A 576,716-nucleotide genomic window follows, 5' to 3' on the forward strand; every position below is an offset into this window, starting at 1 on the left:
CCTCCAACTTTTTGTTTCCAATTGTACTGGTTAAAGATCTCCAGTAGAATTTTAGAGAAAGCCACTTTTGTCTCATTTCCAATCTCAGAAAGAAAATTTTCAGCATTTGGTCATTAAGTATGAGTTTGTGACAGCTATTTTGTATGTATTATTTTTGAGATGAAGGAAGTTTCCTCTTTGTTCCAGTTTGCCATCATTAAAAACTTTTAATGATGAAAGGGTGTGGCATTCTAGAAAATTCTATTTTTATATCTATCAAAATGATCTATGACCTTTCTCCTTTTAGTTAATGTGGTTTATCTACTAACTGATTTTTGAATGTTGAACCAACCTTATGTTTCTGGAATAAGCCCAGCTGATTTGTGATGTTTGTCTTTCTACACATCTCTCTGATTTTAACTTATGTGTAGGTTTCTGTGTCTGTTCACAAGAGAGATGGGCCTCCTGTTCTCACTTCAAGTGATGCCCTTTTCTTGTCCTGGCATGGAGGTAGGATCCTGGCCTCCTAAAATAGGTTCCCTCTTTTTCTATTCTCTCCAAGACTGATGTTATTTCTTCCTTAAGAGCTTGGAGGGATTCTCCATCAAGCCAACGCATCCTTCAGCAGATACTTGAGTGTTTAGAAGAGGTGACATCATTCTTAGATGATTGCACATTAAGAAAATGAAAAGAGGCGAAGGCAGAGGTGCCTGTCTGTGTTCCCCTTAGTAGGGAGGATTCATTCATCCAGCCGGAACGTTCTGGTTGTTGGCCTGTACCAGGCAGTGCCAGGCATCAGGGATAGGCAGTGAGGGAGCCACACACAGAGGCCCTGCCCCTGGGACAGAGGACTGTTCTCAATTCAGAGCTGAGCATGCGTCCATGTGCTTAGGACCCCTCATCCTGTCACTGAGTCCAAGCTCATACTGCTTGCCTCACAACAGGCCAGTAAATTGAGAGACAGGTTGTTGGGGCAAGGAATAGTGACTTTATTCAGAAAGCCAGCAGGCTGAGAAGAGGGTGGACTCCTGTCCCAAAGAACCATCTTGCCTGAGCTGGAATTCAGGCTTCTTTTATACTCAAAGGGGAAGAAGTAAAGTCAAACACTTCCTGGTTCTGGTTAGGTTCTGGTCAGCCTCTGGTCATCCTCCCGTGGGGCCATGTTAATTTCTTCCTCTCTGTAGCAATTCACAGGTGGTCCTACACAGAATGTTTCCTGTGGGCTAAATGAAGGTACTTTAGCTTAACGTTCATTACCTGGGAGGCAGGGGTTCCAGAGATGGGCCATTGTGTTTAAATTTATAGTCATCATGCCTTTAGTGATGAACTTGTAATAGAAACTTTCATATCTGTGGCTCTGTGTGGAATGCTTTATCTCATTTAACTGTCATGTTCTAGGGCCTCATGAAGTGAATTGTCCTTGGCCTTGCAGACGCGAAGCAGAAAGCTGAATTCACGCCAAGAAGACTGACATTCCAGCCTGTGCTTTTAACCATGTTGATGGGAACCGTAATCTGGGATCTGCCCCTCTTTAGAGAAGAAAATGATTTTGGGAAAAAAATAATTGTGTTGTCAAGTGTGTGTTTTTTAATATTCCTTCAGAGTCATATTCTCTTAAAGCCTAAAGAAAACTTCCAAAATTCAAGGCACCCAAGTATCTGAAGAAGCTCTTTTGAGTTGACGTGTGTCCAATTTATAGCCTTTCAACTTAGTGGGGTTAAGTAGATGGAGTTCTCCTCCTAGGCAGTGACTTCACATCCTGGTGGAGCTCCCCATTCCAGGTTTGGGGAAAGGTCCCAAGTGGTAGGTAACCTGGGTTGGCAGTATCCTCGTGTGTTCTTAGATGCTTGGTGGCTGGGGCAACCTAGAAGTTAGGTGTGTGCTCCGTCGTGTCTGACTCTTTGCAACCCCATGGACTGTAGTCCTCCAAGCTTCTCTGTTCCTGGAATTTTCCAGGCAAGAATACTGGAGCAGGTTTCCATTTCCTTCTTCAGGGGATCTTCCCAACTTCCCAAGGATCAGAAGTTATGTGGCCAAGAACAAAAACATACTTCTTCTGTTTTTCCTCCAAGCACTTTGTCACTTGGAAGGTTTGAGACAGCCTCCGTGAAGCCTGAGGGCCGGGCAGCATAGTCTCCCCTGCTCATGGAATGCTGTTCCAAGGCCACCTGGTTCCTCTCTTGGCTGCTGTGAGGCTATGAGTGACCCTTGACAAAATGCTTCTTGCTGCCCGACATTTCTGTCAGTCCCATTGGGGGGAGGGGATATGTGGATGCTGTATTGGTGGCTCAGCGTCAGTGGGACCCCAGCCCCAGACTCTCTGGCTCTCCCTGCCTGAATTTCCTGCAGGAATCTCTCCTTGTGTGTGAGAGTACAAGCGAAGGACAGTCAGTGATAGTGGGTGGCCCCTCGTGCTGATGGAGAGAAAACTCTCCCGCAGACAGTTCTCATCCTCTTCCATCTTTGTTCATTTACAGAATAAGATCTAATTTTAATTTCTATTAGGCTAGTCTGTATGAAACTGCCATTTTTGTAGGTCAGCGACAGCCGGATTTGGGCAGTTTCGAATGGCTCAATCTAATCTACAGCAAATTAAATTAAACCAGAGGAATATGCAAATCAACTCTTCGCCTGGCTCTGGATTTTCAAAAGGCTGTCAGGTTATTTCAGCCTTGGATCTGCTGTGTGTTGTGATTGACTGTTAATGTTTACATCATTGTGGTCGCCCTACATGTGGCTTCCTCTTGTCACTGAAAACCTCCCTCTTCTCCAGGTGGGCAGGAATCTCATCTGCAAGGGATGTTCCTTATCTAGATAAGAAGCCATCATATCTCATGAAAACTTAATGTGGCCAAGTGTCTAGTTGGATGAGAGTTTTTTTTTTTTTTTTTTTTTAATAAATTAGTTCGTAGCCCTTGGTAATAACAGTTGTTCAGTTGCAAGTCATGTCTGACTCTTTGTGACCCCATGGACTGCAGCATGCCAGGCTCCTCTGTCCTTCACCATTTCCCAGAGTTTGCACAAGTTTGTGTCCATGGACTTGGTGATGCCATCCAACCATCTCATCCAGTAACACCAGATAAATATATTAATAACGGACCTCCCCCAAGACTGTGGTGCTGACCGGCAGCTGACTGGGGTGAAATTCATTCTCTCTCTCTCTCTCTCTTTTTTTTTTTTAATAGTTATGTATTTATTTCTTTGGCTACACTGGGTCTTAGTTGTGGCTTATGGGATCTAGTTCCCCAACCAGGAGTTGAACCCAGGCCCCCTGCATTGGGAGCTCAGAATCCTAGTTACTGGACCACCGGGGAGTCCCCACTCTCTCTCTCTCTTATTTGTGGTTTTTCCATAAAGGGATTTCCTGCCTTTTGTTTTTCTTCCTGAGGTAAATTTCAAGTTTGACAGATTCTTGGGCATTTTGACCGGATTTCATGCTTTTACTGTGCGGGATGGAGTAGTAGAGCCTGTCAGCCCACCTCCCTTAGAGACGTGGATGAATCAGACCGGCAGTCCCCAGCTGAGCCTCAATGTGGGGGGCTTTAAACAGGCTTTGGGGGATTTGCCAGCCTCACCCATGCATGTGTCTTAGAAGCTGGCTCCTTTTCAGGCCCATCACAAGAGTGACTGATGTTGACATCAGAATTGTCACATGTCACCGTCAAGCATCCCTGGGAGACCTGGAGAGGATTGGGACCTGCCTGCAGTCATGGGGCCAGTGTGACATGGAGCCACTCACCCCTCCTGCCTCTGGAGCCCAGGCTCCTTCCAGGATGTCAGATGGGACTGTGAGCTCCTTGAAGGCAGGGGCCCTGTGCTTACATGTCTCACTGTCCCCGCAGCCCCCAGCTCTCTCCCAGGAGGCAGGCGGTGAGTGTGGAAGAAAGGCACACTTGTGCTGGGGTGGAGTGGGGTCATCCAGTGAGGAAGAGGCAGCACCACCAAGGTGCCATGGGGGGCAGTGCATCCGACCATTTCCCTGGGGGAGGCCGACACAGAGTGGAGCCGCCACGTATCAGTAAACATTAAAACCCCCCACAAGGAGCCCAGGGGCTCACATGGACAGGTGTGTGGAGCCTAAATCAGGTGGAGGCCACGACCTCTTATGTCTCCCTGTTGCTGTCCCCTTTTGCTTTTGAGGGCCCAATATTGCAGCGGTCCAGTAATGCTGGTGACGCACAGCTGCCTGCATCCATTCAGCATGCTGCCATCACGTTTGATGGTCCCCGTGTTTGTGCATTTGGGCTGGTCTTCCTTACTCAGCCTGAGTTCTCAGGGAGGGTGAGCCACACAGAGTTTTCTACCTTCCTTTGATCTCAGGACTCTGGTTCTTCCCGGTTTTGTTTGCTGTTCATTTTCCCTCCAGGTCTTTAAAAAGAATTGTTCTTCCAGGCATCTTAAGTGTCCTGCCATAATGGCCACTTCTCCTAAAAGCTTCCAACCCAGTCCGTGCAGACTCCAAAAGGAGCCAGTAATCTTTTTTTCATTTGTCTTTGGTATTTTGCTCTTAGAAGGGAATACCCATTCTGTTGAAATCTAAAGACTTGGTAAAAGTGCTTTTGATGATCCCCTTGAAAATCGTGAGATTTGGACCAGGTTCTCTGAGGTATCTTCACTCATCCATCAGGTGTTTACTGAGTGCCTGCTGTGTTCCCTGAGACTGTGATCCAGGACGCCCAAGGAGCCTAGAAAACGGATGGCAGAGAAAGGCGGTGATGGGAGGTAACGTTGATTAAAACCTCGCTGTGTGCCAGGTACCATGTTAAGCCATCCACACGCATGAACTCATCTAATGCTCCCAAAACCCTTTGCAGTAGGTACTAATGTCATGCCCATGTCATGGATGCCAGGAACCCAAGTATCAGAGAGGTGAAGTACCCTGTTCAAATTTCAACAGCTAATAAAAGCTGGGTGCCTGCGCACCCAGTCCATTCTGGCTCCTGGAACCTGAGCATTGAAATGCCACACTGTGCTTTGTAGGATAAACCCGCAACGGCTGCTGTCACGTCAAAGGCCCTTTCTGAGGAGTGACTTTGTGTGGGATTCTGGCCTGATTGGTGTGAGTGGGCAAGGCCCACGTGTCTCTCTGCCTTGCTTTAGTCATTCCAGCCAGAGAGCCAAAGAAACAGCAGTTCAGATGCTGTGTGTGAGAGGTGATGATGGTGGGTGATGATGCAGGGGCTGAAGGTACACAGGGCAGAGCCCCCACTTCTGAGCTGTGAATGGCTTTTGTAGGAGGTAAAATTTAAACTGTGACCCAGAGCAGGAGTTGGTCAGGCCAGGAGAAGGGTTTCTAAATGAAAACCCAGGTAAAATCCTTGAAGCAAAAAAAAAAAAAAAAAAAAAGACCCTGCAGAACAAAGTCGCGGGCAGTCTGGTCAGGGTGGTAAGTGATGAGGTGGAGAGAAGGCAGGACCAGACACCATGGGGAGAACACTCCAGGCCTCTTGCCATCCCCGTTGTTCCTGATATTAATGCTGGTAAGATGAATGGGCAGTGAAGATGTTCAGAGAACGGCGTGACTGTGAATAGACCAAGCTGCCTCTTTCCAGGGAGGTTTGCACATTTTTTTCCCTGGATGAAATTCTCCAGCCTAGCTCATCCTTCTCATCTGATCTGGATAATCTCCTCTGGGAGTTCTGTCTAGTCCCCCATCACATGCTCCCGTAGAGCTCTCCTATGTGTGTGTTCTAAATAGCTTCAGTGGTGTCTGACTCTTTGCAACCCCATAGCCTGTAACCCGCCAGGTTCCTCTGTCCGTGGGATTCTCCAGGCAAGAATGCTGGAGTGGACTGCCATTTCCTTCTCCAGGGGAGAGTGGTTTTGATTGTCAGATAGGGTCTTGCCTCTACATGGCAAGGGCTTGAGCCCAGCTTACGGTCCCTGCAGTCAGAACACTTTGAAATGTGTGATGCTGAATGAGTTTTTAATTTAGGGGGATTGCAAAGTTTGCACATTGCATGAGGCTTTTTGTTTTTACAGCTCTTTTACAGCCTGAATCCCAGCCCTAATGTGTGTGGGGGTTATTGTTTGGCATACTGGCCAAACAGGCTGTACAAGAACCCCAAGAACCCTGGGGTTCTTCCATTCCAGAAGAACCCCAGGGTTCTGATTCTACAAAGAGCTGGGTTAACATGTGTGAACGATGATGGCCAGGCCTGGAGGCAGCCTGGAAGCGAGTTGACAGAAGTCCCTGGAAGGCTGCTCTGCCCGGTGCAGACCTGCTAGGGCCGGAATAACCGCATCACTTACTCCCGAGGATACCGGGCTTCCTCGGCACGAGGCCAGGCCCCACTCAGATGTGGGCAGGTGGGCAGGAAACCACATAACCCTCTGCTCTTCGCTCTACCCAGAAACCACTGCTCTGCTGGGTGGGCTTGGCAGGTCTGTCCTGGCTGCAGGACATGTCAGGGAGCTCCGTGGGGTCAGGGCATGCTTTTGGGGGTTTTTTAATTGAGGTAAAAGGCCCATGACATAACATTGGACATTTTTTAGCCATTCTAAAGGATACACGTCACATTGTTGCATAGCCATCCCCACTCTCTCATTCCAGAACTCTTAAGCACTAAATGGAAACTCTAGACCCATTTCATGCCCCTTCCTTTCTACCCTCAGCCCTGACAGCCATGAATTTGTTTATATTCTGTCCCCGTGGATTTACTTCTTCTGGGCGTTTCATGTCGACGGACTCAGATGGTATGTGGTCTTTGGTAACTGGCTTTGTGTTTCCCGTGTTCGTCCCTGTAGTAGGGTGTGTCAGTGTTTCATTTCTGCTGCAGATGTAAACACTTCTTCAAAAAGTGGACCTGTACCAAAGAGGGAAGTGGGGCGGGCAGAAGGATAAAGTAGGAGTTTGGGATTAGCAGACACATACTAACATATTTAATATAGATTAGATATATTTAATATAAATAAACAATTAAATATACATATTTAATATAAAATAGACAATGAGGACCTGCTGTATAGCACAGGTCAGTATTTCGTAATAACTTCTAACGGATATATGGGAAGCCCCAGTAGCTCAATGGTAAAGAATCCGCCTGTAGTACAGGAGATGAGGGTTCAATCCCTGGGTTGGGAAGATCCCCTGGAGAAAGAAATGGCAACCCACTCCAGTATTCTTGCCTGGAGAATTCCATGGACAGAGGAGCCTCTCCATGGTGAGCTATAGTTCATAGATTTGCAAAAGAGCTGGACACCACTTAGTGAGTAAACAACAATAGAGGATATCAATGAATCGCTTTGATGTACACCTGAAACTAACACACTGGAAACCAACTGTACTTCAATTTTTTTTTTTTTAAGTGATGCTCAAAGCTACTGTGTGTGGCTGCATGCTAAGTCCTTCAGTCTTGTATGACCCTTTGCGATCCTGTGGTCTGTAGCCCACCAGGTGCCTCTGTCCATGGGATTCTCCAGGCAAGAATACTGGAGTGGGTTGCAATGCCCGCCTCCAGGGAATCTTCCCAACCCAGGGATCGAACCCACGTCTTTGTCTCTTATGTCTCCTGCATTGGCAGGTGGATTCTTCATTGTCTGAGTCACCAGGGAAGCCCATAGGATCCAGCAATTCCGTTCCTAGGTATATACCTAAAAGAATTGAAAATAGTTGTTCAAACGAAACTTGTGTGTGAATACTCATAGCATCACTATTCATCACCACTACAAGGTGGAAACCACACCACCCAAATGGCCATCAGGGGATGAATGAAGAAACAAAACTCTATTCATATGATGGAATATTACCATTTTTTTTTGGTATTTATTAGAGCTCACTGAACTCCTACTGATGCTTCAAAGCTTACTTCAGGTGTTCTCAGTCTCCCAGGAAGTCTTCCCTGAGTCCAGAGACCAATCCTTTTTCTGCCCACAGAGTCCTGTCTCACTCTCAGTCACAGTGCCTTATCCATCATCAGTCTGTCCACTGATTGCTTCTGGGGTGTTTCAGGAGCCCCTTGTAGCCAGGCAAGCGTCTCCCCAGTGGGCAGAGGCTGGGAGATCAGCTCATATTAGGGGTCAGGGGGAGTGTGCCCTGCTGAGGTGAGGTGTGCTGGGCCTGGGCTTGGTCTTGCCAAGGTCAATGCACCTCCCTGTGGAGGAGACCATGGTACCAAGACCCAGGAGATCAGAAGGAGGCAGCTCTTTGCAAAGGTAGGAGGGACAGGGGTCCTTCAAGGGCCGCCAAGTGCAGGGGTCCAGAGGTGGGAAGGAGTGAGGGGAAGCTGATGACCCCCAGGGCAAGAGCTGGTGGTGAGGGGAGGGGTCATGGGGCGTGAGGAACCATGTAGGATTTTATTCCAGTCGCAAATGGAAGCCATGGGAGGAGTTTAGGCAGGGAGAAGTGGGCATCAGGGGACATGACCCAGGGAGGACACTGCAGGAACCTGGGAGTGATGGGGTTGACCAGGACTGGGGTGGGTGGCAGGGGAGGGTGGAGTGGTAAAGCCTACTGTCCTAATTGTCTATTTACTTGACTGTCCCCTCCCTCATGTCTAGGCCCTGGGACTGGATGGGCAGGGACTGGGTCTCAGGTATAGTGGAAATGCTCAGGAAAGTGGACTGTAGTGTGAGTGGGTCCGTCCAGTGCAGGTGTGGTGAGGAGTGGACAGAACTGGCTGCAGCCCCTACCCAGAGTGACTCTCTGGTGGCCCAGAATGTCAGGAAATGGTGGCTGTGAATGGGGCCACCAGGGCTAGCCCTTGCTGGGGGTACCAGAGGGGGCTGTCGTCCAACAGCAGCAGGAAGCCCTTAGGGATGGTCTGGGCAGACAGATGTCACCTGCAGGGGCAGGTTTCCAGGACAGGCCCATCACCAGCTGATGCTTGTTCCCAGAAAGCATGCGTGGTATGGCTACCGGCTTGTCTATTGTCTCCCTCTCGTTCTGTCGCTTCCATGACAGTCACCAGGACCCGGGGAGAAAGAGGGGCCATGGTGACAACAGGCATGCAGACACTTGTAGGTGTTCAAGCATCACATCTTTGGCTCCTGGGTAAAAGTTCTTGGTAAGCAGCTGCAGAAACAGATTAACAGTATAGCAGGAAACCTCATCAGATTTGCCAGGGAACTCTACTTGGTAAATCCTGAGAACCACGCCTCATTCTGGTAGGATTATAGCCTTCAGATGTTCCTGGACAGGTCCCCATGGGCAAGGGCTGTGAACTTGAGCACAGAAAAAAGAAATCTTCAGCTTCTCTTAAGTACCTGCTAGACCCACCTGGACTGTTTGGGACATAGGGAGGCAGTTATACAGGACACATTTAGGCTCTGCTTGTAATAGGGAAGAATCTTTGTATTCTGTTATAAGTTCATCACTAAAGGGATGCTGCCTATAAGCTTAAAATGATGCATAATGGCCCATCTCTGGAAACCTTGCCTCCCAGATAATGAGCATTAGGTTAAATGCCTTTTGCTCCCAGGAAACCTCCTGACTAGACCTACCTATGAGTGACTGCAGGAAGGAAGAAATTAGTACATTTCCCTCCAGAGACTGATGGGAACCAGAAAATGCTTGACTTTACTCCCTCCCCTTTAAGTATAAAAAGCCTGAAGGGTACTCTTCCTGCCCTCTTCTGATGCCTATGTCAGAAGCTTTTTTTGTCTCCTTTATACTTTAATAAAACTTTATTACACACACACACACACACACACACAAGAAGCCTGAAGTCCAACTCGGGCAAGATGGCTCTTTGGCACACGAGTCCATCATCTTCTCGGTTTGCCAGCTTTCTGAATAAGTCACTATTCCTTATTCCAGCAACTCGTCTCTTGATTTACAGGCCTTTGGTGCAGAGAACAGTACAAGCTTTGATTCATTTACATGCTTTCATGGTCAAATAGCCAAGATGGACGTTAAACTAATGAACATGAAATCAATAGCTAGTTATAAATTGTGTTGAAGACTATGGTAGAAAAAATAACAGGACACCTAACAGGTGAGCATAGACAATGGGGCCATGTGGAATGAATAGGAGTTTTTCAGGGAAAAGTGTTACTGTTAGAGTAATTGGCCTGGGAGGCAGCCCTGTGGTGGGAGGAGCAGAAAGAGACAGAAGTAGAGCATAGTGGGGCATGGCATGGTGTGAAATAAGCAGAGGCCAGGACTCTGGGATCATAGCTGAGGTTGTGTATTTCATTCTAGAAGCCGCTATGACATTAAGCAGGGAAGTGATGCAAAGCCCTGTTTGCTTAGGGGAGCAGGGTTAGTGGATGCCTGGGAACCAGGGAGGAGGCTGCAGTTAGGTGGGCAGAGTGATGCTGGCCTGGAGCCTGGAGGTTAGGAGTGGGCTGGAGAGAAGGTAAAGGCTCAGATCAGAAAATGTTCCTTTTCTCTCTTTTTATTTTACTACAGGAGTGTCCTGTAGTACTTTGTCCCTGAAGACATTTCCAAAGGGACCGTTTAAGGCAGCAGTTGACAAGCAACAGCCCATGGACCAAATGTTCCTGTCACCAGCTTTTGCAAATAAAGTTTTATTTAAATATAGCCACACCTATTAATTTACAAACATCTACTGATGTTTTCATGCTACAGCAGAAGAGTTGAGTCACCATGACAGGTTGTCCGGCCCTCAGAGCCTAAGATACTTTGTATCTGGCCTTTTTCAGAACATATTTGCTCATCCTTGACCTAAGCAAAATTGGGTCTGGGACACACTATATAAATACATATCTGTTGGTTCAGAATCTTCCCAGAATTTATAGCTTGTTTAGTTCCTGTAAAAAATGCTAAAGTATGCATATTTTAAAATTAACATTTGTATATCCTTAAGCATTGACTGACATTATTTAAGAATTTCATTTTGCATTTGAGGTTTGGAAAGTCAGAGTTGGAACTTGGGCTTTGAAGATGTTGGGTGATGTTTTTGTCTAAATTTATCCTGCGATGCTAAACTCTCCTGATGTCTTATTTCACTGTTTATGTCTTCTCTCTGAAACACTCATTTGTCTCCACTCTGTAAAATAGGATCTTTAAGAGGATGCCTCTAAAACCAGCTTTTAGGCTTTGCAAAGTCTCTGGGCTTCTTGAAGAATCATTTTTATGAGTGTTTGCTCACGTGCAGCATCCTTCTAAGCCCAATGACAACAAAGCTGATTTTCCAGATCCCACCTTTTCCCTTGCGTGACCCTGTCCTCTTTATGTTTCAACTCCTGGTTCTAAGCTCTGTGGAACCTTTTTGGATCCACTTGATTTACAGATCTGAGCTGATTTCACTTGGAGAATTGGCCATATGTCTGGCAGACACCCGCCACCATTGGCAGAATTATGGAGCTGATGCTAAACAGATGGGCTTTCTAGCTAGATGTGCTGTTTTTTCCACGATGCATATGAGGGAAAAAAGAAGCCACTTTAATAAGGTCTTGATTTTTCCACTGGTGTCAGAGGCATGAATGATGCCCATTTATCTAGAATTAATTTCAGCATCATTGCTGTGCAGGGGGCCTGAGATCGCAGGAAGAGGCTTAGAGACTTGGGAAATTTAGAGACACTTCTGCTAAGACCTTAGTTAATCCTGTTACCTTTGGAAACAGATATTGGGGAAAAGACTTTTAAACTCCCTAAATAAACTGTCGTTAGCACAGAATACATTCAAGGGGCTTAATCTCAGGTTTATTGCTCAAGCTCCATTTGATAGTTTGTGTGGTTGTCACTGTCTGGGCAGCAAGTGCAAATAGGGATTGGCCAGTCCTTCTGTTTAGGAGAAGCTGGCCAAGTGGTTGAATGAGACTGTTTATTGCAGGACTTCTCAGAGCCTTTACTATGATGGTATGTGGTGGGGCTCTTCAGGCAAGACTTTCAGTGTAGATAGTGTTTTCCCAAGTGTCTTCATTCACTGCTAGGGTTCCATGGGAGATGCTTTGGGCAACACAGTGTCATGCCCAGATGGGGAGCTTTGGGTCAGAGAACCTGGCATCTGGTGCCAGACCTACTACTGCCCAGCTACTTTCCACATGGGCCTCTCGTAGCCTCTGCCTCCTAAACGTAAAATAGAGTGGAAGATGTCCCCACCTCCTGGGAGTGTTTCTTTGGATTGAACACCCAGAAGAGTTTGGTGGCCTTCCTTTGAGCATGCCAAGATATGTTCTTCTATGATGAAGCACTTGTTTAATTCGCAGTATTCCAGGGACTGGTTATTCACTCTAAGCTCAGCCAGGCCTTGTGTTTCCTTCTGTATGTTCCTTAGCACCTCGACTAATGAGGGAGGGAGAGAAAGGAGGTGCCGTCTGCTTAGGTGGCAGCCAGGGAAAATGACGGGCCAGCATGCGGCCAGGAAGCTGCTCAGGAATAACAATTATCTGCCGTTGTCGTAAAGGGGCACAGAGGTGCTCAGGTCTTTGTTAAATACTGTTGACCTGCATTCTGATTCCGTTTCAGTTTTTGTATTCTAGGATCCATTTCTCATTCATTCATTCTCTTCTTCATTCATTTACTCCTGCACTCGCTGCTGTGCTGGGCACCTGCTGTGGGGGTCCCTGTTCCCTCCCAGCTGGAAGGCAGCAGTTTTTCCATTGCAGGGGGCTGTCACTGTTCACAGGTTCTGATGGATACACTTGCAGAACTGTAGAGAAATGTCCGCAGAGTTGAGCCACAGGCCTTCAGGAATTCTTCCCCCTCCCACCCGTCTCCCCGACCCCGACTTTAAATAAATTCATTCTTCTTCCTAATCCCTGCTCCCCTGCCCCACTCAGCAACCAGCTTCTTCCTGCATTCTGAGCAGCGTGACCCTGGGGATGTGGTCTCACTGCTTCCTGGAAGCTGTCCACATGTGGCCCAGTTATTCTTAGGTTTATCAGTACCCCCCTAACATATCCTACTCTTGGATCGATACTCCAGAACTTTCCAGGAGGATGGGAGAAAGTCAAACCAAGAATAGTTCTATACTGGGGCAACTTCAAATCCATTTCGTGAATTTGGCTTTGGACCTTCAGAGCCATCCAGATGGTGGGTCTATGAAAGCACCCAGCACTTTCTTAATAGACAGCAGCCATAAAGCCACATCTCTTGCAGCCTGGGCACAAGTTATTGGTCTTTACACCCTAAATGCCATGATTTTCGTGTACATTGCTTTCATGATGCTCTCTTCTCCAGATCTGCTGCTTCTCCTTCATTCTGTATCCCAGGTAACAGCGCTGTTATCATCTGGTCCATGTGGTCTGACATTGGGGTTAGGACAAGGGCTTTCAGAGCAGGTGTCCTGATTTCCAAGCCCACTCTATCACTTTAGCCATGTGACCTGGGAAAGTTGTTTCTCATCCCTGCTTCCATTTTCTTTACTATAATGTGAGTGATGAAGATAGTGACCTGCCTTCTCAGGTCTTAATGGGAACGGAATGAGCTGATCCATGTCAGGTGTTCAGAACACAGCTTGTCACACAGCAGGTGCCCAATAGATGCTGCTGTTGCTGACGACAGTGACTACAGGACAAACCTTGGTTTTCCTGAATCTTCTGCCTGTGTTACTGGCCCCTTGTTTTTGCACCAAGATCTGGTGAAGACTCAGCTGCCGTGACATCCCTGGACCACCCCCCTCTTCCCTGCTGTCCCAGGGCCCTCGCCCTGCCTGGCCTCTCTCAGTGGGCCTCCTGGCCTTCAGCCTTGTTCCCTGCAGCTGCTGCCCACACTGATGTTCTCTGCAGCCGTTCCATGTGGCTGGTCTCGAACCAGATCCCTAAGTGATTCTCATGCCCTGAAGGCACCATCATGGCCACACATGGCTCTTCTTGGCTGAACCCCTCCATCCTCTCCATCCAGAAATGGAAAGTTCCAGCCTAAGGGTTTTCAGATTCATGTACTCAGACCCATGCCAGCAAATTCAAAACACTAAGGACAACACTTGCTATTTTTTCATTTATCCATGTATTTATTGATATAGCAATAAGAAAGATTATTTTCTTACTTTGAGATTATCTTTTCCTATTATTGAAAGTCAGTGGTGATGATAATGATGATAATTTTGTGTCTGTGTATTTGTGGGTGTGTGTTGGTCGTGAGTTGGCACCATAGACAGATGGAATCTCTGTGTGGATCTCAGTTTTATATGTGGAGATTTTATGGGGCGTCTGAACCTCAGAGACTGGAGGTATCGAATTGTACTCCTCCGCATTTTTTGTTATTCACCAGACACCACATACGATCATGCTTGTATGGGTGTGCACCTTTCATTCAACTCCTCGTTAACCTCCAAGGCCCAACTCTGATGTCACCGCCACCCCTGGTAGCCTTCTCGGAGTTTTCCCAGTCCAGCCAGGAAGAGATGCTTCCTCTGCAGTTGTAATTCTCCGTCTTGGTTCTCCCTGGTGATTGAGTGCATCTTGAGTTCCTCCATAGTCAGTGAGTCCATCAGGGCAGGGGAGTGTCCAGCATCTCTTTATTTCACCTCACTCCTGGCACAATGCTTTGTTTACATAATATGGGCACTACATATTGCCAGGCGGATTCTTTGGGGAAGGGAAGGACTCACTGAAGAAACAGAGGCCACACTGTCGACCCACATCCCCACTTCTTGTTTGCTTCTTTCATAGCTCATTTCACACTCTGAAGTCACTGTTTCCTTGCTTCTCTCCCTTGTCCATAAGCAGGTGAGCTTCATGCGAGCAAGACAGTGTGTCAGTTGTGTTTACAGCTCTGTTTCAAACTCAGAGCAGCCCTGGCGCACAGCAGGCCTCAGCGGATGCTTGATGAATGAATTCATGAGTGAATGAATGAAATAAGCAAAAGGTTGTGTTTCAGTATTGCCTGATACAGATGGGGCCTATTTTCCCTGTGAGGCCAGTAGCTCAGCACATGGCACCTGGTAACCAGTGAGGGGAGCTTCCCTCCCAGTGTGTTTTGGGGAAGGTGACCTGGTGAAGTGGAAGGAGTCAGGGACAGGTCAGTGGATAGAAGACAAGGAAGCCAAAATGCCTGATGTCACTAAGAGGAGGACTTTGGAGTTAGGAGGACGGGGGCTCCAGCCCTGGCAGCTCTGCTTCCCAGATTCACAGATTAGGCAGGTGTTTATTTGAGTGCCTCCTGGGTGCCAGTTGCCTGTGAAGATGCCAGGGACCCATGATGAACAAGACGGCCACAGTTCCTATTCTCATAAAGCTTATATTTGTTCTGATGGGAAAAATAGATAACAATAAACAGGACATCCCAAGATGAGATCTGACTGTGATCAGAGCTAGGGTAGAAGGGAATATTAGGAATAAAGGAGCTGGCCCTGAGACAGACAGACATGGAAATTAGCCCATAAGCTCCTTAGCCATGGAATTGGTGTTCTTCACTGCCTTATTCTAGCAGTGCCTGACTTGTAGCTTTGTGGGATCTATCAATGGGAGTTGATGGGCATTGGGTCCTGGGGGACAAGTGTCTCCCCTGCTGTGAGCCTCAGAGGGAACAGGGAGAGGAGATTGGAGTTGTCTAAGGCAGGGGTCCCCAGCCTGTGAGCCACAGACCCTTACCGCTCTGTGGCCTGTTAGGAAGTGGGCCTCACAGCAGGGGGTGAGTGGCAGGTGAATGAGAGAAGCTTCAGCTTTATTGACAGCTGCTCCCCATTGCTCCCATTACTGCCTGAGCTTTGCCTCCTGTTCAACAAACTCAATAAATGTGATGCGCCTGAATCATCCTGAAACCGTCCTCTGCACCCCTACACTGGTCTGTGGGAAAGTTGTCTTCCATGAAACCGGTCCGTGGTGCCAAAAATGTTGTGGCCTGCTGGTCCAAGGGACCAGAGAAGGGAGGGGCTGGAGCCGGCCCCTTCAGCTGCAGGGCAGGGCGCCTGCCCCATCCATCCTGCGGGAGCCTGTGAGGCCCACCCGCCGCCCTGTTGCTGCAGGCTGTGCTTCCTCAGCAGATGTGGGAAAACAGTTTTCATTAATTAACTGCTAATGCCTCGCAGGTGGCAGAGGTGCCCCTGGAACTGAGCGTCCCTGCACTATTCAGAGCCTACTAGTGTGTCCGCACCTCCAGGAATCCTCTCTGATGTGGGAAGGAGGCTCCCCAGCAGCTCCAGGGATGCTGAGCAAATTAATGGGCTGGGGAGGGGGGTGGCAATCCCCCCAGCCCCTCTTCTCTGCGTGACACACGCGTTCGGGTGACCATAAAGGCTCACACATAGACACACCCTCTCTCCTAGATCCACACTTGCCCACATTCACTCGCACCTGCCAGTGTGAGAGGGCCACACAGTGCCCAGGAGGACCACCCCACTTTTGCTCACTCGGACCTCCAGACACACCATCAGTGACAGATTCATGCCCTCGGGTGGCTTGTAAGCGGTTCCTTCACTGACTGCTCATCTCTTCTGAAGTTTCTGACCTTGGATTGTAAGTCACAGCCCTCACCTGGCCTGGCCCTCACCTGGGGGCAGGCAGGGAGAGAGGGCGGTGGAGGCATAACCTTCAGACCTCTGGAGGGGGTCCCCACCAGAGCGCAGGGGCCTTTACTCCTCCCATGACAGCAGGACGTCTCCCCCTACCCCCACCACCGCAGGGAGTCACTCAGACTAAGGTGTCTTCCTGGTCACACCCATTGGATATTTAATAAATGAACAAATCCAGTTGTTTGAGCTGAAGAACCCCAGAGGCTCCTGCTGGGTTTTGAATCAAGTTCAAGCCTCTGCCTGCCTCCCCAGCCCATCCACAGCCCTCCCCTCACTGAGCTCTTCCTCTTAGCCCTTGAGCTCACTCCTTCTCTGCCTGGGACGCTCTTCCCTGCTCCACTCCCATCTACACTGCTGGCTCCCTCTCATCCAGGCTTTTGCTCCAATAGCCCCGCTCAGAGCAGCGTTTCATAGCCGGCTGTTTATAGTCACCCCCACGTTCCCCCAGCTCCCTGAGAAGGTGCTGGGTTCTGTCAACCCATCCTCGTGTCTGGAAAGATTGCCTTCAGCACATGGGTTCTTGCCTCATGTGTTCTGGACACCAGGGGTTTGGCTGAAAACCAGATGTCAAAGCAGACCCTGCCTTCCAATTAGGGAGGTGACTGTGGGCAGCAGGCAAACAAGTAATTGTGCAGGGGTGTGTGTGGGTCTGTGTGCATGCAGGCACATACACACGCATGTGTGTGTGTGCTTACTCAGTCATGTCTTTGCACTCAGTCGACCCTTTGCAACTCCATGGACTGTAGCCTGCCAGACTCCCCTGTCCATGGAATTCTACAGTCAAAAATACTGGAATGGGTTTCCATGCCCTCCCCAGGGGATAGTCCCAACCCAGGGATCGAACCCGCGCCTCGTTTATCTCCTGCATTGCAGGATTCTTTACCAGCTGAGTCATCAGGAAAGCCCATACACCAGGTGATAAATGTGATGGGGAAAAATCAGGCGAGGAAGGCAGCAGGGAACAAGGCGGCGAACAGGCCTGGTGTCTTAATAGCCACCCCTGTTGTCCATCTTGCAGGTGGTAGAAGCCCCACAAAGGCAGGGATCCTTTCTGTTCACCTCTGTACCTCCTCCTCCTGGTGCAGTTCCCGACACGTGCCTGGTGTCAGTAGGTTTTTGCTGAATAAATGAATGAGTGAGTTCTCTCAAGAGGAGTGTGGAATGACGTCTGCTCAGGGGCCACAGGCTGCCTGTGTCCCAGACTGTACTGTGAGGACCCAGGTGTGTCAAAGTGAGGTGGGAACCACAGTACCTGCTCCAGCCACTAGGGGGCAGAGGTGAGGTGGGAGCGCAAGGAGACCTTGGATTAAAATAGTGATGGTGGCGATGGCGGAGGGAGACGGGAGGGGGCCATGAAGCAGGGGCTGCCCTGTCCTTCTGCCTGCCTCTCATGCATTCAAGCAAAGCAGACGAGGACTTGGGAAGTCCCCTGTTCCCTGTTCCCCAGCAAGGCCATGGCGAAGGTGAGGATGCAGAGGGGAGGGAGGGTGGCGTGAGCCCCTCGGCCCCAGGGGGTGAGTGACAGCGCTGAGTGAGTGAGCCCCAATACCTGGTTCTGGCACCTGCATCCTAACCCCTGCGACATTCTGGTTTCTATAAGTGCCCAAGACACTCATGCACAGGATGCTGATGATAAAATGGGACAGGGGGCCAGCGGGCAGGAGTGAGGTGGCCGTGGTCAGGAGCAGACCTCAGAGCCCTTTGCAGGCTTGGTAGTTTTGTCCTAACTGAGAAGAGAGGTCACGGGAAGTAAGCAGGAAAGTGACATGGGCAGAGTTTCACTGTCAGGGTTCACAGAGAACACCAATTCGAAGACTTGTAGAGGCTTCTGTTAGAATGGTTGACGTTGCGTTCTTCAGCAACTTCTTGTGTAGTTGGAAGAGGATCAGCTTCAATGATCATTTCAACTGGTTGTTGTCAACTTCCAATGGCAGCCAGTGTGCTCCTCATCTTGAAGGCTCTCATCTCCTTTGCAAACTTCCCAAATCACCACTGCACTGTATGTTTCTTAGCAGTTGAAATCCACCTGCCTATGCAGGAGACATGGGTTTGATCCTTGGTTTGGGAAGATCTCCTGGAGAAGGAAATGTCACCTCGCTCCAGTATTCTTGCCTGGGAAATCCAATGGACAGAGAAGCCTGGTGGACTGTAGTCCATGGGTCATAAAGAATCAACCACAACTGAAGTGACTTAGCAAGCGGGCTTCTGGGATGGAGATGCTGGTGGCCTGGGTTGAAGTCCAGCTATTCAGGTGCAGGTTTGGGGTCTGATTTGTGGTTTATTCTCTGGGCTACTCCTTTTTGCTTTGGCTGCTAGGAAGCTCTGAGCGACACATGGTGTCTAACCCTTGATGCAATGGCCCTGCCCATCCTTCTTTTCCTTCGGATTTCCTCAGACACTCATTGTATCTTATTGGGCATGTGTTTATGTCATGGCCACACATCCTTTGTGGAGTGAGATGAGGCATTAATATAAACAAGGTGATGGCAATTCTTCCCCATCCCCATGTACATCTCTGGGGATCTTTATCTTCAAACCAGCCCAGAAGCTTGGGGAGACCTGGCCAATTCTTTCCCCTTTGTGCCAATAATGCCTTTAGGACAGTCAGCTTTCCTGGGGCCACGTGGTTCTGGCCGTTCTGCTCCCATCTGGCGTCCGTGGGCGGAGGAAGGAAGGGAGAGGATGTAACATGGAATAAACCTCCTCTGGGGAGAGAAGGACTGTCTGCAACCTGCATGCCTGGAGTGTGGAGCTGGGGATCCGGGACCAGTCCTTGGACTGCCCTGACTCACTTACTCCCTGACCCAGAAGTCCTGGGCCCCTCCTGGATGTTCGGCCCTGGGGCCTTAGGTGAACACAAGAGGTGAACACAAGGAGGATGGCATTGGCTTAGGAGCCTGGCTGGTTTGCTGAGTCTGCGGGCAGAAGTTCTTGAACAAGACACCCCTGGACTGTCTGTCCATATGGGATTGCTTTGTGGAGCCAGTCCCTGGTATATATTTAACATTCGATTAATAACAGCTGGAGAGGGACTTCCCTGGTGGTCCAGTGGTTAAGACTCTGCACTTTCACTGCAGGGGGCGCGGGTTCTATCCCTGGTCAGGGAACTAAAATTCCAAATGCCCCTTGGCGGTGGGGTCGGGGAGGGTGCAGGGACAGCTAGAGAGAGTGGTTGGCTGGGACCATCTTGGTTTATGTCTCTTGTTGTGTTCCATCCATCCATCCATTTGGTTCCTGCTCTGGGCGATAAATTTGTATCATCACCCTAGAAGCAGCTTAGCTATATGAGAGAGGTTTCTGGAGTCAGACTGCCTGAGACCAGAATTCTGTTGCTCTGACAGCCTCAGTGTGCCCATCTGTAAAATGGATGTAATGTCTCCACTTCATAGTTCTACTATGGGAATAAAATACCGTAGCACCCAGCCCTGAACAAGCAATGACTTTCACTCCATAAGAATTATTATATTGCTTATATAAATTATTACTTGAAAATTTCTGCCGGAAGTCCCCCATGCTGGTGTGCCATGTTAATCAGAGTGTCTACAGTTTCAAAACATAAATAATAGTACTTTACATGGATTGTAACATGCTGTCAATAAACTGTGTATTTCGTGTGGTTCTGTATGACTCCAGACTTCTTGGCCACCCTATGGTCGCACAAAAGCTTCCTCTCCACCCTAGGTATGGGGGATGGCCATTGTTTTCCAGATGTGGACACAGGCACAGGGGGCTGAGTGGCTTGGGCTGCTGATGAGAAAAGCCCTTGGGAAGTCAAACCTTGGGGGTTTCTCTGGAGGCTGCTGGCCAGGGGACCTGTCACATGGGGCATCAGGCTGGGTCTGGTGATGACCAGCCCGCCCCAGGCCCTGGCCCCTCTGACTGCTGGTGATCTCCTCTGGCCTGGTACTTGCTCATTCCAGCCCGGCTCTTCTTGCATCTTCAGTTCTCTCTGGGGTTTCTTGGCTCTGGAAAAACTCAGGCTCCCAGCTCCTTCTCACAGGAAGCAAGAGGTGAATTAACCTGCTGGGTGTGCACTCGAACATGGGCTGGCACACGATGGAAGATGAGAGTGTGTCCCTCGCCTGGACCACCCTCTTGAGCTCCAGGCTTTGGAGGATCACTGTGGTCCCCAGGGGAGGGGGGGTCACCTCAGGTCCCCCAGGGTGCCATGTGAGCTTGGTCACCACTGGCCCCTCTCTGGGCTTTCTCCTTCCAGATGAGATGGACCAAACCCCCCCAGTGCGCTCCGAATATCTGGTCTCAGGGATTCGAACTCCCCCCGTGAGGAGGAATAGCAAGCTGGCCACCCTGGGCAGAATCTTCAAACCCTGGAAATGGAGGAAAAAGAAAAACGAAAAACTGAAGCAGACCACGTCAGGTGAGTATGGGTGTGGGAGAGAGGTTGGGGGGTGGGTGGGGTGGGGGTGGAGGCCTGATGTCACTGTCAGCTCGCTTTCTTTTGCAGATGTTGGGAGGGGTGGGTTGGGCTCTATGGACCCTATGACACGAGGTGTTCAGCCTCATGCAGGTCCCTTCCTCCTCGGGTCCCTCCAGGTCCCTGGCTGGGGGTGTGGCATCAGCAGCAGGCACACCTGTAGCCCATGCACTACCCAGACCCCAAGGGGCACACATGACCCCCTTGACCTGGTTACGAATGCAGACTCGGGGTCAGTGCAGGGCCAGTCTGGGGTGAGACCCAGCTGGTAACCATCTCTCCTGACTGACCACACCTGAGTACGAAACACCCTCCCTTCTGCACCTGGAAACTCACTTTGATAACCCGGGGCCTGGAGACAACCACCGACCCCAAGAGTCTCCCCAGTGACTCAGACAGTGAAGGCCATCAGTTTAGCTGTGATGCCTCAAGGCTCCTACAGAAGACGGCCTGCCACTCGCCAGCTCCTAAACTCTTCCTGAAGAGACTTCATATCTGGGCATCCCACCCACTGAAGGTTCTAGAAGCCCCCCTCAGTCACCTTCAGCTCTGTGGGAAGTTGGGTAACAAGAGGTTGTACCTCTGCCCCTGCCCCAGCCGTGAGCCAGACCCATGGGGGTGGATTTGGTGTCAATGACACAACTAACTGTCAGGGTGAAAGTCACACAACACGTTTCTAACCAACTAATGCTCAGAACCACCCCATCGCCCGCGCTCCTGCCATACCAGGACGGGAAGTGGGATGAGACGGGCAGCCGCCTCCAGGGCCGAGCAGTGGTGGGTCTTGGGGCAGCCAGGCTCAGGTCTGGCTCCTGGGTGCCAGGGTACCCTGGGTGAAGGGGAGGTCGGTGCCCTGAGAAGCAAACCCGGGGGAGAGAGAGAGATTCTCAGCTCCCACAGGCCCTGTTAGCTGCGGCTAGAAACAATTAGCGAGGGAGGCGCTGGCGTGGAATTAGTCCTGGGCCCCAGGGATCTGCCTGAGAAGTGCCCTTCTCGGGCTGCTGCCTCTGGCGGTCCCTGGGGGTCCCAGCTTTGAAGTGGTGCAGACTCCAGCGCTCAGAGCATGGCAGAGGCAAAGCCACTTGTGAGGAGCGGGGGGCTCCTAATAGCAGCACGAGTCCTCCATTCACACTTTGTACGCGTTTCACAAGATTATGTTTCTAACTGCCCAGGAATTTGATTGACAAGCTCTCCTCGTCAAGAATGAAAGCAGAACACTGATATTCGATGAATCTGATGCAGCTCTGTATGCCAGAGAGCTAGAGAGGGGGACTAGACCCTGCCTGCTTTGAAGCTTTCCTCCAAGGGGGAGTCGGGAGACAGACAGACAAGCAAGGGAACGAGCACGTGACAGGCAGGATCTTGGCGCAGGCGCTGGGGAGCAGGTGGGTGGGGTGGGCATGGCCTTGGGATGGGTGGCCTGGGAAGACCCAGGTGAGGGGGTGACACTGAGCCGAGGTGTAATTGGCCCCTGGAGAAAAGCAAGGAAGAGCGTCGCAGCTGTGGGAACAGCCGTGCAGACGCGCCAGGTTGGGCATCAGTGAAAGGCTCAGGGGGCCGGAATAGGGTGATCTCTGTGACCTCGGAGAGCCCCTGGTGCTCTGAGCTGTGGGATTGGAGGGTGAACGGTGTGCTCTTGGGACCTTGTGCTCCTGGGTCACTTGGCACTGGGCTGCGGGAGGTGACCTGTGAGCTTATCAGAGCGCTGTGGGGACCCTGCCGGGGGACTGAGGGTCTCCAGGTGAACACCTGCAGCACCCCCACCTTCAGGCAGGCGTCCCCAGCCCTGGGTCCTTTATCCAGCATTTGGAATTCTGCAGACAGTGCTGCCTCTCATTTATTTATTCTAAGCCATCCTTTCCCCCCAAACTGTGGGATGTTATTTACTTCCGCGTATCAAATCCCTGATTTCACAGGCATCCTTGGTCAGGATGAGATGAAGTAAAAATAAAGATGATTTTAAGGGGAAAAACAAAGCAGACAGTAGTTTGGTCAGAGTGGGGATTGGGCAATACCATGAAGGTGGCTCTCAAAGCCTGAAGTCTGGAAGTGGCACTGTAGCCTGTACCTGCCGGGGGTGAGTGTCCCTGAGATACAGACACTGCCCCTGGCTCTGCCTCTTACATTGGGAGGACTCACAAGCCAGCACACGTGATGTCCTGCACCCAGGCTGACCTCCCAGTGCTGGTTGGATGACAGGGTCCCTCAGTTCAGAGACCTGACTCGTTCTGCTTGCCCTTGTTTTGGGTCTGGACAGCAGCCTCTTTGCTTGTCCCTCCCAAAGCCAGAGTTCCATGGGGCTTCCCTGATGGTTCAGACCACAAAGAATCTGCCTGCAATGCAGGAGACCCGGGTTCCATCCCTGGGTCAGGAAGATCCCCTGGAGAAGGAAATGGCAGCCCAATTACTCCGTTTTATCCACACTTCTGGCACCTGGAAATTGGCTTGGAAATTAAGTTCCCTTTGCCCCAAATGTCTCTTCACTGATACATTTGGGGTTTTCCTATTCATCCCTGAGTCAGCGCCTTCAGGGAGGCCACCGGGGTTCCCTGGATGCCCTGTCCTGGGCTGTCTGGTTCTGGTTGATGCCACTGGCCTGCTTGTAATAGATGTGAGTCCTCTGTGCCATAGTGCTGGCCCACAGGCAGAGCTCATGCCTCTCTTGCTCCCCCATGCCTACACAGAGTAGGTGCTCAGTAAATATTTTTGAATAAATTCAGTGACTCCTTTGTCATCATCTGTTTGTCATTGACCATTAGACTTTAAGCTTCACTGATTGGATGGCAGTTCCATTCCCCATTGTAACCTACATCGGGCAGAGCACTCACACGTGTGGGGGACTCAGGGCCCCTTGTGACCCAGGCTCATAGCTGGCACTTTGCATCTTTTAAAGAGAGGGTCTGAGGAATGATGTGGGTTTGTATTTGGAAATTGCATTCTACTGTAGGCAAATTGGTTTCTGGACAGTTAGGGGAAAAAGGAGTTCATCAAGCAAGTGAGTTTGGCCCCTGGGAGGGGAGAGGCAGGGGCGGGGGCAAGTTGGAGTGCTTTGCTCTGGGAGGAGGGCCAAAGGGCTATTCTGAAGAAGAAATTGACAAGGGTCCTTCCACACATTAGAATCAGTGGAGGGGAATAGGGGCCAGCCTGCCTCCTTCCTACTTGACTGGCACAGTCTTTGAAAAGGTGAACCTGGGATTCATCGGAGGAGCCTCCAGTGGGGCAGTTGTGCAGAAGGCTGATCTGTGAACAGACAAAAGGGCAACCACAGACGTGCACCCCAGAGCATCGAGGGCAGAGAGGGAACAGGGCCCTGGGTTGGTAAGTGAAGGCAAATACGGCTGAGGAATGGCCAGTGAGAACTTAGAGGAGGGCGGTGTTTGGGGCATCACTTCTCAGATGAGCCAGGAAACCACTGCCTTAAACAGAACTCATTCGCCTCCCCAAGGCCCAGCTTTCCTGTACATGATCAGCACCCTGCTTGGCAAGGGAGCTTGGGTTCCTGACCGCACCCCCGCCTGGTAGCCCCCTGACCCACGGTCACCTGCTGCTTCGCCGCCCTCTTCCTGAACTGGAGGTGGCCTTGGCCGGGGCTTGGGGTGGGGCCTGAGATGCTCAGCCTGGGACTCACCTGATGTTTGTGTCGCGTGCAGCCTTGGAGAAGAAGATGGCCGGCAGGCAGGGCCGGGAGGACCTCATCAAGAAGGGGCTGCTGGAGATGATGGAGCAAGGTAAGTGGGGCTGGGCGGGGCTGGGGGGGTCCTGGGGGCCCAGCAAATCCCTCAGGGTGGAGTGTCCCAGGGGTCCACTGTCTGGATGTGGCGGCTGCACTGGATTGAGGCCTCCATGGTTAGAGAAGTTTTCCAGGTCAGGACCCGTGGCTCGGCCCTTGCCTCTGAGGACCCCTCTGTGAGTATAAATCAACCACTCCTGGGGCTCGAGCTGAGCGCACTCACTTGCCCTGGGGAACGAGGGATTGCCTCCCACCCCAACGGGGTGTGGATGGAGTTAGTGGTTTGTCCCGATTCCTCTGGAGTTGTAGCAGTGACTCTTGTTTCTTCACGTTCGTAGTTTAATCCTTGATTTGTTGAGTCTTCGTTCCCCACGACCACCTAGGACTGCAGCTGCCATTGCCTAAGTGTCGACAGTACGCCCACGGCTGTGCTGGGTCCACCTTCATCCTTTGGTCCTCGCAGCATCCTCGGGACTGGGTATGGTGTTAGCCCTGTCTCCAGATGAGGAATGGGAGTGCCCGGGAGGTGGCTGCCCTGGGCCACGCAGCTGCAGGGAGGGCCCTGAGCTGTTCAGTCTCTGGTGCAGAGACAGTGCTCAGTGTGGCATCTGCGTGGTTGCCTACGTTTGCGTCTTTGAGAAACACCCGGTTTTATCACCATCACAGCTAATTTACAGAATGCTTGAGTTCCCCCATCTTCCTCCGTTGGTGATAGTGTGAGGCATAGGACTTGGATTATGACCTTAAGCTTCTTGCTTTCTAGTTCCCTGAAGCTTGGCAAAAGTAGGAAAAGGGGGGTCTCAGAAAACCTCACTGCTGCTTACCAGTGTCTCTGGAGGTGAACCAAGTTCTTGCCCCCTTGATTGAAAGAATTCAGCCTCACGGAGCTAGTTCCCCAAGGACATGTGACTAAATGGAATTCCTATCTCCGTAAGATATTAAGATATATATCAAGATAAGACACTAAGATATTCCTAGTGTCTTGGTAATTTGGCCCAGGCATCAGGAAATAGGAAGGGAACCCATGGAGTCAGTGAATCCAGATTTATAAGATGGTCTGCTTCAGGCAGAGCCCTCATATCCTCTCTGTTTTTTGGATTTAAGAAGAAAAGTAGTTTGATGATACTATTTTCAGGGAAAACTACATGGGAAATTAGTGCTAAAAATCCAGCTTTGCCTGGTACAAGAGAAAAAAGGGGGGTGGGCATTGGTATCAAGTCCTGGGACTTTCAGATGTTAAACGGTTAGTCTGTGTCTCAGATTTAGGAGAATGTCATCGCTGAGATGGGAAGCTGGACTGTTTTAATTTTATTGTTCTCGTTCAGTTGCACAGTCGTGTCCGACTCTTTGTGACCCCATGGACTGTAGCCCGCCAGTCTCCTCTGTCCATGGGATTCTCCAAGCAAGAATACTGGAGTGGGTTTCCGTGTTCTCCTCCTGGGAATCTTCCCCACCCAGGGATCGAACCCAGGTCTGATCTGCATTAGCAGGCAGATGCTTTACTGTTCGAGCTACCAGAGAGCCTGACAGTCTGGTGGGGAACAAAGATTGGGTAATTCCACAAGTCAGCATACAGTCACAGCTGAGCTGAGTGTGGTGAAGGAGAGGCACGGAGCTCATGGAATACGTGAGCGGGGCTGATGCTTGATAGGCCAAATGTGGCAGGAGTCAACAGGCTGCTTCTCGAACTTGCTACAATTAGGGTCACCTGGGAGCCCTGCTGTCCAAGGCACTGGGCGCAGGGCTTAGGCGTCCTGCTTTATAAACCTCCCCAGCTGGCTCTAATGTTGGTGCCGCCAAGGGCGAGACACGGAGAGCGATAGGGAATCGGGTAGCGTCTTTCAGCCCCATGGAGCAGCCCGTGCAGGACCCCACGGGGGAAGGGAGCAGGCACCTCAAGAAGGAGCTGCTGAGAGAAGGTGGGTGAGGAAGCGGAGAGGTCAGGAGTGGGGAAAGGGAGAGAGTCTGGCATCTCGCAGGGCCTAGTGCCCTCCTGCCTCTTCCTCCAACGTGGACAGAGCCAAGAGAACGAGACTCCCCAGGAAGCGGCTGGGTGACAGGCTCCTCCGGGGCCATGGGGGCCCCAGGAAGCCACAGGGTGAGTGGGCAGAGTCTGGGGTGAGCCTGCTGGGGTGTTGCTGTGGGGTATTGCTGGTTAGGGGGCATGTGTGAGAAGTCAGACAGCAAGGGTCACCCCAGGAAGGGACCTGGGTCAGGGAGAGGGGGCAGGGATGTGGGCTCAGTGCCCACTCGTACCCCTTAAACTCTGCGCCAACTGTGTACCGAACACACAGTGATGAGAGGCGACCTGAGAATGTTTGGCTGCAGCCTCCTGGGGTAAATGCCTGTTGGGCCAATTGTTTCAGTCCTGCGCTTGTTCAGAAAATGCCTGTGCCCACTGCAGGTGAGGTCCAGCTCTTGGTCAGGCCCGGTCTGTCCCTAATTTGTCCTGCAGTTGGGACAGCACGGTTCTGCTGGACTGATAAGAATCTGTGGCCTTGCGAGTTGAACCATCTACCTCCCACACAATTCAGAGATGGCCTTCCCTGCCCTACCCTCCCCACCTGCCCAACTGGGCTGGTAGTAGCCAGGAGCTTTGTAGCCAGAAGTACCCCACTGTGGCCAGCCACCCCCACCCCAGCCTGGACTTCACACTAGGTGGCACCTGGGAGGCCAAGTGAGCCTGTGATAGTCACCCAGGGGCCCAGAGTGGCCTGGAGTCCTTCACAGCCCCAGGAACTCGCACTGGGACCCCCTTGGCCAGGCAAACTCAGGAAGGTCCTCTGCTCTGCACAGGTGTGCACTCACGTGTACATGGACATGCCCCCGGCTCCAGAGTTTGCCCCCAAGGCAATCAGGATCATGGCAGCATGAGCTGGCCATGGACGGGCCAGCAGGGGTGCCTGTGCATCCCCGAGACAAGCCTATGTCCAGCGAGTGGTGAGGAGGGGGCGGTGTGTTATTTTGTGATACTGTGAACACGTGCTTTGTGTGAACCCCTCTGAGCTTGCCTTGGTTCCTGAAGCTCTAAGAATCTGCCGGATCCAGGAAGGACCCTGTTGGCATTGCTAGGAGACTCATGAGATGGGACTGGGTCCACCTGGGGTGAGGAGCTGACCTTTCCCTCACTCTGTCTTCACTGCTTTGGCTGGTGACGTGTCTGTGTCAGGCAAGGGCTGGTTGGCATCCCAGCCCCATACGGGGTTCCCCGGTCCAAGCACATTGAGTAAGGACAGGAGTACCCCCGCTTCTCTGTCCAGTTGCTCTGTGTGCCCCTGAGTGGCATTCCCCGATCCTCCAGTGTGTGTGCTCTTGGCTTTGTCTTAAATGATTTAAGGAGTTTCATTCTGCATCAGTGGTCTGAGAAGGAGGTGATGGTTGCCCCTGTGCTGTGTTCAGGCGACCCGAGAGACCGCGAGGTCCTTCTCCTTGGGGCAGTCGCCAGTGTCAAGTCGGGCAGGAACGCCGGGGGCAGTGTCTGTGTGTGTGTGCATGCATGCGTGTGCTTGCACGGTGCGTGTTGCATGTTTGTGGCGTGTCCCCTCTCTCCATGGTTGCTCTGTGAGTGACCCCGGCTCGTGCTCCCCTCTGCCGCCCTTGGAAGGGCCTGGCGGGGACAGAGCACCAATGTACAGTGAGGGGAGCAGGGGACCAGCTGCCCGCAGCTTCCCCACCCCCCAGCGTTGCTTAGCAACGACCCTGCCACCCAGGCTATTTTGAGAACTGTAACTTTTCATTGAACATGATTATGAGCCGGAGCTCTGAGCACAGCCCAAAAGAGTCGTGCGAGCCTGTAAGCCACAGAAGCAGGTGGAGGAACCCCAGAACCATGTGTTGGGGTGCAGCATTTCTTGAGCCCTGTGGAGGGTGGGGACCTTTGGGTCTCTTTCAGGTTTAGCGTTCTGACCATTTTATTGATGAGGAAGATGGAGATGCCTTTATTATTAGCAGAGATCATCACCAGCAGCAAATGAGCCACCGCTTCTAAAATTTGGGGTCCCCATCTATAAAGGACCTAAAGGGGTGGGGGGCTATGATGCTCAGGTGAGATGGTGCCAGCAGAGTGCCTACAGCCCTGCAAAGCCTCAGTCAGTGCTGGCTGTCACCTGTAACCAATGGACAAGTAAGCTGGTAGCAGAGACTGTCACAGCTGTGCGTCAGGTGTGTGTACACTAGTCAGGAGAGAGGGTCCAAGATGCTATAGTTCTGAGCTTGGTGACCTCTAATTGGGTCCACTGGGCAAGTTCTCTTGGCTTGTGTCTTGGTATTTTCCTGGGGTGGGCTTGTTTGACTGCTGGTCAGATCTGGCTGAGGATCTGTTTTTGTAAAGCCCCTTGAACTTAAAATGGTTTTAAACTTAAAGGATTTTTGTAAAAATAAAAAAGGAGTATGGAGCATGGATCTTGCAGCCTGTGGCCCAGAAAGTCTAAAATACAAATACTGGCCACTTCTCTTTTCTGGGGAAGGGTCGCCAATACCTGGTCTAGACCCTGCCCCCAACTGGGTGACGTGGCTGCACAGATGGCATCTTGTGGGCCCCAGACCTTCAGACTTCTGTCTTTTCTGCCCTCTCCACCCACCTCCCCTGAGGGGACACGCAGCAGAGGGAGGATAAACAACAGTGATGACAAGCGTATGGTCCCTCTAGGGTCTTGTCACGGACCTGGCCTGGGTCCTGGGTTGGGGAGGGCTCTGTTCAGGGAGCCTGTTGATGCCACATGGGCAGAGGGGCCCAGGCCAAGTGGCCAGACCATCGCCCTCGTCACCCTCTCCCTTGTCCCCTTCAATAACAGCAATGAGGGTAACGAAAGTACATGCATGGTGTCTGCTTTATGTCAGACGGTTTATAGACAGTACTTCACTGAATCCTTGCAGTGACTTCTCTGAAGCGAGGCGTTGTTAGCCCCATTCTACAGAAGTGGAAGCTGGGGGCTGGAGCCATTTGCTGCCCGGGCACAGGAACTGGGGGCAGGGCGTGGATGGGTGGAGAGGGAAACCTTATGCTTTTTGTCGCTCCTGGACACCTCGGGGAACGGAAGGGGCACTGCCACCTGACAGCAGGTAAGAATCAGGACTGACCTGGGCAGCGGACCCCCGGTTCTGAAATCAATCTCTCCTCCCCCTCCACCCGCCTCCGGGTTCTCCAAGCCAGGCTGGCCCCTGCCCCGCCCCCCGCACTGTGCTGAGCAGGCCAGCCCTATGGATGTGCACAGGTTACACTGACACCCTGCCCCATGGTGGCCTGGATGAACCGGCTGTGGGGATTAGGTTGTGCAGGGGGCCGTGTGGGTGCCGCGAGCCCAGAGCTAGGAGCTGCATCTCAGAGCTGACCGTGATTGACTGCCTGAGCCTCCAGCCTGGACCTGCGCAGTGTGGTTCTTATACCTGGACCAGTCAGTCGTCATGCTCCACAGCCTCAAGCCCCTCAATGCTGATATGACCCCATGGGGGCGATCAGCCAGGCAAGGGCCAGACCCTCAAGGGCTCCAGCCACTGAGCCCCAGGCAAGGGGCGGTGCTGATCCTTCTTGAGGTGTCCTGCTAGGAGTTTGGTATCCTCCGTCCTCGGATGGCCACGGTCTCAACCAAGGACTCCCTGATTCCTGCTTAGCCCTGGGTTGTGCTCTGTTCCTGGGCTGGTGATGCCATGTGTGGCTGCCCAGAGTTTAAGCCTCCTGTAGGAGGTGGGTAAGGATTGTCTTGTTAACCTCCAGATTTCCAGGGTTGGCACAATGTCAGATCTGACAAATGAGAAGCATTTGTGTGTTGGGGACCAAGGTAGGAAGGGGGTGCTGAAGTGGAAGGTTATTTATAGCCATGATGGTAACAACCTAGCACCTTGGAGATGCACAGCAAGCGGCGCTTGTCATCCCCTGTCTGGGTGGCCTTGGCTGGTGGGACAGGGGCACCACAGAGGCTCAGATGTGGGTTGGAAGTGGTGCAGGCAGAGGCCGGGGCAGGTGTGCTGTGATGCTTGGTGCTGCCCTAGGAAGACAGTGGAGTTGGAGAAGAATTCCCAAGGTGTGTGGGAGCAATGCAGGGTACCACTCCAGCCTGGGATGGCATTCTTCCAGGAAGTCACCTTGTGTGAATGAGAGCCAGTAGGAAGGGAGTCAGACTCGGCTGATAGCTGACATTCTTGCAGATGCTGAGAACAAAGCATGCAGTCCCGATGGAGAGCCCCGCACTGCACAGAGCGAACCTTCCACACCCCGGCAGGAGCCGCTGACTTCAGAGGAAGCCCCATCGGGAAGCCCTTTGGCCACAGGGACAGACCAGGCCTCCCTGGATGAGCCGCTGGCCTCGGATAACCATGCAGACGATGCAGGTATTGACTGGACGCTGGGGTTGAGCTGCTCTGAGGATGACTGTTGACCTGGGTGGGACGAGGGTCCCGGCCCGCGATGGGCAGCAGCCTTGGTGGAAGGTTGTGCTTGGAGGAAGCAGGGCTGGTTCGTTCCTTTGAGGTGTGGTTAGAGTATCAGCAGCTACTGATCTTTATCGTTACGCTGGCACCAGAAGAGCCAACGCACTTGGCTGCTTGTGTGCATGACGCCATTCTAGGTGCTGTCACGTATGTTGGCATGTGGAGCCCTGGAAGAACACCCAGATGACTGATGCTGTTGCCCCCTCCCACTTATTCACGAGAAGGGGGTACACAGGTAGCTCATCCAAGGGGTTTTGTTGTTGTTTTAGTTGCTCAGTCGTGTCTGACTCTTTGTGACCCTGTGGGCTGTAGCGCACCAGGCTCCTCTATCCATGGAATTCTCCAGGCAAGAATACTAGAATCGGTTGCCATTTCCTCCTCCAGGGTATCTTTCCTACCCAGGGATCAAGCCCGTGTCTCCTGCACTGCAGGCAGATTCTTTACCTTTGAACCACAGGGAAGTGCCAAGGGTATAGAACTAGAAACTTGAGAGCAATTCTTTGACTTCAGCCTGACCTGGGTTTGAGATGTGACTGAATTCCTCACCAAGCTGTGTGACCATGGACAAGTCACGTATCCTCTGAAGCTGTGTCGTCAACCATAGGTGGGGTCATGTGGCACACACTTCTTCGGGTTGCTAAGGTGAAACCACTTGGCTCAGTCGTCACTCAGACTGAGTGCTCACCCAGCGTTTGCTGCTGCCAGGGGTCGTCGTCATCACCTTTATCGACGTCATCACTTTTGTCATCGTCATTGTGGTGGCGCTAGTGGTAAAGAATCCGCCTGCCGATGCAGAAGACGTAAGAGGTGAGGGTTCAGCCCCTGAGTTGGGAAGATCCCCTGGAGAAAGGAATGGCAACCCACTCCACTATTCTTGCCTGGAGAACCCCATGGACAGAGGAGCCTGGCAGGCTACAGTCCATGGGGTCACAAAGAGTCAGACACAGCTGAGCACACACACATACACTGTGGGAAAGTAGCCCTTTGGGGGAGGGTGATGCATTAACTCCTGGTGTTGGGTTGCTTGCCAGCGCCCCCCAGAGGCCCTGACACTAACAGCATGCATCTTTGGGGGTGTGAGTGCACCTGAGTTTTGCTTTGAATGGGGACTCCCCCGGGTCTCTGGCAGCCCTGTAGGTCACAAATCTTGCACCGAGAACACTGACCAGGACAGCAGCTCCAGTCTCTTCTGGAAGCCTGACCTTGAGCAAAGCCCCTTCAATGGGGAGTGGACTAAATCTAATGCAGAGACCTTAAACTCACCACTTCCAACATTGCCTGGACTTAAAACTCAGGAGCATTTGCAAAAATCCATGTGTGTAGCTAGCTGCTTTTCAGCCATCAAAGTCCACGCCCACTGAGCCCTTGTTCCTGCACGGTCACTGTGGCTGGGAGCTGAGAAGGTTGGATTCAGTGATTTGGGTTGGCTTTGGGCTTTTGTGTTTGGGGTGATTCCTGGTTTTGTGTGGATGGTACGGCATCAGCCGTAGAACATTCTCCAAAAGTCCCAGGACGACCCCTTGTTTTGATGTTAAGTGGGACAGGATTCTGTGGGACTGGAGCTGAGCGCTGGTGTTCCCGTGAGTACACAAACTTAAAGGAAAAGTGGCATTCAGTGAGCATGTTCTCTGTGCTGGATTATCTTGGCCCCATTTTTAAAAATTTTATTTTATTTTTGTTGCACTGAGTCTTCATTGCGGTGTTCAGGTTTTTCTCTGTTTGTGGTGAGTCGGGGCTGCTCTCCAGTTGCAGTGCTGGGGCTTCTCCTTGCAGCAGCTTCTCTTATTGCAGAGGCTCTAGAGTTCATGGGAGTAGCTGCAGTGCACAGGCTGAGTTGCCCCGTGGCATGTGAGCTCTCAGGTCCCTAACCAGGGGTTGAACCTGCGTCTTCTGCATTATAAGGAGAATCCTTTCTCATTTTACTACCAGGGAAGGCCCCCATTTTGTAAAAATTAAATATACTTATTTTTAATCGAAGGATAACTGCTTTACAATATTGCGTTGGTTTCTGCCAAACATCAGCCTGAGTCAGCTGTAGGGAAGTCTTCCATTTTTTTTAAGATGGACCAGAGAGATTAAGTCACTTCCCTGACGCCACAGAGCACATCCGTGGTGAAGCTGGGATTTGATTCCCAGACATGCTCTTAACTATAACATTCAACAGCCCCAACTATAGCCAGACTTTGCTGTGCTTCTGGCATGTTCTGGAATGTGGGTGATTCTGTCATCTAGAAGAGGGTCAGCAGATTGCTGGCTACAGGTCAGACCCAGCCTGCCTTTGTCTGTACAATCAGCTCGTGGGCTGGCCCCATGAACCTGGTGACCAGGCAGAGATAGCACCCTCCCTGTACCCAACACCAGCCTCTCAGCAGGTGTCCATACGTCACCGATGTCCACTGCTTGGCCCCAGCTGTGGAACCTCTCTTCTGGGAGTTGGCTAGTCTCCTCACCCATGTCCAAGCATGCAGGTTGTCCCTGGGGTTCAGTGAAACTGACCACGGCAGCTGTCCCCCCAGCCCACCCAATCCTCTCAGGCTGGTCTGTCTCAGTCTCAGAACGTCTCTGGTGGGTGATAACAGGTTATAAAGCAAGCCCCCCGACCCAACCCCATCAGCATGTCCCAGGCAGAACTTTGGCTGGGAGCTTGGTGGGTGAGCAGCGACCTCTGCTGGTCAGGGCAGGAAGGGACATCCTGAAGGTGTCCCAAATGCAGCGAAGGAATTCCAAATGCAGCGAACATGCAAAGCTGATGTCCGATTTTACATTAAAAAGAAAAAATCAACACAGCCCTTGAGATGTTAATGTTTCAGCGTCACAGTATTCTGGAATACAGTGGTAGCTGCACGCTCACATGGGGTGCGAAGGAAGATGCTGATTTAGAGAGGTGCTGAGATACAAGTTCCCCAGACTAGGACCCTTTAGACTGGTTGGGGTGTGAGGACTCAATGTGTGATGAGTTTTGAGAGAATCACAGGACGTTTGGGGTGCAAGTGCCTGGTGTGTTGAATCCCGGATCCTAAGAGCACATGGGGGACCCACATTCCACCCTGGGCCGGTGGGGTGAGGGGACCTCCACGGGTCTGCTGGAAGCTTATCCTGAGATCTTTCTGGTTGAAGGGCTGTGGCCATTGACTCCCAGAAATCCAGAGCCACCCTGTCCACTAGCTGCGTGGTGATTTATCTGAATTTAAACCAAAAGCAATTTAAAAATCCAGTTCCCCTGTTCCATCAGCCACTGGTCAGGTGCTCACTGGCCCGTGTGGCTGCTGTAGCAGAGAAGGCGGAAGCATTTCCATCATCTGAGAAAGGTCTACTGGGCAACACTGAGGTGACAGGTGGCCCCACATCCATTTAGGTGGGCGGCCAGGCGAGTTTGCTCTTTGTGTCCGCCAGCAGAATTTTCTGTACCAAAAGACCTTATAAGATATAAAGCCGAGCCCTTTACAGAGTTTACTGCCCCTATTTTAGACAATAGGTTTGGGCCATGATATGAAAGTGTTAGTCACGCAGTCTTGTCCGACTCTTTGCAACCCTATGGACTGTAGCTCTGTAGCCCACCAGGTTCCTCTGTCTGTGGGATTCTCCAGGCAAGAAGACTGGAGTGGGTTGCCATTCCTGAGACCTTATAACCTGCAAAGCCAAAGCCCTTTATACAACAGTTTGCCACCCTCTTCTTTAGAGACTGGATTTGGGGCATCATGGGCTGGAGGAAGGGAGCTTGAAGGCCACTGCTGAGGTCCAGGCAGAGGCTGCAGTGGCTGACACTGAAAGGACTATTTCTGAGAACTGTTTTGGAAGTAGTGTGCCCAAGATGTGTTCCTGAATTGGATGGTGAGGAGGACAGGAGAGGGACGGAGCATTGTGTCTAGTCTGGCTGGACGGCTGGGGGACCATGAACTGAGTCTGGTGAAGGTGGGGTTCTGTCTTGATCAGCGTCATTGTCCACAGCTCCTAGGAGGGTGCCTCGGCAAAGACACTTGTGAGATGGATGGATAAGAGAGAGAGAAGAGGGAGTAGGGGGGTGGTTTCTCCTGGGAAATCAGGAGATGGGTTTGCCTGTGTTTCATTTTGATGTTGACCTCCAGACACAGGTGTCAGAGTGGCTAATAATGGACGAGTCTGGAGCGCTGGGAAAGGGTCAAGGGTTGACAGAGATGGGATGGATTCTGAAGCCAGAGGACTGGAGGAGAGAATTAGATGAGAGAGTGAGTGAAGGAGAAGAGGACCGAGGGCTTAGTGCTGGGGCAGTCCGGAAGAGCCTGAGAGGGGCTGAGCAGGTGAGGCCAGTGTGGCAGGAGGGCACCAGGGGACATGGTGTCCAGGAGACACAGAGGTGGGAGGACTCTGCTGAGACAGCCAGGTGGACCTGTTCTGGCCAACAAGGGTGTGGGGACCCTGACCCTGGGCTGCTCTGTCTCCTTGCTAACCCTCCTCTCGGTGACCCCCCGAAGGGAACCTGTAGAACCCAGTTCAGACATGCCCACCTTGTCCATATTTCCAGGTCTCAGTGAGGAGACCAAGGCCCAGAGGGAGAAACTGGCCTGTTGGAGTTTCCATGGTGACAGGACCCAGGGGACTTAATATCAAACAGCTGTGGGTGTCATGAGGGGCCACCCTCTCCACAAGACCCCATAGAGCATCTCTTTGGAAGTCTGAGTAGTGTCTGCCTCAAGCAGGGGCTCTCAAGCCTTGGGCATCCCTCTGGAGGGGGCACTGGGCAGCGTCTGGAGACAGTCTGGTTGTCTCACAGGATCTGGTGGATGGAGCCCATGGCTGCTGTTCCAAAATGCTTTTCTCCCTGGCAGAGTGGCTTGTCCAAAGTTCTGAATTGCTTCTAACAACTGCTCTGTGATCTCATGGAAGTCTCCCTCCTTCCCTGGTGGTGGGCAGCAGCAGGTATTTTTATACAGATGAGGAAACTTAGGTTTAGCGATTGGAGACCAAGGTCACACTTCTCGAATAAGTCGATCACAACAGAGGAGAAGGATGGATGTGGGAGAGTGGGGGGCCTGAGGTCAGGTGAGTCATTCCTCTGTCACCTGTCTCCTCAAAACCATGACATGGGGAGCATGCTGGGTGCTCAGAGGGTAGGAACCAAGCCTGGAACTAGTGCTCCAAGCTCATGCCAGCCCACCTGCTGGTGCTTCCATTTGCAAGCGTGGCTGCTGAGGGCCTGGGCGAGGAGCATGGCCTCCCAGGAATCAGGGTCCACTGCCCTGCGCTGATTTACACAGACCAGGAGACCCAACACAGTCACAGGGCTGCTGCCCACGTGGAGAAAAAGGATGGTTTTCATTTGCCTCTGGCTCAACAGGAAACCAAACATCTGTTTTTACCCAGAGGCAGAAAATATTTTTTCATATTTTTGTGAAACTTTTTCACGAAAACAATCAGAATTGTAGACTCTTAGAAGTAACAGGTAACAGTTCATAGGATATAACAATAGTCTTGAAGTCTAGGAGTCTTAAAAAAAATTCTATGAACACATCATACTTTTGAGGACAGTTTTACTGAGTCAGTTGCAGTGTGGTGGATGGCCCTAGAGCCTATTATACGGCGTGAAGTACAGTCAGAGAAAAACAAATATTATGTATTTATGTATGTGTGTGTATACACGCAGAGAGAGAGAATCTAGAAAAACGGTACCGATGAGCCTATTTTCAGGGAAGGAATGGAGATGCAGAAGTAGAGAACGGGGTTGTGGACACAGCAGGGGAAGGAGGGGTGGGGCAAGGTGAGCGAGCAGCACTGACATGTATACACTATGATGTGCAAAATAGACCAACAGTGCTGTGTGTGCATGCGTGCCCAGTCACTTCCCAGTCTCTGCAACGCCATGGACTGTAGTCTCCCAGGCTCCTCTGTCCATGGAATTCTCCAGGCAAGAATACTGCAGTGGGTTGCCATTTCCTCCTCCAGGGGATCTTCTCCACCCAGGGATCCAACTCGCGTCTCCTGCACTGGCAGACAGATTCTTTATTGCTGGACCATTAGGGAAGCCCAGATAGCTAGTGGGAAGCTGCTCTATAACACAGGATCCCTGGCCTGGCTCTCTGTGATGACTTAGAGGGGTGGGATGGGGGGAAGGGAGGTTCAACAGGGAGGGGATATATACATATATTTATGTATATACGTGTGTATGTGTATATATATATAAATTGTGACTGAACCACATTGTTGTATGGCAGAAACCAAGACATTATAAAGCATTTTTCCTCCAATTAAAAAATTCAAGTTAAAAGTTAAATAAGGCATATGTAATATTAATAAAATTGTAGTGTTTTCACGTGCATATCCATACAAGACATAAAGTGAGGATCATGCTATAATGGCTGTTCTCAGTGATACAAACCTGACTGACATCTGCAGTGGGTGGGAAGGGGACATTTCTTTTCTCAGATCTTGATCATCAGGATTTGGGAGGCCCAGCCCTTCTGCATCTCCATGAGCTTCACAAGGGAGAAGGTCTGGCTGCCGAGGTCTTCAGCTTCCAACAGGGACAATAAGAAAATGGAAATGGTGATGACAGTGGGGTGTATGGGACGTGCAATGTCCCTTCTATAGTTTCAGAGATTTGTGAGGACAGGATCAGGCCTGCCTCAGTCAGCACCACGGACAGCACCCCTCCCTCCTAGGAATACTCCCTGACTGATGGGTGAATCCTACACAGTGACTGTGGGGCCAGCTTTGCAGACGGAGTTAGGATCTTCACTCATAGGTGGTTACAAAGATGAAATTACATGATGAGGGGCAATGCTTTGCCCCAGGGCTGGGCACCTGGGATGTGGTCTGAGAGGGTAGGGAGGCTGGGGTCCCAAGGTAGGGATGGGAAGCCACCTCTCTTCTTGTGTCGGGAGGAGGAGGAATGGTATATCAGGGATGGTAGGTTTGTGTTTGAGCTCCCCCACACCCCTTGGTCTGATGACCTCAGTTTCTTCTGTAAATCTGGAGGTAAGGCTGCAAGGGAGGAGGGAGTAAGAAACTGTGGAGGTAGGTGAGAGACAGAGAAGGTCTGAAGCTGAGTGACTGCAGGATGGAGCAGAGCCAAGGGCGTGGAGGGAGGTGGACCTGAGATGCCAGGACAGGAGCTCCCATGTCACTGTCTTTCTTCCACAGCGCTCCACAGTGACAGGAGCCAACAGATGGAGGCTGCATCCAGAGAAGGGGTTTTCCTAATTAGCTAAGTGGAAAGGAAGTGTGGCAGAGGGCTTGAGGGGTGTTGGTGAGATGGTGGTTGAGGGATGGATGGTAGAACTTGAGCTGGAGAAACAGAAGGGGGAAAGGAGAGGGTTGATGGGTGGGGAGAAGACACAGGGGTGGACAGGTAGTGTTCTTGGAGCAGGAGGAACCTGACCAGCAGCCGGAAGAAGAGGGGGGAGGGGGCTCTGGGCTGGCTGACCCTTCCTCAGAGCTAAACCCCCTGCTTCTCCCTCACACTCAGCTCACAGGCTCGCCCAGGGCAGGGCTGTGGAAAACCGGGCACAGAAAATCAGTAGCTCAGGAATTTGAGGGTCTGCAATGTGTTAGGCATGCATCTCGTTGTTGCTTCTTGGTTAAACCTCACAGCAATCCTGGGAGGGACTCTGGCTGTTACTCCAACGTCATCCATGGTAAATGGAGACACAGGAGGTCAGTAACTCATACAAGGGCACAGAGAAAGTGCAGGGCCAGCTCGGGTCTGATTTCAGAGCCTGTGTTGGTGACCAGCAACCCCAGGTGAGGTGGGAACCTCAGTGCCACCAGCTGAGGGGGAAAAGGGACAGAGTCACCCACACTCTTGAAGTTGTCTCCCTCTTCCTTCCCTCCTGCCTCTGCTTCTGATGTTTCTGTTGATTGTTGAGCTCCCTGGGAATTGCGTGTGTGTGGGAAGTGACCCCTCTGTACTCGGTCCGATGATGACAAGCCCACCCAGCCAGAGCCCCTGCACTGTCTTCATGCCTGCTCCAGTGAGAGAAGCAGTTTGTGTACTCTGTTTTTTCTTTGAACCAGCCAAGATGTCGTCAGCATCCAGAGAGGAAGAAGCAGACGCCACCGGCAGCCTCCCACCTAGCACAGACGAGCCCTCTCAAGCCTTAGCTGCGTCCGACTCCCTGGACAGTCCTCCCAGACCCCTGGAGAGATCCGTGGGCCAGCTCCCAAGCCCCCCGCTGCTGCCCACCCCGCCACCCAAGGCAGGCTCCAGAACCACGAGAAGTGTCACAGGTGGGTCTACGAGCATCCATCCATGCCTCCCACCGGTCCTGACTGGGCTCCCACTGTGGGCTGGCTCTCACCCTTTGCTTCTGTGGGTGGGGCTCTGGACAGGTTCTGGGGAGCAGAGCTGGAGGTGGGAGGGTGGCCCTTGATGAGGAGCTTGGTTGACAGGAGCAGGGCCTTGGGCTCTCTTAAGCAAACATGGGGCGATTGTCAAAGATTTCTTCCAGAAAAAGATTTCCTCCTGAAAGCAGGAGACACAACCACAGCCTTTCTATCTAGCTGCTCAGGTGTCTGGCTGTTCTTCTCTGCTTCTGGGTCAGTGTCTGTCTCTTTCTTCTTACCTTCTCCCTCCCTCCCATTTACCTCTGTCCCTCCCTCTCATCACCCCCTCTTCTACCTCCCTTCCCCTCCTTCTCTTTCGATCTCTGTTCCTTTCCTCCCTCCCCAACCCTGTCTCCCCTCCCTTTCTTTCTCTCTGTCTCACTTATGATCTCTGCTCACCTCTGTGGGTGCTCCGACTGGCAAGGCAGAGCCAGGAATCCACACCAGACTGCAGGGTGGTGGTCAGAGCGGGGAGCCCAGCTAAGCAGAGGCCCCCCCAGGGCGTCTCCTTCTGTAGCTTTGACCACCCTGGCTGAAAGATCCCAGGACATGGAGACATTGACTTTTCAAGTTTTGGTACATGTTGTCTCATCACTGCTGGAAACAGGAGACACTGCTGGTCTCAGGAAAAGCAGGCCCTTCATAAAGAGATGATTGTTTTTAAGAATAAATCCTTACACTGCCTCTGCGGGCAGTGGGCATGAAGGTGACGGTGGGTTGCAGAGCTCAGCAGCATTACTCTAATCCCTGACCACCTCCAATAATATGACAGCTCACCACTCGTCAGGAGCTGCCCAGCCCCAGGCACTCCCAGGAGCTCAGCCCTTGATCCCTGGACCAGCCCTTTTAGGGAGGGAACTCTGCCCTCAGCCCAGATCCCAGTGTCTGCATACAGCAAGTGCAGGTGACTGATCAAAGGAACAGTCAGGGGATATGATCCCCTTATCTGCCTCCTGCCTCTATCACCATCTCTGGGAGTGAGTCAGAGCATTTAGTCCTTGGGTGATGTGGTCACACAGATGAAGTTTTGACGCAAATAATACTGTCCTGTGTTTTGTTACTATCTTCGCGATAGTCCCCATTCCATCCATTGAAACATAAATCAGTTGGAAATCCACTGGCTAAGGCACCATCCCCCCGCTTTATTCTGGCTCCTGTGTAATTTGCATAGAGACTTTCTGCCCGCATTGGCTTGGACGCTATCAGACCTCAGCCCATTTTGTCTCCCATGACCCCTCCACTCTCCCCACGTCTTAAATCGTGGGTCCTAGGAGCCTGTGGTCAGCTCCTCTGACTCCCACCCGCCCTTCAGGGGTGAGGAGTCTGAGGACTGGATTAGGAGTGGGAGAGGACAGGAGGGTTACCTGCTGTGGACTTCTGCCTGGATCTCTTGTAGCGGAGTCTGCATTTTGGCGACTTGGTCTTAATTTCTTTTAGGGGTGAGATGTTTGCTTCAACATGTGGCCACTAGGCGGCAGCAGAGGAGGAGGAAGGGCAGAGGAGCCTGGCGGAAGATAGTCCGTGGGGTCAGTCCCACTGAGTACACACACGCATGGCGCTTAATACTTGTAAAATATGTTGCCTATTTTTTAAACACATCAAAATGTCTCAATATTAAACTGAATCACTTAGCTGTACATCTGAAATTAACACAATATTGTAAATCAACTACATGTGAATATTCAGTTGCAAAGTTGTGTTCAACTCTTGCAACCCCGTGGACTGAAGCCCACCAGGCTCCTCTATCCATGGGATTTTCCAGGCAAGGATACTGGAGTGGGTTGCCGTTTCCTTCTCCAGGAATCTTCCTGACCCAGGATCGAACCTGCATCTCCTGCATTGGCAGGTGGATTCTTTACTGCTGAGCCACCAGGGAAGCCCAAATCAACTATACTTCAATTTATATTTTTTTAAAAAAAAGAGAAATAAGCATATTAAAATATGATTGGGAACAACCTGTGGGGCCCTGGGACTTGTCATCAGCCGAGATCTTGTTCCAAGGAGAATGGGAGAGCCATGATCAGAAGACTCCTACAAGGAGGTGCAAATTGGAGGCAGATGTGAATGAGTGATGGGGAAGCAAAGGGAGGCTGTGGCGCTGCTCCAGGCTGAGCAATGGCTGTAGGGCTTGGGGAGTTCTTCCAGCTTCCACAAGAGGAAGTGTGGCTTCAGGATGTCAAGTTTGTCATAGAGAAATAGGAAGGGGGCTTTCCGTGCGTGAGACCCTGCCAAGGGCCTGTGGGCACTGCCATCCGTTCAGCTCAGGGGTCCCAAGGATGGAGGGGAACTGATCAGGGTTGAACCCATCTCCGTCTCTCGGGGGAGGGAGCCAGGCACAGCATCTCAGATAAGATACTAGTGAGTTCACCTGTCCTGGAGCCCTGCGTCTTCTCTGCTCATGGGCTCCTGTGTTTCAGCAAAGCCCCTCGTCTCTGACTCCAAAGACTTATCTTCTTACTGGTTCTTCTTATGCCCCAGGCCAGGCCACACTCTTTCAAGGCTCTGGCGGGAAAAGTACTGACCCTTCCCTCCGAGGACAGCTTTCCACGCCCACGGGGTCTCCTCATCTCACCACTGTCCACCGGCCTCTGCCACCCAGCCGCGTCATTGAGGAGCTGCACAGGGCGCTGGCCACCAAGCACCGCCAGGACAGGTGAGGCCCCTCCCCTGGCAGGGGGACTTGTGTGCCTGGACCCCCCATCCAAGGCCAGTCTCACTGGGGGGAGTCACAGGGGATGGGTCCAGGCTGGCCTCAGAGCCCTGCTCTCACTGTCCTGGAATTCTCAGTTGTTGAGCAAGGCACTTCCTTTTTCAATTTTGCACCGGGCTCTGCAGCTGGTTGGTAGCTGGTCTCAGTGGCCACATTCTGAGAGGGATAGGGTGGGAATTGTACACATGAGAACCAGGCACAAAGCCCCTGCGTTTCCCCGGGAGAGTCCAGGGACCCAGGGTCGAGTGGGAGCATCGCACGAGAGGATTGAGAGGGAGAAGTAGCCGTTATGTTGCTGGGGACTCTGATCGCGTCCCGTTTTCATCCGGCGAGAGCACAAGTTGCCTGCCCGGAAGCTGACTCTTACTCTTGACCTCACATGCCTCATAGGCTGAAGACTAGTGAGTCACTGGAGGGCCAAACAGATACCAGAACAACGTGTGGCGTGGCAGAAATATTGGGCAGAGGAGATGCCCTGCTTGGTTCTTAGGAAATCCTTGATCTGCACGTTGGCTGCGCTGTCTCAGCAGGTTTTATTACATGCATGTCAGCATCATTCAGAACAACACATTCTGAGCAGCCTTGGGCTAAAAGCCCTGTGAGCCTCTGGCACTTCTTTTCCTGAGCATCAGTTGCACACACTCAGGGGCCATCTTTGCAAAGCCTGTTATAACTCTTCAGGTCAACTTTGCAGGGTGTCCAGGTGACGGGGACAGTGAATAACCTGAGCTGCATCTCTGATTCAGCTTCCAAGGCAGGGACAGTAAAGGGTCCCCGAAGAAGCGCGTGGACGTCCGGCTGTCGAGGACGTGCAGCGTGGAGCGGGGCAAGGAGCGGGAGGAGGCCTGGAGCTTCGACGGGGCCTCTGACGGTAAGCGGACTGTGGCCAAGGAGTCTGAGGAGAATAAGGAGAACCTGATCCTGAATTCTGAACTCAAGGACGACCTGCTCTTGTATCAGGACGAAGAGGCCCTGAACGACTCCATCATCTCTGGTGAGCAGAGGGTGGGTCTCTTGGGGCGGGAGCCTCCTTCCAGAGGCATGGAGCCCAAGCGCAGGTTTGGGGGTTCTGCTGCTGCCAGAGCCGAGGACACAGGGTGGAGGGCATGTGCCAGGGAGTAATGGAGAGAGAGGCCCCATTGTATGTGAGCTGGGGCCTGTGGGCTGGCTCAGGGCACAGTTAGGAGGAACCCGAGGAAACTTGTTTGATTCTGACAGTCGCATGTACATTTTCATGTGTATTTGAAAAAATAAAAGTGGCTCAGCCAGTGACTGAGAGCATCAATGCTTGGGATGATGCGGCAGGATGTCATTGTGTTGGTGGTACTTGGATTGCCAGCATTTGGAGGATGTAGCAGAAAATGTTAATAAGAAAGCAAGATGAGACGAAAGAGGGAGGAAGGGAGGGCGGGCTGATGCCAGTGGTCCTCTCAGAACTACTATAAACCCGGCAGTGTCTGCTTGTTCAGGACCATGTGTCACCAGGTCCTTGGAGGTCTGTCTGTCCTCAAAATGTGTTCTCCAGGTTAGAATATTTGCTCCATCTTACCCTTGAGGATATGGGGGCTCACGAGACAGACCATCGTAGACCCCTCGTGATAATGGGCACTCGGTCCTGATGTGAGCTGGGCTGAGCACCATCTCTTGTAGGAGGGTCAAGAGTGACACGGCTGTAAGGCCTTTAGGGGAGGGTTATTGTTCCTCCCGAAAGCATCTCATGGGGACAATCACCACAGTCTGCAGGGAGCCCCTGGGGACCTGGTCCTAGTGTTGATGGAAAACAGGGAAGGTTGGTATTGACTGTGACTTGGTTGTTGCTAAGGGGGTCAGGCGAGGGCAGCCATGACCAGGTGGACAGACCAGGAGCCCAGGACTGGATACTGGCCTTGGCTGTCACCCCCTCCTGTGACCTTGTATCCCTCTGGACCTTGTCCACTTTGGGTCTGGTGAAGCACTTCCCGGAGCACCAGCCATAGTGTGTGTGGGGGAGGTGGGGTGGAGATGAAGCTCTCATGTGATTGGAAGTGGCTGACAGAAGTCAAACCAGGGTCTTCATGTCAGAAACCCAGAGCTAAAGACCCTGGACATCTGAGAAAAGGCTGAAGCCTGTGGTGTTCCCCAGACTTACCTGGTTCTGGGACTTTCCCCCTTAAACAGCTATCAGCCTCCTACAAGACAGAGTGACGTCTGAGAATGGCTGATGTAGGCAGGGATCAGGGTTGAAGCAGGTCCCTCGACCTTGGCAACACTGAGGGCTGGATGGTCCTCTGTGTGGGGCTGCCCTGTGCCTTGTACAGTGTTTGGAGTTCCCCTAGCCTCTGCCCACTGCTCTGGGCTCCCTCTGGCTCAAGGGGAGGACCCTCTCTGCCTCTTTGAGCTGCCGGGGGCTTCAGGTGGGCCTTGCCTTGCGGCTACATCAGTCAGGTCGCTGCCACCGTCTTGCAGCAGCTCTTGTGTGTCCTCTCCTTTCCTTATCATGGGATTTAGGGCCCATCTGGATAATCCTGGATGATCTCCTCATTTTAAGATCCTTGCCTTAATTACATCTGCAAAAGCAAATTACATTTTTTTCTGCCCCCCCCCCCATAAGGTCAGGTTCCCAGGTTCTGGGTACACCAATCTTTGGGGGTCATGGTCCACCTGGAGCAGCTGCTCCTGATGATGTAACATGCTCCTCTTCCCATGGAGCAGGGTCACCCCCAGGGCCTTTTACCCCTGACCCCTACCAACCCCATCATCAGGCCCTCAGCTGCGGGACTGCCTGCAGCCTGGGCAGGTCTCCACCTACCTCTGCCTCCTCCTCACTGATCGGATCAAACTCCCTCATCCTCCACTCTAAAGATAGCACTCTGACTCTTCCTTCAGCGCTCCTCACAGTTGCAATTTTACTGTGATTTTTGTGAATATCTATCTTCTGAAGTGAAGTGTTCATTGCTCAGTTGTGTGACTTTGCAACTCTTTGAACTGTAGCCCGCCAGGCTCCTCTGTCCATAGGATTTTCCAGGCAAGAGTACTGGAGTGGGTTACCATTTCCTTCTCCAGGAGATCTTCCTGATCCAGGAATCAAACCTGGGTCTTCTGTATTGGAGGGATTCATTACTGTCTGAGCCTCCAGGGAAGCCTCTCTGTCTCTTCACAAATCAGTTATTTAATGCTTATGTGCTTCACTGCTGTCTGCTAGAGGGCTGGTGCCTCTCATCCACACATACCCAGTTCTAAGTAGGAGTGAGTGGGTAGCTGCTGGGTGAATGGCTTTGACTGCCGTCTGCCTATCCAATGGTCCTCCAGCCCATGTGCCCTGAGCTCCAAGAGGTCCCCTGTGGACTCAGCACGTCCACTGGGGTCTCGGAGGTGTCTCTGACCTGACCCCTTCGGATGTGAGCTCTCGATCTTTGCCTCCAAACCCAGACAGTTCTGTCCCCATGAGAAGGGCCTCTGACCCGTCCCCACGACCTGGGGCCATCTCACCACTCTTGACCTTGCACCTGACATGCAGATGGCGCCTCCTTGGAGATGTCAGGCCAATTCTCCTCTGTTGAGCTGCTCCGTCCTCTCTTGCCTGGACTCAGCCTCCCCTGGGGCCCCCTGCTTCTGCCGTCACCCCTGTTCTAGCCCCTCCACAAAGATGGACATCGGGCAACACCACTCCTTGCTCACACCCCTCCAGGGGCTTCCTGAGGGGTTAATGCAGGTCCTCACCAAGACCCCTGTGGCCTGTCCCCATCACCTGGCTTGTCTCCTCTTGGGCCTCCGGGGACCTGGCCACACCCCTTACCTCCACATGCATCTACCACAGGGCTCCCATTCCCACTGAGTAGGAGGTGTGTGCAGCTCCACTGGGTTTAAAATGCCACCTCCTCCAGGAAGGTGTCAGGCATAAACAAGTGACTCTTCTGTACCACGGCCCTGCTGGCCCCTCCCTCACCTTCTGTCCCCGAGTCCTCTCCCCACCAGCACAGATGCCTGAGGTCAGGGCTTCATCAGGCAGAGGTTCCTGCCATGTCTGCAGCCCCACGTGCTACACACGCAATAAATGTCATGCGTGACTGGGTATTGGGATGGAAGGAGGTGGTGTCTGTAGCCTCCTTTGGGGATCAGCCACTTTCCTCCTCTGAGGTTTCTCCCAGGGTGTGGGTCAAACCTGAGTCTCTTACTATTTGTCTCCAAAAACCGGGGTCCTTAGCTGAACTTGGAGATCGACAGTAGTGATGGGAACAGGGAGGGTAGAACTCATTCTAGAAGCTCTGCTGATGTTAACATGCCCAGGCTGTGCTTGGGAAGGGCTGTGCTGATTATATTTGCAAACCTGGGCAAAGCTGCCCCTCCTGTGGGTACCAGCACTGGGGCTCAAGGTCATGGGCTCACATCCAACCCTTCAAGCATCCATGGAGGGCTGGGCCCATTGCACACAGTGAGGCACACCTGGAGAGCCCCACATCCAGAGAGGAGCCCTGACATCTGTGACTGAGGCTGTGGTACACAATCTGGGATCCCTGAAATCCAGTACAGAATGTGGGCTCTTCACCTTTACTATGCTTTCCTGTGTGTCTGTAGCTCCCTCAGAGTTATGGATCTCTGGGACAAAATGCTTGGAGGGAGAAATTCCATATCGGTTCTGGGAAGAGTCTATACATCTTACTTTCAGGGGAAAATGATTCACCAGGGGAAAAACCCATGAACACATTCTGCTTTGCCCGGTAAGGCAGCAGCAAAGATCAGCTTTTCTTGGCTTCTCTCGAGTTCAAACCCCACCCCTAGGGTCACAGCTGGTATGTTATTTGTAGATCTCTGGGGTGCAGAAGTGGTGCTAGTGGTAAAGAACCTGCCTGCCAATGCAGGAGACATAAAAGACGCAGGTTCAGTCCCTGGGTTGGGAAGATCCCCTGGAGGAGGAAATGGCAACCCATTCCAGTATTCTTGCTTGGAGAATCCCATGGACAGAGGAGCCCAGGGGGGCTACGGTTTATAGGGTCACAGAGAATCAGACACAACTGAAGCAACTTAGGACTGACAGAGGGAGGTGCAGAAGGAGAGAAGTGCCAGGCGGAGGCTTCATTGATAATTCATCACAGACACTGCACTCAGTTCAGTTCAGTCGCTCAGTCATGTCTAACTCTGCAACCCCATGGACTGCAACACGCCAGGCCTCCCTGTCCATCGCCAGCTCCCAGAGTTACTCAGACTCATGTCCATTGAGTCAGTGATGCCATCGAACCATCTCATCTTCTGTCGTCCCCTTCTCCTCCTGCCTTCAATCTTTCCCAGCATCAAGGTCTTTTCAAATGAGTTAGCTTCACGTCAGGTGGCCAAAGTATTGGAGTTTCAGCTTCAACATCAGTCCTTCCAATGAATATTCAGGACTGATTTCCTTTAGGACTGACTGGTTGGATCTCCTTGCAGTCCAAGGGACTCCCAAGAGTCTTCTCCAACACCACAGTTCAAAAGCATCAATTCTTTGGCACTCAGCAATCTTTATAGTCCAACTCTCACATCCATACATGACTGCTGGAAAAACCATAGCCTTGACTAGATGGACCTTTGTTGGCAAAGTAATGTCTCTGGTTTTTAATATGCTGTCTAGGCTGGTCATAACTTTTCTTCCAAGAAGCAAGTGTCTTTTAATTTCATGACTGCAATCACCATCTGCAGTGATTTTGGAACCCCCCAAAATAAAGTCTGTCACTGTTTCCACTGTTTCCCCATCTATTTGCCATGAAGTGATGGGACCAGATGCCATGATCTTCGTTTTCTGAATGTTGAGCTTTAAGCCAACTTTTTCACTCTCCTCTTTCACTTTCATCAAGAGGCTCTTTATTTCTTCTTCACTTTCTGCCATAAGGGTGGTGTCTTCTGCATATCTGAGGTTATTGATATTTCCCCAGGCAATCTTGATTCCACCTTGTGCTTCATCCAGCCCAGCGTTTCTCATGATGTACTCTGCATATAAATTAAATAAGCAAGGTGACAATATACAGCCTTGATGTACTCCTTTTCCTATCTGGAACCAGTTTGTTGTTCCATGTTCGGTTCTAACTGCTGCTTCCTGACCTGCATACAGATTTCTCAAGAGGCAGGTCAGGTGGTCTGGTATTCCCATCTCAGAACTTTCCACAGTTTATTGTGATCCACACAGTCAAAGGCTTTGGCATAGTCAATAAAGCAGAAATAGATGTTTTTCTGGAACTCTCTTGCTTTTTTGATGATCCAGCAGATGTTGGCAATTTGATCTCTGGTTCCTCTGCCTTTTCTAAAACCAGCTTGAATATCTGGAAGTTCATGGTTCATGTATTGCTGAAGCCTGGCTTGGAGAATTTTGAGCCTTACTTTACTAGCGTGTGAGATGAGTGCAATTTTGAGTTAGTTTGAGCATTCTTTGGCATTGCCTTTCTTAGGGATTGGAATGAAAACTGACCTTTTGCAGTCCTGCGGCCACTGCTGAGTTTTCCAAATTTGCTGGCATATTGAGTGCAGCACTTTCACAGCATCATCTTTTAGGATTTGAAATAGCTCAAGTGAAATTCTATCACCTCCACTAGCTTTGTTTGTAGTGATGCTTCCTAAGGCCCACTTGACTTCGCATTCCAGGATGTCTGGCTCTAGGTGAGTGATCACACCATTGTGATTATCTGGGTCGTGAAGATCTTTTTTGTACAGTTCTTCTGTGTATTCTTGCCACCTCTTCTTAATATCTTCTGCTTCTGTTAGGTCCATACCATTTCTGTTCTTTATTGAGCCTATCTTTGCATGAAATGTTCCCTCGGTATCTCTAATTTTCTTGAAGAAACTGCAGTGGTATTTATTTATCCTCATAACTTGGTGTCGACGTATCCTTTGCATGTGATGTCTGTCCAGTGTCAGCACTCTGGGAAGTGTTTGTTGTCAAACATCTCATCCACCAGAATCCTCTAGTAGCATCTACATTAGGGCTTAATTCTTGAGGTGGTGGGGGCCCCATCTGAGGCAGACCTGCCCCTGAATCAGCTGTCCTGATCAGACTGTCCTGTTGATTCTAGTTGAAGTGAAAAGTGTATTTGCTATAGTCTGGGTCTGACCGTTGGATTTCCATGCAAGGCAAACACGGTGCGTTGATCAGTACAGAGGGATGTGTTTCGGGCTATGTGTTTAAGTCTCCTGCCACCTGTACATGCTCTGACACACGTTTTCACACATACCCGCCCGCATATCCGATACCTTTATGGGCATGAGCAGTCAGCCCCAGACAACGGCAGGACACGCAGCATGTTCTCAGGTCCATCAAAGGTGACTTTTAGGAAAGATTTTGCTTCTTAGTCCGTGGTGATCTAGCGGTTAGGATTCGGTGCTGTCACCATCATGGGCCGGGTTCAATTCCTGGTAAGGGAAGCATTTGTTTGGGCTTCCCTGGTGGCTCAGCTGTTAAAGAATCTGCCTGCAATGCAGGAGACCTGGGTTCAATCCCTGGGTCTGGAAGTTCCCCTGGAGAAGAAAATGGCAACCTACTCCAGTATTCTTGCCTGAAGAATCGCATGGACAGAGGAGCCTGGCAAGCTACAGTCCATGGGGTCACAAAGAGTCGGACATGGCAGAGTGACTAGCCCAAGAGCATACTTTTTAGAGCAGTTTTAGGTTCATAGCAAATTAAGAACGAATAGAGTTTTCCCCTATCCCCTGCCCCATACCTGCACAGGCTCCCCACCCCATCACATCATCAACACCCTCTCCAGAGTGGCAGCATTTGTTACAACTGATGAACCTACGTTGACACATCACCCAAAGTCCGTGCTTTAATTCGGGTCTGTCCTTGGTGTGTGTGTGCTGTGATTCTGAACAAATGGACAGTGACATGTTCATCTTTATGTATCAGTAGAGAGTTTTCACCACCCTGACTATCCTCTGTGCTCTGTCTGCTCGTGCCTCCCCCTCCTCAACCCCTGGCAAGCAGTCACCGTTTTTGTCTCCATGGTTCTGCCTTTTCCAGCATGCCACAGCTGGAATTGTACAGTAGTCAGTCTCTTCACTTTGGCTTTTTTCACACAGTGTAATATACATTTTATGCTTCTGCCATGTCACTGTGTGGCTGGATGACTCATTTAATTTTTTTTCTTTTTTTCTCCCCTTATTTTTTACTTTTTCCCTGTTTTTTTTTTTTTTTGCGATATAATTGATAAATAACACTGTAAGTTAGGTGCGCAGCATAATGTTCTTCACTTACCTGTATCCTGAAATGAATTTCACATAAGTGTAGTAAACTACTGTCATCTCATTTAGATACAAAATTAAAGAAGAGACATTTTTTTCTTGTGATGAGAACTCTTAGGACTTACTCCTTTAAAACTCATATGTAACAAACATCAATGTTAACTCTGTTGATCATATTTATCATGTACATTACATTCCTTATTTATCTTATAGCTGGAAATTTGTACCTTTTGACCACCTTCATCCAATTCCTCCTCCTTCCACCCCTTGCTGCTGGTGACCTCAAGTCTGATCTCTCTGTGAGTTTGCTTTTGAACCTACAACAACACTGTGTTAGTCTCTGGTACACAACAGAGTGATTCAGTATTTCTATACATTTCAGAATGATTCAATATTTCTATACATTTCAGAATGGTCTCTGTAGGTCTAGTTACCATCTGTCACCATACGAAGATATTGCTTAATTATTGGCCATATTCCCCATACTGTACATTTCCTGCCTGTGACTCACTTATTTTTTAACTGGGAGTTTGTGCCTCTTCATCTCCTTCGCCTGTTTCTCTCCTCCTCACACCCTCATTTCTTTTTCACACAGAATAATATTCCACTGTCTAGAGGTACCACAGTTCATTTATCCTTTCACCCACTGAAGGAAGTCTTGGTTGTTTCTAAGTTTTGGCAACTATGAACAAAGTTGCTGTAAACATCCGTGTGTAGGTTTTTGTGTGGGTATAAGTTTTCAAATTCTTTGGGTGAATACCAAAGCATGCAGTTGTTGGGTCACATGGTAAAGAGCTTGTTGAGTTTTGTAAGAAACTCCCAGTCTTCCAGGGTGACTGTAGCGTTTTCTGTTCCCACCAGCACTGGGACAAAGCTCCTGTTGCTCCACTTCCTGACCCGCATTTGGTTGGCTGTCGGTGTCCTGGATATTGGCCATTCTAATAGGTCTGTAGTGGTTTCGCATTATTGTTTTAATTCACATTTCCCTAGCAGCACATGACATGGAGCATCTTTGGCAACCCACCCCAGTATGCTTGCCTGGCAAATCTCATGGGCAGAGGAGCCTGGTGGGCTACAGTCCATGGGGTCGCAAAGAGTCGGACAAGACTGAGCGATTAACACACAGTGGCATGTGAGATGGAGCATCTTTCCATTTGTTGATTCGCCATCTGTATCCAAATGGTGAGGTGTCTGTTAAGGTTTGGGGCCCATTTTTTAATTGGGTGGTTTGTGTTCTTATTGAGTTTTAAGGGTTTTTGGTATATTTTGGATGACATTTGTTTATCAGATATATTTCAAAAATGTGGATTCCCACTCCATAACTCTTCTCATCATACTCCTGACATTGTCTTTAACAGAAGTTTTAACTGATCAGTTGGTTTATTCCTTGAAGTGTGCCTTTGCTCTTGTATATAAAAAGTCATTGCCATACCTTAGGTCACCTTGGTTACTGCCTATGTGACCTAGGATTTTTATCATGTAATAGTTTATATTTTGGTCTGTGATCCACTCTGAGTTCATTTTTGTGAAGGGAGGAAAGTCTGTGTCTAGGTTCATTTTTTGTTTTCAGTTTTGTGTGTGGGTGTCCAGTTGTTCCAACACCATTTGTTGGAAAAGATTATATAAGTCCATGTTTGTCTCTTGTTGCTTTTGTGACTTGAAGTCTACTTTCTCTAAGTATGGCTACATCCACTTCCTTTCAGCTGCTGTTTGCTTATAGTAGCGTCTTCTATACCCTCACTTTGAACCTGTGTTTGTCCTTAAAGCTAGGATGTGTCTCCTGGAGGCAGCATATGGTTGTCTCGTTTTTGTTGAAAAGGGCCGCTCGAGTGGAGAGCAGCAGGGTCAGGGGACCCTGGAGAAGTGCCTCGTGGGCCTTACTTTTCAGGCCAGTGGTCTGTGTCTTCTGCCTGGAGAGTTCCATCCATTTGCATTTCGGGTGATCCCCTGATACAGGAGGATGTGCTGCCGTTTTGTCTCTGGTTTCTGGTAGCACTGGGTCGCCACTGCTGCTTTTTCCCTTGGGTATCTGGTATTTGGGGTTGGTGACTTTTCCAGGACACTTTTGTTTTCTCTCTCTCATGCTTTGCGTCTCTGCTCTGGGTTCACGTTCTGTGCTCACCATGTTAGTATCAGTCGTATCATAGATACAATAGCCCTCTTTCTACTGGTAGCGCTCTCACCTTCTTTGGCCTATATGCTTTCTGTTCTTTTCTTCTTCCCCTTTTATGTTTCACATTATTCCTTTTTATGTTCGAGTTTGTTACCAAATTGAAGGTAGCGATAGTTATTTTGGGGCTTCCCCGGTGGCTCAGACAGTAAAGAATCTGTCTGTAATGCAGGAGACCCAGGTTCGATCCTTGGGTTGGGACGATCTCCTGGAGGAGGACCTGGCAACCCATTCCAGTCTTTTTGCCTGGGGAATCCCACGGACAGAGGAGCCTGGCGGGTTACAGACCATGGGGTCATAGAGTCAGACACGATTCAGCAACTAACACTTTCACATAGTTATTTTTACTAAAATTTTCCTCTCTTAACCTTTATGCTTAGTTGCTCAGTTGTGTCTGACCTTTTGTGACCCCATGGGCTGTAACCCGCCAGGCCCCTCTGTCCATGGGATTCTCCAGGAAAGAATACTGGAGGGAGTTGCTCATGCCCTCCTCTAGGGGATCTTCCCAACCCAGGGATCAAACTCCGGTCTCCTGCATTGCAGGTGGATTCTTTACCATCTGAGCCACCTTAAAACCCCACTCTGATACAGAGTTGCAGTTTCTGACTCTGCCTGTTACCATGTTACTCACATAGGTGTGTGCTGTCCCCTTTTGCTTCAGGTGGAAGAGTTCCTTTCAGCATTTCCTGTAAGGCCGGTCCAGAGCAGGTCTGACTCTTTCAGCCTTTGTGTGTCTGAGAAAGCATTTACTTCTCCTCCCTATCTGAATGAAAACTTTTCTGGATAGAATCTTGGGGGACAGTCCCTCTCTTTCAGTATCTTGAGGCCAGGCCACTCCCTTGGTCTGTAGAGTTCCACTGGCAGCCTGATGGTGTTCTTTGGTAGGTTACTTTTCTTTTTTCTTGGGATACCTTGAAAATTCTTTGTTATTGACTTTTGACAGTTTTAATACAGTGTGTCTTGGAGAAGGAAGGTCTCTCTTGAGGTAATTGGGTGTTCCCTTCGCTTCATGGACTGATCTGTCTGTTCCATACCCAGGTCTGGGGTGTTCTCAGCTATTATTTCTTTTTAGAATTTTATTTACTTTTGGCTCTGCTGGGTCTTCATAGTTGCAGCGAGCAGGGGCCACTGTCTAGTTACAGTGTGTGGGCGTCTCATTGAGGTGACTTCTCTTGTTGTGGAGCACAGACTCTAGGTACCCAGGCTTCAGTAGTTGCTGTCACAGACTCAGTAAGTTGTAGGGGATGGGTTTATTTGCTCCGGGGGAGGTGGGATCTTCCTGGACCGGGAATTGAACCTATGCCCCCCTGAATTGGCAGGTGGATTCTTAATCACTGGGCCACCAGGGAAGTCCTCAGCTATTATTTCTTTAAATCAAATCTTGCCTTCTCACTCTCCTAATGTCCATCCTAAAAGAGTCATAATAATGTTCTTTTAGAATTTCCTCATTTTTTGAGGTATTCTCTCTCCTCCTCTGGGCTTCCCTTGTGGCTCAACTGGTAAAGAATCCACCTGCAATACAGGAGGCCTGGGTTCAATCCCTGGGTTGGGAAGATCCCCTGGAGAAGGGAGTGGCAACCCACTCCAGTATTCTGGCCTAGAGAATTCCAGACTGTATAGTCCATGGAGGCACAAAGAGTCAGACACGACTGAGTGACTTTCACTTTCTTACACTTTCTCTCCTCTGGAGGACCTGAATCGTTTCCAGATTTCCATCTCCAAGCTCACCTATTCTCTCTTGCCTGTCGTCTCCTCTATCTCCAGTGCTTTTCACTTGCATTTTCTATCTTGTTGATTGAATTTTTCAGCTCCATAATTTTTGTTCTTTTGTAGAGTTTCAATCTCTTTGGTACAGTATTCTGTCCTTTAATTTTATTCCTGAGCTTGTTGAACTGCCTTTCTGAGCTTTCTTGTAGCTCATTGCTTTTCTCCGTAACAGCTGTTTTGAATCCTCTATCAGTTGGATCACAGTATTCCATGACTTGAAGTTTGGTTTCTGGAGAATTGTCGTGGTTTTTTTGTTTGTTTGTGGAGCAACGTTACTGTGGTTCTCCATGGCACTTGATGAGTTGTTCCTCTGCTGCTGCATTTGAAGCTGTGAACAACTTTCTTCTCTAGGTAAAGCTTTTTAATTTTTTAAAAAACTTGATTCTAACAATTCAACAGACTTCCCTGGTGGCTCAGCAGTAAAGAATCCACCTGCCAATGCAGGAGACCTGGGTTCGATCCCTGGGTTGGGAAGATCCCCTGGAGGAGGATACAGCAACCCGCTCCAGTATTCTTTCCTGGAGAATCCCACAGACAGAGGAGCCTGGTGGGCTACAGTCCTGGGGATGCAGAAGAGTGGGCCATGAGTTAGCCAGTGAGAAGTAAGAAGCGTTTCTTTCCTTTGCCAGTAGGTGGTGCAATAGCACACGTTTCTGGCTTCTCTTACCTGCACTCCCTCTGGTCTTGGTTGAGAATCAGCACTTCTCACCCTCCACCTGGTGCCCTTGTTGCCTCTGCTTGTGTGTCCGGGGTCTTGGTACCTTGTTGCTTCTGGTCACCACCCGGGACACAGATGACGGACACTTCCACTGCATCCAGGGTCTCCTGAGTCACAGGCTTCACTGTGGCAGGGGGAGCCGGGGTCCTGAGTAGCTCTGGTGTGTCTGGGGTCTTGGGGTTTATGTGCACTGCTGCTGCAGGTTGGGGGGGTCGTTTATGGGCACTTCTGTGACCAGAGGGATGAGGCCACTGGCCCTGCCTCCACTGCCATCTATTTGCCTGTGGCTGTGGGCATTACTGTGCCCAGGAGGCTGGAGTTGTGTGTGTTGCCTCCTCTGGTGCTACTACTGGGTTCTATGGGGCTGCAAGCTTGGCAGCTGGGGGTCTGGGATCACAGGCCCCACCTCTGCCGTTGCCCAGGTCCCATTGCCTCTGTGTTTTCCAGTCTACCCCCCTGTAGATGCACAGGTGTGTGGAATTTTCCAGGGTCCTGACATGGTGGGCAGAGGCTGCTTTCTTGAGCTGTGGTTGTAGATTGACAGGGACAGGCAAGGAGCTTCTCATCCACCATGCTGCTGACGTCCTTCCTTGTTGTTGTTCAGTCTCTCAGTTGTGTCTGACTCTCTGAGACCCCATGGACTGCAGCACACTTGACTTCCCTGTCCTTCACCATCTCCTGGAGCTTGCTCAAACTCATGTCCATTGAGTCGGTGATGCCATCCAACCATCTCATCCTCTATCGCCCCCTTCTCCTCCTCCGTCCAATCTTTCCCAGCCTCGTTTCCAATGAGTCGGCTCTTCATTTCGGGTGGCCAGAGTAGTAGAGCTTCAGCTTCAGCATGGAAGCTGAAGCTTCGATTTCAGCTTCATTCATCTTCCAATGAATATTCAGGGTTGATCTCCTTTAGGATTGACTGATTGATCTTGCAGTCCAAGGGACTCTCAACAGTCTTCTCCAACACCACAGTTCAAAAGCATCAATTCTTTGGCGCTCAGTCTTCTTTATAGTCCAACTCTCACATTCATACATGACTACTGGAAAAACCATAGCTTTGACTATATGGACCTTTGTTGGCAAAGTAATATCTCTGCTTTTTAAAATGCTGTCTAGGTTGGTCATAGCTTTTCTTACAAGGAGCAAGCACCTTTTACTTTCATGGCTTGAATTTCATGATGCCATTATTTACTAGTTTTTAAAGTCATAAATGGGTTGGTATTGGGTCTGTCAGATGCTTTTTCTGCATCAGTTAATTTGATCATGTGATTATTAGTTCTTAGCCTGTTGATGTGATTCATTATATAAATTGACTTTCAAAAGCTATACCAGCCTTGCACATCTGGTAAAAGTTACATTTGGTAGTGGTGTGTAATTCTTTACACATTTTTTATTCAATTTTGATAATCTTTTAGGGATTTTTGCATCTGTGTTCATGAGAGATTCTGATCTTTGATTTTCTTTTCCTGTGACATCTTTGGTTTTGATGTTAGCGTAATGCTGGCCTCATTGAATGAGTTAGGAAGTAATCCCTCTGCTTCTAAACTGTGAAATCGATTGTAGAGAATTGATGTAATACTTCCTCACAAGTTTGGTAGAATTCACAAGTCAACCCCTCTGGGCCTGGTGCTTTCTGTTTCAAAAGATTATTGTTCATTGACTCATTTTATTTAGTGGAGGCTTGTTCAGATGATCAATTTCTTGTGTGAGTTTTGGCAGATTGTCTTCTAGGAATTGGTTCATTTCATCTAGGTTATCCAATTTATGGGCACAAAATTGTTTGTAGTATTCCTTTAATATCCTTTTAACATCTGTATTATCTATACTAATAATATACTATACTATTATCTATACTATTATAGGTAGTATAGTTAGATAATATACTATATTCTATTATCTATACTAATAGTCCCTCTTTTATTTCTGATTATTAGCAATTAGTGTCCTTTATCTTTTTCTCTTAGTCTGGCTAGATGCTTATTGATTTTATTGATCTTTTCAAAGAACCAGCTTTTGGTTTTATTGATTTTTCCATGTTGTTCTATTTTTAATTTCCCCAATTTCTGCTCTAATTCTTACCATGTTTTCTGCTTACTTTGGATTTAATGAATATGTCTTACTTTTATCATTAGCAAACCAATAAGGATAGGTATTTTTTAGAAAAGCCCTCATTCCTGCTTTGGGGGAGTTCTCAGTCTTATAAACACACAGATAGGCAAGAGTAACACAACAAAGCCTGCAACAGAGGAGCTGATGCCTGGGCTAAGAACAGGTTAGGTGGTAGGCAGATGTCAGGAGGAGGACCAGAGGCTGTTTCATAGGGTTTTGAGGAATAAGTAAGAGTTTGCCAGGCAGGTGAAGTCTCAGAGATATGGCAGAGGTGGGCGCATTTAGGAAACTAAAGCTGGCGTGGACCACCTGGAGCCCAGAAGGGGTACAATCTGGAGAGTCTTCGTTGGTGTGGGCGTAGGGTTGATGTGAGAATCTCCTCCATCAACGTTTTGCAGTTTCCTAGGTAATCTGAGAAGGCTGAGAATCCCCACCATGGTGTCACCAGTCAGTATTGCCAATGGTGAAAAAATATCACTACTGAGTGGTACATTGCATCTGTTTGGGGAAGAGGACTTCCTCTATGGCTCATTGGGTAAAGAGGCTACCTGTAGTGTAGGAGACACAGGAGACCTGGGTTCGATCCTTGAGCCAGGAAGATCCCCTGGAGAAGGAAATGGCAACCTACTCCAGTATTCTTGCCTGGGAAATCCCATGAACAGAGGAGCCTGGTGAGCTGTACAAACCATGGAGTCTCAAAGAGTCAGATACGACTGAGCAACTAAGCACAAATCTGTTGGGGAAGAATGTAAGTAAAACCTGAGATTCTGAGTGCAGTGATTTTTGAGGGGGTCCATCAGCACAGCCCAGGCAACAGCCATAGGAGAGAGAGGCCCCTGTGTGGCTCAAGGGCAGCTCCCACACCCGCCTGATCCGGCAGCTGAGCTGTGTCACCTGTTGGGGGAGGAGCTCCTGGGGAGCTCTGTGATCTGCTTTGAGGACTTGCCCAGTGGGAGCCCTGGGGCTGCCCTGTGTCCTGAGCAGACAGGTGTGGCATCTGGTCTGCGGTAGTCCTAGGATTCCAAATGTTTGTCGTTGTTCAGTCGCTCAGTCATGTCTGACTCTCTGCAACCCCATGGACTGTAGCCCTCTAGGTTCCTCTGTCCATGGGATTTCCCAGGAAAGAATGCTGGATTGGGTTGCCATTTCCTCCTGCAGGATATCTTCCTGACCCCCAGGGATCAAACTCACATCTCCTTCATTGCAAGCAGTCTCCTGCATTGGCAGGTGGATTCTTTACCACTGAGCCACCAGGGAAGGCCATGCAAATGTTTACTTGAACCTAAACAGAACCCCCAAGATAGGTTCTACAGCTGAGTAGAACTTTACCCTGGAGCAGAACTTTACCCTGGAAAAAAGGGACCTAGCAAATCATTCTCAGTGAGGTTGTGACCAGATGAGCATTTAGAACCAAGTGTCTAAAGAGAAGGTCACCAAGTTTTCTGTTGGTGAATCACAGGAGCATATATATATATATACACACACACATATTGCATTTGTATGTTATTTCATTATGTATTATATTTATTTTCATTTATTTATTTATAAACTATGTACACATGAGTTGCATCCTACTAATGTATTGCAAACATTATAGAATATACACAAAAGTAGTAATGAAGGAAAGATGTCATGAAATAGCCATTGTATAAATGTTTTTATTTTCTACCACCGCCTGACCTCCTGAATCTTTAAAGTGAGGCCCAGAGATTGGCGTTTCATAAAGAACATAGAGGGGGTGGGGGTGGGGTGGTTAGTGATTCTGGTGTACTTGGTCCAAAATCCATCCTTGATTGCTGTTGTCGTTCAGCCTCTTGGTCACATCCCCGTGGACTGCAGCACACCAGACTTCCCTGTCCTCCATGGTCTCATGGAGTTTGCCCAAGTTCGTGTCCATTGAATTGGTGATACTATCCAGCCATCTCATCCTTGATAGGTCCACCCTAGTATAAAAGCCGGAGAAGGCAATGGCACCTCACTCCAGTACTCTTGCCTGGAAAATCCCATGGATGGAGGAGCTTGGAAGGCTGCAGTCCGTGGGGTCGCTGAGGGTTGGACATGACTGAGCAACTTCACTTTCACTTTTCACTTTCATGCATTGGAGAAGGAAATGGCAACCCACTCCAGTGTTCTTGCCTGGAGAATCCCAGGGACGGGGGAGCCTGGTGGGCTGCCGTCTATGGGGTTGCACAGAGTCGGACACAACTGAAGCAACTGAGCAGCAGTATAAAAGCTAAAATTTGCTCAGTGTCTTATACAAAAATCTGCTTTGTTGTTTATTGGACAAGCATTGCATGTCCCAGCTCTGGGTCCCTGAGTATTCTCAGGGAAAACTAGAGCACCCCAGGGAGTGCATGGCTACACTGAAAGTTGCCAAGAAGGCAAAGAGGAGGAAGAGGGCCATGTCTGGATGAGAAATCCTGACACATCGGGCTGGACGATGTGATAATACAGGGACATCACCGTGGGGAGTGGCATGGCCAGGCACTTGTGATCTTGCCTGAACTGAAGGAAAGGGTGACCCTCTTTGCAGACTCTGACATCCTTTCCCCCAGGACACAACTGGTGAAAAGTGAAAGCTAAAGTGTGTTGTTATTTGAATCCTATTTTAAATGTGGTGGAGGGTATGTTGAACAGCCCCTGGCAGTGAATCCTCTGATGTGAAGAGTCACCTGCAGTCTGATGAGGTGAGAACTCGCCTGTCCTCACGAGGATGAGTGCACAGAACATCCCTGATCACTGCTCCTGCTTGGCCTGGGGCTCTGGGTTTGGCGTTACCTGGAAACTTGCAATTCCTCACATGCACACCAGGTGGCGCTGCAGAAAGTCACTGGGATGCAGGATGTTCCCAAGACCTGGGATGCTTGGCCACCACCTTTGGGACAAGCGGGTGGGCTGTTTGTGGTGGGGCCTGTGCGGCTCTGGTGGTTCTTGCCAAAAGCACTAAGTAGCAGAGTTGTGTGTGGGACTCATAGGCCCAGTGATAATCTGATACAACAGAGCTCCTATTGTATCAACAACCAACCCAAACTAGGCTCCAGACTCCAGAGAACTCTGGGGATGTGGAATTACAGTAATGCATGGAATTATCCACTGAAATTGCAGTACTAGCTCACATTTGAAATTCACTCTTATTGTTAGATGACAGGGGAAACAGAGTGAGCCTCACAACCGACTGTCCACTTTCTGCTTGGAGCGTCTTCCTAGGGTGGAGGGTGCAGGGAAGTGACCTCCAAGCAGAGTGGTGGTCACATTGATATGGGAAATCACAGTTCTGTGGTGCTGAAGCAGCTGGAGTTTGTAGGACAGGGTCCTGAAAAAGGGGGGTATGTGAAGGGGCCCCCGAAGTTCATGTGGAAATTCAGGCAGCCAAGGGCAGACAGAATTCCTCAGGACTTAGCAGAGATCACGTGTAGGAGCAAGGAAGGTGTGTGATCCTGGAGACTGGGGATGCTGGGATCAGTCCAGACCACAGAGAGATTTCAGTGAGCACCATGGACCATCTTTTAAAACCCTAGAAAGGCCAAACCTCAGAGTAAGGAGTGTGCTGTGGAGTAGACAACCATGTTCAGAACTGAAACAGACCTGCCATTGTTGCAGACTTGTTCAGAGCCTTAAAGAACAGGATGAATGAACAGATGGAGAATCTTCACAGAGAGACAGACACTATAAAAGATAACCAAATGCAAATTCTAGGATTAAAAAGTATAATATCTGAACCAAAAAAATCCACAGCAGCTTTAAGACAGCCCCATAGCATCCATGCTTGTGCCAAGGCAGGTGTGAGGGCTTCTCATTGGGGCCCCTATAGCTCGTGGCGGGTAGGGGAACATTCATGTCTTCCTCCCCCAACTCACGTGGCCTGAGGCTTCCCCTCGCCCCCCAGGATCACCAGTCTGGACATGCAGTTTGTTGAGGAAAGGGCTGTGTTAGTGGTGTGGGGATATGCATCTTTGTAGCTAAGGCTGTGTACATCTCCACGAGCACGTCCTTAGGATAAATTCTGAAATGTGACTAAGAAAAAGATCTCGTGTTGAGTTTATTTTTAACTCCTCAGCCTTCTGTTCATATTTATACATGGCCCCATTTATGTTCCTCCCTCTTCTCAAGATGGTACTCAAGACTGGGATTCTGGGAGGAATAGCGAGGAGATGATCCAGGGTAGAGCAGGGGGAGGAGTGTCTGTCTAACCCTGAAATACACAGCAGCTTTGGCTCAGGAATGCTTGCCTTCCCAGAAATGGAGCTGATGGGAATACTCATTCATGCGCAGGGAAACACAGAAATGAGGGCAGTCCCTAAAGCTTTGCTTAAGAGAGCCAGAATAAGCACTAACCTAGATGTCCATTCACGGGGGAGCTGGATCAGCAAGTAATGGGATCAGGGGACATCCGCACTCGGGGAGTATCTGGAGCCAGTGAGGGGAGAGAGCTGGGTCAGGTCATCCTGCTTTAGAATCGGATGTGAGAGCGAGCCAGCCTTTGCTGTATGCGGTGTGATCCCACTTCTGTGAAACAGTTAAATGGGGGTGTCAGTTGTTAACGGCAGACAAATTAGGTCTGGAAGCAAGTCCCACAAAACATCCATAGTGGTTTCTGCAGGAGATGAGATGTGGGTACAGGAAGGGGATCCTTTCCTCTACCTGATGCGGTTGGGCTTTGGTTGTTTGCACTGTTCTCATAGTTGACTGAGAGATCAGGCTTCTTTGAGCCAGAAGGCAGCCTGCCTGAGCTCTGCCTGGGACAGTTCCCACCTCCATGAACTTAACCTTCCTTCTTGTTAATTCACCGGTAAGACACCAGGCAGAGCCCAGGGGGGCCAGTCTGCTCTGATAGAGTCGGCACCCCATAAATCAAAGGGTGATCTAATAGTGTATTTTTTTCTTTTCTAAAGTTTGTTAATTTGGCAAATGACATGAGTTGCTTTTCAAATGTTAAACCACCTTGCCTCCCAGTTGGTCATTTTTATCAGTTGTTGGATGTGATTTGCTACTGTTTTGTGGAGAATTTTACATCATTGTTCATGAGGGCTATTAGTCTTTAGTAGCCTTTATTAGGGTATCTTTCTTAGTTTTGACATCTCTAAATTCTAGCCTCATAGCATGAATTTTACCATCTATCCTTCTTTTCAGTGTTCTGAAATATTTTGTATAGAATTAGAATTGTTTACTTCTTACATGTTTCACAGTGTTTGCCAATGTATGCATCTGGGCATTTTTTTTTTAATGGGAGAAGGTTTTAAAGTAGAAATTGTATTTATTTAATAGATAACAGATCTATTCAGGTTATATGTATCTTCCTAAGCGAGTCTTAATGGTTTGTGTTTAGATGGATATTGCCCGTCTAATTTCTGACTCTGATAATCTGTGTGTGTGTGTGTCTCTGTGTGTCTTTCTCTTCCCTTCTCACTCTTATCTCCCCACTTCCCCTGAGAAGTCTGCATAGAGTTTAATTGGTTTTATTGCTCTTCTCAAAGCATTAGCTTTATTGTTTTTCCATTTTCTGTTTCATCAGTTTCTGTTCCAATCTTTATTATTTCTTCTCTACATCCTTGGTTTTAATTTGCTCTTTTTCTAGTTTCTTAAGATAGAATCAGGGGTCATTGATTTGGGCCTTTTATTCTCTTCAAATATAGGCATTTAATGCTGTAAATTGCCCCCAATATCACTTGGACATGCTGTATTTATTTTTACTTCAAAATACTTCCTAATTTTCCTTGTGATACCTTCTTGGGACTGTGGGTTGTTCAGAATTTTAAAATTTAGTTTCCAAATATTTGGGTATATTTCTAGAGATCTTTTGGTTATTAATTTCCAATTTAATTCCACTCTGGCCAAAGAATATACTTTGTATGACTTGAGGACTTTTTAATTTATTGAGATTTGCTTTATGGCCCAGAGTATGTATGGTCTGTCTTGGTAAATATTGCCTGTGCTCTTGGTAAGAATGTGTATTCTTCTGTTGTGTGTTAGAGTGTTTCTATAAATGTTAATTGGATCAGATTTCTCGATACAGTTTGATCACATCTTCCATATTCTTACACATTTTCTATCTACTTGTTCTGTCAATTACTCAGAGGTCTGAAATCACCAACTATAGATTTATGTATTTCTTCTCTCAGTTCTATTGGTTTTTGCTTCATATATTTGAACCTCTTATAATAGGGTCATAAATATTTAGGATTGTTTTGTCTTTCTGATAAGCTGTCCCTCTGTCATTTGGGGTGATCCCATTTATCCCTGAGAAGCCTCTTTGCTTTGGAATCTCCCTTGTCTGATATTAATGGACCACTTCAGCTTTCTCTTGATTAATCTTAGAATGGTACTTTTTCCCTTTGTAATTTTCATCTCTCTGCATGTTTTTATTTATTGAAATTTTTATTGGAGTATAGTTGCTTTACATGAATTTGAGCAAACTCCAGGGGATAGTGGCGGACAGAGGAGCGCAGCCTGGCATGCTGCAGTCCGTGGGGGTGCAAAGAGTCAGACACAACTTAGTGACTGAACAACCACAACAATGGTTGCTTTAAAATGTTGCGTTGGTTTCTACTGTACAGCAAAGTGCATCAGCAAAGTGCATCTACATGTGTGCATATATCCCCTCTTTTTTGAATTTCCTTCCCATTAAGGTCACCACAGACACAGAGTAGAGTTTCCTGTGCTGCACAGTAGGTTCTTATTAGTTATGTATTTTATACATAGTGTATATATGTCAAAGTCAATTCGTCCCACAGCCCCTTTCCCCCTTGGTATCCATATGTTTGTTCTCTGCATCTGTATCTATTTCTGCTTTGTAGAGAAGATCGTCTATATCAGTTTTTGCAGATTCCACATGTATGCGTTAATATACGATATTTATTTCTCGTGTTTTTATTTAAATGCATGTTTTGTAGGCAGCGTGTAGTTTGTGTTTGCTTTTTTGTCCTTCCTGAGAATTTTTGCCTTTAGTTAAGCTATTCAGAGGCTCAGACAGTAAAGAATCTGCCTGAAAACAATTCAGGAGACTTGAGAGCAATCCCTGGGTTGGGAAGATCCTGTGAGGAGGGAATGGCAACCCACTCCAGTATTCTTGCCTAGAGAATCCCACGGACAGAGGAGCCTGGAGGGCTGCAGTCCGTGGGGCTACAAAGGGTCAGACATGACTGAAGTGACTTAGCACCCACTCCAGTGTTCTTGCCTGGAGAATCGCATGGACAGAGGAGCCTGGTGGGCTACAGTCCGTGGGGTCGCAAAGAGTCAGACCCGGTCACTTTCGCTTTCAAGCTCTTCAGACTGTTTACACTTCACAGGTTCCTTGATTTCACTGGGTTTAAATCTACTCTTTAGTTTTGCAGATCTCCAGCCTCTTTGTGCTGCTCCCCCTTCCTACCCCTACCCTGCAGACTCTCGCGCTCTTCGTCTCCTTGGTCTTCAGGCTTCGTCTTCTTCACTCACGGGCTTTCCAGGCTCTTCCTGGTGCCTCTTCCTGGTCCATGACCTCAAGACCTAGTCAGCTGGGTGATCATAGAGCTCACTGTTTGGTTCCCATCTCAAGGGTCACTATCCTTCCCAGTGTCATCAAAACCACTGTTTCATATATTTTGATTTTTGTTTATTTGTGGGTGGGAAATTCAGCATGTATTACTGCAGAAGTAGAAGTCAAAATCATTACTTTTCCTTTGGAGCCCTGGAGAAATTTTCATGGCACATCCTTCCATGGAACAAACTGTGTTCTGATATGACAAATACCCCAAAGGGAATCCTCCCTACAGGATCCAGCCCCAATGCTGCTTCCTCTAGAAATCCTTCCTTGATCTTGACTAAGTCCCCTCCCTGTGTGGCCTGTTTTCTCTTGCCTGCACTATGGAACTCAGCAGACATTTCCTGAGTTTGTGCAGGAAACAAAATGAAAATGGCAGAATCCTCTTCGTGGATGAGCTCACCAGATTTGTTTTCCTCCATTGAGTGAAAATGTTTCAAGCTTGGATAATGACCATGGTTAGAGGAAGCCACACAAACAGATAATTGGGGTATGTTGTGAGAGTGTGCAAATAGGAACACACATAGTGTGTTTGAGATCATTACAGGTGCTTGTTTTCACATCTCCTTCACCCAAGTGAGCTCAGCAGGGTATGCCCCACCTGGTCATTTCTCCTTTTGGGCTAGGTGTACAACAGGAACAACAGTTCCACTAGAAATGGTGCCTTCAGTCAATTCAGTTCAGTTCAGTTGCTCAGTTGTGTCTGACTCTTTGCGACCCCGTGAATCTCAGCATGCCAGACCTAATAGATCCATGAAGGTCACAGCTAAGAGTGTGGATGCTGGGGTCAAGCCCAGGTATAAATCTTGGCTCTGTTGCTTAACCTTCAGCAAGAAAACAGGAGCTTGGTTATGGCCATGCTAAGTTTGAGATGCTTGATTGGGACCTGAGTGGAGACAGCCTGAAGATGCAGCATGGATTCAGGAGAGAAGATGTGACTAGAGAGGGAGAATCTGAGTATTAGTAGTTGATCCCTAGTGTCATGCGGCAGGTGAGGTCATGTAGGAAGCAAACATGAAGGAGGGTTTGAGGGCTGAGTCCTGGGCACACCCTCATCTAGAGAGGGGATGATGAAGAACCAGCCAAGGAGACTGATGGGAGGATGCCGGCCAGTGCAGTGCACAGGGAGAGAAGAGGTAGGCCTGACAAGGAAGAGAGTGGTCCAAGGCCTGAGATCCCCCACGATCATCCTTTCCCTACTGGGTGGATGATGGCGCTGATGATACAGGGCTGGGGGATGTTCTGCATTCCGCACTCGCTGGTGGTGAGCCTGCATGGAGGCAGGAGGTTGCCCCCTGCCTGGTGAGGTGGAATCCGGAGCTCTGGGGTCTGCCGCTCTCTGACTATGCGGGGTCCTGGGAGAAGAGCCAGCTTTGCCTACCATGCCTGCTGAGCCCTGCCTGCCAGCCAACCGTGCCTGGGAAAGGCTCTCCAGCATTGGCTGGAGCGGAACTGGATCGGTGCCATCCTTTTTTATATATAATTTTACTTATTTATGTATTTGTGGCTGTGCTGGGTCTTCGTTGCTGCGTGGGTTTCTCTGGTTGTGGTGCATGGGCTTCTTGCTGCAGTGGCTTCTCTTGTGGAGCACGGGCTCTAGAGCACATGGGCCCCAGTGGCTGTGGCTCACAGGCTCTGGAGCACAGGCCCAGTCATTGTGCTGCGTGGGCTTAGCTACCCTGTGGCATGTGGGACCCTCCCATACCAGGGATCAAACCCGTGTCTCCTGCACTGGCAGGCAGATTCTTTACCACTGAGCCGCCAGGGAAGTCCAGGGTTTTACTTTTAACTGACTTAGTATTTTTGGCCCATGCATTGGTTTTTATTCACTTTGGCCAATTAAGAACTCTGTAGAATATTGAGCAAGAGTGGTCTGAAGATCAATGAAAGCCTTGTGCTTGGAAAGACAATATTGTTTCAACCAATGCCCCCAGGGAGAAGACGTTTTGCACTGGGCCGGCTCTGAATCAGATCCAAGGCAGGCAGCCTTGGATAGGGTGGAGACTTCAGGGTACCAGTGGCAGGTCAAATGATGCAACTCTTTTGGGGATGAGGGCCGTTGCTCTCCCCACAGTGGCTCCCAGGCACCCGGTCCTCAGGAGACAGCAAGCTGCTGCGAGGGTGCTCCAATCCAAGAGAGGGGCAGGGGACTGGAGGGAGCAAAACATTCTCACTGAGATTCCACCAGTTCCTCTTGAATAAAGACCCCCTGTGCTGCTTTAAATAAATTTATGGAATTCTGAAGAAGTTGACCCTGATGATATTTGCAATTTTCTTGTTGTTCTTATGGAGGGGAGAATTTTCTACTGTCTTCACTACTTTCACTCCACAAAGGTCTTTCTTTTTAAACAATTATTTAGAGATAAGGAAACCATGTTGATTAAAAATAAAATACAGATAAATTAATAGGTAAAGTCCATTTCTAGTGTCTCTATGCCGATTTATAAGAAGATTGTATATATTTACAAAATTAAATGCAAATGTAGATACAGATATATATCTATCTATAAGGTGCATATTTTCCTACAAGTCATTTTTCTTAGCAATGTATCGTGACTGTCTTTTTGTCTCTCAACAATGAATATACCACTGTTTTTAATCGGGGCTTCCCAGGTAGTTCGGTGGTAAAGAATCTGCTTGCCAGTGCAGGAGTTACCGGTTCTATCCTTGGGTCAGAAATATCCCCTGGAGAAGGAACTGGCAACCCACTCCAGTATTCTTGCCTGGAGAATCCCATGGACAGAGGAGCCTGGTGGGCTACAGTCCATGGGGTCGCAAAGAATCATACATGAGTGAGTGAGTAAGCAACAACAACCACCGTTTTTAATAGGTTGATAATACTCAGATGACGCACCGTAATTTGGCACATGCTGTCTTGTTGGGATATTTTGGCTGTGTTTGTTGTTGTTGCTCAGTCATGAAGTTGTGTCCAACTCTTTGCAATCGCATGGACTGCCACACGCTAGGCTTCCCTGTCATTCTCCCAGAGTTTGCTCCAACTCACGTCCATTGAGTCGGTGATGACATCCAGCCATTTCATCCTCTGTCACCCCCTTCTCCTCCTGCCCTCAATCTTCCCCAGCATGAGGGACTTTTTCTATGAATCGATTGTGTTTAATTTCTTTATTTTGTAAATAAGGCTGGGTGGACACCCTTGTATGTGTGTTTTATGTGCTTGTCCCATTTGTTTTGGGAGCAGACTCTTGGAAAGGGGGTTTCTGGCTCCAAAGATAGGAACACAAGTGTGTTTGGGGTCACTTGCGGAGACGATGGTCCCCACAGTCAAGAAGGGAAGTTTTCTGGCCTCTGTTTCTCTGCATCACACCCTACTCTGGATCACCTGCTCATTTAGACTAATGACTAACTTCTACCAAACTAATGCTGTCAGTTTGGTAGAAGTACCACTCAAATTCATGTAAAACCTTCATTTTAAGCCGTTTGTCTGGAAATTTCTCTTTGACTTTTAAGAAACCAAACCTGGTAACCCCCAATAGCCTGGGAAAGACCGTCAGCCCGGACATTTTCATAATGGCCCTATAGGTGCCCAAGCTGTGCTCATAGAGGCTGGAAGATTAAGCAGAGAGTTACCCGCTCTTAGAACTAAGACTTCCTGTGCAGTGAATTCTCATCACATCTAGAAATCTCTGATGAAAGGGTCTTTCAGTTAAGAACAAATATGCTTAACGTTCGTAATGACAAGCCTGAGACATTTGCAATAGGCTTAAAGATATTCTTTATCAAAAGCTGAAAAGATTAAACCGCCTTCAGTGTCATTTCATGGTTAAGCATATTACACTCATCTGAAATGGCAATCCCCCTCACCTTCCCACCATGTATGAGACCCTTGACATTCACGAAGGACGTGTCCCAAGACCTTTGAGGCTCCCTCAATTCATAAATGCCAGTTTGGCTTTCAATTTTCCCCAGACCATGCAGCAGAGATCAACAGAAAAATGTGTGTGACTGCTTTAGGCTTTTATGATTCTATAAATACAGAGCTCCAATCATGTATAAAGCTATTAAAGCAAAATCAGGCAGGAGTTCTGGCTGAAATGGTTTCTGGGGTCATTATTTTTCTCTTTGTCTATAAAACACATAGTAAACAAGCTTACATTAGAAAGTCAAGTTTCAGTCAAGCACGATTGTTTGTATCTTACTTTATCCCAAATTTCTGTTAAACTATCACTTTGCTGGAGGTATTTCTTACTTTGCATATCCGTACCCCATTCTGGGAATTGACTTTCTTTAGGGAGCCTTGATTCTTAATACTAGTTTGCCTCCAGCTGTGGGGTGACCATTGGATGATGGTTTGAACTCCAGGAATTAAACCTATCCCCTAATGAAAGTGCAAAACCACACACCCTCAGAATCACAGTCTACATTGTATTAATACTTGGAGTTTTTTGCCGGTTGTCAGCATGTGCACTGGCTGGGGCAGGTAGGGACTCTGGTGGTCAGAAAGCTCAGTGCCATGTCCTGGCACCTAAGGCATGACCCTTCTCTGACTTTGAATGCAGCCAATCCCCATTTCTGCTATTAGCATCTTACTGACGAGAGAGATGTTACTACTACTACTGACCCCTGAGTCAGGCTCACTACTTCTGTTACCCAACTTCCTTGGTGGTTCAGATGGTAAAGAATCTACCTGCAATGCGGGAGACGCGAGTTCAATCCCTGGGTTGGGAAGATCCCCTGGAGAAAGACAGTAACCCACTCCAGTATTCTTGCCTGGAGAATTCTGTGGACAGAGAAGCCGGGCAGGCTATGCAGTTCATGGGGTCGCTAAGAGTCAGACTCGACTGAGCAACTAACACTTTTACTTTCTTTTGTTACCCAAAAGTTAGTGACTGGAGTTTTTCAATGTTTACTTACGTAAATTGCCAGCTACAGGTGCTAGTTTCTGCAAAAATCTCCCAGTCAATAATGTGTTAGGTAAATCTGAGCATTATTCCTTAAGATCTTACATCTTACGTGCACTCAGATGTCACTCCGCTGCTTCCAGACACGGGGGGCGGGGGGGTAAAGATCAGTGTCAGCCTTCTAGACCCTGAGTCAGGCTCACTCGACCGGATAACCTGCTGCATCAACACTGTTCCAGGACCCAGGAGAACAGACTATCAGGGAACTTTCAGTCTAGTGGAGGAGACAGATGATAAACTAAGGAACCAGAAAGAGATCAGATAAGGGAGGAACTGATCCTGAGGGTGACGGAGATTAGACGACCTATTGGGTCTCTGAGGGCTCGGTTCTGGGCCAACGACACGGTTCAGACAGTAGCCAGCCCAGGATGGTCCAGGCAGAGTGGGGTGGTCAGCACTGGATGGACATGTTCCTGAGACCCTGAGCTGGAATATTCTAGGAATGAAAGGGGATCCAGGTGGCCACAGGGTAGCAGGCAGTGGGGAGGAAGGGAAGTGCCACCATGGATAAAAGTAACTAATTTATGACCCGAACTCGGACACTTTTGAAAGAGAAGGTGGTGCTATTGATAATTGCTCTGGGACAGCAAGTGTCTCTACGATGGTCAGTGGAGACCTGCATGCACAATCGGTGCCCCACCCACGGAAGGCGTGGGATGAGGGGGCTTTGTGAAGGGAGGTGCCTTGCCCACCATTCTCTGTAGGGCACCATAGCTGCCGGACTCGCCCCCGTGGCTCTGGTGCAGGGTTTCCCCTGCAGTGGGGGTGGGGAGTGTCTCCCCCGGCAGCCGGCACCTTCTGACACCCATCATCTCATCACCCCTTCTCCCAGGGACCCTGCCGAGGAAATGCAAGAAGGAGCTCCTAGCGGTGAAGCTGAGGAACCGGCCCAGCAGGCAGGAGCTGGAGGACCGAAACATCTTCCCCCAGAGGACGGACGAGGAGCGGCAGGAGATCCGGCAGCAGATTGAAATGAAGCTCTCCAAGTAAGTGTGGATGCGTGGGCCCCAGAGGGGCTGGTCCCACCTGCCCACAGCCCAGCCCTGCGTTGCACCCACCACCATCAATGTTTGGGTTCTTGCTGTGGGGGGCCATCGGAGCATCAGATGCTTGGTGGCCTCCCTGGCCTGGACACATGGCATCCCCTGTGACAACTGACGTGTCCCTAGACACTGCTGAGTCCCGCCCGCCCAGGGCCAGTCTTCCTGGTGGAGAAGGACTGGTTGTAGAAGCAGGGACTGTGGTTTGGACAAGCTCTGGGGGGACGGGGTGGGGTTTGCCAGTGCTGCTGGTCTGTGGCACCCTCAGAGAAGCAGGGCTCGAAAGCAGGGTCTCCCGAGCTCAGGGGTCCCAGTGTTTTGGTTGGGTGACTCTGGTGTCCTATGCACCGTGGGACATTTAGCAGCATCCCTGGCCTCTGCCCTGGAGATGCTCACAGCCCGCCCCCCTCCCCCCACCACTGTGACAACCATACATCCCCTGGGGAGGGAGCCACTGCCACCCCTGGTCTAGGACCACTCCCCTGCAGGTCGTCCCTCTGCCTGAGGCTTACGCCGCCTCACTGCAGGCAGATGGGCCCTTGTTCCCCATCTTGCTGGGGGCTTGGGCCAAGTGTGTCACCCTCTGAATGCCTTTACTTCAGGTTTTTCAGGGCCAAGGGCAGTGAGTGTAAGTGGGTAAAGCCCAGCACCCAGATGTTGCATTTCTCTGGGCCTCAGTTTTCTCGCCTGTGAAATGGGGATGACACCAGCTGTGGGCTCAACAGAGAAGGAGCAGTGGGCTCATGCTTCTGTAGGCTGTGGGGTCCCCGGCTGGGGTCCTGAGGGCCTGGAATCACGTAGTCCCAGTTTGAATCGCCACTCTGTGCTAATGTTGGGCCAATGGACTCACCTCCCCAGGACTTGCTTTTCTCATTCGTGAAGTGGGGTGCTGATGCTGTCAAGGTCATTGTGAGTGGCGGGGAGGTCCCATAAGGAAGGTGCGTTGCAGACCTGGGGCATGTGGTGGGTGCTTAGTAAGTCAGTGCTCAGCCTTTCCTGGTGGCTCAGATGATAAAGAGTCTGCCTGAATGTGGGAGACCTGAGTTCAACCTCTGGAAGATTCCCTGGAGAAGGGAATGGCTACCCACTCCAGTATCCTTGCCTTGAGAAGTCCAAAGACAGAGGAGCCTGGTGGGCTAGCGTGCATGGGGTTGCAGAGAGTTGGACATGACTGGGCGACTAACATTTTTCAAATCAGTGCTCACCATAGCTGGTGGGGCCTGGGGACCCCTCCTTTTGTGTTGGCTCTGAGCTGCGTGGTAAGGGTGCCCCCTGTGGATGGCTGTTGAGGTGCCCATGGTGGCCGGTGACCCCCAACCCAGAACAGGGCTCCAGGTGGAGAAGCTTTTTAAAATACTGATTGACGAACCCCCACCCCCCACCCCCAACCAGGATCAGTCTCTGGGGTGAGGGGGGACTTTATTGAATTCCCTGATTTTAATGGGTTGAAGGAGTCTCTCCAAGTTGGATATTCCTAGCCTGATTGCAGTGAGACTGTCAGACCCCCAAGCACTTGTCTCTCTATGTCTGGTCAGTCAGCAAAGGCTTATCTCACTCGAATGAAGAGCAGGCCGGTGCTGTGGGTAATGAGGGAGAGAGGTCCCCTGAGCCACACACCCCTGAGAGCATCCTCAGACCTCTTCCTGTCTCGGGCTTGGTACCAACCAGGTGCTCAATGAGTGCATGTGGGTAGGGAGCGGGGAGGGCTGGGAACATGGCTGCGTGGATCTCATGGCCGAACGGATGTGCCAGCTGATCAGGCTCTGTGTCCCGGCTGCCTGTCTCACGACGCCATGTACTATCGCAGGAGGCATGGTTTTCCGTCTCTCTCGTCTCTAGTAAGATTAAACTTTTTTTTTTTTTAGTCCCTATTAGCTTTTTCAGTTCCTTTCCTGCCCATTACCCGAAGTTTTCTTTATCTTACTGACTTGAGGAGTTCACTCTGGAAATCGCAGCTCCCAGCTCTCTCCGGGTCTGCGAATGGCACCTCTTCTCCCTCTTTGGGGCTGGTCTCATCATTTTGTGGATGTTTCCCTTTGATTTGTGAAAGCTCTTCATTTCTAAAGTCAGCAGATGATCGATCGTGTGCTTCTGGTGTCAGCAGATGTTCTCCATGAAGAGCCAGATATGAGCATTGCTCAGGGACCTACCGTGTCTGCCGAGACCACACAACTCTGTTGTCACACTCACTCAGTCATGGCCGGTGCGTGGCGAGTGAGTGCGGCTGGGGTCCAGTGGAGGTTTACGCACAAACATGAACAGCCCACCTGGCCCCGATGTACTTTATGGTTCATAATATTTGCACCCAGTCTTAAAACATCCTCCCCTGCCGAGATGTCAAAAAAAAAAAAACCATGATTTTTACACACGTTACTTTGGCAGTTGTCTTCTGTGCCAGTTGATAATGGTTTTCTATTTGCTAAACAAAACCAGGGGCTTCCCAGATGGGGCAAGTGATAAAGAACCTGCCTGCCAATGCAGGAGACATTAAGAGATGCGGGTTTGATCCCAGGGTCTGAAAGATCCCCTGGAGGAGGAAATGGCAACCCACTCCAGAATTCTTGCCTCAAAAATCCCATGGACTGAGGAGCCTGGCGGGCTATGGTCCATAGCGTCACAGAGTCAGACGCGACTGAAATGACTTAGCACGCACACACTCAAACAAAACCAAGTTTTCCTTCAAAATAAGATATTAAGCAAATTAAAGAAAAAATAGCAAGCATTGTAAGTACATGTGATTCAAGGAAAACAAAATGATCACGATGATGCTTGACTTAAGAGAACTCTGGGGACTCCACTCCTGTCTCCCAGGGCAGACAGGAGGTGGGAAAATGTAGGGTGCTGGGACCTCGAAGTCCCTCTGATTAAGTGGTACCCCAAAGCCAGGCTCTGGACTAGACTTCCTCCATTAATCACTGAGTCTGTAGCTTGTTTTAAATCTTGGAGTCACCATGTTTAAAAATGGAAAAGCAAGCCCGGAATTAGACATGGAGGGGCCGTGGCTGAGAAATCACATCCTCGGCGGGGGCAGACACAGCCCTCCCGGCTGCCCGGTTTGTTTCCCTACAGAAGTAGTTTAATTGGATCCTTTGTCTTTGTTTTGCCTCCTTTCAGAGATTCTTCTGACTTCACTTGCTGAATAATTCAGCCTCTGGTTGCCATGGCAACCTGCCATTCACCATATCCTGAAGTGCAGTTGGTGTTTTCATCTTGTGTATTTCTTAAAAATTTCCAGGCCCTGCCTCATTCATCTTTTGGGTACTCCTAGAGCATTTTTGGATGAAGTGGCCTTGCTCTCGCCCACTCTGCGTGCTGCTGCTTGTTGTGGGGGCATATGAAGTCAGAGTCAGCCTGCGGGGAGTGAAGCCTCGTGGGTAGTTCTCACCCCCTTTCTGTCCAGCAGCCCAGCCCATCCTTACTGTGTGTGTAAATGAATCTGCAGTGTCTCACAGACCCAAAGCAAGTTCTGGAAGTTATAGTCTTGCTTCAGTACAGTTGTGCGCTCACCATTTAAGAGGAGCCGGTGATAAGGGTGCCTGACAGCTTTCTTTATTACTACTGTTGTTGTTGTTATAAGCTTGAGGTGTCCAGCACTAGAATTCAGCATTTGTTTACAAAGTTATCAAATGACAACTTTGCCTTCTAAGTGCAGAGCCCGTGCAGTGAGTTTTGCTTGCTTTCCCTCATTTCATTCAATCTTTGTAGGAACCGATTGTCATTATCTCCATTTTACAGATGAGAAAACTGAGACTTGATGAGAGAGGTTTAGAAACTTGCCCAGAGTCACACAGCTCTGAGGAGGCGGGCTAGGTTCCTCAGAACTCCCAGCCTGGGTGGCAGGGGAAGCAGGTTCTTGGAGGTGGTCTCTGGCTTATCTGAGTCTCTGGGTTTTCTCATGTTGTATGGCTTCCATCAGGACATTCAGGCCTCCATCCAGGCCCTGGGCCTCTGTGCAAAACGCTTCATGCCTGTGTTAAGGTGGGGATCGCTGGAGGGGATGCAGATGTACCCCCTATACCTGAAACAGCACGGTTAGTGAAAATATCCAGAGAGAGACTCTGGGCCAACCATGGGCTTTGGGAAAGGCAGCCAGGTGGGTTCAGATCCCAGCCTTTCCTCACAGTGCTGTGGGCTTGGGTCAGCACCGCCTTCTCTGAATCTCCCCCTGGTTTGTAAATTCAACACCGTGGCAGCACGTTCCTCCTGGGACCTTCGGAAGATTCTAGGAAAGTCCCTCTACAGACAGGTGAAAGCGTGTTCCTGGTGGGGAGGAGAGGGGCGTGGAGCTGCTGCTGGTGGTTCTGGCTGGATGCACTTGACTAGTGGTCATATGGGAGGGGTGGAGGCCAGGCCAAGGTGCTGAGCTGCTGTAGAAGCGGCACCTGGAGGACTCAGGTTGTTAGTGTAGTTGTTAACGACCTTGTTTTTGTTCCCCGTGAAAGTGTTAGTCGCTCAGTTGTGTCTGACTCTTTGCAACCCCATGGGCTGTAGCCCATCAGGTTCCTCTGTCTGTGGGATTTCCCAGGCAAGAATATTAGAGTGGGTTTTCACTCCCTCCTCCAGGGGATCCCGACCCAGGGATGAAACCCAGGTCTCCTGCATTGTAGAAGATTCTTTACTGTCTGAGCCACCAGGGATGCCCTTATGGTGCAGTTTGCCTGGAGCTGGGGGGCAGGGTGCCAGGGACCTCCAGAATGCTGCGTGACCTTCTATTAAGTCTCCCTTGGGGGCTCCTCTGCTCTAGGGCCGCCTTGTGAGAAGCTGATGAATGCTCAGTAGCATCCTCCAGGAGCTGGTAGTTAGCACGTTTGTGTAGGCATTAAATACTCCTCGAGCTGGTTCCTCTGCACATCCTGTTCTCCCGTTTCCAGAACAAACTGCCGCCACTCAGGCCTCCAGGAAACACAAGTTCCCAGAAAATAAGTGTTTTGTGCTACTGCTCCCCTCCCCCACACCTGCTTTGAAAACTGCAGAACTTGAGGAGGAAGCTTGTTGCTTTTAAGGATGGTGCTGGAGATTGGCACCCCTGATAATCATGGGGTATTAGTCGTGGGGCTTTGTTTCTGCTGAAGGTGCCAGGAAACCTGGGGCAAAGAGCAGGGTCTCAGTTCTATGGACACAGGGTTTTGAAAATATTGAAACCTGACTTTTTCTGGGCTTAGCAGGAAAAAAAAAAGACTTAATTGCTGGAAAGGAAGCTGCTCCTTTGGGAAGTGTTGAGGCGTCCTTGCAGAGGGTGGGGGATTGCATAATAACGGATATTGATAAACACTTGCTGATTTTTCTCTTCAGCAGTCCTGGGTAAGAGCCCAGCTTCTCCCTGGTGTCTTGAGTCCAGCCATGCAGACATCCTATAAGTGGGGACAGAGAAACATGGTTATTAATGATGGTCATTGTTAACACTTATTTAGTGTCTTCTGTGTACCAGCTTCCTGTCAAGTGTTTCAAACACATCACCTCCTTGGAGCCTTGTGAGAGCTCTCGAGGGTAGGAATTGTTAATGGTCCTATTTTTCGGATGAAGGTAACTGGCTTAGGACAGTGCAGTCACTTGCCTGTGCTCATACAGCAGGAAGTGTGGGGGGCAGGTCACTGGTCATCCCATCCACGCCAGTGCCCACATCAGAGCGTCCATCCAGGCTACCAGGGAGCTTTGTGAAAGTGCTGATTCCGAGGCCCCACCCCAAATCTCGTCAACAGAGCCCTTCCCTTGAGTGTCACAGGACCCTTGGGAGACCGTTCTCGGAGACCTCGGGACCAAAATAAGGCCTCACTTATTATGTTGGTTTTTTAAGAACCGTGCATGTTTGTAGTTGATCATGTTTCCCTTTTTGTCTTGGCTACCAGGAAGCTCGGAGCCAAGTGTGCAACTAACTGCCTTGTATCATTTGGGTTGTGTGTCTATGTTTGACCTTCTCTTGTATGGCCTTTGTCTTAATTTCATCAACTTTTTTTTTGGAAGGAAGGAGTCTCACATTTATTGATCATACTATGTCTCACTCACCTATGTTACATTTTTCTCGTGGTTACCAGAAACCAACTAGGTATTAAAATAGACTCCTGTCATTTGACCTAACATTAGGGATTTTGGATAATTGCCAGTAATTTCTAAAGCATAGAACTTGAAGTTTTTCTAAAGCATTCATGCAAAGCCAGTGCCCACCTGAGGCTGAGGTTGTGCAGAGAGTGATGAGCCAGGAGTGAGACAGGGTTACTGGGGAGCATCTCTGTTTCAGTTTGAATTTTCTTTTCTTACCTCTCTTTCCCATCTGTTGTAGTTCTCCAGATGTGCTCCGATTGTATTCCTTTAAAAAAAATTTTTATTGGCGTATAGTTGCTTTACAATGTTGTATTTTCGCTGCATAGCAGTGAATCAGCTGAGAGAGGGTGTGTGCGTATGTGTATATGCATCCCTTCTTTTTGGGGTTTCTTTCCCATTTAGTTCACCACAGAACATTAAGTAGAGTTCTCCATGCTATACAGTAGGTTCTCATTAGTTATCTATTTTATACATAGTGCTGTATAATGTTCACCACAGAACATTAAGTAGAGTTCTCCGTGCTATACAGTAGGTTCTCATTAGTTATCTTTTTTATACATAGTGCTGTATAATGTTAATCCCAATTTCCCAATTCATCCTGCCCCTCTCTTTCCCCTCTTAGTGTCCATACATTTGTCCTTGACATTTGTGTCTTTATTTCTGCTTTGCAAATAGGTTCATCTGTACCATTTTTCTAGATTCCACATATATGCATTAAATATATGATATTTGTTTTTCTCTTTGACTTACTTCACTCTGTATGCCAGTCTCTAGGTCCATCTGTGACTCCGCCAAAGCGCAATTTCACTTTTTTTATGGCTGAGTCATATTCCATTGCATATATGTGCCACAGATTCTTTATCCATCCCTCTGTTGATGGGCATTTAAGTTGCTTCCATGACCTGGCTGTTGTAAATAGAGCTGCAATAAACATTGAGGTGCATGCATCTTTTGGAATTATGGTTTTCTTCAGGTATGTGCCCCGGAGTGGGATTGTTTTGTTGCTTTTTTCTCAGTGTTACTTTAGCTTCCTCAACTCTTAATTTTATCTTAAGGAAGTATATTTTTCTATACATGATTTCAAATCCAGTTCTCAACTTTAAATATAAAAGTATAACTAAAAATACATATTTTTGTGTATATACAAAATAGTATACATGAGATTTTGCCACCTAGCATCGTGGCAGAGGGTTTTCCATTCTTCTACTAGTGTTTAAATTTTCATTTGTAATAGTGGTCTAGTGTATAAGGAAGGGAGAGACTGGCACCAGCTTTCCTTTTCCCTCTTGCTGTCAAAATCTTTACTTTTAATATAAAACTACATACAATGCTTACTTCCACACATCAGTGGTTTTATTCTTTTTATGTGTTGTTCATAATAGCAGCATTTCTAGAGGGTTTACCTGCTGGCTCAGTGGTAAAGAATCTGCCTGCCAATGAAGGAGACGTGGGTTCAATCCCTGCATCAGGAAGATCCCCTGGAGGAGGAAATGGCAGCCCACTCCAGTGTTCTTGCCTGAAAAAATCCCATGGACAGAGGAGCCTGGCAGGCTGCAGTCCATGGGGTCACCAAAGAGTTCCACACGACTAAGCAACTAAAACAACATTTCCAGAAATGAGAAAAGAGGAGGGAAAATGTATTGAGTGAGATGATTTCATCATTCATGAATGAAGACCAGTTGTTAGCAGAACTCCACAGATCTCTGGGAAATAGCCTGGAATTCATGGTTTGGGAAGGAGGGAGCAAAATTTCTAAATAAACATATGAAGATAATTCAGCTTCACTAATAACTAGAGATGTGAAAAATTCATAGTAACAAAGAAACTTTCATCCCCAATTAAAGTGACTGGAAAGTTTTCAAATATTTTAAAATATTTTTACATTATATTTTACTAGCATAAATACTGATAATGAACTAAGAACACCCCATCCTAGAGGGTGGTGGTTTACGTGCCACCCACCACTGGCAGGCATGTGACTCGAAAACAGCCAGGCAGGTGAACAGCCAGGATGGCAAGTCTCATATTTTAACCAAACACTCCACTTCGGGGAGCATCCATTTCTGGTGCATCAGAACTAACAAGCGGATAAGGTGTACATCCTCCCCTGGTCTTTTGTCTGCTTCAGCGTCAGCAGCACTAGAACCTTCCTCCTTGTTCTCTGCCATGTGGGGCCATGTACACCTGCCGTGGCATCACTGAGAGGGCAGCTCCTGAGGGCCTGGTGCAACCACCCCCAACTCGTGTAATGACAGCTGTTACCACCACGCTTCAGTTCCTTGTAGATGTGCCTCCTACCCCACGGTGTATGCACGCTCACTGTGATGTAAGGGGATGTTGTGATGACTTAATGGGGAATCTGGTTGAGACTGCAGCAGAGCAGCCTGTTTCTCCCACAGCATCGCTTCCACACCCTTGCATGTCTCAGGGGAGCACAAACCCCGTCACAAATCTCGGGTCCCTGCAGAGCGTAGGGGCCGGGTGCCGGGGTGCAGAGGCGCATCAGGAACCATCTTATCTAATCAGATACGTACAAAATAGATGTATGAATCAGCCACGGAAGTGAGGGTCTAGGAGGGAGAGATTAAGCTGGCAGGAGGGAGGCAGAGTTGGGGTGAGGTTTTGAAGAGTGGGTGACATGGAGTATGGTCTTGATGTCTTGATACGTGTCGGTCCACGTGGTGGGATGGCGTGCAAGGATGTCCCAGGCAGAGAGCAGCAGCAAGAGGGTACCACAGCCTGAACCCGCACTGCCCCTTGGAGAACGTGGTGTGGTTGTGAGGAGCTGGGATGGGCAGGGTCGGGGAAGCTGAAGGGCTCAGCAGGACCGGGGGTGGGTACCCTCCTGCTCCTGGTTCAAACACAGCCACCTCTGGTCCCTCCCAGAGGGACCCTCCCTTGATGCCCCCACCCCCATCCTCCCCAGGGTCTTGGCCTCATAGCCTTTCTCTCCATCCCATCATCCCACCGTTTTCTTCCCTGCAATAACTGCTGTCTGAAGTTACCCTTCATTTGCCGGTTTGGGGTCTGGCTCCCTACTAGAATGCAAGGATCCTGTCTGTTCTCACTTGATGGTCCCTCATCCATTGAGCAGCCACTCCATAAATTGGTGCAAACAGTGGCCAGAGACCTCTGGCCTTTCCTGAGAAGCAGTGAGGGTCCCAGAGGGGTTGCAAGCAGGGGTGTGGCAGGGCGAGGGCACGTCCGAGGACTCCTCTGCCTACATGTAAGCAGGGGGCCTAAAGGGGGCACGTGACTCTGGTCTGTAAGAACAGAGGAGAGGAACGTCAGCACATGACAATGTGGCTGGAGAGGGATGGACTGAGAGCCGGGGGAGGACGGGGAGCAGGACGTGGGTGAGAGCTGGAGGCGGCGGCCCCGACAGGGTGGAGTCGACGCTCTGCGCTGGGGGAGGGAAGACAGGAAGACCGCAGGCAGGTGCAGGAGGGAGGCTCTGTATCCATGTTTGGACACGCATCCCTGGCACTCTTCCTGGGGGTCCAATCCATGAGCAGGAGTGGGAGGACCACGTGGAGGCACCTCCCCGGCAGTGTTGTACTCAGGATGCAAGTTACCAGCAGCACCAGCTCAAGATCAGGGTCACTGAAGCCCAAGCACATTTTCCGGGTTGTGCCGTTCCTTTGATCGTGGGTGCGTTTCCTACAGGGTGTTCCCTCCAAACACGCAGCACAACAGAGGGACAGCAAGTAGCCGGCTGTTTTCCTGAGGGGGACCCCTGGGGACAGAACAGGTGTGTTGGGTTTAATAAGTCCCATCCATCTATGGAAACTGGGCAGCATCAAATGTAATCCAAGGGAAGTGAGGGAACTTGAAGCCCACATTCCTCTGTTCCATAAGCCTGCAGGGCTCCAGCCGCGAGGTGATGCTGAGTAATTTGAGGATTTCGGTTGGCACGTCAGGGCAGGTGTTTCTGCTTGGCTGCAATGGGACAAGGGCAGCCGAGTCCTTCCTCACGTTGCTGAGGAGGGGCTGGGCCTGGGCTCCCCGACTTTGGGAGGTGGAATCTTGCAGCCAGGCTGGGACTGCCGCCGGGGGCCCAGCTGGACTGAGTCAGGAGAGGCCGCTGTTGAAGGAGGCTGCTGGTTAATGAGCCGCCGTCCGCAAGGAAGGCACAGGGTGTTCTCCCAGCCCAGCTCGACTGCACGGCCAGAGCCTCAGAGGGCTGGACTCAGCGTTCTTATACAGAACAGGACATGCATCTGCCCTGGCTCTGAAACGGCCGGGGGGACAACTTCTAAAGGGGTTTTCAGATAATAGAGGAGAAGAGGGAGCTGAGTGATAAGACTAGTTCATTTGCCCAAGGTAATTCTTGAACAGAAAACTAACAGCTGGGCCCCCGCAGCAGGAAGTACAGCTGGGTGGGAAGGGCAAGGTTTAGCCTAACGGGGCCCCACTTTATAGGGAACCTGGAATCTACAAAGCAGGTGATTGGGCCTGTGATTAGTAACCCTTGGGGCTCATGAAGTTGAGAATTCCCTGGTGGCTCAGACAGTAAGGAATCCACCTGCAATGCAGGAGACCTGGGTTCGATCCTTGGGTTGGGAAGATCCTCTGGAGAAGGGAATGGCAACCCACTCCAGTATTCTTGCCTGGAGAATTCCGAGGACAGAGGAGCGGTGGGTTATAGTCCATGGAGTTGCAGAGTCGGACATGACTGAGTGACTAACACTTTCACAGGTCAATCCTACTAGGTATAAAATACCTCCCTCGATTTCCAAAATTCACTTTGTCCTGTGCCATCTGCACGTGCTGAGGACTCACGGCATTTCATTTCTGTGTGGTGGGTCCACAACCTCTCTCTTGCATGTGAGGAAACTGAGGCTCAGAATTTCCAGTAGCCAGTGAGTAGCTGAGTGGGGAATGAACTTGAACTTGTTCAGCTCCGAGTTCTTTTCTCAGCATGCCCTGACTGCAGTACCTGCTTCATAATGCCCTGAAGCTGGTCCATGGACAGCTCCCTGGTTCACGATTGTATGACTCTCCACGTAGAGAGCAGATTCTCACTGAGGGAAGGATCTTCCTTCTTTTTTATTTTATTTTTTAAATTAATTTATTTCAATTGGAAGATAATTACTTTACAATATTGTGATGGTTTTTGCCATACATCAACATGAATCGGCCACAGGTACACATGTGTACCCCTATCCTGAGCCCTCTCTCTCCCCACCCTATCCCCCAGGGGTTTTCCCAGAGCACTGGCTTTGGGTGCCCTGCTTCATGCATTGAACTTGCACTGGTCATCTATTTTACATATGGTAATGTACATGTTTCAGGGCTATTCTCTCAAATCATCCCACCATTGCCTTCTCCCACTGAGTCCAAAATTCTGCTTTTTATATCTGTGTTTCCTCTGCTGCTCTGTATCTAGGATCGTTGTATCGTCTTTCTAAATCAGTGCTTTTAAAGAGAGATGGTATGGGGAGGGAGGTGGGAGGGGGGTTCAGGATGGGGAACACATGTACACCCGTGGCAGATTCATGTTGATGTATGGCAAAACCAATACAGTATTGTAAAGTAAAATTTTAAAAAAAGAAAGTGTGGACCCCATAAAACACATTTGTGGGCTGTATTGGTCCTGGGGGGGAGGGTCACCCTTTTGCCACCTGTGATATACCACCTATTTTATGAGAAGCTCATTCTTGTTTGTGCTGAGAATGGGGGGTTGTGACTGTTGAATTTCTGTAGGGAAAACAGCAGGTCAGGGTCTGAACTAATGGTCAGCAGTAGAAGCATCGAGAGCCGAGACTGTGCACCAGCGCCCTGTGCAGCCCTGACGGGTCTTATCGTTGCACCTGGTGGGCGAAGGGGCTGACCTGGAAGACCTTGTGTGCGTGACCCCCTTGGCTCTCATCCTGATCAGAGGAAGCGTCTCTGTGTGGTGGGGAGAGCATGGACTCTGGGCAGGATGTCTTGCTACCTGTCTTGGCTCTGCTGTTTTCTGGCTGTGTGACTACAGGCAGGTAAGCCTCTCTGGTGTGTGCCTCACTGTTCTCTTCTGTAAAATTGGAATTATTACAACAAACCCTATCTCCTAGGGCTGCAGAAAGGATGCAGAGAGATGGGATACGTAAAATGTCCAGACTTCTGTGTGGTAGGGAGGAAGCACCAGAGAATAAAACAAATAAATATGGAACTAGGGGACTTCTTTTACCAGTGTGAAATGTAATTTCCATACCGTACAATCCACCCTTTCAAAGTGCACAGTCTAGTGGTCCTCGTATATCCATGAGTTGTGCGTCCATCACCACTAGCAATTTCAGGGTGTTTTCATCACCACCAAGGAGCCCCTCACCCCTTAGCAATATTTCCAATCCTTAGAACAGTACCTGGGCCATGTGGGCACTCAGTAATTTCTCAGTTACTGTCACAAGGGTTGAGGGATATACTTGTATGGAGGCCCGTGATCATGATCAGCATCACCATCCTGTGTCTTCACTGACTTTATTCTCTTCCTCAGCATCTTCATCACCGCCACTGTCTTGACCCTCTTCACCATCTTCATCACCTTGTCCATCTTCATGATCAGCACCATCATTTTCGTCAGTCTTATCCATCTTTTTCTTCTCCTTCTACATCCTTTATCTTCATCATTTTGTTGTTACCTTCTTCATCATCATCTTTACCACCATCTTTAGTAACATCTTCATCCACATCTCTGTCGTCACCATCCGCATCTTCACTGTCCGTCTCTGACACATGGGAAGCACTTAGGAAACGGTGGCTCTTGGTCTCCTTGAGGTTCAGCTACCGACACTTCCAGAATGGAAGCCCCCATCTGAGCTTCATGCTGACTCTTGCTTGGAGAGAAAGGGGGGCCTGAAGTGGTGGAAGGCTGAGGGTGGGGTGAGGACCCCTCAGACTCTGCCAGTCCAGCTCAGGGTGCACCCAGTGCAGTAACTGGTTGGAGTGGTGATCTCGAGTTACCAGGCACCCCTAGGCTGCGAGGTGCAGGGTCCAGGTCTCTACCACCCTCCAAAGAGGATTTTGAGATCCCAGGAGCAAAGACCCTTGTGTTAGCAGTTTCTCTTCTTCTTCTTTTTTTTTTGTGGAGAAGTAAATTTACCTGACTTCCCCAGCCCTCCAGGGACTCTGGGCATATTCTTGGGGCTCTTAGTCTCCCTCTGTTTAGAAACCTCAGGGGACACAGAGGCCTGTTCTATCCAGATAAACCATCCCCACCCCTAGCTTGGTGCCACCTCGCTGCTCCGCTGCTGTGGTGAGAGGCCTGTGTGAATATGATGTAGCCTCCAAGGTCAAGAGGAATCGGGGGTTAACTAGGTACCTGCAACAGTTTGTTGTAAAAATACAGAAGGGACTCGTAAGGCAGGGCTGAGAGCGGGCCCTAGCGGATACTGGGGGGGGAGGGGAAGACGAGACCCCTCACTCTGGACGGAGAGATGCGGTGGTCCCACAAGCTCTGGGAGGTGGGCAAGGCCAGGACAATGCAGGCAGAGCAGTGGCTGTGAAGTCTGGGTCTCACGTGTTCTGCTTTTAGCTGGAAGTAGCTAAGCAATAGAAAATGGCATTTCCAAATCAGGAAAGGTTTAACAAAATCTAAGCCTCCAAGGATATATGCGTAAAAATTGGACTTGGGGTGGAGCACATGGTGTCCAGATAACCATGTTATCTGGCTCATTATGGCTTTTTTTGTATAGTTCTGTGTATTCTTGCCTTCTCTTCATAATCTGTTCTGCTTTAGCTCCTTACAGTTTGTCGTTTATCATGCTCTTGTATGCATTATGTATTCCCTTCATATCTCCAGTTTTCATGAAGAGATCTCTAGTCTTTCCCTTTCTTTTGTTTTCCTCTACTCCTTTGCAGGGAAGGAAGAGCAGCATCCAGGGCCCCAGGCCCCCTGCAGGTGGGGCTCAGGCCTCCTCGTTCTCATCAGCTCGTGGCCTTTGAGACTTCCCATGGCGTCAGCTGCTCTTGGTTTTCCTCGGTTGCTTGGGAGTCTGTCAAGGAAAGTACAGCATGTTTTATAAGGAAATGCAAAGCAATACCAGTCTCCCTTCAGCATCAATAAAACATGATCCATACCCAGGGGCGCAGGTGGTCTCGTAGTTGAGAGCTCACATGTCTGGGAGGTGCAGACTAAGGGAGCCCAGGGTAATCACTCCATCTGTCTGAGCCTGTGAAATGGGTGGTGATGCTTGCCTGCTTTACCCAGAATCTGAGCTTATCCTGCACAAATTATATTCCCCGTAGTTATAGTGCAGTGGTAGCTTGGTTGTTGTTTGGTTACTAAGTCATGTCAGACTCTTTGTGACCCCATAGACTGCAACACACCAGGCTTCCTTGTCCTTTACTATCTCCTGGAGTTTGCTCATATATCATGTTCATTGAGTCAGTGATACCATCCAACCATCTTATCTTCTGTCACCCTCTTTTCCCCCTGCCCTCAATCTTTCCCGGCGTCAGGGTCTTTGCCAATGAGCCAGCTCTTTGCCTCAGGTGGCCAAAGTATCAGAGCTTCAATGTCAGTCCTTCCAATGAACATTCAGGGTTGATTTCCTTTAGCATTGACTGGTTTGATCTCCTTGCAGACCAAAGAACTCTCAAGAGTCTTCTCCAGCATCAATTTTTCAGCGTTCAGCCTTCTTTATGGTCCAATTCTCACATCCTAAGCTTTCTTGATTTGTCAAAGTTTTCCTTCCAAGGAGCAAGTGTCTTTTAATTTCATGGCTGCAGTCAATATTGGCAGTGATTTTGGAGCCCAAGAAAACCAAATCTGTCACTGCTTCTACTTTTTCCTCTTCTATTTGTCAGGAAGTGAAGGGACTGGATGCCATGATCTTAGCTTTTTGAATGGTGAGTTTTAAGCCAGCTTTTTCACTTTCCTCTTTCACCCTCATCCAGAGGCTCTTTAGTTCACTCTCTGTCATTAGAGTGGTATCATCTGCATATCTGAGGTTGTTGATATTTCTCCCAGCAGTCTTGATTCCAGCTTGTGATTCATCCAGCCTGGCATTTCACATGATGTACTCTACATAAAAGTTAAATAGGGTGACAATATACAGCCTTGTCTTACTCCTTGCCCAATTTTGAACTAGTCTGTTGTTCCGTGTAAGGTTCTAATTGTTGCTTCGTGACCACATACAGATTTCTCAGAAAACAGGTAAAGCGGTCTGGTCTTTCCATCTCTTTAAGGATTTTCCACATTTTATTGTGATTTACACAGTCAAAGGCTTTAACATAGTCAATGAAGCAGAAGTAGATTTTTTTTTTTTAATTCTCTTGCTTTCTCTGTGATCCAACGAATGCTGACAATTTGATCTCTGCTTCCTCTGCCTTTTCTAAACCCAGCTCTTACATCAGGAAATTCTCGGTTCACGAAATGCTGAAGCCTAGCTTAAAGGATTTTGAGCATAACCTTATAGCATGTGAAATGAGCGCAAGTGTAAGGTAGTTTGAACATTCTTTGACATTGTCATTCTTTGGGATTCGAATGAAAACTTTTTCCAGTCCTGTGACCACTGCTGAGTTTTCAAAATTTGCTGACATGTTGAATGCAGCACTTTAACAACATTATCATTTAGGATTTTAAATAGCTAAGCTGGAATTCCATCACCTCCACTAGCTTTGTTTGCAGTAATGCTTCCTAAGGCCCACTTGACTTTACACTTCAGGACGTCTGGCTCTAGGCGAATGACCACACCGTCATGGTTATCTGGCTCATTATGACTTTTTTTGGTATAGTTCTGTGTATTCTTGCCATCTCTTCTTAATCTGTTCTGCTTCTGTTAGGTCCTTACCATTTCTGTCCTTTATCATGCCCATCCTTGCATGATTTGTTCCCTTGATATCTCCAATTTTCTTGAAGAGATCTCTAGTTTTTCCATTCTTTCATTTTCCTCTACTTCTTTGCATTGTTCATTGAAGAAGGATTTCTTATCTCTCCTTGCTAGTCTCTGGAACTCTGCATTCCGTTGGGTATATCTTTCCCTTTCTCCCTTGATTTTTGCTTTTCTTCTTTCCTCAGCTATGTGTAAAGTCTCCTCAGACAACCACTCTTCCTTCTTGCATTTCTTTTTCTTTGGGATGGTTTTGGTCACCACCTCCTGTGTAGTATTACAAACTGCCATCCATAGTTCTTCAGGCAAGCTGTCAACCAGATCTAATCCCTTGAATTTATCTGGCACCTCCACTGTATAATCATAAGAGATTTGATTTAGGTCATACCTGAATGCCCTAATGGTTTTCTCTACTTTCTTCAATTTAAACCTGAATTTTGCAATAAGGAGCTGATGATCTGAGCCACAGTCAGCTCCTTGTCTTTTTTTCGCTGACTGTATAGAGCTTCTCCATCTTTGGCTGCAAAGAATATAATCAGTCTGATTTTTGTGTTGATTTGGTGATGTTAATGTGTAGAGTTGTCGCTTGTGTTATTGGAAAAGGGTGTTTGCTATGACCGGTGCATTTTCTTGGCAAAACTCTATTAACCTTTGCCCTGCTTCATTTTATACTTCAAGGCCAAACTTGCTTGTTATTCTGGATATCTCTTGACTTTCATCTTTTGCATTCCAATCCCCTATGATGAAAAGGATATCTTTTTTTTGGTATTAGTTCTAGAAGGTCTTGTTGGTCTTCATAGAACTGTTCAGCTTCTTCAGCATCAATTGTTGGGGCATAGACTTGGATTACTGTGACGTTGGATGGTGTGCCTTAGAAACAAACTGAGATTATTCTGTCGTTTTGACATTGTACCCAAACAATGCATTTTGGACTCTTTTGTTGTCTCTGAAGGCAGCTCCATTTCTTGTCAGGGATTCTTGCCCAGGAGTAGATAAATGGTCATTTAAATTAAATTCGCCAGTTGCCGTCCATTTTAGTTCACTGATTCCTAAGATGTCAGTGTTCACTCTTGCCTTCTCCTGCTTGATTGCATCCAATTTACCTTGATTCATAGACCTAAAATTCCAGGTTCCTTGCAATATTTTGCTTTACAGCATCGGACCTTACTTTCATCACCAGACACATCCACAACTGAGCATTGTTTCTGCTTTGGCTCACGCACTTCATTCTTTCTGGAGCTATTGGTAATTGCCCCAAGGTCTTCCCCAGTAGCATATTGGACACCTTCTGACCCGGTGGGGTTGGGGTGGGAGCTCATCTTCTGGTGTTGTGTCTTTTTGCCTTTTCATACTGTTCATAGTCATGGGGTTCTTGCAGCAAGAATACTGCAGTGGTTTGCCATTCCCTCTTCCAGCAGACCACGTTTTGTCAGAACTCTTCTCTATGGAGTGTCTGTCTTGGGTGGCCCTGCATAGCATGGCTCATAGCTTTATTGAGTTACACAAGCCCCTTTGCCATGACAAGGCAGTGATCCATGAAGGGGGGTAGCTTTGTTAACATTTATTAAATGTGGGTTGTATGCTAGAAACTGTGTTCTGCCTGCATTCACTGAAGCCTAAGATGTAAATGCTATTGTTAGCTGTCTTTCATAGCTTAGGAAATGGTGGTTCAGAGAGGTTAGGTAAGATGTTCAAAGACATATAGCTAGTATGTCCTAGAGCTGAGATTTGACCCAGTCAGGCTGGTTCTGGACACTGGGTCTGGAGGCACTCTGCTTCGTGAAATGGTTGTAGACAGGCTGGCATGTTTGTGCCATAGTCACTGAAGATCCAGGCTTCCCTCTGTCTTCCTGCTCAGTTATCCTCACACTGACATTTAACCCTGTATGGTCCAGGATGGCTTCAGGAGCGCCAGACATCACATTCAGCCCTCAAAGGTACATAGATCCCAGCTGAGTCAGCTCTTCAAAAGGACTCTCTTTAGAGGCTTTTTGGCACACTCCTCCCTACGGCTTCTTGGTCAGAACCTCTTCATATGGCTACGCTTAGCTGGAAAAGAGGCTTCCTTGAATAGAATCGGCTTTCTGATGCTATGTACATAAGAGGGGAGAATGAAGATTGTGTAGGTAACTAGAGGTCTCTGCTACTGTTGGTGTTCAAGCTAATTTTGTTGTGAGAGAGACTGAACGAAGAAGGGAAGTGGGGGAGCAAACAGATGGATGAGTGAGTGGAAAACCTTGCATCTGTGAGGTAACAATCTGGGGAGTCCCTTGGAGCCCCTGTAGTGGGCATTTATAAGCGCCTTGTGTTCCCCAATCCCTGGGCCCAGAGATTTCAGAGGTGGCAGGAAGCTGGGGTTGGGGGGTACAGACTCCGAGGGGCCCCTGGGACGACGGGGTCAGACACCAGTGTCCCTTCCTCACTGGTGGTGTTGGTGGTGGAAGTCACTCCCTTGTGTCTGGCTCTGTGACCCCGTGGACTGTAGCCTGCCAGGGATTCTCCAGGCAAGCATATTGCAGCGAGTTGCCAGTCCCTTCTCCAGGGAATCTTCCCGACCCAGGGATCGAACCCAGGTCTCCTGCAGTGCAGGCAGATTCTTTACCATCTGAGCCACGGGGAAACCTTCTCAGTGGTAACCCCTAAATGACGTTGAAGCTCAAGGAGAGATACTTCCCTGGACAGCCTTGGTGTACCCGCCTTGGCATGGAAGGTTCAAGATGGAGGAGGGAATAAGAGAGATGCTGGAGCTGCCCTCAAGACATGGGATGGGGAGGGAGGTCAAGCGAGAGAGAGTGTGATCCCTGCAGCACGTGGGGGACACAGGAAGTGGCCTGCGAGGTGCTCAGGGCACTGTAGAGGTCCCGTGTTCCCTCCCACTCACCCCCGCTAGATCCTAACCTCCTCTCTCCCCAGGCTGGTGAGGCCAAGGCTTCTTAGCAGTGCTTGTGTGGTTCTGTCTCCTGTTGAGACTATTTGGTGTGTGGGGTGATGCCCTTTCCTTTTTTAAACCAAGGGCAGTTTTGTGGAGTTTGTGTGTCTCTGCCCTGCTGTTTCCTCACCTGATATTTGCTTGTTCACTGCAGTCTTACTGAGCCTCCGTCCTGGGCCTGGGGCACTGTACTAACCTGGCTTCCACTCCCGGACCTGCTGGGTGGGGGTGGGAACCAAGAGATGCAGCCCCAGCGGATGGTTGAGATCTTGGCCGAGGAGGAGCCTGGGGTTCAGGGCCCTGGGGAAGTAGCAGGATGTTCAGGATACCCCAGTTGGGGACAAAGAAAGGGATGCAGGGGGTGGCCTCCCACCACCCAAGAGAGCTGCCCCAGGAAGGTGAGAGGGAAGGGAAGGGAGGATGGGTGGAGGGCAGGAAAGGGCAGGAAACGCAGTGTTGGAGGATGGGGGAGGGGCAGGACCTGGTGCCCAGCAGGTGCTCCGTAAATGTGTGGACCGGAGAGCGAGTGACCCTCATGCCGGAGGCAGCAGCGGGAAGCACTGTGCATCACTTTACTTTCCCAAATCTGAATAAGGGACCAACACTCGTGATAGACCTCAAATAGCGCGTTTCATTCCCACCCCATCAGAGACTGCCAGTGTCCAGGAGCTGTTTGGAACCACCTGGAGGCGAGTCTTAGCCCCTGCCCTGTGCTCTGTGGACACCCTCCCTACACGGGGGCCGAGCATCGCTGAGAAGAGACCACAGACCCATGAGGGAGGGGAGCAGAGCCCCTCCTCTGTACACAGCACTGGTGATAAACCCCAAAGGTGGCTACAGGAAAGAATGATCAATGTGATGTGTTCATGCTCAGAATACTATTTTAACCTAAGGCATTCAGATGTGCGTTTATTCCGCTGTCTTTTGAGGCGGAATCAAAGACTTCTCATTGCAGAAGGCTCTACAATTAGTGTTCTTTGTTGTGTGATGCACTGTCTAGGAGTGAGAATTAGACTCAAAGAAGCCGAGTCCTTCCCGAGGTGGAAGCCCCATCCTCTCCCACACGCGCCTGCATGGCCGTGTTTCAGCATCTCACCTTTACTGACTCCAAGGCAGCCAACTCAGTTCTCCTAGAAAGAACGTTTTCTTTTTCTATCCATATTGAATCGTTTAAATCAATGTGCATAAATTCTGATTAAATCACCTAATTACAGATACATGTTCACCTGGTTCTTATAGGTTTGGGAACACAGAACCTGTGTTCGTGACAGGGACCCGCTTGCTGACACGGGGCCTGGGATGCCAGTCACATGTGCTCAGTGGGGTCTGCTTTTCTAGAAGGACTGTGAGGGTTGGTTGATCCAGGTTAGGTCAGTGGAGGTAACTCGAGAGAGCTTTTCCCATGGTAGTGTCATCTTTGTTAATGGAGAAGGAGGCGGTGCCTGTGACATAGAGACCCAGCTCCCAGGGGAGGGGGTGGTGGTGTTTACTTGCTCAGTCATGTCTGACTCTGCAACTTCATGGACTATAGCCCACCAGTCTCCTCTGTCCTTGGGATTTCCCAGGTATACTGGGAATACTGGAGCAGGTTGCCATTTCTTCCTCCAGAGGATGTTCCCGACCGAGGGATTGAACCCACATTTCCTGCTTGGCAGGCAGATTCTTCCCCAGTGGAGCCACCTGGGAAGCCCCGGGGAGGTGTGTATTGAGGGATCTATGGCAGGGCGTTGGTGGCGGCGGTTGTGGAGCCGGCAGCACAGGTCTGGCCCACCAGTGGGGCTGGTGGTCAGCAAGGGCCGGAACTCCTGTGCACGGACCGAAGCTGGCGTCCACAGGCAGAATTCCCTCTTCACCAGGGAGCCCCAGCCCTGCTCTGCAGGTCCTTCCACTGATTGGACCAGGCCCACCTAGGCCATCTAGGACTGTCACCTGCTTATGGACATTAACCTGCAAAACACCTCCACCATGGCTCCTAGATGAGTGAGTGACTGAAGAACCGGGGACGGGGCCTCACCAGGTGAACTCCACCGACTGATGGTCCGAGAAGGTTGTGAACAGATGGGGTGGCGGTGTTCGAGTTCACGCCATGACTGGATTTAGAGCTCCAGTGCTTAATCGTGGCGTGATTTTGCATCTTCTGAAATGATTTATGCTCCAGAGACCAGCCAGGTGGGCTTCCAGGGAGGACCAATCTAGACATGTTCATGCTTTTTCACACATGCCTGGAGCTGTACTGCCAGCTGACCATGGCATCTCCACCCAGGCCCTTAGTGGACGCCAGAGCTCTGCCCTGAATCTAGCTCTCATACACTGTGTCCATATGAGCTCTCCAGAGAACATCCTCTTAACCCTGAAGTGTTGGGCAAGGGATAAATACCTGCGTTTGTAACCTTGTGCTGTGCTAAGTTGCCTCAGCCATGTCTGACTCTTTGTGACCCCATGAACTGTAGCCCACCAGGCTCCTCTGACCTTGGAATTTCCCAGGCAAGAATACTGGAGTAGGTTGCCATTTCCTTGGATCTTCTCGACCCAGGGATCAAAATTCTCTTATGTCTCCTGCATTGGCAGGTGGGTTCTTTACCACTAGTGCCACCTGGGAAGCCCAGGAGCAACCTTGGTAAAGACCAGAAAGTCATCACCAGAGTTCACCCACTCAGCACACCCCAAGGCCCAGGGTTGGAGTGAAGGATGGGCCGCCGCCTCCAGGGGATCTTCCTGGAGGAGGACAGGTGTCTGCCTGGGAGCACAAGGTTTAAGCCAATGGTGCCCCTGGCTCAACTGGGGAGACTTCATGGGCTGTCACTGGGATGAACCAGGCCCCAGCCCGGAAGACTTGCCCCCACTGCCTTGGATGCTCAAACAGGACCATCAAAAACAGGACACAAACAGTTTCCCTTGAACACTCAAACAGGAGGGTCCAGAGCTATTAGTATGACTTGAGCCTGCAACCCGGGTGTGTAGTGGACATGCACACACACAGGGATTTGGCAGAGCTTTGTCGCTGAGTTTCCCTGAGCATAAGTGTCTTGGAAATTGATGGAAATTGACACACATGTTTCATTCCGAACTACCAAGAATCACTCATTTCAGGAACAGCTCCCCCAAGGTGGCATCTCTGTGGGTGTGTGAGTGACCAGCACAGACCCCGGTGTCTCTGTGTTTGTAGTGGATGATGTTGTCACGGTGACTGTTTTGTGTATCCGCCTTCACCACATCACCTGATGTGCTCCTGTTGAACACTTATGTGTTGAATGGATGTTTTTGGATGAAAACTTCCCTTCTTCCTCCTGCATGTTACGGCCGGGTGTCGCATCAATTTTTAAAAAGTATGCATGTTGGTGGACTGGAGTAAGGGAAATGAGGCCGAACTCTTGTTGTAAGGAGGGTGCAGCATCTGAGCTTGTGGCCCTGAGTTAGGAGAGGATGGCTGTGCCTGAGGGAGGCAGTGTGAGCAGCTCAGTGTGAGGGTCATGGTGCACAGAGTCTGGGGAGGGGACCCCGCAGACTCGCTGACCTTGTAGGGCTTGTCTTGAGTTTGGTGGGGACCCCAGGTTTGAGGTCATGGTGGGAGTGGGGGGTCATGTTTCAGAAATGGGACAAGCCTGCTGCCATGGGGCATCAAGGAAGCCAGGGGCTGGCAGACGCTGGTGGCCTGGGGATGGAGAGACAGATGGACATATGAGGTATTGGCTCTAGAACCCAGTGGACTTGGAGATCCTTGGGGGCTGGGAGTGTGGAGCCAGAGGAACAGAGGGTGGCCCTGGGGTCTGGGATGAGTGTATGATTGACAGTGGGCACCAGCCTCTGAGTTACAGATGCTGGACAATAGGGACACGTGAGGAGGTGGGGTTGGGGTTCCTGGGTTGTGAGATGCCGTGATGGGGGACCAGCAGTCAGCACCTCGCTGGATAAACCCTCAGTGGGCTGATAATTCACCCTCACCAAGGTAACTGCAAGGACAGAGGGGGCCAAGGTCTGGGGGTCTATTGTTCCCAGCATGGATGAGCTGTACTCCTCAGAGCCTGCAGCCTGGCTCTGGTCTGTCCGTGCCCTCGTCTTCATGTTACCTCCTGGAGAGGGCTCCCCTCCCTGATTCTTTCTCCTCCGCCCATCCAGGTGTCCCTGGTGGTCCCGTAGCCCAGTCAGCATCTGTGGGAACAGAGGAGCTGTCTTCTCCTGAGCCGCATGTCTGGCTCAGGAGTCAGGAGGACTATGGAGGGAGATGCACCGCCCCCCCCTCTCCCACCTGCTGGGGAACCCCGTCCCAGGCAGGGACACCAAAATCCTCCTTGGTGACTCAAGGCTGCTGGCGGAACAGGATGGTATTCCCAGGGAAGAGCTCCTAAAATAGCCGGCATCCCTGGGGGCGGAGAGCTGTCTGTCTGCCACTGTGGCTTTCCTCTCCAGGAAGGCGTTCTGCCTTGCTTAGCGAGATTGCGGCTCAGTTCCTGTCTGAGGCTGTTGTTCAATCACTCGGTCTTGTCTGATTCTTTGCAACCCCATGGACTTCAGCACACCAGGCTTCCCTGTCCTTCACTATCTCCCAGAGTTTGCTCAGACTCATGTCCATTGATGCCATCCAACCATCTTCATCCTCTGTTGCTCCCTTCTCTTCTTGCCCTCAATCTTTCCCAGCATTAGGGTCTTTTCCCATGAGTCGACTCTTTGTATCAGGTGGCCAAAGTATTGGAGCTTCAGCATCAATCCTTCCAATGAATATTCAGGGTTGATTTCCGTTAGGATGGAATGGACTGGTTTGATCTCCTTGCTGTCCAAGGGACTCTCAAGAAGGGGTGTGCAAAGGACAATTCAGGCATGGCCACTGACATAGACAGGCCTGGAGTGCCAGGCACCTGGTTGGTGCTTTTCGGGCCATTTCTCTTACCCCACAGCAACCCCAATGGGTGCCTATTGTCATCAGTCCATTTTAGGAGAGGAAACAGGTTCAGAGAGAGGAGCTGGCCTGTGCCTGTAGACTGTGTGAGGCAACTGATGGAGACGAGTGTGCCTGGAAAGAGTCTGACTGTGTGTTGAGCCTCCCTGAGGGAGACACCAGCTGCCGCACGCTCCCTTGGGTGGCCAGCCAGGGCCACTTGTCCACAGAGCTGAGCTTTGGACCTGCTGTCCTCAGGTTACCTTCCCACCATGCCTGGAGCTCCTGGGAATGCAGCCACTCCCGTCCAGTGTGTATGGGAGGCAGAAGGGGGTCACGGGGTCCTCAGGACAAGGAGGGGATTCCTGGGCCCCCGCTCACTCAGAAGCCTGGTCCCATGGTGAGGCAGGTGGAGTGTCCACAGGGGAGCGAGGCCACTGGGATGTGTGGGCCATGGGGACAGCGAGGAGCCAAGTGCCCCCTCAGCCCAGCTGCTGCTCTGCGGAGCTGGGGGTGGGGTAGGGATGCTGATGGATCTGAGGAGCCAGCTCTCCTATGTCTTCAAGGGGAGCTGATGTTGTTGAGTGAAAACTCCGATTTGATTAACTTTTGCTTCATATTCACATTCTAAAAAGTATCATGGGGGCAGCAGTGTGAGGCTGCTGGCTGGATTTGGACCACGGTCATCTGATGGGGCTGATGACCACCCAGGTGGGCTCAGGGAGTGGGGAGCTTGCAACGACTTCCGAGGCTCCGGAGCCCTGATCCCGCGCTGGAGAAGACTCCAGGCTGGACTTGGCTGCGAGCAGCAAGGCGGGGCGGGCGGTGGCTCTGGCCTCGGTTGCATGGTGCCCTGGGAGACCAGGCCAGCGTCATGGCCAGCTGTGCACTCGTGTACCAGGTTAGGTGAAGCTGTGCTGCAGGGGAAACCCCTGGATCTCAGGGGCTTTACCCAGAAAAGGCTTATTTCCTGCAGGAGAAGTCTGCTGTGTCTGGGTAACCCTCCAGGGCAGCCAACCTCATGCACAGGCCAGCCTGGCAGCTCCGTGTGGAGGCTCTGCCATCTTGCCGTCTTGCCCACGGCCCCCTGGAGGGAGGGGAGGGCTCCCTCTCCTGTGTGCACAGGTGGGGACCAGCCAGGGGTGGGGCGGGAGGATGGGCAGGTGCCTCTCTCTCTCCTGGTTTCTTTTCTTGGTGTCGCTCCCACGCCCACGCAGTGCTGTAACTGGCTGCCACGCTCGTGCTTTCTCAGAGGGGAGAGTCAGAAATAGACTGTGGCTTCCCCAGTTCCAGGCGGCACCTGCTCATCACCCACAACAGCAGCTTCTGAATCAGGAGGGAGCGGACAGCGTGGGCAGAGCTGGGGAATCCCTCAGGGTGCTGACCCTGCCCACCCCTCCCGACGCTCCTCCCCTGCCTTCCCGAGGCTCCGCCCCTCCCCTGCTGAGGCCACGCCCCTCCCCCCAAAGCGCCGCCAGCCTGGGGCTATGTCTTCGCCAGTCCCGGAGAGCCCTCTGCTACTGAGACTCCAAGGATGCTTTAGCAGCACCCCTCCAGGGCCACACCAAGAACGTGTCACACGGAGGGAGGGGAACCGGCCCCCATGGTTTGCTGCTTTGTTCAGGCCAGGCATGTTTGTCTGTGCCAGGCTCTGCGGTCTACATGAGGAATAACACCTGCTTACAAGTTTGTTTCTTTGAACCCCACTGATCTCATCTGTAAAATGGGCATAATCGCGTTGTCTGTCCTTGACATTAAGGTCTTAGTCACTCCTGCTTTGGGAAGCCCCATTCCCACATGGATAGTGGAGCCAAGTCTCAGGTAGTAAATGAATGGAATATTGTGTTTAATAAGTATTTAGTCCAATGTGTATTGTGTAATTTGTAGTTTGCACTGTTCTTACTCTGGAGCCAGTATCTCCCCCTTGTCTGGAACACTTCACTGGCCTTTGACCACTTGTGGGCCTGGCTCCCGGAGGTTCCTGTCTGATGGCGATCCTTCCCCCTCACCCCACCCCTGGCAGCTCCATGTCTCCTGTGGGTAGGTTCTGCCCTGTCTTTCCTTGGATTGCAGTCCAGGAGAGTCTGAAGGTGCTTCCAAAGACAGATCTCTCCACCCTGCCCTGCCTGCTTCACACCCTTCAGCACATTCGGGGCTCCAGAGATCCAGACTGCATGCTGGGTGGGTCCTGACCCCTGCCTCATAGGTGCACACACACCTCCACTCAGTCCAGTGACACTTAGGAGACCTCTTTATCTCAGGACCTGTGCTCCTCCCCTCCCTCCGGGCTCAGCAATCCCCACTCACCCTTCTGATCTTGACTCAACATCAGCTTCTCAGGCCTCCTATCTGTCCAGGTCGGCCCACCTACCCCCTAGGCTATCATGATGCTGTAGGCTCCTCCTCCTAGTGCTGGTCACTATGGAAATGCAAGGTGGTTTGTGTGGTAACTTCACACTGATGCTGAAGCTCCAATACTTTGGCCACCTAATGTGAAGAACTGACTCATTAGAAAAGACCCTGATGCTGGGAAAGATTGAAGGCAGGAGAAGGGGACAACAGAGGATGAGATGGTTGGATGGCATGACCGACTCAATGGACCTGAGTATGAGCAAGCTCTGGGAGTTTGTGATGGACAGGGAAGCCTGGTGTGCTGCAGTCCATGGGGTTGCAGAGTCAGACAGGACTGAGCAACTGAACTGACTGACTTGTGTGATAACGGACTGAATGTCTGACCCCTCTAGAGCCTGTGCTCCTGAGGGCAGGGCTGGGTCTAACTTCTTTCCACCATATCCCATATCCCAGGGTGTGTCTTCTGTGCTCACTAAACCTCTGACACAAGAGGCCAAGTTAGTTCAAGTGAACCCAAGTGAACCCAAGTTAGGCCAAGTGAACCCAAGTTAGTTCTCAGTCTCATGAGCTGGGGTGTCAGGTACAGGTAGGTGTGAGTCCAAATGGGGACTCTTGACCTGCAGTACTCGCTTCCCTGTGATTGGGGTCCCCCAAGGAGTGGCTCTGGCTGGCAGTCCAGCTGTGGGCTCCTGGGCTCCCTCTGGGTAGAGGGACAGGTTGCTGACAATCCAGCAGGCTGCATGTTGTTCACAGCTTGCTGGACTGCCCCTTCTGGGCCATTCGGAGGTGCTTTGGGGGCGGCCTTCACCCTGGCAGGCCTGCCTTCACCTCTAGAGCCAGCAGCGGAGATTTTGGTGGTGAGATATCCACACTTTTCTTGAGAAATGTGTGTCCCAAGCAAGCTTGGTATAACAGGTGTATTTGTGCATTTTCTCATTCGGTTCTCTCACCTTTATGAAGATCTATTATTAGTCCTCATTTTAGAAGAGAACACAGGGCTCCAGCAAGAAAAAGCCCTCCATGGGGGCAAAGTGAGTAGAGTTTGGGGGCACTTTTCAGGCTTGAGGAGGTGCGTGGTCTCCATCCTCAGCTGTCCCTGCGGGCATCGTAGCTGGTCGGCTGGCAGCCCCTAAGCAACAGGCTCTGCACCTTGTAAGGATTCTCCACAACACTGCCGAAAGTTTCCTCTTCCAGGAAGTCGTCCTTGACCACTGCCCCTACAACTGTCTCCAAGTCCAGTACCTGAGCAGTTAGGAAACACTGTCTAGAAATGTGAGCTTCTCAAGGCTGGTTCCTTCTTTTCTGCTGTCTCTTAGAAAATGGACCTCCCCTGCCCCTGCCCCCTCCCTCATCCATCACATCCACACCCCTGTTTTCTCTTCTCCATGGCATTGCCCACTTGCTGGGATGATTGCTCACTTGCTGTTTGTCTGCCTTCCTCTTTACACTTGAGTTTTCCAAGGGCAGGACCACTGTGTCCTGGGGCTTGGGACAGTGCCTGGTACAAAGCAGGTACCCTCAACCCGCCCCAGTCACTTAGTGAATGAATAAATAGCATCTGGTGGGTTTTGACCAGGCTGAGGGAGCCCCACCCAAACAGCCTGGTTTTGTGCCTGCTGCTTGCCAGGGAGCGGGAGGCCCTATCCCCTGGGTGCCAGCCAGGAGTTGTCTGAGGGCACGCTGAAGTCTCAGCAGACATGCAGACAAGATTTTAAGCAACCACCCACCAGCAAGCAGACACACAAAGCCCACCTAGGAGTCCGACAGCACAGTGTTGCCTTGAGTGTGGAGGGAGGAGCAGATGAGCCCTGGGGGGCCCTGGGCTTTGTGCTGGGACAGGGGTTATAAATAGGATTATGGCCCCGAATTGTGGGCATTCAGAGGCTCCGCCTGTCACCTCCCTGCAGTGGCAGAAGGATCCGGAAGTGGGGACGTTTTTGGCTCTGCCCCAGGGATAGCATTATTGGAGTTACAGAAATAATTGGAGCTTAGCATTAATGTTGACTAATTATGCCTCCCTCTCCTGACAAGCCTTTTATTTATTTATGTATTTCTTCTTTTTGGCTACGTCCTCCAACCCCCTCGATGAGAAGCCATTTAAAAGGAAATGATAATTTGTCCTCCTATCTCACCAAGCTGACACAGGCGGCGGGCGGGCGGCCGTGGGCGTGGCCGGCGCGCGCGCTCAGCCCAGGAGATTCCCAGCCAGGATTGGATGCGCTTCTTCCCTACGCGCCTGGGCTCCGCGCCGCTAGAGGCAGGAGCTTCCCCATCGCCTCGCTGCAGGCAGGGTCGGGTGAGGCCGGACCGCGGCTGGAGCAGGACCGGGGCGAGTGCCAGTGTCCGGGTCGCTGGGAGCTTGGGACACAGAAGCTGGAGACGCGGCTGCGCGCCCCTCCCTGCGCCCCCAGACAGGGGACCATCTCCCGGCTGGATCTCAGACCCGCGCCTGGGGAGCTGTCCAGCCTGCCGGGCCGGCAGCAGATCTGGACATGATGAGCTGCTTGTCCGGAGCGGGAGCGGGAGCGCAGGCTGCCCCAGCCGCCCGGTGACAGAGGGCCACGTCCCTCCCGCGTGGGGGTCGGACTCGATTTGCCAGCAAGAGGCTGCCTCCGACAGAGGAGCCCCCACCCCTCCACCCCCCCCCCTCCCGGTTTTTGGGAGGTGATCTTCAAGGGGTGCGCCAGCTACCCCGGACCCTCACAGACCCTGGATGCAATTCGCTGGCAGCCACCATGGTGCAAAATGTAATTCTGGTGTTTTTCCGCAGACGACTGAGCCAAAGACCCGCGGTGGAGGAACTGGAGAGAAGAAACATCTTGAAACGTGAGTAGTGGCGGCCCCCTGGGGTTCCCCTCACGTGTGCTCCACGGAGGCTGCTGCGGGAACCTGGCTCTGCAGGCTTACTGAGCCCTCCTGTGTTCCCCTCGCCCTGAGCTGCTGGGGAACTCTGAAAGCAAGCCCCCGGGAAAGTTGAAACACCCAGCAAAGTCCCATTGAAAATTAAAAAGGAAAAAGCTCTCCTGGCATCATTAAAAATGTCCCTACTTCGGGGTTATGTCATGAGTCAGCTCTGTAGTTGGAAGGGAAATGATGTCTTTTGGCAGGCTGGGTTTCAAGCAGGTGTCCCTGGCAATTTGGGACTAGGGCTCCTCATGGTCATGGACATCACAGCCAGGTGTGGACAGAGTATAAAACCTACCAGGGAAGAGCTCAGCCCTCTGTAGTTCCCTCCTGGGGGAGTAAAGCAGCAGCTCAAAGGAACACAGAACCCTAGGAAGTTGCCTGTGGCTTAGAACTCCAAAATTTTAGATCCTCCCCTCCTTCACATCCCCTGGGTTTTCCCAGGGAGGGTTGTGGTTGCAACATATGCTGAGTACCAGTATCCAGGAAGAGCCTCCCTCGTGCAGAGAACACTGTTCCATCTCATTAAAGGCATTGAGGATTTGGGTGGTAGAACCCTTTCAAAGGTGTTTCCCAGATACTTCTTAGGTATCTTGTCCACAGACTTAGTTTGTGAGGTATTTTCTATAGCATGTTTTCTAAGGGCCTCGATTTTTAAAATGTTTTCCTCTCTTAAGAGTGAGCACTGCAGACACTCTCTGAATTTGGTTTTTCATTCCATGAATGTCTTTTTACAAAGTTAGGACAGTCCCATGGCTGACCTTCTGTCCAAAAGTAGAAGACAGAAACTCTGGTCTGGGTGCTGAGTCCTAACTGACTCCTTCCTCCTCTTGACTTCAGCACCTTTATTAATTGCCTGGAAGACTCCCCCCTTTAAGGACTGTTGGAAATATTTAAACCCTAAGATTATGAATTCTTTGTTTTAGGGACTTCCCTGGTGGTTCAGTGGTTAGGACTCTGAGCTTCTCCTGCTGGGGGCACAGGTTCAATCCCTGGTCAGGGAACTAAAATCCTGCATGCTGAGCAGTGCAGCAAAAAAAAAAAAAAAAAAGTGTTCTTTTAAAACTTGATATGGTGACTACTGTTCTATATTACATCAACTAAGCCATATCTGAGAATTTCAAGAACATCTTTTCATGTATAGCATGCTTAATCAGGTGGGCACATACAAATGCGTAGCTGTTACTGAATATTTGAATTTTTAAAAATTAAGTTACTAACTTATAAAGCTCATCAGTCACAGATGCCCCCTCAGGCAGTAATCTAAGACTCAAATGGGGCAAGTTCAAGGCTGCCCTCAGCCTGGTTTGCTGCCCAGAGTGGGCAGAGGCTTTTCTCTCAGGAACCATTTCTCCTGTCAGTGGTCACTTCCTCTCTGCTCTAGTGGATGGCCAGGTCCTCCCACCAGCAAGTGCTTCTAATTGTGTTAATCTTTGCACATAGACACTTGGACGTGAAAGCCTGAATATCAGAACTGTGCCTGGTGAGCAGAGATGGCAGGTGGATCCCGGACTGACGGCACTCACCTCCAGGGCAGGAAAACAGGCTCCCTGCTGCGGCCCTGACAGTCCCTTCCTTGCCACTCAGCCAGTCAGGTCCGTCCCTAGTTGGAAGCAACTCGAGTGCCCTGGGCAGCATCCTTGAGAATGTCACTGCTAGTTTGAGGTGGGTGTTTGGTTTGGTTTGGTTCTGTGGAGATGAGGATCGACTGACTATATATAGTCCAGCCTAGAGCGTCATCCCCACAGCCTTTGGCACTGGCTTGCACTCTTGCTGCATTTTCTGCTTTGAGTCAATGGCTTAGAATATCAGCACATTGTATCTGCTCCCCTTCAAGTAGGGACTCATGGCTAACTGCGATCATGTTGGAAGAACACTTAGAACTGGGCCTGTACGTTTGTGGATACGAGAGTGTCAAGACACAGTGGCCCTCTTTTATATGGTCATATTAGAAGTGGTCATTCCAAGGTGGGCCCACTCTGTGCCAGGCATTGTACTTAGTGCTTGCCTCTGTTCCCTCGCTGAATTGTTACCAGATAGTCGTGAGGTTTGCATGGCTGTTCCCATCTTCCTAGTGAGGAAGCTCAGACTTCAGAAGGTAATAGGACTTTTTAACATGAGTGTTGGCAGAGGGAAGGAGCTGAAGTTCATGTGCAGGTGGCCTGGCTCCATCATCCACGTTCTGACCACTGCCTTAGGAGCAATAATGCATCTCTCATTATTTACAGAAGGTACTTGTGTGACTGTCCAAGCTACTGGCACTATTTCCAGAAAATCTGGGTATGGAGGCTCTGATTATGGCTCCATTGTTTTGTATAAAGCACAGGGCTTTCTGAGTCTGAAAATAAGTCTCTGAGCTCAGGGGAGCTCAGAGAATCTGTGGCTTAGGCTCTCAGGAAGGACCTTGGAATTGAGCACCACAGAGCACCTGGCCTGCAGGGGGACACTCCCCGGGTACCTCCAAGACCCCTGCTGTGCTCCGATGACCTTGTAACGATGCCAGTGTTGTCCACAGTTTAAAAAACAGAAAGATCTGCTCTTGTTTCAGTGTTTTTATATGGAGGGTGTACTTAGGATTTGTTCATGGCCTGTTTTTAAGAAATATGAAGAATTATAGGACTTCCCTGGCTGTCCAATGATTAAGACTTTGTGCTTCCACTGCAGGGGGGCACAGGTTTGATTACTGGTCAGGAACTAAGATCCTGAGTGCCACGTGGCATGGCCAAAATTTTTTTAAAAACCTAAAGAATTAGTTTCATATCATTTAAATCTCTTATGGTTGGCCTTCTATGTGGTATTTTCACATTTTTTTCTAATTATGTTATCAGCTCTCAGATGAGAGCTTATAATTGTGGTTTCTTTTGGTTTTCACTTCAATTAAGAACAAGGAACATAACAGGGACTGGTTTCTTTTTCTAAAACATTTAATGAAAGATGAATCTTCCTTTTTAAAGAAAATTACTGAAAAGTACAATGGCTAGTATGTTAAATGCCCATACACCAAATCTCGTAGATGCACAGATGTTTAAAATGTTTCAAAGAAAGGCAGGTAACGTGAGCTTATGTTAACGACGAGTTGCACAATTTCCCTTCCTCAAACCTGGCGGTGTTTCTAGGAGTGCTGACAGATGAGGTCCCTTTCCCAGGAATAGAATTCTGGGCCCCCTCCAGGGACCTGCGGCTTTATTTAGCAACAGAGAGAACCAGAAATAGGACATCCATTATCTCTTACCCCAGGGCAGAGCTTAGTTTTACACTAAGTCTCAGCACTCTGCTCCATTTTTAGCTTCCAAGTGTAGGTGTGAGCACGGCTTGCATGTTAATAGTGACACTCACTAGGCAAAACCAGTTTTGGTGAGAGACTTGGGTCCTTTAAAAGGCAGGTCATGTGTCTCACTTTTGCAGTGGAGAATCAGCTGGGTTCCTGGGTATGTTTGGATTTGAAATGTATCCAGAAAATATGAATTCCAGGCAGGCATATGTTGCCCAGAATCTGAGGCAAATGTTCTTTATCTTATGTTGGTTGGCTAAAACTATGAATTCCTTTTACATGGAAAAGCAGTGACAGTTCTAACAATATTCATTCATATATACTTGAATATATTATATATATATATACACACACATATCTGTATATAAAATTTATCCTACTAAAACATTTTTGTTTGCCATCTATGTTCCTAGTTGTAAATACGCACAGAGATGATATTTGATTAGGAGAGAATTGCTTCCTGTTTCTCCTGCAAATCAATGCCCAGCATCAATCTGTGTGGTTATTTCTAACACAGAAAAGGGCCCAGGAGAACCAGGCTGTGATGATGGGAAAACTTTCCTCTACAAGTGTTTATGTAACAATGAGAGCATAGTTTCCTGAGCAGTGATTGGCAAAGTGCAATGATATGGAAAAAAGTGTCACCTGTCAGGTGTCCTTCCTGTTACACCTGTAGCCTTCAGAAATGTCCAGATCTGAGCACATGTCCTTGCTAAAGAGGAGAATGTCTCAACCCGCTTCTTTGTTTTTTCCCTTCTTTTGTTTTCATCTTTCACAGAAAGGAATGATCAGACAGAGCAAGAAGAAAGAAGAGAAATCAAGCAAAGGTTGACAAGAAAGGTATGATCATTTAAGCATCTCTTTCCTGAATATTAAGGTAGGACAGACTGAGATGGGTGATGCAGGCCATCACTCTGTGATGCTGACCTGTGACTTCTTGGGCAACAGTGAATTCATTCACTGGACAAGTCAAAAAGCAGTGCCTTTTGCATCGACCTGGGGGTGACTGATGTCCCTGTGGACTATGTGTTCACCCAGCCATGGAGTACATGACTGTGGCCCTGTGGCCTCAATGACGTTGCCATTTGTTTCCAGGAAGTCAGATGCTGACTGGCATGCTCTTCATTTATTTGAGCTCTTTACACAGTGCTCAAGCAAAGCATGCCTGGATATCAGTGTGTCAGTTTACCTTTCACACTCTTTGGTTCCTTCCATTTGTCTAGAAGCTCCTGACTATGGAAAACTTCATTAGCTTCAAGTGTTTATGTCTGAGAGTCAAATAGTTAAGTCAAAATGTACTATGGCTGATATAGGTAGCAAGTCTGTAAAGTCTGGTTTCCTTCTAAAGCCCTATCTCTAAATTCAGGTCTTCTGGTGTTCCCTTTCTCTACTGTATTCTGTAATAATAATAATAATATAATAATAATAAATTCTCATCCTACTTGAAGTTAATAGAATATCCTTTCTGAGCTTGAGTTATGAGTGCTAGTAGTAGTATTTCAACTTTATCAGTAGCTTTTTTTGGAAAATCTTACCTAATGATAGTTGAAAAGCAACAGCTGGTGCTGTAAAATTTTTCCTTAGATAATTCATCCAGCTTTCCTTGAGCTGTGCTGTAGATAGGGCACCACTAGCTTCCTGGGGGTGTGAGTGCCCTTGACAAGATGTGTTAAAGGGAAGGGATTGTCATTTAAGAGTGTATAATTTAAGCCCTTCACATTAGAGGTGGTTTTTTTTTTTTTTTTTTTTTTGCATTAGGGTTTTATTTCAGCTTCAGAGGTTACATTTATTTATAGAAGGGTCCTGGTTTGCTCAGGGTACTTGAACAAACTAAGAAAGCTAGTTTGGCACATGAGACCTAACTATGGTGATCTTTTATTTTAGCTTAATCAGAGACCCACGGTTGATGAACTGAGAGACAGAAAAATTCTGATACGATTCAGTGATTATGTGGAGGTGGCGAAAGCACAGGACTATGACAGACGGGCAGACAAACCCTGGACCAGACTGTCGGCAGCAGATAAGGTACTGAGCAGACGTGTGCACGTTGGCTCAGGGGTGTATATGTGTCAGGAGGCAGTGGGCACCATCAGCTGTTGAAATAAGTAATTAACCTCCAATTAAATAAATTTATATTAAAAAAAAAAAAAAGGCTGTGCTTGGCCAGATGTGGCATCACAAATAGAACCTGGGCTTAGGGTTGTGTTTTCAACTAGGGGATGGTTTTGCCCTTAGGGACATTTGGAAATGACTGGGACATTTTTGGTTGTTACCAAATGGGCTTCCCTCATAGCTCAGTCAGTAAAGACTCTGCCTGCAATGCAGGAGACCCAAGTTGAATCCCTGGGTGGGGAAGATTCCCTGGAGAAGGAAATGGCAACCCACTCCAGTATTCTTGCCTGGAGAATCCCATGGACAGAGGATCCCAGCAGGCTACAGTCCATGGAGTTGAAAGTCAGACACGACTTAGTGACTAAACCACCACCAAGAGCCCTCAGGCTGCCTGGACTGAGGGGCAGCCTGCCAGGTACTTAATCCTCCAAAATATTCCTGAGGGAGGTGTTGCTCTTATCCCTATAGAGGTGCCATTGAACAGGTGACTGGGAAAGACTGGCAAGACTTAGACCCGGGAGCCTCTGTCTACAGAGTCTCTCCTACCTCCCCACTTTGAGTGACTTCCAGAACTTTTAAAGCCTCCCGAAAGGAGAGGAACATAATACATTCAGCCAATAAGTGTGCTGAAATTGCTAATGGGTCCTTGTCTTCATAAGCTGAGTGTGAGCCTGTGAGGTTATGCATGAATACACATAAGCACTGCATCCTCTTGGAACAATGCAGACAGGCTATAGTTGGTTGCCCAGGGTGGATGTGCTCAGAGGAGCCTGGCTGTGAAGGGAGAATTCAGGCACCTTTGGCAGCCTTTCCTTGCCCCAGAAGCTGTGTCGGATGTTTGTCTACCCTGGCCTGAGAGTTTATCTGAGAGACGCACATGATGAAAGTGGGCGTTGGGAAGCTGGAGGATGGCCAGATGAGAAGCCCTGAAAAGACTGAGATGCACATCTCACCCACATGTAACAACAAGATTATGTTTCAAATGACACAAAATGTAAATGTATCCTGAAGTCAGAATGACTTCTAGATTATCTAGTTGCAAAATTCTAAGTTCACCAAAAGCTGAACCTCATTCATTATTCTGAGGTCCTTACTTTATAAGTGCCCTGAGCATATGTTTGATCTGTTATGTATCCTGGTGACATGGGACGGGGTTGGGGGTGGGGCGGGGTCAAGGCAGGGGGGTGATATATTCCCACTCCAGCACAGTAAACGAATTCACTAAATACTTCCAGAACACCAGCTCTGCACTAGGTTGGTAGGGCTATAAAAATAAGTAAAAGCCTAAATGCTAAGCACAAAAATTTTTTTTACTCTATCACAAAATAACAAAGTCAGCAAGTATTAGGAATGGCTGTCAGTCCACGACCATGATACTCATTTCCCAAGCTAACTTTCTAATGTCCTGAAAAATAATGTGCTGTTTTTAAATTCCAGGCAGCAATTCGTAAAGAACTGAATGAATACAAAAGTAATGAAATGGAGGTGCATGCATCAAGCAAGCATCTGACAAGGTCAGATTTCTATTTGTATGAATTTCATGATACTTGCAATATGGTATTTTTTTTTTAAGGGAAAAGAAAAATGTCTCCAATCACTGTGTTCAGATAAAAAATTCAATATGTCTGCAGAGAATTGTCTTGAACAGAGAGAATGCAACTCAATTGAAAGTGCTATTGGTTCCTGTGGTTTCACATAGGGCTTGGCAGGCTTTCCTGGTGGCACAGATGATCAAAGAATCCATCTGCTATGCTGGAGACCTGGATTCAAGTCCCTGGGTTGGGAAGATCCCCTGGAGAAGGGAATGGCTGGTTACCCACTCCAGTATTCTTTCCTGGAGAATTCCATGGGCAGAGGAGCCTTCTGGGCTACAGTCCTTGGGGTCACAAAGAATTGGACAGGACTGTGGGACTAACACTTTTGGTGAGGGGTGGGATGTAGAACAGTATTACACATAGTTTTATTTAAGTAGTTAATGTGTATTTAAAGATATTGGGAGAAGGCAATGGCAACCCACTCCAGTACTCTTGCTTGGAAAATCCCATGGGAGGAGCCTGATAGGCTGCAGTCCATGGGATCGCTAAGAGTCTGACACTACTGAGTGGCTTCACTTTCACTTTCATGTACTGGAGAAGGAAATGGCAACCCACTCCAGAGTTCTTACCTGGAGAATCCCAGAGATGGGAGAGTCTGGTGGGCTGCCATCTGTGGGGTCAAACAGAGTCGGACACTAGTCTCAAAGCACTGAAGGTAATTTGCTTGTATTCCCCTTCTCTCATATTCAGAACCTGCCCGCAACTGCCCCCCTCCAATTTATTTATATGTAGAGGAGTGCTGTGAAATTACTCTCCCCACCAATCCCACTTGTCTCCCACCTTATTTAAGTTTATACTCACATCTTTAACACAAGCTCATGCTCCCCTAAGGCTCTTCCAAACAGCCTTTGTTCCTTCAGCAAATATGTATTGTGTGCCATTCTTATGCTGTGAGTCAGCTATAAGTAAAGGAGGGTCCCGTCTCCAGGGAGCATATATCCCAATGGGGATATGGCTGATTCTTCCATAATCAAGACTTTTCATACAAGGGGAATACACCCATGAACAGGGGTGGCACGGGTTGGCCTGCTGATGCCAGTGCTCACAAGTGGTATATTCCCCCAGCACTTCCCCTTCCTGTCCATGAAGAGCCATGATGAGGTTCTCACACACTTTTATCCTCAAAGGACTGCCTGATGCCCCAAGCCTTCACCTGCACCAGCTGTTTGTCATCTCTCCCTTGGTCTAGAGATGCTCAGGCCCCAGACACAAAGAGAAAGGAAATCCTGAATGGAGATACTGCCTTAAACCAAAACAGTGGACTCCTTTTCTTCTCTGTTTGGCACAGAGTGGCCACTGTGGTTGTTATTTACAAGATTTACTCTGTAAAGTACAATGTGGCTATGGAATAGAAAGCAGGCAAACAGAATTCTGCCTATGAGACAGATGACTTTGAATATATCAAGGGAGGAAGAAGAGGTTGGAAAAGCAGGAAAAATGAAGCAAGTAGTTTGTTTAAAGATGTTTAAGGTTTTCCCCCATGACTGGCACATTTTGGGGCAGGAATAAATCATCTTACTTTTGAGTGTTCAGAACACTAAAAAGTGTTTAGGAAATAAACACTCTCTGTAAAATATTCAGTTATTTTTAATGTTCAATCCTGTGTTACAGAAAAAAGATGTAATTACTGCATCTTCTATGTATGGTAATGTGAAAATATTTAATACATTTCTCTTTATACATTATTAAAAGACATTTACTAAAGATATGTACTTTCTCTCATAAGTCCTTGATAGCTTTTTTAGATGACAGAATTTTAAGAGTGAGCCCAAAACTTACACATCAGGAAATGTTAAGATTTTTATACCACATTTTAGCATTTAGCTTTTAAAAGTCAGAGCAATGATTTTAGTGATATGAATTTTTAACTGCATTAAACAGTACCACAAACGCATTTTCAACTCTACAAGAACAAAATTATAACTCTACAATAATATCCAATCATTTGTTAATCAGTTCATTACCTCTGCTGGTTCAGCAAAGCCCTGCTGTTTTTGTGAACTTCAAGGGCCTACCCAGCAGTTTTCAAGCTAAGTTTTAGCTAGGCTTAAGAATTCACCATCCGACTCCTTGTGTGTTATGATGGGGCCTGAGCGGTGGGTGCCCTCTGAGGCTGTACATCACTATAACCCAGGCAGGTCCATCCTCATGTTTTACATGTTGGACTTCCACAAAGATTTTAATAGCAACAGAGTAATTTGTGGAAAGTTTTTGGCAATTTAAACTTAGATATGTATAACCTTGTCTTTTTATAACTTCTAGATTCCACAGGCCATAGAGATTTTCTTCTGAGAAGAATTGTGCTTAATTTTTGATACCAACACTGAACATTCATCAGGGAGCTTTCCTGAAGTTCAGCTCATGACTACCTGCTGTGGTTGCCAGAGAAGCAGGACCACACACACAGGTGAAATCCTGGCCACGCTCACCTGTGAGAGAATGACCAGAGGACACCCTTCACTCTCTGGGGCCTGAGGAGTGTCAACTGTTGGGGTCAGAAGAGACCCCAGGGACTTGACCTGAAGAAAACTGTTGTTTGCCTTCCCGCCTTGTTTTGCAGTTCTGCGGTGTGACCGAGGATGGTGACGTGCGTGTGCAGGGTCACCACACTGAGGCTGTGACCAAGGGACGTGTATGCAGTGTCTTCAGTACCATGTGGAAAAGACCTTTTTATTCTCATCACAATTAGAGAACTCTTTAAGTTCCTGTTATACAAAATGATTTACTGTATTATACTTTTTCTTTTTTTATATAATGTCTAACAAAAAATACAGCTGCAACATTTCGATTCCTGTTAATTTTGTTCTTTAATTAAATGACTACTTATTGCAGGAAATTAACCTGGGTGTTACAGTTTCTTGGGGTGGGGGTAAGAGATATTTTTAGAAAAAGGATCTGTGAAACAAGTCAAATCTTATTATTTTTGAGCCATCAAAAGCCAAACACAGGAGAATTCAAACTTTTTGTGTTTTGTAAATTCTTTTAGTATTTGTGGTTTGTGCCTTGGGAAATCAAATTATCTTTTTCAAGTTAAGTTGATAAATCATTTGAGTAATAAACCTAGAAATAAGTAACAACTTGTTGAAAAACTCTACTAAAAGGAAAATGACCTCTAAGAGTATTTTTAATTTCGTATTTGCAAACATTATTAAAGACTCTGTTGTGAGAGACAAAGGTTTAGATTGAGTGGAGCTCTAAGAGGATATTCATCCCAGCACAAAGGTAAAAGGTAATCTTGGCACAAAGAGGGGAAAGTAAGTTAAATAAGAATAAATGTTCTCTGGAATATATTTTTACTTAGCCTTTGAGTAAGTATCGTTGCAAAAATGAGCCTGCCCTCCTGGTCCACTGAGTCCAGGAGCACAGTGCTTCCATCACACCGCTGGGATCTTGCAGAACCTGTGCCCAGATCCCAGCTCCGCAACACTCAGCAAGGTGTTTATTTCCTCTGCAGGAAGCTCTCCCACCTGCTCCCTACCTGACCCTGCCCCAGTCTCTCTCTCACATACACATACCACCACTGGAATCTCTAAATGAGAAAAAGGAGGGGAAGTGTGTGTGTGAAGTACCAGCAAAGTGCCCAGTCCATCATGTGGGTGTGGTTGCCAGGTAGCTGTGGAGCAGCTGAATGTCCTCTGTGACTTCTCACCACACAACCTACCTCACTACTTCCCATGACCTTTCTTGTGCTGCTCTGTGGCTGCAGTGGGTCAGGAGCCCACTGCTCAACCCTTGTGGCAGCACTCTGTCTTAAGGGATTTGTGATCAATCCTAGATGCAAGCAAACATACTGTTAGTTTGTTGAACTGCAGTCTTTTTATAAGAAATCAGTGATATGGTACAAAAATTCTAGCTCTGCCTCTTCATGCTGTGTAACCTTCTGTGAATCGCTTGACTTCACTAAGCCTCAATTTCTGTTTCTATGGAATGATACCTAAATCTTTTCTAACTAGAAGCCAATCTCTTAATTTTATAAGCGTGTGTGTGTGTGTATGTATATATATATTTTATATTTATGTATGTATATTTTATATGTAAGCTGTTATTTGTGGCCAGTCAACCCTCTAAATACTTAATTTCTATTTTAAGCTACATAGTAGCAGCTTCCTATTTTATATTTTATTCAATTTAAAAAATTGGAGCCAACCTATATAAAAATAAGATTTCAATCTTCATCACATAGAAATATCCATATAATTGCTTTACTATGAAGCAAAAAATGAAAAAAATTTCCTTATTTAGAAACCATTCTGGCCCCCAAAGCAAAAAGGATCACTGCTGAGAATATATCTAAACTGTAGCTATAATTAGAGACAATCTGATAGATGGGGCACAAATTCAGGGGTTTTGCCCAACTAGTAGATAAATAAAATTAAAGATTTATGATAAAGTACAAGATACCCAAAGCAGAGTTTGGTTTGGTCTAGACTCAAGGGTTCTAAAATATAAAACTGGAAGACATTTTCATTGTAATCAAAATATTTGCAAAGGTAAATAACTTTTTCTACTGTATTTGTATTAATCATAAACTATTACCCTAAATTATATTTCCATATTTCATGTTCTTAGCAGGTATTTTAGAGGTTGAGATAAACTAAAACTGTGAATCAAGTATGTATGTTTACTCGGCACCTAAGTGTGTGTAATCCTGCACTAAGTAAGTATATGACGTGGCATCTCCAGTCTCTCATCCTAGTTAGCTGGAGGAACAGAAATAAAAAGCAATTCATTCATCACATGGTACTGGTGATATACATGCATATGGATATAAATTTAAATTTACATACATTGCATAAATTTGAAGAGAAAGTTTATATACTTAGGAGCTGAAGACTTAGAAAAAACAATTCTTATTCAATAACAATTAGATACAGTATTTGAATTATCAGACTACTATTACTATTAAGTGAGTAAGTAAGTGAAGTCGTTCAGTCATGTCCGACTCTCTGCGACCCCATGGACTGTAGCCTACCAGGCTCCTCTGTCCATGGGATTTTCCAGGCAATAGTACTGGAGTGGATTGCCATTTCCTTCTCCAGCGGATGTTCCCGACCTAGGGATAGAACCCGGTCTCCCGCATCGTAGACAGACGCTTTACCATCTGAGCCACCAGGGAAGTCCTATTAATATTAGTAGTCATTAATAAGGGGACGACCGAGGATGAGATGGCTGGATGGCATCACGGACTCGATGGACGTGAGTTTGAGTGAACTCCGGAGATGGTGATGGACAGGGAGATCTGGCGAACTGCGATTCATGGGGTTGCAAAGAGTCGGACACGAGCGAGCGACTGAACTGAACTGAATAAGGTTCTTGTGCATTGACTTGACAAATAATTTTATTTTAACAGAATAAAATGATTATTAACGTAACAATATTAAGTCATTTAAATTATTTTTAAAGAGTTAAAAAAAAATTTTTAAACTTAATTGGTAATTTTGTGACAAGAAACTGAATCACAGCCAGAAGCATCAAGTTTTAAGCCAATATGATAGGAAGAATAGTACATCCTATGACTTTGTAAAAAGTACATTTAAAAACTTTTAAAGGGGCTGTGAAACGGTATTACATAATTTTGGACAACTGAAATGGATTTAAAAAAACACCTAACATAGAGGGTCCACCTTGTGGAAACACAAGGTAATTACAAGTCTAAAAGGTATCCTATTGTATAGTCGAAGTTTGAAAGTCAGATTTTAGCTATATACCCGCAGTTCAATAGCAAAGTCAAGTTCAGAAATGCAAAATTCTAATTATACTGTTAAAATTACTAGTTCAACATTATTCCAATATCTATTTACCCAGTTTTTTTTTTTTTCAGAATTTTTTTTCAGAGTTCTTCATGTGAAAGAAACATCTCATAAGATGCTCATAAACAACTGAAAATACAGAAAGTCAAATTTACTTCAGGTCCAACAGGAAGGACCTAAGAGCTTGCTCTAATTTCTACAATACTAAGGATCATTTCTTTTTTTTTTTAATGGCCACTCCTCACAACCTGTGGATATTACTCCCCTGACCTGGGATTGAAGGCCAGGCCCTCAGCGGTGAAAGCTTGGAGCCATAACCACTGGACCTCCCAGGAAGTCCCAACAGTGCTTAGAATTCTATTTTAAGTGTTTATTCATGGCACTTATGATTCGCCCATGCTTACGACATTTTAATCAATGAACCTAGACATAACTGTGACTTGGTTAGTTATTATGTGGTGGTGATGGGATGGCTAAAGAACTACCTCTAGCAGCTGTAGAGAGATTCACCCTAGGCCCCTGAGGCCATCGAAAGCAGAATTCATCACCCTAGACCAATGTTTTAAGAAGGAATTAAATGCTAGGTAAAAACCACACAGTCTACTGCCCACACTAGGATGTGCTGGGCATCTATGGTGTCAGGAACATATGGCTTTTAAGTCTCTGCAATAATGTCTATAGAACTTAGTATTTAAGTTTCTGCCTGGCTGTACTAATGCTGCAAAATTTTTCTCTCTTCTATGTCCTTTCCAACGCCTTCTGGAACAATTTGACCACAGTGTGGTAAGCCTGCACCAACGTGGTGGTAAACTGTGATCCAGGTAAGACATAGAAGTCATTAGTTACAATGCTTATTTATTTTTTAATATGTCTGAAATGGGAAAATCAAGAAATGTTAGCTATATTAATTCACATAATCATTAATTTCTGCTAATGCAAAGTTGCTTTAACTCACTATAGTAAGATAAATTAAGGAATAAATTTTGTAATAACAGAGATATCTGACCTTCAAATGTTTCTTCTAAATGAGGAGTCTTGCAAACTATAGCTCAGACCAGACCTGCCTTTTTTTTTTTTAATGGTCTGCAAGGTAAGAATGGCCCTTACATTTTAAAATAGTTACATTTGACAAGTTTATACAAGTACATACATGATATCATTAAATTTACCTTTTGGCCCTTAAAATTTTTTTTACTGTATATCCCCTTTAAAAGACAGTTTGCCTGCTGCTCTAAAATCTTTTTTTTTTTTTTAAATAAATAATAGAAGATGCTGAGTTACACAGAACAGTTAAGTTTGTTTCTAAGCTTAAAAATTTTAACATCAAGTTTGTTACAAATTTCAAACTCATTATAAGCTCACACTGACAATAGTACTTTGACATGCATAAAATGCACATCAAGTTGGGTAAATAACAAAGGCTCTGTTGATACCAAGGGCATATGTTTCATTACTATGACCACTCAGTGTTCCAACTTCCTTTTATTTAAAATTATTATCAAAGCTTAAACCAAAACTATGTTATCTACAGTTCAAGGCAGTACAACACACAGATCTCATTCACCAATCTGTACTCCTGAAGAAAAAAAATATTGAATTATTTCCCTCTAGATGGTGGCACTAGTAGTAAAGAACCCACCTGCTGATGCAGGAGACTTAAGAGATGTTGGTTCAATCCCTGGGTCGGGAAGATCCCTTGGAAAAGGAAATGCAAATCCACTCCAGTATTCTTGCCTGGAGAATCTCATGGACAGAGGAGCCTAGTGGGCTACAGTCTATAGGGTTGCAAAGAGTTGGACATGACTGAAGCGACTTAGCACCACATGGCAAATGTTGTTTTAGAGTATTTCTATTGGCCTTTTTGACCCAATGTATGTTTTTAAAAACAAAAACTACCATTACAAGTTTAATATCTTCTTTGGTAATGCAGCCTGTGAATATCTGATTTGCCTACACAACTTGTCAAAGGTGCCAATAAAATAGAAATCCCTATGATTTTACATGACTTTAAAAAATACATAGATTCTATTTTTAAGTACAAGGAAACAGTTCATTCCTTATCTCTGTATCTAGAGCTGAGTACAGGCATGTCATATAATAGATGCTCATATGACTGGCTAATACTGTTATCAACTTTAATAGAAATATGAACACTATACAGGATTTGAGGAACTGAAAGTTTTAGAAGGCACACTCGCCCTCCAGGAACATACTACATCTGCTCACTCACTCATTCACTTTGTGCAAGCCTATGTCTCCAAGCACTCTTTTAGGGTTTAGAAATAAATATATAAAAGTTGGCTTTTAGGGCACAGGAAACCTCTGAAAAGGTTCTTTGTTGTTTTGCTGTTATTTTTAACATTCAGGTGAAATGCAGGTAACATAAAACTGACCATATTAAAGAATAAATGGTATTCAACACACTTACAAATTCATACAGCCACCACTTCTGTCTGGTTCTAGAACATTTTCATCATACCTGAAGATGCCATGCCTAATTTGCTGTTTCTATGAATTTATACATTCTGGATATTACAGTAAATTGAATCATGCAACATGTGACCTTTTGTGTCTATTTTCTTTCACTTAACATGTTTTTGAGATTCATCCACAGTCAGCTTAATCAATACTTCTTTCCCCTTACAGCTGAAAAATATTTCATTACATAGATATACTACATGCTTACTTATCTGATTGCCATTTGGGCTGTTTCCGCCTTTTGGCTATTGTGAATAGTGTGCTATTTTGAATATTCCTGTATCTATTTTCAGTTCTTTTGGGTATATAACTTAAGAGTGGAATTGCTGAGTCACATGGTAATTGTTTAACTGAGGAACCACCAAACTGTTTTCCATGGAAGCTGCATTATTTTACATTCCCCTGCCCCGACCCTCTGCCAAAAATAAAACGCCTGCCCATTCTTGCCAAATTTGCTTTCTGGTTTCTGACTCTGTCATAGTGGGTATAAAGTTGGGATCTAACTATGGTTTTGATTTCCATTTTCCTAATGACGCTCCCGGAGTTCACTCAGACTCACGTCCATCGAGTCAGTGATGCCATCCAGCCATCTCATCCTCTGTCATCCCCTTCTCCTCCTGCCCCAATCCCTCCCAGCATTAGAGTCTTTTCCAATGAGTCAACTCTTCACATGAGGTGGCCAGAGTACTGGAGTTTCAGCTTTAGCATCATTCCTTCCAAAGAAACCCCAGGGCTTATCTCCTTCAGAATGGACTGGTTGGATCTCCTTGCAGTCCAAGGGACTCTCAAGAGTCTTCTCCAACACCACAGTTCAAAAGCATCAATTCTTCGGTGCTCAGCTTTCTTCACAGTCCAACTCTCACATTCATACATGATCACTGGAAAAACCATAGCCTTGACTAAATGGACCTTTGTTGGCAAAGCAATATCTCTGCTTTTCAATATGCTGTCTAGGTTGGTCATATCTTTTCTTCCAAGGAGTAAGCGTCTTTTAATTTCATGGCTGCAGTCACCATCTGCAGTGATTTTGGAGCCCCCCCCAAATAAAGTCTGACACTGTTTCCACTGTTTCCCCATCTATTTCCCATGAAGTGATGGGACAGGATGCCATGATCTTCGGGTTTTCTGAATGTTGAACTTTAAACCAACTTTTTCACTCTCCTCTTTCACTTTCATCAAGAGGCTTTTTAGCTCCTCTTTACTTTCTGCCATAAGGGTGGTGTCATCTGCATATCTGAGGTTATTGATATTTCTGCTGGCAATCTTGATTCCAGCTGTGCTTCTTCCAGCCCAGTGTTTCTCATGATGGACTCTGCACATAAGTTAAATAAGCAGGGTGACAATATACATCCTTGATGTACTCCTTTTCCTATTTGGAACGAGTCTGTTGTTCCATGTCCAGTTCTAACTGTTGCTTCCTGACCTGCATATAGGTTTCTCAAGAGGCAGGTCAGGTGGTCTGGTATTCCCATCTCTTTCAGAATTTTCCATAGTTTATTGTGATCCACACAGTCAAAGGCTTTGGCATAGTCAATAAAGCAGAAATAGATATTTTTCTGGAACTCTCTTGCTTTCTCAATGATCCAGCGGAGGTTGGCAATTTGATCTCTGGTTCCTCTGCCTTTTCTAAAACCAGCTTGAACATCTGGAAGTTCATGGTTCACGTGAATTATGATTTATGAATTGGCAAGAATATATTGGCTGCTAAGTAAATAGGCTGTAAATTACAAGGCAAGTATGAATGCTGGGAAGCTATTTAGGAGGCTGTTGAAATTGTCCATATGAGAAATGATGCTGAGACTGTCAAAGGTAGTGACAGTGGAAGTAACAAAGTATTTATATTTGTAGAACATCTTTTGGTAGTAAAATCTACAGGACTTGTTCATCAATTAACCTGCCAAAGAAAAAGAGGCAATCAGGAATTACTTCTAGGTTTTGGCTCGTCTAGTTAGGTGGATAAAAGTGACATTTACTGAGATGGAAGAACAGGTTTATCTTTTTTTTTTTCCCCCTTTATTGATGAGAGAGAATGCTGAGAAAGCAAGAGTTGGAGAACTGAGATGTTTATTAAAACTGTCAGTAACAGTATATGATGTTTAGTTGCTCAGTCATGTCCAACTCTTTGAGTCACTATGGACTGTTATGCACTGCGTCCGTATCTCCAAACCGAAAGAGAGAACAAGTCCACCACAGTAACGCAAAGGCAAGAAGGGAGTTTATTTCTAGCGCGCTAGGGCCCAAGTCTCATCCCACACAGTGGAATCTGACAAGAGCCCCGAACAAAGTAGCATGGCTGTTTATATACAGGCAGTTCTTTGTCTCAGTTACAGGGGTAGCTGGTGTCCCATGATTGGCTAGGCGGTGTCCCATGATTGGCTAGGCAGGATGAACGCACATCCTGTCTCTTTTTGGTTGGTGTGTGAGGAGTTTTCCTAATTTGGTCAAGGAATGCTCTGTTAGGGAAACAGGACTCAGGTCTTGAGCCTAATATACCTTGCTGAGCCTGTCATGGCCGAAGTTTGGCCCCCAACATGGACTGCAGCCCACCAGGCTCCTCTGTCCGTGGAATTTTTAGGCAAGAATACTGGAATGAGTTGCCATTTCCTTCTCCAGGGGATCTTCCTGACCCAGGGATTGAACTCACATCTCCTGCATTAGCAGGCAGATTCTTTACCACTGAACCACCACGTAAGCCCTAAAGCAATGTATGTAACACACTAATGTCCAAAGTAAAGGTCAGAATGTTTCTACATTTGGAAGTTATTAATATAGAAATGGTTATTATTTGGTACCAGATGAAAACACCTAAGGAGAAAGTTTAGACTGAAGAAAAGTAATAATATGGAGCTCATTCCTAGTCTTAAGAGGTAAAAGGGAAGTTAGGAATAAGATAAAGAGTGGAAAATCTGTGTCAGCCAAGGGTTTTTAACTACGGAATGGCACTGAGAAGCTAAGATGACAGAGGTAGGTTTGGTAAAATTACTGGTGATTTTGATAAAAGCTGTTTCAGTGAAATTATAGGGATAGAAGCTGGACTTTATGAGGGGTGGTAAGGATCAAGTAAGAAGTATGAATTGAGATAGTAACTAGAGAAAACTCTCTTGCTATGCTCTGTGTAAAGCTAGGTTGAGAATTACATATGAAGGGCAGCAGTTAAAAAGGAACTTGATGTTAAAGCCCCCTCCCTTTTTTTTTTACTGTTTTAAAAAAATAAGCGTGGGCTATACACACCAATACTGCTAAGTCACTTCAGTCGTGTCTGACTCTGTGCGACCCCATAGACGGCGGCCCACCAGGTTCCTCCATCCCTGGGATTCTCCAAGCAAGAACACTGGAGTGGGCTGCCATTTCCTTCTCCAATGTATGAAAGTGAAAAGTGAAAGTGAAGTCACTCAGTCCTGTCCGACTCTTGGCGACCCCATGGACTGCAGCCTACCAGGCTCCTCCGTCCATGGGATTTTCCAGGCAAGAGTACTGGAGTGGGGTGCCATTGCCTTCTCCAATACACAACAGGGAGAAGTCAAAGACAACAGGATTCAGAGTACCTCCAGGGGATTAGACTGTCCTGAAATAATGAGGCTTATCTGCTGTTGAAATGTGTGAGAAATCAGAAATGCCAGTATTGATGCAGGTAACATATTAGATTTTAGGGAAAAGAGATGAGAAAAGTATGAGGTAAGGTCATACCCCAAAAGGTAAAGAATTAAGGAAAAAGGTACTGATAAACAATAATGCTCTGGAAATGTGGTAAAGGCAATTAAATAGGGCAGGATAAGGATTGCTGAGGAATGCAATATAGCCATTTAAATATGTGGTCATAAATTTAAACCTTAATTATATTTGTTTTTCTCAAGTGATGTTCAAGTTGTGGAATGAGGGTATGAACTAGTGGATAAAAAGCTGAGGAAAGGTGAGAGGGTGAGAGTACTGTCTAGGACTAAGGACTCTAAAATCGGTAAGGCAAAGAAGGAAGGACTAGAGGGTTAACAAACATAGCAAAGAGTAGTGGAGTAAACAGCCTGGGACTACTCTAGAAAGCAGGGTGGGATGATTAACATCTGAAGTGAGATTCAGGGCACAACTACTAATAATGACAAGGTCAAAGCTGAATGGTTTAAAGAGCTGGGAGAAAGCAAGCACCTGGGTTGGATTACACATACAACACAGTATGGGAATCAGCATGGGTTTAGAGGTCTTAGAAGTCTGGCCAAGGGGGGGAGATAAAAAAAGGATGTGTGTCATAATGGATTAATTTTGAAGTCTCATGGGGGAACACAAGAGTTACAACTCCTGAATTATTTTAATATTATAGCAGACTTGTCACTGTTTTCCTGAAGTAGAATTTCTGCTCAGTTCAGTTCTGTCACTCAGTTGTGTCCGACTCTTTGCGACCCCATGAATCGCAGCACGCCAGGCCTCCCTGTCCATCACCAACTCCCAGAGTTCACTCAGATTGACGTCCATCAAGTCAGTGATGCCATCCAGCCACCTCATCCTCTGTCGTCCCCTTCTCCTCCTGTCCCCAATCCCTCCCAGCATCAGCATCTTTTCCAATGAGTCAACTCTTTGCATGTGGTGGCCAAAGTACTGGAGTTTCAGCTTTAGCATCATTCCTTCCAAGGAAATCCCAGGGCTGATCTCCTTCAGAATGGACTGGTTGGATCTCCTTGCAGTCCAAGGGACTCTCAAGAGTCTTCTCCAACACCACAGTTCAAAAGCATCAATTTTTTGGTGCTCAGCCTTCTTCACAGTCCAACTCTCACATCCATACATGACCACTGGAAAAACCATAGCCTCGACTAGACGAATTTCTGCTACGCTATCAATAAATCTTAGCTGATGCTAACAGTGGAATAAAGCTATGATGTGAAGGTTTTTTTGCTTATTTAGACTAAGAAGCCACTTTTATCACTGTACTTAAATACTGGTAAAGTGAAATGGTGTGACGGTATACTTCAGATGTCTGACTGGAGGATATTCAAATAAAATGATTTATAGAATAACTGTATAACATCCAAGTGACAGCATTTACTTCAACTTTATTACACAATTAAAGCAAACTATGTATTCATTTTCATATATTAATCTAGCAAAATATTACAGTGAACCCTCGGGCTTAAAAAGTACTTGTCAAAACAGCCTGCTTGAGTTAATAATATGTCTACCTAGAATTAAAATGGTAACTCTGTTAGGCTATTTAGTGCGTTCTAATACAATGGAGCCACAGCTGAATAAATACACTCTCCAACAGTATGCTGAAAGTACTGCTTTACACTCAGGTAAGCATTTTAAATCAGAGTTTGTCCCCTTCTATGCGTCACTAAATTTTATTATTTGAACCATGTTCTAAACTAGTAAATTTTAACAGTACTTTATATATTTAGTTCAAATTGTTTACATTTAAAATATATTTTATATGATAGATTTTAATAACTAGTTGTGTAAGTATAGTTAACTTGGTAATATTTGTCTCATGTAAATATTACTATAAAAGTAAGCCAATTCTTCTACTGATTGGTTTCCCAAAGCTTTCTGAAAAAAGTATTGCACAGACAAAAGGCTTCAGGGCTAAGTCATGTATGGTGATTACAGGTTCGTTCTTATCCAGCAGAGGACAGACAGTTCTTTGAATTTAGAGGGTTCCACAGAGGTACTCTTGCTTGGGTAACATGTCTTGTCTTTATAGAGCTACTCTGCTATTTCCTAAGCTAAACAGGAATAATTGGATAAAAGTTGTTGAGAACAACTAGACATCAAATACTGTTTCTCTCATGAGCCATGAATAATGACCTCAGTCCTCTGCGTACAGTGAGAAGCTCCTCTTCTTGCTGTGGCCAAGAAAAAAAAATCACTTTGAACAGTGATTCACTGTAAAACTATCATCCTATCCAATCCCCTAAGGGCTGTTCCTAGGTATTTACAGAATTATATGCTTATTACTGATATTTTAGATATATATTTAGATGATCAACTGACAGATCACTTTTAAACCCCAAATCAATGAAAGATTTTACTTCCTTTAACTATTAAATCCACAGTCTAGAAAAGAACTTCAACAAGGATCAGTCTAGTTAGTTAGCTTATGTGCTTCCAGCTAAACTGGCTTAGTAACAACTATCATCTTGGCCTCTACTATCAGCATACTGAGGTTCTATTAAAATTTAATCAAAGTATATTAAAATATCCTGTAGTATACACAGAAATGCCTCTATCTCTGAGGAAACGCCAAAGGCATGTTTCCCTGGACAGCCCCTTTAGACACCTTCCCTGTTCCCTACCCTGGTGAGCTCTTCCCCCAGAATCCAGCTGCAGGTCTACTAGACCTCTGCGAAATCAGCTAATTTTATCCTCAAATCTAAGTAAATGAAAATTCTTTCTTGCTCTGCCTGACACCCCTTCTTCCTTCAAAAGACACAGCAAGACTGAACCTTGCTTAGATACATACAAAGAAATAATTATTCTAGCTTACTTTTAAATTGCTCTTTCTTTTAAGGAGATACTCATTATTTAAAATCACCCCTATTTTCTACTATAAATTTGTTCCCATTTTAAAGAACTAAAAGAACCCCAGTGGTTTCAATCCAAAAAGAAAGACCTGTGGAAGAATTTCTCATTTACACACATAAAAGCATGACTGATCATTCCATTTGAAAAACCCAAACTAGATATTGATTTACCATTTCCTTAAGAAGCCTGTCTTGCAGCATTTTCATGTTTTCTTTCATCAAACACATCTGTGAATAAATAATTTCTTCCATGAAATTTACTTAGTTTCACAGCAAAAAGTTGGACTAACCAATATTGAGAGATTACATACAAAAATATAGAATTTATACCTGAGATGTAACAATATTTTCTTCACAATCAGTGCTGTAGAAGACATTCTTGTCCAATGAAGCTTTTAAAAGGTGAAGTCTAAAATAATGAAAGTTACCTGTGCATTTACTTTGGTATTTAACAAATTAAATTACTATAATATAGTATATATAATTTTAATTTTTTGACCAAAAAGTCTTGTTATATATTCTAATCATTAAGAATGTCATACTGACCTCTGCTGTTCACGTTTTTGATAGGCACTGAACTGCTGAAATACCTTTTCCCGAAAGTCCTAAATTTAAAAGTACAAAACTAGTTATACTGTAGTTATGACTAAAAATTAAAACTAAACAGAACTAATTTAAAAAACAACCTGGCTATATGCTAAGAATGTTGTAGATGTCATATACTCTTTCAGATTAAAAAAACCTGATAGCAAACTCTTTCAGACTTTCTCCCTGTAAAAAGGTAGTCGCAAACTTTATATATATGTATTTACTGAAGTACAGTTGATTTACAATGTTTCAGATATATATATAGCAAAGTGATTTAGTTACACATGAATACATGTATTTTTTCAGATTCTTTTCCATTTTAAGTTATTTCAAGATATTGAATATACTTGGCTGTATAGGTCTTTGTTATTTTACCATTTTATATATAGTAGTATGTATGTTAATCCCTGTTGATTGTAAACTTAAGTCGGTATTTTTAGTGTATGTACATGAAACTAACTAAAAATCTAGGATAAAACTAAATTATGTCCTAAAAGACAAAAACCTTTATGGTATAGTCTAAAAGTAGAAGGTTAATAGAAGTTTTCCTGAGTGCAGCTCTTTAAAAATGAGGTTTTACAATTATTTTTAAACTCTTATAAGCACAAACCACAAATTCCTTCTCCAAATCTTTTAAATACTGTGAATCTTTTTCAAAATTCTCTAGCTCCTCTATGATGATGAATTGGAACTTGTCAAGTTTTTTGATCCTATTAAAGAAAGAAAATGAGATTTTTTAAAAAATGATAGCACTCAGAATACAAAGCACTTAGGATATTTCAGAAGGAATTTTTAGCACAGACCTGTACTCCTGAATCTTCTGGTTGATTGCTTTTATATGTTGTTGAATTGTTTTCCAAGTCTGTTTAGTAAAATAATCCATCATTTTGTGGCGGATCTGAAAAACACTCATTTTTTAACTTGAAAAATCTTTACAAAATAATCTAACCAAGACTATATTAAGACCAAAGCCTTTTCCATGAAATATAAATGACTAAGAACTTAGAACAGTGAAAAATTAAAAACTCAAGTGATTTAAACTGAAGTGTTAATGAGTAAGCTCAGTCCCACCAGGAAGGCTCTGACTGAGGGTTGGAATTGCTAGTTATTTTCATAAGTACGTCACATTTACCAAAATGCTAGTGATTATAATTCTTTTCAGGAACACAGCCCAGGAGTCACACTCAAAATTACTACCATTTTTCATAAAACATACCCACATCTAGTCACAGATACGCAGAATGTACGAATCAGGGCTTCTCTGTTTAGATGAGGGTGACCTTGGATAAATCAACTCAAAAGAAATCTACAGAATCTTAAGTAATTTCAGAGTTTACCCATGAAGAAAAGAAAAAAGCAAAGAAAGAGAGCTGATAACCTGTGCAGGACAATGTCTTAACAGGAGGGCAAAAAGAACTGTCTAAATACAGGCATGTGAGAAAAAGAGATGAGTGGAGAAAACAACAGTAATTTAGAATTACTGTATTTTAGGAAGTATTTTTGCAAATATCACCTCACTAGAACCACAATAACTAAGGAGCTTAAGTATAGAACTGGTGAAACAAAATGAAATGGGTTTCTGACTGAGGCTGTTCATCCTCTATATATTATATAGTACCCTCACAAGCAGTTACTGCTGTGAGATTTTAAAAAATGTATTAAACACTAGGCACAAAAAGAAAATTGTTCAGAAAAAAGAAAAATCACAGAAGGCTCAAAATGTTAAACTGAAAAGGAAAATAGGACAAAGAGAACCCATAGGTAAAGAATATGGGTAATATAAAATTTTAGAAAAGAAACTTGGCTCATGAATCATTCCAGCTTTTTACCAGTACATGAGGAAAGCTGAGTTCCTGAATGGGTGTTTTGTTGCCAAAGGGTTAACTGAACTGACAGACCAGTAGAAAGTGTGGTATATTATCATAATTTAAAGGACTCACATTAACTTTCCTCTGAAATTCTGTATTGAGCTGCTCACACATCATCATCCCTACATCTGAAATTTCAGTTTCCCAGTTCTCCAAAGGAATAGAAAAGTCATTTGCTGATAACGGAGATATACTTTCGGACACTAAGAAAATGAAGACAATCAGCTAAATTTAAGATACGCATTGTTAAAAATTTTACCTTCTTTGTCATGAGACTAAGAACAATGTCTTATTTTCAGATTCTATATGTAATCTAAGGATTATAAATCATAGGCATATTTTTCATTTAAAATATTCTGACTTATAAAAACCTTTCAGCATGGGAATTAAGGCAGAAACAGTAACATTAAAATGGAAATATTTGGATTGATTTTTTTAAAAAACTAGTTCTTTACTACTTGCACATTAATAACCCAACTATTTAGTGATATGCTAATCTATCAGTAAGTTAATAATGTAGTAAAGCCTGTATATGGTAATTAGTGATGAGGAAGATTTATGAGTAAAATCATGCTTACTATAACAGTAAAATAAAGTGAACTTTGTGATAAAGCATCCTCCTTCTTGGATTTATCCAAAGTTATCTTTACAAAGGAGTTTATTTTATGAAAGAAGTCACTCAAAATTGAAGAAACCACTTTCCAAATTAATTGCATTTTGACATAGGCATCTGGTCTACCTACCTTTGTAGGTGTGATGATCTGCATCTTCGCTTTTACCAAGTTTTTTGGGAAGCAAGTTTGCTCTTTCTTCTTCCACTTCACCGGAATTATTTAGACTATCTTCCGTGTACATTCGTTTGCGACTAAGATGTTGTATACAGCCTTAGAAACAGTAAATAACAGTGCTACAATCTTAATTAAAAATACCTAATATATGATTGCTTTTATTTAAAAAAGCCCTTGTTTCCGTTTGTATAGTTTTAGACAACTGCATTAAATCCTATATAATTTTGACATTAAATTGAATAATGGTATAATTATAAAAATATTTCTTTAGGTGAAATTTCACAGTAGTATTTCAGTAATTAATATGCGTTTTTTAAAAAGCAAGTCTTTGACCACAAACCTGACGTATGTGTGGAGTCACTGGGCATGCCGTACCATGTCTTCTCTCTTTCTTCACTAGACGTGGATAATGGAGATGCTGAATGACTTTTCTAAGGTAAGTATCAGAAATTGGAAAAACATTCTGTTTAAGTACTCCTGCATTCACCTTTGACCATCTCTCTCAAGCTCTATAGACAGTAAGTTGCAAATGCTATCAATTTGGTTTTTTCTTCAGATTGTTTCTATCCCTTTTTCTCTCTCACACTGCTATGCATTTTCCTAAATTCTTATGTTAACCTCAATCTTAAATTACAGCAATAGTTTTGAGCTACTTTTTCAAACTAATCCTATTTTTCAATTCTTTCTTATTAGGAGTTTGATTTCTTTGAGTCAGGAGGGAAGCCAAAGAAAAGTCTAAACTACTTCCTTCAAATTATATCTTTAAGCCACATCTTTGTCCTCTAACCTTATGTCTTACTGATTCAAATACAAATGTGTTAGCCAAATTAGTCTTTTTCCTGTTTTATGAAAATCTGTGTCCATTTCCAGTTCCCCTTCTATACTTAATGATGTTTCTCTACTCAGTCTATATATACCAACCTGTCCTACGTGGAGGTTGGTATAGCCCAAAACCCAGCCCACTCCAAGCTAGAATTCTGTCTTTACATTCTGTATTTTATAGGTTATTAAATATTAATATTTTTGTTGGTTGACTTTTATAGTGGAAAAACTCAACCAAATTCCTATATAATCATGAAACCACTAACTCTTAATTATAAATATGTAAGTCAGTGGTTTAAAGTGATAGCCTATTTAAGACTTTCTCATTGTAAGTATTTCAATTTTTTTTTCTATGATCAAACCATCCTACATATTTTAAACATCACACTTTCAGATAACAACAGGTGAAAAATACTAAATTATTATAACTATTACTAAAGGCCTGTAATCTGATGCTTATTAAGAACTATTTTGGTTTAAGGAAAACTTGCTGTACTACCATATGACTTTCATATTTGGAGGTTCAATTTCCATAAATTTTTCCTGAATAGCTGTTGCAATTTGGGCTTCCCTGGTGGCTCAGATGGTCAAGAATCTGCCTGCAATGCAGGAGACCTGGGTTCGATCCCTACATTGGGAAGATCCCCTGGAGGAGGGCATGGTAACCTGCTACAGTCCATGGGGTTGAAAAGAGTCGAACAAGAGTGAGCAACTAAGCACAGTGTAAGTACATTCTTCCCTCAGTAGCTGCAGGGGATAGGAGGGACTGGTTCCAGGACCCCTTGCAAATACCAAAATCCACTGATGCTCATGTCCTACATATGAAGTACTGATTCACAGTTGGTTGAATCCATGGTTGGCTGACAAAGATGTGGACCTATAGATATAGAGGGTCAACTGTACCACAACTGTATCACTTCTATTCACAACAGTATTATACTTAACTGTGCTATGAATGAACAAGACATACAGAAACCCAAAGGAAGTTAAAAACTAAAGTAAGAAAAATACAAAGATATTAAACTACTTAAATTCTGAGGGAATAACTAGTTCACTGCTAAAACTCGACACCCATTCATAAGTGAAATAAGGCATTTAAACAATTAGAACGTTAATTTGATAACAGGTATCTATTAAAAATTATCAATAAGCATACATACTAGTATGATGTCTATTTAACATTGCTCCACATGTCATAGTCACCTTGAAAATACCACGTATATGAGGATTGGAAGAGAAAATGCGAAAATTACCATAAAAACAGTTTGATTACGTATTTTCAAAATTCAAGAGAATTTAAGCAGGTAATTATGATAGAATTTGCCAAGGATGTGGGAGATATAAAAATCAACAGTGTTTCTATACAAAAGCAAAAAATTAAAAACGCAGAAAACAATTTAAACTTTTCTCTTTAATACAGTAAAGTAAAAAGCCAATAAAGCACTGTAGAAGTACAACTTTCTTTGTGGAAGATTTTGCACAACTTTGTTGGAAATAAGACCAAACTGTAGAGAGGAAAATGAAATATACGGATGAGAAATCTCAGTATTGGTAAAAAGCAATTCTTCCCTTAAACAAACTAATTGTAAACTATATAGGCCAAGTACAGGGCTTATAATTTGGAAGTATATTATAACTTGGAAGTATAATGAGAGGCGGGTCAAGATAGGGGTAGCAAAAGCACTGTATGCATAAAACTGTTAATATACAAACTGAAGTAATGCTGTGTTAGCACAGAGACAGAGAGGTACTATCCTATCTTTTACTGGGCAAACAGCTGACCCATGAGCTTGCCAAGGCAGTGACCCAAGTGTCAGAGATGATGGAGAAAGGAGCGGTTATCCAGTGTATGACATTGCACTAACTCACTATCCATATGCAAAAAGAGGAAGCCTAGTAAAACAGAAAACCTCAAATTTAGAACATTTGTAGAGAAAATATTTTTATGACAATAACTGAAGGAAGGATTTCTTGAACAAAAGATTGGTAGATTTCATATTTTAATTAAGTGAAAAGACAAAGCTACATTCTAGAAAAAGAATGTTTGCATTGGATATAACCAATAATTAATATCCAACATATAGTAAGAATTCCAAATTTATAGGAAAAATCAAACAATACAGTTTTAAAAATTAAAAAAAAAACAGGCAATTTACAAAATGGCCAAAAAATATGAAAATACTCACTGATGCAGTTAATCTGAAAAATGCAGTTAATCTGAAAAATGCAAATTAAAGTCAGACACATTTTAAATTCATCAGATTGCCAAAAACGAAAAAACTAAAAAACAGTAGAAAAATGGGCAATATCACATAGCACTGTTGGAGAGTGTAAGCTGGTACAACAAATTTTACATAGCAAATTTCCAATACCTAATGAAGAGTCGGGCTTCCCTTGTGGCTCAGCTGGTAGAGAATCCGCCTGCAATGTGGGAGACCTGGATTCAATCCCTGGCTTGGGAAGCTCCCCTGGAGAAGGGAAAGGCTACCCACTCCAGTATTCTGGCCTGGAGAATTCCATGGACTCTATATAGTCCATGGGGTGTAAAGAGTTATACATGACTGAGAGACTTAGAGAGAATGAAGAGTCAATAGTAAATGGAAAATCAGTGTCTCCTGTAAATGTCCAGCCAATAAATATATAACAAAATTTCATCTAGCAAACAGCATCAAAGTAGGTGAGTGGGGATGACTTAGGTGCTGAGATTTGCAAGATGGGATACTAACGGGAGAAAGGATTCAGGGAAAGGAAGGATGATGAAGCAATACCAAGAAAGGACCATGGGATGACTGTCTAATCAATCACAAATGGTTTTAAAGTGTGGTCTGTAGAAATTAAGAGTCTTGCAAAGGTGCCTTTGGGGGATTATCAGAGAGGGAAGGTATGTAGGTCAGGGTTTAGACCTATCTGCTTTAAACAGTGTAGCTGCATTTTTACATTTGGCACACTGAAAGTTTCATATAAAATTTTGTTTGAAAAATATGCTTTGTGAAAACTACTGGTTAAACAGAATAAAGGGGTCATAAAACACTGTAGGAGTAAAAATAGTTCACTAACAATGAAAAATCAGAAAAAGAAATTAAGGAATCAATCTCATTCACCATTGCAACAAAAAGAATAAAATATCTAGGAATAAATCTACCTAAGGAGACAATAGTATACAGAAAATTATAAGACATTGATGAAAGAAATCAAAGATGACATAAACAGATAGAGAGATATACTCCATGTTCCTGGGTAGGAAGAATCAATATTGTGAAAATGACTATACTACCAAATGCAATTTACAGATTCAATGCAATCACTATCAAATTACCAATGGCATTTTTCACAGAACTAGAACAAAAAATTTCACAATTCATATGGAAACACAAAAGACCGTGAATAGCCAAAGGGGTTTTAAGAAGAATGAAGCTACAGGAATCAACCTTCCTGATTTCAGATTATACTACATAACTACAGTCATCAAGACAGTATGGTACTGGCACAAAAACAGAAATATAAACCAATGAAACAAGATAGAAAGCCCAGAAATAAACCCACGCACATATGGGTACTTTATTTTTGACAAAGGAGCCAAGAATATACAATGGGGCAAAGACAGCCTCTTCAGTAAGTGGTGCTGGGAAAACTGGACAGCTACATGTAAAAGAATGAAATTAGAACACTTCCTAACACCATACACAAAGACAAACTCAAAAGGGATTAAAGACCTAAATGTAAGACCAGAAACTATAAAACTCCTAAAGGAAAACATAGGCAGAACACTCGATGACATAAAGCAATATCCTCTATGACCCATCTCCTAGAGTAACGGAAACAAAACCAAAAGTAAACAAGTGAACCTAATTAAAAGTTTTTGCACAGCAAAGCGAACTATAAACAAGGTGAAAAGACAACCCTTAGAATGGGAGAAAATAATAGCAAACGAAACAACTGACAAAGGATTAATTTCCAAAATACACATGCAGCTCACGTAACTCAATATCAGAAAAACCACCCAATTAGAAAGTGGAAAAAAGACCTAAACAGACATTTCTCCAAAGACATACAGACGGCTAACAAACACATGACGCTCAACATTCCTCATTATTACAGAAATGCAAACCAAAACTACAATGAGATATCACCTCACAGCAGTCAGAATGGCCATCAGAAAGGTTACACATGAGAAATGCTGGCAAAGGTATGGATAAAAAGGAACCCTCTTGCACTGTTGGTGGGAATGTAAATTGATATAGCTACTATGGAAGATGGTATGGAGACTCCTTAAAAAACTGGGAATAAAACCACCATATGACCCAGCAATCCTACTCCTAGGAATATACCCTGAGGAAACCAAAATTGAAAAAGACATGTATCCCAATGTTCACTGCAGCACTATTTGCAATAGCTAGAACATGGAAGCAACCTAGATGTTCATCGACAGATAAATAGGTAAATAAGTTTTGGTACATATACACAATGGAATATTACTCAGCCATAAAAGGAACACATTTGAGTCAGTTCTAATGAGGTGGATGAACCTAGAGCCTAGAAATAAGTCAGAGAAAGATAAATATTGTACACTAATGCATGTATATGGAATCTAGAAAGATGGTACTGAAGAATTTATTTTCAGGGCAGCAATGGAGACACAAACAGAGAACTTATGGACAAGGGGAGAGGGGAGGAGAGGGTGAGATGTATGGAGAGAGTAACATGGAAACTTACGTTACCATATGAAAAATAGATAGCTAATGTGAATTTGCTCTATGTCTCAGGAAACTCAACCAGGGGCTCTGTATCAACCTAGAGTGGTGGGATGAGGAAGGAGATGGGAGGGAGGTTCAAGAGGGAGGGGACATATGTATATCTATGGCTGATTTATGTTGAGGTCTGATAGAAAACAAAATTCTATAAATCAATTATCCTTTAGTTAAAAAATTAAAATATAAAAAAAAAAAACAAAAAACACTTGACTCAAAATCATGGGACAAAAGGCTGGCTGGCTTTTTCAGAGATTTTTAGATTGTGGCTATAGGTGTGCTGAACTTTCTTAATTCCATTTTTGTATACAGAGATTAGCACATATCAGGAGAATAATATATTTGAGTATTTACTATGTATCAGGTAATGGTTACATAATCAGTCTATTTAGTTTTTCATAGCCCTGTTCTACAGATGAGAAAATTGAGGTGCAGAGGGATTCATTAGCTTATAAAATGTTTCACAGCTAGCAAACAGTGGACTCAGTATTTAATGTAATTCTAATTCAGAACTTTCAGCTAGACTCAGTTATAATGAACTACATTATCTTGGCAATCAGTTCTGTAACTTTATTACTACTTCAAAATTCTCCAAATCAAGCCATCTATAAAACCTAAGCCAAAAAAAGGGTTGGAGGTGGTGGGGGGTGCACTGTAAACTGACACTGAAGTACAAACAACTTAAAAAAGAATTCAAACTATAAACTACTACTTGTAGACATTATATATTTAGCTACCCTCACTTTTTTGACCCATATTTGATCCCTATATCTAATGTCTTTTAAAAAGACTTGAATATATGTACATATTTTATCAATAAGAAATGGTACAAATAACAATATCAGTGGCAGAATAAAGAATTTTTCAATATACCATTAAGTTAATAGTCGTACTATTTAAAACTAATAGGTAAAGTTCCTCTATAAATCTTTAAAGCAAATGCTATGGTCATACTGTTTCAACTACATTCTTTGTCAACTTGTGATTTAGTAAGTAAAAGTTTACAGATTTTGAGTTTTGGTAAAATCTGAAAGAAGTGCCTGTGCTGCAGGAAGAAGCCTATTCCAGTCTAGGAAATGCAGTTCTGACATGTAGGCAAGCAAGTCATACCTCTTTGGAAGGGACTGTTTCTATTACAGAATTCTTATCAGTACTCCATAGTTCTCGTATCACTGCACTGTCCTTCTGAATATATCAGTCTATTAGTTCACTGAGGTTATTTTACTTATTGGTAAGTTCGTCTGTCCCCAAGACCAAACTCAGACCTTAAGTAGACAAGCACTGCGTATCTGATTAAGATTAGAGGCAAATGATTTATTTCCTTCAGGTATATCTGATAAAAAAAATATATATATATATATACACATTTTTTTTCTTACCAAAAAGAATGATTGTGCAACTGATGAACTTTCTTTTGTACACAGTAAAGTTTTATCACTGTTTTTGGATGACTTTATTGGACCTCCAACTCCACTGTTTAAGGATTCAGGTGATGAAGTTTTTGGATCAGGTGATACTGATTCTGCTACACAGTCACAATCCTGAGTAAAGTCCCTTTCTGTTATTTTCTCTACACCTATATTGCCTCACAAAATACAAACAAAAGAGATGACAGTTGACATCTTCAGAAATAGTATTAAATTCTAAAAATATAATAATTTAGCAAATTCCCAAATTTTAGCTATATTTAGAAAGATAAACTTTCAATATATCAAGATAAAATTATATGTAAAATATTTTATAAGACTTAAAAATTATTGCTCAATTTAAAACATAATTGTAAGAATAAGAACTTTCAAAACATTTTCAAAGAAAAATATCTATAGTATGGGCTGTACTATAATGATCAACCTAATTATTATCTTGAGTATTCTAACACCATAGGCAGTACTGAGATATTAAAGTCACAGAATTTTATGGTTAGAAATGGCTTGGGAAATCTAAATCTTTTATATGTGGATGAGAAAATTCATGACTGAAATAAGTCTTGGTATAAAGAATTCTCAGAAAGATAGTTTTCAGATCAAATCAGGGCATGTGCAACTGTCTTCTGAATGTGTGCTTGTCTGAGATGACAGTGGTCCTGAGCATTATGAAAACATTTTAGAAAAGAACAAAATAACTACTTTAGAGGAAATGTACATTAACTGGTATAAACCTTCCATTTTAGCAAAAATGACACTTAGAAATGCTTTAAAATATCCATAAAGGAAAAAGATATTAAAACTAGGTATTTATTTTTATAGTTTCTATACTGAAAATAATATACCTATGTCAGAGCTCCAAAGAAAACTTTTTTCTTTGCCAGTTATTTTTAAATAAAAGCAAAGCCTCAATTGTTTATGAAGATAATCCACTGTGAGTCTACAGAATCAACATGATATTCCTTGGGGACTTTTGTCAATGAAATATAAAAATGAGAAAACAGAAAGCCCCATCATTCTTTCCATTTTATCTGGAAAAAGTATTTGGTCTTTAACTTCCTAACTTCAGTGTCACAGTAATATTGTTGCCAACTAGCCTTAGCAAGACCAAGTTACTTACTAGTTAACTAACATAAAAATGAAGTTTTGACTACTAAAAATCTTAAATATACCCCTCAAAATTAGTCTTCAAATTGTGTTTTCACATAGAGATATAATATAGAAATGGCTTAGGAAATCATCTAAATATTCAACTAGAAGAAAAAAATGATACTGACATCTCATTACTTCTATAGATGGTGGACTCCCAGATAAAGACATAGGAGATGGGTCAAGACTATTATCTCTTCCAGCATCTTTCAGGAGAGATGAGATTTTCCATTCTTTTGATACATCCTTTTGTGTTTTGGCAGAGAAGGAATTCTGCTGTTTCTTAGGCAGTTTCATGGTTTTGCTTCTGGAATGAACCTTCTCCTAAAAATATTGATAACTTTCAAATTATTCATGAATGCAAATGATATACATAAAACAATTTAAATTACATTGAAATATTTATAAAATGCCTTATTTCACTACATACAGGTATAACAGGGGCCTCAACATGAGTAGTGAAGACTTTCTAATATACTAGAAAGCATATGACAAATTCACAGGAGAGACTATGAGAGACCATAAATATCCTAACAGATACAAATAAAACGCTATAATAGTTCAAAGAAAATGATTTCCAGTTTAGGGAAATCAGAGTTCCCATATTTCACTTACGATTTTAGAATTCAAAATTGTTTACAATTGTTATCAATTTGTGTTTTCTCACATAGGTTAAATCTTAAAAAGAAGTGACAAGATAAATCTGACATTCTTACAAAAATATATATTTAATATTTTTAAAGGGTCTTAGAAGCTACTAATTTGAATTGTATCTATTTACCTGTACTAGAACTTTTTCTTTAAATGAACATGAAAATTCTTGTTCACCCTCTGATTCTGAATTTGAGAGGTCTTTATAATTTTTTTTGGTTTTTGCTGCTCTTCGTGGAAGTCTGGTTCTCCCATATGCAACTGTCTCATCTACCTTTTTGGTAATGATTCTGTTGGATGTCTTTAGAAGAAAAATTCCTGAGTATATTAGATCAATATTTTGAGATACAAGCTATTTGCTATAAAACTGACACTATGACAAAATCTATATGAATATTTGTAGGAATAAAAAGATTCTTGATTAATACTTTTAAAATGACTGGATTTTCTCTTTTCATTTAAAATATATTCTTTATCAACTTTTTATCTGAATAATTAAAGTTCTGTAAGGTCTGATATATATTATGTAACTTAAGAGAGAAAGGAAAAGCTGTCAAAAATATCTGTAACCACAGAGTAAAACAGACTTAAAACAACATGATTCAAAAAGGCAGAAGTAAGTGTGCAAAGCTTGGAACAATGAAAGGAAACAAGGAACAGATACCAAAGATAAAATTATGAGATGAAAAATTATATTTTTTCATTACAAGGAGAAAAATATATAATTTTAAAGGGATTTTCCAACACAGATTTCCTGGTTTTACCATTTTAGATCTTGGTTGTGCCCTTTCCAAAGATGGTCCTGCAATTCAAGAAAATAAGGGTAAATTTTTCAAACAGACAAGGATTGACATTAAATATTGTTAGAATATGTCTGTAAATAAGTTAAAATCATAAAAATAAGAATGTACCTTCAAATGCATTCAAAAATTTAAGTATAATTTGGTACAATATGAATTACCAACTTCTCTTCTCCTTTATATTATGGATTTTTAAAGAAAAGAATACGTAACATACACTATAAAGTCAATACCCATGAATTTACTGTTCCATTTAGGAACTAGATTACGAATAATACTCAATCTACTTTGTGTACTACCTTATAAGACCCTGTATAGCCTACAGCCCTTCTGCCAAAGGCCATCACTATCCTTAAAACTGTTTCTTAGTCACTTGACCTTACAGTTTTACTTCACAGATATATATCCCTAAACAATACAAAATAGTCATGTCATGTAATATACTATGATTTGCTTTATTTTTCACCCATCATTATGTTTCTAAGATTTACCCATATTATTGAGAATTGCCTCAGTCCCTATTTCCTTTTTTGATTTCTAGCACAAGTTCAACTTTCTAAATATTCACTGAAGCCTTAAGAATTGGGATAATCCAAGCCAAGGAAATAATGAAATTCTGCAAGAAAGGTCCTCCAATCCTGGCAACAAGCCAGCTTATACATATTGGCTTGTCATTCAGGTACATAAACAAAACAACTCACTCAGAAGTGTTCAATTTTAACAGTATTTACTGATTACAGTATCCTAACCTTTAATAACTCCCCAAGATTTCTAGTCTATGTTATAAATATCTTTACTTACACATCTTCCCACCAGACAATAGCTCCTGACTATATAATCTTACCATGTTTCTCCTTGGCTTGTAACACACTGCTTCTAAGTCCACACACTGTGACTAGAGCCAGCAGCATTTTTCAATATTTTCCCACAAGCCTGACCTACATTTCAACTACTCTGACAATGCACTTTCTGTGTACACTGTACTATTTCATACTGTCTCATAAATGTGATAATCTTATTGCTTCTCTTCCTTATGAATATGATTGAACTCTCATCTCTTCTAAATTCAGCACATTTCTAAACATATGCCAAAGTTCATTCCTATTTCCTCTTTTTACTTCTTTGTAAGCCATCATTCCCTCCCTCAACTCCCACAGGTCACTAACAGTTATTTTTATCCTGAAATAAAAATTGATTCCCTTAAAATAAATATAAACTTAAAAGCTTAGTTATACTACCTTCTTTTAAAAATGGAATATATGAAGTCTTTGTGGTTTAGAAAATACTGAAATAGATGTTAAGCTACGAAAATGGATATTATGTCTAGCCAAAAATGTATACCTCAAACACTTATCCAACTACTTCAAGAAATTCACTAAAAGAAATAGAAGATTTATGCCAGGAAAACATTTTGTCAAAGATTTAGACACAAAAATGTCTGCAATAAAATTATTTTCCTTTCAATAAATTTTTATTGCATCTCTATAAATTCCTAAAATGTATGTGTGTTGGATATAGCCGGGGGTGGGGTGCTGTCCAAAGTTTGATTTTGTTTAGGGTGCTGGTCTCATGAATATTTAATACATTAAATAACTGAAGAACAGGCCATGAGTAGATGAACAATTAGAGTGTGTCATGAACCAAAGATTACAATAAGCCATATTTTGTGTCCCTAAGATCCCAATAAAAAGATTTAAATATAACCACAGTACCCAAAATCGTAAAACAAGAAGAAAAATCGTTGTAGTGTTTTGGTGTATCTCATTCATAAGGGTAGGCAATTATAAAAAGTGATTTCTTACTTGATTTCTTCCCACTTTTATGTTTTTTCACATTTTTATTTCTGCTGTAGTCCATCATCAGTGGTTTTGATTTTGGTTCTCTTAGCCAGCTAATATCAGTCTTGCTGTCATCACATCTATATTCTGTGTCACTATCACTAAAGGGATTTTTCTTTTTACAATCTGATCCAATCTATATTAAAAAAAAACAATCCTTATAATAGATGAAGTAATCTGGCTTGTTATATGTCATACAAAGCAAGTTAAGCAAAAAAAACAAAACAAAACAAAAAAACCTACCAATAAACTCAGAAAAACTAGTTCTTCATTATTTTAGCATGCTAAATAATCCATTTGGCATTAAGGACCTATCCAATACACTCTAAAATCTAGATCAGAGACTGATGTATTTTGCTGTCCATGTTATTAATTAAAAGTTAAATCAAAACAGCTTACTTCCACAAAGACAAATAGAATTGTCATATCATCTATTACTAATGATTACAAATAGCTCAGAGACCATAAGAAAAGATATAACAGGAACATGGATAATCTCTCCAAAGTAAAAAAAAAAAGTGATCCTAATATTTTTGTATTCCAGTTCTGTGATAATCTTTGGCACTGAAAAATTATTAAAAACAAATATTGATTTAATAGATACATTAGGATATTAACTTACTCTTTTATCTTTTGCTTTGAGAGAAGGTTCAAGTTCATCATGATTCCTTAAACCTACCCTTAAACAAAAACATGCATTAATTTTAATCTTAATTACTCATTTTTTTAAGGTAGCATGTGAGTGGACAGTTATACCTGTTTTCTTAGAGTCTTCTGCCTTAACTCTTTCACTAACTCCCTATATAATTATGCCCAAGTCACTTACTCTCTGACCTCAATTATTTACTAATTAGCAAGGTTAGATGAAAAGACTACTAAGTCCTTTCAGCTTACAACTAATATTAAAAGTGTACAGACTGCATATTAATTTCAGAAGTAAATGCTAAAATAATAGAATCATAGTAGGAGTAGTCAGGACAGTAGCATGTTATTCACTCTTTTGATATATTAAAATGTCTCAGAAAACTAGAAGGAAATATTTAAGAAAAAGAACAATTGAGGAAACTGTATTTTAAACTGACCCATCTAATTATAATAAAAATACCTACAATGTTATTGAACTATCCACGCAGGCTTCTCTAGCTGTAGCTTGAAATTCTTGCATCTATATTGTGAATAAGCATTAAAAAATTTTTTCTTAGTGTTAAAAGGTAAACAACAAAAGAAATTAACAAAAATCTCATTTCTATCACTTCATATGAGACAAAATCCTACTAAAATATTTTTATATTTAAGAAGAAAGCTAATAATATAAACTATATTAAAAACAAGAGTAGTAATTTTAAATCTTGCATCAGGAAGGAAACTGACTTTCTTGTTGCCCCAATTACTCATTTCTCTCTACTTCAGTCCAAAAGGTTTGAAAGAAAATCAAAAATACCTAGGTTGGTACCAAATAAATTTAAAAAAAATTAATAATATACTTTAAAGCAAATATATGTATAAGAGGGTGGAAATCAGAAAACATACTCTAATAATTGTATGGTAAATATAAAATAAATACTGAATAAATACAAAATAACTTCTGATTTCTAGCTTACTCCAAGTTTAATAACAGGCTCATCAGCTCCACTCAAATTAAAATTGTAAACATCATCCCTGTAAAAATGAAGAGAAACATTAACTCCATTATACAGTAAAATTTTTCTTCAAATGTGAAAACTTTTAAGATTTATGAAAAATTACTTACAATGGGCATTCTGAAGTAACATTAACAAAAGTAGTCTTCAGTTGTCTATAACTTTTTTTCTGAACCTTCTCCTAAATACAAAGAAATTAGCATAAAACCATTCATACTTGCACCTTGCTTGTCAAACAGCATATACAACTAAACTTTCATATATTATTCTAATGGTGTTTTCATTAATATAAATTTTACATTTGTGATAGTTTCTTTAATTATCCGCACTTTATATATATAATGATATATAAAAAGACAACCAACAAGCACCTGCTATATAGCAGGCACAGGGAACTATATTCAATATCCTGCAATAATCTATAATGGAGAACAATCTGAAAAAGAGAGTGTGTGTGTGTGTGTGTGTGTGTCTGTGTCTGTGTGTGTGTGTGTCTGTGTGTGTGTCTGTGTGTGTGTGTCTGTGTCTGTGTGTGTCTGTGTCTGTGTGTGTCTGTGTGTGTGTGTGTACTACATGTAACTTTGCTGTATACCTAAAATTAACACCACATTGTAAATTACCTATGCTGCTGCTAAGTCGTTTCAGTGGTGTCCGACTCTGTGAGACCCCATAGACGGCAGCCCACCAGGCTCCCCCGTCCCTGGGATTCTCCAGGCAAGAACACTGGAGTGGGTTGCCATTTCCTTCTCCAATGCATGAAAGTGAAAAGTGAAAGTGAAGTTGCTCAGTCATGTCCGACTAGTAGCGACCCCATGGACTGCATACTGCAATTAAAAATGAATAAAGGGAAAAAAAGAATAATACCACCAATCTCAGAGTTTTACAAAAATAAAGTAAATGTATACGAAAAAAAAAATTGAAGACTTAAGTACTAAGAACATAATAGAAAGTATTATAAATCAAATACAAAATTAATATCCTTATATCTTTAATATTTATTGACATTATTGTACATAGGTAAATGACCTCACTGGTATCCTGAATTCAGTGATTCTAGGATTACAGAACAAGCATGCTTCTACTCTCCTCCCCCACCCCCCCGCCCACCCCTCCCGAGAATCTCATTTGCTTTAACTGTTAAATAAAAAAACTTTGGGAGAGGCTAAGATTTATGCAAAATCTCAGGTGAATTACTCAAAACTGTATCAGCCAACTATTAATAGTATTATTAGGGAAAAATGTATGTAAATTTACTCCTATAGCCTACTGCTCAAAGTATATTCAATATGATCAAAAAGTAAGCACAAAAGAAGTAAAATAAAATCTCAACACATTTAAGTAATTATATTATTGACATAATTTAAGTATATCACTAAATGACTGATTACTGATCAGAAATAATGTCTAATTTAATATCTGGAAGTTGGAAATATTAAAACTAAAATATTCATTTTAGTTGTGATTCCTCTTCAATTTTATTTATTTTGGCTATTTTATAATAATTTGCATTATTCCAGAAAGTTTATCCTTCAATATTTTACTCTTTTAATTACTTATCTGGCTTAAACTTTCCAAAATGACTTTTACCAGTGTTTAGATATATTTGCTCAATTCATCTTTTGCAGGTCAGTTTTTGCTAGGTATTACACAAGATACAAAAATAAGCAACCGTATTAAAGAAAGTACAAATGTGAGCAAAGATCTTACTTATACAGGATACAAAGATGATTCTAAACAGTTACATTCTAGAAGACAGAAGAGAGAAAGAAAAAACTGCAACAGTGATTAAAATATCAAAAAAAGGGACAACACCACTGCTGCACAGATTCAGAATTCTCGCCCATTTGGATTTTGAGTTAGGGCACCTTAGAAAGTTTTCATGGAGAAGGCAGACTCTGAAGCAAGGTCTGCAAGGAGGAATAAAGTTCTGACGCTGAGAAAAGAGGTTTAAGAACCTGGTGACTCACTTCAAAGTTCTTTCCAAAGGGGGAAGAAAAAGAATAAACACAGAAAAGGCACTTCAGGGAATCTTATTCTGTTTCAGCTAAACAAGACATGTCTAGGACTAATATTGTCAAGTAATTCAGACTTTTAAGAGGTCTAGGGGCCAGCTTAGGTCTCCACCTAATTCAACAAGCAACAGAGACCAAAGAAAGATTTTTGAATAAGAGAAAGACATGACTGAAGCTGTGTGCTTTGGAAAGTAAAAAAGCTAGTACTGAGGGTAATGAATGGATTGGCACAGAGAAAATATTAGCAATAAAAAGAATTGCATAAAGCTAGGAATTAGAAATAAAAAAAACAAACTGGAGTTGGCATGGTCTGGAGAAGGAAGATTCAAGAGGAAATTACAGAAGGAGAATCTCAAAACTTAAAATTAAGTGGAGATAACTGAGGAATAAATCAAAGATAACTGATATTTTAAACCTGGTTGAAGAGTAAATGCTTCCAACAAAAATATGGACTTCAGAATAATCTTATTGTCAGGAGAGATAGGATGAGCTAGGAAAAAAAAAAATGGTCTGAATCATGTACCAAAAAGTAAAAATATCACACATATATTTTTAAAGAAGCATTTTCTTTGAAAAGCAGAACAGAAGTTTAGGGGGCTATCTTGAGTACTTGACACTAAACTTGTCAGTTGTTTAATCTGTCTTTCAATATGGTGAAAACATCAAATCTACGTCTATCCTACTACTACTTTACTGTAAAGTTAAATTATCATTGTCTTTGACTATACGTTTGGTGTAATTAAATAAATGAAACTTACCTTACCAAGCTGTAGATCTGATTTGTTTGAAAAACCACTATAAAAAAAGGTTTTGTCAGTTAAAAAGGCAATTAAAATGTCAGTAGAATGTATTTCATAAAAGCCATTTTCTATAAGGTAAAACATATTTGGGTCACTAAGTCTATATTTAATATGCTACAAATATCTGAAATGTGACAGTACTAGTCTGATACCTTTGCAACTTCAGCCATACTTAACTAACAGCAACAATAATAGAATCTAAGCTGAATCACTCATGCAGCAGGAGGTGCCAGGCAATTTAAAATGAATGGTTCTGCCATAAGACTAATTTTTTCCATGCCATATAAAGCCAAAATTACTTTAAACATGAACCAACCACCTGGAAGACTGTAAAGAAATATTTTATAATAAAATAAAACTTTCAAAAGGACTGCAAACAAGGAATACATCATTTGCTATATAAAATAACTCATTTTAGCTCATTTAAGTTTGGTATATTCTTCAGCAATATATTTAAATATATTTAGTTTTATTCATCATAGACTCAATAAGTAAAATTTCTAAAATGTCTATATCCTAAAGATTTCTGAAATGGTATGCTGCATCAATGTTATATTCTTAAATGACTACTTCTAATTTTAGTTCCCTTTCTATATAATATAAGCAGATACTATTTATAAAAGTAAATAAGTACCTGTGTTTTCAAATGGAAAGTTACATTACCTGCAAGTATGTTTAAAACTAACCTTAAAACTATGTAAAATAATTTAGTTGTATGTGTCAGGAAAATATTCATTTCTAAAGTTTAAGAGCATACCTGTCAATCAAAGACTCCTTTGATTTTCTTGCAGACTGTATGCTGTCCTTTGGCTGGTATCGCTTATTAATTTGGTTTATCAAAGATTCTGCTGCATCAGTAAATCCTTTCCCTTTTGATTTTTCTCTCTGAAATAATTTATAAGTTACTTAAAAACTCTACCAGTTAACCTTCAATGGGAAAAAAAAAAAAAGGCTGAAAAGAAAATTTAAGAAAAATCTGGTTCATTAAATAACTACAAAGAGGAATAAAAGGGGTCAGAAATTTATTGTTTTAAAAAAATTATTTAATAAATTTTGGTTTTGTTAGGCACTAAAACAACCTAGGATAAAGTCTTTTAACATATAGAACTGTGCAGAGTGCTTGGTAGCAGTTAAAAAAATGTTTCTATCCATGCAGGGAAAACTGTAAAAAACTGAAAGAAACCAAGAGTTGGTTCTTTGAAATGATCAATAAAATTGATAAGCCTCTGGCCAAATAAGAAAAAAAGAGAAAAAAGAATTTACTAATATCAGAAATGAGAGGCAATCACATGGATAATAAATCACAAGGCTAATAAAAAAGTATTATGAACAACTCTATGTTAATGAATTTGATAACCCAAACTGACCAATTCCTTTTTTTTTTTTTTTTTCGGTGTTCTTTTCCATTGCAATTTTTTTTTTTTTACTTTTTTTTAAAATTTATTTATTTATTTTTAATTTTTACTTTACAATTCTGTATTGGTTTTGGCATAGATTGACATGAATCCACCACAGGTGTACATGCGTTCCCAAACATGAGCCCCCCTCCCACCCCCCTCCCCAAAAAATATGGAACGCTTCACGAATTTGCGTGTCATCCTTGCGCAGGGGCCATGCTAATCTTCTCTGTATCGTTCCAATTTTAGTATATGTGCTGCCGAAGCGAGCACTGACCAATTCCTTGAAAGATAAGTTTTACCAAAACTCACAGAGAGAAATAAATTACCTGAATAGGCCTAATCTATTAAAAACAGTGAATCAATAATTAATACCTGCCAAAATAGAGAGCAACAAGCCAATGGGTTCACCTTTGGATTTTATTGAACATTTAAGGAAGAATCGTAATTTTTCACAAACTTTCAGAAGATAGAACCAGAGGGAGTACTTCTTAGCTCACTGTATGAAACCAATATACCCTAGTACCAAAATCAAAGAACTTACAAGAAAGGGAAACTACAGGCTAGCATCTTTTATAAACATAGGTACAAAAAGCCTCAACAAAGTTTAGCAAATTGAATCCAACAATGTAGAAAAAAAATTATGTACCACAACCAAGTGGATTTAATTTCAGGTATGTGATGTTGATTCAACATTTGAAAATCAACTAATATAAGCCATGCTAAGTAAGAAACATAATAAGATCATATCAATAGATCAAAAGCATTTGACAAAATCCAATATCCACTCACAATAACAATTCTCAGTAAACTAGGAATGGAGGGGAATGTCCTCAACTTGATAAAGAACATCTAAAAAAAATTATGGCTAACATTACAACTTAAAGAAGAGAAACTAGATATTTTCCCACTGATAAGAGAAACAAGGAAAGATCTCTGCTGTCTCCACTCCTATTAAACATCATTCTAGAAGTCTTACAAAATGCCCTAGAATAGGAAAAGGAAATATACTACATACATACTGGGAAGACTTGGATTACTGTGATATTGAATGGTTTGCCTTGGAAACGAACAGAGATCATTCTGTCGTTTTTGAGATTGCATCCAAGTACTGCATTTCAGACTCTCTCCTTGACCACGATGGCTACTCCATTTCGTCTAAGGGATTCCTGCCCGCAGGAGTAGATATAATGGTCATCTGAGTTAAATTCACCCATTCCAGTCCATTTTAGTTCACGGATTCCTAGAATGTCGACGTTCACCCTTGTCATCTCTTGTATGACCACTTCCAATTTGCCTTGGTTCATGGACCTGACATTCCAGGTTCCTATGCAATACTGCTCTTTATAGCATCAGACCTTGCTTCTATCACCAGTCACATCCACAACTGGGTATTGTTTTTGCTTTGGCTCCATCCCTTCATTCTTTCTGAAGTTAATTCTCCACTGATCTCCAGTAGCATATTGGGCACCTACTGACCCTGGGGAGTTCCTCTTTCAGTATCCTATCATTTTGCCTTTTCATACTGTTCATGGGGTTCTCAAGGCAAGAATACTGACGTGGTTTGCCATTCCCTTCTCCAGTGGACCACATTCTGTCAGACCTCTCCACCATGACCCACCCGTTTTGGGTGGCCCCACTGGCATGGCTTAGTTTCATTGAGTTAGACAAGGCTGTGGCCCTAGTGTGATTAGACTGACTAGTTTTCTGTGATTATGGTTTCAGTGTGTCTGCCCTCTGATGCCCTCCTGCAACACCTATCGTCTTACTTGGGTTTCTCTTATCTTGGACGTGGGCTATCTCTTCATGGCTGCTCCAGCAAAGCACAGCCACTGCTCCTTACCTTGGATGAGAGGTATCTCCTCACCGCCACCCTTCCTGACCTTGAACATGGAATAGCTCCTCTAGGCCCTCCTGCGCCCACACAGCCACCACTCCTTGGACGTGGGGTAGCTCCTCCCGGCCGCCACCCCTGACCTCGGAGGTGGGGTAGCTCCTCTTGGCCATTCCTGTGTCGTCGCAGCCTGGCACTCTCGGCCGCTGCCCCTGAACTCAGCTGCCCCTTGGGCATGGGGTCCTCCTGGCTTCTGCCCATCCTCTCAGCTATGTGCGCCGGTTGCAGCCACCCACGCTAATCCAAGTCTATGCCCCAACCAGTAACACTGAAGAAGCTGAACGGTTCTCTGAAGACCTACAAGATCTTTTATAACTAACACCCAAAAAAGATGTCCTTTTCATTATAGGGGACTGGAATGCAAAAGTAGGAAGTCAAGAAACACCTGGAGTAACAGGCAAATTTGGCCTTGGAATACAGAATGAAGCAGGGCAAAGACTAATAGAGTTTTGCCAAGAAAATGCACTGGTCATAGCAAACACCCTCTTCCAACAACACAAGAGAAGACTCTACACATGGACATCACTAGATGGTCAACATCAAAATCAGACTGATTATATTCTTTGCAGCCAAAGATGGAGAAGCTCTATACAGTCAACAAAAACAAGACCGGGAGCTGACTATGGCTCAGATCGTGAACTCCTTATTGCCAAATTCAGACTTAAATTGAAGAAAGTAGGAAAAACCACTAGACCATTCAGGTATGACCTAAATTAAATCCCTTATGATTATACAGTGGAAGTGAGGAATAGATTTAAGAGCCTAGATCTGATAGATAGAGTGCCTGATGAACTATGGAATGAGGTTCGTGACACTGTACAGGAGACAGGGATCAAGACCATCCCTATGGAAAAGAAATGCAAAAAAGCAAAATGGCTGTCTGGGGAGGCCAAACAAATAGCTGTGAAAAGAAAAGGGAAAAGCAAAGGAGAAAAGGAAAGATATAAGCATCTGAATGCAGAGTTCCAAAGGATAGCAAGAGATAAGAAAGCCTTCTTCAGTGATCAATGCAAAGAAAGAGAGGAAAACAACAAAATGGGAAAGACTAGAGATCTCTTCAAGAAAATTAGAGAAACCAAGGGAACATTTCATGCAAAGATGGGCTCAATAAAGGACAGAAATGGTATGGACCTAACAGAAGCAGAAGATATTAAGAAGAGGTGGCAAGAATACACAGAAGAACTGTACAGAAAAGATCTTAAAGACCAAGATAATCACGATGGTGTGATCACTTATCTAGAGCCAGACATCCTGGAATGTGAAGTCAAGTGGGCCTTAGAAAGCATCACTACCAACAAAGCTAGTGGAGGTGATGGAATTACAGTGGAGCTATTTCAAATGCTGAAAGATGTGAAAATGCTGCACTCAATATGCCAGCAAATTTGGAAAACTCAGCAGTGGCCACAGGACTGGAAAAGGTCAGTTTTCATTCCAATCCCAAAGAAAGGCAATGCCAAAGAATGCTTAAACTATCGCACAATTGCACTCATCTCACACGCTAGTAAAGTAATGCTCAAAATTCTCCAAGCCAGGCTTCAACAATATGTGAACCGTGAACTTCCAGATGTTCAAGCTGGTTTTAGAAAAGGCAGAGGAACCAGAGATCAAATTGCCAACATCCGCTGGATCATCGAAAAAGCAAGAGAGTTCCAGAAAAACATCTATTTTGCTTTAATGACTATGCCAAAGCCTTTGACTGTGTGGATCACAATAAACTCTGGAAAATTCTGAAAGAGATGGGAATACCAGACCTGCCTCTTGAGAAACCTATATGCAGGTCAGGAAGCAACAGTTAGAACTGGACATGGAACAACAGACTGGTTCCAAATAGGAAAAGGAGTACATCAAGGCTGTATATGGTCACCCTGCTTATTTAACTTCTATGCAGAGTACATCATGAGAAACGCTGGGCTGGAAGAAGCACAAGCTGGAATCAAGATTGCTGGAAGAAATATCAATAACCTCAGATATGTAGATGACACCACCCTTATGGCAAAGTGAAGAGGAACTAAAAAGCCTCTTGATGAAAGTGAAAGTGGAGAGTGAAAAAGTTGGCTTAAAGCTCAACATTCAGAAAACGAAGATCATGGCATCCGGTCCCATCACTTCATGGGAAATAGATGGGGAAACAGTGTCAGACTTTATTTTTTTGGTCTCCAACATCACTGCCTATGGTGACTGCAGCCATGAAATTAAAAGAAGCTTACTCCTTGGAAAAAAAGTTATGACCAACCTAGATAGCATATTGAAAAGCAGAGACATTACTTCGCCAACAAAGGTCCATCTAGTCAAGGCTATGGTTTTTCCTGTGGTCATGTATGGATGTGAGAGTTGGACTGTGAAGAAAGCTGAGCACCCAAGAATTGATGCTTTTGAACTGTGGTGTTGGAGAAGACACTTGAGAGTCCCTTGGACTACAAGGAGATCCAACCAGTCCATTCTGAAGGAGATCAGCCCTGGGATTTCTTTGGAAGGAATGATGCTAAACCTGAAACTCCAGTACTCTGACCACCTCATGTGAAGAGTTGACTCATTGCAAAAGACTCTAATGCTGGGAGGGACTGGGGGCAGGAGAAGAAGGGTACGACAGAGGATGAGATGGCTGGATGGCATCACTGACTCAATGGACGTGAGTCTGAGTGAATTCCGGGAGTCAGTGATGGACAGGGAGGCCTGGCATGCTGCGATTCATGGGGTCGCAAAGAGTCAGACACGAATGAATGACTGAACTGGACTGAACTGAACTACCGGGAAGAAAGAAAGAAAACTGTCTTTGTTCACAGATGATATCACTGTCTATGTAGAAAACCTCAAAAATCAACAAAGATTCTTGAAGCTAAGAAAAATATATAGCACAACAGAAAGATACAAGGTTTATATACAAAATCACTTTCTTATAAACCACTAATGAACAAATGGAATGTGAAATTACATTTTGCTTATATTAGGTCCCCCAAAATGAGATATTTAAGCGTAAGTCTAACAAAGCATATAATAGACCTATATAAGGCAAACATGACTGATGAAAAAATCAGAGACTATCTAAAAGAACAGAGAACAGATACATGTATAACTAACCACTCTGCTATACACCTGAAACTATACAACATCATTAATCAACTATATGCCAAAATAAAATAAAAATTTTAAATAAATAAATGGAGATATTCCATGTTTACAGATAAGCAGCTTAATGTTGTCAAGATGTCAATTCTTTCCAGCTTGATCTAAAAATTCAATGTAATCTCAATCAAAGTTCTAGCAAGTTATTTTTTGGTTGCTGACAAAATGATTCTAAAACTGACATGGAGAAGCAAAAGACCCTGCGTGGTCAACAGAATATTAATAGAGAAGTTTGAGGACTGACCCTACTTTAAGACTTAATGAAAAGATACAATAATCAAAACAGTGTGGTACTGGTGAAGGAAGAGAGAAATACAATAATGGAACAAAACAGAGAGCCCAGAAAGAGGGCCACATAAATACAATTAGCTGACCTTTGACAAAGGAACAAAGGTAGGACAATGGAGAAAAGTTAGCCCTTTTCAACAAATGGAGCTGGAATATCACCATGACAAAAAAAAAAAACTAGACACAGATCTTATACCCTTCATGAAAATTAACTCAAAATGGATAATAGACCTAAATGTAAAGTGCAAACTATAAAAATCCCAGGAGATAACACAGGAGAAAATCTAGGTGACCTTGGGTTTTGCAATGCCTTTTTATTTGCTAAGCCAAAAGCACAATCCATGTAAGAAAAAACTGTTAAGTAGGACTTCATTAAAATTAAAAATTTCTGCTCTGCAAAAGACGCTGTTTAGAGAATGAAAAGACAGGTCACAGACTGGAAGCAAATATTTCTAATATATATATCTGATAAAGAATTTGTATCTTAAATATACAAAGAACTATTAAAAGTCAACAATTAGGAAACCCAATTATTAACTGGGCAAAAGATCTCAAGAGACAACTCACCAAACAAGATATAAGTATGGTAAATAAAGATGCAAAAAGATGCTCAACATCACCTGTCATTAGGGAACTGCAAATTAAAACTAATACCATCAAGCACCCATAAGAATGGCTAAAATCCAAAACACTGACAAAACCCAGTGGCAAGGATGTAGATCAACGGGAACTTTGATTCATTGCTGCTGAAATGCAAAAACAGTACAGCCACTTTTTCTACTTTCGGAAGACAGGCAGTTTCTTATAAAACTAAACATACTCTTACCATATGACCCAGCAATCATGCTTCTTGGTATTTTCCCAAATGAGTTGAAAGTTTATATCCACACAAAACCTACACATGAATGTTTATAGAAGCATTATTCTTAAGTGTCAAAACATGGAAACAACCAAGATGTCCTTCAATAGATGAACAGATAAACAAAATCTTGGTATGTCCATATAAAGGATTCAACATTAACAACAACAAAAAAGCTGTCAAACCATGAAAACATAGGGAGGAATATTCAATGCATATTGCTAAGTGAAAGAAGCCCAATATGACTTCATACTATATGATTCAGTCTATAAATATATAGACTACATACTCAGTTCAGTTCAGTCGTTCAGTCATGTCCGACTCTTTGCGACACCATGAATCGCAGCACGCCAGGCCTCCCTGTCCATCACCATCTCCCAGAGTTCACTCAGACTCACGTTCATCGAGTCTGTGATGCCATCCAGCCATCTCATCCTTGGTCGTCCCCTTCTCCTCCTGCCCCCAATCCCTCCCAGCATCAGAGTCTTTTCCAATGAGTCAACTCTTCCCATGAGGTGGCCAAAGTACTGGAGCTTCAGCTTTAGCATCATTCCTTCCAAAGAAATCCCAGAGTTGATCTCCTTCAGAATGGACTGGTTGGATCTCCTTGCAGTCCAAGGGACTCTCAAGAGTCTTCTCCAACACCACAGTTCAAAAGCATCAATTCTTTGGTTCTCAGCCTTCTTCACAGTCCAACTCTCACATCCATACATGACCGCTGGAAAAACCATAGCCTTGACTAGATGGACCTTAGTCGGCAAAGTAATGTCTCTGCTTTTGAATATACTATCTAGGTTGGTCATAACTTTTTTTCCAAGGAGTAAGCCTCTTTTAATTTCATGGCTGCAGTCACCATCTGCAGTGATTTTGGAGCCTCAAAAAATAAAGTCTGACACTGTTTCCACTGTTTCCCCATCTATTTCCCATGAAGTGATGGGACCGGATGCCATGATCTTCGTTTTCTGAATGTTGAGCTTTAAGCCAACTTTTTCACTCTCCTCTTTCACTTTCATCAAGAGGCTTCTTAGCTCCTCTTCACTTTCTGCCATAAGGGTGGTGTCATCTGCATATCTGAGGTTATTGATATTTCTCCCGGTAATCTTGATTCCAGTTTGTGCTTCTTCCAGTCCAGCGTTTCTCATGATGTACTCTGCATATAAGTTAAATAAGCAGGGTGACAATATACAGCCTTGACATACTCCTTTTCCTATTTGGAACCAGTCTGTTGTTCCATGTCCAGTTCTAACTGTTGCTTCCTGACCTGCATATAGGTTTCTCAAGAGGCAGGTTAGGTGGTCTGGTATTCCCATCTCTTTCAGAATTTTCCAGAGTTTACTGTGATCCACACAGTCAAAGGCTTTGGCATAGTCAATAAAGCAGAAATTGATGTTCTTCTGGAACTCTCTTGCTTTTTCGATGATCCAGAGGATGTTGGCAATTTGATCTCTGGTTCCTCTGCTTTTTCTAAAACCAGCTTGAACATCAGGGAGTTCACGGTTCACGTATTGCTGAAGCCTGGCTTGGAGAATTTTGAGCATTACTTTACTAGTATGTGAGATGAGTGCAATTGTGTGGTTGTTTGGCCTTGGAATGCGGAATGAAGCAGGGCAAAGACTAACAGACTACACACTATATGATTCCAACTCTATGGTATTCTGGAAAAGGGAAAATTATGGAGACAGTAAAAAGATCAGTTTTTGTTTGGAGTTCTATCGGGGAGAGAAGAAACAGGGGAGGGATGGACCATGGGAATTTTAGGCAATGAAACTATTATTATGCATGATACTCTAAGGGTCAATATCTGTTGTTATATACATCTGTCAAGACACATGGAAGATACAAAGAGTGAACTATAAGGTAAACTATATACTTGAGTTAATAATGTATCAATATTGGCTCATCATTTGTTAACAAATCTGTAACACTAATCTGTTACTGATAGGGAAAACTGGGGTGGAGTGATGGAGTAATATGGACTCTGTATAGCTGTATCCCTGAAACTGCTGTAAAAATTATATTAATTTTTTAATGTAAAGACTACAAAGTAAGAATTATTACCTGCATAATTTTAGATAATTTGGTTAAAAGAAAGTCTGAATGAGACTCTTAAAAGACATGAATTCTCTTGCTTTTAGTTTTACTTTTTTCTGGGAATCAGGCATATAAGTTTTTAAAATTGTGGTAAAATATTTTGCCAAGAGAACACACACCCTCTTCCAACAACACAAGAGAAGACTCTACACATGGATATCACCAGATGGTCAATACCAAAATCATACTGATTATATTCTTTGCAGCCAAAGATGGAGAAGCTCTATACAGTCAGCAAGAACAAGACTGGGAGCTGACTGTGGCTCAGATCATGAACTCCTTATTGCAACATTCAGACTTAAATTGAAGAAAGTAGGGAAAACCACTAGAAGTCAAATCTCTTATGACTATACAGTAGAAATAAGAAATAGATTCAAGGGATTAGATGCGACAGACAGAGTGCCTGAAGAACTATGGACACAGGTTTGTGACATTGTACAGGAGGCAGGGATCAAGACCATCCCCAAGAAAAAGAAATGCAAAAAGGCAAAATGGTTGTCTGATGTTAGGCCTTACAAACAGCTATGAAAAGAAGAGAAGTGAAAGGCAAAGGAGAAAAGGAAAGATATACCCACTTGAATGCAGAGTTCCAAAGAATAGCAAAGAGAGATAAGAAAGCCTTCTTCAGTGACCAATGCAAATAAATAGAGGAAAACAACAAAATGGGAAAGACTAGAGATCTCTTTAAGAAAATCAGAGATACAAAGGGAACATTTCATGCAAAGATAGGCTCAATAAAGGACAGAAATGGTATGGACCTAACAGAAGCAGGAGATAGTAAGAGGTGGCAAGAATACACAGAAGCACTGTACAAAAAAGATCTTCACAACCCAGATAATCACGATGGTGTGATCACTCACCTAGAGCCAGACATACTGGAATGTGAAGTCAAGTGGGCCTTAAAAAGCATCACTATGAACAAAGCTAGTGGAGGTGATGGAATTCCAGTTGAGCTATTTCAAATCCTAAAGGATGATGCTGTGAAAGTGCTGCACTCAATATGCCAGCAAACTTGGAAAACTCAGCAGTGGCCACAGGCCTGGAAAAGGTCAGTTTTCAATCCAATCACAAAGAAAGGCAATGCCAAAGAATGCTCAAACTACTGCTCAATTGTACTCATCTTACATGCTAGCAAAGTAATGTTCAAAACTCTACAAGCCAGGCTTCAACAGTATGTGAACCATGAACTTCCAGATGTTCAAGCTGGATTTAGAAAAGGCAGAGGAACCAGAGTTCAAATTGCCAACATCTATTTGATCATCGAAAAAGCAAGAGTTCCAGAAAAACATCTACTGCTTTATTGACTATGCCAAAGCCTTTGACTATGTGGATCACAACAAACTGTGGAAAATTCTTCAAGAGATGGGAATACCAGACCATCTGACCTGTGTTCTGAGAAATCTGTATGCAGGTCAAGAAGCAACAGTTAGAACTGTACATGGAACAACTGACTGGTTCCAAACTGGGAAAGGAATACATCAAGGCTGTATATTGTCACCCTGCTTATTTAAATTATATGCAGAGTACATCATGAGAAATGCTGGGCTAGATGAAGCACAGCTGGAATCAAGATTTCCGGGAGAAATATCAATAACCTCAGATATGCAGATGACACCACCCTTATAGTAGAAAGTGAAGATGAACTAAAGAGCCTGTTGATGAAAGTGAAAGAGGAGAGTGAAAAAGGTGTCTTAAAGCTCAACATTCAGAAAAATAAGATCATGCCATCTGGTCCCATCACTTCATGGGAAATAGATGGGGAAACAGTGAAAACAGTGACCAAATTTATTTTTTTGGGCTCCAACATCACTGCAGATGGTGCTATGAAATTGAAATATGCTTGCTCCTTGGAAGAAAAGTTATGACCAACCTAGACAGCTTATTTAAAAGCAGAGACATTACCTTGCCCACAAAGGTCTGCCTAGTCAAAGCTATAGTTTTTCCAGTAGTCATGTATGGATGTGAGAGTTGGACCATAAAGAAAGCTGAGCACTGAAGAATTGATGCTTTTGAACTGTGGTGTTGGATAAGACTCTTGAGAGTCCCTTGGACAGCAAGAAGATCCAACAAGTCAATCCTAAAGGAAATCATCCCTGAATATTCATTGGAAGGACTGACACTGAAACTCGAACTGCAATACTTTGGCCACCCTGATGCTGGGAAAGATTTAAGGCAGGAGGAGAAGGGGACGACAGAGCATGAGATGGTTGGATGGCATCACTGACTTAATGGACATGGTTTTGGTTGGACTCCGGGAGCTGGTGATGGACAGGGAGACCTGGTGTGCTGCAATCCATGGGGTGGCAAAGAGTTGGACACAACTGAGTGACTGAACAAATATAGCATGACATAAAATATACTATTTTAATCACTTTTTAAGTTCATATGTTTTTATATATAGTAAATAATAAGTTATTACTACCTCTTCTTGAGATTACCAGAATAAAGACAGGGTATACTCACCTTGATAAAAATGTGGCAAAAACAAACCTCCCCTAAAAGAGTGTATTAAGAACTCTGACAAAATTGGAGTCAATGTGGGAAATCTGTACTACTGAACTATAGACGTTCTATTTCTCTGGGCTTATCCAGTGAAAGACAGGATCAGACAGATGACTATCTTGGAGGACAGTGGCAGAAACTCTAGCATAGTAATAAAGAGAGTGCACTATGAAGGAGTGAAAAGAACTTCTGAAAACAAGTTGATTTTTAAAAAAGTCAGAGCGCAGCTTAGAAAAGATGATCAAGTTTTGGTGCTTCCAGGAAAAAATAATGCCTAAATCAGAAAAATTATGTGGAGTGATTCTAAATTCTAATGAAAACAGTTTAAAATTGAAGGACAGATCAACACTCAGACAACAAAAACCTTACTTCCACTGTCTGAAGAAACTAAATAGCAGCTAAGACTAGGAAGAAGAACAGCATACTGATAAGAAAAAAAATATCCAAAAGGATTTGGTTAAAAAAGAAAGCAGCTAAAATAGAAAATGTGATTTGCAGGTTGAAAACAAAATAAAGAGTAGTCTGGTCAAGACAAATTAAATAATATCTAATTAAATAAAACTGCAAAATTAGCTATTAAATATTTCACTTGTACAATAAAATGCTCCAATACATAAACATTTTACATTGACTCCAGAAATCTGGCTACCCAGGTATTAGTAATACTCTGGAAGATAAATGAAGGCCTACAGATGCTGTATCTTTTAAGGCACAGTGAAGAAAAGGACTGCATTATTACTAGTAGAAATGTATTCACATTAGAAAATTTTCTTTAATCTGCATCTCGATAGCAATGACCAAAGAAAAGATTTATGGTAACCACAACAAAAAGGAAACTTTCAGTCTCAAAATATGGTGTATACTAGCTAAAACTGTTTTGGAGATGTTCTACAGACAATGAATCTGAAGAAAAGGAGGCTCCAATGAGGATGAACAACATGTTTCCTCCACCCCATTTACATCCTTTCTTGAAAAACCTTGTCAAACTTAAAGGCAAAATCCAAGAAATGTTTCAGACACTACTATGTGCAAAACTGTGCTAGGCCATACAGGAAAACGAATGTTGAACAAAACACAGTCTCTATACTTTAGTAGGTTAAAACAGGGGGAAAAAACCACACAACCATTTACTGAAAAGAAAGATAAGCACATAAGAGAGCCAAAGACAGTTCTATACCATATTCAAAAGAATCTGGGGGACAGAGTGGGGAGACCCAACAAGAGGAGACAAGGAACTGCTATACCTATTTACATGCCTGCTATGCACTAGTGGGCACCTGAGTTCTATCACTATGGGACTGGGGAGAGGTCAGAAAGGAGTTCAGGAGCACTCATTCTCAGAGTCTAACCTTGAATTAAGGAACAGGGTATTACTTTCTTGGCTACCAGCGGGGAGGGGGAAGAGGAGAAGGGTAAGATAAGGGGTATGGGATTAAGAGATGCAAATTACTAAGTATAAAATAGATGCGCAACAAGGGTAAATCACACAGCACAGAGAAACATAGCTGTTGTTTTGTAATAACTTTAGAAGGAATAAAAGCTATAAAAGTATTGAATCATTGTAAATACACCTGAAACTAATGTAATACTCTGTAAATCAACTACAGTTCAATTAAGAAAAGCACAGGGGAATTACAAACATTAAATTTGTAGCTGTTAATCAAGTTTCTTTCACTTTATGTTATTAAGGAGGCATATTATAGGTATGCAGAAATAAAACACACTGAAAACTCACTGTGTTTTTTTGTTTCAGATCCCAGGAATTAAACTCAGACGTCAATCTTCTCCCTGATTTTCTATGACTTTTTGCATTTTTTTGAGGAGAAGGGCTTTGATCACAAGTATCAGTATTCACATCTTTTGACAACACATATTTCTTCTTGTAGATCACAGATTCTTCAACTGTCTTATTTAGGAGAACTGATTTAAAAGTAGTTTCAGATTCAATACACCAATCACTCTGCTTGGTATTCTCAATACTTTTCTCCTCCGAATGTGTAGAGTGACCTGGTTGTTGTCTGCTTTGGTGGCAGTCATCTGCTTCTGCTTTATCTGTTCTGTTATGCGCCATTATTTCCTTCCTATACTGTACCTTTCCTGTTTCCTCAGAATTATCATCAGATATTGAAGAGGATGACTTTTGTTTAGTAAGTTTTTGGTTGATAACAATATCTAGTGGGAAAATGAGAAATTAATCCTTATTAAATTTATAAATTGATTATATATAAAATTTATTAAAACCAAAATATTTGTTAAGACATTTCAAGAAATGAGTATTTCCTTGAATAACTATTTTATATACAGTGAAAACTGTTTCACCTTGATTAAATGCGTCCCTTGATGAAGTACTTGCTCTTTGGTTATTACACAGCTTAATATTTGTTACAGGTGTCCAACATGCCCATTTGGAGTGCATTTTATCTCCACAGGTATTGTCTAAAACATCAGGTAACCTGAAAAATAATTCATTTGCTCATTATAAAACCTTAGCCTATCACTCTGGTATAAGGTCTTGACTTTTTCTTAGTCAATGTTTATTGATAGAAATTTGTTACAGTATGAAAAAATTTTCAAGTCATGATGAAAATTAAAACTTACTATATAATTTATTAAAGAATATTATTTTTAAAATTCCATTATTGCTTCTATTTTGAGATCTACCTAAATACATCTCAGGTATCTGACATATATCTTCATGGGTATTTAAACTTGGTTAAATTTCTTATTCATGCTTTATTATTTTAAAGCTTTTATTCATTTTAAGTCTCTCAATTGGAAGAGTTATATCAGTTGATACAGAAAACACATACAAGCTATTCGCCATGGTACTATCATAATACTTGAAAGATGATTAGTTCTATAACCAATACTACATTCTAAGAACATAAAGGGCTCTTCCTTTAAATTTATCAGTTGCTAAGTCATGTCCGACTCTTTGCAACCCCATGGACTGCAGCATGCCAGGTTTCTCTGTCCTTCATCATCTCCCTGAGCTTGTTTAAACTCATGTCCATTGAGTTAGTGATGCCATTCAACCATCTCATTCTCTGTTGCCCCATTCTCCTCTTCCCCTCAATCTTTCTCAGCATCAGGGTCTTTTCCAATGAGTTAGCTCTTCATGTCAGATGGCCAAAGTATTAGAGCTTCAGCTTCAGCATCAGTCCTTCCAAAGAATACTCAGGGTTGATTTTCTTTAGGATTGACTCATTTGATCTCCTTGCTGTCCAAGGGACTCTCTAGAGTCTTCTCCAGCACCAGTTTGAAAACATCAACTCTTCGGTGTGCAGCCTTCTTTATGGTCCAACTCTCACATCCATGTGTGACTACTTGAAAAACCACAGCTTTGACTATATGGATCTTTGTGGGCAAAGTGATGTCTCTGCTTTTTAATATGCTGTCTAGGTCTGTCATAGCTATTCTTTCAAGGCACAAGCGTCTTTTAATTTCATGGCTGTAGTTACCATTTGCATTGATTTTGGAGCCCAAGAAAACAAAATCTGACAGTTTGCACATTTTCCCCATCTATTTCCCATGAAGTGATAGGCCATGGTCTTTTAAATCTGTTACATGATCTTTTAAATTTGTTACAGTCATCTAAATAGAGTAACATTATAGGCTAAATGACTAGATGGATATTCTCATACTTACACAGGTTTATCTATTCTTCCTGCTGCCTGTGAATCGAGAACAATTTCCTGGAGTTCACCTAAATGAAACAAAAATTATGGTATCCTCATTTTTTCATACAGTTGGTAGGGTTAAATGAAAGTAAGTGTAGAATTTGATCAAAGTTCATATATTGGGATGGAGAGATTGATTGATCTCATCTTCCCACTCTCAGACCCAAACTTCTTGGGAACAAAGGCTGTTATTATACCTCCCCATAATTTCTAAGTTCTCTGCAGAGCTGAATGTATTCATTATAAATCTTTTTCAAATAAATGAAACTCAGTGAAGTTAATGTATGAAAATATATATGTGTGTGTGTATATATATATATATGTATTATAAGAAAGAATGACAAAAATTGAACCAAAAAGTACTCACTAAAATTTTGGTTTGGGAATTCCGTGTCCTTATTTTCTGTCTTTTCTACAACTTTAGCAGTTTTGATAGGCTACAAACAGGAGAAATTTTAATATAAATTTGAATTAAGGCAGTATATGAAAATGACTTTTAAAAGCTAAGAGTATTAAAGTTTAAAACTTTAAAATTTTGCCTTATGATTAAAAGTTGGATAGTAGTTCTGTTCCTTTCATAAAATTATGCCCATTCAGGAATACTCCCTTATCCTAAAACACAAGAAAGTGCCTTTTATTGCAAATTAGGAGGCATTATAGCCTACAAATTTTCTGATCTCAGCCATAGCTAGAAAAATAATGTAATTTTTCTGAGAATTTCTGGAACCTCCATGCCATGTCATCTATTGCTCTTGATCGCACAGGCTGCATCTATTCTGTCTTTTCTCAATATACATATGAACTGAAGTGTCAAATGATCTTTAAAGTTTTGGCCACTGCACAGGTAACTTCTTGATGACAGCAAGCTTCTTTCTTTCCACAGCCACATAAACACACTTGTTCAGACAAAATAAAAATATGCCATCACTATCAGAAAAATATACTCCCTAGCTAAGATATTCTGCCTCATCCTATCTTCTCTAATCTAGCCAGTGGTTCTCCACACTGGGAGAGGAGCAGTATGAAAGTGTACAAGTGTACAGGGTGTGTTCTACCCTTATCTTTCTGCCACATAACCATTACATTTTTTTTTTTACATCCACCATCTTTTTTTTCAACTGTAACACCAAGACTGCTAAACTTGAGGGAATTATACTTATTACTGAACTAATGCCATGATAAGATTTATAGTCTTTAATGTGAACTGGGCCCTCAACACTGCCTATCACTTGTACTTATTCTTAGCCCTCTCCACTATCCCTCAGTGCTTATTCCAAATCTTCATGTGTCCCTGAGCCCTCTGCATCAAGAGAAGCTCAACATCCTCACCCTTCAGAGAAAACAAAAACTTTGAGCTGTTCATCTATAAACTTATCTGTATCTCTTGATTACCTATTTTTCCAAGATACAACTTGCTCTTATCCATTCCCTGCTCTGTCCCACTTCTTCAACTACCTGGAAAGAATGTGCTCCTCGATATCCATCTGACTAATAGCCTTTACTGACTCCAAAAATCAACTCACTCTCCGTCTCCTAAAAGAACATCTCCTGATCTTTATCCTCCTCCCCAGCTCTGGGATTAGAGAGAGCTGTCTGCCCTCTGTGCTGTGCTCAGTCACTTTAGTCATGTCCAACTGTTTGTGACCCCATGGACTGTAGCCTACCAGGCTCCTCTGTCCTTGAGATTCTTCAGGCAAGGATACTGGAGTGGGTTACCATTCCCTTCTCCAGGGGATCTTCCCAACCCAGGGATTGAACCCAGTCTCCTGCATTGCAGGCGGATTCTTTACCACTAATGCCACCTGGGAAGCCCATCTGCCTCTCCATTAGGCTTTTATTGCATCCTGTATGTATATCTGAGAACACATACAACAGAATACAAGAATGATGGCAAGTTCATTTCTCTTACTGAACATATAAACCAAGAGTTGAATAAGTATTTCTAAATTTTACTGTTAGCACAGTGAGTGATAAGACCTTACTTTCAAGGACAAAAAATGATATGTAAAAAAATTTTACAAGCAATACTTTTAAAAAAGACACTCACTGCTTAAGTAAGACCCTGTTTGCAAAAGAAGTTAGTTCAACAGTATTTCTACAATAATGTGATTAAAAACGTAATATTTAAAAATGCTTTCAAAGTAAAGTTACTTTGTCTGTATTATCTCCTCTCTTTTTTTCTTCAGATGGTCTAGATTTAAGTGATACAGCATAATCCACTCCTTGTTCTGATGTTTTAGAAACACCAGGTTTTTCTGTAGAACTCGTCATTTGCAGTGGTGGTTTAATTCTTCTTTTTCGTGGTGTTGCTAGAATGGAGGACAAAGGACTTATATTTGTCAGATTTTAAAACTGTATGTTGCTATCACTGAGATACTTTTTGCTGAAGAAAGTTAAAAAGGGGGGTCTTTTAGGATGGGTCCCAGGTTTCTGATTTAGATGAGTAACTCAATATGGATTCCATTTACCAAGGTAAGAAATGGAGAGAAACTGGCAGGGAGGCTGGAAAGATGAATTTATTTTGTACTTGTTAAGTCTGAGAAGTGTGTGAAACATTAATTTCCCAGTAGGCAAGCAGATTTTGGGAACAGAAGGTCACTATTAAATTGTCATAAAGATTAAATAATGCTGTGTTTACAGCAACTAGTATATAGCATTATTTTTGAACTTTTATTTAGCTCTTAGTATGTACCAGGCACGGTCTAAATGTTGCACAGTACTTCTTGTTTAACGAATAATTATTTAATCCTTTAAACAATTTAATGAGGTTAGACAGTTTAGTCCCATTTCATAGAAAGGAAACTGGTTCTAAACTTACCTATGGAGTACACACCGGAAGTGGGGAAACAAGCCCAAGCAGCCTGATTAATTTAACATTTTATCCACTATGTTATGCTGAGTCCTGCTTAAATTATAATAAGCTCTTAATGCCAGATATTAATATTTTGAAAAATACTTATATAGATACCCATTAAATCTTTCACACATTTGATATTTTTTGACAGAAGACATCTGTGGTTCATACTCTATCAATTTTTTATCTCAAAATTATCCTCTAGGTAAATTAGGTCCAGAATATTCCTAAATTTTAAAAATGCCTGCTTTAAATAATACTTGTTAGAAATCTTTTAAGGTTATAAAACTTACATGTATTGACTAAAAGTACTGGACTTCTCACAGTGTATCTATCTGCACCAGGAACAATCATTGATGCTTCAGACATTTTTCTTTTGCTAGGAGTAATTATCTTAAACCATGAGGAAAAAACCACAGTAAATACACATTCTCTCTTGAAATTAAATATCCTACAATTTTTCATAACATTTTACCTTGACTACACACAAAAGATATATTTTATAAATAATATGATATTCAAATATTTCTGCATTTAGTCTGATTTGAAGGATTTTATCCTAATATTAATAGTCAAAATGAGGGTATTGTTTTAAAGAATATCCAGACTTAGAAATACAGGAACTTTATATGTTTTTGCTAAAAATATTTTATTGATACTCAGTTTACATAGTTAACCACTGGCTCACAGTCTCCTATTCTACAATATAAGGACAATGTTTGGAACACACATTTAGGTAAACTTGTTTGTGAAAGCTTTCATACTGTTAAACATTCTTCAAAATTCTGTGAAGACTAAACTGCCTTTAGAGTAAAAAGCAGCTAAAAAAACAGGAGTAAAAAAAATAAATGGGAATTCAGAGATTCAGAGGCACACAAGCTGCTGCTGCTGCTAAGTCACTTCAGTTGTGTCCGACTCTGTGCAACCCCATAGACGGCAGCCCATGAGACTCCCCGGTCCCTGGGATTCTCCAGGCAAGAACACTGGAGTGGGTTGCCATTTCCTTCTCCAATGCATGAAAGTGAAAAACGAAAGTTGCTCAGTCATGTCCGACTCTGAGTGACACCATGGACTGCGGCCCACCAGGCTCCTCGGTCCATGGGATTTTCCAGGCAAGAGTGCTGGAGTCGGGTGCCATGACCTTCTCCGGGCACACAAACTAGTGTTCCAAAAAGGTTTGCATTTTCTAACTTTAGCTTAGAATGACTGATAAGAACAACTGAAGTAGATAAGCAGAGGTGGGACTACCAGGGATTGGCATTCCAGAGGATGCCATACAAAGGAGTACTGAAGACAAACTGGAAAGAAGCAGAAGATAGTTACTTTTTAAAAGTTTGGGAATGCATGTACACCCGTGGTGGATTCATGTCAATGTATGGCAAAACCAATACAGAATTGTAAAGTAAAATAAAAAATAAATAAATTAAAAATAAATAAATAAATAAAATAAAAAATAAACTTTAAAAAAAAATTAAAAAATAAAAGGCATAGGAAAAAATACTGATGGAATTTTGAGTAGGTATGTATATGGGGCATGGAGGAAAGGTTTGGAAGGCTAGGAGAAAAGTGAATTTTAAGATTAACCAGAAAATAAGCTACCGAACCAGCAGATTTGTCTTAAAGAAATTACAGTTCCTAGTGTTATATATAATGAATGGGATCCCAAAAGTTATTTATATAAATGCTTCAAAAGGCTAATCCTTATTGAAAACATAGCAGGTATTTAACAATAGTGCAATGTTTTTCAAACTTTAGTGAGCTTAAGATCTTTACCAGACTTTGTGTTATGATTCAATAGGTTTATGGTGGAAAGTCTAAGAATCTGTATTTTTAATAAGTACTCGTTATGATTCTGATAAAAGACCCCAAAAAAGGCTTTATAATCTAATCACCTGATGGAACTATAGTTGACAAAATGGTATTTTTAATTTAATGAAGGACACAGAAAAAAGGGATAGTGAGTAACAATGTATGGAGGAGCCTGTGAGAGTTACAGGCAAGATGAGAGATTAGTAAAAACAATTAATCAGTAAAAGCTCCATCAAGAAAGTAAAAATGAACAAAGATTTACAAGTTTAAGTACACTTTAGACAAGAAGAGGTAAAAACAGCATGAATGAAGGTACAGAGGCAAGAATGAGTGTGACAAAAAAGACAGAGTAAAGCAACTGACCATACTAAAGTGGAGGGTATTTTTAAAGAGTAAAATTAAATTACAGAAGGTCTTCAAATTAAGTCAAAATTTAGATATAATGGGATAAACACAGAGATCACAAGGCTTTCTGAGCAGAAGAATGCTACCAGAATATTGGTATGAGAAAAATCAGTTGTATACCTCACAGGGCAGCTCACAGGATGGACCAATAATGTCAAAGACACTAGTAGGTACACTAAAATGAGTAACAGTGAAGAGAATGAGGAGGAAACCATGTGAGAAATATAAACGAATATTCACTAGCACCTTGGTTCTAGGTATAGGGTGAGAGGAGGCTGGAATCAAGGACATCATCAGAAAAATTAATAGCAATCTTACTGAAGCATGGAGGCAGATGCAAATTTGAGGCAAAAGATAAGAGTTTGAGGTTAGACTTTAGTTCCCTAAAGTCTGAGAAATGGTTCTATCAAATGTGGCCTAGAGGAGATCCTTTATGGATGAGGAGGAGGAAAAAGAACCTAATATTTTGCTTTTTCCTCATGCAAATAAACTGAACATTATAAATTTGTATTCTAGATTAAAGCCAAGTGCAAAGATAGGACAGAAAGGATAAATGAAAAAAGTAGTACTTTCCTATATAACTCTAGTTTGAAACTTACATAGATATAGTATACTCTGTCCTAAATCCCTAACCCTTGCATATAAACACCGTGTGCTGAAACACTATCTTTTGTTTGTATTTGTAAAAAGCAGGGGAAGTATTCTAAAATGTTACTGACATTTGAATTCTGGATACATTTTTCTATAACAATGATTTGCCTATGCTTTATAAATGATGATTTTGACACCATATGTACCTCAGGCTGGCTACTTTTTCTATCCCCTTGATTACTGTTTTTGATATATTTTGGAGGTTTAGTAAATTCCTCTTGGAGGTTAGCTTTTTCTTTCCAACTAATATGTTCTTCTTCAACTGTTGAGATTTGACTTTCTGGGACTAGAATCTGTTGGAGAATAAGGAAAAATTGTTTAAAAGTGCAAACCATAGGAAGTCCTCAAAAATGACTGGATGTCTTCATAAAGCACTCATTCATCTCACACTCATAAAGGTTAGTTCTTTTTGTCTTATATCTATGTACTATTACAATTTTCAATCCTACAAAGTGACCCAACAAAAAGCATCCACTTTTTCAAATGTTAACAGACATAAAAGAGGCTTTGGCATTAGTGGCAGAACATATATTTCTGATTTTTAGAGTTATCAAGACTGGTATTAATGAATAACAATCTACCTTCTGTATTGAAATAAATTATTATTAACAACATGTTTACAAAGTCACATATACCTTGTTGGGGCACTGAGAAAATTTATTTATTCTCCAAGACAAACTTATAACTGTGCTATTATTATTTAGGGTTAAACTTAGACCAGGGATAGAAATCAAGTAAGTGAGACACGTACCTGTGATCCACTTGCATCAAAAAGAATATGCACAGATGTTTTGGCAACAGATATACCTTGTTTTCTGGTAAATTCCTAAAATTAAATTAATTCAACGGGGTGTCATTTTCTCCCAGTTCTTTCCATTTTTAATGCAATATTTCCTATACTTGCTTCTTTCCAAATCACCAAATTATCTTAAATCAATTTTAAATACATATAAATACTCTTCTCAGGACACTTCAGGACACTTCAAGACTCCCTAACTATAGTCTTAGCCTACAATTTTGGTAAAGGTTCCTCACAAGCATATTATCTGCTATTTTTTACCATAAATCTTTTCCATGGTATAGACTGACTGTGTCTCCTCACAATTCACACATTGAAACCTAGTCCCCAAGAATGGTATTAGGAGGGCAGGCCTTTGGGTCATGCTTAGGTATAAGGGCAGAACTTTTATGAATGGATTACTGCCCTTATAAAAGAGACCTCAGAGAACTCCCTCACCATGTAAGGACACAGTGAAAAGACTGCCATTGATAAACCAGAAAATGGACTCTCCCCATACACTGAATCTGCTGGCACCCTGATCTGACTTCTGGCCTCCAGAACTATGAGAAATAAATGTTTCTTATTTAAGACACCAAACCACAGTATTTTTGTTACAGTAGCCTGGACAAACTAAGACAGGCATCACCCAAACTTGTCAACTGAACATATCCCTAAATATAACATGAGAGAAGACTCTTGAGAATCCCTTGGACTGCAAGGAGATCCAACCAGTCCATTCTGAAGGAGATCAGCCCTGGGATTTCTTTGGAGGGAATGATGCTGAAGCTGAAACTCCAGTACTTTGGCCACCTCATGCCAAAGAGTTGACTCATTGGAAAAGACTTTGATGCTAGGAGGGATTGGGGGCAGGAGAAGAAGGGGACGACAGAGGATGAGATGGCTGGATGGCATCACTGACTCAATGGACGTGAGTCTGAGTGAACTCCGGGAGTTGGTGATGGACAGGGAGGTCTGGCGTGCTGCGATTCATGGGGTTGCATAGAGTCAGACACGACTGAGTGACTGAACTGAACATGAATTGTTATCTTGATTCCTAAACAAATCCGACTCATTATGTTTTCCATAATCCTGGAAAACATCTAAATTTCATTAATTTCAAAGGCCATTTCAAGGTCCAACTCCATAGCCTTTCCTTCAGATCTGACTCTTAATGAGCATTCTCTTTCTTCAAATTCTATGCATCATTTTCTATACGCCACTTACTTCTTCTGAGACATATTCTTTAATTCTCACAATGTTTAGTATCTTAAAAACAAGGCTTTGTCTCATTTCATTTTTTAAATGCCTGGCAGGAATTCATCATTAAATGTTTTGAGTAGCTGCTGCTAATTTTTCATCTGAGATTCATTCTAATGGATATCTGAAAGGGTACGGCTGATAATATGATGGTTATTCCACAACACAAATTTAAAGAACTAAAAATCTATATGTTATTTAAGAATTGTAGAGGAAAAAAAAAATCACTGAAACTTACAGTCCCAAGTTCCCAGAATTATGAAAATATTTAAAAGTTTAACTTACCTTATATTTATTTCCACCAAAAATTTTTTGTGCCACATTAGTGATTTCTAATGATGCATCAAAATACAAAAGCAATTCTTTCCCTTCTCTTTTACTAATTTTTACTATATTTTTCAGAATTATAGTCAGTAGCTTCTTTGATTCTCTCACTGTACACAAATAAATCACACTGATTAGTTTATATTCATTTCTATGATACCACTCTATAGGTATGTTATAAATAAGAAAAGCATGCAGCATACCAATTAAAATAAACTGAAACAAAATTAACTTTTAGGATTTAACAGTATTGAGTCAATTCTGGTACTAACTACTTATGGAAACAAAAATTGTCCATGGAGTCTTTTATATATTCCTGTAAATTGAACAAAGGGTCTAACAACACCCTGTGGAGCTGCTACTTCACCATTCCCCTAGTCTGCAACTGTAGATATTCTTTTTCTCTAGAACCATTGCTTTCATTCCAATCCCAAAGAAGGGCAATGCCAAAAAATGTTCAAACTACTGCACAATTGCACTCATTTCACATGCTAGCAAGGTAATGCTCAAAATCCTGCAAACTAGGCTTCAACAGTACATGAACCGAGAACTTTCAGATGTCCAGCTGGATTTAGAAAAGGCAGAGGAACCAGAGATCAAATTGCCAACATCCTCTGGATCATAGGAAAAGCAAGAGAATTCCAGAAAAACATTTACTTCTGCTTCATTGACTATGCTATAACCTTTGACTGTGTGGATCACAACAAACTGTCGAAAATTCTTAAAGAGATGGGAATATCAGACCACCTTTATCTGCTTCCTGAGAAATCCGTATGCAGGTCAAGAAGCAACAGTTAGAACCAGACATGGAATTGACTGGTTCCAAATAGGAAAAGGAGTATGTCAAGGCTGTATGTTGTCACTCTGCTTATTTAACTTACATGCAGAGTATATTATGCGAAATGCTGGGCTGGATGAAGCACAAGCTGGAATGAAGATTGCTGGGAGAAATACCAATAACATCAGATACGCAGATGACACCATCCTTCTGGCAGAAAGTGAAAAGGAACTAAAGAAAGAGCCTTTTGATGAAGGTGAAAGCAGAGTGAAAAAGCTGGCTTAAAACTCATTCAAAAAACTAAGATCATTGGCATCCAATCCCATCACTTCATGATAAACAGATGGGGAAACAATGGCAACAGTGACAGACTATTTTCTTGGGCTCCAAAATCACTGCTGACAGTGACTGCAGCCATGAAATTAAAAGATGCTTGCTCCTTGGGGAGGGGGGAAAAAACCATGACCAACCTAGACAGCATATTAAAAAGCAGAGACATCAGTTTGCTGACAAAGGTTTGTACAGTCAAAGCTATGGTTTTTCCAGTAGTCATGTACAGATGTAATAGCTGGACCATAAAGAAGGCTGAATACCTAAGAATTGATAATTTGGAATTGTAATGTTGGAGAAGACTCTTGAGAGTCCCTTGGACTGCAAGGAGATCCAATCCTAAAGGAAATCAACCCTGAATATTCTTTGGAAGGACCAATGCTGAAGCTCCAATACCCTGGCCACCTGATGTGAAGAGCTAATTCACTGGCAAAGACCCTGATGCTGGGAAACACTGAAGGCAGGAGAAGGGGGTGACAGAAGATGAGATGGCTGGATAGCATCACCGACTCAATGGACATGACTTTGAGTAAGCTGTGAGAGATGGTGAAGTACAGGGAAGCTTGGTGTGTTGCAGTCCATGGGGTCACAAAGAGTCAGATGTGACTGAGCGACTGAACTGAACTGAACTGACTGCTTGATATCCAGAATCCATCCGTGCCAGTTATGTAGAAACTCAGATCGTGCATGTAGAAACTCAGATCGTGCTTGTTCCATACAGGTAGACAACATCACCACTTTATTACAAATGACAGTAAAAGATACAAATGAATAGTCAGATGAACAGAGAGAGTGCAAAGTCTTCAAGAGTCCTGAGCACAAGCCATATTTTCCTTGTACGTGTGCCACAAAGGGTTAGTTTAAGGACTGAAGCATGTATGTTGGTGTTTTGGTGCAAGTCATGTCCGACTCTCTTGCAACCCTATGGATGGTAGCCCACCAGGCTCCTCTGTCCATGGGATTTCTTAGGGAAGAGGACTAGCATGAGTTGCCATTTCCTTCTCCAGGGGACCTTCCTGACACAGGGATCGAACCCGTGTCTCCTGCATTGGCAGGTGGATTCTTCACTGAGCCACCAGGGAAGCAGGAAACATCAGTCAGTTCAGTTCAGTTCAGTAGCTCAGTCGTGTCCGACTCTTTGTGACCCCATGAATCACAGCACACCAGGCCTCCCTGTCCATCACCAACTCCCCGGAGTTCACTCAGACTCATGTCCATCGAGTCAGTGATGCCATTCAGCCATCTCATCCTCTGTCGTCCCCTTCTCCTCCTGCCCCCAATCCCTCCCAGCATCTGAGTCTTTTCCAACGAGTCAACTCTTTGCATGAGGTAGCCAAAGTACTGGAGTTTCAGCTTCAGCATCATTCCCTCCAAAGAAATCCCAGGGCTAATCTCCTTCAGAATGGACTGGTTGGATCTCCTTGCAGTCCAAGGGACTCTCAAGGGTCTTCTCCAACACCACAGTTCAAAAGCATCAATTCTTCGGTGCTCAGCTTTCTTCACAGTCCAACTCTCACATCCATACATGACCGCTAGCCTTAACTAGATGGACCTTTGTTGGCAAAGTAATGTCTCTGCTTTTCAATGTGCTATCTAAGTTGGTAATAACTTTCCCTCCAAGGAGTAAGCATCTTTTAATTTCATGGCTGCAGTCACCATCTGCAGTGATTTTGGAGCCCCCAAAAATAAAGCTGGACACTGTTTCCACTGTTTCCCCATCTATTTCCCATGAAGTGATGGGACCAGATGCCAGGATCTTTGTTTTCTGAATGTTGAGCTTTAAGCCAACTTTTTCACTCTCCTCTTTCACTTTTATCTTTTTAGTTCCTCTTCACTTTCTACCCTAAGGGTAGTGTCATCTGCATATCTGAGGTTATTGATAATTTCTCTGGGCAATTTTGATTCCAGCTTGTGCTTCTTCCAGCCCAGCATTTCTCATGATGTACTCTGCATAGAAGTTAAATAAGCAGGGTGACAATATACAGCCTTGATGTACTCCTTTTCCTATTTGGAACCAGTCTGTTGTTCCATGTCCAGTTCTAACTGTTGCTTCCTGACCTGCATATAGGTTTCTCAAGAGGCAGGTCAGGTGGTCTGGTATTCCCATCTCTTTCAGAATTTTCCAGAGTTTATTGTGATCCACACAGTCAAAAGCTTTGGCATAGTCAATAAAGCAGAAATAGATGTATGGACAATGCTCCTCAGTCCATGAGATTTTCCAGGCAAGAGTACTGGAGTGGGTTGCCATTTCCTTCTCCAAAGGATCTTCCCAACCCAGGGATCGAACCTGGGTCTCCTGCATTGTAGGCAGATGCTTTTACCATCTGAGGAAACATGGACAAAAGCAAAAGTGATAAGTCACTGAGTCGTGTCCCACTCTTTGCGACCCCATGGACTGTAGCTTACCAGGCTCCTTTGTCCATGGAATTCTCTAGGCCAGAATATTGGAATGGGTAGCCATTCCCTTCTTCAGGGGATTTTGCTGACCCAGGGATTGAACCCAGGTCTCCTGGATTGCAAATAGATTTTTTACTATCTGAGCTACCAGGCAAGTCCGTGGAAGTGTATATAATGATATTAATAATAAGAGTTAATTGTCATCTTGACATCTGAAATTTCAGTGGAAATGTTGGTGGAGTGGGATGTAAAACAGGATGTAGAAAAAAACAGAAATGAAAAGCAAGAGAAGGAAAGATTTAGTAAAAACTTTTCTCAAAATTGGCTAAGAATGGAAAAGTAATGAGACAGAAGATGACACAGGATTCAAGTAGACTTTTTTTTTTTAAATACAAATTTATTTTTTTAACTGGAGGTTAATTACTTTACAATATTGTATTGGTTTTCAAGTAGACTTTTTAAGATACATTGATGAATGTACCATAAAAAAATATGATGTTAAAACCACAGAAGACATTATGTTAAGTGAAATAAGCCAGTCACAAGAAGACATACTGTATGATTCCGCTTAAAATAGTCAATTTCATAAAAACAAAAAGTAGAATGGTGGTTACAGGGACTGAAATGGGAAAGGAGAACTGTTTAAGGGCTATAGAGTTTCAACTGGTCAAGATAAGAAGAGTTCTGAAGATCTGTTTCACAATAATGTGAATGTACTTAACACTACTGAACTATACACTTATAAATGCTTAAGATGGTAAATTTTATGTTGTGTGATTTTTACCACAATTAAAAAAATAGGAGAAATTGGCTGAGGATGTATATGGAAACTTTCTAAACTAGTTTGGAAAATTTTTTGTAATCTAAAACTATGCTAAAACTAAGAATTTATCTTTAAAAAAGACCTAAATCAAACTTTCAGAGATGAAAAGTATAATGCCTTTTTATAAACATTATACAGAATAGGATTAGACAGTTAGACACTGCAGAAAAATATTAATTAGCACAATAAAACACCACAAATTTTTCCTAAATGGAAAAGAGAGTGGAAATAAAAGCCTGGGGTTTGGAGGGAGAACCCAAAGTATCAGTGAGCTGAGGGAGAACTTCACGTGGTTTAGTCTGTGTGTAGTCAGAACCTTCAAAGGAGAGGAGAAAAAGGAGCAGAAAAAAATAATGTGAAGAGCAATGGATAAAAACTTGAGAAGCAAGAAAGTTCAATGAACTCAGAGAATGAACAACGTGAAGAAAATTACACTAAAACACTATAATCAGATATTTATAACTACTAATAAAGAGAAAATCTTAAAAGCAGCTAGGGGAAAAAAAGACTTTTAACAAAAAAGAACAAACATGAGAACGACAGACCTCTCATCAGAAACAATGCAAGCAAGACACAGGAGAAGAACATCTTTAAAGTAAACTGAAACAAAAACAGTAGGCAATCCAGAATTCTGTACAAGTATCAAAAATACTTCTAAGGACTTTCCTGGTGGCCCAGTGGTTCAGAATCCACCTGCAACTTCACAGGCGAACTCTATCAAACATTTAGAGAAGAGCTAACATCTATCCTGCTCAAACTGTCTGAAAAACTTTCAGAGGGAGGAAAAAACTCCCAAATTCATTCTGTGAAGCTACCATCACCCTGATACCAAAACCAGATAAAGTTATCACAAAAAAATGCAAATTACAGGCCAATATCACTGATCAACAAAGATGCAAAAATCCTCAAATTTCTACCAAACAGAATTCAACAACACATTAAATTCAACAAAACACTGTGATCAAGTGGAGTTGATCCCAGGGATACAAGGATTCTTCAATAAACAAATCAATTAATGTGATATATGATATTAATAAATGGAAAGATAAAAATCATATGATCATCTCAATAGAAGCACAGAAAGCTTCTGACATCCATTTGTGATAAAAAAAAAAAAAGCTCTCCAGAAAATCAGCATAGAAGGAACCTACCTCAATATAATAAAGGCCATTTACAACCCACAGCAAACATTATTCTCAATGGTAAAAAACTGAAAGCATTTCCTCTAAGATCAGGAACAAGACAAGGGTGCCCAGTCTCACCACTATTATTCAATATAGCTTTGGAAGTCCCAGCCACAGCAATCAGAGAAGAAAAATAAATAGAAGGAATCTAGATTGGAAAAGAAGTAAAAGTCTGTTTATAGATGACATACTATACAAAGAAAACCCTAAAAATGCCACCAAAAATTACTAGAGCTAATCAATGAATTTAGTAAAGTTGCAAGATATAAAATAAATACATAGAAATCCCTTGCATCCCTATACACTAACAGTGAAAATCAGAGACAGAAATTAAGGAAACAGACCCATTCACCATTGCAACAGATAATAAAATACCTAGGAATAAACCTACCTAAAGAGACAAAAGGCCTGTATACAGAAAACTATAAGACACCGATGAAAGAAATCAAAGACAACACAGATGGAGAGATATACTATGTCCTTGGATTGGAAGAATCAATACTGTCAAAATGAATATACTATCCAAAGCAATCTACAGATTCAGTGCAATCCCTATCGAATTACCTATGGCATTTTTCACAGAACTAAAACAAAAAAATCCACAATTTGTATTGAAATATAAAAGACCACAAAGAGACGGAGCTAGATTAATCAAAATCAACCTCCCTGACTTCAGACTATACTACAAAGACAGTCATCAAGACAATATGGTATTGGCACAAAAACAGAAATACAGACAAATGGAACAAGACAAAGCCCAGAAGTAAACTCATACACATATGGGCACCTCATTTTGACAAAGGAAGCAAGAATATACAATGGAGAAAGACAGTTTCTTCAATAAGTGGTGATGGGAAAACTGGACAGTTACATGTAAAAGAATGAAATTAGAACACTTTCTAGCATCATTGTTCTTGTTGTTTAGTTGCTAAGTCATGTCTGACTCTCTAGAGATTCCATGGGACTGCAGCCTACCAGGCTCCTCTGTCCGTGGGATTTCACAAGTAAAATGGATTAAAGACTTAAATGAAAATCCAGGAACTATTAAACTTTTAGAGGAAAACATAGGCAGTACAATCACTGACATAAATCGCAGCAAGATTCTCTGACATCCCTCCTAGATTAATGGAAATAAAGCCAAAAATAAACAAATGGGACCTAATAAAATTTAAAAAGCTTTTGCACAGCAAAGGACACTATAAACAAAATGAAAAGACAACTCTCATATGGAGATAATAATTGCAAATGCAGCAACTGACAAAGGGTTAATCTCCAAAATATATAAGCAGCACATACAGCTCAATATCAGAAAAGCAAACAACCCAATCTAACAATGGGCAGAAGACTTAAACAGATATTTCTCCAAAGAAAACATAGAGACAACCAATAAACACATGAAAAGATGTTCAATATTGCTCATTATTAGAGAAATGCAAATCAAAACTACAATGAAGTTATCACCTCACACCAGTCAGGACGGCCATCATCAAAAAATTTACAAACAATAAATGCTGGACTGTTGGTGGTGGGAATGTAAACTGATATAGCCATTACAGAGAACATTATGAGGATTTCTTAAATAACTAGAAATAAATCTACCATGAAAAAGTGAAAGTGTTAGTTGCTCACCCACGTCCAACTCTTTTCAACCCCATAGACTATAGCCTGCTAGGCTGCCTTGTCCACGGAATTCTCCAGGTAAGAATACTGGAGTGGGTATTCCCTTCTCCAGGGGATCTTCTTGACTTAGGGATCGAACCTAGGTCTCCAGCACTGCAGGCAGATTCTTTACCATTTGAGCCATCTGGGAAGCCTGTATGATCCAGCAATCCCACTCCTGGGCACATACTCTAAGAAAAATCAGAATTCTGAGACACGTGTACCTCAATGTTTACTGCAGCAAGACACGGAAGCAACCTAGATGTCCATTGACAGATGATGGATAAAGAAGCTGTGGTTACATATATAATGGAATATTACTCAGTCATAAAAAGGAATGAATTTGGTCAGTTATAGTGAGGTGAATGAACCTAGAGTCTGTTATACAGAGTGAAGTCACAGAGAGTCAAACATATATTGTATATTAATATATACCTATGGAATCTAGAATAAAAGATACTGATGAGCCTATCTTTATGGAAGGAATGGAGACAAAGATGGAGAGAATGGACTTATGGACACAGCAGGGGAAGGTGAGAGTAGGATGAACTGAGAAAGTACCATTGACATATATACACTGCTGCTGCTGCTGCTGCTGCTAAGTCGCTTCAGTTGTGTCCGACTCTGTGCGACCCCAGAGACGGCAGCCCACCAGGCTCCTCTGTCCCTGGGATTCTCCAGGCAAGAACACTGGATTGGGTTGCCATTTCCTTCTCCAATGCAGGAAAGTGAAAAGCGAAAGTGAAGTCGCTCAGTCGTGTCCGACTCTTTGCAACCCCATGGACTGCAGCCTACCAGGCTCCTCTGCCCATGGGGTTTTCCAGGCAAGAGTACTGGAGTGGGGTGCCACTGCCTTCTCCAATATATACACTATTATGTGTAAAATAGTGGGAAGTTGCTATATAACACAGGGAGCCCAGCCTCGTGCTCTGCGATTACCTAGAGGGGTAGGATGGGGGGAGGGGAGGGAGGGTCAAGAATGAGGAAATATATGTAATTATGACTGATTCACACTGTTTTATTTGGTAGAAACCAACACAACATTGTAATTATCCTTCAATTAAAAAAAATCTTAGAAAACAAAAAAGGACTTTCAAACAGGGGACATAGGTTTGATTCCTGGTCTGGGAAGATTCCACATGCTATTGGGCAACTAAGCCTGTGTGCTCCAACTACTGAAGCCCTCATGGTCTAGAGCCCCTGTTATGCAAGAGAAGAAGCCACCACAATGAGAAGCCCACACACTGCAGCTAGAGAAAGCCTGTATGCAGCAATGAAGACCCAGTGCAGCCAAAAATAATTAAAAAACTAAATACAAATTAAAGTTTAATCATGATAAATTATAAAAATAAAATAAAAAATACTTTCTCAAAATATAAACAACAATTTTCTGACATTAAAAAAAGCTTATTTGCAGTACAAGAAATATTAGAGAAGTCACTCAGGCAGAAGGAAAATAATACCCGATAGAAATCTGCATATATTGTAAATGAAAGCTGAACACTGGAAATGGTAAATATAATGCACTATTTAAACTATTTTAAAAATCTCAGGATTGGGAACTCATGTACACCTGTGGCTGATTCATGTCAATGTATGGCAAAACCAATACAGTATTGTAAAGCAAAATAAAGTAAAAATGAAAATTAAAAAAAAGTTAATCAGTTGCACAAAGAAAAATATTATTATACCATATTATGAGGTCTTTGACACATTCAAAAGCAAAAAGATTTTTAGTCCTATTGACAGCAGTGGCACAAAGGCCAGGGAAGCAAAAAGAGAAGTTGACTGTTTTTATAAGAACCTACCAGGTTCCTAGGGGGTATAATATTACTTGAACATACACACTATTAAGTTAAATATGTATAAAATAAACCCTAGATCAGCCATTTAAAAAGTGAATATAAAGCCAACAAAAGAAATACAATGGAACCCCTGAAAATGAAGTAACACAAATGAAGGGAAAAAAAAGAAACATGGCAGATAGGATTTTACATAGAAAGAACAAAAGCTAGATAATAAATTTAAAGCAGATCAACAGTCACATTAAAAACCACAAAAGGCAGAAACTGTCAAATTACATTTAAAAGAACAATGCCCAGTATATGACATCTATAAGAAACCCTCTTTAAATATACAGGACATAAATTACTTAAAGATAAAGATATGCCATACTATAATTAGCCAACAGAAACTTGGAGAGAGTATATTGGTATTACATAAAGTAGATGACAGAGCACAGAATATTACCACAGGAAAAATACTCATTTCATAATGATAAATTTATGAAAAGATGCTACCACTAAATGTTTATAAAACTAATAACAGAAATGAAAAATACCTGAAGTAAAAAATAACAGAACCAAATGAATAGAAAAAAAATCACAACCATAGTGGTGACTTCAACACCTCTCTCTCAATAGTTGATAGAACAGGTAGGTAGACAATGAGGGAGGGTGTATGACTTGAACAACAGATTAACCCCCACCCCTCCACCCAGGAACAACAGAAAACACATTCCTCTCAAGTGCATTCAGACCATTTACTAAGACAGACCATATCTGGGTCATAACCTAATAGTCAACATATTGGAAAGGGTTTTCAAATCACACAAAGTATATTCTGATAACAATGAAATCAGGTTAGAAATCAGTAACGTATTCCTGAAATCTCAAGTATACAGAAACTAAATAAAGTGCTTTTAAATAATCTGTGGGTCAAGGAAGAAACCAAAAGAGAAATTTAAAAAGAATCACATGAACGAAAATGGAAGCACAACATATTGCAATTTGTAGGATGCTGCTAAGGACATACTTAGAAGAATTTAAAGCACTAAAAGGCTGTTATTAGAAAAGAAAAAATGGTCTCAGATCAATGACTTCAGCTTCACTCCAAGACACTAAAAACAGGAAAGCAAATTAAAGCAAGCAGAAGAGAAGAAACAATAGATTTAAGAGCAGAGATCAATTAAACTGAAGATCAAAACACAAAAGTGAGAAAAATCAATGAAACCAAAGGCTAGTTATTTGAGAACATCAAAAAAATTGATATAACTCTCATAAGACTGATTAGGAAAAAAGATAAGCGACAACTTATCAGTATAAGCAGTGATGGGGGACCATCACACAGAATCTACAGACAGTAAAATGATAAAAAGGGACCATTATAAACCACTTTATGCCAAAAAAAAATTGACAACATGGATGAAAATGATTTGAAAGAAATATCAAAGTTTACTGAAGAAAAAAAAATAGGTAACCTGAAAAACCCTTTATGTATTAAATAAATTGTAGTTAAGAGCCTTCACCAAAGAAAAGTAAAAGACAAGTCCAGATTGCTTCATTGGTAAATACTACCAAGTACTTAAGAAACAATACCAATTCTTCACATACTCTTAGAGGAAACTGAAGACTACACTTGCAAATTCATCCTATGAAGCTCAACAATGCCCTGATTTTGAAACTTAAAACTACAGACCTTCTAGGACATGAAATACCAAATTTCTAACTAAATTTGGCAAATCAGTTCCAAAGTATCTAAAAGAATAACTATATCACAAAAGTGTAACTACTGTTACAATGTTACTTCTCCTGATATCAAACTATAAACCCAGTCATAATTCTAGCAAGTTTTCTGTAGCAACTGATAGGCCAATTTTAGAATTTACATGGAAATTCAAAAGGTCTAGAATTACCAAAACTGTCGTCAAAAAAACCCCACAATATTAGAAGACTTACACACTATTGTCTTTTAAGACTCACTACAAATCTACAGTAGTTAAAACAATGTGGTACTGGCATAGGGAACAAATAATGGAATGAACTACAACAGTAAGACCTACACTTAAATCAGTCATTTGATGTTCAACAAGGGAACCAAGAAATCCAGTGAGGAAAGGAAAATTTTTTCATGCATTAGTCCTGGAATAACTCTATATCCATACGGACCTAAACCCCTGTATCGAATCATACCGGAACATTAATGAGATGGATCAGAATTCTAAACATAAAACTTAAAACCATAAAGTTCTTATAGAAAAACAGAAGGAAATCTATGTCACTTGGTAGTAGGCAAAAACTTCTTAGGTCACACAAAGCAATAACCATGTAACAAAAAATACTGATCATGTGGCCTTCAAATTTAACAACTTCTGCTCATTAAGAGAAACCACTGAGAAAATGAATAAGATAGACAGTGTTCTTGCCTTGAGAATCCCAGGGACGGGGGAGCCTGGTGGGCTGCCGTCTATGGGGTCGCACAGAGTCGGACATGACTGAAGTGACTTAGCAGCAGCAGCAGCAGACAGGGAGAAAATACTCATACAACATATGTTTGTCAAAAGATTCCTATCCAAGATACATAAGAATGCAAAAACTTAATAATAAAACGACAGTCCAGTAAAGAAATGTAGTCCAGTAAAGAAATGCACAAAATATTTAAACAGATAATTCACAAAGAAAATATGTGAATGGCCATTAAGCACAGGAAAAAGTGCTCAACTTTCCTAAAAGTGGTTTTAGGAAAATACAAATAAAAACTATGATGAGATAGCACTACATGCCTACTGAAATAAATAATGTCTTGATACCTGAATTCGCAGTGGTGCCAGTCTGCCAAGGTAAATGATTTCTGTCCAGTACATATTGAGAAGAAAGTAACTGATCATAGGTTTTACATTAGATAGGGAAGGAAATAAATACAAGATATTGGGGGTAACACAGGGTCAGGGAATTTGATGATAGTGAACCATCACATTTATGAATGTGAACATAAGAAAATGTTGATCTGCTTTCATCAGTCTACTGAGTTCTTCCATAGAGTATGCAACTTAAACAGAAATGATCGAAAACAAGTTTAATACCTTCAATGCTGTATATCTGCACTTTTTCTTCAGGCACAGTGACCGCTTCCCACTGATGATCCTTAAATTTAAAATCACATTTTGATCACAAATAATTTAATCTTGCTTTAAAGCTCCTTTAAACACTATCTTCAAATTATACAAACAATAAAGGCTATTTTTTTTTTACTATCACTAAGTAACTGGTTGATATATCACATTTCTTGTTCCATCAATTGACTACATAATATATTATACTTGTCACATTTAATCTATTTGTTCATTCTTAAAAGTGATAGTATTGGTTACTTTGATGGTTTTCTATTTTTAATAAAAAAGAATGACTATCCATTCATATTAGACTATAACCTTTTTTAAAAAATATTACCAAGTCCTGTCATCTCTTCCTTTGAAATGTTTTGTGAAATCATATTCATCCCCCAATTCCCACTCATTAATTGACTGTTCTTAGATTCAAACATTGAATGCATGTTGATAATAACCTAAAATGTTTTCCCCTTCCAAGTATTTTCACTGAAAATTTGTATAAATGAATAAATAATGTGAATTCACACAAAAAAGTTATAGCGAAAATTAGAACCATTCCAAAAAGACGATATCCTAAAACCTTCCAGTAATCTTATGATGAAAATAGATCCAATTCATTTGCGATTTAAGGACTATTAAAATTCCACTAAATCCTCAGTCTCTTCACTAACTCCCTCCACTTAGTTGCCTTAACTGAAACCAGTGTATATTCTGAGAGAACCAGTACCATTTAGCTATAGCATTCTCCAGTCAAGGTGCTAATTCTCCCAGACCTTAAAACCTCAGGGTCAGGAGGAAAAGGTTGGTATCCTCCTTTTTCCTTTGAGCATCTTCCTATTTCTCTGTGTATCAGTCAGTTCAGTTGCTCAGTCGTGTCCGACTCTTTGCGACCCCATGAATCGCAGCACACCAGGCCTCCCTGTCCATCACCCACTCCCGGAGTTCACTCAGACTCACGTCCATCGAGTCAGTGATGCCATCCAGCCATCTCATCCTCTGTCGTCCCCTTCTCCTCCTGTCCCCAATCCCTCCCAGCATCAGAGTCTTTTCCAATGAGTTAACTCTTTGCATGAGGCAGATGATAATGAGTAGCTGTTATCTCTATGTATAACACCTACTCATTATCATCTGCTAACTTTAAAGTGACTCTTCCTCATATACATAGGTACTTGGTTCAAAGCTTTCCTTTTGGAAAAAAAAAGTCTACATTATATAAATTTTCAAAAAGATTTTAAAAAGAAATCATTATAATGAGTACAAAACAGGCCCTTACCCAGGTTCAACAGTTTACCAATATATTGTGCCCACCAATTTCATCTTTACCCCCTACTTTCCCTCCATTATGCTCTCTTCCTCTTGATCTCAACTTTTTTATTCATTGTTAGTCTAGCCATCAGTTTTAAAACACTCATCCTGAAAAATAAAGTACCTAACAAAAACCCCTCCCTTGAATCTACATCTCACTTTAGCTTCTGCTGTGTTCTCTTCTTGTCTTTACTTCCTCTACAAATATTTCAACTTTCCAGGAATGCCTAAATCCTATGGCTTAAACAAAATGGCTCTTTCTTGGATGACCAGTTTTTATTTTATTTAACTGTGTTTTGACAGAATTGATCATTTCCTCTCATAAAACACCCTTCCTTTCCCTTCTGTAACATGATACCCTTTTAATTTGATCTTTTCTGGCAGACTTGCCAAGCATCCTTCAGGCTAGTCTCTTTTGCCTATCCTGTATCCATCTGCCTATCCACATATCCATCTGCCTACCCACGTATCCATCTGCCTATCCATGTATACATTTCTTACAGTTTTGCCATCTAGACCCTCACAGAATCCCATGATTTTATCTTCTGTATACAGAGAGTTTCTGAATTTCCACTTACAGCTCAGTTCTCCCATCTGAACTTCAGACCAATATATTCAACTGCCTACAAGTTATCTTCAGCTGAATGCCCCACAAGCACCTCCAAATCAAAACATTCAAAGCTGAATCATCTTTCTCCTACAAAATTGATCCTCCTAAAACAGCATCCCCATCCATTCAGTTACCGAAGTTTTATTAATTCTTCCTCTTTTTACTACAAATTACCAAATCTTCTCAATTCTACAAGTTTTTCTGAAACCCATCAATTTCCATCCATCCCCACCATCACTTTCCAAAACTGTGCCACCATGATTCCTCTCACCTGGATTATTGCATAAGTCTAACTGCTTCTGGTCTTGTCCCTTTTTAATCTCTTCTCCCCAACCAGGAGAATCTTTTACATGAATGTGATGCTCAACACCTAGTATATAACTGGCACATAATAAGTTCTTATTAAATGTTTATTGAACTGATGTTGTCTCCTACTTATAATCTTTCTTTGGCTCTACACTGCCTGCCTTCTTTCCAATCTCCTTTGAATTCTATCACCAACACAGAGCATTTTTCAGTTGACTGTTGTATTTACTCATTCTTAAATACGACCCCTTGAATGGCTATAAATGAGAGAAGATGGGTCCCTGATTCAATAAATCTTACATTCTATGGGGGGGGGATAGACAACAAACAACAGATAAAAGGATTTTAAGTAGCAATAACTACTACAAAAGAAAAAAGAGGACAATGTGATATAATATGGCTGGATAGCTACTTCAGACTATCTAAATGGGATGCAAAGATCCTGAGGTTCCTAGGCAGCAAGTATAAAGACCTGAAGAGAGCATTATCTAGAGGAAAAGAAAAAAAGAATGGGGATTGAACACAGTAAGCATGGAGAAGAGTCTGAGATTATCAGAGAAACAGTGAGGGCCCAGGTCATAAAGGCCCTCGAATACCATGTTAAAGAGACACAGGGAGGGTTTTAAGCAGCCACAATAGGGGAGAAACTTTGAGGACAGTGAGAGAGAACACAGGGAGAATGCACTGCTGCCACAGAAATCCAGAGAGGAAAGGAGAGTCTAAATGTATCTGTGGGAAGAATTTCTCCCAGCCTATCTAGATCAGTATCTGGATCACATGAGGCATTTAATACTTATAAACACATTTTATATTATCCCTATCATGTATAATACTAAAATTACTTATTTTCTTCCCTGAATTATCCATTAGACCAAGCGAGTCAGGAACCACTCCAATCCTATTCTATCCTCTTCTCTGAAAATGAAAGTCTACTTCCTAAAGAAAATCCAGTTAAAAATACTCCTATGAAGCCTGCAAATATAAATACACTAATGAAAACTGTCAGTGCCTCTGAGTAGTAGTGCTAGGTTTTGGAACTCATTATTAAGCATTCTAAGAAAGTACTCTAAAAAGAAATAAAGATATGTGGAATTCCTAAGAGGCATCTGGTTAATGTTTGTCTATAAAAAGTTTACCTGGACAAAAAGCATCATTATTATCAGCAATCACAATCAGATCAGTAAACTGGAAACCAAACTCTTACTCAGATCTCTGCTCTACAGCTTGAGCTAGAAGTACACCAATGTAGCAAATAGAAGTGGTGGCTATTTGGAAACAATGGGTCAAAAGTTTTCCTCAGGTTAAAAAGGGGTCAGTAGAAAACACACCACCTGGCTGGAAAGTTTAAGCATAGCTACAATTTAGCATAGAAAAGAACTAAAATTCACTTCTAAATACGACCATAAAAATCAATTCTTCAATATTTTCAAATAGAAGATGCTATGAAAGAATAAAATAAGACCATTTGTCATTGTTTGTTAATGCTATTTTTAACTGTTTCTGTACTTGAGTAACTGTTGTCTTTTCTAGATTCAACTCACTTTGTTCATCTGAATGTTAAATTTTATCATTAACGTGTAATTTCTGAAAGGCTTATATTTAAAAACTAGTATTAAATTTTAGCTTTTTTCTGTTGCTATAAAACATCAGAAATAATTTTTATTTCTAATTAGCTTGATAGGTTACCATGCTCATCAAAATTATTAGAGCTAACACTGAAATCTATTAAAAGCAAGAAAATAAATATACAAAGAAATCTATATTTTTAAACGGAATTATTATGTACATACATTTACACAAAACTCAAAATGATACAGAGGGAATAACACTTACATCATTGTCTCCAGCAATGTAGAATGATAGAGTCTGGCTCCCAAGATTAAAATCTATCCAAAACTCCTCAAGTTTTTCATCTGATGGTATCTGTAGCTAATAAAATAAACATATAAAACTGGAACATACTATGCTTTTAAAAGTGACAACAGAAAATTATGACATGCTATAATTATGCTATATATAAATATAAAATTATGACATATTCACAGTTGAGTTTTTTTCAAAAAAAGAAAAAAGTATACTGGAAGGTATAGGAAGATAAAGAGAAGGCAAGTATAGCATTTAAATCAATTTAGAAACAATAAAAAAAAAAAGCTGCTTATTATTTTACACAGAAATCAGCCAGCTCCAGAAAATCACAAATACTCAACTACAAATAAAGGTTGAAGAAAATTTCACATTTGAATATATTCACGAATAATAAACAATAATGGGCTTGAAAAAGGAAACAAGATAATTTGAAGTACAGCTTTATATTTTACTTATCCTTGGCTACAAATATGTCATTTCATAAAATATCACTTAGATCTAGAATATCAGAACAGCTGTTATTTGTGATCTAATTATGACTAATATTAATGTTCTTGTCAATTTATAACCTATAATTCAGTTGACCTCTACATCAAAAATCACCTAATAACTAAAAAAAAGTATTAAATTTAAAAATTTACCTCATATTTATCAAGAAATGCTGACAAACAAGGAAATGTAAAGACCCTGAAAGAAAAAGTAGTTTGAGTTAAAAAAAATTAATAAGCCTCCACAGCATAATTTTGACTGGCCATACAAATCACACCTAGGATCAAAAGGATCAGGTGGTAGTGACAATTTAAATAAAATCATTATTTCTTTATTACTCTTTAAAGTGAGAATTTAGTGGAAACGTGTTTCTCAAAGAAAGTATATTATTTTGAGGCTACTACTTAACCTACCACTTTGACTAAAGTTAACTGTACCAAATTACTTTTCATGTTATTACTGACTATGAGCAGAGATTCCCAATATAGCTTATAGTAATGTAATGGAAGTTCCTACAAGATTAGATAGGAAGAGTAGAAGTGAATAATACTGCTAATAAAAATGGCAGAATTCACTGAATACTTTCTTGGTCAATTACTATTGTAAGGACTTACACAGCTATCTCATTTAATCTTCACAACAAACATGGGACAGATATTATTGTGGGCTTCTTTGATGGCTCAGATGGTAAAGTCTGCCTGCAATGCAGGAGATGTGGGTTTTATCCCTGGGTTGGGAAGATATTATTGGTATTTTTATTTTATAGCTATGGAAACTGAGGAAAGTGAGGTTAAACAACTTGTCCAACATTAGAACAGGAAGAGGAGAACCTATTATTCAAATTCAAATAGTATGACTCCTTGCACTTAATCTTCACCCGATCTTTTCTTCACCCGATCTTTTCTTCGTAGTCGGTAAACTCATTATGAATTGATTCATCCAATGTGTCCTGAGCATTTATATGGTGCCAGGCACTGCACAACAAAAATACTTCCTATGTCATTGTCAAAAGTGATAAAAATTTGTATTACGTAGACCATTCTTGAGATGTAATAACCTCAGAAAGAACATCCTTACAGTGTTAATTACAAAAGAAAATGATTTATATTTGCTATACATTTTTATTGCAGTATATGGATAGAGGAAGCTCAAGTAATATTTATATTTAGACTTTTATTATTCCTTAACACCAAATTTATAATGCATATGCAATTCCGAAATACAGTAAACCAATCTTCAGTTCAGTTCAGTTAGTCAGTCATGTCCGATTCTTTACGACCGCATGAATCGGAGCACGCCAGGCCTCCCTGTCCATTTCCAACTCTCGCAGTTCACTCAGATTCATGTCCATTGAGTCAGTGATGCCATCCAGCCATCTCATCCTCTGTCTTCCCCTTCTCCTCCTTCCCCCAATCCCTCCCAACATCAGAGTCTTTTCCAATGAGTCAAGTCTTTGCCTGAGGTGGCCTAATTCACGTTAATTAAAAATGTATTTTTCCTCCAAAAAGTACAAAGTAAAATAAGACCAGTGGAGGATTATTTCAGACTAACATTGTGTGCTCCCCTCTTGAGCTCTATTTTTTATCATTAAATGGTTGTATTTTGCATTAAATTTACCTTCTCTTGTCTCCAAGCATGCCGTTTACAAGGTTGAGAAATATCCTGCAATCCTAATTTTTAAAAAAGGGAGAGCTTTTAAAAAACACAGCAATTAAAAAAACCTTGTTAATTTGTTATTTTATACTACTTACTGTTTCAAATTCAGAGTCTTTAATTCCTTTAAATGCATTAGCAATAAAATCCATTGAGAACCACTGACAAGCCAGTTCTCGTCTTTGTTTTTCTGTGGTCATTCTACATAAAGCTTCGACGATACCCGCTTGCAAGTCATAATCTTAAAAAAAGGTTAATTATTTGAAATTATGAAAATTAAAGTTTATGAAACTCTATATTTCATAAGGTGTTAGAACAAGCAAGAGAAATAAGGAACATAGTGCAATTAACTCATCTTTTGCCGTTTTCTTCATATAGATTAAAAATATCCCACCATTACATGGCATGAACACAGCCCAAACAACAAGACAAGTTTGTCAACAGAAAAAAGGAATAAAACAAAAAATTTTAAGGACATTTAAAAGAAACTCCTACATATGCAAAGATACTATCATTCCATTATTATTAGAGTTGTGAATTGCAAAATAACTGACAAGTCTATAAATCATAGGTAATCTTTGTTTTCCTTTTGTATATCATGATGTTTACAGTTATTTTAAAGTATTTGAAGCCACTGGTTTGTTCTATACATAAATCACTACATCAAAATTTTCTCATATGATACTTAGGAAAGAAAATTTCAGTTCTTTTAATAAAGACACCATTTACAAACAAATCAATCCCAAGAATATTAAACCTAATATCATAAAATATATTTGAGAAATTTCTTAGCAAAAGGAATTAAAATCTACTGGAAAATTATTATTTATAAACCTACTATTAGGCACAAATTATATTTGACAACTCCTGTTATCATACTTCTTTTCTTAGTTCCACAGATATTTATCCTTTATTTATTAAGGTAATTAAAAACTGCTTGATTATGCACAGTTTATAATTTTTCATATAATTTCACATTATATTATTTTGACTGAAATATTATATTCTATTAATAAATTTAGAATAACTTCAAATCTGAACATTTTGTAAAAACATACCTCCAGCATCTAAAATCCTTTCTCCCATACTACTCCTGTGAATCAAAACAGCAGGTTATATAGTGGACAAGTATCAATTAAATAGAAAGTTCATATGTTTGGCATAAAAAACTTCACTAAAACTTATAATTCATTAGTATTAGACTATGGCAAAAAACATACCCATATACTATATTACAAATCTATAACAGTTGACCAATTTTAATTACTAATGCAACACATGGTTGCCTATTTGCCTTGTAAAACATCCTTTAACTTCTTGACTTGAACTACTAACTAAAGCAATATAGTACAGATTATTACATGAGAATTAATATTTGTTGGTTACAGAGTATTTTCCTGGCATCTTGAGGCATTCTGTCAAGCATCACATTCATTTTTTTTAGAGTCTAGAAAAGAAAAAAAGAGAATCCATTAACTTTATATATTCAATGAAACATTAATATGTTTTCAGAGATAAGTACATAAACTTAGAAGCCTATTTTTCTTAATCATAGCATGTTATGCAAGGAATGGTGGGAAAGAATATAAAGCATAAAATAGTGAATACAAGAAAACATAAAACAAAGGATATCAAAAATAGAATATACCACGATTCTTATGCTTAAAGCACTCATACTCTGCAGTATGACATGTTCATTATTACTCTATCATAAGAACTAAGGAAGCAAAAAACATCTTATAAATATGTACTCTTATGACTATACACATGTACACATGTATTATCAATATATACTATAAATTATTTTTAGCATGTAAATACTGAGGAACTAATATCTAGATGGTACAGTTTATTTTCATATGAGCCATATTCATATACATAAATCCACATGGTTATAAATGCTCAATATATATTTATATAATATATTCATCATGTCAGGCAATGAATTTCTCCTCCTGAAACCATCAGTTGTGTCCAACTCTTGTGCCCCATGGACTATAGCCTGTTAAGAATTCTCTCTCTGTGGGATTTCTCAGAGTGGGCTGCCATTTCTTTCTCCAAAGCAATGAATTAAGACCACAGAAATACACTACATAATAATTCAGTGCCGAGATAAAATATTCAATTTGATAAACTGCTACCAAATTGTCTCTACTTTCTCTTTAATTTTTAAAAGAAAAACTAAATAATGGCTTACCTCCTGCTGAATACAAATATTCACTCTTGAGTCAATAACCAGGGCACAAATTCGAGGCACGAAACTTTCCACTATTTGCCTTTTACCTGAATAAAAGTTAATTATTGAGAAATGTGTATTTTAAAGGACAACCTTTTCTTATATGAGTGAATGGAAAGGACATACTAGTTCAGTTCAGAAGAAGGCCCGTGGACTGCCCTAGTCACCAGGAAGCATGAAATTCAATCCTGGTTCTGCCACTAATCTGCTGTGTAACTTTGAAAAAACACATGTACACCCATGGCTGATTCATGTCAACGTATGGCAAAAACCACTAAAATACTGTTAATTAGCCTCCAATTAAAATAAATTAAAAAAAAGAAAAAACATCATTCAACAAATGTGACTGATCTGAACTCTGGCAAGGGAATAATCCCAGATCCAGTTTCTCCTTTTTAGGCACTTAAAACAGTATTAGTGTTTTGGATAAATATAGTTCAAAACTGGAAACTTCTATTTTAAGGTTTTTATAAAAACTGGCCTCAATAATTTATAGTCATACCTCCAAAATTTCATAATGGTCATTAATACCTCCTCATGAAGATCTAAATAACATTACCTGTTTCTAAATTTGACCCTAGTCTCTCAAAAGACAAGGCTTTATTAATACCAATTAAGAGGAATTTGCCCCATAATAATTCACGACATAATTTTTAAGAAATAATTTTAAATAATGCCAACATAGGAACAGAAAATGTACAATTTCACAGTGACTACATTAAAAGAAGAAAACAATCACTGAATTATCTGAAAAGATAAAATAATTTATTTTAAAAAACTAGTTGGATCACTTCATAATCATTGGTGCTTTAGGACTGTTTTCTCCCCTAAAAAGTGAAGAATTTAGACTAGATTGTTATGTTAAGTGCAAAAAACAAATGAAAATGTAGCATTAACTACTACTGAAATAAAGAGCAATCAATCTTTTAAAATGTTTTGGCTTTGAAGGCAGCAAACAGCTGTTTCTTCATTCATTAATATAAAGGATTCACCAGCCTTAATTACCAGTCCTAGGTAATTCTTCCCCAACCAACACAGAGATAAAATAACTTGAGTTTATTGTTAGGTACAAGGCACTACCAAACACAAGTTGAGATGATGAATTGTAACATGTTCTATATTCTCCTTGTCCTACTAAAAATTTCACTAGATCAAGGACAAACTATGGGCCCACAAACCAAATCCATCTCACTGTCCCCTTTTTGTATGGCTGTATTCTTCAGCAGGTACTCCATGGAAATATGCGAATGCATGATGTTTTACTGAGTTAGTAGTCTCAGGTGAACTTCATTTATTCTCAGGAATTCAGCAATCATTAGCCACCTCTGAATGAATGGCTTTGGTAATTAGGTTGGGCTGCAGAGTTGGTAAGATTTTTTAATGAATTCAGCTCCCAAATCCAAGGAAAAATAGTGCTTATATGAGATACTTATACTTCAATAAAGTCATTTCAATGAAACAAAGGTCAACTGAATCACAAGAGGCTTTCAAAAACTAAGACAAGAAATGACATCTACATTTCCAACAGAAACATAGGTGATAAACTTTTTCCAAGCTCCAACTACAGACTCAGCAGCATTTTGGGACGCTGATATAAGTGTAAAGGAAATTTCCATATTTCAAAACTGATTTTTAACTGTGCAACTGAGGAGCTTCCACCTAACCTTCAACTGAAAGTGATTAATCTTCAATGCAATGTCATTCTAAAAAGTAAGCATTAAGAAAAAAGGGAGAGGGTGGGATGATTTGGGAGAATGGCATGGAAACATATATAATATCATATATGAAACGAACTGCCAGTCCGGGTTTGATGCATGATACTGGATGCTTCAGGCTGGTGCACTGAGATGACCCAGAGGGATGGTACAATGAGGGAGGAGGGTCAGGGGTTCAGGATGGGGAACACGTGTATACCTATGGTGGATTCATGTTGATGTACAGCAAAACCAATACAATATTGTAAAGTAATTAACCTCCAATTAAAATAAATAAATTTATATTTTAAAAAAAGAGAAAAAAGTAAGTCTTAGTTGCTCAGTTGTGTCTGACTCTGTGACCCTATGGACTGTAGCCCACCAGATTCCTCTGTTCATGGAATTCTCTAGGCAAGAATACTGGAATGGGTTGCCATTTCCTTCCCCAGGGGAGATCTTCCCAATCTAGGGCTTGAACCTGGGTCTCTCATATTGCAGGCAGATTCTTTACCAGATATCTGAACCACCTTGAGCATGACTTTTAATTAAGCACAGTCATCCCTTGGAAACCATTTATAGAATATTAGACTTTTTCCATATATACATATATATATATAATGCAAATATTAAGGAAAAAACCTAATTCTATAAATGTTGCCAAGTGATGACTATGCTCAATTAAAATACATGTTCATGAACTGATATCAGTATTTGGCATTATCTGCATGAGTGTGAAGAGACATTTTCTAATGTAATATACACAAAATCTCATTATAGACGAGTATGAACAAGTAAGACTTGCAATCAGTTTTTACAACAGCAAACACTAACTCTGAACCTTAATTAAGAGACACTGTTACCTTCTCAAAAAAGAATGCTATTCTCCTTATTAGTATTATAAAATCATTGTACTCAATTATCATTATACTTTGAGTTGCATCAATAAAACATTTGTGGAAATGTGTTTTCTTTCTTGTTAAATAAGTACCTGTGTAACAGTCTCAATTTCTTTCTTGGCCCACAAAGCCTAAAATATTTTCTAATGATCCCTGAATTAGGTAATGAATTACTAATGTTAGGTAACACGACAAGAGTTGGAAAATTATACCAGAACTTTAAGAGCAAATTATTGTTCCAATAGAAATAAAATGTTTATTATACCTTCATCATCGATGTCATGTATGACCTGAGAAGAAAATGAATAATATTTAAAACTTACTTATAATAAAAACCATTAAAAATAGTACTAAAATAGGTTACTTCTAATTCACCATAAAATTATTTAACTTTTATTAACTAATTAATTAATCAGGATAAATGCACTAACCAATTTGTTAGTGACTTTTGATCTCAGACCATATAGAACACAATTTGTTTTTAAATGAACACATGCAAATTGTTTAACTTTTATGTATTAACCAATTAATCAGGTAAGTGCACTAGCCAATCTGTTAATGACTTTTAATCTCAGGCCATATAGAACACAAATGTTTTTAAATGAACACATATATGCTTCATAACATCAGTGAATCAATATGGTTGTTACCATCAAAAGATCAAATATGTCTTCTATCATATTTATAACAGCTTCATCTTTTGAATTTCCCCGACTCAGAATAATCTCCTTGGATTTTTCAAACCAGGCAACCATGTAAAAAAAGGAAATGTATACATTAGTCACTTTGAATTCACTTAATAACTAAGAATGTATTTATAGAAACAACCTAAAAACAAACATTACAAATAAAAATTCCAGTACTGTATCAAAATAAGTTTATGCTCTTAAACATCTTTACTGTTTTTGCTTTTTGCTAACTCACTATATGTTCCCCATTTTTTAGATGGGAATGAATGAAGTTCCAATTCCAAGTAGAAAGTCTTTATTACTCTCTTCAAATTCTTAGTTCATGAACATTCATACAATAGATAAAAAGTAAATTATCATTACACATTAGATCATTTTGTCATTGTTATTATTTGAAAAGTTTTGGCATTACTTTCTTATTATTGAACTCAGATGTTTGAGTACATGCTATGCCTTACGGACTGTTCTTGTTGCTGGGAATATAACAAAGAATGAAAAAGACAAAAATCAATACTTTTTAAAATGGGAAATATAATAAACAATATAAAAAGAAAAATAAAAGTTAGACTAGGACTAAAATGAGCTAGAGAAAATAAAGCAAGTTAAGGCTTTTTGGAGTTTTGGGACCTTACATTCACATGATCATCAAGGACCCTGTATACAGTTTCCTTGTAATCTTTAATTTTCTAACATATACCACAGGTTATAAAAATATTTTATCTCTAAGTTTTATATACATTTCCCAAATTTATTTTTCAAGAGTATGAACCACTTAATTAGAAAACACAGCTTTAAACATCTTTCCCTCACATGAATATGTCACATATTTTATACTTATCTTTTGGACTAGTCCTTGTTTTATCATAGTTAGAAGTCCAGCTTGCCCCAATATACTGATATTTTTGCCACATCTTCCAAAAGAAACCAAAATGGTTGAAACAGTTTGGATATCTTTCTTATTAAGCTCCTAAAATGCAAAACATAGATTTAAACATTTGCAAATACAAAATAAAATGGAACTGGCATTATGCTAGGAATGTTATTAACATAATTCTCATAAATCCTGAGTGTTAGTCATTATCATAATCTCCATATCGCAAAGGACAAAAGTGTGGCTTTAAAAGGTGACTTCCTTACAGCCCCTCAGCCAGTGAACAACAAATTCAGCAAAAAAAAAATGCAGAATTATATAATTTAAGAAACTTTATACTTATGAGGCAATGAATCAGTTACCTTCCATTCTAAAAAGCTCTATGTATTTAACTAAGGGATATAAGAAATTTTAATCTTAGATTTGTAACAATTATCAAATTCTGGTGGAGACTATCAATAATCACTTGCATACAAGTATAAAAATACTTTATATATGACAAATCAAGTCCAAGATTTTAGATGATTTTTGTTTTTACTTGTTTTATTTTTGCAAGCAACAAGCACTGTCCACACAACATGATTAATATGCTCATAGGTTTTCAAAAAGTAGATCACATTGTTTAAACCTCAAGTAAGTACCCTATTCTCTTCCGGTTTAAATAAAGTTAATAATGGTAACACTATGTAAACATGATTTTTGTATATACTGTTTACAAAACAACAGTCCAACATGTTATTTAGTACTCCTCAAACAAACACACACAAAAAAGCAAGTGGTGAAACAAGCAGTTATTTATACAAGTAAGCCTTCCGAAGCCTTTTTGTTCATTTCTTCCAATGGAGAATCTCCTCCTAAAAAGTAGAGTGCTATCTAATAACCGTAACAATCATTCAACGAAAATGAGTATTTACCCTGCACATAAGGTCATCTAACTTGTGGAAAAACTGTTTGCTGCATTTAATCTTCACATCTTCACAAATATCAATTTGTAGAAGTGTTTTCAAAGGTTTAAAATCATTTTTCCTTAAAGCATCATCAATGCATTTTTCCAACTGCTGAAGAAATATAGAAAATACCACATATACTGAATTGAAACCAACATTAGTCACCTTATGGAATCAAGTAATTTAAGAATTGCTTTCACATTTTAAAATTCTCAAGAGCTTATAAAACAACTTATTTAACTGTCCACTATTAAATTTGGAGTAACAAAATTAGAGATTAAGTTTCTTTGATAACAATATCTATATAGGAAAATGTATTTTAATAATTTCCACATCATATCTCCTATTGAAAAGTCATCATTAAGTTAAAAACAAAAACCTGTTAATGAAAGAAATAAAAATCAGCTTTATAGTAACTAATACTTAACACCATGGATAAAACCCTAACGTATCTGTCAACTTCTTCATAAGGTTTAAATAATAGTAAAAAAAAAAAAAAAATGCATAAAGACGGTAAAAGCACTTCTTTAGGAGCTATACCAACCAAACTAACTTAAGCATTACATGCACACATAAGTTATTATTATGTTCTATATTTATAAGCTTTACAAAGTCTGCCATTCCTGCTATAAAAGTACACCCCATTAACAAGGAATTTTTATACAGTAATATGATTGACCTAAATGTAAATATCTTACAATTTTAAACCTTGACATTAAAGTATCCAGGCATAAGTTATACATAAATCAATGTATAATTCACTTCTATGTAAAAGGTATATATAAATAATCTTAATACTTTATATTCTTAAAGCTTCTGGAAACAAATCTATTGAAAAATAAAAGGATAATATTTTTATTTAAATTATTTAACTCTTGACCATTTCATAGGAACAAGTAAGTTTTGTCTTTCCTAAAACTATAGCATTTAATATCTATAAATAAACAAAAAGTGATTTTAGGAATTAAAGTACTTCCTTTTGGCCTAGGATTACCTACCTGGAGATCTGGTCTTACTGGCATTTTGACTTAACTTTAAAACTTGAACAAAACACCTATAAAAGAAAACATATACTTTCTGAATCTTGCAATCTCTATGTTCACAGTTTAAAAATCTTAAAACACATAAATAAGCACTGCTGCTTATACCAAAGGCAATAAATGTTGTCTCTTTAAGTTCCTCACTGTTTATGAAATTACTCATTTGACTCTGTCAAAGAAGTTTCTGGAGGAAGTCTCAAGATCATTTATTCAAGCCTTGTCTTTTGATAGATGACTTAAACAAATATCAAAGTCCTGCAAAAAGGTCACAAAACTAGTCAGTGAAAGAATATAAATGTGGACCTCCCTCAAAGATTCCAACTTTGGGAACAGGAAGAAAAATAATCTTGAATTAATGTCTAAATGAAATTGAAGCTAGTAATACAATATTTAAAAAGGGAAGTATATTGCCAAAGAACAGTATATACAAGAACATACAAATCTGCAATGAAAGGAGGAAAAGATAATCTAAGCACATTTTCCCTTCAAAGGAAAATGGAAACAGTAAGCAACACGCTTATAGGAAGCAACATACTTACATTAAGCATCATCTTAACAAAAGCATCTAACATTTCCAAATGCAACTTGGAGGTTTGGAGGTTAGGAAAGGAAAAGAAAGAAAAACAATCTAGAAAAGATCTTTTCTAGACATCATGAATAGAACAACTTTAATCAGTACCATGAAGAGGTTTGTAACAGAATCACAAGAAATCCAATGTAGAGGGCAGTTAATTAATTAAACCAAGAGGAATATAGGATTGTCTATCTTTAAACCACAAAAGACACTAGTCAGCCTACTTTCTAGCAGACATGCCAGGAAAGAAATTTAAGTGCCAATGAGAACATACATAATAGGCATACAAAAAGGGATGAGTAAAAAAAAAATAAAAATCTCCTGCATTTCCAAAGATTAGAGGGAAAAAAAAAATCTGATCCCCAGAGAAACATTTATTCCACATGCATAAGGAGACAACTTTAAACACGTTTTTGCAGCACTGTTCTGAGTTCACTTCACTCAGTTGTGTCTGACACTTTGCAATTCCATGGACTGCAGCATGCCAGGCTTCCCTGTCCCTCACCAATTCCTGGAGCTTACTCAAACTCATGTTCATTGAGACAGTGATGCCATCCAACCATCTCATCCTCTGACATCCCTTTCTCCTCCTGCCTCCAATCTTTCCTAGCATCAGGGTCTTTTCCAATGAGTCTGTTCTTCAAATCAGGTGGCCAAAATATTGGAGTTGAAGCCTCAGCATCAGTGCTTCCAAGCAATATTCAGGACTGATTTTCTAAAGGATTGACTGGTTTAATCTCCTTGCAGTCCAAGGGACTCTCAAGAGTCTTCTCTAACGCTACAGTTCAAAAGCATCAATTCTTTGGTGCTCGCTTTCTTTATATATAGTCCAACTCTCACATCCATACACGACTAGTGGAAAAACCACAGCTTTGACTAGACAGATCCTTGTTGGCAAAGTAATGTCTCTACTTTTTAATATGCTGTCTAGGTTTGTCATTGATGTCCTTCCAAGGAGCAAGCGTCTTTTAATTTCATGGCTGCAGTCTCCATCTGCAGTGATTTTGGAGCCCCCCCAAAATAAAGTCTCTCAGTCTTTCCATTGTTTCTCCATCTATTTGCCATGAAGTGATGCGACCAGATGCCATGATCTTAGTTTTCTGAATATTTAGTTTTAAGCCAACTTTTTCACTCTCCTCTTTCACTTTCATCAACAGGCTCTTTAGTTCCTCTTCACTTTCTGCATAAGGGTGGTATCATCTGCGTATCTGAGGTTATTGATATTTCTCCTGGAAATCTTGATTCCAGCTTATGCTTCTTCCATCCCAGCATTCTGCACGATGTACTTTGCATATAAGTTAAATAAGCAGGGTGACTATATACAGCCTTGATGTACTCCTTTCCCGATTTGGAACCAGTCTGTTGATCCAGGTTCTAACGGTTGCTTCTTGACCTGCATACAGATTTCTCAGGAAGCAGGTACAGGCGGCCTGGTATTCCCATCTCTTTAAGAATTCTCCAGTTTGTTGTGATTCACAGTCAAAGGCTTTGGCATAGTCAATAAAGCAGAATTAGATGTTTTCTGGAACTCTCTTACTTTTTCGATGAGCCAGCAGATGTTGGCAATTTGATCTCTGGTTCCTCTCCTATTCTAAATAAGCTTGAACATCTGGAAGTTCACGATTCATGTATTGTTGAAGCCTGGCTTGGAGAATTTTGAGCATTACTTTGCTAGCATGTGAGGTGAGTGCAATTGTGCAATAGTTTGAACATTCTTTGGCATCATTCTGAGTGGGAAAACTCAAGAGCACCTAGATCAATGTTGGGAATGGGAGAGAGGGCAAGGAATGAATAATGTGGCATATAATAATCAATTTTGTGAACACAATAAACCCAAATTTTAGATATCTGCAGCCAAATAGTTTTAGTGATTAAAAAACATGCTGCCCGATAATAAATACAGCATAATGCCACTTATATGAAAAAAGAAACTTTATATTATTTACAATTATCTCTAGGTACAATTTAAGTATACACACAATTGTGTGCCCACCTGTGTGTATACAGAGAGAGACATTCACTTACACCACTTAGGACAGTTTGACTATTCGTCAGCTTATTGAGGAAAAAGAATAGAGAGTTGCACAAAACTGTGATCAGCTATTTGTCGAAGGGAAACTTCACTTTTATTTGCAATTTATACTTAATTTAAACTTTTAAAAGTAAATTCACACTAAAATGTAGGTAGGTAGGGTCCAAAACTAGGGATCTGTGAAAGGTAGGTTTGGGTTATTGTGAGGAAAGTAAAATTACCAAGAAATTACCAGTCTTTGCAAATAAGTAGCTAGTGTCCAGATGCTCCATATAAGTCTATCCAGGGCCTACTATGGTCTTGCCCCATCTGGTTTTGTCTATTCTAGCTTAAATATAAATGGGTGATTCTGGGTCTGTGGCTTTCTGGGAATTCCAGAATACTAGCAATGATTCCAAGATCTCTAAATAGTGGGCAGTTGTTTTACCATTTTGCCTGTAAAATACTGGAAATGCAGGGACCCATAGTTTGCTTTCCCACTTCCCAAGGAGTGTCCCTATTTTCTACCTGGCTTCACTCTCTTTCTCATTCTCCCCAGGCCATCACAGAGGATGAAAATTTAGCCTGTAGTAATGCAATTGTGGAGGTAAGAAGTAAGTATTGGAGGTCAGCAACCAACAGGGAGATTAATAAGGAACCGTAAGAGGAACAGCATAGGCTAGAGAACCCTGAGCATTCACCACTGCCACGATCACCACAGGCCTGAAAGCTCCAGGAGGGAACATCCCTTGGAATAAAAAGACAAAGTGGAGGGTACCACTGGATATCACAAAGGAAGCATAGAATAAAAAGTTGAGATAAGAAGAGATGCATACATTCCAATATCTATTCTTTAAGAAACCTAGAAAAAATTTAAAACAAAAAAGAACAGTGGGATGGCAACTGTTGAATAATAGCTAAGAACATTCCCAAAACAAACGCAAACATCCACAAATTGTAAGATTCCATGGAATTCAAGATAAATAAGAAAAATTACGTCTAGACACATTGTAAGGACATTTCTGAATAAGAATAAAAGAGAAAATCTTAAGTCACTACAGCAAAAACAAAACACAATGCATGCAAAAGAATAAACATAACAGATTATGTTTTCACAATGCAATAAATTTAGAAATCAGCTGCAAAGGCAGCTTCAAACTTCCTATCTAAACTTAACCTAAACACATATATTTGAATAGTCCGTGGGATATTAAAAGACAGAAGTAACAAAATGTTTAAGTGACTAAGAAAACATTAACATGCAAAAACCTAAAGGATACAAAGATTTATAGGATGTAACCAAATCGTGCAATTCATAGACTTGGATGAATTAATTAAAAGGTGAAAGAACTAGCCAAAAGAGAGACCCACAGGACCTCCAGATGGTAGTTATCAGAAAAGTAATTCAAAATAACTGAGTACTGTGTACATAATGATTGTAAGACTGAGAATGGTGGCAGAGAACTGGAAATGGGTGGGAGATAAGGAAGGCCAAGGAAATCTGAACCAAAGACCAAATAATTCTAGAAACAAAAATAGTCAATAGCAAGATTATTAAGAAAGAATAAAATGGATGGTTTTAATAGCAGATTAGACAGAGATGAAGTAAAAGTTTGAGAAATGAAGCAGTACCAGAAGAATATATCCAGAATGAAGTAGAGACAAAAATATGGCAGGGGCGGGGAAGTATCAGAAGTCAGATCAAGAACACAGGATAAGTTATTAAGCCCCATGTATGTGTAACTATAAATCCAGGAATGTGACAGAATCAATACCTAAGATATGATGACTGACACATTCCCCAAACCAAAAAAATGCATCAAACAATAGATTCAAAAAACCCCATGAATCCCAGCAAAGGAAAAAAACAAACAAACCTGAGGTAACACAGAAAACTGCTGAAAATCAAGGTTCAAAATAAAAACAAAACAAACTGCTGTCAGAGAGTAAAAAGGTTATTTTTAAGCAGCATCAATAAGACTAGTAGCTGACCAATAGAAACTATGAAAGCCAAAAGACTTAGAATAATAGCTTCTTCAAAGTGCTCTAAGATTGGGCTTCAACTTAGATAGATGGATCTAACAGACCTATACGGAATTCCTGTAGAACAGCAGTAGAACACACATTCGTCTCAAGCACACATAGAATACTCTCCAGGAGAGATCATATATTAGGTCATAAAACAAATCAATAAATTTAGGAAGACTGAAATCATATCAAGCATCTTTTTGGACCACAAACTGAACAACCTAGAAAAAATGGAACCAATAAGAAATATATACAACCTGTCAAGACTGAGTTATGAAGAAACAAAATCTGAACAGATCAATTATTAGTAAAGAAATTGAATCAGTAATTGAAAACCTCCGAACAAGAGAGGTCCAGGGGGTTTCCCTGGTGACTCAGTGGTAAAGAATCCTTTTCTCAAGGCAAGAGACCAGGGCTTGATCCCTAGCCTGGGAAGATCCCACATGCCACAGAGCAACAAAGCTCATGTGTCACAACTATGAAGCTTGAATTCTAGAGCCTGGGAACCACACTTATTGAGCCCTCACACTGCAACTACTGAACCTGTGTGCCCTAGAGCCCATGCTCAGCAATAAGAGATGCTACCACAATGAGAAGCCTGTGCACTGCAACTAGAGAGTAGCCCCCACTCACTGCAACTAGAGAAAAGCCCTCATAGCAAAGAAAACCTGGCACAGCAAAAAAAAAAAAGAAAGGTCCAGGGCTACACCACTTCACCGGTGAATTCTACCATCAAACTCTTCCAAAACAACAGAAGAGAAAGGAACACTTCCCAACTTATTTCATTAGCCAGGCTTATTCTGATACCAAAGCCAGACAAGAACATTATAAGGAAAGACCAAAAAGTTCTGAAGGAAAAATGGCAAGCCAGAATTCTATTAACAAAAGTACTACTTAAAAATAAATGGAAGAATCATCCTCTTTGCTATCAAAATATATTACAAAGTAACAATTACAAAAAAAAAAAAACCCACACTAAAAGTAGGAAATAAACAAATGGATAAATAACCAAGAGAATCCAAATGCACATCCAAGCATATATTTGAACTTTATATATGAGTAAGAAGATTTTGCTAATAATAAATGTAAATTAGTCAATAAATACCCCAAATGCCAAAATGACATTGGGAAAACTAACTCAAAATATAAAAAATAAAATTAGGCTCCTGCTTCCCCTATTCATCATTCACAAAATAAACCATGAATTTACTAAATGAAAATGTTTAAAAACCATTAGAAGGAAATTCAGGAGGATCTCTATGACTTTGAATGGTGAAAAAATTTGAAATAAAAAGCACAAAGCATAAAAAGTAATAGATTTGAACTTTTTGTATATCATTCTCTCTCTCTCTCTCTCTCACACACACACACAAATTTCATTAAGGACTCTCTGTTTAAGAGAGGATTAACGATTCTTATTTACTCAGAATCCAGTACTCAGTACTGACCCAGCAAGTCCTATAACCATGAACATATTCACTCTCACAACTCATACCCTTTAAGCCCCCAAGAAACACTCCCCTTGCCTATTATCTTTAAAAGAAGGGGATAAGACTTCCCTGGTGGTTCAGGGTTATGAATCTGCCTGCCAATGCAGGGGATACAGGTTCAACCCCTAGTCTGGGAAGATTCCACATGCTGCAGGACAACTAAGCTCGTTAGCTACAACCACTGAGTCCTCATGCACCCTAGGGCCAGTGCTCTGCAACGAGAAGCCACTGCAATGAGAAGCCTGAGCACGGCAACTGGAGAAAGTCTACACAGCAACAGAAGACCTAGTGCAGACAAAAATAAATATTATAAAAATTAAAGGAAGGGACTGCAGTTAATTACACTGGTCTGTTTATTCTGTATGTTCGAAATCTTACGTAACAATAATAAGTAATTAAGGGACTTGGGGTGGGGGTGAGGGAGAAGCTGAAACAATGCAGAGAAGACTGCAGGCTGTGCTGATACTGACAGTTTAGTCCCTACTTCAGAAAGGAGATAAAACTTGAGCAGCCTAAGTGCTCAGGTAAGAGAAAAAGACGTCAGTCAACTGTCAAATTCTTTCTCTGGTAGAGCAAAACTAGCTGATTCTTGCATAAGGAAAAGCTGCTTCCTAATAGTGCCAAACATCCATTTTCTTGCTTCTCTTTGTATTCTAACTTGTGGCTCTGGAAGTACTAGCAACTAAGTACAGTGTTTGCAACAGTTGCACATGGTGCCAGAGAAACATTTTGTATTTCTAAGCAACCCATTATTGTTTGTTTCTACATAAATCTGGAAAACTGCATGGACATAATATGGACTATGCAGTTAGAGGGCAAACACAAGAATAGTGACTTTTTATAAAAATATTTAATAAGATTTATTAAAAATTTCAGTGCTATTGGAAGAAATTATAATTAATGTTCACTAATAATTTGTATTTACCTTAGTTTTAAGAAAACTTTAATATTGCACTATTTCTTACACTTACATCATGTTTTTGGTGAAAATATACTCAAATTAGTACGTTTTGAACAAAATTACATGTTTTAATCCTTCAATCATACTGTCAATACAACACAGTAAAACTCTTGATTTATTGATTTTACTAAAATGAAAGTTTGTGAAATATATACTAATTCATGAATTATACAGGTCATTATACTTCTCCAAAACTTCAGTCCATCAAATATCCATAATAAATGCATTCAAGTATCTTTGATATTTTTGCCAACACTCAAAAATAAGAGCTTCATACACATTTTTCTGTTTTGTTGCAATGAAGGTATCTGTCTGAAACTAAAGACTAGAACATTTTATTTCACAATTTGAAGATGTAATTAAAAAGTTTAAATACTTAAAATATTTCAGGGGCTCTATTTGTACTTTTTCCCTACTGTCAGCAATTGTTGGGGCAGACCTGCCTATTACTTTACACTTGCCAGCATCACAACCACAACATTGTGAATTCGAATTTACATGTAATTTACAAAGTACTCTGAGATATGAAATACAACAGGGAAGAATTACTTATGGCCAAGAGGCACACAAAGCTAAAAAGATGGTTTAGTTCCTAGTCTACTTTTGTTCAAGAAACCATTCAAGGGGAAGGAAAATTAATTAGTATCTACACAGGAAGACTTTTTAAGTAAGGAAACTCAACGCAACAATCCAGTTAACTCCTCCCTCCCTTCCAAGGCTAAATGCAAATTGACTTTAACAGAGCCCCAAATTGGGTACTAGCCATTAAACCAGACAAACATTTGCAGCTGAGAGCAAAGGCTGAGTCTAGAGGGTAAAGCGATACACTTCTTTCTACCATCACGAGTAAACAATTTAAAATATCTTTAAATTGCTTTGAAGTTCTATGCACTAGAACAAGAAACAACAGAATGATCTAGGAGCATGGAATAATAATTTTTCAAGTCTGCGTGCGTGTGTGTGTGTGTGGGGGGGGGGTCAACTAAGCAGATTTGGCGTCACAGGCAAGCCTTACAGGATGAATGTGTATATGCAGGCTGATAAAAGGGTTAAGGTTTAAAAAAAACACCCAACAACTTGTCAGAGGCACACATTTCCTCCCCAAAGCTGACTCAATGGAAACTACTAACAGTTTCGAACGTGAATCCGGACTCTTCCCAACACTAAAGTGTTAAGACAAGCTATTTCACCAAGAGCTGCAAAATGGCATCGCCCGTGACCCCCAGACCCATCTCATCACCCTTTTGCTGGTATCGTGGACTTCGCGACCCCACCCCAGAAAGGGGGGGCCACGGAGAACACTCTCGCGAAGAATGGTTGCGGGACGGGGGGAAGGGAAACGTGTGTGCACCGCTGCTGCGAGGCAGCAACACACACACACCCACACCCACCCCTGAGCACATTTACATCGTCCCAGAAGCTAAGCAGTCGGGGCTGGAGGGGGCCAGAGTCTCGGCTTCCACTCCCGTTCCGAAACTCTGACCCGCGTGTCCACTCTCGTCACCATGAATGTTCTGATTCTGATCAGTGCTCGGGTCCGCGGTCATCCGCGGTCATCCGCGGTCACGCGCGGCAACCCGCCCCTGACCTCCATACCCGTCCAGGACACCAGCTACTCGAGCAAGACCAGCGCAGTCCAGGCCGCCGCCGGCCCCTCACGACCACACGCCGCGAGACTCGTTGGCGCGAGGCCCGCACCGCCCACCCGACGCCCCGCCCGAGGCCGCCCCCGCCCCCAGCCCTGGCTGCGCCACCGCGGCCGTTTCCTCAACGGCTCTGCTTCAACGGCTCCGCCTCAACGGTTAGGAGGCCGCTTGCTAGTTCCGCCGCCCCCGGAGGCCCGGCGGACGCCGCAACTCTCCCCTAACGCGCCCCACCGTCAAGGAAGCCCTCCCGGGCACCCAGCTCAATCTGTCGGCTGGAAGAGGCCTCCGCGAGGATCTCCTAGATTCGCTGTAGCCCGGCGTCGAGTCCCGGAACCTCCGTTATCGCCTCTGCGCCTCAGGCGGCCAAGGGAGGGCGGGAAGCGCCCGTCCAATCGGCTTCGCGTGCGGTCCTGCACCACGTCCAATCAGCGCTGCCGCCGGACAGGTCCCGCCCCCCCCGCACCCGAGCAGGCACCTCCTAAGGCCGGAAAGGGAGCGCCGAGGTGGGCGCTCGGGCCTTCAGGTAAGTGGGAGGCCGCGCGCAGGCCAGACCCCGACCCCTGACCCCGCTCGTCCAGCGGCCTCGTCGCGAGAGGAGGCGCCAGCGCCCTTCCTCTGCTCTCTCTTCCCTCCCGCGTTGTGGACGCGCTGGAGGGGTCGACCGGGCCTGCCCTGCCCGCAGGACGTGAACCTGAAGGGCCAGAAGCGCCAGCGGCCCACGGAGATCCTCGGGCTCCCCACAGCCACCCGGGGAGGCTGGATGGGACCGCAGACACACTAGGGCCCTAGACGAACCTGCTGGGACGTGTGGTTAGAGTTCCCTGAAAGAGGCCCACGTTGCGGGCCAGCAGAGGGCAGCAGAACCACTCCTGATCAGCGTCCGCTGACCACCGCACTCCGCCCCGCTCCCTAGGCCACGCCCACCTCGCCCCGGCCAGTCCCCTTCCCAGGCCCTGCTCAGGTTTCCTAGAAGCACGTTCTGCGAATGAGTGCTCTCACTAGCTTGAATCCCAGACCCCTACGGTACAGAGCACTGAGGCCGGCTTGGCTTGGCACTGAGCAAATGAAGTGTTTCCCCAGGGATTTTAGAATGGTTCAATTTAAAGTATCAGTTTAAATGATAAAAGCAATGGATGACTGTGGTGTAAATTACGGAATTCAAAAATTACAGCAGACAAGCAGGTCAAAAATTAAAAACAGTGACTCCTCACCTTTGCCACTTTTCAGTAGAAGAAAAACGTTTAGAGCCCTTTTTATTGTTCAGAAAATCCAAGGATTATGTCGTAAACGTCACTACCACATGCAAGAAAATTATCATTGATTTTATTTAATTTCATTTGACTTGTTTTTAAATAGGTCTTTAGATTATGTTAGATGGAAAACCTTATCAGTCATAATCGGAATGGACATTCAATTAAATTTAACAAACTGTTACTGGGAGAGTCTTCTCACATGGCAGAGAGAAGGTGGGCTTTGCAATGGGTTTGAATGCTAACCTTGCTACTTTCCAGCGGTGGAGCTTTAGGTGAATTGCTTACATCTGAGCTTCATTCTTTTCAGCTGAGAAATGGGGCTATTATCTACCAGGTAGATCCGGGAGTTGGTGATGGACAGGGAGGCCTGCCATGCTGCGATTCATGGGGTCGGAAAGAGTCGGACAGGACTCAGCGGCTTAAGTGAACTGATCTAACAGGTAGTGCAGTTTTCAAGATTAAGTGACATCAAATACTTACAGCACCTAGCATTGTAGGCCAGCAAATAAGACAGGACATAAGTTGGTTTCCTTTCCCTGTGTTCAAAGCTCTGTAATTGAGTGACAGTCACCTTGGTGGGGGCAGGGGGTGTGTGTGTGTGAAGATACACAGTAGTTATTCCTACATGGGCTTCAATAAGCACTAAGATGAAGTATGTGTTTTCCTAGAGCTTTCTTCCTATGTAATACTGACCTGGCATAAAAGGATGCATCTCAGTTTCTCAGACACACACAACTGTGCTGCTGAAGCTCAGGTGCCATCATAAAATGCATTTATTTATATTGGCAAGATACTAAACATGACAGCATTCTAGGAAGGATAAGACGTGAGATGTCTTAACACATTTCTAAAGCCTTGTTTCACACTAATCAGGCCACAAGAAAAACACACTTCAACCAACAACTTGTGCACATATACTTTAATAGTGAGGCTTAGGTGAAGTCATCTTAAATGGCATGTATTAAAATATGTTTGCAGAGACAACCCAACAACTGCACGGATCACAACAAAACTTGAAAATCTAGGCTATGTCACTGTGTTTTCAGGCCTGCAAATCTTAAGCTGTCCCAAAGCTTCTTTATTAACTAGGCAGGTATATTTAAGCTTTAAAGTTTTTAAATGTTGATCTTTTTTCAAAGGCACAGGGAGGTTCTCTTAATATTGAAGATATAACATTTACTACATAGTCTGTGACCAGACCATTTTTGGCAAATGACCTTTACACAGATTATAAGATTTTCCACATGCCTTTACATAGCAATATATTTGTCAGCTCTTGCTCATATGTGAACACCCTGGACAACTGCTTTGCACACTGGGCTAGGATCCAGGGCAGAGTGGCCAAGGCCCTCACGGGTTTACTGACCTAACTGGACAGTTTGTCAAATAGCAGGAAATGCGACCAGGCTTCTTTGCCTCTTGCATGTCAATGGAGTACACAGTGCTAACCAGCCAGTGATTGTTCAATTCAGTAAAGATGTTTTAAATCAGAGTTCCATATTCTTAGACCAGAAGGTACCAAAGAAAGCCATCCTTGTTGCTGGAATTTTTAAAAACACTGAAGTTGCCATTAGAAGAAGAGAAATTGGTTAAAAGGCAAAATGCATCCTGTGCATACTTATTTGACAAACGGTAACAAGCATTCAAATATTTAGAGTTAATTCACTGGTGACAGCTATTGCAAGATTTATCACACTGGCTTCAGCTCTTGGGAACCAGCTTCCCAGGTTGGAGACCACGTCCACCTTAGCTGGGTTTTCATACCTCTGTGCTAGCACCTGCTGTCAGACCACCACTCAGCACCAAGAGAAATAGCCCCTCTCTGAGAGTTTTAAGTTGTTGTGGCACTCTGCAGGAGACAATGGCCTTGACTTCTTGGTTGGGAAAAAAACATTTAACATTTTAAAATTGGAAAACAAGTCCAGACAAGGCTACAAAGTTATCTATCTGAAGGCACAAAGATTAAAGTTGGCAGGTAGTTGATAAAACCAGGCATATACAAATACAGCTTAAAACAACTAAAATGTATAAATATTTGTGTATTGTTTTCCCTCCAGTCTGGTTGTTGCTGAAAATACCTGCTAATTCCACTTGATAATGTGACTTCTGAAAGATGACTGCTGGAATCCTGGACACTTAAGACATCAAAAGAGTCACCATAATCGTCAAAAAGATAATTGCAAAGGGCATTGTTGCCCAAATGCCACAGTTTCCTGAAAACTGAAATAACTTAGGCAGAATTTCTTTAAATACTTAGATAGCTCAAACCTAAACAGAGTGGCCTGATAAAGTGCAGATACACAATTATCAAACATGTAAAATAAAATACATAAAGTGCAAAGAAACACTGCAGAAGGGGCTGTTTTGCTAACTAAAAGTTCTAAATGTTTTCCTTCTTGGCAGTTGCTGATGGAGGAGACACAGCCTAATGGGGCAGCCTGAACTCCCAGGAAGGATTGTATGATGACCGAAGAGGCATCAATTTCTTGCCTATTAATAGTTTCCCGGCTGTTAGAAGCCTACAGACATTGGCATGCAAATGTGACTTCAGGTTTTCCTTGTCCCAGGGCAGCAATGCTTCAAGGGACCATGATGGGGGTCACAGCATATACATTCTGTTTACAGTGGGCACAAACAGACAAGAATGACTTTTTTAAGCTTATTGAATTCAGAACGTTCCCAAGAAGGCACCGGCTAAGGGTAAAAGGTTTCAACATCGCAGTGATGAATAAGAGCTATATTCACAGAGACGTGATCAGGACGCATGCAAAAGCCACAGGCTTTCCCAGCTGCAGGGCGCAGGCCTTTCCAAAACCACCTGCCTGGGCCTTCTTCATAGGGCCAACTCACTCGTGCATCTACTCACCCAGCACCCCACCCAGTACATGACACAGCCCGGCCTTCTGGCATCGGAGGCCACGGTTTAGACCAAGTGACCCAGACATTTCAAGTAAAAGACAGCATAGGCGGGCCACAGCGAGCACACCTTGCAGCTGCGGGAAGCAAGGTCCAACGGCCCCGGCTTGGGGGTGGGGTGTGAGGGAGGGCCACCTCCCAGACGCACGAGCCGCGCCAGGAAGCTCAGATAAAGTGGATCCAGCTCTCCTCGCACTCCCCGCGCGGCATGTGCAGTGCGTGGTTGCGGCACGTGAGACTGTAGTCGCGGCCGTCGTTGTTGTCCCAGTGCTCGGCTCCGGCCACACGGTAGCGCAGCGCGAAGTGCACGCGGGAGCCGAGCTCCAGCAGGAAGGGCGGCACCGGGAAGCCGAAGGCGAAGACGTCCTCGGAGCCCCCGGAGCCTGCCGGGCCGCGCCACCGCGCTGCCACCTCGTGCGCGCTGCGCCAGTCCGAGAAGGTGTAGCGCACCGCCACCTGCTTCTCGAAGGCCACGTTGCGCACGCGCACCGTGCCGCTGATGCCCAGGTCCGAGCAGGTGACGCGCTCCAGGCACACGAGCTGGCGCCCCAGGCGCTCGCCAAAGTCCGGAGCCTCGACGGGCGGCGGGAAGTCGGGCACCAGGCACTGCAGAGTGAACTCCAGGTCCTGGCTGCTGCAGCACAGGTCCGAGTTGATAGCGAGTCGCGACAGCACGTGCAGCGGCACGGACGGGTCTTCGCCCGCATTGAACACCTTGACCTGCGCCAGCTCCAGGCCCAGCGCGTCAGCGAAGCGCACGCGGTGCTGCCGGCTGCAGCCGGGTCGGCACGCAGCACCCGGAGCGCCCGCGCCCTTCTGGCGGCGCTCCGGCGAGCTGGGCAGTGAGCGCGCCCGCCGCAGGATGATGGGCCGTAGTGGGGGGTCGCAGCCGGACGCCGCGGGCGGCGGCGGAGGCGCGCTGCCCGGACTCCCCGGGGGCCGGCAGGGCCGCGGCTCCCGGGCCGCGCCGCCGTCCAGGTCAGAGAGGCAGCTGAGGCTCCGCGGGGCGGGCTTCCGGAACCCAGCGGTGGCGGGGAGGACCGCCGAGCCCGGGCCTCTGGACATGGCCCGGCCGACCGTCGAGAGATGGGGAGGCGGAACCGAAGGGTGGCCTCCCTCCCGACCCTGAGTCCGCTCCTTCGGTGTCCCGGGACGTGCTCAGCGACCCTGGGGAGGGTCCGCTGGAACCGCCGCCTGCAGAGGACGCAGTAGGCCGGATGCGCGCTCCCCTCGTCCACCACCTGGTCCCTCGAGTCCTCCCCCTGGTTTTCCGCTTTGGGCAGGGGGAAAAAAAAAAGCTGGTTTCCAGGACGAACGCTTCCTCGCGCGGACGCTCCTCGAGGCCGCAGCGGAGCGCAGGGTGTCGGCGGCGGCCTTGGGCTTCCTCCGGGTGCGGGGAAGGCGGTGTCCGCCCAGCGGCCCCGCCCAGCGGCCCCTTCCCGGCCGCGCTTTACTCACCCGGCCGCGACTTGTCGGAGCAACTTCCCGGCGAGCCTCCGCCCCGCCCCTCGTGACGCGGCCGGCGCGGACTCCCGCGGCCCAGCGCAGCCGTCTGCCTCCCGCCCTGCCCCGCGTCACGTGTCCTCCGCGGCCGCGAAACAGGTCTGGTCAGTGTCTGTCTGCGTCCTGCCGGCCAGCGCGCCGATCGGTCCCAGATCGGCGTCTGCTCGCGCGGAGGACCCGGAGCATGCACGCTGCGGTCACCGGATTTCTGGGCTAATGCGGGCGGGGGAGGGGCGCACCACTCGGCCTGCTCAGGAGCCGGTCCCCGGCTCATTTTAAGCCTCGAGGGTAGCCAGCTCTCTGGACGTTTGCGCTGCAACACGGACCCTAGGCCAGACCGTGGGAGCCTGGCTGCGTAGACGAGAAACGTCCTGTCACCGCATCACCCACAGTGCTTTGCTGCGGGACCGCTGGCCCTGTCCCTGGGGGGTGGGGAGGGGGCGGCGCTGCTGCTACTGCTGTCTCCAGAGAGACTCCAAACCGGAGAGGAAGATATGAGAACAAGGGTTAAGACCCTGTGACAAAAGATAAGGCTGCCTTTAAGCAGCCTCTGACGCTTGGGACACATTTTTGTAGGCAGAATCCAGACTTTTAGCTTTGTTCCCGAACCTTCAGGGAAACCAGAGCTTGCTTTCAGCATCCTTAGGGACCCTGCAGGCTGTCACCTCTTCGCTCTCAGTAACTTTGTCCAGAAAACAGCACAGCCCAGGGTGTAAAGCTTGCCAGGTGAAATGAAGTGGAGAAGCTGGGAGTGCACTTTCTAGAGAATTCTAGAGTGTTCTTGTACAATCCAGAGGGACAAGGCAGCGGGAAAACCAGACTAATGAAGGGGGTTGACGAAGAACGTTTTCTACATCTGAAACGAATCGAGCAGTTGATTATGGTCTCATTCATTCATTGTAAGGGCCCGAATGTGATTTTCCTTCTCATCATATGTACACGGACCAAAATGACATACGTGCTTATTTTGAAAAATAACAGCAGAGTTTTAGGAGGCTAATAAAAATGTATAATCCCAACTCTTCCATTTTCCATTTTTTCAGAGGCAGGGGATTTTATGGAAGAAAGAAGATTCACATTCAAATGGGGCACTTTTAGTAGGCCACTCAAGAGGGGAGAAGCAGCCTTGGGTGGTACCAATCAACAAAATGTCACAGAGAGAGAACATTGGGATATGTATTACACTGATAAATTTTTCATGGACTGATGTGATAGTGAAGGCAGGAGGCCTGAAAGGGGGCCTTTCCAATAGAGTTCAAGCTCCATGAGAGTAGGATAGGTATCTAACCCTGCTGTTTTCTAGGCACTCTATTTGTCGAAGGAAGGATGGAATGAATGAATGGACACGGGAACTTTGGAGTAACAGCCAAACTTAATTAGTCCCACAGAAGTCCTCAACAAATTATTTCCGAGGAGATTTTGTGTGTATGTGCATGTGTGTGTATGTGTGTGTGTATGGGGAGAGAGATGAAATCCATTTATAGTAGTGTGATCTTGTATCTAACACCCACTGTGAAAAACAAGCAAAATAGATTAAACCATAAATAGAAGGCAATATTCCCCCACTCAAACTTTTTATACAATAAGAACAAAAAAGTGAAAAGCAACATGATAAGGGTGATAGGGTGTTTGCAGTTGGTACTTACCGACACTATTCTGTTGCTTCTAGTTCCGGTGGTAAGGCACCCTGCCCAAATATTAGAGGAGGAAAGAAGTCACTTCCCCTGCTGTCAGCATCTTCCAACAGATTGAGCAAGAATATTTCAAGCACTACAGAAAAGGTGATGTAAACTTAAGTAAAATCTCATTTAGATTTGTTCTGGTTTTTCACGTTTTGTGTGTGTGTGTGTGTGTGTGTTTAGGGTATTTATTAACTATATGTCTTTCTTTTTAGACAGTCTATCCAACCCTAAATGATGATCAGCCATGTGACTTTTTCAAGAAAGGGAATAGGGTGAATGAATCTTATCAGAAAACCAGGTAAATAGTTTTTCATGTAATTACTTTATCTTGCAAAGGGAGCATGTTCTCCAGATTGATATGTGTGGCTGGGAGAAAAATATGTCTGTAGACAGAAGTATATACACCATATTTCTTGTCTGATAGAAATGGTTTTAAACATTACTAGTTGGTAAAAATTCTAGGAGGTCATAATTCTTGCACTGTTAGCAGAATCCACAATTTTGGGTAATCATCTATGTTTGTTTCCTTTTCTATAAAAAGGATACTAGTAATAACTTTTATGGATGCACATAGACAGCTAGAGGTAAAGGAAAGTTTTAACGATGTCAGTTATGAGTTCTAAATCATGGCAATTACTTTATCCATTTCTTCATTTTTTCAACATTTATTGAGCACATGTTATGCTGCTGGCAATGATTTAACCTCCTCCATGTTTATTAAGAGGTGGCACATTTTCAAGTAATCGCTTATTGTGGTGGAGACCTCCAGCAAATGAACCTCTGAGGTTTCCACAAAGCATGTTTACCATCCTTTTTTTTTTTTTTTAAACCACACCAGACCGATATTGCTGAGAAGTATTATTCATCTTGGTAAAGTGCACTGTTGTTGGTAAATAAGTTGAAAAGAAAATATCTTCACCTCTGATATGAGATGCTGCCTCAGAAATAAATTAGAGGACGAATCAGTCGCCATGCTAGTAATGTGTACAGTATTCACGAGATCTGCCTCCCCACCACTCAAAGGGCAGTATTAACAAGGCCCTACTGCAGAGCATGGGGAGCTGTGTTTAAAAATATCTCAGGATAAACCATAATGGAAAAGAATATTTAAAAAAAAAGAATGTATATGTATGTATAAGTGAATCACCTTGTTGTGCACCAAAAACTAACACAACAGTGAAAATCAACTATACTTCAATTTTTAAAAATGATAAAATTTTAAAGAAAAAAAGTAGCATTTAAGCCTTTTAAAAAATTTATATTGTGTTATAAGGCATTGTGTGATTTTATTCCTATCCCTCTAAACACTGTTTTCCCTAGTGTATTTTCTATTTGAAGATATGCTGACACTTTGATAAGCTTTTGGCTTAAGGTGTAGGTTGTATATGCTACAGTTTTCCTTAGGATATTTGCTGGCTCAGAGTTACCACCAACCAGTGATTAAGTTCTGTAAAATGTGTATTTTACATCCAGTCTACATTTAATTTAAACTAGGTATATAAAAGAAAGGTGTGGATTTTATTTGTTTGTGTTATTAAACACTGCTCATCATTAACAACAGACTGAGTGTTTTGCAAGAGATATTTTTCAAAGTACACATAATGGGTTTAAGATGATAATATAAGTACTTTATGAAATGTTAGTGTTTTTCTTAAAAGATAATATTTGATGCAAAGTGAATCCATGCATTTACTTCTGGCACCTGCTTTATATTAATATTATTTCCTAAATAGAGTAACAAGTGGAAAACTGTCCTATAATTTGCAAGTTTAGAGGCCTCACATTTTCTAACCCGTTGTCATAGCTGAAGTGTACAACTAGAGGCTTCTTTTGATTACTTTCTTAAAATCATCAGAAGGCCAGTTTGTGTCACATGGACTAAGAATTGCAATCTAATTTCTCGCAGCAATATGAATGCAGGCCCATCTCGGACTAAAGTACAACATCCCAAGAATTCCAGAAAAAGACAGAGTAAACCCCAAGTCCCTCACATTTCTTCCCAGCTGAAAAGCAGTCTCAGAGGAGGTGTCCCCCAACTGACTGAGGATAAGCTGAAGGAAAGCATTTCCCCAGAAGGAAACCCCGAAAGGAGTCCCCTCGGCCCCAGATATCGGGGACTCTCAGGGAACAAGCTGTTTCTGGACTTTCAGTCCATGAAAATCATCAAAGAAGATGCCGAGGAGGAGGACAGTGCCAGTGACCTCTCTGATTCAGAAAGGATCGCCATCCCCCCATCCCCCCTCACGCCTCCTGATCTTCACCTTCGAGCGGAAGAGATTGACCCGGTTCACTTCGATTTGCACCCAGGGCAGGGCCCCACCTGGCCTGAATACTGTTACCCCGACTTCCTCCCGCCCCCGTGCAACTCCTGGGACCTGCGGGACATGGCCATGCTCCTGCACTCTGAGCGCAGGACAGAGGCCGTGCCCAAAACTGGGGGGCTCCTGGGCAAGTACGTCGACAGGCTCGTCCAGCTCGAGTGGCTGCAGATCCAGACCATCCAGTGCGAGAAAGGCAAGGTGGCCAAAGGGAGGCCTCCCACTGCCCCTGGGACCTCGGGGGCCCTGAAGAGCCCTGGGAGAAGCAAGCTGATGCCCAGCGCTCTGTCCAGGCCTCAGCAGGAAGGGCCTCTGAAGTCGGGCCTTTCACGAAAGAAAGACACGCTCTGCAAGGAAGTCCATCCATTCTGTTACACTGGTGAGGCTTCCCCCAGACCTCTTGATGTGCTGAGCAGTAGCCGATTATGTTCTCAGAAGCAAACCCTGGAGGTGCAGACAGAGAAGAAGAAAAAGAAATCCAACAAGAGCTCCAGGCTGCAGCCCTGGGACTTATCCGGTGGGGATGGTGGCCCGAAGATCGAGAACAATGGGAACCTCCGTGCACCCCGGCCACCAGCCGTGATCCTGGATCCCACGGATGGCTGCAGGGCCGCCCGGGCACCAGCACACACAAGTCTTAAGAAGAAGGGAAACGTGAGTAACTGTGTTCATGCCACGATATCCAGCGAGAAAAAGCTCAAAACGAATGGAGGAAAGCAAAATACATACAAATTCAAGAAATAACTGAGATGATGAGTTGCAAGAACCTGCAGATGACTCAGTATTAACGCTCTTCCAAAAGTTCCCCTCCAGTGAATTGTAAGAGACTTCGGGTTTACTGACCTTGAAGGGGTGGACAGTTCTTTAGTCCACCCACCCTCACCTCCACCCCTGCCACACAGGGTTGTTTTCAAAAAAACAAGTCTTTAGGTAATCATACTTCGTGTTGACAGTCTTAGGCAAACTTGAGGTAAACATCAGCTAAAGTCTATGCCACAGAAAGAAATAAAACCACTGCTCTCTAGCAGGACTTGAGTGAACTCCACTTCTGAAATCTCAGCCACAGCATATGTGCGCTAGTGGGTATGGCTTCAAACAGTAGAGAATCCTGAGTATCTGAGACAGGGCTCTCTGTGCCCTGGCCCTAAAGGATTCAAACAGAAGTTCTGGCTGTTTCACCCCAGGGGAAGCTTGGGCCCTTCCTCAACAGCATCTATTTTGAGCAAAGTCAATTATCACTAAGTTTCCTGCTCTTAGGAGAGAGTGGAATCTAGGGCTTTCATGCGCTTTCTGTAACATGAGTTTTGTTTTGTTTTTAAGAAGGCCTTTTAGAGGTAGTGTGAAGTCAATTTTTGTATTCTGTCAGCATGCAAACTTCATCCCAGTGGAGGTTGGTGGGTCTAAGTGTGGTTGTTGGCAAGTGGTGGGAGGAAGAATGAAATGTTGGTACCTGGAATTCCTGTCGAGTGGCATCTCTGAAGAGATGCCACAGGTAAACCACCTTTTAGAGTTTGCAAACGCAGGGCCTATAATCAGACAGATACACATGGAACCACTTTGAGTGGAACCCTTATTACATTCCTGATTTGGGACCTGGCCCCTCTCTGTTGTAAAATGACAATCTGTCTTCATTTGCAAGAGCAGGACTTTATAATCTTGCTTTATAATCTTGGGGTGGGGAGCATGACTAAAGTTACTGAATGAATGTCTTCACATCCTTACATGGCCCTGTGGCTTCCTGAGCTTCCTAAATGCTTCTTATTTAACTGCTGTTAAGTCACAAAGATAGAAGGCAGGAGGAGAAGGGGACGACAGAGAATGAGATGGTTGGATGGCATCACTGACTCGATGGACATGAGCTTGAGCAAGCTCCAGGAGTTGGTGATGGACAGGGAAAACTGGTGTGCTGCAGTCTATGGGGTCGAAAAGAGTCAGACACGACTGAGCAACTGAACTGAACTGAAGTCATATCTACTTGTCCCTGTGGTTGTATGAGGAGATTGCTCTTGATATTATTGTAAAAAATCTTTAAAACCTTTGGTGGACAATTCTTGATGTACAGTATGTTTTAATGACTATAGCTGATTTTATTCCTTCAAACGATTCTTCTATTTTTCTTTATATATATGTTTCCGTTTTTCATCTTTGGGGCAAATGAAAAACTTGGCACATTTCATTTGAAAATATTTACCAACTGGCAGACTTTTCACCCAGCAATTCAGTGTTATCCAAGTCACTGTTCAAGTTACCATAAAGACAGGATGTATTTATACATAATTAAAATAATAGGCCAAAATTGAATATTAAGATGCCATATGAAATTCTGATCTTAATCATATTAACAAAAATGTTGATGGTAGTCCTTTCCTTTTAAGACTTTATTTCCATATTCCCTCTTATATTCTTTCTTCCTCACACTGCCCTCCTGGAGAAAGCACTGGTTACGTTAAGATCTTAGGCCTTTTTATAAATGAACAAAAGATGTATATCTGGCCAGCATCAGTTCCATGGTTCACAATTATACTGTAACATTGGTACTCGGTGTAAGTATGGTATTTTGAAAATGTATTGTTATTCATAACTTTTCCTTCCTGTGGTTCCTGAGCATTCCCCCACATGTCCTTCAATGCCCCTGCTTCTGTGAGCACTGATAAGCAAGTCCTGTCTATACCCCACTCATGATTTCTTTTTTTGCTAGATGTTCATTCAACTCTGTATGAAGTTTCAGGGCCAATAAATCTCTGTAAGCATGTTACACACACATATATGATCCTGATATTAATCCTAATAGAAACCCAGGGTTCCTGCTGAGCTGCTGCCTCTTGCAGTAGCACACGTGTGCAGGAGATCTGGACGGTGATATGGTTCACCTTTCCTGACCTCGTGTATGTCTGAGCTGATTAAGAAATGTTGAGGTAACACCTCGGATGTTACATTTGTTCCTTGCTCTTTGACTTGGTTGCTTAATTCGGAAGCATATATAATGTCACATGTTAGGACAGTTTGAAAAGCCTGAAAAAGTGGCTTTGCTTGTTTACTTTTTTGCCTCTGGTTGGTAATTGTGATTGGCTCAGAGCTCCTAAGGAATATAGGTTCGTTACAGAGCAGAAGCACACTTCTATGATTTCTGATGCACACATCTTAATGCACTAAATGCTGCAGATAAAAATCATCTTGCCACTTGAGCAGACCACATTACAGAGTTGAGTCATGAACTTACTCAGTCCATCAGATCGAAGCCATGGAATCTTGTGACATGAGTCACTGTATTCCTAAGTAGTGCCTGTCATTTCTGTGCAGTTGTTTACATACATGTTGCATTTATCAATTAAAGTAACCAATAAAATGGTAGCAAAAAAAGAACTCCAAAGTTTAGAAAAAGTGCTAAGAACTATTGCAGGTTTGGAATCAAGGGGAAAAGTAAAAACTACAAAAGTGAACTAAAATATCAATATTAGCTACAATTGTTTGCTGCTGCTGCTGCTGCTAAGTCGCTTCAGTCGTGTCCGACTCTGTGCGACCCCATAGACGGCCTCCTACCAGGCTCCTCTGTCCCTAGGATTCTCCAGGCAAGAACATTGGAGTGGGTTGCCATGTCCTCCAGTGCGTGAAAGTGAAAGTGAAGTCACTCAGTCATCCAACTCTTAGCAACCCCATGGACTGCAGCCCACCAGGCTTCTCCGTCCATGGGATTTTCCAGGCAAGAGTACTGGAGTGGGGTGCCATTGCCTTCTCCGTACAATTGTTTAGGTTGGCATTATTTCTCTTTAATGACTATAAACTGACTGAAAGTTTGTAACTTAACTGGGATAGCATGGGGTTGGCTACCTATGACAAAGAAGATGGGGGGAGAGGGTATCACTGGTGTGTAGTGGTTCTTGGGCCTATTTGGTTGTTTCCAGAGAGAAGAATTTCTACCGTTTATGTTTAAATATCACCCATTTCCTCTTTCCTTTGTGCTCATTTACAAGAGTAGTAAAAGAAAAATATAAATTTCTTGGTACTGTATTTCAAGGTAATAAAGAAGCAGTATTTATTATTTATTCATGAACATGTACAGAACACCATTCAAAATGCAGCATATTTGTTATTTGCTATGTAATTATTGTATGCTTGGTTTTGTATATAATAAACCAATACACATAGGTTTTTGTGAATCTGGGCTTTTTCCTTCCTTGAGATCAATTGAACATCGGGAAAACACTATGTGGATTTTTCTGGTATGGTTTTGATTTGCTTTTTATGCAGTTCTAGTTCAGAGTTTGTCTTTGTTCTCCATGATTAGTTCAAAAATCTGCTGAGGGGGAAGTTCTGTCCCAATTACTTTCTTAATTCTGAGCAGCAGACATGACAACAGGACTAGATGCATCTGAGGAAGATTCCTGGCTGCACCTTTCCTGAGTCCCTCTTATTATTATTATCCCCAAGGGTGGTTAGGGACACAGATGGAAATTCAATAAAATTAATACGTTAGAAATAAATTGCATTTTAATGTACATGTCCAGAAACGAGCCCTGTGTCTTTCGAGGGAGTCCCCAGGTTAGGAAATAGCAATTGTGAGCAGCTACTGCTGTAAGCATTTCTGAAAACCTTTTAGTTCCTCTTTCTAAATTCACTGTGACAACGAGGTGCCCTTTTTTGGGTCTGCCAAACAGTGGCAGTTTAAAAAGAATAATTTTGGGGGTGTTAAAAAACAAGTTCACTGAGTAAATTTAAATCCTGTTGGCTTTATCCTGTGATTAATGAATTGACAGCATCCAGCCTAGCAGACAGAAAGGAGCTGTGAGGGAGGGGCTGTACAAAATGGAACCTTTACAAGCAGAAGGGACCGGACAAGAAAGTTATACCAGCAAAGAGCAGATTGGTTGTGGCAAGGTCACCTTCCTTCAGGGGCCAGGATGGCAAGGGGCAACCAGGCAGATGACTTGCCTGACTAGGCTATTCCTGATGGACTGGCTTACGGTTCCTCTTCAGGAGAGCAGAAACGGTAAGTCTCAGTTGGCTGAAGTGGGGCTTAGCATAAGTGACTCATTTGGGGCCTGCTGTCTCATTTTTAACAGGGGGTTTACAAATAACTGTTTGATAGTTTGAACCGTGCTGGAGGTTTCACATCATTAGTTTGCACGTAAAATGGTAGATTATTTTTGGATGTGGCAATTTTCTTATCCACAAGGTGGCGACTAATCCTTTTCAGGCAGCATTGAATTGATTCTGTGATGCTTTCTGATCAAATGAAAGATTTTAATTTTGATCCAGAAGACATGGGGAGGGAGGAGGAGTGTTCGATTTCAGAAACAAGAAGATTTTAAGCTTTTTTTCTTTCAAAGATTTGAGAACTCATTTGAGCAAAAATCAATGTGTATTGGGCAGTACCAAAGGCTTAGAGGTTAGGAGCACTTCCCAGATAGGACCTGAAGGCAAGGAAAAGATGCAAAACAAGGAAACCATTTGATTGGCTGTGGCGTAAGTAGTTGCACCATTTGGGAAACCCTGACTGGCTGTTTGTGATTGGGTTGTTTTTCTTACTCTTGAGGATTTTACAGGAAGTACTCCACTTAGGGTTTGGTTTCATTGGTAGGCAAGGAAAGGGTAAAAACCACCTCAGTCCAAAAGCCTCCTTGCATCATTACTTTGACATCATAAAACACTGTTTATAGAACAATGCTCAATGAAGGAACATAAATCATTCGTTTTATAAAAATTTTCATAGACACTCAAAAGAGCCAATTCATACATCTCTGTCTTCAGCAATTTGATGTTTAAGAGATTAACTGAGATAATTCTGGAAAATATATTTGGAATTTAAAAAATGGGATAGTCATATATATCATTGTCCCAGCTTGTAGGATATTTTAGAGAAAACTAATTCAAAAAACAAAGATCATGGCATCTGGTCCCATCACTTCATGGGAAATAGATGGGGAAACAGTGGAAACAGTGTCAGACTTTATTTTTTTGGGCTCCAAAATCACTGCGGATGGTGAGTGCAGCCATGAAATTAAAAGACGCTTACTCCTTAGAAGAAAAGTTATGACCAACCTAGATAGCATATTGAAAAGAAAAGACATTACCCTGCCAACAAAGGTCCGTCTAGTCAAGGCTATGGTTTTTCCCCAGTGGTCATGTATGGATGTGAGAGTTGGACTGTGAAGAAACCTGAGCACCGAAGAATTGATGCTTTTGAACTGTGGTGTTGGAGAAGATTCCTGAGAGTCCCTTGGACTGCAAGGAGATCCAACCAGTCCATTCTAAAGGAGATCAGCCCTGGGTGTTCTTTGGAAGGAATGATGCTAAAGCTGAAGCTCCAGTACTTTGGCCACTTCATGCAAAGAGTTGACTTATCGGAAAAGACTCTGATGCTGGGAGGGATTGGGGGCAGGAGGAAAAGGGGATGACAGAGGATGAGACGGCTGGATGGTATCACCGACTCAATGGACGTGAGTCTGAATGAACTCCAGGAGTTGGTGATGGACAGGGAGGCCTGGCGTGCTGCAATTCATGGGGTAGCAGAGTCGGACACGACTGAGAGAACTGAACTGAACTGAACTGAACCGAATGATGATATTTAACTTTTGATTCCATTCAGCTAGCACTATTCTATGACTGTTCCTCATATTCTGAGCCCTACTTCAGACCCACTGAATCTGAAGGAGTTCAGAACACACCACATATGCCAAAATCGCTCTGGCATAGGGACAATTTTGAGTTAAAGGCATTTGAAAGACAGCAAATATGAGAAAAACACTCTTATCTTCCTTCTTTTCTTTAAAGGCAGGAGATGAAATTCCTCTAAGACTTGCTCCCTATATCAGGAGGAAAGCAACATATTTATCATCAGGGATGAGAAGTTGAGGCCGAGAGAATTCTACACAAACTTTATTTGTTCAAACGATACTCATCATCTCATCTCCCCCCAGTTTCATCACTTTTCCACTTTGTTCAACCTAATATGAGAGCAAGGAAGTGTTGCCATTCCTCTGGGTCTTCATTCTGTATGAAGTCTCGTGTGTCATGTATTAATATTAAATAAACGGGTGTGCTTTTCTTCTGAGCTGTCTCTTGTCAGTGTAGCTGTCAGGCCCAGTCAAAAAAAACTGTAAGAGGGTGAAGGGGGGCAGAGTCTGCCATCCTAAACTATGCCTCATTGGTGTAAGGATTGTTTTCTAGGCTGGTTATTTTTAAGAAGCAGCAGATACTGGAGAGGCTCTGAAAACTGAGAAGTTACTTTTTTAGTAAAAGACATTTAGATTTGTAAGGGAAATCTCCATTTGTAAGGGTGTCTTCCTGTCTGTACCTGTAAGAGGAGGATGAACTAAATCTAGAAATTTCAGAAATTCCTATTCATCTTATCAACTCTGATCATATTAAAGTGAAAGTGAAGTCGCTCAGTCGCGTCTGACTCTTTGCGACCCCATAGACTGTAGTCTACCACACTCCTCCGTCCATGGGATTTTCCAGGCAAGGGTACTGGAGTGGGTTGCTATTTCCTTCTCCAGGGATCGAACCCAGGTCTCCCACATTGTAGGCAGATGCTTTACCATCTGAGCCACCAGGGAAGGATTATATTAAGGCAGGAGTTAAATCTGAGCAAAATGGCTGTCTGGGGAGGCCTTACAAATAGCTGTGAAAAGAGGAGAGGCAAAAAGCAAAGGAGAAAAGGAAAGATATAAGCATCTGAATGCAGAGTTCCAAAGAATAGCAAGAAGAGATAAGAAAGCCTTCTTCAGTGATCAAAGCAAAGAAATAGAGGAAAACAACAGAATGGGAAAGACTAGAGATTTCTTTAAGAAAATTAGAGATACCAAGGGAACATTTCATGCAAAGATGGGCTCGATAAAGGACAGAAATGGTATGGACCTAACAGAAGCAGAAGATATTAAGAAGAGGTGGCAAGAATACATGGAAGAACTGTACAAAAAAGATCTTCACAACCCAGATAATCATGATGATGTGAGCACTAATCTAGAGCCAGACATCTTGGAATGTGAAGTCAAGTGGACCTTAGAAAGCATCACTACGAACAAAACTAGTGGAGGTGATGGAATTCCAGTTGAGCTGTTTCAAATCCTGAAAGATGATGCTGTGAAAGTGCTGCACTCAATATGCCAGCAAATTTGGAAAACTCAGCAGTGGCCACAGGACTGGAAGAGGTCAGCTTTTATTCCAATTCCAAAGAAAGGCAATGCCAAAGAATGCTCAAACTACCGAACAATTGCACTCATCTCACATGCTAGTAAAGTAATGCTCAAAATTCTCCAAGCCAGGCTTCAGCAATACGTGAACCGTGAACTCCCTGATGTTCAAGCTGGTTTTAGAAAAGGCAGAGGAACCAGAGATCAAGTTGCCAACATCCGCTGGATCATCGAAAAAGCAAGAGAGTTCCAGAAAACATCTATTTCTGCTTTATTGACTATGCCAAAGCCTTTGACTGTATGGATCACAATAAACTGTGGAAAATTCTGAAAGTGATGGGAATACCAGACCACCTAACCTGCCTCTTGAGAAATCTGTATGCAGGTCAGGAAGCAACAGTTAGAACTGGACATGGAACAACAGACTGGTTCCAAATAGGAAAAGGAGTACGTCAAGGCTGTATATTGTCACCCTGCGTATTTAACTTCTATGCAGAGTACATCATGAGAAATGCTGGACAGGAAGAAACACAAGCTGGAATCAAGATTGCCAGGAGAAATATCAGTAACCTCAGATATGCAGATGACACCACCCTTATGGCAGAAAGTAAAGAGGAGCTAAGAAACCTCTTGATGAAAGTGAAAGAGGAGAGTGAAAAAGTTGGCTTAAAGCTCAGTATTCAGAAAACAAAGATCATGGCATCCGGTCCCATCACTTCATGGGAAATAGATGGGGAAACAGTGGAAACAGTGTCAGACTTTATTTTGGGGGCTCCATAATCACTGCAGATGGTGACTGCAGCCATGAAATTAAAGGACGCTTACTCCTTGGAAGGAAAGTTATGATCAAACTAGATAGCATATTGAAAAGCAGAGACATTACTTTGCCGACTAAGGTCCATCTAGTCAAGGCTATGGTTTTTCCTGTGGTCATGTATGGATGTGAGAGTTGGACTGTGAAGAAGGCTGAGCACCGAAGAATTGATGCTTTTGAACTGTGGTGTTGGAGAAGACTCTTGAGAATCCCTTGGACTGCAAGGAGATCCAACCAGTCCATTCTGAAGGAGATCAACTCTGGGATTTCTTTGGAAGGAATGATGCTAAAGCTGAAGCTCCAGTACTTTGGCCACCTCATGTGAAGAGTTGACTCACTGGAAAAGACTCTGATGCTGGGAGGAATTGGGGGCAGGAGGAGAAGGGGACGACCGAGGATGAGATGGCTGGATGGCATCATGGACTCGATGGACGTGAGTCTGAGTGAACTCCGGGAGATGGTGATGGACATGGAGGCCTGGCGTGCTGTGATTCATGGGGTCACAAATAGTTGGACATGACTGAGCGACTGAACTGAACTGAACTGACTGAACAACTATACTCTCATTTTTTGTGCTTTTCCTGACAACCTCCTGTCACTTGCTCCCCCAAACCCAAACGTCCTTTTTCCTCTTGGGCTGGAGATGTTATTTCTGGCAGTTCAGTCTTTTCTGGGAGTTCCTCACTTTTCCTGAGTCTCTCCCATGTGTACAGGGGACACACAGGTTACTAAACTTCTGTTGATTTTTCTCTTGTTAATCTGTCTTTTATTACAGGGGATCTCAGCCAACACACTAGAAGGGCAGGGGAATCATGATCTTTCCTTCCCGATGAGGGTAAAGGTAAACGTTGACCTCCAGAATCAGAGGCTGCGTTTTAAGATCTCTGGAGGCTAAAGTCTGAGAAGTTCGCCTTTACAGCACTCTAAGTGTATGAGGTTGAACTGGCTGCTCTCACAGCATTCCACCTGCCGGACCAGTCCCCTCTGTGCTCTGGCTACAAAGGCGTCTGCGTTTTTGCCTCTCTCTGCTTTCTCTAGGGTTTAAAGGCACCTAGCTGGCTCTTTACCTCCAGAATAGGTCTCTCGTCAGTCATCAAAAAAGAAGGAAATTTTGCTGTTTGCAACCACATGGATGGACCTGAAGGGCATTGTGCTAAGTGAAATAAGTCAGACAGAGAAAGAGAAACACTGTATGATTTCAGTTATATGTGGAATCTAATATAACCAACTAGTGACTATAACAACAACAACAAAAAGAAGCAGACTCACAGATACAGAGAGCAATCTAGTGCTTACCAGTGGGGAAAGGGGCAGTATAGGGCTGGAGGATTAAGAGGTACAAACTGTTATGTATCACATAAGCTACAAGGATATGTGTACAGCATACGGACTGCAGCCCACCAGGATCTTCTGCCCACGGAATTTTCCAGGCAGGAATACTGGAGTGGGCTGCCATTATTTTCTCCAGGCCATCTTCTCGACACAGGGATGGAGCCCAAGTCTCTTATGTCTCCTGCATTGTCAGGATTCTTTACCACTAGTGTTATCTGGGAAAGCATTTAGGGAATATAGCCAGTATTTTACAATAACTGCAAATGGAATAAAATCTTTAGAAACTGAATCCTCTGTAACTTATTTGTATTGCACATCAATTATACTTCAATAAAAAATACAGTAGGGCACAAATCTGAAGCTTTACGGCTCTGATGACCTAGGCCACAGGTGAATATGAAGGAGTGGAGGTTTTTCAGAACATGTCCACCTTGAGTATGTTTTTCTTACATCCACACTCTTCTGTTTTTAAACTTCAGGTGTGGAGAACTCACCCTGCCCTCAGCTGATTTTTTTTTTTTCCACATACTTCATTCAATACTCCAGCCAAGTCTGGAAGGGTCATCACTGCCTTTGGAAGGGTCACCAAGTTTTTCCTCTAATCTCTCTAGAGATGTTCACCTTAATAAAGTAAAGGGAAAGAAAAAAGACTTGGCTTTTTTCCTGCATTGTTCCAATTTTCTCAATACTGCAATGAAATGCGTTTTGCTAATAGGTCTTCTGCAATATAAAGAAATGAGGGCTTCCCTGCTGGCTCAGAAGGTAAAGAATCTGCCTGCAATGCAGGAGACCTGGGTTTGATCCCTGAATGGGGAAGATCCCCTGGAGAAAGGAATGGCAACACTCCAGTATTCTTGCCTGGAGAATCCCACGGACAGAGGAGCCTGATGGGCTGCAGTTCGTGGGGTCACAAAGAGTCGGACACAACTAAGTGACTAACACACACACACAATGATTAAATGAATGATCCGCCAAATTTAATTGAAATATATTCTAATTTAAAAAGAAGCATATATTTTTACCTCAAGAGGATGATTTTGATGTGGGAAGCCAAAGTAAATAGCCTCAAATCTTTCTTTTTATCTCCCTTCTTCTTCCCCCCAAAAGCACAGAAAAATCCACATACATAAACAACTCAAGAAAGAGCTTGGTAACTCCACTGTCAATATTATTAGTATGAGACTATACTTACAAAAAGTGAAATACACTCCAATCTGTTGTATTTGGCAGCATTTCCCTCCTCTATTGCTCATCTACAATGATTAGTGGAACAAATAGGGATAAGAAATTAAAACCTCTCAAAGGAAATTTTCCAACCAGTTCTTGGGGGAGGATTTGGAGAACTGAAACATAAAGAACCACTTCTGATCAACCTGAGTGACTTGAGTCACTGAAAATAGATCCAGAAATACAAATGATGGGTTATTTTATTCTGATGTGAAATCTAACAAACATTAGGTGTGTTGGCTCATACTCGTGTTAGACACTGGGCTACAAGTAGATGCACAGTATTGATGTTGGTGTAAAACGATACAATAATAACTTGGATTTGTTACTGCTGGAGTCAAAATCACTTAATGATTTTCCTCCCAACACTGTATTATTAAAAAATCTCGAACGTACGGAAAAGTTGAAAGAACCGTGCCGGGAACACCCACAAGCTTAGTACCCAGGTCCCAGGTCCTGTCTGTTCATCCTCGGCCCGACCGTCCTCTTCTAGGAGCCTGGCTACCCACAGTTTCCGTGTCTCTGGTCTCTCTCCGGAGCCTCCATGTAGTTGCTGTTTTACATGTTGTTGAAAGAGGATCATTCCTCAAGATAGGGAATGATCTGGGCTCGTGTGAACCACCTCCTTGTTTCTCTAAGCACAGCTCTTCCTTGGGTTGTTTTGTTCCTTGGAGGCTGTTCTCAGAAGTTAAGCTTTTTGCATCACTGTGAAGAAATGGACTAACCCCTCTTCTCTCCAGCTCCCACCAGCACAGGAGGGCGTGGCTGCGGCGGTCCCTCTCGGACACCTCCCCCCACGCTTCTTTGTCCAGGTGGTCACTGAGGTTGGCTCCCCTCTGTAGAGAGGGCATCTAAATGTCTCTGTGCCTGGGGGGTGTCCTCCACCTGCCCACAGCAGCATCCCTCTGGGGAGGCAGGAAGAAGGCTGGTAACAGATCTCAGTGTAGACTTGACCCACAGGAGAAACTGTCTCCTCGCCATGCCAGATGGAGGAAGGGATGGGCACTTTTGTGTTATCCTTCTCTGAGTCCTGCTATCCACCACAAGGCCCTCATCTCAGCTGGGCACAGGGCCACTGACCAAGCAGAAGTCGGAGTTGGGGAGGTGGGGACCCTCCTATGAGACCAGTCATTCTCAGGAAGCTCCCGTCACATTCACTGGAGAAATCCACACCCTCCCGCCACTCCATCCCTCCACCCACCTCTACCCCAGACTCCCACCCCTCCTCACGGCCCCCTCCACTTTCTGAGGTGGAAAGAAAGCATCTCATGTGTCTGCAGCAGGGAGGGTGGGACCAGCCCTCAGTGCAATTGAGGCCCAAGGAGGCCAGTTGACTCCGCCACTGACTCCTGCCCAGTGGGCAGGGCTGGACTAAGAGACTGGGCTGCAGTGCAGGCTGGGGGTGAGAAGGTCGGTCCTGCCATTCAAGGGACGCCAGAGGGGTCTGGTCCTGACTCTTGGTGTCTCTTTAGAATGTCATGAATTGACTGCTTCTTTACTTTCAGTGAAGGGCCCTACTCACCACTTTCTGGGCAAGTAGAAACCTCCCAGACAACAGGCTTTTCCTGAAAAGATGGAAAATGAACCTGATTTGGTTGTCTTGACTGACAACTCTGAAAATGCAACTCACTACATACCTGTGCCTGGCATTTTCAGGAACCTGAAGGACAAAGATAATTCAAGACAAAATTAATCCTTGCTTAGAAGCAGTTATGATGCATTTATATTATTAAAAAATTTATATTATACTGAGAACTTGAAGTGGGTTGGGCTCCCCTCGATGCCCAAGGTGAGAATGTAGAGTAGAATGTAGAATGTAGGAAATTAATTCTCATCCTGACCTTCCTTTTAATCAAGTGACTTTGATCTCACCATCACTTTCTTCGTTTAGGCATTCATTGAGCTGGGAGCTGCCACCTTATGGCCATAAGGTATTACTGCACTTCTAAGAACACAGGAACACCGACGAATCACGGATATACAGAACAGAAAGAGAAACGACATCTTGAAGCTCCGACTCACCTAAAACGCGAGGCAGGTGAAGCCTAGGGTCACCAGTTGAGTAAGTTACACAGCCTGAGAAGGACTGTCTTGTGGGAAACTGGCTTCTTGTTCAGTTTTAAATGTTTGAGAGTGTTGAAATTTTAGCTGTTTTTAATATATTCAGTTCAGTTCAGTTCAGTAGCTCAGTTGTGTCTGACTCTTTGCGACCCCATGAATCGCAGCACTCCAGGCCTCCCTATCCATTATTAAAATACCAGTGTTTTACAACTTAAAGCAAATATAAAACTGGAACCCTTTGCTCACATTTGGCCCCTCTCTGGATCTCTGCAGGCCAACACAGTTTATTTTTTCTTTTTAATTTTTATTTATCTTTCAATTGGAGGAAAACTGCTTTACAAGGTTGTGTTGGTTTCTGCCTTTTTAAAAGTTTTTTAATTGGAGGGAAATTGCTTTATACACTGTCTTTCTTGATCAACATTATCAGCCCCAGTATTAGGGGTGTACAACATGTATCTCTCACAAACATTCCACATGGCTTAGCTTACTTACCTGATCTGTAAGTTCTGAATTCATGACTCTAACAAGTTTTTCAACTGACTTCAGTTCAGTTGCTCAGTTGTGTCCGACTCTTTGCGACCCCATGAACTGCAGCACGCCAGGCCTCCCTGTCCATCACCAACTCCCGGAGTTTACCCAAACTCATGTCCATTGAGTCGGTGATGTCATCCAACCATGTTACCCTCTGTCGTTCCCTTCTCCTGCCCTCAATCTTTCCCAGCATCAGGGTCTTTTCAAATGAGTCAGCCCTTTGCATCAGGTGGCCAATAGATTTACATGGAATAAAAATATCCATCTTGAAAGTAAATGCAAGATTTATTTTTTCAAAGTTGTAAATTTGATCATTATTATTCTGCTTCCTTTAAAAAAATTATTTCTTTATTTTAATTGGAGGATGGATAATTACAATATTGTGATGGGTTTTGCCATACATCAGTATGAACTGGCCATAGGTATACATGTGTCCTGAACACTCCTCCCACCCTCCTCCCTACCCTATGTACAGGAAATATAGAAAGGTTTAAAAATTGCATTAGTTACTCCTTTTAGTAACAAACAACTTGGATTCAGATTATAAACAATTCACATTAAAAAGTGCAGCAACCTGTCACAGAGCCATGAAAACACATTAAGACAAGGTAAAGATTATCTTTTATTTCACCTCTTGAAGAACTGTTTAGTGTTTTCAACAAGGTGATGTGATCACAGGTAATACGTTAAGGTAATGAGGACTAATGAGTGTCAGATCTTGCTTTCCACTTGGTCATTGCAGCCTGAAGTACTGGTATGTTAAAACCTCAACTTGTCTTTTTTCCAGAATCCTAATGTAAAGACCCCAGGTTGGTACAGAGATCCTCCACAGGGAGCCTCTTTCCCATCCCTCCTCCCTCTTTCTTTCATCTCAGAATCAAAAAGGCAGGTTCATCTAAATGTAAAGGAGATTTTGGTGAAGTTATAAACCCCAGAGCCTCAAGAAATGATTGGGATAAAGATGGTTAATGCTTTGGAAGGTAAAATTATACTTTTCTCTTTTTTTTTTCTTCTGTTAATAAAGTTATTCTTTTTTGGAGTCCTTTTCCAGTTCTTTGATTTCAGGCAATAGAGCCTATAAGGAAATGAGCATTAAAATACTCTGCTACAAGGAAGAGATCAGTAGGCATTCCACTGATTTTGGAAACAAAAAGAAACCAAACCCCTACTTCCCCATAGACACTGGCTGCACCCTCCTCTGACTGAGCCCTGGTCTCCTGGGGTCAGATTCCTGGCACAACGCCTGCTGTGCGTGTCGCTGGGGCAGTTTTATTTCCCCCACTCCCTTCCTGAGAATTCTGCCTGTAATTAATGAGGCCAAAGGCTAAGCCTCAGCCCCCCACCCCACCCCTGATAAATACAAGAATGCTTGGGAGCAGGGAGGGGAAGAGTTGAGAGAGTGTCTGTGACAAGGTGACCAGACGGTGATAGGAGAAGAGAGCCTGCTGGGAAGGACGGGCCCACAGCCGGGAGGACTCGCCATGCCCGCTGGCTGTGGGTGCGCATCAGGCGGCATGTGCTGCAGGGTTCACCCCGCGCTGCTGCTGCTCCTCGCGCTCCTGATGCTGGTGAGCAGGGACTGGTACCCACAATGTGGGGTTTACCTGCTGGGGACCGGGAGCTGACCGCACATCTCCAGCTGGCTCTGCCTGTTCAAGGATGGGGGAACGGGGCTGAGTGTGATGCCCTGCAGCTGCGGGGCTGGGGGTGGGAGCTTTAGTACTTTCTTTAGGGAAAGAAGAGGGGTTCCAGAATTAACACCAAGGAGGGGTTTGGCAGAGTAGTGGGAACAGGCTAAGACTGGTTTATATAGGATACATATGTTTAGGTTTGTATCAATGCGTTTCCTAAGGACATTTCTTTTCACTTTACATAAGACTGAAAAAATCTCAGTTGTGTATGTTGAAGAGGGTTTGAGCAAACCCATGGGGGTGGGAGGGCTAAATCCCCCTGCCTCCTCACCCCCCTGCCTCCCACCAGTTGCCATGGCTCAACCCGGAAACAAACAGTAGAATCAAGATGGAAATGTCTGGGCTTGTTGCTTGTACTTACCGTGGACGGAGTTTAGGCTGCATCTGCCTGTAGGGCATGGCCGCTCCACTTAGCCCGTTTTCCTCAGACAGAGAGGGAGAGCCATGGGGCTCTGGCACTGCTCTTGGGTTCTCCCTTATAAACCCGGCCAGGGCAGAGGCAGGGGGCCCGGCAGTGGGTAGGGGTCAGGATGGTGGGTCTGCACTGCATCGTAACCCAGCTTGGCACCTGGGCTGTTGCTTGGCCTCGGTCCTCACCTTGGTTCAAGCTTGACTCTTCTCAGATGCTGCGAGAGTCCCAGTGCCCAGAGGCCACTCACCCCTGGATTCAGCAGAGCTGATCTGGGGATGCGGCCTGGACATCTGGGCTTTCAAGGCTCTACCTTCATCTTGTTAAACCTCATTGCCTCCATCTGAAAATGGAGCTACTGCAGGCACTTACTTGACCTGGTGGCTGTGGGAGTCAATGAGGAAATGCGGAGGATCTTTCCTTGCTGTTTTCTGCGCCCTGACGGGACGGTTATTCTCTTCACTCAGTGCCTGGGCTGCTACTGTTGGTGGGCTGCTCGTTCTGGGCCAGGTGCTTTCACAAGTGCTGCCTATTACTGTAAAAACAGAAGAGGAAACAAAAAGTCCCTAGTTGTCTGGCCAACTCTGCTTCTGAAATTCGATACCCTGTTTGCCACCCTTTGCTTAATGTTCAGAAATTTTTCTTGGCTACTTTAAAAAAAAGTTTTAATTGGAGTATAGTTGCTTTACAGTGTTGCTACTTTCTGCTCTATGGCAAAGAGAAAGAGCTAAATGTATACATTTAGGGGGGCATTTCATTCCTGTTCAGGTCACCACTGAGCACCGAGCAGAGTTCTCTGTGCCACCCAGTAAGTTCTCATTAATTATCTATTTTATGCATAGTAGGAGAAGGTAATGGCACCCCACTCCAGTACTCTTGCCTGGAAAATCCCATGGACAGAGGAGCCTGGTAGGCTGCAGTCCATGGGGTTGCTAAGAGTCAGGCATGACTGAATGACTTCACTTTGACTTTTCACTTTCATGCATTGGAGAAGGAAATGGCAACCCACTCTAGTGTTCTTGCCTGGAGAATCCCAGGGACAGGGGAGCCTGGTGGGCTGCCCTCTATGGGGCCGCACAGAGTGGGACACGACTGAAGCGACAGCAGTAGAAGTAGTGTGTGGATGTCAACCCCAGTCTCCCAATTCATCCCACCTCACACTTCTCCCCTTGGTGTCCATACATTTGTTCACTGTGTCTCTGTCTCTATCTCTGCTTTGCAAATAGGTTCATCTGTACTATTTTTCTAGATTCCACATACATGCATAATATATGATATTTTTTTTTCTTTCTGACCACTCCTAGTAGAGTTCTGTTTCAGTAGCCCACATTAGCCTGGATTTGGATATGTCACAAATCAAACCTTGTTCCCATCTTTCTCTTACTCTTGCTCTTACCCCTAACTGGACTCATTAGAAAACAGAGCTGTCTGTTTCTCATTTCTGCATGTTAGCACAGAGCCCAAGCAGGTTAATTCATGACTGAGGGTGTGGTGGGTGGGGTGGGCAGTGGGCAGCAGGGCTGGACTGTGGGTAGCAATTCAGTGTTTGCTGGAAGCAACTATATATAGATTCCGGGGATCAAGGCCAAGGGAGATAATGGGATAAACAAGTGTTCCGTGGTTTTGAGCAATCTGCACTCTGGACCCTCAACTGGAGAAGACCTTTGTGTCCAAGAGGTGCCCAATTTTTTGCTGAATTGGCTATAAGTAACCTATTCCTTTTGGCCCCTACCTTCTCCCACCTACACTGACTTTTAACCACTGATGATATGCAAATAAGGCACCCACTACCCCTCCCTTGACCTCCAGATTTAAAACTGGTACCTATTCTGCTGAAGAGCTGAGATGTCTACAACAGTGTTCTCCCCAAATCTCCACCTTCACGTTGTCACCCTGACATGAAGCAAAGAACAAAGTTGCAACTCTGCTGCGGGTCTTTGTTCCAAATCCCACGACAAGCCGCAGAAGCAGGGTCCTATCCCCCTCTTTGCCATTTCCAGCCCTGAGAGCTTGCACACCCTTGGCTTTGGGCCAGGGCAGCTTCTAGAACCTGAGAGGAGGGAGGGTTTGAGAATGAAGTTAGTCAACGTCTGTTATGGTTAGTAGGTTGTTGTTGCTATTTAATCTGGGAAATTCTGAGTTGAGTTATTGTTGAAAAGTATGTTAGCATGTATGATCTGCCTGATTAATTCACTCAAACCCCTCATTCAAGAACAAGAGTCAGTGGATCACAAGACATGAGGAATTGTGTGGTCAGAGGTGATGCTGAGCCCTCAGCAGAGACTGGGTGGCCAGGCTCTGTCCTAAGAATCCTGGGAACCCTGTCTGCTGCTGCCCCATGCTGAATCTGCACTTGTAAAGGATCAGCCAAGCTTCTGTATGCAGAGACTGTTTGGACCGCATACTCGTCTCCAGGGGCTGCCATAACAAAGGACAAACTGGTGGCTTAAAGCAACTTAAATGTACAGCATGGCGGCTCTAGTTCATAAGACCATATGCATGTATAAAATTCATTAACAGAGTAGAATGTAGAAGTTCACATCACAAGAAAAAATATCTGTTACTATAAATGGTGACAGATATTAAGTCGACTTATTGTGATGTGGCTCAGATGGTAAAGAATCTGCCTGCAAAGGAGCAGACCTAGGTTTCATCCCTGGGTGGGGAAGATCCCCTGGAGAAGGGAATGACCACCCACTCCAGTATTCTTGCCTGGAGAATCCCACAGACAGAGGAGCCCCGTGGGATGCAGTCCATGGGGTCTCAAAGAGTCAGACATGACTGAGTGACTAACACTTTCACTACTTTTCAATGTGATGATCATTTTGAAATACATACAAATATGGATTGAATCATTGTACTATTCTCATGAAAGGAACACAACGGTGTATGTCAATTATACCTCAGTAAAAAAGTTGTTCTTGAATTCAAATTTGCTATCAATAGTGAAATATTTGCAGGAAACAATTATTTCCATATTGCCTTCTTAGTTCTTTCAGTTCAGTTCATTTCAGTCACTCAGTCGTGTCCGACTCTTTGTGACCCCATGAATCGCAGCACGTCAGGCCTCCCTGTCCATCACCAACTCCCAGAGTTCACTGAGACTCACATCCATTGAGTCAGTGATGCCATCCAGCCATCTCATCCTCTGTCGTCCCCTTCTCCTCCTGCCCCCAATCCCTCCCAGCATCAGTCTTTTCCAATGAGTCAACTCTTCGCATGAGGTGGCCAAAGTACTGGAGTTTCAGCTTTAGCATCATTCCTTCCAAAGAAATCCCAGGGTTGATCTCCTTCAGAATGGACTGGTTGGATCTCCTTGCAGTCCAAGGGACTCTCAAGAGTCTTCTCCAACACCACAGTTCAAAAGCATCAATTCTTTGGTGCTCAGCCTTCTTCACAGTCCAACTCTCACATCCATACATGATCACTGGAAAAACCATAGCCTTGACTAGACGGACCTTCGTCAGCAAAGTAATGTCTCTGCTTTTGAATATACTATCTAGGTTCTTCTATAAACACAAAGCCTTTATTTACTCAGATAACTTCTTCCCTGAGGCAGCCACGGCTGCTCAGCCAGGCCAGCACAATGCCGTGACATTCCCTCAAGTCCAGCAGCACCTTTCAAGTGATAGGCAGGTTGGATCTTGCAATGACTGCCCACCTGCCACACTCCCATGAAACAGTCAGGTGGACACTGCAGCTGGAGACACACTTTGAGAACATTTTTCTCCCCCACTGAATTATAGGAAGCATTGTGAAAATCATTTGAATGGCATCCTCTTTGGACAAACAGCCTAAAATTGTCAAGGATGGGAAATATAATAAGCATATTTACAAGATCATTTTGGCAAATGTAACCGTTTTCCAGTCTCTCTACCTTACCCAGACAAGAAGATGCAAGTTAATTCTAAGCTGTGCACCAGAGGAGAAGTAATACATGTGTACATTCAGGATGTGAAATTTCAGGCATCTCTGGGTGAAGAAATACACTATCTCAGGCCTCTTTTCCAGCTCTGCAGCCACTCCCACGTGACTGTCGGCTGTGCCCTTATGTGTCATCCTAGGAAAATGAACCTAGAGCTTTCTGATTGAAAGGGCCTTAAAGATACCTTGCTTCACACCCTCGCTCACAGAAGGGGAAACTGAGGCCAGAGAAGATACAAAACCTTAAGGTATTCTTTGTTCATGATCTGGGCCACCTGGAAATACACCTGTTTTAGAAATGGGATGAATTTTTTCATGCTGTCCCAGGACTGCAATTTTCTACTTGTTTAAACTACACACCTGGTTGTGTTAGTTGCTCAGTCGTGTCTGACTCTTTGTGATCCCATGGATTGTAGCCTGCCAGGCTCCTCTGTCCATAGACAGAGGCAAGAATACTGGAATGCGTAGCCATTCCCTTCTCCAGGGGATCTTCCTGACACAGGGAATGAGCCCAGGTCTCCCACATTGCAGACAGATTACTTACCATCTGAGCCACCAGGGAAACTTCACACACCTGGTTAGACCCTTCATTTAAAATTAGTTACATTAATGAAGAAGCAGTTATATGAATAAATCAATATTTGATATTTTGGAACAAAAGGAGTTAAAAAAAAAACTTTGCCTTTAGGAAAAAAAGACAGAAATAGAGTCTGTGGCAGGAAACAAATATTACGATTACCTTTGACGTTAACAAAACCAGATGATGCAATATCATCCCCACCCACCAGGAGGGTGGCCAACCACAAGAAGTGAAGATCTGAAGGATATTTCTTCATGCTCTATGACACCGTTATCTAATACAGAGTCCTTTATGCTGTGACAAGCTCTTGGCTAAGGTTAGATCTTTACAGGTGGGGGCAGGGACGTGACCACAGTGAAGGATGTTTGGCAGGATCCAGGTGGGCTGGTGATGGCTCACCCTGTCCCCAGGAGATTTTAGGTATAAATCCTAGAGTGCTACTGTGCTGTGCTGTGCTAAGGCACTTGAGTTGTGTCTAACTCCTTTTGACCCTATGGGCTGTAGCCCGCCAGGCTCCTCTGTCCGTGGGATTCTCCAGGCAAGAATACTGGAGTGGGTTGCCAGGCCCTCCTCCAGGGTATCTTCCTGATCCAGGGATCGAACCTGCATCTCTTATGTCTCCTGTATTGGCAGGCAGGTTTTTTACAACCTGGGAAGCCTCATAAATCCTAGAGTAGCAGTTATCCAGCCTCTTACTCTCAGGATGCCTTTCCACTTGTAAACTTTAGGCAGAACCCAAAGAGTTGTTGTTTATGTGGTTGTATCTACTGGTGCTCCCCATAATAGAAATTAAGACTGAATTTTTTTTTTTTTGGCTACACTATACAGCTTGTGGGATTCTAGTTCCCTGCCCAAGGATCAAACCCAGGCCTCCTGCAATAGAAGCACAGAGTCCTAATCACTGGACCACCAGGGAATTTCCAAGACTGGGAAATTTTAAATGTACTTCTCAATTCATTAAAGATACTGGTTAAAATAGACACCTAACAAGGACCTACTGCATAGCACAGGGAAAATATTCAATATCTTATAATAATCTATAATGGAAGAGAATATAAAAAAGAATATGTATATATATGACTAAGTCATTTTACTGTACACCTGAAACTGATGCATTATAAATCAATTATATTTCAAAATTTTTTTAATAAAAATAAATTTTTAAAAAGGAGTTTGGAATTAGCAGATAGAAGCTACTATATATAAAATATTAACAGATAAACAAAAACTTACTGTCTAGCACAGGGAACTATATTCAACATCCTAATAAACCATAATGGAAAAGAATATGAAAAAGAATATATAGATATATATAACTGAATCACTTTGCTATACAGCAAAAACACAAATTTGTAAAGAGATAATAAATCCATTACAAACTAATATAAACCAAACATCTATGAAAAATTAATGTATTTTCCACATTTCCATTCAGTGTGAAGAATGGTGCAATTTAATATTTTTGCAAATCTCTTGGCTGTCTGTCTTAAAAGCAGATACCTGGACTCTCCTCTCTGATTCTGAACTCAGTCTGTTGTAAATGCTATTTGCTTCAAGTATATGAAGCAATTCTTGCCTCACATAGGTATGTATATGGAAGGGGAGGAATATTTTTATAGCCTGGAACTGTGGGTACTCTTTTTGACGTCATGCCAGAATTTGACAAGTAGTCCATTTTTAACAGTCACTTGCCATGTGGAGCCTGAAAGCATGTTAATAACTTTCTTTACTCTGTTTGATGAAAACCACTGGAGTCTCTTGAATTTCAAATAACTCCCACCTGTGTGTTATTTTGGACTGTGATATCTTAATCAGTAGGAAACTCTTTGCTCCCTGAGCTATGCAGTTCTCCACAAGTTGACATATTTCATTCTAAAAAATAAAAAAGTCACATATTAATGAATGTGTGGATCATTAATCTGTCCACCAATATCAGCAGAAAAATCTTTATGTGTTGGGAAGCTGTCAAGCTCAAGTTTTCCAAAGTTCTATTTTTTTGCTTGAAAGCTTAAAATTTATCATCAGCAACATGACACCGTCCATTGTTTTTCTTGAAATGATGGGCTGACTTTGTTCATTATCAAAGACCTGTCGATCAAGTAATCATTCCTGAACAGCCACGGTTGGTCAGTCATTCTTTTGGAGAAAATGCTGCTTCATTAAAAAAAAAAAAAGTGGCCTGTTTAGCTGTCAACTCTGACAATCATACACGTGCTTTTCTCTGAGACAAACCTTCTACACTGATGGGCAGCACTGGGTTCATACCTCCATCTAGACACACAGAGTGTCTAAAAGATACACACGCAGGAGCGGCATGGGGTATAATTAACAGTATTTCTTGCCGCATCCATTCTCATTTCAACAACGAGGTTAATTTATCAATCATATCATTCTTAACTGAGACTGGCCCTTTTTCCGCTTCCTTCATTTCTCCCTTCCTCCTTCTCTCCTTCCCTCCGTCCCTCCCACCTTCCCTTATTCTTCCCTCCTTTCCTCTTTCCTGCCTGTACGTGGTGATGAAGCATGTGAGACTATCAGAGGAGTTTGTGTCATGGTCTCCAATGGTCCTAAGGCACCAGCATTTTAAAATATAAATTTATTTATTTTAATTGGAGGTTAATTACTTTACGATATTTTTATCACCAATATTTGCTACCATCAGTGCAAATGTCACACAGAGAAATAGACAAGTAGTGTCTTCAATTATTATCAATGTGTTTGGCCTTGTGGAGTCTCTGATAAGGTCAGGGACCCTGGTGAAACAAACTGAAAACAGTCCTCCAGAGAAATTTTCTATATGTATAGTCTATAACCACAGCATCACTGTGTATGTGTGATAACAAACAACTGGAAGTAACGTAAATGGTCATCACTAGGAGAATGACAAATTGTCCCCTATTCATACAGGTAAAAGTTATATGGTAGTGAAAATGAAGGAGGTAGAAATATGAGTGTCAGTGCACACCCACACATACATGCATACATATACACAAACATACAGGCACACGTGTTTTGTGTTGGTTTGACATGCATTGCATAGCTTGTCTCTTTCAAGTTCAACACTCTTACTGTTCACATGTGGAGATTTTTCCAGAGGGGGAATGTTGTTGAAAAAACGATAAAATGATTATCAAGTCTTCCCAGATGGGAAGGGACCTGCCTGCCAGCATAGGAGACATAAGAGACAGGGGTTCGACCTCTGGGTTGGGAAGATCTCCTGGAGGAGGGCATGGCAACTCACTCCAGTATTCTTGCACAGAGAATCCATGGACAGAGGAGCCTGGCGGACTACATTCTATAGGGTCACAAAGAGCTGGACACAACTGACGCAACTTAGCATAGCATATTATAATTATCGATGCAAATCATTATGTAATTGTAAAGTACCAAATTCCTTAGGTTTGTTATTTTATGATAAAGTCTAAAAATAAGGGATAAGTCTACGAATAAGGGAAAAATAAAAAACCTAAATAAAAGTCCACTTGAATCCCACCACCAATTAACATTTGGTGCTATTTTACATGTGCACGTATAAATACACTTGGCTTACCCTGGATAGACAGTTTGACTTCCCACTTATTATGTTATGCTCACATAACAGTAGCAGGTAGGGCTTTAAATGTCCCTACCATTGGTAACACTAGATTAGAATTTTCTGGTTACTTCTCTTACAGTCACAGAAGGGAAATGGCAATTTTGAATTGAGATGTCAAGAGCAAGAAATTAGTTATCAAAACCGAAAGCAGTTCCTTTTTTTTCTCTGCTCTAATTCTAGATTTGTGTGACTTCGGGCAGGGTCTACCTGGTTCTGCTAAGTACTGCTGCTGCTGCTAAGTCGCTTCAGTCATGTCCGACTCTGTGCGACCCCATAGACGGCAGCCCACCAGGCTCCCCTGTCCCTGGGATTCTCCAGGCAAGAACACTGGAGTGGGTTGTCATTTCCTTCTCCAATGCATGAAAGTGAAAAGTGAAAGTGAAGTTGCTCAGTCGTGTCCGACTCTTCGTGACCCCATGGACTGCAGCCCACCAGGCTCCTCTGCCCATGGGATTTCTTGGGCAAGAGTACTGGAGTGGGGTGCCAGTGCCTTCTCCATCTGCTAAGTACACTCCCTGCTAATTAATGTCATTTTTATTGTTAAGGTCAGCACTGTCAACAGCACCCGACAAGAAAACGATGATCTTACTAATCAAACAAAGGTGGGGTTTGGAATTTGGTTTTTCAATAAACCAAATGAGATTGTACTTTACTTAGAGGCTGCCTTGCAACTTTGAGTTTTTTAGTGCCCTGTCAATATTCAGTTGCCACAAAATAGATGAGTAACTAGATGTGGCCTTTTAGAATCTTGAAGGACTGTGGAGACTTGCAGAGGATGCCTTTATGTCTAATTAAAAGAGGAGCAATCTGTGAAAGTCAGAAGTTGAGTATACGGTCCTGGCCCCAGGGTCGCCCACACTCTTTTCCACCTTAGGGAACTGGAGGAAGCAGACCTGCTGTCTTCCAGTGTGTGGGTGCAGGCCAGGGCAGGGGACACTGTCGCCACCACCACTTCGAGGTTTCACCACATCACCATCCACCTTGTGATGATTTCCTTCCTGTAGTTCCTGTGATCAACTCACTGTCTAATTCAGTAATTTTTTAGGAGCACATCTTCTGAATAAAAATGAATGTGGCTTGATACCAGCTATACTTATATTGGGTTGGTCAAAAAGTTCGTTCAGGTTTTTACATTAACATCTTATGGACCTGAGTGAACTTCTTGGCCAACCAAAATAATAAATATATGCTAACAGTAAAATTGGAAAAAGTCGGTTTTCATTCTAATCCTAAAGAAAGGCAATGCCAAAGAGTGTTCAAACTACTGCACAATTGCACTCAGTTCATATGCTGGCAAAGTAATGCTCAAAATCCTCCAAGCCAGACTTCAATAGTATGTGAACCGAGACCTACCAGATGTTCAAGCTGGGTTTAGGAAAGGCAGAGGAACCAGAGATCAAATTGCCAATGCCTGTTGGATCATGGAAAAAGCAAGAGAGTTCCAGAAAGATATCTAATTCTGCTTCACTGACTACACTAAAGCCTTTGACTGTGTGGATCACAACAAACTATGGAAAATTCTGAAAGAGATGGGAATACCAGACCACCTGACCTGCCTTCTGAGAAACCTGTATGCAGGTCAAGAAGCAACAGTTAGAACCGGACATGGAACAACGGACTGGTTCCAAACTGGGAAAGGAGTACGTCAAGGCTGTATATTGTCACCCTGCTTATTTAACTTATATGCAGTATCTCATGTGAAATGCCTGGCTGGATGAAGCACAAGCTGGAATCAAGATTGCTGGGAAAAATATCAATAATTTAAGATATGCAGATGACACTACCCTGATGGCAGAAAGTGAAGAGGAACTAAAGAGCCTCTTATGGAAGTGAAAGAGGAGAGTGAAAAAGCTGGCTTAAAACTCAACATTCAAAAAATGAAGATCATGGCATCTGGCTGCACCACTTCATGGCAAAAAGATGGGGAAACGATAGAAACAGTGACAGACTTTATTTTCTTGGGTTCCAAAATCACTGCAGACAGTGACTGCAACCATGAAATTAAAAGATGCTTGCTCCTTAGAAGAAAATCTATGACAAACCTAGACAGCGTATTAAAAAGCAGAGATATTACTTTGCTGACAAAGGTCTGTATAGTCAAAACTATGGTTTTGCTAGTAGTCATGTTATAGATGTGAAAGCTGTACCATAAAGAAGGCTGAACGTTGAGGAATTAATGCTTTTGAACTGTAGTGCTGGAGAAGACTCTTGAGAGTCCCTTGGACTGCAAGGAGATCAAGCCAGTCAATCCTAAAGGAAATCAATCCTGAATATTCATTAGAAGGACTGATGCTGAAGCTGAACCTCCAATAGTTAGGCCACCTGATGCAAAGAGCTGACTCATTGGAAAAGACCCTGATGCTGGGAAAGATGGAAGGCAGGAGGAAAAGGGGACAACAGAGGATGAGATGGTTGGATGGTATTGCTGACTCAATGGACATGAGTTTGGGCAGGCTCTGAGAGATGGTAGGGGACAGGGAAGCCTGGTGTGCTGCAGTCCATGGGGTCACAAGGAGTCGGACTCAACTGAGCAACTGAAGAACAACAGTAAAATATATGTAAAACAAATACAATCACACTGTTCAATTCTATCTATATTCCTTTGCCCAACAAATCTCTGACCCTCATGTTCAGGTCTAAGTCTCAGTCTCTGTCACGAGGGAGGTGAGTAGACAGACAGGCACTGCAGACCCCACAGCACTGAATGGAGGCTTTCTCAACCAAGGGTTTCAGAAACAGGGAGAGAAGAATGTGTGTTAGTCACTCAGTCATGTCCGCCTCTTGCAACCCCATGACCTGTTGCCTGCCGGGCTTTTCTGTCCATGGGATTCTCCAGGCAAGAATACTGGAGTAGGTTGCCATTCCCTTCTCCAGGGGATCTTCTCCACCCAGGGATCTAAGCCAGATCTCCTGCATAGCAGATTCTTTACTGTCTAAACCACAAGGGAAACCCAGAGAGAGGAATAGAGAGGGGGTGATTTTCTTATTGATCCCACAACTCTGTGCATGTCGACTTTAGACGTCAGCACACACTAGACAATGATCTTTACCGTTGTCTCCATAGCCCCTGAAACATCTCAGGAGCCACATATGAATGTGAAATCCCTGGGTGTCACGTGGCCCACAGTTTAGTACCCACTCTGTAGCTGTAAAGAGAATGGGCGCTTGGGATTTTTAGGCATTGGAGGTTGTTGTGAGGATGAGAAAGGGAAGGCATGTCAATCACTGTGCCCCACCCCCAGCCCCTCACCAACATCCTCCCCCTCATCGCAGTCTGTGTGATCCCCAGGGAGACAGCCGGCTTCTACGGCGATCCAAGAGAAGATGGGTTATTACCACCTTGGAGCTGGAGGAGGAAGACCCGGGACCCTTCCCCAAATTTGTGGGTGAGGTAAGGCAGCTGCTCTTGGGAAAGACCCATCACCCTGTCCAATTCAACACGTCCCTGTTGGCAGGAGGCTAAGATGCCAGGCAGAGAAGTGGTAGGAGGCATGGGTGTCACGGGAGGAGAGGACCCCTATGAGATTCTTCCAATAAGGATGGACATTTATGCTGTTTCCCATTCTTCACTATTACAAACCAAACTGCTGCTGTATTCCTTGTTCTTGCATCTTTCCCTACCTGTTTATTTATTTAGGATAAATTCTCAAAACTATAATTTAAAACTGCCTTTAAATATTAGCCTAGATATTTGATAGGTACTCTCACCCTGTTTGTTTCCCCTCTCCTTTTTTTCCCTTCCAGCTGTTCAATAATATGTCCGCTAACATGGAAATAATATATTTAATCAGAGGACCTGGTGTGGATGAATATCCAGAGATTGGTTTGTTTTCTATAGAAGATAATGTGAATGGGAAAATATATGTTCACCGCCCTGTTGATCGAGAGAAAACACCGTTTTTTAAGGTACCTAAAATGTGATGCATTCTAAACTTGGGCTTCTCTGCTGGCTTAGATGGGAAAGAATTTGCCTGCAATGCAAGAGACCCTGGTTTGATCCCTGGCTCGGAAAGATCCTCTGGAGAAGGCAATGGCAACCCACTCCAGTATTTTTGCCTGGAGAATCCTGTGAACAGAGGAGCCTGGTGGACTATAGTCCATACGGTCACAAGGAGTCGAACATGACTGAGTGACTAAGCACATAACCTAGGATTTACTGCAAAGATTGTGCAGGAATATTGTATTTGGCAAGCATTCTGTAAGCTGGCTGTGTGCCAGGCTCTGGGAGCTTGACATCTTATAAACTGTGACGTGCTTTAGAAATGTGCCTGGGACCTAGAGATTAATTTTGTAATCTCTTTGAGTTCTGGACTTTGGCTTTGTCATAACTTCTGTAATCTGTGAATTGATGCAGGTTTCCCTTCTAACAACTGATTTGCTGATATGATCAGGATATTTGAAAGTGTTTGGGTATAGAGTGATGAAATGTTTATAAAATGGGCTGATTTGGTTTTTGGTGAGTCACAGATGATGTCTATGGAGAGAGGCTGCAAATGGACTCCATGGATTGTGTAGTAACCTGATGAAGGAGGAATTGTAGCCCTGGCGATGGTTTGTTCCTATGAGTCCAGGTGTTTTTTCTGATTTATCACTCCAGTAATGTGGTCTGGGCTTTCCAGGTGGTATAGGATCCATCTACCAATGCAGAGGCCTCAGGAGACGCGGGTTTGATTCCTAAATTGGGAAGATCCCCCGGAGGAGAAAATGGCAACCCACTCCAGCATTCTTACCTGGGAAATTCCATGGACAGAGTAGCCTGGCAGGCTGTCTATGGGGTCATAAAGAGTGGGACATGACTGAGCAACTGCACACATACCATGGTCTGCCGTGAGGCTGAAATTCGAGTTCAAAACTGCAAAGGAAACTTGAAATAAAAATGCCCACAACCACATGGTAGTATCTTGTGCTACCAGCCAAAGCTTACAGGGCTTCTTAGAAGTCTGCAGCCCGTGTTCTGGTTTGAATTCTGCTGGAACCTGGGCTCTGTTCTCGGGCCTGCTTGCCTAAGCATTTCCTCCTTCAAGGGGGGAGATGTTTTTAATATTGGCAAGAAGTAATTTGTGAAGCTTTTCTCCGCTGACTTAGAAAATTCATACACATGATAAGCTATATACCCTTAACACATTAGTAGTCTTGGACTCTGTAATTTTTAAACAGGCAGAAATTCTCCGAAACGTCAAAAGGACATGCAAAGATGATGGTCTAGGTCTTCTCTCTCCATATAATCCTTCAAACCCCTCATAAAATGTGCAGTTTTTGAAAAAAAGAGGGAATATAGAGATATCCCTGATGGTCCAGTGGTTTAGAATTCACCTACCAATGCAGGAAGCCCAGGTTCAATCCCTGGTCCAGGAAGATCCCACATCTAAGAATACTGGAGTGGGTTGCCATTCCCTCCTCCCTGACCCAGGGATTGACCCAGTATCCTTTGCTACCTGGGAATCCCAAATGCCAACCTTAGTACATTAGATCCTTAGATGCCACAGGGCAACTAAGTCCGTGTACCACAAACACAGAGCTCCTGCTCTAGAGTATGGGAGCTGGAACCACTGAAGCCTCTGAGCCTAGAGCCTGTGCTCTGCAACAAGAGAAGCCTCCACAATGAGGAACCCACATACCACAACTAGAGAAAGCCTGTATGCAGCAGTGAAGACCCAGCTCAGCAAAAAAATAAAATAGATAGATAAATAATTAAAATAAGATGGAATATAAGGTCATAAGGGGGACACTGGGACAGCACTTCTCTATCTTCACTGAGCAAACAGGTCACCTAGGAATCTGGCTAAAATGCAGGTTCTATTTCGGTGGGTGGAGCAGGCCTGAGCGCCTGCATCTCTCACAAGCTCCCAGGAGATGCTGCTGCTGGTCCCCAGGCCTCTGCAGGTTGACTGTGGAGGAGCTAGGACACAACAGTTAACAGGCACAAGCTGTGCAAGGATGGAACAAAATACGTAGTGCTTGGGGGGGTTTCATTTTGGTTATTGTTGTTCGATTGCTTTTAACATCTTTAATAATGTACTAAGGTTGGCATTTGGGATTCCCAGGTAGCAAAGGATACTGGGTCAATCCCTGGGTCAGGGAGGAGGGAATGGCAACCCACTCCAGTATTCTTGCCTGGGAAATCCCATGCACAGAGAAGCCTGGTGGGCTACAGTCCATGGGGTTGCTAAGAGTTGAATATGACAGCATCTGAACACCATGCTGAATTGGGTTAGGTCTTAGTCTAGTAACCAGCATCCTTGTAAGGGGAGGGAGATTTGGACACAGAGAGAAAGGAAAGGAGGCCATGGGAAGCTGGAGACAGAAACTCGAGTGATGGGTCTATAGGCCAGGAAAACACTAAGGATCACTGACACCATGGGAAGTAAGAAGAGGGGCCTGGAGTGGACCATTCTGCAGAGCCCCAGGAAGGAACCCACGCTATAGACACCTCAGTTTTGGTGCTGGCCTCCAGAACTGCAGGAAAATACATTTTTGTCGTAGGCACCCAGCTTGATGCAAAAGTCATAGGGGACTAATCCAGGGAGTTAGCCACTAGTTAGCAAGATGTGAGACAGGCTGCTGAGGATTATCAGCCCTGAAGGTGGGACAAGCAGAGTGTCATAGGCACACTACCCAAACTGAGTGCTCTAGCTTAACCACCGGCTTCTCTAAGAATGCTTACTACTGCTTTTTGAGTGTCCTTAAGGACAGAATGTTATTAAAAATTCAGTAAGTCTAATGTATTGGCAAGAAGACAGCTCTAGCAGCACTGCTTTACTCTTACAGATAGCAAAGGACATACTGCTGCTGCTGCTGCTGCTGCTGAGTCGTTTCAGTTGTGTCCGACTCTGTGCAACCCCATAGACGGCAGCCCACCAGGCTCCCCTGTCCCTGGGATTCTCCAGGCAAGAACACTGGAGTGGGCTGCCATTTCCTTCTCCAATGCATGAAAGTGAAAGGTGAAAGTGAAGCCACTCAGTCGTGTCCGACTCTTAGCGACCCCATGGACTGCAGCCCACCAGGCTCCTCCATCCATGGGATTTTCCAGGCAAGAGTACTGGAGTGGGGTGCCACTGCCTTCTCCAAAGGAGACACTAAAGCTGGCTAAAACTTGTGTTCCAAAGGTGACAGGGCAGCGGGACGAGCTAATTTCTGGTTAATCCCATAAAAAACCTACAAGAAAGCAGTAGCAGGGGCTTCCCTGGTGGCTCAGTGGTAAAGAATCTGCCTGCCAATGCAGGAGACCTGGGTTTGATTCCTGGTCTGGAAAGACTCCACATGCCCCAGAGCAATTAAGCCCGTGTACCTCAAATACTGAGCTTGTGCTCTAAAGCTCTGCAGCATAGAAGCCACTGCAATGAGAGGCCAGCGTGCACCACAGCTAGAGAGCAGCCCCCACTCACTGAAACTGGACTAAAGCCTGTGCAGCAAGAAAGACCAAGAACAACCAAAAATAAATAAGTAAATAAAAAAATTTAAAAAAGAAAACAGCAGCACCAACTGAGAACTGCTGGAAGATTTAAGACCGAGAGAGGGAAAAAGTCTTTTTTCTGTGTAGAGATCTTTTCTATTTATATCAAAATATGCTCAATTTCATAGGGTACAAGTACACTCAAGAAAGTCACCTTTTTACATTCCCCATAATAATTATTTGTGGCTGTTTATCCCAACGTAGTTATCTTCACCTATTTCTAAGCTATGCATAGATGTGAGTTTGTATTGTGTGTTTGGCATTTAAGATGTTTCTTTTTATATGCTTGTGTCTAGGATAAAGGATCTTGTACATGTAATTTCATGTAGCTATCACATCAATGCCCTGTGGTGTGTTTTCCCAAGGATATAAATCTGAAGGCTGTAACAAAAGTCTGAAAACCCTTTAAAAGTGTGGAGAATATCCATGACATTTCCTTTCCCCATTGTGATTCTGAGTCCCTGGAAATTCTTAGCATCTTGCCAAAAACAAATAGCACTTATGCCTCTCAGGCATCTTTCAGAACCAAAGGTCTCAGATGTAGCTTTAGGATAATAAATGTAACATAGAATAATAAACATAAAACAAACATGTGGCTCTTGTTTTTAAGTGGGAGGATTATAGTTGGCACAGACTTAGAGCCAGAAGTCAGGGTGATTAAGGAGCAGAGCTTTGCCAGCACGGTCATAAATTATGGAGGAGCATGTGGAAACAGTGCTGGAGAAAGCCAGTTAGCTTGCACAGAAATTTAAAAATGTATGTTGGAGTCCCCAAAGCAGACAAGTTCAGGACTAGCAGCCTCGCAGCATCCTTTGTCTCATAGAGGGAGAGGAGAGGGCTGAACGAGAGTGGACATGGGGCTTGGGACAGCATCTTACAACGCTGAGCGGGACCACCATGGTGGCTGCTGATCAGCGAGCAGCGAGTCTGCTGGGGAAAAGGCCTGAGGAGGTACAAACAGTGAAGGAGATCAGGCCATGTGGGCTACGAGGAAAAGTGGAGGGTGGGGCAGATGGCTGCCTGAAGCTCTTAGGGTCCTAAGACGGCTGTCTGGTGAAGCAGCCTACTCTGGACTCTGCGGCCATAGAGGGAAGAGACAAAGTACCAGCTGGTGGCACCATCAAGTCAACCCCACACCTAACTGCACTTGAATCTGGGCTGCTCTGTCTCCAGGCTCTGAGCCTGACAGTCATGGACCCTCTCAAATAATTCAGAAAAGGTGGACTTCCCTGGTGTTCCCATGTCTAAGACGCGGTGCAGAGGGCCTGGGTTCAATCCCGGGTCAGGGAACAAGAGCCCACATACTGCAACTAAGAGTTCATAAAGATCTCCCTGCCACAAGAAGACCCAAGATTTTGTGTGCCACAACCAAGACTCACTGCAGCCAAATAAATAAATATATTTTTAAAATGTTGCAGAGGAAGAATACAAGGGAACCTCCCTCCACAACTTATGAAAGAAGAAAGGAGCTGAGCTTCCCTGGTGGCTCAGACGGTAAAGCGTCTGCCTGCAATGCGGGAGACCCAGGTTCAATTCCTGGGTCAGGAAGATCCCCTGGAGAAGGAAATGGCAATCCACTCTAGCACTCTTGCTTGGAAAATCCCATGGACGGAGGAGCCTGATAGGCTACAGTCCATGGGGTCGCAAAGAGTCGGACACGACTGAGCAACTTCAGACTCAGACTCAGCCAGGCTCCGGGCAAGTCCACCCTCCCTCATTGGAGCTTCTTCTCTGGCAATAAACCCCATACTTACTCATTGTCCCTGAGCAGGGCTCTGCATCTAGTCACCAGAGGCCCCTTGAGAGGAGAAACCAGCATTCCCACCATAAAAGGTCATTTGCTTGAGAGCTCCTTGGTTCTCCTTCTGACTCTCTGTGGACTTCCTGAAAGCTTTTCAGTCTTCAACAAATAAAATTGCTATTTTTTTCCGAAAGCAATGAGAGATTCAGTAGCAAGTCAGAGTAGACCTACTTTATATATATATATATATGATTGCCTATGCCTTATTTTGCAAGCAGGGGCCCTTTTTTAAAATTAATAGACTTTATTTCTTAGAACAATTTTAGGGTTACAGAAAAATAGATAGAAAGTACAGAATTCCTACGGGCTTCCCCAGTGACTCAGTGGTAAAGAATCTACATCCTGGAGATGCGAGTTTGACCCCTAGGTCAGGAAGATCCCCTGAAGGAGGGTATGGCAACCCACTCCAGTATTCTTGCCTGGAGAATGCCATGGACAAAGGACCCTGGCTGGCTACAGTCCATGGGGTCACAAAGAGTCAGACATGACTGAAGGGACATACCACGCATGCATGCACAGAGTTCCTATATACCTGCTCACTTTCCCACTCATCCCATAGTTTCCTCTATTATTAATATTTTGCATTACTATAGGACATTTGTTACAATCGATGAACCAATGTCATACATAATCATTAACCGAAGCCCATCGTTTACACGTGGGTTCACTCTTTGTGCTGTACATTCTCTGGGTTTTGGCAATGTATAGTGACATGTACCCACCCTTCTGGCATCATGGTTTCGCTGCCCTAAGTTTCCCCTGTGCTCCATCTATTCATTCCTTCCTCTCCTCGGAGCCCTTGGCAACTGTTGATCCTGTTACTGTCTGCACGGTTTTGCCTTTTCCAGAATATCATAGGGTTGGAATGGTACAGTCTGTCACCTGTTCAAGATTGTCTCCTTTCTCTTGGCTATATGCACTGAAGCTTCCTCCATGTCTTTTCATTGCTGAAAAGTATTCCGTTGTGGAATACTATGGATGTACCGCTCTTTGTTTATCCGTTCACCTGCTGAAGGCCATCTTGGTTGCTTCCAAATTTTGATGATTATCAATAAAACTGAACATCCATGTTCAGGACGTAACATGATTGTTGGATTGTGTGGTAAGAATATGTTTAATTTTGTAAGAAATTGCCAAACTGTCTTCCAAAGTAGCTATACCGTTTGCATTCCCACAAGTAGTGAATGAGACTTTCCTGTTGCTTATCTTACTTTTTAGGTATAAAGCTAATAAAGGCTTCTTATGGAATTTAAAAATCCATAAGAATTTATTTATGTATTTATGCTAATGGTATAGTCATTAAAAACCTCTCCTCACTCCCAAATTTCTTCTCTGATCTGATTCCACAGAGGTGACCACCTTGCATCTATGTCCTTGCAAGCATTTGTATTGCCTATTGTCAACATTCATAGGCTAAAAATTTATTAAATTTTATGAAAATTAAGGATTCCATTTAAACATTTTGACCTCGTGCAAGAACAGTAATTTCTCTGCATGAATAGTCTCTAAATCGCCCTGACATGACAGGTGCATTTGTGATACTGGAGAACTGCTCACTCTTCAGGGCGCAGGGTCATTTCTGGATCCCTCTGATGTGGTCTCTGAGTCACTTTCTGTTTCTTCTGCCCTAAAGATAAATGACTAAGACAGTGGTGCCTTGTCCCTTAAAACCTTGCCTTCAAGTTCAGTTCAGTTCAGTCGCTCAGTCGTGTCCGACTCTTTGAGACACCATGAACCGCAGCACGCCAGGCCTCCCTGTCCATCACCAACTCCCAGAGTTCACTCAAACTCACGTCCATTGAGTCGGTGATGCCATCCAGCCATCTCATCCTCTGTTGACCCCTTCTCTTCCTGCCCTCAATCTTTCCCAGCATCAGGGTCTTTTCACATAAGTCAGCTCTTCGCATCAGGTGGCCAAAGTATTAGAGTTTCAGCTTCAACTTCAGTCCTATCAAAGAACACCCAGGACTGATCTCCTTTAGGATGGACTGGTTGGATCTCTGTGCAGTCCAAAGGACTCTCAAGAGTCTTCTCCAACACCACAGTTCAAAAGCATCAATTCTTCGGCCCTCAGCTTTCTTTATAGTCCAACTCTCACATCCATACATGACCACTGGAAAAACCATAGCCTTGACCAGATGGACCTTTGTCGACAAAGTAATGTCTCTGCTTTTGAATATGCTATCTAGGTTGGTCATAACTTTCCTTCCAAGGAGTAAGCATCTTTTAATTTCATGGCTGCAATCACCATCTGCAGTGATTTTGGAGGCCCCAAAAATAAAGTTAGCCACTGTTTCCACTGTTTCCCCATCTATTTGCCATGAAGTGATGGGACCGGATGCCATGATCTTCGTTTTCTGAATGTTGAGCTTTAAGCCAACTTTTTCACTCTTCTCTTTCACTTTCATCAAGAGGCTGTTTAGTTCTTCTTCACTTTCTGCCATCAGGGTGGAGTCATCTGCATATCGGAGGTTATCGATATTTCTCCCGGCAATCTTGATGCCAGCTTGTGCTTCCTCCAGCCCAGTTTTTCTCACAATGTACTCTGCATATGTTAAATAAGCAGGGTGACAATATATAGCCTTGAAGTACCCCTTTTTCTGTTTGGAACCAGTCTGTTGTCTTCAAGAGTTGGCACCAATTGCCTCATTGGTGCTGAGGCAATCTCATGGACCACCCTCCTGAATGAACCATTTGAGGAAGATGCTCTCTAAGTGTCCTCAGGAGTGGACTTAAGAACATTGCTTTTGTTTATATGTTTTTATATTTAATATTTTGTGTGTCCTTACAGCTTCACATGGAGCTTCCCAGGTGGTACTAGTGGTAAAGAACCTGCTTGCCAGTGCAGGAGATGCAAGAGATGTGGGTCTGATCTCTGGTTCAGGAAGAGCTCCTGGAGAAGGAAATGGCAACCTACTCCAGTATTCTTGCCTGGAGAATCCCATGGACAGAGGAGCCTGGTGGGCTACAGCCCATAGGGTCGCAGAAAGTCAGTCTTGACTAAAGGACTTAGCACGCATGCACGCACAACTTCACATAATCATTTGCAAAAAATATGGTAACAACAGGGTGTAATTGGCTTTCAAGGAGACAGAAGGACCCAAGGATTCCCACTGGCACCTCAGCTTTCATTGCACACGTGCATGTATGCACACATGCACGCACACCAATTTTAGCATCTGCTCAGAGCAGAATGATGGGAGTAGCTCTGCAGTGGGGGTCGTGTAAGGACACTTGTCCTCTCAAGATGCTTCCATTCACTTACATCTTCAGCAGTTCCAGAGAATGCCCTTTCTAGCAAGCAATCATTAGTCGGTGCTGGGATGGGTACTGTTATTTTCAAAAAACAGAATCAAGGCTCTTGTGGTTCAGGCTGCCTTTTTGTCAGTTTCCACATGTAACAGCTGTTTTGTGTAAGTGGGTGATGATGCAGTTCCTGAATCTCTTATAGATGTGATTTGGCTGAGGCAGAATGATGGACCTGGCCCATGAGCTTTCTGCTTTTGACAGTGATTCTGTTATGGGGCACAAATCAGGGACATACACAAGACCTTGTGAGTTCATGATCCCTCAGATCAATGGCATCTTCACCATGTTTGTTCCTTTGTCAGTGGCAAATGTGTGGCTTATTTTCTTTCTACCTTTTCATTCCACCAGCTTCCCTGGTGGCTCAGACAGTAAAGCGTCTGCCTGCAATGCGGGAGACCCAGGTTTGATCCCTGGGTTGGGAAGATCCCCTGGAGAAGGAAATGGCAATCCACTCCAGCACTCTTGCCTGGAAAATCCCATGGATGGAGGAGCCTGATAGGCCCCATGGGGTCCATGGGGTCGCAAAGAGTCGGGCACGGCTAAGCGACTTCACTTTCACTTCACTTTTTCATTCCATAAATACTTCTCCAATCTGATTCACTGTGAGTTGAGTTTTGCAAGACTCCCAAGTCTCCAGGAATGCTACCAAAGCAGAAACTTTTACACCACCACACTGTCAAAAAGACTTCTGGTTGCTTCTTCACACCCAAGCCTTTGATGTGAAGAATAAAAGAACTGCACGTTTATTTCACTAAACATTTTGTATAAGCAGAATATAATTCAGGCAAAGTGTCTTGGTAACATGCTTTCAACAGGGAATTTAAGACCTAGAAGTTATAGTACAGGCAAATCTCAAAAATCCCTATTGCCAAACAAAAATGGTTGCATGTCTGTAAACAATTATTTTGCAAGCTTTTAGTGAGCTGCTAGCTTCTACAGAATCAAAGCACGAAGAGAAAGTCTGAGTTTGATATTTGAATGTTGAGAGGAAAATGCATTTTGATTTGTTGTGTTTTAATTATCATTTAGTTCAAAATATTTTCTGATTTCCGTTGTGATTTCTTCTTTGATCTGTACATTATTTAGAAATGCTTTGCTTAACTTCCGAACACTTGGGGTTGTAAATTATCTTTCTTAACGATTTCTAGCTTATTATTCTGTGTGTGTGTGTGTGTATGTGTGTGTGTGTGTGTGTGTGTGTGTGTGTGTGTGTGTTTGGTTGCTCAGTTGTGTTGGACTCTTTGAGACCCTTTGGATGGTAGCCCACCAGGCTCCTCTGTCCATGGGATCTTTCAGGCAAGAATACTGGCGTGGGCTGCAGTGTCCTCCTCCAGGGCATCTTCCCAACCCAGGGATTGAAGCCTCATCTCCTGTGTCTCCTGCATTGCAGTCAGATTCTTTATCCACTGAGCCATCAAGGAAGCCCATAGGTGTCCTAGTTTATTTATTTATTGGTTGTGGGGCTTGCGGGGATCGAACTTGGGCCCACGGCAGTGAAAGCATTAAGTCCTAAGCACTAGAGCTGCAGGGAATCCCTAGTCCTAGTTGCTTTTAAATGTTCCCTCTCCCCAAAGCTCAAGTGTTTTCTCTCTGCAACGTTTCACCAATATGCAGTAGTGTGCTTACTTTTCATTACAAGACATATAGTATATAGGAACTGAGGCTCGTAACAACTTGCCTATGTTGATACAAGTGGAGAAATTGAGATTTGAACCTACTATTAATAATAATAATGAATGGAGTGTTTTTTCAAGTCAGCTCATTGATCTGTCCTACAAATACTTGTTGAGTGCCCAGTCTACGCTCAGTGCCTGGGGTCGCGGGGTGAATGAGAGCCTGTGACCCTTGCCTTCAGGAACTTTCAGTCTGTGGAAGACACTGATGTAGGGCACACAGTATTACTGACTGGTATGGGATTCGTGCCATCAAATCAATGGTTCTGCAACAGTAACATGGTTTCTCTGCTTCTTAGGTTTATTTTGATGTTGCCAATCGCTTAACAGGACACATCGTGGATAAATCCTTGATTATCAACATCAGGATCAACGATGTGAATGATCATGCTCCCGAGTTCCCTGAGAAGGAATTTAACATCAGTGTGAAGGAGGACCACGCCACAGGTGTGCAAGGTGGGGCTGAGGGGGTCCCTGTCTTCTCTGTGCTGTGAAGGTTTTCCAGCTTCTGTACTGACAGGGCGCCTCAGTCCTAGTTGTCTTCAGGGAAGCCTCTCACTGTTCACATCCCAAAGGTCACAGGCCCTGGATGAGAGCAAAATGCCATGAGGTCTCCATGCCCCCCTTTTATCAGCAGCAAAATGATGTGGAAATTGTCAGTTGGAAAAGCTAATCCGTAAATATCAACCTAAAATAAATGAACTGAGGAAGAAGAAGCAGAGGTGGGTGGTGGGATCCTGAATATCTCTGTGAAGTTCTCATCTGTAAACATCTGTAAAATAGCAGCAAGATGGCATCTAAAAGTCCTGAGCTAGGATTCTGCGAGTCTTGAAACCCGAACCATCCTCATTAAAATGTGCATCTATTTGAATAACAAAAAGCATTATTTATTTTGCAAAACAGTCTCTAGGAAATTTGGAAAATTCCAAGAAACAAAAAGACTAAAATAGGAAGCATCTTTAATGTTACCAATTAGAGATAAGTACTGTTAATGTTCTAGTTTATATTCTTTCAATATTTTTCTTTGCACTTTACATATGTGTGTGTATACACACATGGTATGTTACATTTATATGTGTGTATATATTCACAGATTTACACACATAATTACAAATGTATATTTGTATATCTACATATTTTTTTCATCTTTATCATAGTACAAAATGTATATGTGTTTATATTCAGTTCAGTTCAGTTCAGTCGCTCAGTCGTGTCCGAGTCTTTGCGACCCCATGAATTGCAGCACGCCAGGCCTCCCTGTCCATCACCAACTCCCGGAGTTCACTCAGACTCACATCCATTGAGTCAGTGATGCCATCCAGCCATCTCATCCTCTGTCGTCCCCTTCTCCTCCTGCCCCCAATCCCTCCCAGCATCAGAGTCTTTTCCAATGAGTCAACTCTTCGCATGAGGTGGCCAAAATACTGGAGTTTCAGCTTTAACATCATTCCTTCCAAAGAAATCCCAGGGTTGATCTCCTTCAGAATGGACTGGTTGGACCTCCTTGCAGTCCAAGGGACTCTCAAGAGTCTTCTCCAACACCACAGTTCAAAAGTTCAATTCTTTGGTGCTCAACCTTCTTCACAGTCCAACTCTCACATCCTTACATGACCACTGGAAAAACCATGGCCTTGACTAGAAGGACCTTAGTCGGCAAAGTAATGTCTCTGCTTTTGAATATGCTATCTAGGTGGCTCGTAACTTTTCTTCCAAGGAATAAGTGTCTTTTAATTTCATGGCTGCAGTCACCATCTGCAGTGATTATGGAGCCCCCAAAATAAAGTCTGACACTGTTTCCACTGTTTCCCCATCTATTTCCCATGAAGTGATGGGACCGGATGCCATGATCTTTGTTTTCTGAATGTTGAGCTTTAAGCCAACTTTTTCACTCTCCTCTTTCACTTTCATCAAGAGGCTTTTTAGTTCCTCTTCACTTTCTGCCATAAGGGTGGTGTCATCTGCATACCTGAGGTTATTGATGTTTCTCCCAGCAATCTTGATTCCAGCTTGTGTTTCTTCCAGTCCAGCGTTTCTCATGATGTACTCTGCATAGAAGTTAAATACGCAGGGTGACAATATACAGCCTTGACGCACTCCTTTTCCTATTTGGAACCAGTCTGTTGTTCCATGTCCAGTTCTAACTGTTGCTTCCTGACCTGCATATAGGTTTCTCAAGAGGCAGGTCAGATGGTCTGGTATTCCCATCTCTTTCAGAATTTTCCACAGTTTATTGTGATCCACACAGTCAAAGGCTTTGGCATAGTCAATAAAGCAGAAATAGATGTTTTTCTGGAACTCTCTTGCTTTTTCCATGATCCAGCAGATGTTGGCAATTTTATCTCTGGTTCCTCTGCCTTTTCTAAAACCAGCTTGAACATCAGGGAGTTCACGGTTCACATATTGTTGAAACCTGGCTTAGAGAATTTTGAGCATCACTTTACTAGCATGTGAGATGAGTGCAATTGTTCGGTAGTTTGAGCATTCTTTGGCATTGTCTTTCTTTGGGATTGGAATGAAAACTGACATTTTCCAGTCCTGTGGCCACTGCTGAGTTTTCTAAATTTGCTGGCATATTGAGTGCAGCACTTTCACAGCATCATCTTTCAGGATTTGAAATAGCTCTACTGGAATTCCATCACCTCTACTAGCTTTGTTCATAGTGATGCTTTCTAAGGCCCACTTGACTTCACATTCCAGGATGTCTGGCTCTAGATAAGTGATCACACCATCGTGATTATCTGGGTTGTGAAGATCTTTTTTGTACAGTGCTTCTGTGTATTCTTGCCACCTCTTCTTAATATCTTCTGCTTCTGTTAGGTCCATACCATTTCTGTCCTTTATTGAGCCCATCTTTGCATGAAATGTTCCCTTGGTATCACATATGTATAAATATATGAGCTGAAGAAGGACATGGCCACCCATTCCAGGATTCTTGCCTAGGGAATCCCATGGACAGAAGCCTGGTGGACTATTTTTCATGGGATCACAAAAAGTCGAACACAACTGAGTGACTAACACACACACAAATATATGAGCATGAGTTTTTATGTGTGCATATTTAAGAATTTTCTCTTTAAAAATGCAGTTTTAACCTAACAGTATTCTCCCAGAGCATCTTGTGTGTCATATTTTATTTTATGGACGTGCTTTAAGATTTTTAACCAATCTTCTTTTGTTGCACATTTACATCTCATTGTCACATTTTGTTATTTTTACAAAACATGCTTCAATGAACATATCTGAGCTAAAAGCGTGTGCCAAGCATTGGCTACTTAGCACAAATTCAGACAGGTAGAATTGCTGCTTTAAACGACACACACAACTTTCGTGTTGCAATTTATCTATAGCCCAGCAGCATATGACAGGGCTTAGTGTATTGTTCATCTCTAATTACCAAGTGCTTGAACATGTGATGACTTTCCTGGCCATTTCTAGCTCCCTTGTCAGTTGCTTGTTTCTTTTCTTTGTCCACTTCTGTTAGCATCATTGTCATTTTTTCTTCTTGACTTCAACCTCCTCCTTTGACATTAAGAATGTCTATGTCTCTGTCAGCCAACATGTATTCCAAATATATTTTCCTGGTTTATCAGTTCCTTCCTTTTATTTATAGTTTTTTTGCCACACACTTAAAAATCGATCTATTGATTTTGTCCTTTAAGCCTCTGAATTTGCAATCATGATTAGAAAGTCCTTCTTGACCTTATGACGATTTAAATATTCGTCTTCATTTTGTCTAGTATGTCTATAGCTTGACTTTTGTATTTACATACTCAGTCCATTCTGGTGTAAGCCCCAGTGCCATTCAGCAAAGAATCATTCTTCTACTGGTTGGATAGGCTGCTGTTGGCCAATAGTAACAATTTAAAAAATTCTTTCCAGGTCAACCTGTTTTTCAGATGTTAGCAGTGGATCTGGATCAAGAAAATACTCCAAACTCTCAAGTGCTTTACTTCCTTGTTTCTCAAACACCGGTACTGAGAGAGAGTGGTTTCCGGATTGACCGTGTTAGTGGAGAAGTGCGACTGTCAGGATGCTTAGATTATGAGGTTATGTGCACTTTATTGCTTTGGAAAAATAAAATGGGTTCCCCCTTTCTGAGCCCCAGACTTAGGGTTTGCATTTGCAGTGAGAAACCCTCTGTGGCTATACTGGCTACTGAAATTGCTAAAATGGAACATTTCTGTATTAGATTTCCTTTTCCTGTGTTTGAAGGGTTTCACCTACCTTTTCCTTCTTATGTAGATGGCACCTCGGTTTACACTACTCATTGGAGCGAGGGATTACGGCCACCCGCCGCTCTCATCCACAGCCACTGTCCATGTGCACGTGCAAGACAGCAACAACCACATGCCCAGGTTCACGCAGGACCACGTAAGTCCCCACACGAACAGCCTCCATGCCCCAGGCTCTGTTTGCTGAGGGAATTCCTCCATCACCCAAGACACAGGCAATCTCCAAAATAACTTCAGCTTAGAATCAAGAAGTCAATTGCATTGATAGGGAACCAGTTAATAGCAATCATGTGAGCCTACATTTGTTACTATTTTGGGCCAGAATGGTGTTCAGAGTGTTGACAGGAATCCCTAGGTTTTCACTGGTTGGAGCTGCTGCGTTTTCCATCCTGCAGGTGAGAAGGCCAAGGCTCGGGGAAGACAAAGGATCCAGGCTCCGTGCACTTCAGGGCCTCTCACTTTCCACACTGCTGATGTTTTGGAGATGGAGGAAGGGCACAGAGGGGGTGGGGAGGGGCTGCCCAGTGACCTGTACCATGTTGAACAATAGCATCCTTGACCTCTGCTGACTGGAGGCCAGTAGCATCCCAAGTCGTGACAACCAGAAATGTCTGCCACCATGCCCAATTGTCCCAAGCCTGACCCACAATGTTCAGAGCTCTGAAATAAGAAGATGGGCAGGCAGACTTGGGCCAGGCCTTCCTCAGCTCACCTGGTTTATGTATTGGGCTCCACATAAGATTTCACAGGCTGCTAGGTCCTCAGGCTTGAAGAAGGTGCTGGCACTCATTGTCCCAATCAGTTTGGGAATACAAAACCACTTAAAATGCAGAAGATTGCAAAGAGAGGAAATAAAAACCAGTCATGATCTGCTTTTAGTTTCTTAATTTTTCACTCTTCCATATTAATTTTTAAGAGGAAAACGTCCATTGTATTTCTGTCTTTCTTCTGACCCCTCTCAGGGAGGTCTTTTCTGATGACCTGGTTAAATTCCCAACCTGACCCCCCAACATACATACACTCAGTTCTCAGCTCCTTGGGGATGGGATTTTTGCTGTTTTGTTCACAGCATCTAAACCAGAATCTGGTACACAACAGTCTTTGTTGAATAAACAAATGCTACAAACACTTATTTTTTGTGTCATTTTAAAAAATTAATTGTATAAACTGAAGTTTAAATATTTCCAATGAAAGCACTTCACTTAACAGTATGTAATAATTGAAATATATTTATTATATCTGAGTCTTATTTCAAAATCCTTCTCCGACTTAGTAAAAAGCTGTACTCTTGAAAGTAGGGTTGGAAAAAAAATACACATTGTTATTTTGATGTGCTGGAGAAATTATCTTGTCACCAAAAGTATTGAATAAGGAGGTATTTTAAAGATCTATTATGTATTAGAAAGATTATCACCTTAATTAAAATACACAAGAGCTCTATCCTAGTAGAGTTAGATTTTTGTAGGCAGCATAAAATAAGGTGTGTACTATTATTCTAAAAAGTGGTGCCTTGCATTGGATAGAAGGGCACTTTTAAAGTTATGCAGCTCTTCAGTTATTTGGGCATCCAGTCACAGGGACGAGATAATTTGTTGTTGACACATTTTCTGCTATAACAGACAGACTTCCAGATCCTTAGCGGTCAAGTTCAATCATAGGAGAAGCATCCAAGTTGTCTCTCTATGTTTTCTTTCTTCTTCTCTGTTCTCGTTTCCGACTGTATTTCTTTTTCTCCACGACAATGGCGATCATCTCTCTCAGTATAACATTCAGATTTCGGAAGGCTGGGCCAGCCAGGGTGTGTTACGTCTCGGGGTTCAAGATGGTGATTCACCATCTACAGCAGCGTGGAGAGTGAAGTTCAACATAACAAATGGCAACGAAGAAGGACATTTTGACATTTCGACGGATCCTGAGACCAATGAAGGGATTTTAAATGTTATCAAGGTAAATGCATCCGAGCCGGTGGCTGTAGATACCGAGGCCCTTTCTGTAGGACTCCTGACAATGAAGTAGGTGCCAACAGATGACCCATGTGTTCTGAGCACATGGCCTGCTGGGTCACAAGTCACCATGGCCAGTGAGGAACGCAGGGCTGTGGGGATCCTCAGCTTTTTGCCTTCATCGCTCCTCCCATCAAAATCATATCAGTATTCAAGATTATTTTTGATATGACCAGTTACTTCAACATTAAATTCTTTGGGTCTGTTTTAGACAAAATTTAGTAGGTTTATGTAGTCCCTAAAGTGTTTCTTTCTCCTGATGTGATAAAATCATTGATGACATTTTCTCGAACCCCATGAGTGCATTTTTATTCTGGGTTTGAAATAAATTAGAACATTTGCATGGACCCGTAAAAATACTGTGGGCTCCTGACACTATGCCTGCTGTGCCTAATAGAGAGCTGGCCCTGCAGTAAAGTATTATTATCTCATTTAATGATGAAGAAACTGAAGCCCAGTGAGGCTGGGTTGTTTTCACGAAGTCACATGACTGGAGCAGGGGTTCTGACTGGAGCAGTCTGACTCTAGTGCCTTTAGTCTTAATTGCTCTCAGTGGACCCTAGAATGACCAGTGCCTCTGGTGTAGTGCAAGTGAGTCAGCCTGGGGGTCAGCTTCAAAGGCAGACCTGAATGAATATATCTGGAGTGGGGCCGATTCTGCTTGTCAGTGTAACAAGCTCCCGGATGATGCCGAGGGGCCATACTACGCTGTGAATAGCAGAGCTCTGTGGGTTTTCCATGCCAAATGCCTGGGGCTGGATTTCCCAAATATTCCTAGTCTTTCAACCCTTTTAAGTCACTGACCACTTTGTCCCCTGAATAGCTATGATCATTAATATCCATATTTCCCTAAGCGCCACTGGGTTTTTGCAGGAGGGTTGTCACATTAAAGTTTCATTAGGTTATGGTTTTTGTTGCATTTTTCATTACCCTCTGACTGATGGTGGCTCTTTTCAACCAGGAGGAGGGAGGGGGAAAAAAAAAAGAACTCTATAAATGATTTGAAAATGGGCTGACAACTGTCTTTTGATCATTATCAAAGACAATGTAAATAATAAATGAAGCACAGAAGCCACAGGCGCTGGGTTAGCAGTGACAACTCATGCTGAGAGGCTCCCTCTGGCCGGCAGAGCTGCGGGGACTAATGAAACCTTCTCTCTGGGACGGCAGCCTTTGGACCATGAGACTCAGCCAGCATGGAGCCTGGTCGTGGTCGTGGAGAACGAAGAGCCGCTCTTCTCCTGCGAAGGGGGGCAGCTGCAGAGGCCCCACCATGCCTCGGCCAGTGCCACCGTGAGTGTGCGGGTGACCAATGCCAACGACCCGCCCACCTTCCACCCGAGGACCTTCATCGTCAGTGAGGTCGATGGCGCAGGGCCGGGGACTCAGCTGGGAATGTTCAACGCTACAGATCCAGATCGAACCACCGGCCAGATAAGGTGGGGAGACTGGAGTGGGAAGGGCAGGAGTTCATGCAGAATTAGCCACGTGCTGGAGAGGGTTCCTGTTCGAAACTGGCTCCTTCTATGTGCTCCTGAGGGCGACTCCATCCCAGTTGTGAAAATGCGATAAGTCACCCACCCCAGAACTCCCCTAGCCCAGGTTCAATGCCGTTTTCCTTCTGTAGTGTCCTCTGACCCTCGTGGGAGGAATTCACTTGTTCGTTTCCTTTGCATAGAGCACACAATTATTTTACAGTCTTTTTCCTGTGTTAAAATAATTTGTTATGTATTTCTAGTCCCTCTTTACCAAATGTTGTAAACTGGCAGCCTTGTGGCTTCTGGCCAGCAGAAGTGTTTTCAATTGTGGCAACATGTACATAGAGTTTACCATTATCACTGTTTTCAAGTATGTGGTTCAGGGACATTGAGCACATTTATGCTGTATGTCACATTGCACCTTCCCACCACCCATCTGCAAAATCTCTCCTCCGTCTCATGTCCCCAGATTAAAACTCTGCACCCAGTAAACAATAAACCCCCCATTCTCCCCCACCTCTAGGACCCTGCACAGCCATTTTACTTTCTGTCTCTATGTATGTGACTGCTCTAAGTACTTCATATAAATGGGATCACACAGACTTTCCTTTTGTGACTGGCATATTTCACTTGGCATACATAGTGTCTTCAAGTTTCATTCATGCTCTAGCATGTGCCAGAATTTCCTTCCTTTTAAAGCTGAATAATATTTCCACTGTGTGTATATACCACGTTTTGTTTACCCATTCATCTGTTGATGGATACTTGGATTGCTTAGTGTTTTGTTTTTTAAAAATGAAATTGCCACAATCCCCAGGAAGGTGGCAGAGTGGAAAGCGCCAGGAATTGGTCTCCCCATCCGGACAATGATGGTGCTGGCAGAATTTGTCTGATGGACTGAATTTGGAACTCAGGAATCTGTGGAAGGATTGCAACTTCCAGGGAAGACAGTGCAAACCATGGTTCACTGCGGTTCATCTCGGCTGTTAGCTCAGTACCTCCCTCACATCCAGCCCCATGCAAAGCAGCTATGTCTCTATCCCTGGAACTGGTTAACACAGCCTGTGGGAGCCAGGGTGGGTGAAAAATTAACAGACATTAATTCCCTTCTCATCAGTAATTAATTTAGACATATAAAGATTAAACTCTCCAATTAAAAGACAGAGCTTGGTAGAATGGATAAAACCCACTCCAGTACCCTTGCATGGAAAATCCAATGGACAGAGAAGCCTGGTAGGCTACAGTCCATGGGGTTGCAAAGAGTCAGACACGACTGAGTGACTTCACTTTCACTTTCTTTTCTTTTATCTTCAAGAGCCTTTCTTGATATCCAAAGACACAAATGGAAAACCTAACACCATATACAGAAATTAACTCAAGGGTTTCCCTGCTGGATCAATGGTAAAGAATCTGCCTGCCAATGCAGGAGACATGGGATCGATTCCTGATCTGGGATGATTCCACATGCAGTGGAGCAACTAAGCCCATGTGTCACAACTGTTGAACCTGTGTGCTAGAGGTGGACGCCACTGTTGAAGCCCTCGTGCACTAGAACTTCTGCTCAGCAACCAAAGAAGCCACTGCAATGAGAAGTCTGTGCACCATAACTAGAAAGTAGCCCCTGCTCGCTGCATTAACAGAAAAGTCTGAGCAGCAATGAAGACCCAGCACAGCCAAAAATAAATAAATAAAATTATTTAAAAAATTAACTCAAAATGGATCAAGTAAGTAAACGTAAGACCTAAAATAATACAACTATTAGAAGAAAACCTAGGACAAAACTTCACAACACTGGATGTGGCGATCATTTCTTGGAAATGACACCAATGGCACAGATAACAAAAGAAAAGATAGTCAAATCGGACTTCATGAAAACAGAAATTTTTTTTTTTTTTTTTTTGCATCAGAAGACACTATCCACAGAGTACAAAGGCAGAATGGGAGAAAATACTGGCAAGTCATACATCTGATAAGGGATTAATATCCAGAAAATATAGAGAACTTTGAAAACTCAACAAGAGCAACAACAACACCCTGATCCAAAAACGGACAAGAAACTTGACATTTCTCTAAAGAAGATACAAGTGGCAAACATGTACATGAAAGATATGCAACATCACTAATCATGAGGGGAATGCAAATCAAAACTGCAGTGAGATACCACTTCACACTCATCAAAAAAACCCAGAAAACAGGCTCTAGGTTCACCAGATTTGAACCACCTCCGTTCAATTGCTGATTCACACTGTTGTACAGCAGAAGGCAACATAACATTGTAAAGCAATTATCCTCCAATTAAAAAAAAACACACACACACAAAAAGGAAAACAAGTGTTGGTGAGAATGTGGAAAAATTGGTATCCTTGGGCACTGCTGGTGGGAATATAAAGTGATACAGCCTCTGAGAAAAACAGTAGGGGAGTTCCTCAAAAAATTAAAAATAGAATTACCTTATGATCCAGCAATTCTACTTCTGGGTACATGCCCAAGAGAACTGAAAACAGGGCCTCAAAGAGATGCTTGTACACCCATGTTGATAGCAGCATTAATCACAATAGCTAAAATGTGGAAGCAACCCAGGGAGCCATTGATGAATGGGAAAACAAAATGTGGTCCATACATGCAATGGAATATTATTCAGCCTTAAAAATGAACAGAATTCTGCAATATGCTCCAACATGGACGAACCCTAAGGACATTGTGCTAAGTGAAATACACTAGTCACAAAAAGACAAATTCTGTACAATTCCACTTATAGGAGGTACTTAGAGTAGTCAAAACTCATAAAGAAATAAAATATAATGGTGATTTCTAGGGGCTGGCAGGAGGGGAAATGGAGAGTTATTGTTTGGTAGGCATAGAGTTCAATTTTACAAGGATGAAAAGAGCTGTGGAGATGGATGGTGGTGATGGTTGCACAGCAATGTGATGTATTAATATTTAATCCCACTGAAATGCAATTTAAAATGGGGAAGGTGGTAAATTGTACGTTATATGCATTTTACTGCAATAAAAAGAAAGAGATAATAAAGCTGCCAGCATTTAAAAATCAAGACTATGCTAACAACCTGAATTATCTGAATGTTCTTGAAACAGAGGAATATTTGGCGTTACTGAGTCTGTGTCCTGTGGGGTCATGATCATCAGGGGCATGGGGAGACAGCCCTTTGACCTCTTGCTCATCAGTTGACATCAATCCTTATCCGACCAGCTTTGCTCATTTCTTGCACCTGCTCGGGACACCCCTGTATGCTCTAGAGTTTAAGATTCTTCCTTAGAGCAATGCTTCTCGGCTTAACCGTTGAGAAGGACCAGATTTGCTTTTTAAAATTTCCAGTTTGCTGTGGAATAATAATTTTATAAAATATTTAAAAATAAATTATAAAAAATGATCATGTGCTTGGTGGTCACAGTAATGCCACTGACTATAAAAATTTCCTGACACTTGCTTCTCAGTTTTCTCTCTTATCTCCTTGGGGGCAGCTAACCTGGAGTTCTAGACCACCACAGGTCTATGCAGGCAAGTGCTAAGTTAAAGAGGCCCAACTGTGCATGAATCAGAGTCACTTGGAAGGTCTGTTAAATGCCCTTTGCTGGGTCTCACCCTTGGGGTCTCTGATTTTGAGGTCTGGGGTTGGGACTGAGATTTGCATTTCTAACAAGTTCTAAAATGATGCCAAGGCTCCTAGTCCCTGCCTGGACCTCTTCTGGGGGATACCCACAGAGACCCCAAATCTGATTCAGGGCTATATTCCTGTCCCTAGAGTATGGTTGGTCACTTTGTAAACCCTGACTTGACAAATATCAGACAGGGAGAGCTACTGACCTTTTCCAGGGTCTTTAAGTGATAAGGAAGAGAAGGCACATGAAATCTCCTGTCTTCAGCTGTTTTGGGGAACGACATCTTTTCTGTTTGCCTGGGGGTCCAGGCCTTTCCTTCTGCGGGTCTCTCAGCAGGTAGGTTGGGTTCCGATGGTCCCAGTTGGTTCTGATGGCTGCCATCTGACTCTGACAGATCTTGGGGAATTCTGGAAGGCCAGGTGTGCTCGCCCATTAAAATGGTTACCAGGTGCACACAGATGAAGCAAGATGTAGACAGCCTCGTCGCCTGGCTGTATTACTCACGTGTGAATCCTCTAGGCTCCATGGGTAATATAGTCTTGTGCTTCTGTTGCACAGGCAGGCTTGGCTTAACATGAAGCCACCAGCTCCTGCAGGCAACTGAAGACTGGCTCTGTTCCAGGATGAGATGTTTTCCCCGAGGTGGACAGAGTTATGTGCAGCCTGACAAGGACAGGACACCTGGTGTTCAGTGAATATTGCTCTGACACTCTGGTTGGGTCTCAGCTCTCTGGGCCTTCATCAGAGCCAGGAACACTCCTAACAGAGGTTCTTACAATTTCCTGGATTCACAATGGGAATTGTGTCTGCCATGGTATATTTGGACTTGTCTCTTGATGTAACTTTTTAATTTTAAAAATTACATGTGTTTTCTTCTGCAAGATACAAACTGGCTTATGATCCCGCAAACTGGGTCAGCATAGATGAACACTCTGGGGTGGTCATCACCATGAAGCCGGTTGACCGCGAATCTCCTCATGTCAACGACAGCATTTACGTAATCATCGCTCATGCTGTTGATGATGGTAAGCACTGACCCAGAATTGTCAGAGGGGGCTATGTTTTCTTGCTCCTAAGGGAAAATGACACAGGTGAGTGTCTTTCAGCACAACTGGGAAAGATATAAACCTTTTTATCATTGTGCATCTATACTGATGATTATTTTTGATGATAATTCTTGAAATGGCAAATTAGGGGGCTATGCCATAGAAAGAGGGGCAGTGTTCATTCAGAAGAGATGATAAGCCTGATAAGGACACAGCCACCACCACAGCATCTTTTTCATCTGTTCATAAGACAACTCTCTAGCTCTCTGTCAAAGCCAATTGCATATGATAAACATGAGCAGTTTCCCTGCACTTGGACCACCTTATAACCTCAGAAAAATGTGACTGTGCAGGACAAATTTGTCGTCAACCAGGATCAGTGATTTTTGTCAGCATGTTTTAACACTTTTCTCTATAATCTCTCTCAAGGTTGTATTTCTAAACCTACCAAAGCAGAAAGCTAGAAAAATAAAATATATCAAGTAATTTTAATGATTGTATTTGAGAAAATCTGTAAATTAGAGTTGTAATAAGAGTTGTCTTATGAACCCAGATTCCCAGGCATACATGGTTGTATATCACATTTGCATAATTAACAGTTGTATAATTAATGTTGCTTAGGGAGATATTAAATCTGTGTTCCTAATTGGTTTTAGGTGCGGGTTCTATAATTCTGTTATGGATATTTTATTGAATGGCACTGTTTTTTCAGTGGAATAGTTTTAAAAAAATAAATTTTTATTTTGAGGTCATTGTAGACTCACATGCAGTTTTTAGAAATAAGGTAGTGGGATCCCAAGTACCTGTTGCCCAGTGACCTCCAGGGGGGTGACACCTTGCAAAACTCTAGTGCAGGATCCAGACCAGGATCACAGTGTGGACCCAGTATAGAAGCTGAGGTCTCCAGAAACACATCACATCCATCCCCCACTGCTACCCCCCACCCCCACCCCCACCCCCGCCCCACCCCTAGTCCTGCTTTAACAACTTCCATGGCTGATATTATCATCTACTCGATAATTGTCCCTCATTCAACAAGTGTTTTATTAACTTATCCTACCCAGATTTTCAAAAGAACAGGAAAATAGATCCAGCCCTTGCAATAAAGCTTATTGAAAGGGAATTGGCTTCAGTGTCTCCGCGGAGTGGTTCTTTTCTGCAGAGGCCGAGAGCGCTCATTCGCAGGCGTCTGTGTGCTTGGGCAGCCTCTGGAATTAATCAGCAGCCCTGCTGAGATCCCCTCCTCCCCACCCAGGTGTCCCCCCGCAGACGGGAACGGGGACCATGCTGCTGTTCCTGTCAGACGTCAACGACAACGCTCCCATGCTCCGCCCGAGCTCTCAGCACCTGGAGGTCTGTCAGTCTGCGGGAGACAAACCCCTCCTCATCGAGGCGGAGGACAGCGACCTAGAGCCCTACTCCAACCCGTTCACCTTCAAACTGGACAGCACGTGGGGAGACACAGAAGACATGTGGAGACTGGGGGAAAACAGGGGTACGTATCACACTGGCCAGAGAGAAAGGCTGGAAAAGGACAGAAACCTGACTCACACACATTCAGGCCAAGGGGAACGTGCTAGCTTGTCACCAAGAAAGGGGCAGGTAAGCCTGTGTCCCAGCAGACCTGGGTGCCAGAGGACTTCCTGGAGGTGGTAGCTTTCGACCTTGGCTCTGTGGTCCCTTCGTCTGCAGGCAGGCTCTCCTTTGGAGACAGCAGAGTGGTGGCCGGGAGTCCCTGGGACTCTTTCTGGTGCCTGGCAAGAAGGTGTACATCATCACAAGGCTTGAGCCACCTGCCCTGCTCAACCCTGGGTGGGGGTTGGGAGGGCAGATGTACTGGATGGCTGGTTCTGAGCCCATACCTGGACCGGGCTGTGATCTGGGCTTTGCCCCTCCTGATCCACACGGGAAAAGAGTTCAGAAAGTGTGGGTGCCCCTAAAGAAAAACTGGGGTGCTGTTTCTGTAGCCGTGAGTAGACAGTTTGCAGCGAGTCCTGAGCCCTTCTAGAGAACCATCAACCTGAGGGTGGTCTTGGGAACCATTTTACATGCAGCTGGTGTCCATGGGGGAGAAGGCAATGGCAGCCCACTCCAGAACTCTCGCCTGGAAAAGCCCATGGACGGAGGAGCCTGGTAGGCTGCAGTCCATGGGGTCGCTAAGAGTCGGACACGACTGAAGCGACTTAGCAGTAGCAGGTGTCCATGGGAGAGAGTGGTCATGGCCACCTCAAACTTCCTACAGAGCCTGGCACGAGAGAGGCATTCAGAAATAACCCCTGAGCAGCTGAGCGAATGAACACAACGCAGCTAAGGTCCCCCTCCCTCTGCAGGTTATTCAGTGGAACTTCTAATGCAGAGAAGCCTTCCACTTGGTGACTACTCTGTGCCGCTTCTCATCGGAGACAAACAGGGACTTTCCCAGAAGCAGACTGTCCACGTGAGGGTCTGCTCCTGTCCCGATGGATTCACCTGTGTGGAGCCCCTCATCGCGAGAGCTGGGGTCCTGCAGGGCACCCTGGTCCCTCTCTGTGTAGCGTTCATGGCTCTGGCAGGTGAGCATAGACAGGAGCTGTCCTGGGAATGCAGCTCCTCTCTCTGGGCTATAAGCCAAGGGCATAGAGTCCTCAGGGGTGGGGAGTGCAGATGGCCGAGGTCAGCGGGGTGCCTTTGAGAATGACCCCCAGGCTCATGGGAGGTCCAGGCTCAGATGAGAGGTTTCCACCCTGGTCAGACAGGCTGCCTGCCTGGCAAAGGGGGCTTTTGCTCAGTAGCAGACTTTACAGCTATGGAACCTAGAGACAGACACTGTCTAAGGACAGCGGTCCACTGTCTGTGGATTCCTGCCAAGCAGGAGATGCAGGTTCAAACCCTGGGTTGGGAAGATCCCCTGGAGAAGGAAATGGCAACCCACTCCAGTATTGTTGCCTGAGAAATCCCATGGGCAGAGGAACCTGGTGGGCTATAGTCCATGGGGTTGCAAAAAGTCAGACATGACTGAGCAACAGAGCAGAGATGATTTTAATAGCTGAGGACAGCAATGTACACAAGCTCCCAGGCTTGACAAAGGCTAACAAGGAAGCTCAATTTTCAAGGACACAGTAGAATATTGCTGGTCACACAGTATTACTTAATCAGTCCGACAAATCAGACCTCTCACCTACTGTGCCCCAGGCTGTGCTAAGCGCTGAGGCTGCAAAGATTGATGAAGGTTCAGCTTGCCCCCATGAGCCCCCAGTCGAGTTATATGCCAGCAGCACAGGCTCCTGTGGGAGGGAACCTCTGATCGGCCAGACCTACGGCATCTCCTCTCCCCCTTGTCTTGTCACAGCCGCTCTGCTCCTCCTGCTACGATGCCGCCTTGTGTCTGAAGCCAAGAGGCAGGGTTGCTCCGTGCCACAGGATGAGGGCATCCAGACCCTGATCGCGTGGAACGAGGAGAGCAGAGCCGATCCTCCCCAGGTAGTGGAGCTGGACTGTGACTCATGAGGACCATGCGGTAGGCCCTCCATACTGCTCTCATTCACCACCCCGTCATGTCATCACCTCGTCACACTTGTCTAGGGCACTGGCTCTCAACTGGGGGCAATTCTGACCCCCATCCCCACCCCAGGGGATCTCTGGCAGTGTCTAGAGGCGTGTTGGTGGTTACAACTCAACTGCGAGTGCAGAGTTGGCCGGGGGTGGGGTGGGGGCGGGTGATGCTATTGTGTCTGGTGGGTAGAACCAACTGGGGGACATGGCAGGCTGTTCTGCTGTGCTCAGGACAGCCCCCATGACAGAGAAGTCACCTGCCTGAGTGTTAGCAGTGCTGAGGCCGAGAAACTTTATTTAGGGCAAATGACATTTTCAGGTGAGTTTCTCTAGTATTACTAACAGCAGCTACCGATTATGGCCTTGTAGCCACTGGTAAATAAGGCTGCCCCACTGTGTCCACAGTTCCCTGTTATTCCAGCTTATGTGAATAGAATACACCAGCCTGCGTCCACACACTGGGCACATTTGCACACTCTTGAGAAGATTCCCTTCATCTAGACACCATCACTGATTCCACCCGCCTTCTCCTTGTCTGCCACTGGACACGCCCCCTGATCAAAAGGGTCTGCAGGACAGCACGGGGTCCTTCCTTCTCTTTGGGGAAGCCAGTGAGCCCTTAGAAAAGAAATCCAGGCCTTTCCTGGTGGTCCAGTGGTCAAGAATCTGCCTGCCAGTGCAGGAGAAGAGACACTGGTTCGATCCCTGGTCTGGGAAGATCCCACATGCTGCAGAGCAACTGAGCCTGTGGGCCACAACTACTGAGCATGTGCTCTAGAGCCTGTGCTCTGCAACAAGAGAAGCCACCACAGTGAGAATCCCCAGCACTGAGACGAAGCGCAGTTCCCACCTGGAGCAACTAGAGAAAGCCCTCGCAGCAACAAAGACCCACCACAGCTGAAATAATAAACAAATCAATCTTTTTAAAAGAGAAGAAATCCAGCACTTCTCAACTTCTGAGTCCCTCAGTGAATATTTGTTGAGTGAGAAATGGATAAGGCTCCACACAGCACTGCCCACCGTGGTGACCCCAAGAGCCATCACTGAGGCTTAGGAGAGGGCAAGGGCCAGTTTTGAGATGCCGAGGCTGATTGCAGCAAGATTTTCTCTTTGGTTGCTTGGTTTTTGTTGTTGCCATCACTTCACGTGAACTGCTAAACAACAAGAAACTTCACTTCCTGACCAGCGATTACAGTGTCCGCTTGTCAGGGTTGCCCTCCTGCTTCACAGCACAGGCTGTGTTTTCCAGGCTCAGGATGCTGTCTGTGATGCCAGAGGGGAGACGTTACTCCCTGTTCTCCTTGTTTAATGCCGCCATCTGTAATTTAAGCCCCAGTCGTATTTCTTTCCCTCTGTCCCACAGGGAAGATCATACCTCAGGGATTACATGCCAGCCCTGTCCATCAACCCAGCCGAGGCGGGCGCCAAGCTGGGAGCTAAGGTGAGTGTGGCTCGTTTGCTGCTTGTGTTGAAACAAGAGGGGTGACTTCGATGACCATTTGATGTGAGGGGGACACCATGGCTACTCCCCCACCCACATCCTGGGATGTCCCCCTACAGGCCCACGCCACACCTGCTTTCACCCCACTCCCACCTGCAAAGCCCCTGCAGTTCTCCTCAGCCTCACATGCCTTTGCTCCCAGCTCAAGTGTTGGATGGCTCAGGGCCACACTCCAGTCCGTCCAGCGCTAACTTCATGACTTTAAACATTATTTTCCTTTAAATGGACTTGGGTCCAAAAGACGTGCATTTCTTTAAACAGGAAATTTAATATTTCAATTGTAAGCAGAAAACAAGTTTTGCTTGTATAAAGAGCAGATGAGTGAAACATAGACACAATAGAAATAGAAACCTGTAATTCTAGGTAGAAAATGTGGAGAGAGAGAGAGAACCAGGACAGGCTGGCACCTGACGGACACTTCCTCCTTGACATCATTAGGAGCATGGAAGAGGAATTAGACAGGGACTGATTTTTCTTACCACGCAGTTCAATGTCATTTGAAACCCTGTTCCCAGTCTGGCTAAACTTTCCCTTCTCTAAGCGGATGAAGACTCCACTTTGGAAAAGACCAAGTTGACCCAGGGCTGCTTTCATTTATTGTGCAGGCACCTGGCTGGGGAGAGCAGGGCCAGGTCCAGAAGGCATCTGCCCACCACTCCATGTTCCCAGGGGGAGGGGGCACAGAGACTCCTGGGGAGGGCTGGCAGGGGCCTCTCTTCCTTGACTGGTCTATAAGCTTCTGGAGGCCAGAGCTCCTGGTAGGCACAGTAAGAACTCTGGTCCACTAATCGTGCCCTGGGGTTTGCACTCTGCAAGTATAATCCCTCTGCATCTTTACCAAACCCCTGCCGGAGGGTACCTTGCTCCCCCATCTGCAGGGGAGGACACCAAGGCTGCTCTTCTATTTTCTGGCGAGTCTCTAGGTTTCCTTTATGATATCCTGCAAATAGTCAGTGTACCTGTTGTGACTGGTTTGATAGTCAGCCATTCACACACCTTCCCTCAGTGAGATTGTCACTTATGATTATCAGGTGACCTGCTATTTTAAAATCTGTGACAAGGCACAGACCTCCTTAGAACTGTTACTGAGGACCTGTGCCTGCTTTATTTTTTTTTGAAATTTTATTTCATGATTGAAGGGCTTATGTTAAAAATAGAAACCCAAAGCAAAAATTGTCCACAATCCCATCCCTAGATCTAAACAGTTTCATCTGTCTGTGTCAGCTTCTAGATCTTGTGTGCATATTCAGTTGGCAGGTGTCTATAATATCATCCATAGAATGTTAGAATCTTCAAGTCACGTTGGGTCACATATACCCACTTTATTTTATTCTTTTTTTCTTGCTTCTCTTCACCTTTCCTTTTCTACTTCCATTTCCCCTCCCCCTCATCATAATGCTAATTTTTATTTGCATGTGAGTATCTGAGCAGGAAAAGGTATAGCTTTTTTATTTTCACCTAGAGGGAAATGCATTACCTTTGGAGCAAACCAGCGTTTTCCCCTAGGATGTAAAAGAAACACTACCTTCTCCATTGAGTGCATCTGACCAAGTACACCTTGTCCTGGGAACTCCAGTGAGTTGCATGGCTTTGCTCCTGCTGCTGGGACTTCACTGGTGATGGACAGTGGGTTCCCTTCTAGAGGGTTCTGTGATTCTGGTAGAACAAACACATAGTGGTGAAAACCTTCTCATATATCTAACTATTGTGATTGTTGGTTGTTACTGAGTTGTTATTTGATAGCTCTGATCAAATATGACAGCCACAAATAAATACATTTCTCTGTGTTCATGTCCGGGTATCAGAGGTCATCTATAGCAGTGGCCTTGGCCCTAACCAGCTTCCAGTTCGGTGACTCCACACCTCCTGCCAAACTGATCCATGTCCTTATATACTCCATGTACACATTCTAAAACTATAGCTGTGCTTTTTAACATGACTTTTCAGGCTTACACAAGGTTGTAAAAATAGTTCAGAGTTCCTGTGTACCTTCTACACAGCTTTCCCCAAGATAATAGTCTACATAGTATCTTATCAAAACCAGAAAACTGACTTCGGTATGACACCATTGACACAGGCCTCAAATACAGACCTTATTTGGACTTCATTAGTGTAGCTAGCTCAGAGACGGCAATGGCACCCCACTCCAGTACTCTTGCCTGGAAAATTACATGGATGGAGGAGCTGGTAGGCTGCAGTCCATGGGGTAGCGAAGAGTCAGACATGACTGAGCGAATTCACTTTCACTTTTCACTTTCATGCACTGGAGAAGGAAACGGCAACCCACTCCAGTGTTCTTGCCTGGAGAATCCCAGGCATGGCGGAGCCTGATGGGCTTCCGTCTATGGGGTCACACAGAGTCGGACATGACTGAAGTGACTTAGCAGCAGCAGCAGCAGTGTAGCTAGCTATTAGTTTAACAAAAAATTTACTCTTCTGACAAGAGCTAAAATGGGTTCTCAGGGGCCAAAGAGTCATTGTTTTCATGACGGAAAGCTTTTAAGAAAAAATTCAAGACCTCTATAATTCATTATTTTTCTCAGGCTATGTTTGAGCCAAGATAAAAATGAGTTCTCCTCTTTTGCACAAACATGATTCCATGAATCGTTGAAAGGGCTTGTGCATTGATAGTTGTGTCCCTCTGACCTTGGAAGGGTCAGCTTCATAGGCATGGAACCCAGTCAGTCCCACAGGCCCCTGTGCTCAGAAGGGCCTTGTACTTGGTTAATACTGTCCTGTCACCATCTTGAAACACTTCATATCTGGCAAGGGGCTCACATTTTTTGTGCTGGGTCCTTCCAATTATGTAACCAGTCTTGAGTCTTAGGGATTAATGGGCCACATTCACAGACTTTGAGGCCACACTCTCAGCATACCGTGAGTCTGATGTGAATTTTGTAGACCCAAGATGGGCTTGAAAATCTCATATTTTCGTGTTCCATCCCCACAAAGCAACTATAAAACTCACCCATGGGTTTCTGTTAGGAATACCTACACTGCTATCATTAGACGGAGAAGGCAATGGCACCCCACTCCAGTACTCTTGCCTGGAAAATCCCATGGACAGAGGAGCCTTGGTAGGCTGCAGTCCATGGGGTCGCTAGGAGTCGGACACGACTGGGCAACTTCACTTTCACTTTTCACTTTCATGCATTGGAGAAGGAAATGGCAACCCACTCCAGTGTTCTTGTCTGGAGAATCCCAGGGACGGGGGAGCCTGGTGGGCTGCCGTTTATGGGGTCGCACAGAGTCGGACACGACTGAAGCGACTTAGCAGCAGCAGCAGCAGCAGCAGCTATCATTAGATACCTTTAGTGCAGAAACAGGAGGCCTATGGTTACAAGAATTTCTAGTTATGTGTTTGCATCTTGGGTAACTTATATGAAACCAATAAATAATTCATTTTTTTTACTTTAATTAATTTTTCATTTTCTAAAATAATTTCAGGGTCGTGGCATGTTTTTTGAGCCAAGTGTGAGAAACAAATACTCTACTCCTGTAAGTACCAATGAAGAAGTTACCATGAAAAGAGTTATCTTACGGACCTGGCAACCGTGGGAAGCCCTGAAAATGGGAAACTGGGAAGGGGGAAGGTGGTAAAAATACACCCGACCAACATCCAAATAAGCTGAAAGCAGTGAATGTGGGAAGCAGTGAAAAAAGTGAGTGTTAGTCACTCAGTCCTGTCTGATTCTTTGCAACCCTATGGACTGTAGCCCACCAGGCTTCTCCGTCCATGGGATTCTCCAGGCAAGAATACTGGAGTGGGTAGCCATTACCTTCTCCAGGGGGTCTTCCCAACCCAGGGACTGAACCTGGGTCTCCCGAATTGGCAGGCGGATTCTTTACGGTCTGAACCATGACTTCTAGGGAGCAGATGGGAACTGAATAAAGTACTTACCTCCAGACCTGAAAGCACCAGAGGGTTTCAGTCCCTGACAAGTTTCTTTTGCTGCTGAGAAGCTAGGAACTTGGTGAAGGCCTGAGTATTCTTTTGCTTTGATTCTTTATGGATTTATAGAAGTTTTGAACTAAGGGGACCATAGGGGCCACCAGTCCATTTCCTCCTAAACCTTTCTTTCTTTCTTTTTTTTCCACCTTTATTTATTTTTATTTTTTTTTTACTTTACAATACTGTATCCTTCTTTACAAATGAGATCTTACAAAGAATGCCATTATAAATAAAACAGGAAAGAGCTGCTTTTTATTAGTACTGATTTTGAAGTGCAATGCCATTTACAACATACACCTGTTACCAAAGCAACAAATAAAAACAGTGATTCAACTGGAAACAATAACAATAAAAAGGAAGTTGGCTATAGTGGAGGAAGTTTGCAGAGTTCTTCCTTAGAACCTAATTCATTGCCTCACATTGTTGAAATCTATTCTTAACGTGTCAAGAAAATTTCAATTTATGACAATAAGCAGTTTCAGATATTTTTAAAGGAGCTCAGCTTATCATATCAGGTTCTCTTGATTTAGCAAACAAGTGACAAAAAGCTTCATTCAAGTTTCACAAAAGCAAATTATAACATTTTTGCTTTTATTAACATGTTGGGAGGGCTCAGTTAAAAAGATGTAAGCCCTTCTCCATTATATTGGAAAAATAACATTAAGTATTATTATTAAAATAACTTTCACATAATTAGAATGAAATTCAAACACTCTTGTTGAAGTACGTTCGAGGAGTCGTGGGTCCTGGGAATATGTCTGAAGCCAGGTCCTCCGTTCCGAGTGGCTGGGGGAGGGAAACTGTGCTCTTGGCCTTGACAGAGTCATGTGTGGTAAATGCAGCAAAATGAAGCAAAAGCAGCAAAAAGTGGCGTGTGGTGGAACTTAAAATCTACTCAAGCAAAAATCGACCCTGAGTTTCCCTGGAGACTGGTGTTGTGCCTTCCACCGGACTGGGAAGGACCACAGGGTCTGACCAGCAAGCACATTGGAGGAAGGGCCAGTATCTCTTGTATCTTCCTCTGAGAGGCCCAGGGGAGCTGGAGGGCAGTGACTGAGGACACAGCATCACCACGCAGCAGGTCTCCAGGGTTGTTGGTAGGGGTTATCCCTGCTATCTCTTTGGCTAAGAGTGTTTAGTTCAATTCGCAATGGTGATAGGATGGGTTTATGTGTATAGACAGATACGGGTACAGACAGGTGTGTGTTTGTATATCTTCATGGACATGTAAAATTATCCCAAACTTCACAGTGTTTTATACACATCTTCTGGAGTATACAAAGTGAAAGTGAAGTTGCTCAGTCATGTCCGACTCTTTGTGACCCGTGGACTGTAGCCCATCAAGCTCCTCTGTCCATGGGATTCTCCAGGCAAGAATATTGGAGTGGGTTGCCATTCCCTTCTCCAGGGGATCTTCCTGACCCAGGGATAGAACCTAGGTCTCCCACATTGCAGGCAGACGCTTTAACCTCTGCATCACCAGGGAAGCCCAGAGTATACAAAGTACCCCTAAATTCAGGGGTGATCAGAAGTCACTGCAGCTGTAAAAGTCACCAATGTGTTTCTGAAAGTGAAAGTGAAGTCACTCAGTCGTGTCCCACTCTTTGGGACCCCATGAACTATGGCCTACCAGGCTCCTCCATCCATGGGATTCTCCAGGCAAGAATATTGGAGTGGGTTGCCGTTTCCTTCTCCAGGGAATCTTCTGGGATGGTCTGCAGCCCTGAGACCTGGGGTCATCTGGTCTCTCCTGCACTGTCCTCCGCCTGCAGGTCTGGGCTGCCTCCAGCCTCCTGGCCTCTGCTGGCCTTCCCTCCTCTTCCTGAGAGGCCCCAGGTGCAGGCGGCCTCTCTTGCACCTTGCATGCTCATCACTACATTCTTCTCACCTTGGGTGGAGGCCCCACACCTGTGTGAGGCTGAGTGAGGGGCTGCTTGGCCTCACCTGCACGGGCCTGACTACACAATGCAGGTGGCGCTCTCTGGGGTCCCAGGTGGCCCCCACGTGGGGCATGCTAAGCCGACCTCCTCATGGCTCTACCCCACTCCTCAGCCATAACCTGAGACCCAGGTCCATGAGAGAGAGAAGGCCGCTTGGCACCCTGTGTGCACGAGGTGCGGCTGACCTGCCAAGGCAGGAGGAAGGGGATTGGAACCTGAGATGAGCTGTGTGTTGTGGGGACCGGCAGTGAGATGAGCGTCCCCATGTGGGGCACTCAGCCTCTTGGTGATTCACATTTGTGGACCAGACCCAAACCCTGCTGGCCAGGCTCACTCGGCTTCCTTCTTCCCTGGAAGCCAAGGCACGGAGGGTCCACCGGTCCATCAGTCAAAACCGGCAGGGCTGCCCTCTCTCCCTGCACACGTGGAGGTGACATCTGGTTAAACTGCCCTTGGCCTGTTGTCCCCTCCAGGAGAGCTGAGACAGTCCTCCAGCTGGTGGTGGCCCCGGTGTGCCAGCCAGCAGAGGCCATCCACTGAGGGGAGCTGTGAGCTGACTCCGACAGGGTTAGGACTCTTGTCTTCGCTTTGCAGGTTTGGCTTGATACCGCGGTGCCCAGAGGACCCCTGGAAATGAGAGCAGGAGTGATGGCGGAGGTGCTGAGTCAGGTGGGAGGCCCCCAACTCTGCAGGTGCCGCATTAGAGGGTCTGGATGCTCATCGGAGCCTCCCGGGGAACTGTTTTTTGAGACGTGCCTGGGGCCCCTTCCTCCGGCTATTAGAGTGGATGAAGACGGGTCACGGGAAGTGAGAACCCTCCTAGTTTAGTCCCTGGTTATCATTACGTGTCATCTTGCTTACCCACATTCACATCTGTGTATCTGCCCTCTCCACCCTACACAGCTGTGCCCTGTGGATGGAGCGGGTGGGGACCAGTTCACCGTCTGACTGGGCTGAAGGAGGCTGCTTCCTGCTGAGGCCCATCCTCCTGTCCCCCAGGCAGGCAGGGAGCCTTCATTAGTGCAAACTTGGAGCTGAGCTGGGTGGTGTGAGAGGAGGGAAAAACAGCAGATTAGAAGGCCCAGTGCTTTCCCTTGAGAGCCTTCTAACTTAGTTGGGGTTTATGATGAATTGTTGATCTCACAGGGCTGCTAAACTGCTGAAGCAGGGCTGGAAGCTTCTGCTGTCACAGGCCTTGGGAGCTTTGAGCGCAGAACCCCTGCAGATCCTGGTTTGCTGGGTGCTCACCAGTCCCATCCTTAGTTATCTACTTGGCTGCACTGAGGGGACATGATGGGACTAATGACACCTCAGTCCCAGCCCCTGGATTCACCTGTCAGCTGGCTTCCCCCCCCCACCCATGCCCCAAGGCACAGGGCCACACAGTGACCACAGTCCCCGCAGGTGTGTGATGTAAGGATGAAGGTTCCCAGGTACTGTGGTCAGCAGGTCTGGGCACCAGTAGATGCAGGGCCAGGAGACGATATTCCCACTGAATGGAGAGCCTGGAGGAGCCCCCGCGAGCCGAGCAAGGTGGACACAGCTGGCTGAGAGCCTGGGGACATGGTGTGTGTGGGGGTCTGATTCTGAACGTCTTCAGGTCCTAGATGAGTTCATTCTCACACGAATGCTGTGAGCCAGGGATGGCTTAGAAGAGTCTTGTAAACCCATCCCCACCTCAACCTATGAAACAGGCTCAGACTTCCATCAGCAACCTTCTAGGGTATTTGAAGGTCAACAGGGGAAAGCCCTTTAACCTCACCCATCCGTCCATCCCACAAACATGTATTGAGGATGGTCGTTTAAGGTGACAGCAGGCATAGGGCCAGGAGGGGAGGTCTCAGGCCTGGGTGAGGGATGAGTCTACCCTGTAAGAGGGTGGAAGGGGTGGGCAGTTTTCTCCCGTGTTCCCGTCATCCTACCCAGGTCAGGGGCACCGTCATTGTCAGTGTTCCCTCCCTGAGATCAGGAGGACTGTGACGGGGTCCTTCCCCTCAGCTTGCTGCCTTATCTGAGTCTGTAGAAACGCCTGTGATGGGACAGGCCACAGCACTCACCTGCTCTCCCTGGTTCCCCTCCAGCAGCTCTGTGGCACCCACGACCCTGAGGGTGATCTTGGCTACCCACCTCACGTCTACGCAGAGGAGGGCGAGTGTGAGCAAGCAGACAGCCTCAGTTCTCTCACCTTCTCTGAACATGACCTACCGCCTGACTTGCTGGACTCTTTGGGGCCAAAGGCTGCCCCACTAGAAGAAATATATTCTGAGTCAGCTTTTCGTTCCTAAAAAATGCATATTTTGGTGAACTGGAATAATTCACAAGGGGAAATCACTATTTGAGAATGCTTTTCTCCTTTTGTTTTTAAAACATTACCTTCTAGTTCTAACAGAATGAGGGTAAACTGAGTCTGGATTAAATGATTGGACATTCTGGGACATCTTGAACCAAAACAAAACAGCAGGTCATACTTTTTAAAAAATTTGTCAGGCATATTTTCTAGAGAAATTTGAATTTAATTGTGTAATTCCTTGCTTCCATGAGCAGCCCAGCTCTGAGAATATATGAAATATAATCCACAGATTACCCCAATTATTTGAGAACAATAGGTTATGCTGGGAAAAACAACAGGTAAAACTGGGAAAAGATTTTTAAGTGCCTACTTAAATTTCTTTATTATGGTTCTGCTTCAGTTTAAGTGAAAAACAATAGGGTAATATTTTGTAGAATATTTGCAATTAGTATTTTTAGTGATTTTTAAAAATATATTAATCCCATTGCACTTTTCGAGTAGATAAATAGATAAAAATTATTACCATAAGAGAAATAATTAAAACTTAAAACTTTACGAGTGGTAAATATTTAAAAAAACTGACAGTTTAACTTGCATATACTATGTAATTAAAATAACTTAGGAGCCTTTGAGTGACTAAATTCTGATTAAATTCTATTTTTATACAACACCACAAACTTCAATTGATTTTTACATGTCCATTTACCACTAGTGTAAACTGTGGGGGAGGTGATAGTGTCCTTTATCTAAAAAAAAAAAATGTAAACAGTAGGACATGTGCCCTGTATATACTGTTTTCTTCGCTGTGTAATATATAAGAAACTGGTTAAACAAAATTTTAAAAGATACCAGGGCACTTTAATATATATATTAGATATCTAAAAGCCTATGGCAAATTCTAAAAAAAATTATATGACTAATGAGCATAGTTTTTTGTGCACACCCTCTTGAATTCGAGTCCAGCTCTTTGTGATCCTATGAACCGTAACCCAACAGGCTCCTCTGTCCATGGGATTTCCCAGGCAAGAATACTGGCATGGGTTTCCATGACTTCTTCCAGGGGATCGTCCTGACCCAGAGATCAAACCTGTGTCTCTTATATCTACAGCACTGGCTGGCAAGTTCTTTATCACTAGTGCCACCTGGAAAGCCCCAAGTTTTAGCTGATGCAGAGTTAAAACTTTTCTTTCTAAAGAAGCTGTGGAAATACTGAAAGAGATCACAAGAATTAGTACATAGTTATTTCATGTGTCACCTAGTGCTTTGGGTAACTGAAAAAGAAGAAAACCGTCTCCAAAGGATTGGAAAGTCTAAAACTGACTCACAGTTCTGTAGAATAGCTGTGCTAATTCTGGAATGATTCTGAGGAGAGTCTATGATGTTTTCTGGGGAATTCAGGATTCCTATCTTAGTCCTGTCTTAGAACAGTATACTTCTTGAGTCTGAATGGTTGGTGAGGGTCAGTAGGAAGTCATTGGATGCTCCTGGATCTGAGGCAAGGGACAGAAAACTATGGCCATGAGGAACAACTGGCCCACCATCTGTTTTTGTAAATAAAGCTTTATTGGTACACAGCTGTGCTCACATGTTATTTCAGGGCCATCCATGACTACTTTGTGCTTCCATAGCAGTGCTGAGTAATCATGATGGAGATATATGGCTCACAAAGCCCAACACATTTACTTCCTGGCCTTTTAAAGAAAACAAGAATGCTGACCCCCTTGTCTAAGTCATTCTTTTTAGGAATTCCACATCTCATCTAACATTTAAATATATCCATGAAAACTGAAAAGTGAAAGTGTTAGTTGCTCAGTTGCATCCGACTCTTTGCAACCCCATGGACTGTAATCTGCCAGGCTCCTCTGTCCATGGAATTCTCCAGGCAACAATATTGGAGTGGGGGGCCCTTTCCTTCTCCAGGGGATCTTCCCAACCCAGGGATTGAACCTGGGTCTCCTGCATTGCAGGAAGATTCTTTACCTCCTGAGCCATAAGTGAAGCCCAACTTTATCTATACTCTGTGCTAAAATAAAATACATTGCCATATAGCTCTGACAGGTTTTAGATAAGTTTGCTTTTGGCTGTAGGTAACTTGACTCCTTTACTAATGGTTATGAAATCTTGGCAGTTGTGCCTATTAGTGCATTCTTACATTATGAGGCTCTCTCCCACTAATTGTCCTCAAAAGTAATAAAATACTCATGAAAAATTCAAGAATGTGGAATTGAACAATTAGCAAGAACAAAATGTTATATTTTGTAGATATTTAATTAGACATTTATTAATTTTGATTTTGCTGTTTTCTTTGTGTATTCTGAAGCCTGTATATATGTTTTTATAGGTCTTGAACCTTTGGGGTATATTGTCCAGTGGAGACACTGGCCCTGTTGGCATGTTTATGAAGCCCACCTGGTATAATGCTTTGACTTTAGATTCCAGTCTATATTATATATTATCACCTGCCCCAACTGACGTCTGCAGGGAACATTCTTGAATATTGGCTGGTTCTCCCCACAGATTGATTCCCAGGTCTATCTCCATGCTTTAAAAGGTTTCCATTAGAAACAGCCTCACCAGGAAGTTTTGGGGAAAAAAATGTTAGCCTCCAGTGGAATTTATTTACACTCGTGAATGAAACCAAGTCTTACTAATGGCAATGAAGAAGGCAATAAAACAGAAATAGTAAATATTTTCCTAGAAAATGTGATTTTTTTAAAGAACATTAGCCTCCAAATTACTTAGCAATCCAAAGATAGCTGCCATCTCATAAGTTAAATATTTATTTTGCATTTCATCAATTTTGGGTTTCCATTTCCATTTACAGTCTCATTGGCTTTATGGAGTTTTTCATCAGGGGAGTTTGTTTTTCTTACTTTTCTAATTTACTGAGCACAGAAGTTATCTTGGTTAAAAGTTTCCCAGCTGAAACACTAACCCAGGAAACCTTATCTTATGCCCTTGTTGAGTAGGCATAGCAACAGTCCCCTGAAAGATGGCATGTGGGCAGGAGATGGCAGACCTCATGTGGTTGTTGTCTCCTCTGAAATGTGTGTGTTAGAGGCCAAATAAATCTGCCTCTGCCGTCAGGAGAAGAAGGAGGAGGAGAAAGAATGCTGGAGCTATAAAGACAGAAAAGACTGGTCCTTTCACTTTCCCAGCATGAGGTCACTGGTACTGGAATGTGACAAGAATATGCAGCTGCAGCATAATTGCTTCAGTATCTGTTACCTCTCCTTCCTCAATAAAAGACCCAGAATGTGTGGCCAGAATGGGAATGACATTTCCCATCCTCCTTGCAGCCAGTGTGGCCATGTGACTACATCTCAGTCAATGGAAGGCAACTTCCAGGAAGTGTCCTGGAAGGATGGGGATGTAGACTCATCTCTTCCCTCTCTTCTCTTTCTACTGGTTGGAATGAGGAGATGATGACTGGCACAGGGGCAGCCGCTCTGGACATTGTCATTAGCTGATCCATGGTGCACTGACAGGATAGAAGGGGTGGAGGTCTCTAACACCAGGGAGCCCTACTGGACCCATCCCAGGACCATGTTACTCTGGACTCAAATGAAGGAGAATTAATACATTTTGTTCAAGCCACTGCTGTTTTGGATTTTCTGTCACTCAAGGCCACATGTACTTTTAAGTGTTATAAAATATAGGAGCAGGATAAGCAAGCTGTAAATAGAAGAACTCAAACTTGGGGCATGGGCTTGTAGATGCATCTGGGGGCAGGGATTCAGGCAGTGGGTCTGGAGGACAGGTGACCCATATCAAGCAGAAACAAAGCATTTACTAACAACTCTCATGTGCTGTTTTTTGGAAAGCAGCCCTTGGGCTTCCCTGGTGGCTTAGATGGTAAAGAATCTGCCTGCAGTGCAGGAGAGGGGCTTAATCCCTGGGTCAGGAAGATCCTTTGGAGAAAGGAACAGCAATCCGCTCCAGTATTCTTGCCTGGAGAATTCCATGGACAGAGGAGCCTGGCAGGCTACAGTCCATGGGGTTACAAAAAGTCAGATATGACTGAGTGACTAACACTTTCACTTTCCTTGTTCTGAAAAAGGATTGAGGAAGAAAGTTGTGGGAGAAATTCCTATTGTAGAAATGCATTAGAGTAAAGTCCCACAGGAGAGATGGACATGGGCGACTGCTGGCCAGGGCTGGAGTGGCATGAAATGTAGGCAGCTGTACTAATGGAGATGGTCTTGCCTGAAGCCTGCAATCTAAGTTGACTGAGAGCTGGGTAATTTGGAGCCTTGCAGGGCTGAAAAAGCAACTGCTGTGTCTCTCAAATGACATCAGTCATTGGAATGGTTTTGTGCAAAGCAGTACACTTAGTGGAAAATAAAACAAGTGCCCCGTCTCACCAATCTGTGAGCCCAGGGACAAGAGTATCTCTAAGGATTTTGCCTTCCTACCCAGGGCCATCATTTCGGGTGGCTTGAGGTGGGTGGTGCCATGTACCAAGGGACGGAAGGTGTCAGCCGAGAGAGAAAGCGAGCTTGGAAGCCAACGAGGAAGGTCAGATGCTCCAGGGTTATAAACTATGTCTTAACAAAGAGAGCCCACTGGAAACAAATAGATCAGAAATCTTTATGTTTTTGAAAAAGTGCTTTGCCTAAGAAACCACAGCCTGGTCTGAAAAAGCCTGTGATTGTTTAGCTCTAGAGCAACCCCTGAAAACAAGGAGCAAACTGTGGGGTACCCATCCCAGCCCAGTGCAGGGGAGGCAGCAGCCGGGACGCAGGTGGGGCCAGGCATGGTGATGCTGCCAAGGGGTTGCTGCTGTTCCTGCTTCCCTGGGTTTGCTTCTGCGAGTGGGTCACTGGTGACGCTGTTCAGTATTTTGCTTTTTTCCAAATGGCCGGATCTTCCTGTTTGTACTCATCAGCCTTATGTTCGGTGTGCTGAGAGCAGGAACTTATGATCTAGTTTGTAGGTTGTGAAATCGTGAAGAACCTCGTCCATTTCTGTTGGAGAGGATGTTGCTTTGCCTGGGATCCTGGATTGGGAGCCAGGTGCAGAAATTGGCTGGGGCCTTATAGCCGGTTCCCTTGGGGGATGCAGGGGAGGGCGTTCTCTGTGTGTGAGCACAGATAGGTGGGCGCCCAAGGGTGGGTGGCAGCAGAAACTACTGTCCCCCATCCCCACTGTCCCTTCTGTCCCTCTTTCCCAAGTCTGAGCAAAGGCAACGGCTTCCCTAAATGACAATGACATTTCCCAGCCCTCCTTGAACTTGATGTGACCGGGTGACCATGTTCTGGCCAATGGACCTCACACCGCAGCAGCACATCTCAGTGGATGCTGAGATGGAAGAGAGCAGGGAATGTCTTTCTAGCCCTCTCCCCTCCTTGCTGGTGGGAATGTGGCCGTGAAGGAAGGCTATTGGGGACCTTGGGAATGGAGACTTCCCAGTGGAGAATGATGTGTTAGAAGAAGCCTCACCCCTCAGCTTGGAGACCATGAGGGCCTGAATCACCTGACTTTCATGAGCGAAAAATACATTTGTCTCTGTTTACCGGGGGTTTGTATTCTGTCATTCACAGCCAAACTTAGTACTGATTAATGCAGGTTATATGACCTACAAAGCAAACCAATAAATAGAAAAAACATTGACGGAGCAAAATATGTGTGTCATACTTCAGAGCAATTACCTTGTTTGGTTTTCTTCATTGAACGGGTTTTTTTCCATTTTGTTCAAATGTTTGTACAGTGCACGTGTCACTCGTGTTGCATGACTTACTACAGTTCTAAAACTCTCCAAAATGGCTGCTGCTCCCCTGCGACAAGATTATTTTAAATATTCTTTTTTTTTTTCTGGCCACATAGTACTTTTTGAGCTTGGGATTTGACTTTTGGAATGTGCCAGAAGTCATTCAGGGCCTCGCTGGGTAAGCTGGTGAGGAATTAGCCTGAGTGACAGCTCCGTGGGGTGAAGGGGGCTGGGGTTCAGAACCTGGGAAATGTTTGGCATCATTGTGCCGCTGGCCCAGGTGGGTGGAGAGTGCTCATTGGACATCTGTATTCCCCATATGTCTATTTAAAAACAATCAATTCTATAGTCATTGCCTTGTGAGATCCCCTGGAGAAGGGAATGACTACCCGCTTCAGTATTCTTGCCTGGAGGATCCCATGAACAGAGGAGCCTGGCGGGCTGCTGTCCAGGGGGTTGCAAAGAGTTGAACAGGACTGGGTGACTAACACTGTCACTTTTTCACTTTCGCTTTGAGATGTTCACAACCAGGCTCCTAGGATTCTGTGGCTAAGTGGATTCACGTACCTGGCGAGGCGGTATCACCAGGACACGTGTTTTAAGAAAAAGGTAATTTCCTGAGGATGCTATGTCTGCCAATCAGGAAAATTCGCATAGAAATCTGAACCCCTGCAGGACCCTTCACCAGGGAAAGATCACTGGGCAGTTCCTGGGTTTTAGGAACAATATCGTCCACTGCTTGTGGTTTCCAGATGCCGCAGTTTTCATTAACTGATCGTTTATAAAACTAACTGAGGGGAAAAAAAAGAGTGATTTTCTTGTTACTCTTATTCCCATCATCCTAATGAACCACCTCCGAGAGCTGAAATTCACTCTGTATTCTGCTGTCTCCATGGGGAGAAGCCCAGCTTAATGAAGTTGGAGTCAGCGGCCTCAGAGAGCTCTAGGGGGCTGTACTTTAAAGGCATGTTCCACAGTCCACGGGTCCCAATCATGGCGATTTTGTTTCAGGGGCCCTGGGTGATGTCTGGAGACAGTTTAGTTGTTAAAACTCAGGGAAGGGTGCTCCTGGAATGGGCAGGGGGCAGGAGGTGGAGGCTAGGCATCCTGCTAAACTTCCCACAGGCCACAGGATGGTGCCCACAACAGAGAATGAGCCAGTCAAGAAGGCCAATAGTGCCCAGGTGGAAAACCCTGCCACAGACCCATGTGGACCCACTCTGAGATGCCATTCAGATGGCAGGAAGCGAATTGCCTCTCTTTTAAAAGAACACCCCCCCTCAGATGAGCTGAGACACATAAGCTGTGCAGTCAATCGTGTATTCAGGGGGTCCCTCTGGGCCAGGGCTCCCTCCCTCCCACCACTTACCCTGGTTGACACTGCCCTGTCATCAAAATGCTCTTAAGCCACTTCCTGCAGGGACTGAAAACAGAATAAAGATAATTAGACAGGAGCTGATTGCCCCTGACCAAACAAACCTGGAGTAGACAGAATTCACATGTGAAATGCTTTCAACACAGCAAAACGAGTTCATCGTGCCAGGTACCATGTTTAACAGAAAGTTGATGTGGAATCTGTAACGTTTACAGAGACCAGAGCCAGGCACAGCCCACAGCAGGACATGTGGTCTGAAAAGGGGTCCAGCTCTGCCTCTCCCTTGCTGGAATCTTCCCCAATCTGTGTATCAGTATCTATTTGTAAGACTGAGGTTCCATTTTGATGGATGGTTTTCCCACCTCAGCTCCCCAGAGTCTCAGCATTTTCAAGGATATCAATATGATCCAGAATCAACTATGGCAGAGGAACTTTGGTATGTTGGTATTGTAGGAATCTGTCTGTAGGACTGTCTTTCCAACACATCTTTTCACTCTTCTTCTGGGAAAGCACATATGGGAATTCCTTTGGGCAGTCCTCTTTCTTCATCCCCTGATCACATGGGCTCTAGAGGTAGATTGTGAATGACCTAAGCTAGTTAGGATCACAACCATAATTGGCTCAGAGATGAGCATATCAGCCAATCTGAGGCAATGAGAGTCAGGCCCAGGAGTTCTTTCTACTCAAGTCTTTGGGTGGGGAACCTGAGTGGGTGTAAGTGCAGGGGCAGTGGCAGCCATTTTGCAACCATGAGGGGAAGCTGTGGTGCTTCGAGGGCCAAGGGCACCATATTAGGCAGCATGGAGGGGAGCTGACAAGAGAGAAGGACAGAGGCTGACCCCTAATAATGGCTGACTCCATTTCTCTGGTCCTGCACCAACTTGTGATGCCACAACCTTCTGGACAATTATCTGTACCAATTAGCTTACTTCTGTGCTTGATTTTGGTTTTTAGAAATAAGCCTAAGTAAGAAAACTCCCTTTAATTAAATGACTTGCTTCAGAAGTTTTAACTTGGAGTCAAACTTTCCCAGAGACCCCTGGGACCCGTATGAGCTGCTCCCCCTGCTTTGAATGGCTTAAAGGGGCCACATTGATGAGGTGGGCCACAGCTGGACAGGGGCTGCAGCAAAATAGTTATGAGACAATGATGAAACCAAGACTAGCAGAACCTGGAAGATGGAAACACTGGGCTTTGACCCAAATGCCCAATTTCAAGAAAGTTCTTCCTTGCCATCAAGGTCTGAGTCTATGTGTTTGTGCATGTAATGGATTTTTCCTCCTTCAAAAGATTCAGTTATGGATTCAGACATCTGAGATTTAATACTTGGGGGCTAATTGAATTTAATTAATTATTTGTAAAAACTTCCTTAGGTTCTTTAGATGAAAGGAGGGTGATATTCATGAAATTCTGTTTGTAATTTCCACAGAAGTTGATATTCTTCTGTTGCATTTTTTGCGCAGCTTTGCGGGATATGCAAGTTTCTTTGGAAGACAGGTTGAGGGAGAGCAGGAACGGGACGAGGTGAGCAGCTACAGGACTCCTGCCCCTACTCTGGGCTTCTCTGGGCGTTTATTAGAGGCCGCGTGGCCAGCACTGTCTTTGTGTTTTCACTTTCTGGATCTGCCTTTTTGAAGCTTTTATCTCCTACTTTGGAAGCTTATTAACTTAATCCGTCACATGACTTGTAAATCAAGACCCAACAGGCAGCTGTCTGTTTCTGTTAGCTTTTAATAACTTCGGTGACATTGACTGTAAGACTTGACACATTCTGTAAGTCAGTTTTTAAACATGGAGCAAACACTGAATTGTTCATCAAAAGCCAAACAGGCTAAGAATAATTTTAGAATAATGCAGTAACTCTAATTATTAAAATGCCACCATAAAGGCCTGAGCTTTGCAATGAATGGGAGAAGTTGGAATGAGAAATTAACCCTGAAATTAATCTCTGTGTGCAGCCAGGGAAGTTAAAGCAAGCAGCTTGAACAGATAAATCTACAAGTTCCCTTAACCTAACAATGCTTTATTTCTCATTTTGACAAAGGCCAGTAATGGTTCAATTTGGACTTCCAAGTTTGCTGCAGTGGGGAAAAGATAAAGAAACACAATGGCTCTTTAATCGTTTTGGCTAGAAGTGGTCCCTTGGCCACAAGCAATTTTCACTGAGAGATGGAGAGGAACACACAGATATTAAAAGCACGTTACCTCTCTACCACCGTGAGATGGACTTCTATTTCTGTGTCTGTTAGTCAGGAACTAAACTTGAGACTCTGATTGAGATGGTAGAATTATGGAGAACTCAAATGTAACCCTAACAAAAGAATCATGTTTCCAACCCTGGTGTCCCACAAGGGATGAAAACACTGTATATATATTAACAGAAGACATACTGTAGGTGTTTAGAACATCTGCTGAGGCTTGGGAGAAAGCCAGGGCTTGGCATCAAGTCCATCATGCACCTCCTGCCTGATTAAGTTTATTCAACACTTTGAGCCCCTGTTGCTTGGTCTGTAAAGTGAGGAAAACAATAGTCCTTCTCTTACAGGTTTTCAAGAAATCATTGATATCACCATCACTGGCATCACCATCTTCATCATCACCATCACCTCCACCATCACCATCACCACCTCCACCACCACCATCACCACCACCATCGTCATAAATAACATTAACAAACTTGTATTTTTAGGGTCCTGAACAGATTAGTTATTATTTGGGCACCACATTCCCATGGAATGGTCTCCAAATACTAATATCTATCGCCTATGGCCATAGCTCCATAGAGAACTCCACTGCCAGCTTAAGCAGTGGTACATCAGGTATGACAGTGATGGGAAAATGTGAGAGGACCTGGGGACTTTGCATCTGTGGAATCATCTCCAGGCTGTCAGTGGGCATTGAGCTGCTGAGCACTGTCTATGAAGAAACAGCCTAGTTCTGAAGCAAGACAACACAATGAGAGCTTGCACAAATACAGGTTCTAGATCTGACTTAGGAAGTCTGGCTGCAGGTTTGGGAACCTGTCAAATGGTGATATTGGTGATGCCAATGATTTCTCAAAAACCTGTAGGAGCTCTTAAATAGGCTATGGAATATTGTTTAAGCTCAGTCTGTATACAGACTGCATGCATTTGACAAATATTTATTGAGCACTGATTTAAGTGCCAGGCCTGTGTTAAACATTTGCCTACATTATTTCTCACATTCTGTTATCAACCTCACTTTGTAGATGACAGTGGTAGACTTGGGGAAAACGAGTAACTCACCCCAAGGCCACACACCTCGGAAGTGAATAAGGAGGGGAGCTGAGTCCAGAGCTTGCACTCATCACCCCTTAACAGAAAGGGGTCTTTTCCAGGAGCCACCAGAGCACAAAGCACAATAGGTAATAAAACTGTCAGGCCACTTCAGGGCTGAGGAGAAGGTAGTAGAGGGGTGAATGTCTATTCTCTGGGGTGAGTACCTTGGAAATGGATTCCTGGAGGAGGTGTCAGTTATTCAGGAGGGCAAGAGGTGTGTGTGTGTGTGAAAGAGAGAGAGGGGTGGGGAAAGAAAGTGAGAACACAGTCAAGGAAATAACTTGTACAAAGGCCTGGCAAGAAATAATTTTCCCTGGGGGGAAAATTATTATTACCCAGGGGGCTACAGTGCAGGGATGTTTTCAGTGTGATTTCCTCTCCACTGGTTTATTACTGCTTATCAGAGGCACACAGAAGACTTCCTTTTTCTACAAAAAATTTTTTAAAAATATAGATTTATTTATTTTAATTGGAGGTTAATTACTTTACAATATTGTATTGGTTTCACCATATTTTAATAAAAGTTCCTTTTAAGCATGGGAGAAAATAAATAATAACATGTCAAACCCATGATATTATATATGGTAGTGCTTGGAATGTAGCTTAAGTTAAGACACAGGTTAAGAAAGAGTGTCCCTGGTGGTTCAGATGGTAAAGAGTTTGAACCTTGGGTTGGGAAGATACCCTGAAGAAGGGAATAGCAACCCATTCCAGTATTCTTGCCTGAGAAATTCCATGAACAGAGGAGCCTGCTGGGCTACAGTCCATGGGATTGCAAAAGAGTTGGACATGACTTAGCAACTAATACTTTCACTTAAGAAAGTGCATTGGGACAAATGCCATTATGGAGGGTGAAAGGGATGGTACAAATAGTGAAGGTGGGGAGCCCAGGGGAGCTGAAGATTCAGGAACCTGGGTCCGAGGATGTCTCTGTCCTGTCCAGGTTGGACACCTTGCTCTTGGAGTTTGTCTGAGTGTGAGTGGCTCTTTTGTCAATAATGCCACATTTATCCAAGTGAAGGGATGATGTGTTACAGGCATTAGGGCCAAAGTCGGTCCTGACACTGGTCAGGAAGAGCTGTGTGCTCTGGGGAAAGGGTTAGGAGGGAAGCCCTGGGAACCAGTCAGCCCAGAGCAGAGACTCACAGTTCAGGAATGTTCTCTGGTCCCATCCTGACCATAGCCTCCGAGCCGTGGCTATCACACGGTTGGCTAAAAATACCTTGGTCCTGGGCTGAGGGCTTACATTTAGAGAACTGCTCTCCAGAGGCAGCCCGGGGAGAGCTGATATAACCCAGGGTCAGCAGGCAGGCCTTCTGGCTGCAAAGGTCAGCGAGCCCTGGATGCTTGCACTTGGCTTCTGCCCGGATGGCCTTCGCACTCAGGCTCGAGTGAAATGCCACTTTCGGCACCTTTGCTTAAGAGATTTGCAGAACTCTGTAACCCAGTCCTCTCTGCTTGACTGTCTTAACAGCAAAACTTTACTGGGAAAGTTTGCAAAGGAACACCTTGAAAGGAAGCATGCATGCTATGCTAAGTTACTTTAGTTGTGTCTGACTCTTTGTGACCCCAAGGACTGTAGCCCACCAGGCTCCTCTGTCCATGGGTCAAGAATACTGGAGTGGGATGCCACGCCCTCCTCTAGAGGATCTTCCCAACCCAGGGATCAAACCTGAGCCTCTTACATCTCCTGCACTGGCAGGCAGCTTCTTTACCCCTAGCACCGCCTGGGAAGCGCAAGGGGCAGGGCTTTAACCCCATAGCACTTCAGAAATGCACCCCCATGTCTCTGGGCAGCTGCATCTCAAATTCCTGCAAGTACAAGTGGAACTCACAGGGACGTGGGTGCTAGCATTATGCTTTCAGGTCTTGGCCTCTGAGGAGGGACAGACGTGGAGAGGAAATGAATCAGTTCACTTGGGGAGGGGCTGTGGGCAGGAAATCTGTCCAGCTCTTGCTGCTGACCAGCCTGGGGCAGAGGGTGGAGGAGCTGATTAATGCCCCAACTATGAACAAGGAAGACGCTCCGCTGAGAAGCCACACAAACAGGCAGGACTGTTGTGTAACTGATTTATGAGCATAGGCCACCTCTTCAAGCAGACACTAAGTTTCTAGGGGCAGAATCGGGTACAGCGGCTCTTAATAGTATAATTCACCACAGCTGCTTTAATTGAGCCCCTAGTACGTGGCAGGTCCAAAGTGCTTCTCCCTGTTGTTTAGCCACTAAGTGGTGTCTTACTCTTTGGCACCCCATGGATTGTAGCCCGCCAGGCTCCTCCGTCCATGGGATTTCTCAGGAAAGAACACTGGAGTGGGTTGCCATTTCCTCCTCCAGGGGATCTTCCCAGTCCAGGGATTGGACCCACATCGCCTGGATTGTAGGAGGATTCTTTACCACTGAGCCACTGGGGAAGCCCACTTCTCCCTGTACCATCGTGATGAATCCTCATGGCAAGGGCACCTGGCTGGGCCCTCTGCTCACTGGGGTCCTGTGGGCTGCCTGCATGGCACTGCTGGTCATGGGAGAGTGGGGATTGGCCTAGAGTCCTCCGACACTCTGCTGCTCTGCCTGGGCTGACGTTCTCAGGGTTAGGCAGGCAGGGAGCCCTTGTTCGGTGTACTGAGGGATCTCATGGGCCGTGATTAAGGAGGCCAGGTCATGATCCTAGCATTGGTTATTTTTGAAGGCAGGATTTGGCCGGGATCCTGAGGCTGAAATAGAAGGTGCACTTTTGATCCCTGGTGGGGTGTTTTGCTGGGTTCCTGTGTGACCTTTGTCCTAGAAAAGAAGCCTCTGACACAGACTGTAGCAGCGGTTTTCAAAGTGGGGTGCCTCTAGGCCAGCAGCAACATCATGACCCAAGAACTCCTTAAAGTGCAGGTTCTCAGGCCCAGCCTCAGACCTACAGGCTCAGGTGATGCCAATGTGGCGTGTATTAGCGAGCCCTCTCCAGGGATCCGATGCTGAGCCGTCTGAGGAGGGTGGGGAGACGACCGGTCCCCCTCACGTCCTTCCTTGTGGTCCCTGAGAACCTCTGCAATGACAGGCAGTGTAGGGGTAGGTCCCAACAAGGAGACCCTGATGGCGAGTTGCCCCTCTTGGGAAGGGCTGGGGGCTGGTGTCAGGTCCTTGGTGTGTGTGGGCAGTGAAAAGAGCTGGCCTGGCTGGACGGCTGTTTCAGGACAGGGCCCTAGTGAAGGGCAACCTAGTTAGTCACAGAAAGTGTGCTTCTCTCCCATGGCTGCTCCAAAGTGGCCAGGCCTGCTGTGAGGGGGCTTTCTGGTACATAGGTGAACAGGGAATTCAGGGACCCCATTGTGCTCCCCAGCATCTCAAAGTCATAGAGAGATCTGAGCTCAAGGCTGAATGTCAGCCTCTGATTTGGACTTTGTTTCCACTAGGAAGACAGATTGTTCAACTAATGCACATTTCTGCTTCGGATGAAACACCCAGGCGTTCAGGATCTGCTGTTCGTTTGCAAAGTTTCCTTGCCCAATACATCATTCATTTGCGGAGATGCCACTAACTAATAATTCAAAGTGGGTAAGCTTCACTCAACCATGATTAAAGAACTATAGCATGCTTTTCTGAATACCAGCAGCGAAATCTGCTTCCACCATCCATCTTTACTTTGATTAAACTGCCCTTAACTAATAATTCCAGATGGAAGGATTTTAAATCAAGCATGGGCTGGAGGGATCAGGGCAAACTCTCAATAACCGTGAAGACATTTATTGCAAACAGTCTTCAGATGGGCGATCCTTAGATCCTAAGAGTGGGTGATACTGCCTGGGAAGATGTTGCAGAATGTGGGCCATTCACACCCATTGCATAAGAGTTGGGCAGCGAGGTGTAGCCTTCACATGCTGTGTTCTCGGATGGGCGGCCAGCTTCTGGGAGTGCCCCTCCGGCCTGTCTTGCCCACGCCTGGCCTGGAATCCTATACCCCAGTCACACCGAGATTCTCCTGGCTCCCTCCCTCTTGCCTGCAGGTGCCAGCTGAGGTGGCCTGGCCAGCACCCAGGCCCCGGCTGTGTTCTCCTCTGGCCCGCGGGCTCCTCACATGGCCCCCTCGCATGGCGCGGGGGAAGTGCGCCACCTCCTGGCTTGTCTGCTTTCCCGTTTGGCCACAGGCAAGCCTTCCGGGGGCAAGTGCTGTCTTAACCTCTTCTGTTACACTGCACGGCGCCTGGTGTGAGCTGGACGCTTCAGCAGTGAGAGCTGAAGTAACAGCTGAGTGACAAAGCCCCTTGCTGGTTCATGTGGAGGACAAATGGCCACAGGATACACGGTAACAATGGATGGAATGTGCCAGAACGGCCCGGGGAGCTTATTTGAAATGCAGAACCCTGGGCCCCACCCCAGGCCTGCAGCACCTGTGTCTGCATTTCAGTAAGTGTCTGAGATCCCCCGGTGATACGTGTACATCTTAGAGTGGGATAACCACTAACACCCACTATCATCGGCAAAACGTGTTATGTTTAAGTACATGTCTGTGACGGAGTCCGTGGCTTTCACTTGATTCTCATGTTGACCTGTGACCCCCAGAATTTAACTGTGGCCTCAGAACCATAGAGTACAGGGGTGTGTTGATAAGCAGTTGTGCTTCCTTGATCAAATCCCGTGAACTATTTGGAATAAGATTTATTACGGGGCCTGTGTGTTCTCGGATGGATGGTGAGGTTGTGAAGTGATGATGAAGTTATGTGGTGATGAACATGGTGATGGAGCCTCTGGAAGGCTGATGCTTTCACACTGGGTGTTTGGCCCAAAGTTCCCAGGGGTCAACAGGGCAGGGCACACAGCAAGGGGTGGGGTGGCGTGAGACTGGAGCTTACAGGATGGACTAGAACCTGCTTTAGTCTCATAGCATCCCCAAATCGACAACATGAGTGATTTGCTGGCCACCTTCACACGTTACTGGTCATGTACTTGGCCCAGGAGTTGCTGGAGCTGGAGGAGCCGCTGGTCCTCTCACTGCTCTAGGACAATTGGCAGCGACAGGCAGGAGCTTCCACAAGGCCTGGCCCATCAGAGCCCATTTCACACCATGTCATGTCTGCCTTCCAAGCTGCCCAGACATTTCTTTCCTGGCCACCCCTGACCTGGAATACACCGTCAAGGGAATGTGGGAGATGTTGGTTATACCATGTTAGGATAAGGACCCACACCTTGCCAGCCACATCCCACTGGGTCCAAAGCTTAACACACACTCAAGTTTTATTTCTACTTCAGGACAGACTTTAAAGTCATGTTTGAATAGCAGAAGAGAGAGGAGACAAATTACCCCTACTGGTTTCTGAAGTCTCAACAAACCCACGAGGTATTCAGACACCAAAGGAAAAGTGGTTTTAGAATTTAGCACATTTTGATTATCTGCCAAGAAGGTCAACGTAGAAGATGACAGATTTGTGACCAAGATCAAGGGGATTAGCAGCTTCTTGGGCAGCCTTCCAAAAAAAAGGCTGGCCTGAGGTCATTCACACTGCTCCCAGCATGGAAGCAGAGAGCCACAGAGATCTACTCTGAGAAGAAACAGGACCAGGAGAAGGTCCTGCTTGAAAATTGCACATAAACCATGCCGGCTGAATTGCCAAGTGGAAGGAAAATTCACTGTCAGAGAAACAGTGGGGCTTGTTTGTCACAAGAGACAAAGTGCAGGGCATTGCCTAGAATGGGGATATCTCCGCCACATTACTCTGAATAGTAAGATAAACACGAGTCCATGTTCCAATTAGAAATGTTTTTCACTCTCAGGGATGGAAATGTTCCTCATTGTAGGTTACACTTCCTGGTCCTCTGAGCAGTGGCCCCTAATGCAGTTCTTTTGGGAGGCCCCAAAGAATTGGGAGGCCCAGAGAGAGAAGGTTTGAGGCAGGGCATGGGGTGCCAGGGAAGTGGGGGGAGAGGACCTGGGAGCACAGGACCCTGTGTGGAGTCTTGTTTCCAGTTGTTGTCTGTATTCTGCTACCACTTGCCTTTAGCACGCTGCTCCTCCTCCGAGGCCTGCATGGGAGCATGCTCAGTCATGTTCAACGCTTTGTGACCACATGGACTGTAGCCCACCAGGCTCCTCTGCCCATGGGATTGTCCAGGCAAGAACACTAGAGTGGGTTTTCAGTTTCTTCTCCAAGGGATCTTCCTGACCCAGGGATGGAACCGGCATCTCTTGCGTCTCCTGCATAGGCAAGTGGATTTTTTACCACTGAGCCACCAGGGAAACCCTACTCAGAAGCATTGTGCAATCTTATGCCCACTAACTCTGCATGATCCTTGGTGGGGTCATGTACTGGGGAAAGGAAAAGAGGGCATGTTCGGGTTTGAGATAGAATGCAGCAGTGTGTGAACCCTAACTATGACAAAGATGAGACATAAAGGGTCCTGGACAGAAGTAAGAGGAAGGGTTCAGCAACTGTCAGAAAGGATATGCCCTCCTCCTTGATTTCCTAGAATTCTCAGAAGTATTCTGGGGAGGACTGAATTCACCAGAGAAATGTGTGATGTCGACGCTTGGGTTATTGAAACCGGATCGTGAAGGGCAGGGGGGTTCTGGAGGCTGGAAGATTGCTGCCCAGGTGTCCAGGAGACGTGTCCCATCTCTGGGTCTGCCACCCCAGGACTCTGCTGAATGATCACAGGCAAAGGATGCCATCTGCCTCTTTGGGTCTCCTGAGCAGTTGGTGGTCTTATCTGCCAGTGTGGAGCTGGTGGCTATTGACAGGGCTGAAATATTGTTCCTAATGGAGTGGGGATGAATTAGCCTGTTAATTTGCCCGTGGTCTAAAACCCAAGGAACATCTGTTTGAGCCATAAGGGGTATATTTTTGTGGCTGGAGGGAAGCCCAAGTTGAGGGGTTTGATTGCAACCATCAGCAGGGGTTGTTTGGAAGCTTCACAGAGAGAAGACAATGAATTGCCACCCGGCACAGTGGCTCCAGGCCCCTGTGTAGTTACCCTTCTGCCCTCAGAGCCCATCTAGTTCCCAAAGGGTGGTGGCTTGAAGTGGGTTAGCACAAGCTGGCTCCTTTGCTCACACTGGGCCAGATAACCAGGGCTAATAATCCTAACGACAACAGCTCCAATTTACAGCACGCTTACTGAGCTCCTGCTGTGTTAAATCCACTATCCAGCTCCCCAACTTCGGTTGTTCAAATACCACCTTCAAGATCTTTGTGGTTTGTGTAACACTGGTCCTGTTATCTCCTTCATTAAAAACAAAACTCAAACACACTCTCATTTTCCCTCTTAAAATAAATGGACTTAAAAAGTAAATCTCCCAAATGGAAAATGTCTTCTAAATGGAAAACTAATAATATTTGTCACGAATGGGAGAAAAAGATGATATGAAATATGTAATTAGAGACTTCTGGTTTCTGGCCCGGCAAGTAAGCTGAAAGACGCCATTTCATCTTGAGAACAGGTAAAAAGCTGAAAAAGCTGAAACCACCAGCTCTTCTTCGATCTTTCAGAGTCATCTTCTTGCCCTCTTTCAGAGTCTGGGGGCACACTGTTGCCCCCAGACTGGAGAGACTGACAGGATGTATAGAGAAACACAACGTGCTTGGGCAGAAAGCTCTCAGTGGTCAGTCCTGGGGTCAGGAAACCTAAACTCTGGTGGTTTGCTGAAGCTCAGTGTGGACAAGTCTGAGAAGGACAAACTTCAGGAAGATCCAGACATCGGGGCCCTGACACTGTGTAAATTTTACCTGGAGGAGCTTGGCCAGGTTTTCATAGTAAGCGTGGCAGGTGGAGAAGAGAGGGGTTGGGGGAATTCACTCTTGCTTCCGAGATGGTAGGGGAAAAGGAATCATTTTTAAATACATCAGGGCAGTCTGTTTTCAATAAGGTCTGCCCTCAGGAGAAACGAGTCAGCCAGAATCTAACCTCTTGGGGATTCATCAGCGGGCCTTCCCCCCCGACCCCCTGCCCCCAACTGACCTGGGGGAAGGGAAATACCCAACTCCTGCTCACAGCAGCCATTCTCTCCCACCTACGGGGAAATTTAAAAAGTCAGAAACACTTGTGAAGTTCACAGCCCAGAGGCACAGGCTCATTAAAAGACTGAGACCTGAATATAGGCGAAAGGACTCGTCCCCTCCTCCCACTCCTCACCAACATATTACTGAAGGCCTATTTACAGCATTTCCTTTTTCCCTCCTGGTACATCATATTCACTTATCAATAAAAAATTACAAGGCATACCAGAAGACAAAAAACACAATTTGAAAAGACCGAGAAAAATGGCAGAATCTGATTCAGATATGGCAGGGGTATTTGGAATTATCAAACCATGAATTTAAAACAACTATGATAAAGATGCTAAGAGCTTTAACAGATAACGTAAACAGCATGTAAGACCAAATGGGCAATGTAAGTAGAGAGAAATTCTAAGAACTGAAATGAAACGTTAGAGATCAAAAACACATGAGAGAAATGAAGAATGCCTTTGATGGGCTTGTTAGTAGATTGGATATGGCTGAGAAAAGAATCTCTGTGCTTAAAGGTCTCAACAGAAAGCAGCCAAACTTAAAAGCAAAGAGAACAAAAGATTAAAAAAAAAACAACAGAACAGAATATCCAAGAATTGTGGGACTACTACCAAAGGTATGACACACATGTAATGGGAATTACAAAGGAGAAGAAAGAGGGAAGAAACATGTAAATCAACAATGACTGAGAACTTCCGCCAGATGAATGTCAGACACCAAGTTACAGATCCAGGAAGCTCAGAGAACATTGAACATGGTAGAATGCCTCTACACCTACCTACATCTAGGCGTATCATTTTCAGACAAACTACAGAAAAATCAAAGATAAAGAAAAAATCGTGAAAGAAGTCAAAGAAAAAAAACACAATAACTCTCGAGGAGCAAAGATAAGAATGACATCCAACTTTTCAAAAACTATGCAAGCGAGAGAGAGACGTGAAAGATACGAAGTGTTGAGAGGAAAGCCTCACCAGTCTACAGTTCTGTATCCTGTGAAATTATCTTTCAGAAGTGAAGAGGAGATAAAGATTTTCTCAGTCAAACAAAAATTGAAGGAATTTGTTGCCGGTAGACCTGCCTTGCGAGAAATGTTAGAAGTTCTTCAGAGAGAAGGACAATGATATAGGTCAGCCACTCACATCTACACGAAGAAAGAAGAGCATCAGAGAAGGAAGATGTCAAGGTAAGATAAAAACCTTTCTTTTTCTTATTCTTAATTGATCTAGAAGTAACAGTTTATTTAAAAATAATTATAGCCACGATGTATTCAGTATGTGCCTCTATATAATCTTTTGTCTGCTTATGTATAAGTGAAATGAAAGTATCTTTTCCAATAATAGCTCTCATTAAATTAAACCCAAGAAGCTTACAGCCCCTGGATATAGCAGGCTGAGTAAATACAGCAGACATGTGCTGGAATTTGTTTAGAAATTATCATGTTGGTTTCTGAGGCTTCTGGTGTCAAAAAGGCATAGGTTGCCGGAGTTTAAATCTGAGCAAATCTTGCCCATGAGCAAGTCACATCAACCTCTCTGGTCTCAGCGTTCCCATCTCTGTAATACGGCAACAGCGGTTCCTACCTCCCTGGCTTGTTATGAGGCTTAGATAAGTTCATGTAATGCTCCACAAGGTTAGCTGTAAACATGTTCACACAACTCACAGCCCGATTCTTGTAGGAAAAGAGTCATGGCCAGGAAGCTCACTGCAGGGATGTCAGGCTATGTCGTGTGTGTGCACAGGAGGAGCCTGAAAAGGGGGGAAAGAGCGCAGGAAGAGCAGTTACTGCTTTAAGTTGAGAGCGGGAGGAGGCAGCCCGAGACCCTCTCCTCACTTTGTTTTGTCTACCAGGCAGAGGCCTCTTTCCCATTCCATTTATTAATTGGGTAAACTCCGTGATCCTAAATGAAAACACACCCTGAGCAGCACAGACATGCACCGTTCTCTGCACGCACCGCTTCTAGAAAAGCAAGGCGGATGACTGGTCAGCAGGCTGAGAGACGGAGATGGAGCCAGAGCAGCTGTGTGTGTGGCTAAAAGGCCCCGCAGGGTTGGCCCATTTGTTCCTCCTCCACAGACTGTGCATTCATTTCTCATTTCTCACTCCAACGCTTGTCTTCCTGCCTCATGGGTTCCTTTCTCTCCCAGATTTTGGCCCCACATACTCTCATTAGTCTGTTAACTCTTTGCTATCTTTGAACAGATGATTTTAAATTTTTGTCCAGATTCTGTTATTTTTTAAGTGAGAGGACTGGTTCAGAGACCTAGGCTAGTGTTGTGTAGGAAGAAGAACTTTCCCCAGTCTATGTGCATGAAAACTTAGAAACACCTTAAGTCTAAAAACAGAGGGTCCACTATGGTACCTACAGGTAAATGGAATAATACACTGCCATTAAAAGTGTTAAACATTTTATTATGATGATAAAATACTAACAATAACAATTTGAGGAAAAATCAGAATATAATTATTTTATATTATTTTTGAAAAAAAACAAAATGTCTGCCTGAGCATAGGTAGATGACTAGGAAGAGAGTCATCTAAACCATTTATGATGGTTACTGCTCACTGGCTGTGTTTCTTCTCTATAAGCTTCTACAAACCCTAAATTTTATGCCTGAAAGTGAAGTCGCTCAGTTGTGTCCAATTCTTTGTGACCCCATGGACTGTAGCCTATCAGGCTCCTCCGTCTATGGGATTTTCCAGGCAAGAGTGCTGGAGTGGATTGCCATTTCCTTCTCCAGGAGAATATATTACTTCTAGAGTCAGAAAAATTAGGAAGAAGTATTTACCTTTGCTTCAGGCACACAGAACGCTGTGTTACATCTGTGTTGGAATGCTCTGTGTACAAGAGCAAGCCTTTGTACCTGTACTGATGGCCCCTGGAGGCCAGTGCTGCCTTGTGAGGGTCCTTGGGCATTTCAGACCTAGAAACTTTGTTTCCCTGATTTCCTCTCTGAGTTTGGGGGTAGATGAAGAGGGCACTGGGTGTGTCTTCTGGATGTTTTGTTTGCTGTTAAATTTCTTATCCATCTTTATTTCATCAGTACCTCTTGGTAAACATTTATTGAGTCACTGCCTGCTAATCACCACACTAAATGGACCCAGTTTGTGGGTCCATGAAATGTTTGTGCTGGACGGGAGCTTAGAGATCCTGTAACAGACGAAGCCTTAGGTGTGAGACATAACCTGACCCAGCTGGGTGTGTGTTTATGTGTGTTAATGTATGAATGTGTGTGTGTGTGTCTGTGTGTGTATACACGTATATGCATGTATGTGCATGTGTATACCTGTGTGTGAGAATAGGTGTGTGTGTGTGTATATATGTATGCATGGGTATGTGTGCATGTTTGTGTACGAGCGTGCGTGTCGATGTGTACAAGCGTGTGTATGGATGTGTGTGTGTGTGTTTAGGGGGACATCCACCACTCCTGAGGTCCTTCATCCTCTCCTGACCGGCGGCTTAGGGCAGGCTTGTGGAGCCCCACGTCCTGTGGAACATCCTCTGAACACAGAAGCCCGGGGCCTCTCCCTGTGGAGGTGGGCTCTCCGCCTCCAGCCAGGTGGGGCCACATGTCTTCACAGCACACAGTTCAAAACCCTGCATGACTGCCTGCTTGTGGCGCTGCCCGTCTCCTCGGCCTGGCCCACGCTGCCCTGCCCACGGCCCTGCCCACCAGGCCCCTCCGCGTGGCTCTTGATGTCGAACTCCTCGTCCTTCTGTCCTTCAGTTGTGGCCTGGCCCCTCCTGGCACGAGGCCACCATTGTCACAGCATCCCCCCTTGCTGGGACACCCCTCCCACCTTACCTGTTCCCTTCACTGCCCAGGCTTATGCTCCCCGCTGAGTTACCTGACTCAGCAAAGTCACCACGTTCCCTCCTCAGAGCAGTGTGGGAGAGGAGCCTCGTGACACATCTGTACAGTTTTTGTGTCTCCAGGGCAGGAGAGTGCCAGACAGCATCCCCAGGGCCTCGTCTCAAGCTCCTGGCCTCACTGCGTCCCATCTTACTAACAGGGGTGGCCCACGGGGTCTCAGGAGCAGTCACTCTAGGAAAACTCTCAGGAGGCTGGCTGGTGGATGTACTGTGCAGACAGGTAGCCATGACCTGGTGCTGGTTATGGTCACAGCTTCGGGGCAGGGATCTCCCGCTGTCGACCTCCAGGCCTTGTCACCGCTCCTAAAATCTCTGCTTTCTGATTCAAGGGCTTCCTCGTTGTGAGAAGGAAACGCAGCCCTGGCAGCCTCAGCAGCCCTCGAGCCCACCTTCCTACTTGCTCTCTCTGCAGACATGGTCTGATGACCATGCACTTCCCTCTTCTCAACTCAGACCAGTCAGAGAGGCTGGTCACTAGTTTTCTCCATCTGGCTCTGGGGTGTTGCCCCAGCAGGGAGGAGTGGTTTCCTGCTTACATCCTGCTCTTTGGGCCTTGTGAACTCTGGATGGACAGCGACGCCCTGCAAGCCTGAGCGTGACCAATGACTGCCGTGTCTCAGGAGGTTACCTGTCCTGAGCATGAAGCACAGAGAGAAAGGTATTGCCCGGAGGCAGGCCAAGCAGCAGTTCTCACAGCCCCGGGCCTGGGGACTGCAGGTCCTCTTTGCAGCCATTTGGCTGATGGTAAACTTTTATGACACAGTGCAAAAGCCATTTAGCACCTTTACAGAAACTGGAAATGGGTGTTTCATGTGTGGTGGTGCTGAAAATTGAGAATAATGACAGAATTATTAACAACCGGCTTCCCGGGCTTGGACTCTTAATTGCCTGTGGTCTGTAAAGCTGACAACTAAGCACTGCAGAATCCAAATGTGAAATATTTAGTTCTGGGAGTCTGGGAGAATGGCTCCTAATTCTTTTGTTTATTGGTGGTGAGAAGTGCCTTCGGGGTAGAGAGATGTTGTAAAGGCAGCAGAGAGCATAGAGCTCGGAGCCACCAGCCCAGGTTCCTGCCCTGATTCTCTCTCCGTGGGGCCTGAGGTTCTCGTGGCTTTCAGAAAGCCATGCAAACTGATGAGGACAAATGCTTTCTGTGCGACGATGCATCTTGCTTGGTTCCATGGTGGCACTGCAGGCAGCTACACTGGGGAGATGCTGAGCTAGAGTTGAGCAGAGTGCTTTCCTGCAAGACTTCTCAGAGCCTTGAATAGTGTTATAATGACAGGTAATGTTTATTAAGCACTTACTCTGAGCCATCACATTGCATTTGACCTCCTTTTATCTTCATTAATCCATAGGCCAGGAGAAGCCGTCGTTGTTGTTCAGTTGCTAAGTCATGTCTGACTCTGCAACCCCATGAACTGCAGCACGCCAGGCTCCGCTGACCTTCACTGTCTCCTGGGGTTTGTTCAAACTCATGTCCACTGAGTCAGTGATGCCATCCAACCATCTGGTCCCCTGTCAACCCCTTCTCTTCCTGCCTTCAATCTTTCCCAGCATCAGGGTCTTTTCTAATGAGTCAGTTCTTTGCATCAGGTGGCCAAAGTATTGGATCTTCAGCTTCAGCATCAGTCCTTCCAATGAATACTCAGTGTTGATTTCCTTTATCAACCAGCTTGATCTCCTTGCAGTCCAAGGGACTTTTAAGAGTCTTCCCCAGCCCCACAGTTCGAAGGCATCAATTCTTCAATGCTAAGCCTTTTTTACAGTACAGCTCTCAGCTCCATACATGACTATTGGAAAAACCATAGCTTTGACTATATGGACCTTTATCCATATAGCTGGGGCTCAGAGATTATAAACAACTTCCCTCTTGTCCACAGAGCTACTGAGCGGAAGTGCCGAGTCTTTACCGTGGGTCTGCCTGACCAGAGAGCCTGTCCTCTAACCATCGTACTCTCTGTCTCTCTATCCTGTCCAGAGAACCCTAGATGGAACCTTGAAATCATGCAGTTCAGTGCTTACCTTGTCCAGATCAGGAGATGAAAGTCAAGATGGAGGCTTCTCTAAGCCTCTGAGAGGATGGAGATGAATTGCAGGACCCCCTGCCCTGTCCTCCACTTTTCCCACATCCCTCTTTGGTGCTCCCTCGGGGTCCCTTGGAGCAGGAGGGGCAGGGCACCCGGGCCATTTGTATAGTTGTTGGTATGTGTGCCCAGGTGCCTTCATGCTTGGCTCCACCTCTTAGCTGTGCAACTCTGAGCAGCTTACTCAGTGTCTCTCTGCCTTCATACCCTCATCTGTAAATTGTGCCCCTTACTCAGGTTTGATATTGAGTGCTGATAGAGTAAATATGTAAAGTGGGAGAGTCATAAGCTGCGGGGCCAGGTGACTTTCCCCAGTCCACCTGGGGCCTAGAGTCTGCTCTACTCAAGGGACGGGTCAGCCGGGTGGCTCTTGCCAAGGGAGGAGTAAAATTGGCAATGAATTCTTCCTAGAAGGAAACAAAGGCCTGTGTGAGCCTGGGAAACAAAACTCTTCTTCTCCCATGCATGTCAAGGAGCGGCCAGCAGATGGCAGAAGTGAGCCAGGAAAGGGAGCCTGTGCCCTGCCTGTCGGACGGCAGCTGCCTTATAAAACCCCGTGGTGTTTGCTTGTTGTATTAAGAGGTCTCCAGCCTGAGAGCCGTCCTTCATTCTGAGCAGGACTCTAAACAAACTCAGCGCAGGTTTTGTGGCTGCGCCCAGGGCCCCGGGGCTCCCGCACGCTCCCAGCAGGCACTGATGCCCACGTGCTCCAAAAGTGGGCCCCTTGTGGAGGCGATGGTCTTCTCTCTGCTCCTTGAACATCCAGAGCACCGGGGCTCAGGATGGGAGTGGTGACAGCACGGTGCTCTAAGAAGGAGTCCTTGACAATGCTCCCAACAGGGCAGTCCTGGTGCTGTGGTTCATCACTCACTCACCATTAAAGGTTGATGGGACTCGACTGCATGCCGGTCCTCTTCCCAGCTCTGGGGTGCAGCATGGCCAGCGCATGACAGGTCTGTGACTGCCAGAAAGCTCACGTTCCAGTGGGGTGGAAATAAATAGCCTGCAAGGAGTTAAGATAAAGCAGGATGGTGCTAGGTGCAAAGAGAAAAACCCGATTAAGGGAAGGGAAGAGGCTGTCCGGTAGGATTTATGTGGGGGACAGCTTTAGCGAGGGTATTTGGAGAAGGAAGGATGAGGCCTGAGTTAGTGGAAGGAGCCGCCGCCCAGGTAGCTGGAGGGTGTCCCAGGCACAGGGGTTGCTGGCCTGACCCTGGAGGGGGGATGGCTCCTGTGTTGAGAACCAGTGTGGTCTGGTCACAGCAGAATACACGGGGGTGGGGGAAGAACAGAGGTGAGGTGGGGGCCTGGGCACCTGCGGGGAGGATCGGGAGTGGATTCCACCTGCAGAGACTGTGAAATTGTCTGGATGGCTCTACCTGGTGCATCCACCCACCCCTGAGGGTCTGGTCATGAGCTTTGCAGATCCGCTCCTTCCGCCGCCCCCCCGTCCAGGTGACTCAGTTGCCCAGGCATCTGGAAACATCTTCAAGTCTTCAAGCGGCTCCTCGCTGTGTCTCAATGACATAATTTCCCCATGGGCTCCTGCAGGTGGCTGACCCGTCCCTCACCTGCACATATGGCTCTCCCATCCCTCCGCCCCCAGCTCCGGGTCTAGGGAGGCCCTGAGCAGTTTGCTGGGGACTCTTGGGGATGGGTGGGGGGCTCAGGCCTGCAGAGCCGGTGCCAGAGGCCGGCATCCTCCCCTCTCCAGCTTTGACTTGTTCCTCCCCTGGTGCTGGAAAGCTGAGACGTGGTCTCCACATCTGAGAAAACAGTTAAACTGAGAATTCCTCACAGACTTCGGTTCAAATCCTTATTAGGCTGTTAAGTGAGAGGGGATTTCACTTCCTTCCCAGGCCTCCTCTCAAGGCCTTGCCTCTCCTGGCCTGCTGTGGTCACATGATGTGGCCAGGGAAGACGCCGAGGTCCCGGCAGTGCCTGGGGAAACTGGGACCCGTGCAGCGGAGCTGAGGCTGGGGAGCCCCCAGGACAGGGTCCAGAGGGTGGGTGGGGACCCAGAGGTGAGCCTAGCAGGTAGCCACTGAGGGGTCCTGGGAGCATGTGTTCCAGGGACACAGCCATGGAACAGCTGCCTCCTGTCTGTGTGGATCTTACAGTGTAGCTGTGGACACACATAGTGAAGTACATGTAAACACACACCCATTATATAGACACATACACACGTATACTCACACATACACATAGAGACATATACATGGACATACAAATATACACACATAGATAGATACACATATACACACTCAGACCCACACATATAGGCATGTATGTAGACATGCACAGCCACACATGCGTGTACACATACATGTATACCTATGCCTACCTGTACACACAGCTGTGCACAGTTGGATGTCTATGCAAACAATGTAGACATATACCTGCATAAACCAGCCGGCCTGGGTCCAAGCCTGGTTCACTGAGGCCTGCAGGGAACTGCCTGCCCACCGTGGGCTTAGTTCTCACCTGCAGCCGGACAGGGTGATGGCACATTTTCAGTGAGAAGGTGACTGGGCATTGTGACCCGGGGCTGTGCATTTGGGGCACCCTTGAAACATGCGACTTCCTGGCGGCGCACATGGTCCTGTTAGAAACTGGATACTGCTGCACAACAAAGTAAGTTTGAGGAAAAACCGAAACAAACTTTCCAATGGAACTTGGGGCCCCACCTGTCGTGACTCAGATCAGTGTCCCATTTAGGAAAGCACAGTCCAGCGAACAAAACCCCTCAAAGTAAGTGGAGTCTTGGTGTAGGTTTCTCAAAGGACTTTAAAAAGATCCAGTTCTGACTTCTCGCCACACCTAACCCTCTTCCTTGGCTTTCCGCTCCCCAGGCTCTCTCACACCCCTCCACACCGTGCCTCTTCCAGAACCTTTCTCTTTCCCAGACCCTCAGCTGAGCCACCCTCAGGGGCCTTGTCTTGCCTTCTGCTCCTTCCTGGTCCCTCCCCCTGGTGACGTCACCCCAGCCTGGCGCTTGTGTGGGGAGGAGGTGGATGGGGAAACAGCACAGGGACCATTTTCTGGAGCAGGTAATGGAGGAGAGGAGGGCTGGAGTCTTCCCCATGGTCACTGCCTTTCTTGTCACACACAGCGATTGGTCAAGTAACTTTGGGAGACAAGTCCAAGTACTGACCACCATGCCACCCAAACTCCCATGACCTGAACAGTCATCTTAATGACTAGTCAACATTTCATGCAAATTCACCCATAGAATAAAAAGTCCCTGTGATGGATCTGCGAGGATAGGCCAGTGGAAAACACGGTGTGGGCATGCAGCTGAGTGGCCAGGTGGGCACCGCAGGGACCCCTTTGCTACCCCGGATCTCCTCCTATCAGACCTCCCCTGCGTCCCTGCCCGGGGGCTGAGCCCTCCATGGTGCCCAGCTTGCTCCTGCCAGGCTCTGGGGGCACTCCCGATGGGCTCTGCCTGAGGACATCCTTTCTTCAGTCTGCATTTCTTCAGTCTGCTACATTTTATATGTGCCCCTTGCAGTGGAGAAGGAAAACACAACTTGAATCTGATTCTGTTCAGTGCAGTTAAATATTGCACCTCAACACTCCCCTCTGTGAGATCTTTCAGTGTGGACTAATTAGAAAGAAGGTGTTTTACATGCTTGCATTATGCCAAAACCCTTAGCCCTTAGTGTGTTGTTATATGGGTGTTTCAGAGCGTTTTAGTGGTATTTGGGAAATTGTTTGGGGGTTTTTGAACAGTCCGGGAATGTGTTATTATTTTTTCCCATTTTACATAATGGCATCTGAGCTTCTGATGTCTGAAAATTCACTCTCTAAAGCATTTCCAGGAATTGATAATAGATGGATAATGAGGGGCACCTGTATTTTATTGGTCTGAACTGCTGGTGGAGGTCGTCATATGATTGGCTGAGGCCAAACAGACTGAGAGTGGGGAGAGGACAGGGGTCCACATGATGAATCCCTGCCTCTCTTTGTCATTAACAGAAAATTAGGAAATGCCTCAAGGAACCTGCTGGGTGATCAGCTGCTGAAAATCCTCTCTTAGGGCTCCCCTGATAGTTGTCTGGTAGCAGCCCACCACCACAACCATGGCAGGGGAGGGCACCTTGCTGCCACGCTGCAGCTGGATGCTGGTCCAGCCTAGGGCTGTGCCAGGTTGGGATGCAGGCTCTGCCTCTCACAGTGCCAGTTGTGGGGTGAGCTGAACTTGAAATTAATCAGAGTGCAGCTGATTGATTTTCTCAAGGCTGGCACTCATGCCAGGGCCCTGGAGGCCTGGTGGGTCTGTTGTGCCAAAGTGCAGCCTGGCCTGCCCCAGAGCCAGCTGCAACCTAGATTTCACCGCAGCCATTCCTGCAACAAACTGGGGATGGCCCACAGTGGACCGTGTGTGCCCACTGCACCTGGGAGCTGAAACATCTCGGATTCCGTCTGAATACGCCTGTGGCCTGGAACAGTGGCCCTGCCCTGAGCTGCAGCTTCTGTGTTGGCAGGATCCAGGCAGACAGAAGCTGCTCTGCTCTTCCTCCTCAGGCCCCCCTGGCCTCCACTGTGATGTCTGCCAGGGACAGCCACCAGTGACCCTGTTAATTAAAACCACAGCATCAGGGCAGGAAGCACATTACAAACTCTCAAGTTGTGTTTCCCTAATAGAAATCTCACTGTGGAGGTGTCTGCGGAGGTCAGGCAGACCAGAAGAACCTGTCAGCCTCAAATGAACTCAAACAGGCTTTCTTAGTTTACTCACCTGGGGGCCTGGAGGCAGAGCGGGGAGAAGGGCCTGCCATCTGCCATGGATCAGGGCAGCCCACCACACCTGGAGCCCCAGCTTCCATCCTGGGACCGGGAGATGGAGGAGAGAGCCGGGCTCTCATGGAGGATCAGGAACGGCTGAGTGGCTGCTTCAGAAAGCGTTGACCCAGGCATCTGGGAGTGAGCCTGACCGGCCACCTCTGTGCAGAGCTGTCTGTAATCAGGCAGCTATAGTCGACTGGAAATTCACTGTAAAGTTGTGGCTGTGACTGGGGAGTGGCTCTGTCTGGGATCCATTAGTCACACACAGAATTCCTCCTTTCCATGTTTCCTGGTCCAGGTCACCACTTTGAATGCTCACGGCTCTTTGCAGTTGGCAGCGTCTCAGGCCAGACCCAGCTAGCTCCTTGGAGAGAAGCTGGAGTGACTTGAACAGGCCCAGAGGGAAAGGGTGGCAGAAAGCCTATTGAACGTGTGGGCCCAAGCCTTCTGTGGTGGAAGGGGCCCCACTGCTGCCTCTGAGGGGTTAACTTACTCGGGGGTTCTCGGGCTAATTTGTGAAATTACATCTTCTCACAGGGCCGGGAGAGAACAGCCTTAAAGAGGGGCAATTTAATTCCTGGATTGCTGTCCTACTCAACGAAAAGCCAAATTTTATCCTCTCTCTTTCATCTGCCCATTTAAAGCCTGAAGCAGTAGGGCTGGGAGGGTGAGGGCCTGGAGTTGCTATGGAAACACAGAACCTGGAAGTGGACACACTGCCTGAGTGCAGACCGTGGTCCCTGTGCCGGACACAGCTGCTCTTCCTCTCCTCTGCCTTTGAGCTCTGCCCACTTGCCATCCTGGGGAGACCTGGAGACCCCAGGGTCCGGCCTGCCCTGCAGGCACCTGGCTTTTCCCGAGACTCACAGAGCCCTCCTATCGGCTTCTTCCGGAATGTTCTCCAAATCCTCTCCCAATTCAACTCCCTATAACTCCACAGCAAGCAACACTCCATGATAAATGGCCATGCCCATTACTGTCTTTGTTTTATTGCTGGCACCTTGGGCCTCTCAGAAGCAGGTGGGGGTTTCAGATGCCGAGGGGCAGCTCCCCCTGATTCTGCTGGAGCTCAGAATCCTCCAGTGACCTGCAGCCACGTGAGAGGCCTTCTTGCCTCTCAGCAAGCCCTCCCCTGGATCCAAGGACATTCAGTTTTTCCTTAGGGTCAAGTCATAGTGTCCTCTGATGCAACCAGGCTGGAAGCCACAAATTGCTGCTGGCAGAAGCCGGGGTCCTCAGCAAGGGGAACTGTGAACTTCCAGGTGTGGGGCGCAGGGCAGAAATATCTGCAGAACTGGTGGCACCTGATTAAGTCCCCGCGACAGTTTTCTCAAGCCTGACCTTTTTCCCTTCTCCCTGAGCACTGTCACCTCCCACCAGGATGATGCCCACAGGCTCTCGCCTCTTCCTCCTGCTCCTCCTTATAGCAGCCAGGGTGGTCCTTTTAAAAGTCAATCAGATCATGTCTCTGTCTTACTGAAAACCCCCCGATGGGCTCTTCTCTCACTGGGAGAAACAGGAGCCCCCGTCATCTGTCCCTGCCTGTGTCCTCCCCCTTACTTGTTCCACGCCTGAACCGACTGTAGCAATCCACAGCCACACTGGCTGCCGTTCTGCTCCTCCCAGAATCCCCCTCTCTCTTCTACCCCAGGGCCTTTGCATGCACGGTTCCACTGCTGCAGTGCTCTGCCCTTCCTCCCACACTCGGCCAGGAAGGTTTCTTGAATTTCATCACCATCATCCCTCTTCAGAGAGGCCTCCCCAAAACAAAACACAGAGGGTGCCCTACTATTGCTCAAGATGTACTCCTGTTTGTGTCCTTCATAGAAATGATCAGACTGCTTAAAGCGTGCTTACGTGTTTGTTTTTCCTGTCTTTTCTACTGTGCTGTTGGGTGTTCCATCCAGGGCCTCGCACATAGTAGGTGCTTATTTTAGTTAAAGAGGTAATAAGAGTACAGTAGGCTGATGCTCTTGGAGGCTCATCTCGGAAAGGGTTCTTTCTTAATCACAAGGCTCACCCTTACCTAGTGCTAATGGGTGGGGAACTCTGCTCGCCACACTCCTGCTAAATGGGGGCTCTGCCACCTCAGAGCCTCTTCATCTAGACTAAATATCCTGCGAAGTTTGCCAGGAGGGGGAAGCAAGAGAAAACGGAGGCATGTGGCTTTCACAGCCTGGCAGCACTGTGCGCCATTTCTATTCTTGTCCATTTGCCCTCTCCGGCCACACAGCTCCAACTTTCTGGAAAACGGAGGTAGCAGGGTGCTGGGTGAGCATGAACAGGAGGATCTGGCACAAGAGATACTTATGAGCCAAATGTTCCTTAGGGGAGGGTGACCACACCCATGAAAACAAGTATGGAAGCCTCCCTGAGACTTTCCCTCCCTGCGTTCTTCTAGACATTAATGGTCTCGCTGAACAGCAGGCAAGGACTCAGGACAAATCCTCCACTTCCTTCTGCATGGACTCTGACCCGGGTGATGGAGTAGCTGTGTCTTCTGCAGGCGGTGTATGTGTTAGGAGGTGGACAGAGACTCTGCAGCCATTATCAGGCGCTGCTTGCCTAATGTTCCATGAAGCGCCCTGGGAAACAGGCCACCATGGGAAATAAATGATCATGTGGGCTCAAGTGACCTCCAGCTGGCTTCAGGGGCACCCTGTTCCCCAAGGGGCCTCATGCCTTCCTTGTGGCTCCCAGCAATGGGTGGCAGAAACTAGCCCAGTGATTTACCTCCTGCTTTCCTGTAACTTCTCCCCATTCCGTGCATCTCATGTTTAATTATGAGGCTGTGGACGGCCGGAATATTAATTACAGGGCTGAGGCTGTGTTACTCAGAGAAAATCAGTGCACACCTAATCTCACTTTCCTCAGGAAGGAAAACTGTATTTTTCCTGATCTCAACAAGAATGCCAGGGAAAGGAGTAGAATCACATGGAGGAGTTTTAAACTTATGAGATTCAGTTTAAAAAATTAAAAACCATTTTATATGGAGAAGGTTGGGAGAATCTATGTCTGAGATTTGGAGTTTCTCCTCAGCTGTGGTGCCTAGGGTGGTCTGCTGAGGGGCTACTGGCTTTCCTGTGGGGAGGGTCTATGTGCTGTCTTAGGCAAAGTTAGCCCGGTTCCTAGTATAAAGCTAAGAATAGTTTAGGCTGGGTTTTCTAAATACACAGAGCAAAAGCATTTCTTGGCAAGAGTTCTTCTTGGCAAAAAGCAAGCATGTATATTCCAAAGAGTGAGATGGGGGGAGAGTTTGACGTATTTTGATTTGTGAATAAATATAAACCAGACTAATATTAATAACAATAACAACACTATTAAGTGTTCACTGAGCTTTTGTGACATCCAAGTCTTCCTTCCCTGTCCTGTGGGGGCACTCTGCCCTTTCCTCTTCACAGCAGTCCTGAAGGCGCTTCCCACTTTACCCTCACTCATCGCTCAGGAGTTTATGTGTACGTGCATGCACACACATGTTCTTGCACTCGCATGTGTGTGCGTGTGTATGTGTGATGCTCCACACCCGGCTTGGGGGGTGGTCTACTTCATGGGTTCCCCAATAGCATGATGAGGTTGCTCTGTCACCTGCTACACCTCACAGGTGAGGAGAGCGCTGATTCTGAATGGAAATGGAGGCTGCACAGTGGAGGTGGGACCCAAGCACAGATTAAGCCGGTCACGAGCCTGAAGATCCCGTCAGTCCCACACTGCTCTGTAGTTTAGCCTTTATTCTGATTTTTTTTTCTCTCTTTTCTTCCAGGCAGTCCCTCTTGTGCTCGGTAGGAGCTGGATGGGACTGTTTGGGTGCAGCTTGTTAGGGCTCAGGTCACTGGCTGACTTGTCCATCTTGCCTTTCCCAAGATCCATGGGGCCCCGTGAAAAGTTGGTTTATGTGATCAATTATTCAACAGAAGGACAGAAAGTTTTGTTTGCGTCAAGCCTAAAAATCGGGGGTGGACAATGGTAGCTTATTAATAAAAGGAGTTCCCCCATATTCTCATCCTGCCCTGGAAGATGGAGAGAGCCATGGAATCAGCTCTGAGGGAAGCATCAAGTTTAAGCTGCTAATGACTTCCTAATCACGCAGAATAAGAGATACAGCCCTTAAAATACGCCAGACAGCCAAACATAATCTTTGCTTTTCCCAGTATCATCTAAGGAATCCAGATGTTCCTGTAACGACAACTCTACAAACAGAAGACCCAGCTGTAGGACCGGCTTCTCAGTGTTATGTTCCTCCCCAAGTCTCCTCCCAGGCTGGGGTCCTGACTGCTGCTCAGCTTGGCCGTAGCCCTGTGCTGGCATGCACACCACAAGGGCGGTTGCTGGGAGGAGCCTGCTGAATGTGAGCATAATTAAACCTGGGACACATGTGAAACCTTTGTCTGTGGTCCTTAAGCAAACCTTGGGGGTCTGGGTATAGAAAAGGATGACTTAAACAGATTGAAATACATTTAACTCAAATATTCAAACAGGGACTTCCCTGGTGGTCCAGTGGCTAAGGTAACTAGATCCCAACACCACAACTAAAAGAGCCTGGTTATCTCAATGAAGGTCGGAGATCCCACGTGCCACAACTAAGACCTGGTGCACCCAAATAAATAAAAATACATGTTAAAAAATTCAAACATACTTAGATGGTACAATTTAATTTAGGTCCATCAACATTAGTGACAGGGAAAGTAGCTAATATTTATTGGGGAATTTTTTTTGGTGGTTACACATGTTTTTTTTTTTTTGTAATTTTAGTTTGTACTGAAGTATAATTTAAAAGTATAATTTATTAACAATGTTTTGGTAGTTTCTGGTATACAGCAAAGTGATTCATACATATACATGTGTATGTATATACAGATGTTCAAGCTGGTTTTAGAAAAGGCAGAGGAACCAGAGATCAAATTGCCAACATCTGCTGGATCATCGAAAAAGCAAGATAGTTCCAGAAAAACTTTGATTTCTGCTTTATTGACTATGCCAAAGCCTTTGACTCTGTGGATCACAATAAACTGTGGAAAATTCTGAAAGAGATGGGAATACCAGACCACCTGACCTGCCTCTTGAGAAACCTATATGCAGGTCAGGAAGCAAGAGTTAGAACTGGACATGGAACAACAGACTGGTTCCAAATAGGAAAAGAAATGTGTCAAGGCTGTATATTGTCCCCCTGCTTATTTAACTTATAACCAGAGTACATCACGAGGAACGCTGGGCTGCAAGAAGCACAAGCTGGAATCAAGATTGCCAGGAGAAATATCAATAACCTCAGATATGCAGATGACACCACCCTTATGGCACAAAGTGAAGAGGAACTAAAAAGCCTCTTGATGAAAGTGAAAGAGGAGAGTGAAAAAGTTGGCTTAAAGCTCAACATTCAGAAAACGAAGATCATGGCATCCGGTCCAATCACTTCATGGGAAGTAGATGGGGAAACAGTAGAAACAGTGTCAGACTTTATTTTTTTGGGCTCCAAAATCACTGCAGATGGTGACTGCAGCCATGAAATTAAAAGAGGCTTACTCCTTGGAAGAAAAGTTATGACCAAACTAGATAGCATATTAAAAAGCAGAGACATTACTTTGCCAACAAAGGTCCATCTAGTCAAGGCTATGGTTTTTCCAGTAGTCATGTGTGGATGAGAGAGTTGGACTGTGAAGAAAGCTGAGTGCCGAAGAATTGATGCTTTTGAACTGTGGTGTTGGAGAAGACTCTTGAGAGTCCCTTGGACTGCAAGGAGATCCAACCAGTCCATTCTAAAGGAGATCAGTCCCGGGTTTTCAATGGAAGAACTGATGCTAAAGCTGAAACTCCAATACTTTGGCCACCTCCTGTGAAGAGTTGACTCATTGGAAAAGACCCTGATGCTGGGAGGGATTGGGGGCAGGAGAAGAAGGGGACGACAGAGGATGAGATGGCTGGATGGCATCACCGACTTGATGGACATGAGTTTGAGTGAACTCCGGGAGATGGTGATGGACAGGGAGGCCTGGTGTGCTGCAATTCATGGGGTCACAAAAAGTTGGACATGACTGAGGGACTGAACTGAACTGAACTGAGATATATGTTATACATATACATGTGTCTATTCTTTTTCAAACTCTTTTCCATTTAGCTTGTTGCAAAATACTGGCCGAGTTCTCTCTGCTACACAGTATTGGAGGATTATTGCATCTTAACCACCTTGACTCCTCCACTGGATGAGGTAACTCATGTTACAGAATGAGATTCAAAGAGGTGAAGTGATTTTCCCAATGTCCCTCTAGAAGTAGGTGGGAGAGGTGGAATTTAAGTACCGAATATCTAGTTCTAGTATTTTACAAGTTTCCACTGGGTTCAAGCTGGCCTTTCATATTTCAAAACAACTTCAGTAGAACTCAGGATTTTATAAAATAAAATTGGTTTTGAGATAGAGCAAAAGATTGCATTTTAGTGTCACTCTTTTTTTATTTTGTGTGCGTGTAAAATGATACCTGCTCACCCATTGTAGGGCTTCCCTGGTGGCTCAGAGGTTAAAGCATCTTCCTGCAATGCGGGAGACCTGGGTTCAATTCCTGGGTTGGGAAGATCCCCTGGAGAAGGAAATGGCAATCTACTCCAGCACTCTTGCCTGGAAAATCCCATGGATGGAGGAGCCCGACAGGCTACAGTCCATGGGGTCGCAAAGAGTCGGACAAGACTGAGCGACTTCACACCCATTGTAAACATTTTCAACAGCACAAAGTACAAAGAAATTAACAACACTACACAAATTACTCAGTCATGTCTGACTCTGTGACCCTATGGACTGCAGCCTACCAGGCTCCTCTATCCGTGAGGATTCTTCAGGCAAGCATAGTGGAGTACCATGCAGGGGACCTTCCCGACCCAGGGACTGAACCCATGTCTCTTATGTTTCCTGCACTGGCAGGCAGATTCTTTACCATTAGTGACACCTGGGAAGCTAGCGACCACCCAAATCCCATCCCCTAATTTAATACTATGCTGAGTATTCTTCTGGACATGCGCCATGCCAGAATGTTCCATAATACAGGTTATTTCAAAGTGCTCCAAACAAGGGGCTCTGCAGTCACGATGGCTAGGGACTCTTGGAGGTCATGATGTGTGTTCCCATGTTAATGAATCTCAGATGTTTTGATCCCCAGTCCCGCTTGTCCATGTAGTATCTTATTCTATAATGGGCTTGCGCTCCTTGCAGAGAGCATGCTCTGGTAAAGCTGGCTTCAAGACCCTGTGCCCAGCCACAGGCGTTTATCAAGCAGACTCTGGGCCAGGGCAGAGCTGGGCTGTGGAGACTCAGGGCTGAAAGAGGCAGGCTCCCGTCTCATGGTCCCTGCTTTTGCTATTTTCTTGAGTTGTTCCAAGAATACAACCTTGTTATCTACAAATTATGATTGTTTTGCCTCTTCCAACATTCATGACTGCTTTTATATTCTTGTCTGATTGCTTTGTTTAGCATTTCTGGAAAAATGTTATACAATAGTAGTGACAAAGAGTGCTCACCACTTTGTGACTTTAGTGGAATGCTTGTAGTATTTTTACAATGAATTATGATGGTAATTTTTAGATGGAAATGTATAGTTAAAAGATATTTGTAAGGAGGTATCCTCCATTTCCATTTCAGGTATCAGAAGTGGGTTCTAAATTTCATGAGATGTCTTTATGGCTTGTAAAAAAAGAAATCATCGCAGGCTTGTTTCCCTTTACCTTGTTAATTTGGTAAAGGTGTTTTTAAAAGTTTGCTAAACTGAACAGTTCCTAGACTATGCAAATTATCACGGTGTGTTGCTCTTTGTTCAAGCTGTTCGTAGAAACTTCCTCTAACTACATTTTCTGTGATGATCCATATCCTGGCTTCCAGGTTATACAGGTTTCATAAAAACAGCCAAGTGATCTTTGTGTTTCTCCATGCATTGGCATTGTTGGAATAGTGTAGGGATAATCAGTTCTTGAAGGTTTGAGAAAATAGGACTCTGGCAAGCACCAACTCATGCCCTGCTATTTACAGTATAAATTGTTCAGCCACTTTGGAAAGTAATTTGTTAATATCTAGTTAAGTCGAAAACGTTTATACCCTATAATCCCACAATACCACTCTATCTATAGCCTAGAGAAACGCTCTTATGCGTACAGGGAGACATGTACAAGAATTTTCACTGCAGTGTTGTTTTGGTTAACAAATCAAAAATGACCTAAAGGTTCTAACAGGGATTGGATAAGGTAATTTATGCAACAGATTAATCTGTAGCAGTTAAAGTGATTGAATTAGATCTCCCATATCAATCTGGAAAATGCTCAAAAACAAAACACGAGGGAAGGGAGAAGAAAATGAAAAGCATACATCCATTAAGATATGATTTGCATAAAAATGACACAGAAAACAGCACTCTGGTAAGGTTTTTGGATGAATATATATTATCAAAAATACAAAAAAGAAGGATATTCACCACTTTTAAGAATCCAGGTTTCCACTGGGGAGAGAAAGAAAGGAACAGAAATGGTCCTTAACATGTCTTGGTGTTATTTTATTCACTAAATCAAAAAGGTCTGCTGTAAATACAGAACAATTGTGGCATTTTCTAAAGCTGACTGGTGGGACATGGGTATTTGCTATATTAACCACATTTCATTTATGGCCTACTGCAGCTTCTGCTGCCTTTATCAGCTTTAACCTGATTTCTAGATAAAGGGCTGAGAGAGGTCTCCCAAAGTCATCTGTTATGTCTCTGATCATTTCCCCTGCTTATGACATTTTCAGAGTTGGAGATGGAGGTTGATGGTGATTACTGTTATTCTCTGGGTACCCTGACCTGGATGGCATAGTGCTCAGGACAGAGCAGGTGTCCCATAAACACGAGATGATATCATCCCCACTCCAGCACTACCCATGTCTCCCCAGATTCTCCACACCCCCTGCCTGGGTATGACGCCCTTAGGCGGTGGTCATTTCCAGGCATGGGTGGGCATGGGAGCAGTGAGGAGTGGCGGCATGGACGCTGGTGCTCACTGGGCCCTGCGTGTGTCACTGGTCTGCTCCGTCCACTTGCACTGCTGACTCCCAGGTTACTCTTCAGGACCTGCCCCGCTGGGTTGGTGGTGATAAGAGGGCTGTAGCTCTGCCCCCTCCTTTGTCCTGCCTGTGGGAACAGCCCACTCACCGAGGGTCCGCCTTCTCCCTGGCAGCCTTAACAGCTTCTCCTCTAGTTTCTCAGTGAGTTGAGGTGTTGCATGTTCCTCGGTAGTCTCCCAGCTCTGACTGTGGCTGGTGGATTTCTGTCTGTGTATGTGGCTTGGGGGAGGGTGTTCTTGTTTCCTTATTTAAGAAGTCAAGTTTACTTGTCCATTTAAGTCCTTAGGTCAGTGGTTCTCAACATGGAATGATGTTTCCTACATCCCAGGAACACCTGGCAGTGCCCAGAGACATTTTTAGTTGTCACACCTGGCTTGGGGGTTGGGTGGGTGAGGACTCTTTCTGGCATCTGGTGGGGAGAAACAGGAAGCTGCTAAACACCCCACAATGCACAGGGAGGACAGTTCCTATCCCAGTCAAGAAGGATCCTGTTCCAACAGTTCAACTGTAACTGGCACTGAGACTGAGAAAGCTTGCTTTAGGCTCAGTGAGCCATTTATCCAGTCCTGCACCATTTTACCCAATGGTTTGGGCTTGGAGAAGGGAAGTGTGCTCCAACATCAAGGCCATCTAGTTTATTTAACACACACCAATCATGTTATGTACTACTGCTGGCTGACCTTCCATCTATCTAGCAACTCTGTTCACATGCACAGTACAAAATGTTTGACATCCGAGGATGGGTTTGAGTCTTTGTTATGTCACTTTCTTCCATGTATTCATTTAAGAAATATTTGCAGGGCACCTATGAGGAACCAGATCTGGAGCCAGAATACACCCTTCTGGTACTCACAGTCCAGCGTGAATACGGGAAGTAAACAAGTAAGCGAATAAATCACGGCAGGTTTCAAGACGGCAGTGTTCAGCAGGAAGGAAGTAATTCAGAGAGTATGTTGGCAGGTGGTGTATCAGTTTCCTGTGGCTGCTGTAACAAATTACCTCAAGCTTGGTGACTTAAAACTCCAGAAAGGCATTATCTCAAGGTCTGGAGGCCTGATCGCTATCTAGTCCAGGGATAGGCAGGGTGGGCTCCCCACAGACTCTGGAAGGCCTTCCTCGCCTCTCCAGCCTCGTGGAGGCTCCAGCACTTCCTTGGTGGTGGCAATCTCACCCAGTCTCTGCCTCGCCTCCCCATGGCATTTCTGTGTCTCCTCTGTTTCTCATAAGGACACTTGACATTGGATTTAGGGTCTGCTTAGAATGATCTCATCTCAAGATCATTAACTTAATTACATCTGTAGAGACCAGACCCTTTTTCTCAGATAAGGTCACATTTAAGTTTCTGCGGGTTGAGGTGTGGACATATTTTTCTGGAGGTTACCCTTCAACCCATTATAGCAAGGAATCATTTCAGCTATGAAACCCATAAGACACAGACATTGTAGGCCCCGCCCTACAGGGCTGTCCCTTTGCTGCCCACCCTCACCCTCAACCCAGGGCACCTTGCACAGAGCTGCACACAGGTCGGGGGTTCAGGCCTGGGAGAAGTGAACAGACTAATGAGGCTGCTTTCCAAGCACCTCTCTTACCCTAACACAAATGCTTTTGCAACCCTTGTGCCCCAAGGTCGTGTTTCACACTGATGCAGGCCCTGGAGGCAGAGCTGAGCTGACATTAGGCAGCTGACCCTTGGAGGAAAAAAGCATTTGATTATTTGAGGCCAGAATGGTCCAGCCTTCCCCTCCCTGGCCTTTTGCCCTGGAACAAGGCCAATTGATTCCGTCTGCTCTGGCCAGTGGTGACTTGGTTTAATCAAACAACTGCTTGTCTGGGAGAGCTCCCTGGCTGCCCTGATCACATATGCCTCATCCTTGCCTGGCCTTGTACACACTCCCCAGGTCATTCACCTCATAACTAATTCCTATTCGTCCTGCTGGAGTGTTTTCAGCACTACTTCCTCCAGGAGTCAATGCATGACCACATTTGTTTGCCAAGCACTGTGTGTGGCACAAAGTGAATGTTTGTGCACATTCCTTAAACAAATTTACCAATGCAATAATAAAAACTAACATTTAGTGAGTGGCCAGAGCTTAATATTCATGAGGGTGCAACTCTAAGGATTCACACATGTGAAAATCCACACTATGCGTTTTTCACAATGCTCAGTAGAAACTCAAAGGAGAAAATGTTTGTAAGAGTGTCTCATAAACTGCTCTTGTGGTGAAAAAGCCGTTTCCCACAGGTCAGCCTAGAACTCCACTGCAGTATGCCCTAACACACATCAGCGTCCTGTGTGGCCCAGTCTTTGAAAGGAATCATGTTCAAAGAAGCAAATCCCACAACTAAAAATGATTAGAAATGAACTGCGATCTTTTCTTACATCTTTCCACAAACATTAATGGGGATCCTGTTAGAAACCCAAAGCTTCCTTTCTCCAAATTTCCTTTTCTCCCCAATTTCCTCAAATCCTCCATCCTTCTCACCTGCCAAACCCCCAAATAAATCTGATACCCCAAATCTACCCTCTCTTCCTCTCCTCCTCCTGGCCTCCCCATCATTGTGTAGATTCTCTAGCCACTGCAGCATCTCCTGAATTTACCTAAAACCAGATTCTTCATAACAAAGGAGAACCCTAGGACTTTTCCAGCTGGCCAGAATCCTTTTATTGGAATCCCTTCACACTGGATCCTGACTCTTCCACCCTGTCCTTCTCCACATTGTGGTGGCGGGGGGGGGAAGAATTTGGTCCAGCAAAAGCAAGGTTGTCTTTAGTTGATGGAGGGTGCAGGAGGAAGAAGTCTGAGAATTCTCAGCCCCAGTCAGTCAGATCTCATTGGCAGTCCTGCTCCTAGGTGTGTGCCCTCTTCTACTTTGTAGAGAAGCTTCCTTTCTATTAGCGGTGTGTCTCCAGGCCAAACCTAGGAGGTGGTTCTCCCTTTGCCTTCACATTTTTGTTGATTTTTTTTTTCCAGATGAGAGCACTGAGCTCTGGTAAGTGAAGTGACTGAACAAGAGCCACAGCATGTAGGGGACAGAACGAGGATTGGATGATGCAGCTCTGACCCTGGGGCTCACCAGTGTTGTCATCTGCTTACTAGGGATCTGGCCCCACATACTCCTGAGCTGATGCTGTTCCAGTCATCCCCACGTAACAGGAGTGAACTGAGACTTAGAAAGCTAGAGTCACTTGTGTGAGGTCTCCCAATCAAGAACTGACAAGTCTGGCATTTGGCTCCGTTCTGATTAATGATCGGTGGATGTTTATCTCTTCTATTCTCCTCCCATTCTATTTTTGTCCCATGATGTATGATTGAAACTTTGTACTAGTTGTTTCATGTCTTGTTTTTCTAAGTGTAGCACTGACTCTTGAAGTAGCAGTGAAGTCAGAACAATGTGTCCCCTGCAACCCTTCTCAGTGTCTCCTCCCACTGCTGTGTCCCAAGGGCAGCGGCCACACACCTGCCTTTGCACACCCTGCCCGATCTTGCTTGTTTCTCTAATTAAACAAAAGCCCCCCAAAGACTTAGAGAACATATTTGGGACTAAAAAAATAAAAATTAAGCCCTTTGGGAATGCTGGTCTTGAACTTCACCTGGTATTATTGGTGGTGGTGTCCACAGCTTCCCGTCAGACCCCAGGTCCAGCCCTGACAGCCTGACCTCAGCAAGCTCTGAGCGATAACCTGGGCCTCAGCAGTGGCACAATTTCATGCAGCTAACCCTCGGAGTCAGACAGGCGTGGGTTCACATCCCTACTCGTTCCCTTGAACCTTAGGCACCATGGGCAGCTGCTTTAGGTCCGGAAGTGGGGCTGTCAAATAGTTTCTTTTTGTGTGCAATAAACCATGGGCCCCTCCCCACCTCCTGGCACCCTAACTCAGAACCCAGACTCTGTGGCGCTTCACATCTCTTCTCTCCCTTTCCTCTTCTCTTCCTTCTCTGCTTCACATCTCTTCTCTCCCTTTCCTCTTCTCTTCCTTCTCTCCAACCCCCATTGTGATTCAGCCACTCTCAAGTGTCAAGAAAAACCTTTTTTTCTTAATCAAAAGAGGAGAATTCTAACATCTTAAGTCTGGATGGTGCCTTGAAAGGTCACCTGTTATACAACCTTGACTTTAGACAGGAACACTTTCAACTGATCCAGACAAATGGAGCTTTCTCTGCACATTTGCTTAAAAAGGACAGTCCTTTCTTTTTTTGTGGTTTAGGAAAAGGCTAATTTTAACACATCAGAAGAGATATTTAAAGGATCGGGCAATCTGCAGTCAAATGTGCCAATTATACCTAAGCTATTTGCAGGGAGCTCCGTAATGAATGGGCGGCTTTTACAGGCGACCGTCTGGGCCAGGTCCTCACACAATCCGCAAGTGTCAGCCTTTCTTTCTTGTTATTAATTTTGTAAGTCAGATGAAGCTATTCTATACGTGCACATAGGAGCCCAATCAGTAAATTGGGACAGATTAGTTGAACTGATCTATAAATGATAATTGTGGGGGAAAGTCTGGCCCTTAAACCTTCCTCATCAAAAGCCCTTCACCTGAATAGGCCAGTGCCTCCTGCAGGATGAGTGCCAGCTTTTACCCATTTTTACATATTATATCTCATTATTTGAGTAATTTACAAAAATATACTGGTAAAGGGAGGACAATAACATCAGAGCTTCCAGCCAATAGCAGAGAAAGCAGCTGCTGGGATCCATCACCTGCGTTTAAGAGAATGAATCCTTTGACCCCTAAGCCGAAAGACTGGGGAAGGAGAGAGACCCATGGGGAAGAGGGACAGGAGAGCTGTCACAGGACCTCCCAGGTGGATTCAGGCTCAGAGAGGAGCGGTGCAGGGGCTCCAAGGCCAAGGTGAGGCCTGTTCTGCTCTAGGGACCCTTGAGCAGCCAAGGGTGGGCCTGGGCACAGCATTGCTTCTTGGTGGGGTCAGCAAGGTTGAAAAGTCTCCCTGCTTTGCCTAAGCTCTGAGGCGTCTCTGGGGCTGACCAACGAGTCTTCGCCCACTGAGAGGTCTGGCCCTGCTCTGCTCCTTACTGTCTCTGTGTCTCGGCCAGGCAGTTTGACTTCCAGGGACCTTGGTGATGTCTGCAGGCTCCTTTGGCTGTGCTGTGGGGGGTGGGGGAGGGTGCTACTGGCACGTAGGAGAGGGGAGGGAGGCTGCTAAACTTCCCGCGGTCCTCGGGGCAGCCCCTAGCAGAAAAACGAGCCAATCTCTGATGCCAGAAAGGTTGACAAATCCTGCTTTGGGGTCTTTGGTTGCAATTTTTCAAACTACAGTGCTAGCCCTTCAAAAGGCTGAAGAAGGTGCCCGGGGAATGAGCCCTTCCCAGCTCCCTGCCAGCCACCCCACACGTCCGTGGGCAGCGAAGGGGAGGGGCCCGGAAATTGCCAGCAGCTGCAAGTGGACAGAGCAGTGAGAAGAGAAGGGAGTTGGCTAGGCCTTCTCGCTCCCACCACTCAGGACCCGAAACCCCTCGGGGCAGCAAGGTCACGGCCAAGCAGAGCCCACAGAGTGGCGGTGCTTAGACAGAGTGTTCTCCAAGACATTGGGCTGCAGGACTGCCTCATGGATGGCCCTGTGGTTCATAGAAATGGAATGAAATTGGGTGACTGTGACCTGAGAGTGTGTGTGAGGCTGGGCAGGGGTGAGGCATGTGTAACCAAGGCAGCCAGGGAGCTCTCCCAGACACGCAGCTGTTTGATTAAACCAAATCACCGCCAGCAGGGGCAGAAAGATTCCACTGGCCTTGTTCCAGGGCAAAAGGCCAAGGAGGTGAAGGCTCGAATATTCTGGCCTCGAATAATCAAGTGCTTTCTTTCCTCCAAGGGTCAGCTGCCTGGTGTCAGCTCAGCTCTGCCTCTAGGGCCTGCATCAGTGTGAAACATGAGCTTGGGGTGCAGCGGTTACAAAAGCATTTGTGTTAGGGTAAGAGACATGCTTGGAAATCAACCTTATTAGTCTGTTCACTTCTCCTAGGCCTGAGCCCCTGACCTGCATGCAGCTCTGTGCAGGGTGCCCTGGGTTGGGGTGGGCAGCAATGGGACAGTCTCGTAAGGCACAGCTTCTGGCCCAGGAACATGCTGAAATCTGGAGGAGACCCATATTCCTGGTCAACACACCAGGCTTTTCAGTGGTTTTGTTTGGCCTCTCTCAGCCCTGTCCCCACCAAGGAACACCCCCAGCTGCACAATTCCACCCAGCACCACTGAGGGAGCAGACACATCTGACTTACCTCATGCCAGAGAGAAAAGTATATTCACCATCATCAACATTTACAGGCCTCCTCATCCATGCCACGAGCATTTCCCCCTGCTCCATCACACCTGATACTCCTGAGATTAGGGTAAGTGGTATTGTGCCCCTTTTGCAGATGGAGAAACTGAGGCCCAGGGAAGGCCAGTGGCTTCCCCAGGGACCCTTGGCAAGCACCAGTTGAAGACAGGCAGCCTGGAGTTCAGAGCCCACTGACATGTAATCTCTCACAGCGCCCACCAGCTCCTCAGAAGAGAAGACTGGGTGACTTACACTCAACCCTGTCTGATGGGTGTTCTCCCCGTGTGTGTGTGTGTGTGTGTGTGTGTCTACTGGAAGCTGGGACCTGGAGACCTGACCCTGTCCTTGGCTGCAAGACACAGGCTCCGAATGAGGCTAAAAGGGAGACTCCAAGAGTAAATGCCACAGAGGAGGAGAGGAGGCAGGACCTAGAGGGTCCAGGTGGAAGGGAGGCTTGAGCGGGAATCCCAGAGTCAAGAAGCGAGGAGCAGGGAGCCATTTCCGGCCAGAGACTCTCAGAGTGTGGTGCCTGGGCCAGTAGATGGCAAACGTGACCCCAGCCCTCCAGGTGATGCTGATGCATACTGTGCCACAGAGCCTCTGCTTTAGGAAAAATAAGATGCAGAGCCAAGAGGGACGGGGACACTTGGCGGGTCTGGAAAACGAGGCAAAGGGAAGGAAGTGAGAGACGAGGAAGCCCTTGAATTGTCACATGTGATGGCCGGGGACACCATGTCTTCAGAGATTGGCTCATTGAGCTGCTTATCACTGATCCATTTTAGGATCTGTATCTTAATTTGGACATCAGTGACATAGAGTCCAACCTGTACAATTTACCAAGATGCAACAGGATGCCATTTAAATTTATTCATCATCTTAACCTGATTTTCCCATACGTGTCACTAATTTTTGAATTTTTCAATATTTCATCTAGAGTCTGTGTTAGGATATACTCAAGTCCAGCAATTCTGTGTTGGCCTATCTTTCTAAAAATCAGCTGATTTTTCAAATTAAAAGTTGATAACATGTTAATAGATAATTCAATGAATAACTTATTTAACTATCTCCTGAAGTTTATTCTCTCAGCAGTAATAGGGCATCCAATGTCTTGGATCTTTTAGAATCCCTCAGAGTTATTTCCGTTTTAAAGTGGAGAAGATGGAGGCGCAGGATGACGAAATGATTTGTCTGTGGTTCCCCCACTAGAAGCGCTTCCCTGGTGGTTCAGTGGTAGAGAATCCTGCTGCCAGTGCAGGAGATACAGGTTCGATCCCTGGGTCAGGAAGATCCCCTGGAGAAGGAAATAGCAACCCACTCCAGTATTCTTGTCTGGGAAATCCCATGGACAGCGGAGCCTGGTGGGCTACAGTCCATGGGGTTGCAAAAGAGTTGGGCACAACTTAGTGACTAAACAACAAGAAGCCTCCACGAGGAAGGGGTCAAGCTGGGAGAAGAAGCCAGCTTTGCTGATGGAGGGTTATGCCTGTGAGATCACACATGGGTACCATGGTAAAAAACTCTCATGTCCCACCTCTAAGGGCCTTTTTCTGCAATCGCAGGCTGCTTGCTTCCTGGCATTCACAGTGGGAGGGGTGTTTGTGCAGAGGGACCCTTTGAGAGCAGCTACATTATGCAAACTTGATTATCCTGTCCGACGTTATTGATGTCAGCAGCCATTGTGAAATGAAGTTTGGGAGATGGAGTGTGGAGGATAGCACTTGTAATTTTTAAATCTTCCTCTTTTACTTCTTGTGGGGAGGCGGTGGAGAGAAGCAGGGCTTCAGGGCTGTGGGTGCTTTAATGGAATCTGTCTGTCTTGACGAGGAAGTGGACACAGTGTCTTAGAACGCTCCAGATAAGCTCGGGCTTCAGCCCACTTGTTTCTGGTGAACAAGTTCCTGGAGAACTTCAGATATTCTGTACCATCAAGGCAGCCTGGGAACGGCTGCGGGGCCAGTGAGATTGTGATCCCATGATGCTGACTCATCTCTGGAACCTTGGCGTCCTCCACAGGGCGTGGTACCCTGCAGGTGTCGGCACAGTGATGGCTGATTCCAAACTTAAGGGGCCTTCCCACCTAGGGTTTCAACAGCTCCCACATTATGTTAGCCACCCCTTGAAGATCAAAAGCTCTTTATCCAAATACCTAGTCAGTTTCTCCCTTTGGATGTCACATGGCCTGGCCAGGACAGATAACATCTCCTTCAGGGATGTTTCACATGAAGCCCAACGAATGGCACCACCACTGGACCAGTCCGTGAAGGATGACACCCTGGCATCATTTTTGATTTCCTTTCTTCTTTGCACCACATACCTACACATGTCTCTCCATCTCTATCACCAACCCTTTGGACCATAGCATCTGCAAACCTAATTTGTTCCCCTGTCAATCCATTCTCCACGTCATAGCCAGAGTGACATCCAGTCAACTCCTACATAAAACCCCCATGGCCCCTCAGGTCAAAGTTCAAGGTCTTCACATGACCTAAGGCTCTGCGAGGTGGGGTTCTCACCAACATTTTCATCCCTGTCTCCTACCCTGCTCCCCACCTCCAGTCTCCAAGGCACCACGCCTCCTCAGAGCCAGACTTCACATGTGCTGTTCCCTGTGCCTGGAGCATCCTTCCCCTGCTCCTCATCTGGCCAACTCTTTCTTATTCACCAGGTCTCAGCTTGACAATCTGGTCTTTCGTGAGGACTTCCCTGAGTGACAGGAAAGGTAGACATTGTAAAGTCCTTGCCCTGTGGCAGGGACCCCCCCGCCCCAAAGCACTTTATATATACACTGACTTGTTTAATCCTTGCAACAGCACTACGCATAGCTAACATATTACCTACAGTTTGCAGATGGGGAAACTAAGGTTCCAAGAGGCAAATGAACTTGCCAAGGTCACATGTTTAGTAAAAGAGCCAGGATTCAAATGCAGACATCTCGGGTCCCCAGCCCATGCTCTGGTCCCCACACCCTGTGGTGACCACAGGCAGTGGCTGGTGAGGCACCACCTACACCTCACATTGTGGAATCCACTTCTGCTTCTGGAGCCACGAACCTGGCATCAATCTCCCCACCACAGCTAAAGCATCGCGTGGGGAGGACATGTCTTCTTGTTCACTGGTGCATTCCCACTGCTCCTGAGCACACGCTTGACTCAGTGATTAAATGATTACAATCCTGCCTCAGCACACTTGCTGTTGGAGCCACTGTTGTTCCCCCTAAGTGTTCCAGGTTCACTCTGGGGCAGAGGCAGTGGCTTTGTGAACATTCTCGGCTGATCAAAAGTGTCCAAACACGGAGGGGATCACCCACCAAGGGCTTGTGTCACAGAAGAATTTGCCTCTAGGTTGGTATCTCCTCTCTCTAACCCTAGGGAGCATCCATGCTTTCATGTGGGAGTGCCAAGCCTCTCCTCTTTAGAAAAGTGAGGCTTTAGTGACTTCTTCTGCTAAAAGCAAAACCTGCCAGGCCCATGGAAGGAGCACTGTCCCCTGACTTCTGCGGGGAGAGGTGAACTGGAGCTGCTCAACTAAGGAGAAGCAGACACCTTCTCCTCTGGGGCTTGGCCAGGGTCCAGGTGTGAGACTCGGTTGCAGCAGACAGCGGGAAAGGGGCCTGGCCTGGAGAGCCGCTACGAGGGTCCTGTGGGTCCTTCTGCATTGGAGTGGACAATGGTGAGGGGCAGCCCAGCCCTTTCCCTGGAGCTCAGTGACAGCCCAGGGTCAGGGGATCAGTGGCATCTGGGAGCTGACAGCCCTGCCCCCAGGTCCCCCTGCTAGAGCCTGGTACCTGTGTGCTCAAGTCCTTAAAGCTACCCCCTGGGGCAGGAAGAGCGATGTACCCCAAGCTGAATGTGCTGTCCCTGGGCCAAGTGGGGGTTACTGTTGACTAAATATGGCTCAAGGATGTGGTGTGTCTTTCTCTGTAGGGTCGTCAGCACATGTGAAGCTCTGACTTGGGCCTCAGGACCTTGTCTTAGGTGCTGGATATGAAAAGCAGGCTGGATAGGGGCAGGGGCTTGCTGGGCAGACCCTTGGGCAGGAGTGGTGTGGCCCCTCCAGGTGTGCGACGGGGAAGGCTGTCTTCAGTGCTGGTGCCCCACTGATGGCCTCGAGCAGGAAGGTGCAGTGATGCAGCTCCGAGCTCTGCTGCTGCTCTGTGGGTTCTCGCACCACCTCCTGCACCCAGGGCCTCATAACATCTGGCTTCAGAGGTCAGGAAACTCACTCTGCCCAGTCCCTGCAGATGTCAGTGTCTGGGGCTCCAGGCCAGAAGTCCCGCTTCTAGTGGAGTAGTCAGGGCTCTCCAGGGGCGGGAGGGTCTTGCTGGTGAAGAAAGGCTTGGAATCCCTTCAGGAGGGCCTGCTGGTACTTCAGAGAGGCCTCCTGCAGTGATCACGTTCACTGTGTTTGTTCAGCAACACTCAGTTTTCCTCCTGCCTGTGGGTCCTCGCCTGTCACAGGGGACGCCTCCACAGTGGATCCTCAAAAGGAATCCATACTTGGGGACACAGGAGGCCCAGCCTGCCAGGCGAGAGCAGGAAAAGAGACAGTGATGGATGAGGTGGATGAGGCAGAGCCAACTTCACAGGAGAGTTTTATTCAATAATTAAGGGAAGTGAGCCAAGTAGATGTGACATCAGGAACATTTAGTTAGAACATGCAACTTATAGATGGAATTGGATGCCTGGGGGTAATAATAGTGCATTTTCACAATACCTCTCTAACCAATTAAAAAAGGGTTGTTTTGAATCATGAAATGGGATCAGTGGTGAACAGCTCCAGATGGTGGGCTGTCCTTTCTGCCATCCTGAAGGTCACTTCTGTGGCTCTGCCTGTGGTGAAGAGCGCTTTGCCTAGTAGGTGCTCATGATATTTACTGTTATGGAGCTTTCTGATGAGATTAAATAAGTTGGGGCTTTCAACACATTTAATCTCAGAATGAGTCTATTTAGACTGAAAGTGGCTTTTCTTTATTTGCAGCTTCTTTGTTGAGGAACCGAGCTAAGAGCTCATGGTGGTCCTGGGTTACACTGGGTGGCCCTCCAATAGCACTGCAGGTATTCTCCTACATTTTACAGCTGAGGAAGCTGAGGCCCAAAGCCTTTTCCATTCTTGGCCAAGTTCACCTGATAGGGAGTGATGGAGTTGAGACTTGAACCAGGTCCTCAGACTCCAGAGCCCCTGCTCTGAACTGCTAAGTAAGTACCTTCTCCAGGGTGGTCTCCACATGGCAACCCTCAGCCTTCCACATGGGGCTCCTGGGATCAGGAAGGTGTGAAGCACGGTGGATGCAGCCATGAGATTTTCAAAAATGGCAGCAGTTGGAATTTGCTACTTTGTCTACCTGATCAGGGGATCATGGAGCAAGTGAGGCTGTCAGGTTGTGGGGCATCAGGTCAGACAGTTGAGGCCCAGATCCCAGCTCTGTGTCCATGGGCTGTGGGATTCAAGACTGTCGTCATCTCCACGAGGCTGATTCCTCATAGGGTAGAGGTGAGACTAATGAGGCCCTGTCCATCTGGCTCCCTTTTTATCTGCCCTGCAGCAGGCTGAGTCCTGCTCTCTAAACTGCCCCTCTGTCTAAAAGCTCCGATGGCTCCCATGTCACAGGGTGAACTCATATCCCAGGACAGTGGGCTCCGCCTCCTGCCTGCACCTCCAACCTCCTTATTCACCCCTGCCATCTGCTGGCTTCCAGTGGCTCCTGCCTCTGGACCTTGGCACATGTTGTTCCCTCTGTCTGCAATCCACCACCTCCCACGGTTTCTTTATTTCCCTCTGGCCTCAGCTCAAATGCCACCTCATCAGAGAGCATGTCCCTGGCGCTTCAACTAAAGGAGTCCCCTACCCTGTCCCTGGCATGCCCTGCCTCTTCTACCCACATTACAGTTCTGCATACTTTCTGCCATCTGGTTGGCTTGCCCATGAGAAGGATGCCACAGAGCGGCCTGGACATCACTGTGGTCCCTGTGGTGTCCCTGTGCCTAGAACTAGTCAGAACAGGTATGGCATGAGTAAGTGAAAGAATGAACGTGGTGAGAACTGAATCGATATTAGTGGTTCCTAATAGTTTGTGCCTTTTAAAAATTTTTCATTATCATTTGGTTTATAGTTACTGCACAGAGTTTTGAGGTTAATGAAGTCATAAAGAATTCTGAAATTGTCTATGAAACTAGTGTGTGTTTATAACTTTTCTAGTGTTAAAATAGTACTTCTAATGGAAAATTTAGAAACTGCATTATTGCATAACAAAAATGAAAATCACCTGTAGTATTTTTTAACATTTTCATTCCATCTCATTTAGGGTTGGGTAAATGCTTAGAATTTTGGCCTTTCATTTTTGTTGTTTAGGTTTTTCAAGTTGTGGTAAAATGCACATAATATAAAATTTGCCATTTTAACCATTCTATGGCAGTAAGTGCATCCATATTGTTGTGCAATAGCTGTTTTCTTAAACCCACACAATCTTCTCACCTTTTCATCTCTGTTATAACAGAGAATAGTTTCTTGGGAAGGAAAGCATGCTTCTTGACTCCTGCATGCATAGGGCTGGATTAGAAGGAAGCCTGGCGGGTGGGCCTTTCGAGGCTCTGATGGGAGGCCGCCTCCCTTTCATCTCTCCAGCTTCCAGGGGCCCAGCCTCTGGCTTTCTCTCCTTTGGTCTCTTGCCTGGCCTCCCACAGCGCCTTCCCAGACAGGAGCTGTCCTCACTGTGGCTGTGACAAAGGAAGGCCAAGCGTGGAGGTCTGGTTTGGCTGCTGGGAATGTGTCTGGTTGAAATGCAGCTAGAAGACCCCCACCTCCCCCTGGTCACCAGAGGCAGCTTCTCTGGGAGGTGGGTTTTTCCAAGGGAGGGCTCAGGACAGCAGAGAGCCCCTTGCCACACGCAAGCTCATAGCATCCCCGCAGGTCATTTTCGTCTCTCCTCCATTCTTGCTTCAAATTTCATGGAAAAGCAAAAAAAAAAAAAAGACTTTAGATCTTAGAAGACACCCAAATAAATGATTCCACACTGGGGTAGGGGCATGAGAGGAACAGACAGCCTCTGACTTTCCTGGCAGGTCAGGGAGAGGCTCTCCAAGGAGGTGGCGTTTAAACTGGCCCCTGCGGATTTGAAGGAGCAAACAGCTAAGGGGGACAGCGGGTGCCAGGCCCTGGGAGGCTCACTTGTGACTTTGGCACTGGAGTGGACAATAATACTGCATAACAAGTTTAGACTTGAAGGAAGGGAGAGGGGTTGAAAGGTGCCTCAAGGGCTGCTAGCTTTGACCAGCATCATAATTTGACAAAAAGCAGGCTCCAAGCAGAGGAAGTGCCTACTGCCTGCTAAAAGGCACGGGGCTGTTACTATCAACAAGAATGTATTTACTTAGTCTAACACTTATTGCACAGTTATTAATTCCCATTTACTGCGTTAAGCATTTTATGTACATTTTTCACTGACTCCGCACAACTTTCAACAGGCTGCACAGGTACTTGCCTTGGTCTTGGTTCACAGACAAGAATGTGGAGCCTCAGCCAGGTAAATTTCTCATGTCCAGAGGGATTTGGTGTATAATACCCCAACACTGGGCCTGTATTCTCAGTCATACTGTTCCTGGGGATTAAAAAAATTTTCTAATTTATTTTTGGCTGAGCTAGGTCTCTGTTGCTGTGCACGGGATTTCTCTAGGTGCATCAAGTGAGGGCTACTTTCTAGTTGCAGTGTGTGGGCTCACTAGTTGTGGCTCGAGAGCTCTAGAGTGTGCAGACCTCAGCAATTGTGGGCTTAGTTGCTCTGGGGCATGTGGAATCTTCCTGGATCGGGGATCAAACCCATCCTGCATTGGCAGTTGGATTCTTTACCAGTGGACCACCAGGGAAGTACTTCTCGGGGACTTTCACAGACTTTAAAAAAAAAAGTCTCCTCTGCTTCTGTTAGCATCATGAGATTTATCCCAGCCAGTACACAGCGATGGCTGTGCTAACTCTCCCTGAGTCTTAATCACAGATTTCAGTGCTGCCATCAGCACCCTTCCCATCTCTGTGCCCACAGATGTTCCCCAGCCCCTGGAATCCCACCTTCTTGTGGCGTGGCCATCTGTTTTGGGGTCACTCTGAGTGTGAATTCTTTGCGAATTGCTTTAGCAGAAACTGTGGGAGAGCCCTGGAGTCCTGGGAGCACAAAGTGGTAGAAAGAACTTTGGATTTGGAGGGGGTCTGGTCCCAGATCCTGTCCCTGAGTGCTTACCAGGTGCTGGCTGAGAAAAAGCCCACACTACACCTTCTAAGATCATGGAAAAAGCAAGAGAGTTCCAGAAAAACATCTATTTCTGCTTTATTGACTATGCCAAAGCCTTTGACTGTGTGATCACAATAAACTGTGGAAAATTCTGAAAGAGATGGGAATCCCAGAGCACCTAACCTGCCTCTTGAGAAATCTATATGCAGGTCAGGAAGCAATAGTTAGAACTGGACATGGAACAACAGACTGGTTCCAAATAGGAAAAGGAGTATGTCAAGGCTGTATATTGTCACCCTGCTTATTTAACTTTTATGCAGAGTACATCATGAGAAACGCTGGACTGGAAGAAACACAAGCTGGAATCAAGATTGCCGGGAGAAATATCAATAACCTCAGATATGCAGATGACACCACCCTTATGGCAGAAAGTGAAGAGGAGCTAGAAAGCCTCTTGATGAAAGTGAAAGTGGAGAGTGAAAAAGTTGGCTTAAAGCTCAACATTCAGAAAACGAAGATCATGGCATCCGGTCCCATCACTTCATGGGAAATAGATGGGGAAACAGTAGAAACAGTGTCAGACTTTATTTTTTGGGCTCCAAAATCACTGCAGATGGTGACTGCATGAAATTAAAAGAGGCTTACTCCTTGGAAGAAAAGTTATGACCAACCTAGATAGTATATTCAAAAGCAGAGACATTACTTTGCCGACTAAGGTCCGTCTAGTCAAGGCTATGGTTTTTCCAGTAGTCATGTATGGATGTGAGAGTTGGACTGTGAAGAAGGCTGAGCACTGAAGAATTGATGCTTTTGAACTGTGGTGTTGGAGAAGACTCTTGAGAGTCCCTTGGACTGCAAGGAGATCCAACCAGTCCATTCTGAAGGAGATCAGCCCTGGGATTTCTTTGGAAGGAATGATGCTAAAGCTGAAGCTCCAGTACTTTGGCCACCTCACGCGAAGAGTTGAGTCATTGGAAAAGACTCTGATGCTGGAAGGGATTGGGGGCAGGAGAAGAAGGGGACGACCGAGGATGAGATGGCTGTATGGCATCACGGACTCGATGGACATGAGTCTGAGTGAACTCCGGGAGATGGTGATGGACAGGGAGGCCTGGCGTGCTGCGATTCATGGGGTCGCAAAGAGTTGGACACGGCTGAGCGACTGAACTGAACTGACACTTTCTCATGCAGTTGTAAAAGGAATCCAAAGGCAGGGCTCTGTAACCCCTGCAGTCCTTGAGGTGGGAACACAGCAGTTCTGAGCCCACACTTCAGTCAGGCAGAGTCAAATTCAACTCCTGGCTCCCTGACAAGACCTCACTGAACCTCACTCAGATTCTTCCTGCAAATTGGTCTCACATGGCCAGCAGAGCCCTGTACCTACAGCCCAGCGCAGCGTCTGTGACCCATGCTGCTGCTGCTGCTGTATCGCTTCAGTTGTGTCCGACTCTGTGTGACCCCATAGACAGCAGCCCACCAGGCTCCGCCGTCCCTGGGATTCTCCAGGCAAGAACACTGGAGTGGGTTGCCATTTCCTTTGCCAATGCATAAAAGTGAAAAGTGAAAGTGAAGCAGCTCAGTTGTGTCTGACTCTTAGCAACCCCATGGACTGCAGCCTACCAGGCTCCTTCGTCCATGAGATTTTCCAGGCAAGAGTACTAGAGTGGGTTGCCATTGCCTGACCCATAGGTGTCCATAAATAGTGGCATTACTGTTGCTGCAGCTGCTGCTGCTGTTACTATTACTGTTATTGTTTGCTGTCCTGCAGAGTCCCTTCCTCTCATTTCTTTAGCACCAGGTGCCTGTGTCCACCAGCCGCCCTTCAGCAAGCACTGTTCAAGGTTTCTGAGGTTGCAGGCAGCCCTCATTCTCCTCGGTTCACTTTCAATTGCCTTTTAATGGGAGAGAGATAAAGTGAAATTACAGCCTTGGGTAGCTGCTTGCTTGGGAGGCCAGGAGTAGCCCAGCCCAGCCCTCCGCCTCATATACTATAGCTGCATTTACAGTCCCGAGAGTAGAGGGACAGATCGCAAATCAGATCATTTATGGCTGCTGCTAGCTCAGCGAGGAGAAAATTCCTGAGGGATGGAGGTGGGGGCTCCTGCTTCGAGCCCAACACTTTGGTCCCAGGGTTCCAGAGGACGAGACTGGGCATGCCGGCGATATTGGGTTATGAGAGCAATAAATGGGTGCCAACACGCCGTGTGTGTGTGTGTGTGTGTGTGTGTGTGGTGGGGGGTGGTGTCTATATACATTCTGCTTCTCAGTTACCCTGTGATTCGGTGTGTGAGATGAGGAGGCACTCTGACCAATAGCCTGCAAAAATGAAACACAGTTGGCAAAACAAACAAAAAGGTTGAAAGTATATTAAGAGCCCCAGGCCTCCTGCTTTATCTGTGACCTTCATGGCCCTGCTAGTGTGTTTTTAGGAGAAGATGCCAGGAGCAGCTGAGAAGCAAAACCTATTTCTCTCCAAACCCCAGGGGGACTGAGTCAGAAGGCACTTGGTCCACAGACAGATCTTAGAGTCTTTGCAGACTAGTCTATTGTGTTCATCAAAGTCTCCCTGTTGTCCAGCATGGGGTTTGGTGCGATGCACAGGGTGTCTGTAGTAGATGTATTTAAGTCATAATGTTTGTGAGCCATTGTTGATGGCTCAAGCGATACGTTCAGAATTCTGAAATTTGTGTCAGTCCCTTTACTCCTCTCCCCTTCGTGTTACAGTCATCTTATATTTTACATGTACACACACTGAAAACCCACACAGAGATATAATAGTTATTTCCAAACCTTAAATGTATTTTTTTAAAAACCCAAGGAAAGAATAATCTATTATATTTACTCAGTTACCATTTCTGCTGCTTTTCCACCATTCCTGATGCTTCGAGTTTCCTTCTGAGTTTGCTTCAGCAATTCTTGTAGTAAAAAATCTGCTCACAGTATACTCTCTTAATTTTCCTTCATCTGGAAGCATCTTTATTTTGCCTTTGTTCCTAAAATTTATTTTCTTCTGGATATAGAATTCTGGGTTGACACTTCTTTCCTTTCAGCTCTTTGAAAATGGTATGCCACCTCCTTCTGGCCTCTATGGTTTCTGATGAGAAAACTGAAGCCATTCAGACCACTGTTTCCCTACAGGTTACAGACTGCTTCTTCATGATTTTTTCCTTGATTTCAGTTCTCAGTGGCTTAATTACAATGGGTCTGGGTGTGGATATCTTTGGGTTTATCTCCTCTGGCGTTTGTTAAGCTTCTTAAATCTGAGGGTTTATGTGTTTTCACAAATTTGGGAGTCTTTCAGCCACTATTTATCAAATAATGTTTCAGCTCAATATTCTTTCTTCTCTCCTTCTGGAGCTCATTTTGATTATTGTGGTTATGAAGACTTCTGGAGAATGTTGACGTTTTTGCTTTAGCAGGCATTTGAACTGGTTTCGTCTAAGCCACAAGTTCCATCCCACCTATGGGCTGTAGTTCCAATTGTCAGCTCCGTTTTCAGAGTCTTTACCTGCTTCTCAGATTTGCCGCATGTGTGACACCCAAGGGGCAGGGACTAACAGAGCAGCTCTCAGGTTAGCTGGCATGAGGATTAGGGTCAGGTGCTCCTATGTGCCAGCTGGATTCATAAGCATCTTATACCTCCTTCTCTCTGTAATCCCCATGGTGCTTTCTGACTCTCTGGAGATTTTCTTTTCCGTCCTCTACCCAGAATGTTGGGGCTTCAGTTAGCTACTCTGCCACATGTTTCTGTAGCTATGCCTGTCTTAATTCACTGAGGCCGCTGGCTGACCTTTTCTGGATCTGGGGTAGGGGATCATCTGGGTGCAGATTAAGGGCTCTGAGATTTGTGTGTGACATAAACTCCAGGGCAGGTATTGACTGGTCTGCTGCCAAGACAGCATGCTGCTTTTTTCCTGCATCAGAAATGGCTCCCTGTGCAGTGTTCCCTTCATTCCAGGAGGAGAGTTAAGTCCTGGGATGGCTCTTCCGGGCAGTGAGTGAGGAGTAGTGAGCACCAGGGCACGTTAAGGCTCCACACCAGGCGCACATTCAGGACTCAGCACATTCATGGTGCATGCTGGACTTGCTCCCCTTTGGCTCTGCTCAGAGCATATTCTGGGAGCCTCAGACAGTGACTCGGATGGGCATCAGATCATGTTTCCCAGACCTCCAGTCCTGTCTCCTCCCCTCCCTCAACAGGGAGAACAAAATCTGGGGCCCAGAGTTGAACCAGCCATAGTATCCAGGCAGGATTTAATAACCTTCATTGATTCTTGTAGTATTTACTTTTTTATTATTGCTTTCTATTTGTGGCAAGTTTCACTTCTAAGTGTATTTATTTAAGTTTGAAAAATAAGGTAATTTGAAGAAAAACGTGTGACAATATGGTGCAGGTTGTATGTGGCACTTGTGTAATTCATGTGGGGGGTTCCTAGATTCTTTGAGTTGGGAACCACTGAACTCAGGTGTGAATGACTAATGGCAGGGCTTTGTCTGAGAGCAAGCTCAGAAGAGGGAAGGCTACATACAAATGGGTGCAAGAATGTCATCCAGAGTCATGTGGGGAACACTACCAGTTTTATGTATTTGCAGAGAACTGGCCCTTCCTTTGGGCTCCAGGCTGCCTGCTGAAGGAAGAGAAGAGGAAAGAGGTGGGCCTGCCCAGGGCAGGCAGGTGGATGGATGGTGGAGGTGGCTGGCTGCATGGTGCTGCTGAAAGTGGCCTTACCCAAGAGGAATGCCCCCGCCCTCTGTGCAGATAAGACCTTTGGTAGCAAATATGCATCTGCTCTTCATTCCCTGCTCCTGGAAGGCCAGTCTCTGTTTTCTCTTGAGGACACATCTTATTTCTGCTCTTTGTCCACATGGGGCTCTACAGGACCCTGCTCTGGCAAAAGTGCAGGTTCTAAACTTTTAGCCTCAGAGATTGGTGCAAGGCTTATTACCCAAGACTGTCCAAGCAGGATGAGTCTGAAGGCTGTATTCCTGCTGGGTTAGGGTTGCTGAGCTGATAGGGGGTAGGGGGTGCAGGGAGCCCCCCGTGAATAGAGTCTTGAGTCTGAAGGCACTACCTGAGAAGTGGAGCTGAGAGAAGGAGGAAGGCTGGGTCCCTGTGTCCCCATTTGAACATCTGCGTCCATCTAGGACAAGACTTTCCATTTATGGAGCCAATAAGTCCCTTCATTTCCCATTTTATTTCCTTTGAGTTGGATTTTTGTTATGAGCAGCTCAAAGAGTCTTAATACACCTGTTTATTACCTAGAGAGACTCCTGTGCTCTGGGCTGCTGTCATCATGGCAAAGTAGTCATGGAAATAGGCAGTGGAGCTGGGATGTGGGTTGAAACCCCAGCTGGGCCTCGATGGGCTGTGTGAGTCCCAGCAAGCCCTTCCCCAGGTTGAAATGAGGGTGAGGCACACAGACCCCCACAGAGCTCACAGTGAGACGCTGGCACAGAGGTGCTGAGTCAGTGTGACTGCTGATGTAACACTGGTAGTTAAAATATAATCTCAATTACAATGAAGCACCTGCTGCCTCCAGTGGTAAATGCTGTCTCATCCCCTCTTCTTTGATTGCAGGTGGGTGCTGGTGGAAGTGGGCTTGGAATTAGGGCTTCCACACACTCCAAGTTGCGTTTTGATAAAGCCCAAGACCGCAGCGGCTGTTCAAGGGTAGGAAGATGCCTGTCGTTGGTCCCACATGAGTGACACCCAGGGCTGTGGGGGCCTGTGGGGAGACAAAAGCTCCACTTCCCTCTAGACAGTGTGCTGTGTTCACTCACATGGAGCCAGGTCCTGCAAGTGACATCATTCCTCACAGAGGCCAATCTGTGGGCTGGACAGAGGCAAAGAGCCTAGGGAAGGCCAGAGCAGGGGCGAAGCAGACAAGTGTCCTAGTATGGCCGGAGGCTTCACCATGCTGCTCCATGGATCAGCAGGTCACACTTCTGGGAAGAATTCATTCTTCAACTGCTTTCCTCACTCAAGTGTCCCCCAGCCTGGTGGCCCTTCTGCGAAGGTCTGTGAACATTCCACTTGATGGACATGCTCCCCCAGCTGCTTGTCAGGAGTAACTCGTGGTGAATAACAAAGGGAGCAGACAGAACTGCTAGTTAAATGTCCTGTGCTGTCTGTCACCAGGCAGGACACCACTCATAGTCAGGTCCCCATTCAGCTCCTGTGCATGGCCTCTGTGTTGCCCTGAGGCCTCCTAGACTCTAATCTAATACTGGCCCCAGGGAGCCCTGGTTCCCTGTCCCTCAGCAAGTCTGGGCTTCTGTTTGCTTCAGCCCAGGACTTGTGGCCCCAACAGTGGAGGGTAGCTGTCTGTGGAATGCAGACGGATGCATCTGATCACATGTGCTATTAACTTCCTCCAACAATCAAATGAATTATTTCCCTGTCAGCGCTCTGAGACACCATCCCAAACCAGTTGTTGGCATCTCTTACATTCACCTTGGAGAGGAGAGCAAGGAGGGTGAAGCGGAGACTGTGGCACCTGTAATAGCTGTTGTGCATTGATTGTGCCACTTGTTAGCTGGCTTGAGAGCCGTGTCTGACTGCTACAGTGTTCCAAAAAGATGAGTGGCCACAAGGACCAAGTCAGTGCACAAAGGCAGCTTGTTCTCTGGGGAGAGGAGGAGCCAGCATCTCCTTAGTTTCTTGAATTTGGGCATGTAGGATCACGGTCAGTGGTTTGCACACGTGGCATAAAATGACGTGACTCACAGAGGAAATCACTCCGTTCAGCTCTCTGTTGACCTGGTGACATCACATAAGACTCAGCTGCTGCTGGGTGAGCACCACTTACACCCCTTACTCCTTTCTGAAACAGAGAGGGTTCCGGAGTGGCAGCTTCTGCAGGTGACTTGGCCAAATGTTTAGTAACACTGGCCGTGTTTCATATATTTTTAAGGTTATGTCTAGTTAAGAAGAGTGGTACTGCTTTTCCATTTATAGGAATGAATGTTCTTTGGAATTTGCAACTTAGGTCCATTTAAAATATCATTCATTTATTACTGACACAGCAGTTCACTCACCAGGCTCAAAATGAAATGTATATGAAAAGGTGCACATTGATAGTTTCTGCCTCCAGCCCTGTCTCCCATCACCCAGCTCCTGGGTGGGAGGCTCTTGCTTCCTTCCTTCAGAGCAGCTTTCCAAAGAGTTTATGCAAATGCAGCCTCCTTTGAACAGACACACTCCCCCAGTGCAGGCTGCTACACAGAGTGGTAGGTACTTTGTGTACAGGCCTGCCTCCTGCATCCCTCTTTGCATAATAATACACCTTGGCAACCTTTCTCTATTTGTGTATTTCCTTACTCTGTTCTGCTGCATAGAATTCCATTGTACAGATGTGCCATTGTTCAACCACCATTCCCTACTGATGGACATAAGTTGCTGCTCATCTTTTGATGCTAAATGCAGAGCAATTGGAAGTAACTTGCACTCACATCAGCCCACATATGTAAGCCTGCCCGGGAAGTGGCATTGTTAGGCACCACCAAATCAAAGAGAACATTAGCTTGCAGGCAAATTGGGGGGGGGTCATAGTTTTGTTCTTAAATTTTTTTTATTAATTTTACATTTACTGAGAAGATACTATAGGGGAGCAAAATTGCCACCCCCAAATGTATCTTTTTGGCATGAGGATCTTTTTAGACTGATCCTTTTTAAGAAATGGGAGACACGGGAAGTTTTTCTTTTTACCTCTCCCTTCACTTCAGGCTTCCCTGGTGGCTCAGAGGTTAAATTGTTTGCCTGCAGTGCGGGAGACCTGGGTTCGATCCCTGGGTCGGGAAGATCCCCTGGAGAAGGAAATGGCAACCCACTCCAGTATTCTTACCTGGAGAATCCCATGGACAGAGGAGCCTGGCGGGCTACAGTCCATGGAGTCACAAAGAGTCGGACACGACTGAGCGACTTCACTTTCACTTCAATCAGTTCAGTCGCTTAGTTGTGTCCTACTCTTTGTGAAGCCATGGACTGCAGCAGTCCAGGCCTCCCTGTCCATCACCAGCTCCTGGAGTTTACCCAAACTTATGTCCATTGAGTCGGTGATGCCATCCAATCATCTCATCCTCTGTCATCCCCTTTTTCTCCTGCCTTCAATCTTTCCAGCATCAGAGTCTTTACAAATGAGTCAGCTCTTCACATCAGGTGGCCAAAGTATTGGAGTTTCGCCTTCAACATCAGTCCTTCCAATGAACACTCAGGACTGATCTTCAGGATGGACTGGTTGGATCTCCTTGTAGTCCAAGGGAACTCAAGAGTCTTCTCCAACACCACAGTTCAAAAATATCAATTCTTATATGATATTATACATGTTTAAATGCCATTCTCCCAAATCATCCCCTCCTTCCCTCTCCCACAGAGTCCAAAAGACTGTTCTATACATCTGTGTCTCTTTTGCTGTCTCGCATACATGGTTATCATTACCATCTTTCTAAATTCCATATACATAGCCTCAAATTAAAATAAATAAATTTAAATTAAAAAAGCATCAATTCTTCGGCGCTCAGCTTTCTTTATAGTCCAACTCTCACATCCATACATGACTACTGGAAAAACCATAGGCTTGACTAGACGGACCTTTGTTGGCAAAGTAATGTCTCTGCTTTTTAATATTCTGTCTAGGTTGGTCATAACTTTCCTTCCAAGGGGTAAGCATCTTTTAATTTGATGGCTGCATTTACCATCTGCAGTGATTTTGGAGCCTCCCAAAATAAATAAATTCTGTCCCTGTTTCCACTGTTTCCCTATCTATTTGCCATGAAGCGATGGGACCAGATGCCATGATCTTAGTTTTTTGAATGTTGAGCTTTAAGCCAACTTTTTCACTCTCCTCTTTCTTTTTCATCAAGAGGTTCTTTAGTTCTTCTTCACTTTCTGCCATAAGGGTGGTGTCTTCTGCATATCTGAGGTTATTGATATTTCTCCCGGCAATCTTGATTCCAGCTTGTGTTTCTTCCAGTCCAGCGTTTCTCATGATGTACTCTGCATAAAAGTTAAATAAGCAGGGTGACAATATACAACCTTGACATACTCCTTTCCTGATTTGGAACTAGTCTGTTGTTCCATGTTCAGTTCTAACTGTTGCTTCCTTACCTGTGTACAGATTTCTCAAGAGGCAGGTCAGGTGGTCTGAGATTCCCATCTCTTTCAGAATTTTCCACAGTTTATTGTGATCCATATAGTCAAAGGCTTTGGCATAGTCAATAAAGCAGAAATAGATGTTTTTCTGGAACTCTCTTGTTTTTTTGATGATCAAGCACATGTTGGCAATTTGATCTGCCTTTTTTAAAACCAGCTTGAACATCTGGAAGTTCACGGTTCATGTATTGTTGAAGTCTGGCTTGGAGAATTTTGAGCATTACTTTACTAGCGTGTGAGATGAGTGCAATTGTGTGGTAGTTTGAGCATTCTCTGGCATTGTCTTTCTTTGGGATTGGAATGAAAACTGACATTTTCCAGTCCTGTGGCCACTGCTGAGTTTTCCAAATTTGCTGGCATATTGAGTGCAGCACTTTTACAGCATCATCTTTTAGGATTTGAAATAACTCAACTGGAATTCCATCACCTTTACTAGCTTTGTTTGTAGTGATGCTTCCTAAGGCCCTCTTGACTTCACATTCCAGCAGGTCTGGCTCTAGGTGAGTGATCACACCATTGTGATTATCTGGGTCGTGAAGATCTTTTTTGTACAGTTCTGTGTATTCTTGCCACCTCTTCTTACTATCTCCTGCTTCTGATAGGTCCATACCTCTGCCTTAACTGCCTAAAAGAAAGTAGACACAAGGCCTGATGCAGGCAGTGAGGTGTGACCGGAGAATATGGGCAGGTGTGATGAGCTGAGGGAGCTGGAGATCAGAGTCCTCTCTGTGTCCTACTGTCTGTGTCTGGTATGTATATTTACCAGACGTTTGCTTTCCCATTTCCTGTGAACTGTCTTACTCACCTCTGAAGTATTGACCCCTCACCCTCTTCTCCTTAGCTCAGGACTGCTCATGAGTTTCAACTGTCTGTGGGTCTCAAATTCCTATGGAAACTCCATACACATGTAATTATACTTTTTTTCTCTGTTAATATGCCCTATGCTAATTTATTTGTTAGACCAGTGGAAGAACCAAGAGGGGTAGAGGAAACATTTTTCCTGCCATGCAGTATGAAGCCAAGGATAGTGCAGATGTGTGAAATCTGTGATGCTAGCATATCACTGCATCATGGGAAGACCAGCAGGCTCTGTCTTTAGCCCCAGAATTGCTCGGTTGGGGAACACTGTGGTGAGGGGCTTGGGATGCTGCGTTGTGTGCTCCTCTCAGTGGGGCCCTGGCCTGGTGGGAAGGGTCCCAGGCACTCAAGCAGGGCTGCCCAAAGTCCCAGGGGCCCTCTGTCTCCTGCCTAGCTTGTTGGAAACTGGCCGCTTCCTTGTTTCTGGATTGCATGTGATTCCTCAGAATAAGTGCCCTTTTGAGCCAGTCTGAGTGGCTGCTTTTCCCTCTGAAACATCCCATCCTTAGACATTGCTGCTCGTGCCCCAGTACGTGACCTGATTAGGTGATGTTAGAAATTCCTGTTGCATCTGCTTCTTCTGGTCACATTTTAAAAACTAAAAATTCAAGTTTGTCTGGGTTTTCTCTTGAGAAAGAATTCGGCTTGGCAAAGTCTCCACTTCTTGGGAACCGACCCCTAATGGCGAGATTCAAGAATTTCTTCTTGTATCCAAGGTGCAAAAAGGAATTTTTCATTCAAATATATCACAAAACAGATTTATGTTGAAAATAATGAGAATTTCGTTGGTGCCCTGGAAAAACACATGAGAGAAGCAGAGAGTGATCTCTTTTATTTCACTGGATTGTGGAAGTTAATGCACTGGTCTCCAGGGAAGGAAAAGGTCTATTCTTCACCTTGGCAATTTGTTTTCAACAAAAGATTCAGAATGCCTTTTCTTTTTCTATTTTAATAAAGGAAGGATATAGTTAGTTGACCAGGGATTAGCTAGGGATTAAGGGCTGGTTGACTTTGCAATATTTCCACCTGCCTACAGTACATATACGTGAATTAACAATGGTAAATAATCAAAAGGGTATTAAAATGTGAGCCGGGGCTCAAAGAGACAGCCCAGAGTCTGTCTCTCTGCTGTATGGAGGCCGGGGGCCTCACTTTATCTCACTGGAATTCTGCGGTCTTGAATTTATAATGTCCAGAGACTTGGGGGCTTCCACAGCCCCCAGGATCATTCCCATCACATTGCAAATAGCCTTGATTTGGGGTAATTTTCTTTAATGGTGAAGTTGACTGAGATTCCAGGTTCTATTGAATTGAGAGGCCTGTTTATCACCAGCATACAGTTATCGGCAGAGACACATTGAAATGACACAAAGGGCCGTGAGAGTGGAGTGCAGGAGCCAGGAGGAAGGCCAGCGCCTGAGCATGACCATCTCGACCACAGGACAAAAGAGGTAACTCACAGGGAAAGATTCCCACCTCAGCCGCTTTTCACCTGCTTAGTTAAATTTAACTCAAAAGGCTGGAGGACAATTTGATTAATTCTGAATCTCAGCGGAAATCAGAGCCTTAGAAGATCAAGGCTTCCGAATTCTCTGGGGGGGAAAGACATCAGCCACATGGCACAAAGGAAAATCTCCTTTCTGTTTGTCAGTGGAAGACATAATTGTGCCGCTTCCTCATTGAAGAAGTTTACAAACATTTGCAAGTTGTCAGAAATAATTAGTCTAAAATTGTTTCATAAACCATGGAATGAAACAGTACGTGCCTTGTTGAGATCAAAGGGCTTCTGTTACCCTCTTGTAAACTCAAATGAAATTCTTTTGAAAGTAAACTCCTGGAATTAGTTTCTGCCGAGTGTTGGAGGCCGGGGGAGGGGAGCAGAGAATTAGATCAGGAGCTTCAGACAGGAAGCTGGAGGAGTGGAGCCCAGTCCTGGGAAAGTAGAGTGTGTCTCTAGCAGCAGCTACCTCCATGGGACAGATGAGGACTTTCCCCAGAAGTCAGGCCCTGCCTTCCTGCCAGGATCTCAATGGGAGGCTGATACTGTGACCTTGACACCCCAGCTTAGCACCCTCTTGCCCAGATAAGCTCTGGGTAATGGCAGCTCTATACTTATTAATAATACTGTTATCATTATTAGTGATAGAAACCAGCTGATGTTCGTTTACTGAGGGCGTTGGTGCCAGGTGCTGGCGAGGGGGTGTCTGGCAACTAACTAAGAGCTTAGGGGGGTCTGGTTCATTTTCTTAAGAGGTCAGATGGGAGACTCCCTCATCACATACCTGCTGGGCTGTGTCCTGTGTGAATGGTGTCCCCTACAAGGGAGAGGTGCAGCTGCCCGGTAGATAACTCCAAGGACACCCCTGGGAGAGGAACATAGAGAGGGCCTGGAGGGACTAGGTGGCCCCTGGGGAAGCCTTCGGGGAGCCCTGCTGAAATCAGTGGGCAGAAGGGGGAGAGATGATAAAGACTGAGAGGAAGCAGATAAAATGGAGCCAGAGTGCTGCCTCCCTCCCCCCTCTTCCCTTGCTCTCATCCCCTCATATATGTAGGATGATGTGTACACACACACACACACTCTCACAAATACACACACACTCACACACACACACACACACACTCACACACATACACGAATAACATCTGTGCTTGGCGATCCATCTGTCCTTTTCCGGGATGGTTGTTTGTTGCTCTGCTGATCAGAAACTTGATGTCTGAAGACTCGAATGCTCTCCTTGGAGTCACTTTTCCCTCCTCCTCACTGAATCCCGCCCCCCACTCTCTGCACTGTCTCACAAGATGGACCCTCTGCACACACCCCTACAGCCTCCCTCACCCCACGTCTCTCCTCTTGTCTCCTCGCTGGAGGGCAGCTCCTGTGAGCTGCCTCGCAGGGGCGGCTCTGCCCTGTGTCCTGCCCCCGAGACACAGGGCAGAGCTGTGGCCCAGGAGTGGCAGGAGCATGAGGTAAGGGCTAAGCTCTCATCACACAGAGAGGGCAAGCCTTTTAGGCCCCCCTCCCCCCGAAATTCAGATCCAGGAGTTTCTGCTATAACATTGCCCACACAGTCTTAAAGGCTTCCCAGGTGGCGCTAGTGGTAAAGAATCCACCTGCCAATGCAGGAAGCGTAAGAGATGCTGGTTCCATCCCTGGGTTGGGAAGATCCCCTAGAGGAGGGCGTGGCAACCCCCTCCAGTATTCTTGCCTGGAGAATCCCAAGGACAGAGGAGCCTAGTAGGCTACAGTCTATGGGGTCTCAAAGAGTCAGACACGACTGAGGTGACGTAACACATGTCCACAGTCTTAAAGGCCTGTCATGTGAAATCATGCACTGAAAATAAAACCAAACAGCGTGCACGCACATGCACGCATGCGCTTATTTCCTCCTCCAGGGGGTCTTCCCCACCCAGGGATCCAACTCTTGTCTCTTTCAAGAAATCTCCTGTGTCAGAAGGTGGGTTCTTCACCACTTGTGCTCCCTGGGAAGCCCAAACCAAACACTTGAAAACAAATAAGGGCTATGGTTAAAAAAGGTTTAGGACAGATCACTCAAAACCTGTGGATCTTTGTTACCAAAGCACCCCAGAAAAATAACAAATGCAGTAAAAACCCTAACCCCTTTCAATTTAGTATCATGGTCAGAGAAGCCTTCAAGCCTTAAACTCCCTGCCGGTGCTTCCTTCTATGACAGGTAGGTCCTGGGGGGTGTTCACGTTGAATAGAGATGATTTTAAAATGAAGATTCAAAGCTGAGACAGGTCTGCCTTTTTATACAGATCCACTGTCCTATGGGAGAAATGGCTGCAGTTTCTGCTCGTGGATGTGAATATTCTCCTAGTAGCTGGATGGGCCGGGAGTGGAGTGGCTCTTGAAGCAACTAACACAGTCACTGCTTGCATTATAGGAAGGTATTTCTAGGGCTTTTAAGCACTTTTTTTTTTAATTGATGAGACTTGCTTTTCTAGTGGGAGAAAGCTTGCCTCCGATCGCTTCAGACTATTGCTGCGCTTGGGGAAACTGTGAGTGGACCTCAGAGGCCCACCTCACACCTCGTCCCTCCTCTGACAATAGCTGAGTTAGTTCTAGGCAAGTAACCCGAGTGGCTGCAGTACCCACTCGCTGCTAACCCTGGCAGAATAGGGCTGCCTTCCTGTCTTTGTGCTCAGAGGGGCCTGACTTCAGGCTTTCAGGACCTTTTGAACAAGGGCCCATGCTTTCGTTTTCTGCCTGCATGGCAAGTTCCATAGCTGACTGTGCCTCTGACCTGTCTTGTTGCCCTTGCCAAGGGGCTGACAGTACATACAGTAAGAAGCGGGACCTCACAAAGACTGTCCACCTTCAGGACAGGAGCAAAAGAGGGGAGTGGGCTTCTCCTGCCCATGTCCCCATGAGCCCAAACCAGTCAGGCTGAGTCTCCCATCAGAACCCTCTCTCTGCCTCCAGCGTTCCTGCCTAGACCAGCTTGGCCCCTCTACCCATCACCATCATTGCAGCCAGGGTGTCCCTTCATGGGGCAAACATCATCACAAACTCCTGACCTAAACCTCCCAGGGGCTTTGCATTTTCCTTACGAGAAATGATGAGACGTCGAGGCACTTGTAAGGCCCACCTGCTGTGCTGCTTGTCCAGCTCACATGTCTCCTTATCCACCCCACACATGCTCAGGCAAGATGGGCTCACTTAGTTTTACCAGCTCCTGCTCCTCCTTCTCTCTTTGCCCTCCTTTTCATACATGTAGGTCCCTCTGCTAGGTGGACCTGAATCCCTGATGACTCTTATCCAGTCTCAAGCTTTGCCTGGAACCACACCACTTCCAGAAGCCTCTGTGATCCCATGGGCTGCATGAGTCTAGTACCCGTGGTCACAAGGCTGTGTGTCTCTCTACCTCTCCCAATGCCTATCTCCCCCTGGCTCCAGGAGGAGAGAACCATGACCGATACCATCAGCACTGCTTTGTCAGTACTTGAACCATAGCAGTAAATTATGCTCAGTAAATGTCTATACCTTCAATGAGAAACAAGGGCTCAGAAGCTCCTTAATGTAGGGAGGTACCCACTCTGCCTAAGAAACCTTCAATTCTCAGATATAAGACACATTCCAAACATATCAAGGTGATCATGTGAAATCAGGCAAGAAAAGCTTACCAGGGATCTTGAGACAGGAAGCCAACTTATCTGGGCTGTTCAGGTCAGCAGGGAATGTGAATCCTTGGTGTTGGGGATGAGCATTACTCGTATTCTTGAACATTCAGTCCTCAGTCCACAGAGAATCTGTAGGAGGAGAAACAGATATGGGTTACTTATGGTCAAATACCTCCAGAAAAATTACATGCTTGGCAATTTAATATGCCCTTTTTTTTTTTTTGCCCCAGTGTAAAAGCAATACATCCTCATTAGATTTCTGCAGCATTTGAATGTTTATATGTTCTGTAAAATGAAATCCCTTCCATTTAATTCCCCACATTCTCCAGCAGCTTTTTCCTCTGTAGGTATGTGGTAGTGCCTCCTCATTATTTTACAAAATTGAGAGCAAACAAAAACAGCTTGCTTCTTTTACTTAACAAATTGTATATTCTTTCTAAATTTATATCAACCTCATGCTTTTCAACTTTTCTCTGTTGTTTGGGAAAAATGAAACGACCATAGTTTAATTAGTACTGGTATTGATGTTAATATGGGTGTTTCCAGTTCTTCACATTTACAAGCCATACTGCAAAGACCATTTAAAAAATATGTGTTTGCCTAGCTGGGTGACAGTTTCTTTAGGATAAATTTCTTCCTAGAAATAGGATTCATGTGTCAAATAGCACGAATATTTTAAATATTAATTGACAATCCAGATTACTTCTCACAAAAAGTTTGTGAAAAATGGACACTCTTAACAAACTGATGCTGAAGCTGAAACTCTACTTTGGCCACCTGATGCGAAGAGCTGACTCACTGGAAAAGACCCTGATGTTGGGAAAGATTGAGGGTAGGAGGAGAAGGGGATGACAGAGGATGAGATGGCTGGATGGCATCACTGACTCAATGGACATGGGTTTGGATGGACTCTGGGAGTTGGTGATGGACAAGGAGGCCTGGTGTGCTGCAGTTCATGAGGTCGCAAAGAGTTGGACATGACTGAGCAGCTGAACTGAACTAACTGAACAATCTATGGGAACTCACAGCAGAAAGGATGCTTTTAGATGGAAGTGACAGAAAACCCAACTCAAAATGGTTTAAATGAAATGTACTGGATCATGTGAGTTTGTTGTAAGAGCTTCACAGGTAGCTTCAGAGCCAAATTGCCTTGGGTTCCCAGCTCAGCTCTGTAGGCTGCTGTGTTTGCCTTCTTGTCACAGATCCCTCCTCATGGTCACAGGAAGGCTGCCAGTAGTGACTAGGTTATTAATACATGGCTCAAAGTCCACATCAGGGGCATAGAGCTTCGAGGAAACACTCTCAGCAGGCTCCTACTCTGGTGTGGTTCACACGCTCACCCTGGAACTGCTCAGTGTGGCCAGAGCAATGCGATGCATGGGCTGGCTTAGCACAGGGTCATGTGTTTTAGCCCTCAGGAAACAATGCCCACGCTGCCACAGTGGGCAGTGCCATAGAGAAATAGCGTGCATCCTCAACCTGTCCTGCGCTCAGAGGTGCCCTACGCTTGGTGTACTGCTCTGCTATTATCGTGATGTTCTTAACAATTGTTAAACAAGGGACCCCATGTTTACATTTTGCACTGGGACCTGCAAATTATGTAGCCAGTCATAGATGAAAAGTGGGGCTGTTTTTAGAAAACAGGGGGAACGTAGCCAAGCTGACAAAACATAAATGTCCACTGCAAGGGCCTGTGCTAAATAATATGATTTAAACTTAATCTCTCCTTGAATAGCTGTATCACTTGCTGTCTCTAATCCTTTGCTGTGTACATAAAATGACGGAGCTGGGCTAGGTGGTCTCTAGCAGTGTTTCAGCTCTGCTATTGCCCAGTGGATGACTGCCTCCCTTAGGCTGTGAAAATTAATCTCTACCTTGCGCCAAGCTTATGGACACGGTGATATTCTTAAACATAAGTTGCCTCAACTGTATCAGAATTAAAAGGTGGCTGTAAATTAAAAGAAAAACCCATATTGCAAAAATGAGAAAACTAAATTGATGGGCTCCAGCTTTATTCAGCTCTCAACCACCTCCAGTATTATGGAAAATTTCCAATAAGAAAATCCCAAGGTTTAGCGCAATGCTTTTCGAAGATTCTTGTAAATTGTTAACAGCTTGGTGTAGTGGATCAGACATATTTTCTGAGTCTGCTTTCTTTTCACAAGTAATCCAATTATTTTCCTCTAAGTGAGGAGCAAAGCAGTCACTTAAATGGCATCTAAGTATTTTTGATGTGCTTCCTTTTCCTCATAAATGGTTCCATCTGTATATTTCAGTGAAAATTATATAGCCATCTTTCAAAAAACTGATTAATATTTACTTTAGCTACCAACAAGTGAATATATTCTCTCATAAAAAGAAAGTGGAGCATTCCAGGTGAGGTTAAAGTCCTTTCTGCCCCACTCTGCCATTTCCCTCTGCCCATCAGTCATTCTCTGTCCTCACCCCCTCTCAGAGGTAACCACTGTTACCAACTCTGTATCTTCTTCCAGAATATTCTAAGTGTGTGTGTGTGTGTGTGGGTGGGTGGGTGTTTGTTACTCAGTCGTGTCTGACTCTTTGCGACCCCATGGACTGTAGCCCACCAGGCTCTTCTGTCCATGAAATTCTCTAGGTGAGAATACCAGAGTGGGTTGCCATTCCCTTCTCCAGGGGATCTTTCTGACCCAGGAATTGAACCCAGGTCTCCTGCATTGCAGGCAGATTCTTTACCATCTGAGACACCAGGAAAGCCCTAGCTAAGCATTTAGGTAGCTACGTATCGCCACAGAAAATGTCTAGCATTGTTTTATTCTGTTTTGACATAAAAAGCACCATGTCTCTTTCCACTTTTTTGAAAACTCAACTTAGCCTGATGAGTTTTTCACGTTATCATACACAGATCCATCTATTCTTTTAACTGCTGGACAGCTTGTGCTATAGGAATATTCCACATTTTACAAAGCCTCTGTGGGCCTTCTGGGTGATTTATGTTTTTCACTGTTTCACAAAAAAGTGCTGCAGTGAACACCCGTGTGTAAGCCTCTGGGAACAGTGTGCTTGCTCAGCACAGACACCAAAGGTCTCCAGCAATCCCAGGGATGGTGGGGGGCAGGGGTGTGGTGCTAGGGGCTTGACTGTGGCTGTCAGCCAGACACGCAGGAGCAGCGTGAGGATGGAGAATTGCGGTCACAAGGGCAGAGTGTGGGCAGAGCCCCACAGGCCCACAGGGTCCTCACATTTAAAGAACAATGTGAGATTGCCTTTGATGGGCTGTGGACTGTAGGGTGGGTGCGGTCTGGAGAGGACCTTTGGTTTCAAAGGAAGAAGACATTGTCAGATAGCCGGAGGCAAGGTGGGAGGCCCAGGGACATGCACCACCAGTCTGCATTCCAATCATTTCCAAAAGCAGCCTTGATCTGCAGCTGCTAAGACGATGTCATCCGATAACCACCAGGGTATCTTAACCATAACCTCCTCCCTGTCCAAGTGAGTGACTGTGAGGGTGACGTCTAGCCTCTGACTCCTTATCAGATGCCTCTGACCAGTACCTCCTTCAGAGCTATGGAGACTCTGAATGCAAATTTTTATCTTATAACAGGCACTGCACTTGGGCAGCCACATCAGTTGAAGGAACTTGAATAAATTGGGGTTTGATAACTTGTTTTTCTACAATAAATTTTATTAAACATAAATGGGAATCATTAGCTGAACCACTTAATTAAAACCATGGCCAAATTAGATAAATGCTAAGGAGAGTTCTCTAAATTTATTGCCCAGTGATCTATAGGCTCATTTGGTAATATACTCCCAGAAACCTCCTTAATGAAGCTATTAAGTACATAAATATCATATGTGCCAAATGGCGAAATTTAGTGATGATCTATCCCAATTTACTTGCTAAGTAAATAACCCCCCTTGAAAGAACCCACTAATTTACATTGCTGACGACCACAGGACAAAATCCCTCACCTGCCTGAAAACAAACCTTTTAAAATAGGCAATTTATTATACCCTGAGGCTAGGAAGCCAGGAGATGCACACCACTAGGAGGACATGGGCTTTTGAACTTTTGTTCTATTTCTTGAACTTTTTTTCCCTGCAAATGTAGAGTGAACACCACAGCCAACAGACGTATCCAGGCTCTAATTCTCTGTGCTAATTTGATGTGAGGTCCAGTGACTGGCAGGGGTGGGTGAGTTCTTGGCTGGCTTGGCACCGGGGAAGTCCAGGAGGGCCACAGGTATGCACCGTCTGGAGGTGTGGCCTTGAAGGCACCTGCCTCCCTACCCTCACCCTGGAGCCTCACTCACCTGAGCCACCAGCCTCCCTTACTAACAGGTGGATGACCTCTGGCTCCTCATTCAGGAGCTCAGGGAGGGAGACTGGGACTTAAGGATCCCTTGATGGTGACCTTGAACCATGGCAGGCATGATGGGAATAGGTGTGCCTTCCCCGTGGACCTCACTGACCACCCCTCTACTGCTCCCGGGCTGCAGCCCGTTCGTACCGTGGCACCTGCCTCTCCCCCACCGTGTCCTCCCCTCGTAACCCCATGGCTGCTCCTCCTCCACTGATGCCCAGGCTACCAGTTAACCTCACTGTGTCTGAATATGACTTGAGCTCTTGTTGTCCCTCATCCTGCCGTTTGCTTGTTTCGTAGTGCTTGTCCCCACCTGACATATTTTATATTTATCCGTTTACGGTCTATCTTCCCTCCCATGAGTGTAAATGGCGGTGGAGGCTAGGGAGGGAACAGTCACATTTTTTGGCTCACTGTGAATCTGTAGCACCTAATTCGGGCCTGGCACACGGTAGACACTATTTTAAATAAATGAATGAATGAATAATACGCAGTAGCCACTTGCAGCCTGCACTGTGCTGGGACAAGAGTTCCAGCTGCCCCCAGAAGGGTTCCTAGCGACAAGGATCCAAGACAAAGTCAACAGAAGATGACAAAGAAGCAGGCTGAGTTCTCTCACAGGAGCAGAAGTGCTGGTGGGAAGCAGCACAGGGGTGGGGAGAGTGGGGACGTGCTAGGCTCCCCAGAGTAGTAGAGTGGGAGCTGAGTTCAGAAGGGGAGCCCCCAGCTAAGCAGGGCTGCAGAGGCTATTGGCTGAACGATGCTGGAGCCACAGGAGCCAGGGCCAGAGGCTTGGACCTGGAAGTGCGTGCCTGCTGAAGGGAGGGCAGCCCTGGGGTGGTGCGATCACCCTGAGAATGTGTGCAGCGATGGGGGAAGACGTAGGGCAGACCAGCACCAGGCACGGATCCCCAGACAAGACCAGCAACAGCTCCTTGAGGCAAGGCAGAGCCAGGAGCTGTGGTTCCAGCTGTGAGGAGAGATCAGCATGGCTTCATCAAGCCAGTCACCTGCTCCTCCTCCTCAGTAGCCAAGAAGGGTCAGGTCAGGAGAAGCACACTGGACTGAGCAAGAGGCTGCCATGGGTGACTGTTGGGTCCAGGCCAAACTGCAGTGAACTGAGGGGATGTGGTGAAAGAGTGAATGGAGATAGGGGGTGGACACTCCTTCTGGAGGTTTGGCTGTTGGGTCTGTAACAGTAAATCCCATTGACTGGGAGCAACCCGAAGCTCAAGGTTGCTAAAGTGGACACAGGTCTGTCTACCTTCATGGTGTGGTTGTGGTCATTTTGATAGCAGATCCCAAGTGCAGACATGTTTGGGAGATGCTTTCAGGTGATCCAGGGACATGGCACCAAGGCACCAGCTACATGCACACCAGCCCTGGCCTGAACACAGGAGCCGGAAGCCTCCTGGAGGTGCCAGCCCATCTCCCACCTGCCAGTCTGCCCTTCTTCCCCAGACAGGAGCCATGGCAGATGGCAGCATCTGCTGGACACTTGTCACACTACCACAGACCTTCTTAGAACTGATTTCTAAGACCATCTTATATTGCAGGCAAGGGAGGTTTGTTTTTATCATGACGGTGATACCAAGTTTCCTATAAAAACACATTCAGTAAGAAAATGAGTCAGTTGAATAAAAAAATAAAAGGTAAATCAGGTAACGTTAACTAAGAGGAGAGGTGCTGGGCCAGGGCAGGTGGTCCCCCTTATGGCAGGAAGACGATGTAAGCTCACTGCATTTCGGGGAAGCCGTGTTTTGTGACCATAGGTCTGGGGATCCTGTGTACCATTCTGCTGGGTTGAACAGTGTCCCTAGAAAATCATGTCCATGGGAACCTCAGAATGTGACTTGTTTGGAAAGAGGGTCTTTGCACATATGATTAGTTAAGAGGAGCTTGTACTGCAGCTATGGTGAGTCCTAATTTAATGATGCTTGTATTTATTAGAAGAAACTCTGGACACAGAGATGGATGTTCAGGAAAGAAGGCCCGTGATGACGAGGCAGAGACTGGAGCAACACAGCCACGTGCCAAGCGACGCTGAGGATTGTGAGCAACCGTCAGAAGCCAGAAGAGGCATGGGAGGGTCCTTCCCAGATGCTCTGGAGGAAGTGCGGTGGTGGTGCCTACATTTTGATTTCAGAGATCCAGTTTTTATAACCATGAGAGGATACATTTTTGTTGTTTGAAGTGCCCCCAGTTTACAGTCATTGGTTACAGCAGACATAGGAGACCTCTACAACCACATTCTGAAAACTGATCATTAGAAGATCAATGAACAATTAAGAAAAATGGCTTTGTTCATATACTGATGAACATTTTGATATTCATAACATTTCTTTCTTGTAGTTGTTTTGCTAGCTGAATCCTTCTGAGATTAGAAGGTGAAAAAAATAAGATTATGATCCAAACCATGGAGTCTTCACAGTAGTAAGTGTATTTTATTTTAAAAAATAGATAACTACCAAACTTTTCAGGAAAAATAGGTGTCTGTTGATCTGTATTTTTATTTCCAATAAATCTGATGAAACTTCAGGCAGTGGGACAGGTAGCCTGGCTTGGAATAATGATCCTCCTGGATATATCCTTGTCTTGTTCTCATTTACAGCCTTAGAGGCATAAAAGCATATTTTCATAAAACCAACCCTTCCATGTGAAAGCAGATTCATCATTCAGATCCACCATTAATTTCCCAATGACGTTCTCACTGGCCATAAAAAAGACTTAGAGCTCTTTATGAAAATTTTATTCCAGAGAAAATGGTCTTGGAACATGGTTTGCAGTGACCTCTTTTAACCTCTGCTTCCCTGTGTTATTATTATTAAGTAATAATGTCGCTTCCTGCCAACATCATTCTTTCCTCTTTGCACTTCAGAAACCAAGCGGTGCCTTTTAGAGTGGAGGACAAGTCAGCACTTAGTCGTCGCCTGCTCCTGGCCAGTCCCTGTATACCTGCTTGGATGGCAGTCTTACATCATCTTTTATGAGTACAGCAACTTATTTGCAATTAAGTTTAGATTGTCTAATAAAATCTGGTGATATTTTAGCTTACAGTTTATGTCCCAGTAAAAGGCTCCAAATGTTATTGCCATAAGAATCCATGTGACAACCCAACATAAACCTTTTATTTCAGGCTGGACAGCTGACTGTGCTCTTAGAAATGGTCAGGCAAGGAGATGGAGGGACCAGCGGTTGTGATGTTGATGATTCCTGAGGGCTTCATTTTCACTGTCAAGTTCCCCTTCTAGAATTCAAAATGGTTCAGTTCTTTTTTCCTCTCCTTATCACTGTGGTAAGAATATTTGACATGAGCTCTACCCTCCTAATCTTTCCAGTGGTGCTAACTACAGGCACACTGTTGTTTAGCAGATCTCTTACTCATCTTGCATTACGGAGCCTAAGCCTCTTGATCATCAATTCCCTATTTCTCCTTCCTCCTAGGCCCTGGCAACCACCAATCTTCTCTCTGCTTTTATGAGTTTGTTTTAGATTCCTCATGTAAGAGGATCATGCAGTGTTTGGCTATATCACTGAGCATAATGTCCTCCCTGCTCATCCCTGTGGTTCATATGGCAGGATCTTCTTTTCAAGGCTGGAAAATATTTCATCATGTGGATATGCTCCATTTTCTCTGTTTCTGTCTGTTCGTAGACACTTAGTTATTTCCTTGGCTTGGCTGCTGTGAACTGTGCTGCAGTGAACATGGGGTACAGGTGTCTCTTTGGATCCTGATTTCAATTCTTTGGATAGAGACTCAGAAGTGGGGCTCTGGGGAGAATGTGTGAGAGATGCTTCCACCTGCGACCTATAGGTTTGGGCAGTAGATGTGAGAGCTGAAGAAATCAGAGGAAGTTGGGCTTGCAGGCGGGACTTTCTGATCATCAGAATATGAGGCTTCGGAATTCAGCTTTGGAAAGATTACTTTCATCACAGTCATATGGGAGCTAAATAAACATAGCGCTCAGAGGTTCTCAACTCGGAATGATTTTTTCCCAGGACGTCTGTCTGGCTGTCACACCTGGAGGGGAGTGGTACAGGCATCTGGTGGATGGAGGCCATGGGTGCTGCTACATGCCCCACAGTACATAGGACAGTGATCCAGCAGAACCCTCTTATGACACACAGCCTTGACTTTCAATCCTTGTCTTTTGCCTTTGAATTATGTTTGTTCAGTTTCTGGAGGTGACGGGACTGCTCTGGATGAAATCCTGGGTAAGATGGGGGTTGGTTGGCCAGTCTCAGCCCCCTGCCTGGTTCGGGAACACAGTGGACAGCAGCCTAGAGAAGGTGCTCCATGTTTTTGGGAGAAACACAAGGACAGATGTGCAGCTGGGGCTTGCAAAGCAGAGCCCCAGTGAGCTGCTTCGGTTTCCTATCGAGAGAGATGCAACTTGGAAGCAGCGACTTCATCCTCAAAAATAGAAAGTGAACCTCCGAGGAAAAAGCCTCCCAGAGCTCTGGAAGTGGCCTTCCAGAAGCCCTTGGGATTTATGACTCAGAACTATGCCAACGGGTGCTCCAATGAACCTCCAGGTGTAACTCAGATGAAGTGTGGGATATTCTATGACTCATGTTTTAAAAGCTTACAGGTTCCAGAAATGAAGCCAGTTCATGCATAAAATATCGGCTCTCAGAGCACGGTCATTTTCATGCTTGCCCTTGTGTGGGGATCTGGGTTATAAAGTATCGTGGTTAGACCCAAAAATCCTCAATCGTGTGGACAGAGGCTCCTCTATTTATAGCTCTCTTCGTGGTGACTTGCAGCAGGCACATTAATCTCCATGTGAATTCTGAGCTCCCAAGTGCCTAAGGAGATATGCTAAAGCCTTTTCCCCATGGCATTCTTCCAGACGGAATTTAAGAGACACCAGAGGATGGCACATTTATACTGAGTGTGCAGTTTCCTAAACATGAAGAAGATGAACAGCTTCAGTGAAGGAACACAGGGCAGATAGGAGCTTGAAATTGAGCATTTGAGCTGACACAGGAGAGAAACACCAAGAGGCTTCGTGAAGCTTGCTGTGTCTCTAAGCTTCCTAAGACGCTATGATTAGAAATAGATTGAGGTCAGAGAGTGTGGTCCTATTTGAATTAATGAAAAAGCCAAATTGCCGAGAGTGCTGGTTTCTGCTCTGTGTATCTGACTGCTGGATTCTGGTGATGGTGGGGAGGCAGCAGCTGGTATCGGCCCCTGCCCTCCAGTAGTCTGCTGTTGGGTACTTTATTCCAAATATGACTTTTGTAGAGAAAAATACAAAATGACTCTGCTATTAATTCAAAGGTGGGGGAGGGGGGCTTCTAATGAAAAGATTGAAGGGAACTACTTAAAAAGAAAAAAACAGCTTGTTTACCATTGAATGTTGAAAAGGCCTGGGCAGTGGAGAGCAGATGGATCTTGTTGTCAAACAGACCTTGGTCAAAACCTAAGTGTCCTTTCACTGGTCCCGTTACCTGAGCCCTGCTGTCTCAGTTTCCTCACCTTCAGTGGGGAGAGTAACTCACGCCTTCCTGGGCACTGTGAGGATAACGGATAACTCTACCTAGAGCTCACGTGGGCTACTGCTACTGCTGGGGAGCATCTAGACAATGGACCCGCCTCAATGCACACAGGAAGCGGGGTAACAGCTGGTAGGTTGAAGGGAGGTCTTGGTTCCTGTTGACTGCTATAGGACCTGGATCGTTTAGTTCTTTGGTAGCAAGCAAGAGAAGCCAGCTCTGCTATTTTAAGCAACAAAGGACTTTCTTGGAAGGCTGCTGGGTGGCTGGTACAAGTGGACAGGAATGCTGGAGACTTGGGCTCAGTGGCAAGAGAAACACCCATCAGAAGCAGAATGCAGTGTTAAGCTGTGAGTTACTGGGTACTTGTTGGTGTTTTTCTCTCCTGATCCAAGTCCCTGACCTCTGTCTGGGTCACCAGCCCATTACTTGCAGGCAGGCAGAGCACCTTCACTGAGATGCTCTAAACTTGAGCACAGGGAGCAGTGATGCCCCAAAGTAGATCCAGATGCTGGATCCAAAATTGCAGGCCATGCCTGAGCCTCCTGCCTGCCCTGCATGCCCCGTATCTCCTCCTCCCTCCTGCTTTCTCATTGAAGCCTCCATCCTCTGCCAGCTGGGTGAGAAGTTATTGTCAGTTCCGAGTCAGCTGCTCCAGCTTGTTTATCTGAAGTCAGGATTTTGCAGAAGCGTCAGCTGCCGCTGCAAGTATTCCTGTCATCAGGCAAGCAGGCAGGCAGCTAGTGGCATATGCTACCATCTATGGGAGTTTGAGATCTAGTGAAGCACTCCAAAACTTGGTCTTAGATCTCAGAAGTTTCTGAGTTAACTAATAACTAGAGTCCCCAGAAATAACGTGAGCAAACATTCATTTCCACTGCCTTTTCTGAGGCAGGGCCTGGATGTGTGGGCTTGAATGAACACTGAATAAATTATTGACATGTGTTATCTCATGCAAATGCCCAGCTCCCCGTTTGTTCCCTGTGTGATGGCTTGTTTAGTATTTTGAAGGGAAATTCCTTAGATTTGTTTTAAAAGTATCTTATTCTGTAAGACGATATGAAGAAATCTAGGGAAGGAGAAAAAGAATACAGGCATATGGGCTAATTAAAAAAAAAAAGCTTGCAAAACTACGAGAAACAAACAGCCTCTGAGTTTCAGGCTTATGAAATATTTATCCAGGAGCAAAGAAGACACTGCAGTTGGAAATGAACTTTGCAAAGTAATTACTTTTGATCCCAGCAAAATGCATTCAAAGGCCTCAGGTAAACATCATCTTTGATAGGCGGGAGGTGAATTGCAAAGCAACATTATGCTTTTAAAGGAAACAAGGAATGAATCAAAGTCAGCAACTTGTTTAAGCCCTGTTGAAAGTGTTCCTGTGTGAAATTTTCAACATGCTTCACAAGCACAGAGCGGGAGATGTGAATAGGGGAAGATGAGATATGATCAAATGGCAGATGAGAAAAGCCACAGGCGGCCAAACCAGAGCAGGTTTTCCTCCTTCTTAGGAAAACTTTAAATAATGCACATGTATTTAAAAATAGAGGATGTGCAACTAATTTTGATAAGGATCTTTAAAGTGACATTAAAATGGAAATTCACTCAAACTAGACATCTCCTGGGAAAATGTCACTAGTTACGTTACATTTGTTTTCCGTTTTGTTCCAGTGCTCTTGTGAAAATAGCTTTATCTTCAATACTCCTGGAGTGGAAGGCAGAGGTTTCAGGGAGAGGGGAGCATTATTTTGTTTTTAAATGAATTCTCTGGGGAGAGTTTGCTCTGAGCCATGCACACGAGCTTTCCCAGGGACTGAGTTTATCCAGTGCTGCTTCCAGGAGTGTGTTTGCCTGTATTCCTTTATCTTTAAATTTTAAGCCTCTGTCAGAGCAGGCCAGGGTCCATTCCCAAGCTTATTAAGAAGTAATACCACTGACCAAAAACCCTGTAAAAATGGTCCTGGTTCCAGGGTCACCCAGGGCTCGTACCCTGTAAGACCTGGTTTTCCTTGTCCACATGGACCCAGCTAGGGATGACAGATGACTGTAGAGGATAAAAGCTTGTGGTGGGCTATTCTTATCTAGGGGAAAGCAAACCAGCCCCCTTTCAGGAAGACACACCTTTACCATTTCACTCTCCTAAAATGTCAACTTTGGGGCTGGTGGGAACAGGTTCCCTTCTTTGAGAGCTGTTGTAAGAAGAGAATATTTTATAAATTCCTCATATGGAAAAAAAAAAGAGTAGAAAAATTTGAACCTGTCTTTTTGCTTTCACATCCATATTTCAATAAAACCCCAAAACAATTTCTTATAACCCAAATGTCTTTTCTGAAACATTATTCCTGGAACCCTCCTGTTGAAATCTTGGGCCACAGTCTGAAAAGAAACAAACAAACAAAAAATTCTCCCTTCTCCTCCCTGTCTCATAAGAAGTAAAATTCTACTACCATTTTTGAAAGAAAAGCCTGGAATTGGTCTTTTCCCTTGCTGGATTAAGAGCAGCAGGGAAGGTGAGCAAAGATTCAGAATAATAATAAAGGTCAGGTCATCCCTGGAAGAGGCTAGAGCTAACCTCAGCCTTTGTAGTTGGACAAAGTGTGGATGCTGAGGGTGCTCTGGAAGGCCTGGAAGCCAAACCAGAGGTGCTATCTTTGTGGTTCTGTGATGGGGCTGATCCTTGCTGCCCCCTGAAGGGGGAGGGAATCTGGGAAGAGCCAAGCCTGCAACAGAAGCTTATGAAGGCCAGTGAGAGCCCATGCGGGAGCAGGGGAGTGCCTAGGAGCCCTCCCAGGAGCCTCCAGGGGGAGGGGAGAGCAGGATGGGAAAGGCGGAGAGGCCAGGCAAGGGTTCGTGGAGGTGACCCTCCGGGGAGCTAGGGGGGTTTCTCAGATTGGGACTTGCACATCTCATGGCAGTCGGTCATTGGCTAAGGGCTCCCGTGATGGCTATGACCTCCTGGTATCTGTGCTCTTAGTAAGTCCTGGCAAAGGGGCTCAGGAACTAACCAAAAGCTGGCAGGGAGCAGGGTCCTTGAGAGACTGTAGGGCATCTTGGCAGGGTACTCACAGTGCCCTCTGCACCCAGCATGCAGGCTGAGAAGCCCTCAGAAGACTGAGCCCTCTGAAAGCTACATCCTCTGGGAAAACTTCCAGATGATGAGCAAGCTTGTGTATCTGCCCCATTGATCTGTCTTTCATGGATGAATGCATGAGGCTAGATGGCCGAAGTCACTTGCCCAAAGGCACTAAAAGCAGGTCGGGCTTACTCCAAAGCCACCCCCTGCACCCGCCCCCACCCCCTCCCCACGCCGAGCCCCCCCCCCGGCCCCCACCCCCTCCCCACACCGCCCCCCCCGCCCCGCCCCCGCCGACTTTCAACTTCAGTCCACTGTCCTTCTAGGCAACTTTTTGGAAAAGCACTTCCTCCCTGAGATTAAACAGATCCATTTGCTCAGCTTGCTACTTTGCATGCTTTGTGGGATCCTGGTGTTTGCCTACACTCCTCTCTTCCGCCAGACAGGCAAAGGCCCCCTTTCCCTAGTAGATGTGATGGTACTGCTAAGCGACAGTGAGGAGTAATTAGCACCCGAGTCCCACACTGCCTGAACCTGTGTGCAGCGGTTCCCACGTTCCCTGTCAAACAGGCTCCAAGGCGTATGGATAATTCATGGTTATAGCCCGCCTGCCTGCAGAGAGGCTCTGCTGGGGCTGCTGCTGGAAAAAGGAGCTCGACTTACTGAGGGAGGTGGTTTGCCTTCTGAAAGAGGGTTGGCACTCATGGAACTGATGGACTGATGACCAGCTCCCAAGAGCTCTTTGGAGCACAGAGTTGCCCATTAACTGCCCAGAGCAGGACCCTGAGGAAGGCTGAATTGGTCTGGGGGTTCTGCTTGTAGTTGTTCGAGATTTACTCATGTGCATCACTTTATGGAACGTTACTGAATGAGTAAAGGAGCTGGGGCTCCGTCCCTGGTCCTCCATAAGGACACGCAGATGCTGACAGCTTCCTTTGTCACTCTGATGCTGTGGGTGGGGCATGAGGTCAGCTGAGCACCAGCTAGGCCAGGAGGGGGCTCCAAGAGATAGGCCATATGAAAGGTCCCCACAGAGAGCGTAGCTGGAGCTCATCTGGGGCAACCAGGTTTCTACTTATATCTGATATTCAGGATGGAGCTATTTCCCAGTTTTAGGAGTTTACTTACTAACACACTTTCCAGGACAGGGTCTCAGAAAAGTGGCCAGGCTCTCCCTGTACACATCTGTTTCCATGTGCAGGTGTATGCCTGCACGAGTGCAAGCATGTGCCTGTTTTGTGTGTGTGTGTTCGTTTGTGTGTGCATGATCAAGTGTGTATGTATGTGCATATGTGACCTGATGTCTGTTCATGTGTTCACACTTGAATGTGTAAACATAAATGCTCATGTGTAAACATTTAAGCTATGCATGAATACGTGCATATGTGAATGTTTGTGTACATGTGTGTGTGTTCATGTGCGAGCATGTATTTGAATGTGTGTGCACATGTATTTGAAGACTTGTGTGTTTGAGAGTATACACGTGTGAATGCATATACATGTGAACACACAAATGTGTCCATACACAAAAGTGTGCACATGTATGTCTGTATGTGTGAGAAATGTGCGTATGTCTGTGTGCATGCATAGAGGGCTGAAAAATGTCTTCTCTGCTCGCCACGGTGTCCACCCTGGAATCATAAACCCAGCACCCTCTTGGAGTAACTCCTCTTTTCTCTCACCTTGTCTTCCATCCGCCTCCCAGAGGCATGGCACCTCTGAGACTTCCCTGCTCTTCTGCCTCTTCCCTACTCTTCTTCTAGTTCCACCTTCCAGAAGCCTTAGTGTTCTCGCTGACTCCCCTCCTCTCTCAGACACAAGCAACAGATGCTCAGTAGATGGCCCTGCCCTCAAGGTCGTTTCCCCCTCCTCTGCATCGCTGCTGCTTCTAGCCTAGGCTAGCCCCTCATTCTCTTTTCATTTTTTAATAAACTTATTTTGATTTGTAATTGAAGTGTACATTCAGAAAAAATAATAAGTGTACAGCTTGGTGAGTTTTCATGAAGTCAACACATGTTTACGTTTGGGTCAGGAAAAAGATACTGTCCTCCCTGATGACCCCTCCCAGTCACTGGATCCTCCTCCCCAAAGATAACCCCATGGACGTGGAACATTCCAGATGAGCTTCCTCAGTTTTTGAACTTTGTATAAAGGAAATTATGCAATAAATTTGCTTTTGCATGTGGCTTCTTTTGTTCAACATTTTGCTTGTGAGGTCCATCCTTATTGCTTATAAGAGCATTTCCTACCTTTTAATTGCTGTAGAGTATTGCTCTGTACGCAAATACCAAATTCATGTTTCCATTTTATTGCTGATAGTCATTTGGATTGTCTCCAGATTTTGGCTAGTTTGAATAATACTTCTGTGCATGAATGTCCTTATAAGTTTCTTTTAGTGAAGGTACATATGTAGGGTATACACTGAAGAGTAGAATTCTAGGCTCCCCCTTACTCTTTGCTTGGACTCCTGCAGCAGTCTGGACTCAGTTCCCCTTGATCTACTCCAGCCTACAGTTCTCATGCGTGGGCTCATCTGCAGGGAGCCCAGCTCAGATCCACTCAGCTCCTCTCAAATGTGCCCACAACTGTGCCACCCAACAGGCCTTGCAGGGCATGTTTCATGCAGCCACACAGGACCGTACACTCCTCCCCCGTGGATCCATGCCCCTTTGCATGCAATGTTGCAGCCCGTCCCCGATTATTCACCACTTGTATCTGAGTTGGTCTCCTGATTGATTTTGACAGACAGAAAGTGATGGTAATTGACTCCCTGCAGCTTCCCTTCCCTCTCTGGGGCCCTGAAACCCATCAATTGTGCTGTGGGGAAGTCTAGGATGAAGTGCCATGTGAGGGGAAGTCAAGGCATTCCAGCTAAACCCAGCTGTGACCAAGCCACCAGCCATCCCACAGAGTGGTGAGAAAGAGCTGGCTGTGATGAGCTGTCCGTGCTCCTGGGTTGGTGATGCAGCAGGAGGCTGGCTGGTAGGCCACAGCTTTCCCCTCCTTGTTCCCTTTCCTGGACAGTCCTTACTGTGTCTCTGTCTTCCCAGTTCTCCCCTGTCTCCCAGTCCCTACTCCAGTTCCCCAGACAACCGTGCATGTTGTGTGTGTGTGTGTGTGTGTGTGTGTGTGTGTGTGTGTTTTGTGTGAGGATTCCTCCTGGTTCTCCATCTGGATGTCATCCCTTCTTCCCTGGGACTCCACTCCTCTTGGTCCCGGCCGTACGCTGCCTCATGACTCTCAGTTGGTTGAGCAATTATTTCTCCTCAAGAGTGGTCTTCTCCAGAACAGGACCATCATCACCATTCATGTCATCACTGCTCTGGTAACTAAGATGCTCGCTCTCCTTATGCCTCTGCTCTTGGCAGGTCCTTTCAAGGTGCCTCACAGACATCATTTCATTCCTTCTGGTCCTCCTTCTGAAGAAGACATCGCCCTCTTGAGTGGTTTGGAAGACTGAGGCCATGGGGGTAATGGAACTTCAAGATGAAGTGGGACTTGGACCAGTGGTTAGCCCCACCATCCTGTCCTTCCCACCTGCTTTGCAGTCTTTTTTTGCACAGCATCCTGCCAGGTACAGAGGAGACTCTCAAATATCTACTGAATATGAACAAAGCTGAGTAACTGGGCCTCTAAAGGCTAATGTGCTACTCTTTTTGGGTAGGAAGTGATTTAAGCAATTTAAAGGAAAGCAGGAGTAGAGAACTAGGGAGTTTCCCAGTAAAAGCAGCCTGACGTGAACCACACGCGGCACTGTCTTCTGGTTGACCTGGCTGCTCAGCCATGTCCCTACTGTCCAGCACCGCACTACACTGCACCCTCGCATTCTTCAGCTCAGCCACCCCATGAGGTTCTGCTGGCCCCACCACTTCACACGTAAGAAATCAAGGCTCAGGGACACGGGATGGTGAAGCAGTGCAGGCCTCACGGTTAATAATGGCAGACTTGGTGCTCATCCTAGGTCTCCCTTGGGCTGTTCATTTATTTAGCAAATATATATTGAGCTGATATTATATGTAACTTCTGAGACAATCGGATCAGCTCAGCCTGAACCTCTTCATCCTCCTTGAGATGGATGTTCACATTCTGGATGTTCTCCACACTTGACATAATAAAATTTCTTGCTAAGCTGTTTTTTGGTTCTAAAATCTGCTTTGTTTGAAGGCAGGCCCTTGCTGTGTGATGTGAGTGACAGGGGAGCTGTAGGTCTTAGGGTTTGTTTCTTAGACTTCTAACCTGTTAATGGGTTGGCATAATTTGGGGACTTGTTGACAAATTTACTGTAAAATTTGTCAAGATGAAGACTGAATTGTAACATATTTCTAGTACTTTCCTTTCTGTGGCATCACCTCCAGATAAAGCTAATGCCTGAGTTTTCAGATGCTGCAAGCAACTGCCTTTTTTTTCAACACTGTTTAACCACAAAAAGTATAAGGTAAATGTCCACCCACAGAAGGATGGTAAAGAAGATGCAGGGTATCCTTGATGGAATACTATTCAACCATGAAAAAGAATGAAATAATGCTATTTGCAGCAATATAGATGGACCTAGAGATTATCACCAGGGAAGGCAATGACACCCCACTCCAGTACTCTTGCCTGGAAAATCCCATGGATAGAGGAGCCTGGAAGGCTGCAGTCCATGGGGTCGCTGAGGGTCAGACACGACTGAGCAACTTCACTTTCACTTTTCACTCTCATGCATTGGAGAAGGAAATGGCAACCCACTCCAGTGTTCTTGCCTGGAGGATCCCAGGGACGGGGGAGCCTGGTGGGCTGCTGTCTATGGGGTCTCACAGAGTCAGACACAACTGAAGTGATTTAGCAGCAGCAGAGATTATCACAGTACATGAACTAAGACAAAGACAAGTATCATCTGATATCATTTATATGTAGAACATAAAAAATGATACAAAACAGATATAGACTTGCAGACATAAGAAACAAACTTATGATTACCAAAGGGGAAAGAGGAGGGATAAATTAGGAGTTTGGGATTAGCAGATACACACTATTATACATAAAATAAAGAGCAAGGACCTATTGTATAGTAGAGGGAACTATATTCAGTATCTTGTAATAGCCTATAACAGAAAGTAATCTGAAGAAGATACATATGTATACATATTTGTTTATGTATTCTGAATCATTATGCTGTATGCCTGAAACTAACACAGCACTATAAATCAACTATACTTCAATTTTTTAAAAAGAGTATAAGGTAAATTTTTGTGAAGTTATAATTCATAGCTTGGTTGTTTTATCACTGGAAAGGTTTTATCTTTGTAATCTTTCTTAGATAAACATCAATAAAAAAATGTGCAGTAAAACATTTCTGCTTAAGATTTTGCCTGGTTGCATATCATGGGTCACATTCTCAATGAGTCTAAGTATGATTCCCTCCACTTAATGTTCTTACTCATTGGTTGTTATTTGGAAGAATAATGATGAGAATTTGAGAAGTCTTTCAGATGGAACTTAGGAACTCACATTGAATATTTAGGTGTAGAGAGGCTTGAACTGGCATTTCCAAAGTCAGAGTGTAGGGGAATGTGGAAACTTGTTCTGGGCGCTGCTCAACCTGATATAAATCAACCTGGATGCTTTGCTTTAATTGCACATCTCATCAGGATGCAGGCTGAATACAGAATACAATGAATGCTTTGACACACTTGCTGATGCCAACAAGGCATTTCATTTAAAGATTCTAAGATGTGGTGCACAGAGATGGTTCTTATTTATGTTGCCCATTATATCATGTACTATGCATTTTCTAGCTCAGTGTAAAAAGGCTGAGCTCTTAGGCCAGGAGTTCAAATCTTGACTCAGTTCTTGAAAAGCCCTGTGTACTGCTGACCTCGGAGTACCTCAGTTTCTTCATCTGTCAAATGGGGACTGTGGCCACATCACCTGTGTTGTGAGGGGTGAAGAGGAGAATTTTCAGGTCATACCTGTGTCGTGCCCAGCACTAAGCAGGCCCTGGAATCAAACTGCCAGTATTATTATTTCTGATTACTTCAAGATTATTTGGAATTTTACATACATACATGGGATGAGACTTCTTCAGGGCAAAGAAAAAGTGAGCCACAAGATGCTGGCTGTGAGAGGCACTGATGAGTGGGAGGACAGGGATATCTGGAAGACTGTTCCTTAGAGAAGTTGCTGTTCCCAGCACTCGGCGAGGAATAGCTGGGATTCCTCTGACATCAGAGGAGGTGGGGACTGCGGGCCCCCTGTGCTGAGGGTGGTAGACAGGGAGATGATGGTAGATTTGTACGTGCTCCCATCCACGTTCTGTCTATTGTGCTGGATGGAGAATTTGTCTAAATGTGTGTATATTGTTCCTGGAGTCACATGGTCCCTGTTCTCCCTGCATTTTGACCTGTCTTTTTGGTTATTTCTGTTCAGGATGCAGAGACCTAGTTCCAGGAAGAACCTGTATGCTGGTTGCTGGTTTGGGATGTACCAGCTCCCTCCACATGCTGGCGGATGGTCCCCCAGCACTGTGTGGGGGGACCCAAGATGAAGGAGAAAGAGTGCAGGCTATGGGTGCAGAGGCACGAAGGTCGTGTAGGTGGGCTCTGTTCTGGAAGTTGGGTTGGTGCTGCCTTCAGAGCCTGTTTGTTATTCAAAGAAGAAAGCGAAATTTTGCAGAAATAGAATAAATGTTCCATGCAATTGCACAAGTTTTCTTGTCAAATTAAAAACACGAACAGTGTAGCAGCAGCTTAAATAATTTCTGCTTCTCTGTGCCACCTCCAGCAAAAACGAAGGAAGAAAACGTGGGAGAGGACAAAAAGGAGGGGGGAATCCCAGCCCAGGTGAGGCTCGGTGTGTTGGCTTCACAAATCAGCAGAATCTGTTCATAAGCAGCGTGGACGGCTGCCAGGAGAGGTGAGAGGGAGGTGAGATCACTTTTGAAAGTCGTCTGTCACGGTTCTGAGCGCATTTGGCGCTGTTGCTTTTGTTGTGCTGCTAGAGGGTGAGAAAGCTGTGATGAAGCTGACTAGCACCCAGCGCTGTGCCCATCAGAACATCTGCCCTGATGCACTTCAGACCGTGAAACAGATGCGAGCATCCTCCCCCGCAGGCAGGTGAGGTTTTACAAGAGGAGAGAACATCCTGGAATTGTCCCTCCCCCTCCACTCAGTCTGGTGCGTGATGCATGTGCCAGTCAAGACCATTCCAGCGGAGAGGGAATTAGGTGCTTACAGCACTGCTGGTAGAGCTGAGGTGTGCAGAAGCTGTTGGGTGGGGGTGCTGTCCAGAAATCAGGAAACTGGCAGAACCTGCTAGAACCTGCTGGGGATGCCACCACTGCTTCTTGCGGCCTGGAGGAGGAGGCTGATGATGAATTGGGGAGTGGTGGGAGAAAAGGGCAGGAAGATTTAGATGCCCCTGCTGCTGCTGCAGGAGAGACTGACTGATACTTATCTTTCACCTTCCAGGTCTCAGTAAGCCCCTCTCATAGGTGGAATTCGACTGGATTCCTGCTTGAAAGGGATTCTGGAAAACGTGGTTCTCAGGCTTCCAGCCACTGAGATAACGGCGTGGTTGAAAGGCATGGTGCTCAAGGCCAACAGATCACAGCTGGCACAGTCCAAGCATATGGACACTCAGCACCCAAACTCATGTTCTGCCTGCATTTAATTTCCAACCAGCAATTGTAGAAAAAATCATGCTTCTTCATGCTCACTTTAGCCCTAAAGGAAACAGACCCAGAGCCTTATCAGTTATGATGTGCGTCTCTGACTGATTGTCATCCCCCTTGTTCAGTAAGACTTACTCCAGACAGAATATGGCCTAGAGTCTGAACTACCAGCTAGCCACAATCAATACAAAGGGGAGAGCAGGGAAAGAGGATTGGTTAATGTACACAAAAACACACAGGAAAGCAAACGAGAACATGTGTATAGGTACCAGAGTCCTTATTTTTGCAACTGGTCACAAAGCCCTATTTGACATTTATAAATTCCTTCTTTGCGATCCCTTGTATGTTCTTCTGTTCTCAGCTATCTTTGCAGCTACTATAGTTCAACTCCAAACTGCAACTCTAAGCAACCAAGCTCTTAGGGGTCTCACCTGTTTGAGTTTGCCATGTCCTAGAGGTACCCTAGAGAGTCTCTGGGTTTCAAGTCTCCTCCTCCCTGCCCCACTGTGCACCACCAGCCATGGGCCTCTCCTGTCTGAGAACCTTAACCAGTAGAGGGAGCCCTTCTCCTGCCTTGAGAACCATGAGAAGTTTTCAGATTGTCACACCACTTGCCCCTTGGCAACCAAGATCTCTGAATAAATCTGCAGGGCCAAAAGTTGTGCAGATGGGAGGGGGTTGTGTGGGGGCTGTTAGGTATGTCAGTGAGGGGAGCCACTTGCATCTCTGCCCTGCAAAGTACTGCTCAGCGATTATAAGAACAAACCAAGGATACACATAAGCTTGTATGTACAAGTGAAAAAAGCCAATCCAAAGGCTCCATACAGGCTTTTGTACATATGATTCCGTTTCTGTAACATTCTTGCAATGAAAAACTATAGGCATAGAGGACAGATCAGGGTCCCAAGTGTTAGGGAAGGGGCTGGGGTGAGGAGCCCACTTGCTATAGAAGTGGAGCAGTAGGGAGCCTAGTGATGGGCCTGTTTTCTGTCTTGGCTGTGGTGGTGGCTGCATGAGACTGCGCATGTGATACTACTGCACAGAAACACACACAATACACACACACACACACACACACACACTACAGTGACAATGCGCTTGGTTTTGCTAAATTCACCACTAGAGGAAAAGAAGAAAGGCTACATGGGATCTCTGCGTTATTTCTCACAACTGCATGTAAATGTACCATTATCTCCAAATAAAAAGCTTAATAAATAAGGAAAAGATGGTGAGGAAAACATTAAACCTCCAGAGAGGCCCCAGTGACTCATTTCTCCTGCTATAAAACAAGTTCCTTGGGCAGAATCAAGGTTTCAGCAGATATTTGTTTGACGGATGAATGAATGATCATGGTAGCTTGCATTGACTCTGCCCAATGTCTGCTTGAGTCAGTCCGATGACCTTGCCTGCAGAGGGATCTTGGCTGGTCCGCCCGAGTTTTAAATTGAAAATAATTTAAATTTATTTTGACAAAATAAAAACATTTATAAAAGGTTGAAAGAGTTAGTCAATCAGTCATGTCCAACTCTTTGTAACCCCAAGGACTGTAACCTGCCAGGCTCTTGTAACCTGCAAGAATACTGGAGTGGGTTGCCATTCCCTTCTCCAGGGGATCCTCCCAACCCAGGGATGGAATTCGAGTATCTGGCATTAAAGGCAGATTCTTTACTCTGTAAGCCTCCAAAAGTTAAAGGTAAAGAATTGTATGTATGAAATATTCTATGATAATTTTACATCCTGCTACCTTAATGCATTATCTTATGGTCTGCATTTCTTACTTGGATTTTTTTAATGAAAAAGAAAGTTTGTATGAAAATAATACTCTGACCTGTGGGATATAAATTATACAGTTTTCTTCAGAGGTAACACAACAAAATAAACAGACCTAAGATAACAATTTAGTCTAGCATCCAACTTTTATGATTCACCCTAAGAAAATAATTGGAAAAGTGTGCAAAGATGATCGTGCAAGATAATTAATTAAAGTATTATTTATAATAGTGAACAAACACAAGCAAAGTATCCAAAACAAATAATAAAAAAGATTGTGTAAATAAATTGAGATGTTGCACAGTGTGAAACAATTGGAAGGGATCTAGCCATTCAGAACGATGCTGCGGGTCTTTGTTTACTACAGTGAGAAACTATGCCAGGTGGACATCATGGGTTTCACATTGGCTTATTGCAGGAGTCCATGCTTATTTATAAAACACCTAGCCTCTATGTTGCGGTCACATAAGCACACAAGCAGGGCATCATCTGGAATGCAAAAGATACAAAGCTTAACTATGCTAATCCATGTGTGGGAGAGTTCAGCTAATTATATGTTTTAAAAGAACTTCTCCCTTGGGTATTTGTAATTATTTCCCATAATGATTACTTATATACATAAAATAATAAAGTTCTCCTGAGTTATCACATTATGAGAAGTTTTTATTTTATCATATATATTTTCTTTTAATAGATTTCCCATTATATGAGAAATCTGAATAAAAATGATAACAATTATTTTAGATCTGATTAAGGAAGACAGTGTTGTTCTGCTATAGATGTTAGCTATGCTGCTAACATACAGCAGAAAGGATGAGACATCGGTACTCAGGAGGATACTCGGGATTGGCATTTTGTCCCAAGAGCTGGACATTCATTGAAGCTATGGAGAAGGGCTTGACCATGAGCTCTTGGAAGGCAGGGAACATTTCCTCATTCATCTCTTGGTCCTCAGTACCCAGCCAATAGTTGGTAGTCCAGAATATTTGTTGAGCAATAGCATAAACTGATTTTGTTAAATCAGGAAGGATTTCTGGCCACCTGCCTTATGCTGGACATTGTTCTTTGTGATTGGGGAAGCTGCTGTGAACTGGGGAGCTGTAGTCTTGGCTTCAAGTTGGGGCAGAAGAGGTCAGCAGAAGGTAGCCTATGAGGAACTCATCAGGTCATGAGAAAAAATGTGAGGCCACCACAGAGATGGCACTTTCAAAGCTAGGCAAGAGTCTAGCCAGGTGGGATGGCCAGGAGTGGTGACTGGGAGAACACGCCTCAGAGCCCCAGGCAGAAAGGAGCTTCAGGTGCCAGGAGCAGAGAACAGGCTGGCAAGGTGATGGATGGAGGACAGAGTAGGATGCAGTGATGTGGGGCTTGGCGGGGGCAGAGTGCAGAACCGGAGTTCATTCCAGGGCCCTTGGGCAAGTATTGGAGGGCTTTTAAAATAAACTCTACCAGACATTCAAGCTGGTTTTAGAAAAGGCAGAGGAACCAGAGATCAAATTGCCAATATCTGCTGGATCACCGAAAAAGCAAAAGAGTTCCAGAAAAACATCTATTTCTGCCTTATTGACTTTGGCAATGCCTTTGACTGTGTGGATCACAATAAACTGTGGACAATTCTTAAAGAGGTGGGAATACCAGACCACCTGACCTGCCTCCTGAAAAATCTGTTTGCAGATCAGGAAGCAACAGTTAGAACTGGACATGGAACAACAGACTGGTTCCAAATAGGAAAAGGAGTATGTCAAGGCTGTATACTGTCACCCTACTTATTTAACTTCTATGCAGAGTACATCATGAGAAATGCTGGGCTGGAGGAAGCACAAGCTGCAATCAAAACTGCTGGGAGAAATATCAATAACCTCAGATATGCAGATGACACCACCCTTATGACAGAAAGCGAAGAACTAAAGAGCCTCTTGATGAAAGTGAAAGAGGAGAGTGAAAAAGTTGGCTTAAAGCTCAACATTCAGAAAATGAAGATCATGGCATCTGGTCCCATCACTTCATGGCAAATAGATGGGGAAACAGTATCAGACTTTATTTTTTTGGGCTCCAAAATCACTGCAGATGGTGATTGCAGCCATGAAATTAAAAGACACTTACTCCTTGGAAGGAAGGTTGTAACCAACCTAGATAGTATATTAAAAAGCAGAGACATTACTTTGCCAACAAAGGTCCGTCTAGTCAAGGCTATGGTTTTTCCAGCGGTCATGTATGGATGTGAGAGTTGGACTGTGAAGAAAGCTGAGCGCCGAAGAATTGATGCTTTTGAACTGTGGTGTTAGAGAAGACTCTTGCAAGTCCCTTGGACTGCAAGGAGATCCAAGCAGTCCATCCTAAAGTAGATCAGTCCTGGGTGTTCATTAGAAGGACTGATGCTGAAACTGAAACTCCAAAACTGGCCACCTGATGTGAAGAGCTGACTCATTGGAAAAGACCCTGATGCTGGGAAATATTGGGGGCAGGAGAAGAAGGGGACGACACAGGATGAGATGGCTGGATGGCATCACCAACTCTATGGACATGGGATTGGGTGGACTCCAGGATTTGGTGATGGACAGGGAGGCCTGGCGTGCTGCAGTTCATGAGGTTGCAAAGGGTCAGACATGACTGAGTGACTAAACTGAACTACTCAGGGTAGAACAGTTCTGGATTGATGGACTTGTCTTCAGTTTACAGAAAAGAAGGTTCCTTCATACCCTTTCCCAGGTCTGCCTGTTGCTGTTGTCTTACATTTCTCTGGTGCCTTTGTTATAATTAAGAAACCAACATGGAATATTTATGTCAATCAAACTCAGACCTGACTCGATTTCATTGTCCTTTTCCTGGTCAGGGATCCCATCTAGGACACCACTGTGTGTTAGTCTTCAAGTCTCTCAAGGCACCTCTGGGCAGTAATGGTGTCACCTACTTCCCCTGTTTTTGATGACCTGGACATCTCAGAGCAGCGGCCAGGTGTTTTGCAGGATGTCCTTTAGTGTGGATTTGTCTGATTTTTTCACATGGTTGGACTGAGGTTATGAGTTTTAGGGGATAAACCCACGGAGACAAAGTGACTTTCTCATTATATCAGAGTGCACGAAGTCAACATGACTTGATCACTGATGAAGTGACCCTTGGTCACCTGCCAGATATTGGAGGGATTTAGTATGGGAGGTGACCTGGTCTGTCACATTGCTTCAAAAGGTCACCTGGACCAGATGAATGGGATTGTGGTGTGAGCAGAAACAGGAGGACGAGAGCCAAGGTGTGCTGGGGGACAGTGTGACCAACTGGCCCTGAGGCAGATTCATGTGAGGGGTTGTGGTGAGGCTATGAGGGGCTCTGAGTGCCACAGGAGGGGGTTTGAGTTTGATTCTGGTAGTTTGCAAAGGATGGGTCCTGAGTTCTGTCTTCAAATAGAACTTAGCGGAAAAAAAAAGGGGGGAAGAAGAAGAAAGAAAAACAACCTGAAACCTAATAATGAGTTTTCTGTGATGAAGGGGAGACACTGAGTTCAGTCACTGAAGGAGCCTAGAACCCCTGGCTGGAGCCCCCTAGGCAGCCCAGGGCAACGCCTCAGCAAAGCACAGCTTTGGGCAAGGTGAGCAAGTGAGGGATTGGCTTGGGGGTCATCACACAAGCAAAGCCCCTTCCTTTGTCCAGGTGGGAAGCACCTGTAGCTGGGTCAAGTGGGCAGAATAGAAAGGAATTCTTGGCTTCCAGAAGTATGAGGAAGAAAAGAAAGAAGGGAGGGAGGGAAAAAGAGAGGGAAGGAGGAAAGGCAGGGAGCCTGAGCGCCTGTTGAAGGGGTGAGGGAATCAGATGATTCGGAGACTGAGGAATCAGGAGGCCAGCCCACCCTCTTGGGGAGAAAGACATGGTGGTTGGTTTTTTTTTAAAGGCAAAGCTGGGACAAGTACATTCCTGGGGTCGACAGGCTTCATCTCCTCTCCCTGGTCTCCCAGAATAATTCAGGCAGGATATCAAGACTGCAAAAGACATCCCATATAAAACTTCACATGAAGTTGGGCCACTGGTGTGCTGAGGTGTCCTTGAGCTTAACCTGAATGGCTCTCTCCCAGACCAGGGTTTCTCGCTTGCTTGAGGGCTTTTGTGATGTGGTAGACAGAGCAGGGTAATGACCACGAATGATTGCCCAAGAGGAAATCTCGTTTAATATTTAATGTGCAATAAGAACTGTTAGCTGTAGCACTCCTTTTCCTCAGGGGCCGAGGGTGTTTATTGGCTGGGAAGTTCCAATCTCGTAATGAGATCATTATAATCCTAGCTTCCTCTGAAGGATCCTTCACACCAGAGAAAGCACTTCTCTGAGTCCTCTGCAGCTCTTTCCAGCAGGAATATCCACGCCCATTTTTGTCTCCTGCCCCTCACCCTCACCTCACTCCTCTTCCAGAAGCTGCTCCATCTTCCAGGCTTCCTCATGGTGCTCCCTGTCCAACCCATGGATTAAACATTGAGCGTCTGATTTGTACGCACACTGGTTCTGTGGGGTGTGACCAGCTGGCATGGCTCAGGGATCTCTCTGTGCTCACATCTCAGCATGTCTGGTTGTTTAATCTCTTGAAAGAATCCAGAACAGAGACTTGTTTTGCAGGTGGATTTTGTCTCTTGCTAGGCTGTTGTGCTTCGTAGGCAGCAGGCAATGGGCCGTACTGGTTGGTGGAACAGTGCATGGGTATGTAGTTACACTTTACAGGCAGGGTGGGAGGCTCTTCTGGGGTGAGGGGTTAATGCATGGGCCATGAGTCTCCAGAGACAACTTTATGAGACCCTCCCAGTCTAGCACATGGAGTGGAATTAGTGTCCAGAAGTGGCAGGTAGGCCTGGCTCTCGCTGTTGGGATAAAAAAACAATAATGACCACGACGCCTGTGCAGGCCTGGGTCTGCTGGGTGCCAGGCACGGCACATCACCTGTCTTATTCTCAGTGGCTTCTCAACCCCATAGAGCAGACTCTGTAGCCCCGTTGCACAGATGATGACCAGAGGCCTCAGGAGATGGCAGCCCCTTGCAGAGGGACCTGGGAGACCGTAATCCTGGCACTCACAGCGGGCCGACACCTTCTCCACAGTGCAAGATGTGCCTGGGAGGCACAGCACAATGGCTTCCACTGACTTCGGAATGAAAGAGTCAGGACCCCAGCAAACACGACTTCTCGGACCCTGGACTTTCCTTTGTTCTTATTCCGCTCCAAGTCAGGTCAACCACACTGACTGAGCCAAACAGTGAGCATGTCTGGGACGAGCTCAGAGTCCAGTAACTGTCACTCCAGCAGGCTTTGCAGGGACAGAGTCATCTGTATGTGCCAGACTCAGCGCTGCTCTCATTACGATAATTGCCCTTACTGCACAAGCAATCAAGGCCCTCGGCGTGTGTGGGCATGTGTGCCCCAATTAGTTATATCCTCTGCCTAAGACAATGTTAATATTTGACAGCAGCCCTAAAAATTAAACTTAAATAATTATATAAGCCAAATTAAGATAGCATAATATAACCAATCAGAGTAACATGGCTTCACAATCCAGTGTGATGTCATGTGAATCTACCAATTAGGCAGTACATCAGAGGGTAAGCAACATCCTTTATTGCTTGCCTTCAATAATTTAAAATCTCTCCGGTCCATGAGCAAACAGCTGTCTCTCGTATCTGAGACTGCCCCTTATGTCCAGATTAAGATAACTCGACGGCACTACCTGGTGTGTCTGCAGGTGCCTGGTGTCAGGGCAGAGACACAAGGAATGGTGGGAGGGAAGACCAGCTGTTTGCCAAGAAGCTGAAGGTCAGGGACACAACCTTTGAAGTGGCCTGGGAATAGGTGGGGCTAGGATTTGCTGACGGAGAAGGCAATGGCTCCCCACTCCAGTACTCTTGCCTGGAAAATCCCATGGATGGAGAAGCCTGGTAGGCTGCAGTCCATGGCGTTGCTAAGAGTCGGACATGACTGAGCGACTGAACTGAACTGAATTGAACTGTTCTCTGGTGAGAAGTTCCAAGATGGCATAAAGATTCTGTCCTCTAGAAGCCAAGCCCTGTTACCCATGGAGCAATACTGCCTGTTTGCCATGAAGACAGGTGTGAGCAGATGTGGAGCAGAGTGATCTCAGAGATTGTCAATGTGTGCTGAGTAGGCAAACAGAAGAGCCAAATGGGATGACTATCACCAAGACTTATGTCCTGGGTTTTCTGCCTCAATTTTTTGTGAATTTCATTAAGTAATCAAAATACTAAGCATGAAACTTGGGTACACGGTCACCAAGTGGCAGCATTTACTCTTTCAAAAGTACACTTTGTTCCACAGCTACTACATGCAAGATATTCTGGCCACAGAGCAGGGGCAAGGCAGACAGTGTCCCTGGCATCATGGAGCCTGGAGGCTAATGGGATGGCAGGGACTTAGATCTTATAATCTGCAGTGAGATATAGCTAGCTTTCAATGACACAGTGATAGTTAACAGGGGAAAAAAACCTGCTTAATCTAACTCAAAGCAATAGCTATTAGAATAAGTGGAAAATAAATATTAAAATAGTTATTAAGTAAATGAAAATAATATTATGTTTAGTTATAAAATTAACTAGTGCTTCCCAGTGGTCAAATCAGTCTGCCGAAGCAGGAGACACAAGAGATGAGGGTTCGATCCCTGGGTTGGGAAATTCCCTGGAGTAGGAAATGGCAACCCTACTCAGTATTCTTGCCTGGAAAATTCCACTGGCAGAGAAGTCTGGTGGGCTATAGACCATGGGGCCACAAACAGCTGGACATGACTGAGCACATGTAGAGGTTTTCAAGTATCTTCAAGCTTTGAGTAACCGACATTATATGAGGAAGGAAAAATAATGAGTACAGAAAATAAAAAGAGCTTTTCTGTTTGAGATGGAAATGGGGATATAGGGGAATCCCTTCCAACATGACCAGTTGTTGAGGGCATAACAGAACATAGCTGGGAAAGTGTGAACACATAGCGAGTGTTTCCATGCCCCATGGCCCACAAGCCCAGACTGCAGTTTGTTACAAATCAGTCTCAAGTGCAAACTTCAGAAATCAGTCTTTTTACTTTTTCCCTTACACATCTATTCAAACAGTTCCCCCTTGCCCGTGTCCCCAACTTCAGTCCCCTTGGAGTCTATTTTTCAGTGAAAGAAAAAGAAGGAAAATAAAGTCTTGAAATGGCCAGTGCAACTGGAAATGAGAAAACATTGTGACTACTTGTGTCCCTTTTTGAGCAGAAGGAGGTGATCTTTCACTCTCCTCCTCTCTTTCTTGCTCTAATAGCTTTCATTCTGTAAAGTATTATGTAGAATGAAAACTTAGAACATTTGGAAAGTAAAGAAAATAAAGAATTAACAATCAAAATCCTCCATCTTATTGACACACCTGTTATTTGTTGTAATTCCTTCCAGTAATTTTCCTTAATGTTTATTATTAATCAGGTATTTGCAATCATACTAAAATTTTGAGTTATGATTTTTACCTTAAATATATCTTAAGATTTTTATTTGCAGGTGGCTGAATTTCTTCAGAAAACATATTTTAAAGGGCAAAACGCTGTGTCCTTAGGATCAGTTTATATAACCATTCTTTGACATCTATTTTGCTTCCATTTATTTGCAGATGAAGGCAATGGTGAATATCATTCCCCTTCTATTTAAAACAACAGCCATCAGGACAGACTTCAGATGTCTGATTGCAGGGCCCCAATGATATGAAAATTTATAATAACTCCTCAATGTATTAACTGGTACTTTCCAACTCATTGCCATTATTTATTATTATTATTCCCATTTGCTGGCTTAGCAGATGCTTCCAGAAACACACAAGAATGCCAACTTCACTACACTGTTGCCAGCACCAGATATTTCCACTACATACATTTTAACACTAGTTTAATAGTCAAAAGGGACTTGCTGCTTGTTTTAACTTCTGTTCCCTTGTGTAACAGTCAGGTGGTACATTCCTATCTCCTGGAGAGGGCAGAAGCATCACGTCTCCAGGAAGCCCCCCATGGCAGCTGCTCTCCCCCCTGCTCCTGTAGGAAGCTGCCTCGGCCTCTGCATCTGTTAATCACTCCCAGTATCACACATGTGTGTGCCTTTATCACCACACATTTGTTCCACACTCTGCTTCATCATGAGGCTGTCCATGACCTTTCTCTGTCCTTGCTGGAGTCCCAGCTCTGGGGGTGGGGGTGTGGTGTGGGGAGACAGATATAGAGGAGCTATCTCTCAATTCTCGAGTGACAGACTGTCAGTACAAATGTTCCAATGTATTCCCCACATCCCCCATAACTATCAGTTTATTTTCTACATCTGTAACTCTGGCTTTTTTAGGTAAGTTCACTTGTAACCTTTTTTTGGGGGGGGGTTCACATATAAGCAGTATCATATGGTATCTGTCTTTCTCTGATGTACTTCACGCAGTCTGAGAATCTCTGGGTCCAGCCATGTTGCTGTCTAAACGATTTGGTGCTGTTAGAGCTTGGTTTGAAGGGAGTCTGTGGATCAGTTTCTGAGCTAGGAAGCTCTTTTTGGTATTTGGCATCACTCGCAACTTCTCAATCCTCCAGGGCAGTGGTTCTCATACTTTTAGTAAGAGTCAGCATCACCTGCAAGAATTGTGAAACCGCAGACCCCTGGGCCCATCCCCAGAGTTTCTGACTCAGGGGCCCGGGGGGAGGGCTGAGAAGCTGCAGTGCTCACATATTCCCAGGTGACGCTGATGCTGCTGGTCTGCGGACCACGGTTTGAGACGTGCTGCTTCTATCTATAGAAAAGTTACCATTTGCCATGTGTTCCGCTAACCGCTTAGCCTGCATTATCTTCATCTTTGGAGCAACCTTATAAAGGCGCTATTGACAGCTTAATTTCTGAGATGAGGCATCTGGGGGTAACAGAGGGTAAGAACCTCTTTAAGCTGGTATAGTTGGTGAGTGGCACTGTCTTTGGCACTAGAGCTGAGCTCTGAACAACTCTGCCTTCTTGGTTCATCCACTCATATCATTAGAAACTCTTGTCCTTGATAATTACTAAATCCAAGTCCACCTTCAAACAACACTGCACCTCTCCACAGATACCGCAGGTACCTTAATCAGCGTCCAGGCTCCTCCCACACATGCCTGTGACATCATCGCTGCCATTCACTCCACTTCCCCAGGGGTCATGATCACCCAGCATGCTGTTCACGTTACTGCTTTTAATGTCATCTGTACAGATCAGTGTAGCACACACAAGATTTTCTTTTACCTTCACTGCTGCTTTCTTGATGCTTTTCCTTTCTTTACATCAATCCACGTTTCTGATCTCGTCCATCTTCCTTCTGCCTCAATAACTTTGAACATTACTTGCCTGTCTGCAGGTGATGGATTTCCTCCATTCTTGTTTATGGGCAAACTTATTTCTCCTTTATTTCCAAAGGACAATTTTTCTGGATATAGAAAGTATTTTCCCCTCCTGCTTTTAATACTAGATACTTTGTTTCATTCTCTGGCTATCTTCAGTTCAGTTCAGTTCAGTTCAGTTCAGTAGCTTAGTCCTGTCCGACTCTTTGTGACCCCATGAATTGCAGCACACCAGGCCTCCCTGTCCATCACCAACTCCCGCGAGTTCACTCAGACTCACGTCAATCAAGTCCGTGATGCCATCCAGCCATCTCATCCTCTGTCGTCCCCTTCTCCTCCTGCCCTCAATCCCTCCCAGCATCAAAGTCTTTTCCAATGAGTCAACTCTTCACATGAGGTGGCCAAAGTACTGGAGTTTCAGCTTTAGCATCATTCCTTCCAAAGAAATCCCAGGGCTGATCTCCTTTAGAATGGACTGGTTGGATCTCCTTGCAGTCCAAGGGACTCTCAAGAGTCTTCTCCAACACCACAGTTCAAAAGCATTAATTCTTGGGCGCTCAGCCTTCTTCACAGTCCAACTCTCACATCCATACATGACCATGGGAAAAACCATAGCCTTGACTAGACGGATCTTAGTAGGCAAAGTAATGTCTCTGCTTTCGAATATGCTGTCTAGGTTGGTCATAACTTTTCTTCCAAGGAGTAAGCGTCTTTTAATTTCATGGCTACAGTCACCATCTGCAGTGATCTTGGAGCCCCCAAAAATAAAGTCTGACACTGTTTCTACTGTTCACTGTGATTCTTAATTAAGGGTTTTTTCTTTGTATTTTGTTTTCCCTCCTCTTTCTGCTCTGTCTTGTTTCAAGATTTTCTGTTTGTCTTTGGCTTTCTGGAGTTTGAATATGATATGGCTAGATGTAGTGGTTTTAGGCATTTGTCATTTATTTTTGGAAAGTTCTTAGCCATTATTACTTCAAATTCTTCTGCTCTGTTTCTCTTTTCCTGATATTCTAGTAATGCATCTGTCAAAAGTTTAGATGTTTTCCCACAGTTCTTAGTATTCTGTTCTGGTTTTGTTGCTGCTGTTATAGTTCATTCTTTTTTCTTTTCAGGCTGGAAAGTTTCTATCAATATATCTTCAAGTTTCCTGATTTCTTCCTCAGCTCTATCCACCAAAGGCATTCTCCATTTTTTTTTTCAGTTTTAAAATTTCTAATATTTCTGTTAGATCCTTTTTGAGTGTTTACATCTCTCTGCTTATATTACCAATCTGTTTTTGCATGGTATATACTTTTTACCAGAGACTATAACATATTAACCAGAGTTGTTTACAGGGCCTGGTCTGATGATCGGAAGTAACAGGAACTGGGAGCAGGAAGTGAGGTGAACGAGCTTCAGGGAGAGGGTTTAATGTCCTCTGGCTCGGTCAGAGTGCGCTTCATGCTTGCAGTAGCCACGGTGTCCCAGGCTGCAGATTTCTCTAGTGCCCTTGTTTTAGTCTGCTCTCTTGATTTTGAGTTTCTCTAAATCTGTCAAAGAGCCTCTGTCTTGCAGTTCTTGAAGCTAAAACCCAGCTCCTATACTGGAGCCCTGTTGGCATGGTAAAGAGGTTTGGGGGTTGGGAGTGTTCTGTGATCCTCGGGTAAATCCCAGTCTGCTCTGGCTACAGCATTCCCAGCCTCTTCTCTGTAGCCTGCCCCTGACTGTTTTTACCCTATCAGGTGACACTGGAAGGTAGAAGGGTTCATCCCAGTGGGGAAGGTCTGGGGCAGACTCCCTCCCTTGTAGAGTGGGCCTTTGTTATGGCCCTGGGTATTTCAGGGATTATACTTCCCCTCTGCTGTTAGAATAGGAGGGGGCCTTTTTAGGGTTTACATCATGAGAACCTGGCAGGGAGTGTTCCTCGAGATAAAGTCTACCAGAGCCTGCAGCCCAGGAGTGTCTTACTCTCCAGCCAGCACACACTCGGCTCACAGCAACGTGTCAGAATCACCACCTAAGAGTGTCTCACAGTGAGCAGACCTCAGTTGAAACTCTGGATCATCTGCTTCTCCAGATTTCAGGCTGTGGTATGGGAAAGGATATGGGTGTGTTTCCTCAACACACGGAGATTAAGGTATATTATCATGAATGTTCTGAAGATTTTTTCCACTCCTTCTTCCCTTCTCCTCATGGCAACCCTATCCCTGGATCTATAATAGAACCCTCGCCATGAGCAGTTGTGAGGTCACAAACGCTGGCAATCCGCAACTGACATGTAAGTTGTAAGACAGTCTGGAGGCCCTTACCTGTCCTCATGTTCTGTTTGGTTGAGAGGAATAAAACTATTAAAATCTGGATGAGTTCTGTTTAGGTTCCATTTACTGCCACATCATGGGTGCTTCTTCAGTGTGGGGCTGTCCAGCACTGACAGTGGAAAGGAATGGGCCCTTCCTGAAACCCCTGCTCCAGGTGAGGGGGTGAGACCGTTGATGGCATTTGGAAGCCTCCCCTCCAGTCTCCCTGAGGGGTGAGGTTTTCAGCTGATTTACCTAAACAGCTATGTTCAGTGAGAATGCAGACTGGATTGCTAGAGTTTCTAAAATATGCTGTTTCAGGAGGAAAGACAGGGCAATCCCAGGTGCTGTGGACTTGGTGAAACTGACTCGGATGGTGATGGCAGCTCTTTCTGATGTACAGCGGGCCACTGAAGAGGCCAAGGAAGCATGTGTCCAGGATTCTGGCTTCCCAGACAGGAAGACTGTGTTTTGACTAACTGTGCTCTCTAATGAGAGCCCAAACACATGTCCTCTGGTACACTGTGCAAAGTACATGGCCTTGAAAAAACCCCAGGTGCTGAGAGTCCATCTGGCTCCCCAGGTATGTCTGCCAGTTTATTCTGCATGCTGCCCCAGCACCAAAATGGCTTGGTTTACACCAGCCAAGCATTATGGCAGTGACCCAGATGGGGCAGCCAGAGAAAGCCACATACATTTATTTTGGATGTGTCTGACCAACATGCTTTGGGAGGGCATAAATAATTTGAAATATTATTGAATTTTCCGCTTTTATTCAGCTGTTTAACTGATCTATCCATTTGGATGTCACCTGATGCTCAAATTTATTGTACATGTCCTAAATAACATTACTGGATATTAATTCCTACAACCGATTTCTCCCACATTTTCTCCATCTGCTTGCCCACTGTTTCTCTCTCTGCAGTGGGCTTTTCCCAGAGTTTCAGATGACAGTCTCCCTCCCATTCTCCAAGGCTCACCATAAATGTCATCTGCTCAAACAGTCTTTTCTTGACCATCTGCTTGAACTTTTGTAAACAAAAGGAGGATTTGCTCTCTCTGCTTGAGCTGGATCAATCTTCTACCCCTGGGCTCAGACTTCAGCCATTAGCTTCATAGATTCTCAGGCCATCAGACTTAGACTGGGACTCACCATTGGCTTTTCTGGGTCTCCAGCTTGTAGACAATAGACTATGGAGCCTCTCAGCCTCCATAATCATGTGTTGTTGTTGTTTAGTCATTAAGGTGTATCTGACTCTTTGTGACCCCGTAGACTATAGCCCGCCAGGCTCTTCTATCCCTGGGATTTCCTAGGCAAGAATACTAGAGCCGGTTGCCATTTCCTTCTCCAAGGGATCTTCCTGACCCAGCAACTGAACTGGAGTCTCCTGCGTTGCAGGTGGATTCTTTACCACTGAGCCACTAGGGAAGCCATACTCATGTGAGCCAAACTTATAATAAATCTCTTTACATATCTATATATCCTAGGCTATTTATCTGTCTCTTGTTGATTCTAACCCTGACTAATAGTGATTCAGGTTACATAAGATCTTAGGTTGGGGTCCCAGTCTGATAGGGTTGGCCTTATAAGAGGAAGAGAGAGCTCTCTCTTTCTCTGTCCAAGTGCATAAACTGAAGAAATGTCACATGAACACACAGGGGAAAAAGACCTGTGCACGAACAGAAACAGATCTCACCAGGAACCAGCCCTGCTGGCACCCTGATCTTGGACTTCAAAGCCTCCAGAACTGTAAGAAAATAACTTTACTTTGTTTAAGCCACCCAGCCTATGGTATTTTGAATGACAGCTGAGTGGACTAAGAGACCACCCAATATGAAGTACCCGTTGTCTTCCTCAGCCTAGCACCTCGAGTCTTCCTCCACAGCATCCATCACAATCTCTCGCTGTTTTGCTTATGGTCTGCCAAGATGGGTCTCAGGAGGGCAGGGAAAGTGGCTCTGTCATGCCTCACAGTGCCTTTTCCAGGCCTCATTCACCTCCCATTAACCTCCCACTCCCTGCCCTGTGAGAATAGTGCTAGGCTACAATAGGGAACAATGCAGGCTTGCTGAAAAAAAGAATTTGAGAACGTGGATCCAGCTTAGTGTTAATACTTCCTATATTTGCAAAAGGTTGGACAATATTCCAAACACCCACGTGATCTCAGTAGATCCTTCCAGGAACCCTCTGAAGTGGTAGGCAGGGCATCAGGGCATCCACATTTCTGTTTCATTTTAGGAGGAGAACATTCAAAGCAACTTGAATGCTTAGTTTTCTGTGTGAAGAGGGTGCTTTGTGGGTCTGTTTCATAATTAACAGAGAAAGATAAAAACAGGTAGTGAGAGAGAGAAACAGGTGAAGATATAATGAGCAAGAGAGGGAAAAAAAGAAAGCAAGTAAGGTGGAACATACAAAATCCAGAAGGCAGCTAGCAGAAAGGCAGAAACCAGGATGGAGAGTGAGAGTGTTTGTGGAGAGGGAGTGGAAAGTTCAGAAACCTGCTGTGGGAGGGAGCAGGGACCAGGCCTCTTATACCAGGATGCCTGGGACATCAACTAGAACACAACCTCTGATGGCAGTCTCTGCTGTTGTTCGCCCTGCTGAAATGAAAGTCCAGAGACTATGGCCTTCTTGGTGACATCCTCACCTTGGGTTGGATATTTGTAAGCACTTAATGTTTGCAGTCAGAGAAGGCAATGGCACCCCACTCCAGTACTCTTGCCTGGAAAATCCCATGGATGGAGGAGCCTGGTAGGCTGCAGTCCATGGGGTTGCCAAGAGTTGGACACGACTGAGCGACTTCACTTTCACTTTTTACTTTTCATGCCTTGGAGAAGGAAATGGCAACCCACTCCAGTGTTCTTGCCTGGAGAATCCCAGGGACAGGGGAGCCTGGTGGGCTGCCGTCTATGGGGTCGCACAGAGTCGGACATGACTGAAGTGACTTAGCAGCAGCAGCAGTGTTTGCAATAATGGCCAACTGGTGCCAGGCCTCATGTCCTGAATTCCATGACCATGAGGATAATCACAGTGGCCAACTCTGGGAAGAAGATGCTCTAAATCAGATGACCTCCTGTGTTTAGGAGCTGAGCTCACTCACAGATTGAAAACAGATATGCAGAAGCCGCGGTGAACTGCAGGCCTTCCCTCCATCTCCACACCTGTTGCATGTGTCTTGGTCACCCTCTCCACTGCTGAGAAACACTTTCTATCTGGCTTCACTGGATGACAGGCCATCCATGGAGATCACGCGGGCCCCCTAAATGCTTAGTGTTCAGTGGGTGCAGGCACACACACTCACTGCCCGGGCATATGACCTTACTTTGTAAGTAGTGAAAGCACCTGTTCACTTCTTTTCGCTTGGCTTTCCAGGGTAGAGATCTTATAAAGCCCAAGTGCCCAAAAGTAGATCTGTGGGGGATTCCAATAATCTGGATGACAGGCATCACGGTGATCCTTCTGACATTAATTAGGAGGATACTTTGACTTCTAAACTAGGACTTTTTGTGTGTGAGATCACCCATGTATGTTCCCAATTCCTTTTGCTTTAAAAAATGAAGATAATTTGACCTCTCTTTCTTCAGGCATATTTGCAAGTTATCCCAAAACAGAACATCTCCTAAAACTCTCTGTTCTGCCTATTCCCTGTTGGCCACAATTTGCTCAGGAAATGAGTCAGGAGTGGCTCCTACTTAGCATAATGTGGGAGGTGGCCAGCAGGAAGGAAAACAAAGTGGAAACAGACCCTCCTTGCTGACAGGGATGGAGTGATACTGCAACTCAATGGCATCAAGCCATTTACACTTTCTGATATTTAAATAAGTTGTTGTTGCTGCTGCTAAGTCGCTTTAGTCGTGTCTGACTCTGTGCGACCCATAGTGCATGAATTAAAAAGTGAAGCAGATGAGAGAAATCCACTAAGCTGGATTAGCACTGAACTCCAGTCAAGACCATCACCTATGGTCATTAGATCTGGCTGTGAGTAGGACGAAAAGTAAAATAAAGTCTGGTTTCTGCTTCTCACATCTGTGCTGTGTGCTTAGTTGCTCAGCTGTGTCTGACTCTTTGCGACCCCGTCGACTGTAGCCCACCAGGCTCTGCTGTCCACAGAGATCATCCAGGCAAGAACACTGGAGTGGGTTGCCATGCCCTCCTCCAGGGGATCTTTCTAACCCAGGGATCGAGCCCAGGTCTCCCGCATTGCAGGCAGATTCTTTACCATCTGAGCCGCCAGGGAAGCCCACTACATTAATCTAAATTACCTGAGAAGATTTAAAACAATCTTTTAAGTAGCATTGGACAGTGGGCCTCAGGTGGAAGCTTTCAAGCAAGAACCATCCACCGTGCTGTCTCAACAACAGTCCCAGGTATCTTAGTCTGAGGGTTGAAAGGGACTATCAGCTGAACTGAACTGCCCTTAAAAACCCCCACAGGAGATGGAGTGGCTTATGTGAGAGGACCATTGGAGAGGGTCGTTGGGACCACCATGTTAGCTAGAATGCTGTGGCTGCTGAAGTAATTAACCATGACAATAGTGAAAGGCTGTGAGAGGAGAACTGAAGAAAAAAGAAATATTTAAAGACCTCACAATGTGTGATGTTTCATTCCAGGAGCAAAGTCCAACCTGCAATCAATAGATTTCACATGAAATGAACTCAAATTGGACTAAGACTCAGTCGGTATTTCACTTTACCTTGGTCTTGGGTTAGGTAATTAAACTCAGCATCAGATTCTGCCTGGAAGCCAGGGCGGCTGAGCAGCAGCTAATTGTTACAGCAGCAAAATTAGCAGATGATCAAAGAAATTGTAGAATTTCTTGCACAGAATGAATATGCATGAAATTCTATCCTCTAGTCTGACAAAATGCATACAGAGGAAAATTCAGTTTAGCTAATTAAATTAAGCATAAATTAATCCATATTTTTTATTTACTAGACTGCATTAACATTTATCACGGACTTATCCTAAAATTGTGGATTGTGTGAGTTATACAGACCATGCTGGGTGGTCTGACTTTAAGTCCCTGGGCATATCATTATCTACTCTCTGCTTGAAAACTCCCAGAGACAGGGACCTCACCACTCTTCCACTCTTCTTCTGAAGTAGAGGTGGGAAATACATTATGTTTCAGAGTATTAAGAGAATGATAATTTCTCAAATTCAAGAAAGACACTGGAGGAAGAAACAATTACAAAGAGGGGACTGCAGGAAGTGAACATTTTAGTGATCACAAGTGGGATGAGCCAAGCAAACAGTTGTAATGTAACAAATGGGACACCGTGGGAGAGGCATCACCGCCCAGGAAAGGGCTGAGAAGTAGACCTCAGGGTTTGAAGGGTTTCTTTTCTAGCAGTGGTGGACTTCCTTTCCCTTGATTTCACCAGAGACACTGAGCTTATTGCAAATGGTAATGAGGATGACAAGCTGAACATCACAGTTTGCCTTGTTGAATGGTTTGAACCACTGGAGAAGGAAATGGCAACCCATCCCAGTATTCTTGCCTGGAGAATCCCAGGGATGGGGGAGCCTCCTGGGCTGCCGTCTATGGAGTCGCACAGAGTTGGACACGACTGAAGCGACTCAGCAGCAGCAGCAGCAGCAGCAGCAGTCTCCTACCTTGTCTTCTTCCATCATTTCTGTGACCTCTGTCTTAAATTCTACCCACTTAGCACCAAGGGGATAGACAATTATAAGTATTTTTATAATCAAGAATTACTTTACAACTATACACAGGGCTTAAGCTTTAGTTCAGTGATTTTTGTCAGTTGTATGTATTCATGTAATCATCACCCAAAACACACATGATCTAGAATATTTTCATCACCCCTGCCCCAACCAAAGTTCCATAGTCCCCTTTTCAGTTGATCTGTTAAAAGGCAAGAACTTTCTGATTTCTGTTCCTATAGATCAGTTTAGTTTTATTCTAAAAGCTCACATAAATGGACTCACACATAATGTATTCTTTCATGTCCATTTTGTGTGTGTGTGTGTGATTCAGCCGTGTTGTTTTGTACTAGCAGCAGTTCATTCCTTTTTATTGACAATTAGCATTTCATTTACAGCATTGGACCTTGCTTCTATCACCAGTCACATCCACAGCTGGGTCTAGTCAAGGCTATGGTTTTTCCAGTGATCATGTATGGATGTGAGAGTTGGACTGTGAAGAAGGCTGAGCACCGAAGAATTGATGCTTTTGAACTGTGGTGTTGGAGAAGACTCTTGAGAGTCCCTTGGACTGCAAGGAGATCCAACCAGTCCATTCTGAAGGAGATCAACCCTGGGATTTCTTTGGAAGGAATGATGCTCAAGCTGAAACTCCAGTACTTTGGCCACCTGATGTGAAGAGTTGACTCATTGGAAAAGGCTTTGATGCTGGGAGGGATTGGGGGCAGGAGAAGAAGGGGACGACCGAGGATGAGATGGCTGGATGGCATCATGGACTCGATGGACGTGAATCTGAGTGAACTCCTGGAGTTGGTGATGGACAGGGAGGCCTGGCGTGCTGCGATTCATGGGGTCGCAAAGAATTGGACACGACTGAGCGACTGAACTGACCTGAACTGAGCATTTCATTTTTTGCGTATGCCACTATTGTTCATCCATCCACCTGTTAATGAACCCTTGCCTTGTTTCCAGTTATGGGCTACTATAGCTAAGGCTGTTAGGAACATTCTTGTACAAGTCTTTTTCTGGACACATATTTTCTTATTTCTTGGGTAAATACCTAGGGGCAGAATTGTTGGGTCACAGAAGAGTTGTACATACAACTTTATACAAAACTTTGAACAGTTCTTCAAAGTACCATGCTACACGCCCACCAGCAATGAATGAGACTTTCAGTTGCTCCACAGCTTTGCCACAGTGAGCAACTGTCAGTCATTTATTTTGATTTCAGTCCTGTCAGCGGATGTGAAAAAGTATCTTGCTTTAATCTGAATTTTCTTAATGACTAAAGATGTTAAACGTCTTTCATGTGCTTATTAGTTGTTCATTCTCTTGCGGATTGCCTATTCAAGTTGTTTCCCCACTATTTTAATTGGAGTCTTCATGTTTTTAAAATATACTTTCAATTTTTTGCTTTTTACACAGCTTATCTAAAAATCTTGACCTGTCTCATGGTTGTGAAAGTATTGTTTTCTTCTAGAAAGCATATGGTCCCAGCTTTTATCTTTAGGTATAGAATCTATTATTATTATTTTGGTATGCAGCAAGAGGGGGTCAAGGGTCCATTCCCTGCCTCCCCAGCCCCTCATCCCCGGCCCCATACAGCTATACAGTTGTTTTGGCATTACTTATCGAAAATACTTTCCTCTCCCCATTGAATTAACTTGGTCTCTTTCTCAAAAATCAATGAAGTGGTCTATTTCTAGACCTTCATTCTATTTCACTGATGTGTGTTCTATTCATATAATTCGGTACTTTTTTTCCTTATCACTCTATTAATCTGTTTTCTATTTCCCCCTGGGATTTAGTCTTTGACTTATGCATTATTTGGAGGTCTTCTGCTTAATTTCCAACCATTTTGAGGTTTTCTAGATGTCACTATTTCACTAGTTCATACTATTTTGGTCAGAGAACATATTCTGTATGTTTCAGCCCTTTGAAATTAGACAGACTTGTTGTCATGGCCCGGCGTTACTCTGCCTTGGTAAATGCTCAGGGTGCACTTGAACACCACAGCAATAGGTAGTGCTGAGTGAATGTTTTATGTTCTTATAGGGTTGTTCTTCAGTTTTCTAGTAATTACTGAGAGAGAACATTAAAACCTCCAACTAAGACTGTGAGTGAGTGAGTGAGTGAAGTCACTCAGTCGTGTCCGACTCTTTGCGACCCCCTGGACTGTAGCCTACCAGGCTTCTCCCTCCATGGGATTCTCCAGGCAAGTGTACTGGAGTGGGTTGCCATTTCCTTCTCCAGGGAATCTTCCCGACCCAGGGATCGAACCCAGGTCTCCCGCATTCCAGGCAGACGCTTTAACCGCTGAGCCAGCGGGGATTGGTCTATTTTGTTCATCTCTCTGCCAGTTGTTACTTACATTTTCTCAATCTCTTGTTATTTGCATAACATTTAGGATTGTAATATCTTTTTCATGCATGATACTTGAATAATTATAAAATAGCCCTCACTGTCCCCAGCAATATTACTTGTTTTAAAGTGCTTTTTGATATTATGTAATTTTCTTAAGTTACTTTTTTGCTTGATTTTTTAATACCAATTTACTTTCAACTTGTATGTCTATATTTTGTTTTTTTCCCTCCATTTTTCTACATTAACTTTATTTATTTTCTTTTTTTTCAGTTTTATTTATTTATTTTACTTTACAAAATTGTATTGGTTTTGCCATACATTGACATGAATCTGCCATGGGTGTACATGTGTTCCCCATGCTGAACCCCCCTCCCACCTCCTGTTTCTAGTAAACAGTATACAATTGAGTCTCAATGTTTTTTTCCCCAAATTTGACAATGTCTGTCTTCTACATGGAATATTTAGTCTTCTAACTTTTAATGTAGTTGTCACTATAGGTGAATTTAAGCTGACTATTCTGTCATTTTTTCCTATTTGCTCCATTTATTCTTTATTGCTCTCTTCCTACTTTCCTATCTTCTCTTGATTTAACTGTATATTTTTATAGTATTCTTTTTATCTTCTTTTTTAGCTCTATCTTTTGTGTTTATTTTAGCTGTTGGTTTAGATATTATAATATTCATCTTTAAATTAGCACAGACAGCTTCAAATAATATTTTACTTCATGAACAATGTGACTCTCTTATAACCATGTAATTCCATCTATTCCCCACAATACTTGGTATTCACACTGTCATATATTTTACTTCTATGTATGTTATAAACCCTTCAATACTTTATTATTTTGCTTTAAACAGTTAAGGGTGGGTATCATTTCCCATAAGCCTGAACATTTTTTGAGTTTGTATATCTGTTGGATATGAATTCCCTGATTTTGTCTGTCTAAAAAATTTTCTGTTTTTAAATTTTGAAGTATGTTTTAACTGTACAGAGCACTCTAGTTTGAATAGATGTTATTCATTTTTCTTATACCTTTAAAAACTGGAAAGCTATATGTAAAAGAATGAAATTAGGACATTCTCTAACACTGTATACAAAAATAAACTCAAAATAGACTAAAGACCCAAATATAAGACCAGATACTATAAAACTCCTAGAGGAAAATATAGGCAGAACACTCTTTGACATAAATCACAGCAATTTTTTTTTTTTTGGCTCTGTTTCCTAAGTGAAGTGAAGTCACTGAGTCATGTCCAACTCTTTGCGACCCCATGGACCGCAGCCTGCCAGGTTCCTCCATCCATGGGATTTTCCAGACAACAGTACTGGAGTGGGTTGCCATTGCCATCTTCTGTTTCCTAAAGTGAAGGAAATAAAAGTAAAAATAAACAAATGACACCTAAGTAAACTTAGAAGCCTTTGCACAGCAAGGGAAATCATTGACAAAATGAAAAGACAATGTACTAAATAGGAGAAAATATTTGATAAGAGGTTAATATCCAATATATATAAATAACTCATACAACTCAACATCAAAGAAATAAACAATCTGATTTAAAAATAGGCAGAACTGAATAGACATTTTTCCAAAGAGGAAATGCAGATGACCAACAGGCAAATGAAAAGATGCCCAACATTGCTCATCATCAGGGAAATGCAAGTCAAATTCACACTGAGGTATCACCTCAAACCTGTCAGAGTGGCTTTCATCATAAAGAACACAAATAACACATATTGGCAGGAAAGATGTGGAGAAAAGAGGACCCTCTCATACTGTTGGTGGGAATGTAAATTGGTACAGCCCCTGTGGAGGTTTCTGAAAAAACTAAAAATAGAACTATCATATGATCCAGCAATTCTACTCTTGGATATATATTTTAATATAAATTTATTTATTTTAATTGGAGGTTAATTACTGGACATGGAAGCAACCTAGATGTCCATCCGCAGATGAATGGATAAGAAAGCTGTGGTACATATACACAGCGGAGTATTATGCAGCCATTAAAAAGAATACATTTGAATCAGTTCTAATGAGGTGGATGAAACTGGAGCCTATTATACAGAATGAAGTAAGCCAGAAAGAAAAACACCGATACAGTATACTCTTGGATATATATTTTAAAACCCCAAAATACTAATTCAAAAAGATACGAGCACCCCAATGTTCATGGCAGCATTAGTTACAATTTCCAAGACATGGATTCAACCTAAGTGTCCATCAACAGATGAATGGAGAAAGATGTGGTGTATATACACAATGGGATACTACTCAGTCATAAAAAATAATTAGAATTTGCTATTTGCAGTAACATGGAGGACATTATGCTAAGTGAAATGTCAGGCAGAGACAAATACTATACGCTATCACTTAAATGTGAAATCTGAAAAATACAACAAACTAGTGAAAAAAAAAAGAAGCAGCAGACTCACAGAGAACAAAGTAGCCATTACCTGGGTAGGGAGACGGAAGGTAGGAATGGCAACATAGGGGTAGGAAATTAAGAGGTACAAACTATTAAGTATAAAATAAGTTAAAAGGATATATTGTACAACATGGGGAATGTAGCCAGTATTTCATAACTCTAAATGAAGTATAACCTTTAAAAATTGTGAATCATTTTAACTGTGATTCACATCTGTAACTTGTATAATATCATACATCAATAAAAACATGTTGCTACTGTTTTGGGCCTCCATCATTTCTGTCGAGATGTCAGCTTATATTCTTTCTAGTGCTGCATTGTATCTAATGTCTTTTCACCTGAGGCAAAGGGGGAAAAGAAGGAAGAAGGGAAGGAGGAGAAAAAAGGAGATGGAGGGAAGGAGAGAGAAAAAAGCTTGTTGTTGTTGTTGAGTAGCTAAGTCACATCCAACTCTTTGCAACCCCGTGGATTGCAGCGTGCGAGGCTTCCCTGTCCTTCACTACCTTCCTGAGCTTACTTTAACTCATGTCCATTGAGTCAATGATGCCATCCAAACATCTCATCCTCTGTCACCCACTTCTCCTCCTGCCCTCAATCTTTTCCAGCATCAGGGTCTTTTCCAATGAGTTGGCTCTTTGCATCAGGCGGCCAAATGATTGGAATTTCAGTATGAGTCCTTCCAATGCATATTCAGGGTTGATTTCCTTTAGGATTGACTGGTTTGGTCTCTGTGCAGTCCAAGGGACTCTCAGAGTCTTCTCCAGAAACACAGTTCAAAAGGATCACTTCTTTGGTGTTCAGTCTTCTTTATGTTATCCAAACCCCTAAACCAACCATGTCTGAATACCAACCCCTTGGGCTTCTCAGTTATTAGTTTATGAATTTCCTATTTTGATTTAGCTGATTTAAGTTTGATTCCCATTTTGCATCTAAATGAATTTTAACCTCAAATTGATAAGCTTTTGTTCACTGACTTCTTCTTAACGTATTTCTCTATGTGTTTAAAGTAAAGAGTTGGCAAGCTGAAACCAATGGTCCATATCTGGCCCAGTGTTTTTGTACAACCCATGAGCTAAGAATAAGAATGACTATTGAACTTTTAAATGGCTTAAAAATTGTATTTTTAAATTTTTAAATAGCTGAAAAAAATATTTCACGACACGTGGAAATTGTATGAAATTCAGATTTCCATGTCCTAAATGAAGCACTATTGGAACACAGCCATATCCTTCCACTTATGTTGTTATCTACAGCCACTTTCAGCTACATTATGCTTCAGTGAGGCAGAGTAGAGAAGCTTGACTGAGGCTACATGGCCTGTACACTTAAAATAATTACTGTCAGGCTCTTTATAGAAAAAGTCTGCTATCTGTGGTCTGAGGTATGTGGTCAAAGGCACTGACATTCAGTGGTCATTAAGGACATGACCTGCACTTAGGGAGGAGGGGGGCAGGAAGCCTCTATGTTTATTCCAGGATTGGCCCTTTAATTACGTGGGAGAGTAACTTCACAGTTTCTTTGTCCTTCACTTTTCTTCTCCTTTCTTCATTTTGAAGCCAGTGTTTTCCAAGCTCTTCTAGGCATTCTTGAGTAGGAAGAGCACTTGCCAAAGGGTCCAAAAACTGTTTACCAGCCATGTGATCCCAGATAACCCCACCAACCTCTCTGTGCTTTGGCTTCCTCACACATGTAGTAGGGTTATTTAATGAAGCCCATTTCCAATGTTGAGTATGAGAATTAAAATGAAATTATGGCACATGTATGGTCTATAGAAATGGCCAACAACTGCCTTCTCACAATCTATTATTGTGAGAAACAAATGAGACAGCCTTGGAAAAGAGCTAGAATGCACAGCTGAAGGAAGACGAAAGGTTTTAACAATGACCACATGTTCAGTTAGAGCCTAAATGGCTCTGGATTCAGTATAATTACATCCCTCTGTTTAATTTTTAACTTACTCCATATCCTTAGGAAAATTCAGAATAGTACAAAAATATACATAGTGATAATTAAGGTCCCCCGTGTCCCTTAACATGGCTATTACCTTATATATTTCAAAAGGGGTCTCTGGGAACGTCACTAGTGACTGCACGTGTGTGGTGTGCATGTACATTGACCCTCAACCCTTTAACCTACATCCCCAGATCTGTGTAAGTGCACTGTGACACCCTGATCTGTACCAGGCTGTGATGGCTTTGAAAAAACACATTTTCAAATTCATCAGAGATGTATATGAGATGATTTAAAGCAGTACTATCTGTAATAGTTAAAAGTGGAAAGAGCCCAGATGACTGTCAATGGGAAAAAGAGGAAAAGAATTTGTAGTGTATTGATGTGGGCTTCCCTGGTGGCTCAGTGGTAAAGAATCTGCCTGCAATGCAGGAGACCTGGGTTCAGTCCCAGGATTGGGAAGATCCCCTGGAGGAGGGCATGGCAACCCACTCCAGTATTCTTGCCTGGAGAATTCCATGGACAGAGGAGCCTGGTGGGCTACAGTCCATGGGGTCGCAAAGAGTCGGACATGACTGAAGTGACTAAGCAGCAGCAGCAGTGTATTTATGCAAAGAATATTATCCATTAATGAGCACACACAGTTCCAGTTCCAGTTCAGTCACTCAGTCATGTCCGACTCTTTGCAACCCCATGAACTGCAGCACGCCAGGCCTCCCTGTCCATCACCAACTCCTGGAGTCCACCCAAACCTATGTCCATTGTGTTGGTGATGCTGTCCAACAATCTTATCCTCTGTCGTCCCCTTCTTCTCCTGCCTTCAATCTTTCCCAGCATCAGGGTCTTTTCAAATGAGTCAGCTCTCCCCATCAGGTGGCCAAAGTATTGGAGTTTCAGCTTCAGCATCAGTCCCTCCAATGAACACCCAGGACTGATCTCCTTTAGGATGGACTGCTTGGATCTCCTCGCAATCTAAGGGACTCTCAAGAGTCTTCTCCAACACCACAGTTCAAAAGCATCAATTCTTCGGCAATCAGCTTTCTTTATAGTCCAACTCTCACATCCATATATGACTACTGGAAAAACCATAGCCTTGACTAGACAGACCTTTGTTGGCAAAGTAATGTCTCTGCTTTTTAATATGCTGTCTAGGTTGGTCATAACTTTCTTTCCAAGGAGCAAGCATCTTTTAATTTCATGGCTGCAATCACCATCTGCAATGATTTTGGAGCCCAGAAAAACAAAGTCAGCCACTGTTTCTACTGTTTCTTCCCCATCTATTTCCCATGAAGTGATGGGACCAGATGCCATGATCTTAGTTTTCTGAATGTTGAAAGCAAAGCCGACTTTTTCAGTCTCCTCTTTCACTTTCATCAAGAGGCTCTTTTGTTTTTCTTCGGTTTCTGCCATAAGAGTGGTGTCATCTGCATATCTGAGGTTATTGATATAAGCAACAATGTAGAAAAACCTCGAAGATGTCATGGTGATGTAAAGAATCCAGATGTGAAAGGTAGATGGATCCAGCACTAACCTCTGATGTCGGGGTAGTGAATCCTCAGGGTGAGAGAGCACAAGGGAGCTCTGGGGTGTTGTAACGCTGGCACTTGGGGGTGTTGGTTACCCAGGTTGTGTGCACACTTTGTGAAACGTACGGTTTTGTGCCTATTTCTGTAAGATTTTCTTCAATAAAATTCATGCTAGAAATTTAAAAACTCCTGTCTTGGAGATCGATTTCAGACCATATGGGTTTACCTCCTCCTCTTCTGTAGCTGTGGGGACTTGTGTCATTTAGAGGGCCAGCAGTTTCCTTTCACCATTGGCCCTCTGATGCACAATTACATTGTTTCCAGCTGCTATTTTCTGAGCTATTTTCTAATCACTCTCTAAATGGAAGCAGCTTGTTAGGAACACAGATGATACCTTGTTGCACAGAATCAATTCTACCCGGTGGATGCCAAGAGGCAGGTCAGCCTGTTCTGACTACCACATGTGGGTGGGACCCTGATCCACGCTGAACCCACATAGGCATCTTGTGGGCAAACACATCGATGGCCCAGCCGTGTTGCTGCTAATGGATATTCCCAAGGCATGGTGTGGTTATTTGCATTTTGTCGCTGTCACAACGCCCAAGTGTTCTGAATATTAATGAAGCCATTCACAGCCTCCTTTGCAGGCTTAAAATATTCAGCATCAGACATACTGTTTTGTTCCCATTTCAACCAAGTTTAATTTCTCTTAACCAGCTTTGTTTTTGTAAAGTAAAATTAATGTATAATTTCAGTGTTTAAATCTCAATTCTCAGCAATTCACGACAGATTGCAAGCGAATATGATTTGTTCGTTAACACCTAATGGGTTGAAATAATTTATTGCACAAACATTTCCAGGAAAACGACGCCACTTGAGCAAAAGCAAATCAGGAAATGTTACTTGTTTATCTAATAAACTACCCTAGAGTGAGCGAGTACATTAGCATTGAACAAACTTTGTGACTTATTCATCATCACTATTTATTATTAAAACTTTATCTGTTTCAACTTAGTGAATGGCTGCCTTGGGATACACTGCTTGCAGCAACAACAACAAAATAAAGTTTATGCAATTTGCATAATATCGTACAAAGAATATTAGCTTAGAACAATATGAATCCCTGGATCGTTTGCACAGCCCTTTGGTGTTTAATGTTGGTAAATATTTAAGTAACAGCAAGTCTGTATAATTATAAAGATTTCTCTTTCTAATCTGCCCATGATGTACAGCTGCTATAGATCACCTCGATCACATGGTTTGGCTGGGAGAATGTTAGGGGCTGATGAAGAAGCACCTGTTGCTTATGCTGGCAAGGAGGATGGAGATCTGCAGCCTGTGATCAGGACAGGAGTTGGAGACAAAATGCTGAAGTCTTGCTCTTCCTTCTTTTACACACAAACTGGGTCCTGCTTAGAACAGGCATGAAGAAGATGGGTCCCTGGACTTCTGGATCCTCTTTCATGAATGGTGCCTCTGCACATTAAGGAAGACCTGAGTCATACCTCAGGGCTTTGCAGTGTGGTTTTCTTTCTTCGAGCTGTTCTTCCTTTGCATCACTGCCTATCTCATAGTTATAGCTTACCGATGTTTTCAGTCTTAGAGTAAACTTCTATAAATCTTCCTGACCGCACCCTCCACCCCATCTAGCCTGGTCTCCTTATCATGCACCTTCTTGATACCTTGCATTTCTCCTTTCCACCTTACTTATTCAAACATCTGTCCTTTCCTCTGGACTCAGAACCCCATGAGGGGAGGGACTGGTCTATGATGGAAGTCCTGTGCCCAGGGTGTGGCAAAAGGTAAATGCTGAATTACAGTTTTGTTGAATGAAAGAGAGAATAAATGAATACCTACAGGGATCCATTTAAAGAAATATCTATAGAATCAACAATCACATGCTATATTACCTTTCAAATTAGACAAATTAAAAAATGAATGATAATGTCTAGTGTTGGTGAGAGTTTAGGGATTTGAGAACTCTCAAATACTTCAGAAGAATGATTTAGCTGTGTGAAACAAAAGTCTTAAAGTGATTATTTTAAAATTTCTTGGTTTTGCAAATGCATTCATGGGAATTTATCTAAAGCAGTAATTTTGGAATATTTGCACATATTTGGTCCAGAAGATACTCATCACAGTGTTGTTTAAAACTGTGAAAAATTGTAAACAACTTAAATGGTCAACAATAGAGGATTACCTGAGAGAGCTGTAAATTCATCTAACTGATAAAATACCAGGAAGGTGCTAAAATAGTGATTTAGACATATTTTAATGACATGAGAAGAGGTTTATGATATACTCTGGAACAAATAAAGCAAATGCAAAGCCTGACTGTGATTCCATTTCTTTCATAACACTCATGTACACAGATAAGAAGCATACATGTCAAAAAGCTGAAGAAGTCATTATCTGTGGTTTGGTGAGATTTTGCTTTTAATGTGACCCTTTCTTAAAGTCATAACCAAAATGAAAGAAATTACCCTATGAGTTGAGTTGCTGACTTAACCCACACAGAGAGGAATTAATTTAAGTGACTGTAAAGAACAGTAATTTGGCTGTACATCTTAGTGGGATATATATTAAGGACAAAAAGAATAGCGTTTCTCCTCAGTAATTGTATCGTTAGCTCTTACATTGGTAGTTCTCTTTGGAAGCTACTTAAGTAAATTATAGAAAAAAAACAACAAATTGTGTTCATGTCATCAGTAAACAAGATATTTAGCTCAAGAGAAAAAGAAAAACAAAGGAGCTTAAAAACACTACAACCCTATTTTGAATTGGAAATATCACTACAGATTCTTGATGTATCTTCTTTTAAAACACATTTCCTGTATCTATCCACTGCACAAGCCTAAAAACCAGGAGTAATCTACTAACAATGGACACTCCTAGCATGCAGACTGTGAACACTGAACAACATTTATCACTGAAACAAACCAGACCTCCTTAGAGACTGAGGCTGATTCCAGATTTGGGGCAGGGTGTGTGCAAGATGATACTGCATCATCTTATCTCACCAAAGGAAACAAAAAATAAGGCAGTTGGGTCAGCAACTTGATCAGGCTACCCAGTCAGAGATAGCACACTTGGAGCACCAATAAGAATAAAGACAGCAGTGGATTGAAACACACTGGCTGTGTTAAAATACATGCATAAAACAACATTGATTTGGGTCCTTCTGAAGGATGGATCTATCCTAAAGTCAAGTGAGCCTTTGGAAGCATCACTACAAACAAAGCTAGTGGAAGTGATGGAATTCCAGTTGAGTTATTTCAAATCCTAAAAGATGATGTTGTGAAAGTGCTGCACTCAATATGCCAGCAAATTTGGAAAACTCAGCAGTGGGCACAGGACTGGAAAAGGTCAGTTTTCATTCCAATCCCTAAGAAAGGCAATGCCAAAGAATGCTCAAACTATTGCACAATTGCACTCATCTCACACGCTGGTAAAGTAACGCTCAAAATTCTCCAAGCCAGGCTTCAGCAATACGTGAACCGTGAACTTCCAGATGTTCAAGCTGGTTTTCGAAAAGGCAGAGGAACCAGAGATCAAATTGCCAACATGCGCTGGATCATCAAAAAAGCAAGAGCATTCCAGAAAAACATCTATTTTTGCTTTATTGACTATGCCAAAGCCTTTGACTGTGTCAGTTCAGTTCAGTCGCTCAGTCGTGTCCGACTCTTTGCGACCCCTTGAATCGCAGCACGCCAGACCTCCATGTCCATCACCATCTCCCGGAGTTCACTCAGACTCATGTCCATCGAGTCCATGATGCCATCCAGCCATCTCATCCACGGTCGTCCCTTTCTCCTCCTGCCCCCAATGCCTCCCAGCATCAGAGTCTTTTCCAATGAGTCAACTCTTCACATGAGGTGGCCAAAGTATTGGAGTTTCAGCTTTAGCATCATTCCTTCCAAAGAAATCCCAGAGTTGATCTCCTTCAGAATGGACTGGTTGGATCTCCTTGCAGTCCAAGGGACTCTCAAAAGTCTTCTCCAACACCACAGTTCAAAAGCATCAATTCTTCAGCGCTCAGCCTTCTTCACAGTCCAACTCTCACATCCATACATGACCACAGGAAAAACCATAGCCTTGACTAGATGGACCTTAGTCGGCAAAGTAATGTCTCTGCTTTCGAATATGCTGTCTAGGTTGGTCATAACTTTTCTTCCAAGGAGTAAGCGTCTTTTAATTTCATGGCTGCAGTCACCATCTGCAGTGATTTTGGAGCCCGAAAAAATAAAGTCTGACACTGTTTCCACTGTTTCCCCATCTATTTCCCATGAAGTGATGGGACCGGATGTCATGATCTTCGTTTTCTGAATGTTGAGCTTTAAGCCAACATTTTTGCTCTCCTCTTTCACTTTCATCAAGAGGCTTTTTAGCTCCTCTTCACTTTCTGCCATTAGGGTGGTGTCATCTGCATATCTGAGGTTATTGATATTTCTCTCGGCAATCTTGATTCCAGCTTGTGTTTCTTCCAGTCCAGCGTTTCTCATGATGTACTCTGCGTAGAAGTTAAATAAGCAGGGTGACAATACACAGCCTTGACGTACTCCTTTTCCTATTTGGAACCAGTCTGCTGTTCCATGTCCAGTTCTAACTGTTGCTTCCTGACCTGCATACAGATTTCTCAAGAGGCAGGTTAGGTGGTCTGGTATTCCCATCTCTTTCAGAATTGTCCACAGTTTATTGTGATCCACAGAGTCAAAGGCTTTGGCATAGTCAATAAAGCAGAAATAGATGTGTTTCTGGAACTCTCTTGCTTTTTCCATGATCCAGCGGATGTTGGCAATTTGATCTCTGGTTCCTCTGCCTTTTCTAAAACCAGCTTGAACATCAGGGAGTTCACGGTTCACGTATTGCTGAAGTCTGGCTTGGAGAATTTTGAGCATTACTTTACTAGCATATGAGATGAGTGCAATTGTGTGGTAATTTGAGCATTCTTTGGCATTGCCTTTCTTAGGGATTGGAATGAAAACTGACCTTTTCCAGTCCTGTGGCCACTGCTGAGTTTTCCAAATTTGCTGGCATATTGAGTGCAGCACTTTCACAGCATTATCTTTCAGGATTTGAAACAGCTCAACTGGAATTCCATCACTTCCACTAGCTTTGTTCGTAGTGATGTTTTCTAAGGCCCACCTGACTTCACTTTCCAAGATGTCTGGCTCTAGATTAGTGCTCACATCATCATGATTATCTGGGTTGTGAAGATCTTTTTTGTACAGTTCTTCCATGTATTCTTACCACCTCTTCTTAATATCTTCTGCTTCTGTTAGGTCCATACCATTTCTGTCCTTTATCGAGCCCATCTTTGCATGAAATGTTCCCTTGGTATCTCTAATTTTCTTGAAAAGATCTCTAGTCTTTCCCATTCTGTTGTTTTCCTGTATTTCTTTGCATTGATCGCTGAAGAAGGCTTTCTTATCTCTTCTTGCTATTCTTTGGAACTCTGCATTCAGATGCTTATATCTTTCCTTTTCTCCTTTGCTTTTTGCCTCTCTTCTTTTCATAGCTATTTGTAAGGCCTCCCCAGACAGCCATTTTGATTTTTTGCATTTCTTTTCCATGGGGATGGTCTTGATCCCTGTCTCCTGTACAATGTCATGAACCTCATTCCATAGTTCATCAGGCACTCTATCTATCAGATCTAGTCCCTTAAGTCTATTCCTCACTTCCACTGTATAATCATAAGGGATTTGATTTAGGTCATACCTGAATGGTCTAGTGGTTTTCCCTACTTTCTTGAATTTAAGTCTGAATTTGGCAATAAGGAGTTCATGATCTGAGCCACAGTCAGCTCCTGGTCTAGTTTTTGTTGACTGTATAGAGCTTCTCCATCTTTGGCTGCAGAGAATATAATCAGTCTGATTTCGGTGTTGACCATCTGGTGATGTCCATGTGTAGAGTCTTCTCTTGTGTTGTTGGAAGAGGGTGTTTGCTATTACCAGTGCATTTTCTTGGCAAAACTCTATTAGTCTTTGCCCTGCTTCATTCTGCATTCCAAGGCCAAATTTGCCTGTTACTCCAGGTGTTTCTTGACTTCCTACTTTTGCATTCCAGTCCCCTATAATGAAAAGGACATCTTTCTTGGGTGTTAGTTCTAAAAGGTCTTGTAGGTCTTCATAGAACCGTTCAACTTCAGCTTCTTCAGTGTTACTGGTTGGGGCATAGACTTGGATAACTGTGATATTGAATGGTTTGCCTTGGAGACGAACAGAGATCTTTCTGTCGTTTTTGAGATTGCATCCAAGTACTGCATTTCGGACTCTTTTGTTGACCATGATGGCTACTCCATTTCTTCTGAGGGATTCCTGCCCGCAGTAGTAGATATAATGGTCATCTGAGTTAAATCCACCCATTCCAGTCCATTTTAGTTCGCTGATTCCTAGAATGTCGACGTTCACCCTTGCCATCTCTAGTTTGACCACTTCCAATTTGCCTTGATTCATGGACCTGACATTCCAGGTTCCTATGCAATATTGCTTTTTACAGCATCGGATCTTGCTTCTATCACCAGTCACATGCACAACTGGGTATTGTTTTTGCTTTGGCTCCATCCCTTCATTCTTTCTGGAGTTACTTCTCCACTGATCTCCAGTAGCATATTGGGCACCTACTGGCCTGGGGAGTTCCTCTTTTGGTATCCTATCATTTTGCCTCTTCATACTGTTCATGGGGTTCTCAAGGCAAGAATACTGAAGTGGCTTGCCATTCCCTTCTCCAGTGAACCATGTTCTGTCAGACCTCTCCACCATGATCCGCCCGTCTTGGGTTGCCCCACAGGCATGGCTTGGTATCATTGAGTTAGACAAGGCTGTGGTCCTAGTGTGATTAGATTGACTAGTTTTCTGTGAGTATGATTTCAGTGTGTCTGCCCTCTGATGCCCTCTTGCAACACCTACCATCTTACTCGGGTTTCTCTTACCTTGGGCGTGGGGTATCGCTTCATGGCTGCTCCAGCAAAGCATAGCCACTGCTCCTTACCTTGGATGAGGGGTATCTCCTTACTGCTGCCGTTCCTGACCTTCAACATGAGATAACTCCTCTAGGCCCTCCTGCACTGTGTGCATCACAATAAACTATGGAAAATTCTGAAAGAGATGGGAATCCCGGACCACCTGACCTGCCTCTTGAGAAACCTATATGCAGGTCAGGAAGCACAGTTAGAACTGGACATGGAACAACAGACTGCTTCCACATAGGAAAAGGAGTATGTCAAGGCTGTATATTGTCACCCTGCTTATTTAATTTCTATGCAGAGTACATCATGAGAAATGCTGGGCTGGAGGAAACACAAGCTGGAATCAAGATTGCCAGGAGAAATATCAATAACCTCAGATATGCAGATGACACTACCCTTAAGGCAGAAAGTGAGGAAGAACTAAAGAGCCTCTTGTGAAAGTGAAAGAGGAGAGTGAAAAAGTTGGCTTAAAGCTCAACATTCAGAAAACGAAGATCATGGCATCTGGTCCCATCACTTCATGGGAAATAGATGGGGAAACAGTGGAAACAGTGTCAGACTATTTTGGGGGGCTCCAAAATCACTGCAGATGGTGATTGCAGTCATGGAATTAAAAGATGCTTACTCCTTGGAAGGAAAGTTATGACCAACCTAGCCAGCATATTAAAAAGTAGAGACATTTATTTTCCAACAAAGGTCTGTCTAATCAAGGTTTTTCCAGTGGTCATGTATGAATGTGAGAGTTGGACTATAAAGACAGCTGAGTGCAAAAGAATTGATGCTTTTGAACCGTGGTGTTGGAAAAGACTCTTGAGAGTCCCTTAGACTGCGAGGATATCCAACCAGTCCATCCTAAAGGAGATCAGTCCTGGGTGTTCATTGGAAGGACTGATATTGAAGCTGAAACTCCAATACTTCAGCAACTTGATGCAAAGAACTGACTCATTTGAAAAGACCCTGATGCTGGGAAAGATTGAGGGCAGGAGAAGGGGACGACAGAGGATGAGATGGTTAGATGGCATCACTGACTCAATGGAAATGAGTTTGGGTAGGCTCTGGGAGTTGGTGATGGACAGGGAGGCCTGGCATGTTGCCATTCATGGGGTCACAAAGAGTTGGACATGGCTGAGTGACTGACTGGACTGACATGTGAACTGACTGAGCAATTTTCATGCCTCTAATTTGAAAAAGTACATCAGGATAACCAAGTGGTTTACTTGAGAAAGTTTCTGCTTCATACTGATAAATTCCAACTCAAGAATGAAGACAGAATGACAGAGTATAAATCACAATTTTTCAACCTCAAATGCAGTCTTGAATCACCTCCAGTGACTGCTGTGATCAAAAATGAAACAGCCGGACATTGTGTACCTCCTGATGGAAACGTGAGAACGTGTACAAGATTATTTTTTGTCAACATACTGAACTTGAAGACAGAGGATGGAGAAATAAATGTAATGGCAATATAGGGATATGATAAGCAAAATTAAGAATATGGAAAATCCTATGACTTCATTAACAAATTAATTGCAACGAAATTAAAAAGAGAGAAGGGAAACACTAGACATAAAGAGATTTCAAGGTATGGCCTTGTGTGGATCATAATTTGAATAAGCCATCTGTTTAAAAAAAAGATTTTAAAAAGAGGCTGTCTGGGGATTTATACACTTACTGGATATTTGGAGATACTAGGAAATTACTGTCACTTGTTACATGTGATAATGATATTGTAATTTAAAAAATGTTTATCTTTTGGAGACATATGCTAAATATTTGCAGGAGAAAAACAAGCTCCCTAGAATGACTAACAAATCTAGGCTTTGTTTATACTTTCACTAATTTTTTTAGGTCCCTGGAACACTTTCATTTAGAAGACTCAACATGAGACTTTCATATTTTTAATGCTCAGAAATGTTCTTCTATTATTTTATTGATTCTTGCCAGAAATGTATTTACCATTTTCTCATTTTGTAATTCCCTTCGGTATATAAGGTAACCTGGACTAACTGTATTTCTCTTTTCTTTTTTTCTCCAAATTCATCATCTCAGAATAATTGAATTACTTTGAATTAATTGAAGTTGATCCAAAGCAACTTATATCCAACATGGGATATACCAGCAACTAGATATTACTACAACTGAGAGGCCTCTTCAAAGATGAAAAAAATACAACAAGCACCTTTCATACTTTAGAGCAGCAGTATGAGGAAAGAACCTCAGAACCACTGGAGATAATATTAAGTATCTGAATCAATTATATGAAGGCAGCAAAGAATAATTCTATTTTCTTGAGCCAACCACTAATTGTACTATAATGTTCTCAACACTTTCATCTGTCATTGCAGGGAAACATTAATGGAATGCTTTAGACCAGGAACTTGAGAGAGCTATTGGTTAATGAAGACATAAATCCTCATGCGTACCTAAATGCATGATATAGGACCAAGCTAATATTAGAATGGGGATGGTGGTTTCAGAACAATGCAGATAAATACCTCCATAGTGTCTATAGCTGTAAGACATCAGATTAAACTGTTTGTTAAAAAGGATTGCACTGAAAGAGCCCAAACTGTATCCCTGATCTAATTAGCTTGTTTACAAAGTTTAATTGATTTATTTTCCTTAAAAGACCTTTCTCTGGACTTCCTACAGGTACTGTTTTATTTATTTATTTTTTTCTACAGAAGTCTTCCAGTTACCTGCTATTGAAACTCAGCTCAATAAATAGGTTAGATTTTTTTTAAAGAGAATATATTGTGTCACTGGATGGAAAGCCAGAGGCCAGCTCCTCGTGCGTGGCTGGCCAGGTACGCAATCTTCAGGAATCTGTCTCTCCCAGATCTTGGTCTAGGTCCTGCTGCCTTTCGCATTGACTTCCTTCTCTGGCAGGATCTTTCCACTTGGTGGTAAACGTGGTCAACAGGAGCTTCAGCCACTGGCATCCCCACATATACCACGTGGCCAGAGGCATGCTGCCCACTGGCCAAGCTTGGGTCCTATGTCCACCTCTGGGGCCATGTTGTGGATTCAATGCCTACATACATCAAACTGGGGAGGGTGGTTCTTTGATGGGAACTCACACTCTGCTATTTGGAAAAGTAGAAATGGATGTCTGGTGGCCAAAAATGTCAGTAGACATCTACTGGTATTAGAGGTAAAAAAATCACTACGTGATGAGTCTGGCCTGGTCTTTCCAGATTAAAGGAATGGCAATAAGGCCAACTTTGGAAGTTTTGCTTGTCTGTATTCAGGGGTAGAAGGAGAAGGAGTTTGACGAGAAGGCAGAACATCTAACTTTTGGTCTCATTTTTCCCTTTAAGGATGCAAAGGCAGTAATTGTCAGATGTTTACTGGTAGATTTCTACTTTTTTAAATGTCTTATGAAAAGAGTTTATTTGAGAGTTTAGGAATGATAATGTAAATCCCTTTTAGTTATCTTCTCTGAGGGGCAGTATGTAACAGTTGCTTATTTATTTTAATTTAGCATTATTGAAGGTCATGAAAAATTCTATCCTATAACTTTCTGGTTGGTCAAACAGTGGTGTGACACAGTCACAAACATGCTCAGCCATCCAGGAAAGTTCGCATCTCAGTGATATTTAGGGATGAGTGTTCAAACAGGCTAGGGTCTGTACATGTGGGTAGTTTAAAGTTCATAAAAATTTAGGCCACACGTATTGAGCACTGACTGCATACTACATGATCTGCTGTGCATTGGAGAAACAAATATACAAATGTGCATTGATGTGATATTATGATTTATAGCAACATATAACAAAATGTTTACTAAAAGATATGTATTTGTGTTATTTATGGCAAAGAGCTCCTCCTAAAACCCTTGAAGTTTCCTAAGTGATAAGAACAATAAAGGTGACTTTTGTGATGTGAGTGAGTTGATTAGCAGAAAGTTCAGAAAGGTGCAAGGGGTGGGCTGGTTGGTGAACACACGGAGATGAAGTGTGGGTGCTGTTCCAGAGGACAAGGAAGCCCTGAGCCCTTCCCCTATGCCTTGCCTGTGAGCTTCTTCACCTGGCTGTTGATTCATATCCTTTCATGTATTTTGCAACAAACTGGTAATCTAGTAAGCAAAATGCTTCTCTGAGTTCTGTCAGTCACTTCAGCAAATTACTTGAACCTGAGGATGGAGATGTTGGAATCTTCAATTTACAGAAGCACAGGTTTGGGGCTGGTGTCTAAAGTGGGGATGGTAGTGCGTTCTGAAGAACTGAGCCATTATCTATGGAATCCGAGGCTATTTCTGGGTAGAAAGTGTCAGAATTTGGTTAAATTGTAGAACACCCACCTGGGGTCCCAGAGGACTGCTTGATGGTGTTGGGGGACATGCTCCACACACACATAACTGCACTGGAAATTGATCTCAGGGCATCCAAATAATGAGGATACAAATGCATATATATGGTATTTTTGGTGTCAACTATATTATGATTTATTATGGGTGACTCAGAATAATTGAAATAAAATGAGGGAGAGGGATGAACTTGTGAAAAGTCAGAAGCTATATGTGTTTATAGAAATAGGGTTTTATTCCTATATCTTCTGGTAGTGTGAATAGAATAAAAATAGCATTTGATTTTAAGATTTTTGTTCCAAAGTTCCTTAGTCCTAAGGAGTATAGGCATGAATCTCTGAAATGGGTGAGTTTGTCTCGGTGGATATTGTATACCATCAGAATACTCTTTAATTGCTGTTTCTTTCTGCTTGACTAGACTGAGGTTTGCTGACATCTCTGCATATCAAATATGCTTTCCACTTGGTATTTGGCTTGCTTATATACAGAAATACATATTCAATTGGGTTCAGAAAGACCAGACCATGACTGTTCAGAACCCTGGGGATGTGGCTTACACTTGTTAGTACTTAGCTGTCTCTGGTTCCTATACAACAAACTCAGTGTCAACCTTCAGTACAAAAATATTTACACAGGTATAAGGACGAGTTGTCTTAACTTCTATGGCTGGTAGAGGAGAATCATTCATCAAAAGAATTAAAAGACCAGGGCCAATTTATAGTTCTTTATAAATGCCAGATTCTAATGAGCATACCAACCACAGTGGGTGATAATAAATTAATGTAAACAAGGTTTTCATTCTTTTAGTTACTCCCTTTAATCTCCGTTGGACATATTTAGAATTGGTCCCTGTTGCTATCACCTCAAGTTCACAGATATCTGCATGTGTATGTGTGTGGGTGGGGGAGCTGGGGATCTGATGCATGGGCATTTCAGCCCATCTCAATGAAAGCAAGTTTCCAAACGTGTATTTACCAAAACTAAAGCAAACTGCATATCAGTAAGAGAGATTTCAAGCAAATGGTTTCTGGGCTGACCATGGCTTGCATCAGTAGTAATAGGTCCTCTCTGTGATGAAAGTAGTCTGATGTCTCATCCAGTTTTGGAGGCTCTCAGTATATATGTTCAGTGTTGTATTGAACAAATTCATGCTTTCTTGCAGCAAAGTGCAATCAATGACTACGTGTGATCTTCCTTGACTGTGTATCTGGTAATTACTGGTCAAACGTGTGACTGTGATGGCGAGATCGTGAAAGGCAGACGGCACAGAGAAAGAGAGGCTGGGTTCTTGGCGGCATTGCTGAGCCACTGAATCACACCTCACCCAAAGTCTTCTGGTAGATGTTGTACTATCAGACCCTATCAAGTTGAGCCAATACTGTCCTTTATTTTCCAAGTCAGGGCAAGTTTGGTGTTGGTTCCTTGCAGCTGAAGTTGTCCTGATACAGATTTGGTTTTGCCTACTGCTCCCACCCGTAAGCCCTCTTAGCTCATACACTATGCTAAGACTGTCTTGATTTAATAGAAAAGTTAATAATAGGAGGAGGTCTGTTGTACCCAAGGTGGTGATTTTGGTCTGTTACAGTAAACATGTCTGACAAGTCCTCGTAGTGACTTGACTAAATGGATGGATTGTTGATATGACTGAATTCTAGCCATAAGATGTCAATACTTTCACCCTCAAAGATGTTGTTTTCTCTTTACATTGGTTTGACAGTTCATATAGTTTATTTTCCCATGCATTATCTCATCTGATCACAAACTCATGCTTGGGCCTTATAGGATAGACATTTCCTACTTTTACAGAGGAGGAACCTGAGATAGGAGCCTACACAAGCCAGTGTTAGAAAGGGATCCTGGACCCCCGAGGAAGCCTGTTTGCTCTCTGTGGCTCTGCAAATGGGTGGACCAATCCTGTTAGTATCTGTGCTTGTTGGCATGTAATAGGTTCTAAGTGACAGAACACCATGACTCAGGCCACTCCAAACCAAAAGGGCATGTATGATGCTCTGCAACAGGAAGCCCAAGGATGAGTGAGAGAGCTAGGTGTGGACATCAGGCTCTGGTGCCTTTATCTCTGGTGCATTCCTTGGCGCTCCTTTCCCAGCGACAGTTTCATCATCGATAGGAGAGCATGCTGGCCACAGGAGCTCAAGTATCAATACAATCCAGAAGAACGGGGACTTTCTCTTTCCCCAAATCTTTCCAATACGTACTGTCAGCAGATATTTCCATTTTGTGCATCAGTGGGTCCACGACCACCCCTTAACTGACCATTGGAAGGGGAAGAGATGTCCATCATCTGCTCAGAAGGTCAGCTGACTGGAATCATATGTTGGATAGTGAGCTGCAGACCACTGCATCCACTTAAAACATGTCTATTTCAAGTACGCAACAGTTCAAGAGGACTGGCCTCACGTCTCATGGGCTGTTCCTGTCATGGTCCCTCATTTCATGCCCCCCAGTTCCAACAGTGACTCAGGGCTTGGCCACGGGATTTATTTTGGCCAATGAGAAAACAGCAAATGTCACACAGGGAGCTTGCCTTCTGGTTACTCTTAAGACCTGTTATGGACTAAACTGTGTATGCCCCAAAATTCATAGGTTGAAGCTCTAACACCAAATGTGACTGTATTCAGAGATGAGACTTTTAAAGAGGAAATTATGGTTTAACTGAGGTTATAAGGATGGGGTCCTAATCCAAAGGAGTGGCTGGTTTCCTTAAGAAGAGTAAATGACAGCAGAAATATTCAGAGAAAAGGCCATGAGAGAAGATGTCTGTCTGCAAGTGAGGGAGGGAGGTCTCAGAAATCAATTTTGCTAGCACCTTGATCTTGGACTTCCAATCGCCAAAACCATGAGAAAATAAATTTCTCTTGTTTAGGCTACATGTTTGTGGTTTTTATTTTACAATAACCTGAGCAGACTAATAGAGGAGCCCTACTACCACCACCACCACCACAGGAACAAGCCTAGGATAGTCTGCTGGGTGGGAGACACAAAGCCCACTTACCTTCACAGTCTCAACCTATAGCCAGCCAACCTGCAGCCATGTGAGTAGTCCACTGACCACAGGTACAAGAATGAGTCCAAGTTAGACCAGTATAAGGGCTACTTACCCGAGTCTAACCCAAATTGTGGACTCACAGATTCAAAAAGCCAAATAAACGGTTGTTTTAAGCCACTGAGCTTTAGGGATAACTATCAGCAATAGATAACTGATACATGTGGAATAAGTGGGGTTTTCAGTCACATAGTCTTATACTCCACTGAAGAACTTGATTACATATACTTCTGTTCGTCTGATTTGGAATGGAATTTGTCTGCCCCATGTCAGAGCCATATTTGTAAAGATCAGGCAATGTAAATGAGCAAGGAAGTCTAGGTATAAGAATAATCACAGGCCCTTTTAGCATGATTTGTATTTGCCACATTTGATTAAAGACAGAAATGCAGTAAGTCTCACACTATAAGACTACAACAGTGTGGGTGAGATACTTGATAACAAATGAACACATAGTATTAATGACAGGAGCATTAGGGACTATTGGGGGGGCATGAGGAATTGAACATGCCCTACTGAAGAAGATGGCCACTATTTGGCACTGGCTCTTGTTGAAGTTTGGCTCAAAGCTCCGATTTTCTAATTTTTAAAGAGAAACCAGAAATCGGGATTTTTATATAAAATCTGCTAATTTTAAAACATTAATTCCATTCAAAATAAACTACTCTACAGGCTAACTAAAACTTACTGTAGCCTGAAGAGCCTCTTTGAAATGTTTGGTGTACATGCATAGCTAACATGAAAGTTGAAAATCAGTGAAACACACTGTTGCAACAAACTGGCTTGATGGAGCTTCTACTTGTGTGTCTGTTTGGGATGTGCATATTGTCAGTAGACAGATGCAGCTGGGAGATGTGCAGAAAAGTGGGTCCTGAATCCATAACATAACAAGAAAAAATGGAACAATAAAAAAAATTACAGACCATAATTGAAGGTCTTTCACCTTTAAGCTCAGAAAAACCAAACAAATAAAACACAAAAACCTAATATGGTAAACCCAGCACAGAAAATGTTTCAAATTGAGAAAACAAATGAGGATTTGATCCTTCACATTTCAAGATGATTCTCAGCCAGACAGTGAATTTCTTGAAGTAAAGGGCCTGATTTCATTTATCTTTATATACTTGGCAGCTGGAAGCACCTAATCATGGTTAAGTGAATAAATGAATGAATGAACACCTGAATATTCCAAAAGAACTTATAGGTGACTAACATACAGGATGTGTATTGGGAAGTGGCATAGTGTGGGTTACAAGCCTGCAGTTAAGAGTCATTTGACCTGGCTTTTCTTCTACTTGCTCTTCCATCTTGGAAAAGTAGTTAGCTTCTCTATGCCTCCATTCTTCATGTGTAAAATGAGGATAACAAAAAAAATGCCTACCCAATCAGTTCAGTTCAGTTCAGTCGCTCAGTCGTGTCCGACTCTTTGCGACCCCATGAATCGCAGCACGCCAGGCCTCCCTGTCCATTACCATCTCCCTGAGTTCACTCAGACTCACGTCCATCGAGTCCATGATGCCATCCAGCCATCTCGATAGTATTGTTATAAAGATGAATCTGCTTGCAGACTGCAGAGCAGATCCTGAAATGTAACATGGGTCTCCTAGATGTTGTTACTAGGGCTGATGGGTAATTACTTTAAACAGTAGATTACCAGGCGAGTTGAAAAGAGACAGCATATTTAACTCCTCTCAAGGACATAGCTTTTGTATAAAGCACTGTGAATCTGGACTAGATTAAGTAAAAGTGTTCTTTATATGGCATCTGTGAGAATCAGCTCAGGTCACATCATGGGCACAGGTCTAAAGAATCTGGAAGAAAAAAACCAATGCTGTTTCCAAAGCATTTTCAGCAGCAATAAGGCCCAGATGCTTCTCTGGGGAATGATTCTTTGCTATAGAAATTGGCCTTTTTCAGCAGCACACACTGATGTTGTAATGAGGGGGATAAAACACATGAGTCCACAGCCGGCTGTTTATGGAGTACTCTGTACAGCCTAGTTGTTCTTGGACCAGCAAAAATTGCCTTCTCTACACTGGCAGAAGCTTGTGGCTTTTCATTTTCTGTCTCTTTTTGGGTATTGTTGCTTTCCTTTTTGCTTTGCCCTAATAAGGAAAATTCTCTCTAGAGCAAAATAGATGCCAATCTGCAGCATTTCTGAAGGAAGAGCTATTGTAGTTGGAAATTACTGAATAATTCTCAGAGCATTATTTTGCCATTATTATGGCACTTTCACAATTATGTTTCTGATGCTTTCTGGGACATCCTAGTCCTTTGAGATGAGTGTAAGGTCAGTGCCAGACCCTCTACTGCATAGTCTGCAAAAGAAAAAAAAAATCCTTCTGTTCTCCTTTGGGTAGAGAGAGGTGAGTGGGTGGGTCGACAGTGGGGGCTCCTCCTCCTGGTGCCTTTGCATGGGGGGCATGGGAGGGTAGCATGGCTTTCTTGAACATGGGCTATTTTGCTCCATGTTGATTCCGATAGAAAAAATGAACTCCTTTACCAGTCCCATAAATGGATCTTATTCACACATACTGTATGTGAACATAGCAAACGCTTCTTTTTTTTTTTTAATTGGGGAGGGGGTACTCTTGCATTGGAAAAAAGGTGAAAAAATTAAGACACAACTTCAAATGGAAGCATAGGTAACACTGCTCCTTTAATAATACCTTTTGAGCCCCCACCCCATTCTTGCCCCAGGGACCCTCTGACTCACTATTTCCTGCCCCTTCCTCAGGTGGGCTCTGGAACTCCAGCCTCTCAGAGCACCTGCAGCTCTGCCAAGGTTGCTCTGAGGCCTCACAGGGAACCTACCCAGACCCTGGAGTAAGAAAGGCATCCCTTTCCCTTACAAAGCAGTTGAAGTTAAAGAGAGAGTTTTACTCAGCTATTAAAAAGAATGCATTTGAATCAGTTCTAATGAGGTGGATGAAACTGGAGCTTATTATACAGAGTGAAGTAAGTCAGAAAAATACCAATATAGTATATTAACGCATATATATGGAATTTATAAAGATGGTAATGTTGACCCTATATGTGAGACAACAAAAGAGACACAGATGTAAAGAACAGACTTTGGGATTCTGTGGGAGAAGGCGAGGGTGGGGTGATTTGAGAGAATAGCATTGAAACATGTATATTACCATATGTGAGATAGATCGCCAGTTCAGGTTAGATGCATGAGACAGGGTGCTCAGGGCTGGTGCACTGGGATGACCCTGAAGGATAGAATGGGGAGGGAGGTGGGAGGGGGTTCAGGATGGGGAACACATGTACACCCATGGCTGAGTCATGTCAATATATGGCAAAAACCACCACAATATTGTAAAGTAATTAGCCTCCAATTAAAATAAATTAATTAAGAAAAGAGGGAGTTTTACAATCTGGTTTCCACTTCCCATGATCAAATCCACTGACTTATTACTGAGGGGAGCAGACCCTTCTTGCCCTGGTGTTGCTATGAGGGGTGACCCCTCCCCTGTACAGACTGTACTGACTGGACCAGCACATTACCGGTCACCCTGGAAACTGCTTTCCTCACCATTTCCCCGGAGCGAGGCTCCTCAGAGGAAAAGAGGGCAGCAGCCCTGGGCGCCATTTACATTTTCCCAGCAGCCTCGTGCAAACACAAACACCAAGAGGTGAAATTCATTTAATCCCATCTTTTATTAACCCATATGTTCAAATACTATCACTTCAACACGTAACTGGCATAAAAATGCAATGAGGTACTTTACCTCGATTTTCACAACCGGGAAGAGCATGTTTCCCCCACAGCCCACCTCAGAGTAGGCCCCAGCTACACACAAGTCAGGTAGGCTGATGCACGCCGGGCAGGGGCTGGGGGCTAGCTGAGAGAGGAGGAACTTGCGGGCGGCAGGTAGTGGTCGGTCGCTTAGCACTTCAGGGTCTTTAGGCCTCCCTTGGTCCCTTCTTCAAGCCTGCTTTTGGCTCCTGGTTACCAGGAGGCCCCAGCTTCTCACGTACTCACCAACTGTGCCAAGCCAGTGGTCTGAGCTTCAGGGCGAGAGTCGCTCTGACTGGTTAAGCTGGATCACGTGTCCAGAAATGAGCTGAACTGATTGGGTACTCTCAAGGTCCGTCTCAGTTCAGTTCAGTTGCTTCGTGGTGTCAGACTCTTTGCGACCCCACAGACTGCAGCATACCAGGCTTCCCTGTCCATCAGTAACTCTCGGAGCTTTCTCAAACTCGTGTCCATCCAGTCCATGATGCCATCCAACCATCTCATCCTTTGTTGTCCCCTTCAACTCCCACCTTCAATCTTTCCCAGCATCAGGGTCTTTTCAAATGAGTCAGTTCTTCGCATCAGGTGGCCAAAGTATTGGACTTTTAGCTTCAACATCAGCCCTTCCAATGAATATTCAGGACTGATTTCCTTTAGGATTAACTGGTTTGATCTCCTTGCAGTCCAAGGGACGCTCAAGAGTCTTCTCCAACACCACAATTCAAAACCATCAATTCTTCGGTGCTCAGCTTTCTTTACAGCCCAACTCTCACATCTATATATGACTGATGGAAAAACTATAGCCTTGACTAGACGGACCTTTGTTGGCAAAGTAATATCTCTGCTTTTTAATATGCTATCTAGGTTGGTCATAATTTTTCTTCCAAGAAGCAAGCGTCTTTTAATTTCATGGAGCAGTCACCATCAGCAGTGATTTTGGAGCCCCCAGAAATAAAGTCAGTCACTGTCTCCATGGTTTCTCCATCTATTTGCCATGAATTGATGGGACTGGATCCCATGATCTTAGTTTTTTGAATGTTGAGTTTTAAGCCAACTTTTTCACTCTCCTCTTTCACTTTCACAGGATGCTCTTTAATTCTTTACTTTCTGTCATAAGGGTGGTGTCATCTGCATATCTGAGGTTATTGATATTTCTCCTGGCAATCTTGAGTCCAGCTTGTGCTTCGTCCAGCCCAGCATTTCACATGATGTACTCTGCATATGAGTTAAATAAGCAGGGTGACAATATACAGTCGACGTACTCCTTTCCCGATTTGGAACCAGTCTGTTGTTCTATGTCCAGTTCTAACCGTTGCTTCTTGACCTGCATACAGATTTCTCAGGAGGCTGGTAAAGTGAGTGAAATCACTCAGTCATGTCTGACTCTTTGCAACCCCATGGACTGTAGCCTGCCAGGCTCCTCCATCCATGGAATTTTCCAGGCAAGAGTACTGGAGTGGGTTGCCATTTCCTTCTCCAGGGGATCTTGCCCACCAGGGATTGAACCTGGGTTTCCCGCACTGTAGGCGGATGCTTTACCGTCTGAGCCACCAGGAAAGTTGCTTCTTGACCTGCATACAGATTTCTCAGGAGGCTGGTAAGGTAGTCTGGTATTCCCATCTCTTTAAGAATTTTCCACAGTTTGTTGTGATCCACACAGTCACTGGCTTTAGCGTAGTCAATAAAGCAGAAATAGGTGTTTTTCTGAACTGTCTTGCTTTTTCTATGATCCAACGGATGTTAGCAATTTGATCTTTGGTTCCTCTGCCTTTTCTAAAGCCAGTTCGAACATCTGGAAGTTCACTGTTCTTGTAGTGTGGAAGCCTGGTTTGGAGAATTTTAAGCATTACTTTGCTAGTGAGATGAGTGCAATTGTGTGGTAGTTTGAACATACGTTGGCATTGCCTTTTTTGAGGATTGGAATGAAACCTGACCTTTTCCAGTCCTGTGGCCACTGCTGAGTTTTCCAAATTTGCTGGCATATTGAGTGCAGCACTTTCAAAGCATCGTCTTTTAGGATTTGAAATAGCTCAACTGGAATTCCATCACCTCCACTAGCTTTGTTCTTAGTGATGCTTCCTAAGGGCCACTTGACTTCGCATTCCAGGATATCTGGCTCTAGGTGAGTGATCACACCATCATGGTTATTTGGGTCTTTAGTATCTTTTTTGTAGTTCTCCTATGTATTCTTGCCATCTCTTTTTAATATCTTCTGCTTCTGTTATGTCCATACCATTTCTGTTCTTTATTGTGCCCATCTTTGCATGACATGTTTCCTTGTTATCTCTAAATTTCTTGAAGTAATCTCTAGTCTTTCCCATTCTATTGTTTTTCTCTAATTCATTGATCACTGAGGAGGGCTTTCTTATCTCTTCTTGCTATTTGGAACTCTGCATTCAAATGGGTATAGCTTTCCTTTTTTCCTTTGCCTTTAGCTTTTCTTCTTTCCTCAGCTATTTGTAAAGCCTTCTCAGACAACCATTTTGCCTTTTTGCATTCTTTTTCTTGGGGATGGTCTTCATCACTCCTCCTCTACAATGTCACAAAGCTCCTTTGATCATTCTTCAGGCATTCTGTCTATCAGATCTGATACCTTGAATCTATTTATCACTTCCACTATATATCATAAGGGGTTTGATTTAGATCATACCTGAATGGTCTAGTGTTTTACCCTATTTTCTTCAATTTAAGTCTGACTTTTGCAAAAAGGAGTTTATCATCTGAGCCACAGTCAGCTCCCGGTCTTGTTTTTGCTGATTGTATAGAGCTTCTCAATCTTTGGTAGCAAAGAGTATAATCAATCTGATTTTGGTATTGACCATCTGGTGATGTCCATGCATAGAGTCTTCTCTTGGGTTCTTTGAAGAGGGTATTATGACCAGTGCATTCTCTTGGCAAAATTCTGTTAGCATTTGATCTGCTTCATTTTGTACTCCAAGGCCAAATTTTCTTGTTACTCCAGGTGTTTCTTGACTTCCTACTTTTGCATTCCAGTCCCCTATAATGAAAAGGACATCTGTTTTGGGTGTTAGTTCTAAAAGGTCTTGTAGGTCTTCATAGAACCATTCAACTTCAGCATTACTGGTTGGGGCATAGACTTGGATTACTGTGATTTTGAATGGTTTGCCTTGGAAACAAACAGAGATCATTTTGTCATTTTTGAGATTGCATCCAAGTACTGCATTTCAGACTCTTTTGTTGACTATGAGGGTTACTCCATTTCTTCTAAGGTATTCTTGCCCACAGTAGTAGATATAATGGTCATCTGAGTTAAATTCACCTATTCCAGTCCATTTGAGTTCACTGATTCCTAAAATGTCAATGTTCACTCTTGCCATCTCCTATTTGACTGCTTCCAATTTACCTTGATTCATGGACCTAACATTCCAGGTTCCTATGCAGTATTGTTCTTTACGGCATCAGACTTTAATTCCATCACCAGTCACATCCACAGCTGGGTGTTGTTTTTGCTTTGGCTCCATCTCTTCATTCTTCCTGGGGTTATTTCTCCACTGTTCTCCAGTAGCATATTGGGCACCTACTGACCTGGTGAGTTCAGTGTCCTATCTTTTTGCCTTTTCATGCTGATCATGGGGTTCTCAAGGCAAGAATACTGAGGTGGTTTGCCATTCCCTTCTCCTGTAGACCACATTTTGTCAGAGCTCTCCACCATGACCTGTCCGTCTTGGGTGGCCCTACATGGCATGGCTCATAGCTTCATTCAGTTAGACAAGGCTGTGGTCCCCTGTGATCAGTTTGATTAGTTTCCTGTGACTGTGGTTTTCATTCTGTCTGCCCTCTGATGGAGAAGGAAAAGAGGCTTATGGAAGCTTCCTGATGGGAAAGACTGGGAGAGACTGACTGAGGAGGAAACGGGGTCTTGTTATGATAGTTGGGGCCACGCTCCGTAAATCTTCAATCCAATTTTCTGTTGATGGGCATGGCTGTGTTCACTCCCTGTTGTTTGACCAAACTATGGTGGAGGTAATGAAGATAATGTCTAACTCCTTCAAAAGGTCCCATGGATGCACTGCCACACTCAGTGCCCTCGACCATGCCGCAGGCCACCCTTGACCCACGCCTCTGCTGGAGACTTCTGGGCGCTCATGGGCAAGTCTGGGTCAGTCTCTTGTGGGGTCACTGCTCCCTTCTCCTGGGTCCTGGTACACACAAGGTTTTGTCTGTGCCTTCCAAAAGTCTGTTTCCCCAGTCCTGTGTAAGTTCTGGTGGCTTTATGGTGGGGTTAATGGTGACCTCCTCCAAGAGGGCTTATGCTATACCCAGGTCTGCTGTACTCAGAGCCTCTGCCCCTTCAGCAGGCCACTGTTGACCCATATCTCCGCAGGAGACACTCAAACACTCAAAGGCAGGTCTGGTTCAGTCTCTGTGGGATCTCCTGGTGCGCACAAGGTTTTGTTTGAGATCTCCAAGCATCTCTGGTGGATATGGGCTTTGATTCTAAATGCAATTTCACTCCCCACCCCCACCGTCTTTCTGGGAGTTTTCCTTTTCCCTTGGACGTGGGGTATCTTTTTTTGGTGGGACCCAACATTCTCCTGTTGAGAACTGTTCAACAGCGAGTTGTAATTTTGGAGTTCTCACAGGGGAAGATGAGTGCACGTCCTTCTACTCCACCATCTTGTAGAATGTTTGGTCCATCTCAGGAGTGGGCCGATGTTGTTGGCTGGTGTTCCCAGGTGCTCTCACAGGAAGTTGGAGGCTGGCTCCACTCTGGAGGACCCTGATCGAGGGAAAATGGAGGCCACTGCTCAGGATAAGTAGGTGGTGGTGGTAATAAGCAAGGGAGCTTGCTTAGGACTTGTCTAGGAAGTCAGAGGAGTCTGTGTGCTGCCTGTCAGAATCTTAAAGTTTATGTGGAAGCTTTAATAGGGTTCAATCAGGCCACATGGTTCTGCTCCTTGAAAATGATTCCTGCTGTGGGCCTGGAGGGCAAGGACCACATTCCAAGGACACCAAGGGTGAGGAGGCTCTGCATGTCCCCAGCTGCTTGAGGGGCAGCCGGTGATCATGTCCTCTCGGTGACCTCCTCCATGAGAGCTGCAGTTAAACAGGACTGGGGTGGGCAAGCTAGAGCACAAGGAGAAATCACAGTCACCCCGAGGATGGGAAGTGGGGTGCAGGTAGGTGGAGAAGGCGTTCGCATCTTACGTCAAGCTCAGGGTCACATTTCCTTATGAATTTTGTTTTGTTTGTGGGATGTTAAGATTATTTTGCTTCTCACAGGTATATAAGTATGAACTGTAAATGTTTTCAGTCCCTCGCCTTTCTGTCTCTTTAATTAAGCAAATCAACGAGATGAAAAAGGAACAGCAGGGATGGATATCAAATAGGAATGACCAATAATCAAGACGGGTACATGCTTTGTGGTGCCCAGTGCAAAGTCAAATGTGGACCTTTGGGCAAAAGTTATTAAGATGTGAAAAAGATTATATATGTGTATCTGAATCTCTTTGCTGTACAGCAGAAATTAACATGACATTGTCAATCAACTATACTCCAGTAAAGTTTTTTTTTTTTTTTTTAAGTTTATATGATCATCAAGACAGTGACAGTGGAGAAGTAAACCAAGGTGAGGGGCCCAGTGTGGCCGTGCAAGTTGCACCTCATGAAGCCAGCCCTGCCAACGATAGCTATCACAGCTCACATTCCTTTCCAGGGAGCACCCTAAAATAGCAGGTGCTAAAATATCTCTCCTGCAGTTGGACCTCAAGATGACATATCCCTCCGAGTGGCACAGGTTAGTGGTTTAGACCAGATTCTGCTGGTGCTTCTGTTTTTTTTGCTCTCCCACTAACTATCTATGTGATCTTGAACCAGTTATTTCATCCCTCAGTAAAGAAAACATTATAAACCACCAAAATCCACTTACCAGTTTCTCCCTTGGTAAAATGGGATCATAATATCATCTAACTCATGGGATTGTTTTGAGGATTCAGATGATATAATGAATGTGCTCAGAATGGGGCTGGCACAGAGCGTCCACTGAACAAATTCTGACTAGTATCGAGGTTATGAGCATCGCTGCTGTTTCACCTACAACATAGATGTACAGTGCATCACGCACACAGACATACTTCAACACAGTACTGGCACGTGCCCTGAAAGACGCTTCCCAGTTTTGCCTGATTGTGTTTGAGAAAGGCTTCCCAGTGTGCTTACTTGTATGATTTTATAAAAGTAGAATGCATAAACCTCTGAATCTTCAAAATTTGCAGTGCAGAGTTTCAGCCTTCTTACTGAGCCAGTGAAACATGTTTAAGAAGATTAAATTTTGCACAAAAATTGTGGAGAACTTTATTCCAAGGCCGGCACACAGTCTAACTTGTGTTCTGATTTGTTATGTACGACTTATAAGAAGGCATGTTTCTCTTTCTTATTTGAGTGTTTTGGAGGGAATAGTTAAAATACATTTTAAGAAAAAAAGAAATTTGAATGAACTTGGCAGGTCCCTCAGACTGTGGCTTCTGTCCCTGCAGCGTCTTGTGATCCTAGAATATTGGCCTCTGGCAAAAGGCCTCATAAGTGACCTCACTGACAATGGTTAATGGATATTTGTTATTAAGTGCTTAAAAAAACTAAAAGCACACACAAAAACCTGATTGAAATAAAGTTGCATCTTAAATAATGAAATGGAAAATTATGAAGATAATTTTGCCTTACATTCACAATTTAGATAATAATCACAACTATAAACTAATTTTAACATGGAGAAAGAGTCAGGGGTTGATTTTCCCAGTTTTTTTATTGTGATGAAACATACCTGACATGAAACTGACCACTTCAACCATTTTTTCAGTGTACCGTTTAGTAGCATTAAGTACATCCATATTATCACCAACCATCTCCAGAACTCTTTTCTTCTAAAACTGAAACTCTGTCCTGATTAAACCGTAATCCCCCATTCCTCCCCTCCCTCAGCCTTCTGTCTCTATGAATTTGTCTGCTCCTGGTACCTCAGATAAGTGGAGTCATACAATATTCATCTTTTTGTGACTGGCAAGTGTTGCTTTTTGGGAGCGTAATTTTCCTAACAAGGCTGGATGACCGCACACTATCCTTCACTTTGTGCTTGCTCTCAAAGAACCGTCAGGAAGAGGGCATTTTTGAAGAGTCATTCAGGGGCTTCATCCATTGCACACGAACACACTTAAAATTTTTTGATTGAAGTATTACTTATACTAAAGTGCATATGTCTTAGGAATTCAGTTTGATGACCTATTCTATCTGGCTACATCCAGATCCAGATGTAGACCATTCAGGTCATCCCAGAGTTTTCCCTTGTGCTGTTCACAGTCAGCAACTCTTCCCTACCCAGAGGACTTTCCTGACCCTAGCTAAGTTCTTCCTGCTTCCGAGCTTCATGTAAATGGAATCACTCTTAGTGTTCTTTCACATCTGTCTTTTCACTCAACACAGCATCTGCAGCATTCGTACAGATTGCTGTTCTTTGCAGTTAACTCTTAGATATTACTGTGTACTATTTCATGCTATGAATATATCACAATTTATTTACACTTCCTGACAGACGTTTGGGTTGTTTTAATTGCCCATTATAAATAAAGTCGCTATGACCGCTCTGCCAAGAACTTTTTTTAATTTAAACAATTTTTCTTTTAAAATGCCTGTGTTGTCATCATTCTTGTAAATTTTCTTTTTCAGTTCTTGACTCTGCCATGTCCTCATTTGTGAATGCCTCCGCAAGAGATTATGTTTCCCAAAATCACATGATCGACTTTGTAAATTCCTGCATCATTTGTAAGATTTTCACGTTTCCTTTGAAACCAATCTGTCCTGTCCTTTCAGATAACGCCCACATCTGCTCATGGAAAGAACTGGCTGATGAAGACATTGGTGCAGTGGTGAGGGCAGGAGCTGGAGGTAAGTGGGCTGGGATGTTTGAAAGGCTAATATTCTGACAGTCACTTATAGGGGAGTGTGTTTTTTATGACAACTCTCTCTTCCCTCTGCAACCTTGCAACTGGGGGTTGGGTTAATGTGTGCTCAGCTAACCAGATCCTCTTGTGTTCAGCTGGAACTGACTGCTGTACAGAATCCCTAAACTTGCCACTTGGAGGATCATCTTCCCATCCTTTGGCCTCATGCCGAGGTCTTTGATTAGTGTTGCAGGAACGCATGATGGGGACAGTTGTCACTGAAATTACAGACAGCTGAATGGCAATTTGAATTGCATGAGCATTAAGTTAGTCTTCCTTAAGAAAGATATGCAAAACCCGTGATTAAAATGATTTTATTCAGGCATTGGGAAGTATAGATAAATCCCCCTGACATCAACGCAGCAGGAGGCACTCTGAGAACCTAATTTTAATGAATATACATTTTGACTTTTCAACTACAGGGGAAGTAGAGCAGAGGACTTATTTAGATAATCCTAATTAATAGGCCTGTGTATTAGAGCCATTGTCGGGCTATTTGGCTTCTCCAGAGAAAAGGAACAGATAGGTGTATGTATATGTATACAAACACACACACACACAAACACACATGAAAAGTGAAAGTCACTCGGTGTCATCAGAGGTGGCTGGTTGAGGGGGCCCCACGGAGCTCTCTGCTGACTGACAGGAGTGTGTGCTTAATGCTGAGTGAATATTAGGTGAACCCTCAGGAATCTGAAATTTTGTAGGTCAGGAAAATGCAGTTGGAAGACTGAATAAAAGAGCCCGTGCTCACTCCCAGCTACCCTCACTCTCTCCCTCTCAGCTAATGGGGGCAGGTGTCCCTCCCCACATGTCCTCGTGCTCTCTTACTGGTAATACTGCTGTCCTGGGTGCAGAGAGGATTCCTACATGCAAATGTGGGGATCTGAGAAGTGTCATGTTTCTTTATTTTCTTCCAACTGAATTGAATACGAGTCTGAGGCAAAACCTGACAGTCTGGAGGGAAATTCAATCACAGACATTTTGGAGACCATTTGCTGTCCTGTTGAGACATAAAAGTTCTGAAGGTTAAGGAGTCATCGGGGGAGACCTTCCCTTCTTCATTCTGGGGTCCTCACTGCTAATATTCTGGACAGTGGCTGCAGATTTTCTTCAGGAAATGAGCCAGAAAGGCAGTCTTTCAGCAGCTCCTGTTTCTATTCTGTCACAAGTTATTACCTCAAAAGATTACCCTTGTGCAAGTATTTTTGAATAAACACGTCTTTCTGTGCTTCATAGGCTTCCCAGGTGGATGGACGAGTGTTGGATTCCAGGTAAGACTCTTTCCTGGGTTGTAATCTTATTCACAGCTTTGTCCCCAGGGTTCAGAATAGTGCCGGGTGCCTGGCGGGTGTTCATTGACTCTGCTGGATGAATGATTGAGATGGGAGAAGTAAACCTGCAGTGCATTTGTACGATTCATTACTGACTATATAAGAATGTGATCTCTTTCTAAAAGTGGATTTTATTACAATGTAACATATGTACATGAGTGTCTATAAATGATACCTGTAGAGTTAACAAATGTGTTCCTCCCCAGAGCAAGAAAGAGGATATTATCAGGATCTCAGAAGCACCTCCCACAATTACTACTCTGTCAAGAAGTGACCCTTCTCAGAAGTCCTGTCATTACGGTTCACTCTGATTGTCTTGAACTTCATATAAACATAAGTGCATGACTTCTTTCCCTCATCGGTTTGTTTAGGGAGGCAAGCGTGTTGGTGTGGTTGTAGCATGTTCTCTTTCATTGCAGTGTAATATTCCACCACAAGATGAAACTGGTTTATCCACTATATTGTTGATGCATATCTGGAAAGTGAAAGTGAAGTCGCTCAGTCATGTCTGACTCTTTGTGACCCCATGGACTGTAGCCTACCAGGCTCCTCTGCCCATGGGATTTTCCAGGCAAGAATACTGGAGTGGGTTGCCATTTCCTTCTCCAGGAGATCTTCCCAACCCAGGGATTGAACCCGAGTCTCCTGCATTGTAGGCAGGTGCTTTACCATCTGAGCCACCAGGGAAGTCCTGTTATAACTGTCTTTGCCGTGAACATCCTTGCTTGTATCCTGGGTGAACATAGGTGCACAGTTCTGCAGAGTACTGCTGAGCAGCTAGGGTCATGTGGCCCAAAGCAGAGCCTGGGAAGAATACTGCCAGGCAGGTGATTTACAGAAGCAGCACTCCCTGGAGGAGCCTATAGGGTGGTGAGGGAAAGAGGAGGAGGAGAGGGAGCCAAGCCAGCCCATGGCAGGCTGGAACCCATGGAGGCCTGATTCCATGGGTCTCTGGGGGTGAGTGGTGCTGCAGAGTCACCCCCTGAGGACTTCAGTGACTTTCCATCAGCCAGGCATTGACTGTTGGGCTCCTCACCCTGAGGGTGAGCACACTATGACGGGCATTTTCAGGTGAGGCAGCCCCTGTCAGTACAGTCATTCTGTGGAAAAGGTGTGACTTCTCAAGAGCCAGTGATCACAGAAGTTAGGAAAGGGGTGCCCTGGCTTGTAAAAATGATCTGGGTAGAAATCAGCACCTACACAAGAGCTTAGGAAGTGTCCAGCTTTGATGAGTGTTGCTAGTTTCCAAAGTGCCTGTGCCAGTATACACATCCACCAGCATCATGGGATTGTTTCAGTTCCAGATCCTCTCCAATGCCAGGCAGTGTCCGACTTTCCCATTTTAGCCACGTTCATAGAATTGCAATAGTATCTCATGTGATTTTAGTTTGCATTTTTCTGCTGACTAATGAGGTTGGGTCCCTGTTCTTATATTATTGCCATGTGAATATGCTCTTTGGAGAAGTGTCCAACTCCTTTGCCAATTTTTTCTCCTGGGTTGTCTGCCTTTGCTTACTGTGTGAGTTCTTTATTCTGGTCAGTAGTCCTTGTCAAATATTTGTATTAGAAATATCTTCTTCAGTGCTGTGGTGTGCCTTTTTACTCCATAATGTGCCATTTGCTGAACAGAAGTTCTTACCTTAATCAAGTCCAATAAATCAACTTTCCCCCTTCGTGGTTTGTGCTATTATGTGTCCTATTCAAGAAATTATTATCTGGCCGCAGGCCATGAAGATATTCTGTTATATTGCCACCTAGCAGCTTTGTTTTAATTTTCACCTTTAACAATTTGATCTACAGATCATTTGGGATTGGATTTTGTCTGTGAGGCAGATGTAGTGTGTGGTACTATATCTGTAGTGTGAGGCAAAGCCTTTGTCATGAGTTGTGGAACGATAGATGTGTGGTCTGTTTCTCATTCTCTGTATCGTTTTATGGGCTCTATTTGTCTATTCCAACAGTTCTCAACTAGGGTGACTTTACCCCCTCCAGGGACATCTTGCAATTTCTGAAGACATTTTTTGTCATCACGTGTATGTGTGTGTGTGTGTATACTGCTGGCATCTAACGACTAGAAGCCAGGGCTTCTGTAGAACATCCCACATCACACAGGACAGCTCCATAATGAAGAATCATCCATCCCCAATGCCAGCAGTGCCGAGATGGTGAGACCGAGGCCATCCCACGTAGCGTCATTGTGTCTTGACTGCTTACTTTTGGTCCTGCAAGCCTCCAGTTTCCTGAATCCTTTTAAGCCTGCTATGACTCTTCTTTTGCTTTTCTCCCACGTACATCTTTTTTAAAAACTTAATTTATTTTTTATTGAAGGATAATTGCTTTACAGAATTTTGCTGTTTTCTGTCAAACCTCAATGTGAATCAGCCATAGGTATACATATATCCCCTCTCTTTTGAAACTCCCTCCCATCTTCCTCCCCATTCCACCACATACATCTTTGACACAGCTCATCAGTTAAAAAAAAAAAAAAAACTTGGAATTTTTATGTGATTGCATAAGACCTATATTGATTTTGGAAAATTTACATCTTTCCAATAACAGTCTTAAAATCCACGAACATTATATACCCTATTTATCTAGCTCTTTCAATTTTTTTATATTTTCTTCCATAGATATCTTACATCTCTTTTATTAGATTTATTACTGGATATTTAATACTTCTATTGATATAGAAGAGGAACTAAAGAGCCTCTTAATGAAGTTGAAAGAGGAGAGTGAAAAAGCTGGCTTAAAACTCAACACTCAAAAAACTAAAATCATGGCATCTGGTCCCATCATTTCATGGCAAATAGATAGGAAAACAATGGAAACAGTGACAGACTTTATTTTCTTGGGCTCCAAAATAACTGCAGATGGTGACTGCAGCCATGTAATTAAAAGATGCTTGCTCCTTAGAAAATAAACTATGACAAACCTAGACAGCATATTAAAAAGCAGAGACATTACTTTGCCAACAAAGATCCATCTAGTCAAAGCTATGGTTTTTCCAGTAGTCATATATGGATGTGAGAGCTAGACCATAAAGAAGGCTGAGTGCCGAAGAATTGATGCTTTTGAACTGTGGTATTGGACAAGACTCCTGAGAGTCCCTTGGACTGCAAGGAGACCAAACCAGTCAATCCTAAGGGAAATCAATCCCGAATATTCACTGGAAGGACTGATAATGAAGCTGAAGCTCCACTGCTTTGGCCACCTAATGTGAAGAGCTGACTCATTAGAAAAAACCCTGATGCTGGGAAAGATTGAAGGTAGAAGGGGACAACAGAGGACGAGATTGTTTGATGGCATCACCAACTCAATGCATGAGTTTGAGCAAGCTTCAAGAGATGATGAAGGACAAGGAAGCCTGGTGTGCTGCAGTCCATGGGGTCACAAAGAGTCGAACACGAGTGAGTTACTGAATGACAACTTTGGTACTGTAAGTATTTCCACTATTTTCCATTTTGATTTGTAGTTACTCATCAATGGTATCAGTACAGTTCAGTCCAGTCGCTCAGTCATGTCCAACTCTTTGCGATCCCATGAATCGCAGCACGCCAGGCCTCCCTGTCCATCACCAACTCCCGGAGTTCACTCAGATTCACATCCATCAAGTCAGTGATGCCATCCAGCCATCTCACCCTCTGTCATCCCCTTCTCCTGCCCCCAATCCCTCCCAGCATCAGTCTTTTCCAATGAGTCAACTCTTCACATGAGGTGGCCAAAGTACTGGAGTTTCAGCTTTAGCATCATTCCTTCCAAAGAAATCCCAGGGCTGATCTCCTTCAGAATGGCATATAAAATGTAATTGCTTTTTTATGTTGACACATATGGGGCAGTGATACTGAATTCTCTTAATTCTATTAGCTTGTTAATTTTTAAAATTTTTCTTTATATCAGCATTGAATATGACAATTTTTTGCAATTATTGTTGTATTTATTTATTTATTCTTATTGCCTTGGTCAGGACCTCCAGTACAGTTTTGAATAATGACTATCATAGCTTTATTTCCCGTCTTGGTGGAACATGTTCAGTACTTCACTACTGAGTTATCCCTGAAGACTTCCCTTGTTTCAAAATCTGCTGTGTCTGAAATTAATATAGTTGCTCTTACTTTCTTTGGTTACTATTAGCATGGTATATTTTTCTTTATATCTAAAGTGGATTTCTTGCAGACAATATAATATTGGGTCTGTATTTTGATCCACTCTGACAATCTGTCTTTTAATTGGTGCATTTAGACCATTGATGTTCAAAGTGATTATTGACATAGTTGGATTAATATCCTCCATACATATTACTGGGCTTCCCTGCAGATGGTGACTGCAGCCATGAAATTAAAAGACGCTTACTCCTTGGAAGAAAAGTTATGACCAACCTAGACAGCAAATTCGAAAGCAGAGACATTACTTTGCCGACTAAGGTCTGTCTAGTCAAGGCTATGGTTTTTCCTGTGGTCATGTATGGATGTGAGAGTTGGACTGTGAAGAGGGCTGAGCACTGAAGAATTGATGCTTTTGAACTGTGGTGTTGGAGAAGACTCCTGAGAGTCCCTTGGACTGCAAGGAGATCTAACCAATCCATTCTGAAGGAGATCAGCCCTGGGATTTCTTTGGAAGGAATGATGTTGAAGCTGAAACTCCAATACTTTGGCCACCTCATGTGAAGAGTTGACTCATTGGAAAATATTCTGATGCTGGGAGGGATTGTGGGCAGGAGGAGAAGGGGATGACAGAGGATGAGATGGCTGGATGACATCACTGACTCGATGAACGTGAATCTGAGTGAACTCCGGGAGTTGGTGATGGACAGGGAGGCCTGGCGTGCTGCCATTCATGGGGTCACAAAGAGTCGGAATGACTGAACGACTGAACTGAACTGATAGATAGCACTTTCATAGTTCACAGATTTTTGTTTGAGAAAATCTTTCTTTAGTCCTCACTTTTGAGTGATAGTTTCACTGGACAGAAAATTCTAGGTTGGATATTAGTTTCTTTAACCATTTTACAGATAGCGTTCCTTTTTCAACTGGAATCCACTATTTCTGTTGAGAAGTTAGCTGTAATACTTACTCTTTGCTCCTTGAGGGCAGTGCTTTAGTTCTGGGCAACTCTTCCCTTGGTTCTTAAAACAATCATGCTTGTCAGACTTATTGTTACTCCTTTGAAATCATATGATCTATTTTTTTCTGGTTGCTTTTAAGTTTTTCTCTTTGTCTTATATTCTCAGTGGTTTGAACACATTAATCATAGTTATTTTAAAACCCATAATTTACAGTGTTAATAAATGGATCATCTATAGATCTGTTTCCTTGTCTGCTTTTTCTCTGTGTCTTATTTCATAGTATACATGACATTTTTTTAAGCTTTTGTTTGAGTAATGGAGTAGAGCCTCTCTATGATACTATATTCTTCCAGAATATGATTTTTTTTAATGTATCTTCTCAGAGCAGGCAGATACATTAGGGGGAGAACACCTTAAGCCAGTTAGAATTTCTTTTATCATTTCAAGGCTTGGTCTCTTCCTTCCTTTGTTCCTTTTCCTAAGGAGCCCTGAGCTCCAGTTTTACCTTATTAGGACCATGAGCTGAAAGTGATGCTATTTCTCTGACACATAGTACAGTTTTCTGCTTGATTTCTTAGCCTTTCACTATTCCCCACTTAGCCATCAGCAAACATCTCCAGGGAAAAATAGAATATGAACTTGTGTCTCTATGTCCAACTTCTCTTCAAGGTCTTGGGTTACATTTCCTGAGAACCTTGGCATCCTAGAATATCAGCTTATTTTGCAGCCCTCTGACACCACCCATAGCTCTGCCTGGCTCCACCTCCAGCTTGGGCTCTCTCCTGGCCTTCTCAGCCTGTATCCATACTCTTTGCAAACCGGCAGAAATTCATGGGGAACAGCGTCGTAGATTGGCTTCATCCAAACATGTTTTCCTTTCCTCTGGGCAAAACACATTGTTTGGTAGTTCTGTCTTTAATCTTGGCAAAAAAATAGCACAGTTTTGTAAAATTCAGCTTTTATATGTGTGTATTTTGCCTAGCTTTTCACTAAATGATTTATCTTGCTGTAGGCGAGTCCTTTATACCTTTAACCAGATGATAGATTTTATCAACTTAGTCACCTGATACCCTATCATAAAGTAATATTCTATATTAATTCAAAAGTTCTGTTGTTATAACAGGACAGAAACTGATCCTGTTTAATGTAAAAAAATAAAAAATAAACAAACCAAAAAATTACCCTCTGGGATAGGCATCACCTTTCCCCTTGTTGTGCACCCAACCATCTGAGGCTGCAGAAGGTTAAGTAACAGGTTGCACAGACAGGAGGTAGTGGATGGGATTCAAACTGATGCTCTCTGTCTCTGAAACACTACTGTGTACAGCGACTCCCTGGTAATAGTGTAGACTCACATGCGGCTGTAAGAAATAACACAAGGAAATCCTATATGGTCAGCTCTTGCCCAGTAACATCTTGAAAACCTACAGTATTCAAATGAGGATATAGATGTGGATTCAATCAACGAACTTTGTTCATACTTCATCAATTTCATGTGCACCCATTTGTGTATATACATGTCATCCTGTGTGGATTCCTGTGACCCTCACCACAGTCAAGATAAAGAATCTCTATCACAAGGACTCTTATGCCACTCTTATGGACCACAGACACCTCTCTTCCCCTAGCAACCCCTAATATGCTTTCCATCTCTATAGTTTTGTCATTTCAGGAATGTTATGTAAATGGAATCATACACTATGTAATCTTTAAAGATTGACTTTTATCACTCAACATAACTCCCTTGAAACCCATCCAGGGTTTTGCATACATTAATAATTTGTTCATTCTTATTGCTGAGCAGTATTCCACATGGGTTTACCTTTAGGATTGAATAAGATACACTATGTAAAATGCTTAACACAGTGAGTGCCACATAAAAGGGCATCCCAGAGTGGGAGCTGGTGCTGTTTCTCCAAGCAGAAACATGACATAATTTCTAAAAATTGAGTTCAATTACACACACAGCTTTAGAAGTTGAAGTGATCCAAGCATACTTACAGTGTGCTAAATGTTTGGAGGCTGAAGTGAGGCACTCTCCAGTCCTCCAGGACTTAGAAATACTGGCATACGTTGGCTTTGGAGAAATAGAACATCACTGAATTCCCTAGAATTGAGAGGCAAAGCCAGTTGAGGAGGCAGACAGGAGATTGACTCTTCTGGGGCGTCCGACTGAATCTATTAGCATATCTAAGGAGAGCTTGTGCTGTTCTAGGAAGGGTTGGTCTGTCAGGAAAGCACAGTCAAGTAGGGATACTACTAGCAGATGTTGGGAGATGGGTTCAGAGCCTCTTCAGAGGTACAGGGAGCTGAGCCATCCAAGCCACCTCTGCCCAGAAGCAGGAAAACCTGTCACGTGAGGCTTTTTCCCAGCCTGATAGCATCAGTGATTCAGTGCCCCCAACTCTACTTGTTTCTATTCCAAGCTCCCCAGGTTAGTTGCTGATTGTTTTTGATGCTCTTCCCTCGACACCCCTCTCCTTCTCACCCCCGCCATTGGTCTGTCTACAGGGAGATAGTACAGGAGTCTCAGGGGCTGTAAGCCTTCAATCCTCAGGAAGACTGACTTCTCACTGTTAAATCAGACAAGTGATATTCTGAATATGATTTGACTTATGTCTGTGGTGAGGGGCAGGCTTGGGGATGCAGGGGCAAATTTTCCAGTTACCTTGATACCAGGCTTCCTGTGGGCACTCTTATTTGCATCGCCTTGTGCTGATCCTTACTTCAATCCAAGGAGGTCTGATTAGCCATGTGGGAGGATCCAAAGCATGGTTAGATGCGCCAGCATGGCTCCTTCTATCCAAAGTGAACAAGTGGCAGAGCTGGGATTTGAACCCAGGGAAGCTTGACTTCCAGCCTGGGTCCTTAGCCACTGAACTACAGAGCTGAGTTACCATAAGCAGAATGGTTGGCATTTGGGTCTTTTACTTCAGCTGTAGGAGAGGGGTGCCCTCTCAGTGAGCTGGCAGAATCAGTATTTGGTCTGTAAACCAGTGGCCACAGCCTGAACCAGGGGGAATTTATAGGCTGAAGGGGACAATAAGAATGAAGATAATATACAGCCATAAAAGGAATAAAATCACTGGACTTCCCTGGTGGTCCAGTGGATAAGAATCCACTTGCCAACGCAGGGGACATGGGTTTAGTCCCTGGCCTGGGAAGGTTCCACATACCGTGGAGCAACTGAGCCTGTGTGCCACAACTACTTAACCTGCACTGTAGAGCCTGTGCTCCACAACAAGAGAAGCCACTACAATGAGAAGCCTGTGCCCTGCAACGAAGAGTAGCCCCTGCTCGCTGCAACTAGAGCAAGCCCATGCAAAAGCAATGAAGACCCAGCGCTGCTAAAAATAATACAATAAATTTAGAAAAAAAATACATTGCTAATACTTATTGAATGACTGTTTGCACCATGATACCAGGCTTCCTTATATTTTATATGTTAACTCCTTAATCCTCAAAGCCTTTGAGATAAAATAAGATTATTTGCTGCATTTTGCAGATGAGGAAACTGAGGCACAAAGAAATTAGGTAAGTCACCTAGGGTCAGTAAACATGGCTCAAATGATAAAGAATCCACCTGCAATTTAGGAGACCTACATTGTTCAATCCCTGGGTTAGGAAGATCCCTTGAATCAGGAAATGGCAACCCAGTCCAGTATTCTTGCCTGGAGAATTCCCATGGACAGAGGAGTCTGGTGGACTATGGTTCATAGGGTTGCAAAGAGACAGGATTGAAGTGACTTAACATGCATGCACACAGAGTGAAGAAAATTCAGAATTATCTATTTCCCCTCCTGTCACATTTAATTTCCATGCCATTCTTTGTTTCAAACCAGGAAAAAAATCCATGAAAAAGTTAGTGGAAATGAGCGGGTCCTTGTTGGACGAGTCAGATCAGACAAAGCTCCTTCATGCGGAAATTGCCTTAAAATTTGCCCAAGAGTTTACCCTGAAAATTGGGCTGTCTCTGAAACTTTAAGAAGGTACAGCCTTATCAAAAAGAAAGGTAAAAAGAGATGAAACAAGTTCAAAGATATTTCAAAAGGAGAGGGCTTCAAATAAGAAGATTCCAAATGATTCCTTTGAGTCCTAAGAAAAGGCTATTTGTAGGGGGGGAGTCTGCTGGAGACATTTGCCCCCTGACTTTGCTGCAGGGAGGTGAACTGTGAATATTTAAGGAGATATAACATCACTGTGCATATTTATATCCACCAAAAAGACCAAGATATTTGATTGGGAGCAGCTGCTTTTAATTCTTATAAGGCTTTGAAATTACCAAAAATAGGATGCTTTTGCTCACCATGAGATGCCCAAACTTTTGCAAGGAAGATGTTCTCAGAGAAAAGCCCCCAAAGAGAATGAGTTCGGGTAACCCATGTCTGCTATACTCCCCTCCCCACTGAGATTCCAACAGTTCTTGTGGGGGTGGGTGAGGCTTGCACCTAGCTTAGAGTGGTAAGACATAGGACTTCAAGAAAGTCTTCTAAGAAGAAAAAAGTCCCTGTGTATATTTTATTAAAAAAGAATTGTTCTGTGCTCATATAAGAGAGACATTTCACCCTCTTGGAGAGTTGCATGCATCCATATATTAAAGTCTCTTAGGAGGCCCACACAGGGGAAACTTAGTCAACCAATGAAGCTCAGTGTTCTTCAAACTTATTGACCACATACCTTTTGTTTCAAGGAATATGTGTTTTGGAGATGCTCCTTTCCTAGATTTTCAATTAGCACTTGGGCCCTCAGTAGTAAAGAAAATGCCTGCAATGTAGGAGATGCAGGTTCGATCCTTGGGTCGGGAAGATCCCCTGGAGGATCTTCCCCAGCGAATCCCATGGATGGAGGAGCCTGGTGGGCTACAGTCCATGGGGTCACAAAGAGTCAGACACAGTTGAGTAACTGAGCACACACACATAGGCACCCCCATCATGGGAAAAGAGCTGGGGTACTGATGCCCAGGGCAGAACACTTTCAGCTGAGAGCTCTCACCCCTTTACTGAAAGGAAGTATTTCCCTAATGCATCATGCTTCCTTAAAAGACTGACAGGTTAGTGAATCCATTTGGTTTCAAGCAGGATGGTACAACGTGACATACCATCATGCTGCTGCTGCTGCTGCTGCTGCTGCTGCTAAGTTGCTTCAGTCGTGCCTGACTCTGTGCGACCCCATAGACAGCAGCCCACCAGGCTCCCTGGCCCTGGGATTCTCCAGGCAAGAACACTGGAGTGGGGTGCCATTTCCTTCTTCAATGCATGAAAGTGAAAAGTGAAAGGGAAGTCACTCAGTTGTGTCCGACTCTTAGCGACCCATGGACTGCAGCCCACCAGGCTGCTCCGTCCATGGGATTTTCCAGGCAAGAGCACTGGAGTGGGGGGCCACTGCCCTCTCCAGACACACCATCATACCATGTATGTTATTATGACATACAATGACATGCTTTGGCTATTGCACCAATATTGCTTCAGTTTTGACAATACCATCAAAGTAAGTACATTTGGCAGGACTTTTTAGGTAAAACAAACAAAATCCAGCTCAAACAGGATTAGGCAAAGAAAAGAGGAATTAATGGGCTGAAGGCCCAGTTGACCTGGGGGCCATTAGGCTTTTCTTTCTCTCATGGGTGATGTTGGTTTCATTTCTAAGAGGCCTCCTACAGTGGGTTCTCTCCAAGTCACGGCAGAGCTGGCTGCCAGCAGCTCCAGGCTCACATCCTACCAACTCAGCACACTCACCAGGAAAAGAGCACAAATCTGGCAACCCCCTAGAGCACCATTTTACTGGACTGGATTGTGTCCATCTCTGAGCTAATTACCATGACTGGATGTGGAACGTGGGACCTGTTCCTGGAACTGGAGTGTGGGTTAGCTCCCTCCAAAGACACGGTCTGATAGTGGAGGAGGTAGGATCCTCAGACAAGATGAGGAGGTGATCCAGAAGAAGCGGAGTGTGTGCTTGGAGGTGACAGGGCCACCCTCTATGTTCAGGCTGAGAATGCAAGATGAATGGTGCTTAGGCTTCAGGAGAAGCGAGGACCAACATAAAGTTCTTCCGACTGCCTATCCAACTAGAATGTCCCTGAGGTTGGTGCTCAATAAATCTTTGTAAGTAAAAAACAAAATGACTTGGGAAAACAGCTGTGTTCTATATGGCAAGGGGGCAGACTGCCGGAAAGAGGCACGGATGCTGACTGCCTTCTACCCCACTGGCTTGACAAGCAGACTCTGACACCAGAGCTCCTCTGAGAGACAAACTGCCACAAAGTCTGGGTGAAATTAGGTGAAGTCCCTACGAGATCTGCCACACCCCAACATTGGAATCCCAGGCTGATGCAGCTTTCAGCCCCTGAGAGCCTGTGACTCTGCTGGGGAGAGGGGGCCCCACATAGACAGGGCTCCCTGGAGTGCCTGTGGAATCCTGAGGAGGAGGGGATGAGGGGATGGGACCCTGTATGGAAGCCTCCTGCCAAGGCTTACAGTTGATCCAGGCAGGTAACTGCCATCGTGACAAGCCTGCCTGCCCTCGAGCCTCTCTAAAGCCAGGGCCTGGCTGCTGCAGGGACCTGACTTACTCTGGACTCACAAGGGGTTGATCTCAAGGGCTCTGTAGACAAGTAGGCTCTGTGTCCCCCAAACCCAAACAGCAGGTTGAGCTTTCCTCCCAGGTCCTTTCTCCATCATGATCTTCCACTTACATGCCTTTGCAGACCTGAATCCCAGATGGAATGACTGCAGTCCCAGCTTTTCCTCCTCCAGCCCTGTAATTGTCTTAATAATAGCAGGTGTGGCCCAGCCTGGATGGAATGGGCTCCCTGATAACTGATAAGTGGGTCTGAACTAGAGCTTTGTTTTATGCCAGCTGTGGGTCATTGGGAGAGAAAGGTTTGGTTTCTTTTCTTTCTTGATAAACTTTAAATTTTAGAATAGTATCTATTTACAGGAAAACCACTAAGGTGCTATGAAGAGCTCTCATACACCCCAAACCCAGTTTCTCCTGTTGGTAATAAGCTACATCAGTATGATATATTTGCTAATGAGTCAATATGGATAGTTATCACTTATTGAAGTCCATACTTTAGACAACCTAGACACCACATTAAAAAGCAGAGACATTACTTTGTCAACAAAGGTCTGTCTAGTCAAGGCTATGGTTTTTCCAGTAGTCATGTATGGATGTAAGAGTTGGACTATAAAGAAAGCTGACTGAAGAACTGATGCTTTTGAACTATGGTGTTGGAGAAGACTCTTGCGAGTCCCTTGGACTGCAAGGAGATCCAACCAGTCAGTCCTAAAGGAAATCAGTCCTAAACGTTCATTGGAAGGACTGATGCTGAAGCTAAAACTCCAATACTTTGGCCACCTGATACAAAGAGCTGACTTATTTGAAAAGACCCTGATGCTGGGAAAGATTGAAGGCAGGAGAAGAAGGGGGCGACAGGGATGAGATGGTTGGATGGCATCACCGACTCAATGGACATGAGTTTGAGTAAACTTCGGGAGTTGGTGATGGACAGGGAGGCCTGGCATGCTGCAGTCCATGGGGTCACAAAGAGTTGGACATGACTGAGCAAGTGAACTGAACTGAAGTGATACTTTATTCAGACTTCACTGTGTGCTCAGACACTCAAGGGGTGCTAATGGTAAAGAATCTGCTGGCCAACGCAGGAGGCACAAAAAAGGAAGCTTGGATACCTGAGTTGGGAAGATGCCCTGGAGGAGGAAATGGCAATCCGTTCCAGTATTATTTCCTGGAAAATCCTTTGGACAGAGAAGCCTTGCAGGCTACTGTTCATGGGGTCGGAAAGAGTTGTCCTTTCCTGTTCCAGAGCCCTATCCAGGACTCATTTTTTGTTTTTGTTTTTTTTTCCCTTTAAATTTATTATTATTATTATTGGTTTTGCTGTGTGGCTTGTGAGATTTTAATTTTCTAACCAGGGATCAAACCCAGGACCTCAGCAGTGAAAGCACAGAGTCCTAACCACCGGACTATCAAGGAATCCCCAGGACTCAAGACTTTTAATCTTCATGTTTCCTTTGGTTAGTCTGGGCTGTGACAGTCTTCCAAGCTTTCCTTGCTTTTGATTATCTTGGCAGTTGAAGAGAGCTTTTGCAGAATGCCCTGGGTTGGAATTTGTCTGATGTCCTTCTCCTGATTTCCCTGGGGTTGTGGGGAGACTTTCGTGTTTGATGCCCCATTGCTTTTCCTGTGTTGAACACTTCCCGAGCATGTGCTCAGCCAGTGCGGTGCTAAGTGTTCCCCTGATGACCTCTCCTCATCCTCATGACACCTGATAGCAGCCAGACCCCACTGTTAGCCCATTTCACAGACTGGGAAGTGAAGCACAGCCAGGACCAGTGACCTAGCCAAGGCCAATAGCTGGGCAGAGGTGCGGCTCAGATGTTCACCCCAGATTCAGAGAGAATCTCCCAGGACAGCTGCCTTGTCAGATAATTCTCATAGTAGCTTGACATTACCCTCTTTTCCCGCAAGGTTTATGAGCTCTAGCTTTGAACTGTATCAACTTCAGAGGTTCATTCAGGATGGTTCACTGGAGGTCTACAGCTTTGCTTGGTGGCTCGAGCAACTTGGAGCACGTAGAAGGCTGGTCCAAGGTGGGAAGCCTGGAGCTGTGTTGGAAAGAGAGACTGGGTACAGCAGACATGGAGCAGTGATGAACTCGTGGTACCCAGCTGCAGGTGCTGAAGGAATTCGAGGAAGAGCTGGGATGACAGAGGGAGGTCCATGAAGGGCTGAGGAACATCAGCTGGCGTGGGTGTCGGGAGAGAAGCAGGTGGGAAGGGAGAGGGTGAGGAGGCAATCTGAGGCCATTTCATTCAGAGCGCCCTGTGAGTACTGGCCTCCCTATCCCATCGGCATTAAGCTACTGTCTGGGCTCCCAGCCTGCTGTCTGCACTTGGCTTTGTCCTGCAGTGGGGCTCTGTAAGCTCCTTTTCCCCTCTGCCCCCTGCTTCCTTTGAGCCCTGACCAGCGTGGGGCTGCAGAGCTGGAGGAGGAAGGGACTTGCTCCTTCCTGTTTGCCGTTTCTGCCCGCACCCCTCGGCACCACCACTGACTCCAGCCTCTACTGCTTTCCACATACCAGAACCAGACTCCTGGTGCCCCACAGAGGTCTCAGCACCAGCCCGACAGCACCCCCTTCTCCTTCCTCCCAGTCTCCAGCTTCTAATGGAAAACAAGGAACCTTAACGTGAACTTAGTTTAGGGTTGCCCCATCCAGAAACTTGTGGGCCACCTGTGGAGTTTTTCCAAATCCTATACCTAATAAGTATAAATAAATACCTATTATTTATTTATTTATTTCTGTAGCTAGAACCATCTTAAGTATATTTATTTAAAAAAATTTTTTTTCTGTTATTACCAACAGTAGACTATGTCATTCAACCATGATGGAAAACCTTGCCATCATTATTTTTTTTAATCTGTATGATAATTAAACAAGTGTTTGTCCTTGTAGCACCTAAAATCTCTTGTCTACCATCAGTGATGGTAACAGGCTTTTGGGGAACCCTGGGGTCTTCAGTCAAATAGTATTTATTGTGTGCCTGTTGCTGCAAATGGTTTTGTAATTGCTCCGAGGAGGTTTTTCAAAGGTGACCTGGACCCACAGCAGCATTAAATCAGGCTTTCAAACCTTCCTCTCCCACCTCCTTTCCACCCACGATGACCACAAAAACACACAGCTTTGGAATCCTTTGAAATACCTCTGGTGGCACTGGCTTCTGTCCCTAATGAGTGTGGCTGGTGGGAAGAACTGGAGACCCCCAGTGAGATGAACTTGAATTACTCATATCACACATTAGTTGAAAACCCCTCAGAAATTTAAAAGGACATTATTTATTGTAATTTATGGAAATATATTAGAAAATTTCTGATGTAACTGAAAAGTTTTAAATTATATTCAAAGGAGAATATTTAATGACATGTTAGAAGGTGCTATAGTTGAGAGCTATTTGTTAAAGTGCTCCCAATTTTGACAAACATTGGTAGAAGTGATTTTGTTTTTCATCTTTGAGGGAACAGAAGTAATATATGGGTAAAAACTTTGAGTAATATTCACAAATGACATTGAAAAAAATAATAATTTAGCATCTGACGTATTTTCTCTTGCTTGCATAATAAATCAAACATTATTGGCTTATGTACATAATTATCAGAACTCATTTTTATAAAACCAACAAAGAATGTTAAATCAGAAATTTTGTTAAGATTTTAAGTTAAACAGATGGTAAAAGACTCCTACCAGTGCTGATTCATCTAATATGAATCTCAGGATAAATTCATCTAATTTCATAAAATTAAGACAAATAGAAAAAAAAATACACACACACACACACACACACACATATTTATAAATGTATACTACATTAAGTTTGCTTCCATGGTGGCTCAGCCTGGAATGCAGGAGCCACAGGAGATGTGGGTTCAGTCCCTGGGTCAGGAAGATTGAAAGAGAAGGGCATGGCAACCCAGTCTAGTGTTCTTGCTTGGAGAATCCCAAAGACAGAAGAGCCTGGCAGGCTACAGTCCATATGGCCACAGAGAGTTAGACACGACTGAAGCAACTTAGCACTCATGTGCACATATTGCATTAAGTGTGTTCACAATAGTGTACAATTATAACCACTATTTCTAGACTTTTTCACTATCCCAAGCAGGAATCCTGGGCCTCTTAAACAGTAGCTTCTGTTCCCTCCACTCAGCTTAACCCTTGGCAATGACCATTCTACTTTCCATCTCTGTTATCTTGATTACTCCAGGAACCTCATATAAGAGGAACCAAACAACGTTTGTCCTTTTTGAGGGTCACAGTTTAAGTCATTTATTCCACTGAGCATGTCTTCAAAGTCCATCCCTGTTGTAGCATGTGTCAGAATCCCATCTTTTTTCAGGGCTTAGTGATATTCCAGTGTATATGTGTACCACGTTTTGTTTATCTGTGAATTTGCTGATGGATATTTGGGTTATCCCTGCCTTTGGCTGTTGTGAACAAGTCAGCCATGAATATCTGCGTACAAGTGTCTATCAGCCTGGCTTTCAGTTCTTTGAGGTGTTTATGTAGCAGTAAAACTGCCAGATCATATGGTGATTTTATGTTGAACTTTTGAGGAATGCTTTTGCTGTACTTTCACTCCCAGTGAATCATCTGGAAATGGAATTTGCTTATCAGGTATGAGGGAGACTCCCTTTTTTGTTCCATTAAATAAAGATTGTTCACTGTTAATGGCCAGTAGGATTTTAGACTAAGGGCCGATTGATAGCCAAGAGCAAAATGCAAGTCTTTGTGCTCAAGGAACTTAAATTCTAATGTGTAAGACAGAAAGCATGCAAGTAAGTAGGTGAGGGCAGAGAATTAAAAAAAAAAATCACAGAGGAAAAACAGAACTACTTTGTTCAGCAAGGTTTCATAAACTTAAGATCCAGATATTTTTTCTTATCATTTATTGCTGATGAAATGAGAAAGAAGAAAACAGGAAAAGATTAACTGGTTCACTTGGAGTATGTTTCTTTTGACAGGTGCAGTTATTGCCAAATTTTATATAAAAAAAGGTTTTATGACTTGATATTTATCATTTGTATTTACTGAGAGTAACTTATTTCCTGAAATTCAATAATGCTAAGAAGCAAAGTTAAGCAGAGCGGTTCCATGGAACAAGTCATACATGCCCTTTAACCCCTCTTGGGAAGCTGACCAGGGACACCACACTTTGCAGTTAGTGATGAAGACTGTGTGTTTTCTCATCTTCCTTACCTTGGCATCCTTATTTTCCTTACACGTCAATTCTCATCCCATACCTTACAGAAAGGCCAAAAAGATAATAAAAGAAATACAAACAGAATTAAGTGACAACAGAGGGTCAGAACATCTTGAAATATAGAAAGCAAATAGAATCAGCCTTGCTGCTGCTGCTAAGTCACTTCAGTTGTGTCCTACACTGTACAACCCCATAGACAGCAGCCCAAGAGGCTCCTCTGTCCCTGGGATTCTCCAGGCAAGAACACTGGAATGGGTTGCCATTTCCTTCTCCAATGCGTGAAAGTGAAAAGTCAAAGTGAAGTCGCAAAAAAAAAAGTGAAGTCGCTCAGTTGTGTCCGACTCTTAGCGACCCCATGGACTGCAGCCCACCAGGCTCCTCTGTCCATGGGGTTTTCCAGGCAAGAGCACTGGAGTGGGCTGCCATTGCCTTCTCCGAGAATCAGGCTTACAGGAAGCAAAAACTAGAGCCAACACAGAGGAAGGAACTGAGAAGGTAAAAATAAGCAGAAGATCCTGAGTTCTGAGTTAAAGATCTGAGATGCAGGGGTGTGGGGAGGGAAGGTTGATGGGGACTAATTGGGGGTCTTATTAATTAATTGGTGAGGAGCCTCTTCCCCTCTTCCTGCTGTGTTAGGTAGGTTGGCATTTCCTGAGGCCAGGGGAACTGGTAAGGGCTCTTAGGAATTAGAGGTCTTGGGAGGGATGTGCTGCCCTGCACCCAGGAAGCAAGATGTGCCGCCTGTTCCAGCAGGCCCTCCTGCCACCCCATACACACCACAGGAGCTCAGATACTGGGGGAAGGAGGCGTCCCAGAAAGGTACACAAATACCCATGTATTAACAAACATGCGAGGAGAGGCAGCCCCAGGCATGCTTTACTCCAGATGCAGCAAGCCAGAGGGCCAAAAGGTCAAGAAATGAGTAACAGCAGAGGGGAAAGAAGGAATCTCAGGGCACTTGGAGAGGTTCAGAGAGACCTGGAGTCTGCAGTGCGACCTCCCCAGGCAGAGCGCTGCTCCTGAAATAGGAAACGCTGTCCCTGGGCTGAGGAGCAGAACAGCCGTGCCTACCAGTCAAGGTCAAGAGGTTCTTTGCAAAGACAGGCATGATAATGAGAAAAGTGAAGCGATGTGGAGGATGAACCTAAGTTTGACATCTAGTTAAAGATCCTGGAAAAAGAGAAAAAGGGGATTAGCGAGAAAGAAATGTAAAAAACAACAACAACAACAAAAGAAATCGTGGAAACATCCCAGAGCTACAGAAAGACATGTCATCATAGTGAAAGGACCCACTGCGTAGGGAACTAGAGGAACAAGGCCCACCCGCTGACACTTTAGAAAACCAAGGGTATGCCCAATCCTGAGAGCTTCTGGAAAGAAGAGTGGTGTTTCTTCTACGAAACAAAATTCGGATGGGAATTCAACTTCTCATTGCTGACATCAGATGCCAGGAGATGACAGAGTCGCATCTCCCCAGGCCCCAGGGAGGCGTGTTTGCAGCCGGAATCCCACTCACTCTCAGCCACACCAGTATTCAGGGCTGAGGCTGAGTTGAAGAGTCTCCAGATATGCAAGGACTCAGGAAGTTTGCCTTTGACTTGAGTATGCCCTCCATCAACATGTACGATAAAACCAACATTAGTACTTAGTACCGAGTTTGCTGTTAGTACCTAGTTGTGTTTGCAATGAAATTCAGTTAATACAGAAAAGTGGAGAGTAGAATCCCCTCCCTGTCCACTCCTCCCATGATCGTCACTGTTAGGAAGATGTTCTTCCAGATCCTTCATATGTATATGCTGACAGTTCAGTTTTAAGTGTTACACTTTCTGTGAACATGTGTCTTTGCAAAAAGGCCACATTCTGCAGAATGTTGGCAAAATTGCTTTTCACCGCTTGACATTTTCAAGAGTGGAAAACCACTCTTGTGTAGTTCCCTTGTTCTTTGTCAGGTCTGTGCCCAGTTATTTAATCAGTCCCTATTAATTAGGGAGGCCCCTAATTATTTAACCAGCCCCTATTAATAAGTGTTTAGATTGCTTTTATATTTCACTATGAAATGAATACTGCAGTGAATATTGGACTTTTATCTCTGCATATGAGCTGATATTTATATAGGATAAACCCTAGAATTGGAGTAATTGCTAGATCAAAGGGAATGGGCAATTAAAAATCTGATAGATCTCGCTAAGTCTCCCTGGAACATCATTGCCACTGATTATTCTTTCGATGAGGGGGTCCTGTCTTGGCTTTTCCAGGGGTATGGTGAAGGGTGTTGGCCCCAGGAGCCTCTGAACCCTGAGTGTCTGGTGTTGTACGGACCTGGGCTGTGAAATTTCTCCTACAGATGGCGCCCTTGCCTCGCTCTGCATCCCCCTTGCCCCTGGGAAAGCACCGTAATTACAAAACAAAAAGAAATTAAGCTGCGCACACAGGAGGACTGCAGGGTTCTTAATGTTTGTGCCCAGACAGCCAGACCTCCATTTCCTTACTTTCCTGGCTGTAAAACTCAGATAACTTTGTGATCCACTGTTCTTCAGAAGGAAAAAAGAAAAGATTATATTTGACCATCTTTTTTGAAATCTTTAGAGTTTCACCCTTTGAAAATAAGTCTTTGAGAATTTCCAATGATCTGCATCCACTTAGTGTGTCAGGAGAGAAGAAATAATTTAGGTTTCGGCTTAATACTTTTTAAAATTCTCTTCCTCTTGAAAGAAAGAAAAAAAGAAGAAGAAAAAAATCCTCTTGATCCCAAGGGAACAAATGGAGAGCTATACGATAATCTTGCAGAATGAAGTGTTCCAGGTGGCATTTACCTCTGTAGTCCCAGGCACCCTGACACTAAATCCCAGAAAATCTGGTGTATTGGGAAGCGATGCAGGGTCTCGTGAGGAAGAGAACATACTTCGGGGCTTCTGGGTGTGTCTCCTCCAGGTCCTGGAGATAGACCCTGGTTGATCATAAATCAGAGTGCCTCTCCACCCAGGCGGCAATCAGGGAGTAAAGTGGGTGGGCGCTTTGGACAATCAGGCTTCGTGGGCACAGCTCAGAACAAAAGAGGGAATGTAAATGTCAGCCACAAACAGAGAAAAGATGATCAGTATAATGCACAGTGGCCCATTTGTGCCTTGGATAGCCCTTGTTCAGCTCGAAACAGCCGCCAGACATTGCTATCGGTTCAGGATTCAACTCTGATGAGCCTCACTCATTCTGCTGAGGATGAGTGAGAGCAGAAAGGGCTGGAAGTGAAAGTGTTAATCACTCAGTGGTGTCTGACTCTTTGTGACCTCATAGACTGTAGCCCACAGACTCCTCAGTCCGTGGAATTCTCTAGGCAAGAATACTGGAGTGAGTTGCTGTTCTCTTCCCAGGGGATCTTCCTGACCCAGGGATCTAAACTCCGGAGTATCCTGCACTGAAGGTGGATTCTTTACCATCTAGCCACTGGGGAAGCCCAAGACGACGCTGGGGATCAGCAGAGGCTGCTTCGCTGTTAGAGAATTATTTCATGCGTCCTTTCAGCAATGAAATGCACCGCTGGGTCCTCTCGGCACAAAAGGTTCAGGGATGCGGCGACCTTGATGAATCCCAGTCAAGGCTCTGAATAATTTAGGAGTAATAAACTCAACCAGAGAATGCACTCCCAAGCAGGCTGCTGTTTTCCTGGATGTCTCTAAATGGGCGATCCTGGGTTTTTCCTGTCTCTGAGGCTTCTCTTGTCCATGAGAACCAGAAACAGGGCTCTATGTATGTCAGCCAAGAGGCTGTGTTAAAAGTTACCATGTTTATTTGTGTAAATTTCTCATTCCACTGAAAAAGAGGCTTTTTTGTTTTTACCAGAGCCTTAATACATGAGAAAGCAAGGGTACCATGCTGGGTACCATGAAAATGTGGTTGATATTCCTGTATGTCTTAAACGAAAGAAAATCTGACAGATGTGAAGGTGGGGTGAGCTGGTGTTTGCAGAGTTGATGGTGGCTAAGAAGAGGCCCCTGCACACATGTCTGGGATGGGTCTATGTTCCAGACGTGTTTTTAATGCAGGGTAATAGCAAAGGTGGAAACTTAAAGACTTGATCTTGGAGTAGTGTGCTAGAATGTGAACTGCAGTGACCTGGGTCTGGGTAGAGGGAGCTGGCCCCATCGGAGGACCCCGGACCCATGTCAGGGAATGGAGGGCTTGAGGTCATGCCCTTGAATAGTAGAAGGTCTAGAGCAAAGTGGTGTCCTGGGAGCCAAAGTTCCAAGCAAAGGACTCTGTGAGTGTTGAATCTTAGGCAGAAGCAAACCCCCGATTCTGGAGGCAAGAGTCCAGCAAAGAAGGAAGGAATGGGGTAGGGGTGAACCCAGGTAGCAGCGTATTGGAGGCACCCTGGTGATAAAGCCAGAGGCGTGAACCAGTAGGAATATGATGGAGACATCCCTCCTTGTTTGTGGCCCATGAATCTTGGGACACACCCTTGGTGCTTCACAGAGTTTCTTATTTACCCCCCACTCCAACAGCCCTGTCTGCAATCAGAGCCTGGGGAGTTGGACAGCCTCGATGAGGCCTCACAGCCAGACCAAGGTTGGAACACATGCCCCACCCCACCCCAGAGCCTGTGTTCACCTGCACCACTGGTTCTGCTCGAGGTCGAGCGGCTGGGGATTGGTGGGTCTGCTGGAAGCTAGAGGCCACACTCCCAGCTTTGGCCTTGCTCTGCCTCTAAGGCTGGGATGGAGGCTGGAAGACATGGGTTCTAACCTGCTCCTTCCCAGTTCAGTGTCCCAGTCGAGGGCCTTCTTGTCTGACTCCTCCCCCTTTTCAGTCACTCTCTCCTCCCCTTTCTACCTGGGAAGTGTGTCCTGGCCTCAGCTCCCTTCTCTGCAGTGTCCTGTTCCTGCCAGCTCTCATCAGGATGGCCTGGCTCACATGAGTCCTCTCTGCTTGTCCTCCTCGTCCTCCATCTCCCCTACCTCCCCCCTCTCCATTGGCTCCAGATAGTCTCTAAAGCTCTGATGGAAGCTTGAGCAGTGACTTCCCCCTGCACTAACTCCACAGTGTGGCCCCGACTTCCTTCCTTGTCTGGTTCCAGCTCTCGTGGTGGAGGCTGCTTGGAGCCCCATCTGGAGGAGTTCCATCCTGAGTCAGAGTTCCCTGAGATTCAGAATGTGATTGATTAGTAGTGCCTGCCAGGGGCCTGGACATGGCAAGCAGGGGTGAGTCTACCTAGATCTCTGGCTCCTTGTGGTCACTTGAATGTGCTCCATGTTTGTGGGAGTCTGAGTTCTGCACATGTGTTTCTCATTTCATGGGATGTCATTATCCCTTTCAGATCACCTTGCAAGCTCTTAATCACCCTTCAGCTCTGCAGAATCCTTCCTGTGAGGCCGTCCTTGGCCCTACCAGGTGTCTTGTCCCCACTCCTGCTGCTGCAGTGGCTACCTCTTGCCTCACCCCCATTTCCCAGTCCTGCACTGTATTATAACCATCCGTGTGTATGTCCGCCACCTCTCCCTATAGTTCACTGTGAGTCCCTGAGAGCAGAGAAGGTTTTAGAAATTGTGTATTCCGGTGCCTGGCATATAATCAATATTCAAAATGAGTGTTGAGTTTTGGAAATCTACATCCTTCATATCTGCCTTTAAAATCAGCACAGGGTAGCACGATTAAATGGAGTTCTTATTTAAGTATATAAATGAAGCCCTTTACCTGACTCAACTTTCATGATAGAGTAAGGGGAAAGAAATTAAAAGGAAAAGATAGTAGGAATTTGGTAAGGAAAAGAAATTAACTTTCAGGTGGATTTCGAAATTAGCTTTGCTTCAGTTCACACCTGGTTTCCAAGCACTGACCCAAACGTGGACTCCATGATGGGTTCTCCTGTACTTTTGCAAGACTCAGTGTCCACGTCTGTTCAAGGAAAGAAAAGTGAACGTGTTTAGTTGCATCTGACTTTTTGCGACCCCATGGAACGTAGCCCAGGCTCCTCAGTCCATAGGATTTCCCAGGCAAGAACACTGAAATGAGTAGCCATTTCCTTCTGCAGGTGGTCTTCCTGACCCAGGGATAGAACCCGGGTCTCCTGCATTACAGGCGGATTCTTTACTGTATGAGCTACCAGTGAAGTCAACAAGGGTGTTGGATCAAAACCCTGCCTTCTGGGGTTATTGAGAGGGTGGGTGGACCCATGTCAGTGTGTCACACAGTGCCTGGTGGGCATCCAGACAGCTGTCCTTGACACTCTTTTAAGGTGTGTCTAGACCTCAAAGTTAGGTGACAAATCAGTGTTATGCAATGTATCGGTGGCTTCTGGTTATGAAAATATCAGAGAGATATAAAGACATATGCTGATCATGCCCAGATGATTTCTGGAAGGATCCCCATGTAACTGTCACAAAAGGGTCCCTAGAGAGGAAATAGAAGGCTGGAGACTGGGATCAGAGGGACAGCTGTAAATTTATGATAAAAGATTTCATCTACATTCAGATTCTTGGGTCCTATTTCTAGAATTTTGATCCTCTCACTTTTGAGTGAGATGGTGAGGGACAGGGAAGCCTGGCGTGCTGCAGTCCACAGGATCGTGAAGAGTCAGACATGCCTTGGTGACTGAACAATAGCTTTTGAGTGAAATCTGGGAATATGTATTTCACAAAGTTCCCTAAGTGAACTATTCAATGGACTAGATTTTTGGAACCCCTTCTGGTGTTTCTGAATCAGCACCACCCTTGCAGGGAGCAGTCCATAATTTTGTATTTGTTGAACTGATTTGTAGAAAGGAAATTGAGGCTAATGCTATGAGTCGACAAATCTAACATCAATTCCTAACCCCCTTCTCCCTTTTCTGTCTTCACTTCAGCAATTGAAAATTGAAATATCCACTTTCTCAGTGTCCTAGACATTTAAGAGTGGCCATATAAAAGCACACATGCTCTGAGTGGTTGCTGGAAATCTTTGGCTTTGGGGAGAGAACAGATTTATTTAGATACTACCCTTTCCTTCTCCCTCTTGCCTTGAACATCTGTGTGATGTCTGGAGCTGTGGCAGCCATTTTGTACTCATGAAGGAAGGCCAGGGGAAATTGTGGAGACCACAGCCCCGACACCATTAGACCCCTGAAATGATGTCAGCAACTACCTTCTCAACCTTCTTGTAGTGTAGGTAAAATTAACCCCCTTTTATTAAAATTGGGCTTTCTGTTATTTCCCCTTGAAAAGGACCCATGATAAGGGTACTGACCTAGGGAAACAATAGGCTTGAATTTGGCCCTTGTTTGGGGTTTGGTAAGTATTCTTTGGCAGGCATCTCTCCCTCTCTGATCCCCAGTGTAACAACCTATAAAGTGTGGTGATAGGACTTGATGACACCACGTGCCCTTTGTGCCTTTTGCTATTCGTTAATAACACAGATGTAACACCTGCCCTTTCTCATCTGAGAAGCACCTTCTAGATCCATGAGGTTCACTTGTTTGTAAGCAAGGGAAAGCTCATGTGTCATGTTAGGTTGGTTTATTTGAAGAAATCAGGGACTGCCCTGTGTTAATAGAAGCTGCAATTAGAGGACTGACTCTGAAAAGGTAGGAATAAGCACAGATCCTGAGATCAAGAGCTGAGGTCGGCAGACTCTGGTCTGCAGGCCAGATCCTATGTGCCATTTGTTTTATAAATCAACTATTACTGGAACAGAGCCATACCCATTCACCAATGCTTTGCCCACAGCTGTGTTCATAAGGGCAGCATTCTGACAGAGGCTACAGGCCACCCAGAGCTGAAAATATTTACCATCTGTCCCTGTACTGACAATACTTGCTGCCCCTGACCTAGGGGATTGGAACCACCCATAAGCCTCAACAGAGAGTGAACAGAGGAATGGAGAGTGGAACATGCCCCGCCCCTGCAGGAGGCTGTCCCTGAAGGGATCTGTCAACTCCTGTTCCCTTCTTACTTTCTCCTCCTCCCCTTTTTCTCCCCCTCCCTCTCCCCTTTCTCCTCCTCCTCTTTCACTATACTTATCACCACCTGGCGGCAAATGGCATGCCATTTTGCTTGTTTCTATGTCGCCTCCCCCACCCCTGCCACCGTGTGGCAGTCTCGGGTTCCTGAGTCCTGGGGTCTGTTGGTCTCCTTCCCCGTGCACCCTCAGCACCCAGCACAGTGTCCGACACAGAGTGGGTGCTCAGTGAATAGTCACCGAAAGGACACCTGTGAGCTGTTCCTTAGACTCACTGTGCCATTTCCAGTGTCCAGGAGGCAGTTTTTCTGGTCTAACTTGAGTCGCATGTCTCCCTGTCAGCTGGAGACTGATGGGAACTTTGCTTTACAAAGACAAGTCCATCAGGAGAGGGGCAAGTCCCCACAAGAAATGGAGCTACAGTTACAAAGGATGGGAGTGGTGTGTGATGGATGCAGAGTGTCTATAGAAAACAAAGATCAACTGTAGAGAAACCAGATCTTTTGCAAATGCATGTGCACTGAGTCTGTGTGGCATTTCTTTTTGTGTTCTTGCATAACCTTCCATGCTTGCTGCCTTCTTCCTCCTTCGAGGTCTCACAGGATATCGAGGGCAGGAAGCCTAGCAACTACCTAATTCTTCCTCATCTTCCACTGTCTTCCTGCCAACCCCCAGTGCCAAGCATACTGCATGCCAGAGGTGAGGGTCTGAGTTTGGGTTTGATGAATTTTAATAGTGATAGAATTCTGCATGCCTTTATGTGCCAACCTTTCAAGCCAGAAGACAGAGATATGGGGAAAACAACAGGTTGGGACTTCATTATCACCCAAGACATGTCTGGCTGGTATATGAATCCATCTGCAGTGACTGCCTGGATAACAGTATTCCATATTGGAGGCTCTGTTCTATTTGAATGTACAGATTAATCAATACCATGACTACTATTTCCAGAAAGCTTCTTGCTGAAATTATGAAATGGTATGTTTAGGCTTCACAGCTACAAAACATGATCTTCTAGGTGAAAGAAGATGAATAGCTTCAAAGAGAGGTGTCCCCCTCCCTTCCTGCCCCAGGGAAACATGACCAGATGATGAAGAAAAATGACTTAGGACCTGCCTATACCTCCCGTGAAATGTTCCACTTCTTGAGCATTTTATTCAACCAGCATCAGCCTGGTGCAGTGCATTAACACTGAGTGTTTCTTGTGATGTTTTGTGACTGATAATATTTTCCTCCCAAGTTCTCTATAAACACTAAAGCAGTAACAGTGAAAACCAGGCCTTTTTTTTGGCTCCTGAAAATGTCTGATTTCTCACACCGGGTTGGATTTTTCTAGGTCATGTGATATGTCCCAGGAAATGGGGTGGGATGGGGCGTTTTGAAGCTCATCATTTGGACATCTTGAATCTGAAAATTGGGTCGGGGCTCCAGGGCCAGCAACAAGCCAGTGCCTCAGGGAGATCAGGGCTCCCTTGTAGTTTTTGCTACCCATAAGCCATGGGCATTCAAATCCTGTCCATGTCCCATCAGCGAAGCAACAGTGAAAGAGAAAGTGAAAGACGCTCAGTTGTGTCCAACTCTTTGCGACCCCACAGATTATACAGTCCATGGGATTCTCCAGGCCAGAATACTGGAGGGGTAGCCGTTCCCTTCCCCAAGGGATCTTCCCAACCTGGGGATCGAACCCAGGTCTCCCACATTGTAGGCGGATTCTTTACCATATGAGCCACCAGGGAAGCCCAAGAATACTGGAGTAGGTAGCCGTTCCCTTCTCCAGTGGATCGTCCTGACCCAGGAATTAAACTGGTGTCTTCCTGTTTTGCAGGTGGATTCTTTACCAGCTGAGCTATGAGAAAGCCCTTAGATGCTTTGTTGCATGTCTGGGAGCAGCATCTCCAGGCTACACGCCAGTGCCAGCAACACCCCCAGTTGTGACAATGAGAAGTATCTGCAGACATCGCCAAATGTCCCTCCCTGGAGGGAGAGGGCAGAATTGCCCCTGGTTGATGAGCTTGCTGTGGTTGAAGTGCCTTAGTGACCAGCATAGAGGAGAAAGTTCAGAGCGTGTCATAACCACACACCCCAGCTCTCACACTCCCAGTTATCTCCAGTGGCCCTTTGCCCTCCACACCAGACAGTATAATGCAGAGGAACAGGGAGATGCTTCTGGGGTCAGAGAGGCCTCAGACCCAAACTGCCTATATCCTTCAAGCATCGGAGAAAGGAAGTCTGCTTACAAAGGGAACTCTTCACACTCTTTGGGACTCTCCAGTATGAGGCTCTTTGGAGAAAATGTCCATTCCTGTCGTGAAGTCTGTTTCTACAGAAAACTCTCCTAAGGCTGTTGGGACTGGTGATTTATCATCTTTAATAACAATGCAAATTTTATCACTGTGGCAGTATTTACAAAAATTGTATATGACTCTGAAAACTGTTCTGTATTGAATTCCAGCCTTACTGAGCGGAAACCAGGCTGAAAGAGAGAGATCATTGGAAACTTGCATCTAGTAAGTGGGGGATGGGGTGTCCCCTGGACCTTGTGATTCTGATCCAACAGCAGCAATGACTCAGAGCACTGGTCAGCATGCTGGGCACCCTTAGATTCTAACACCAGTTCTACCAATGATAGATGGGGCATTTTGATACATGATTTCTATGAACTTATATTTTCTGGTCTACAAATGTGGATGAAAGGAAGAGTAACCACCTCATGAGGTTATTTCAAATATCATACATGAGACTGTTAGCACATTGCTAACATAGTGAGTAACCAACAAGTGTTGTTCCATCATTCTGTCACGCCAACTCTTTGTGACCCTGCGGACTGTGCTGTGTTATGATTCTTCATCACTGGTCATGCAGGTGCTGCCAATGCCTAGACGTGCTGTGCCTGTCCTGCCTTCCCAGGGGCCTGCTCATGTGGAGGCATAGCTTCTCATCTCTGCCTCTGAGGCTCTGCAGCGCATGATCTCTGGGGGATGGTCACTGTCCTGACCGAGGTGAGGGAAAGGGGCAACGGGAGCTGGAGGCTGAGCTGGAAGCAAATAGAGGCCCAGCACAGGCCCCCCAGTCCACACGCAATCATTTCACTTTCATCTCCGTTGTCCCCCTTTTACTGCCATCAGAGTAAACTAAGGGCCACTCTGACCATTGTCAGAAGTTCTATTATCTTTCATTTTTCTGTGTTTCATCTCAAATAGAGGGGAGGAAAGGGAGCTAGAGGAGGGGTAAAGTGTGCTCTGTGGTCCCAGATCTCCAAATGTCCTCATGATTGTCGCTCGTGAGGCTGGCCGGTGAGCAGGCAGAGTGTATGACTGCTCAGTCATATCCACCTCTTTGCAATCCCATGGACTGTGCGGGATGTTTCGAGGTGGGATCCTGTGTGTATAAAACGACTGGGCCTAAGAGTTTGTGAAGATAGGATGTGTGGGCCTGTTTGTGGGAGGCACTGGTGAGGTAATGAGTGTGACTGAGTGGTGTCCCCGGTCCATAGGCCTGAGCTATTGCCTGGACCAGCCAAGGTTTGCAGGAGGGGCCCAGAAGCTCCACGTTCTCACAGTCCAGCAGACTGAGGCCATGAGCATCAGGGACTGTTTGGGACAGGGAGGTCCCTGTTGAGGATGGACTGTGAGAGCTCACTCTAGGCTGTCCCCAGACCCGTGATCTCCCAGTGAACAAACAGGACACAGGTAAAGTGAAGAGCAAGGGGCAGATGACCTCTGAGCTCTGGGGCAGCCTCTAGGGGTGAAGGAGGCCGGGTGCTGTCTGCATCAGTTCTCCTGGGCAGCTTGGACGTGTCACTTGCTGTGGGTAGGCCAATCCACAAAGCTCTGCAACTCCACCTTTGGCTGGAAGGAGCCCTGAATGTAAGGCTGAGGAGGCCCTGGGCTGGCTTGGGGATTTATCCACTCAAAGATGCCACGCCTTCTTTATAAACTGGGGCACCTCCTCACTGCCTCATGAGGTGGTGAACTAGAGCAGCTGGCTGGGGAAGTGGGTATGATGGCAGGTTGGCCCAGGAAAGGACCTTGGACAGGAGCAGACTCAGAGAAATCAGTGGTTAACTCCAAATTGTTTAAAACAGGCTTTAGGCAAATTATCCACCCTCTCTGAACTCCAGAGCTTGTCTCTACTGATCAGGAGATGCCAACATTGCTGAATTCATGGTGAGGAGCATGATGGTAATGACGATTCTAGTAACATTTATTTCAGACTTACTGTGTGCCAGGCTCTGTGTTAAGCACCATATAGATATGATCTGAACAAATTCTCAGAATAACCCAGGAAGTATTATCCTCATTTTCCAGGTAAAGAATCAGTGCTGAAGGGGGCTAAGTAACTTGCTTGTTGTCACTAAGTATTAGTAAGAGGCTGCAGTGAGTCAATGGAATTCTCACCAAAAGATATATCTACCAGGAACCAATGAATGACTTGATCTGGGAAATGTTTTGCAGATGTCATTAAAGATCACAAAATGAGATCATCCTGGACTATCCAGGTGGGTCCTGAATCCATGGACACCTGTCCTTATAATAGACAGAAGAGAAGGTGGAGACACACAGAGAAAGAGAAGGCCATGTGCAGATGGAGGCAGGGATGGGTATGACGCAGCTGGGGCCACAGAAGCTGGAGTAGCAGCAAGGAAAGCGTCTACCTTGGAGCCCTGAGAAGGAACCATGCCCTTTCACACCTGGATTTCAGACATCTGGCATCTGGAACTGTGAGAGAACAAAGTCCTATTGTTTTAAGCTGCCCAGTCAATGTCCTACAGCAGCCACAGGAGAATGAAACAGAGGCTCAGCCAGCACTGGAGCTCAGACCATTTGAGTCTTGGGAGGCGATGAATATACCACTCCAATACTCTTGCCTGGAAAATCCCATGGACGGAGGAGCCTGGTGGGCTGCAGTCCATGGATAGTTAAGAGTCAGACATGACTGAGCCACTTCACTTTGAATTTTCACTTTCCTGCATTGGAGAAGGAAATGGCAACCCACTCCAGTGTTCTTGCCTGGAGAACCCCAGGGACAGGGGACCCTGGTGGGCTGCCATCTATGGGGTCGCACAGAGTCGTACACGACTGAAGTGACTTAGCAGCAGCCGCGGCAGACACAGTAAATGTGCAGTTAACCCCCACAGTCTCAGTGTGGCCTCTTCTGCTAATAGTCTAGGGAGAGTACTTTCCTTGAGATGTTCTCTCAGTGAAACCAGGAGGAACTGATGACTCTTCCCCGATGAGAGATGAGTCATGTTTGTGTCCATACCACACCTGAGGCTTCATCCTTGGAACATACATGATGACACCGTATCCAGAGGTACAACATGGGCAGCCAGGAGACACAATTCTGTTTCTGCATCATCAGCAGACTCAGGTTTGGGAGTTTCAGTTGGGCAGTCAAGGTGGTGGTGAAGGGCGAGGTGTGGGAGTCAGGGGGCCGTGCTCCTAATTCTGGGAAATTGTCTACTATTGCCCAGCCTTGGTCTTCCCACCCAGGGAGTGGAACTTGAGCTCATGCAGGCGAAGCATTTAGCACAGACCCTGGAGTAGGGGAAAGAGTATATATACGTCTTGGGCTGGCCAAAAGGTTCATTCATTTTCTTTCTTCTTTTTTCTGTAAGATGAGTCTAGTAGTGCTTAGTTGTCTTCTACATCATTTGAAAAAATTTTGTTAGATTGTATTGTGACAGCTGTCATATCAGCATGCATTAAAAAAAGCTTATCAAAATGGGTGAGTTTTGGGGTAGCCATTTGTAATATTGAAGATGGAAGAAAAAAGCAACATTTTTGGCATATTATGCTTTATTATTTCAAGAAAGGTAAAAATGCAATTGAAATGCAAAAATAAAAAGGTATGTGCACAGTGTAGAGAAGGTGCTGTGGCTGACTGAACATGTCAAAAGTGGTTTGCGAGGTCTTATGCTAGAAATTTCTTGCTGCCTGATGTTCCACGGTTAGGTAGACCAGTTGAAGGTGATAGGGATCAAATTGAGACATCTATTGAGAACAATCAACCTTATATCATGTGTGAGATAGCTGACATACTAAAAATATCCAAATCAAGTATTGAAAATCATTTTCACCAGCTTGGTTATGTTCATCTTTTTGATGTTTGGGTTCCACATAAGGTAAGTGACAAAAACCATCTCGACCATATTTCTGCATGTGATTCTCTACTGAAATATAATGAAAATATTTCATTTTTAAAATAAATTGTGATAGGCGATGAAAAGAGGACACTAGACAGTAATGTGGAATGGAGGAGCTTGTGGGGCAAATACAATGAACCACTGTTAACCACACCAAAATCTGGTCTCCATCTAAAGAAGGCGAGGTTTGTGTATGGTGGGATTGGAAGACCGTCCTCTCTTATGAGATCCTTCTGGAAGAGCAAAGGATTAATTCCAACAGGTACTGCTCCCAATTAGACCAACTGAAAGCAGCACTTGATGAAAAGCATCCAGAATTAGTAAACAGAAAATGCATAATCTTCCATCAGGATAACCCAAGACCACATGTTTCTTTGATGACCAGGCAAAAACTATTACCACTCGACTGGGATGTTCTGTTTCATCTGCTGTGTTCACCAGACATTGCACCTTCAGATTTCCATTTATTTCAGTCTTTACAAAATTTTCTTAATGGAGAAAAGGGAATTCCCTGGAAGACTGTAAAAGACACTTAGGATGATTCTTTTCTCAAAATGATAAAAAAGTTTTGGGAAGATGGAATTAAGAAGTTGCCTGAAAAATGGCAGAAGATAGTGGAACAAAAGAGTGAATATGTTGTTCAATAAAGTTCTTGGTAAAAATGAAGAACGTGTCCTTTATTTTTACTTTAAAACCAAAGGAACTTTTTGTCCAACCCAATATTTAAAATATACATATTTATAATTCATTTATATGTATATTTATTTAATGTATATGTATTATTTTATGTATTTGTATAACTATATGTAACAGTAGCTTATTTATTTGAAACATGTATTTAAAAACCATTTTTAATCACAAAAGTTATATTGTTCATCTTGAAGTTTTAAATTTTTGAAATGACATGTAACTAGGAAAAGAGTGCATATAAAATAAGTTAGAAGCAAACTGAATTTTTAGTGTTTGGGTTAGCACATCCATATTTCCTCTTCGCTGATGTATTTCTTTACTTAAAGTTTGGATTTAACTGTACATAGTACTTTGAACTCTCTTCTTTTGACAATAGACAGTGCATGTTTTCTCCCGTCGTTAAACATTCCTATTCAAAGCCATGTTTAATGGCTCATTATGTTCACCGTGGGAGTTTCCATGGGGTTCCCATGGACTGGACGATGTCTACAGACACAAAATGAGAAAGACAGATTTTGGAAGGTAGTGTGTGCAGAAATTGTGTGCATGGAGATGGTGACTGAAGCAGGCAAAGTCCCAATGGCTCCCTCAGAATATGCAGCTGGTGGAGTCCCTCTCTCCCTCCAAATGGGCTGTTCCAATACCTCTCCTCTCCCCTCCCTGCATGGCATAAAACTGCCATTTCTTTGAAATTTTCCAGCAAGTTACCATCAAAGTACAAATTTTGCCAATCTGAATGTGAAGAAACTCTATCTTGTTTTCATTTGCATTTCCCATATTGCTCAGGAAGTTAAAGATATTTTCCATCTGTTTTTCCCATCTCCCCTTCTGTGACTTGCCAATTTCCCCATTGGCTTCAGTGCATTTTTCTTATTAATTTTTAGGAGGTCTTTGTAGTCTAGATACTATTTCTTTGTCAGTAATATGCATTGCAAAGACTTTTTTTTTTTTAGACTGCAACTTGTTTTACTCTGGCTTATGGTATCTTTTGTCAAAAAAAGATTTTGAAGTTTAACGTAGTTAAACTCATCTATCTTTCTTTTATCGCTTGTGCTTTGGATTTCTTGTTTAAGATGTACATACTACTCCAATTCTACAGATAGTCCTCTGTTTCATAGCAGAGTAATGTGCTGATAAGCTACTAACATTTAGTAGCTCTGTTATATGGGAAAGGCCTCTCTCTGGACCAAGGTTTCTCATTTATTGAATTCTCTTCATTGAATCATTTTGCAGATTTATTAGAATTTACTCATGTAAAATACTATGGCTCTCTCTTTTTCAAGGGTTTCTGCAAAACAATACACAGTCAAGCAAGAATTAACCATACTTCCATGACTCTAAGAACCACTGGAGAAGGGATGCCCCCAAGAATCTGATAAAAGTTGTGAACTAGGAAAACATACCTGATTGTATACCTGATTTCCGGGCCTTCAGGTTCCCTGGCCTTCAGGAATCCTTGGTTAAAAGCTGCAGGCGGCACTAAATTGGAGTTTAATGGTAGTGTCAAAAGATGCCAGAAATCGATGTACAAGCACCCAGGTGGCCAGAGTCCTGTGGATGCTGAATTCTGTGCTCCTCACTGCTATAGTTTGCACGTGCTGAGCCCTTTCAGGGGAGAGGAGGCTGGCTCCTTTGAAAACTCTTATTGACAGTTCAGAAGACTGCCTCTAGTGCTTATTTCCTTGCCTCCCTGGGGGCAGGGTTGAGCATCACCTTCCAAATTCCCACAGCTCCTCCCTCACATCTTCCACTGTACTCACAAAGTTCTGGGTATTTGCTTATGTATTTGTTTTTCCAGGTTGACTTTGGATGCTTAAGAGCAGAGATCACGTTTTAGTTTCTTGACTTCTTTGGACTCTCACTGTTCAGTGCCTGTACCATAATAGTTAATAGGAGTTGCAAAACGGCAAAGTGCGTGGGGCTTTCCAGAATTAAAAGGCAGGGGAGATTCACGTGAGTGACTCTCTTGTGTCTGCTTATCTGGGTGAGATAATATGTACCTTTGGGCAGGGGCACACGTGATTTGTGATTCTTCTTTAAAAAAATATTTCCCCCAAATATCACTGACTTGTCTTGAATCAAAACTCAAGTTCAAGAACCAGGAACACATGTCTCCACCATGGGTGTAGTATGAGCCTGGGGGACTTCAGCTCTAGCACAGCCCTGCAGAGGGACAAAGTGCCCATGTTGGAGAGGTCTTGGCATCTGGAGCTGCGCTGTGGCTCTGAAGATTCATCTCAGCCTCCCTGAACTGTGGGGAGGCCACATCCTCAGTGTACGTTGTTTGGTATGAGTACACTGAGTTTGGTATGAGCCACAGATAAACGTGCCAAGCCAGCAGCCACAGTGGAACAAATTGCCTCAGGTACACACACATTGTCTGGCTGCAGAGTTAGCTTCCCTCTTTAAGCCCAAAGGACAAGGCAGTCCTTGTAGACAAGGACTGCTACATTCGAGAAGAAGAAAGAATCCCTCCCTCGAGGCTTCTGCCCAAACATAGTAAGTCTGTGGCTCCACTCTGGCTCACTGCTCTGGGGACTCTGGTGAAGTTCAATCCCCAAAAAAGAAGAACTGGATTCCAGTGCCCAGGGGGGAGTGATGCTCCTGCCTTCCTACACCTGCCAAGATGGCGAAGCTGGGGTCATATCCTGCTACCTGTGTGCTCCTAGGAGTGGGAGGAGAGAAGGTGTCTGCCTCTATCCCTATGTGTGTTACACACAACTTGACCCGTGCATACAGGAAGGAGAGAATGAAAAAGGAAATGGATGCTTAAAACGTACACAGATACACAGATACTGTGCTGACCGTACATTCACCTGTGGGGTGATTGAACAAGTGGTGTCCTGGTAGTCTTTCTGGTCAGCTCAGCCATTCGGTAGAGACATTGAACATTTTAGTCACTCTATCCCAGATTCTCTATTTTTTTTCCCACCATCCTCTTTCTCTTTTTCCTTATCAATACCATACATCTGAAAGGTCCCATAGCCTTTGTCTGTCCATCATATTTTCCCACACCATTAAAAACTCTGCAATTTTTATGGCTACATAACCTGCCATAATTTAGATCGCCATGCCTTTGTTCTTGGCACTTCAGATTTTTCACCAGTATTTACCACTGTAACTATCATTGTAACTATATTTACCATTTTAACTATCAATTCTCTGATGTCTTCATTCTTAATTTATTTGTCTTCATCTGAGATTATTTCTCAGGATATTTTCCTATGAGGTTGATAGCATCAAATTCTATCCATAATGCGTTCTGTTAATTTTTGTTCCCCAGCTCTATACATTGTCCATTTCATGTTTACTTGAACACCGAATAAGCATCTTAGCTTTCAAAATATCTCCCAAGTTTCTAAGTGAGAAATGCTATATTGAATTCATTTAGTTTCTGCTATTTGAACATTTGAATTTCCTTTTGTGATTACCTATTCAGAACTTTTGAACATCTTTCATGGAGGTCTTTCTGGATTTCTTATTTAGGAGATCTCTTTCTGTATTAAGAATTTAATAAAAATATTATCTCCGAGTTACCACTTCCCTTTTAACACTGTGGTCATTACTTAAGTGTAAGTCATGAACCAGATATCCAGCTTTGTTTTATCCTAAATGATCACCTGGTCATCACATCTGTTGAATTATCCACTTTTATTACAAACTATCCCTGGATTGCTGGGAGAAATATCAATAACCTCAGATATGCAGATGACACCACCCTTATGGCACAAAGTGAAGAGGAGCTAAAAAGCCTCTTGATGAAAGTGAAAGTGGAGAGTGAAAAAGTTGGCCTAAAGCTCAACATTCAGAAAACGAAGATCATGGCATCTGGTCCCATCACTTCATGGCAAATAGATGGGGAAACAGTGGAAATAGTGTCAGACTTTATTTTTTGGGGCTCCAGAATCACTGCAGATGGTGACTGCAACCATGAAATTAAAAGACGCTTACTCCTTGGAAGAAAAGTTATGACCAACCTAGATAGCATATTAAAAAGCAGAGACATTACTTTGCCGACTAAGGTCCGTCTAGTCAAGACTATGGTTTTTCCTGTGGTCATGTATGGATGTGAGAGTTGGACTGTGAAGAAGGCTGAGCGCTGAAGAATTGATGCTTTTGAACTGTGGTGTTGGAGAAGACTCTTGAGAGTCCCTTGGACTGCAAGGAGATCCAACCAGTCCATTCTGAAGGAGATCAGCCCTGGAATTTCTTTGGAAGGAATGATGCTAAAGCTGAATCTCCAGTACTTTGGCCACCTGATGTGAAGAGTTGACTCATTGGAAAAGACTCTGATGCTGGGAGGGATTGTGGGCAGGAGGAGAAGGGGACGACTGAGGATGAGATGGCTGGATGGCATCACGGACTCAATGGATGTGAGTCTGAGTGAACTCCAGGAGTTGGTGATGGACAGGGAGGCCTGGTGTGCTGCGATTCATGGGGTGGCAAAGACTCAGACACGACTGAGCGACTGAACTGAACTGATCGATCCCTGGGTTTAACTGGGCTTCCCAGGTGGTGCTAGTGGTAAAGAATGTGCCTGCCAATGCCAGAGACACAAGAGATGCAGGTTCGATCCTTGGGTGGGGAAGATCCCGTGGAGGAGGGCATGGCAACCCACTCCAGAGTTCTTGCCTGGAGAATCCCACGGACAGAGGAGCCTGGTGGGCTACAGTCCATGGGGTTGCAGAATCGGACGTGACTGAAGCAGCTCAGCACATCCCTGGGTTTGTTTCTAAATTTTTCTTCTGTCCCAGTGATCTTTGATTGTTTCTAGGTGGGAACAGATGGTTTTAATTTAGTGTTCATGTTTTGTGGAGATAATCCACACTTGTGCTCTTACCCTCCTTCCCTCCTTCCTTTCTTCCCTTCCTCCATGTCTCTCCATCTCTTCCTATTTCTCCATCTCCCCCTCCTCCCATCTCCTAACTTTAAGGCTGATCTTATGCATTTATTCTTCTTGATAAACTTTAGAATCATGTTATCAAGCTTCAGAAAAACCCGTGTTGCGATTTCAATGGGAATTTCATTAAATGTGTAGTTCAATTTTAGAAGTCTTGATAGTTTTGGTACATCATGCTTTCTTGTTCAAGAATATAATACATCTTTCTATTTCTTCATCTTCTGTGTTTCTCAGTAGAGCTTTAAAATATTTTTATGAAGTCTTAGACATTTGTTGTCGAGTTTAGCCTGAGATATATTTTGTGGCTCTTATACATGGAATCTTTATTATATTTTTATCACCAGTTCTTATGTGGATTTATTTATTAAAAAGTCACCTAGTAATCTCTCTTCGATACCTCAGTAACTTTTTAGATGGTTTTCTTTTGTTTTCCAGGTAGACTTTTTGAGTTTTAAGTATGAAAATAATGATCTTTGTCTCTAACTTTACAACAGATCATTTTAGAATGTTTAATTACTTTTCATAGAACAGTGATAAGTGCAAAGATGGTGAGGATTTTTGCCTTTTTATAGACATAAATGAAATGCTGTAAGTATTTTACTGTTCTGTGTGATATTACATGAAGATAGTTATTCTTTACCATGACAGCAAATTTCCTTCTGATTTGATTTTACTAAGAAGTTTTTGTCAGAAAATGAACGTTGAATTTCCTTAGATGCCTTTCTATGCCTACATCCATGTAGGAGGCAATGATAAGATTTTTCTCAGTTAACCTCATAAAGTACCTTTCTCTAAATATATAAGCACGTTTGTAAGTACCCTACCATTAACTTTTCTTTGTCACTTTGCTGGTGTGCCTTTTGTAACATGCTTGGATATGGGCTTACCAATATGAGGTATTTTATCACAATGCAAAGTTTAACCCATTTACTTCTTTGTTGTAATAGATATGACATACTTTATCTTCTTTGCTTCATCCTGTTTTCTGCATTTATGCTTCCTTGTTTTCTTTGCTACATGGCTTATGTTGTCTTTAATCATTTTGTCAAGGGATCTTGAAGATTTGTCCTGCTTTTTATTGCCATTAATAGTTGCCTTTAAGTTTTCAAAGAAATGCCAAAACATATATTTCTGTAATTATTAATGTCAAGAAGGACAAATACCCATTGTGTCCCCTTCATGCAATAAAAGGAATATATCAGTTAATAAAAAGTTTGGCTAAAAGAAATAGAAGCCATACTCACTGTGGCTTAAATAACCGAGGTTTATTTTTCTTAAAAGATGAGAAGCCTGAGATAGGCAGTTCTAAGCATTGGTTCAGTAGCTCAACAGCTTCAGAGCTAAGATCTCTGCCAGTCTCATCTTCACAGTGATGACATGGCTGCCACAGCTCCAGTCATCATACCGACATTCCAGGCAGTAAGAATGAGGGAAGGTCTATGCTACCTGTTTCTGCCTCAGAAGTCCTAACACCTATAAGACTTTGATTAATATCTCATTGGCTGTAACTGACATGTGCCCTTATTGCCTGAGTACAAAGCATGTTTGGGGAGAGAGCATCCCTCCTGCTCAGGTCAGGTAGGTGGCAAGGAAGAAGGTATGTCAGCCCCAGATTAATTTATACACTTGTGTTTCCTACCATCATAATGCCCTCTCTGGGGACCTTCCCACCAAATGAATATTTTCTTTTATAAGTTGTATTAAACAATTGTCAGTTAAAATGAAGGATGACTTAAAATTTTCCCAGCCCACAGTAGGTGGTTAAAACCCATTAGTTGAGCCATCTTTTCCAGCCTATTCACAAATCACCTTCGTTTAAGTGGCTTTGCTTAAATTGCCAAATTCCATATCCTTTATTCTATGATCTCATTTTTTATCTGCATTTCATTCCAACATTATTGCCATTTTTATTCCAAGTAATAACAAAATACATTTTCTTTCAAATAATTTGTATTGGGTTATCTATGAGAAAAGCTCCTTCAATAAAAAACACACATAACAAATACTGTCACCAGCATCAGGAAAAAACAAACAGATATCTATCTCTGCCCACACTGCTCTCTGATGTTATAATGCATTCATGTTTAGATCCGCAGTCTGTCTTGGTTAACTCTTTTATGGTTTTAGAGCCTGTCTGGTTTAACAGTGGGACTTGAAGGGACAGAGTGTTGACTGCAGACATCTGTTCCCACTCCTCAGACCACTCAAGTCAGGAAGAGGCTTACTTTAAGGCTAGATGTTTCTCTGCAGAACCTGGCATGTTTATGTGTGTGTTGTAAATTTTCAGTTCAGTTCAGTCACTCAGTCATGTCTGACTCTTTGCAACCCCATGATCTGCAGCACACCAGACCTCCCTGTTCATCACCAACTCCCGGAGTCCACCCAGACCCATGTCCATTGGGTCAGTGATGCCATCCAGCCATCTCATCCTCTGTCATCTGCTTCTCCTTGTGCCTTCAATCCTTCCCAGCATCAGGGTCTTTTCCAATGAGTCAACTCTTCGTATCAGGTGGCCAAAGTATTGGAGTTTCAGCTTCAACATCAGTCCTTCCAATAAACACCCAGGACTGATCTCCTTTAGGATGGACTGGTTGGATCTCCTTGCAGTCCAAGGGACTCTCAAGAGTCTTCTCCAACACCACAGTTCAAAAGCATCAATTCTTTGGCGCTCAGCTTTCTTCACAGTCCAACTCTCACATCTATACATGACCACTGGAAAAACCATAGCCATGACTAGATGGACCTTTGTTGGCAAAGTAATGTCTCTGCTTTTTAATATGCTGTCTAAGTTGGTCATAACTTTCCTTCCAAGGAGTAAGCATTTCTTAATTTCATGGCTGCAATCACCATCTGCAGTGATTTTGGAGCCCAGAAAAACAAAGTCTGACACTTTCCACTGTTTCCCCATCTATTTGCCATGAAGTGATGGGACCAGATGCCATGATCTTCATTTTCTGAATGTTGAGCTTTAGGCCAACTTTTTCACTCTCCTGTTTCACTCTCATCAAGAGGCACTTTAGTTCTTCTTCACTTTCTGCCAAAGGGTGGTGTCATCTGCATATCTGAGGTTATTGATATTTCTCCCGGCAATCTTGATTCCAGCTTGTGCTTCCTCCAGTCCAGAGTTTCTCATGATGTACTCTGCATAGAAATTAAATAAGCAGGGTGACAATATACAGCCTTGACGTACTCCTTTTCCTATGTGGAACCAGCCTGTTGTTCCATGTCCAGTTCTAACTGTTGCTTCCTGACCTGCATACAGATTTTTATGTATAATTAATTCTGTGTATGCTCACTTGTGTCCAGCTCTTTGTAAGCCCATGGACTGTATAGCCCACCAGGCTCCTCTGTCCATGGGGTTTTTCAGGCAAGCATACTGGAATGGGTGGCCATTTCCTTTTCCAGTGATCTTCCTGATGCAGGGATTGAACCTGAGTCTTCTGCTTTGCAGGTAGGTTGTTTCCTGTCTGAGCCACTAGGGAAGCCCAGTTGTAACTTAAATGGGCACAAATCAGTTGAAGGTTGGTTTAAAAAAAAAAAAGAAGAAGAAAGAAAGCCACAAGGTATGCTGTGTCTCTGTGGTGCCTGAGATGACCTGCAGTTGAGACTACCTGCAGGGCCCCATCCTTGCCCTTTGAACCTGCCGCAGAGGCAAGGTAGCCTGCTCCTCTCACCCTCTGACCCACAACTGGGGAGGTCCTGGCAGACTCTCTTGTCTATTGGGCAGTGATGTGGGGAACAAGCCCAGGTAAATTTGAACGTGAACCATGAAGTGACAGAGGGGGAGACGTGAGTAAGTAAGCCTCTTGACTTTGCCCATGCAAGGGACACCTGGTCTGAGAGCTTGGCTTACAAAGATGTGCTTTTGTGCCACAGCTGCCAGGCAGAGTGGACGCCCATGTGACCTGCTGAGCACAGCCACCCTGGTCCCACAATTTGGCTCTGCAGCCCCAAAGCAGATTTCCAGGCCCTGCAATAAAACAAAGTGATTCCCTGAGTGACAATCCCAGGGTGTGCCCTGAGCCCTGGGGGTGTGCCCTGAGCCCTGCAACATCTGTGCTGAGAGTGCTCCTTCCAAGACTGCAGCTTTCTGCTGCTTGGTGCTCACATCTGCTGTCACCAGTCAGCTCTGGTGACAAACAGTCACACTCCACTGGTTTCCTCCCATATTTCCTGGGACATCTTCAGAGTAAAAGGGAGTCTCCAATTATGTGCTCCTTTTTTTTTTCTTTCCAAATCAAGACAATGTTCAGCAATTAATGGCATATTTTAAATATGCCAGAAAGATCTGCATTTTTCTCCAAGGAAGAACCAAGTGACAGCCTCCTTCTGGGTGGTAATCAGTGAACCTGCTGTGCAGGACGGCAGGGTATTTTGCCCTGCTGAGAAAAACCCTTTTTGTTTGGGGTGGGTGGGACTTCTTAACATATGTACTGCTGCAGAGGCATCTCGGCAAGGCCTTTGTTAAGATGTATTTCTCAGCGTTTATTATTGAGATTTGGTTCAGGGAGACTGTCTTCTAGAGAGGTAAAACCTTAGCTAGGAAGGCCATGTTTAAGACGGTGGGGATTTGGTGACAAGTGATTCAGCAGCTGGTACCAGCGTCTTCTGGCTGCAAGAAGGCTGGTTTTTGGGGGAGGGAGCAGCTGGGCAGACGGTCCTGCAAAGGGTGGTTAGCAAGAAACAAACATTGCACACTGTCATTGGGTCCATTGGGGTCTGCCTTTCCCTACCCTGTGATTCCCCCAGAATCTCCACAGATGTCCCCAATGAGAATGTAGTCTTCTTTTTACTAAAAAAATTATTTGGCTGCATTGGGTTTTAGTTGTGGCTCACAGGGTCTTCCGTTGTAGCCTTCAAACTCTTAATTGTGGCATGTGGGATCTAGTTCCCTGACCAGGGATCAAACCCAGGCCCCCTGCATTGGACTGTGGAGTGTTAGCCACTGGACCACTAGGGAAGTCCTGAGAATGCAGTCTCTGAAGCTAAGAAAGCTTGAGTTTAGGGGGTTCTTGGTGGAGCCTCTCCTAGCCTGTGACCTTGGACAACCTCTGTCCCCTATCTGTAACGTGAGGGCCTTGTTGCAGGATTGTGGAGGGAATTCAATGGGAACATCCTGGACAGAGCTGGCCAGCAGGGCGGGGCAGGCTCAGCACATCCTGCTCCACCTGGTCAAATGGGACTTAGGCAGGTTCCTCTCAGCTCTATGAATCTTTAGTCTTCCCTGGAGGCTGTGCAAACGGCCCTTTGATCCTGGAAGGAGGTTTCCTGGCTGGCTGACTTTCTCTCCATGTTTGATAAAACTTAACCCATAGACTGTTCATAGGAGCATCACTTAGAAAAATCCAAAGTGGAAACAGCAAATGTCTACCAGCTGGAGAGTAAATTGACAAACTGTAGTCTATCCATACCTTGAGGGTATTAAGGAGCTCTGATAGGTACTACCTCACGGATGAGTCCCAAAATATGGTGCAAAGGGAAAGAAGCCCATCACAAAAGGCTGCATTGTGTTTGATTCCATTTATATGATGGGCTTGGGGAGGGAGGGTTGGGGAGTGACTGCTGATGAGTGTGTGATTTCTTTCTGGGGTGATGACAGTGATATAAAATCAGATTATGATGGTGGTTTCACAGTTGTCTATGGGCATGCCTCATTTTATTGTGCTTTACTTTAGTAAGCTTCACTGATACTGCATTTTTTTTTATAAATAGAAATTTTGTGGCAACTCTGCTTCAAACAAGTCTATTAGTGTCATTTTCCAAGTGTTATTTTAAAATTAAGGCCTGTATATATTTTTAATATAAATTTATTTACTTTAATTGGAGGTTAATTATTTTACAATATTGTATTGGTTTTGCCATACATCATGAATCCGCGACAGGTATACATGTGTTCCCCGTCCTGAACCCCCTCCCACCTCCCTCCCTGTACCATCCCTCTGGATGCCAGACAGCAAAAGAGACACAGTGTATAGAACAGTCTTTTGGACTCTGTAGGAGAGGGCGAGGGTGGGATGATTTGGGAGAATGACATTGTATATTGTTTTTTTAAGATACAGTGTTGCTGCTGCTGCTGCTGCTGCTGCTGCTGCTGCTAAGTCACTTCAGTTGTGTCAGACTCCATGCGACCCCATAGATGGCAGCCCACCAGGCTCCCCCATCCCTGGGATTCTCCAGGCAAGAACACTGGAGTGGGTAAGATACAGTGTTATCACATATTTAATAGACTGCACTGTAGTGTAAACATTACTTTTATAAGCACTGGAAAACCAAAAAATTCCTGTGACTTGCTTTATTGTGATCATCATTTAGTTCTGTAACTGAATCTAAAATATCTCCAAGATATGCCTGTAAATATAAAAATAATTGAATTGTATATTTTAAATAGGTAAAGCTGTGAGTTGTATAAATTAAACCTTAAAGTTATTAATTTAACAGAAAATGAATTACTGTCCTTCAGTGTCTGTTTTGTCTGCATGGTATACCACACATACTTTTGTATACAATGTATGCATTTATATCCCTTGTATACAATGCATTATGTTTATGTATAAGACAGAAAATTATCAGAGAGAAACTTATACCTATGTTGTACTTAATCAAGTTAGATTAATGCATTGGTTCTCAAACACTGATTCAGGGATTAGTATTATTTAGTTATGAAATATTAAAAAAAATAAGACAAAGTAGGTAATAGTACTTTATCAATACTTTGGCCACCTGATGCAAAGAGTCAACTCATTGGAAAAGACCCTGATGAGGGCATGAGGAGAAGGGGGCAACAGAGGATGAGATGGTCGGATGGCATCATTGACTCACTGGACATGAGTTTGAGCAAACTTCGGGAGATAATGAAGGACAAGGACGCCTGGCGTACTTCAGTCCATGGGGTTGCAAAGAGCTGGACATGACCGAGCAACTGAACAAGAACAAAGGTTAATTTTTTAGTTTTGACAAATGTGTTATGTTTATAAGATGTCATCATTGCAAGAAGCTGGGTGAAGAGTACATGGGAACTCTGCCCTATTTTTGCAACTTTTCTGTAAATATAAAAATTCTCCAGAATGCAAGTTTATTTAAATAACCCCTCCCTCCAAGCAACAACAAGCAACAAAATAAGGATGATGGTAATGACTTTAGTACACACTCGAGATTAGAAGACTCTCCTTTATTCTGAAATTATACTCTTTCAACCTTTTGCTGTTAAAGTGTCCTTTTATGAAGTGGCATTAGATAGAAATTGTATTTGTTTCCCACTTGAGTACATAAAAAATGACAGTTCTAGGTGAGTTCTCTGGGGTTGTAACAGATGCTGTTGGGGTCCTGTCCCCATTGTCAGCCCTCAGTCTTGCCTGCATGGCTGGGAGTCTCCAAGACACGCTGTCCACACTGGCCCCTAAGGCCCCAGTGAGACTGAGCCCCTTGGTCCACACGGGCACCCTGCCCTTTGATGTGCGTCCATCATATTGGCCCCTTCCTTCCCTGCCTCACCTCACCACCCCCAGTGGTGTTTGCTGGGATCACATGAATTTCCTGCTCTCAGAGCATTGGTCTTCTCTGGGGGTAGGCAAATTAAGTCACTTGAGGCTTGTGAATTCCAAGTCCTGGGGACCACAGACTAAAAGTTAGGCAGAGACATGGACTAACATATGTGGCTCTCAGGATGGCTGTCAGCAGCAGCCACGCTCAGTGATGGACCTACCGTAGACTCCTGAAGCTGCCACGAGAAAGTCCCAACAGTGACATGTGTAGCAGAAATCTGAGTCTCACATTTCTGCAGGCTCAGAGTCTGAAACTGAGGCATTGGAAGGACCCTGCTCCCTCTGAAGGCTTGGGGAGTGTCAGCCCTGGCCTTGTCTAACTTCCCACTGTGGCTGGCCAGCTGTGCCTCTCCTTGGCTCACTCCGCACCACTCTCACCCCTGACTCTGTCTCACGTGGGGTTTGTTCTCCTGCGCATCTCTACTTTCCTCTCCTTGTCTCATACTCCAGCCGTGTCGCACTAAGGGCCACCTTACCCCAGTGTGTATCCAAATAAGGTCACATCCTGTGATCCTGCTAGAACATGGATCTTTGAGGGACTCCACTCAACCCCAGGCAGGATGCAGAGAGAAAGCAGACGAGACCTGCCTCAAGATGCTGTCTCATGTTGGGCCTTGTGGGGGTGGGGAGATTTTAACTGAACAAACACACTCATCAGTGAATAACAACAAAGGTGAAGACTTTCCAGGGCTTCCCTGGTGGCTGAGTGGTGAAGAATCCACCCGCCAATGCGGGAGATGTGGGTTCGATCTGTGGGTGGGGAAGATCACCCGGAGAAGTAAATGGCTATACACTCCCGTGTTCTTGCCTGGGAAATCCCATGGACAGAGGAGCCTGGCAGGCTTACAGTCCATGAGATCACAAAGAGTCAGACATGACTGAGGGACTAAGCACACAGTGGCTTTGCTAGCAGGGCCCACACTTGCTGGCTGCAAACCACAGTAGCGGTTACACCCAGAAAAACCACACTCAGCATTGGCTTCCGATGTAAGTGGCCTAAGTAATTGCATCTAAAGCCCCATTTGCAGAAGGGGGCTGACTGACAGTTCATTCTCTCTGAGACATTGAGATTGATTACCTAAGAAAGACAAGGAAATCGCACAGGAAGCCTCATTATTGGGGCAAAGTATGTAACTCTGTAACTGACTGCACTGCGTCCACAGAGCAGGGGGCTTCGACGCCGGGCTCTCTGGGAAGCTCTAGATATGAAATGACTTTGCATGGTGCAGCTCCGATGCTAAAAGCGCAATGCTCAGGACTACATGATTCAGTGAGAAAATATAAATGGAAAATTACTGGAGCTGAAATTTTATTGCCAAGTTATTTATCTTTGTTATTACTTTCCGAATCCTTTTGTGCGTTTTGTTCACGGCGCTGGATAGAGGCACTCTTACTTACACTTTAAACAGAGATTAGGAGGGAAAAATATTCCTCACGACACCACAAAATACCAGATTAAGTCTCAGCCAGGTCTGTGACTTCTCTCATTACAATGAAATATCTAGACACTGAAGCAACAATAATAGTTAAAAAAAAAAAGAAGTTCTGCCGTTCTTTTCACAGACAGTTCACATGGCTTCCTATTGATGCCACTTAGCATTTCTTATTAGAATAATAATGTGAGAACAGGCCTCCCAAAGACATGGCCTAGGATTTCCTAATTTCCTAATTCCAGTCTCCAGCTCATCAGGCAGGTATTCTGGACCACTTCCAGGAGGGGATGGGTGACAGTGACTTAGGTGAACCAGACCAAGATAATATCAATATTAATAACAATAATAACCTGCCTTTTACTCTCTCAGAGCTCTGTTTCCTTTTTTTATTTAATTAAAAATTGCATACGATTTTATTAAATTGAAACTGATTTTCTTTGTAAAATTTTTTAAAAATACATTTAAAACATATGATACATAAACATACATATTTATATGTTCTAGCAGAAGTTCACATTTTTTTTTTTTTGGCATTCATTCTTTGTGCAATGATTCCTGCCACGTTCAGAGAAAAAAGAATTACGGTTTTTTTCTTTTGGTTCTCTTACTTGATTTTTCACAGTAATGCAGCATGGGCAGTGGGCAGTGGGGCAGCGTCACCGTCATGACACCAGAGCACAGGGCTGTTTGGAGGCAGGCTGCGGACCAGCAGTGCTGAGGCTGGTACCTGGCAGCTTGTGAGAAATGGTAGAGATGCTGACCCTCAGCCCAGGCCTGGACCTGAGAGTGGGGGGCCCCGGAATCTGTGTGAACAGCACTCCAGGCAACTGTCTGGAGGGCTTTTGAGGTGCAGAAGCCGGTTCCTTTATCGCATTGCAGTTGGATGGCTGTAAAGACATTGTTGTATGAGGTTAGGTCCCCTGGGTTCAAATCTCTGATTCACCACTCCATCACTGCCTTCTAGGCCATCAGAAGAGTCAGTTCTTCAGCTGCCTGCCTAAAACTAGGTGCGTTCTTATAGTGAGGGTCAGGTGCGGGCGTTTTCGTTGGTCTGAATCCTCATTCGTCATGTAAGCTTCCTAGCTACCCCACACAGCCAGATAGATGTAACATACCTTCAAGGAAGAGGGGGACTGAGTTTTCCAGCTGCTGGTCTGAGTGTCCATCAGAGTCATGGATACTGCGGACAGAATGAGTTCTGCTGCCCCAGAAACCGGATAGAGACTGTGGCTGGGCTGGAGGAAGTGGGGGACCACATCATCAGGAGGTGTGGTGGGGAGAAGCATCGGCTAATATGGAAGCGGAGTTCAGGAATCAGCAAGGCAGCAGATTCTACAGCCTGCAGATTCCACAAGAGACCACAACGATAGCCCCCCACCCCACAAGTTCTCACAGAACTCTGCACCTCCCCCTCCAAGGTCCTAGTCTCTGCCCCTATTCTTTGTGCTGCCTGTGTTGCATGGAGGTGGTAGGAGTGAGGCTGCGTGGCTTCTGGGGCTCTGCTAAAAAAAGTGAGGCAGGGTTCCTTTGGCTCCGTCTCTCTTTGGACAAACCCCTTGTGGAGCTCTGAGCTGCCAGGCTGGGATTCCTCTCACCTGCAGTCACCATGCTGTGGACAGGTATACAGAGAGAGAGAGAGAGAGAGAGATCCCATCTTGGCAGTGAGGCATGGAGTCAGACAGGGTCTATCTGCTATCAGAAGTAGGGAGCTGGTAGCCAAAAAGCACTGATTACATCCAAAGGGAGCTGTTTTCTGTGAATTTGTGTTCTAACATGAGAAACAGGGATGGGGGTTATCAAATAGAAGAGGAGAGAGTGGTGGCTGTCAGGATTATCCCAACAACTTGGATATTTTGAGAAAGGAGCTGAAGAGATGGTAAAGACTTATAGAGTAGTGTGCTAGGAAACCTGTGGTGGGCCAAGAATTGGCTCCCAAAGATGTCTGCTCTAGTCCCCAGTAGTTGGTGATGGACAGGAAAGCCTGGCGTGCTATAGTCCATGGGATTGCAAAGAGTCGGACATGACTGAACCACTGAACTGAGTCCCTGGGACCTGTAAATAACTCACCTTACGTAGCAAAAGTGCCACTGGAGATGTGGTTACATTAAGGACCTTGGGATCAGAGATCATCGTGTATTATCAGGGGGCTCTGTGCAATCTCAGGAAGTCTTACATACCTGGAAGAGGAAGGCAGAGGAGTGTTCAGAGGTAAGAGCTAAGAGAGAGCCTCCACCCACCACTGCAGTGCTGAAGGTGCAGGCAGGGAGCTAGGAGCTCAGGAATGTACGTGGTGATACCAAGGAGCTGGGCAGGGCCCTCAGCTGACAACCAGCACACACCCCAGTAGCAAGGAAGGGCATGCTGCCCTCACCGTGAATGAGCAGGAATGCTTTTCCTTTGAGGCCAGTGCAAACTTCTGCCTTCAGACCAGGGAAGTAGTAAGTGATGTCTAGTCACTGCATCTGTGACCCTTTGCTACAGTGCTTAGTCACTCAGTCGTGTCTGACTCTTTGTGACCCCATGGACTGTAGCCTGCCAGGCTCCTCTGTCCATGAGGATTCTCCAGGAAAGAATACTGGAGTGGGTTGCCATGCCCTCCTCACAGAAGTAGCCACAGAAAAGGAATAAGGAAAAGAGCTGTGTTGTATCAAATCAACAGACCTGAGCTCAGCACAAATTCTGGCTCATCCTCTTAACTATGACCTTGGCCTCTTAGAGACTGAGCCTCCCTGCCTCTTACAAAGAAAGAACAGAATGACCCTCCTCTGGGGGTTGTGTGTTAATTGACTAAGATTATCCTTGAGGGCAGTTAGCATAGTAATACCCACCTCATCCTAAATGCTCAATGACTGTGGGATTGAGAAATGAGGGAAAGAGAGCTCCTGAATAGTTTCAGGATTTTTTTTAAATAGATAAACTAGGTCAAGAAGAAATATAGCTTGAATATATGTTGCAGGTTAATTCAATTTTGAAGTCTTTTGAGAGCTTTAGTATTTTCAGCACTCTGAAATTGTAGACTGCTGAAAATACTCCCAATACATTGAAATTTCATTAGAAGGTAATGCACAAAGCCACACCTTATTTTTCTCAAAAGAAAAAAGATGTGAAGGGAAGGAAGAAGGAACACATCATTTTAAAATTCCACTTCCAAATGCATCCATTTTGTGACATTTAAAATAGCAATCAGATCCATATGCCTCAGCTATAGTGTCGCAGAGAGTTGAAAACCAACCACACGAACGTGGGATTATTTCTGTCTGTAAAGGTTAATCTTGTAAGAGAGCAAATATGCATGTTCCCCATTTCATATGGCCTAATGTGGGGTTTCTCTTTCAAATTGTTTTTGCCTTACACACACACACACACACACACACACACACACATGTACACAGTCCTTTACCCAAGTCATTTATTTGTATCTTTCTGGAAGGACTATTAATAGAAGCTTGGTGTCTTGGGGTTCAAGTCCTAGCTCCACCACCTGCCAGGGCTTGGGATTGGGTTGGCTCCTTGTCAGCTGTGTCTCTGAGCCTGTGAGCCCATGCCTGTAACATGAAGACTGTGGGGGTAACTGTGTGACGGGCGGGGAAACGAGAATTCTCGTGGGGCACTTAGCAGAGGTGGTGCCTCGGGTCCTCAGGCTCTCGTTGTTTCTGTTGCGTTCACTCACCCAGGCAGGCCAGTGTCTGACCATGCTGGAGTTTTCCAACTCTAGCATCTCAGAAGTTAATGAAAGCTCCAGGACTGGGCATCTCATCAGCCTGTCCTTCACTCTTCAGCTCCTGGGTGTTCTGCCGAGGACTTTGCTGCTGTTGTTTTGATGCAGTGTGCACTTAAACACATTCACCATCCTCCACCCTGCGCTCACCCCCACCTCATGGTACGAATATCCAGACTGAGCCCTTGTCCTCAAGTGACCCAGCTGGGCCAGCCTTGCTCACATGGAGTGACAGAATCCGTCTTTGCTCACTGGTTTATTAACGTAAAATTACTTTTCAACTCACAATTATAATAACAATGATTATTGCAATTGAATTGGAATTCAAGGAGCCTTGCGGTGGTTCAATGATTATTTTGATCTTGCCGTTACTGATGTTGTTAAGAACTCCTGAGAGTTATATCCATCATCCACTCTGATTAGTGTTACATCACCCACAGTGGAAGCAGGAGCCTTTATTAGAGCCCTGTCCAAGGTGCATGTCCTTGTTGGCATCCTCGTCAGCTTCTGTTTGACCCCTGGACTCTCCCCGGCTTCCACCTGTCCAGTGGTCTCCATGGAATTCTCGGGCACGGCAGCATCTCAGACCTGTTCCCCTAAATATATTCTTTGGTTCGGGGGTATTTATGCAGCCCATTTGCAGGATGCTGTGATGGAAAACTCATTCTCCCCGCCTTTGAGCTGGGGAGCAGAGGGAGGGCGGGTTTGCCCACAGACCCTGGGCAAGAACCGCCATGGGAGGAGTGCAGGCCCTGGGCTGCCACTTTTCTTAAAAAAGGGTGGGCATAGGGCCAGGCATTCACCCCAAGACCTAGTGGTGCTGCCTGGCACGAGGTGGGGGCATCTCTGTATTAGAAAATGGCAGGAAACAGGACTGCCTGGGCATCAGAATGCTCGGTCCATTGTGATTGGACCAGGTGAGAATGATGACACATGAGGGAATCCTGAGGTATTTCTGGGAATCATGCGTTCCAGTGTCTCCTTGAGGCTGAGGTCAGGGAGGGGCTGGGGCTCTGTGGGGAGAACGGTTTATCTGAAGTGGGAAATCTGCAAACCCACCCCCCGAGGAAGGGGGTGTGACTGTGGGGCACTGAGTGGTGATGCCACAGGACCCTGGCGTTGGCAGAGCGAGATGGCTACAGACACGGAAAATAAAGGAGGATGAAGGCTCCCAGGAACTCGAAGACGCACCGATGGGGTGTCGTGTGTAGGTCTGCTGGGGGCAGCTTCCCAGTCTGCTGGGAAGCTCTGTGCAGGGGCTAGGGTGGCCTTGAGCTCCAGTGAGTGCTGTGGAATCTCCACGAGCACCAGGGAGGCTGAGCAGGGCACTGGCCACCACGTGTTAGGTTTCTACATTTATATATACATATTTTTTTTTGGTGGGGGGTCCATTTGCGGAGCCTTTCTGCATGAGAAAGGCTGTGCTTTGGGGGCAGGGGTGCAACTCCTGTCAAAACTGCAAGCACATCCAGATGACACACGCCCTTTACTGGCCCTCACCCATCTCTTCAACCAGTATTTTTGAGCAGCTTTTAAAGTACCAGACAGCAGGGCTAGAGCTGTGAGCAAAACTGTGAAGTCCCTGCCCTCACGGGGCTCCTGTTCTGGCCCAGAGACAGGCAGGAAGTAAGTAAGCAGTCACGTGGCTTGTCCTGGGGTGGGGTGGGAGAGACATGCTGCAAAGTGAAACAAGCTGAGAGCTGGAGAGATGGCTGGAGACTCCGTTGGGAAAGGTCTTCCTGGAAAGATGTGGGTTGGGGGGGAACAAGTGCAGCCGGAAGTGAGGGACCCACGAGAAGTCCCTGGGGGCAGAGCTGTGCTTGGTCTCACAGTGTCTTTGCAAAAGAGTAGGGTGGGGGGTGGGGGAGGGTAGCAGGGGAGGGGGCAGACCACCAGAGAAGCACAGTCTGGGAGCCTGGGGAGGTGTGCTGAGACTGAGGCATGAAGCGGGCTGTGGGGCAGAAGGGTAGGTGTGCGTATCCAAGTCATTCAAGGGATCCAAGTAATCCACTCAAATTTAGCCTCTGTGTTTCCTGATGGCCCTCAGGTGGAGCTGTGGACAAAGTGTGTGTTGTCCTCGGTCATGCTCACGGTGGGACCTGGTAGTGGTACCAGTGGGGATAGAACACCCAGGCGTATGGCTCAGCTAGCACTTCTCAGCCAGGGTGATTCTGCTCCCAGGAATCGCCCGAGACTCTCTGGTTAGAGCAAGACTGAAAGTAACACTTGGCAGGTCCCAGAGAACTTGCATTTCAAACAAAGAGAGTTTCTTCGTGTATCAGTCGCAACATCTGCCGAACATCTATCCATCCATGTGCAGGACACGCTATGGTTTGCTCCGTCTCCCAGGAAATCATTCAGAATGTTTACAATACTGTCCCTTGCTCATCAGAAACAGACCTTCTGTTTCTGTGGGGAGCCACGGCGGTGCCACATCAGAATCCAGGAAACTGATTCAGCCACGAGGTGCACTCCTCGACTCACGATTTACCTGGGAACTGCAGGTTCCAAATTTCAAGAGTGCCCCCTCCCAGGGTCTCTGATTGGTAGAATGTTCCCCTTAAGGGTCCTTTCTCCCCATTGCTGCCCATGGAGCCCCTCCTGGTAAAGGCCTCTGGATCTGCTCTCCCTTGCTGTGAGCTGTTTGCAGGTAGGGCCTTCTGCAGCACAGGCATTGGTGCCGTTTGCTGAATGAATGAAGGAAAGAGTGGTCATGGTGTAGTGCATGTCACTCAGTCCTGTCTGACTCTTTGTGGCCTCATGGACTGTAGCCCATCAGACTCCTCTGTCCCTGGGATTTCTCAGGCAAGTATTCTGGAGTGGGTTGCTATTTCCTCCAGAGGATCTTCTCAACCTAGTGATCAAACCAGAGTCTCCCTCATCTCCTGCATTGGCAGGCCATTTCTTTTTCCCACTGAGTCACCCGGGAAGCCCAGCTGCGGTATAATGGGTTCAGTGAAGCCATGAGTCCATGTCCAGCACCTTTCCTGCAGAAAACGGGGACTCTGAGTGCCCAGCACCAGCCTCACCCACTCCTGGGGGTTCCAAGACCGGGATGGTTATTGTGAGCATGTGCACAGCAGCCAGGGACCCGCATGAGCTGGTGGAATGGCTGGAGGAGGAGGGGTTAACTTAGAAGCAAAGTGAGATCCCGCCTGCAAGACACACTGGAGCCCAAGGCGGATGTTGTTAGGATTTTCAGCTGCAGAACATCCCCCTCCTCCTGCATTAGAGGAGAAGCCCAAGGGTGTTCCCTCCCCACTTCAGATCCTTCTGGAAACCACCAGGACCTTGGACAGGGAGGTCATGAAAATTTTCTGCAGCAACAAAAATGAAACCCAGAACGAATCTATTTTTACCACTTCCAATGTGGGCTCACCTGACCTGTAATTGTGATGTTCATGCTGGTTTTGCCTCTCTGCCCCTAACTATCGATTTGATTTGGGAGATAAATATGCTATGGCATCATTGAGAGAGAAATACACCTCAGAGAGTGGAGTTGAGGGTGCTCGGAGGGCGCTGAGTGAAATTTTAATCAGTTCTCTCTGATCTCTACCAGCTCGTGTAACTAATCACATACATGTGTCCAGAGGGCAGAGCTTGGCACAATATATTTCCATTAACAAATCACTCCTTAATCAGTCTCCCCATCCAGGGAAGCTCAGGGATCAAGAGATGATCTTTCTGTGACTTGGGATGCTTGGTGGGACACAGCCCGATCTTTGTGTGTGGTGGGCATCCCATGCGTGACCTTTCACCGAGTCAGCTTCTGCATTTCTTGGCCCCATGGTTGGCTCTGCAGGGACCTTGCCTGCACGGACTCTCCTCCTCCTCTCCTGCTTCATGACCTCAGGGCCTGCTTCATGACCTCAGGGCCTGCTTCAGCCTAGACACTTTAGTCAGTGGCTGATGGCCACTCACTCTCATTCCCACCTTGGGGAGGGGTCTTCTTATTGGGAAAATCATTTTCCTTAAATGTGTCAATATTTGATTCTAACAAATTCTGTCCCTCCTGCTGGAAGTCCAGACCACCCGCTCAGCCATAGTGGCAGGTGCATCATGCGCTGTGGGGTCCAGGTGCACCGCAGCAACCTGAACTCAACCCTGTAGCTATACTGACCCCGTCTCCAGCGAGACCACCTGCTTTCCTGCCCTCACACCCGAACACAACCCAGGGGACAAGTAAAACCTCTTGGTGGTGGTTGCTAAGAGTTCTTGTTACCAAGAAAATCCATGCAAGTAATAGAAACTGCTGTTGGGGTTTTTTTTTTTAAGAGGACAAAAATCAGGGTTAAGCCTGGGTTTCAGTCTCCTGCCAAAATATACTAGAGAAAAATGGAGGGTTTTGTGATAGGAAGCACACACAGGATCACAGGAAAGGCTTAATAGCTGGATTTTTACCTGACAGAGGCTGTGTCCACTGTGAGATCAGCTTATCTCTTTGTCTCTCCCTCTTTCACCTTCCTTGGCTTTCTCATCAGTAAAATGAGGTTGGAGAAAATAGACTGTCTCATAGGATAGGAGATACTTCTTGTAAAGTGCTTATTAGCACAGGGCCTGGCACACGGCAAGTGCCCAATAAATACTTGGCTGTTAGAATGGAATTACTATGCTTATTAGCAATCAATCAATCATAAATATGAAAGTCAGGGCATTCCTCCGTGATTAGCTAGTGCATAGGGAAAGGGCAGAAAAGAGTTTGGGATTTTCTTTCCAGAATCTCTGTTCTATCTTATTTTCCTATATCTAGCTCACTTTTCTTCATTAGTCATTAGCTACTCTTTGTTGAGTGTTTACTGTAGTCTTGGTGCTTTTCACAGACTGTCCTATTGAATCCTGAGTTCTCTGTGACCTCCCCACTTTGCACTCTGTGTGTATGTAGATCAAGTGTGATAAAGTTTAAGTGTGTTGCTGAATGTTCCAGCCACTGAGTGGTGTGACTGGGATTTGAATCCAAGTAGGTGACTCTGAGTTCCTTTTCCTGACTGATACAGGGTGATTAGGCGTCATCGTGGTGAAGGTGCTCTGTATAGCCTGGGGTTGACATCTTCCTGGGTCTCTCCTGAAACTCATTCCTGGCCTTCCTGGGTGGTGTGATGGTGAAGAATCTGCCTTTGAATACAGGAGATGCAGGAGATGTAGGTTTGATCCCTGGGTCTGGAAGATCCCTTGGAGAAGGAAATGGCAACCAGCTCTAGTATTCTTGCCTGGAGAATCCCATGGCTAGGGGAATCTTTCAGGCAACAGTCCACGGGGTCGCAAAGAGCTGGACATGACTGAGCATGCAGGCACATTGAAAGTCTATAAAGAAAAAAAAAATCCAGAATGAAACTTATTACTATTGACCAACGTATAATAGTAAGGATTTTCATGTACAGCCTCCAGCAGGGGGCTTCACGGTGTCCATTTCTGCCAATGCACCGAGGATGTTCTTGGTTTCCCCCTGGAACCTTCTGGAAATAATGCTTGTCGTTGCAGCAGCTACCCAAAGTAGAGAGAATTAAGTTTGCAGCAACATCAAAAACCACCCACCCAATCCATTTTTCTTTGCTTGCAGTTCATTTTGTATTTTCTTCTATCTCCATCATCTTTTTTCCTCCATGTGACAAGATTCACATCTAATCCTCTATTTAACATACCAATGCTTCTTGCAGAAACTATTATCTACTGTTCCTTAGAGTGTGGGTTCATTAGCCTTTGCTTGAGAGGGGGTGTGTACTGTCGCTTCTCTGCCTGTCTTTGTAGGTTTTAGATTAATTCCTGCTGTGGTCATGTTCATTGGGATAATTTTATCAAGATTTCCTTTCTTTTGTGTTATTACTTGCTTTCTTGGTTACTTTATTAGATTTTAAAATATCTTATTAAAGCCATTTCTTTGCTTCTGATGAAAGTATAACTTTTCCAACTTTGCTCTTAAAAACTTGCAGACCAAACTTTTCTTAGGGCCTCCCTAGAAGAGTGGGGCAGGGCTGGGTGGAAAGGTTGGTGAGAGAAGACTTTTACCTTTTAATATAAATGGTTCTGTATGGCTTTATTTATAAGCCTCAGAAACTCTTTCGTTGAATTATTTTAGTCAATAAAAGAAGGCATGTAGACTTGGGAATGTTAATATTTTTTTCCTTATAACCCTTTAAAAAAGAGCAGTTCTGCTTTCCAAGATATAGAAATATAACAAGTGTGCTGTGAAATAAATTTTAAGAACTGGATGTTAAAAAAAAATTGACTAATGGCTGTCCATCCAGTGAAAATAATGACACCATAGCTGCATGCAGTTCAGGAAAATGCCTTTCTTACATTTATTTTAATGTATTTGTTTGGCTGCATGCAGGATCTTTCACTGCGGGGCACAGACCCTCTTGTGGCAGGCTCAGTAGTTGGGGAACTCGGGCTCCAGAAGTCTCAGTGTACAGGCTTAGTCGCTCCACGGCATGTGGTATCTTAATTTTCAGACCAGGGATTGCAAGCTGGCCATGGGTTGGTTGGATTCTTAACCACTGGACCACCAGAGAAGTCTTGGGAATATGCCTTAATAGAGATGTTTAAAGCCACTTGGTCTAACTGCAGTTTACTGCTCAGATGCTTAGGTACTGGGCTTGGCTGGGATGTCCAGTGTGCAGAGGTGTAGCTGCGTCCCCCACGTTCACACCACGGAGTGATACCTGATGCAAGCAAATGATTTCCATCTTGGCCTTCATGGAAAACCACGTATTCAGTCGCTAAATCGTATCTGACTCTGCGACCCCATGGACTTCAGTACACCAGGCTTCCCTGTCCTTCACTGTCTCCCAGAATTTGCTCAAACGCATGTCCAGTGAGTTGGTGATGCCATCCAACCACCTCACCCTCTGTTACCCCCTTCACCTTTTGCCTTCAATCTTTCCCAGCACCAGGGTCTTTTCCAACGAGTTGGCTTCTTTGCATCAGGTGGCCAAAGGATTGGAGCTTCAGCTTCAGCATGAGTCCTTCCAATGAATATTCAAGGTTGATTTCCTTTAGGATTGACTGGTTTGATCTCCTTGCAGTCTGAGGGATTCTCAAGAGTCTCCTCCAGCATCACAGTTTGAAAGCATTCGTTCTTTGGCAAAACCCACACGGATTGGCAGTTAATGAAGACTGGGAGGTGTTTGGTGATTCAGATGATGACAGGCCTTTTGAAAAACGACCAACAGAGCAAGGAGACAGAGAACACCCCATATTTGGTCTTCACCAAGAGTTAAGTCCTTACCTGGGCAGGTGTCTGCTTCTTGCCTGCAGACAAGTAAGCTGGTTAACTTGTCATGCAGGCAGGACGCCTGTGGATGGAAAATGAGCTGGGCTTGGAGAGCGACCCCTGATGGACAGAGAGCCTGCCTGCACTTGGCCGACATCCGTGGTGTGCAGCCAGCCTCCTCCCCTAACAGACATCCTGCAGGCACCTCCTCCCTCGCCTTTGCCTCTCCCTGCCTCTCTCTCCCAGTCAGCTTTTCCGAAGCTACAGTAGCCAACATATTACCAGTCCTCTCTCTCTCCAACCCCCACAGACTCCCCCACACACATATGAGATGTGTTACTTAGAACGAATCTAAAATTAATGTATTCAAGCTTGGTTCTTTAGGGAAAAGGGGGATAATCAGCAAATGTCAAAATGTTTCTTCCACATTTCTAAATGAGTGTAAAATAAAACAATAGAGTCCCCCCACCCCCTCCTGGGAATTACTTGGCCATCCATTTTCTCATAGACACAAGGCATCTATTTGCTGTTTCCTAGGGTGAATCCAATGGCACCCCACTCCAGTACTCTTGCCTGGAAAATCCCATGGATGGAGAGCCTGGTAGGCTGCAGTCCATGGGGTCGCTAAGAGTTGGACACGACTGAGCGACTTCACTTTCAATTTTCACTTTCATGCATTGGAGAAGGAAATGGCAACCCACTGCAGTGTTCTTGCCTGGAGGATCCCAGGGACTGGGGACCCTGGTGGGCTGCCATCTCTGGGGTCGCACAGAGTCGGACACGACTGAATCAACTTAGCAGCAGCAGCAGCAGAGTGAATCCAGTTGGGAATACTTTATGCTAAAGATCTCAGAGCTCCGAGGGAGATGCCACCCCTTTCATAAGAGGAGTGCTCAGTCCCAGGGATCTAAGGTGGCACCCTTGGACTCCAGGTGAATCACTCAGCTGTGCCCTCATGACTATCATGTCTCTATAGGTCTAGGAGACCCTAGCCACACACCCAGAGTGAGCGCCTTCTCTGGAGAGCTCCGGTAACCTCTAGAATCTCATATAACTGGAAATCTTTATTGGAATTATCCAAGCCATTACCCTGCTCACTGTATTAGCTCTGCCCTCGAGCACTCTTGACTGCGTATCATGGGGATGGAGTGCTTTGTCAATTGGAACTCAAGCCTCCTGATCTTAATTAGAGATGTGCCAAAGTACCTGAATTTAATGGAGAAGGTTGGCAGACAGTTCTCTCTCCACCCCTCTTGCATTTAATGACTTCATTACTGATTACTGCCCACAGCCATGCAAAAATTAGACATGCTCTGCAGAAAAGCACCAAGGTTGACATGCAGCTACATTGACATGGCAAGTTCCATGTGGAACTCTGCACATTTTGCAAAATGGGTGGGGGGCCAAAATGTCAACACATCCCCTACCCCTCTGTCCGTACTCAGCCCAGCAGGCCTTGGAGGGGACGCTATCTGAGGTGGGGTGATGCATTATTCATGTGCTATCTCCCAGGCACAGATAATTCAATATTCTGCTCTCAATAATCTTTTCCAGTGTTATCTGTATTCATCCTCTCCTTTTGTAAAGAAGGCTGCTAAGTAATTGTTAAATATCTCTCGTGTTCCCTGAATAAATTGGAGATACAGAAAAATAATAGGGATATGATTGCAGCAGATTCATTTGGTCGTGCTTGCCCTGATTCAGGGGGGCAGCGTGGCAGCAAAAGCTGCAGCGTCCCTGAACCACCAAGAAGAGCTGGAGTCACAGCTCTTTTTCCAACAGAAAAGACTCGTCCTGACATCCGTGGTCCTTAGCACTCCCTAATCATACATCACCAGCTCCTAAGAGTACGAGGGGGCCAGCTGGTACCATCGGCAGCTTCCTCTCCACCCAAGAGCCAGGCAATGATCCCAGTCCTGTGGATATCCTGCCAGCCTCATTCTCTTATTTAAGCTAAACATTTCCCTCTCAGGCAGGAACGTTGTAACTATTACATCCGTCTGCTCTGCAAAGTGAATTCGCAGGTTCAGACTTTTCCCAGTCCAAGCAATGGCTTGTAAGCACAGTAAATACAGCTGGAAGAGACTGTTTCTGTAACACTTGATTGGAAGGAATAAATAGCAATGGGGTGAAAAGAAAGGTAGAATGTTCCTAGAGCTGCCACGAGAAGAGTGGAGACAGGAAGAGGGTGACTGTTTCCAGGAAAATCCACCCAGTGAAGGCATGGTTGCTCTAGCTTTTCCATGGAAAGAAAATATCCAGGGAGCGTGATCTCGGGCACAGACTGTGGGCTTGATCATTCTTCCTCAGAGAACCATGGACTGGCTAAACTCAGGGGCTGGTCAGGTGTTGTATCCCCTTCCTCTGAGCACCAGGGATCCCAACAGGAAGGAAAGGAGGTGCCTTTGGAGAAGAGCTCCTAGCTTGGGGGACCTATTGGGCTTTGAAGGTGGATCATGGGAGGGAGGGCCAGCGATGGGCACAGGTAACCTTGGGTTTAGTGCAATCCTAATAGCCTGCTTCAGGCTGGGCTTCACTCTCATGGGGGCTATTACGAGCTCCTCTTGCCATTGCCTTGAGCTGCATAGATCCACTCAGGCATAGATCCACTCACCCTCTTCCTGTCTCCACTCTTCTCGTGGCAGCTCTAGGAACATTCTACTGTATACCGAGAATGGAATCTAAGACCACATGGTCACAGGTATTTATAAACATGTGTCTACCAAGTAACTACTCACCAAGGCTTGTCTCTCCTGCTGTCAAATCTGCCTTTATATTCCTGGCTTTTTGGTCATGTTCAGTGTATCATTTGTCCACATTCTTCTCCTGTCCTCTGGGAAGCTGTCCTGTGCTGCCCTCCTCTGCTGGGGCAACTTCGTTTTTCCCATTACCATCTCTCTCTTCCTGATCTCTAGCCAGAGCTCCTGGCACGTGCCCCCTCCCTTCCTCTGGTCACTACTCACAGCTCAGCTTTGGGTCCTGGCTCTTCAGGGAGGACCTACTCCTTGACGTATTCTTGTTTTAGAGCTTGTCACATCAGTCATTAGAAAAGACTCTGAAGCTGGGGAAGATTGAAGGTAAAAGGAGAAGTGGGCAGCAGAGGATGAGATGGTTAGATAACACCACTGACTCAGTGGACATGAATCTGAGCGAACTCCAGGAGATATTGAAAGACAACAAGGAAGCCTGGTGTGCTATAGTCCATGGGGTCGCAAGTTAGATACAACTTAGGGAATGAACAAGAGCAACACATAAGTCCAGACCTGAACCTCCAGAAGTCTTTGCACAGGGGTAGACACCCCAAACTCACATGCTCTAACACATGGGATCTGCCCGCTGCCAAATTCCTTTCTCCTCCAACTTCTGAGGCCTTTAAATAGAGCCCCGCCCTGCTGTCACACTCTCCATTGTCTGGGAGAGAGATTTTTCCCAGGGCAATTTGTCCATGTGGGGTTGTAAATGGGCCTGTATTATCAACGCCTTTGAAGCTTCAGTCTTCTACACTGTTCTGAAGTGTTATGTGTCGACGGCATTAGTAGGGTTTGGAATCCAGAACTAAAGGTGTTACCTGCTGGATAGACTGTGAGTGAGCCCACACAGCCCTCATTTGATGCTGGACTCGCCAGTCCCCAGCTCTGTGACCTGGGTCAGTTAGTTCACTTCTCTGGGCTGATATTGTCACCTGTAAGAGGCACTGGGCCCTTAGGATGCAAATTCTAATGTGCATTGGCTGGTGCTGCCTGCTTCCCATTGCTTTCTTCTTGGCTAGCGGGGCCCCCATTGCCCAGGGAGTACATTTGATCCAGAGCAATCTCCCAATCCTCCCTTAGGGATGGGTACATGACCCAGACTGGACCAAGCCAATCAGCTCAGGACGCTCACATGATCTATACTAACCAGTCATTTCTGGAATGCACACCTGACTAGGCAGCCCTGGACCTCTCCTTGGATTATCAGCTGGTGTCCTCTTAAGATGGAGGCTGGATTTGAGGGAATTCTCAAACACATAGACTTAGATGGGCCTGCAGTCCCAGAGTTTTCTGGCCATGTGAGTTTATTTCCTTTGTCCCTGCTAGTTTGATTGAGAGTTCCTGTGACTGGCAGCTGACGAATGGTGCACAGTGTCTGGCACAGAGTGGATGTTGAACATTTCAGAATGGGAGCTGCACCCCAGCCTGTGGAAAGACAAGCAAGTGGGTTTTGCTCCCATGCAGGGCCTGGTAGCAGGTGGCTGAGCACTGGAAGAATGACCCTTTACGGTTGTTGGAAAGGCCACTTGCTTTGGAAATATCTGAGAGAAACAAAAGGCACCTCTTTAAGCCCTAAGCACTCAGCCTCTTAGCAGAATGGAGAGCTCCCATCCTTAGAATGGGCAGTAAATGAAAATGTATTTCTTCAGTGCAACTCCAATAGACATTTCCTGCTCAACCAGTATTTCCCCAGCATCCAAGAGAGGCTAATGAAAATGCACTTTCATTCCCAATTCCTGCTGTAATTCATTCCTTTTCTACAACGGAGAGTATAGCATTTTATCCATGGATTGCAGGCAGAGAAAAGCTTTGCTTTTCTGGAAAAGAAACTGTGATACTCTTTTGTATACGATTAAATCTTGATGTAACTTGAGTCAACGTTTTGGGGTCAAAGCGTATTGAATTCCTCCAAGCGTCGGTCTTGGAGGCAGAAGCTGTCTTTCTGATGAGCTAAACCAAAGTTAAGCTAGTTAAGGCCCTTGTTGAATAAGTGACAATTGGTAATCCCTCAGTATTTCAGGGACCTAAATAAATCGAGGGAAGTACACGAGAGTTCAAGTGGAGTCTTGTCTCATAGAGCCTGACAGTTGAGCGTCACGTAACTAGGACTGACAGTACCAAGCCATGAATTATTCCTGCATAATGATGCCCTTCCAGTTGAAGACAAAAGCTGTCATTACTTCATCCCTCAGCTGTGTTTTATTTATTCTGGAGCAGCTCTGCACGATCCACGAGAAAACATTTTCTTTTTCCCCCATGGAGGACTGCTGCCTCCGTCAGGTGAGAACAGTCCTCTTCTAATCAATGAACTCACAGTCGATTATCCCCAGAGTGATGAAGTTCCTGGAGATCACTGTAGGGGATCAGAAGGAAGGAAATCTGTTGTCTCTCCTTGGTTCACTAGCTCTGCTTTTGCACCTTGCTGGAGGGTGTCCCACCTCTTCCCAAGAAGTGACTCCTTCTGATTTCCCCAGTCTTGTGACTGTTGATGGGAAAAGTCAGAGACCCATCAACCAAGGGCACTGCTTCTAATTCATTTTGAGGGGCAGTCAAGGGCATTGCCTCCAGGTCACTGTGGGCCTTCTGAGAGGAGACTCTGGCTGTGGGAGCACCTTTGGAGGTTCACAGGCTGGGGACCTGGCCATGGCAGGGTTGGCTTGGCCCCTCCCTCTGGGGCCCCTCAACATGATGTTTCACTTGGCTCCTGTTTGGTTTGGTAGACTGAGTGTGTGAAGGGAACTTGCAGGTTTACACCCAGGCTGTGCATTTTGTCAGTGAGGCAAATTAAGTGCTTCTTAGGTGGGTGTTTTAGGATGAGCACTGGAGACTCCTGGGTCCCCTAGTAAGTAAAACTGCTCCTGACTGGCTAGTGCCTTTCTGCTTCTGCTTCTTGCTGGCTAGGGGCTTGATGTCTTAGTCCATACAGGCTGCTATAACAAAATACCAGACCAGGTTATAAACAACAAGCAGTATTCCTGAAGTCTAGGGAAATCCAAGATCAAGGTGCTTGCAGGTTTGGCATCTGGCAAGACCCCCTTCCTGGTTCATAGATGACTGTCTTTTCATTGTGCCCTCATGTGGAGGAAGGGGTTTGTGAGCTCTCTGGGGTCTCTTCTATAAGGGCACTAATCTCATTCAGGAGTGTGCCACCCTCCTGAACTAATCATCCCAAGGTCCCCACCTCCTGATGTCTTAGTTCAGTAATGTTAACATAAGAATTTTGGGGGAAATAAACATTCAGACCACAGCCCCTGGGAATGTTATCAACTCTCCCTGTGGCAGGAAGGTGATACTATCCATGTTCTAGTGCTATCGTGGGGAGCCATCAATTTAACACATAAAAGATGCACAGTGCTGGCACAGTCAGAAACTCTGGCCTTTATTTTTCATAGGTCATTGGGCTAAAATATTGAAGTCTTGACAGAGGAGAAAAATACTCTTCTATTTGGTGCCTATTGTTGCTAGGCACCAAAAACTAATGTGCATTTTACCTCCAGTGATGGTGCAAGTCCATGGATAATGATGACTTGATGTACCCATATTTTGCGCTTGCCCGCATCTTCAGGTTAATCCACTTGCACACAGTGGGGTCCTTCACAGGTGAGCCCTTGGCTCTAGAGAGACAATTGTTGTTTAGTTGCTAAGTTGTGTCTGACTCTTTGTGACCCCATGGACTGCAGCATGCCAGGCTTCCCTGTCCTCCACTATCTCCTGGAAGCCAGTGAGAAGTGAACGTGTTAGTCACTCAGTCGTGTCTGACTCATTGTGACCCTGAGGACCGTAGCCCACCAGGCTCCTCTGTCCATGAAATTCTCTAGGCCAGAATACTAGAGTGGGTGGTCTTTCTTTTCTCCAGGAGATCTTCTTGATCAAAGGATTGAATCTAGGTCTCCTGCATTTTAGGCAGATTCTTTACCATCTGAGCCACCAGGGAAGCATTCTATCTCCTGGAGTTTGCTCAAACTCATGTCTTTTGAGTTGGTGATACTATCTAAACATCTCATCCTCTGCTGCCCCCCTTCTCCTTTTGCCTTCAGTCTTTCCCAGCATCAGGGTCTTTTCCAATTAGTCAGTTCTTCATCTCAGGTGGCCAAAGTATTGGAGCTTTAGCTTCAGCATCAGTCCTTCCAATAAATATTCAGGAAGAGTGAAAGTTGGACAATAAAGAAGGCTGAGTGCTGAGGAACTGATGCTCTCGAACTGTAATGCTGGAGAAGACTCTTTAGAGAGACAGTTGCAGCTTAGAAATTGTTAGTCCGACTTCCCTCATGGAGAGTCCAGAAGGTAGAGAGTAAGTGACTCTTGTAATCTTTGTGATCTACTAAATACAGTGGTTCCTTAGAATGGTTGCTGCATTGTTGAATAGGATATTGGATTTAATGACAGCCATGGCATGAAGAAGCATTGATTTCTTTTAGACTTAGATTCCAGAATGTCCCTTGAGGGCTGGCTAGTAATGACCTTACAGGATCTCCACTGGGAGAAGGCTGGAGTAGCATTAACTTAAAAACAAACAAAAACATCCCGCGTTTGGGAACCAAGATGCCAGCTGGGCATACTGGAGCATGTACAGTGTTTCAGTGTTTAGAAGCCAGAGATTTAGGCTGATCTTAGTGAAAACTCACCCAGCTCTCAGTCCTGCTTGGTGGAACCCTTGAAAAGGTTGAAGTGAAGTCGCTCAGTCGTGTCCAACTCTTTGTGACTCCATGGACTGTAACCTACCAGCCTCCTCCATCTATGGGATTTTCCAGGTAAGTGTACTGGAGTGGGTTGCCATTTCCTTCTCCAGGGGAAATTCCCGACCCAGGGATCGTACCCAGGTCTCCCACATTGTAGGCAGATAGGCAGACGCTTTACCGTCTGAGCCACCAGGGAAGCCCTTGAAAAGGTTATACCTTAAGAATTGCTGAGATTCCTATTTCAAATTTCAAAGCTATGGGTCATAGCCCAGGAACACAGGGTTGCAGTGACCTAGATAATTTGGGTTCAAGTATCTATGAGGTGTCACTAAAGGGTGGAGCTTGCCAGGACATGGGAGGGTCAGAGAGAGAGACAGGTGCTAAACTGCAGATGTGGGAAGCTGGCTCAGCTGAGGAAGAAGGCAAAAGTGAGTGATTTAGGAGAATTTTAAGAGAATAGATTCCAAGGAAAATGAGAGATTGGCATTGGAAGGGGAAAGAAATCAAGATACTGGTTTACGTCTTTCCTGGTGATTCTATTTTTCACAGGAAAAAAATAAGATTATAGTCATTGCTTGGGAATTTTGACTGAGGCTGGGCATGTCTGTTTGGGAAGGGAGCACATTTGAAGGATAAGATTTTGGTAAGGAAACTGATTTTATTTCTTCTAACATAGCACCTTTCTTCAAGCCACCAATCTCTTGTTTTCTGAATAGATGAGGATTTGTTGTTGTTTAGTCACCCAGTCATTTCTGACTCTTTGCATTCCCATGGACTGTAGCTCACCAGGCTCCTCTGTCCATGGGATTATCCAAGCAAGAATACTGGAGTGGGTTGCCATTTCCTTCTCCGAGGGCTCTTCCCAACCCAGAGATAGAAACCAAGTCTCCACATACATAGGGATGGTTTGTGATTCACATATTAACTGTGAGGTGCTCCTGGAATGCATGAGAACGATGCTTAAGAAAAGGGCTGAGTAGTCTCAGCATTGCTTTGACTCAGTTGCAAAGCAATTGATTTAGGCCATCAGTTGACTTAGCCAGCACTGCCCGCCCCCCACCATGCACACACACTTTATATGGAAGTTAACTTTGCGACCTGCAGGTGTGGAGTATCACAGGTGGAACGTGGTGGTTTCTGTATAATACTTGCCTCCGGGTGCCCTTGTGAAAACAGCTAAAAATAGGAACCTTTGGAAAGAGAAATCACCAACTGGGGAGCCAAGGACTGGAAGTGACCTCAAAACCCAGGAAGATAAGCTTTCCTGTGGACTGAGGCCACTGGGAACCTGTGAGGAATTTACAAGAAGTTAATTTCTGCACAGCTCTTACGTTACCTAGACTTATTTATGTAACTGCTGCTGGCCATTAAGAATTTTTTTCTTACTGAAAAATAACCAGCATTTGCAGTAGCGACTTGCAGTCTTCACAGCTCTTTCATACACACGATGCACAGGCAAACCGGGAGGCAGAAGGAACAAGCTTTGTTTTTCTGGAAAACAGAGATAGGTGAAGCCGGGACTCAGACCCAGGCTTCTGAGCAACCAGTGCCTATAAACCCCCACTTCTCATTGGCATAACTGGGTCCTGTGTTTTCCAGTGTCAGCCTAAAGAAAAACATGCCATGAGAGCTGAGGATTTGAGTTTTATTTGGGGTCTCACTGAGGACTCTAGTCTAGGAGACAGCCACTCAGGAGCTCTGAATACCATGTTCTGAAGAGGTAGGGAAGAAGCCAGGATATATAGGAATTTGTTGGCTGGGGTACACTCAGTAGAGCTTCAGTTCAGTTAATTCAGTCGCTTAGTCGTGTCCGACTTTTTGTGACCCCATGACTTGCAGCACGCCAGGCCTCCCTGTCCATCACCAACTCCTGAAGTTTACTCAAACTCATGTCCATCAAGTCAGTGATACCTTCCAGCCATCTCATCCTCTGTCATCCCCTTCTCCTCCTGCCCTCAATCCCTCCCAACATCAGGGTCTTTTCAAATGAGTCAACTCTTCGCATGAGGTGGCCAAAGTACTGGAGTTTCAGCTTTAGCATCAGTCCTTCCAATGAACACCCAGGACTGATCTCCTTTAGGATGGACTGGTTGGACCTCCTTTCAGTCCAAGGGACTCTCAAGAATCTTCTACACCGCCACAGTTCAAAAGCATCAGTTCTTCGGTGCTCAGTTTTCTTTATAGTCCAACTCTCACATCCATACATGACCACTGGAAAAACCATAGGCTTGACTAGACTGACCTTTGTTGGCAAAGTAATGCCTCTGTTTTTTAATATGCTATCTAGGTTGGTCATAACTTTCCTTCCAAGGAGTAAGTGTCTTTTAATTTCATGACTGCAATCACCATCTGCAGTGATTTTGGAGCCCCCCAAAATAAAGTCTGACACTGTTTCCACTGTTTCCCCATCTATTTCCCATGAAGTGATGGGACCAGATGCCATGATCTTAGTTTCCTCAGTGTTGAGCTTTAAGCCAACTTTTTCACTCTCTTCTTTCACTTTCATCAAGAGGCTTTTTAGTTCTTCACTTTCTGCCATAAGGGTGGTACCATCTGCATATCTGAGGTTATTGATATTTTTCCCAGCAATCTTGATTCCAGCTTGTGCTTCAGCCAGCCAGCGTTTCTTATGATGTACTCTGCATATAAGTTAAATAAGCAGGGTGACAATATACAGCCTTGGCATACTCCTTTTCCTATTTGGAACCAGTCTGTTGTTCCATGTCCAGTTCTAACTGTTGCTTCCTGATCTGCATATAGGTTCCTCAAGAGGCAGGTCAGGTGGCCTGGTATTCCGAATTTTCCACAGTAGAGCTTACATCTTGGCAAAAAGAATATTATGTCATGCCAGTGACAGATTTTATTTTCTTGGGCTCTAAAATCACTGTGGAGAGTGACTACAGCCATGAAATTAAAAGATGCTTGCTCCTTGGAAGATAAGCTATGACAAACCTAGGCAGCATGTTCAAAAGCAGAAACATCATTTGCTGACAAAGGTCCACCTAGTCAAAGCTATGATTTTTCCAGTAGTCATATACGGATGGGACAGTGGGATCATAAAGAAGGCTGAGCACCGAAGAATTGATGCTTTTGAATTGTGGTGCTGGAGAAGACTCTTTGAGAGACCCTTGGACAGCAAAGAGATCAAACCAGTCAACCCCAAAGGAAATCAACCCTGAATATTCATTGGAAGGACTGATGCTGAAGCTGAAGCTCCAATACTTTGGCCATATGATGTGAAGAGCTGGCTCATCGGAAAAGACGCTGATGCTGGGAAAGATTGAGGGTAGGAGGAGAAGGGTAGTCGAGTCCGACACTGTGCGACCCCAGGGAGTGCAGCCCGTCAGGCTCCTCTATCCATGGGCTTCTCCAGGCAAGAATACTGGAGTGGGTTGCCATTTCCTCCTCTAGAGGATCTTCCAGATCCATGGATCAAATCCAGGTCTCCTGCATTGCAGGCAGATTCTTTATCCTCTGAGCCACCAAGGAAACTTTCCTTCTGAGGGACCTTACAGCAAAATTTGTGACTGCCATGAGCTCATTTCTTTGGGAAATTGGAAGAGAAGAAATAAATCCACACAGAATGATATATACGTATTTTATAGATCTTGCCTTTTTGAGAACAATAACAGTGGCCTCCGTGGACACTTTTCCTTTTAACTTAAAAGTGCAGCCAGAAGGCAGGAGAAGGGGACAACAGTGGGTGAAATGGTTGGGTGCCATCAACAACTCAATGGACATGAGTTTGAGCAAACTCTGGGAAAAGGTGAAGGATAGGGAAGCCAGGTGTGCTGCATTCCACGGGGCTGCAAAGAGTCGGACATGATTGAGAGACTGAGCCACAACAAGGACAGCCAGAAAACATGGCCCCATAGCCTCCAAATTACAGTCCCCCGAGTGGCTCGATCCCTGAGCACCTGGGTGGGCAAAGGACGCCCCTCCAGTGATGTCCTTGTCATGGCTGAGTTATAGGTAAGGAGAACCATCTGGTCTTGCCTGAAACTCTTTCCCTCCTGTTATTAAGAGATTACATTGGAAAGAGACACTTGCTGTTTGGGGCACTATTAATAACTTCCCATTTGTAGCATCACCCAGATCCCTAGAGAAATGCAGCATTTCAGTGACTGCACTGCCACCAAACTCTTGCGGGACTGGATGGATAGACAGACAGGTTCAAACGGGTACTTGGTCTGCTGGTACGGGGGCAGTGCAGAAGGGGGCGCTTCGATATCATGTCAGGATGGCATTTGAATAGGAGAGAGATTCATCATGGCAGGAAGCAAAGGCTTCTCTGGCTCATGAAAGTATTAAATATAATTCACCGTGGAATGCTCAGACTATATTTAGCTGGATATTGGAAAGGGTGGAAGAAGGATGTGTTTAAATAAAGGTTTGGACAGCTTGTCGTATACAAACTCATCACACTCCATGTACACATATCTCTGCAAGTTAAGAAAAAAACCAAGCTGCCATCAATGGCTCCCCTCCATGGTGGTTTCTGCTCCTGTTCTGATCTCAGACACTCTGAGCGCAGCAGTTCTCATTAACGCTGATCTTAATGGGAGATATTTGTCTGCTCTGCTCGGCCGTTTCTACTTGTATGAGATTGCCATTTACAACAACAAGTGTAATAGCATCTTTGAGCTTTTTAATTAAGAATTAATTAGAAGATTTAAGAACAAACTCATTGGGGGTTACTGTACAATAACATGTTTACAAAATTAGGTCTGGGCTCTTTGTTCCAGCCAAGTGTTTCCATCAATTCTCTGTCTATTAAATGTAATTACGTATGATGCGTCCTCAAAATTATAATGTAGCATTTAAAAAGCAGCTGGGAAAAGTCTATAATTTTAAGTTTGGAATTAGGGTAACTATTAAAATGCAAATACAGGCAATCATGGTTGGTTGGTTGGGGAGTGAGGGGCAAGTGTCTTAAAAACAAAGTTTCAGCCTCGGGGTCCTTTTAGAATGACTTTCTGCTGGTCTTACCTTCTTACTTCAGTTGGGATGTTTCCTTGGGGGAGGCAGACTGCACAATACAAAGTGACGCGAACAATGAGTGGCGAGAATAAATGTTCTATACATGCCCTTGGCATGTATTTCAGTACTTACTGCTTTTGAATGAGAGACCATTGTTGACTAAATGTTTCCTCTGGACTTATACGTGTGTGCTTCTGGAACACTCTTTGTTCTCTTATCAGAATTGGTGCTGTTGGTCACTTTGGAAGCAGGTTCAATGATTGTTTTCAGAGTGCATCTCTCCCGCAGGTAGTCAGTCATATGATGAGAGTGCTTTAATGTCTGCCCAGGCAGGGGTTTAGGCTCCAGGACACCAGTGTTCTTTTTCATCTCCTTGTTACCAGAGATCTGAGGCAGGGGCTTCACGTGACATGGTGCGCAGACCCTCATCTGCTTGATAACTTTTGTTAAATGGATGGAACTTTGTAACAATTCAAAATTATATGAAATAAGTAAAAACTAGTGCAGCACAGAGAAGAACACAGGGCGTGGTTCTGCCACCATCTTCCTTTCCCAAACTCCATGGAGAGGTTAGTCAGAACTGGAGTTGGAGATTTTCCTTTATAGCAATCAGGAACATTGAGCACAAATTGGGCAATTATTCCGTGGGTAGGGCTTCACACTTCCAAGCATTGTGTGCTCTTGTGGGCCTTTTAGGAAACATTGTAAACAACAAAACAGGGACTAGTTATTCTGAAGATAACTGATATATCCTTATAAGAAAAACAAACCATCCTTATATCATATAAATGAGTATTTGGCTTGAAAGGTAGTTTCTATAAACATTCATATGTGGAGTCAAAAAGTACTCAATTGCCAGCATCTGAGATGAAAGACAAAATGCTGTCCTCTGACAAAGTGTATCACATGATTCATACGGTAGCCCTAGAGACAGAGAGTCACAGAGGTAAAAGACAAAGACTTTGAGTAAACTGATCAAATGCGAGACTGAAAAGTGAATGCTTCCAAAGTAACATTCTCTATTTGATTCAAGTGTACATATGTGCTTAAGCCGATTACTTAAATATTATTAACAGTCACTGGGCTTTTTCATCTTATTCCAGGAGTTTTTCTACCCAAGTTGGTCAAAGTATGCTTGGGGATAACCTCTTATTGGAGAAATAGGGAATCCCTTTACACTGAGGGCGCATGTTTATCTTTGTGTCATTTTCCAAACCTGGGACCAGAATCGATGATGGGAATGATCAATGGAGGTGGAAAGAGCTGGTCACTGAACACCTGAGCGTTATGCAGGGGCCAGGTTAACAAAATTCTGATGGAAGTCAACTAACAGTTAGAGCTGGACATGGAACAACAGACTGGTTCCAAAGAGGAAAAGGAGGACGTCAAGGCTGTACATTGTCACCCTGCTTGTTTAACTTATACCCAGAGTACATCATGAGAAACGCTGGGCTGGAGGAAGCACAAGCTGGAATCAAGATTGATGGGAGAAATATCAATAACCTCAGATATGCAGATGACACCACCCTTATGGCACAAAGTGAAGAGGAACTAGAAAGCCTCTTGATGAAAGTGAAAGAGGAGAGTGAAAAAGTTGGCTTAAAGCTCAACATTCAGAAAACGAAGATCACGGCATCTGGTCCCATCAACTTCATGGGAAATAGATGGGGAAACAGTGGAAACAGTGGCTGACTTTCTTTTTTGGGCTCCAAAATCACTGCAGATGGTGAGTGCAGCCATGAAATTAAAAGATGCTTACTCCTTGGAAGGAAAGTTATGACCAACCTAGATAGCATATTGAAAAGCAGAGACATTACTTTGCCAACAAAGATCCGTCTAGTCAAGCCTATGGTTTTTCCAGTGGTCATGTATGGAAGTGAGAGTTGGACTGCAAAGAAGGCTGATTGCTGAAGAATTGATGCTTTTGAACTGTGGTGTTGGAGAAGACTCCTGAGAGTCCCTTGGACTGCAAGGAGATCCAACCAGTCCATTCTGAAGGAGATCAGCCCTGGGATTTCTTTGGAAGGAATGATGCTGAAGTTGAAACTCCAGTACTTTGGCCACCTCATGCGAAGAGTTGACTCATTGGAAAAACCCTGATGGTGTGAGGGATTGGGGGCAGGAGGAGAAGGGGACGACAGAGGATGAGATGGCTGGATGGCATCACTGACTTGATGGACATGAGTTTGAGTGAACTCTGGGAGATGGTGATGGACAGGGAGGCCTGGCATGCTGCAATTCATGGGGTTGCACAGAGTTGGACACGACTGAGCGACTGAAATGTACTGAACTGTACTGAACTGAATCTTTGACTTGGAGAGGGTAATGTGTGGTAATGTTCTCAATGTGTGGTAAACATCAGGCTGGCCTGTGGCATTTATTAAAATACAGACTTTTGGTCACCATCTCCCAGAGGGCTAGAATGGGACCAGAAACATGTACTTGGAAGATGCATTTCAGATTAATTGTGATGGAGGGGGACTGAGGAACCCATCTGAGACACGTGTGTCCTGGGATAGTGGGGCTTGTCTGAGGAAACAGCCATCACACTGAGGCCTGCAGAGGGGTCCCAGGGAGGTGATGTGCATGTGACGATCCAGCATCATGGGAAAGCCTGGGTGACAAACACCAATCAGAGGTCAGAGCGAAGGACCTAGACTTATGTGTGAGGTTAAGAGGAACTTTGCCCAAAGAGGGATCTGGGCTTTGACCTTGGATGCCAAAGGTGACCCCCCAGGCCTCTGAGACATCCTGCCCAATGGGAGTATACTTGTTTGCTGGACCTTTGACCACCAAACAGCCCCATGGTGTGAGGCATGGTGGGGCCTTTGAGGTACACTGAATCAGCTCCTACCTCTGGGGGACTGGAGACTGGAAGTGTCAGCCTGAGCCTTCAGGAGGGGTTGAGACTAAAGTCAGCTGTGCAGACAGTCTGATCAGGGCTCAGCGAGGACTCTGGACACTGGGGCTGGGTGACCTTCCCCGCTTGGCTGTATTCTGGAGCATCGTTGTATGTCAAAGCTGGGGATGGTAACTGCGCAGAACCTCCTGGGGAGAAGACAGCCAGAGGCTTCCTGTGTGCGCCCTCCCAGACTTTGCCTCTCTCCCTTTGGCTGCTTCTTATTCCTATCCTTTTGCTACAATAAAACAGTAATTGTAAATATAGTGCTTTCCTGAGTTCTATGAGATGTTCCAGTCAGTTATCAAATGGGAGGAATTCTTGGGAAGCCCAGGACTTGCAGCAGGTGATCAGAGTGAGGGAGGCCCTTAGAACCTTGAACCTGAGACTGGCATCTGAAGTCATGGGCCAGCTTGTCAGTCTGAAGCTCCATGCCTCACCTGAAACTTGGCCAGCTCCCCTGCAATATATGTCAGTGTGGACCAGCCTCAAAAACACAAGATTGAGAGAAAAACAAGCTCCAAAAGTCAGTACAGTGTGATACCATTTATGCAAATTAAACAATGATGTATGGCAAAACCAATACAATATTGTAAAGTAATTAGCCTCCAGTTAAATAAATTTTAAAAAACAAATATCTGATAAAAATAAAACAGTGCCATGTACTTTTCATTAATTTATATGTACACATATACACAGAACCTGCACTTTAATATATTTACAAGCTTGTAAAGTCCATGGGCTTCCCTGGTGGTTCAAACAGTAAAGAATTTGCCTGCAATGAAAGAGACCAAGGTTTGATCCCTCTATCAGGAAGATCCCCTGGAGGAGGGCATGGCAACCCACTCCAATATTCTTGCCTGGAGAATCCCATAGACAGAGGAGCCTGTCAGGCTACAGTCCACGGGTTGCAAAGAGTTGGACACAACTGAACGACTAACACTTTCACATTCACTTTTCAAAGTGCATGAGTAAATGCATATACTATATAGTTTATGGAGAAGGCAATGGCACCCCACTCCAGTCCTCTTGCCTGGAAAATCCCATGGACGGAGGAGCCTGGTAGGCTGCAGCCCATGGGGTCACTAAGCGTCAGACACGACTGAGCTACTTCACTTTCACTTTTCACTTTCATGCATTGGAGAAAGAAATGGCAATCCACTCCAGTATTCTTGCCTGGAGAATCCCAGGGACGGGGGAGCCTGGTGGGCTGCCGTCTATGGGGTTGCACAGAGTTGGACACGACTGAAGCAACTTAGCAGCAGCAGCAGCAGCATATAGTTTATATATACACACATATATTTTCTCATGTTTATTTATATGCAAAGTATTGCAACATTAAGTTGAAAGATGCACACCACTTCCATAATAGTGGCTGTGTCTGGGGCAGGATGAGAAAACCAGAGTGACAGACTGTTAATGTTTGTTGATTCCGGGTCATGATCATGGGATGCCTGTACTCTTACTCTGTACATTTTCCTGTATTAAAAATGAATGCAGAAAAAAGAAATCAAGGCAAGGGAGACAGAAGTGCTTTTAGTGCACTGTGAAGAGGCCTAGGGGGTGGATCCCAGAGGCAGGGGCGCCTGGAGAACAAGGCGTGTGGGTGCTTTATGGGGCTTCCCCCATGCCGAGCTCTCCAAGGACAGCCAGCATAGGAGAATTCTCTGTCTGCCTGCCCTGCACAAGAAGAGGTTCAGGAGTTGCCTGTCTTTGGAAGGTTGCCAGGGAGGGCACAGCTGTGGGACCCCGGAATTCAGATTAAACTGCACCTACCAACTCCCAGTGGGGGAGCTGACCTAATTGGTGACCTGTCCATGGTCCTGGAGCCTTCTCCCGTGACTCACGGTGCACATTGGACTGAGGAGTCACCCTGGCCACCTGGGGCCTTCGGGTCTGCCCCTAGCTGAGAGCACCCACAGTCTCCTCTCCTGGGCCCCCTGCTTCCCTGCCTGCTGTCTGGCTTCTCCCACAACTGTGGTTTCTTGCCTCCTCTGTCTAATTATGCTCAGCAGTGGCACAAGTCAATAAAAATCCCATCTGGCTCTCACAACACAGAGACTGTATATGCCTTGAAAGTTCACTTGTGCTGAGCTGAGCACACGATTCTAAATCACAGGTGCCACCAGAGTCAAGGTGACATGGCAGGAACAGGAAAAAACCAGCCACTGGAACCACAGTGCCAAGGGGCAGTATTTCACCCTTAGTCAGGAGAATGAAGGCTGCTTTCTGGTCGTTCAGGTGATCAGAGGGACTGAGGAAGCTTTACAGGTACCTATGCAGACCCATGAGTGTTGGGCCCTGTGGGCATTTCACCCAGAATATGTCACCGACCTGCAAATTGCACTTAGTGCTGTTTGATATATTTGGGGACCCAGTGAAATGGCACCAAGCATCACAGATTCACCATCTCAGCACCTACAGGTGTTTTGACAGCCACCTCCCCCCCCCAAAGAAAAGCCCACAGTGCTGCTGGGACAATGTCAAACCACAGGTGGATACTGCTCCTCTCAACTCCAGAGGGTCCTGGGACCCTTCCTGACACAATAAAAGTTTTCCAGGTGAGAGGGCATCTCAGGCTGGACAGCAGGGCTGGGGGAGGCTGGGTTTCCAGAGTGGACACGGACCTGATGCCCTGATACACGTGAAGTGGGGAACAGTCCCTGAGGATGGGGTGTGTGGTGAGCCCTGCTGGGTGAGAGACAGGGGCAGGTGATGAGCTCCAAGGTCAGAGGACGTGGTCATGTGAAGAGTGTGAGAGGCTATTGAGTGGAAGGAAGAGCTGAGTGGACACTGGGTAGACTGAAATGCCTTGGGAGGGATGGATGTCAGCCACTGTGGACAGAGGGCTGGGTAGGAGAGACAGCAGTGGGAAAGGAGGCTGGAGAGACAGGCAGTCGTATAGGATTACAGACAGTAAGGATTCGATTCTCATCATGGTGGGAGTGGGAGGAGGAGGAGGAGGGAGAGAGAGACAGAGGCAGGTAGAGATACACAGAGAACCAGAGAGGAGAGGAAGGGGAGAAAGACCTGGAAAGGAGAGAAGGATGGAGGGAAGATGGAGGCAAGAGGAAAGGAGGGTGGGAGTGGAGGAGGGGAAAAAGAAAGAGAGAAAAGGGAAGGAAGCATGAAGGAATGACTGTCAGCGTGCCCAGGGCTGCGATGGCAGCTGCCTATCTTCCCAGTCACTGCCCCATGGGCAACCACAGGTCTCCAGGAGCTGCAGTGTTCCAAGCTCTGGCCCCGGAAACCACTGGCTCATATCTGACTCTCATGGTCTCCCCTTGACACCATCTCTATTGCCTCCGGCTTCCTGCTTCTGTAGCCCCAGCCTGGTTCCCCACCTCTGGCCCAGGACTGGATGTTTCCTTAGACCGTGCATCCAGTGCTGAGCCTCGGTGTCTTCCAGCAGCTTGGGCCTGGGGTCCCCTCCTGGGCCAGCCCTGCTCTTGCTCTGGCGGGGCCTCCCGCCCCTCCTGCCTGCCCCCAGGAGGGTGAGCAGTTGCTGACACGGTCCTGCAGGGGCCAACCTCAGGGAGCCTTGTTGTAGCCCTGTGTTCTGGGGCCCTAGAAATCAGCCATCTCAGTGGAGGGAATACATTTCTTGGCAACCAGAATTGGTGGACAGTGTCTGCCCATGGGTTACATGCTGTAACCCACTGCCCATCTCAGGGCAGCTGCCTGTGAGAGTGAATGAAAGGCTTGTTCTAGTGACAAATGTGACCCCAGTCCCATGTCCCTTGCAGAATTCTAATTATGACCTTTGTCGATAATTCTAATAAAAACTTGTGATAATTAAATTAGAATCAGCCTATAGGTTTTTAACATGAAAGGAGAAACAATTTGCCGAGATAAGGCAATTTGGAAAAAAAAAATGAAACTGCTTGTACTATGTATTTATGAAGTAGAAATTCATTTTCCCATCCAATTTTTGCTGGCTGTTTCATGTTGGGTAATAGGTCTGTCTGACAACAATAACAAGCTCTGATGGAAATGTGGGCACCCTCTTATCGTAAGGTTCCGTTTTAGAGCAGGTCAGTGATCACACACGGTCATTAAGGTTTGGAGGCCTCATTTGACCGACCCAGGCTAATTACAGTGGGAGCAGGTTTGCCAGGGAATTCCCTGGCTTCCCACTTTCCTGGGGCTTTCCACCTTCCTGGGGCTTCCCAGGTGGCTCACTGGGTAAAGAATCTGCCTGCAGGAGACTCAGGAGATACAATTTCAGTCCCTGGCTTGAGAAGACCCCCTGTAGGAGAGCATTGCAACCTACTCAGGTATTCTTGCCTGTGAAATCCCATGGACAGAGAAGCCTGGTGGGCTACAGTCTATGGATCGCAAAGAGTTGACTGAAGTGACTTAGCATTCATGAGATCAAGGTGAGATAAATAGAGGTGAAGGTGTGGTGCAGGTCTTGCCGTGTGGTAAGCAGTTAGTGGTTAGCCATCAGTAGTTAATAGATCTTTATTTCTTTGTTCTCTCTCTCCTGGCCTCACATTTGTGCCTTGCACCCCACCTGTCGTGCATGCCCTTGTGGAAAAGACCATGTCTCATATGGTCCAGAGCTTGGATAAGGTGCTTGGCGGGAGCTCAGTGAGGCCAGCAGTTGGTGGGTTATCCGGCAGGCTGTCTCTCTTCTGTGCTGCCCCGGATCGTGAAGACTGGTTCTGACAGGGCCACTCAGAGCGCCCTGTAGTCAGCAGTGCACCCCATGGGGCTCCTCTCTGGCCGTGCTGACCCATGTCTGAGCTACTGACTCTGACTGTCAGAGACTCAGGAGCGGGTGAGCATCTGCCTGTTTACCCACCCCTCAGAAACAGCTTAGGCACAAATGGGCTCTCCTGCAAAGAGTCATAAATTCATAATCACATTTAATTCCTCAACAACAAAGACACACATTTGTCTAAGGGCTAAATACTGAAAAATGCATAGAGCAAGGAGAAGGTCATCAACAAAGATTTAACTTCAAGCCCCATGACTAATTATTTATTTAGGGTATTGTGTGTTCTGGCTTGATCACAGCTGACCATGTTTGAAAACAACCAGATTGCGTGGGAGGCACAGCAGGGATGCCCATGGGGCAGCATGAGCTGGGCAGGTGGATAGGAAGCCCATGTTTGTGGGCCCAAGGATTTCAGCAGTTACACCATCTCCCCGGACCTCAGTTTCCCACTTGCACAAGAGGAGCTGAGCTTCCATGTGCAAAAGGACCAACACCAAGTGGAGAGCCATTGCATCTTAGCTGCTGTCACTGTTATTTGTGTATTTAGGAGTATGAATGGGGCTTCCCTGGTGGCTCAGCAGTAAAGAATCTCCCTGCAACGCGGAAGACACAGGAAATGTGAGTTTGATCCCTGGGTTGGAAAGATCCCCTGGGGGAGGTTATGGCAACACTCTCCAGTATTCTTGCCTGTAGAATCCTATGGACAGAGGAGCCTGGAGGGTTACTGTCACAAGGAGCTGGGCACGACTGAAGTGCCTGAGTACACACACCCAGGAATACGAATACAAATACAAGTTGTTCTTCCTGAAAAAAATCGTATCTTAATTTTTGTGTACTCTGAAGTGAGATAAATATTTTAATTGACTGATACAACATGTTCTGCATCTGACATCCTAGTGAACGGTGAACACATTTGCATTTACGAGTGGTCTTGAAAGAACCAGAGACTTTATTTTGCAAAACGATGTATCTCTGCCACCAACAGACCTGTCATTCATTACTGCGGACTTAGTGGGCTTTCAGCGATGTGAATGTGTGTGTCAACACAATGTAGAGGGAGTTGTGTCACCTTGAATATCTGTATTAGAACCACAGATCACTGTGAACATGAGCTCTTGCACAAAAGCTAAGAGCTCAAAGGGCACACGTAAGACCAGTTAATTTCAAGCTTGCACCTTCTCAGTTGGAGGAGTTTTACAGAGAGAAAAATGGGGCCAGGGAGACAGTGAATTTGATGAGAGACCCCACAATCTGTGATGCAGACCCACTGCCTCTTCTCTCTGGCTATTTTAAGATAAATAGCCTGAAAAGTGTAAATATTGACTGAACTTGATCCAATAGTTATGCATAGAAGATACAGCCCAGAAAATAAGAAGTAAAGAGAAAGCAGTCAGAGGTTTGCTGGTTGGTGGGTGTTTGGTGTTTCCGCCTACTGGTACCAAAGCCCAGAGCTGAGCATTACCCCTCAGTTTCTGCAACTTCTTTGATCCTGAAGGAGGAGCAAGGAGCCCCTGGGTCTCAGTTTTCCTCCTCAGAGGAACAAGAAGCCACTGAAGGATTGTAGACAGAGGTGTGTGATGATGAGGTTGAATTTTGGAAAGCCTGCATTGCCTGCTGTGTGCAGAGGGGATTTTAACAAGACACGGATGCCAGTGAGAAGGTTCTGAGACCGGTAGGGCAGAAGTGATGGAGTGGTGTGATGAATGATGATGGATGGAAGTTCCCAGATGTGCTCCTCTCCTGTGCCTTTTTTGGCAGGCAGCTTTAGAGCTGGACTTTTAACCAGTTTCTCCCTTGAGCAGAAAGGAAAACCCCCCAGCCCATCTTCCACTGGGAAATCCAGCAGGAAGGAGGGACCTCACCTTTGACACACGCAGCCACCTGCAGCAAAGGTTAAACAGCAGAGGCAACACTTGGACCTGTACCTTCATCCTTTAAAAATGGAAGTTTGAGAGGAAGGTTAACGTCAAATGGAACAATATTTGCTGTAAATGGTGAATGCCACAGATACGGAAAGATAACTTTTTTGATGTTGGCTCTTTCTTTGAACTTTGAAGGGCCCACTCTTCAGCTGGCTTCTTTCAAACCATCCACCCTTTCCACTGTCACCGCCACATCACAGATTAAAGCCCTCTGCACCAGACTTTCTTAGCAGTGCTCCCTGCTAAGGTTAGATGAAAGTTGATGCAAACAACAGCATCATTTCCATGAGTTAAGAAGAGAAATTAACTGAACTCTGGGGTTCTGGGGAGAAGGGCCCTGATAAACAAGCCTGGCATGGAGATATGGGGAGAGAATTGGGGTTCAAGGCTTCCTGTTTGGGGCAGAGCAGATGGAGTCCTGGACCGACCTTTCAAGGGCATAACATTGTCAATTTCTTAAGCTTATTTGTCACACTCTTATGGATGCCATAATTAGTTATTTAATTATGATGTGTAAAACAAGAAATTAGTGGGGGTACAAATGATGAAATTTAATTATTTTGCCACCCCAAGGTGATGAACTTCCACGTCAACCCGATGTTGGGACTGGAACACAGGTTCCCATAAAACAACTCTTGGTGAGCAGGATTCAAGACGCAGGGAATAGTCACCACATCCTCTGCATGTTGCGAGGGGCTGGAGGGAGACAAGTCGCCTGGTGCAGGATGGTGACTATGACCAAGTACTCAGGAAGGTGCTGTTTTTAGGCTCCACTCCTCCTGCCCTCCTGGGACTCAGATCTGTCATTGGCTTCATCACAGATGGGGAACTGGAGGTGGAAGATGCCAAGGAGCTTGTCAGGAGTGATACCTCTGGAAGGTGGTGGAGACAGGTCTCCAATCCAGGTCACGCCTGTGGGATCACTCTCTGCTCTCCTGACATTATAGCTTGTCTGGGTCTGTGTGGAGGAGAGACAGTCTCGGACATGAGAGTCAGGAGGCTCACGGCTAAATTGCACAAGTGCTCTCCCTCGGCCCACAGCCAGGGATGTGCCACATCCACAGCTCCCGTGTTCTGCATAAGCTACTTGCAGATGGCGTTCACTCCACGGTACACACAATTTAACAGTCTCATGCTTTTAAGATACTGCCATAGACTCTTTGTGTTCCCCAAGTTCAAATGTTAAGCCTCATCCCCACTGGGATGGTTGTAGGAGGTATACCTCTGGGAGGTGACGAGGTCCTGAGGGTTCAACCTCATGATGGGATTAGTGCCCTTGTTAAAGAGACCCCTCAGAGCTCCCACCACGTAAGGACACAGTGGGAAGACAGCGTTCTGTGAACAGAAAGTAGGTCTACAACAAACCCAGATCTGCTCACGCCCTGATCTCAGACCTCCGAAAATGTAAGAAATACATTCCTGTTCTTTGTAAACTATCCAGTCTGTGGTACAGTTATAGCAGCCTGATCTGATTAAGAGGAATACTGAGTTCTTTGAGAAAGCAGCTTGCAGGTGTTTGGGACTGAACACCATATCTATCTATTTATCTATCTATACTTGAAATATATTTATAACAGGGTTGGATGATACTGCTTCTTACTCATGCGCATGGAAATAGCCAAGTGAGATTAGAATAGTTTGTTGTGGATGATATAACAGTTACCACAAATCTGATGGCTTAACGCAACCACTACTTCTTCTCTTGCAGTTCTGGAGGTGGAGGTTCAAAACCAAGGTGTCCGCAGAGTCATGCTCCCTCTGATGCTCCAAGAAAGGACCCTTCCTGCCTCTTCTGGCTTCTGGAGGCTCCAGGCTCTGGCATCACTCTTTCTTGGCCTCATCTTCACATCACCTCCTATGTGTATGCATCTTCTCTTCCATCTTCTATAATGCCACTCACCACTGAATGCAGGACCCACCCAGGTAATCCATGAAGAGTTCATCTTGAGACCCTTAGCATAACTATGCCTGCAGAGACCCTTCCCCAAACAAGGTGGTGTTCACAGGTTCCAGGATGTGAACATGTTTTGGGGGCTCACTGCTCAACCTTGGAATGACTGAGTGATCATTTGTTCAAAGTACTTAGAAAAATGCCTGGCACCAGTGAGAGGTCCAGGAGTGTTAGCTGTTGCTATCATGTTAATAGTGATTGTTTCCTAGGGGAGGGAGGGGAGGGACCCTCTGGCCCTTTGGTTAAACTGGACTCATGAGAAAGCAGAGCAGGCATAGTTGGGTGAGGGAAGTGGGTATGGGGGCCCCATTCTCACCCAGCATCACTGCCTGTGGGAGCTCCTTGCCTTGGACCCCACCATCCTGGGGGGAGCTTGTCTCTTGGCGTCTGCTTCTTTGTTTGCTCAGAGCAGATGTTCCAAAAGTGTCACATGCTTTCCCTCCTGTGGAGCTCGGCTCTGAAGCCCCAGCCAGAGCACTTGTGCCATCCCTAACCTCAGAGCTACCGGCCACCTGCCCTCTTGGGAGTTGCAGGTGGAGCCCAGGCAGGTGGGTCCACTGAGCTCCTTGTCCACGGTCTCTCTTGGAGCTGCTCTGAGCACTGAATGGATGGATATGATGTTTGTCAGGCTGTTTGAGCCCAGCTGAGTCTCCCTCTCCTCTGAGCCCTTACATTCACTGAACTGATCACGAGCAGACAGCTCGGTTGCCGGAGGACCACAATGGAAGGGCTGGGCTCCTGATTTACTGCTGGCTCTCTAAATCGGGCATTGGTCCTCAGCCACCTCATTCACCACCTTCTCACCCAAGCCTCCCGCCCTTCTGACCTCATCAACCCTGGAGTCTGCCTGCTTGAGCTGCCTCCCATCCCGTTTGTTCACCACCTGCCCACCTCACATTAGGAGAATAGTACTGTCTTTAAGCCGCTTACAGCCTGGCATGAGATCGATTGGGGAAGAAGTGACCCCCTCACCTGCCTCCATCAGCCAATTTCTAGTATCACAGACTCTTCAGGAAGACCCACCTCACGACTGCTCCCCACACTCACATGCTTGAGTTATACACTCACTGAGTTGTTTCTAGTTTGCAAGTCTGTTGGTTAGCCCCACTAGCTGGTGCAATTATACCATGCAATTAACTAGTACACAAAACAATGCCATCTGAGTGCAAACAGGAAGAAGGCTGTTGTTTTTATGAAAACAGTTGAATTTTTGGAAAGACTCAAAAAAGGCAAGGTACTAAAATCTTCCCTTAAAATGTTTCTGTGAGACAGCAAGAACGGATTGAAGGGAAAAAAAGTCACAATTCCAACAATGCCTGAACCTGCTGTTGCAGCATATTTCCTGTGAGTTCTCATGCCTAGTTAAGTAAGCCGGAAATGACATCATGGGTGTAGTGGCTGCAAAGCCCCAAATCTAAAAGCAAAGAGGGATTGTTTTCCCAAAAAGTCAGCAAATATGTAATTGAACATCTGTCTACATGTTTTATGTCCAAGTGTTTAAGGCATGTATCACGTTAATGATTTTCTACTTCGTGGGACTTTTAAAATTCACTGTTTGATCCTTGTGCTTTTGTCGAATAAGAGGATATCTGCTGGGTAGGTATCATGGTCGAGGGAACAGGTGCCCCATAGAGCTCACGGGAGGCTCAGATCACTCTGGGGTCCAGGTCTGTTGTCTGCAGTCTGGAGGCAACAATCGTAGCATCTCTCCCACGGGGCTGTTTGAGGACTGAACATGGCATGGAAATTTCTTGGTGGTGCCCGGTTCATCCCAAGCATGAAGCACTTGGATTTTAATTGTTGTTATTATTCAGAGAGGAGGAAGTGTCCAGAAAGAGTGTTTATTTACTCCTTTAAGAAATTGTGTGTGTGTGCACATGCCTGCTCAGTCAAGTCCGACTCTTTGCAATCCCATGGACTGCAGCCTGCCAGGTTCCTCTGTCCAGGGGACTCTCCAGGCAAGAATCCTGGAGTGGGTTGCCAATTCCTTCTCTAGGGGATCTTCCTGACCCATGGGCTGAACCCACCTCTTTTACGTCTCCTGCATTGGCAGATGGGTTCTTTACTACTAGCGCCACCTGGAGAGATTTATATGTGTATGTATCTGTATTTCTCTCTGTGTTCCTTAGAGGATAACTCCAGGAATGACTTTCCTCTCAGTCTGGTTTTAAAAATAATCCTGAAAACTCACTTCCTGAGAGAGAAAAAGGAAGTGCAGACAGAAGATGAAGTATAAGCAGCAGTTACCTGCCTGTCAGTCCTCAAAGCCCCTAGGATGATTGTCAGCTGGCCTCTTGGTGTGAAAATGCCATGTCCTGTGAGTGGAGGGGCCACCTGGACTCAGATAGAGCCTCCATGTGTTTAATTTGCAGAACCTGTCTTACCTGGTGTCTAGTTAGAAGGCAGAATCTTTTAAAAGGTAAAATATAGCCCATGGAGATTATTTAACTTTTTTTTTAAGCTCCTTCTATAATAAAAAAGAAACATATAGCATGGAAATGAGCGATTTATGGAAACACATAAAGGAACACATTTTCCCAGCAAGTCATTGAAACTTAATTTAGAGATATAGACCCAGATGATGGGATGCATTTTAAAGTTGCTTGTCTCTCCTCCTCTGGGTGACTTTGACTTGCCTTTGTGAGAGCACCTGAGTCTGGGAAACAACCTGTAGCATCCCCAGGATGGCCAGGCTCCCTGAGGACCAAGGGGGATCACAGCTCACTCAGCAGGGAGGTATAGATGACGGTTTCCCCCTTATAGGACCACAGGCCCGGAAGTCCACCCTGGCATTGAAAGGTACAGGAAGTGGGGTCTTCCTCTTTTCCTTTATTTCCACATCACTTGATACCATTGGAAAATTATTCAACAGACATTCATTCAAAACTGTTAGCTAAGTATGGTCATCCTTCAGGGGACTTGCTCCCTGAGGATTCCCAAATCTGAGGATGCTCATGTCCCTTATATAAAAAGATTTAGTATTTGCATGTAACATACACACATTCTCCCGTATACCTTAAATCATCTCTGATGACTTATAATACCTCAGTTCAGTTCAGTTCAGTCGCTCAGTCGTGTCCAACTCTTTGCGACCCCATGAATCGCAGCATGCCAGGCCTTCCTGTCCATCATCAACTCCCAGAGTTCACTCAAACTTACGTTCATCTAGTCAGTGATGCCATCCAGCCATCTCATCCTCTGTCGTCCCCTTCTCCTCCTGCCCCCAATGCCTCCCAGCATCAGAGGCTTTTCCAATGAGTCAACCCTTTACATGAGGTGGCCACAGTACTGGAGCTTCAGCTTTAGCATCATTCCTTCCAAAGAACACCCAGGGCTGATCTCCTTCAGAATGGACTGGTTGGATCTCCTTACAGTCCAAGGGACTCTCAGGAGTCTTCTCCAACACCACAGTTCAAAAGCATCAATTCTTCGGCGCTCAGCCTTCTTCACAGTCCAACTCTCACATCCATACATGACTACTGGAAAAACCATAGGCTTGACTAGACGGATCTTTGTTGGCAAAGTAATGTCTCTGCTTTTCAATATGCTATCTAGGTTGGTCATAACTTTCCTTCCAAGGAGTAAGCGTCTTTTAATTTCATGGCTGCAATCACCATCTGCAGTGATTTTGGAGCCCCCCAAAATAAAGTCTGACATTGTTTCCACTGTTTCCCCATCTATTTCCCATGAAGTGATGGGACCAGATGCCGTGATGTTCGTTTTCTGAATGTTGAGCTTTAAGTCAACTTTTTCACTCTCCTCTTTCACTTTTATCAAGAGGCTTTTTAGTTCCTCATCACTTTCTGCCATAAGGGTGGTGTCATCTGCATATCTGAGGTTATTGATATTTCTCCTGGCAATCTTGATTCCAGCTTGTGCTTCTTCCAGCCCAGCATTTCTCATGATGTACTCTGCATATAGGTTAAATAAGCAGGGTGACGATCTAAAACCATGTAAATACTTGTAAGAACAATCTAAATGCCATGAAAATACAGTTGACCATTGAACAATATGCTCTTGAGCTGTGTGGGTCCATGTGTATTCAGATGCTTTTCAATAATGCACAATCTGCCCTCTGTACTTGGGGAATTCACATCTCATCTGTGGATTCAATCAGCCTCAGGTGAAAATTTCCATCCTCAGTTGAATCTGTGGTTGGAAACCCTAGTATACTGAGGGGGTGACTCATTGCTAGAGTTTGGCCAATTTAAGCTTTGCTTTTTTGAATCTTCTGTAATTATTTTTTCCCAAATATTTTTCGAACCACCTTTGGTTGAATCCTCAGATGTGGAACCTATAGGTACAGGGATTCTGGTAAAGACTCTGGTAAAGAGTCTGCCTGCAATGCAGGAGACCCAGGTTCAATCCCTGGATTGGGAAGATCCCCTGGAGAAGGAAATGGCAACCCACTCCAATATTCTTGCCTGGGAAATCTCATGGAGACAGGAGCCTGGTGGGCTATGGTCCGTGGGGTCATATACAGTCGGACAAGGCCTAGCGATTAAACAACAGCAAAGCTCTACTAGTTTTGTGGGCCCGAGCGTGGAGCTGCAGACTTTGTTTCTTATCTCATGTGATCCTCCTTGTACCCTGTGGGGAGGGTGTCTTTACTCCCATTGGACAGATGAGGAAACAGGCATGAAGAGATGAAAAACTTACCCATGTCCTCAGAGTTGGTTGTCAGGGTGTGGGGTTTTATACTATCCACCTGGGCTCCCATGGCTTGTCAATTTCATCTCCTGATTGTCATTTCTTGGTTTCTCTTCAGCTTCTGCATCATCACTTCTCTTCTTACCTCCCTTGGATTCCACAGTGTTTCACAGGATCCTTGCCCTTACATGCACTCTCAGCTGTTTCCCTTTCTCTTGGCTGAATTCACATGGCAAAGCCCAGCTAGGTGAAAACCAGCCCATCTCTTCTTGCTGTGCCCAGGCAGGTGAATGTGTCTAAACAAACAAAATACAAACAAATAGACACCACCACTTGGTCCATGCTCTGTATTTATTTATTTTTTAATGCAGGACCACAGATGTCTTTCTTTCTGTCCATCAGTCCTATATTGCTTCTGTGGTCTGCCCACTCATCCACTCTCCGTGGTAACTGCTTCACACCTTTTCTGATTCTCAAGTCACCCACACCTCCTTCACTGTATCCATTCCCAGCTCTTGACCTTGTTCCCTATTTCACTCAGAAAACAGAAACACTCCAAGAAAACTTCTTGTACTTCCCCATCACCATGTACATCCACCAAAACCCTCTGGTCTCCAGCCTCAGCCTTTCTCCTGCCACTGCCAACCTCCCCATCTGTCCACGAGAGCCAGCCCCTCTCACCTTCTCACACATGTCTGTCCAGGAGCTTCTCTTTTATGTTACTCAGCATCACATTTCCTCTACCCATGCAAATATGTTAATACATGTTCTCTCTTAGACAAATACCAGAAAACCCTTCCCCTTCAGTCACTGTCCTATTTCTCTACATCCTTTTAAAAAAATGCATGGAAACAATGTCAGTTATTTTTACCTCTGTTTTCTCCCCTCCCAGCCCCTCAGAGGCCTCTGAGATTATGCTTTCATTTCCACCCCTCCATGTAAAGGGGTTTCATCACCATCTTCATGGTCTATGCACTGCTAAAGCTAGGGAGCTACTCCCAGTTGCATCGGGCGTTAAATATTACTTTCTCCTTCTTGAAACCTCTCTTGGCTTTGGGGACATTATTTCCTCTTAGTTTTCTTCTAGTTCTATGGCTAGTTCTTCTAAGATGTTTCTTTTTTTTTTTTTTTTTTGTCATCAGCTCCTTGTCATCTCCCAGACTTCTAAATATTAGAATGATCTGGTACTCTGTCTGTGGGCCTCTCCTCTATCTGCAGCAAACATCAGACTTGCAGCAGAGTTTTGTTCAGGATGAAGGCCTGTGGATTGTTGCACCAGGGAATTTATGGATGTGTAAAGATGATGTCTGGGTTCCTTTATGTATAGTCTGGTTAGACTCATGTGTGACATTCGTGTGTCTCATTTCCTTTGAGTCTGAGCATTAAGCCAGAGGGCCAGGTGATTTGCTATTGATTGTTTCATTCATTTAGCCATATTAATTGAGCATCTACTGTATGCCAGGCTCTGGGCTAGCCATTGAGGGTGGACCAGGCTGGCTTCTGGCATGCAATGAATTCAGTTGTACTGAGAGTTTCCCAATACCATGTCTCCAGAACAATCCTTGTGATGCTGTGTCTTGCTGTCCCTCTTCACAAAGGTCCCTGCAGGGCTTCCCTCTGCAGCCATCCCCACATGCGCCCCATCCCTGCGTGGGAGTGGGGAGGTTTGAAAGCACCAGAGATATCTGATCAGAACAACCGAAACACACACACATCTTTGAGCACTGCTGTTTCCGCTATCCATTTTGATGGTGACAAATATGAACCATCGTTAAATCCGTGTTGATGGCATAACTGTTCACAGCCGAATGGAGAATGTGGCTGGAAATGACAACTTTTGTCATGGGGCTGCCAGTGTTATTTAAAACCGCCACATTATCCAGGAAAGAAGGAAGAAAAAGCCAATCCCCGGCCGGAATCATTTCTTAAATGGTCTAGTCTTTTGTATCCATTATTCAGCCCTTCAAAAGTATACCGCTTCCCCGGAGAGAGAGCATATTGACATAGTTCCCAGTCTGACCACCCAAACAGTGGTCCCATGCTGAGGAGGAGGGTATGATGTACACTGCTCGTTCGCATGGTTAGTCACTTAGTTGCATCCAGCTCTTTGCAATCCCTTGGACTGTAGCCCACCAGGCTCCTCTGTTTAAAGCATTATCCAGGCAAGAATACTGGAGTGAGTTGCCATTTCCTTCTCCAGGGGATTTTCCTGACCCAGGGATTGAACCCAGGTCTCCTGCACTGCAGGTACATTCTTTACTGTCCAAGCCGCCAGGGAAGCCCTACATACACTGCAATTAAGTCCAATTATATTGAAAACTAACAGCCAGGTTTCTCTGCCCCTGCAGTTTCCAGAGTGTGAAGAGAGAAGGAAAGAATAGACCAAAAAATTAGTGACAGAGCCTTGATGATGAGAGTATGAATGCGCCCTGTCCCAAGTTCTCACCCTTCCCTTTTCTGTTAGGCTAAGAATGGGGGAGGGTCTCTGCAGAGAATGGCCACACATGGTGGTTCTGGCCCCTCCACCCACTGCCCTTAGTAAAAGGTGCTGCTGAGTGTCACCCTGCCTCTCTGCTTGGTTCTGCTTGCCTTGAAACACATTTTTGGAGGAAATGATCTAGAGAGTCTCCAGGTTCCTCTTTCTCTTCAGTAACTAACTTTCTTGAGGTCCCCCTCCAGAATGAACAGTAGGGGGAATTCATTCCAGATAAAAATTGCGCTGAAAAAAAAAAAAACCAAAAAACAAAAACCCAAAACCCAAATGGGAGTTGAAATAAATAACATTGTGTTGCTTGATAAATGGATTTGCAGCCACAGCAGAGACTCCCACCTAAGGAGATATAATTATGAATCTGACCTGGTGAAACCTATGCAACCGTCTGCACAGAAAAATGAATAGGCTAAGCAGGGCCTGGGGTGGATTATTTCCATATATTTGTCCTGGAAAAGTTAATCAAAGTGAAGCAGAGATGGAGGAGCCAGAGTTATTCTGATAGTATTAAAAAATTAAATTCCTCTTAGCCCTTTGCAATCTAGTCACATCTCTCTTTTTGTTTCTACTTCTTCATTGACTCTCTGCCTACACGTGTATTTTCTTTGTGAAATGTATGTCACTCTTTACCTTGTATAAAGGACCATACAGTTTTCTTTGGGAAAGTGCAGAAGCAGGAAAGGTGATTGCAGGGGAAGAGCCAGTGACTTTTCACATCCTCGGCCTCCATCCTTAGGGATGCCTGAGAGGCACCATGAGCACCATTTTATCTGAACTAGGCAAGGGCGAGGGTGTTGCTCCTGTGGTTTTAGGTGGTGGGTGTTTGCCTGGTGTGTGTCTCCAGGAGGGTTAAGAGCATCTACGTGTGAGTTCCTGAGAGCAGTGAAGGGTCAGCTGTCATGAATCCTCCTGCTCCCCTTTCCCTGAGCAGAGCACAGTGGGGGTGATGGTGTGGTTCCTGATCCCAATTTCTAGGCCCAAGGACAAGGGCTCAGCAGTGCTGCTCCGAGGTCAGTGAGCAGGCGGAGTCCCCTCTGCAGGTTGAGGTGGGAAAAGGGCTTCAGGGCCGAGAACTGAGATGCCCCTGGTTGTTACTGGAAGAATTGGTGCGGGGCCCTGCCTGGCCCTGGGCCGCCTCCCCCAGCACGGTGCAGTGGGCTTGCCAGGCCAGCTCTGACCACCACAGTGGGAGGCTAGGACTGTCTATGTACCCAGTTGCTATAGTATCAGGAGTCAGCAGGGCCTCTATTCCATGCAGGACCCTGGTTCTGGTGGGAGGTCCTCTTCCCCTGCCCACCACCCCCACACCCATGCACTGGGTCCCAGATGGTTCACAGTGGAAGCATCTTCCCGACCTCGGCCATTGCCTTCCTTCCTCGGAGGTTTTGGTGGAATATACTTGGCACCACACTGCACCTTCATGATTTTGCCATTTATAAATCACTTCTATTATTATTCACTTATTTCCTCCTGAGTTGACTTTATATACTTTATTTGTGAGAATAGTTTAGATTCACAGCAAAATTGAGAGGAAGGTACAGAGGCTTTCCATAGACTCAGAGTTCCCAACCCACAGCCTCCCCCATTATTTGCATCTCCACCAGACAGTGTATTTGTTATCACAGATGAACCTACATCGACATGTCATCATCACCCAAACTCCATAGCTGACCTGAGGGCTCTCTCTTGATGTTGTACATTCTCTGGGTCTGGGACAAATATATAACAACATATATCCATCATTATTCTGTCATACAGAGTATTTTCACTGCCCTAAAAATCCTGTGTTTCATCTGTCCATCTCTTGTCCTTCCCCTAAACCCCAGCTACCAATGAATTTTTTTACTGCCTCCATAGTTCTTTCCTTCCCCAGAATGTCTGATCAGGGGAATCAACTTGATTTCTTTCACTTGGAAATATACATTTAAGCTAACTTAGTTAACTTTTAAATTGAAATAAATTTATTTTTGAGGGAACCAGGACTATAGATGGAAGGAAAACTAGTACCATTTGTATTAATAGGAGATAACAGAAAAAAATGGATACAATATAAAGTGAATACATTTTAGCTAAATGCCATTAATTATCAAAGAATCAGAGCCCAAGATCTGTTCCTTTATTGAAAAGATAAATGGGTAAATCGAGGTGTCAAAGACCCACTATCATGCAATAGAGATATTCTTCTTTATCAGAAGAATTGAGAAACAATTAAAAAGGAGCAAAACACATTGCTGTGTATATCAAATAAGTTGATGCCAGTACAATAGTGGCAGTGAGTTCACATTTGTAATTAATTTCTCATTTAATTTTACTCTGTGAGGAGTTTGAGGGCAGAGAGAGAAGGGGGAGACAGAGGATGAGATGTTGGATGGCATCACCCACTCAGTGGACATGAGTTTGAGTAAGCTCTGGGAGATAGTGAAGGACAGGGAAGCCTGTCATGCTGCAGTCCATGGGATAACAGAGTCAGACACAACTTAGCAACTGAACAATAACAATTTCTAGATTAAAGATGAAGAAATTGGTTTCGCCATACCCCTTCAATTAAAATAAATAAATTTATTTAATAAAAAAAATCCAAAAAAAAGGTGAAGAAATTGAGGCTCAGAGAGGTTAAATAATGTGCCAGATTGAGAAGGCAGTGGAGCCAGGATCTGAATCTGGATTTTGGACCTCAGATCTCACATCCATGAACACTGTGTTCTGTCTGGATGGGAGAGGTTGTGGTTTGCATACCGGCTCCCAGCTCCTGGCATCAGACTTATATGTGGGGTATACTGTATTTGCCTCACCAGGGTTTTGATCAAGAGATGAATTTTCTTCTCTGACGCTGTCTTTTTCCCGAAGATCTTGGAGCAATCTGCTAGAGGTCCAGAGTTCTCTCTCTTCCCACTTCAGGATCAGCTGTCAGCCATGGTGCGTGAGTGGTGCCTGCACTGCTGGGATTGTAGGTCTCATCAGGAGAAGCTCCTCCCTTTGTAAGCATCTTCCTTTCTCAAATGCCTTTGGCAGGGAATCATAAAGCAACACACAGCTGCCTTCCTGCACAAAGCACTACTTCCCAGCCCGGGGGTGTCTGTCTCCCTTAATGCCTGACACCTGGATAGATTAGGACCCAGGCTTGGAGTCAGTTTATCAGAGGCTCTCTGGTAGCCCCAAGGAAACTTTTTAAATACTCAGTGATGAAGGATAGGAAGGGGTGAGTAGAATGTTGTCCTGAAGTTGGACAGTTTTCTGACCAGTAACTTGGGGAAGTGACCTGCTGTGCTCACCAGACAGATAAGAGCTGTAAGCCCATCACCTGTGAGCATCTGACAGGGGTTATTACATGTGCAAATTTTATGCATGAAATTCAAACATGGAAGGAGGTGCCCCCTAACTTTTATGACCTGCCGATAAGTTATGTGCTGAGTTATGCATCTGACTAATGCTCTGGCAGGTATGGGTTTTCTGAGTTGACCATGTCTTCGGTTTTGAGCAGGAAAATTGATGTCGCTGCAGGTTCTTGTTCTGAACCCTCCTTTCTTCCCTTCTTCCATCCTTGCTTTCACTCAACAAATATTATTAGTGAGGCTAGTACATACCAGTCACTGTGCCTTGTGTAGAAGTTATCCTACCTGTGCATATCTGGGCAGGCTACCTTGTTCCACCCAGCCTCATAGCGGAAGTAGAGATAATGGAGGTTCTCACCTTTCAGGCTGTGGTTGTGATGACTGGATGGGCATATGTTTCAGGAAAGCAGGCACGATTACAGGGAGATGGGAAGTGGGCGTGCTGAGGTCTTTTTCCTCCCGTGATGGGGCTGTGTGGGAGGGAAAGGTGGAAACGGGACCTATGTGGAGAGCTGCCTGGTGGAGGCTGTTGTTGTTCCGTCATTGTTGTCTGACTCTTTGTGACCCCATGGGCTGCAGCCCGTCAGGCTCCCCGTCCTTCACTATCTCCTGGAGTTTGCTCAAACTCACGTCCATTGAGCCGGTGATGCCATCCAAACATCTCATCCTCTGTCGCCCCCTTCTCCTCCTGCCCTCAATCTTTCCCAGCATCAGGGTCTTTTCCAATGAGTCGGCTCTTCACATCAGGTAGCCAAAGTATTGGAGCTTCAGCTTTAACATCAGTCCTTCCAGCAAACATTCAGGGTTGATTTCCTTTAGGTTGATTGATTTGATCTCCTTGCTGTCCAAGGGACTCTCAAGAGTCTTCTCCAGCACCATAGTTCTAAAGCATCGAAAAGAAGAGTTTACACTAATGAACAAGGTTAAAAGATGTTTAATCCACACTGGTGTGAAGGAGAAGGGAAGGGCAGAGACCCCAGTCACATTTCTGCTCTTCTGGGCCCAACAGCTGCAGCACTCTCGCCGTGACAGGGAGGCACTGGGTCTTCCACCAGCCATTGGAGCAGCTGGACCTCTCTCTTCCCCCTGTCTCTATCAGCTCTCGGTGGTATTACTCCATTAAACTATTGCCATTTTGATGAGTGTCAAGCAATAGCTCGTGTGACTTTAATTTGCATTTTCTGATGACTAGTGAGTTTGAGAATTTTTTTCATATGTTTGTTGGCCATTGGGCTATACTCTTGAGAATGACCTCTTCAAATCGTTTTTGTTCGTTTCCTAACTATCAGGTTAGTTTGGACTTACTTGGACTTGTTTGAAAAGTCCTTCTTATCATTTCTGTAAGAGGGCCGTGTCTGTTTTAACTCTTAACCCATGACCTGTCATCTGTGTTGCAAACGTATGTGTTTATTTTTGGCTGTGCTGGGTCTTCTTTGCTGCATGGGCTGTTTTTCTAATTGTGTGGATGGGGAGCTACTTTCTCGTTGTGGTGTGTGGGCTTCTCGTGTGGTGGATTCTCGTGTAGAGCAAGGGCTGAGCCTGCGAGGGCTTCCGTGGTTGTGGCTCCCACACTCTAGAGCATGGACTTAGTAGCTGCGGGGAACGGGCTTAATTGTTCTGAAGCACGTGGGATCCCCCAGATCAGGGATCAAACCTGTGCCTCCAGCATTGGCAGGCAGACTCTTCACCACTGAGCCATCAGGGAAGCCCCACAAATATTTATATTTTACAAATCCTTCATTTATCTATTGACATTTTTGTGGAGACATTTTCGGTTCAGTTCAGTCACTCAGTCGTGTCCGACTCTTTGTGACCGCATGAACCGCAGCACACCAGGCCTCCCTGTCCATCACCAACTCCCAGAATCCACCCAAACCCATGTCCATTGAGTCGGTGATGCCATCCAACCATTTTATCCTCTGTCATCCCTTTCTCCTCCTGCCCTCAATCTTTCCCAGCATCAGGGTCTTTTCAAATGACTCAGCTCTTCACATCAGGTGGCCAAAGTATTGGAGTTTCAGCTTTAGCATCAGTCCTTCCAATGAACACCCGGGACTGATCTCCTTTAGGATGGACTGGTTGGATCTCCTTGCAGTCCAAGGGACTCTCAAGAGTCTTCTCCAACACTACAGCTCAAATGCATCAATTCTTCTGTGCTCAGCTTTCTTTATAGTCCAACTCTCACATCCATACATGACCACAGGAAAAACCATAGCCTTGACTAGGTGGACCTTTGTTGGCAAAGTAATGTCTCTGCTTTTCAATATGCTATCTAGGTTGGTCATAACTTTCCTTCCAAGGAGTAAGTGTCTTTTAATTTCATGACTGCAATCACCATCTGCAGTGATTTTGGAGCCCCCCAAAATAAAGTCTGACACTGTTTCCATTGTTTCCCCATCTATTTGCCATGAAGTGATGGGACCAGATGCCATGATGTTTGTTTTCTGAATGTTGAACTTTAAGTCAACTTTTTCACTCTCCTCTTTCACTTTCATCAAGAGGCTTTTTAGTTCCTCTTCACTTTCTGCCAAAAGGGTGGTGTCATCTGCATATCTGAGGTTATTGATATTTCTCCTGGCAATCTTGATTCCAGCTTGTGCTTTCTCCAGCCAGCGTTTCTCATGATGTACTCTGAGTGTAAGTTAAATAAGCAGGGTGACAATATATAGCCTTGAAGCACTCCTTTTCCTATTTGGAATCAGTCTTTTGTTTCATGTCCAGTTCTTTTTTTTTTTTTTTTACTTTATTTTACTTTACAATACTGTATTGGTTTTGCCATACATTGACATGAATCTGCCACGGGTGTAAATGAGTTCCCAATCCTGAACCCCCCTCCCACGTCCCACCCCATATCATCTCTCTGGATCATCCCTGTGCACCAGCTCCAAGCATCCTGTATCCTGTATCGAACATAGACTGGTGATTCGTTTCTTACATGATAGTATACATGTTTCAGTGCCATTCTCCCAAATCATCCCACCCTCTCCCTCAGAGTCCAAAAGTCTGTTCTATACATCTGTGTCTCTTAATAGCCAGGACATAGAAACAACCTAGATGTCCACTAGCAGATGAATGGATAAGAAAGCTATGGTACATATACACGATGGAGTATTACTCAGCCATTAAAAAGAATACATTTGAATCAGTTCATGTCCAGTTCTAACTGTTGCTTCCTGACCTCCCTACAGGTTTCTCAAGAGGCAGGTCAGGTGCTCTGGTATTCCCATCTTTTTCAGAATTTTCCACAGTTTATTGTGATTCACACAGTCAAAGGCTTTGGCATAGTCAATAAAGCAGAAATAGAAGTTTTTCTGGAACTCTCTTGCTTTTTCAATGATCCATCGAATGTTGGCAATTTGATCTCTGGTTCCTCTGCCTTTTTAAAAACCAGTCTGAATATCTGGAAGTTCATGGTTCATGTATCGCTGAAGCCTGGTTTGGAGAATTTTAAGCATCACTTTACTAGCGTGCGAAATGTGTACAATTGTGTGGTAGTTTGAGCATTCTTTGGCATTGCCTTTCTTTGGGATTGGAATGAAAACTGACCTTTTCCAGTCCTGTGGCCACTGCTGAGTTTTCTAAATTTGCTGGCATATTGAGTGCAGCACTTTCACAGCATCATCTTTCAGGATTTGAAATAGCTCATGGAATTCCATCACCTCCACTACCTTTGTTCGTAGTGATACTTCCTGAGGCCCACTTGACGTCACATTCCAGGATGTCTGGCTCTAGGTGAATGATCACACCATCATGATTATCTGCATTGTGAAGATCTTTTCTGTACAGTTCTGTGTATTCTTGCCACCTCTTCTTAACATCTTCTGTTAGGTCCCTACCATTTCTGTCCTTTATAGAGCCCATCTTTGCATGAAATGTTCCCTTGGTATCTCTAATTTTCTTGAAGAGATCTCTAGTCTTTCCCATTCTGTTGATTTCCTCTATTTCTTTGCATTGATTGCTGAGGAATTCTTTCTTATCTCTCCTTGCTATTCTTTGGAACTCTGCATTCAAATGGGTATATATTTCCTTTTCTCCTTTGCTTTTCACTTCCCTTCTTTTCACAGCTATTTTTAAGGCCTCCTCAGACAGCCATTTTGCTTTTTTGTATTTCTTTTTCTTGGAGATGGTCTTGATTCCTGTGTCCTGTACAATGTCACGAACCTCCGTCCATAGTATCAGTCTAGTCCCTTAAATCTATTTCTCACTTCCACTGTATAGTCATAAGGGATATGATTTAGGAGACATTTTGCCATATAAAAGTTTTCAAATTTTATGTGGCCAAATATGACTGTCTTCTTTCTCTCTGTCTTTGTTTTAAACAACATCTGAGTTTCCAGTCTTAATCAGGGATGTTTCCCCTGCCGCTAGACTCTAGATAGAATTTTCTAGATTTCCTCTGAGAAAACAGCCACGCCTCTACACACATACGCCCAGTTGAGCCTTGTCTTTTTCGAAACTTTAATTAAATTTGAAATGGGAGAAATATGAACAGATAGGAACTTGTTGCTTCAATATTATTCGGTAATCCTGTATCAAGATCCCTTTGAGACTTGCTGGAAAAGGAGTGTTTTGACAGAACTTTGGGCAAGAATTGGTTTGCTATGATTTCACCAGTGGATAGTTATTTCTCGTCCTTCTAGCACCTACCCCACCTCCCTGGCCAGTGGCATCTCAGGTTCTTTGGGGAGATTGCCTCCCGCCATTGGAGACATTCTGTCCTGCCTTCCAGCAGTAGTTGCAAGTTGAGTCCAACAGACTCGCCCTCCTGAGCTGAATGGAGACCCAGGAGGGAGGGAAAGGGGTCCTACAGCCTGGCTCATGCTTTCCAGGCTCAGACGCCTTTCCTTTTGGCCTCCAGTGTGTGTTTCTCAGAAGCAGTGTGGTGACTCTGTCTAGAGCCTCTTTGATTCACACTCCTGGACTGTATCCTGTTCTAGATGTTTCCATGGCCCTGTCAGTCACCAGCACTTTGGAAATGTGTTAATGTTTCACATAGTCCATGTTTGCACAGCAGACCTGGGTCCAGGCTGAGCACTTGGACAGGCTTTGGCCTCCCAGAGGAGCTTATTTGGCTGGAGCTCTAGAAAACAGCCTGGTGGCTCAGACGGTAAAGAATCCGCAGCAATGCAGGAGACCCAGGTTCAATCTGGAAAAGCCCCTGGAGAGGGGAATGACCACTTACTCCAGTATTCTTGCCTGGAGAATCCCATGGATGGAGGGGCCTGGGCTACACAGTCCATGGGGTCACAAAGAGTTGGACAGGACTTAAGTGACTAACACTTTCATTTTTTCACTTTCCAGAGGACATGTGTGACTCCAGGCTCATAGCAGACTTGGGGAAGGTAATTAGGTTCCCGATGTTTAGCCAGGATCCTGGAGTGTCACACACAGAGCAGGGTGGGCACTGGCTGAAGAGCCCTTTCTCAGAGCTGTCTGCCTATGTAGTCAGGCAAGAGGCACATACCTGCTGGTCAGTGTGGAGCAATGGCATCAGCTGGGAATGGAGCTTTGGAGTTGTGATCCAAGTGTCTGACCTCTGGCACCAGGGAAGCCTTCCCAGGAGGTAGTGATGAAGGGTGTGCTCAGGGAGCAGGGAATGCCCAAACTCTCTGCGTTTTGATGTTGGTTTTTCATATTCAGAGCTGTTTACAAGGCAAGTTCACTCAGTCTAAATACTGTATTACCTGATGGTTCATGGATACAGTGATGAAGTGTTTGGCTTAGTTTTCCCAAATTCAACAACATTATTCTAAATGAAATCAGTAGAGGCCTGAATTCCTGAAAACTGGGGTTATGGATATTTTTGTAGGATGATTTAAGGTGGTTTGCCATATTCCAGCCACCCCATTAGAGTTCAGAGGAAACTCACCCCTGGGAGAGGTGGTCTGAGTCTTGGCAGCATTCTTTTAGACTATTCTTTTGTTTACATGTTTGTCCATTAAAAAAAATGTTGATTTCACTCTTCTTATATAGATTCCAGTTTAAACAGAATTAATGGCAGCCCCTGCCTGCCTTCAAGGAAGTGAGATGTAATGGAGAGGACAGAAAACAACTGTTTAAATTGCATGCTGCTATGCTGTGCTTAGTCGCTCAGTTGCATCTGACTCTTTGTAACCCCAAGGACTGTAGCCCACCAGGCTCCTCTGTCCATGAGGATTCTCCAGGCAAGCATACTGGAGTACGTTGCTATACCCTCCTCCAGGGGATCTTCCCAACCCAGGGATCGAACCTAGGTCTGCCTCATTGCAGACAGATTCTTTACCATCTGAGCCCCCAGGGAAGCCCAAGACTACTGGAGTAGGTAGCCTATCACTTCTCTAGAGGAATTTCCTGACCCAGGAGTCGAACCAGGGTCTCCCGCATGTGCAGGCAGATTCTTGACCAGCTGAGCTACCTGGGAAGCCCCCTTAAATTATATGCCTTTGTGTAAACTTTCAGTGTGAATAAATGAGCACCATGGAGGTGCAGGGCCTCCTGGTGCTGTGAGAGCAAATGATGGGAGGTTTTGAGCTGGTCTTGAGAAAACAGGGAAGCCTTCTTGAAAGAGGTGATGATTGCTCTGAGAGTGGAGAGAAAGAGGGAGAGCATGAGGAAGGGCCTTCTGGCAGGAGGGAGCTTAGGATTCCAGGGCCTGGAAGAAGGTCCTCGTGGCTGGGAGTCATGGAGTAAGGGGAAATAGCAAGAAATGAAGCCGGAGGAGTGGGTGGGGCCAACCCCACTGGGCCTGGTGCCAGGCATGAGAATCTCGGCTCACCTGTCCAGCTGCCCACGTGTCCGGGAGGCATCGGGGAGGCTGTGTGGACACTGATCTTATGGCTGGTGTTTCCCAGGCCTAGCCTCCATGCCCAGCGCATCCACCCAACTTGGCTCTCAGGCTGTGGTGTTTCCAGCCCTGCCTTGTTCTCCTCCTGACACCTGCCCCGTGCTCACACCTCCAGTGGCCTCCCACTTCCATGTTCTGCTCACACACCCTTCTCTACAGCCTCCTTCTGCCTAGATCCCTTGCAGTTTCTGAGTGAAATGAGTCAAAGGACTGCCCAGATGTGAGCCATCACCGTGGTGATGGTGACGTTCTCTCTCCAACATCCGTCTTCCCCGTGCAGACTGAAAGCATCGAGGGGACAGGGCACTGGTCTGGCTCCTGCCCTGTGGCAGCCCTCTTGCTGCTGCGCCCCTTCTGCACAAAGCTTCACCAAGACTATGGGTTGGAAAGGAGCAGCCCAGGGAGCTCCCCCCCGCCTCCAGATCCGACAAGGGTGCCTGAGACAGAGGAGCTGTCTCTCCTGCAGATGTAGACAGACAGACTGCAGGGTGGCTGGCAGCCTGGGAGATGGTGAGAAACCAACTCCAGAAGCTTTCTGGCTGTCAGGACTTCACGCCCAGAGCTATTTTCAAATGCTAGTCACAGACTTTTTGAACCGCATTAGAATAAACAGAATTCGGAATTATCTTCTCAGCAGTACATGAAATAACTGTCTGTCACCCAAAAGGGAAGAAGAGAATGATGAATTTCTAAGGTAAAAATCCTAGAAGGGGAAAGATCCACAGGCAGTTCTGGAATCTTCTGCATACCAGATGGTTGCCGTTCCCTCTCCAGCCTCAACTGGACTCGGGTGCTTTGGGAGAGGAGCAGCCATCAGGTCTGCAGGGGCTCAGGATCATGAGCTGGGCTCTTGGAAATGGCTATGCATTTGCTCTCCTGGGGGCAGCAGGTCAGGTTAAAAGGTGGTCAGGCATCAGGGTGGAGTTTGGTGAATGACTCAGGAAGGGAACCTCGAGCTGACACTGAGGGGCTGACCACTGAACCATGCAGCAGCCCACCACTCAGGTCTGCACACCCAGCTCCCCATTCCTGATCAAGCCTGAACCAGGACTGATGTAAACATGACTTTTGTGGAAAGCTTGAAAAGCACCTCAAGTGCCTTCCCTTTTTATTCCCCAGGTGTCCTGTCAAAGCTGGGCACCTACTGAGTGACATCTGTGTGCATGGCCTCTGGAGCCTCGGCCACAGCAAACCCCTCACTTGTGTCCCCCTTGCTCACTCCCGCCTGGTGCTGTAGCCACACTGTCTCCACCAGGTCCTTCAGTAGACCAAGGGCCTGCCCCTCCACCCGTACACCCCAGGGCCTTTGCACGTGTTCCCTGCCTGCCCACCGGAGGGTCCTGAATGTCCACCTGGCGTCAGGTCTCAGCTTGTGTGTTGTTCTCTGTGAGTGTGTCCAGCCAATAGACCAGGCAGTGTCTTGGGAACAGGAGTGCTCGGGCATTATTCTTGATAGATTCTGACTGCAGGGGCTGGATCAATGGATAACAATATGCTCTGTCAGTCCCAATAAATACGATGACTTCCTACCTGAAGGATAGGCTAAGGGGCCTGTGATTCAGTGTGGATGCCTGTGGGTGGGCAGCCTTCTCACTCTGTCAGCTTGGACCAGCCGTCCTGTGGGTCCACACCCATCCACACCTGCATCTCCACATCCTCAGTTCAGTGGGCCTTGCACTTTGATAAGCTCTGTTTGTCCCCACAAATGTTGTGTTGCTCGCCGCGACGGGCCTGGAGACCGGGAGTAGGACTGGGCATTTGATTCATGTGTCTGTGCCTTTGGTGTGTGCGCTGGGAGTTGAAGCGTCACTAGTCAGCTGCCTGGGGGGTGGGTGCTCGTGTGGTCCAGGCAGGAACTGTCAGACGGGTCATGGGCAGCAGACGTTCTGGGCCTGTGGTGCAGACACCAGGGCTTGGTCTCCGATCCACAGCACCCCGTGTGCCTTTCTGTGTTTAGGAGCTGGGGTCCCGGCTCAGGGTGGTCATTCACTAGTCACTTCCTTCCTGCCATGTGCCAGGTACCGTGTGTGTGTGTGTGTGTCTACTGGGGGCACATGAAACCATGCAGGATCAGGCATTACGTGGCTCCCATCTTAGTAGAGTTCAAGGTCTGTGGGACAGAAGGTCTTGAAGCCCTTGCACCTCATGCTGCAGCAGACATACCCTGAGGGTCCAGGGGAGGGTGAGGTGGGCAGAAACTGCAGCCGGGCAGCATGGGGGCCTCCCCTCCCAGTGTCCTTTGTGACAGCCTGTCAGGCCACGGTCAGCCCACTGTTCTCCTCCAGGGTCACAACCATGTTATAAGGGGAAACCAGTTCTCCTCTTTGAAGGGGGACCCCACACCCTGGGGGTAGGCCTGAGGGTAACATCCCCCACTGTGCAGATGGCGGGCTGTGTAGATGACGCTTGCCTGCATCCTGAGATATTCAGGGCACAGCCTCTACAGGTGTTCATGCCTTCACACTCAAGCTGCCGAGAAAACAAAAATTCCATATAAATCTCCTGGCCCCTCCCAATAATTGGGCTTTCCAGTGAGAACGGTCACTGCTCCTATTCTCTGAAGACCAGACCAGCAAAGGACCTGGGCCCCTGTTTGCAAAGAGTATGACGTCCCTCAGCATAAATATGTATACTAAGGAGCTGATTCTCTCACTCTCTGGAGGAGGGAACACCGCAGTTTTCATTGGTGCACTGTATTGGGAGAAGCACTGGTGTCTCCAAGTTGAAAAAGAATCCTCTTGGCTTTGATATTTGGAGGAAGTGTCCAAACCATCATGCGTTCCTGCCTGCTGCTCCTTTCACTGCACCAGCTGGAGTCAACATTAAAGGGCCCTGTCTCCCATTTGTGGTGAAAGATGTTTAATTGAAAGGCTCTTCCTTGCACTTCGGCAGGCCTCAGTGCTCAGCACCGGGTCTACACAGGAATTCTGGGATGACGATCAAGAAGGGTGTGTGTGTATGTAATTAGACCAGGCTGAGGCAGGATTGGGGAATCTGCCAGAGGAGGACGCGGGAGCAGGCACCCCTTCATCAAGGTCAGGTTGCCTGTGAGCGTGGCTGGTGGCTCTCGGCAGAGCACGTGAGCTCAGCTCCCTGATCCAGCCCTTGCTGCCATCTGCCTCACCCACGGGTCCTCCTTCTCTTCTGGGACCATGGAAACTCTTCCCTCCCTCCAACCTCAGGAACTTTACAGGTGCTGCTCCCAAAATGTCCCTCCACTGCTCCTCACCCATATGATCCCTTCCCACCACCATTCTCCTTTCTGCTCAAGCTCACCTCTTCAGAGGCTTCCTCTGACTGTCTTGTGTAGAGTAGCTCTCCCTGCATCCCATCTAGTTACATTCATCCCCTTCACGGGTTGGCCAGAGCTGGAGCTTCCCTGGGTGTTGTTTATGTGTTGACCACCTGTGCCCTCCAGTGGAATGTCTACCCCAGGGGAGTGAGGATCTGTTGGTCTCTGCTACTGAGCCCCTGATGTCTGCAGTGGGGATTCAGTCAGTATCTGCTGAAGAAATATTGAACAGATGAATCCTTCCAGATCCAGGTCCTGTGGGCTCTTATTAAAATTTACAAAGAATACAAAATCCCACATACAAAATGAGTTAGCAAAGAGTTTCTTGTGTGTATGTGAAGTTTCTTCAGTCATGTCCAATGCTTTGTGACCCTATGGACTGTAGCCCACCAGGCAGGCTCCTCTGTCCATAGGATTCTCCAGATAAGAATACTGGAGAGGGTTGCCATTTCCTTCTCCAAAGAAAGGGTTTATTTAAATGCTAAAAAGATGATGTATTTCAAAAAATTGAAAAATGTGTACAATTACTGAGTATTTTTATTAATTGGCTTCCTGGTGATATAATTCATTTTCCTGATGCATACTTTTTACCTCTTCGTGTGACAGAGATGTGGCATTGTTTCCATAGGGAGAATAGAAAGATTGTCCATGTCTCTCCTAGTGGGGTCGGGTAAAAGTGTTTTGTTTTTTCATTATGGTTAGGTGACGGCTCACAGCATGCAGATTGACACCCAGACACACTCACTGTCGCCTTGTATGAGCTTTTGCTCTGTAGACACAAGACTTCTGATGAAATCTCTGTCACCCCATCAGGAAAATGAACGGAGTGTTGACACTTGCATGTATGAAGCATGAATTCTGGGACAATGTGCGTTTTGACTGACGGCTTGAGACCCGAGTCCTCTTCTTAGAGTAACTTTTTTGTATTAGGAAGAATTTTCTACCATCTCTTGTCTGGCTCTGTGTATTGCAAGGCTTCTTTCTCCTCTGCTGTCTATGGGGTGCTGGGCACCACGGGCAAGCTCACCTCATGATGGATTCACTCTCTTGGACACTGGAGTGTTGGGGGAGCTGGCGAGGCAGCTGGTGGGGCCAGAAGCTCCAGGGAGGCTGGCAGTGGCACGAAGATGCCACCAAGCCCTCAAGGAACACGTCCCAGAGATACCAAAGTCCTTCCAACCATCTGACAGGAGGCGAACACCAGAAGTCCCAAGGAGGGACTTCAGGGCAGAACTGTTGGTTGGTGGCCTGAACCAGATGAGGTTGAAGAGTTCATGACTGGGATCTTCCAGGTCATGGAAGGAAGGCTGTATAAGTGAGGGGCTCACAGTGGGCCGGCCTCCAGTCCTGTTCATCTACAGTTCAAGGAAAAGGGACACCCCCTCCCCATTCCCCAGCCCCTTGCCCTAGGGGGCCCCTGCTTCCATGGGCTGTGCCTGCCTCAGGCAAGCCGCACCTGAATCAAGCCTCCCTCCCTCCCCACGGTCACCATCCAGGCTCTGATGGCATCTCCAGTCAGGACATGACATCAGAGGTCACCTCCCTTGTTGCTGCTGACTCTGTGAAGTCCTTGGCAGCGTGGGCTTAGAGAGCCATCCTGGAGTCTGCGTTTGGTAATTTCACATAGTTTTGAAAAGAAAGCTCAGCTCACAGTCCTGACGGAGGCAAACATAGTGGCAAGCTGAAACCCTCAGCAGAAGTGGGCAGGGGGCATGCAAGGCAGCTCCCGAGGCTTTACTGGGGCAGGAAGGGAGTCCTCCAAGGGGAGATGATGACAAGGCATTGGGTGGTGGGAGGGAGAGCCACGTGGACAGGGGTGCCTGCTGTGACAGAGTGCGTGTGTGACTGCTGCTGTGCATTTGTAGTTAAGAATATTCTACACAGAGAGCTAGTCAAGGGAACACCCGTCCAAGTCTGGTTAGGAAGAAACTCTTCCGGAACTTTTGGAACTGCAAAAGAGAATCACTGAGAAATACCGATTTACAAAACGAGAAGGCAATGGAGACCTTGTCTTCGATCCATTCCCCAGCTTGCATCCTGGTGACAGTTCTCTCGGGGAGCCAGGGGTGGCTTATCTTCCACTGAGCTTTAAGCAGTCTGGGAGCAGCATGTGCTGAGCAGGGCTCCTAAACTCCAGGATGCACCCAGATTACAAAGAATACCCGAGCCCCCTCCACTCAGAGATACCAACTCAGCGGGTCTGGGTGCAGCCGGGGATCCTGCATTTCCAACCAACTCCCAAGCAAGGAGGCTGGCTCAGGGGGTTGGTGGCTTAGAAGGTTGGGGCTGGGTGCACCTCAGGTCTCAGCCTGGACTTCCCATGCCCAGTGGAGAGCTGTGTGGGTGACACTCAGGAAGCTGAATGTGACTTGTATAGGTTTGAGAGTATGTTCTATGACTGTGGGGAGTCTTGGCCCCCAGCAGAGTCCTGGGCTAGCCTGGGGGACTGGGGGCCACCGGGGGATAGGATCCATGTGAAGGAGGTCTCACTGGACTGCTGGGGAGGCAGCATCCTGCCAACGCCCTGCCTACTATGCTGGGAGCCCAGCCACCTCCCATCTTGCCTCCCAGACCTTGCCCTTCCAACCGTATCAAGCTTTGAGGGGCAATTAGTGGATCAGTTGACATCTTCCCTGAGCATTCTCGGGTCACAAAAGCTAATTAACCTTTTTCTTGCCTTCCCAACAAAGTAACAGCCGCCAGAGCCAAGCCTCCTAGAGCAAAATGAGGAGGGGAGAGAAAGCAAGAAGACCCATCTCCGTTAAAGAAAAGATTGGCAGGGGATTTTTAGAATAAAATAAATGCCAAGCAAGCGAGGTGTGGGCGACATGTTCCCTGGAGCAACTCCTCAAGCCCAGGACAGTTTCAGATGTTGTTGTTCAGTCACCAAGTTGTGTCTGTCTCTTTGCGACCCCATGGACTGCAGCACACCAGGCTTCCCTGTCCTTCATTATCTCCCAGAGTTTTTTCAAACTCATGTCCATTGAGCTGATGATGCCATCCAACCATCTCATCCTCTGTCATCCCCTTCCTTTCCTGCCCTCAACCTTTTCTAGCATCAGAGTCTTTTCCAATTAGTTGACTGTTAGCATCAGGTGGCCAAAGTATTGGAACTTTAGCTTCAGCATCAGTCCTTCCAATGAATATTCAAGGTTTATTTCCTTTAGGATTGACTGGTTTGATCTCCTTGCAGTCCAAAGGGCTCTCAAGAGTTCAGTACCATAATTCGAAAGCATACATTCTTCAGCACTCAGCCTTCTTTATGGTCCAACTCTCACATCTGTACATGACTACTGGAAAAACCATAACTTTGACTACACAGACCTTTGTTGGCAAAGTGATATCTCTGCTTTTTAATATGCTCTCTAGGTTTGCCATAGATTTTATTCCAAGGAGCAAGTTTCCATTTCTATGTTTGCTGCTATTTGTTCCTAGCTTGAAAACAGATGGGTGCGTTTACCCCAGGGAAATCTACACTCCTGACAAGATGGGGCTTTTTTAACCCCCTGGAGACCCCATTGTGAGACATTCACAGCATCCTACTGGATGGCTAAGACTTTCTGAGCTACTATTTGTTCAACATTTTCTTCTGAAAATTTCACATTAAACAAATGAAACAGGTTTATTTTACTTTAGACCAGGGACCAGCAAACTACAGCCCATGGAACAAAGCTAGCCAGTAACCTGTTCCAAATATCAGGTTTTGTAGGGGCACAGGCAAAGCCATGCTCATTAGCTTACGTGTTGTCGATAGCTGTCTCAAACCACAGGCAGAGTCGAGAAGCCCTGTGGCCGCCAAAGCTAAATATTTACTCCCAGGCCATTTGCAGATAGTTTGCCAACTCCCGCTTCTGACAGATGCTTCTCAAATGTTAACGGGCAGACAAAGCCCCAGCATCTGGTCTTGGCCACAACCTCACACCACAACTGAGTGTGAAGTTAGCAGTGCTGCCGTAAATAGCCAGCACCGTACAGCAGAGATGGAAGCAAACCTAGGCAATATCGTGAAATTCTCGTCGGAATCTGCTGCTGCCAACGGCTCCGAGCGTGGGGTCTCTCTTGGTCTGAAGACACCAGCAGGTGTCTGAAATGTGTGACAGATGTGCTGGCAGCAAAATACGACTCCGTTCTGCTTGAGAGAGACTAAAAAACGCAAAGACATTGTTACTTATTAAGGTGGTGAGGCTATCGGGCTAACGAATGGTTTTGTTTTGTTTTCTACACTGTCAGCCCGCAGTACCACCTCCTTTTCCATATGTCTTGAACATCACTGAGGACCTAGCCTGGCTTTATGTGGAAAGTGGAAAAGCGACTAAAAGTGATTGTAGATCATCTTTTACTAAGTTCCAATACTTTATACTTTAACACCACATCTCTTGCATTATTTTAAAACTGTCTGGCGTTTCTCTAAAACGAATGGTACAAACCACTGTGTGATAAATTAAAATAGTTTCCACTCTGTCACACTGCAAACAAGTAGCTACTCCCCAAGTCTTAAAAAAGTGCTCTTGAGATAAAATATGTACTTGAGGATTCTGTAGGTTTTAAAGAAAGTCCCGAATCTTCACATATTTACTCGAGGGAGGGGTGTTTCATGTAAAATGTGTTTTCCTTGACATTTAGAGGTCTTGCCAAGTGGTTTATTATAGATCTTGTGGACATCTTGATACTTAATTAAATTTCAGAAATATATTCTATGTGTTCATAAGAAGGAATGTGAAGAATGTATTTATTCACTGTCTGTTTGCTATTTTTTTTTCTGTTTCTAACACAAAATTATCAGTTGGAAGTAAGTCATCAGAGGCACTTAAAATTTTCTGGGGTCAGAAATCTAATTAACCTCAGCAACTGTGCTTAAGATGTTAAATAATATAAGTCAAGTCCTTACTGGAATTTTCAATAATATTCAATCTGGGTGATATATTTACAACAGTTTTTTTTTTTGAAACTGACCTTTAATGTCCATTTTCAACAGGCATGAGGGAATGGAAAGAAGACTGGGAACCAGTGCCTTGTAAGGTCTCATTTAATACATCTTAGTAAATTATTGCTGTGTGTAAACAGCTAAATTTGTAAACGATTTCACCCCTTTACATTTTTATGGACTGAATTAAGAGGAAGTTCATAGTGAATGGGGCTCATGCCTGAAAATAGCTCTTTTTCCTCATTTATACTTGAAATCAGAAAGATGGAGCCCAAGTGTGTTCAACCTACAAATTTGGGGGGTGCATGTGTTTTACAACCATCTTATTGGTGGCCTTGCTGAACCCAATTTATGCCTTTTGTTGTCTCCTGACAAACTAAGCTGTTCTTGCATGTTCTTGGGAGCTGTGTTCATTTATCTTTGAGTGAAAGGAGTACATCAAGGCTGTATATTGTCACCCTGCTTATTTAACTTATGTGCAGAGTACATCATGAGAAACGCTGGGCTAGAAGAAGCACAAGCTGGAATCAACATTGCCGGGAGAAATATCAATAACCTCAGATATGCAGATGACACCACCCTTATGGCAGAAAGTGAAGAGGAACTAAAAAGCCTCTTGATGAAAGTGAAAGAGGAGAGTGAAAAAGTTGACTTAAAGCTCAACATTCAGAAAACGAATATCATGGCATCTGGTTCCATCACTTCATGGGAAATAGATGGGGAAACAGTGGAAACAATGTCAGGCTTTATTTTTTTGGGCTCCAAAATCACTGCAGATAGTGATTGCAGCCATGAAATTAAAAGACTCTTACTCCTTGGAAGGAAAGTTATGACCAACCTAGATAACATATTGAAAAGCAGAGACATTACTTTGCCAACAAAGGTCCGTCTAGTCAAGGCTTTTGTTTTCCTGTGGTCATGTATGGATGTGAGAGTTGGACTATGAAGAAGGCTGAGTGCCGAAGAATTGATGCTTTTGAACTGTGGTGTTGGAGAAGACTCTTGAGAGTCCCTTGGACTGAAAGGAGATCCAACCAGTCCATTCTAAAGAAAGTCAGTCCTGGGTGTTCATTGGAAGGACTGATGCTGTAGCTGAAACTTCAATACTTTGGCCACCTCGTGTGAAGGGTTGACTTATTGGAAAAGACTCTGATGCTGGGAGGGGTTGGGGGCAGGAGGAGAAGGGAATGACAGAGGATGAGATGGCTGGATGGCATCACCGACTCGATGGACATGAATTTGAGTGAACTCCAGGAGTTGGTGATGGACAGGGAGGCCTGGTGTGCTGCAATTCATGGGGTCACAAAGAGTTGGACACAACTCTGCGACTGAGCTGAGCTGAGCTGAGCTGAGTCTAGTCTTTCCAATAGCCGCTTTCACAATGCCCTGAGGACCATGAGACTATATGTTTTGCTTTTGCTCCTAACTTGTCAGAGCAAGAGCCAATGGAAATGGTCTGAAAAGGCTGTTGAAATCTGGACGGAAAATACAGAAGACGTGAAGGGTTGTTGTGGAAGGTCCTTGGTAGCAGTGAAGTATCAGAAGCAGACAGTGGGAGGAGCCGGGTGGGTCACCTGGGAAGGCAGGTGACAGGTGAGAGGAACTGGCCTGCTCCTAGCTGATCATCTCCTTGCCCATTAAGAACTGGAAACCTTAGGGGAGGTAAAAGTTAGAGGGAGGGGGCCTGGTGGCAGGCATTGATGTCCAGTGGACAAACTGGACTGGAAAGATCTAAAAGCTGAATGTGGCATCGATGCTAGCTACAGATGAGGAAGCAGAGGTCAGTCCCCAGGGACAGGGGACATTTTTGCATGGACATAATTACAGTTAAAATTTCATTCTTTATCTGGAATCCTAATGGCATTGAACTCTTGTTTCCTATGGCTGCTATAACAAAGCCCCTCAAACTCAGTGGCTTCAAACTACACACATTTAGTTTCTTGCTGTTCTAGAAGTCAGAAGTGTGAAATAGGACCCACTGGACTAACTAAAATCCAGGTATTATCAAGGCTAAGATCCTCCTGGAGGCTTCCAGAGGAGACCTTGCCTTTTCCAGCTCCCAGGGAGCTATGCCTCAGCTCACACCCCCCTCCCCCATCTTCAAAGCCAGTGCCTATGGTCAGAGCTCCTGTCCAGCCGCCATCTCTCTGGTTCTTTCCACTCTGCTCCCATCTTCTGCTTACAAGGACCCTTGTAACTGTGCTAGGCACACCCAGCTGATCCAGGCTAATCTCTCTCAAAAACTGTTTGACCATCTTCAATCCATCTTTATTCTTAATCTCCTCTTGCCACGTAAGGAGACACATTCACAGGCTCTGGATATTGGGCTGTGGGCATCTTTGGGGGACCCTTCTTCTGCCTGTCATCAGCCAGTTCAGGACAAAGGGCTGTTGTGCAGAAGAAAAGTGACCTGAGTTGGTGCCCAACAGGACACACTCAGAGGCCTGAGTGACCCTTGGTTCTTCTGTGACACACAACCTCCTGGTGTAGTTGTGAGTGCTCACAGTCTGGGGTCAGACATTCATTCAGAGCACATGTACTTCATGATGCAGAGGCCTCAGCTGGGAGGACTCAGAAATTGGGAGTGACTTGACAGCTGGGGGCTGGAGTCATCCCAAGGCGTCTACCCGTGTGGCTGGCCACTGATGCTGGCTGTTACCTGGGATCACGGCAGGAACCCTGGCTCTCATCTGGGATACCTGCACAGGGCCTCTCCATGTGACCTGGGATTCCTCACAGCATGGCAGCCTCAGGGTGGTTGAGCTCCTTACCTGGCAGCTCAGGGCTCTAAGGAAAGTGTCCCAGCCAGTGATGTGAATCCACATGCCTCAGAAGCCAGGCTGTGGCACTTCTGACACTTTCTAGTGGTTGTAAGCAACTTACAAGTCCTGCTCCCCTGCCACCATCTTCAGTTCACAGGAAGTGGAGTTTGATTCCATCTCTTAAGGGGGAGTGGCATGGATCAAGATGAGCCTGCAGGGTGGGAGAAAAGGAGGTGTCCATCTCTGGAATTCTAGGATCCTGGCCTGGCTGTTTCTGGCTGAGCTCCATTCTCGGGCGGCCAGATGCAGCAAATAAAAATACAGAGTGTTCACTGAAATTAGAATTTCAGATAACAAGAAATTTTTAAGTATAACTGTCCATGTAATAGGATGTGCTGTGCTGTGCTTAGTTGCTCAGTCTTGTCTGACTCTTTGTGACCCCATGGACTGTAGCCCACCAATCTGTCCATGGGGATTCTCCAGGCAAAAATACTGAAGTGGAAAGTCATGTCCTCCTCCAGAGGATCTTCCCAATCCAGGAATTGAACTGGGGTCTCCTGCATTGCAGATGGATTCTTTACTAGCTTAGCTATCTGCTGCTGCTGCTAAGTCACTTCAGTCGTGTCCGACTCTGTGTGACCCCAGAGACGGCAGCCTGCCGGGCTCCCCCATCCCTGGGATTCTCCAGGCAAGAACACTGGAGTGGGTTGCCATTTCCTTCTCCAATGCTTAGCTATTAGGGAAGCCTAATATTTAGGCTATACTTATGCTAATAATCAGTTGTTATTTTTTTCCTGAAACTCTAATTTAGCTGGGTGCCTTGAATTTTATCTGGAAATCCTACTCCTGAATGTAGGGTTTAGATATTTTGAGCATGACCTCTGGAAGGGTCAGGAAGTGGGAAGATTTTGAGAGTGAGCCCTTGTAGAGGGGAAGAGATTCAGACCTGAGGGGGTTAAGCTTGTTCATTCCTCACTGATGTCTGCAGAATCAGCCTGCTTCCCCTCTTACCACTGTCAGAACACCCCACCTCCTAGTAATTAGTGAGAAGCATGGAACCCATTCTTCTGATGAGCTTTCAATTAGCCTGTGTCTAATTTTCAAATGCTCATGAATAAATGATTAACTTAGATCAGAAACAAAATCAAAGACCTCACCACTAATAAACAGGAGGGTTTGAGAGATTACCTCATCCTTCCTTTCCATCACTCTTTCCCATTGGGAAGACAAGGAGGACATCGAGCAGCTACTGAACTTGTTCTCTGCTGGGTAACACCACGGATTCTCTTTTCTGTTGGCAATAGGTTTGTGGCAAACCTATTGGCTCCTTTCTAGTATTATCTGAACCACGCAATGCAACATACTGGTGACCAATCAGGGGGTCATCTAGCTAGAAAGCTGCAGGGTTGGGAGGACACAGCCTAGCTATACTCCTGGCCTGGAATTTAATTTCTCTGTTCCACTCATGGTCTCTCCATTTCTCTAAGAGCAAATGTCCTTTTCTCAGAGGACAGAACAATGAGCTTGTTTGCAGTACCTTGTGGTTAATAGATCCCTCTGTGGATTGAACATTGTTTCCCAAAGTGATATGTCTCATCCTAACCCTGTGAAAGTGACCTTATTTGGAAACAGGGTCTCTGCAGATGCAACTAAATTAAGGATTGTGGATGAGATCATCCTGATTTTAAGGTGGGCTGTAGTCCTATGACAAACTTAGACAGCATATTAAAAAGCAGAGGGTTCACTACGCCGACAAAGGTCTGCATAGTCAAAGCTATGGTTTTTCCAGTTACAGATGTGAAAGTTGGACCACAAAGAAAACTGAGCCCCGAAAGATTGATGCTTTCAAACTGTGGTACTGGAGAAGACTCTTGAGTCCCTTGTACTTCAAAGAAGTCAAACCAGTCAATCCTAAAGGAAACCAGCCCCAAATATTTATTGGAAGGACTGATGCTGAAGCTGAAGCTCCAATCCTTTGGCCTCCTGATGTGAAGAGCCAACTTACTGAAAACAAAACAAAACAAAAACAAATCTGTTGCTGGGAAAGATTGAAGGCAAAAGGAGAAGGAAGCAGAGAATGAGATGGTTAGATAGCATCACTGACTCAATGGACATGAATCTGAGCAAACTCCAGGAGATAGAGAAGGACAGGGAAGCCTGGTGTGCTACAGTCCATGAGGTCACAAAGAGTTAGACACGGCTTAGTGACTAAACAGGTTCAATGCCTGGTGTCCTTAGAAGAGAAGAGAGAGGGTAATTTGAGACAGGCAAGAGGGGAGATGGCCATATGAAGACAGAGGCAGAGACTGGACACTGAAGACAGGAGGCAGCTATTAGCAACTGGGAAAGAGCCTCCAGGGGGAATCACTCTGCTGACCTTAATCTTGCCCTTCTGGACCCCAGAACAGTGAGACAGTCCATTTCTGTTTGTGTGTGAGACACAGACAGTGATTTGTGATCCTGAGCCTGCCCATCTGGCACTGAGGAAAGACAAATCATGTCAGCCCAACCCCTGCTGGGGTCTTCAGAGGGAAATTTAGAGTAACTTGGAATCTGTGTGCTTTTCTTAGTCAAAGAATCAAAATTATGGTTGTTATACCTTGAACTACTCAAGCACTTAAATCAACTCCAAGAGCAAGCCAGCCAGCTGCTTAGTTGTGTGGGTCCCAGACAAGGAGACAAGAGGCTCGTCGAGTGTAAATCAAAGCCCAGCACCTCTGGCTGGAAGGAGAACTTTAGAAATGTTACAGCTCCTGCTTTCCCGTGTGCAGACACCGTGAGGGCAGAGTCAGAGGCAGGAGCGACTCTCTGTGGTTTTCTCAGCTCTTAGGTCAAATTCCATGGAGTCACCCCCAGCCCTCACCTTGGCCCAGATGCCATGAGAATAGAACTTGTCATGCATCAACTCGCCAGCTCTCAGCTGCTCTTTCCTGTGTCTGCTGGTGAGGAGCAGGGCTCTGACTGCTGTGCTACCCCCCTATACCATGGCTTTCTGCAGAGTCAGCTGGATTCTCCTTTCCCTGAACTACACAAAGCGCCAGCTTCAGCCCTGAGACCTGAGCAGCTGCCCTGTGAAGACATCAAGGCCCTGGGAGAGGACATAAAGATGTGTTGAGAGTGGCTTTGAAGACTTCAAACAGGGCAGGAGCCAGCTCAGCATGGAGCCAGTGGAGAGGGGCCGTTTTCTGGAGGAGTTTAATTTGCAAATGTGACCATGGAAGAAGGAATGTCTGCTGAGACCAGGGCACTGATGATGTAGAAACACATTGCTTCCTCATTGCCTCCACCTCGAGGAAGCAAGGGGTTCTTTAAAGTGGACACTCTGCAAGTGAAATCCACAGGATTTGGGATATGAGATGAAACCACTCCAGAAAGCAAGACACACATTTTTGCAATACCTGAATGGGCTCACTCACTACCCAGAGCTGGGAAATTGCTGGGAGGCCTTGGGTTTTGATCTTTGGGCTTGATTTTCTTTCTCTCTGCTCCCTGGCCCTGAGCACGAAGCCTTGTGGACAGCGAGGGGATGAGCCCAAGACACTCTGCTGTACTGTCACTGGTTTGTAACCTGAGCAAATCCTTATCCATTCCAAGCCCTCATCCCCAACAGTAAAGTTGGGAGGAGGGTCTCTCCTTACCAGCCTCAGAGGGAGCTTGGAAGATTCAATAAGGGTATGGATGCCAAGATAATAGTGTTGACTGACAGGGGTTGCCTGCTTCATGCCAGGCAGGTGCTAAGGTGCTTTCGGTGCAGAGTACAGGCTTGTTGCCTGTTTTACATAAAAGGATAGGGAGGCTCAGAGAGATAAAGGAATGCTCCCAAGGTCATGTGGCTAAGTGAGAAGAGAGGATACCAACCCACATCTAAATGATTGCTCTAAATTGTTCCTCTCAGGGTCTCACTTTTTGTAAAGGACCAGATGGTAAATATTTTTGTCTTGGCAGGCCATACAATCTTTGTTGTATCAACTCAACTCTGCCATTATGAAACAAAACCAGCCATAGATGATATATAAAGAGAGGATGTGGCTGTGTGCCAGTAAAACTTTATTTACAAAAACAGGCATGGAATGGGAAGAAACTGCTTAGTGGGTACAGGGTTTTTACTTTGAAGTGATGGAAAGAAATGTTTGGAACTGGAGTAGTCATTGCACAACCTGCAGATTTTCTAAATGCTACAGAATTGCTCATTTTCAGATGTTTAATTTTATGTTAGATGGCTTTCACTTCAATAAATTATTTTTTAAAATTCAGATAATGAACCCAGCTTGGCCCATGGGCCATAGTTTACAGACATCTGCAAACTGTCTCTGGTCCCAAACCTAGCTAAATGAGGCTATTTGAAAGGAGTTAGGGATCAAGTCTTTTTCAGCTTCTAGCACCTAACACTTACTGGGTCCATTTAGAGAGCAGAGACCTGACCCAGGCAGGCAAGACTACCAGTGTGGCTGCTGAGGCTCAGAGCACCTTGGCTCTGTCAAGTACCAGATGTGTTACCATAGGCAGATTGTCCGATCTGGATTTGTTTCTGGGTTCTCAATTCTGTTCCATTGATTCTTGTGTCTGGTTTTGTTGCCAGTATCTTACTGTTTTGATTACTATAGCTTTGTATTATAGTTTAAAATCAAGAAGTGTATGCTTTAGGATCTTTTTCTTCTCCCTAAAGAATTTTCTGGGCCATTTTTTGTTCTTTTTGATTCCATACAATTTTAGGACTTTTTTCCTATTCTGTGAAAAATGCCATTGGAATTTTGATAGGGATTGTAATGTGTCTATTGAAGACTTTGGTATGGATACTTAATATTAACTCTTCCAATCCATGAAAATGGATGTATCTTTCCATTTATTTATGTCTTTTTCAATTTCTTTTATCAATATCTTAACAGTTTTCAATGTACATATCTTTCACTTCCTTGGTTAAATTTATTCCTATTTGATTGCATTTGATCTTACTATAAATGGGTTTTCTTTTCTTTTCCTTTCTTTTACAGATGGTTTATTGTTAGTGTATATAAATGCAACTGACTTTTTAATGTTGATTTTGTATAGTGCAACTTTACAGAATTTGTTTATTGTTCTAACAGATTTTTAAGGTGTGTGAATGTGGAGTCTTTGAGATTTTCTATATATTTGATCAGGTCGTCTACAGAGGCAAATTAACTTCTTAGTTTATGATTTGTACATACTTTATTTATTTATTTTTGCCTAATTACACTGGCTAGAATTTCAGCACTGTGTAGAATAGAAGGAGTGAGAGGGAATTTTGTCTTCCTGATCTCAGAGGAAGAGCTTTTGTCAGGAGTGTGTTTTCCATATATGCGTTTCTTTCTATACCTAATGTGTTGAGAGTTTTTAATCTTAAACTTGTTTAACTTTGTCACATGCTTTATCTGTATCTGTTGAGATAATCACATGGTCTTTATTCTGTCGCCTTACCTTATGGCATATGTTGAACCATCATTGCATCCCAGGGATAAATCCTTCTGATCTTGCTGTGTGGCTGGCAGAGCCAGATTACTGGCCACTTCAGATGAGATTGTGGTTCTTTTACTCAATGTACAGGTGTATGTGACTTCTTCCAGGCTTCTTGGCATATAGTGCTGAAGGCAGAACCAAGGACTAGCAGACTGTAGCTGAGTCCTCAGGGGAATGGAGCTGTTTCTGGGTCTGTAGTCAAGAGCACAGTCAGAGAGTCAGCTACCTGGCCGTGTATTCTCAAAAAGCTCTTGGATTGCTTGAGGTTTCATCATCTCCAGCCTGGATCCCAAAACTCACACAAAGGCACTTTTGTTCATGGATAAATGCCAGATTATTGTTGCTGAGTGAGGGTATGAGTGAGGGGCTTTCTCTTCCTCTGTCTTACTGTTGTCACTTTCCCAGCCCTGGTTTTCAAGAGTCAGCACATCAAGCCCTTGGTCAGCATCATGATGAGGGCAGTTCAGAGGCAGCTCCAAACAGATGTGGCTACTTCTCAGGAATCATGAGGCTTTGTGAGCAAAGACTAGACCTGATAACTTGTGTTTATCATGAGTTTAACAGAAATGGCAAGAAATGTCTCCATTCTTTGTGGCTCACAGCTCCTGTTATTGTCCAGCTGATAAGAAAATATGAATCTGTTTGGCCATAAAATCCTGACCTTCACCTGGATATGGATAAGAGTTCAGGAAGGATATGGATTACAAAATGGCCAAGCAGGAGAATGTACTAAAGAGTAATTGTCCCAACAGTAGTATGTTGAGGAAATCCCAGGCTGATGATAGTAGGGAGGACTGCTTCCATCCTAGGACCTGAAGGAGCAGGAGGAGGGAGCAGTTATAGGATCCCAGAGAGGACTATTGGAGCCAGTGTTGTATGGAGCGGTCACCTAACAGAGATGGTGGCTTCAGAAGAAGGATGCAGACAACTTGCAGCACTGGAGGAGAGAGGGGACCAGAGGAATAAATAACTTGGCCATTCTTCATTCTCAGATGAACTCCCCCTTGTGGCACCAGAGCAGACCATCAGCCCCACTAAGTTTACATCATAGCTACAGCAACCATCTCAGCCAACATCTGATGGTTTCAGTGAAAGTCCTAGGGAAGGTTCTGATTGGCCAGGATTGAGTCTAGTGCACTGAGATACCGCATTCTGATTGGCTAATTCTGGTTTGCAGAAGTATTCAGACAAGAAAGAGAAGTTCTGATGGCAGGAGAATGAAGGCAAAGAAGGGAGTAGGTGATGTGAATTCTACCCAGTGATGTCCACTCTCAGAACCATGCTCTGGCCTTCCCCTGGTCATCAGCACTTTGCATTTATCTTCTCCAAAAGGCTGCTGATCTCCCTGTATGTCTTTATTCTACATGTAGTTTAAGCTTCCCCCCTAATTCCTCAAAATGGGATTGAATCACACTATTTTAGTGTTGACCAAAACTTCACTGAAAGCTTGAAGGGACAGGAAGAAGCTGAACAAAGTTTATAATTTCAAGTCATGTTCCACTATGGGAGTGGGTCCCCACTGAACAGGCTTCTTTTTAACTGTCAACCTGAAACCATGTACTTGCAGCTAGTCCACCAGTCCCAAGATCCCTCTTCCAACCTGCTAACAATGGAAGTATTTTGGGTATTTTGGAACCAACAGAAAGAAAAGCACCCCCATCCCTTCACCACACACAGACACACAGACACACACAGACACACACAATCCAAGGCTTATCTCCCAGGATGGGCCATCAACTCAGAGGTAAAATCTGTCCAGAATGATGTTATCCCTCACATTATCATGCAGGGCAATTTCACATCTACTTATTGGGAATCTCTCCATTCCTAAAGAGGATTTTGGCTTCTTCTTTACAAAATCAACAGGCTTATTGAAATGTTTTATTTTTTTTTTCTGAAATAAAAAAGCAGTCTCCTTTCCCAAATGTGGTTCAGAAAATTGCTAAGGGCTTTAAAATAGCAGGGTGTTTCCACTCCCACCCATCAAGTATTCAAAAATGGGGCAGGGGGAGCAGTCAGGACTTAAGAGTATTCAATTTTCACAAAGATAAATTAAAATCAAAATGCATTATTGCAAAAATATGTTTCCTGCTAGGAAAAATTGACCCAACATGTGTCAAAGGAGAACATTCTAGACAGGCAACTCAATTTTCCTCATCCAACATGAACCCCAACTAGACCCCAGGGGCCCACAGTTCAGGAATTCTGTATTTGGCAAAATGCATTCTCTCTTCTTCCACCCATGTCAGGCACTCTACTGTAATCAGTCCCTCATGGGTCCTGTTTTTACTTTTTCTCATTTTTTAAAAAGAGGTTTTTAATAGATGTGCTGTCTCTGCCACCCCCCAGCCAAGTCTTTGCAGTTTCCATAATCACAGAGGTAGGAGATCAGAACAACAGAGGAGAATCTGTGTGGAGGTTCTGTGCGCATCCCTCGCAATGGGGACATTTTACCCAACAGAGATTTAATTGGTGCCTTTGCTTTCTGAAGATAATGCTATTCCATTATCTGCTATTGTTATCAACATGCTCTGATTTTTAGAGAAAACCTTTTTTCATTTTCATGTGTCTCTGCTCACATTGCCTCACTGTATTCTATTTGGGGGAATGTTTACCACTTCTTCTGGACCTGCTGCTTTTCAGTGAGGAAACCAGTTGAGATCAATTGGGGCGTTAAGAATTGATCTGAGAGGAGAGGCAGGGCGCTCCACTGTGGAGCCTGGCCAGCAGCTGCCATTGTTATGCTGCACTCTCCTGGGCTCCTAGTTACCTCCTGGAATGTCAGGACCCCAACCTGTGTCCCTCAGAAGCCAGGATAGCCACAGAATGTCAGGTCCTTCCTGGCTCTGCCAAATGTGTCACGAGGCCAGCACTGTGTCAACTTTCAACAGGAACGTGCGTGCCTTGAGCTGTTCTTTCGGAAGCTAGTTTCTCCTGGGAGTCCCACACTGTCTCTGCACAACTATAGGTGTCAGAAGACAGAGAGGCAGAGCTAAAGAACCCACAGCTGACTTGTAGAAAGCTGCTGGAGGAAACAAGGAGGGAACTCTTTGCTGGAAGCTGTTGATCGTTTCTGCGTACATGGCTGCGCTTAGGGTCCAGGCGGTGGCTGAGTACAAGGGTGGGGACAGATTCTAAGGTAATGACAATCCAGTAAAACCTTCATGGTTTTCACAGCAGCCTGCCGTTTTCAGAGAACAATACAAAGACACTGAGAATGAAATCCACAGACACACAGGATTTTCCACGTGACCTCAGAGGAATCCTTGAGAACTTGCCTGAAGCCTTGGACCCTAGGCTTAGTCTCTCACATCTGCTGAGAACATGCTCCTCATTCATCCGTTCAATGCACATCGATTTGAGAGTTGATGGGGTGACAGCCTATAGTGATGCCCGCGAGAATAAAACAGATATAGCTCCTCTCCTTTGGGGGCTTACAGTTGTTTCTGAATGTTCAGAAGATAAGCAAATATGTGAGCAAATAGAGTTACAGACTGTGCAAGTGCTGTAACATTAACCTGAATCAGTAGAAATAGAGGTGAACTGTCCTGTGTGTGGTCATTCACTAGAACACTGGTCAAGGAAGAACTTTGTGAGGGCCTGGCACTCGAGCCCTGCAGGCGAGGTGCTGGGAAGCATGTTCCAGGAAGGGGTGTGGCATGTGCAAAGGTCCTGAGTTCTGGAGACGTTCGTCATGGCCCAGCACAGAATGGAGGCCAGTGTGGTTCAAGCACAGGGAACCAAGGGAAGGGAGATAAATGGGCCCATGCTGCAGATGTAGTTGGCGAGGCAGGAGTTTAGACTTCTTCCCTTCTAAATCTAATAGGTAGTTACAGCACAAATTAGGTTTAAAATTCTTATCAGCTGCAGAAAAGAAAGTGTGTGGGGAGGGGCAGGAATGGGAGCCGAGATGGCTAACTCTAGCAGTGGTCCATGTGAGAGATGATGTGAGAGCTTGAGTTCAGATAGTCCTGTTGGGGTGTAGGGGACATGTGTGATCATGTGTAGTCATGTCTGGCTCCTTGTGACCCTATGGACTATAGCCTGCCAGGCTCCTGTGTCCATGGGATTTCCCAGCAAGAGTATTAGAGTGGGTTGCTATTTCCTCCTCCAGGAGATCTTCCTGACCCAGGGGTCAAACCTGCATCTCTTGTATCTCCAGCATGGCAGGCGGATTCTTTACCACTGAACCACCTGGAAAGCTGTTTGGGGGTGTAGGGGGCTGCTGGTAATCCAGCTCTCTGAAAAGAAAGGTCAACAAACCTGAGGGCTGGGGTTTGCCAGTTTCCAGTGTAAACACTCCCTCCACTGGCTGGTTCCAAGCCATCCCTAGAGGTCACTGAGAAGTGACGGGTCAACCAGCTGTAGTGCCTGTAGGAGGAGGACCTTGGTCAGTGAGGCTGGACAGAAGTGGGCACGAGAGTGAGGGACATTGAACAGTCTTCCACTTGTTGATTTGGGAGGTGGGGAGGCTGGAGAAGCCACAGATGTGGACAGAAGGAGAATGGAAGGGTGGAAGGGCGTAGATTTGTGGGTGGGACAGGGGCCATGAGAACAGAGCTCACTTGAAACCCCTTCCCTTCTGCATCCTCGGGCACAGGTATCAGGTATGTGTGACTGATGATTTGTCGTTCGTGTAAACACATGACCCTGCTCTTTCAGCACCTGCCCGGCTAGATCTGTGGGGACCTGTGCAAGAGAAGGCAATGGCAACCCACTCCAGTACTCTTGCCTGGAAAATCCCATGGATGGAGGAGCCTGGTAGGCTGCAGTCCATGGGGTCGCAAAGAGTCAGACATGACTGAGCGACTTCACTTTCACTTTTCACTTTCATGCATTGGAAAAGACAATGGCAACCCACTCCAGTGTTCTTGCCTTGAGAATCCCAGGGACGGGGGAGCCTGGTGGGCTGCCGTCTATGGGGTCGCAGAGATTCGGACACGATTGAAGTGACTTAGCAGCAGCAGCAGCAGTGCAGTGAGTTATGGAGCAAGAGACGGGCTGGAAATCCGGAGATCAGGTAACTGAGGCTTAGGGATGCTAAGCATGGGTTTACACAGGTAGAGAAATGGGTCGGATCCAGGCCTTTTGACCCAAAAGGATAAGCCTCTCTTCTATGCCTGGTTGCTGGATTTGTTGATTGTTAAGTCTAGTAAAAACAAAACATAAAAGCTAAATACTTTTTTTTCTTATTTTTTCCTCTGCCCCTATTTTCTCTGAATTACTATGCACAAGAAGTGGCCCACCCAGAGAAGTGGATTGGTAAATATTCCCTCTCTAGTCAGGTGGTGAGTGTGAATCTTCATCATAACCTGCAACAAAAGTGGCATCACATGTGTTCACTTGCAAGTTTCAGGGGGTGGGGTGATTTGAGCTTCATCTGTGTTAATCCAGCAGGCACTGCTTAACCCAGGTGTGCACCCGCTGAGATCAAAGGCTCAATCCAGGAGCTTTCTGCTGCTTTCTTGGATGACCCCCCCCCAACACACACACCTCCAGGCACCCTAAGCACAGCTTGGGAGTGACTGTCAGAGCTGGTGGATGATGTTTATATCAGGACGCTATGCGTGCTCACTTGTTTAACACTTGATGGTGGCAGCAGTCTGCCCACCGGATGGGGTTAACCACTCACACAGAGTTAACAAGTTTGCAGGAGGCACTTGTTCTCACATCTACATCCTTTTATCCAGGTCTGCATCCAGGTAGAATATGGAAGAGAAGATGGAGAATGAGCGCTGGGGGGTCCCAGAGAGGTGGGTTTGAATCCTTGCTCAGGCTTCATTGCCTGTGTGGTTTGGGTGCAGGTCCTACTCTCTCTGAGCCTCAGTTTCCCACTTGTGTAGGGAGAGTCACCTTAAGTCCCACCTCTCAGAGCAGTTCTGAAATCATGAGTCCAGGTTCAACCAGGACAACAGTGGTCATCACCGTCATCCTCCTGTTTCTACTCTGAGTCCGAAAGCTCATGGGCTGTTCACCTGCCCCCCACCCCCTCCCGCCAGCAGTGTCCACAGTGCTCCCAAGTGGCTTCCGAGGGTTTGGAGTGTGACCTGGACACCAGCTCGATTCCTGGCTCCTTCCTGGAGACCCTGTGGTTTATTGCACCTCCCGGGAGTCTCCCTCCTCAGAGCTCCCTTCCCTGAGCTCCCTCACTCTTTGCTCTGCCCTGGTTGTGACATCTGGTGGTTCACAGCCACCAACCCCCCCCCCCCACTCCCAGGAGCTCTGTTTGTCTGGGGGTTGGAGGGCTTTGCATGACAGCATCTCCGTGTGTGTCCCACCATTAGACCTCTTCGTCGCTGTTCTGAGAAGCCTTGGGCTCCTTCAGCGGTGGCACCTGTGTGTTCCCACCTCCTGCCCCTTCTCTGGTCTCCCCCCCGTCTCTGCTGCTCCAGCCCCAGGGCCTATTCCTATGTGGAACCCTGACACCTCTAGAAAGACATGGGGATTCCAAGGCGCTGCTCCCAGCCCCTTCATCCTTCCGTCTGAGGGTCTTTGATACAATATCTCAAAAAAAATTACCCATAGAAATTCCCTTACCCACCTTTCTGTCCTCTCCCTCATGGCCACAGTTGGGCCACAGTTGGTCCCACATTTAAAAGTCTGAAATCTTTAAAGGGTGAAAAACAGATGTTCAGAGTGCATTTGAAAGCACTGCATGGAAAGGACTGTTTTTCACGTAGCATCGTTGTGCTCCAGCTGAGGAGGGCTCCTGTCCCAGATACCGAATCCATAAAACTGTGAAATTCTCTCCCACAAGGACCTTGGTGACATGCAGAAACCAAGAACCGGTTCCCACATTAAGAGTTAAAAGGAAAAGGTACTATTAATTTTCCATTTTTAGTCATGAAATTTGCAGTTGTACGCTTATGAGAAGTATTATTTTAACCTTTATATTTCTCTTTACATTACTTCCCGGAGACAGAATTAAAAGTTAAAAATTGATACCTGACATAAAAAACGCAGCATGCTAAAGGGTACAAGCCATGAACAAAAATAAGAAATGGTGGCCTTTGAAGACTTTGGGAATAGAAATATACCAAGAAGTACTTGAATTGTCCACAAAGATAAATGTCAGAGAAATTACCTATAAAGATAGGTGGTGGGGAAAGAGAAAACAAGATCTGAAGACTTTAGAATGAATTCCCATAATTCAAACAGCAGAAAATATCTGAAGAGATTTCCAGAAATTAATCAAGATGGTGGACGATAATGCATATCTGTTGGCTAACCGACATTTATTTTCTGTTTATAGACTATGGGGCTTTGCTTTGTTCCTCTAAGGCTAATGGAATACTTGGCATTAGCTCATCTTCCCTGCCGCAGCGGTGACCTGTGCTCTCCTGTGCTGACCTGCCCACAAGGGGTCCCAGGGGTTATCGGTCACATGCTTGTACATGGCATTCCTGTTCAGGTCCAAGTGATGCTCTGCTTCCAAAAAACCTGAGAAAAGGGGAGGGGAACTTACCCCCAAGGATCTTGTGTGTCCCTTTTCTGATTATAAGAACAGACTTTGTCAATGAACCATGAGTATAAAAAATAAAAGGGGACAACAGAGGATGAGATGGTTAGATTTCATCACTGACTCAATGGACATGAATGTTTCTTACCTGATATCTGAGACTTTCAATTCTAAGAGCAGGATCTGTTCAGTCTGAAAATACGGCTGGGGATTCAGGGAACTTTCTACATCAGAAGAAAAAGTAGATTGACAAGAAGATACCTTTGCTTTGACCAAACAAAACCTGATGGATCCTTTAAATTGCCCACATCTGCAAGGAAAGATGGTTCCTAATTAGGAATGAGGATTGACTTAGAGCAGAGAAACTCGTCCACTGACTCCTGTCGTTAGTACACAGACACATAGGTTCAGCTCCAAATACCTTTTTGAAAATATAAAAAAAGGTCTACAAGCTCACACCTCTCTGTGCTTCATTGTTTTGGCTAAGAACATAATGGAGAGGTATTCTCAGGCTCTGCAGTCCTTCTTTGGAATTGTTTTGAGGAGTTCTGTCATGATGAGCATGTGAAAGGCTTCAGTTCTTTCACATCGTGGACCATTTGGGTTAAAATAGAACCACATCTCCTGTCCTATGTACCCTGGAGGTCTGGACTTTCTACCTGAGAATCTCTCTCTGTCACACACACACACACACACACACACACACAAACATGCACATGCAGATGTGTGTGTGTATCAGGATGACCAACTCATACTGGTTTACTTGACTTAATCAGCATTAGGGGCTTCGCAGGTAGCGTTAGTGGTAGAGAATGAACATGCCCGCCACCTGTAGAATATGTAAGAGACGTGGGTTCGATCCCTGGTTTAGGAAGATCCCTGGAGAAGGAAATGGCAACCTACTCCAGTATTCTTGCCTGGGAAATCCCATGGATAGAGAAGCTTGGCAGGCTACAATCCTTGGGGTCACACAGAGTTGGACACAACTGAAGCAACTTAGCACATACACATTCAGCATTAGCCCTGGGAGTCTTGTGTCCTGGGACACAGTCCAGGTGAATGAAGGTACTTATTGTACATGCATGTAGAATGGGACAGGCTTCTTTTCTCCCCCTTTTGGAGCCTTGTGCCTCCAGTGGCTATGATGCTGGAAGGTGAAATGTGAGGCTGAGAGGGAGACAGAGGCTCCGTGAGGATAATAGGGAGGAGGAACAGCATGGGCTCCCAGGGTCTTCTATATGGTTTGCCCCGAAACCTCACCCCCAGGGGCCCTATGGGTTCTGAAGTCACTGGCTTTCCCTGACCTCCCCCCACCTCCCACTCCCGGCAGCAGAACCAGGGGCAGGGAGATAGGATGGGGAGTCAACCAACTGGAGTTGACTGACTTGAGATTGAAAAGGAGCCTGTTTTATTTCCATTCTTGATCTCATGGAATGTATCTACTTCTATCTTAATTAAAAAATAAGAAGAGACAATAAAATGCGTTATTACAGATTGGATGGGTAAAGCAATTGGCTTGACAGTAATCTAGGAACTTAATTATAGCCAAACATGCCCATGTAATACACATACTCAGAGAGGAAGGGTTGAAGAGGGTCAATAAATCACTGTTTTTAAAAACAGGAGAAGGCTTTGTAATTGTCCAGTTACAGCTGACGAGGCCATAAAGAAACTATAAGCAGGCTGGGTGCCATGCATCATGGGCTTTAATGTGCCGGTGTTGCGTTGCAGTGGGAGGCTCTCTGGGAAAGAGCCGAGCTCCATGGTTATTTGTCTGGAATGGAAGCCGTCAGGGTGGAGGCTCGTTAGTGAAGATCCTTCACGGCCAACTGCAGCATAGTCATGCCTGCCTTCGGCTAAAGGATCAAGAGGGAGATGGATGCCAGCCAGAAACAGCTGCAGCCCTGATTTTCTTGGGGGCAGATTCCCTGGCAGGTGGGCTCCGGGAACTGACCCAACCTGCCCAGACCTGCTGCCCTTCCTCCAGGTTTGGGGGGACTCGGGGCATCCTCCTGGGGCCCACTGCCCTGTGTAGAGCTGCAGGTGCTTGATTGTCTATTCCAGCCCTTGTGCTCTGGCTCCTCCATCAAACACCAGCTCCTCCTGCCTGCCTGTCCACTGAAGACCCTTCCACTGCCACCTGCCTCTTACCAACAATCCAGTTACTGGTTTAATCTTCTTCAGAGCAATTCTCCCCATTGGAAGGTATCCTGTTGGATGGGTTCTTTATCTACCACCAGTCTCCTGAGTGGGATATAAGCTCAAGGAAGGTGAGGGCAGGCTCAGACTTGCTGCAACTCTGCCTCCGGTACCTGGCCTGTGTGTGTCCTCTCCACCCAATGGTAACAGTGCTGTCGTGCTTGCCCAGCACTCGTGTCAGGACTGCCCTGCTCCCCCTCTTAGTCTGTGTGGTCTGGGTGGAGGCTCACCTGGCTCCAGGCACAGAGAGAGCACCTGGCCCCAGCTAGGCCAGTAGTGTTCCTCACTCTGGCTACATTTGTCCAAGGAGGAGCTTGAGACTCAGCAGTCAGTGAGCCCTGGGACTTGTGCGGGGACCCTTGGGAGAGGCTCTGCTCTTTGCCGAATGGGAGCTAGTGAGGGTGACCCCAGAGCTGCTGGGGGCCCTCTTAGCATACCCTTCACCCCTGAAACTGGCCGCAAGTCAAAGACCAAGGAGATGGACATGCACTGACAGCAGACTCCTAGCCTCTGAGCCTCCCAAGTGGCCTGGTCACAGGAACCATTGATGTTCTTGTTTCTGATTTGCATCAGGTTTGTGTCACATTCAACCAAAAGGGCCCTGACTAATACATTAGTCTGTCTCTCTCTCCCCAATCTTGGTTTCACAGATTGCTGGTGAGGCTGGGCCTGGCACAGTGTGCTGACAGTGGTGCTGGCGAGAAGTGATTCTCATTCCTGCAGGATGTTATTCTAGCGAGAGTCGGGCCAAGCAAGTTCCACTGCCAAAGGCATCACTGCAGACAGTCACATACAGGTGGCTGGTTTGTCTCAGCAGATGGTGGCACCAGCTCCTCTGAGCCAAATCTCGAGGACAGAAGGGCCCAGTGGGCCTGCCCCATCTCCCGTTGCCTCCTGGAGACTCTTCAGGGTCTGTTCAGAGGTTCTGCCATTCATTTCCTGCCCTTCATGCTGGCCCTGGCTCTAGTACATGGCTGGCTGCATCCTCCACTCTAAGGATCAGGCAGGAAAACTGCCTATGTGGGCTTTAGTTTCATCTTTCATTTTTAAGAGATGAAGCAGATCAGGAATGTTTCAAGAAATCCAAGTATGTGAATGATAAAACAGGAAGATTCTCTGAAAAGAGAGTATTCTGTGGTTCAGGTAGGTCAGGGAAATGCTGGTTTAAATAGAGTTGAGTCTATTTTGTGCTGCACGAATGAACATGCAGAATTTCTAACACGTGTGCTGTCACTTTCCAAAGGCGAGTGTGGTGGCAGTTTCTGCCATAGGACTCTTGTTTGAGAGCATCACTTAGGATTTCGTGTCCTGCAGAATGCTCCTTGGAAGTATTTTAAGAATAAAGATGAAGATGGGTCTTCTCCCTTCTTTAGTGTACAAGTTCCCTGGGTGAATCTGTGGGTCTGGGATATATAGTCCAAGGGGCAAGATCTCATGGTTCCCCCTGCTGCTTTGGAAGCTTCTGGAGGGCTGTGCAGGCCTCTCTCCTTGGCCGTCCCACTCCAGCACCTATCCTGGAGCCTGGGCAAGGCTGGACCCCCATGCTTGCTGGGCGAGGGAGTGAGTGAAATATGGCTGAGCACATGCTGACCGTGAACCAGGTGAAGCCGTGGAGTAGAAGCGCTTCCTTCAGCCTCCAGGAGACTCTGATTTGAAGGGAAGGGATATTTATTTCCCCTGTGGCTCCTGAAGCCAGAACTGTGGTCGATGGTAGCCTTGCCACAGAGGAGGAATCCAGCTCCATAAGAAAGAGGCTTTTCTAGTTGTCAGCAGCAGCTTAACAAGCGACAGGCTGCCCCCAAAGTGGGAGCATGTGAGGGTTGTTTATTTTTAATCTTTTTATTTATTTTTAATTAGAGTTACAACACATTACAATAATGTGTTGGTTTCTGCCACACATCAACAGGAACATTAGGTATGCATGTGTCCCCTCCCTCTTGAACCCCTCTCCCACCTCCCTCGCTCCCCCACCCTCTGCCTCTAGGGTGTTACAGAGCATCGGCTTTAGGTTCCCTGTGCCATACATAGAACTCCCACTGGCTACTTATCTTACGTATGGTAAAGTGTATGTTTCAGTGCTATTCTCTCAAGTCATCCCACCCTCTCCTTCCCACACTGTGCACAAAAGTCTGCTCTTTGTGTCTGTGTCTCCTCCATTGCCCTGCCTGCAGGGTCGTCTGTACTGTCTTTGTAGATACGCGTGCATGCTAAGTCACGTCAGTTGTGTCCGACTCTTTGCGACCCCACGGACTGTAGCCTGGCAGGCTTCTCTGTCCATGGGATTCTCCAGGCAAGAATACTGGAGTGGGTTGTCATGCCGTCCTCCAGGGCATCTTCCTGACCCAGGGATTGAACCTGCGTCTCCTTCATTGCAGGTGGATTCTTTACTGCTGAGCCAGTGGGAACGCATGATTCTATGTGTATGCATCGTTTTAGTAATAGAAGGATTCTCATCTCAGGTTTGGCTCACCCTCTCTGGTTTCTGACGGTAACTCTGAGTCTGCAGTTGTGTTGAAAGGCCCATGTGCTCTCCCTCTGGAATTCTTCATCTGTACTCTAAGCTGCTTCCAGAAGCTGTTGGCATTGAACGCCGTATTTACTGAGCCAACTTCAAATATTTGAGGGTATTGGTAGTGTTTATTATTTGCCTTGAGAAGCCCTGAATCCATGCTGCTGGGGACAGTTTGGTTTTCTTTCATACATTCAGCATCGATAAAAATAAAAGAACAGAAGAATTGAGAGGAGCCTGCATCTCCATACGCACTTGTGGAGGGATGTCTCACCCTCAACTTCTTCGTAAATCCCATTTGTCTGTTTAGATAGTACGTGCTCCATAAAGGTGTGGATTAATTCATGAGAGAATAGCATAACACCTTCCAAAGGAGTGTCATGATTGCCCCCACGGTATTTGTTTTTTGGGTCCTTTCTATGCTCAACAGGACAAAGAAATTACCACTCATTGCTGCAGCAGTGTGTTATGGCAAGACAAGTCTGAACAAGAGCCATCTTTTTTAAAAGTGTGAAAACAAACCCTCTGTTGTTCATGAAAACTATTTTCTAGGTCATATTCTTGTCTACAAACAGATAGGCATGGGGACCCAAATAGGGTCTCTTCTGATCATGATGATTAAGGAACAGACGAGGAAGCCAGTTTTCTAACTGGGAGTCTTGCATCAATGGAACACACACAAAATGCAATGAGCAGAATTGAGATTGCAGGACGGAGGGGGACGTGCATAGCACCACATCCTTCTGGCAGCTGTAGCCCATGGGCCTTGGGGCTGGGCAGTTAAGATGGAGACCATTTGGCCACTGGCTTCTGAGCTGGTGTTACTGCCATGTGATGCCTTGTACCTTAGGGATGGAGTGTCCTGCACAGGCCTGAGCCAGAAAGCAAGCCTCTGACAAACGTTTCATATGTTCCAAAATTATGTAAATTCCTGTGGCCCCCTTCCATCAATTCACTCCTCCCCCAACCATGGTTTATCCCCATAGGATGTGGGAGGTGAGGTGGGGAGAGGAGCAGAGAGAGATACCAATAAGGAGATTCGGCCACCCTTCCCAGCTTGTCTTGAGTGGTCTAAGCTTATGTTGCAAATGAGCCATGTCCAAATCTTTGGGGATTCATTCTGTACCCCCCGAATCTTTAGTTCTCTACAGGAGAGACCAGTGGTCCTCCAGATGTGGTCCCCAGACCAGCAGCATCACCTGGGAAGCCTACTGGGAATGCCAGGGCTAAGCCTCTCTCCCAGCTCCTGAAACCTAAATGCTGAGGGCGGGCCCTAGCCATTGTGCGTTACCTGCCTCCAGGCGATTCTGGTGCGTGATAGAATAGGAGACCTACTGGGATGCATGCTCCACGGCACTCTCATCCTTAACCTGGTGGACAGAGAGCTCTGCCTTTCCTGGTTAGCGGAGCTCCTCTAAATAAGCCAAGAATCATAAGGCTGCAGCCTGCAGCCTTCACATCTCTGTGTCAAGGGCCTCCTGCTAGAGGAGAAGCCACGGGCAGTACATTCCAGGGCGGGGATTCGGGCCAGACTTCAGGCGCAAATCCAGGCTCGATGCTTCCAAATGCATGATCTGGGTAAACCCCTTATCCTTTTTGTATCCAGGCTTCTTCTTTCATAAAATGGCTATCTATAATCCTTTCTTCTAGAGATGTCAGAAGATTACATCAAATGAGTATAGCATTTATAGACGTTCACCTGGAAAAGACTAAGAGCAGGGGGTTGTTGTTTGTATTATTCCTCCAAGTTCACTTTCACTTCTCCTCCCTGATATTAATGTGTCTCTACAGCGCTCTTTCTCTCCTCATAGCAGTGCGTAGAAACAGAGGCATCATCATCCTTTCATTTTCAATTAGGAGTGCAATCCGGTTAGGAAGACAGACACTCGGTCTAAACAAATGGGCATGGGAATCTGAAGGCACTGCTGGTGTGATGCCCTGATGTAACCCACTGCTCAGGAGGCGGATTTGGGGAATGGAAATTGATTGGTGATCACGTTCCCCCATGCTCAGTGGCTGCTTCACTCTCATCATTGTTTTAACTGTAATTGTGTGAACTCAAACTTTACGTGATTATCTTTCATTATTAATAGATTTTAGTCTGTGTGTACATATGATAGATAACTAAATAGTTAAATGATAGAGAGATAGGTAGATGGATGGATGGATAAACTAGATAACTAGGTGTGTAACACAACAGCAAACTAGCCCAGTTACTGTACCCACTTGCAGCCTTTTGACCAGCAGTGAATAATCAGCAATGATCTACACTGATTCTTTGTGCTTTGCTCCCCTCCCCTCAGCCCCAGGAAGGGGTTCTCGCCTTGATGTGGTGTAATCCCTCAGATGTGGTTGCCTGGTGGAGCCCAGATTTGCATCCCTCTTTAGGGGTCCAGAGCCTATGAAGGGAAAGTAGTGAGCTGAACTCTGGGATGCAAAGTGAGCAGGTCATGGCCTCAGCTTGCATGAACTTTAACTATTAACTGGGAAGATGGAAAGTTCACAGCCAAGTGCACAAGCACAGAATTGCTTCTGTGGTCAGTTCTGCAGAGGAAGTGTAGGGGGCGCCAGGAGAGTGAGTGGGTAGACATGGCCCAGGGGTCCTGGGAGGCCAAGATGAGACATCTGAGCTGATCTCTAAAGGACCGATAGGACTCAGCCAGGTAAACACAGGGAGACATCCTGTGGGGGAGAGGACCAGATCGTGAAGGTCCCAAGCAGGCAGGACAATGAAGTGTCCTAAGAACCGGAAGGTGGGTTACTTGTCACTTGTCCCACTTGAGGCTGACCAGGAGTGAAACAGTGACCTCTGGCGGCTGGGAACTACCCTGTGCCTCTTGTAGGGGGTGGGGCCAGTCCCTGGCTCCCCACAGTCTATGACAGGGAGTGTCGAGACCCCAACCCGGGGCCAGGAATCAACCCAATGCCATATGGAGCTTAAAATTTATCTGGTTAAGATGGAGACAGAGCACCATGCCTGTGGGATGGTTGGGCCACCCTCAGCTCCCTTCCTATTCCTGAGCTTGATTCTCTAGCACGGTCCTTAGGCCGGTGGACTCCCAACAGCCTTGCAGAAACCCCCTCACCCCCAGTAACTCTAGGAAGTCAGAGAGATGCCTGTGTTGGCAGCCCAGGCCCCTACCCATCACAGGGGCATGCAGTGTGGGAGACAGCGCTGGGGAGGGGAGCACACCCACTGCCTCCCCACCAGCACACAGGGCTGTGCGTCACTAGAGGAGAAAGGGCAGAACTGAACGCCATACAGAAGTCTCCTTACTTTCTGGGGGATGAAGGGTTTGAAAGACTAGAAGGAAGACTCCACTTTCTATTTCTTTTGAACATCTGGAACTCTACAGAGTGTTAATTTTTAAGCTGCCACTAGGAATGATGAAAGAAACTGGTTATCCATTTAGAGGGTGATTATCAAGTTGCAGCCTGCATGAAGTCAATTTTTATAGCTCACTCCTGACCCCCTGAAATGCAAAGTCTATAATGACATTTTGGGTAATGTTTCGAGTTCAGTGGTATAGCGATAAAGAAATCTTAAGTGCAAAGTGCTTCTCTCCTTCCCAAGTAAGCCCTTCTCTCAGCAAAATTTCACTTCAAGTGTCTTTTCATAATAAAATAATTCTGCATTCCAACCGAGAGCTCCAAGCACTCCCTCACTCGTCGTGTGGTGAGAGCCTGCTTTTTCACTGCTGGGCAGGGTTTGCTAATGGGCACTTTATTGCTAAGTGTGCTGTCCCTTTGGGAGAAAAAATAATTTCATCCCCAGCGCATGCCTCGTCTCCAAGCCTGCTGATCAGTGGTGTTATTATGCTTGCAAGAGTCATTTGTAAGCTTTTCAAGTGATATGCCAATGTCCTTTTTTTTTTTTTTTTTCAGGTAGAAGAGAGAAAAAGTTAAAAGCAAAAAGCTATATATTGGGGGAGGGGCTGTGAGGAGAGTCATTGCAACCCAGTCGATGTTTATCTTCCAAGTGCTGTGTATCACGGAACACCCTGCCTGCTCCTTCTCTGGGCATCTTCCAAAAGCAAGTGTGGCTCTTAAATCAGATTGGAGTGGAATCAGAGAGAAACTCAAGTGTCCTCATGCTTCTTGTTAGCTGTCAGACTGAGGGAAAATTGCTGGAAGATTCAGAGCCTTTGTTTTCTCATCTCTGAAAAGGGAACAGTGATGCACTTTGTTCCTAAAATGATGGCGAAGATGATGATATACACACTTCAGTCACGTCCGACTCTCTGGGCTGTGTAGCCTGCCAGGCTCCTTTGTCCATGGGGAATTCTCCAGGCAAGAATACTGGCATGGGTTGTCATTTCCTCCTCCAAGAATTTTCCCGACCCTGGAATTGAACCCACACCTCCCTCGTCTGCTACACTGGCAGGTGGATTCTTTACCACTAGTGCCTGAAATGCTGGTGAAGATTAAATGACATGAGAAGGTGCAAAGGGCAGGGAGCGCGGCCCTGAGTGTGTGTGAGAAATGCCTCTCTTCTCCTGCTCTGCTGTGTCTGTTTGCAGCTGCCTGTGTACCCCATGAATTGGCGTCTGAAGCTGTTCCTTTGCCCTTTTACTGCTGGTGACAAGCCAGGTGGGACAGAGACAGTGTCACCACCTTTCTTTCTTTTTCTCAAAACCTTGCAGAGTTTGTTATTAAAAAAAAGAAACATCTAGAATTCACATGTTACAGTGCTCACAGCTTACATCTGTGAGAGGGGTGTGTGTGAGAGAGAGACAGTGTGTGTGTATGTGTGTGTTTGTGTGCTTATGTGAACCAGCGGTATTTTCCATAAACATTTTTGCAGGCGAATGAACTGCTGGCCAGGAGGTTGAGTCACCTGCTTGCAGACACTTCTTAAATAAAAGTCACAACTAGGCTATGAATCCAGGTGCTCTTACCTCAGCTCCTGCCACGTCATGCTAAGAGAACCTGGTATCTTTCTCGCCATTCTTTGGAGCTCTTGTGCTGAAAGAAATTAATCCAGCTTTCGAACATGATAGCCTGGAAATCGTTGATTAGAATGTTCATGAAACTCACTGCCAGGGAATCCCAAAGCCGTGGGTACCACTTTTATGCAGGTATACTGTCCGCAGAGGGTGTTTCAGACTCAGCCTATGTGGGCTGTGGGGTCCACTTCCATTGCCCCCGCAAAGGGACTTTAAACCTTCTTGGTGGTAAGTAGCTGGGTTCAGAAAAAATGAACAGACAACGAACTGCTGCCAGGCAACTTCTGTCATCTCCCCAAAGTTACACAAGGATGTCCTTCCCACAGATGAGGGAGTAGGTCCCCCAGCTTGACTGGCTATAGACAGACTAGGGGAATGAAGGCAAAAACATTCCATCAGTATTTCCACTAGTAAAATACATAATTTATAAATTGTTGTTGTTCAGTTGCTAAGTTGTGTCTGACTCTTTGCAACCCCATGGACTGCAGCACTCCAGGCGCCCCTGTCCTTCACTGTCTCCCAGAGTTTTCTCAGATTCATGTCCATTGAGTTGGTGATGTCATCCAACCATCTTGTCCTCTGTTGCCCTCCTCTCCTCTTGCCCTCAGTCTTTCCCAGCATTAGGGTCTTTTCCAATGAGCTAGCACTTTGCATCAGATGGCCAGAGTACTGGGGCTTCAGCATCAGTCCTTCCAGTGAATATTCAGAGTTGATTTCCTTTAGGATTGATGCAAGTAGATTTTTCTTTTACAGAGTCTCCTACTCAATGCTTTTGATGAACTTAATTCTTAAGAGATTTACAACTCTAGTAGAGTTGCATTGGTTTCCAACCAAGTTTCCAACTACCTTGCATGCATGCATGCTTAGGCATTCCGTCATGTCTGACTCATTGTGAGCCTATCAACTGTAGCCCACCAGGCTCTTCTGTCCGTGGGATTCTCCAGGCAAGAAATACTGGCGTGGGTAGTGCGGTCACCACTTCACATGGAAAGACTAGTGGTCTCTTTACTATTTCTGACACTGTCCTTCTAATCTTCTAAATCTGTGATTCTCACCTGGGGGCAGTTCTTTCTCTTCAATTAGGGCATGTTTGGCAACATCCCAAGACATTTTTGGTTGTCACAACAAGGAGGAATGGGTGCTACTAGCAATGAGAGGGTAGAGTCCAGGGACCCTGCCGAACATAGTACAGCAACAGCTCACCACAGATGTCAACACTTCAAAGGCCGAAAAATCCCACTTTAAAAACAGAAAGGGGCTTCCCTGCTGGCTCAGCGGTAAAGAACACAGCTGACAATGCAGGAGATGTAGGTTTGATCCCTGGGTCAGGAAGACCCCCTGGAGAAGGAAGTAGCTTCCCACTCCTGTATCCTTGGCTGAAGGAAATGGCAGCCCACTCCAGTATTCTTGCCTGGAGAATCCCATGGACAGAGGATCCTGGCAGGCTCACTCTTTCCTCTCTACTTGTGTCAACATATGGAATGTCCCATACTAAAATGGTTTTAAAAAGCAGACAGTGCCCCAACCGCAGAGTTATGCCTACCAAGTTCTAACAGCTGGAGTCGTGGCGTCTAATACTGTAGGTTACCATGTACCCTGCCTGTAGCCTCTGCCAGCCTCATGATGGCTTCCCATCAGTTTGTATCTGGGAGTTTAAGCAGCTGCCTGTGCACATCTGGAGGTTAGAGACAGAGCAGGAATTCCAGCTCAGGGCTTTCTAACCCCAGATTATGGCAGGGTTTCTGCTCCATCACACTGGTGTCCACCTCCCCTTAAAACACAGGTGTTTAGTGTGGGAGCAGGGGAGCATGCATGCATCAGAGGTGTGTATGCCAATCAGCTCCCTCCCAAGTCTGCACCTTGTCAACTAGTATTTGGACAGCTGAACCTCTAAGGAACCACAACATAAAGCCTGATTCCTATCCTGGGAGCTGTAAACTAACCCCAGGTTAGAAGTGTAAACATTTTCCCCCTGGGGAAGAGCTGTTTTTAGCTGATTACAAATGGGAGAGGTTGGCAGCTGTTAATATTGATGGTTATTCCTTGAAAAATGACTTTGAGGTATGACTAATCAATTGTCTCTCAGAATGAAGAATGGAACAGGCTGCTCTTCGGGAATCTCAACACGGATTTTTAAATCTGTGCTTTCAGAAGAGGCAGGAAAAATGAGCCAGACCTTTGGCACAATGATGAGTTGTTCAGAGTTAATAAAGCAATTATGAGCACCTAGGTTGGACCTCAGATTTACGAAATTTCTTTTTTAAAAAACTTGGATGTTGCCACTGTTTTGCGTTTCGTTAAATGTGGTTCCATGAAACATTCTGGCCAGTGTACTGAAGTGGGCTTCTTGGCACTGCATTGAGAATTAACAAGAGCTGGGACTTTTTTTTTTTTCCCAACTCGGTAAATAAGTAGCTTTCACTCAGCTGTAAACATCTGGAGGATTTAGGCCCTGGCTTGTCACAGGACTTGCTTTGCTGTGTCTAGAATTGATGCTTGCATGAAAGGCGCATGGCCATGAGCTGTTTTACTGTGAGAGGGGTATGTGAGGGGACCCTGGCTGGGAACTGGGGTCTGGATGTATGGTGAGCAGACTTTAGGGTGACTTCTTGGAGTCTGTGCCCGGGTAATCCCTTCTCCTTGAATGTGGACATCATCAGTGGTTTACTTTTATCCTATTAAATATGGCAAAGGGTATGGAATGTCACATCTATAATTGCCTTGAAAAAAGATGGTACTATCTGTTTTACTCTCTCCCTCACTGGTTTTGTGAAAGCAAGTGATTGTGTTGCAGAACTTGGTCCTCAGCATGGTCAGACAGCAAGGAGCTGAGAGCTCAGTCTGACAGCCAGAGAGGCTGAATTCTGCAACAACCATGCTCTCCTCTGTAAATGCAGTCATTGTTTCTGGAGCCTCTTGCTTGATTGGCCTTTGTCATGATAAACACTGCAAGGATGATTTCCTGGGCTTCCTAGGTGAATCAGTGGTAGAGAATCCACCTGCAATTCAGGAGTCTTGGGTTCGAACCCTGGATTGGGAAGATCCCCTTGAGAAGGGAATGGCAACCCACTCCAGTATTCTTGCCTGGAGAACCCCATGGACAGAAGAGCCTTGGCCGGCTACAGTTCGTGGGGCTGCAAAGAGTCTGACATGACTGAGCAACTGAGCATGCAGACACACACTGTGGAGTTACTGGAGGGTTTTCAGCTGGGGATGGAGTGGAGTTTGTAAAACCTCACTGTGAGGAGGTGTGCCACTTTGTTTTTGATCTGTGACACCCCACTGGACTGTGAGAGACATGTGAATAGGGGCTGAGTCTCTTTTTGAATTTTTTTTTTTTTTTGGCTACACGGGTCTTAGTTGCATTGCCACCTGTGGGCTTTTAATTGCAGCACGTGGGATTTAGGTCCCTGACCAGATATTGAATCTAGGCTCCCTGCACTGGGAGTGAGAATCAGCCACTGGATCTCCAGGAAGGTTCCTTGGGGCTTGGGGCTGCATTTAAACCCCTTAGGACAGAATCCTGCTGTTACAGATGTGGGCATGAGACTGTTTGGGGTAAGAGAAAGAAAGAAGGAAGGAAAAGAGGGAGGGAGGGAGGAGGGAAGGAAGAGAGTTGGCAGGAACCCAGGCTGCTGCCCTTTTGCCTGAAGCACATGTGGGTTTGGAGTCTTTCCTGGCTGTTTAGTTTTTGCATCTGCTGCATTTGACATGTCTCTAAATTGGATACTCTTTTCTCCCCACTTGTAGTTTATACCAAATTTCCTTACCTTGGGAATTCTGAGTCTTTCCATCTGGGGAAAAAAATATTCCATGTTTTTGATGCTCTACCAACACAGAATTGTAAAGTAAAATAAAAAAAAAATAAAAGAAAGTTTATAAGACATCATTTTCAGTCATTATTTTTTTTGTTCAATTTTGCATTTCTCTTACTGATTTTATATTGGAATCTTTATCTCAGCATTTTTAATTAGAACCAGTCTGCATCCTAGGCATTCCTGGAGTCAGAACGCAGTAATCAGTTGCAAAGATGAGCAGGGCTCTTGCCTGGCTGTGTGTACCTCCCCTAGCGTTTAGCCATGTACACACACATTCTCAAAGCTGCCCAATTTCTGGCCATATCTGGCCAGAGCAGCCTTCCATGGCAGCTTCATTTCTTGGCCTCAAAGCGACCGCATTTTTCACCTTGTAATGATTTAGCTAATGCATCTGTTAAATAATGCAGTCACTTTTATAAATTCTCCATCCATCTATATGGGAGAGAGTATCATCTGAACAGCCATATGGTTGACTTTTTAATGAATGCAAAATACCTGGATGTCACATGGAAAGTTCTGGATGGGCACACAAATTAGGCATCATGATTTCCTGTTAAATACCAAACCCAGATAACATCCTCTCCTTGGAGACCATTATTATGTGGTTGTATATTTAAAAAAGGGAATGGTTCATGGAGGAGGCACAAGGCAGCAGTGCATACTTAATAGCTCGTTCCAAGGAGCAAATTAAGCCTGGAACTGTCGATGTATTAAAGTTAGCAGAGCGGGTCCTGAGTATTAAACATAGAAATTTCTGAGAGAGAGAGGGTTCATTCTTTTACATTGACTCAATGGTGAAATAAAGTGAACTCTGACAATGTGATTTAGCAAAGACTCTAAAACATAACGTGTTGGAATGGCTGTGTATCAAAAGGTATTTTTCTGTTCTATTACCTTTAATGAATAGCTTAGATCACTGAATATATTCACTGAGCTATGGCTCAGTGCATTTTTGATAAGGAGACGAAAAGCATTACAGGTTTTGGTGTAATTTTATTTGCGATGGGGTTGTGTGCTTGATGTCGTGTATATACAAAACTACATGTATCGATGTATAGAATATACATATTTGTTTTCACACATGTCCATGTGAATATTTTACCTGTAGGGACTTCCAACGAATTAGAATCAGTTTGATAGTAAAGAGTTCTATTGTATTTTTTTCATCTTAAATAAATAGAAGTGCACACGACCCTTTATTGGAAATTCACTGAAAGGAGACGTGTTATCAGATTAGTACCCAAAGGGCCAACTGGTGATGTGTGATGAATCTATCTCAGATGACTCACTGCTCTGTGAAAAAGGCGCCAGTCTTTGAGCCCTTGGCCCTGTGAGGACTAAACGTCTCCCATTCCACAGTCTCAAGCAGAGTTGTAACCAACACACCCTTATTTTCAGAGTTAACGTTAAGTTTCAATTCGCCTTCTGGTCAAAGTGTCTTTTGGCTGCTGGGCGGGGCAGCCCCCTCTGTCTTCTCCCCACACCTGGACTCCCTGCTGGCTCCACTGCCGCCCCTCATCCTGTATCTTGCAGTCCTCTCCCGGGCCTGGCGAATGTGCCTCAGCTAGAGCCCTAACTTTGCTGGCTCCTTTGTCCCCCTACAGCAAGGCACACTTAGATCCCCTCCTGTCTAACCTGTGGACTTTTTCTCAATCACATCTCAGTTCTTCTACTCTGGCCTTATTTTCCGGTTAGGACACCCAAGTGTGTTAGTTGCTGAGTTGTGTCCAAATCTTTGCAACCCTATGGACTGTGGCCCGCCAGGCTCCTCTGCTCATGGGATTCTCCAGGCAAGGATACTGGTACTGGAGCGGGTTGCCGTCCTCTTCTCCAGGGCATCTTCCTGACCCAGGGATTAAACTCCGGGCTCCTGCATCTCCCGCACTGCAGGCGGATTCTTTACCATCTGAGCCACCTGGGAAGCCCCAAACACCCAAACTGACTTGAAAAGCCCGAACCTGGTCCACTTGTCCATATCATTCTAAGGCTTTTCTGTCTTCTGCAGCTCATTCATTCATTCATGAAACACATTTTATTGACATCCTCTGGCCTGGAGGGTGTCCCAATGTCAGGTGTAGGTATGGCTGCAAAGGAGACTGACAAGGTTCCGGCACAAATGGAGCTTCCTTCTAACCAGAGGAGGCAGTAAGCAGTTAACTGGTAGAGAAACTGATGTCACGTGGTAGTCAGTCCTGTGGGTGGTGGCGAGCCAGGATCTCCCCGGCTCAGGATTCCTCATCCAGCCTCCACATGCTCTCATCACAGCATGTACCATATCATAAGAAGAGAGGCCTTTCTGCTGCAGAGTAAGCTCTCAAGGGCAGAGCCGTGCTGCTCTGATCTTTCCATACATAGCATGGTGCCTGCTGGGCGGCTTCTGGAAAATAAATTCAGTAATCCAACCCACAAATATTTACTGAACTCTTGCTATGTGGTTTGCCTTATTCTAGGTACCAGAGAGCAAGACGAGGGAGGCCTCTGTCCTGTGGAGTTACCTGGGGGCATTAGGGCTAGAGAGGAGGCCCGATAAACAGCCCCGGACAGCTGGGAGGGAGGCACCTATGGCTGGGCTATGAGGAAATGGATACAGTGCAGTGATTCGTGGACATGCGTGAGCTTAGGAATCACTTGGAGCCCCAGTTGCAGAGTTTCTGATCTGGGAGATCTGGCTGGGGCCTGGGAAGTTGCATTTGAAACAAGCTCCCAGATGCTGCTGGTGGTGGTAGTGTACACAAAATACTGTGATGATTCTTGTGGATCCCTGGAGCAGGGAGGAAGAGGAAGAAGGGGCGGGGGAGAAAAGATGGGGGGAGAGGAGGAGAAGGGGCAACAGTGCAAAGTCCCTGAGGCCAGGGGCAGCCTGGTCTTGGGACATACAAGGCCTGGGCCTTGGGTTTGAGAAGCAGGGAAAGAGGGCACAGTGCACAGGAGGTTTGGCTGGTGGTTATAATGGCCCACTTGAGGGATCCAAGCTAGTCTCCTTATCTTTGCCAACTGATTAGCAACCTTAATTCCACCTGGGGCTTCCATACCCTTTGCCTTGTAACATCACAGTCTCACAGGATCCAGAGAGTTGGGCTTGGGTCTTTGTGGGGGACGTTGTTTTGTTGACCACATCCTGCATACTTTTAAAATAAACACTGCAGATGTGGCTCAGAGAATAACAGGGAGAAAAATGGAATTAGGGAGACAAATGACTGGGCTGCCACCTTGGTCCTGGTGGGAAGTGGCCTTGCCTGAACTGGGTTGGGGTTGCAGAGAGGTGGACATGTAACCTTCTTGGGAATATAATGGGATGCTGACAGGATGAGTGTGGGGTGAGACAAGGAGAGATATAAAGGAATGGGAGATGATGCTGTTAACTGGGGGAGAGCAGGAAAGAGAGGATCAGAGAGTCAGGAGAAAGTTCATGTTGTTTAATCTAACCAATCACCAGTTATACACTGGCTTTGGAAACACACTAACTTAACTTTGTGAATAAGACGTGAAGCTCAGGATGGAAACATCTCACAGACTCTGTCACTCTGTGGGTTGGTACTTACTGATTTTACAGGGTAAAAGGAATCTATATCAGTTCTGGAATGTTCCATGAAAAAAAAACAAGCTGTTCGGAGACCTAACTTAAATGGCAAGCTGACCCGGGTTTGAACCCCAGCTGGGAGGTACCGAGACCACCCTCAGAATCCCCTTCATCATAAGTAAAATGGGTCTGAGAAATCTATTTTAGGGTGCTGTGAAGATTGGCTATTCTGTCTGTAAATGCCTGTCTCTGCTCTGAGGAGTCTGTCCCTGTGTTCCTGTGGTTTCAGTTGCTTTATAATGGGTAGGGAAGCCTTGGTTCTTCCAAGAGTAATTTTAGGCAACAGTCTTTTGGGCATGATTTTGAATTAATGACCCAATTAATGGGGTCCAAGTAGATGCTCCTCAGAACAGCCTTGAGTTGTAAAAATAAGTTGTTTTTTTTTTTTTTAATTTTGGCATCCTTAGAAATTATTCTTATCACTCACTTTTCAGGATGGGCCAGAGGCATTTAGATAAGTTTTTCTAATTATGTATCAGAGGATCTTTGTAAACATAAAGCAACTCTTTTTGAGAGGTAGAGATCACTAAATATCAAACAATACATTACCTGTTGTTTTCTTTTTTTTTAATATAAATTTATTTTAATTGGAGGTTAATTACTTTAAAATATTGTATTGGTTTTGCCATACATCAACATGAATCCACGACAGGTATACACGTGTTCCCCATCCTAAACCCCCCTCCCTCCTCCCTCCCCATACCATCCCTTTGGGTCGTCCCAGTGCACCAGCCCCAAGCAACCAGTATCATGCATCGAACCTGGACTGGTGATTCTCTTTCCTCCTCCAGTAATATTCTCCTCGTCTCTGTGTATTTTCCCATCTGGGTACACAAACAAAAACCTTGTAAAAAGTGAAAGCCCTACTAATATGTTTGTTTTTTCAAACGGTTGGCAGTGAGCAAGCAATTAACAGGTCCGATCTCAGTTTTGAATGCAGCCGTGCATTCTGGGCAGCCATGCTTGACAGGCTTCCCAACCTGCAGACACTGGGAATTTATTTTTCCATCTATATTCATGACACTCATGATCTGAAATGGCCACTCTAATGTGCTCCCACCCCTCTTTGCAGCAAATTAGTGGAGTCAATGGCTTCTGGCCCCAAGGTCTCATCTGTCGAGCCAAATGTAACCTGGACGCCAAGTTCCCTTCCAGCATCGGAGGGACGCTCTGGTACTTTATGGGACTCTGGATATGAAGGGATCCTGACAGGCCTTCTCTACAGACTGGGACGGGGCCAGCTTCATGGAGCAGCTGTCTCCACTCCTGTCCCTGAGATGTGACGTGCGTGGTGAAAGTGATTGCTGGTGGTCCCTCACAGAGCGGGAATGGCCAGAGGGGAGGGGCCAATGGGGCTCTGCATCAGCATGGAGGTTATTCTTGGTTTTGAGGGGGAGTCAACAAATTTCAAACTCTTGCTTTCACTGTGATTATTTATGTAGTAACCTAAGGTTGTTGTGTATGGCTTTTTATATTCAACACCATTTTAATAATACTAAATGTGGTATACACAATATATGATTTCTTTTCTTTTTTTTTTTAAAGAAGACTATGCCTTTTTCTTTTTGAAAAATTAATTATTTATTTATTTGGTTTTGCCAGGTCTTAGTTGCACCATGGGGGGTATAGTACCCTGACTAGGGACTAAATCCCAGCCACTGGACCACCAAGTCCCCAATATATGGCTTTTACAGAGTTGAATATAAATATAATGTAGAATCCAGAGGTATATGCACATACATGGTTTTTCGAAGTAGGATGTAGATTATGGAGAGAAGCAGAGGGTAAATTACTGTTTTCTTCACTCCTTTCATTTTATCATTTTCTATAAGTAATATTTTTAGCTTTTCATTATTTTATTTTGCATGTATTCTTATAGAGATGTGTGTGTATTCATCACAATGTCATTCATATAATACTTCTACATCACGTTTACAAACATCTCCATCGTCTATGTGCACATCTGAGAGGCCTGATTGAGATGAATCCTTTCATTGTAAATGCACCTTTTCCTTATTTAACTATGAAATATTTCAAATGTATAAAATAGCACGTGTGCTCTGCTTATTTAACTAAGAAATACTTCACATGCATGAAATAGCACATGTACCAACACATGAAATAGCACATGTACCACGTGAATGCATTTAAAACACAATGGTGAATGGATGCTCCACCTACTTAGGGGAAGGAAGTGTTAGGTCAGTGTGATGAGGTTTGGAACTGATCATGAGATTTAATAAGGTGGTCCCTGGTGATGTGGCTGAGCAGCTGATATGGGCAGAGGGTATGAACACCAGCTGTGGAAAGGTTTAGGGAGAGTAAGAGAACAGGAGTGGTGAGCAAGTGTAACCATCACTCCTGAGATGTTCTTCTATGAAAGGGAGGTGAGAGATGAGCTCATTGCTGGAGAGAGAGGTGAGCTGAACTGAAAATGTTTTTAAGATGAGAGGAATTTGAGTACATTTGTTTGTAGATGGGAATGAATCTGTAAAGAGGAGAAAGCTGATGACGCAGAAAATGAAAGGTGACAATTGCTCAGTGATGCTCTTGAGTCAGGGAGAGTGGCTGGGCTCCAGGGCCCACGCAGAGTCTCCCACCTTAGGAAGGCGTTGGCTTATAGCAAGAAGACAGACGGAAGACACGTGATGGGCAGATACAAGCTGAAACACGTGCTGGTGAGGATCCATTCCTGTCTTCCAGGTGCCTCTCATGCTCAGTGAACAAGGAAGTGAGCTGAGAGCAAAAGTCGGGAAGAGGTGTTGGGGTCTGGAGAGAGAGGAGGTGTGAGCCAGAGTCGGGGGGGTGCTGGACTGAGAGGTTCCGCAGCATAGTCGAGCAGCCCCCGGGGCTCTTGAGAGGTGAGTAGACTTGAATTTACAGTGAGACCAGTAAAGGTGTTTCTATATTTTTCTCCAGCCATATTCAGCTGGGTGAGTGCAGACCTGAGTTGGCAGAGAGTGATTTAATCTGAGCTGGAGTCTTTCCTGGAGAGAGGGAAAGGAAGTTGAGAATCCAAGAGGATTAATCTGTACAAGGAGCGGGTAGAGACTTGAGGAGTCTCCATGGACTTTAAGTCTCTAGGAGTTTAAAGAATGGCTGGAGTTTGGCTGTAAAATGTACCTGGCTGTGATACCCAGCCAGTCAGCATTTGTATCAAAGTGGCTTCATTTATTAAATGTGTGATTTCAGAGTCATTTGTTAACTTACCTGGACCTCCAATTAATCCATTGGTAAAATGAGGATGATTATACCTTTTGAAAGAGATTGTTGTGAGGGTTGAAGAGGTAACATTTGTGAATGCTTAGTGCAGGGCTGGCCCATAGCAAGAGCCCTGCGAATGTTAACTATTATTATTAGTTGTAGTGTTATGACTCGGGCTTCCACCGAGGCTCAGCGGTAAAAAAAATTTGCCTGCAGTGCAGAAGCCACATAGGCTGAAAGTTTGATCCCTAGATTGGGAAGATCCCCTGCAGGAGGGCATGGTGACCCACTCCAGTATACTTGCTTGGAGAAACCTATGGACAGAGGAGACTGGCGGGCTACAGTCCATGGGGTCGCAAAGAGTTAGACATGACTGAAGTGACTTATCACACAGTATTATAATCATGCTGTCATCATTAGCATCAATTAGGGTGACCAGCAGTCCCCAGTAGCCTCAGCTTCTCCCAGTTCCAGTGTTGGAAGTCTCTGGTCCAGGAAAGCCCTGAGCTGGGGAAGCATCCCAATGCGCCAGAGTCGAGCCCTGCCCTGTACTGTGGGGCGAGAACCCATTAGCTTTAGTGCTCACTTCCTGTTCTCAGAAGTCGAATGGTGTCATCAGAGTTTACAAAACCCAGCCACACACCCTCCAGAAGCACCCCAGACCCAGTGGAACACAGAATCTCCATTCTTCCCTGGACAGTGTCCATGAGATTGGTCATTTGAGGCAACTGAAGAAAAACATTTCTTCATTGTGGAAACATTTTAGAATGAAAAACGCTTGGAGTCTTGGTTTCCACTCTCCTCTGGAAGCACTATCGTTTGGAGGAGGCCAAACAGCTGTTAGTTTCACTCTTGCAAACCAATCATTTCTAAATAGAGCGATACCACAATCTTAATTTTCCACTCAATGGTGAAAGCAGTCGCATTATTCAAAATTATTCATCAGCACTTAGTAATTCACATTCTAGAGCAATCTGGGAGTGCTTTAATGTATATATTACAGGCGAGATTTATAGTGGGAATTACAGTATGGCAAATCATTCTTTAAAATGGTGCTTAAATCACACAAATTTAAAATACTAATTATGTAGAATATATTCTGAATTTTTAATTCCTACCTTTGTTTAACAATACTCTCATTACCAACTTCAAAAATGGGAGAGCTATGTCTTCAGAAACACTCAGTCTGAATCTGTCCATAATGGAAACAACCCATATTTTTGCTACATTGCTTTCGCCCCAATGCCCCCATTAAAAAAAAAAAAAGTGAATAATGATCATGTAAAAGTCACAATCATTACAGGATAATGAAGCATGGAATTCCATCCTGAGACAATATTCATCTCTGAGAAGTGCTTGAGAAGGCTTTGATGGCCATGAAATAACTATTTAAGTTAAAAGATAAAATTTAAGAAACATTTCGCGAACCACGGAGCTCTGAGAGAAACATTATCATCATTTGCTTTCTCATGTGCCCCCACCAGTGGAGAACCTCTGAGAGAATTTACAACCCGTGCAGTTTCCTTACCTTTTAAGAAAGGCTGATCCACTTCTTAAAACCTGGGAAGATGCTCCTCATTTCTCTTCTGGAGTCCGGCCAGAGGCCAGACAGGAGGGGAAGATGCCTCATTAGCACACCCTCTGTTCCTAAAGGCCGCTCTCAGGGTACATTAAAGACAAGGCTTTATTTTCGAGGAGCTCCACACAGCACCTGCCTCAGCTCCACATCACTCCTGCTCTCCTGCCCCTCAAAAGTGGTGGTTGCATGTTGATGAGCAGAATATCTCAAGGTCATTTTCATCTCAGCCTCAGAGCCTGGAATAGCAATTGTGTGGGTGGAGGGGAGGTAGTGAGTGACTAGACCCCCACCCACATGACTCTTCAACACCCAGCTAGTCAGCAAAAGAGTGGGTGCTTCTCGAAGGCTATTCCTTCCAGGAGTATAGCCAGCATACTGGGATCAGAACCCACAGCTAAACATTCAAACTCTTTTCAACAGTAAATAAAACCTTAACTGGACCTAGGAGCCTGGTGAGCAACAGTCCATGGGTCAGAAAGAGTCAGACATGACTGAGCAACTAAGCACATACCTGCCCTCAAGACTTCCCTGTGAGTTAGACTGGTGGTGTCTTGAGGCTGGACCCTGAATCGCCCGCAGCCTCTCTCCTGAATTGCACAGAACTGAGAACGTAATCACCTGGGGAATTTCCGGTGAATATTTGCTGGTTGAATGTGTGAGTAAATGTGTACCCAAACGGGTACCCAGGGATAGCACCTGGCGCTACAGTTTCTCATTGGTAACAGGTGTCCTGGGTGCAGGGCTTGGCCTGCTCTGGAACATTCTCTGCTCTAGAACTTTCATGGTGGAGTTGTTCTTGACTAGCATTTTGGACTCTCATGTCACCAGCTTAAACATGAGGCAAAGCCTAGAATGTGCCCAGATCATTGTTCCCGTCAGCTCCATGGGTCCACCTCCACCAGGGGAAGACCTGTTAGGACTGGCTCCTAACTCTCGGTGGCTGGTCTGGCATTTTCAGCGTTTGAATGAGTTCTTAAATTTCTCTTCTCTGAAAAAATGTATCTCTCCTCCTGCCCCCAGCCTAAGCCACACATTTTGCATTTCTTGTTCGCTGTCTGCCATTTCCCAGATCACCTTTCCTCCTGGATCCAGATCACACAGAGCCTTTGAACAGAGATGTTTCAGGGGATGCGCACTGCAGCCTGTTTTCCGGCCCTGTGGGTGGGAATGCTGACCTGATTTTTTTTTTCTTTTCAGGAGTAGCTGATTCAGATTAATCAGTTAGCAGCTGGCACTTTATGCTGACTCTAGGAAGAGTCTCAAAGATTCAGGTTTAAATTGGAAAAGAGGAGAGAGAGGAGAGAGACAAGTGACAGTAAAAAGGTAAGGAGGATAAAACGACTTTTTCATTTATTATTATTACTATTGTTTCTCCCAGGGAGAGGTTGGTCATTCCTTAAATTCCATGACTGTGTTCGGTATAAACATCAGTATTTAAGATTGTCCTGTGAAGTGTCTACAGCTGAACTTGACCTTTTCTCTGATGTTGGTGGGAGAGGGCAGCCTCTAAGACAGTCCCTAAGGATCCCACCTCGTGGGTCTTCACTAGCCTTGAGTGTGGGTGGCACCTGGTGATGGTTCTCTGGTTGACAGAAGGTGGCCAAGGCTATGGAAGGTCACTTCTAAGATAAGCCTCTCCTCTTGCTCACCATCTTGTGCTCTTTCTGGCTGCCCTGTCTCTGTATCTCTTTTCCTCTTTCTTTCTGCTTCTGTCTGTCTCTCATGGCCAGCTGCCATGTCTTAAGGACACTCTACCAGCTTATAGAGGTGCCCGTGTGGTGAGGAACCAGCGTGTTTGGTCTCTTGACTCTTCTGAGACTCCAGAGATGATGGTGACCTTGGATGTGGAGGCTTTAGCCCAGTTGAGTCAAGCCCTCCAAGAAGTGGAAAATGCATGTGTGAGTTCCAGTTGGCAAGTCTGAGGTTCTTCCATGTCAGATTCCACATCCACACACATGACTGTGGATTGTGTAGGGTCCACAGCTGTGGGTTGCGTAGGACTTGCAGTGTTTACTATGCAAACAGTCTGCACGTAGTGTTGTTCAAGGCTCAACTGTGTGTATTTAAATTGTGTAACACGATGATTTGCCATCCAAATACATTGAAATATTTACCACAATCAAGTTAATTGACATATTTGATACCTCACAAAGGTGATTTTTGTGTTTGTGTGTATGTGATGAGAATGTTCAAGATCTACTCAGCAGATTTTAAGTAGACAATGCAGTGCAACTAACTACAGTCACTATGGTGTCCACCAGATCCCAGAACCTATTCATTCTATAACTGTAAGTCTGTGCCCTCTCATCAAACTCTCGCATCTCTCCCTACCCCTACATGGCACCACCATTGTGCTCTCTGTTTCTATGACATGGTTCAGAATTGGCAATACATGGAAACAACCTCAGGGTTAAAATTAATGAGTGGATAAAGATGTGGTATAAATGTAGACTATTTATTTATGTAATTAATTATGCACACACCCACTCCAGTACTCTTGCCTGGAAAATCCCATGGATGGAGGAGCCTGGCAGGCTGCAGTCCATGGGGTTGTGAAAAGTCAGACATGACTGAGCGACTTCACTTTGACTTTTCACTTTCATGCATTGGAGAAGGAAATGGCAACCCACTCCAGTGATCTTGCCTGGAGAATCCCAGGGACGATGGAGCCTGCTGGGCTGCCATCTATGGGGTCGCACAGAGTCGGACACGACTGAAGCGACTTAGCAGCAGCAGCAGCTGTGAACACAATGGAATATTACTCAGCCATGAAAAGGAAGGAAATCCTGCCATTTGGAGGGCGTTATGCTGAGTGAAAGAACCACCAAACACAGACAAATATGGCACTGTCTCACTTACATGTGGAATCTTAAAAAATCCTGAAACATCAGAGGCTCACTTCCCTGAAGCTTGTGAGCAGACCTCTTCAGATCTGACCCCAGTGCAGGACAGGATGGTTTGCTGGCAGGGCTCTGAGGTTGAGCAAAGTGATGATCTGACAATTGATGCTGCCCTTGGGTACCAGAAGACTAGCACAGGCTGTGCTGGGAGGCCAATAGAGCAAGAGGCCCACCTGGAGGCCCCATCACTGAGACACAGGCCACAGGTGGTCTCTTGCTGTGGGGATGTGGGGGGCGCAGAGTTAGCACTACAGCAGGCTGAGCGGGGTGGGGAGGGTGCAGAGCCATGGTACCGCAGGTTTGCATATACTCAGCAAGTGGCCTGATTTCCCACATTTCTGTTGTAGAATATTAACTCTCTTGACAGACGAACAAAGCTTACATTGTTCCTGCTTAAGAGGCTCGGGCTGCAGGGAATTCACCCTGACAAGGGGATGGAAATCTGAGTTCCACTATGGAAACAGACGTCACACCTTTTGTTCAAGCTGGTGTGTAAATTAAACACCGGCTACCTCCCAGCTGGCTGGGTGCTGTCACCGTGGCGAATCTGTGGGTTCCTGCCAGACTGTGGTCATCACGCCCGGCATGGAGGGGATGGTGTGCTGGGCCGTATTCTTGCTCCCTGCAGCCCTCATTGGGTGATTAAACAAATATGCCCCTTTTCTTAATTGTGTGAAATGGATAAAGAAGCACTATTGTGATTGAAACTGAATCTGGCCTAATTAAGATGAATCTGTGCAGCTCTGCAGCCCCCTGGACAGCCAGGACTCTGTTCCCTCTTGACCTTCAGAGGCTCAGGCTCCATGGGATTGGAGTGGAAGCTGAGTTAAGAAGCCAGCTGGCCCCTCGTGATGCTGCTTCTTCATAAACTTGGTTGATGAGATTTCTGGCACGTTGGACAGGGGTTGGGAGAATGTCTGTTACAATGTGCCCCTGAGATACAATCTGTCTGGCTTTTCCCTTCCAGTTTGTTAGTATTACATGGGCCAGAATAGACCCAAACCAAGAGTTGTGTGTGTGTTTGTCTGTATACTATTTATTGAAGAATAGCATGCCTATAGAAAAACACACAGAGCTTTAGTGGCCAGATAATGGATTTTCACAAACTGAACACAACCTGTGTAAATATCTCAAATCAGGAAAAGATTGACCACAGAATGACCCCCTGAGACACAGTCTCTTGCTTGTGCATCAGCCAGCTTGTGCTGCTGTAACGAGCTGCCACAGCCTGGGTGGCTTAAACCACAGAAATTTGTTTCTCATAGTCCTGGAGACTGGAAGTCCGACCTCAGGGTGTTGGTATGGCTGGACCTGGTGCAGCTCATTTGTTAGTTTGAGCGTGGCTGTGTCTTCATGTGGTGCAGGCGGCAGGCTGAGGGTAGGGGGTGGGGAGGAACAGAGCTCTCTGGTGTCTCTTCCTACAAGGGCACTAATCCTATCATGGGGGTCCCATCCTGGTGATGGTCTCACACTCTGATGACAGAGGAGCCATTTTCTTCATACATGGACTCTCTTTATAACTTTAATTTCTTGGCTTGGAGTCTTTCTTAAGAAGCTTGAGGGAACACAGTAAATCCATCTTCCCGGAAAAGAATCACTGAGATTCCTAGTTGGAAATTCTTAAACCAATGTCAACCTCATCTTCTTTTCTGGTTTTTCTCTGCAAGATTATAAGTATCTACTTTTCTGTAAACACACACACACATATACACACAACACAAATACCCACACACATACACACACATGAGGACACACACAATCTCTTCTACTATGTGTACCCTTAATTTAGCAGAGCAATCCCTTCTTAGACCATTCAGCAAGTTATTCACACTAAAACCCCTGCAGCTTTCTAAAAGATGTATTTCATTTTTTTTCTGTGTGTCAGACAGAATTAATCAAGGTGCTAATGATTGTTCTGCAGGTGTTATTTCAAAAACAACCAATGCCCCCCAAATCATTAAATTTAGAGGGAGACTTTTGATTACAGGAGCTGATGACTATTATTTCTAAAATAGAAGAGATGAAGAGTGACAAAAACCAATGACACAGCCATCAGGTCAGAGCTAAATTTATGCAGGTTTGAAATCTGTGAGGTTCTCACCTCACCTTCTCTGTTTCCTATATAGTGACTTGTGAGTGCATATATGCTTAGATATTTATAACTGTTACCCTGATGATTGGGGGAGGGGTTGAAGGGATTAAGATGCAGAGATTTATTCAACAACATTATTGAGGCGCTAATGAGAGATTGACTCAACCCTATTAAAGATGGATTGGACACAAGACTCTTCCCACTGGATTTTCCATTTTACCCAAGACATGGAGTTTAAATCCATAAGTACCTGCCTATATGCATAGTCTCAGAATTGACAATATACTCACATGGGCACTTAAGTATGGGATTCTGTGATGGGAAGAGGCCCCAAGAAACAAATAGAGGGGCCGCAGTGCCTTATTTCCTTGGATTCTTTAAAGCATAAAAGACTCCCTAGGAATTTGGTTCCAGTAGAGAAAAATAATCTTCCTCTTTTTTTAAAAAAAAATCTCCCACTCTATCCCAAATCATGTTACCTCATCTCAATTTCCAACACGTCCTGGAGAGCTTGAATTTGGGACTCATTAAAAATTTGCACTGCCCCAAATTGTAGCAAGGAGAATAAGACAGAACCTGCCCTTGTAGAATATTCTAGAAGATTGTTTCTACTTTGTGAAAAACTGTGCTCTGTCTTAGGGGCTCTCAACTGGATGTGATTCTGCCCGGGGTGGGGATGGGTGCTTGACAACACCTGTCTCAGGTTTGTGTCCTGACTTGAAGGCAGGAGGAGTCTCTCTTTTGCTGTGTCCTGGCACCCAGAACAGTCCCTGGCACAGAGTTGGTATGGAGTAAGTATTTGCCAAGCCTGTGTCTTTTGAAGGAGGAGACACCTAAATCCGGGAGGAAGTGGCTGAGCATCCCCTGTGTTCTGGGCATTGCTGATGTTGGGGGAGGTCCTCCTCCAGTCTTCGACCCCAACCCAGAGTGACTCAAGCTTCTGCTTCCTCACTTTTAAAGTTGTGCGTCAGGTTTCTAATTCAGACAGGGAAAAAAGGGGTGGGGAGGGGAGTGAGGGCAGTGGCTGAGGACACCTGCAGCCAGGCTGCCTGCATCTGAGGGGTCCTGTCTCCTGGGGCTGCTCTGCACTGCACTCAGCACGTGTGAGGACTTAGTGTAGTGGCCACACCCACAAGCGCTGTTTCCCTATTGGCTGTCACTGTGCTGTGGGAGCTTGTTGAGAAACACTAGCATTTCTAAAAGTTCATCATGAGGAAGAATCAGAGCTCTCAGCTAGACCTCTTATGCTGATTTGATCGTATATTTAGGACTTTGATTTTTAATTATGTCCTGGGAGGGGATGCTGTGTTCTTTCCAGTACGGAGAACCTCTGAAAGTCTTAATACCAATGCTGTGTTGATGGAAAAATTTGGGGAAGGAGGACAGTGGAGAGGAGGGAGGGCCAGCCCAGGGTGGACCCAGGCCCAACCATGTGCCCTGAGAGGGGCGGTGACCCAGCCCAGTCCCTCCTTTCATCTTGCACAAATGTGGCCCCCAGAGGTTGAGCTCAGCTCCCTGCATGGTCCAGGAGCTCTTTGTCCCCAAATTCTGTTTCTATCTGGCCTCACTTCTCACTTTGCTAATGGATCTAACTCTGGTCTGGACTTAACTTTGAGTGAGGGGAACCCCTCTGCTGGTAGAGGTCGTGGTGTGGGCTGCACATCTCATGGGGTTACTCAGCTTCTGCACTATTATCTGGGGCCCCAAAGATGGAATGGAGGGCATGGCAAGCCTGGAGCAACTTTGAAGAGTAGATTCATTTTCCATTAAGGTGAGGTGAAGTCGCTCAGTCCTGTCCGACTCTTTGCGACCCCGTGGACTGTAACCTACTAGGCTTCTCCGTCCATGGGATTCTCCAGGCAAGAATACTGGAGTGGATTGCCATTTCCTTCTCCAGGGGATCTTCCCGACCCAGGGATCGAACCCGGGTCTCCCGCATTGGAAGCGGACGCTTTAACCTCTGAGCCACCAGGGAAGCAAGGCTTCCATTGCTGGGTTATAATTACTGTGTGACTCGATTGCTTTTAAGGACCACACTGACTTTCTGATGGTTACTGTGGTTCCCGCTCAGCATCACTTGGGAGAGTGCAGTCGGGACATTGACCTGGCTGCATCTTCTGAAGGCTCCATTCCACGGGCTTCTCACAAGACTGTAGGCATGGGCCCTGCTTCTCACCCCCAGGCTGCTGGAGGTTCTGGAGGGTTGAGGGGGAAGGGAGGGATGGAGATCGAGGGATCCAAGAGAGAGAGAGGAGACAGGAGAACGCCAGCTCGTGGACAGCACATTCTGTCTCTTTCACCACATTTCACTACATTCTATTGAAAGTAAGACCCTCAGTGCATTTGAGACTCATGGGGAGAGGAATTAGTCTCCACCCTTTAAAGTGATACTTATTAAGGAGGGCATGTGAACATCTAAGGAGAATAAAGGGGTTACAAGAGGAGAGACTTCCTCATGGAGATTTGTCTCTTTGTCTCCTGTGTTCACTGGACTCCACACTCTCTTGTGAATAGAACACAAGCCCTCTCCTCTTTCCAGGTGTGCATTATGCAAATCAAGTATCTGGCTTTCAGAGTCAGTCTCAGTGGACCTGAGCTGTGAACTTTCTCTTTACTGACCATGTGAAGCCCGGGGCCCTTCAAGCTGCCCGGCAGCCTGTGCACACAGAATTCACCTGCCCAGAGCTTAGCTGCTGAAATTTAGACAGCTGCCCCTGGGGACTCCACCTGATATTAAGGTGTGAGTGTTAGTCTTTCCAGAAGGGAGAAGGAGGCTTTCTCACCGGCCAAGGAGGTCAGCCCCTGAAGCAGCTGTAAAGCTAGAGTCAAGCTGGATATTTTGCTCGTCTGTTTAGCCAGGGCCTGTGTGTTCCCCCAGCTCCCATCAGAAAATGCCTTCCTGGAGCCTGAACTACAATTTTGTCTGAAGTCTCAGGGTTGCTGCCTGACAGTGCTGTCTGAAGGCATGATCTTGTCTGCAGAGATCCACGAGAGGGCTTGAGGGACTTGTTGAAATTGTGTGCAAACTCCGTGTCCATCTATGTATCTTCCTTTGATAGAGGGTCCAGTCCATAACTTTTTTTCAGGTTCTCTGAGTCCCTGATGGATGCCTGCAGCCAGGCTCCTTGCCTCCCACTCAAAGATGAAAGTGAAAGTGTGTCCAGCTCTTTGCAATCCCATGGACTATACTGTCCATGGAATTTTCCAGGCCAGAATACTAGAGTGGGTAGCCCTTCCTTTCTTCAGGGGATTGTCCCAACCCAAGGATTGAACCCAGGTCTCCCACATTGCAGGTAGATTCTTTACCAGCTGAGCCACGAGGGAAACCCCCTCTCAAAGGTGCATTTGTCAAAAAATATCACAACCCCCGACCTTTATTTCTAAAGCAGAGGATGTGGCTCTCTCCTGACATCTGTAATCCTGTGTATTGGGCAAGTAAAAAAGGATCAATGCTGTGACTGGTTGTGGCAGCTACCTCCACCCTCCTGCCCCACAAGTTAACTGAGCTTCAGGACCATGGACAGAGGAGCCTGGCAGCTACAGCCTATAGATCACTGAGTTGGACACGACTGAGCATACACTTAGGGCACCACAGTATAGAAAGGGTCTCTCCTCTTCCTCTTGCTCACCTGCCTTCTTAACATAGGGCCGTATCCTGACTTTCTGTGTGCAGCCAGAGTTTGGCTCTCTGAAGCTAGTTCTGGGCAGTAATTCCTGTTGCCATATGCCAGTCTTGCCCAGAAGAGAACTGAGTATTAGCTAAATGGCTGTCAGTTTGTTGCATGCAAAATAGCAAGCTCAACCAGCAGGCAGGTCAAAACAGAACCTGGAAAATAAATGCCATGCTCCCAAATCTGCCCCTTTCTGACTGCACAAAACCCTTGCCTCTTTCCCCACCCCTACCCTGCCTTAGCAAAACTGTCACCAGGATTCAACACCTGGCCATCATTCTGTTAATAACTGAAACTCAGATGACTGGAGTTCTCTTGGGGCTCTCCATCTAGACAGGGCATATTTGATCATCTGACCTTCTCTGGGGTGGGCGGGTCCCAGAACTCCATGGCAGCAGGGACTGTGTGCTTCCCACCCACCCCCACAGGTGACCTCACCCCAGCAGCCAGAGTATCCTTTACATAGCCCGTGTCCCTCATCTGCTCAAAAACTCTCAACTGACTCAGAGCAAAAACCAGGTCCTTCCCCCAACCTGCACAGCCCTGAACTGCCCTCCACACTGTTATTCTTCCCTCCCTATGCCTACTTTGGCCTCTCTCTCACTCCTGCCCAGCCACACCCTCCTCCAGCCTGCATACCTTCATGCAGTTCCTTGGGTACACAGAGAGTGATGACCAGGTTGCCTCCAGCCTGAAAGCCTTTGCACTTGCCTCTCTCTCTGACTAGTCTCACCTTGAAAGTCATCCCCCCAAGGAAAGCTTCCTATTTACTCTTTCCCACAAGACCCTCCCCACCCATCACTCTCCACTCATGTTAACCTGTGGCTCAGTCCATCCTTCCCTTGCAGGTGTCCAGCCATGACTCCCAGAGTGCCATGCAGGCAGAGGCCTAATGGCTGTGTTCATCGCCGGGTCCTTGGGGCCACAAGTGTGCAGCAGGAGCTGCTGCTGCTGTCTCTGAGGACCTAGTGAGGGGGACCCAGGTCCTGCTGACCCCCCAAGCCCCAGTTCTTCTCTCCCTCCCTGCTCCGCCCCACTGGGACCTTACATCACTGCTCCTCACTCCCTTCTCGGAGGCATGGCCAGAGTAAGACCCCTCACACATATATATTAATAGCTCTTTTTCAATGTATAAAGGGACTTCCCTGGTGGCTCAGAATCCACCTATCCACCTGCAATGCAGGAGACCCAGGTTTGATCTTTGGTTTGGGAAGATACCCTGGAGAAGGAAATGGCAACCCACTCCAGTATTCTTGCCTGGGAAGTCCAATGGACAAAGTAGCCTGACGGTCTATAGTCCATGGGGTTGCAAAGAGTCAGACACAACTTAGTGACTAATAAAGATCATTTTAATAAGTAACCTCAGCACCCAGATTCATAGAAGATACTCAAGGGGTAGATAGTTGCATGATGAATGAATGCAGGAAGGAAGGATGCTTAATGAGCATTGCTGACTCCGGCTGAGGGAGTCGGGGGACCCTCCCAGAACAGTGGACACGAGCCCTCTCCTGAGGAAACTCTGAGATAATCCCAGGAGTTGGGCCAGTGCAAAGGCTCCATTGAGAGCGTGTCTCCTCCTCCTGGGCACTGGCTTCTCCACACTCTGCCTTGAATGGACTCCTTAGGCTCCCTGCCTTGCAAACCATGGTACCTTGCTGTGCCGTCCATGCCTCCTTCCCTTTCCTTTCATGCTGGCTCTCTAGAATGCGGGCTGCAGATCCCTCTCCTCCTTCTCCGCCTGCTCCCGCCTGAAACTTTTATAGCATTTCTCATGTGCAGGCGTTGTTCTCCTTTGGAAACTGAACTCTGTTGAGTAAAGGTGAGCAAGAAAGCTTAAGATCAAGGAGCCCTGTGAAGACTGAGAGTGCTTTTTGAAGACATGAGGGTGCTGGTGGAAAGAGAGGAGGCAGGAGGACGCTGTGACCGTTTAGGAAGGTGGACATGTGCCCCTGAGCCTTGGGAAGAAGCCACCATCTGCATTCCCAGGAGAATCTGCCCATGTGTGCGTGCTGAGATGAGGAGGAGGAGAGTGAGTGTGTGTAAAGACGTGTATGATGCATGGTCTTACACACACACACAGCACAATTATGGGCATCAAACAGCGCTTTTCAGTTCAAGATTTTGGCTCCTGTTGCTTTAAGTGTAAAGGTTGAAATGTAAAGATATCTGTACAATTAGACCCAGAAATTCTCCCTCCAGTTATTTATCCTGAAAAGATACATCTGTATGCAAAGGCGGATATTTAACGATATTTAACAGCAATGCTGTAATAGCCAGCAATGCTGTGGAAAGCCATCGGTCTGTCTACCCATGGGAGGCTGAGTAAAAGGGACTTGGATCAGATGGGGTGGATGCATATAAATAAGTTCAATGGAATTAGGTGAATACATACTTGCCAATTATGGAAAGCTTATCAAGACAGTTGCTTTGTGAAAAAGCATATTCATACTTTTAAGAAATGCTGAGGGGGTCCACATACACATCTGTGCCTGCATTTTTTTATGTTTAAGTTTTCAGTAAATTTAATTTTCCTATTACTATAAGGATGTCCAGTTCTATGGGGTAATTTAAAATTACCTTGCCAGAGCCAGACACAGTGAGGCTGGCAGGGTCTGAAGCTGGGGAGCACCCTGAGTAGGCACTGAGACCCCAAATCTTCCTGTTGGTGGTAGGCTTGCAGGCAGGACCTGTGCAGGCTTTGGGGGCAAAATGAAATGACCCTTTGCTTGTCTTCCATACATTCAAGGTGAGTGGCTGTCCTTTGAGGGGCCGTCCTCCACTCTGAGATCAGCCTTCAGCTGAAGACCGAAGCATCACATGTGCAGGCCCTTGGAGTCTGTCTTTGCAGCCCCGTCTTTCCAGTGGCTGTGAGCTCGTCCTGCCTTGGCCTCCCTGAGCTCCAGTCTCTATCTCCTCATTTCAGAGTGACTCCCAGCTGTTCTTGTCCGCTCTCCTTCACAGCAGCCCTGAACCTGCCTGGGCTTTAAACTGATGCAGCCAGAGGGCTTACATCATTTGTCATCCTTTTCCTGGGTTAGGGGTGGGGGGTCTCGGTTCTGCACTGTGCTCTGCCTAGTGACTGAAAACCACAGTTTCATAAACCTTTACAGTTTCCTAGATGTTTAGGATGGAGGAGGCAATGGCAACTCACTTCAGTACTCTTGCCTGGAAAATCCCATGGGTGGAGGAGCCTGGTAGGCTGCAGTCCATGGGGTCGCTAGGAGTCGGACACGACTGAATGACTTCACTTTCACTTTTCATTTTCATGCATTAGAGAAGGAAATGGCAACCCACTCCAGTATTCTTGCCTGGAGAATCCCAGGGACGGGGGAGCCTGGTGGGCTGTCTATGGGGTCGCACAGAGTCAGACACGACTGAAGCAATTTACCACCAGCAGCAGATGTTTAGGATGGAAGAGCAGTTAATTTTTCATTAAATCTCATTGTCTTTTAAATTTCAAAGCAACCTTATAAAGCAGGTTGAGTTTCTTCTGTTTTACCAATGAGAAAACCAAGAGGAAAAAAGTCTTAAGGACTTCCTTGGTGGCTCAGCAGTAAAAAAAATCTGCCTGCAAAGCAGGAGCTGGATGAGACCCAGGATCAATCCCTGGGTTGGGAAGATCCCCTGGAGAAAGGAATGGCAACCCAGTCCAGTATTCCTGTCTGGAGAATCCCATAGACTGAAGAGCTTGGAAGGCTATAGTCCATAGGGTCGCAAAGAGTTGTACACAACTGAGGCGACTTAGTGCAACACATTCTCACAAGCTACTACTGTAGGTGGACAAATCAGAATCCAAAACTAGGTACTCTGACTCTGAAATCTACCTTCTCATCCTCCCCTTACCTGACTCCTGCATGCAGGGCCTGTGCTGGATGTGTGGGTGCACAGGTGCAGAATGTTCCCATGAGATCCACGGTCTGATGAGGGAAACCCAAATTACAGCTCATTTTCTATGGGAGCTTCCTTTCTCTCTTCCTCTGTAGTCTTCTGAATAGACGTGTAGCGTTAAAAGCTTGTTCTCCCTGTTAATTAACCAGCCATGGATTCCTCTGAGAGTGACAGCAGGTTTCTTAGTAACACTTTAATAGCAGACACGGTAAAAAGTGTTATTGTTTCTAGATCGAAGTGCCTCCCTCTGCAGCAGTTACCTTGATCATCTGAGGTGTCAAGAAGTTAGCTTTTTTCTTATAATGGCTGAGGCACTAATTTTCAGAGAGATGCCAATATTTCCATGAATCCACATAGTCAAAGTTAAAAGTTAGTTACTGGGCTCAGTAATGGACTAGGCTCAGTAACCCACTAGGCTCCTCTGTCCATGGGGTTTCCCTGGCAAGAATTAGCCTTTTTCTTTTGATGGCCAAGGCACTAATTTTCAGAAAGATGAGAATACTTTCATAAATCCATATAGTCAGAATTATAAGTTAGTTACTGGGCTTGGTAATAATGGACTCAGTAATGAACTGTCATCCACCAGACTCCCCTGTCCATGGGATTTTCCCAGGCAAGAATACTGGAGTGGATTGCCATACCCTCCTCCAGGGGAGCTTCCCAACCCAAGGATTGAACCCAGATTTATCGCATTACAGGCAGATGCTTTGCCATCTGAGCCAGCAGGGAAGCCCTAATGAGGAGGCCTGATCACCAAACCATTCTTTTCCCTTGTGTTGATCCACTGCAAAATCAGAGAGTCCACTCAACCCTTGAGATGGGATAACTGGGCACACTGCTCGACAGTCATACCAAGACTGCCCATCACAGTATGCAGGCTCCCCAGTGGGAGATGGAAGTGGTTTTCCATGAAGGGAAGGAAGTGGATGCCTAGCAGGTAGGCATGCAGAGGCCCTGCATAGACAAATATGATGACAGGGAAGATGCTACAGTTTAAGGACTCCCTCCCCCTGCCTGTTCCGGGCGTGGAACAAAGTCTGGCGAGGCACTGTTCTCAGTTTAAACACAGCAAACTTGTTGACGCTCACATCTTCTCATCTTCAGTGTGTCTGCAGAGAGTAGTCTAGAAATAAAAAAAATGCAAATATTCATCATATTTCTAGGTTTCTTCTGGTTCTACCTGGTTAATTTCTTCATACAAATAGGATGAATCTTGAAGCCTTGATTAAAAATGTGTTAGATGCCAGGAGCACAATATTACCTCTGCCTTGCAGGATAGATTTGAATATCAAAAGTATGTGAAGTGCCACCGAGCATTATCCAGCATATGCTAGTGAGTTTACTGCTGAATCTGAAACCCCTCTCCCATTATGTTGCTCTGCTGTGAAGTACCCTAGACCTTTAGCTCATGAATGTTTTGTGTGGTACATAATTTGAACTGCAGTAGGACCATAATTTTTTATAGAAGTTGCAAATATTTTCACTCCAGATTGTCTTTATGACATTCTAACATCACCCCATGTGAAGGTCACTAAAGTAATTTTCCTAAAAAATGCATTTTCATATTAATAAAGATTCCCAAGTTGTAGACAGTATACCATGTTAGTCTCCAGGTTCTTATAATGATAGCATTTGGCCTTTGTTTTAATAAGTTTTAGGTTTCAGTTATTCTGCTATTACTGAATATAAACTATAAATAATGGTAAAATTCCATTATGGAAGGCCAGCATTGTAAGCCTAAGGTAGTCTAACTCAGACTCTTCCCAAAACCTCTGCATCCACTCTGGTCTTCCCTCCACCTCAGGCACAAGAGGACAAGAAAATAGCTACAATTTTCCAGTTTTTACTCTATGATAACATCAGAGAAAATATACAGTATATTTTTTCTTTACCAAATGTATCGCTTTGAATATGTTTTTTCTACAATTAGAGCTCTTGAGGACAGTAACCCCTTTCTCTTCCAGCATCCTCTCTATTCTATAATCTATAATGATTTCTGATGCATAGCAAATGTTCATTGAAAAGTTAAAAAATACACCCTATGACCACCAAGATGCAACAACTTGCCTGAAAATAATTTCCTCAAAATCTTGGAATGGGGACAATTGTAATGGGCCTTAGCAATGTGTGCTGGCCTCATTTTGTTTATAACAAAACAATGGGCAAGCTGTACAAGAACTTACATTGGTTTGTTATGTCTGAGGCTACACATTGTGAGAATGGTCCAGTGAGGAATTCAACCCAGTTTGGGTGACCCCATGCATGTATGCATATTTGCATACATCCAAATATGCCAAAGATAAATCAATCTAGTTATTCAGTAAATCTACCCTGTGAGACCAGCATCGTCCTTATATCAAAGCCAGATAAGGGCTTTACAAGGAAGTAAAATTACAGGCCTAGTTCTGTGATTAAAATAGATGCAGGATTCTTTCAGTGAATGGAATGTAGCCAGAATGACTTCTGAGGCTTTTTTAGAAAGGTCAATAGTATTTCTCTGGTGCTCTCTAGAAGTTCTCACTCTTGGGACCAAACTGCTGTCAACGTATAGGCCAGGCTGTGTGGAGCCCAAGGGTGATGTTCTAGCAAAGAGACTTTGTTAAGATTCTGGTTCAGGACGAGCATCCAAACTGGTTTGTCACTGAGGAAACTTCACTCTGTCCCCAGGCACCATGCCTCTGTAGCCACCCAAAAATACCCAGTGAGGACCACCTAGCTGGTAACCACCAACCATAGAATGGTGAGAAACAGTAGTCATGGTAATGATTGGTGTTACTTTTCATCACTAAGTTTGGGCAGTTTATCACTCAGATGGGGCTTCCAAGGTGGTGCTAGTGGTAAAGAATCCGCCTGCCAATGCTGGAGACATGAGACACAGGTTCGATTTCTGGGTCAGGAAGATCCCTTGGAGGAAGGCATGCCAACCCACACCAGTATGCATGCCTAGAGAAACCCATTAACAGAGGAGCCGGAGAAGCTATGGTCCATTGGGTTGCAAAGAGTTGAACATGACTGAAATAATTTAGCATACATACACACAACACTTAAGCAACCTAGAAGCTCTGTACAGTGGACTGGGCATGGGAGATATCAGAGCATCTCCAGGGCTGCATGGCACTCAAAGTGTGCTCTCCTTTGCTCCCTGGGCTATGCATTCTGCTGTTTCAAGAGAAACTGGAAATCCAGATTTCTATGTGAAGCTTCCTTATTTGGAAAGTGCTAAGACTGGCCAAATAAAATTCCCCTGTGCTGAGTTCGACTCCTGGCTTATCTGCAGGTAACTCACAGGATAAGAATTGGCCCAACTGGTACTCTATTACAACAGCATCCAGACAGCAGAAGACAGGCTATCTTGCCAGAATCTACTTTTTCCTTGGCACCTGCCACTTCTCTTTTGATCTGGTGACTTTGGAAAAGACAATTTCCATCCCATGGATGTACATGAGGCCATGAGATGGAGCCAGGTTGACCTTTTCTGCAGCCTGATTGCAGAGAGTGAGTCTTGTTTTCAGGAATTATTAATTGCTGACCAGAAAGTCCAAGCAGAGGCTATAAACGCAGAATACCGATCATGCTAGAAGGCTTTCAAGGTCTGGCTCTCAACTGCAAAGGCAATGCTTATTTATTCATTCCGCTTAATACAGTTCAGTAACCTTTAGAAATATTTTGAAATCTGAAATACGTCTTGCCTCCACTGATGCCAGTATCTAGACAAGTCTATTTAGTGGGGCTTGTAGCATTAATTAAGTCTCTACAAATGAATGGCTTTTTCTCTTCACTTGGCTTTTCAGGGAGCAGTTGGAAAGTTAATCATTTTGGGGAAGGATTTTTTGAAAGGGGGCTTCCCTAGTGGCTCAGATGGTAAAAAATCTGCACGCAATGTGGGAGAGCTGGGTTCAACCCCTGGGTCTAGAAGATTCTCTGGAGAAGGAAATGGCAACTCACTCCAGTATTCTTGCCTGGAGAATTCCATAGACAGAGGAGTCTAGCAGGCTACAGTCCATGGGGTTGTAAAGAGCTGGACATGATGGAGCGACTAACACTTTCACTTTCACTTTTGACTCATGCCATAAAGTCTGGGCAACCAGTTTTCTGAAAGTCTTGGTGTCAGGAACAGGGTTACTGGACCCCTGACCAGGATAACCAGAATGCGCACCCCATTCTCCTCTAATCTTCAGGCAAGCTTCTCCCTGTCTCCAGGCAGTGACTCTCTTTTACTCCAGTCAAGTTTTAATTGTAAAGTCTTTCTCTATCCCAACAAGATGCACTTAAAAAAACTGTGTCTTGCCAGTTTTGCAACCCAGGAATATCTCTCTCAAGGACCTGGGAGCAGTCCCTTTGTAATGGAACCCTCGAGGGGAACAGCAGCCTGCGTCCTGGTTTCTGTGAGAGAGGAGATGCTTAACCTTGATGGGCTCCAGTTAGTAGACACAGGTGGCCTGATCATAGAGAAGAATGTGGGTGAACCCAGGAGTAACTCATTTTGCTGGATCATCCATTGGCCATCTTCCCTCCCCACTGCCCTCCAGTTCTCGTTGGCTCACCCAAA

At 44.9% G+C, this 576,716-nt stretch overlaps 5 protein-coding genes, 1 long non-coding RNA gene and 1 other non-coding gene across 8 annotated transcripts; 3 read left to right on the plus strand and 4 right to left on the minus strand.

Annotated features, from left to right (window-relative positions):
- Nucleotides 1-20,533: 20,533 nt before the first annotated feature.
- PHACTR3 (phosphatase and actin regulator 3) lies at nucleotides 20,534-109,202 on the plus strand. Its single transcript, XM_040248706.1, has 12 exons — nucleotides 20,534-20,718; nucleotides 24,426-24,503; nucleotides 30,650-30,832; nucleotides 38,921-39,133; nucleotides 41,708-41,882; nucleotides 42,686-42,933; nucleotides 70,146-70,299; nucleotides 99,132-99,187; nucleotides 103,315-103,376; nucleotides 104,421-104,561; nucleotides 106,086-106,162; nucleotides 108,506-109,202. The coding sequence occupies exons 1-12, from the start codon at nucleotides 20,562-20,564 to the stop codon at nucleotides 108,519-108,521; spliced, it is 1,560 nt and encodes a 519-aa protein (XP_040104640.1). The 5' UTR covers nucleotides 20,534-20,561; the 3' UTR covers nucleotides 108,522-109,202.
- A 10,288-nt stretch (nucleotides 109,203-119,490) lies between these two features.
- On the minus strand, nucleotides 119,491-187,933 carry SYCP2 (synaptonemal complex protein 2). Its single transcript, XM_040248707.1, has 39 exons — nucleotides 187,785-187,933; nucleotides 187,400-187,424; nucleotides 184,506-184,591; nucleotides 183,670-183,755; nucleotides 183,367-183,401; nucleotides 182,407-182,549; nucleotides 182,273-182,325; nucleotides 180,808-180,853; nucleotides 180,134-180,229; nucleotides 176,053-176,113; nucleotides 163,982-164,130; nucleotides 162,410-162,484; nucleotides 161,805-161,951; nucleotides 159,087-159,186; nucleotides 158,091-158,248; nucleotides 156,307-156,376; nucleotides 155,908-155,965; nucleotides 154,579-154,712; nucleotides 153,995-154,431; nucleotides 140,863-140,990; nucleotides 140,064-140,100; nucleotides 137,404-137,474; nucleotides 137,255-137,312; nucleotides 136,763-136,818; nucleotides 136,276-136,333; nucleotides 135,618-135,789; nucleotides 133,780-133,817; nucleotides 133,146-133,316; nucleotides 132,493-132,688; nucleotides 131,171-131,367; nucleotides 124,562-124,652; nucleotides 124,177-124,317; nucleotides 123,506-123,636; nucleotides 122,369-122,463; nucleotides 122,176-122,275; nucleotides 121,524-121,582; nucleotides 121,308-121,386; nucleotides 121,149-121,205; nucleotides 119,491-120,299 (listed from the first exon to the last, which is right to left on the minus strand). The coding sequence occupies exons 1-39, from the start codon at nucleotides 187,887-187,889 to the stop codon at nucleotides 120,225-120,227; spliced, it is 4,074 nt and encodes a 1,357-aa protein (XP_040104641.1). The 5' UTR covers nucleotides 187,890-187,933; the 3' UTR covers nucleotides 119,491-120,224.
- On the minus strand, nucleotides 141,669-141,775 carry LOC120869622. The gene has a single exon (XR_005722590.1). It is a non-coding gene; the product is annotated as a U6 spliceosomal RNA (small nuclear RNA).
- Nucleotides 187,934-201,394: 13,461 nt separating the features above from the next.
- PPP1R3D (protein phosphatase 1 regulatory subunit 3D) lies at nucleotides 201,395-205,026 on the minus strand. The gene has a single exon (XM_040248710.1). The coding sequence runs from the start codon at nucleotides 204,623-204,625 to the stop codon at nucleotides 203,726-203,728; it is 900 nt and encodes a 299-aa protein (XP_040104644.1). The 5' UTR covers nucleotides 204,626-205,026; the 3' UTR covers nucleotides 201,395-203,725.
- Nucleotides 205,027-205,075: 49 nt separating this feature from the next.
- Nucleotides 205,076-213,220, plus strand: FAM217B (family with sequence similarity 217 member B). Of its 2 annotated transcripts, none has more exons than XM_040248708.1 (4): nucleotides 205,076-205,162; nucleotides 206,733-206,844; nucleotides 206,958-207,043; nucleotides 208,652-213,220. In XM_040248708.1, exon 4 carries the CDS (start codon nucleotides 208,656-208,658, stop codon nucleotides 209,805-209,807), a length of 1,152 nt encoding a protein of 383 aa, XP_040104642.1. In that variant the 5' UTR covers nucleotides 205,076-205,162; nucleotides 206,733-206,844; nucleotides 206,958-207,043; nucleotides 208,652-208,655; the 3' UTR covers nucleotides 209,808-213,220. The 2 variants fall into 2 exon arrangements, with proteins under 2 accessions (XP_040104642.1, XP_040104643.1); XM_040248709.1 differs by having other exon boundaries at nucleotides 205,112-205,167.
- An 11,436-nt stretch (nucleotides 213,221-224,656) lies between these two features.
- On the plus strand, nucleotides 224,657-273,949 carry CDH26 (cadherin 26). The gene is made up of 16 exons (XM_040248711.1): nucleotides 224,657-224,728; nucleotides 236,649-236,750; nucleotides 237,104-237,265; nucleotides 247,895-248,042; nucleotides 251,475-251,641; nucleotides 251,838-251,966; nucleotides 253,589-253,774; nucleotides 255,001-255,269; nucleotides 259,812-259,954; nucleotides 261,231-261,470; nucleotides 262,306-262,527; nucleotides 263,304-263,434; nucleotides 264,870-264,947; nucleotides 268,455-268,505; nucleotides 271,494-271,568; nucleotides 272,981-273,949. The coding sequence occupies exons 1-16, from the start codon at nucleotides 224,675-224,677 to the stop codon at nucleotides 273,182-273,184; spliced, it is 2,361 nt and encodes a 786-aa protein (XP_040104645.1). The 5' UTR covers nucleotides 224,657-224,674; the 3' UTR covers nucleotides 273,185-273,949.
- On the minus strand, nucleotides 242,841-258,481 carry LOC120869394. Its single transcript, XR_005722538.1, has 3 exons — nucleotides 258,470-258,481; nucleotides 245,003-245,006; nucleotides 242,841-242,913 (listed from the first exon to the last, which is right to left on the minus strand). It is a non-coding gene; the product is annotated as an uncharacterized LOC120869394 (long non-coding RNA).
- Nucleotides 273,950-576,716: the final 302,767 nt, after the last annotated feature.

The sequence above is a fragment of the Oryx dammah genome, unplaced genomic scaffold, assembly GCF_014754425.2.
Source record: "Oryx dammah isolate SB20612 unplaced genomic scaffold, SCBI_Odam_1.1 HiC_scaffold_10, whole genome shotgun sequence".
NCBI classification, from domain to species: Eukaryota; Metazoa; Chordata; class Mammalia; order Artiodactyla; family Bovidae; genus Oryx; species Oryx dammah.

Coding starts and splice junctions, on each gene's coding strand:
- PHACTR3 (XM_040248706.1), top strand. CDS start 20,562: ATGGACCAAACCCCCCCAGTGCGCTCCGAATATCTGGTCTCAGGGATT. Junction 103,377..104,420: donor AGCAAAGGTTGACAAGAAAG/GTATGATCATTT, acceptor CTTTTATTTTAG/CTTAATCAGAGACCCACGGT. Junction 104,562..106,085: donor GACTGTCGGCAGCAGATAAG/GTACTGAGCAGA, acceptor TTTAAATTCCAG/GCAGCAATTCGTAAAGAACT.
- CDH26 (XM_040248711.1), top strand. CDS start 224,675: ATGTGCTGCAGGGTTCACCCCGCGCTGCTGCTGCTCCTCGCGCTCCTG. Junction 253,775..255,000: donor GGATTTTAAATGTTATCAAG/GTAAATGCATCC, acceptor CTGGGACGGCAG/CCTTTGGACCATGAGACTCA. Junction 262,528..263,303: donor AGCGTTCATGGCTCTGGCAG/GTGAGCATAGAC, acceptor GTCTTGTCACAG/CCGCTCTGCTCCTCCTGCTA.
- FAM217B (XM_040248708.1), top strand. CDS start 208,656: ATGAATGCAGGCCCATCTCGGACTAAAGTACAACATCCCAAGAATTCC.
- SYCP2 (XM_040248707.1), bottom strand. CDS start 187,889: ATGGTTGCCTGGTTTGAAAAATCCAAGGAGATTATTCTGAGTCGGGGA. Junction 182,326..182,406: donor AAGACTCTGAATTTGAAACA/GTAAGTAGTATA, acceptor TTTAAAAATTAG/GATTGCAGGATATTTCTCAA. Junction 131,368..132,492: donor ATCTATAGAAGTAATGAGAT/GTCAGTATCATT, acceptor GAGGCAATATAG/GTGTAGAGAAAATAACAGAA.
- PPP1R3D (XM_040248710.1), bottom strand. CDS start 204,625: ATGTCCAGAGGCCCGGGCTCGGCGGTCCTCCCCGCCACCGCTGGGTTC.